The 567,737-nt window shown below is 39.0% G+C and overlaps 60 protein-coding genes and 3 long non-coding RNA genes across 94 annotated transcripts; 31 read left to right on the forward strand and 32 right to left on the reverse strand.

Moving 5' to 3' along the window:
• The first annotated feature begins 23,892 nt into the window (after nt 1-23,892).
• Nucleotides 23,893-30,106, forward strand: LOC111595511. 4 transcript variants are annotated; one of them, XM_023309286.2, is made up of 9 exons: nt 23,893-24,564; nt 24,635-24,761; nt 24,988-25,444; nt 25,513-25,677; nt 26,099-27,028; nt 27,179-27,329; nt 27,394-27,501; nt 27,577-28,110; nt 29,837-30,106. In XM_023309286.2, the coding sequence occupies exons 1-9, from the start codon at nt 24,363-24,365 to the stop codon at nt 30,082-30,084; spliced, it is 2,922 nt and encodes a 973-aa protein (XP_023165054.2). In that variant the 5' UTR covers nt 23,893-24,362; the 3' UTR covers nt 30,085-30,106. The 4 variants fall into 4 exon arrangements, with proteins under 4 accessions (XP_023165054.2, XP_023165055.2, XP_023165057.2 ...); XM_023309287.2 differs by having other exon boundaries at nt 26,156-27,028; XM_023309289.2 differs by having other exon boundaries at nt 23,894-24,564; nt 27,577-28,123; nt 29,837-29,897.
• An 899-nt stretch (nt 30,107-31,005) lies between these two features.
• Nucleotides 31,006-31,644, reverse strand: LOC111595562 (basic helix-loop-helix transcription factor amos). Its single transcript, XM_023309359.2, has one exon. The coding sequence runs from the start codon at nt 31,642-31,644 to the stop codon at nt 31,006-31,008; it is 639 nt and encodes a 212-aa protein (XP_023165127.2).
• Nucleotides 31,645-35,357: 3,713 nt separating this feature from the next.
• On the reverse strand, nt 35,358-40,482 carry LOC111595416 (solute carrier family 12 member 9). The gene is made up of 8 exons (XM_023309138.2): nt 39,935-40,482; nt 39,720-39,854; nt 39,311-39,657; nt 37,734-38,618; nt 37,283-37,665; nt 37,029-37,220; nt 36,783-36,962; nt 35,358-36,716 (listed from the first exon to the last, which is right to left on the reverse strand). Exons 1-8 carry the CDS (start codon nt 40,200-40,202, stop codon nt 36,275-36,277), a joined length of 2,832 nt encoding a protein of 943 aa, XP_023164906.2. The 5' UTR covers nt 40,203-40,482; the 3' UTR covers nt 35,358-36,274.
• Nucleotides 40,483-40,536: 54 nt separating this feature from the next.
• Nucleotides 40,537-43,489, forward strand: LOC111595417 (probable ATP-dependent RNA helicase DDX23). 3 transcript variants are annotated; one of them, XM_023309141.2, is made up of 3 exons: nt 40,537-40,603; nt 40,862-41,077; nt 41,133-43,489. In XM_023309141.2, the coding sequence occupies exons 2-3, from the start codon at nt 40,866-40,868 to the stop codon at nt 43,426-43,428; spliced, it is 2,508 nt and encodes an 835-aa protein (XP_023164909.1). In that variant the 5' UTR covers nt 40,537-40,603; nt 40,862-40,865; the 3' UTR covers nt 43,429-43,489. The 3 variants fall into 3 exon arrangements, with proteins under 3 accessions (XP_023164909.1, XP_023164907.1, XP_023164908.1); XM_023309139.2 differs by having other exon boundaries at nt 40,554-40,634; XM_023309140.2 differs by lacking the exon at nt 40,537-40,603 and having other exon boundaries at nt 40,779-41,077.
• A 42-nt stretch (nt 43,490-43,531) lies between these two features.
• LOC111595438 (cysteine-rich protein 2-binding protein) lies at nt 43,532-46,261 on the reverse strand. The gene is made up of 5 exons (XM_023309163.2): nt 45,770-46,261; nt 45,556-45,707; nt 45,306-45,498; nt 43,978-45,239; nt 43,532-43,922 (listed from the first exon to the last, which is right to left on the reverse strand). Exons 1-5 carry the CDS (start codon nt 46,162-46,164, stop codon nt 43,567-43,569), a joined length of 2,358 nt encoding a protein of 785 aa, XP_023164931.2. The 5' UTR covers nt 46,165-46,261; the 3' UTR covers nt 43,532-43,566.
• Nucleotides 46,262-58,822: 12,561 nt separating this feature from the next.
• On the reverse strand, nt 58,823-60,092 carry LOC111595508 (nuclease C1). Its single transcript, XM_023309282.2, has 2 exons — nt 59,785-60,092; nt 58,823-59,727 (listed from the first exon to the last, which is right to left on the reverse strand). Exons 1-2 carry the CDS (start codon nt 59,947-59,949, stop codon nt 58,951-58,953), a joined length of 942 nt encoding a protein of 313 aa, XP_023165050.1. The 5' UTR covers nt 59,950-60,092; the 3' UTR covers nt 58,823-58,950.
• A 4,150-nt stretch (nt 60,093-64,242) lies between these two features.
• LOC111595439 (phospholipase A1 2) lies at nt 64,243-66,616 on the forward strand. Its single transcript, XM_023309164.2, has 3 exons — nt 64,243-64,441; nt 64,506-64,767; nt 65,761-66,616. The coding sequence occupies exons 1-3, from the start codon at nt 64,387-64,389 to the stop codon at nt 66,590-66,592; spliced, it is 1,149 nt and encodes a 382-aa protein (XP_023164932.2). The 5' UTR covers nt 64,243-64,386; the 3' UTR covers nt 66,593-66,616.
• Nucleotides 66,617-83,251: 16,635 nt separating this feature from the next.
• Nucleotides 83,252-84,147, forward strand: LOC111595578 (Golgi-associated plant pathogenesis-related protein 1-like). Its single transcript, XM_023309384.2, has 3 exons — nt 83,252-83,564; nt 83,619-83,845; nt 83,907-84,147. Exons 1-3 carry the CDS (start codon nt 83,370-83,372, stop codon nt 83,992-83,994), a joined length of 510 nt encoding a protein of 169 aa, XP_023165152.2. The 5' UTR covers nt 83,252-83,369; the 3' UTR covers nt 83,995-84,147.
• A 14,671-nt stretch (nt 84,148-98,818) lies between these two features.
• On the forward strand, nt 98,819-100,483 carry LOC111595576 (protein no-on-transient A-like). The gene is made up of 4 exons (XM_030224515.1): nt 98,819-99,776; nt 99,843-100,106; nt 100,169-100,215; nt 100,266-100,483. The coding sequence occupies exons 1-4, from the start codon at nt 98,942-98,944 to the stop codon at nt 100,362-100,364; spliced, it is 1,245 nt and encodes a 414-aa protein (XP_030080375.1). The 5' UTR covers nt 98,819-98,941; the 3' UTR covers nt 100,365-100,483.
• A 3,124-nt stretch (nt 100,484-103,607) lies between these two features.
• LOC111595577 lies at nt 103,608-109,064 on the reverse strand. Of its 7 annotated transcripts, XR_002751195.2 has the most exons (6): nt 107,470-107,741; nt 107,142-107,412; nt 104,768-104,869; nt 104,618-104,706; nt 104,464-104,545; nt 103,608-104,400 (listed from the first exon to the last, which is right to left on the reverse strand). XR_002751195.2 is itself a non-coding variant. In XM_023309378.2 (5 exons), the coding sequence occupies exons 1-2, from the start codon at nt 108,931-108,933 to the stop codon at nt 107,775-107,777; spliced, it is 675 nt and encodes a 224-aa protein (XP_023165146.1). In that variant the 5' UTR covers nt 108,934-109,063; the 3' UTR covers nt 103,633-104,400; nt 104,464-104,545; nt 107,142-107,412; nt 107,470-107,774. The 7 variants fall into 7 exon arrangements, 5 of the variants coding, with proteins under 5 accessions (XP_023165149.1, XP_023165146.1, XP_023165150.1 ...); XR_003944286.1 differs by lacking the exons at nt 107,142-107,412; nt 107,470-107,741 and adding an exon at nt 104,973-105,046 and having other exon boundaries at nt 103,615-104,400; XM_023309378.2 differs by lacking the exons at nt 104,618-104,706; nt 104,768-104,869 and adding an exon at nt 108,336-109,063 and having other exon boundaries at nt 103,633-104,400; nt 107,470-107,851.
• Nucleotides 109,065-109,879: 815 nt separating this feature from the next.
• LOC111595579 (myosin-2 essential light chain) lies at nt 109,880-110,753 on the forward strand. Its single transcript, XM_023309385.2, has one exon. The coding sequence runs from the start codon at nt 110,110-110,112 to the stop codon at nt 110,587-110,589; it is 480 nt and encodes a 159-aa protein (XP_023165153.1). The 5' UTR covers nt 109,880-110,109; the 3' UTR covers nt 110,590-110,753.
• An 841-nt stretch (nt 110,754-111,594) lies between these two features.
• Nucleotides 111,595-112,099, reverse strand: LOC111595581 (dynein light chain roadblock-type 1). The gene has a single exon (XM_023309387.2). It carries the CDS (start codon nt 111,938-111,940, stop codon nt 111,647-111,649), a length of 294 nt encoding a protein of 97 aa, XP_023165155.1. The 5' UTR covers nt 111,941-112,099; the 3' UTR covers nt 111,595-111,646.
• Nucleotides 112,100-116,605: 4,506 nt separating this feature from the next.
• On the reverse strand, nt 116,606-118,621 carry LOC111595575. 2 transcript variants are annotated; one of them, XM_023309375.2, is made up of 3 exons: nt 118,441-118,621; nt 117,084-118,374; nt 116,942-117,024 (listed from the first exon to the last, which is right to left on the reverse strand). In XM_023309375.2, exons 1-3 carry the CDS (start codon nt 118,507-118,509, stop codon nt 117,017-117,019), a joined length of 1,368 nt encoding a protein of 455 aa, XP_023165143.2. In that variant the 5' UTR covers nt 118,510-118,621; the 3' UTR covers nt 116,942-117,016. The 2 variants fall into 2 exon arrangements, with proteins under 2 accessions (XP_023165142.2, XP_023165143.2); XM_023309374.2 differs by having other exon boundaries at nt 116,606-118,374; nt 118,441-118,620.
• An 11,746-nt stretch (nt 118,622-130,367) lies between these two features.
• On the forward strand, nt 130,368-132,465 carry LOC111595580 (Golgi-associated plant pathogenesis-related protein 1). Its single transcript, XM_023309386.2, has 4 exons — nt 130,368-130,532; nt 131,782-131,889; nt 131,949-132,175; nt 132,241-132,465. The coding sequence occupies exons 1-4, from the start codon at nt 130,518-130,520 to the stop codon at nt 132,326-132,328; spliced, it is 438 nt and encodes a 145-aa protein (XP_023165154.1). The 5' UTR covers nt 130,368-130,517; the 3' UTR covers nt 132,329-132,465.
• A 1,041-nt stretch (nt 132,466-133,506) lies between these two features.
• LOC111595593 (MKRN2 opposite strand protein) lies at nt 133,507-214,392 on the reverse strand. Its single transcript, XM_023309404.2, has 5 exons — nt 213,948-214,392; nt 165,757-165,964; nt 135,559-136,107; nt 134,151-134,337; nt 133,507-134,069 (listed from the first exon to the last, which is right to left on the reverse strand). The coding sequence occupies exons 3-5, from the start codon at nt 135,945-135,947 to the stop codon at nt 133,677-133,679; spliced, it is 969 nt and encodes a 322-aa protein (XP_023165172.2). The 5' UTR covers nt 135,948-136,107; nt 165,757-165,964; nt 213,948-214,392; the 3' UTR covers nt 133,507-133,676.
• Nucleotides 137,265-215,199, forward strand: LOC111595582 (protein eyes shut). The gene is made up of 14 exons (XM_030224547.1): nt 137,265-137,933; nt 156,133-157,095; nt 161,359-161,507; nt 179,535-179,687; nt 179,744-181,845; nt 194,399-194,751; nt 204,290-204,562; nt 206,438-206,730; nt 206,807-207,467; nt 208,010-208,173; nt 208,258-208,989; nt 209,709-209,951; nt 213,320-213,808; nt 214,761-215,199. Exons 2-14 carry the CDS (start codon nt 156,587-156,589, stop codon nt 214,946-214,948), a joined length of 6,309 nt encoding a protein of 2,102 aa, XP_030080407.1. The 5' UTR covers nt 137,265-137,933; nt 156,133-156,586; the 3' UTR covers nt 214,949-215,199.
• Nucleotides 215,200-216,110: 911 nt separating this feature from the next.
• On the reverse strand, nt 216,111-217,129 carry LOC111595546 (ras-related protein Rab-5A-like). Of its 2 annotated transcripts, none has more exons than XM_023309333.2 (4): nt 216,800-217,129; nt 216,612-216,732; nt 216,377-216,545; nt 216,111-216,322 (listed from the first exon to the last, which is right to left on the reverse strand). In XM_023309333.2, the coding sequence occupies exons 1-4, from the start codon at nt 217,027-217,029 to the stop codon at nt 216,195-216,197; spliced, it is 648 nt and encodes a 215-aa protein (XP_023165101.2). In that variant the 5' UTR covers nt 217,030-217,129; the 3' UTR covers nt 216,111-216,194. The 2 variants fall into 2 exon arrangements, with proteins under 2 accessions (XP_023165101.2, XP_023165102.2); XM_023309334.2 differs by having other exon boundaries at nt 216,612-216,748.
• A 3,169-nt stretch (nt 217,130-220,298) lies between these two features.
• On the reverse strand, nt 220,299-226,597 carry LOC111595544 (ras-related protein Rab-5B). The gene is made up of 6 exons (XM_023309330.2): nt 226,273-226,597; nt 222,106-222,542; nt 221,421-221,541; nt 220,631-220,799; nt 220,460-220,567; nt 220,299-220,375 (listed from the first exon to the last, which is right to left on the reverse strand). The coding sequence occupies exons 2-5, from the start codon at nt 222,369-222,371 to the stop codon at nt 220,473-220,475; spliced, it is 651 nt and encodes a 216-aa protein (XP_023165098.1). The 5' UTR covers nt 222,372-222,542; nt 226,273-226,597; the 3' UTR covers nt 220,299-220,375; nt 220,460-220,472.
• Nucleotides 226,598-227,057: 460 nt separating this feature from the next.
• LOC111595518 lies at nt 227,058-232,480 on the forward strand. Its single transcript, XM_023309298.2, has 3 exons — nt 227,058-227,742; nt 228,896-230,966; nt 231,270-232,480. The coding sequence occupies exons 2-3, from the start codon at nt 228,978-228,980 to the stop codon at nt 231,951-231,953; spliced, it is 2,673 nt and encodes an 890-aa protein (XP_023165066.2). The 5' UTR covers nt 227,058-227,742; nt 228,896-228,977; the 3' UTR covers nt 231,954-232,480.
• Nucleotides 232,481-233,504: 1,024 nt separating this feature from the next.
• On the reverse strand, nt 233,505-235,048 carry LOC111595504 (trans-1,2-dihydrobenzene-1,2-diol dehydrogenase). Its single transcript, XM_023309276.2, has 3 exons — nt 234,590-235,048; nt 234,158-234,534; nt 233,505-233,952 (listed from the first exon to the last, which is right to left on the reverse strand). Exons 1-3 carry the CDS (start codon nt 234,963-234,965, stop codon nt 233,683-233,685), a joined length of 1,023 nt encoding a protein of 340 aa, XP_023165044.2. The 5' UTR covers nt 234,966-235,048; the 3' UTR covers nt 233,505-233,682.
• A 1,831-nt stretch (nt 235,049-236,879) lies between these two features.
• On the reverse strand, nt 236,880-239,196 carry LOC111595497 (trans-1,2-dihydrobenzene-1,2-diol dehydrogenase). Its single transcript, XM_023309267.2, has 5 exons — nt 239,107-239,196; nt 237,952-238,186; nt 237,600-237,891; nt 237,291-237,537; nt 236,880-237,158 (listed from the first exon to the last, which is right to left on the reverse strand). Exons 2-5 carry the CDS (start codon nt 238,163-238,165, stop codon nt 236,898-236,900), a joined length of 1,014 nt encoding a protein of 337 aa, XP_023165035.1. The 5' UTR covers nt 238,166-238,186; nt 239,107-239,196; the 3' UTR covers nt 236,880-236,897.
• A 360-nt stretch (nt 239,197-239,556) lies between these two features.
• Nucleotides 239,557-267,957, forward strand: LOC111595558. The gene is made up of 8 exons (XM_023309352.2): nt 239,557-239,954; nt 261,804-265,471; nt 265,538-265,655; nt 265,724-266,206; nt 266,260-266,678; nt 266,749-267,291; nt 267,353-267,600; nt 267,661-267,957. Exons 1-8 carry the CDS (start codon nt 239,741-239,743, stop codon nt 267,809-267,811), a joined length of 5,844 nt encoding a protein of 1,947 aa, XP_023165120.2. The 5' UTR covers nt 239,557-239,740; the 3' UTR covers nt 267,812-267,957.
• Nucleotides 240,106-257,398, reverse strand: LOC111595560. Of its 4 annotated transcripts, none has more exons than XM_023309354.2 (9): nt 257,234-257,398; nt 245,935-247,262; nt 245,327-245,544; nt 245,105-245,257; nt 244,539-244,668; nt 241,757-241,954; nt 240,947-241,364; nt 240,720-240,882; nt 240,106-240,661 (listed from the first exon to the last, which is right to left on the reverse strand). In XM_023309354.2, exons 2-9 carry the CDS (start codon nt 247,178-247,180, stop codon nt 240,194-240,196), a joined length of 2,994 nt encoding a protein of 997 aa, XP_023165122.2. In that variant the 5' UTR covers nt 247,181-247,262; nt 257,234-257,398; the 3' UTR covers nt 240,106-240,193. The 4 variants fall into 4 exon arrangements, with proteins under 4 accessions (XP_023165122.2, XP_023165123.2, XP_023165125.2 ...); XM_023309355.2 differs by having other exon boundaries at nt 257,230-257,398; XM_023309357.2 differs by lacking the exon at nt 257,234-257,398 and adding an exon at nt 256,710-256,726.
• A 400-nt stretch (nt 267,958-268,357) lies between the features above and the next one.
• On the forward strand, nt 268,358-274,544 carry LOC111595457 (UPF0518 protein GI14169). 4 transcript variants are annotated; one of them, XM_023309191.2, is made up of 7 exons: nt 268,358-268,755; nt 269,022-269,888; nt 269,951-270,347; nt 270,769-271,825; nt 271,893-272,477; nt 273,253-273,291; nt 273,556-274,544. In XM_023309191.2, the coding sequence occupies exons 2-7, from the start codon at nt 269,185-269,187 to the stop codon at nt 273,978-273,980; spliced, it is 3,207 nt and encodes a 1,068-aa protein (XP_023164959.2). In that variant the 5' UTR covers nt 268,358-268,755; nt 269,022-269,184; the 3' UTR covers nt 273,981-274,544. The 4 variants fall into 4 exon arrangements, with proteins under 4 accessions (XP_023164959.2, XP_023164961.2, XP_023164962.2 ...); XM_023309193.2 differs by having other exon boundaries at nt 270,793-271,825; XM_023309194.2 differs by lacking the exon at nt 273,253-273,291.
• A 140-nt stretch (nt 274,545-274,684) lies between these two features.
• On the forward strand, nt 274,685-276,310 carry LOC111595408 (cysteine desulfurase, mitochondrial). The gene is made up of 2 exons (XM_023309121.2): nt 274,685-274,927; nt 274,983-276,310. The coding sequence occupies exons 1-2, from the start codon at nt 274,789-274,791 to the stop codon at nt 276,239-276,241; spliced, it is 1,398 nt and encodes a 465-aa protein (XP_023164889.2). The 5' UTR covers nt 274,685-274,788; the 3' UTR covers nt 276,242-276,310.
• LOC111595409 (very-long-chain (3R)-3-hydroxyacyl-CoA dehydratase hpo-8) lies at nt 276,298-277,340 on the reverse strand. Its single transcript, XM_023309122.2, has one exon. The coding sequence runs from the start codon at nt 277,205-277,207 to the stop codon at nt 276,485-276,487; it is 723 nt and encodes a 240-aa protein (XP_023164890.1). The 5' UTR covers nt 277,208-277,340; the 3' UTR covers nt 276,298-276,484.
• A 9,536-nt stretch (nt 277,341-286,876) lies between these two features.
• Nucleotides 286,877-288,344, forward strand: LOC111595415 (opsin Rh5). Its single transcript, XM_023309137.2, has 3 exons — nt 286,877-287,206; nt 287,266-287,612; nt 287,668-288,344. Exons 1-3 carry the CDS (start codon nt 286,950-286,952, stop codon nt 288,231-288,233), a joined length of 1,170 nt encoding a protein of 389 aa, XP_023164905.1. The 5' UTR covers nt 286,877-286,949; the 3' UTR covers nt 288,234-288,344.
• A 5,091-nt stretch (nt 288,345-293,435) lies between these two features.
• Nucleotides 293,436-300,440, reverse strand: LOC111601192 (WD repeat-containing protein 81). Its single transcript, XM_030224423.1, has 4 exons — nt 298,738-300,440; nt 296,276-298,683; nt 294,007-295,588; nt 293,436-293,944 (listed from the first exon to the last, which is right to left on the reverse strand). Exons 1-4 carry the CDS (start codon nt 300,351-300,353, stop codon nt 293,710-293,712), a joined length of 5,841 nt encoding a protein of 1,946 aa, XP_030080283.1. The 5' UTR covers nt 300,354-300,440; the 3' UTR covers nt 293,436-293,709.
• Nucleotides 300,441-310,147: 9,707 nt separating this feature from the next.
• On the forward strand, nt 310,148-319,404 carry LOC111601133 (putative inorganic phosphate cotransporter). The gene is made up of 3 exons (XM_023317600.2): nt 310,148-310,745; nt 316,288-316,922; nt 317,991-319,404. Exons 1-3 carry the CDS (start codon nt 310,706-310,708, stop codon nt 318,810-318,812), a joined length of 1,497 nt encoding a protein of 498 aa, XP_023173368.1. The 5' UTR covers nt 310,148-310,705; the 3' UTR covers nt 318,813-319,404.
• A 1,264-nt stretch (nt 319,405-320,668) lies between these two features.
• Nucleotides 320,669-322,506, forward strand: LOC111601157 (sialin). Its single transcript, XM_023317634.2, has 3 exons — nt 320,669-320,768; nt 320,816-321,633; nt 321,693-322,506. The coding sequence occupies exons 1-3, from the start codon at nt 320,729-320,731 to the stop codon at nt 322,422-322,424; spliced, it is 1,590 nt and encodes a 529-aa protein (XP_023173402.2). The 5' UTR covers nt 320,669-320,728; the 3' UTR covers nt 322,425-322,506.
• A 93-nt stretch (nt 322,507-322,599) lies between these two features.
• On the reverse strand, nt 322,600-325,182 carry LOC111601138 (mitochondrial import receptor subunit TOM70). Of its 2 annotated transcripts, none has more exons than XM_023317605.2 (3): nt 325,037-325,182; nt 323,797-324,834; nt 322,600-323,731 (listed from the first exon to the last, which is right to left on the reverse strand). In XM_023317605.2, the coding sequence occupies exons 2-3, from the start codon at nt 324,794-324,796 to the stop codon at nt 322,938-322,940; spliced, it is 1,794 nt and encodes a 597-aa protein (XP_023173373.2). In that variant the 5' UTR covers nt 324,797-324,834; nt 325,037-325,182; the 3' UTR covers nt 322,600-322,937. The 2 variants fall into 2 exon arrangements, with proteins under 2 accessions (XP_023173373.2, XP_030080292.1); XM_030224432.1 differs by having other exon boundaries at nt 324,894-325,182.
• Nucleotides 325,183-325,890: 708 nt separating this feature from the next.
• Nucleotides 325,891-326,591, reverse strand: LOC111601163 (nuclear protein 1-like). The gene has a single exon (XM_023317641.2). The coding sequence runs from the start codon at nt 326,327-326,329 to the stop codon at nt 326,129-326,131; it is 201 nt and encodes a 66-aa protein (XP_023173409.1). The 5' UTR covers nt 326,330-326,591; the 3' UTR covers nt 325,891-326,128.
• Nucleotides 326,592-328,056: 1,465 nt separating this feature from the next.
• Nucleotides 328,057-349,248, reverse strand: LOC111601181 (trans-1,2-dihydrobenzene-1,2-diol dehydrogenase). The gene is made up of 4 exons (XM_023317659.2): nt 348,992-349,248; nt 329,684-329,992; nt 328,417-328,949; nt 328,057-328,358 (listed from the first exon to the last, which is right to left on the reverse strand). The coding sequence occupies exons 1-4, from the start codon at nt 349,053-349,055 to the stop codon at nt 328,080-328,082; spliced, it is 1,185 nt and encodes a 394-aa protein (XP_023173427.2). The 5' UTR covers nt 349,056-349,248; the 3' UTR covers nt 328,057-328,079.
• LOC111601198 (flocculation protein FLO11) lies at nt 338,905-343,531 on the forward strand. The gene is made up of 2 exons (XM_023317686.2): nt 338,905-339,117; nt 341,247-343,531. The coding sequence occupies exons 1-2, from the start codon at nt 338,907-338,909 to the stop codon at nt 343,529-343,531; spliced, it is 2,496 nt and encodes an 831-aa protein (XP_023173454.2). The 5' UTR covers nt 338,905-338,906.
• On the forward strand, nt 348,149-354,823 carry LOC111601178 (diacylglycerol O-acyltransferase 1). Its single transcript, XM_023317657.2, has 9 exons — nt 348,149-348,520; nt 348,581-348,709; nt 348,760-348,851; nt 348,918-348,970; nt 353,333-353,441; nt 353,508-353,651; nt 353,703-354,013; nt 354,075-354,347; nt 354,412-354,823. The coding sequence occupies exons 1-9, from the start codon at nt 348,177-348,179 to the stop codon at nt 354,640-354,642; spliced, it is 1,686 nt and encodes a 561-aa protein (XP_023173425.2). The 5' UTR covers nt 348,149-348,176; the 3' UTR covers nt 354,643-354,823.
• LOC111601177 (exportin-2) lies at nt 349,334-353,193 on the reverse strand. Its single transcript, XM_023317656.2, has 7 exons — nt 352,943-353,193; nt 351,831-352,690; nt 351,292-351,775; nt 350,919-351,221; nt 350,692-350,848; nt 350,338-350,638; nt 349,334-350,279 (listed from the first exon to the last, which is right to left on the reverse strand). The coding sequence occupies exons 1-7, from the start codon at nt 353,025-353,027 to the stop codon at nt 349,530-349,532; spliced, it is 2,940 nt and encodes a 979-aa protein (XP_023173424.2). The 5' UTR covers nt 353,028-353,193; the 3' UTR covers nt 349,334-349,529.
• Nucleotides 354,824-355,004: 181 nt separating the features above from the next.
• On the forward strand, nt 355,005-360,322 carry LOC111601176 (aspartate--tRNA ligase, mitochondrial). Its single transcript, XM_023317655.2, has 8 exons — nt 355,005-355,145; nt 355,398-355,563; nt 355,633-355,825; nt 356,207-356,704; nt 356,761-356,939; nt 357,218-357,307; nt 357,369-358,829; nt 358,896-360,322. Exons 3-8 carry the CDS (start codon nt 355,636-355,638, stop codon nt 359,895-359,897), a joined length of 3,420 nt encoding a protein of 1,139 aa, XP_023173423.2. The 5' UTR covers nt 355,005-355,145; nt 355,398-355,563; nt 355,633-355,635; the 3' UTR covers nt 359,898-360,322.
• A 114-nt stretch (nt 360,323-360,436) lies between these two features.
• Nucleotides 360,437-362,193, reverse strand: LOC111601180 (phospholipase A1 member A). The gene is made up of 4 exons (XM_023317658.2): nt 362,071-362,193; nt 361,666-362,016; nt 361,170-361,604; nt 360,437-361,107 (listed from the first exon to the last, which is right to left on the reverse strand). Exons 1-4 carry the CDS (start codon nt 362,108-362,110, stop codon nt 360,509-360,511), a joined length of 1,425 nt encoding a protein of 474 aa, XP_023173426.2. The 5' UTR covers nt 362,111-362,193; the 3' UTR covers nt 360,437-360,508.
• Nucleotides 362,194-363,316: 1,123 nt separating this feature from the next.
• LOC111601194 lies at nt 363,317-364,503 on the reverse strand. 3 transcript variants are annotated; one of them, XM_023317681.1, is made up of 2 exons: nt 364,414-364,503; nt 363,317-363,687 (listed from the first exon to the last, which is right to left on the reverse strand). In XM_023317681.1, the coding sequence occupies exons 1-2, from the start codon at nt 364,439-364,441 to the stop codon at nt 363,374-363,376; spliced, it is 342 nt and encodes a 113-aa protein (XP_023173449.1). In that variant the 5' UTR covers nt 364,442-364,503; the 3' UTR covers nt 363,317-363,373. The 3 variants fall into 3 exon arrangements, with proteins under 3 accessions (XP_023173449.1, XP_023173450.1, XP_023173448.1); XM_023317682.1 differs by having other exon boundaries at nt 363,317-363,683; nt 364,414-364,432; XM_023317680.1 differs by lacking the exon at nt 364,414-364,503 and adding an exon at nt 363,742-363,809.
• A 310-nt stretch (nt 364,504-364,813) lies between these two features.
• Nucleotides 364,814-366,941, forward strand: LOC111601167. Its single transcript, XM_023317645.2, has one exon. It carries the CDS (start codon nt 365,022-365,024, stop codon nt 366,939-366,941), a length of 1,920 nt encoding a protein of 639 aa, XP_023173413.2. The 5' UTR covers nt 364,814-365,021.
• A 1,681-nt stretch (nt 366,942-368,622) lies between these two features.
• Nucleotides 368,623-373,140, forward strand: LOC111601161. 4 transcript variants are annotated; one of them, XR_002751521.2, is made up of 5 exons: nt 368,623-368,691; nt 369,527-369,662; nt 371,357-371,665; nt 372,668-372,749; nt 372,818-373,140. It is a non-coding gene; the product is annotated as an uncharacterized LOC111601161 (long non-coding RNA). The 4 variants fall into 4 exon arrangements; XR_002751522.2 differs by lacking the exon at nt 368,623-368,691 and adding an exon at nt 368,830-368,905; XR_002751524.2 differs by lacking the exons at nt 368,623-368,691; nt 369,527-369,662 and adding an exon at nt 370,446-370,464.
• A 1,430-nt stretch (nt 373,141-374,570) lies between these two features.
• On the reverse strand, nt 374,571-380,741 carry LOC111601135 (inactive hydroxysteroid dehydrogenase-like protein 1). Of its 2 annotated transcripts, XM_023317603.2 has the most exons (6): nt 380,654-380,741; nt 378,617-378,830; nt 376,751-376,873; nt 376,571-376,681; nt 375,227-375,675; nt 374,574-374,926 (listed from the first exon to the last, which is right to left on the reverse strand). In XM_023317603.2, exons 2-6 carry the CDS (start codon nt 378,792-378,794, stop codon nt 374,822-374,824), a joined length of 966 nt encoding a protein of 321 aa, XP_023173371.1. In that variant the 5' UTR covers nt 378,795-378,830; nt 380,654-380,741; the 3' UTR covers nt 374,574-374,821. The 2 variants fall into 2 exon arrangements, with proteins under 2 accessions (XP_023173370.1, XP_023173371.1); XM_023317602.2 differs by lacking the exon at nt 380,654-380,741 and having other exon boundaries at nt 374,571-374,926; nt 378,617-378,993.
• A 59-nt stretch (nt 380,742-380,800) lies between these two features.
• On the reverse strand, nt 380,801-382,076 carry LOC111601137 (hydroxysteroid dehydrogenase-like protein 1). Its single transcript, XM_023317604.2, has 3 exons — nt 381,655-382,076; nt 381,483-381,593; nt 380,801-381,423 (listed from the first exon to the last, which is right to left on the reverse strand). Exons 1-3 carry the CDS (start codon nt 381,938-381,940, stop codon nt 380,885-380,887), a joined length of 936 nt encoding a protein of 311 aa, XP_023173372.2. The 5' UTR covers nt 381,941-382,076; the 3' UTR covers nt 380,801-380,884.
• A 10,724-nt stretch (nt 382,077-392,800) lies between these two features.
• LOC111601164 lies at nt 392,801-406,784 on the forward strand. Its single transcript, XR_002751525.2, has 2 exons — nt 392,801-393,006; nt 406,348-406,784. It is a non-coding gene; the product is annotated as an uncharacterized LOC111601164 (long non-coding RNA).
• Nucleotides 406,785-407,493: 709 nt separating this feature from the next.
• On the reverse strand, nt 407,494-408,352 carry LOC111601173 (mitochondrial pyruvate carrier 2). Its single transcript, XM_023317652.1, has 3 exons — nt 408,105-408,352; nt 408,008-408,048; nt 407,494-407,948 (listed from the first exon to the last, which is right to left on the reverse strand). Exons 1-3 carry the CDS (start codon nt 408,208-408,210, stop codon nt 407,673-407,675), a joined length of 423 nt encoding a protein of 140 aa, XP_023173420.1. The 5' UTR covers nt 408,211-408,352; the 3' UTR covers nt 407,494-407,672.
• A 329-nt stretch (nt 408,353-408,681) lies between these two features.
• Nucleotides 408,682-410,571, forward strand: LOC111601140. The gene is made up of 3 exons (XM_023317608.2): nt 408,682-409,085; nt 409,374-409,445; nt 410,139-410,571. The coding sequence occupies exons 1-3, from the start codon at nt 408,777-408,779 to the stop codon at nt 410,553-410,555; spliced, it is 798 nt and encodes a 265-aa protein (XP_023173376.2). The 5' UTR covers nt 408,682-408,776; the 3' UTR covers nt 410,556-410,571.
• Nucleotides 410,552-416,218, forward strand: LOC111601139 (carbohydrate sulfotransferase 13). The gene is made up of 3 exons (XM_023317606.2): nt 410,552-410,929; nt 415,332-415,803; nt 415,867-416,218. The coding sequence occupies exons 1-3, from the start codon at nt 410,645-410,647 to the stop codon at nt 416,094-416,096; spliced, it is 987 nt and encodes a 328-aa protein (XP_023173374.1). The 5' UTR covers nt 410,552-410,644; the 3' UTR covers nt 416,097-416,218.
• Nucleotides 416,080-416,489, reverse strand: LOC111601141. The gene is made up of 3 exons (XR_002751520.1): nt 416,443-416,489; nt 416,218-416,371; nt 416,080-416,103 (listed from the first exon to the last, which is right to left on the reverse strand). It is a non-coding gene; the product is annotated as an uncharacterized LOC111601141 (long non-coding RNA).
• Nucleotides 416,490-417,697: 1,208 nt separating this feature from the next.
• Nucleotides 417,698-418,452, reverse strand: LOC111601151 (electron transfer flavoprotein regulatory factor 1). Its single transcript, XM_023317621.2, has 2 exons — nt 418,262-418,452; nt 417,698-418,135 (listed from the first exon to the last, which is right to left on the reverse strand). Exons 1-2 carry the CDS (start codon nt 418,301-418,303, stop codon nt 417,926-417,928), a joined length of 252 nt encoding a protein of 83 aa, XP_023173389.1. The 5' UTR covers nt 418,304-418,452; the 3' UTR covers nt 417,698-417,925.
• A 225-nt stretch (nt 418,453-418,677) lies between these two features.
• Nucleotides 418,678-419,375, forward strand: LOC111601150 (histidine triad nucleotide-binding protein 1). Its single transcript, XM_023317620.2, has 3 exons — nt 418,678-418,772; nt 418,833-418,974; nt 419,037-419,375. Exons 1-3 carry the CDS (start codon nt 418,732-418,734, stop codon nt 419,304-419,306), a joined length of 453 nt encoding a protein of 150 aa, XP_023173388.1. The 5' UTR covers nt 418,678-418,731; the 3' UTR covers nt 419,307-419,375.
• A 23-nt stretch (nt 419,376-419,398) lies between these two features.
• LOC111601149 (rab-like protein 3) lies at nt 419,399-420,319 on the reverse strand. Its single transcript, XM_023317617.2, has 2 exons — nt 420,167-420,319; nt 419,399-420,101 (listed from the first exon to the last, which is right to left on the reverse strand). Exons 1-2 carry the CDS (start codon nt 420,225-420,227, stop codon nt 419,416-419,418), a joined length of 747 nt encoding a protein of 248 aa, XP_023173385.1. The 5' UTR covers nt 420,228-420,319; the 3' UTR covers nt 419,399-419,415.
• Nucleotides 420,320-424,399: 4,080 nt separating this feature from the next.
• Nucleotides 424,400-444,198, reverse strand: LOC111601130 (synaptotagmin 1). 6 transcript variants are annotated; one of them, XM_023317591.2, is made up of 11 exons: nt 444,130-444,198; nt 442,702-442,982; nt 437,055-437,291; nt 436,732-436,991; nt 436,579-436,668; nt 435,615-435,809; nt 435,377-435,553; nt 429,267-429,375; nt 427,447-427,580; nt 424,769-424,999; nt 424,400-424,702 (listed from the first exon to the last, which is right to left on the reverse strand). In XM_023317591.2, exons 3-10 carry the CDS (start codon nt 437,272-437,274, stop codon nt 424,793-424,795), a joined length of 1,392 nt encoding a protein of 463 aa, XP_023173359.1. In that variant the 5' UTR covers nt 437,275-437,291; nt 442,702-442,982; nt 444,130-444,198; the 3' UTR covers nt 424,400-424,702; nt 424,769-424,792. The 6 variants fall into 6 exon arrangements, with proteins under 6 accessions (XP_023173359.1, XP_023173358.1, XP_023173356.1 ...); XM_023317590.2 differs by having other exon boundaries at nt 436,579-436,674; XM_023317588.2 differs by having other exon boundaries at nt 429,267-429,378; nt 436,579-436,674.
• An 11,535-nt stretch (nt 444,199-455,733) lies between these two features.
• LOC111601191 (seminal metalloprotease 1-like) lies at nt 455,734-456,571 on the reverse strand. The gene is made up of 2 exons (XM_023317670.2): nt 456,366-456,571; nt 455,734-456,315 (listed from the first exon to the last, which is right to left on the reverse strand). The coding sequence occupies exons 1-2, from the start codon at nt 456,568-456,570 to the stop codon at nt 455,747-455,749; spliced, it is 774 nt and encodes a 257-aa protein (XP_023173438.2). The 5' UTR covers nt 456,571; the 3' UTR covers nt 455,734-455,746.
• A 3,972-nt stretch (nt 456,572-460,543) lies between these two features.
• Nucleotides 460,544-464,229, reverse strand: LOC111601142 (leucine-rich repeat-containing protein 24). The gene is made up of 4 exons (XM_023317609.2): nt 463,887-464,229; nt 463,730-463,832; nt 462,675-463,671; nt 460,544-461,967 (listed from the first exon to the last, which is right to left on the reverse strand). Exons 1-4 carry the CDS (start codon nt 464,066-464,068, stop codon nt 461,558-461,560), a joined length of 1,692 nt encoding a protein of 563 aa, XP_023173377.2. The 5' UTR covers nt 464,069-464,229; the 3' UTR covers nt 460,544-461,557.
• Nucleotides 464,230-466,212: 1,983 nt separating this feature from the next.
• Nucleotides 466,213-467,125, forward strand: LOC111601168 (seminal metalloprotease 1-like). The gene is made up of 2 exons (XM_023317646.2): nt 466,213-466,435; nt 466,494-467,125. Exons 1-2 carry the CDS (start codon nt 466,213-466,215, stop codon nt 467,039-467,041), a joined length of 771 nt encoding a protein of 256 aa, XP_023173414.2. The 3' UTR covers nt 467,042-467,125.
• A 4,765-nt stretch (nt 467,126-471,890) lies between these two features.
• LOC111601197 (odorant receptor 35a) lies at nt 471,891-473,285 on the forward strand. Its single transcript, XM_023317684.2, has 4 exons — nt 471,891-472,766; nt 472,827-472,922; nt 472,977-473,159; nt 473,235-473,285. The coding sequence occupies exons 1-4, from the start codon at nt 471,891-471,893 to the stop codon at nt 473,283-473,285; spliced, it is 1,206 nt and encodes a 401-aa protein (XP_023173452.2).
• Nucleotides 473,286-479,793: 6,508 nt separating this feature from the next.
• LOC115483218 (platelet endothelial aggregation receptor 1-like) lies at nt 479,794-480,565 on the forward strand. Its single transcript, XM_030224537.1, has 4 exons — nt 479,794-479,904; nt 479,970-480,133; nt 480,193-480,446; nt 480,546-480,565. Exons 1-4 carry the CDS (start codon nt 479,794-479,796, stop codon nt 480,563-480,565), a joined length of 549 nt encoding a protein of 182 aa, XP_030080397.1.
• A 2,375-nt stretch (nt 480,566-482,940) lies between these two features.
• Nucleotides 482,941-483,666, forward strand: LOC111601169 (protein draper-like). Its single transcript, XM_030224538.1, has 4 exons — nt 482,941-483,081; nt 483,147-483,310; nt 483,370-483,554; nt 483,653-483,666. Exons 1-4 carry the CDS (start codon nt 482,971-482,973, stop codon nt 483,664-483,666), a joined length of 474 nt encoding a protein of 157 aa, XP_030080398.1. The 5' UTR covers nt 482,941-482,970.
• A 1,957-nt stretch (nt 483,667-485,623) lies between these two features.
• On the forward strand, nt 485,624-486,532 carry LOC111601143 (seminal metalloprotease 1-like). The gene is made up of 2 exons (XM_023317610.2): nt 485,624-485,888; nt 485,951-486,532. The coding sequence occupies exons 1-2, from the start codon at nt 485,639-485,641 to the stop codon at nt 486,496-486,498; spliced, it is 798 nt and encodes a 265-aa protein (XP_023173378.2). The 5' UTR covers nt 485,624-485,638; the 3' UTR covers nt 486,499-486,532.
• Nucleotides 486,533-486,807: 275 nt separating this feature from the next.
• LOC111601144 (seminal metalloprotease 1-like) lies at nt 486,808-487,935 on the forward strand. The gene is made up of 2 exons (XM_023317611.2): nt 486,808-487,054; nt 487,113-487,935. The coding sequence occupies exons 1-2, from the start codon at nt 486,844-486,846 to the stop codon at nt 487,658-487,660; spliced, it is 759 nt and encodes a 252-aa protein (XP_023173379.1). The 5' UTR covers nt 486,808-486,843; the 3' UTR covers nt 487,661-487,935.
• Nucleotides 487,936-489,054: 1,119 nt separating this feature from the next.
• LOC111601172 (seminal metalloprotease 1) lies at nt 489,055-490,320 on the forward strand. The gene has a single exon (XM_023317651.2). It carries the CDS (start codon nt 489,124-489,126, stop codon nt 489,949-489,951), a length of 828 nt encoding a protein of 275 aa, XP_023173419.2. The 5' UTR covers nt 489,055-489,123; the 3' UTR covers nt 489,952-490,320.
• Nucleotides 490,321-519,961: 29,641 nt separating this feature from the next.
• On the reverse strand, nt 519,962-563,917 carry LOC111601155. Its single transcript, XM_023317631.2, has 4 exons — nt 563,616-563,917; nt 560,979-561,387; nt 522,439-524,357; nt 519,962-521,180 (listed from the first exon to the last, which is right to left on the reverse strand). The coding sequence occupies exons 3-4, from the start codon at nt 524,292-524,294 to the stop codon at nt 520,001-520,003; spliced, it is 3,036 nt and encodes a 1,011-aa protein (XP_023173399.2). The 5' UTR covers nt 524,295-524,357; nt 560,979-561,387; nt 563,616-563,917; the 3' UTR covers nt 519,962-520,000.
• Nucleotides 563,918-566,531: 2,614 nt separating this feature from the next.
• LOC111601187 lies at nt 566,532-567,161 on the reverse strand. Its single transcript, XM_023317668.2, has 3 exons — nt 567,001-567,161; nt 566,689-566,946; nt 566,532-566,626 (listed from the first exon to the last, which is right to left on the reverse strand). The coding sequence occupies exons 1-3, from the start codon at nt 567,159-567,161 to the stop codon at nt 566,602-566,604; spliced, it is 444 nt and encodes a 147-aa protein (XP_023173436.1). The 3' UTR covers nt 566,532-566,601.
• Nucleotides 567,162-567,737: the final 576 nt, after the last annotated feature.

A 567,737-nucleotide genomic window follows, 5' to 3' on the forward strand; every position in this document is an offset into this window, starting at 1 on the left:
GCTATCTAAGCGTTATATCAACTAGCAATAAAAACAGAAACAGAATGGAAGAGAGAGAGAGAGAGAGAGAGAGGGAATGGCGAGATGTTGCACAAATTAAAGCCAAGATAATCAAAATAACAATGGGAAAACAGCAGCAACGGGACATTTGTAATGCAAAACTGAGCGAGCGAGAGAGAGGGAGACGCAATGCAAAACAACAGCTGAATAGCAAAAGACAAACAGAAAACAAAAACAGTAAAGCAAATACAGAAAACAAAACAAAATGAGGTGCTAATCGAATGCATACCTCCCAATGCGTTGCGCTGCGATGCGATGCGACAAAGAAGCACGAGCAATAAACTGACGGCAGAGGGAGAACAGAGGATGCAAGCGGCGAGCAGAAGAAGAAGCAGAGGAAGCAACTGTAAAAAGCGTGCAAATGAAGTAACTGCAAAGTCTGGAAACTTGCATAAAGCACGACTTCGAGATACTCAGGCGAAATGGTGAGCTTTTACTTTTGTTAAGTTCTTGTGCATAAGCTTGAAGCTCTAAGAAAAGTGACTTCAGACGCACTTAGATTAAAGTTGAAGATTAATGAGATATAATGAGTTATAGAGTTATAGAACTAGTTAATTATAGATCTAAATTTTCATTTCAATTTTAATTTCCAAGATAATTAGTAATTGTTACAGTAACTTTACTTCTAATTAACTACCTTTAAGAGTTGATCATTAACAGAACATATTTAAGAGCTTAATATAATAAGTTTGTAGTTAGTAATTAATGAATTAAAAATTAATGAATGCGCTGAAATTGTTTTAAATTAGTGTAAACGTTTATAAAACGTATTAGTTATTCGAATTTGTTTATCTTTTAAATTAAAATGAGTTGATTTTAAGGTTTTAACTATCAACATTTAAGTAGAGCTTTACAATCTTAAGTTTTAATACAAATATCATGAAAATTATTGTAAAATTCTAATTTCCCACAGAATATGCTCAGAATATAAAAAATAATTTATTAAGGCTGCAACAAGATCATCAAGTAAGTCTTTAAGTATAGTAAGAGCTTTATCATTTTTAAGCTTACATTTAAAGATATTTAAGCGCAGTAAGTGATATTTATAACAATTCTCTCGTCTTAATCAGACTTTAGTAATCTTTCAAATAAACAAGTCAACTCTTTACCCAATTCTCGCAGATTCATTCAAGTTCCTATCTGCTATGCTACACACGGGCGCGATATACCCCACTGAGATATGACAAATTACAGTTACATTCACTAAAAAGTCAACAAATCAACGACATTACGGCGACAACTTGACGCAGCGTCAGGGTCATGAGTCGCACTTGAGTGTCGCATAAAACATAACAGTGTTAAGTGCGGTTCTCTATATTATATATGAATATAATATATATATATATATATATATATATATATATGTATATACTAGCAGCGAATGACCGTAGATCGGGCGATTGCCTGGGACTATCTGTAAAGCTGCACCTCGTCTGCGTCTCGAGCTGCAAATTGCAAATGCAAACCGCAATCGAACAATTTAATTGAGCAATAAATGACGGAAATTTCAACAACAACGAAAAACCAACACAAAATATGCATAAATATTTCTCTAACAATTCTTATTTTTACTGTAAAAGGCAATCGCCGTCGCAACTGCAACAATTCGCAAATTGCTGTCGTAAAACTCATTAAAATAACTTCGCGACAAATTGACAATTTTTTTTTACAGTTGTCAATTGCTAAAAGGAGGCCTGTCAAATTTAAATGAACTCTAGAGAAGTGCAACAATGTTTTTACAGCTATTAGTTGATTGACTAACTTTTTTTTAACACAGAAATTTAGTTAGTTTTGTTTAGTTAGTTAAAGAGTTTTTAACAGCAATTTTAAAGATGAACTTTCATATGAGAAAATGTTTTAAATTGATAAATTATGTCTATCCAAGACCTGGCCTAAAGTCAAGTAACAATAACGGTTATTTTCCCTTTCAACTAAAGCTCAAATCCAATTCTTAGTTCTTTCAATTCCCAGCTATGACACATTCATATTAACACACACATTTTCATAATAATTAAACAAATAATTCACATTTTTTTATCGCTTAGTCAATGTTGGCTTATCTACGAGCTTGCAATTGACTTGCGAAAATTACTCATACGCAGCGTTGCAGCTGCGGCAAAGGCATTCAGCGAAGGCACTCAACGAGCGCTACGTAAAGCGTTTACGTTGCAAAAAGCTTTCAAACATGCTTAGCCAAGACACAAACCGCAATGAATCACGTAAATATGTGAAAAGCGAAGAACGTGAATAGCAGACAAAGTGTAATTGAAGTAAATATATATTAAAATAAAATGTATTGTATTTTTAATATATTATGCAAAGTATAAAAAGAAATCGAAACATTTTGTAATCCCAAAAAGTTTAATAAACGTAAGCATATACTGCAGCAATTTAATAAATTTTTTAAAAGTAATAATATTTATATATATTTGAAAAATTTTATGTTTTACTTTAAGTTTTTAGAAAAAAATATTTAAAGATTAATATAATATATATATATTTACAAAGTTAATATTACATAAAAAATAATATTACAAACAATGTCGTTTATTAATAAAAACTGATTAATTTATTTAAAAAAAACTGTTAAACTTAAATTTAAATAATTAGATATTTATTTTCATGAAATTTATTTTTTACTGTAGTCTTAAACTGAATTCACGATTTGCTGTCAATTTAATTTCTGACATGAAATTTACGTCCATTTTTATGCTCACATATTGTTTTTTTATGAAATATTTCTATGGACACGCAAATTTTATATGACAATCTGTCTGTCCGTCCGTCTGCTCGTCTGTTCGCCTACTACGTTCCAGAGCCTTGGACCCACTCAGCGTGTCATTCAACTTCGGGGGCATTGCGTACGTGACTGTAAATTGACCTCAGCGAGTGACCGAGAGCGAGAGCGAAACGTGCAACAAAAACCACCTGTGGCCAGCCGCTCAGTGCCACAACCGATAATGGCCATAAAAATGGCAACAAAAATTTTAAATCCCCAAGCATAACATAAAATTAAACAGCAAGCAAATATTGCCCTACGACAATTGAAATTTCAATTTGTTCTTTTTTTGTTGTTGTTGTTGCTGTAAAAACGCTAAATGGCCAATTATTTTGCACCTTTAACGGGGCACCTGAGCACTGCGATGGGCGACAAAGGACGAAGGCATTAAGGACACTGCACTCAGCCTCTGTCTGAGCAGTAGACAGGCAAAAGTAGAAGTTACAGTTATACTTGTATGTAGATAGCCGATAGCTGCTATGCTGGCAGCCAGGTAAGCCAGGTTAGAGAAGTGCAACTGAAGCATATGAGATATATATAAGATAAATTCCTTAAGTTTCAAATTTCTTAATATGATATATAATAGACTGGCAGAGTAGATAAAATACAAATATTTTGATTAGCAATGGCAATCCGGGTATAAAATTTGATTCTGAAAACTCAATTTCCAAGCCAAGTTTTCTAAACATATTTTTAATTTACATAGTTATATATATGCCACTTATCTACTTCTTCATATAAATTCCCTTCTTTCCTCGCTTATCTTCATCTAAATACCCCACTCGTCGCTCGCCTGCCAACCTGTTGCAAGCAGCTCGCAGTTTACAACTTAAAGCTTAACAATTTGCGCAGGCGAATTAATTAATGTGCATATTAAAAATTAAGAGATGAAGATAAAGCGACTGTTTCGGCAATTAACATAATTAATTAGTTCTGTGGCGTTTGCCATTTTGTTTAATGCGCCATTCTGGCATTTTACAACACTGCTCAAGCACCGAACTTTAATTCGCTTTTGGCAAAAGTTTTTTATTTGACATTTAAGTTGTCATTAAAAGTTGAGGACTGCTGGAAGCAAGGGAAAAAATTAAGAGGCATCGGTCCAACAAATGCACATAAATTTAAGTAAATGCGAAAGTTTTCTGTACGCTATTAAGAATTAATGCTCTAGATGGATATGCACAACGAAATATTTCGGTTGGCAAGCGAAGAAAATTATTGAGAAATTAATGAATTTGAGTTCAAGGGCTTAAGACTCAGGCAAAATAATCTTTAAATAGCATATTTATTTAAAGAATTTTTAAGTGAAATATATATTAATTACTTTGAAGAAGTTTAAACAGCTTTTAGATGATAAGTTAACTGCAAAGCTTATAAATTCCAAGAGCTTTAAACAAGTTTCGAATAAGCTTCAGCTGTTAAGCTGTTTTTGAACGTAAAATTTGTAATAATACACAATAAACTACTTATAAGCCATTTAAAAAAGCTCCAAACGAAAGCTGATTTAGTGATTTAAAAAAAATGTAAAAGTTCGTTAAAGCTTTTAATTATATTTAATTACTGAAGTAATATACTGAAAGATAAGTATATGAAAAGCTTTCACAATCAATTGTAAAGCTATCTGAATGCGTTTCAATTTTTAAAGCTTACAGAACGACTTAATCTGTTAAGTGAAAATGTAGTCTAGCTACATGTGTGCTCTCAGCTTATATATAGGATATTTACATGGTTGTTCATCAAAGACTTTGTATAATTTTTTTTGCCTCTTCAGTTAGCTGCGGCCACTCAGCAAAAGTAGTTGAGTAGCAGCAGCAGCGACAGCGGCAACTGCAAAAAAAGCAACTAAAATACTTTAAGCTGCTTTTTGTTTTAGCTAGAGAAACTTTTTTTGCGCTTTATCACAGCTCAGCGAAACACACGGATACACGCACACACATATTAATACAATAATCGCTGCCAACACGCTTGAACAACAACAATAAAGGCAAATATGTATATCCATGGCAACAGCTGCAAAAGCAGCCTCCGGCAGCAGATTCAATAAAGCCGTTGACCGACGCACATGAATATGCCAAAGTGAATAGAATGGCTGTTAACTACACTGAGAGAAAAACAAAGTAAAGTGAACACTTGTGTGTTTATATATTTGTTAAAAAATGATTGAAACTTACTTAAAAAAACATTTTATTTAAATTTTTGTTTAAGAATAATAAAATAATTTAAAAATAATTTAAAAGAAAGTAATTTTAAAAAACATTTAAATTAATAATTTAATTTAAATATAAATGATTATTTAATTAAAATTAAATTTTAACATGATTTTATTATTAATTTTTTTTGCTTTTCTAATAATAAATTATTATAAGGTAATACGAACATCAAAGTTAATTTAATTACGCAAAGTAATTGTTTCTTAAATTCCAAGGTTCTTAAGTTAAGAGTAAAGCTCTAAGAACTAAATTTTCAAACCATAAATATTGATATTCAAATACTTTTTGTAAACAGGATATTTTGAATATAAAAGGAATACATATACTTGGCTTTTTAATATATAAATTCCCATAAAAAGGTTTCTAAATTTGTGAAAAGCTAAAAGCTCCACAACAGCATAAGCTTCAGCATTTTTTCAAATAACTGCAGCTGTTTTTCTGTCAGTGTAGTCAAGAGGGAGAGAGACAGCTCTCATGGAGTTTCGGAGCTAGAGAGCTACCAAAAGGCTCTAAACGGGCGTGTCTGTGCATGTGGCGCAATATTAATGCTATCAGCAAGTTACCAACACGCAGGCACACACACCACACAACACACGCACACACACATTATTTCAATTAGGCCATGTTAAAGCTCAGCAAATTTCACGTCGACGTGTGGCTAATTAAGCGCTGGAAATCTTTGTGCTCAGCTGCTGGCCAAAGTTTTTCGGGCCAGTGATAATTGTACCAGGCATTCCTCAACTAGTTCGCTATTGTTGCTCTTACTGTACTTCTCGATTGCCAGACAATTAAATTATGCCCAGCCCTTGAGCAGCCCGCATAAGTATGCCATGCCTAATTGCATGTCTGGGTCTTAGCTGCGAGCCAAAGAGTTTACCAAATGATTCGCCTTAATTATGATTGCAGCAAGGCATTAAATATTGCAGAAGCTTATCATTTTCTGAAAGTTGCTTGGGTTCCTATAAATTAATTAATTATACATCTATTGCATATAATTACATGTAGAGTGCCTATGGGAGTTAGTTTAGGTATTTAGATATGCGTATTTACTTTTCTGTGGACACGCTTTCACTATATTATGTCTCTTCTCTTCTCTCTCTTTCTGTGCTTGTTTCAAATGTCTTTAGTTTCTATTCTCTCCACTTTCCCCTTTCCACTCTTCACTCTTCACTTTTCCTTCTTCCTTCTCCACTCTCCCCACTCTCCACTCTTCACTCTCTCCATTCTCCATTCTCCACTCTCCACTCTCTTCTCCCCACTCTTCACTCTCCACTCTCCACTCTCCACTATCCACTCTCCACTTTCCACTTTCCACTCTCCACTCTCCACTCTTCACTCTTCACTCTTCACTCTTCACTCTTCACTCTTCACTCTTCACTCTTCACTCTTCACTCTTCACTCTTCACTCTTCACTCTTTACTCTTTACTCTTCACTCTTCACTCTCCACTCTTCACTCTTCACTCTTCACTCTTCACTTTTCACTCTCCACTCTTCACTCTCCACTCTCCACTTTCCACTCTCCACTCTCCACTCTCCACTCTCCACTCTCCACACTCCACTCCCCACTCTTCACTTTTCACTCTACACTCTCCATTCTCCACTCTCCACTCCACACTCTTCACTCTCCACTCTTCACTCTGCACTCTCCACTCTCCACTTTCCACTCTCCACTCTCCACTCTTCACTCTTCACTCTTCACTCTTCACTCTTCACTCTTCACTCTTCACTCTTCACTCTTCACTCTTCACTCTTCACTCTTCACTCTCCACTCTCCACTCTTCACTCTCCACTCCCCACTCTCCACTCTCCACTCTCCACTCTCCACTCTCCAATCTCCAATCTCCAATCTCCACTCTCCACTCTCCGATCTCCAATCTCCAATCTCCACTCTCCACTCTCCACTCTCCACTCTCCACTCTCCACTCTCCACTCTCCACTCTCCACTCTTCACTCTTCACTCTTCACTCTTCACTCTTCACTCTTCACTCTTCACTCTCCACTCTCCACTCTTCACTCTTCACTCTTCACTCTTCACTCTCCACTCTTCACTCTTCACTCTTCACTCTTCACTCTTCACTCTTCACTCTTCACTCTTCACTCTCCACTCTTCACTCTTCACTCTTCACTCTTCACTCTCCACTCTCTACTCCCCACTCTTCACTCTACTCTTCACTTTCCACTCTCCACTCTCCACTTTCCACTCTCCACTCTCCACTTTCCACTTTCCACTTTCCACTCTCCACTCTCTCTCTTCTCACATGACCTTCGTTGCTTTCGCCTATTCAACTTTCATTAAAGTTTGTTGTCGATTGGATTTCGTTAGCCAGTAAGCCTTTAGCGAACTTTGTAACTATAGCAGTCTCCATTAGGGTTATTTGTTATGCTGCCAATAAGCCAAGTCAATTAGCGTGCAGCTAATGCAATTCAATATCCTTTTAAATTGGCCATAAAGTTTCAGGCATAAAAACAAATACAATTGTAGCCCGCTCTTCGGCTGGCTTTTAATTCAATTTTAACTGTGAATCAAAACAATTTGGTCCAAAGGCCACACAATTTAATTAAACATCAAAAGCAAAAATTGTGGTCGAATACGAAAACCCAATTACACAAAACAAGATATGAATAAGTTAGCGACTCTTGGCGGGTGATCGACTAATCAATACCCTGGCCAGAGTATAAGCTCTAATTCAAATGTATAAAAAATCTATTTCGTTGAAATTAAAAACTTAAAGACTTGAATTATATTTAAAATTTTGAATACTCTTTCACACGTAATTGCCCAGATCGATGTTTATATATAGAAAAACATCGAATTGATTTGCTGATGTTGATTAGGATTATATATACTACGATTTCTTTTTATGTTACAAACAGTTAATAAACTCATTGTTCCCCAAATTCTGAATTTCAATGGGCAGCAAATTTTATTGAAAGCAAAACAAATTTATTAGATATAAAAATAAATATATTTCAGACATAAATAAATTAGTTGCCATTCCAGAAATAATTCTTATTCTTCATCAGAATCTTAAAATATAAAATCTCATACAAAAAAATTTTTTTTAACTTTTTAGTTTTTTTTTGTTTTACTAAAGCTTTTCATCACTCAAATCAAAGCAAATCAAAGAACTTGATCAATTTATTGCAGTCAGTTGATAAAATTAGAAGCATAAATTCTCATTAAAAGTTATTGCATTTGTTTGACGGCTTGGCAGTACGACGTCAAACCCGGCGGACAATACGATGCGATACATAAAAGAATAAGAAGAACTTTTACGGCGGCTAACGATGAGGCGAGCCTTCAATTTGATAAGACGATAGCTTGGTAACCCGGACAACAGACAGCGACAAATGGCAAGCGAACATTTTAGAGAGCCGTAATCATAAATCACACAAAATCCGTACGGAAAGAGATGGAGCGAAAGAGACGGATGCATGGAGCAGCAGTTAAAACTGTGGCCACTGGACCATGAACCGTCTTAATGGCCATGTCCCGTGCTGTTCGACATTTCAAATATAAGTGCCAATCGTATCGATGGCTATCTAATGAGCCCCAACAACAACAGCAACAATCACAAGGAGCTGCCCATCAAGTTCATTGACCGTTAAATTGAAAATCAAAAATCATCCCAATGACTCATCGAGAACAGCTTGGAATATTATTATGACATAATGAGTTGGATTTTTTTTAAAAATTATTTTTAAGTGTTTTCCCAAGTTTTGTGCAAGTTGTTCAAATTTGTTAATTGATTTTGAAGCGAGGCCCATTAAAAGTTATATCTAAGTTAGAGTTTACTCAATTGATGTTGTTCGGGCAAAGTAATTAAGCTTTTGATTTTCATTCATTGGCAATAAGCACGCGAAGCCTAATTAGCAGAATAAAGTTTAGAGCAAGCGAATTAGATGTTAATTATGGTTCATCTGAAATAAACTTGAACAACTTTAGCTTGAGCTGCGCTTGATGGAGAGCAAAGTATTTAAGAAATTCAAAGTTTTGGGTCATTAAAGTTATGAAGCTTTTTGACTGACTGAATTATCGATAAACATTTTAGATTAAGGAGTTGATTATATTAGTTAGTATAAATAAAGTTGGTACTTAGTTAAGAATGACTAAAGTTATTTATATTTTTCGTTAAACAAAAAAACTTATGAAATTCAGAAACCAAAACTGTAAGTCATACCATAATAGGTTTTTAAGAAATTCCAGTTTCAGTTTATTTAAGTTTTTGTAGCATGGAAAGTTTTTTATTTGGGAAAGTCAGTTTTACGATATTAAATATTTTTCCAAATACTTTTTAAATTTGATGAAATAATTTCTAAACTTCATTGAAAAAGATTTGCCGAAAGACTTGCAGTGAGTGTTAAAGCATGCTCGGATTATCCCCTACCAGAGGCAAGTTACACAGAGCAGTGCAGCATAGACCGCAATATCTCATTCAGTAAGAGAGGTAAATATTTTTATTTTAATTAAAAATTGTAGTCTGCTTCTTGGGAACTTCATGCTGTAGCCTGACTCTCTCGAATGACTCGAATATGTCTTTACGCTGCTTAATAATTCTCTTAAATGTTATGTATGAGATTCGAACTGGCCTAGAATCTAACTCAACTTTGATAGACTGAGGCCTTAACCATTGAACAAATAGTCCACGGTATCCATGCATCCAAAACTGAATAAATATCAAAAATATTTTTGCATAACGCGGGATTCTTAGATTTATTTATAAATATTTCAATCTACAGAATATCATAAATTTGCGCCTCACTTATAACTCAATTACTTTCAAAGCATAAGATATATACCTGACTTCTACTCAATATGCACAATATACCTTCGGCTCAACGTACTCAACATGATTAAGTATTTTGCTAACAATGGCCATCACTTAAGAAATGTAAAGAATAAATTGTAAAATGATGTCATTCAGCGTCAATTTCAATTACAATAATTGCCCTTTCATGCACTTTCATAAATTGAAAGAGACAAACGACCAAAAGGGCACCCAAGACTCGCAGAGCATGCAAATGACAGTGAGCCTGAACTCGGCCTCAGCACAGCCCAAGTGAGAGAGAGCCTTGAACAAATAAAGTATTCGCCAAACCAGTTGACCCGCTGGCCCCACCGACGCCACCAGCGCGGCTGACCCCATCGACTAACCCTTTCAGGGCCACTCATAACATTGGCGCTTAAATTAATTGATCGCTCAAGCGAGTCCGTCCCACAAAATGTCATCTGGCCAAATGGCGACCTTCATTTTGAAGGCTATATCATAAATTCGACTATTGGGACTTCCGTTTCATTCCATTTTATTCTCTTCTGTTCTGTTCAGTTGTCCTGTTGCATGACTCGCACCTCCTGCGCCTCCCGTTTCTCCTCATTCCACAGTTCGTTTCACTCAATTTGCGCAGTGGTTTTAACACAATTTGTTGGAAAATTCACAAAAAAAAATATGAGATAAAAAGAATTTACACTGAAAATATTTTAACTTTGATAAGTAATAAAAAAACTGATTTCAGTAAAAACTTATATATAAAAATTTAAGCCATATATATATTTATATTATAAAAAGTATAAATAAATAAAAACAAAACAAATTTAATAAAATAAAAAAAACATAAATACTAAGAACAAAATATAAAAATATATATTAAAAGTATAAATAAAATATACAAATTAAATTTAAAAATATTATATAAAATATTAAAGACTTAAACAAATAATGAAAAAAGTAAATAAAAATAATATTTACGACTTAATCATTAACAATAAATATTATGATAATAAAATAAATATATTTTTTATTTTTTCATTACATATTGTGTTTATAAATTAGTATGTTTTTATTTTTTAACAGTGTTCAAATGCAAGAGTAAAATAAATAAATATGTAAAGTCCATACCATTTATAGTAATCTTATTTAGATATAATAAAACCGTCTGAAAGTCAGTTCTGCTTTTGTAGTATTTTTAATAAAATTTGAACTAAAATTTCTTGCTGTGTATGCTCAAATGCAAACAGCTTAAAATGTTCAATGCTACGAATTTAAATAACATATTTACAAGCTGATAAATCATGTTAATCCCAATTCATTAACGCTAATGAGGTTTACAAATTATGACTGACGCCCGATACCCGCCTGCCCAGACTTCAAGTGCAGCAATTAGTCAATTATCTATTAGCCAATTATAGCTGAAGTAAGCATAAACATGGAAAATCACTTAGGTGGACTCACAGCAATAATAACAACAGCAGCAGCTTCCACTTTACGGACAACACTTGAGTGGGGCACGTAAGTAGGAAGGCAGCAGCCTGTCCACGAGCCGCTTGTGCCCATAAATTAAAGCCAGCTAGAGAGGACCCACAAATCATCAGCAGCGTATTATGTTTAACAACAGGTTCAGCTTAAGCTGGAGCTGGAGCAGCAGCTGGAGGAGGCTGAACCACAGTTTGTTGCGGCATTTTTGTGGGCACATTATTTTGGCATCATTGGGCCATGAAAACGTCCCAATTTTTTCTCTCTATTATTATTTTTTTCATGTCCACAGCAAGTTAATCGCAAACATATTGAGTGCGCGTTGCCTGTGGCTGGCGACACGTGGCTGATGAGGTTCCCTTATCAATAAATTACCAGACCCGACCAGACCACATTCGCTTAGCTCGAATAAACATTGTTATGTAAATGCAGCGTTGATAAAGTCGTGACAGGGCGCATAAATCACAGGCCCAAAAATTAAAAATTACAAGAAAAAGGAGCGTCCCCTAAAAGAGCGCAACAAATTGTGCAAAACCAGAAATATAATGCTTCATAGACTTTGACTTATCAAAGCAGACTGTTTACTTAGTTTCAATGTCAAGGTAATTTCTAAACAATTTCTAGTTAGTGTAATCTAATCTAATTTATCTATAAAATATAATCGTGTTTTTTATTAAATGTTATTGCGTAATCTTATCTGCAATGGTAGGCAATAGGTATAGTGCTTGAATCTGTTGGGAATTATAAGCAATTAGTGTTGTGTTTGCTTATTTACTCGAATGTTAATAGAAAATATAGATATTATCTTTTGTTCGCAAATCTACAACTTGGACTGATATATAGAATCTGTAGATTTTTTGGGACTATATCTGATCGATTTATTTATTTCTGCTTTGTTTTATAAAGTGAATCGTTTGATAAACTCTGATTTAGATAAGTAAATTTCTAGATAATATCAACCAATATCCGATGCGCATAGATATGTGTACTATATCTTTATGATCTTACATTGCCCTTGCCATAAGCCTAATCAATCTTCTGCTGTATAGCTATATATCCATCCATCTATAGAATCGCTTTATGTCTTCCAGTCTAATTTTGTTGTTACAATATCAATTTGTGCCAAGATATCTTTACAAACCCAATTTATCTTAAGTAACCTTGTTTAACTTACGCGCCTTCTCTCTTGTTCGCTTAGCACTTGGCATAGCATGTGAGTGTTTCGACAATCCAACTTGTGTCGCAGCGGAGTTACTTATTGGTAAAACGTTTGCCAAATACCGAAAACGCATTTCATTTTTCACGCACTTCTAATGGACTTTCCATGCAAATGTCCAACAAAGGCGACAGTTTTCAAATGCTAGCAATAAGTTGAGTGATAGACGAGAAGATGACCTATTCAGTACGCATTACTGATATGAATAACTTCTCGATACTTGACACAATCGATTTTAGAATCGAAAAACTTCAGAGAACTTTTAAGCATACATAAAATAAACTTTTCATCTCTTTTCTGAGATAACTAAGTTGTGTAACATTCACTTCAGGCAAAGGCATATGAAAGAGACATCTGAAACATCTTTATTTAGCCTAAGCTGAATGCATCTCTTCCCATATAATAACTACAGGGTATATGCAAAAAAAAAAGGCAGCTGACGTTAATTTTTAGCACTTCAAAGTCAAAAGGCAACGTCAATTTTCGCGTGTCGTCGAAAAAAAATTTGTAATGCAAAGTTGCTCGAAATGCGTTAAAATAACACAAAATTTCTTGGGGTCTTGGGGGCTGGACAGAAATAAATAGAATTGTATGACAGCAGGAGCTGAGAATGGGAATTGTATAAGAAAATGGCAGCCACAAAATGAAATTCAAACCAAAATAAATAAATACACGCGCCGGCAAACCAACCGCACACACGCACACCACACGCACACTTTCGTAAGAATATTTTACATTTGAGAAAAAAGGCAACACAATTTCATTACATGCCAGAGACAGAGCCAGAGTATGAGCTTGGCCAACTTTGTGTAGGCAGCTGTGGCAGGATACAGCACACACACAGACACACTCGAACACACATCAATGAAATTGAAAACTGCTGTTGGCAGCGAGGAAGCGGAAGAAAAGCTATAGAAAACATTCGCAAGAAAAATACGAATGTGCATGTGCTCTAACTACTGCAAGCGAAACACTTCGCACAAGTTTTTCACATTTTAATACGATTTATAATTTACGATACAATTTTCATTAGTTATCACTCTTGAAGTAACTTTATAACTTACTTTGCTAACTAGTCCACTTTTGTGGAGCAGATATATATAATTTATAAATATATAAAAATTAGTAAAAGATGAGCTGAAATCGAAGCTAATAATGAAGAAAACTTTTAATAAAATATATCAATGGCAATTTAGCTGTAGGCTACCTTGCCTTAGAGTTGACCAAAAGCAAACCTTGAGAGCCTTCGTTATATTGCTACTTAAAGTCTTTGATCTAGTAGAGAGCAAGCGTGTTTCTATGAAGCTTAGAAAATTTTTTCGGCTGTTTGATATAAAAGCAATAATAAGAATGATTTATGATTAATAAGTATACGCCTAGTATAGCTATGCCTCATATGATAATATGTTAACAAGCTCTTCACTCCATTTCAATTAAAATCCATACACTATATCGCCTGGTAGTTGCAATTGCCTTCATAAAAATTCCCTTAAAGGCGAAACATTTTAATTAAAATACATTTTTATTTTGTTTTGCGTGGAAAAAATATTTTGTTTACATTTCATGAACATTTCATGCGAGTTTCGCGTCGGATAGCAAAAAGTATAAATAAACACCTTTATGTTAATAACAGAAAAGAAATGAAATCGTTTGTTATCTTTTCGCTGTATTTTTTTAAGAGAGAAACCTCCACGACTTCAGCATTTTTGTTTTATCAGCTTTAATTATGGCAATTCAGTTAAATAAACTCATGAATATTTCAATTTAAGTAATAATTTAAAATATTTAAAAAATAAATTGTGTAAAATTAAATTGGTAGAGGAAGATGTGATATATATAGATGATTCATATAGATTTAAATGTGATGAAATGACAATGTTTAAAATATACCTAAGGCCTTCTGCTCTATAAGTTAGTTTTTATATACCTCAATTTAATATATTAGCTTATAAATCATATTAGCCTAAGCTATCTATCACATCTGTAAGCCATCATTCGGGCAATAAAAAGTGACAGTTTGCTATATTACAGGGTATTTGTAGTTTACTTCATAATTATCTGTAGCATAGCATCTGACAATTTTCAAGCACTTTGCGCAGTTGCTAAGAGACGCAAAACTTTTGCAGTTGGCTTCGAGAAGACATGACAGAAACGACAGGTCGCTGTCAAAGTGAGAGTGAATGTGCGTGTGTGTGTGTGAGTGTGTGTGTGCGTGCGTATTGTGTGTAACGCATGCAAATCTCGTGAATGGCAGTTGAGGCTTAAAGGGTTTTGGTTTGGGTCTTTTGGTTTTAGGACAACTGCACAAGCAATTGTCTCAAGCATTTTTCCGATTTCTTTTATTATGCTGGTTTCATCCCATGTCTTAGGTTGATTTCTTCGACTTCCAGTTCGTTTTTCCCCGGGCTATAACGCGGCGCGTGTGCGCAATTTTGATTTTGACACAAAATTATTCACAATATTAAAGTGACAGCTTAAAAGGATTGCTCGCATAATTTACAGAGTAATCTCCTGGGAGCAGGACATTTTTGGCATGGCAATCCCTGCGCAGCGGGCGTGCCGTGCGTGCTCGTGCGTATAATGATCTCGCGGCTGCAATGTGGCCACAAAAACTTTCCCCTTGCCGCATTAAAAGCCAATTAGCATTACGAATTTGAAAGCTGTCGACTAATTACTTTTCGCATTACTCTCGTCTTCGTCGTCGTCGTCGTCGTCGTCTTCGTGTGTGTGTAAACAACTTTTATTAGAGGCCGCCCCAAGGATAATGTCATAAAGTTATCTAATGACATAAAGCCTACAATGCCGCGCGTGGGCGTGGCATTCGCCCATGTTGGCTTTATGCATGATTCAATGTAATTGCATTTTCACTGCCTGCAAATGTGTTGCCTACCCGCGAGGCATCATTAACTTTGCGTGGGAAAAAATCTTTTGACAAATTTATGGAATCGGCAAGGAACTCGGTCTCTATGTGCTCATTGTAAGCCAGTAAAATTTTGAGAGTCTAAAAATATAATTTTCTTATTCTTCTGCTCTATATAAAGGGCTCGAAGCGAGGCTGTAGGCAAGCATTTCATCTGGGAAGATGTTTAGACTAGAGTGAAATCGGAAGATGTCTAGAAGAAAGTTGAATCTGAAGCCAACTTTCACAACTTTCAACTTTCATTTTTTAACTTCAAACTCCTCTCCAGGTTGAACCATACAGCCCCAAACGCTCCGTTAAGCCACAACACAGGGGAATGGGCGTCGCGGCACAAGACAAATGATTTACACATTGGAAATGTCACTAATGTAAATGACGGCGAGGCCAAGAGTCGAGCAGCCTCCGAAAAGTATGCAGCATAATATGCAATAAAGTTAAATTATGCGTCAAAATGAAAACAAAAATTCTTGAGCTTGTCACCTGGCTTTTGTCGCAATTGTTGTTGCCAGCGCCATGATGATTAATTATAGTCTGTTGCACCTTCCCTTCACAGTCGTAAAAAGCTAACCTGAGCGAACGGCACAAAGGGTTTGTGAAGGTGTTGCTTAATGCATTAAAGCTCACCCACTCGCACACCTTTTGGGCATAATATATTAGCTTCATTGGGGTATATTGTTATTGGCAAAGCAGAAGATACATAAAAACCCTCGCTCAGTTCGTAAAGTTTTAGGTTTTTGGGGTGGTTCAACCTTGATCCTCTTTTGCTTTAAGACTTCAAACTTGGAGTTTATACTGAGATCCATTATATGTGAAAGCCTTATGTCTATAGAAGTTTTCAAAGCAGCGATAAAAATCGATTTTAATACCAATTTTCGTAACTTTTTTTAAATTTTAAAACCAAAACCCTTAACATTTAGTATACATGGTATATGTTTCTCTATTGTTTGCACAGATTCAAGGTCACTTTCAAAAAGGGAAAGACTGTTCCATAGTTAGAATTAAATTCAGTATGAATACGGAGTATTTTCTAGTGCGGGTATCTGCTAGTCAGGGTATACTTTAGCCAGTCTCAATTCTGTATTATTTCACGCTTTCAGTGCTTATCGAAAACAAAACAAATAAACGCAGAAAGTGTTTTTTGTTAGCCATAAAAAAGCAAAAAAAACGAAAAGTTGGAGAAACGAAAAAAGATTAACAGCTCTAATTGACTGAAGTGATTTTTTTTGGGGCAAGAACTCAACGATTGCCAAATAAATGTAGCTCAAGGTCGAGGGAGAAAGAGAGATAAAGATAAAATATTTCACATTCACACAGAGAAGGTATGTAGCTTGGGTGAAAGTGCTGCCAATGGCTGCGAGCGGATTGAAGTCAACAGCAATTGAAATTGATACGAATAAAAGGATCTGGTATGATGGCAGCAGGGACACACACTTGGAATGTCCTTGCACCGGCACCGACTGAGTGCGGGTGGTCAAGTGAAGCACCTTGAGGCGCCGAACAGTTCAATAGCTGCACTGACCCCGAAACACTACATTGTTCGAGAGCTGAGTGTGTTTGGAATTCCAAAATGTATTCCCTAATGCAATAAATGTGCACATCAAATATGAAATATCGTCTAGCATAATGATTAATGCACCCTTAGCCAAATAGTTGAGCACCTACAATGAGAAGTATGTTGCAATTGCATTCCAAGTGCCTGACAGGTTGCAGCGAGCATTTGCAACAATTCCTAACACAGGCAACTGCAACTCGTATGCAAATCAAGGCATATTTTATGCCAAAGACAACTGAGCCGCATTCTGCTCAGCCCAACTACGAATAGCCTAGGAGAGAACAGAACGAATAGTTTCAAGATTTTTTTTTTGTTTCATTCCAAGCTATTTCACTTTCAATTGCTTCCAGATAAACTTGGATTTATTGCGTTTCATTTTCGTTCAATTCATTTCACTGGAAATATTGTTTTGAAAACTGTTTCAGTTCTACATTGTACCATATACTAATGACTCAAATGCGTTCCATTGCTTTGAATAAAATCAATTTATATATATATGACTTTTTAAAGATGTTTCGTTTTCAATTAATTTCACCTACGACTGTTTTTTCAATGTTCCTCTTTGTTCCATTTATAACTCTTTCAATCCCATATCCTTGTTCTCATTTCATTTTGTTTTGCAAGCAAATGATTCGAATCGCACAATTAGCTTACAATTAAAAATCAATTCAAATTTTAATAATAATATAATATAATAATAATACTATCTAATGCCTCCGTATATTGTAAATTTCATTTTGTTTCATATGAAATTTTTTCAATAAGCTTAAAATTTCATAACTGGTTCATTCCCATTTCGTTCCATATATGACATGAAGTTGAATCTGAAGCCAACTTTCATTGACAAAAATGTTGTCTATGAACATTGTTAAAGGCTTAAAATTTCATAGCTGGTTCATTCCCATTTCGTTCCATATATGACACATTCAGTTGGTACAATTAGCTTGAAACTTTATAATGGTTCCACTTCCATTTTCTACATTCCATTTTGTCTCAATTCCATATTGTTCCATACTTTTTGCTACACAATCTTTCATTTAAAAAGAAATCAAATTCTTAAACTTAAAATCAAAGTGGAATTAAATTTTCCGTAGAAAAAAATGTATATAATAAACATGAAAAATATTTTCTAGTCAAACTACATTCAAATTGAATATTCAATTAGTTTTCAAAGATAACAATGCCTTCGCTTCCGACAATTTGACTAGCGGCATTTGCATAGATGAAAACAGTTTCGCTTTACTTTTTTTTTTTTTTTGTGACTAACCGAAAAAGTTTTTTAAACACATTTAGCCACGGCATTCAGAATATTCAGTGCGACTGCAAGTGAATGCAAATGCGAAGTTGTCATGGTGCGTAAAGCAAGTGTCGTTGAATGCAGGACGGTCCAAGTCCTGGCTTAGCAAACTACCCAAGCTCACAATGAAAGACGCGTGCGGAGCAACCCAAAGCCAAAGGCAAGACCCTACCAGCGAAAGGAAATGCGCCACAAAAGTGCTATTAAAATAAAACGTGCTCAAACGTGCTGACGTGAGTCCCGCGCCAAGGGCAAGAGCCGCGCCTAGGGGCACAGAAGGAGAAGTGAAAGTGGTGGCAACTGCGGCAGACGCTTAGCTGAACTGAGCTGAGTCGAGTCTACGCACTCAAAAGTCAACAACAAAAAAGTAAAAAGCTTCGGTTTATGTCTTGACGATACTCTTGAATATAAAAAGAGAAGTTTTTCAATATGAAAATAGAAAAGTCAACGCAAAGGCAAAGAAAAATTAATATTTTATGACGCTGTACGAAAAGAAAATGAAGATTGGAAGCGTTTTGAGCTATATATATTAATATTTATATATCATTTTTACACTCCGAATATTTTATAGAATGCCCTCTATGATTATAGCATTGACTCCAACACCTTAAAATATTTTTAGCACTTTTTTTAATTAATTTCATTAAAAACTTATTTTATTTACCTAAAAATTGAATATTGAAATCTAATTGGAATCCTCGGATGCATTAAAGACTACACTAAAATGATAGTTTAGTATTCAATATATATAGACAACTTTACTGTTACTTTACATATAAATAAATGTATAAACAACATCATCTCAACCCGCTGCATACCCTGTAATCTCTTCGTCTGGCGAACCGCGCGACAACAATGAGCAACGAGCAGAGCAAACAATGAAAACAAAAATAACAACAACAATAACAGAAGGCTGGCAAAAAGCGAACATTTGACGCGCAAACGTGTCGCAAGTGGCACAAACTGAAAATCACGTAGCAGACATTTGGCTGCAAGTTGCGTATACGCCGCATGGGATGAAAAACGTTTATTAGCCAAAAAAAAAAAAAAAAACACAAGAGCTGAGACAAAGAGTGAATGGGAATAATATATATATATATATATATATATATATATATATATATATATATATATATATATATATATATATATATATATATTATTCCCATATATTTATCTGGATTGTAAGTAGTTATCTAGGGGTTTGTCTACATTTTAGCTAATGCGATTTTAAGTGTCGATGTAAGACATTAGTGTGCAGAGCGCGCAATTAACGAAATTTGCAAGGTTGGCGTAATTTTAAAGCTACAGTACTTACTGGCTAATAAAAACCTATAGCGTTAAGAATTAATTTGAAAGAAAAAGCAAAAGTTCTTTAAGTTTCCATCAAGTTTATTTAACTGAAATGCAGGCGTTTCGCCTAACGAGCAACCACTCTAGCTGAAATAAAATATTAATGACCTGCACATGATGAATGAAGAGCTAAGCTGGCGAAAGAGAGGGTCGCTATTAGCCCATTAATATGTCATGCATTGCAATGTTCATTTTCTTTGCCATCATCGCAGAAAAAAAGAAAGACGGAGAATGGCAGGAGCAGGCGGTGCTTTGTTCTTTTATTAAGTGGCAGCAGCGTGTCCTTTGTCAAAGCGCACAGCTGAGCTCATCTCACATATGCAAATTAAAAATGCCAAGCAAAGATTTTGAATCGCGTTCGGGTGGATTTACAGGCTTCCATGCGGGCATCCATCATGCGAGCTGCAACCGACAGCAGCTGCATTCAATTTGTCATTAGCTAACACACGCGCTGCGGGGCTAACTGGCAGCGGACAATTGACATGAACCTGCCCCAACAAGAACAACAACAAAAGCAATATAAACTAATGCCAGACTAAAGCTACTCTATGCCAACATTCCGCCACCCCCGCCACTTCCGTCTGCGTCAACTCATTCACGTAAACTTGTTTACTCGATTCGCGTGGGCCCGGATGACGTCTATTGCCTGAGTCAGTTCCACATACGCGTTGACTATTGATGCTTACCTTATTCAAGGGCAGCTATCAAGCTAAAACAGCTTAGCAGTGACTTACAAACAAACAATGACTGATCAATCCACCTACATCATAGACCAAAACAGATTTCTGAAAGCCCAAAAATCTGTTTTGCACCTGACAATTACGTAACTTGTTGTTGACTTGATTGACTTGATTGATTCAAGCAGTTTTGTTAGAAGTATTGAAAATTGATTGATCCTGATTGAAGACATATGATTTTAGCTTCAGAGCTAAATTTTGTATGTCTTATCAGTCTTATCAGACTTGCATTAAATTGATGAATATTATATTGAAATGAAAAAGAAAATAAAAATATAATTATTTTGTACCAAGAACTTTATTTTAAATCTTTTAAATTATGATTTTTAGATTAGAAATTTCTGGAAACATATTTTAAAGTTGTGAAAACTGTTGCTCTAACCCCCAGACTGCCCTATAAATACTTTTGGATGAAGGCCTATATAAAATAAATATTATCAACAACTTACTAAGCTGCCCTCGCCCGTGGTTTGAATCCACAATCGAGCAAGTATATTGGTCAAGTTGGTAATGATATCTATTCATCTATCAATCTGGCGCAATGCTCAATTCCTGTATTTATTTCCATGGAAATATTGCGCGCGAATGCTGAAAAGTGTGCTACAATTTTTCCTCTTTTCCTTGCACACACGGAAAATTTAACATGAAAATGAAAATTCCTCACAGTACCAAGAAAAACATAATTAGAGTGAAAAATATCATAAATTCCTATAATGTAATCGGTTTTAAGTGCAGGGAATGTCAGCCAATTAGCTGGCCAATAATTGGCATGGAAACCAAATATGAAAACTGCATAAAAGTGTGGAGCATTGAGAGAGAGCCCCAACGTGCGCTTTATAAACGTTTGTTTAAATACCATTTTTATGGTACACAAGCTGCAAAAGGCAGACCCAAGAACTTTTACTCCCGTCATGAAATTGCGACGCAGTTGTTCGAGTTTTAAGGGCTTAGTGTGGGTGAAATTTTGAAAGGGAGCCAGGGAGGTAGCTAGGAAGCGAGAGACTGTCGCTGCAAATGGACAGCTAATTGACAAATGTGTGCTTGGATGAGCAACAGCCAGCCAGCGAGCCAGCGAGCGAGCGTCTATCCTACCAAAAGGGCAGCTGGCAATCAGGTTACAAGCTAAGATATAAAAAAACGCAGGACATCAGCATCGCCCACTGAATTTGCTTCTAATTAGAGTTTATTGTCTTGCGCGCGAGTGTGCGTGTGTGCGTGTGCGTGGGATCACTTAGGACCATCTCCATAAGTTTAGTAATTTTACCAACTAATGACGCCATTGGAGGTGTATATAGATATAAGTTGCAATTGGTTTTATGTTCGATACTTAAAGAAAGCAAAGCAAACAAAGGAGAGGCTATTAGATCTAATGCGTGGGAGATGAGCTCAATCTGTATTAGCTCTTTAGTGAGTATAATTAGGTCAGTTGATGGAAATCTCTCAATGCATAAATATATATTAATATTATATATAAAACTAATTATAAATTTGTATACTTGATATAATAAGGAATACAAATTTAAAAAACAATTATGTAGATAATAAATGAGTTTAAAAATATCAGTTTTAATTAACAATTTCGTATTTAAAATAAAATTTGACATACAAAAAATATACTCAGATACCAACATTTTTAAATATAAAGAAACAAAATATATGTTTATTTTTATAACAATAAAAAAATTAAAATATAATTAATTTAAAATTTGTTATATAATAATATAATTTGATATAGTTTTTTTAATAATTTAATATATATATAATCATTTTTTGGTTGTAATTATTTAATATATTTTTAGTAATAATACAAAATATATTTACAAACTTACCTCGCAATTAAAATTTTTGTTTTTGCGCTCACTTCTTGGCAAATGTCAATTATTTACTGAAACTCCTCAACTTTAAGCATAAATCCATTACAATTGTTTTTTCTTTTCTCGGAAAATTTCTATGGTCTGTTAGTTTCGCACGTCTTAAGCTGCTTAAGCGCTCTTTCTAAGGTTCGGTTAAATCAAGTGAAATCCTGAATCAAATTGAAGCGTAATTATTTTTGCTTTGCTGCGGCGCATTTCCCCTAGTGACGTCGCCAATCAAATGGCGCAACTTGACTATGGCACTGGGTCAGTAGCGCAGCATGGGAATTTACTATAGCCGTTGATGTTGTTGTTGTTGTTATTTTTACTGGTGCTGGTGGTGTTTACTCGGTCTGTGCCAAGTAATCAGAATAATTACGTGGCCCTAATGGGCCGAAGGACGCGCTACGCCAAATGCAAAACAATTGAAGCAGTTTACAGTTGGCGAAGCACTAGACAAGCAAGTAAAAGAGCAACGCTAATCAGAAATGACTGACCAGCAAATACCCTGTATGCACCGCTGGGGACTTAAGTTCATGGAAATACTTTACATGTGAATAAATATTGATGTATTCCTGACATATACACAAAATAAATGGCGAATACAGCCTAAATATCGACAATTGTCGATTTAGAAAAATTATATACTTAGTTCTAGATAATAGACTCCTTGAATCCGTCAACTTTCATTTTGGCTGTTGCATACACTGCCACTAACTCATTATACTCCCTTTTTTAAATAATCAAATCAATGGGTAGCGGTCATCAAAATTCTTGTAATGCGCATTTTGTGCACGCCAAACATCATTATGCCTTAATTATGTTTTCAATTGAAGCTTTAATCTTTCGCTAAGCTTCTTTGACTGGGCCAGGGGCACTTCAGCAGGAACAACAACGAGAAACGAGAAAAATAATAACAACAACAACCATATCCCAATAGCCAGGCAGACGCCATATGCCGGCAAAAAAGAAGAAGCACACGTAAGTACAAATTTGCAGCACAAGAACAACAAACGGACTGTGAACAGAGAAGGACAGCAACAAACGCAACACCCACGCGCACCGTTATCAATGCGTTACTGTTATCACTTACGCTGCCTTACACTGCCGGCAATTGAGAGTGTTACAAGAGTACGCGAGAAATTTTACGCGCGATAACATTTACAACTTTGCGCAAGCCCTACCTACTGCAGCTACTCATCAAATGGAACTGACGCCAAATCGGCGCCACCTGCTGCAATGCACCGCACACCAAGCAAGATACTCCAAAAAATGCCAAAAATAAATTAAGGAAAATACCAAATTTATATCCTGCGCAGCATTACAAAGTAGTAGAGTGCGCGCCTCATTTCAAAAAGGACTATTCAAAGAAGAGTTTTTAATTGAACAACTGTAAATTTAAAGCTTAGAGTTAATCTTGAAGAATAATCCGCCATTCGAATTAATAAGTTTATATATCTTTTTATTTAATTTAGGGCCCACTCATTTACTAAAAATAATTTCACTGTATCTATTTCTGTTGCTGCCGAGCTAGCAGCCATCCCCAGACAGTGTTGGAAACCGAAGTTATCTAGAGAACAGCTGCTTTGTTTTGACTCTGTTATGTTTCTATAAATATGTCTACATCTTTAAGATTCTCCTAAATACTTTATGAGAGAACATAGAAAATTATTTAGTTAACATCGTATTTCTATTTATTTATCGATCTTTATTTTGTACTTTTCAAGTGAATCAATTTTTGCGCGCTGTTAATAGCAGTAAATGTTAAAATTTTAAGGTGCCCACAACTTCTATGCAAAGCCATTAGTGTTGGTTAAAATATTGTTTGCTCATTTTGGTAGCATGTTCACTTGAGATACAACTCCCAAGAAAAACAACAAAATTGGCAAAAACCGCGTGCAATTCAGTTTGATAAATATACACAAAACCTAAGCCCAGCTACGTAGCAGATTTTAAACAATATGCAAGCAGCTCAAGCTCATCGCTTGACTGCTTAACTGCGGCTGAAAAAAGTGCGCGTGTTTGTGTGGCCCTGTGAAACAGTGAAGAAAAACGTCGCCGCTGCCGCAGCGAGGGTAACTGGGCGCATATACAGAAAACTAGAACCAAAATAAATTGGCGCCATTGTAATGCACCATGAGCCAAACAACTACAACAACAACAACAAAAAGCGAAATGTCCAAAACAAATGAACCCTTCGATGAAGAGCTATTTGAGACGCGCCTCGAAGCGCTCAAGGACACACAGGAGTGCATACAGCAAATGTCCAACTGGTGCCTGCAGCATCGCCTTAATCACAAGAAGATCATCCAATGCTGGCTTAACGTATTCAAGCGAGGTGTGTACCACTACTACGCTTCACTTGTCTCATTATTATTAGCTATAACCCCTACACCCCTTTGTCACAGTTCGTGTCGATCATCGATTGGTTTTGTTCTATCTGGCCAACGATGTCATCCAGTACAGCAAACGCAAGCGCTACGAATTTGTCGAATGCTGGGCGACAGCGCTCCAAAGAGCCACCACGATGGTGCGGTAAGTAGAACAAGAAGAATCGCTATTAGTCGACTAACAGATACTCTACAAATGTTTAACTTACTTTTTTTAATTTTGCCATTGTTTATTCATGTTATTAATTACATTTAAAAAAATATGTTTTTTATGTGTATATTATTTATTGTAATTTGCTGTCAATTGTCAATTGTAGTTTCTATATAATTATTGTAATTTTATATAAATATATATTTTAATTTTTTCATAGCGATGAACGTGTCAAGGGTAAAATCTTGCGCATCTTTAAAATATGGGAACAGCGCGAAATCTACAACGAAGAATTTCTGAGCGATCTAAGCGGTCTACTCAATATAGCGCCGCCAAAGAAAGCCCCAGCTAGCAATGATCCAAGCAATGAGTATCAGAATGCAACGCTAATCGCGCAGGTGCGCGAATGCGTTGAACTGGCCGAGACGACGGACAAGAGCATGAAGAAGCTACCAAAGCCACCGAATTTCGAAATTGAAGCCATCAAGCAACAGCTAAAAGACAAAAGCCACTCGGGCGACATTGAAAAGGAGGTGGAACGCTGTGTGGCCTTCATCAATGCGTGCAACAAGAATCTCCAAAACGAGATCAAGAGTCGCAAAGCAGTGCTGGAGTCGATCGAAGCAGCCAAAAAGTTCTACGAGCATCAGGGCCGTGAAGTTAAAGTTGTGGCAAGTGTAAGTTAATACAAATGCAATGTAGATAATTATATACATAAATAATTGCATTAATTCGTGCATTTCAGGCCTATAAAAGTTTCGGCACACGCATTAAGATAGTCAAACGCAAGCTGGATGAGGTTATACCAACGCTACCCAGTCCGATCCCCTCACCGGATATTAATGCACCGTCGCCGGAACGAGACGCAGATCTCCAGCTGCCGGATGAGAATAATTCACCGCTGGGCGTGGTAAGCTATAAAACATATCAAGTATAAACGAACTTTATATTGTGTTTGAATTTTAGAGATGTAATGTAGATGAGTACAGTGGTCGCTCGCAAATAGCAACACTTCGCTTGAAGTGAAGATTATAATTTGCTACACATTTGTCTTTATATATATATAAAAATTATTTTATATAACATTTTTAATTTACATTTGGATTTGTTGCATTTTCAGTATTGAAAATTCAATTTTTATATTTCCTGATTTGATCATATTTTACAAGCGATCACTGTGTAATATATTTGATATCAATAGATTCTATTTTTGTGTAGATGTAGTGTACTTTATGTATCTAATAAAATTGGACACTTTATCCAAGTTTTATTGAATTATTTTCTTTGCCACTCCGCATGCTAATTTATTTATTTTCACAACTAATATTCAGAATAAGGCGATATTGGGAACACTCCTATATAGTTCTTCTGATTTGTATGTCCCTCAGAACTTGTTCAGCGGCAGCGGTCTCAATGGATTTGCCAGTTATCTAGATGGCGGCCAGCTGCCGTTCGATATCAACGACTTTAAGCGCGAGTCTAGTGGCAAGGATCGTGGCAGCGCTATTGAGGTGATTGGTTCGCGTTCGGATGATGAGAGCTATACGCCCGGCTCTAGTTTTTACAAGCCCGAACAGTTGAGCCGAAGCTACAGCAATAACAATGCCAACGGCAATGGAGGCAGTGCCATACCGGGTCTTGGCGGCAGTGGCAACGGCGGAGGCAGTGGCAACGGCGGAGGCAGTGGCTCCAGCGATGAATACAATCCCAGTCAGGTGCAATCAGGCTATGGCGGTGTTCTGCCGCCACCAGCGCCGCCAATATTCGGTGGCTCTGCACAAGAATATGCACCGCCACCGCCGCCGCATCTAGGCTATGGCCAGTCGGATAGTCAGTATACGCCCGCGCCTTTGAACAGCAATCCGATGGCACCGCCGCCGCCCATGCCGCCGGCCATACCAGCATCGGGCAGCGTGGATGACTTCAACAGCACCTGGGACATGAGCATGACGTGGACGCCGCTGGACAACAGCCTAAACAGCAGCGGTGCCAGCTCCAGCTATACAACACCAACGCAATCGACGCCGCACTCGCCGCCTCATTTCGAGCGCAAAGGTAGCAGCGCGCCCATTGAGTACAGTGAACATCACAATGTGGCAGGCCTAGGTGCACAAGATGTGGATCATCGAACGATTCAGTTGCCGCCCGCATTCAATTTTCGAGCCAAGTCAGCGCTGAGCGATGAGCAAACACGGCAATTAGTGGACATTGATCACAGGAATTTAATATCGCTGACTGGTTCACCAGGTGGTGCCGATAAGGTGTGTTACCTTATGGAAATGTAAATTTAATAGATGGTTTCAATAGTTTTTCTAAGCAATTACTTGGTTTAGATTTCATTTCTAAATAACAGACAGACTTTAATATCATTATCTATTTAAGCAATATAAATAATATTTATGGCTTTGCAGGATTTCAGCGGGGGTGACGTCGATTACCGTACAGCGCCTAAGAACGAGGAGGCCGGCAGTGCTATACGCAGTCTGGGCAACAACTCGCCCATGATGGCGCCGCCGGGTAGCTATGTGAAGAAGACCAGCTCGCCGCAGAAATCCAATGCGAGTAAGTTAAAACCTTTAAATCCATATAGGCAAATCTTTATGTTAATCCCAATATGTCCTTACAGGCTCCTCTTCCGAATCGGATCGCGTGGATGGCTCGGCACGTTATGATCCCGCAGATATGGTTATTGATATGGACATGTCCGACGAGGATCTCGAAGAGTCGCAGCTAGGTAATAGCAATTGCCGCCATGAAACCAATTTCTTAGCTGTAGTGGCAAATTTTACATGTAACACTTTCCATACAGAGCTCAATGTCAATGCGGACCAGCTGCATCTAGACAATGTGGATGGTGAACTCGATGCTAATGGCGCCTTAACTCCGCGTCCCGTGCTGCTGGAAACGCCGCAGGACTTTCAATGGGATGCAAACAACAGTTTTCTAACAGCAACAGGCACTGGCAACATGCAGGAAATGCAGGCCGATGCACAGCAACAAATGCAACAGCCGCCGCCGTTGCCGCCACAGCAACAGTCGTGGAATCAAATGCAACCGCCAATGCCCTGGAACGGGAATGAGGGCAACAATGGGGCAGCCGGTGTGCCGCCACCTCCCAGGCCGCCGTTTACAGGTGGTCCATTTCCGTTTCAGCCATTTGGCAATAGTCCAGATAATATGAATCGAGGACGAGGCCGTGGTCGAGGCTGGTCGGGACCCTATAGGCCCAATTATCAACGTATGCCCGGCCCCTTTGATGGCGGACAGGGGCCAGGACCGCGGCCGTTCTTTCAACGCGGTGGTGGACCCATGCGCGGTAACGGCGGTCGTGGGCGCATGCGTGGTAAACCTTGGATGTAATTCCGTATTATAGCTTCTATTTAAAACACACACATATATAAACAAACAGTCACGAATACATACACTCACACGCGTATGGAAGTGCAAAGTTTATTTTAGTTGTTAGTTGACTTTATCTCATTTGGATTTAGCCTTACGACGCATATACAGCCCACACATACACACACTTAGTTTTAATTAACTTGCTTCAAAGCTGCGGATCGTTGGCTATTTAATAAACTATATAGATGCCCATGTGGAAGCAACAGTATGGACACCAAACTAACTGCGAACTAAGTTTAAGCATACAGTTTTACAATTTCCTGATATAAATACAATATAATCTTTATTATATGCAGTCTTACTCCTGGTCTCCCTTCGCAATTTTGTATTGATTATATCGATATGGATTAAAGCAGAACAAGCAATACTTAGTTGGGGTTTTACTAAGAGACTAAGAGAGTTTATAAAGCAAATTTATGGAGTCAAGTCGATAGAAAAGTTTTAAAGAACGTTTAATAAAATACATCTACGAGTTTCACGATGTGAATTTTTGGGTTTATCCGGGTATTTCCCTTAATGAACTCCCATATATTTCAGGACAGAATGCTTTGATTCTATTTTCCCCATAGTCATGTGTTCTGTTTATTTCCTATGTGGCCCATAGCATTTTTTAGAAAAGTCAACGATACACATCTCTTTTTCAATTGCTCTCACAACATAGACAAAGAAAAATACACTTCAAGACTTGTTTAGAAACAAATTACAAAAATTTCCTTTAAGTTTAGAGTTGCCTTAGCTTATAAATCATATATATACTAAAAATATATATCCTACAATTTAGTTAACTTCAAACATTGCTTTTAGTTTTCAGCCCTAGATGTAAGCAAAAGTATATTGTAAATAATATAAATGTAATTATTAAATTAGCAACTAAATGTATCTAATTGAACTTCGGTTTTGCCAAAGTTTTATGCTCTTCACTAAATGTCTACATACAAAAAAATATTTAAATAATAACCCTCTGTTCGGTAAAAACATAAAGAAAAAATCTCGTTCAAAGAATTTCAAATTAAATAAAAATTAAATTCTTTTAAACATTTACTCGCAAGTAAAGGGGGCAAATCTTATAGATATAAAGAAATATTTTGATTTTAACATTTTTTCATTGATCTATTGGACATACCAATGTGGAATGACTGAACGCCCCTTTGGGCGTGACAAAAATTTGACATTTTCCAAACGAACTTCAAGACTGATTCGAGTTTTTTCATAAAAAAAAAATTTTTTTTTTGAATTTCAGAAACACATTTTTAAGGGCCACTGTCGAACATGGGGTTAACTTCTAATCTATCGTCCAATTCTCGAACAAAAGAATTCTCATAATCTCTTAAGTACAAACTCTGCCATAAGCAAACCAAATGCCATATCAGCGTCACATGCCAAAAGAAAAATAAAAACTTGTGAAGAAATTAAATATAAAATAAAAGTTATAGTCAGTTGATCTGCAAGTCATATGTGTATCAATAGTAATTATATGTATCTATAGTAATATTAGTTATTAAATAAATAAATAATATATATTTAATGTTAAGTGTAGTTAAGTTTAGTAACGTATGTTTAGCTGTTTAAATACAAAACTTAAATGTGATATTTAAAATTGAAAAACCTTTTTCTTTCATGTGTACAAATTACTGTTTAAATCACATTTCATGTCCTGTGCGGCGCAGGATCTAAGGCAGCATTTAGTGTTGTTTACCTGTTGACGTTGACGGCCCTTAATCACCTCCAGTTAGGAGCTGGTTTTCTCGTGTTGTTGCTGTTGCTTCTTTTTCGACATCGGAAGTCGGAACTCATCAATCGTATGTCGGCGAGCTCTTGTTTTGACTCTTGTTATATTTTGTGGGCGTTACGCCCGCTGCTCAGGATATTGCGTTCTCAAGGACCTTTTCTTGTTTTAAGACAGCAACTGCAATAGCTGAAAATTGTGAATTAATGAGCCAAATCGTTGGGTTAAATTTTTATATATGTGGAAAAGTCAAATATTTAAAATTGGATTTGACTATATATATTTTGGTATACAGAAAACTGAAATTTAATTTGAAATGGTTTTTCATTTAATAAAGAGAAAAAATTAGCGTTTAAATTATTTTTAAAATTTAAATTTCGGGTTTTACCATGCCCATAGAGGAATATATATTTTTAATATTAATAGCACTTATGATATTTCGAAGCAGCATTTCAGCATTAATATATGTTTATTTCTATATTCTTGAAAACCTGTTAAATCGCATATTTCTTAAAGATATTCACTGAAGCAGATATTTTGTAGTTTTCAATTTAACTTTGCCTAGATTTTGTCCTCAAAAGCTTTTATAGCTTATAGAAAGGATTGTTAAAATAGATTGATATTTAAAATTTCCAATATATTTTGGAATACCTTTAGAAGGTATAGGTAGATATAACTGCTATATATTTCTGTCTAGGCTTAGCTGCACGATATTATATTCCAAATTTCAAGCCCCTAGCACCTAATGGTAGTATTTCTATGGTATCAGATAGCGCATATAGAATAGTATATTATGTATAGTTGTACCAGATGAAGTATATCTCGATTTGATACGCCTCTAGTGGATGGGGTACCAAATCTCGAACTTCAACAGCGACGGTACGGTTTGCTTTCATGCCCGTTCGAACGAGAAAGAAATAAAAATTCAGTTTCGATTGCTTTTTGAATATATCTTAATTATATTTAATAAACGATCTTATTTGAAAAAAGTTAATCAGCTAAACTTAAGAACTAACAGCCTTTAAAAGTTGACACTAGGTTCAAGTGTTGCAGCAACACATAACGGTTGCATTGAAGCCCCCTCAGCAGTCCTCACCATTCTGCTGCTGCTCAATAGTCTCTGGCGAGCAGCGTGAGCAGATCCCCAATGTACGCCTGCGCCATTTGCAATGTCTCGTACTTGGAGAGTCGTCGATCGTGGCCCAGAGATGGCACCACATCTCTCAGCTTGTCGAAGGCATCGTTGAGGCTATTCATGCGGCGACGCTCGCGTGCATTGGCCGCCAGACGACGCTTGCGCAGGACTTCTTTGCCGCAGCCGCCGTGCTCCTCCGACTCCTCTTCACAGGCTGCACTCGGATAGACATGACAGTCGTAGGGTCTGCTGCGCGCTGTCTTATGCCAAAATTTGGCAGCCTTAGTGTGGTATTTGGCGCCGCCAGGCAGTTGCTGTTGTTGTTGCTGTTGCATTTGCTGTAGTTCTTGCTGCTGCTGTTGGGTTTGTGCGCTGAGCATTTGCTCCAGCTCCAGCACGGCTGGCGTATCGTAGTATAGCTCCAGAGAGCAGCTATTGGTGCCATCGGATAAACTGTCCGCACTGCCACTGAAGTCTCTGTCCTGCTGCTGGTTCATAAACTGCTCCAGCTGCTGCTGCAAATTTTCCTGGCCGAGTATGGTCTCAGAAGAATCGGCCTCCAAACTCTCAGCGCTATAGTAGAAGTGCTCGATGAGCTCGTTGTTCGTCAACATGTTGTGCGTGTGTGCTAAGCCAAAGGATAACTGACGCAATGGCAGGCCAAAACTGAACCTTAAGTAGCCAGCAGCAGCAGCAGCAGCAGCAATAACAGCAACAGTCAATGTTGATTGGCTGCAGCCGCTGCTCTTACCTGATTCGCCGAGCCCAGCTTGGCTTGGCTTGGCCTGATCCAGTTTTCTACCTGGCGCAGCCCGTGCCCTAAATTGGCTTGCGGTCAAAACGTTTAATTGCTACTGCAAAGCAACTCGATTTGACCTGCCATAAACATATACATAGAGAATATAGAGAATTTATATATATATATGTGCAGCGCAACTTCTGTTTAAATTTAATTTCATATGTCAAACAATTGTTGCCAAGGTCAATCATGGATCACACAAAGCCTTTAAAGCCCGCTTTTGTTATGCCGTACATCTTGGCATGCTATATGAAGCCATTTCTTTTTTGCCTTTTCTTTCTCACCCTGAACCTTCTTATTGTACTCTTGGCCACTAGCCAGTTGCCAATTTAGTTTGCATGTTTGTGGTCTAGCGATCCTGCAGTAAGCGTTTTATTGCAGCCAACAAAAGAATTTCTCTCCAGTGCGGTTTACTTTGTTGAAACTTTCGATTTTAACCATTGTACTTTATTGGGTCAACTAAACAGAAATTATTTCGAGCGATTTCCCTGCAAACAACAAAATTACTCCCAACACTTGCGGTTCACAGAATGTAAATAAATAAATGTTTTTTTTTTCACACGATCATAAAGAAGTTTTAGCCTTAAAAATTATATGAAATTATTTGTGATATCTCAAAAGGTTTCTTTATATTGCTAGCTGGATGATTAATAACAAATAGATTTTATATATATATATTTTTTAAATTTTATTCTACCATTCAGTAAGCTGCAGATATTTTCTATTGTTATTTTATAGATTTTTCTCTGCATAGAAAATATCAATTAACAATTTAACTTATAGTAATTGTTTTAGAGAAATATTTATTTGTTATCACTTTTTATAAGAAGCTACCATTGTATTGAGAATTGTATGAATAGCGCTTTCAATAGAGAACCAAAGCGAGTAAGGCTGAAATTAGTTTTCTGTGTGCTTAGCTTATTGGCATAAAATTTGATAAGTAGAGAGCTGACTAAGCCTTAACTAAAAGGCAGCAACAAGCTTAAAAATTTTAAAATTTAGTTATAATAATATTGTATATAGATAAATACAAGTATGTATGACATTACTATTCATATTCATTATTTTCGACTTAAATGGGCTCATACGAGCTTCAGATATATTATTCAAAACTCAACATTCACCAGCTTTATTGTAGTTTACAAAGCTGCGTTATATACCATAGTTTATACTTAGTCCCAATAAAACCCAATGAGAAGTACTAAATATTAAAATATAGTTTAGTTTCCATCAATGTCTTAGTATAGTAAATGTGTATATATTACATGTCGATATGTTTTACGTTATCATTGGCTTAGTATAGTAAATATGTATATATTATACGTTATGATATGCTATACCCTGTCCATATCTTATTGAATGTGTGTTAGCCCCTATATTATTAGTTATCATATTCAGCTAAAGAGATCTTTGATACAGCTCAATAGCTGTACTGTACTGTATCTATGCCAACTCTTAAAGCTAGCTGTATTGGAATGAGTTTGTCTCTAATTTTGTCTGCTGGCCAAATCGCCAAGGCATACCATCCGTCGGCACCCCATAGCTAGCTGTTGCTAGTTGTAAAAACTTATCAGTCGCCCACTTAACACTTCTGCTGCCTTGCCTGACGATTGAAACTGTGTTTGTGCGCCTTTTTACCGCTACCATTAAATGCTTATTAAGATAGAGGCATATCCTTGAGGCTCGTGTCTGTTAAAAAAAAGGAAAAGGACACAGAGATTACCCAACGGCAGTCGCAATGGAGTCATAAATGTCACGGCGCTATTTATGTGATGACAATTTATGATACTCATCAATAGGGGCTGCCGCTCAGAAGGAGCTACGAGGCTACCTGCCGAAAGGATCTGCGCCAGCCAAAAAAGGGTATTTTTTTTAGTTTTAGTTCGCTTACTGTTTGTTTTCCAAATCACGCTTAATGTCAATAAATTCTCATATAAACGTTGCAATTGCCTCGACACATTTGGGCTATCAGAGGCGAGTCTAACGGATATGCTGATACAGAGGCAGCGCCTTGTCGTGTGTACTAAGTTATGTTTGTTTTCCTAGAAATAGAGTCAAGAGCTATTTAGTAAAACTATTCAAATTATCGAAATATTTCGAAAGTGTAAGCTAATCCCTTGAGCGACAAGCTGTCTGGCGAGCAAGCAAAGCGAATTTTCGCAGAAACCAAAACAAAAATATTAGATATTATTCATAATGCTGGAATATTACATGGTAATTTGCTGACACAGACAATGTCTGCAGAACAATAGAAAATAGCACTACAATTGCCATTGTTTGGCCAAACAAAGGGGGCTCTGGACAAGTGCTGCACTTGCAATTTTCCCAGGCACAAAAGACGATCTTCTTGTTCGGCGTGACAATGGCAACAATCTCACGCAATAGTTGAACAATAGTTGAGCAACTAATCGCATTTTCGCAATTTAGCGCCAACGACTAATCCGCACAACGAAAACGATTAATCCTGTGCGCAGGAGGAAAGCAGATTATCATCAGTTGGCCTATTGTTGCATTGAACGGAGATGGAGAGACTTGACTTTCGAGCCGCAGCACCGCCTACGCGTCTATTGTTTGCTATTTTGACAAGGACATGCAACTGGCCAAAAGGCTGGGCAGGTAAATGTACATGCTAATTGGAAATTCCAGGCAAGGCGTGGCCGATCTTTAGCTGATCCTTGAGCTATTCGGGCCCCAGTCCATAATTAGGTCAGTCGTTGGTCCTTTCGCCAGAAATGTGCAGCATAATGTCGAGGTATTTGCGGTCGCGTGGCACATCGATCAGCGGCTCATCAGCGAGCAGCAGAAGCCAGAAGCGAGCGTCAAGATCAAACGTCACGATCCTGCCATGCCTTTTGTCGGCGCATCTTTGTGTGAAATATCGGGACAACTCTTGCGACTGGCCATCATTTGTACATTTTAGCCATGGCCGGCGCTCAGATGATTGTGTGTGTTTAGAATTGTTTTGCCCGTTTTCTATAGAAATGCAGCCAAGTGTTTGAATTGATTTCTCCCTACGTTTAATTAACCTTTCGTTGCGGCTACCTTGAGAGTGGGCGGGAGTCCAAAACTGATCGCCATGGAAAGTAGTTCACTTAAATGTTCTTTTATTTTCCTTTTTGAATCATGGATGACTCGAGAGTATCATACAAATCGGAAATTGCATCAACAGCATGATAAGCACTTCCATACTCACTCTGAGTCGCAAATATATCTTGATCTTAGCATGATGTTCATTCATTCAAATACAAAACGAACTAATTCGCATTAGTAAGTCGAAGTTAAAATACTCTTTAGGAACAGCTCTTAAAACTGAAAATTATATTACTGAATGAAGATTTTAAATGAATTCAACAATTTCGATTCAATATTGAAAAATTTCTGGACATAAAAAATAAGTTTTCCATTTCTATTTTATATAATTTGTTAACATTTTGCTTCAATATTTAAGTCTTTATCATAATTATTCTAAAGCAAATTCAAAATTCTAGATAAGCACGCTTCTCATATGTGATCGATATCAAGCCCCCACAACTGCAATAACTCCAACACTAATCAAGTATTCAAACATTTACATTAAGACATATCGTTATGTTTAATTTATTATTGGAAAGAACTGAATACATTTCCAGTATAATTATAAATGAAATGTTTGTATATGCGGGTTACTCACAGCCACAATCACGATTAACTGCTCAAACAGAAAAATATATTTATACGTATAATTTAAAATATGTCTAGCTTAAAATTTCGAAACAGTTAATTGTGAATGGTTCGCTGTGAGACGCCATAAATATGTGGAAAATTATTTACTAAAACGAATGAATAGTTTAATAGGGTTTCTTTGTGAAACTAAAAGTTTTTTGTTATAATACTTTTTGCTATAATAGAGAGAGCGGGTTCTCGAATCACAAAATCGTTAATATCGTACAGAGCACAAAACGGACACATATATATATACATATTTTTGTTTGTCTTTAAATGGTCCGCACTTGTGTGTTAAATATTATTATATATTCGTATAAAAATAGGTGTTAAATAGAGAATTTGCTGATATGATAATTAGTACAAAGTGTATCGATGATATTAGAGTGGTTCTTGTGGTTGTATAAAATAAGATAAAATCAAACATGAATACATGATTATACGTTATGTTCATACAAATATAAATTTTTATATATATATAGTTTTCATTAGCTTTCAGCCTACACACAACACAAAAACAAATACTCATATGATTAATTATAGCATTAAGCCCCAGGGGCTTACAAATTTAAAAGAGAGCGATCGTATTATGAAATTGGATTGATCCAGTATTAATGTGCGGCTTGTTAAAGTTCATTATGTGTATGTGCCGCATATGCAATGTATTTGATATCACTGTGCGCCTGCAATCTCCCGCACGAGCGAATCGAAGAAAGAGTTGTAGGTGTCTGGGTTTACATAGCTTACAGCGTAGTCGAGGTCACCGTACTGACGCCATGCACTAAAATGGTAGGCGGCAGCTCGGCTGTTAGCTCGGAGAGTAGCTCTATGTAGCTGGCACTGCGGTCGTTAAAGTCCGTCAATGAGGGCTTAGGTGGTGCAGCCAAATAAACGAATGATAAGGCCGTCTGATCGGAACGATCACGTATTATTTGATTCACACGCTGCATGTACAGTAGCGAATGATTAAACTTATCCTCAGCGATCTCATCACCATCGTCCAGCAGTGCCTCATCTGCTTGCGCTGTAAATTGCCTGAGAATGCGCGCATGACGAGTGAAGTCTGTGTTCCTGCTCCATTCCTGTATCTCTATTATGTCCGCATTAATACGAAGCTCCTTCAGGGATTGTTCCAGTTTCAGCTTAGAAAATACATCCATTTGCGGTGCTTGTGTATCAAAGGTACTGAAAAACAATTGTTGATAGTTAGCTTATGCTTAGGTTTCTTTTTTTGCATAAATTATTATTTACCCCACAGTTCTCTCCTCGTTTGTTTCGCATAGAAAGATGCGCACACGCAGATGCTTCCATTTGGCCAACATGATAACAGCCAATTGCATCATGAACAGCGAGACCATGTCAAAGGGATCGCCCGATGTGGGATTGAATACATTAATAGGCCACACATCTATATACTTAACGTGTTTGCTTCTGTAAAATTTAAAATTTAATACACATATTTATGGCAATGTTATTTTCATTTTCCTTCAAACGCACATAGTTATGAAGTTCTTGTCCAGACGCTGGAAGTTGCGACACAAGCACAGATTCTTCTTCATGCGCAGCGTATCGCAAAGAATTTGCACATATTCCTGCACCTCAAATTGTTTTGGCTCACCATCACGTCGTATGGGAAAACTGAGTGCGTCACCCTCATTAAAGGCATCCGTTTTATATGGGGAAGTGCCACTAAAATTAAAGATAATTATTCCAAATTCCAAAATAGATGTAATGCTCTCTCAGTTACTTACTTTTGAAAGAAATCCTTTGGTGCCTCATTATCATAGAAGCCCAAAATAATGGTATTTGGTTTCATGGCACCAATGCCGGACAGACGTATTAGATGCTGAACGCCTTCGCGGATGCTGCGACTGATGGTCACCTCGGTGAACGCCTTGACACGCATATGATCCAGGAAGGACCACCATTGCTGGTTCTCGACTGCATCTTCAACGCCATTACAATCGCCAATCTTGACGTGGCCAATGATGTAGAGACCGCTCTTCTTTAGATCATTAACAAAGTCCACAAGAGGACAGCACGAGCGCGGTGAGGAGACCAAGAGTAAAATTTGTGGACGCCAGAACTTGACGTGATCTTTGCGTGGATCCAGCATAAGCAAATATTTGCGAACCTGCACAAATAGAAGGAAGAAGAGTTAATATAGAAGATAGAAGAATGTGAATGAAACACTCAACTCACCTGATGGAACATCAGCGCCTGGGAGATGGAGCCCCACTGTGCCGCCTGCGTGGCTGGAGAGAAGAGATGCAGTGCTATGACCAGGATCAAACACAAAATGATGCAGGACGAGGCATAAATTGGATTGATGACAAACATCATAATCAATGTACCCAGCAGACCAACGAGACAGGTGTGCCAGGTAAAGTATTTGAAGAGTGGTCGAAAATTGGGAGCACCGGTCAATTCAATACCCAAACAGGCCAGATTCGTGGCCAAATAAGATAGCATAAACAGCACCGAGTTAATCTGAGCAATAATATTGAACGAGCCAATCAAAAGGATGCACTCGACCAGCACCCAACTGATAACAACAGCACAGATGGGATTGCCCTTCCAGGTGCCACGGAGCACAAAGTTCAACAACGAGCCAAAGACCTGATCCTTGCTGAGCGCCTCCAAAATGCGACTGGAGCCAATCAAATTGCTCAGTCCCGTCGAGAAGGTAGCAGTCAGAATGCCAATGGCTGTGAATGGAGGCCACAGATTGACGGGCATCAGGAACAGATAGTTGTTCTGCATGGTCACAGCCGGCGTGGTGCAGCTCATCAGGAACGAGAGTATGATATACGAGACGAATGTAAAGCAAACGGCAGACAGTGTGCCCCATGGTATGCTTTTCGAGGGATTCTTTAGCTCCCCAGACATGTTCGCACCGGCCATAATGCCCGTAACGCCAGAGAAGAGCACACCAAACGTTGTTGAGAAATCCACATTCTTGTAGTTCGACGTATAATCCGTGCCATAATGTGAGCCCAAATTATCGCTCAAGGTCTTGCTACTGAGACCCGTATACGGCAAAAAGGCCGTAGCATTCATAAGCGTATTCACTACCGGCACAGGAATCTGTTGAGTAAGTAAATATGTAGATATATTTATATGTATATATGTAATCATAGTAAACAGTGATAGCAGCAGCTTATTGCACTTAATTGATAATTCACATGATACCCATTCATTTGCGAACGTGCGGGCATTTTAGTTTGTAATCAGCAGCATTCAAATGATTCATATAATGCCCGTCATTTTTATGAAAACCACATTTTTAAATTTACTAACACATGTACAGTAGAAACTCAGTAACGTAGAAATTGGAATTATAATTACAGTAAGGAATACACCTAATTTAGCCAACTGACTGCTTGATTGATGAACTGACATATCAGTTAAGGTCCACCGACACTTTTCAATTTCTTAAGAATTTTCTATTGTTAGGGAGTAACTCCCAGTCGTGGCTAGTTGTGCTATTGCCTAAACTAATTAGTGCTTACTGTACTGAAAGCTCAATGGGACTTACTACAGCAAAAGAACAGAAGTGACCGATGCCTAAAATATTGAAGCTATTGTTATCTTTGGACAACAGTCATTATCGCAAGTTAATGAAATTAAAAAATAATATCTATGTCACATAGTTTTCAGCACATTCTACATATCAAAGCGTTGAGCTGTGCTCTCTGCTGGGATTTTTCAACATGTGAAACTCTGATTTTATCTAACGGAGCTTTAGGTCTGTATAATTGATTGCAATCCCCTCTTACCGTATCGTTGGTGGCGCCCACGGTCAAAAAGCTGATATATGTGGCAAACAGGCAAACGGTCACCGTGCCCAAAATAAGCACCGATGTTTTGGCAAAGAGAGCGGCGCCCACTAGACAGACGAGCAGCATGCTTGTGTTGATACCGCTGCTAACAAGGAAGCGCCACCACTTCCCATCGGGCAGATGGGCACCAGAATCGCTGACAAAACGGCCGCCGGGTCCGAAGTTATCGATGACGCCCTCCGTGCAGCCGGATATCGCCATGGCGCAGCCAACCACATTCGCAAAGAAGAACAGTGTGCCAATAGAGCCGCCAAACTCAAGACCCAGAGTGCGACTAATCATGACTAAAAAGCGGGAAAAGTCTTTAATTAAATAATTCAAATTCTATATCCATGTGGCTACTCACAGTAGACGCCGCCACCCTCAACAGCTCCATTTGTGGATATGGCACAAACAGAGGCCACCGTAAATAGTAAAATTGCGTACGCTATGAGGAACTGCAGCAGCGTTACATACAAGCCCGCATTACCCACAATGTAACCTGCAAGCGAAATAAATAATAAAATTATTAGAGAGCGAGAGAGAGAGAGACGGAGTAGTCAGATATGACGTCACACCCACCCACACGTATGAAGACCAATGCACTGAACATGGACAGGGCCACAGGGCTAAAGACGCCCGCAAATGTGCCCAGTGTACGTCCGCTGCGCTCCGGATCTTGCATACCAAACTCCACGTAGCCATCGCTTGATTGAGGCGTCATTGGACGTGCAATCTCTGAGCCGGCGCTGCTACCAAAGAGCGAGCCAAAGCTACGAAACATGTTCGAAGCGCTGCCATTGCGCGGCGCAGCAATTGGCGCAGTTTCCTGATCTCTGCTATTTCTCATGACAGCTACCAGCTGCTGGAACTAAAGAGAAACGAACACACACACAAAGCGTTGGCGCTGTACGCCCACAATTGCTGCAAATCAAGGGAATTACTTGATGTGTGCTATTCGGGCCACTTCGCAGCTTTTAATTCTTTTGTTTTTTTTTTTTTTAGTAGGTTTTTGGTTCACTGCGTCACTTGTAGCTGGCGGTGCGTTGTTGTTTGTCTGTTAGCACAGAGAAAACACGCAAAACTGAGTCCCCCAAATGCCCCGTAAGGGCCGAGGCTCCAATAACACAGCTGGTCGACGCCATTAATGCTTACATAGTATTTAAATACAAAAATAGGGTATTTTGGAGCTATACACGAACGGTCTCACTATCAAATGCAGAGATTAATGTTGTGACTACTCGAGTAACTGTGGGTTAATACATCTGTAATTTATATATAAGTAAATTAAAAAAATTTTTCTATACATATAATTTATGTTAAATTAAGTAATTTATTATTTGTATGAATTGAAACACTTATTTCTTGCATATTTTCTCAGTCACCGTGGCTTATGTTTACTCACGATTGCACCGGTTCTGCTCATCTCTAATTTCTATACTCTCCTACTTTGTTTTTTTTTGCCAAACGTTTAACTGACGAAAATATTTATTTTCCGTTGTTAATTAGTGAAATGGTGAATGATAAAAAGCGACGGTCGCGCTCCCGGGAGCGTTACAGGGATGAGCGTGGCATAGGCGCAGCCGACAGAGATCGAGAGCGCGAACGGGAACGGGAGCGTGAGCGACAGCGGGACAGAGATGTGCCGAGACATAGAGAGCGTGATGCGCGCGACAGACAAGCAGACAGAGAAAAGGAACGTCGTCAACGCCGATCGCGTTCCAGGTAAGTTAACTAGCTACTGAAAAACAGCTCTAATAAATAATCTCACAATTCGCAGGGAGGACCGTGCCAGACGTGGTGGACGTTCACCGGACCGTCAGCGTCCGGTGCGTGAACGGTCGCGTGAGCGTGGGGCACGTAACGGCGAATTTGAGAAGAAGCTCAAATTGGATAATTCGGGGACAGTTAAAGGTGAAACGACAGGCACGGCCGGTAAGCCAGAAGATGAGCAAATGGATGTAAAGGGCGACAGCAAAATAAAGAAGGAGCCTCTATCGTTGGAAGAGTTACTGGACAAGAAGAAACGCGAGGAAGAAGCGCGCAGTAAGCCCGTTTTTCTTACCAAAGAGCAGCGCGCTGTCGAGGCGCTGAAACGTCGCCAAGAAGAGGTGGAACGCATGCGTGCCGCCCGAGATGCTGCGCGGGATCAACTTCAAGCAACCAGCAACAAAACAATTAGCGGCATAGCCACAGCATCCGCATCAATGCCGGTTGCAATGCCTCCACCGCCGCCCGTGAAGCCAGAGCGTCGCGAACGTGGTGGAGATCGAGGGGAGCGCGGCGGTGATCGGGATCGGGACAAGGACAGTAAACGCGTAGAGGATCTGACGCACAAGGATAAGGAAAAGGAACTGGAAGCCATACGTGAACGCTATCTGGGCATTGTAAAGAAGAAGCGACGCGTGCGTCGCCTCAACGATCGTAAATTCGTATTCGATTGGGATGCGGGCGAGGACACTTCCATTGATTATAATAATTTATATAAGGAACGCCATCATGTGCAGTTCTTTGGACGCGGAAATGTGGCTGGCATCGACATTAAAGAGCAGAAGCGCACACAAAGCAAATTCTATGGAGATTTGCTAGAGAAACGACGCACCGAGGCGGAAAAGGAACAGGAGAAAGTACGCTTGAAGAAGATGAAGCGCAAGGAGGATAAACAAAAGTGGGATGATCGTCATTGGTCCGAGAAGGACAACGACGAGATGACTGAACGCGATTGGCGCATCTTTCGTGAGGATTACAACATTACGATCAAAGGTGGTAAAATACCTAATCCCATTCGCAGCTGGAGTGAGTCCGGCTTTCCGCCTGAAATTATTGAAATTATTGACACGGTCGGTTACAAGGAGCCCACGCCCATCCAGAGGCAGGCCATACCTATTGGCCTGCAGAATCGCGATATTATTGGCGTTGCGGAGACAGGTTCTGGCAAGACTTTAGCATTTCTGATACCGTTGCTCTCGTGGATCCAGTCACTGCCTAAGATCGAACGTTTGGAAGATGTGGATCAGGGCCCATATGCGATTATCATGGCGCCTACTCGTGAATTGGCCCAACAAATCGAGGAGGAAACGACAAAGTTTGGCCAGCCGCTAGGTATACGTACTGTTGTCGTTGTAGGTGGTTTGTCCAGGGAGGAGCAGGGCTTCCGCTTGCGTCTGGGTTGTGAAATTGTTATCGCAACGCCGGGTCGTCTTATTGATGTGCTCGAGAATCGGTATCTGGTGCTCAATCAGTGCACGTACATTGTACTTGACGAGGCAGATCGCATGATTGACATGGGTTTCGAGCCGGATGTACAAAAGATCCTGGAATATATGCCTGTGACAAATCTCAAGCCAGACACGGAGGAGGCCGAGGATGAGAAGAAGCTAATGGAGAACTTCTACACCAAGAAGAAGTACAGGCAAACGGTGATGTTTACGGCGACAATGCCGCCAGCTGTAGAGCGTTTGGCACGCTCCTATTTGCGTCGTCCGGCCACAGTTTATATCGGTTCAGTGGGCAAACCTACGGAGCGTACAAACCAAATCGTTTACATGATGGGCGAGAATGACAAACGGAAGAAGCTCATGCAGATCCTGTCGGCCGGCATTGAGCCACCAGTTATCATATTCGTCAACCAAAAGAAGGGCGCCGATGTGCTGGCCAAGGGTTTGGAGAAACTCGGCTACAACTCCTGCACGTTGCACGGCGGCAAAGGGCAGGAGCAACGTGAATATGCTTTGGCAGCGCTCAAATCTGGTGCCAAGGATATACTGGTGGCCACTGATGTAGCTGGGCGTGGTATCGACATTAAGGATGTCTCGCTGGTCATCAATTATGACATGGCCAAGTCTATTGAGGATTATACGCATCGTATAGGACGCACAGGTCGTGCGGGCAAAACAGGTGTTGCCATATCCTTTGTCACTAAAGATGACAGCAGCCTGTTTTACGACCTGAAGCAGTGCGTCACAGCTAGTCCTGTGTCCGTGTGTCCGCCAGAGCTCACAAATCACCCAGAGGCACAGCACAAGCCCGGCACTGTGGTCACTAAAAAACGGCGAGAGGAGAAAATATTTGCCTAAGATTTATAAAAAAACGAATTCGAAGCCCTTCAGGATAAATAAAAGTACTAAAAGTTATCAACAAATGACAAATCTATCATCTATAATTTGTCTATGTGTTTATTGTCTTTTTAGTATCTCATTAAGGCTTTGCTTTGCCTATCTCATTAACCGCAAAAAGAATGCATTTCGACTTTGCTTGGAGTTGATAGGTAAATATTTGTCATAGAAATCGAGGATCACTTCCTCGATCTTAAAGCCAAACTTCTGATACAACATGACCGCCGAATTGCTGGATGAGACATGTAGCGTAATATCCTTGGACATGCAGGTCTGAATGAGATGGTAGAGCATGAAACTTGCTATTCCAGCACGCCGCCAATTGTGGCGCACGGCCATAAAGGAAATGTAGGCCTCATTGTAGCCCACATCCGGCACCAGGAAACCGCACCCAATTACCAGTTTCTTATAGAGCGCGACCACGCTGTAATCTGGATAGCTTAGGCAGTCACTCACTGCAATAAACGTAGAGATAAGGCTAGGTATATCACAAAAATTGCACCAACTCACCATCAATGCCTGGCCAGAAAACGCTCTGGAGCAGCGCATTGACCGCCGGTATATGCTGCGGTCGCACGTAGCAGAAGTCTATGGTGGAGCGGGTAGGATAGCATTTATTGACGCGATGCTGCAGCTCACACATCAGACGCAGCCAAGGCGGACCCATATTCTGGCTGCGATATATAAACGGATGCAGGACACGTTGCGTGTAGGGCGATTCGAAAAGTTCGTATTCAGTACAGCCTACAATGCGGGCATAGAAGGAACTTCGATTGTTTGCATTACCCTGCTCGAGTAGTTGATAGCGATCTAAAATTTGTGCCTGTTGCTTTACCAGCTGTAGACGGGCACGCGACATGGGATCGATGTGCTCGTCCAGATTGAACACGGGTCGATTATGCTCACGCTTCCACTTGCGCACGCACAGCTTGCGATAAAGCCGCCGTACATAAGCAGGTATATCGTTCTCGTTGTTCTTATCTAGCATGAAGATTTTATGCAGTTGCTGATGTAACTCTTGCTCTTCATGTGCAGTCATAAGACGAAGCTGTTGCTGTGTGCATTCCTGGTGTGGGAGCTGCTCGTTTGCCGTCTCCTGCAGCCAGGGCCAGTTTCGACGGGGCTGCCTTGCGAAACCGCTTGGCTTACAAGGTTCTAGACTGATGTTGCTTTTTGCTAATGACTCTAGCTCCACATCATCCGGCTCTTCTTTCGACTCTAGCGGCTCCTCTTTGATTTGTGATGATTGCTGCAGCTGCTCCTGTACCTGAAAATTTGTCACCTGTACTATGCGCGGCTGGTAACTGTTGCTTGCGGTCGTCTGTTGCTCTGTTTCCATGGGCTCGTCTTCGCTTTCCGAGCTACTTGACGATGGGTTTTGCTGCTCCAGTTTTGGCATTATTTCTGTATCTGTCTCCGTCACCGCTTCAGCTGTAGTCGTCACACACTCTGCCGGAGGCAAGCCAAAATTATTTTCCAGCTCAAACAGGCTAGCGCTGTTGCCGGGCGCTTCAAGCAGAGCGTCGGACATGAAAAAATCTCCTTTGCCGCCAGCACCAATCAACGGAGGTGGCATAAACATGCTCAAATCATCGCCACCCAAGCTCTCGGCCAGAAAATCCATCAGACTTGCCTGCACGCTACTCAGCGGCAGTAGCTGTGTGGATACCTCCGACGTTTCTTCCGACTGCTGGAGATCCCCGTGCTCCTGCTGCTGTAGCTCCGCTGGTTGCTCAACGGTTGGTAACTTCGGCGAGCGTCCCTTGTACGGACTACGAAGGACATGGTAATTAATTTCATAAATCTCCTTAAAAAATATTAAATTGAACTTTGCTCACATGGCACGCGCACAGCCCTCGCTTGGCGGGACCGCCGGCAAACCTTGTGAAGTATCATCCGTTGTGATGATGGATGGTTGGACATCGCTCTGATGATCCGTGACAGACAGATCACTGCCGCAGCTGTTCTCATCTTGCACTGGCAAGCGACGATCTGTACGCAGCTGCTGACGTTCCAACAGGCGCTGCTCATCTGCAAAGCGATAAAAAAAATTTACACTATACTAATTTCGGTATATAACACACTTACATTCGGCGCGAACACTGCGGGGCGTCAAATTGGGTTTTGCCAGTCTCCACCAGCCATGCTCCAGGCATACATTAACTCCGGATTGAAAGTATTCTGGGCTGTTGTGCGACAAAGCGCCTGAAACAGAACCTGCCCATTGCTTGCGACGACGTCTGTTAGGAATAGTAATCAATTATACGTTGATTTTTGTCTGCTACTAACTGAATTTACTCACACACGTGGCTCAAAAATGTAGTTCCAATTTTTGTCTACAAAGCTGATGATGTGCGTCCGCCAATGAAAATAGCCATGATGGCTCAAGCCTTTCGATTTCAGTGATAAGTTATAAAGCGCCAGAGTCAACACTAACAACCACGGTATGCGCTGTCGGACAAAGCGTTCCCTTGGTCCTTCTTCACTTGCAATAGACTCTTTTCGTACACATTTGATGCACGTGAAATCGAAGAATACATCGCCTAGTAGATCTCCAGGCGTGCTGGCATGTGGCAAACACTTTATATGCACGCTCTGCTCACATTTCTGGCAATCCAAATAGTTGTCATCCTCTATGGCAGCCTGGCAGTAGTTACATCTGCTTCTTGAATCTTCAGCCGCTTGGGAACGCGACATGATAGACGCTTAACACATGTAAATAGCTTTGGTAATAACAATTTGTTGCGCTGCTTTCTGGAAATGTGTGACCGGTGCTGCCACATAGTTAAAAATACCAAAATACCAAATAGTCGCCAGTTTTTTGAAAAGAAAACAAATTTGTATGGGAAACTTCCTTTAGGTTAATTACCTCTAACTGTACGGGCGTATTTTGGTTTCTTAATAAATATGTTTTCAGCTGAGCACTTTTACTTTGCTAAACATATATACATTTTAATCAGTCGTATATGTATATACATATACATATATACATATATATATATATATATATATATATATATATATATATATATATATATATATATATATATATATATATATATATATATATATATATATATATATATATATATATTTATTAATTTATTTATATATATCTTTATATAAATTTAATCTTTATGTTATTTTTAGTATAAAAATTCATCTCCGAGTCATTTAAGAATAATCGATGTATAAATATGTACAAATTAATATGTTGCTGGTCCAGCGATGAACTAGGCGTCGGTGGCAGGTCCAGCGTTGATCGGGTATTTATAGTCTTAATCAATAAGTTGCTGGTCCAGCGATGAGCTAGGCGTCGGTGGCAGGTCCAGCGTTGATCGGGTAATTATAATCTTCTTATGATGATTATGTTGGAGGGTTTGACTTCACCCCCTTTTCTATTAACTGGCCTTGTGGCTCAGCAATGATCAGAAATATAACAATTTGATTACGGCGGTGTGCCGGAGTAGTGCGAGTTTATTCTTCAAACTTCAATACAAAACTGATTTTTAGCTACATAGAATATTTCACTTAAGCTAAGCCAAAACTCGCATCACACCACAATGTCATGGTCGGCAAGCCGACTCAGCAATCTTAGGCAATAACGGAAACTCTTGCAGTAAACAAAAGTATCTGGTTACCACCGCTGACCATTGCAGTTATAGCGCGCTGATACAAAGTATGCAGTGTCGCAATTGCGAGGGCTGTTTCTTAACTTACGAAACACGCGATAGCGAGGGTTGATTATAAACTTATGAAATACCCTATATTAAATGTTATGTGTTAACTACTCCCCCTTCAAGTGTAAGGCCGCCCTCGGCCGACCCAATTCCGGCGACGACTTCTCGTAATTGCTTCGCAGACTTCCTTGCGTCGATGAACCGCCAAAGGGTGAAGCCAATGCAGATTAAAGCACAGCATATAGCTCCAATGATGAATGCCACACGATAAGCTTGATCAGTTCCGGCGTCTTTCTTGAATTGCTGTATCTCCTCCAAATTACGTTCATTTAAACGATGAAGATAAGGGAGGCTGAGGACATCTTGGCTGGCAGTGATGTTCAGCAAGGGAGAGTTGGCAATGCCCGGGACTCTATTGCGTACGTTGTTGTGGTTGTAAAACAGAGTCCCGTTGATCGCGACTCGGTCCCCGAACGTAATGAGATGCGTGCCGTGTACTTGGATTTCAGTGCCGTTATCCACCTGGATCCTTGCGGACCCGTCGTTAAGAATGATGATTCCATCATCTACGTGGGTGATTATTTCCAGGTTGCTCGGCTGGATTTCACAGTGTGCCGTGCCACCTGCATGGAGCTCTTTGGCACATGAACTCTCTAATGCCAGACGACAAAAGGTGGCTCCAGGTGAAGCGGTGCAACTCTGCAGTGTGTGGGTTTTTCCATCGCATTCGGCTATGACGTTGTCAGGCAATCGCAATATGAAATTCTTGTGAATGACAGGATAAATCGTAATTTTTCTGCAAGCTTGTTTAATCTTTGGGAATTTAATTATAAAATGTATAGTGTTAATGGATTGAAGGACTTTTACGGACGCAACGGACATAAGATCTCCTATGGGAGTGTTGGTGGGTTCCTCTAGCCAAATTGATTTCAAATCTGAGTGGTCCAAAATGTTTGGGCTAACAATGTTAGCCTTTGCAAGAGTAATAGCAAGCATTAAATTTTGCAACTCCATTACCAGCATTCTATTTCTAGACAATAGTGTCTCGAATAAATGGCTAGTGTCAACTTGTGAGTTTTTGGCTATCTTGAGAATCTTATTGACAGTGAATGTCAACTGGTTAAGCTGGTCTTGAACTCTAGTGTTTATTTCTATCTGTCTATTGTTGGCATTTACTAGCTGCCTTTCAGTAAATCTAGTCTGCTCTAAATCCCTGGCATCAGGTGTACCCGCCACAACCTTCAGTATGGACCCTAGGAAATCTAAACTTCTGGCGACTCTATGATGCGTGCCTAACGCCTCCAATAGGTCTTGTAGATGTACCGTGTCCACACTCAGAAGTTTTTTCATGTGGGATAGCGGGAACATGTCAATTAATTTGACCGTTTCTTCCACAATTCGCACGTATTCTGAGAGGTTTGCCGAGTGCCTAACGTAGGCGTATTCTTCCCATATCAAGATTTCGCCGTCGATGATGGGAATGTACTTGGCACGCGAGTAGTCGGTGACATGTGCCGAAGCCACTGATAAGAAAAGGAGTACTATGGATCCCAACCTGTGAAATAAGGTTGTTTCCTTTCTTTTTAGCAACCTTTTTTTTTTTAAAAGGTTTGCCCACCACCAAAAATGTTTAATAAAAACTATGCCAAGTGGCTAAAAGTAAATTGAAAAACTATATCTAACTTATACAAGTTTGCCTAGTGGCTTAAAAATAAAAAAAAACAAGAGTCATCTTAGGTTGTCCTTGTGGACCACCCTCCCTCTAATGAGGACCTCGGTCCCCAGGTCTGCATCCACGGCCTTCTCATCACATAAAGGTGTGAGTTTGTTTCCGAGTCGTCGGTTGGACTTGACCAAAACTTTGTCACCAACGTCAAAGACCCTATTCTGCCGATTTGCGTTCTCCCTAGCTCTAAGCGTCATCTGAGCGTTTCTGATCTTTTCTTGTATTTTCTCTTGTGGCTCATCTGGTTGAGCCTGAACCACATCAACTGGTCTCTGGTCGATGACCGAATGGATCGACTTATTGTACTCAGTTGTAGCCAGTAAAATGACTTCTACCGTGTCACTTATGCCCTTATCGATCTTTAGGCATCTGGCTAGCTCCAAGAGAGTGCTGTGAAAGCGCTCAACCTGTCCATTCGAGATGCTATGCAATGGTGGTGCATTTGAAATGCTGACCCCATAGTTGTTTGCGAGCATAGTCACGATGGTCTCTGAGTTCAATGACGGTTCATTGTCACAGTAGATGGATCTGGCTTTTGGATAAAAATTCATCAGCTGCATTAACGCTGGCTTCAGATCCACGATGGTTCTTGAAGGGACCGGTTGGACAATAGCAAACTTAGAGAACTTGTCGATGCAAGTGAGAAAGTATTTCCTGTCAGTGGAGAAAATGTCTATGTGTAACATCTCTCCTACATGTGAGGGTATCGGAGTTTCCCCAATCTCTTGTTTTTTGGGGTGTCTATCGTATTTAGCCCTAGCACATGTTTTGCAATTTAGTACTATCTCATTGGCTATTTTTGCCATCTTTGGAAAGTAGTACTCTGAGAGTACCTGCTTAATATTCTCTTGTGCAGCCCTATGGGCCCTATTATGTTCGGCCGTGAGAATTTCCCTTCTTTCTCCAACTGCCAATACGTCCACTACGCGATTTTTGCAGTGCCAGAACTTTGTGGCCGGGTATCTTCGAACCAATGTATCTTGTATCATTGCAAGCGTGTGTAAATTACAGTGGAGAGCATTCACGCATTTGGGTGAAACTACATCTTCGAGCTCGTCTAGCAGCGATTCGACGCAAGTATAGTTGACCAAGTGGCGTTTCTTGTTTCCAAAAAGAATAAAACTTCGTTTTAAGGGGAAACGCGCCTCTTCTATAACTATTTGGTTTTGAAAACAGTTCAAGGGCTTATCTGTTGTCTCGATGGTGTTGGTAAGTGATACCTCACTGTGGATCGTTGCTGCGCAGGACTCAATCTCTTGTTCATTTACAGCGTTGAGCTGTTGTCTTGACAAGGCATCCGCAACCAGATTGTCCTTGCCAGGTTTATAGAAGATACGTGCATTAGACTCGTCAATGCGCGCTTTCCACCTTTTGATCTTCGCATTTGGATTGGATTCCGAAACTGCGAAGGTCAAGGGTTGGTGGTCAGTGAAGACATTAATGTCTTTCACCCCATACAAATAGTGCCTTAACTTGGCAAGTGACCATACGATGGCCAATAACTCTCTCTCATTTGTTGCATAGTTAACCTCGCTGTCCTTCAATGTTCTTGAAATCATTGTTATAGGACGACCCTCTTGTGACAAAACTGCACCTATGCCGTGAGCCGAAGCATCGGTCGTTAGATCGAATGGCTTCTTAAAATCGGGGTACCTAAGCATTACATTCTCGGATGACAAAATATCGCGCAACTTCTGAAATGCCCTCTGCTGCACTTCAGAGAATTGAACCTTTATATTTCTGGACCTATGCTTACTGACTGTTCCATTTTCACCCTTCAGGATATTCGAGATGGGTCTTGCTATTGCGGCGAAGTCCCTAATGAAACATCTGTAATAACTTGCGAGGCCTAGAAATGATCTAACCTCGAACAGCGTTTTTGGTTCTGGATACTCTTGTATTGCCCTAACCTTTTCGGGATCCGTCGTGGCGCCAGTGCTGGTGACTATGAAACCAAGAAAGTTCACGCTTTTCTTAAAAAAACGTGATTTTTCGACGGAGACCCTCATGTTTGCTTCAAATAAGCTTTTTAGGACCCAATCCACGTGTTTAATGTGGGATTCCTCATCTTCTGAAAAGATGATTACGTCATCGACATAAACATAGCAGAATTTGCCAATCTGCTCTCGCAGTATGTCGTCGATGGTTCTTTGGAAGATGCTTGCTGCATTCTTTAATCCAAAGGGGAGTCTTTTGAACTCGTATTTCCCCCCGTTCACAGAGAAAGCGGTTTTTTCACGGTCGCGTTCAGCGAGTATGATCTGGTGATATCCAGACTTGAGGTCTAATGTTGAAAAGAATTTGGCTCTTCCCAAATTCCCCAATATCATTGATATATTTGGTATAGGGTATTTGTCAGGCACGGTTCTTTCGTTAAGTTTACGAAAGTCCATTACCAACCTCATTTTCCTATTGCCTGCTTCATCAGTACCCTTCTTGTCTACTACCCATATTGGGTTATTGTAGGGAGAGACGGACTTTTGAATTATATCATTTTTTAGCAGATCTTTGATTTCTTTGTTAACGAAATCAGCTGCTCCCATTGGATATGGGTAAAGCTTGGCATAGATCGGTTGCTCATCTGTGGTCCTAATGGTAGCCACGACTGATGTGTTATACGGCAACGCCTCGTCTGGGTCCGCAAAGGCCTTTTGTCTAGCTTTTAGCATTTTCAAAAAAGAACTTCTAGCTAAAGGGGATGCCTCTGCACAGTCTACATTCGTGAAATTTACATTTTTGCACGTGTGGAAGGTGATTTGTTCGACCTCCGTACCCCACTTAAGTTGTCCTGAAGCTAGACAAAGCGAAGCAGCTGCCTGCTTTAGCAGGTCAAGGCCTACAATCCCATCAAAAGTTGATAAGTCCGGCAGAATAAAAAAGGTTGCCTTTAACCCAAACATTGAAACAAAGCATTTGTGTGTGATTTGTGTCTCGCCGTGAATGGAATGAATTTTAAAGGGGGACTCTACCGAGCGGACGCCTTTCAACCCCTCGTGTGGCCGAATGAAATTCTTGGCCGCGCCCGTGTCTATGAGGAATCGCATGTCAGTCCCTGCTACTCTTCGTCTGATGACGGGTAGCAGGGATTTGCTCCTAAAAAATTGAGGGCTTCAGAGTCATAACTATCGTCATTGATTTGTGCCGCTGCGCTAGAGGCGGCATCAGCATACGCCTCTGCCCCCTGTCCCACGTCTTGTGTGACGTGATTCAGCCTCTGCTGATTCCTCTGACCGCTTGTGCGGTCAGATGCGGGGTGCTTCCTATTCGCGTAAGCAGGGGCCTGAGTGGGCTGCAAGACCCTCGAGAAGGAAGGATCGACCTCCATGGGCACCGGTGCGCCATTATTATTGTGCTGCCTGCTGCTTCGTTGGTCAGACTGCACTGGGGCCCTGCTTTGCTTGCTAAAGTGCGGATTCTTTGTACCGCTAGCTTGTGTTTCGGCTTGTTGCGAATGCCTCTCCTGTTGGTGACCCTGTGCTTTTGCATGCGGCTTGCGCTCTTTGTCTTCTAGACTTTTTGCGAAGTTAGCCGCGAATGCGTACCTTTCATGGTTTGACTCGACTTCTTGTGCGAGAGCTAGTGCTGAAGGCAAATCTCTGGGCTTTGCTGCAAAGAGCACGTCTGTAAGACTGCGCTTGAGACCCGATATGAACACACGCAACGCATCGTCGCGGAATTTTTCACATAGGCCCTTTGCTAAAGCCGGCTCATATGACATGTTAACTTTGTTAGTGAGAAGAGCGAGTTTCTTCTCCACCTCATCGTAATATTGAAGCAGGGACAGGCCACCTTGCCTCAAGGTACCTAATTCCTGTTCAGTGACATGAATTGGTCTCTTGTCACTGTATGTGAAATCTAGGCGATTTATTATCGCATCAAAATTCAGTACAGTACCAAATGAGGCCAGCACCGCGTCTGCGGGGCCCCTAATCTTGCTTCTTATAATGATGACAGCCTGATAATGACGAGAACTGCCATTATGTGGTCTGAAGATCTCGTAAGCGGCTAATGCTGCCTGCCTCCAAGATACATAAGATTCCTGTGCTCCTGCGAACTCAGGTAAGCACTTGACGGCATCTAGCGGCTCGTCACAGTGAATATCGTTTCTAATTTCTATAGCAGAATATGCTACTACTTGTGGGGTGGCAAAGCTTGTTGCTGCTATTTGTTTAGCTAACTCATTAATTCTTTGAGTCAATGCTTGCTCCCTCTGCTGGTTTGCAGCGGCCTGTTCGGCTAAGGCATTGCTGATGGCCGTTCTTACTACTTCCCTAAGCTGATCTGGATCCATTCTATCTGATGGTGGAGGAACTGCCGGTATAAGTCTTGTAGACGGAACTCTGATACGAGTGTCACAGTCGGAATCTGAGTCGCTAGATTGCTCGCGAGGGCTTCTATATTGGCTGAACCGTGGCATGCGCAGGCCAGTGGCCGCGAAAAATTAAACGGGCCGTCAAAAGATGGGTCGAATTAGACACATAGAAAGTAACACTAAGTATTTTTATCAGCCTAAATTCTCAGAGCAGCCACTCTCACGTATTTCAGAAACTTGGTTCTGATTATTATAATCTAATCTGTTGCAATACGAAATACTCACTAGTACTAACAAATTTTTTATAAAGTAAATTTAAGAAATTTTGTGTTTGAAAAAAAATGTTGGCTGGAGTATCCACTTACATGATTTAAATTCCAAAAAAAAATTTTTTTTTTTTTTTTTTTTTTTTTTTTTTTTTTTTTTTTTTTTTTTTTTTTTTTTTACGTTGGGCGCCAATTAATATGTTGCTGGTCCAGCGATGAACTAGGCGTCGGTGGCAGGTCCAGCGTTGATCGGGTATTTATAGTCTTAATCAATAAGTTGCTGGTCCAGCGATGAGCTAGGCGTCGGTGGCAGGTCCAGCGTTGATCGGGTAATTATAATCTTCTTATGATGATTATGTTGGAGGGTTTGACTTCACCCCCTTTTCTATTAACTGGCCTTGTGGCTCAGCAATGATCAGAAATATAACAATTTGATTACGGCGGTGTGCCGGAGTAGTGCGAGTTTATTCTTCAAACTTCAATACAAAACTGATTTTTAGCTACATAGAATATTTCACTTAAGCTAAGCCAAAACTCGCATCACACCACAATGTCATGGTCGGCAAGCCGACTCAGCAATCTTAGGCAATAACGGAAACTCTTGCAGTAAACAAAAGTATCTGGTTACCACCGCTGACCATTGCAGTTATAGCGCGCTGATACAAAGTATGCAGTGTCGCAATTGCGAGGGCTGTTTCTTAACTTACGAAACACGCGATAGCGAGGGTTGATTATAAACTTATGAAATACCCTATATTAAATGTTATGTGTTAACTTACACAAGCCAATATTAATGGGACTTCCCTTTTTAAATGTATTCCGAGCAAAAAGAAAACTGTTAAAATACTGAGTAGATTACGCAGTTCTGTCAACGTAAACTTACAGTTCATTTGTGACGTCACAAATCATAGCCTGTTATCCCATTTGAAGTTTGGCGGTCACTTAATTAATTGTTAGAGTAAAGTATAAAGACAGAGATATTCTGCCTGCAACAGCCCCAGATATCATTATGCATATGATTGAGATAATGAGTCTTTTAACAGGGCGCATTCGATCACACAAACTGTAATCGCAACTAATGCGCCAAAATGAGTCGACGATCGATACGCCGATATACGCCATATTTCATTTGGCACTGGATGAATATGTTTGTATGTAATAGTATGATATATATAATTATTATATATATATATGTACACATATTTCCGTCACGAGCTAAGTACTTGCATGCCCCAATTCCAGTGGATTATTCAACTATTTGGCTGATAAAAAATAAAAAGTTTGTTTTATTTAAAACAAGTTATGATACATTTTTTAAATTCAATATAAAAGTTATAGAACTATTCAATCCTTATATTGATCGTTTATAAATTGAATGTACTCGTCGTGGAGAAAAGAATAGTCGTTGGGACCCTCATGACGCTCATACGAAATACAATTATTCCTCGTACGAAAGACATAGGTTGTGTATGGACAGTTGTCGTCAGCCATCAGATCCTTGATCTTGCAGAGAACACTGTGCAGTAATTGTTGACGCTTGATGAATTTGGACTTATGTTTCTGCAATTACAAAATCATGTATAGCTATAGAATTTACATAAATAATTGTTAAAATGTTTACCTTTAGTAGGTCGGCAATTTGAATCGTTTCAATCGGCCTTGTTACCATAGCTGAATCGTTGAAGTGCGCCAATCTGAACTGTCTAATGCCAGCCAAATGGGCTCAACAGACTTCTCACGATAGTAGTCGAATCCATTTTTGATTTTACGAACTTTGACCATGGTAAAACACAGCTGCTTCACCACATCGGGATCGTTTCTATTTTTGTCAGTTATTTATTAGAAATCTCTTTGATAGTTTGAAATTGCTTACAAATCGCCAACCGGTTCCGTATTATCCACGCCAGCCATCTCAGCCGAGTACAGTATATTAAACAAGCCTAGATTCGCACTGAAGTTTGCATAGATTTGCTTCCGTTGATCAATGGGTAACTCCAAATTGGGTAGACCACCTGGCGTATCTGGTGTAAATACATACAGTCTGTCAAGAAACACTTTACACAGTGGAAAAAATCTCAATTTTTTGACTTTATGTAAAAAAATAAAGAGTTTTTGTTTAATTTAACTAATTTTTTTTAATGGTTAACTGTTTAATAGGTATTTTTAAATCAAATTATAGAAAACAGAAACAAAAACAATAATGGTGAAACTTGAAAAACAACAAAAACTTAGATTACTCATATTTTACACTGTCAAGAAACTCTTTACACATTTTGTTCTCTTCATCTGTTTTGCTCTGATTCTAAGAAATAACGGGGCTTTACCGTTAACTATGCCTTTAGAATCTGTCTATGCATCTCTATTTTTGTGTTTATTTTTCACTTTGTGCGAAATTTGGCTGAGTACACATATAAAAGCAATACAAATTTTGATTAATAATGCCCGGAAAGAGATTAAGCTTCGATGTTGTCCAATTGATCTTCTACAATCGGCAGTTGGGCAAATCAGTTCCAGAATTAGTGGAAATGTTTTCTGTGTCAAGAAAAACCATATACAACGTTCTCAGTCGCGCGGAAAATGAGGGAAGACTTGAGGCAAAGGGTGTGGGTGGCCGAAAAAAAAAGATATCTGATCGGGCAAGCCGCCTTATGATGCGAAAGATCAAATCAAATCCCCAAATCTCGACCAGAACGAAAATATATTTATACATTTATATATGCATATTTTCGTTAGTTTAACTTCTTTTTTCTATTTACGAAATTGAATTTTCTAGGAAAGCCAATTCGCAAGAATATTCAATCATATAATGGCAGAAAAAAAGATTCTTGCTTACTATAAAGACATAGTAAGTGATGAAATTGTGCAACTAAAAAATATTAAAGTGCACAATGTGACGACGTTTGATGTGGATGAACGGATTTTAAAAGTACCACAAAACATTGGCTTTTATCGTCAGCCCAAACCGGAAGAATATCCAATAGACTTGGCCAGGGGGTTTCCAGACATGATCTTCAGCACAGCTGATCCCAGCCATTATCAAGAGCAAAAAACGTTGCATTACATCATGACACTAAAACAAAGACCGCAATTTAATATTTGCACAACCCGTGGCGCTTTATCAGATATCGATTATGACTACAATACAGATTTGGCGGTCATCAATTTTAAGGATTGTATATATATTAAAAGTATTTATCCTGCAGAAAGCCCCTCACCACGTCAAAGTTATCAATTTGAGCTACGCAAGAATCTTTTTGTCGGTAAGTGGCGAAAGATCTCAAAATCCCAACATACATACTAACACGTGGATATACAGTCTGTCAAGAAACACATATATATATATACTATATATACACAGTAGTGGCAATCCGATACCGACAGCGTACGAATAACTTAACAAACTGAACTTAGCGGCAAATGAATTACTGCGTATATAGGCGTATCGATCGTTGACTCATTTTGGCGCATATGTTGCGATTACAGTTTGTGTGAGCGCATTCATTTTGATCGAATGCGCACTGTTAAAAGACTCATTGTCTCAATCATGCACATAATGATATCTAAGGCTGTTGCAGACAGATTATCTCTGTCTTTATACTTTACTCTAACAATTAATTAAGTGACCGCCGAACTTCAAATGGGATAACAGGCTATGATTTGTGACGTCACAAATGAACTGTAAGTTTACGTTGACAGAACTGCGTAATCTACTCAGTATTTTAACAGTTTTCTTTTTGCTCGGAATACATTTAAAAAGGGAAGTCCCATTAATATTGGCTTGTGTACATATTTATACATCGATTATTCTTAAATGACTCGGAGATGAATTTTTATACTAAAAATAACATAAAGATTAAATTTATATAAAGATATATATAAATAAATTAATAAATAAATATATATATATATATGTATGTATGTATATATGTATATGTATATACATATACGACTGATTAAAATGTATATATGTTTAGCAAAGTAAAAGTGCTCAGCTGAAAACATATTTATTAAGAAACCAAAATACGCCCGTACAGTTAGAGGTAATTAACCTAAAGGAAGTTTCCCATACAAATTTGTTTTCTTTTCAAAAAACTGGCGACTATTTGGTATTTTGGTATTTTTAACTATGTGGCAGCACCGGTCACACATTTCCAGAAAGCAGCGCAACAAATTGTTATTACCAAAGCTATTTACATGAGTTAAGCATCTATCATGTCGCGTTCCCAAGCGGCTGAAGATTCAAGAAGCAGATGTAACTACTGCCAGGCTGCCATAGAGGATGACAACTATTTGGATTGCCAGAAATGTGAGCAGAGCGTGCATATAAAGTGTTTGCCACATGCCAGCACGCCTGGAGATCTACTAGGCGATGTATTCTTCGATTTCACGTGCATCAAATGTGTGCGAAAAGAGTCTATTGCAAGTGAAGAAGGACCAAGGGAACGCTTTGTCCGACAGCGCATACCGTGGTTGTTAGTGTTGACTCTGGCGCTTTATAACTTATCACTGAAATCGAAAGGCTTGAGCCATCATGGCTATTTTCATTGGCGGACGCACATCATCAGCTTTGTAGACAAAAATTGGAACTACATTTTTGAGCCACGTGTGTGAGTAAATTCAGTTAGTAGCAGACAAAAATCAACGTATAATTGATTACTATTCCTAACAGACGTCGTCGCAAGCAATGGGCAGGTTCTGTTTCAGGCGCTTTGTCGCACAACAGCCCAGAATACTTTCAATCATGCACATAATGATATCTAAGGCTGTTGCAGACAGATTATCTCTGTCTTTATACTTTACTCTAACAATTAATTAAGTGACCGCCAAACTTCAAATGGGATAACAGGCTATGACAATGTGACGTCACAAATGAACTGTTAGTTAACGTTGCAAGTAATAAAACTGCGTAATCTTCTTAGTGTTTTAACAGTGGTTTGTTGCTCGGTATACATTGAAAATGGGAAGTCCCTAATATTGGCTTTTGTACATATTTAGAAGTCATACGTAGTTTTCTTTTGCGACTATAGATATATATATATATATATATATATATATATATATATATATATATATATATATATATATATATATATATAGATATATATATATATATATATATATATATATATATATATAGATATATATATATATATATATATATATATATATATCTAGTTCATTCATCTAGGTGTTTCATATTTATTTGTTTTCATGTATATTTGTTTAGCCCACAAAATATTTTTGCAACTTGAAACAATTACATGCACATTTTGTTCATATCTTTTAGGCATTTAGCTTTTAGTTATTTATTCATCCAAAATAAGTCATAAGTTACTATAAAAATTCCAAATATATGTAATAGTTAATATGAGTAAACGAATTTGATAATATAGGTGAGGAAAACTGGGTAGAAAGACAACAGTTGAATAATTTTGATAGTTTCCGCAAATTACTTAGGACACTCGCCTTCTGCTAACTCTCATAGTTATTTAACTAATATTATGACGCGTTATCACTTAATTGACTTAATGAATTGTCTAGTGCAATTGGTGCGTCAACTTGGGTATTGACGAAGTTGCGATCGAGACCCTCAAAGAACTTTAAGCCCGTCGCGTTCTCTATGTCTCGCACATCACATAGCAGTGTCCGCAAATCTGTGTCATCATTGAGCGCTGTATTGGGCAATACATAGGCCTCCGCATACGGTATGCTGTTGACTTCCTTTGTATCGATAATGATTATCTTGAAGAAGTGTGTGGGTATGGCAACAACGGTATTGTCCTCTGGCTGAAATTCCAAATACCAATTGTTGCTCTTCATTTCACGTGGCAAATAGATGGATCCGGTGTACACAAAAACAATATCATACTTTTCAGTCATGCTGTGTACGTAGTGCAGCAATCTCTCCCAGATGGCGGCATTGAAGCCACGATTCTGAAACGGTTTAATGTTCGACATGAAGAAAACACGTGCCGCTTCCGATTGTTGATACAAGATGCCTGGCGGCGTCGTAGTACTTGACCGATGCTTCACCGAAAGATCTCGATACTCCCGTCCAATTGCATTTGCATAGCTAGAGACGTCCACACGCTCACACATCCATTGAATGGACGAGTTACGGCGATCGAACGATGTGACAAAATTGAAAGTCTCATTTAGGCTAATCTCGTTCATGCTTGGGAATCCATACTTCATAATGGAGCCCATCTTGTGCGAGCCGTTATCGACATTAACATCGCTGCATTCATTGATCGCCTTTACTTCAAAGATATCTAGCTGAAATATAAATCTCAATTAGAACTTCCCGAAATCCGCTGCTATTAGGCACTTTACCAGTCCGTAGAGTTTGCGTCGTATAAAATACGCATGTGGATTGCGTTGTTCCAATCTCTTAATATTACGGATCACATGTTTGTGGTGGTAGTAGGCGCCTAAAGCAAAGAACGTGCCGGCTGTGGCAGCAACAATAGCCAGTTTACTACTTAACGGCATGTCCATGTCCACATTTCCACCAGCGAGTCCAGAGCTAAGAAATTTACAAACTGAAACGAAAAACAAAACTAAAATTTTTCGATTAGAATTTAAGGCGTGTTTAATAATTTCTCCAATGGAAATTTCAATTGAGAGTTGTAAAACAAAGTGATGTAGGCGCCTGTTGTATCAAAGAGTATTGACTTGATTGACTGAAATCAAATCCACAAACATTTGTCCAAGCAAGTTTGACAACAGTCCTGCAAGCAGCACGCCAATAGATCGTACTCCTGTCAATAAGAGTAAGTAAACGATCAATTCTTAATGCTAACAGGGAATATAATTTTAGTTAAGGTATCTTAGTTCGTATTAGGTGGCAATGCAGCTCTGTCAATTGCTTGACTGTTAGCATAGTTTAAAAGTTTTGAAAAACTTAGCTGATTAAAGAAAGGCAAAGTCTGAGCTCAAGCCACTAATTGGATAGGCTAACAATTTGATTAATAAGAATGATTTTTGAGAATGAACACAGTTGAGGTAAGTATATTGAATTGCCTCTAAAGAACTGCCTTACGATACTTCTCTTCATTTCTTAGTCGAATGTATTTTCCTCTTTCGGCAAAGATATTTTCTCAGCCAATTGAAGAATTCTAAAAAAAGTATTATCCAAGAATGATATAATGGTCAAACTATCTCGAACGCCATATAGAACTTGATATTCTAGTTGTATTTTATTAATAAATGTATAAAAAATATTTTTAGACTAATTAACATGAGCTAAGCCATAAAATATTTAAATATTTATTTTAAACTTTTTCAATTTTATAAGCTTCATTATTAAAATTTAAATATAAATATTTAAATATAATTCTCTGTGGAACTATACATATTTCATAGTAGTATTAAAGAAAAACAATGTTATTAAAATTTAAAAAATATACTACAATTAAGTATCATTTTTTATTTGCTCAATTTATTTTCATTTAATTGAGCAAATCAAAAGATGATATTCAAATATAATATATTTTTTATAAATTTAATAACATTATTTTTTAGAATACTAGATAAAATGCAATGAAATATGAATAGTCTTATAAGGAATTATAAAGTATCGCTCCAACAGTAGCTTTAGCCTCATTTTACTAATTCTTTATTTATATTTTTAGATGTATTTTGTTATATTTAATCTCGACATTAATTAAGCAAGTGATTTGTGCTGAAGTTGTGATTCGCTACTTGTGACCACTTGGCAAATGTTAAAAGTTTTCGTGCAACATAATTCTTTGGAGCAAGTCTTAGCCGTGGAGATATAGTGCTGCCAACACTTTTACTGTGCAGTTGCCAACTGCATTAAGTCAATCAGAAAAGTTGCAGTTACCGTAACCGGAAAATCCAAAGAGCGAAGCCTTTGTCTTGCCCTCTTCTCCTCCGCCGCCACCACGGGGAAGTTTATAATAAGCGACCAGTGCAACGGCTGAATAAACCAAAAAAGCGGCATTAAGATTTATTCGCCAAATCTCGTCGCATTTTGTTATGCTTAAAAATGTTAGTTACGGTTTTATAGTTTTAGGGTTCAAGTCCAAAACTTTTTGCGTTGCGCCCATTGTGAAAAGTTTTGCCATTGACAGCAAGAGAGAAAAGTACAAAAGGATGTAAACCAACAAAAGGCAGAGTTGGCAACTCAGGCATGTGAATGATTTGCCTATTGTTCAAATTCCAAAATATCTTATAATTTTAATAAAGTATCAGATTTTGTCGAGATCGGCTTGAGGTGTAGTATTTATATATATATATATATATATATATATATATATCTTCAGAAATATATTCGGTTCGATTTGTAAGCTTGATATGCCTCGACCATACAAGAGCACTCTAAAAGGAATATCTAAAGTCCATATACATAAGGAAGTAGTGTTATTTACGACTAGATAATCCTTTCCAATAGTTGGTTAACAACTCTAGCTGTGACCCTAAATAAGGTCACGCGCTTAACGGTTACTTTTCAATTTGAGATTTATTTTTTTTGCTTGAAATATAATTTATAGTCGAATGCTTTTAATGACAAACGACTTTTGGGTGTAAGTAAAGCCCTAAGCTCCCACTGCTGCTGCTGCTCCTGCTGCCGCCCGAATGCCAGCTTCCGACCCCTGTTTGCCCACTTGTCAGTAGCACAAAGGAGCTGCGGGCAAAAGTTTTGTGACACTCGAGCGAACAAAGTTAAGAGTAAAATGCGCAAAAGTGCAGTAAATTTTTCGGGGGTACGAAACAAAGTTATTTTAATTCGCTGAGAGGCCGCACAAGTGGGTCTACCACTTGGGCATCCAAGTGCTCAATAAGTGTGTCCTGTAAGGCCCAGCCGCGGGCTTGCCAATTAATTCCTGTAGTCTAATTGCTGTTGCTCCCCAATTCATTAGCGCGGGCGTCAAACGAACTCAGTCTTGGGCCGCATCGGCTTATTGATTGACGCCTGAAGCTTCGCTAAGCGTCGGAGGCAGTCGCTCGCCTTAACTGCTCAAATGCTCAACTGCTCAAGGGTTTTTGCGGATTTTCTAATCAACGAACCTCACGAAATTTGCATAATTGAAATGCCGCCTCACGTTTGCCAGGTGTGCCATTTCTGTGTGTGTGTTTGTGTGTGTGCGTGACCAAAGTGCTAAAAACTTGCCACGCCCACTTGGCAGCAACAACGTCCTCGACAACTCGTGTTCAGCATCTGAGCGATTGACTTGCTAAGTGCCTGAAATTTGTCGCTTCATTTGGTGTCTCATAAATAAATTATTATGCTCCGGCACCCATAATCAGGTGTCCCACAAATCTGATTTGAGCCAAGCAATTAGCCGATAACAGAGAGTCCCTGGGTGGAATTTCCTACTAATTATTTGTTACCCTCGGGCGCACAACTTGCATCAACTGGCGTCAAACTTTTGAATTTATCGTCGCATGAGTTATTACTGAGTATTTATTGCACAACTTTTTAAAAAAGTCTTAGCATATAAGATCAGGGTCAAATTACGACAAATACCTCAAAGAATAAAACCAAATTCTAAATCAAAAACCAAATTTTAAATCAAAAACCAAATTTTAAACCAAAAACCAAATTTTAAATCAAACTACTTTTGATAATAAGAGAATAATAGAATTTTTAAATTAAATTAATTGACTTACAGATTTTCTCTAGAGACAAAGAGGAGTATATTAGAATCCGTTCAGCTTATCAATGTCATCTTAAACCTTCTTTATTCGGATATAATTTAATATCTGTATTCTAATTTTATTAAAAAATTATAATTAAGAAATGTTTTCATTTGATAAATAATTGCAAAACTTATTAATCATAAAAATGATATTCAGGTCTTACAAAAAATGCGTTTGGATCTGTCTGGATATGTGTCCGACTATCGCATATAATTTTGAAGTATTATTTCTTTGGCTCCTCTAAACTGAAAAAAGCGTTTCAAATCTAGGCTATATTATATTTATAGGGCTTTTGAACAAATAAGAGTACCAAAAAAATATTAAAAAATTAATTTATATTGTGGAATACGTTTTAATATCTCTTAGAACAATAAACACAAACACAAAATAAAATAATTATGGTGGCACACAAGAGGGATCTGCATATCTATTACATATTTAATTCAAATTCACTTTAATCATAAACGAAATTCAAGTTCAACTACTAATTTAAGCACTCCCTCCCTCCCTTCCTCTCATTTAGTCTCTCTTACTCCCACATAATAACGAGATTAAATAGAACTGTTTGTAGCTATTAAATAATTAACGCCGATGTTAAATAGCCGGCGCTCTCTTCACTCGTTTCGCTGTCTGTTATCTCCAGAGCTCTGGCGCAGAGAGAGCAGACATGAAGTTCCCGATCAGTTCGAACTAGAGATCTGATCGTGAACGTGATCGTGTTGCTGTCTTGCTTCGATAGCACGATGCAAATCGAAGAAGTTGTATATGAAAAGAATATAATAAATAGAAAAGTAAATGTAGCAATACTGAAGCATTTAGATCGATTCACATTGATTAGATGGACTTACGTACGAGCGTACCTAAATACAAGCAGAGTCTAATTAACTCGGCTATTTATCTTGATCAGAAATATATATATATATATATATAAATATATATATATATATATATATATATATGTATATATATATGTATATGAATTTATTTTGTTTTTACCATGCTAAAAAATTTGTAGCATATTTTTCGTGTCTCGCAATTTGAGCTCACGTCCATCGCTAGCCGAAAGTGTTAATTCCAGTTTCGTGCGCTCGGAGCTGATCAGCCAGCCAGTCAGTTGGTCAGACGTTAGTTGAGAATACACCATTGAGCGCTACGGAGCTAAATTGGATTCTGTCTAAGTGTGTGCGTGTCTGATCTATGGGACAACGCACGAAGACGAGAGCTCGCGCATCATTTCTATAACTATTCAAGTGTTACAAACAAATAGTCATGCAATTGTTTACAATCTTAGTTGTAGCTACAGCTGCTCTTAGCGTAGTTCGTGGTGCGTATATTATATTTTGTTTATCCCTATTTATAGTTATATATATATGTCTGTAAACAATTAGCGGCACCATCGAATGAAGCTTCCCCTATAGATTTACCTGAGGAAAATCACTGCGATCACAAGCTAACCAAGTCGAATAAATATTTAGACTATCCGTTTTGGAAAAAGTTCTTCAAGCATTTGGTACCTTTTACCAGCAGCTCACGTTCCAAAATGCAATTTTTTCTATTCAAACGGGACTTTCCTGACTGCGGCCGTGAACTGTTTGTCAGCGATGATGAGACCTTGGAGCGTTCCGGTTTCGATGCACGTCATCCCACAAGGTAAGTGATGTTACATGGGATTTTCTGATAAGATATTGGGGAAAACGTTAGTAAATTGTGTATTCTGTTTGCTTGGCAGTCGTATATTAGGTGCTATACTTATGTGTAATTAGTTCTCTACGATAATTCTCATTGTAAAAATATATTTTGCCTCATTTTGGTAATAGTTTCGCTTGATGCAAAATTAAATTTCCATTAGACCAAATGAATTGTTATTAGTTAGTTTATGTTTTATTTTTATTTATATTTATTCAAATGTAAAAACTGGTTTGCTGTTTTTATCAGCACATGGTAACAGCACAATCATGGGTATATTCGTTTGGCGACTTAGCATGTTGAGAGTTAGGAAACTTTCGTTTTTATCAATTTTATAGATAAAGAGACTGACTAAGTTAGTTATTATACGTTTGTATATGAAATAAATTATAGTTTTCTTTTTAAATAAATTTAAAAGATTGATTCGATTAGTTGTTTGTGTATTTGTAATACCAAGAACCCACTGAAAATGGACGAGGCTTAGAGTAGGAGACCTGGTCAACTTACACATATATAAACATATATATATTAGAATATGTGATAATATAAAAATCTGTTCACATTCTTATTCATCATCTCGGCACGTGGTTAAAGTTAACTGTCGGACACACAAAGCTCACAGAAAGATTTTTAATAGATTTGTATTACATTGCCCCAATATAAAGGGTATGTAATAGTCGACTACTTATAAGATTGCGCATTTCATTGTATTTTTTTGCCGCTCTTTCGTGTTGTTTTGGAGCGCTTATCAATGAGTCATAAAACAGTTGCTTCGAAGTTGAGCCACTCTCAATGAAGTAAAATGTTTTATAATGTTGTGCACAAATTATTAGCATGAAAATTGAAAATTAAACATTTTAACACTAATATAAATAAGATAAGATAGGCAATACAGTCTATTTGACTGTTACAAATCATTCCCCCATATCGATTTAATTGAATTTGTATTATTTTCAGAATTATTATACACGGCTGGATGAGTCAGGGCAAGGGATCATTGAATCGGGATGTGAAGACCGCATATCTCAGCCTAACGAAGCCCCAGCCAAATGATAAAGATGACGCAATGGGTGAGCCGAAAATGAGGGCGCCCCTTTATGAGGACTTCAATATCATTGTTTGTGATTGGAGCAAAATATCGTCGAATGTTAACTACTTTGGAGTGGCCGAAATGGTTGAAGATCTGGGCTTTTTGCTGGCCGAGTTTGTGCGTTATCTTCATATGCGTGCGAGCCTACAATTCGACGATGTCTACCTCATTGGACACTCGTTGGGCGCCCAGATTGCGGGCAGCGCCGGCAAACAGATTAGCCCGCATCGCTTCAATACGATCTTTGCTCTGGATCCCGCGGGACCCGCGTTTCGGGAGCAGAGCGATGAATATCGCATAGATCCGAGCGATGCACATTATGTGGAGTCTATACATACGAGCACGGGTCTGGGCTTCGAACAGCCCGTGGGTCATGCCAGCTTCTATCCAAACTTTGGCAAAGATCAAAAGAAGTGCTATGTGTACGGCTGTTCGCATAAGCGCGCCCATGACTACTTTGCCGAGTCCATCAACAGCACTAAAGGCTTCTGGGGTATACGCTGTGAACGCTTGTCGAAAAAAACTTGGGTACTACTGGACAATGATGGGGAGTTTCGAATGGGCGGCGAACCCTCAGATCCAAAGAATGGCACCTTTTATGTCAAGACTTATGATAAAAAGCCCTATGCAATGGGCACCAGGCAAGCGCTGGCGGAGGCCTCCGCGGAGCCAGAGAGAATCACTGAGGTTTACTATTGAGTGAAGACACATTATTGAGATATATGCTAAAGCTAAGCTAACTCTGAAATATTGTTAAGAACCTTTTTTGGATTAGTATTTGCTCGAAATATTTTGAAACTTGTTCTTATCTAAAAATATTTCATTTATTAGCTCTAAGTATATATAAAAGTTTATTTCAATAATAGAAAATAAGATTCTGTACTCTAATTGAGTCTGCCGGACTCCGAGATAAGCGAAATCTTGCGCTGTTTCGAGCTGTAATTTTAAAAACCAATTGAAGTCTTTGATATTGATCAGTGTAAGGAAATGTGCCGATTGTCGAATACAAATAGTTATCGATACTGTTAACCATATTACATCGCTGCATTTATATGGAGCGAAAACTAACTTCAACATTCACTTACTTAAATAGAACTGAAATCAACACAGCTTTTATTAGTAATTCAAACTTTTCAGAAACTTGTAAAATACTTAATTTAAAAAATATAAAATGTTCTATATATTGTTATGCATCTGGTTGCTAAAAATGCTGTTGACATCGAGGGCATTCCCACTACCCAATTGGGATCCAAGCTATCTCGATGACGACATGGATTTTCCGGATATACTTAATGAAGAGGACTACGAGATGATGCTGAAACGCAGTATTAAATATCGTTATCCCTTTATGTACAACCCAATTCCAGCATATCAAGTCGTGTAAAAACTTTCATTAAAACTAACACACAATATGTGTGTGTTGGCCAAAATTGTTGCAGTTCTGCAAAGTTGTTAATGTATTTTATGCTGCTTAATTAGTTGACACTTAAATAATTCATACGCCACATGTGACCGAGCAAGCTAGACCCGGAGTCAGAGCAGGCGCCCGGGTGCAGGACCAGGAGCAGGAGTGTATCTCTTTCTCTCAATCTCAATTGCCCATCCAAAACATAATTTTCATTTAATTTAAGTTATATCGCATTCATATCAAGGTAACATATGAAAATTGGAAGAACTCGAGCTGTTTGTATAGCAGAGTTTACAAGAAAGTATATTTAAGCTGATGCCTATGATATTTGATACTATCTGGAATACATATGGACAGGACTGTCAAGGAGTGATCTTCAATAAGAACTTTATATGAAAAAAGAAAGTTACAGTTAAATTTCTTTATATCAGTTATATAATTTTCAAATTAACATCTATATATAGTCTTTGTCTGTAAATAAAGGGCAGCTAATTTCACTTATTAAACAGATTATTCTCCTATTAAATTTAGAAACCTTAAATATAATTTAAATATAATAGTTAATAGCGGTTTACAATTGACAGCTCCCTAATACCGATTATTTTGTGATGGCCTAAATGACAGCTCGAGATGCGTACGAAATGAATGATTGATTGGCATGTCCAGTCTCAAATGTGTATTCATTTGAAATTGCCAGAGCGAGAGCTTAATTTATGTAAACTGATTTTCCACTCTTGAGCTAAGTTTATGCACGGATCTGGGCAAGGACTAGCTTTCGATTATGTTAACGGCAATTGCTGATTGTGTATGTGTGTGTGCCCAAGATTTGAGGCAGGATTTGATTATTTAAATTTCATGGCCATTGCATATACATAATTTATGAACCGTGCCGCATCTACGGTAGCTGAGTGAGGTATTCTAATTAAGACATGAACGTAATTCTGCAAATGTCTCCCAGGTTTCCACTAGCCACAAGCAAACTAATGGCTATTATTACCAGCTCACATGTAGTCTTGTGGTATATGTGTACCCTATTCTCAGCTGTCCCTCTGGCTTGGCTTGCCCCAATCCAATTCTAACACGCTTTCCACCCAGTTCACTTGACTTCACCCAATGCAATTTACACTTTCCGCTCGGTGCACAGTTTGGAAACCTTTTCTCCTTATTTTTTGTTGTTTTTTTCTGTCCAATTTGTCGTACGGAAATGCTCCGTGTGGCAAACCTCGGAGCCATATAACTCACTTTTTTGTATGTGTGCGTACACGTAACCCACTTAAAAAGGGGTTCGCCAAAGGAAGAAGCAGCAGAAGAAGAAAAAATTAAAATAAAATCTGTAAAACTTAAGGGCAAATCATGTAAGAAAATTTGCACTCGCGTGAAACCGACTCCATGATACTCGTTCACGGTCCAAGAAACGTTTAAATATTTTCAAATAAAAGGCGAAGGGCCTAAGATACTTATACTATATTTTTTCCCCATGACACGGCCATTGCATAAAACCAACATTCCCTATACACTTCGTGAAGGAGTATTAAAAAAAGGTGCGTGCATAACCTCACAAATGAGACGCCGGATAAAACAACGACAATGACTCCACATCAATGTGAAACGACAAATACTTAAAGTTTTCGGATTGACAATGCGCCCACACACACAATCATAAAAGTTGATGCGCATCCGCACTTAGGTCAGCAGATACTTATGTATTTCGCAACTTGTATACAGATATACTATATACACATATGTAAGCCAATTTTATAGCATTTTTATGGCAGACAAGTTTGGAATTCTGTTGCTCTTGGCAAACCCTTCGCGCACTCATCCTGCTCCATAGCATTTAAAATATTTAAATTCGATATGCCTTTGGTTTCAGGTTAGGTATGTGCTCCAACTTTGGGGCTCCAAGGATTCAGGGCAATGTACTGAAAGTGTTTAGTAATATTATGTGATATCAGGCTTGCCACGTATAAGTATAATTATAAGTATAAGTATAAGTATAAGTATAAGTATAAATATAAGTATAAGTATGAGTATAAGTATAAGTATGAGTATAAGTATAAGTATCAGTATAAGTATCAGTATAAGTATAAGTATAAGTATCTGTCTAGTGTTTCAAATACTTCAATTGACTTTGCAACCCTGGTTGTAGATAAACTCCCCTTTGACATACAGTTAGTATTAAGTATAAGTGTAAGTATAAGCTTAAGTATGACTAGTATACAAATATGTCTATGTGTTTGCGTCTTGCTATAAACACACTTATATGTCCCATTTTGGGTCATGTCCATGTTTTGCGGTGTGATTTTGTGCAAAACTTAAATTATACAATTTGAGTGCCATGAATACATTTTTATGCCTCATTGCTGTTGTTGTTGCTGATGTTGCTGATGCTGCTGCTGAAAGGGACAATGAGTTGCTAAATGCTTTGAATATTCTTTTGGTCATTGCTCGAGCTGCATGCATAATATAAGTGCGATATGTTGCCAAGATACTTTTACTTCAACCACACACACACACACGCATACTTACACTTGTATACACTTGTATAAGAGCTTTTCCTGTGCTGACAGGTTGAGTATATGTCATGTGGTTATGTCCCGAAGAATATACTATATGGCCTACTGTTGCTGTCAGTGCAGGCAAGAGTTTTGGCTGCTGCAAGTAAAATGTTTGAAATATTTAAGATAAATGAAATTAAATTAAATCTTGAAGTATTACAGAAGGTGGGTATATAAGAGTATAAGAATCTTTCATTCATTCATTGTGAATGCTTTTAACTCAGCAAGCTTCTTCACTTACAACTTACAACTTTTGTGCAGTCGTGCATACCCAACTGCAATGCTCATACTTGACATTGCTTTTGTGTTTACTGTCTCTTGTGGTGAGTGAGGTTTGTGTATTTTTTATATTTTGTTTTGTGTCTTATAAAATGAATTAATGTGGTAGATTTTGTTCGTTGGCGCCCTTAATCGTAAGCCTCTTCAAGCACATAACAAAGTGCACACTTTGTTAACATTAAACATAAAGTCGGCAATAAAGCGATGGCGCCTGCTGCAAATGGTTGCTCCTAGCGCTTGTTGTTGTTGTTGTTATTGGCTTTACAACTTTTTCTTTATGCCCATGTGTACACACAGAGAGCGAGGGGGAGAGACAGAGAGTGAGTGTATGTTACATTGCATTGCACTCAAAATGGCGTTAAGCTCGTAACAAAAGCCAACGCGGCGCAACAAGCGCACAAAAAGGATAATAACAACAACAGGAAGCAAAAAGCTCAAGAGAGTGGGCTGTCGGGAGAGTGAGAGAGTTGAAGAGCTGGTCTCTGCAGCAGCTTTGCCTTAATTCAATTATGTGTGGTGTACACACTGGCCAGACGTGCAAATGCGAAAACAACAATGCAAACAACAACAGCCTTCTGGCCCCGGCTTAACTTTATTATAAATATTTTTTACTTTTTTTTTGCAAAAATTAAAAGCAAAAGGGGCAACTGGAACTGCACAGCCAGGAATTGCACTGTCCCACAAGTTGTTGCAGCGGCTTGGCCCATTATCATTGCCATTGTCGTCGCTGCTTTTTGCTTTATGCAACCGCAGAATGTGGCAGGCACGATTCGCGACAAGCACAGCAGCAACAGCAGCAGCAGCATTTATGGAAACTATTTGCTAAAGCAAACGGCATTAAAAACCAAATGCAATGCTGGGGCACATTGGCTACCAGCAGACGAGTGCCTGAAGTACAAGATGTTACGGTCTTCCCTTAACTAAAAGCAGACGGCGAGAATCGGAGCACGTTTCATGTTATGTATACAAGTGTGTATGTATGCAGGTATGTATGTATGTATGTATATATGTATGCTACACAAATAACAACAGTTGCTCCCAGGACGGCAAACTGTGGGGGCAGGTCAGAGAACGTTGCACAAATAGCAAACAAATCGCAAATTGAAATAAGTAAAGGGAAAAGATCTACTGATGATAGTCGAGTGCTAAATACCCCAGCTAACTGTTATGGTAACTTTACTTAATTTGCTTTTCTACACAATAATTCATATTAAAGAATTCATATATTCGAAATTTTTTTATATAAACCAATTCCTGAAAAACTATATATATTTATATTTTTTAAAGTCTTTTAAGAAGTGCTTGATATTATATTGATTATCAAACATATACTGCGATATAGGAACATTATAGACTTCTTTATATTCTCTTTTCTGGTTCGTACTTTTTGAGGGGCTATACCATTTTTATGTCTTTTTACAGGGTATATAAAGAACTCAGAACTGTAGCAGTAGCTCGTATAGAGTCCACCTCTCACCAGACATTCAACCCACTTCATCAGAGGCGCAAAGAGAATGGCAAATAAAAATCAGATCTGCTCATGGCCAGGATGTTCCGCACGAATACGGAGGTGGGCAGCAGTGTGGGGCTGGAGAGGTGTGGGCTGCGAGGCAAGTCAAGGCAATTGGCCGCCTTCCGTCTGATGCTGTTAACCCGGCAAGTTATGCATTCTTAATTTAATCGCTGGAAATTGACTCTCCAGAGTGCGAATCTTGGCAAGGCTTAGCACAGCTTCCGGACTCTCATCTTTGCCTAGCTGCGTCTCCCTCCGTTCGTGTCCCACTCCGTGACTTGGTCTCTGAGCTTGCGAGCAATTCTGAAAACTTTGCTGCAGAGATTGGACATATATCATGCGATTATGATTATATTGCATAGTTTGCATTATCCAATGGCTTGGAAAGCTCTTGGCCCATGCAGGCATTAAGCCTGCGCAGATATTACAAACTTCCCTTCACACCTGCGGACTATGCAAATGTTTGCCAGACATTGCAAAGTTTGTTTTCTTTGACACCAGAGGGCGCCACTGTCTGGGCTAGTTAAGAGAGAACATAAATTGGCTGCAAATCGAGACTCTGAATGCGGTTTAATTTAAATATATAATGAATTTTTTGTTAAATTTAATAATATGGATATTTAATATGATCTTTAATATAAGAAAAGTCGCTGCTCATTTGAATATTAATATATATCTCATATTGATTTTAATGGAATTTATTTTTGTTTTTTAAAGTCAAGTTTTTGTGTAAAGTTTTTTTGCTTGGGCCGCAGCTGTTGATTTGCTGCGTTGACATCATTTTAATTTATAATGCAATCGCTTGGATTTGTCGCCTTTCGGGGCCTGTGGCACGCACAATCACACCTTACACATACACAGGTGCATGTAAATGGATATGGGGAATATGGCTAAGCACGCGTGTTGTGCCGCCGTCTGTCGCGTTGTTGTCTTCTCTGTTTGCTCTCACGAGATTTACAACGTGACAGCGCACAAGGCGCTGCCAGTTGACCCGCACCACCTGCCAGCAGCCACCTGGCAACGGGTAACTAGCAACTGGCAACTGGTAACTGGCAACTGGCAACGGGCAACTGGTGGTGCCTGGCCTGTCCTGGGTTGGCTTGGTTTGGTTTGGCTTGCCACGGAGCCTTGGGTAATGCCATTGACGGCGCTGGCAACACGTGCCAGGGACACTGATTTATATGTTTTCCATTTTTGTTTTATTAGCGCATCCGTATCTTTCATCTCTGGCCATGACAACGTGCATGGCATTAATGAGGCCCAACCATATCACTGATCCCAAAAACTATCCTATATACTATTGAGTATTCAGTTTAAAGCGTATGCTGAATGCGCAAATTAAAATCGAACAGAGATAGTCATAAATATCCAGGCATATTTAAAGCTAGCCTCATTTGAATTTGCAATGCAAAGAGAGACGGAGCGACGGACGCAGAGTTCACACAATTGTTGCAGCTATATGAATGTGTGTGTGTGTGTTTGTTGGTATCGTACGTCTATAAGCCAACAGCTGTGCTCGTCTCAGGAGCGGATGTTGCCGGGAATAGCGACGGAAATGGCTGCACGTATATATCCAGGGGCAACCCAATAGTTGCGGTGCTTTGAATGCGTCGCATTTGCGTTTTACGGAATGAATGGATTTCTATGAGCTCCTGAAATCACATTTACCAACACTTGCGAACTGTCTAACGTTCCAGCAAACGTTTTCGCTTTTGAAACTGTTAACTGAATCAGTAATAAGTCTTTGTTAGCGATTTGTATCTGTTACCTAAGTAAAGAATTATTATAGAAATCAGAGTCATGGCATTTTATACTTTCTATTCATTGAAAAGCAATCTGCATTGATCTTATGAAGTGAATATATTCTAGGCCTGTCCGTCTCTCTGCCTGCTTGTGCGCTGGAATCTCTTAAAGTTAAAATCGATACAAAATTTATATAAATCATGCTAATTGGAATGTGGATTATATTTTAGTTTATAGATTCAGTTAAAGTTACAGATGTTAATTTTTTAATTCCTCTGCCTAGCGGTTTAAGTTAGATCCTATATTGGTTAAGTGATTGTGCTTATTGGAATGGTTAGTTGCAAGCGAGGTTTGTGTATTGCGGTCATATCTTTATCAGCTTCGCCAGCCATCGAACAAAGCCAACAAACCGCGGCGCGCTTTTCATTTCAATTTGCTGGCATCGGCCTTTGGGCAGATGGCGGATAGCGGAGATAGAGAAGCAGGAGAAGGTGGGTCAGACAGACGGAGATCTGTGGACAGATTGGCCTGCAGACTATGCAGCGACAGGCATTCAGGCATTTTGGCCAATTTAGCTGAAACGTTGCTTTAGATGCTAATGCAGCAGATGCTGCTGCTGCTGTTAGTGCTGGTGCTGCTGTTGTTGCTGCCTTCATTCGATTGCTGCCACGCCCACTTAAGCATTTTGAATGCCAAGTGCACTGAATGATGCTTCGCTGGCTCTTGGTTTGGTTTAATTGGGCGAATGCAAATCGACGCAGAGCGAGGGGCAGGCTAGCTCTCTTGGCCCCGGCTCAGGCGTCAGTTTGTTAAAGGGCATTTGCCAAAAATTAGCTCCGGAGGCAAATGCATATTGTCACCTAAAAGACATTCGTGTTGACAAGGACAACAAGAGGGCCGGCTGGACGCAATTGACCTCATGCCCGTTGGCTACATTGTGTACGTGTGTGTGGGTGGATTGAAAAACGATTTAAGCATGGTGCCTGGATTTGATCTGAGGATAACGTGCTTAGAATTTGGCAAGTAGGAGCAAGCATTCAGGCATTGTCCTGGTCGCTTACACAACAAATTGGTTTAATTCAACAAAGTCTTTCAAAAACTTGCTTAGCTTCCTCTATATAAAAGTAGAGTGGGCTAAAGGGGGGCCATTCCAGTTATGAGTCAGCAGAATTTTGCATTTGTGCTTGAAATTGCTTTTAATGTGAGGGAAGCAGCAAGCAGCAAGCAGCTCGGGGCCTTTTTTCAGAGTGTTGTTCATAAGTCTGGAAAGTAATTCTATTAAAACAACAAACACAACAACAACAAAAAAATAAGGATAACAATAACAATATCTAATAATAATAACAAATGCGATGCGGAGTCGATAACATTTTCAGCTAAATAAACAAATTTGCTGCAGCTCAAGACTTTTGCAAATATGAAATTCCATTAATTTGATGGATGCTCGACGATTTTTTTGTTTATTGAGTATTTGCACAAAAAAAAAAACAAATAAAAAATGGAAGAAAAAGTACAAATTTCAAGTGCAGCCACGGGGCGTATGATTAATGCAGCTTGCAATTTTTTTTGTGAGCAGTCAGAAAGTCTGGAACGTTAGCTACTATGCTCAAGCACTTTATCAAGGATACGGCAGATGACAATGAAAAATGCGGAAATGACGGAAAATGTATAGAAAAAACACTGATTGAATGAATTGAATGACTAAACATGTTTCCACATAACATTCCTATTATTGGTTGGGAAATGGACATTTAATGGAGAGTCTTGAGAGACTTAAATAGAGCTATGTAGCCCTATTCTAATATCATGTTTTTCATTTATATCGATTCCACATTCATTACGCCTCGAAGAGCTGATCATTGAGATGGTCGTCTCGGCTTTGCTGGCAGCGCTTCAGGCGTTCGGTTGCCTCTTGAATGACTCGGTTGAATCTATGAATGAATATTATAAACATGAATATGTTTTCGGCAATTACTTTACGAATATTGGTCCGAAGTGAGTGTTTTGTATATTCCTTAATACACTAGTATCAATTCTACACTTCTTGCCAGTCACTGTTTGGATGTTGGCTTAAGTTGCAGAAGAGTGTACGCATGTTCAATTTTGTCAACTGTGCAATGAATTGCTTATGCATGAGATTTAATAATGTTGTGTATTAACAATAGAGCAGAGATTTGATGAAATATTTAAATAGCTGCTGAACTTTTGCTCAGAAAAATATTATTACTTTTGCTCTTATAGTACCTTTATATATTAACAGCAAAATTTTGGTAACATGTTAAAAGTATTTCTACACATCCAGAATTGTAATTAAATAACAAATCTTAATTATAAATAAGTTTTAAAACTGCTGAAATATAGTTGCTTGGTCAGAGTATCCATGGATAACTTCCGCTTATAAAGTGGAAGAGATATGAATGCCTTAAGCAAAGATAAAGTAAAGTAAAAAGAGTTTTCTTGGACTACTGGCCCGTCTAGGCAGAAGTGTTGCAACCAACGGCCATATTCACACTTGTTATCAAATTATTTTTATATATGTTTAAAAACTAAAAAAATTATTTTTATATATGTTTAAAAACTTTTTGTTGGTCCATAAAATTATTTGAATATAACGCAGCTACGAATAGTCGGAAAACTTGCTGCTTGTTGGAGCAGTCAAAGATAAGTTTTTGCTGTGAACTTTAATTTTTTAATTGAATATAAGCAAATTGCAACGAACTTAAAGGAAAACAGCAAATTGGTTTGTACAGGTTAAAGAGCAAATGGAGAAAATGAATGCGCTTACAAAGCGAATCAACATGGAGATATGTTTGTTTGCTGCCTCAGTTCCAGCAGCAGCAGCATCAGCATCAGCAGGTTCCACTCAAAGAGAAATGTGGTACTTAATTGCATCCCAATAGAGCACATTCGTCGAGTTGCAAGCAGCAGCAGCTAAAAGAAAAAGAGGACAAAAAAAATCGAAATGAGTTTTTGCGTTGCTTTCTGAGCACTTGGCAAAGGAGTTGACGAGTTCGCGTTGGGCCCTTCAAAGGTTTGGCAAAACATGTTGAGTACAAGATAAGATGTTGCAAATATTTTGTTGTTTTTAATGCTCTATTTGCGCACATTTTGTGCTCGGCTGAGTTTTTGCTTTGTGGTTTTTATACTTCACTTAAAATTGGATTGCATAGTAAAAGACTTTATATAATTAATTTTTCAGTCAGTTCCCATGCCATTTCCTTTACAGTTTTTTCACTTTTCACTGCTTCAATCATTCCCATCACACATGAGGAAAATTGAAAATTTCCTTTATTGTATACTTAATATGAAACTTATTTTGGTATTTCCGTTTCGGAATTGCCCTTCGCAGCAGCGCAACCATCGGCCCAATTGGTAATTCATTTGTTTGATGCGCTCCACTGCAGCTGCCACTTTTTATTATGCTCATCAAAAGTATATAATTCAATTTTTCCAATCGAACAAATCGCTGCACGATGTGAGCATAAAATGAACAAAAAACAAGAAACGTGAAAAACGCTGCAAAAACATTACGAATACGTTAAATAAATGGCAGGCCATAAGCGCCCCCTGACCAAAAACTCTCGTATGCCATCGAAATCACTGCGAATATCAACTCTCCTATAAGAGATGCAAACGTGCAACAGTGTTGCAGCTGGAGCTGACACGAGCGCTTAAGCGATAGCTTACTATTTGATATGTATCTATGCTCTCCTTATTATATGCTGTCAAGCTGTTGAGAACATCTTTTCAGACTAGTTATTGCCTAGGCTAACTTTTCGTCACTGCTTTCTATACTTGAGCACAATGAAAAAAGCATTTAGAGTGAGCAAAGTTACATAGCAAATAGATGGAGTCATGTACGATACCCTAAAATAAATATGTTCTTGAACAGAATCAACGGGCGAACCCATAACCCAAGTTATATTTATCTGCCTCTCTATTTGTCTTTCTAAAGACCTAAAGACTTCAAATCTTATATGTTGATCTACTGTAGTACGCAAAGATCAAATAGATTTCAAATAATTTATATAATTTTCCATTTACAAAAACAAAAATCGATTTAATTTGTGTCAAGCACATGAAATGCAGTATAGGGTTTCTCCTGCTCTAAGCTGTTAAAAAATAAATCATATATAAATCTACCAGAGAAGTTGAATTAGTCTATTCTTAGTGCTTCAATTCGAATCTTGTATTGAGTTGCATTTAAATTAATGTAACTGTAACCAAGCTTAGAACTCAAATACTCAAATCTATTTATTCAACTCGTGTTAAGTGTTGCGCTTTCGTGACACGCTCTACACACATCTCTACCATTCTATATATATATCCATTGCAGTTCCGGTATCGGTCATAAATCATGTCATTGCATTTTGTGGCTCGTAAGTTTTTTTCGTTCTCTTTGGGGTTTTGGTTGGGGTTTTGGTTATGGTTTTGGTTTTGGTTTGGGATTTGCTTCTGGTTTTGGGCTGAGCCACAAAAGGAGTTTTGTGCAAGTTTTATGCAGTCGATGGCTGCATTTCGATATTTGACAGTCGGCATTTATCATGCGCAATATGTGATTGCCACACGCTGTGGCAGCTGCTGCTGCTGCTGCTGTGGCTGCAATTGTTGCCAACGTGTCTTTAATTGCTGGCAATTGCACAATGTTGATATTTATTAAAAAAACAATAAACAAATTTGCACACACATTTACGGCTACCGAAAAATTGTTGCTGCATTCCGTATGCAGAGCCATTTCTCATGCAGCCAAAAGCTTGCCACAAGCAGCCGACTGCGTGGCCCAACGTGATGCAACATAAACACGAGCCTCACGTACAGTGCATAAATATTTTAATTCAACTGCATTTTGTTGATAGTTTTATGTTGTGTCGCAGACCGACGCGTCGGTGGGAAGCAGCGTTCGAGTCACTTCCTTCAGGGCTCAACTGGAAATCTGCCTCAGCTGCTGTCATGGCACTTCCATGATAAATGTCTGTCTCGTATTTCAATTTATTTTACAATTTCCTAAGCCGGCAACATAAAATGAACGAAATAGCAAACTTTTGCAATCTCTAACAAATTTATTAAAATCATAATCCCAAGCTCCAACGTGCACATAAATCAAGAAGTCTGTTAAATTTAAATATCAATTTGATAAAACTATAAATATTCATAAATTGCAATTTGTGAGTAAATTCTTCAGCAAATTAGAGTAAACTATGAATAGATGTGCTTGCACAATCAATTCACTTAATTGGTAGAAAACCTTTTTGAAAGAGACAGAGAGGGATGACTGAGGGAGAGAATGACAGAAAGAAAGACAGAAAAATGATAAGGAGAGGGGCATTTAAGGAAGAGGGTGAGGGAAGAGACAGGCAGAGAGAGGGAGAGAGAGACATAGAGAGAGAGAGAGATAAAGAGAGGAGGAGAAAAAGAGAGATAAAAAGAAAATGACAGACAGAGAGAGAGAAAGAGCAAGAATTAAAGTAAGAGCGACAGAACTAGAGAGAGAGACAAATATAGATACAGAGCCCAGTAGGCACGGCTAATCCCCTAAAGTATACATATGTTTGAATAGAAGATAGATCAACTTAGCTATCTACCCACCTGTTCACCTTTCTACCTGCTCTTCTGTTCGTCTATTCCGCTGCCTATCTGTATATCAGTATGATTCTCTTATTTTGAAATAACACATAAATTCGTGTCAATTAGATATATTCAGTCGAAGTTCATTATTCTTTGTTGGTCTAAAAATTTACCTTCATTTGTGTTTTTTAAGCACAAGTTGAAGATGTCCGACTCTAGGGATACTCAATACGACATGTAGCTTGCCCTTCATCATCTGCTAGCATGATAAATTTGAGTGTGTCGAAGTACTGTTAGTTGACTTGCAAGCGTTAAGGGCTTCACTTGAAAAGGGCTTTGGCAAGTGCTATTTGAAATATTCGAACTTCTATTGACAGCTGTCTAAAAACGGAAAAACGGAATTGGTATGCTCAAAAGCGTTTACGACATTTAAAAGTTTTAGGCCAGCAGCAAAAAAATAAAAATGCTTGTGAATATATTTAGGGCTACGGTTTCCCATTCGCACATGTCCGGAAAAATGTTTGCCAGCGTTTTTCCAGCCAGCGACTTTGGCGCAGCAGCAAAAAAGCCGCCGCCGATAAAAAAAAAGAAAATGGAAAAACTACAACAAATTTTCATGTGCCATGCACCTTGTTTTTCGTAGCGAACTTTTTGGAGTGGCGCAGAATATTTTTGGAAATTGCATTTGCGCCAGGCGAGTGAAAGAAACGTGTGTGTGTGAGTGTGTGTGTGTGTGCTGCCTACACAGCATAGTCAGTCAGCCAGCCAGGCGGCCAGCTATATTTTTGCCCCTTTGGGCCATAAAAGCTAAAATGTTTGGCAGCTCAAATGAACGCAGCAAGAAGCGAATGCGCCCAAAGTGGATTACCAACGATGCCAGTAACTGTAGCTGCCTCGCCTGTTGCTGACTGCCCAGCCCCTTTGGGCAGTATAAGGTGTTGCAGTTCCGGCTCTCATTTGCTGTTTTCCTGATCCTTTTGATACGCGCCAAATGTCTGGCCCCCGTTTGTCTATTCAATTGAGCTGGTTAACAAGTGAAGCTAGCGGCTAGCAGCAGCAGCTCAATATCCGTAACCATACTCGAATAGCCCTCGTCTGCAGCTAAGTGCCAGGCAGCATTTTTATTGGCTTTGAGCTCTGATGCCGTCAGCTTGCGTAAAAGTGCGCGTCCCGTCACACAATGTCTATACGCGCTCCGGTTGTAGCTGTAGAAAGTGCTTTTCAGTGAGTGAGTGAGATTTCAATTTTACTGCTGTATTCTGCATATAAATGCATGCAGAGAGAGAGAGAGAGGGAGAGGGAGAGGGAGAGATCTAAAGGGATTTATAGATTATAGCTTGGCAATCAGTTGCAATTGCTTACATGAGTTGATTTAGCAAAAATTCAAGAGATTTTTAGTTTTTGTTTTACTCTCATGGTTAGATGTTGTTCATGGATTTATCTTTGCTTATGTGCTTAGACCGAATGTCGAAATTGGCTTGTATAATTTTATTCGAAAATAAAAGGTTCTTTAGATTTTCTCGTTAGTAAAGTAAAGTCAAGGTTCAACTGTATATTTTAAGTACTCAACTTAAATTTCAAAGTTGTCCGTCTCAAACTAAGTAGCAAAGCAAGGCTAAAGGAGTAGATGGCTAGACATAATTTCTAAATAAAAATATATAAATTTAAATTATATATTTACAAAGAATTTAGTTGCATAGCGTTTTTGGCTTAGTCTTTTGTTTTAAAGTAAAGTCATGATCCAATTTGATGGCAATGCCCCAAAAAGGTCTATAAAAAAGAGGCATCAATGATAAAATTTTTTCAAATATTTTATATATTTAAATCAATTAAATTTTGCTCTAATAATTTTAAATCCTTCAACTCTGAATAAGGAACTTAAAACATTATTTGGGCCTTCAAACCACAACATATTAATATTTATTTTAATTTTTTAATTTTCAACTTTTTATTTACAAATTTAAAATTTATGAAAAGTTTTCAAATTTTTGGGTCCTCAGAGCATCAGCAGTTTTCTGCTTAAAGTGGAATTGAGCTCGAAATATATATCCATATATCAATAACTCATAGTGCAGTCCGCAATATAGTCAAGTTCATAGTTTGTCTTTGTTCATTTAAACACTGAGTTGGGAAGATGTATTGCTACGTCCATGGGCACATTTGTTATTCACAGCGAGCCAATTTCATTTATGTTCAAAACAAAAAAAAAAGACTGAAGAGATGTATAATGGCATTTTTGTGCAGTTAGCTTTAATTGTTGAGCATTTTTAATGCCTGAACAGACCCGTAGAATTGCCGCACAATGGCCGTGCGTACATATGCAATCGAGTGCATCCGGCAACAGATGTTGCGGTTGTCATTAAAACGCAGTGTAAAAACGAAATGTTTGCCAATCCATATATACACATAAATGCCTGTATATATATACATATATATGCATTTACAATATGTAGATATATGTATATATAAATGAGCGAAAAACCAAATTTGCGAATTTAATTAAATCGACAAAAAGTAACGTTCGCTTTGGTTTTACGCTTTGACTGCGGCCTGCCGTGCCGCAAATCTATTGTGAATGTCCATCGATGTGAATCACATTTGAGCCAGCGATATGGGCGAGTTAACTCACACATTACAGCCGAGCTGAGCTTAAAGTGAGTTATCAGCTGTCATTCAATTAAACCGATCAACGTCATGAAACCAACCCTGTGCAACAAAAATGAAATGCGAAATGAATTCAATTTTCATGCATATATAAAAGGAATAAATAATCAAATTAAATGAAAAAAGTGTAGGATGTCTTGATTGAAATATGAGTTGTTTTAAGATAAATATGTCATTGTCTAGTAATCAAGTCTATAAGTCAGTGAGAATCTATAAGGTTGGTTTTGTGAATGTCCTTTGCAGAAATATAGCATATATTTTTTAAGTCTTTCTATCTTCAACTACGACTTTCAAACAGTGTGCACTTTGTGAAAATCTTTTTTTTTTTTGAAAGGCAATCCAAGAAAAGAAGTTTTATTTTGGTTGCTGCATAAGAAGTGGCTCAATGTCTGTTGACTCAGTTGAGTATGATATGACAGCTCATTGACATTCCTGCTCCTGTCACTGACAACTCTTGTAACATGTAGTCAACATGTGTAGTTTGGTAAATATTTTCCAATACATGTTTAGCCTGAAAAAACGCATCTAAAGTTATGAACGAACTCAACAGAAGTATGAAAAACTACGATAATATGATATTAATGTGCTTAAGCTTAATCTAATGAGAGCTAATTATTGATGATAAATTAACTTATATAAATCTCAAAAAAATTTAGATTAATAGTTGAAGCAACAATTTTTCAGATTTTTATGATGACTAATGATTCCTTTTGCTGATATAACTATATGTATATATATTTATATTTAACTACACCAACATTGACAATCGAAACTCTCTGTGCAATTCACATTGTCCTTCGTTTTCCATTTACAGCCGAATAATATATTTCTTCGAAATGTTGGCTCAGACATCGGAAGCTGACTTCATGTCACTTTACTTGACTCAATTGGCAATTAGTGTCGCCCAGCTGTGGCAGCCACAGCGTAGACGTAAAAAAAAAACAACAGCTCATTAATAACCGTAGTCGAGTCGAGTCGAGACGATGCTAATGCAAATGTTCATACATCACTCATACGTCATGTGGGTTAATCCAATCATTACACGGCTGCCAGTGACTGATATCTGAGTGGGATGCGCAGCTGACAGCTTCTCGTCACTTGGCGCTTGGAAAACATCTAATCTATGGCTGAATGATGCGCAACCCCCAGTTCCATTTGCTGGATATCAATCAAAATGTTAATACCCCTCAAATACGGCACAAAACATGGATCTCTGTTGCATGGACTCGGCTGCTTTAAAAGAGTTATACGCATATTTTAAGTAATTTAATTGATGGAGTGAAATAAAGTTTTTAATGAGTAAATTAGTTGCACAACATTCAGCAGTTATGAAACCTATGATGAAAGCAAAAAAAAAGAAAATCTAAATACAACTTTATGAAAGTTGAAAATAAAGTTTTCCAATACTTTTAACAAGCACTGCAAAAGTTGTTTCAGCTGAAAACTGAAGGCCAAATTCTATTTGCTTATAAGTAAAAGAGAAATGTAAATGAACGTTCCAGTCGGGCGTAACTGACTTGCTTGTTTCCAGGGATACAAATGCAATGTCCATGTTTTGTGGTACTTAAATATCTACATCTATTCATGCTCATGTTCTATAGTCGATAAGTTCATTTAGATAGCCTACAGTTTTATTTTGGTTTTCATGTTTCGACTGTCAAAAGTAAATTAAAAATTATGAAAATTGCTTAGTCTTTAGAATTAGTTGATTTTTATTTCTGGACCTGGCTGCATCTATAAATTTAGATGGCTAGAAGACCGCCTCCAATACCAACAACGCATGCACGCACGCCTGGCCCACTCGGGCAGGATACGAAGGCCAACAACGAAAAATTCATCAGGGATGTCTTCGAAACTACCAACAAGTTTCGCAATATGCATGGGTGTCCTTCGTTGACCGTTAGCAGTGAGCTAACCAAACTTGCTCAAGCCTGGGCCAATGTGAGAAGTCTTCTACACAACTATTAATTCTGATTATTTCTTTATAATTCGCAGCATTTGCGGGATAACAACATCATGGGACATCGGCCGAAGCCCAAGTATGGCGAGAATATATTTTTGTCTGGCGGCATGGATGTTACTGGCGATTTACCAGTGGAAATGTGGTATCGTGAGATAAATGCTTTTAACTTTGATAAACCCGATTTCACGCCCACCTCTGGTCATTTTACGCAACTGATCTGGAAGGCCTGCCGAGAGATAGGAACTGGTGTCGCGCGCAGGTGACTATCAAAACACCTCCATTTAGATTCAACTTGATTTCTAATTCAATTTGTCTTACAGAGCGGATCGTACTTGGGTGGTTTGTAATTATAACCCACCCGGCAATATTGTGGGACAATTTAAGGAGAATGTCCCCAGAAAGCTATGATTATCGTATTATAACATCATCAAAAGTTGTAATACAGGTCCAGAAATTTTTATTGTTCATATCACTAATATTATAGCGTCTATTTGGTATGATTTATATAAAAATTAAGAATTATGGAAGCAAATGTGGCTGTGCCATTTCTTACTTGAGTACACAACAGATACTTTTTTTAATTTTCTTGAAGTATCTCAAAATCTGCTTTATCATAGAACAAGCTTAAATATTTTAAACTGATCTCTGTTAGGTTCAAGAGCTGACAATGCCTGTCGCATTCAATTTAGCCAAGATATCAAAATATCGTCGCCTGGCTAAATAAATGTAATGCGATGCCTGGGCCTGAATTATTTTTATTGAATTTTCTGCTGCGGCGGTGAAATTTAACGCTTCGCTGGCTTTTGGCTCCTGAGCTTCGGGCGCCAAATTTAATTTCGCACATTTTTTGCGACAATTTTCAAGTCACACATCATTAATTTTGCATTTTTGCCATAAATATCCGACTAGGGCAGTCCCCAAGGAGAGGCAGAGGCGACATGACTGACATGGACATGCTGTTGCTCTCTTTCGCACCATGAAGGTGTCACGGCTGCCCAGGGCCAAGCAAGGCCATGCCCTCAACGATTGCTGCCTGTTGACAGTTTTCTGCGTATTTTTATTTCTTTTTTTTTTGACTGTTTTGTTTTTTGTGGATTTTTTTCTTTTGCTTTTGAGGCGCGTTCAAATTAAAAACGGCAAATTTCATCATAAAAATTCATAGTCTACTCTCGGGGCGTTAAATCGTGTGACGCCCACGTTATGATCACATTTCTCGCCAACTGTTTGTTGTTGTTCGCATATAGCCATTGAGCCTTTGTTGACTTCCGTTTTGTTTTTGTTGTAGCCGGCAGCATTTTTGTGGCAAGCTGCCAGCCAACTTTGATGCGTTGCTAGAGTAAACGTATATGTATATTAATGTATGTGTGTGTGTGTGTTTGTTCGTTTGGTTGTCACTTGTTGGCGGTGTGAAATTGAAGCCAGCAGCTACTGCAACAGCAACAGCAACAGTCAACGTAACGAACACCCACCAAAAGTGGTTTATTGGGTTAGGGTCATGGTTTACGGTTTATACGACAGTTTTTAAAGCAGACTTTGAGATCCTTTAATGCTGTGCAGTATAGCATAAATATGAACTATTTAACTTGAAGCAGTAGAGCTCATAGTATATAGAGGATATATATATATGAAGGGCATGCTGCTAAGGTAGGAACAAAGATTACTAAAAGGGAGTAAAGTAACACAAGTATTTGAAAAGCATATATCGCTTTTATTTATAGCTAGCTGAATATGATTTTTTTCTAGTGATATAATGTTTCGCTCTGATTCCCTGAGAGCTGTCTATCGCTTAAAATTGTGCAAATTCTATTTTACCTTCTGGAAATCAGTTTATAGATCCCTCATCAGCTGTCACTGACTGTGACATTGCGTAAACCTTACCAGAATATAATTTAGTTCAGGTTTTCTGCTGAGGTATTTTAAATAAGTCAAGTATTGTGTCACACAGCAAATGCTAGCTTTATTCACTTTCATTAATATCATTAACTATTAATCACTGTTTTGATAAGTATGAATCCTTAAAACAGTGAGCTTAACCGCAGTAGAGCTCGTCCTTTGCACTATAGTCGAGTATTCAAGCAATCAACGAGCATCGCGTACAAACAAGTTTCTCTTTGATCTATTTGTTGTTCCACCATAAGGACAATAAACTTATTTTCCCGCACAAATACACACACATATTGCTGTTTTTCATTTACATATAGATGCATACATACAATCTTCTTCGTTTGAAACATTTAATCTGACTGATTCCAAAGTATTCAATTTACATTTTGAACAATATTAACGAGCAACTGAACGCGACCCTTTGGCACTGCAATAAAGTTGAGCAATGTAATTAAGGCTGACGAAGCTGACAGGCAGGTCAGTCTGCCAATTGGCAAGTTTTAACCAACCCTGCACTACCTTTTCATTTATGCAATGCAAATGCGCACGAATATGCCAGAAGATCCGCCGAGAGACGCAGCTCAGCTCAACCAAATGCTGCTCGATGCCTTTTATGCATTGTAATTTGCGCGTAATTTCGCATGGTAAACGTGAAAATGCTCGGCTATTTTTACAACCATAACAACAACAGGAGTATCTGCTTACGGCATAGTCTCATTTATTTTAATGTGTCGACGCTGACGACGTGCAAATGGTTGTGAGTTTGCCCCAGCCCCAGTCCCAATCCCAGCCTCAGCGACGAGCTGCCAGCTTTTCAGCTCCTTTTACCCGCTTTACTCTACCGGGTTTTCGCTTTAAAAGTGCAGCTGCAACTTCTGTGTGTGTGTGTCTGAGTCTGTATCTGCGTCTGTGTGCTGTAATTATTAAGCTGACATTGCAGCTGCTGCCTGCTGTTGCTGTTGCGCTCTTCGTTCCATGTCTGTGCGATGGCAGCAGGAACAACAATAGTCAGGCTCATAACAATGCCAATTTTAATGATCATTACAATAAGACAATAACAGTAAAAACTGCACAGCGACACGGACAGCGCAGCAGATACAACCTTAACCATATAATGCGATGCATTTATTGGGCTTATGGGGCGTATTAATAATATTCAGCTCTGGCCTCTGATGAAATGAAAAAAATGGTGCGCCTTGAGTCGCACAATGAAATCGAATTAAATTTCAATTGCAACAGCAAATACATATATTTATTACATCAACATATGCAACATGCAACAATTTTCAATTCACAATTGTACGTTTTTGTGCCGCATTCAAATTTGCTTTTATGCTGCGTTTATGTTTTATCAGTCAACATATGGCCATTTTTTTTTCGTTTGATAAATTACAATGCGACATTGTCATAAATGAAATACGCTGTTTTTTACGTCTACCGTTTTTGCGCTATTGCAGCAAATTTGTATTTATTGCCAGATTTATTCATTGCCAAATAAGAACTTTCTGGCTTTATTTCAGCAACTCGATGCCAAAATATTGAAAGTAGCAAGTCTGTAGACCAGCAAAAAGGGAAACAATGATTTTTTTGATTGAGTTTCAAGAGAGCTTACACAGTAATATATATATTAATTATATAAATATATGTTGCGTTGCTAATATAATATGATGTGATACTCTGCATTTAGCAGCGGAGTATGTATCAAAATTCATGTTTCTGTTGTGTCGCTGTCAGGCTGTGAGTTGAAGTTGTAGCTGCACGCACGAGAGATACTGACAAAGATAGCTGTTAGAATGTAATGTGACTCAATCTCCGACATATATATGTCGGCTTTTGTGTCAAATTGATATCTGATTTAATATTAACTCCTTATGAACTGTCGAATTTCCTCCCTGCTCATTTCTAGTCACCTTTTGTCCACTGAAATCAAACCACCTCTGTTCGAAGAGTATACTTAAGACAAAATTTAGCAATGTAAGCTTCAGGTTATTGATAATATTTAGACTATTAATACGTTACGTTAATAGTAAATAATTTTTAACAAATTTCTGCCCTAAACGGTAACATTCAAGACTGACCAAAATAACAGCAAAAATAAAATGTTTAAGTTAACATATAGAGCTAGTTAATGACGTGTAACTCAATCTGCTCAAGATAGATGCATTTCCCTTGATACTTTCTGCTATAATAGCAAAGCTATCGATTTGTTGTTCGAAGTCTATTTTTGCACTGATAGCGTTCTACAATGGCTGTTCAATTAGCTAGACGTGCAGGCACCGCTGTGAATAAGCTATAAATATTGTGAATAGCATAAACACACTCAAACACACACAGAGGCAGAGATATTGGATTACCGAGTGGCACCTAGAGAAGCATTCTTGCATAAATTACAATCTGCAATGGCAGGGAGAGCGAAATGAGAATCAGAAAAACGAATTTGTGGTACGGTTGAAATCTCTGGTGAGCGGTTGGGAGGTGGGCAGGGATAACGAACATTGGCAAGGATAACAGCTGAAAGAACTGCCTGCTGCATTAACCCAGCACTGTCTTGGCATTATTTAAAATCACAAACCCTTCAAATTGCATTTTAATAGAATTTATTGCGCCAAACGATTCGAAAAGAAATTCCCACAACAGCAACGCAGCCAGAGAGAGGGAGAGAGAGAGAAAGAGAGAGAGAGAGAGGAGGGAGAAACTGGGTTTAGGTTAAAGGGGGATTCGAATAATTGCGCGCAACTGCAACACTTGACTTTCATGTTGTTCGAGTGCCATAAAATGCTCTATTCTCCGGGAGCAGTCACAGTAGTCACAGTCAGAGCCAGAGCCAGAGCCAAAAGGATGCGATAAGCACGGCATTTCCTTGGCTTCCTTCTTGTATTTTTTCGAGCAACGATGCGCATCAATTTCGAAGCACAAAACTACAATGAATACGGCGGAAAATGCGATATTCGCCTGGCCTCGACGGGCAACAGTCGGGACAACAAATTATTACTTGGCTCAACTCCAAAATGTTTAAATTACAATTTGCACAAACATACATACATATATTGTATGTGGCTGAGAGAGGGACAGAGAGAGGCAGTGTGAGCGAGTAAGAAACCATTTTAGTGCGCCCGTGGCGAGCGCTCATGGCCATAATTTTCATGAAAATCAACAGCCATGGGATAGGCGTTGCCGGCCAGCCCAGTTGCGTGCTGATAAACTGCTCTGGGAATTGTCTGCCCACCTGCTGTTGATGCTTGTCTTTCAGCTTATCAACATTGCGTATACGCAATATGCATAATTATTTCAAAATTTATTTATCTTGCACTTAAATAAATTGTTATGCTGTATAAAGACACTTGTTTTGTTTTAATCACATTATTTAACTGGCGTTATGAAGAGGTCAGCTTAATATTTGTTATATTATATTATTGCTCTGATTACTTTCTGATAATGTGGCAAGCTTTGCATTAATGAATGTTCTGAGTCCAATTATATATATTGAGTAATTAGCTTTGAATATAGCCTTCATTCTGTGCAGAAGATAATTTTAATAATTATGAGTGGTTTATGCATTTCAGCATTGGGTAATAAAATTCTTTAAGTTTTTGTTTATCACAGAGATAGAAATTCAAATTTTCACTTTCACTCAAATAAACTCTTTTGAAATTTAAAAACATAGCTTCTTTTGGCATTCAGGCATTTGAAAAGATAGGTTATATAACTTATGGACAAATTGAATTTATTCACAAAGTAAATGAAGATCTTATATATTCTTTCGTTGTCTGTCCTACAAAATCTTTTTTTTACAATCTTCATCTCAATTATAATTTAAGATTCATGCATAAGGTTAATATGCTATTTTTTCCAGGCACACAAGCATTTTTTGTAATTAAAACTCATCCAGGCATTATAAAAATTATCTTAATGTGAATTTCACACAAATGGAAATGCAAAAATGAATGCATGCACAGCTCAAATGAATAGGGAACAGGAAAAAAGTCCGCGTTAAATGAGAGCAGCTCAAAAACCAAAGGCCAAAGATCAAAATAGTTTAAATGCCATTAGCACAATGTGCTGTGAGCTGAACCAAGGATAACAGGCAGGCATAGCCATCAGCTGGGTCCTTCGGGCAGCGACTGACCACAATTGTGTGGTCAAGCTAGCTGCCGTTGCTGCTGCTTGCTGTGAGTAGCGTTTCTTTAACGCTCAGCTCATAATTTCAGCTGTCCTTTTCTTGCACAGCCCAGCGAAAAAGTGCTGAAAAAACTAATGTGTGTTTGGCTTTTTTCATGCAGACCTTCGCGGCATATTTAAATTATTGTAGTTTTGTTTGTGGTCTTTTGAAATTGCGTGTGCCAAGACTGCAGGGCGAGTGCTCGCTGGACAACTTTTGGCTGGACAGGCATTTAAAAATGCATTAAGAGCTTTAATTAAAATTTTCTTGCAGCGAGTTTTTTCTAACTTGGCTAGAACGAGAAAAAGAACATAAATAAAAATTGTCTGCAGTTTCCGGTTTTTTGATAGAGCAATGCCCTCACTCATTCGGCATTCACCTTAAACCAGTAAAAAGCAAAACTGAAATGAAATAAGAAACAAACAAAAAAGTAAAACAAATTGCGGCTCATGTCCATGGCGACAGCTAGCGTATGTGGCCGCTAGGTGGCGCTGCCGTTGCCACTTTACATGCATGACTACGTGTCCATTTAATATCCTGTATGCGCGACGCTTCAAAACTTCCGCTAGCAAATAAATAAAATGAAATATGAGCACAGCATTCATTGCATATATTCTTTCGTAAATAACTGCAGATGGAACTACAAAGGCAACTCTGTCGTGTTGCACTGCTCTTTGTGCGCTCAATTAGGCTAGAATTTCTTGAACAATATTCCTTTATTTATTGAGTGAGTAGCGAGTTGTTATAAACTTTGCAGAGTTTCCGTTTCATTCACTTAACGGAGAAATACTAGTCAACCTCGCAGTTATGTTTGAGCATTAAATTTGTTTGAATGAGTGAAAATTACTCGCCGTTGCCTGAATTTTGAATACTTCTACAAGATTGTTAGTTTTGACATCTTTTCAACTATTGTTCGTTAACTTGTCTACATGTCTACACATCCTTATTTACTTAGTTTCCAGTTATATATTGAATAGTTCAGGGAAAGGCTTTGTACAAATTTCGGTTTTCTATCTGCAATTTTTTTACCTCTTGCATTAAGCAGGTTAAGCTTTAAGCAGCTCCCCAATCAATCAGAATAAATCAAAAATAATTTGTAAATTTATTTTAATCTTTTCTCATTGAATTCAAAAATAAGTTGAGCAAATATATGTATCATACTCATATTAATTTAGTTGCACTTTTAGCTAACGGATATTTTTCAATTGGTTGCGAATTTTATGTTTCAATTATTTTTATTTTGCTGCCAAATACTTCACTGTTATTTGCATAATTAATTGTAAACATCGGGGTGTTTTGTTACAATGCATCAATGCTATAATTATTATTTGCATAATTTGACCTACTAGTGCTAATGTTTAATGATTTAACAACAACCTGTTCGTGCCCCTTCGCTGTGGCACTCGCAACACCTGCACACAAATTTCAATTAGGAGAATTTGGCAAAATTTTGCCAAACATTTGGAGTGTCTGGTCCGAAATTAATTTGTTTGTGTAACAGGCCAAACTAACAACTACAGTTGATGTCCAACCCTTCGCACCTGGCCCGCCTTAGCCCACCTCCCCCGCCTCCAGCACACCCACTTCAACACTCGGCGTGTTCTTGGCCAGATGCTGTTCAAACAAATTGCGTACGTGTATGTGGCGCTTGGGTCCTTTGCTCCTTTGGTAATTGTAATGCAAGCAAATAAACGAGCAGGTGAAACACGAATATTCATACACGCCAGTCCCCAGCAATGAGTAAAGGGAGCTTAGCTGGTGTGCGATACAAGGACATACAGGACATTCAGTTACACAATACACATATGCATTCAGCTAACGCCAACTCATTGAGGCTAGCAGGGAATGGGATCGAGTGGTTCGATGGTGGGTTGGCCCTTTGATGGGTTCGTTGGTCTGCACAGCAAATGTCACAAAATTTCCCCAATCAACACACATTTCTAATTTCAATTCTGTTTTCTTTTTTATATTATTTCTTTTTTGTTAGCTTACTATAAATTATAATTTATATCCGGGGCCAACAGGTTCGTTCTAGTGCACCAATTGGCTTAGCTATGCGTACAATGAAAATTGCTTTACTGAGTTTCGGCGTCGAATGCAACAAAGAAATGCTTTAATGTTATTAAATTCTAATTATATTATGTATGTATATTATATTGTAAATTTGTCCTCTCACTATTATTAATATATATAAAATAATAAATAATAATTATATTAATTATAAAAATTACTTTTATGGTGTTCAATTTTAGTAAATATTTTGTAAGAAAAACTTAAAAATGTATGAGTTTACGGTATTTAAGTTTAATTTATATATGTTAACCAAGAGTTTAGCTTCATTTGTCTAGGTTAACAATGGATTTGGTCTGCTCTTGTTGGATACAAACTATAAGCTAACTTTAATGTAATGTTAACCTAATTTTGCAAAATACTTTATATGCAAATCAGGAGGAAGTGTGGCTCGGTTTAGTCCGTTGCTTATGTTATTAATAATAAATAATAAATAATAAAAAAATAATAAACTAGTTATTTACATTTTGCGTTTTTATTCAATATAGATACAATCAATTAAATTTATTTATAACTTAGATATGTAAAATAAAAAATATATATCAATTAGTTTTTTACTTTTTATATTTATATATAATATTATATATTTACAATTGCGATTACAATTTATATTTAATATGAAGTTAATAATATTTAATAATATATATTGGTTGGCAACCAGCAACCAGATTGGTACTTTAGTTTAAGAGCGACAGTTGCGATTGTGATCATTCCGGCCGTTTCTCTCTCTTTATCTCTCTCTCTCTCTCTCTCTCTAATTCACATGTTCCTTTTCTCGCTTAGCACATCGGCTAGATATTGTTCGTCGTGGCTCGCGCATTTGTGTGCGAGTATTAGATTATGTCTCTCTTTCTCTGTCCCTCTATCTCACATGTTCCTTTGTGCGCTCAGCTCATCGGCTTGATCATGCTCTGTGCTCGAGCATTTAGTACTAAATTATCGTTCGAGAAATACAGCTGCTTGTGCGACTGCTCTGCAATTTGACTTGCTTAGCGTTTACTTTGTAAATATTATTAATATATTTACTATATAATATAGTAAGCAAAATAGATTCTTAAAAGATAATATTCAATAAAAATTGTGGCATTATTAAAAATTTAGAATTATTATTACTTAATACATTAATGTATTATAAAAAATCAAATGTATTATTTTTAAATAAAAAATAATGCATTTTCCAAAATATATTTTAATTAAAATACGAAATTCAAAGTGTATTTTTCTTAGCAGACTTTTTAGTCTGAAAAGACAAAAAAATGTATTTTGACTTTTATGTTTTATATAAAATTTTCTGCAAATAGTTTTTTTTTTGTCTTGATCTATATTTTTATAATTATTATTTATTTCTGTTATTATTCGTACATGATAAAAGCTAGACTTTAAATATTTGATTCGGAACTGAATATAGCAATCTGTTCACTAGGCTGTTTAAGCTCATAGATGTACTCTTCATTTTTGTATATTCTTCACGCTTAATCCTAGTTTTGAGTTTGCACTGTCAACTGCAATAGAAAATTCTGGAGTATTTTTTAATTAGTGCAATTCGTGTTCATTTAGGAATTCGCAGTAAAATTGTTGGTTTCGATTGCCAAACAGAACGAACTGCCGTTGTTGCTAGCCCCGACGTTTTGGTTACTGGGGATTGTGCGGGACAGGGATTAGCTGCACGTCTGTCAATCGATGGAGCTTTTGTTCGATTTCGTTTTCAATTTCGATTTTGTTTTGTTTTGTTTTGGGGCGGAATTGTGACAGCGACTGGGGCCGCGAACTGACCTATAAATCATCTAATGGCCACAGCGTTTGGTTTGGTTTAGCTTGGCTTGGTTTCCAAGTACCCCACACCATCCACCACGTGTCCACACATGTGTCAATATTTGTGCGAAATGCGGTTGCAGCCACACCGACACAAAACACTCTCCATCATTCTTGGCATGGCAAACGGGGTTTGGGCTTTGGGGTTTTTGGCTTTTGGGTTCGATTTTTCTTTTGGATTTTGTTGCTGCGCTCGCAACGGTTTAGCTTTGGACATTTTTGCAGCACTTGCATTGTCTATCTGTCTGCACGTCTCTCTGTCCGACTGTCCGTCTGTGTGTGTGAGTTGAGGAAGACATGCTTTTAGTTGTTCAAATTTGAGTTGCATCGTGTGGCCCATACAAATAAAACAAAAGCGCATGTATCAAACAGCTCACCGGGCACTTTGGCATTGCCGTGAACGTTTTCAATTTTTTTATTTCTTCGATTTTGGCAAATTTCCTATTGAATATTTCAACTATTTCCGCTTGGTAGCAGTCATCTATTGACTCTTTGCTTAATTTCCGTTTTTTCTTAGTTTTTCAATATTTTTATTCGTTCTGCACTTTGGCGTGCTTGCTTGCACCACATATGGACAGCCAGCTGAACATCTGCTTTACAGTTCATTTGTCATCGAATTGAATTTTACTTGTCAGTTTTCTTTTCCACTTCTGACTGGCAGCACTACATGGCGTATGCGCAACTTATTTGCCGTCTGTCATAGATACGGGAAGGAAAAAAATGAAATTAAATGCATCCGAGTGTGAAATTGCCACGAGCCATAAAAGAGTTACTAAACGATACTGATAAGCAAGTGAAGCAAGAGCTGGCCAATGGAATATGCGCAAAACAGAAAATGTATTTATCATTTATTGCTGTACAGCCACAAAGTTAACTTCGTTTGAAGCAGTTGTAAATAGCATCAATAAAATGTGCTTGATTGAAGCATTCAGTGAGAGGAAATGTATAAAACCAATGTTTTCAATCATCAATATTCTAGAGAGCATTTCAAAGTGTTTTATTTTCAATGGAAACATAAATGTTTTTTTTTTGAATATTTATGTGTACACTATGAAAAATAGCATATGCATTCTAATAATCTGAAGAGAAGGTTACAAATTGAAATTAAAATATATATAGTTGCTATAGCCTTAGCTTAAGTTAGATTTTGGCTCTCGGATGAGCTTAAGTCAGCAAGCTAAAAATAAATAAATTATATTTGTTTTCTGATTTTGAACTGTTAACAGAGTATTGCTTAGTCTTTAGAGCTTAGAAGTATTTTATTTGTTTTTAAATTCTCAATGAGTCAAATAAAAATGAAAAACATTCATTTAAACTTTAAGCCCAGGGGCAGAGTTCGTAACGCAGAGCAGAGACTATTCCCAAAGAAGAGCTCAAATCTTGGGCCAGAAGCCGCGGTAGGTCCCAACATAGCCATAAATTTAAGCGTAAAAAAAACAGACGTTGGAATGAAAAACCAAACAAAAAAATCATACAAAGAAAGAGTGAAAGAGAGATAGAGAGGCAGAGAGAGAGAGAGAGAAAGAGAGAGATAGAAAGGCCGAACAGAACTTGCGACCAAGTTACGCCCGAGGAATTGTGCTTAATTTACTTTTGCTTCCCTTTTGCAGGATCCTCGCTTTCTTTTACTTTTTCTTGTTCCATTTCTTTTCGTTTTTGTGGCTTCCTGCTGCGGGCCTAATGACACTTTAAAAAATTTCATTTATTTGTATAATAAAAATATGCATTAGCTGAAGCTTAACACAATTAATTTGGTAAATGACCAAACATTTAATTTACGTTCAGCTCGGGCATTTGCTTGCTTGTCCATAAGGTCTTGTCCATAAGGCCTGCCCGGCATACCACAATTGATGTTTAAGTATATTGCTTTTAATATAACTGGAGGAGTTGCCCCGTTCATGTAGATGCAGCAAAATGATGTTGCTAAAGTGCAAATGGTAAGTGGCAGCATCCCATGACGTTGCCTTAGGGGAGACGCGCGCGGTTCGCAAAAGCAGCGGACTCTCAGCAAAAACATTGCCTTTTGTTTAACAGATGCATTAAAATAAACAAGCAACCAGCTTGATAACGAAGTGCCAATGCTCTATAGCTAAATGAAGAGTTACAGCTAAGGCAATCTCTGCAATTTTGGATGGCAGTGGCGGCAATGCAGATATCAAAGTAAAGAAATAAATCGAAATATTTGAAATCCTATTTTTAAATACTATTTTTTAATTTATATTTACCAAAACATTAATGTAAGAATGTGCTCTAAAAATGTTTTGAACTGTTAACATCATAGTATTTCCCTATAGATGAACAACAAATGAATGCTTCTTTTATATATAGAAAGAAGAGTATGCTAAGGCTTATAGAGACAACGCAGCATATAGCCATGAGCATGTACGCATAACAGCCCACACACAGACGCACACACAGAATGGCAGCATCCGTGGGTGTAGTTGCTAGAGTATCCGGAGCGTCGACAGCAGCAGCAGCAGCAGCGCGGGGCATTAAGCACGTCGGCAACATAAATATTTTAATTTTGCTAAAAATTTTGTGCTGAAAAGTCGCTTTTTTGCATTAGGAAGTGCGAGGCGAAGACACATACACACACACATACACAGCATTAACTAAACAAAATGGCGTCGACGAAAGGATGCGCATCGCAGCGCAGCGTAGCTGATTGTTGTTGTGGCCTGTCAGCCTGGCTGCCTGCCTGCCATGGCGATGTTTGTAATGATAAGCGTTGTTAGTGTTTTGCTTTAATAGGCAAAATTATGTTCATACACACACAGACACACACTTACACACACAAAGGCTTTGACTCAAACACGGCTCAAAGGCATAAATTATTGCGGTTAACAGACAACAGACAGAGCAGGACACATAGCACTAACAGGAACAGCAACAGCAGCAGACGCTGCACTAACTGAATGGCCGCTGGCTGCGTCGAGCTTTGGCCAAATTAAAATATTGTCGGTCTGGCCCACATGCAGCATAATGAGGTAAATGTGACTAAGACCAGATATACCCTATACTGCGAAGTATGTGCAAGGTAGTTGTGTGTGCAGACAGCTAGCGTGAGCTGTAACTACTTTCAGACAAGCTCTACTTGATGTTCACTCGCTTATGCAGATGAACTTTAACAATGTTCGTTCAGATAGCACAGAAAGCACTTGTAAAATTTATGAATTGTTGAATAGTTTATTGATTATTTTACAATTTTACCCAAAAAAAATTAGCCAATTTGAACAACTTTTATTATTCCAAAGCCAATATCCGAAATAGCTGTTATTAACCTCGGAGATTGGCTTTATTGAACCTATATTGAAATATATATGGTTAGCTTAGTCGTTCGACATATATAGTTCGAGCGTAATACTAACTGTTAACTTGTAAGCATATGACGATTGTTCTGAATGCGTTTTCCATCTTGTTCTATTGTTCTTTCTCTCGCTCCTTTTGCACGAACAGCTCTGCAGCATCTGCTTACTGAGTTGAACCGCGTCTTTGCGCAACAGCTTTAAATATGGCATATAAAATACCGATGCTGATCGCCAGTATTACAAGACTTCTGAAGAAACCACTTAATACGGAGTAATCGTCATCCTGGTAATCCATGCCGCCGCAGCTGGAATGATGTGGGCAGTGATGGTGATGGTGAGCTCGCTTCTGCTGAAAGGCATTTGAATTATGTTCACAAGGCATCTGCTGGCTAGAGAACAAAAACTTGAAAGCCTTCATTGGTAATTCCAGTATAACTTCAAAAATCGATGGGTTAGGAAAACACTCCGGATGCTCCTTTCTTAAATAGTTTTCACAAGTTCTGCCATTCGGTGAGACTTTACAAACCAAATTTAGAGCTTGGTTATAAGGATGTTTCCAAGACATGCTCTCCAAAACTTAAAAATTTTTATATAACGAATTGTTATTCGTTGAAAACCAATTTCAATTCTGTACTTGACTGCCACTAACAACAATTCCAAACCTAATACATTGTTTGCCTTTCGACTTGCCACAAATATCTGACTTTATATTGTTTGTTAACTTTGTTTATTTACTTTATTTACTTTACGCTTCGAACATCTTGCTCATTTGCACAATTTTAAAGTAAAACCTTTAATAAAATCCATCTAACTTTTTTCTTTATGCAGTTTTAAAACAATATTATCAGAAGTCCTCACATCATTTTCTTCCACATCCAGAGCGGAGGAATTTTAATTAATCACTGATCACGTTGCTGCTCAATTGCGCGCACAATTTCCGCCGACTTCACATTATCAGGAAAATATGCTCTCGCATTTTGATGCATAGCCCAATTTTAATTATAATAAAAATAAATTAACTGAATGTTTAAGTAATTTATATCAGTATTTTACAGCTTTTCTTTGTCCATTTTTATTAACTCTTTGTAGCAGCTTTCATTTGTGGTTAATTTCGTTGCCACTGCTAAGAAACTTTTTAATCTGACAACGAATAAAATTCGAAAATTAGCTGCTTATCGAAACAATATGATAAACATATTAATTGAAGTTCAGTTCAAAAATGTATTTTAAATGAAAAATAGTAGGCAATGTGATTGCAAGCGAAAAGTTGCTGACATCTAAAATCGTCAGTCGAGCTCTATCAATCACTTGAGCAGCTCTGATTAGTGCAAATTCATTTAATTTTTGTGTATTTTACTTTGAAAATGGAAAATACCGAGGTTTTGATTGATTTGGAGGCAAGTCCAATAACTAATGCCAACGGTAAGCGCAGTGCAGAGGAGCCTCGTGCGGAAGTCGACAGTCGGGAGTCAGCGCCAAAAAAACCAAGGATCCGCAGTCGTGAAGGCAACCCTCTGCGTTGGGACAACAATAAGGACAACGTGAGTGTGAGTCTAGAAATTTGCTTGCTGAAATATAAATATATATACAAATATATACATATTAATATAAAAATATATATCTATTTTCTATAATGGTTCGTTCCGTATGGTCCATTTTCTATTAAGCCAGCTTCTCGGTAACTGAATGATTTGCCCCAGTATCCGTCATTGATACATAAACAATATCTGTGTACATTTATAATATATTTATTTGCGTGATTTGCCTACAGCCTCCTAAGCAGCCTATAGTGGTGCATGATGACAATTCTCCTGCGCGTGATCAGCCGGAGGCTGAGCCTCAATCTCATTCTAAAGGTTTTCGTTCTCGCGTTGCTGGCAACGTTGGCGCTCAAGGAGAACAGCGCTTCAAGAATCGTGGATCGCGTAATGGTAGTGGCTATGGTGGTGGTGGTGGTGGTGGTGGTGGTGGTGGTGGTGGTTATGGTTATGGTGGTGATGGTAACGGTGGTCGTTATTCGTATGGTGGTGGCGGTGGTGGTGGTGGTGGTGATGGCGGTGGCGGTGGTAATGGATTTGGCGGTGGCTTCCATTCGAACGGAGGCAATAGCCACAAAAGTCATATGCAGCGCAGCGATGATTATTTCATATCACAGCGGCTGCGAAATATTAGTGGCCCAACTCTGGAGCTGGCGCCAATGAGTGATGAGGAAGTTATATTTTCTGGACGCAATCGGCTGTATGTCGGCAATTTGGCCACTGAATTACAAAAGGAGAAAGGCTTGCGTGAGTTGTTCAACCCTTATGGCGAGTTGGGGGATATCTTTTATGGTCCCGATAAGAAGTTTGCGTTCGTTAAGGTCGACTATCATGCCAATGCCGAGAAGGCCAAGCGTGCTTTGGACGGTACAATGACCCATGGAAGACAGCTGCGCGTCCGTTTCGCAGCCAGCGCTACGTCGATGCGTGTTAGGAATCTGACACCTTTCGTCACCAATGAGTTGCTCTACAGGGCTTTCGAAATCTTTGGGCCTGTCGAGCGGGCCTACATAATAGTTGATGATCGTGGCAATCATATGGGCGAGGGCATTGTAGAGTTTGCCAAGAAATCATCGGCCAACATCTGCTTGCGCATGTGCCAAGAGAAGTGCTTCTTCTTAACTGCCTCGCTGCGTCCATGCATCGTAGAGCACAAAGAAATGACAGATGAGAACAATGGATTCCCCGAAAAGTCCATCACCAAGAATAGCCTATACAACAAGGAGCGCAGCTTTGGTCCACGCTTCGCTGAACCAGATTCATTCGACCATGAATACGGCTCCAGGTGGAAGGAGCTGTATCTGCTAGGCAAAGCCAAAGCTGCAGCTCTCAAGCGTGAAATGAAGCTTGAAGAGCAAAAACTGGATGAACAACTTGAGCTCATTCGCTATGAGCGCGAGACCCAGATCTTGCGTCAAGGTTTGCATCACAACATATATGAAATTACACCTCATTCATGCCATTTCCACTTTGCATCATTTGCAGAACTTCGAAAACGTGAAGCTGACAATGAGCGATTGAAAATGGAGTGGGAAATGCGTCAGAAACAATCGATGGAGATGGACCTGTTCGATGATTCGGCCATGACGCGTCGTCAGAACTTCCAGATGCGTCAGGATATCCCGTTGAGACGTCGCCAACAGGAGAGGCCTATTTATAGATCGGAGCAACCAGATGGCTTTGGCGGCAGCTGTGACTATGCTAACAGAGATATGAACATGGAAAACACGCCTTTTGTGGTCTTTGGAGGTAAAATATATTAACTTTAATCAGTATATTTTAATTCGAATTTAATATTTCATGCCAAATAGATGCACAAAATATTGGAAATCTATCTGGATCTGCTACCCATAATCAGGTACTGGGAAATATTACATATCATTATATATTAACACTTCTTCAATTTAGGCTGCATTTGATATCAATTTTGATGATCGCAATCGAAATATGGTACAAGGAAATGAGGATATTGGCGATAATGCTCTATGGGGACGCCGCTCTATGTAAAAAGAAAAGCTCAAAATCAAATACATAAGAATTGTTTAATTTGTATGCTTTTTTTAATAAAGACCAATCAATTATTCGGCTCGGCCATACGGCGTGCTAGTCGGATACCTGCTCATGCTCCACAATAGTTGGCATATTGTATAAATGTATAAGTCTATCCACATAAATCTGGCTTCTATAGCTCATTCTTCGTTGTGTGTGTACACATCTATGTAGCTGAGCAGCTTCTTGATTCTATCATTTGATTTACAGGTTTGTTGACGCGCAGCACACATGTCACGCCATCAATGGCAGACAGCCGCCAAGAGCACACTTGACAACGAGTTGATTGACAGACGAGTTGGCGACAGACTCGCGGACAGACAGGCCATAAGCCTCAAGTGCATTTGCCTCCTGTTTCGTATTCAATCTCACATTCATCAATCTGCATAGTCAAAGCGCGCAAAATTTTGATTTGATTGCAGAAGATTTCAATTTTAAATAGAGAAAATGATTTTTATATCAAATTGATTGCTTTGTGCCTTTCATTTGGAGCATGGGGAAGTGCGCAAAAACGTTTTATGTTAGCTTTATTTTACCGCAGCGAAAACATTGCATCATTTAGAGGAATTACATAATTAAGCGCATTATATCATTTGCCACGCAATTAGTGTTGCGGCATTATATTATGTTCTGTGGTTGTAAGTATTTTTAGTATTTCTTTTTTTAAATTTATTTTTATTTCTGCATTTATTTTGCAATTTAACTGTTAAATGGTTTAGATGGTTTTGCTGAGGACAGAATGCTGTGACAGAATTTTCGTTTTCTAATTCTATTGTTATTTATATATTAAATTAATTTGTACATAATATAGAATTTAATTATTGTTGCCCTTTTTGAAAATGCCTTTAGTAATGAAATAAATATCATAAATTGAGTATCTCGAATACAATTTTGTTTTTAATATATTAGAATTTTACTCAATGCAAATGCTTGATTTGCAATGCAAAATGCTTGATTTGAAAATTAGATTAGATTATTAAAACACATTTAATAGTCGTATATTTAATATAAGCCACAATGATTAACAACTGCTGTTGGCACTTCACTTCGCTCGTACCACATTGCGTATGCTTAATGAGCGCACAGTTGAAACCTTGAAATGCACTTAAAATTCTTGGCTTTAGCATTTTGACACCGATTTTGGTTTTTGTTATCGACTTGTTTGGCTTGTTGTACATGTGTGTGTGAGTGTATGTAAATGTGAAAATTGGCACACTTGCTGCATTCTGCATTCTGCATTCTGCATTCTGCGGTTTTCTAAATAACTCGCCAACCGCATTTGTTGGGTTTTCAGTTTTGCAGAGAACACCGCCTGGCTATTTCTATGGCTGCCCTCTAATCACATGACCCACATATTGTCTTTGAGCTCCGGTCAAGCTTTAATTTGTTTTCAACATTTTCTAGTCTCTCGCTATCAACACACTTTCAGCAAATTTGTGCCGCCAGCTGAACACGATTCGAATTTCCTCGTTTGCAACTTTTTTTGTTTAACCTTCAGCGAGTTTGTTATTATTTATTTGATATTATTTTATATATCATGTTTTCTATACAACTATTATTTAGCCAAAATACTGAAGTCAACTTTGTATTTTTCCTTCAAATAATTGTGTTGTGAAAATATTTTAAAACATATTTCAGGCAAAAATTCAGGCTTCATCTGCTGCCATTTGCACATATACCTTAACATGCACAATCATTTACCAGCTGCATTCACAGACTCAAACACAAATATGAAAACTATTCTTATTTACCTTTAGAGCAGGCAGCTAAAGAAACCAGACTCAATATTAATTTTAAAGATAGTTTTTAGTTTCTTTAAGGCTTGGTTTCCTTTTTAAAGTTTTATTTTAATATTTTGCTTAAATTAACATATTTTAAAAAGGAACTATTTATATATGATTGCTTTAGTTAATTAAAATTAAAGCTTAGGTTTTCGATTCTTATAATTAAATGCCTTATATTTTATTTTTCTAGCCTCTTTAATGCCGCACATAAAATGCATGAAAACTGAAAACTATACGCAGAAAATACAAATGAAAATTAAAGGCAAAAAGTGCGCATGGAAACATCGATTATACAGAACAAGAAACGGGAACGCACGCATACAAGCACCAGCTGGGCATGAGTGTGAGTGTGAGTATGTGTGTGTAGCTGTGTATCTGTAGATGTGCGTTGTTCATTTGTATTTTTAGTAAACGCATCGCTTCACATTGTGTTTTGTTATTATAATTGGTTTAAAAAATGTGAAAGTGGGAATATTAGTTGATTGATACCAAAATGTGGCAGGGGGACTAGTTATCTATAGAAGTTAAAGGTAAAAGTATGTACAATATAAAGCAAACGAGACGGAATCCTAATTGATCTTAATATTTCTTGTAACTTTTTATAGAGTATTGTTTAGTCAATGCGTGTTAGCTGCGCTATTTTTTCGACCAATTTTTGCAGTGAATATCAAATGTTGTACCACGCACAAATTTCTAATATTTTTATATTTTTGTTTATTAAAAATAGTTTTTAACTAGTGAAACACGGATATACTACAGCTCATAGTTCGTAAACGATATCTTTCAGTTATGGTATTCCTTTATTCGTCATGGTTTCTATCCCCTTGCTGTATTTTTTGCTACCTGCTTTATGGCTTTCGATGTAAGCGCAGCAGAAGCTGCATAAAATGTTGGCAACCTTTGGGGCACGCTAAATTGTGGCAGCGACCAAAGCAACAGCAAGCAAAGCTTTAGGCAACCAAAAATAAAGCTAAATTAAATTTGTGGCTTGTAAGTGTATGTGTGGCTTGAGCTGCTGCTGCTCCTGCTGCTGCACTTAATAATTATAATTAATGCAAGAGTCAACAATTGTGCAACGGAGGCAACACTAAAGGTGCGTTGACGTGGGCGTGGCTGGGCATAAAGCGCACGTTGCAAGCAGCCAGCTGTGCGGCACACAAAACTTTAGCTAAAGTTACTTTGTAAAAGCTTTGTTTCAATATGCCGTCAGAAGGTTTTATAATTTTTGTCACTAAATTTATAGAACGCAGTGAGAAGAATACCTTGAAGGCATTCCGAACTTCTCTTCATTTTCTTATGCCGTATTGCGCTATAGCTCGGCAGAAGGCGTACATAAAGCATAAAGGGCTTTGCCTGGCACTTAAAGTGGCAAAAAGTTACTTAGAACTGCCCTGAAGACTACAATTAATGAGCATTTTCAATTAAATAACAAGTTGTGCTACTTTAGAGACAAATCAAGCCTAGTCTGCTGTTTATTGATCCGTCACAGGCTCATTACCATCCAAAACAGCTGAAGATGATGGTCATGTGGTTAGATAGAGTGGGCGATCGACTTGTTAAGTGCCTAACAATTGATGTGCTACAGCAAATTGGTTACAAAGTCAAATGGGGTTTGTAGCTGTTGGGGAGTCCAGGTGCACAGGTCCAGATGCAGCAACTGCTCAAAGCCAATTGACACATCTTGCAGTCACGGAGTACTTGACTTTGCCAGGACATTGAATCGTCTGTTTGCGGTGCAAAGTGCCGTTATGCAGCTGCCCCTCGGCTGCCTACTCGCTACGCAAAACCTTTCAGGCTTCAATACGCTCAGCCATGTCTGTCTTTGGCACTTATATCATTCTGTCAGTTTGTGCGTTTGCGTTTTAATTAACTTACATCAGCTTAATGAACTTTCTCAACTAAGTGTGTGTGTGGTGATGTGTGTGTGCTGTATGAGTGAGTGAGTGAGTGTGTGACAACTATGTCATTAGCTTTGACAAGGCTTTAAGATTCTAGGTAATGGACATGCAAGTAACTGGGCATTTTCGTTTAGCTAGAATTACTATTCGCCAGATCTGTCCTTTTATATAATCAAAAATCTGCCTGAAACCGCACAGATTATACATATTAATATACTTTGTCGGCTGGAAATTTAGTTTTCGCTTAAAGAGAATCGTCCATGCCCAGTTTATAAAATCTGCAGCCGGCAATAGTCAGAACAATTTGAACAACTGAAATCCAAAAAAATTTATAATATATTTTTTATCAAGAGTTTTTCAAGTGCTTCAACTTACTTGGTAGATATATGAGGTATATGTAAAATATAGGCATTACGCAGCTGATAATGAGGCCGATTATGAATAGATGGTGTCCTTTCTGGTCAAAACGAAGGAGAGAAAATATAAATACAAATGCATTTAAGCTCTTTAAGTATTGAAATTGATTTACAAATACAAGTGATATAAACATCATGATTCCAGATATTAGATGCACCACTAGTACTATAAAAAATGTCCATCTGAATTGTGCTTGAATGACTTAAAGTTAATTGAAAGCAAATCAATTAGATTGAATAAATTAAATAACAGAGTCACTTACAGATGGGATATACAAAGAGGGAAATTAAGCCTACTATCGCATGCAATAAGGTCCAGAATACAAGAAATTGAACTTTCACCTGAAGGGGGCAACAACAACGATCTAAACATGCACAAGAGGAGCATAGACACATGTTGAAATAAATAGATATAAAAATCAAATTTTAGCTTTGGATTGTTCAATTAAATAGAATTTGAAGTGTTACTTGAGTTAAATGATTTCTAATTTTTTACACTAGTTTAATTTTGAAAAATCTATCATAATCGAAATTTTCATATTCCGAAAATTACTGTTTATTTCAAGTATTTGTGTTGAGCTACGAGAAACGAATTTTAATTTATGAAACTTGATTTAGATATTTTCGAGAGCTCTAAAAGAAACAATTTCAAATTTATTGAGCTCAAGATTTTAACTTTTTTTTTCTACTTTACTGTTAGTTTTATATACGTTTTTTAAGACTTTACTTGCTGCAGTTATTAAATAACGTATATGAGAAATATTGGTAATATTATATAAAAGAAATACCTATTTCAGCCAAACCCCGACTGGCTATTCTCATAACCTTACAAGCTAACCTCTCATATTTAAAGGCACACATATTTAACACAAAAGTTTTTAGGCGTTAGTACGCTACAATATTTGATTTACACAAATATATATACTAATATATAAGAGCTTAACATTTTTTCTAGGTTAACTTTTCGCGCACAGTGCAACATAAATTAAAATGTCATTAACTTTTGCGCTTGCCACAGTTTGTTGCTAGTTTGTTCCTACTGCTGCTTCCCGTTTTGCCAAGCCCAACTGCCAAGCGCAAGCTGAGAGGTAAACCATTCATTTTTTTATAATTTAGCCAAAGTTTCACTCTGCACACAAATCCATTAACAATAACAATAAATATTAACAAAGCCATTTGCTGGCTACAACGCTTCAAGTGGAACGTAAAATTCTTCAATTCTGATTTAAATTACAAGCAGAAAATGTCCGAATTGTGCAGATGATTGAGACTGACTGCGAAATGCTCTATTCTGAGCTAGAAAACCAATGATATATGAGCATTCAAGTCTACATATTCTGATATCTAGGAAATGGATATGGATGGCTGCAGATCTAGATTCATTGAATGTTTAGAGTTTCATAACAAGCGTAAGTATCCTGGAAAGGCTTTGGGCCTCTCTATATATTGAGCAATATTTGAGATATATAATTTAAAAAGTATAGACCCTTTGACAAATTCTTCTAGCTATTGCCTTTGCATCATCTGCAGCTCAGCTTCTTAAATTTACAATTTTACTTTTATCTTCACAGCAACTATCTGGACTTCTTTTCGTTCCAGTAGAGCTGATTAAAAATGTTGACGGCAAAAATAAAGGGAATTACTAACCCACGCAGTGAAACTTTCGTTTGAGTCAAACAAGGTAAAAGACGAACGTGGAATGAGTTATAAGTGGTTACAGCTGCTGTGCTTGAAGCTGTCAAAGATTCTATTTGCTCACCTTTGCGAATGTAGCCCGGCAACTGAGCAGGAAATTAAAAACAAGACTGAAAGCATCATTTACTTGACCGACTGAGGGGAAGAGGAAGAAAAGGCAGCGACTAGTGCATGGCTGCACTGTAATAAGTCAGGGACATTGGCGACAGCCAGAAGTATGGTAAAAAGAAAAATTGATATACAAATGGGTTAGCAGTGCAAGGCTATCGAGCCGGCGTATCGCAAATAGCAAATGGAAACACAAAAAATACGAATTTATGGGCAAAGAGCACGGGACATTGGCGACAGCCAGAAGTATGGTAAAAAGAAAAATTGATATACAAATGGGTTAGCAGTGCAAGGCTATCGAGCCGGCGTATCGCAAATAGCAAATGGAAACACAAAAAATACGAATTTATGGGCAAAGAGCACGGGATGCAAATGGATGAGTCCAGGCACGAGCTCAAAGGTTGAAATGCTTCATAAACACCGAACAGCGTGAACTTTCCAACACACACAGTTACACAGTCACACACACAGACGAAACATAAAACACACATTACGCATACGCCATGTGCAACTAATTGCCCATGCTGTGCTCCTCGGCCACCATATCGTATATATTCGTTCAGCTGATTGAGCTGTGTGATTTAAATAAGAACGATGTCATTAGCCCGTGTTCACATGACAGCCTGATTAGTTATTTATATGCTCACATTCGCATTAGCTGTGGGGCCAGCCATTAATCGTTAAATAGATTAGACGCCTGCCATCCTATCATTATATTCTTGTTCGAGAGAAATCTGTGGGCAAATTTAACGCTAGCAGCTGTTGCATGTTTAAGCAAAGATTTAGTCACATATTCTATGGAGATTTTTAGGTAATTCTAAAGCGTAGACTTACCCAAACGGAGGAGCACCGATGCACTGACTATCACATACGCTGCTCAGCTTTAAAGAAATTTAAATTTGAATTCCCAATACGTCAATAAATGCTTTAGGCTGTTTTCATTATGCTGAGGCTAACCAGATCATTTGCCATCCAGCAGTGATTAGCGCAGTGCACTCTCGTATTGTTATTGCGGTTGCTAGTGGTCGCGGTCGTAGTTGTGGCTGTGGTTGCGCTGTTAGTTGTTTTGTGGCCAACACTCAATTCAAACAGCAGCAGTTGTTGGCTAATCAGCACTGGGATGTCATCAATCAGTCAACAAATGGAAGCACGGATAACGAACCTTATGGCCATGGCTTGCTCTGCAATGATCTAGTGCTTGCGATGCTCGACTCTGAGCCCTGACGACATATGCCCTGCACACAAAGCTAACTAGAACCAACGACGGGTGTCCAATTAAGGGATGCTCTTTGCCCCAGGTCTTGACTGAATGGCGCTTAACTTTGCCTTTGACTGCAGTATGCTAAATGTATTTAAATAAAATAAATTTAAATTAACAGTATAACTCTAAAAGTTAAACAGAAGCAACTATGCAATTCCTATATCTCTCTTCTCGTATATGTGGGCATTGATTATCTGGTCTCCTGGTCACTCTTCACAGTTTTGGTTGTCCGCCTTCAATTCTAAAAACTGGAAGTCTTCCACTTGTTGATGGTGAATATAGGCTAAAAATAATTGATATCTTAAGGGTTTCATTAAAAATTACATTCATTGAAAGTAATGTTTCGATTAAATCGAAATTTTTGAACTAGTTTCTTTAGCGATCCAATATGTATGCTATAGGAGGTGGTCTTACTGGGACTTAGCTTATACTGGCTGGCGGACGGACAGGCGACAGACAGACGAACATGCTGATTCTGTGAGATGTTTCTGTGAGAATGTATGTAACACACAAAAGGAAGCGTGGCAAATCCCATTAAATATATATTAAAATAGCACCTACTCATAGGGTTCAGGATATATCTTAGTCGCGCAGTCTCGACTAGTTGACACCCGGACTTCATAATGACGTTGATGACAATAATGAAAACAATCAATATTTGAGTATTATAAAGTAATCAATTAATAAAACATTAACTAGCTACAATTAAATTTCATAATCTAATTCTTACATTACTTTCAAATCTATATTTCGATTATGATGCTCACCCACAGCCAGTCCAGTCCATATTAATATCAGCGGAGTCACTAGCATGCACTTCCAGCCACAGCGTTTTTTTCGGCCTTTCGCGGGCATAGTCACCTGTTTGAGCTGTTCCAAATAATCAGCGTCTATGGGTCGCATGTGCCAGAGCAACTTCTGAACGTCGTACTGCAAGATGCTGTCCAGCTCGTCTTGTGGTATATCTAGCGGCTTCGGCTTCAGTTCCACTGGCACTCGCACATTGTGTATCATGCCGCGGCGCACTCGCTTAAATAAGCACAGAATGGATTGAGTGTCGAAAAGTTTAGCTGGCGGCACTGGAATGCACTGAACGCAAAAGCGATGACAATACTTTTCGGCATGATTGAACTGAAAACCGTTGAGACTGATGAGAATCTCGCTGATATCGTATGGCTCGACGCAGCCGCACTTCGGGATGGCATTGTATTGCCATGGCGCATTCGTCAGTATCTTGAAGAGCAGCTTCTGCATAGTTGGATTCAATATGGTGATTATACGTTTCTGGGTGCGATCGTATGGTGCATAGAAGACCATATTCTTTGGACTAACACTGAAAAGTTCTGAATTCGATTCGCGCGTCATTTTAACTCGATTTTAGATTGGCGCCAAATACTTTTGAATTATGAAAATCGATTTTAATACCGCTCTACGACTTGCCTAACAACTGCTTTCTATTGTTAGTTGTTCAGTTACTGAAATGATTTTGACAGCATTTGCAGTGACTTGAACTACAATTTTTGAACCTGACTCAGCCTGCTTCAGGTTCAGCTTCAGCTGTCTATGCATATGGCTTTCATTATGTTAAATATAAATATATGTTGATTTCTTATTTAGCAGCTCTATTACAGTAAAGTCAACCCAGTTTGACTTCTCTCTATTAAATTTAAGCAATTTCTTTACCATTTTCATATGGCCCACTTACGTTTTATTTACCTCAAAGCCATTTTCACAGTTTTCTCATTCTAGAAAAATAAATAAAATAAAAGTTAATAAAGTTCAATTAGCATGCATTTATAAATAAATTAATTAAATTCCATTAGCATGATGCAAAGTTGTCAGCTTAAAGCCAATTAAAACTATATTTTGATGCAATTCCCAGCCGCTAATACTGCTGTCGTGGACTTTGAGGCCTTAGTAATCAAAGTTCACATGGCACAGAGATCAAAGGTATTCAGCTACTAGGCACATTTGGGCCATGGCTTTAAGGCTTTGGTGCAATTGTGTACATGTCGCATGAAATTAAACTCATACAAACAGTTTGGCTCACACAAACTCTGTTGCTGAGACCGAGACATAAATTGCTGATAGTTTTAAGAGCAATAAATTATCTTTTAATAAATTGGTGCTATTTTATTATCAGTTAAAATCAAGCGAGTTGCATGAGTAACGTATTCCAGCTCAAGAAATTTTTACTCTCTAAGATGTACCTCAGATATTCCGGCTTTACTTTACTCGAAATATGTTACTCGCTGTTGCTGTTGATTATGTCAATAAGAAAACATCGAATGTCGAGCAAGCTTTGTTGACTGTTTTTTTTTTAAGTGAGATATTTAAATGTGTAGTGTCAGTCGGTTCCATCAGCTGTCATCATGTCAAAATTGTTTGTAAATTTGTTTTTTTTTATCACATAAGTGGATTCGTCTATACAGTTGCAAGTAGCTGAGCAGAAAATGCGTAACAAAGAGTTTCATACATAGACAATCGCAGTCTCACCATCGTCAAAAACATCATCAATCGGACAAGCAATCAATCATCAGGATGGCACATAAGGAGTCACCAGCTCATCTCAAACGTTTGCGACAAATGTTGCAGCAGTTTGACCATCATGGCGACGGCAAGATTGAACTATCGCAATTGGGCGACTGCATAAGAGTGCTGGGCGCCAATCCCAGCGAGAAGAGCATACGACAACATGTGAGAAAGTTGCGTGCTAGCCACCTGGAACGTGTTCCCTTCGACGAGGTCATGTCGATCTATGAGAGCATCGTCGCCGCAGCTGGCGCTGCAGCTAAGCGAAATGGTCCAGGCACGGTAGCCGAACAGCTAATATACGGCTTGCGATTCTTCGATGAGCACAATACTGGCTATATACCAGCGGCCAGGCTGGCACGTGTGCTGACCAACTGCGGCGAGCGTCTAACCAATGAGGAGATGAAGGAGCTGTTAGCCGGTCGCGTCAATGATCTGGGCTTGGTCAACTATGTTGAATTCATCCATGCCATCACAACATCCAAATAGAAGCCGATATTATTTAATGTATTCATATAATTATTACAAAAATGCAATAGCCAGGAAATACAATTGAACCGAACTAACTAAAACTAAAGTTTAAAGCGCGATTCAGTGAAGTAGGTGAAGTTAAACGAGGAGAGCCAACAAGAGCAATAGAAAAAGAATATTTAATAAAACAAATTATGTTCATATGATTTATATTTGATAAAGTAAATAGCTGATTAGCTGATATTTGATAGATATAGTTAAAGGAAACTATATAATTTCTTTTATTTGTTGCCTTATAACAATTCTTGGCTGGAATGGAGGGCAAACTTCAATTGATTTGATTGATAATTAGCTTAGTTAATAGTTATACCTGATTTGTATTGACTACATTCTATACCCTGTACAGCTTTATAAGCACTTTATTATGCCATTTAAGCATTACAAGCAGGGCTATATTGAAAGGACATTCTCTAAGATTATCTTTTGTTTTTGTAACACATTCAAGCTTACTCTATATAGCATTTATTTTGATTTTTTATCCATATAAATTGAAATTTGAATTTGAATTAATGCATATCTTTTTAGCTAATGTCAAAAATAGAGGAATTTCCCTTTAGTCAGCACTCAGCCACTCGGCCTTTTGCTTTACTCGCATGACTTGCCTTAGCTTTGCTCACTTATATGAGTACAGGCCAACTCTATAAGTAAAGCCATGCATAATGCAGTTTGCTTGTACAATAATTAATGAAAATGAATAATGGCTTCCTCTATTTGACTGTTTTGGATGAGCTTTTGAGCTGCTGCGCCACGAAAAGTTTATTTATTTCGTGGCTGCCACTGAGTCTTTATTTATGATACAGGAAGCGGCAGAAGTCGCAGCAGTGCGAAAGAAAAGTTAATTAAACGCTGAATGAATGTTGATAATTGATGAGCAGCCATAATGCAAACATAACTATGTTATATAGTATTATTAAATATATTAACGTAAAGTAACCACTAGAGTATATCAAGCAGTCATTCCTTTTAAACATCTTTAATAGTTAACACAATACAAATTTACAACAAATACCCATATCTAGTCGCTTGGATTCTGAATAACGACTATAAAGTAGTTATCGGAGGGCATGAGTATTACCTCAAAGTAGGAGGTACGCATGCGCATAGATATGAATTCATTGGTTGCATCCAGGTCTAAGATCACCTGTCGTGCCTTCTCCGTTAGCAAATGCATATGGCAAGCATAATGAATTGCTAGTTGATTTTCTAATGTTGACTTGATGGGAATGCCATCGTAGTCCGAAACAATAATGCCGATAATATTCTTAACACCCTGAAAACGTTTCAGCATCTCCTCCACCTCTGCAGACATCTTCAAGTCGTTAACTGATCCGTGCTATTCACAAAATTGATTTATCTTCCAGTATTTCTGTGCGACGTTTGAGTGTCCTTGGCCTATGACTGAACAATTTTTAGTGCCAACAAAAATGACAATTCACAATTCATAGCTATACAAAAGGCCTACTTCAATTGCCTGCGACAAAAGCAGAGATCGAACAAATCGTGATATTAAAGAAATTAAACTCAAATTTGTCTCTTGGCCCTCTTTAAACTCTAAGCTCATTTTGTGCAGATAATCATAAACAGAAATAAATTTATATAGAATGCAAATGTCTCACTCTGATGATTTATAGTAATACTTCATCATAGCCAAGTCCAGTTGCAGCTTTATTTGAAACTAACGAAAACTTTATTTTGTATTGTTGCTGAGCATAAATTCTCTCTGTCTCTCTCTGTCTCTCTCTGTCTCTTAGGCTGCAGAGCCGATGAACATTTGGGTAGCTGAATAATGAAAACTGAAAAAGTTCTCCAAAAAGTAAGGAAAATTAATTTAATGTTGTTGACACTCGTTACACAGGCAGCCGAGTTGGCTACTTTCCATTCGAATTGCAGATGAATTGGCCAACGTCAAGTTTTATGCGGAAATTATGACACATTTCCGGCCGGACAGCTGGACTGTGTTGGCTAGCCAAACAAACAAAAAGAGAGACAGAAAAAGAGAGACAGAGAGAGAGAATAAACTGCCGTCTGATGTAAAAGTGTGCACTTTTGAAAATTAATTAAAAGTCATAAAACTCATAATGAAATTACCCAGACAGACTCAAAGAGCGCAGGACAGTGGATAGAGGCAGAGACGCCTCTGGGCAGTCTGAGATAGTTCTGTAGCAGCAGCATGCTGCAGATACAGCAACAAGCAGTTGTCTTGCTACACCAACCAACAGCAGCAGCAGCAATAACACGGGGCTGAGAACTAAAACTTTGGACACGGGTCAACAAGGTGAAGACTTGTCGTTGTTGCTGAAAGTTCGTTACAAAATTAAATCAATGTTCAGCTCAGAGATCCAAGTCATAAAATTGTGGAAAATTGATGGCAAATCACAAAACGTCATCCAACATCGCTCTCTGCATGGCCATGGTCAAATCCGTATTTGTATTTCATATATTTATAAACAAATATAGCAACAGCTTTGCTAAAGGGACTTGTGAGCAGGCAACTCGTTAGCAGGTCCATGATCCATGACAGCAGGTGTTTACGAGACTTGTTTAGCCTGTCCAGCATTTGCATTTATTTGTTTGAGCTGTGGCCATAACAAATTGTTTACAATTTACACTCTTGTGTTAACACTTTTTGTGTGCTGTTACAGTCCTTATTTGATTTATGGCAATGACAATAGATTTTGGTAAATATAAGGTCTAAAGCCGACTTGCTGACTAGTCGACTCCAAGAGTCTTATTGAAAGACGATGTTTATAGCTATGACTTTCGTTTTTTCTTCTATATTGTCTCCTTGATTGTTTTACAAGTTGATAAATTTTCATCAATAAAGGACTTTGAGAGGATCGCAACTTTGAGTTGCCTTTTACAGAGTTTAGCTTGACAGTTTATTATGAATCGACTTACATGAAAGCAAAGCTTGCTGACTGCTGAAGTTGTTAACAAAATAATGGTGCTATTAGTCAAACTCATCATGTACGTCCTCCATTTTATGACGTGCATAATGAAGTAGCCATTTTTTGGTTGAATCGAGTTATTAGTTCATATGTCTTCGGATATGATGATGACCGTGCGCCTTGCACGCGCCAACTGTGGCAACTTCTGGTCGAAATCTTATTTACAATTAATGTCATAAGCTATGCTATCCAATACAACTCGTTTCATTGATATATCAAATATATTTCTATATTTCACAATAAGTTAAACTTGTGTAACTACAAAATAAAATCTGGTATTTGAATATTTCTATATTTACTTTGCCTTACTTAGTTTAACTTTTCCGCAGTTCCTTTATCATTTATAACAATTTTTGTCTCTACACTTCGATATTGATTTAACTTTCTGTCGGATGCCGTCAAATTAATTATGAATTCATTATTGTATTTTTATTTGTGTTATAAAATGTTACTTTTTGACCCAATGATTAATTGCAATTTAATTGAATTTTCTGTGTGGTTTCACGCACACATAAATTTGTAAATGGAATTTAATTAGCCACACGAATTTAAGGTACAAGCTGCTTACAGAATCTGTATAATGCTCAGAGATAACGATAATTGAAAGAAGCTTTATTACATAATTATCATAAAAAATATTAACTTATGACTGATATAAAATCTGGGGACAGGGTATAAATAAGTCAAGCATTTAATCCATTCAGTCTGCCACTTTCAAATATTCAGTAATGAATTCAGTTATTTGAATTAATTGCAAGCGTCTGCAAATATTTGATGAATGTAATCCAATGTGCCAAGTGTTAACGAAATGCCAGTTAACTGGGCCGAGAATGCGAGTGGGCCTGATCAGAGCAGGCAGAGCAAATGCACTTCAATTGTCAGCTGCACGGGCTTCAGCACAGCTCACAACTCACAGCTATCAAATCATCAAATTAGTAGCCAAAATAGTTGAATCGTAAGAGAATTGGAATATGATGGGGAGTTCGGGCTCTGGTGCATGAAATGTTAATGTTAATCTGATTTGCAATTTGCAATTAGAAGCAAAATATTTCGAGTGCAAAGTACATTACCAATTACGAGCACCTTTGTTTTGTTAAACCAGTTTGCAGGTGTTGGGCACTGCCAGGGCAAGGTGTATGCTTGTAATTTAATTTCGGGCCAAATTAAAATTATGATTGAGCGTGTGGGCGTAACACGTGCGTGCACGATTCGAATTGAATTTTAATTAATTTCCACATGTTCGTTGTGCGAGTGTGAGTCTGTGTGTGTGGGTTTGAAGTGAAGCCAAGCGTATTTATAAACCAAGTCAGGTTACTGTGCTATCGACCGAATTAAAAACAAAAATCTACTTAAATTCATTACGTTTGCTCTACAGACTCTCAACTGCAGCTACCCTTGACTGTTCTTGACTGTTCTTAACTGTTCTTGACTCTTCTGCTCAAGCTGACTTCCACTAAATGCTCGAGGATAACATTTTAAATTAAATATTACAGCATTGGCTTTATGCAAAAATATGCCAGCAAGAGGCCTGATAAATGTGCCCTCAAATCCATGTGTTGGAGTTGGCATAAGCAAGGTTTAGCTGGCAAAATATAGTAGAGCAGCTCATGCTTAAGGCTTAACTACCTGCCTGCATCTGGAATGTGTTAGTTGATTGGCCTAGGTGTTATGTAGCTCAAACAATTTATATGCTTGGTGTACAAAACGTTGACATCACCTTTTTCAATCAACTAAAGAGCAGCTACCCGTGTCCTCCATCAGCTGTCCTCCACCTCGACCTCATCGCCGACTCAATAAGCTGGCATTTATTTGCATTTTTTTTTCGTCACTTGATGTCGTCTGCCTGGCTGGTTGCCCGAATTCCCAGCAGTTTGTCCCCACCTACACGGCCACCCGCCGACTTTAGCGAATATTTCGCGCGGCGCTGTTGACAAATTCATCATCGTCTAAGCACGCGTCTGTCAAGCGCGCTAAGGATACAATAAATGTCTTTCGTGGTCGTCCTCGCTCGCCTGGCTGACTGGGTGGTTGGGTGTGGGTGGTTGCTTGCGCTGTGGTTGAGACACCCGCTGAGTGAAATACTCTGTCGGATTAATATGCAACAACGTTTTGCAATTTTTTGTCTCCATTTTTATTTTATTTTACTTCCTTTTTTTGTGCTTTCTTTGCTTTATTCATTTGCCTTTGGGCTTGCGCTCTTCTCCTCCAATTCAGCTCGAGCTCAGGTGCACTCTGCGAGAACAAATTAAACAACTTTATGCAAGCAAAAAGAAAAAAAAAAAACAAAACAAAAATAATGAAAAAATAAATGCTTCGGCTTTTTGCTTGCCCTGCACACAGATGGAGTAGCTAAACGAGTGGGGCTGCACATAGAATTAGTTAAAAGCGGAAAACTGTTCAGCCTGGCTCAATTGATTGCAGGTGTGCTCGTTGAATTAGTACTGCAGATTAAAGAGAGTTTAAACTATTGGCCTTGCCTATGCTTAAGACTTGCTCAAGCTTGCCGCATTGGCATATTGAATGTCCACAAATGATTGATGAGTATTCTGGTTGCGTAGGCTAATAGAATTGGATGTAACCAAGATATAGCTTATACTCTTAAGAGGGGCTATGATGTGCTGTATACGCATTAGAAAATTTGTAGATTAGCTCGAGCAGGTCTTTGACATAATCTAAGCTAAACAAAATTAAGGCGTATTTCACTAATATTTGAGTATCGTCAAGGCAACAGAGAGAGCGAAAAATACATAAAAACAGAGTGAAAAAAGATCCGAGAGTGGAATGGAGAACAAATGAGGGGAAGACATAGTGAAAGATACGAATAAGGACTGCGGACTGCCCACGGCATGGTATGAAGTTAGCTAGTGATCTCCCCAATGCTTTCCAACGAGTCTCAGTTCCACCTTTCAAAAACTTCAGATAAATATATTTCTAATTGAATTTTCATAGCTTAAATATTTTATTAAAAACAATTTATATAAGAATGTTTACAATACATAAAAATATATATAAATATATTAGTCCCTTGTACAATTAAAGCTAAAGTTCAGTTTGGTGGAAAGATTTTGCTATGGTCCGGCCATTCGATGCGGCTGATTCTCTTGAGTTCGTCGTAGGCCTGCAAGGCCAGCCAATGGAATAGGGGACTGTTCCATTGGGTGTTTGTGGCCCAGAGATCCTTGGCGCCACTCTCGGTGTTCGAATCGGCTGTCAAGCGTACCTCACTGTAACGCGTCCAGAGATAGACCATGCTGCGCATCTTGTATGTCCACAAATGGTTCGGCATATATCTTATCAGATCCTGCAGTCGGCCCATTTCATCATAGTCTAATTTCTCCAAAAAACGCTTGTTCGTCAGCTCAAATATGGTGCCGATTATCAGTTGGTAGTTGGTTTTATTCAACTGCAAGGCCAGGGTAGCCAGATGCAGTAGCTTCTTAACCGTCTGCGGTTTGTAATAATTCATTACACAGTGGAGAAATGAGTTATCCATTAAATTAATACCTTTAAACACTTCGAGCTGTCTTTCGATGGCCGGCCTGCACCACTTGAAGTCCTTCCACCAAACATCCCAATTATTATATTTCAAGCTCCGATATGACACAACCCAATCATTACGCAACTCCTGGCGAATGCGCTTCGCCAGTATTCGATTTGGATTTGTGGGAAAATTAGGCATAGCCATAACAGGTAATGCGGGCGAGTCATGTTCCTTTCCGCCCACTATGGGGGAGTAAGTGCGTCGATAGAACATGATTGCATACGAATCGTCCTCTGGCTGCGGCAGAGCGCCTGACTTGTGTTGAATCCGAGGCATATGAAAGTTGCCTATTTGAAATACTTTTCTCAGCCTCTTCAAATACCGTCGCTTGAGCCGATTCTGTTGGTTGCGCTTGCGGCTGTTGCCTATGACATACTGATTTCCAGCATCTTCAGTAGTGTTCATCCTGGTTTCGGTTTCTGGAATCTGAGGTCTTTGAAATTGATACAAATTTAAGTTCCGTTTAGTGTCTTCATAATTATCATCATCGAATCGTCCAACATTTGGTTCATTATTATTTTGAAATGGTTGATTATTATTATTTAAGTATCTGCTTTGATGTTGTAGCTCACGTGCTTTGTTGTTGAAATATAAATTATTTGTGGGCTCAGTAAATTGCTGACAATATGGAACATTGCCAAAATTATTATTAAATTGTTGATTGTTATACCCCATAAATTGTGTCTTCTCCTCTTTGTCACGCTGATCTGCATCCAAAATACTATTGGAATTGAAGTTCTCACAATCATTTGGATGCTGCGCTTGATAATTGTCATCCGCAATGCGTGGATCTGCATTTATCTTGGATACGATGGCTTCTCTGCAATGTGTTTCCAGCTCATTCACAGGCGTGGAGGTCATTCGACGGTCTAAGTAGTGGTCAGGCTCATAATGTACGGGCGAGTCAACAGCGTCTCTGAGACAATGGGAATCTGGCGTATCAGAGCCATTCGAGCTTTTGTTGATGTCGCGTGGTGGCGAGTGATTCGTCTCAAGCGTTTGAGTGTGCAACAGTTCTCGCATTCTGCGTATCACCATGGCATCCACTTCGTCCCGCCGTCTGGGGCCCAGCTGGAAGCTGAGCTGTTGCCAGTACAGCTTGAAGTCGCTCAGATTGAACTCGGGCCGCTCCAGCGTATGCATGGCCAGATCGTGGGCACAGCCGGGAGTTAGGCCCAACTGAAGCAGCCATTCACGTCGCTCGTGGAGCTGCTCATTGATGGCATGCCCGAATCGCATGCCAGGCATTCCACTCTGCATTTGCAGACAATTACATATCTTACGAATCGAAGGCTTTTTTGTTGGTATTTATTTGCTTACCTGTCCAAGTTGTTGCTGCTGCAGTCCGCGCAGATTGTTGCCATCAGAAAAATTGACTCGGCGCAGCATAGCTTAGAGAAAATTGGAAAATTTTGTTTCCTTTTAATTTTTTTTCTCGAATTTTTTTGACTTTTTTGACGTTGTAATCGGCTTGCAGTCTAAATTCAAAGTGCTGCACTTTGAGTTTTGCTTGGCTTACTTACTACAAACTGTCAGCAAAATTTAAAAGCCATGCACACTTGATTGTACTGTAGATTATATAGAAAATACAACTTTAAAGTGTCCCATCGATAAATTGACTAATAAATGAGAGTCGAAGTGCTTTCTCTAATCATAACGGGTGTTTTTTTTTATTTACATAGGTTTAAATTATGTTAAGATAAAGAATTATATTTTTAATAAAAAAGACGACTTTTTTAGATTGAAAATTTAATGACATTAATGCTTTAAGATAATTTCGGGCATGTGGCTACCATATGGCTACATCCATCATCAAAATTTTGATCATCATCGTTTTGAATCACCTTATAAAACATCTTATTTATAAAACATGATTTAATAAATATGTATTATCCAAATATTTCACAAATAATATTTTTTTTTTTATTTTAGAATATTATTTCAGGTTCAAGCCAAACTTAAACATTTGCACTTGCAACTTTGGCAAAATCAATTTACGTTTTTAAACTGTCTCAAAGAGAAGTCCACAGCCGCTGATCCATTGGCCCAGTTAAACTTGGCAATAATTTATTACAATCACTCAAGTCAATGGCGATGGCGATGGCGATGGCGATGAGGACAAAAACGTCGCACATAAAATATAAATGGATCCCTCTGACTTGGCTCGGCTCTCTTTGGACAGAGGATGCGAGAAGTGTGTGCAATATTTTAAAATTGCATCCCAAAGGGGAAAAAAAGTCAAAAAAAGAAATGAGAAGGAAAAGCATTGCAAGAAAATGTGCTACATCGACACACGTCGCAAACGAATGGGCAAAAAATTGAAATAAATAAGATATAAAATGGAAACAAATACAGCAAATGGCCCAAAAGAGCCGCCACACTACCCCCACTTCCTCTGCGCCTCTGCTCCTCAGTCCCTCAGTCCCACAGTCTCTCTCCCAACAATCCTCAATCTCAATATTCGAGCAGAATTTATGCATGTGAGACATTTGCGAAAGCCTTGCGACTCACGATAAGTGTATTTATTTGGGCTTGGCACTGCAATACGAGTGTTAAGAATACAGCGACACCAATTGCCCGATACGTATACTTTTGGCCGAGAGCGTAAATTGTCTGTGCGCCGGCATAGAGCTTACGCGGCGTATGTGGAATGTGCCCAATAACGTACGTTTCGGTTTTGTTTGTGTTTATTTGTGTGTGTGTGCGCGCATGTATCCGCAATCCGCTGACTTGGCGACACGGCCACGCCCTCAGCTTGCAATTAAAGCAAACAACAGCGCAAACTAATCTCGAGGGTCTCGTAAATTCCGTGGGGCATTCCTGAGGGGTTTACCCAAGACCAGACAACACCAGACCACACCAGATGCCAGGATGCCAGATACCAGACAGCACAACAATAGACACCGCCCGAGGCAAGCAATTGAAACTATGCACGAAATCTGCAAACGTTTGCGGAATCACTAAGCTGGTTTTCTAATTTCTATCCCTATGCTATCGTATCCTAGCCACTCTCCACTTCACACACCTACCCCAAAAGCCGCGCCCCGCCCCTCAGCATTTTATGCACTTTGTTTATTCTTCGCTGCGATGCCACAGTGTAAAAGGCGGAGGGGTTAAATGAATAAGAAGCCGGGTTAAATGCGGCTTATCGCATGTGGGAATGCCTTGCCCAACCGAGCTCAGTTGTCGAGCTCAATTTGCATATTAATTGAATGTCAAAAAAGGACCAAGGAAACCAACTTGAGCTGACTTTTGACTCTGCGTGTGTGTGTGATATGAGATTTGAAATTGACTTGAGGCCAAACACGGCTCTAAATCAACAAACGAAAAGGTGCAAATTTATATATAAATCAGAATAAACATACATAGCTCTGGGCAAGAGTTTAAGATAAATGCTTAATGATATGTAGAAATTCCTCAATTTAAATTAAGTTGAAAAACTTAGATGAAGAAGCTGTTAGACATGTAGAAATTATAGAAGTTAGCTAAAGTTGACCAAGCTTTCAGATGCATTTCAGAAACTTGTCAAGCTGCTCTGTTTGTGCTGCCAAAAACCATAGTTAGGCAAAATTGATAAATCTTTGGGGTTTTGAAATCAGTTAATTGAAATTGAAAAATGTTCTCGTCAAGTGGCTGCCAAATAAACATGCTGCCAACATGTATATGTAGTAAGATGCATTCGATAATGCTATAAATCAAAATGATTTCAGTTTTCGGTTCTTTGTTGTTTGTGACTGTAGTGGGCCTGTACAAGGTAAGCAACCTCCCAGCACAGTCATAAATCTTCAAGTGGCAGGCAGCTGGGATCTGGCTGTAGCTTTGCTGCTCTTTTGACTTGCAGGCAGCTCGGCTCGGCTCGAAATGAAAATGCCGTAACCCGCTTATAAACGCACTTCTAAGCCCCATCAAATGCAACGCAGCAACGGCAGCAGACATGAGGCACATCATCATGCCACTGGCTGCCATGACAACGAGCTGCTCTGACATGTTGCTGTCAGTGGAAATCGAGTTTTGCTCGTTTTTCCTAGCCAACGTCTCATGTCTCATGTCTCGTGTCTCATGTCTCGTGCTGCCAGCATCTAATTGGCAGCTGCATACCGCATGGACAATGGCACAATTGCCAGCACACACACACACACAGGTGCAAGGAGCACGAAGGAGGCAGAAACTGAAACAGGAGCTGAAACATTACCAATAGCTGCAGATGCGGCTGCTATATAATCAGAAGGCATTTTGTATGCAGTTGTTCTCATCTGCCACTTTAACGCTTTGTGGGCATCAGGTGAGTGCAGCTGTGGCTATAACATGCTCAATTGTTCAGCGGCACTGAGAGAAACGTTGTTGTTTCGAGCAAACCTTAACTGTAGAGGCAACGCCTACTTTAAGAGCTCAGCCCTCTTTCTAGCTGCAAGTTTGCCAATTTTTTGCTGCAGTGTAAACTTTGATTGTTGGCCAACTTTTGCCGCCTGGCTAACTACAATTTACAATTCTGGACTTGGCTACTAAGTCGACAAGCAAATATCTGACTCAAACAAAACATTTCAGTCCAATTGAGTCTCGGCTCTGGTTTTTTCGGTGCGTTCCCAGTCGTTAATGTTGCTCATAGACTACAGTCTCAGCATGGTATATAAGCTGAAAGGATTCTCTGAAATAAAGATATTTACTACAGGGTATCAGTTAGTTGGGTGCATTTCCACTGCTGCCATTTGTTAAATGTTATTTGCATACGCCGTTGTAGCCAGCTTCCTCAACTCTCTCACACTCTTTGTCTTTGTCTCTCTCTCGCCCTTTGTCACATTCTGGCATTGTCTATCTGCTGATGACTGTGCCTGGCTCTGGAACAGCTTTCTCTGTTTTAGCACAATCAAATTTCTGCCTTTTGCCAACTTTTCTCATTTTCTCATTTTCTCATTTTGCTGCACATGCTGAAAATTGCAATCACAGTAAATTTTTGGAGCATTTTTTTGCCCAGTTTGTAGTTAGCATATGAGATTTCTTTAGGTCTAATGTGCGCTAAGAGCTTGCCAACACCTCTACATATATTTAGCATATTTACTACTTCGCCTATCAATGAGGTGTCGAAAATTGAGAGATTTCGCAAATATAACAATTTGCTACAGCTAAACGCGGGCTGCCGTCTGCCTCTTGGGCTTTCTGACGTCGTGCTCAGCCAAATGCGAGAGTTGTAACCGCAGCAGCAGCAAACAAACTGGCTGAAGAGCTAGATACAAATAGCTACAGGCACACAGGATGTGGCAAGGATAAAACTGTTCCCGCACCTTGTACCCCGTTGCTGTGCTGCCAAAGACTTGTCAGAGACCACAAAGTGGTTTGCCGAGCTGCTTTAGCACTTGCCTTTGACTGCATATCACAAGATATGCAAATCTCTGTCTGTCAGACTAACTCCCAGCCTCGCAGCCGCCCAGCTTACTCGCTTTCCTCTCTTTCGCCTTGTTGATGAAATGACTTGAAATGTTGGCACAGTTTGCCTCAAGTTTTGTGCTTCACGAAATTAGCACGCAAATTACAACAACGAGCGACGCAGCCTCCGCTTCGTCCCGCCAGCTAATTGTCCAGAAGTGTGTGAAAATGTGCATTTGAAGCGATTTACGAAATTGCCATGCAACATTTTCATAATATATTTGCCGATCCATGAATAAACAAAATTTAATTATAACTTGTAGCTTAGTGTAAATATTTACTACAGCATTTTGCGAAAACTTTAAAGATGTTAATATTTCACTGCAAGGGTTCTGCTGGAGTATAAGACTGGGATATACGCTGTAGTCAGTGATAGATAGAGCTGTCCACTTGATCAAGGCAAACTTGGTTTATTACTTACTTATTCTGCTCGTTTGTGCAGGGATAGTGATATATTGGCCTTGTTCTCAGTTCGTCTTGCTGCTCGGGCATACTGTCCATGTGCATTCAAAGTATTTTGCAGCTGAAGAAAAAAACTGGAAATATATTCTGCCTATATTATAAGAATGACAAATTATTGAGCCATGGTTAACCTTCTCTATAGTTTGATTAGCAAATATATATACTTGAGCACTATGAGCTAAGCCATCACAAAAAAAAACTAGCTTTTAGAGTCAGAATCTCCAAGTTATACAGATGTAGCAGTGCTGACCTCCTCTCCAGGTAGATTTATAACAAATGTGGTCATTGATGCTTGACAAGTTTTATTTATTATTTATGTGTTATCATCTATCTCATATGTAGATAAATCAGGACTCAATGAAATCCACAAAAACGGTTAAGCCGAATGATTTGGAAATGAGATTTAATCAAGTCTGTCTAGCCGCCTTCAGATCAATTCAGTTTGTAGAACTGCAACAGCTTTTATTTCTATATATATATTTTATATGTATAAATATATTTTTAAATAAATTTATATTGAAATCTACTTTTAAATTAAATTGTTATATGCCCACACTATAATCTATATCTGAGCTATAAATTGCTATAAACATATCCAGCAGTTTAGCTACCCAATAGACATGCCACATAGAATTGCACGGTACAGTGCTGGGCATAGTTGAAGGCAGGTGCTTACGTTGATTTATTAATTTAATTAGATTGAATAATAATTATATTATAAGCTAAGTTTACACAAATTCAAAATAGAGCTGAGTTTTCACATTCCTTTGGCAAGAGAAATTGAGAAATAAATTTTCTTAAATTCCAACTATTTCAAATACACTTACATGCGCTTACGTATTTGTATTAGTATATATGTACTTGTATTTGTGTTTGTATTTGTACACATAAGGTAAAGCTTCAAGGGTTTTTAACGCTTCACAGCATCCTCGACCGTTCCGTTGCTGTTCCAACCACTTTTGCTGATTCGTTTAGAGCGCTTTTTGCTGCGCGTTCGAGCGCACATAAGTCAACGATTGTGACCTTTGAGTGAGCACAGAATGTGATTCAAAGAAACATATCCAAGGACGATTTGCAAAATGAAACTAAATTGCTAAATGTGCTTTACAAGCAATGGACAAAGCACTTAATACAAAACATAAGAATAAAAAAAAACACAACTTGCAAAGGGTTTTCAACTACTTTTAGACGAACGCTTGAAGCTTCTCTCCATGTTATTAACTGAGCAAAAAAATAACTTTTTTTTCTATTATGACTGGAGCATTTAGCTGTCGAATGCATTCAATTTCAACTTTTGAAATATCAAATTATGCGCCGAGCTCTTTGCCTTGTGCTTTGCTGCCAATTTGTGTTCGAGCCAGGTTCACACTCAAATTGGCAAATTAATTTAGCAACTTAACGCCACAAGTTTCCGACTCATTCTGACGTCAATGGAGCACATACGCCTATGGGCACCGCCCAGATACTCTATAATGGCGAAGCCAAGGTAACATATGAGCTAATCAGCTCAGTCAATGACATTTCGAATTTGATATACTCTAACAATGCAGTGCAGTTAGGGTATCAACTACATGTGTATGCATATCAGCTGCATGGGCTGTTTGGCTTCCAGGCTCATTTAATTTAGCATAAAAGCCAAGTTGGAAATTTATGTGCGCCAGCTTTTGAAAACTTGAACGTTCTCGCCTAGCATTGGTTATTGGTGTGGAGTCTGGATTGGATTGGAGGAAGCTTTTGTTTGGTTTTGCTAGAGCTCACTGAGTGGGAAGCAGACTTGATGAACTGTAAATGAACTTTCTGTTTGAATTCGATTTAGTTTCACTGCTGCATTCGGCTGGGAACACACATATCTAATAGACTTGGCCAGCTGTAGCCCCAACTTGAAAGTACGCACAAGTCTTAGCCCAGTCTGCAGCTCGGACATGTGTGCTGGCCAACTGAGTGCAGTTCGAGTGTCTGTGCTTCAGCATATAAGTAAAATGTATTCGATATCCATTTGCAAACGATATAAATTGTAAAATAAAGCAGCATGAGAATGCAAATGCAAATGATGATGCTGCCTTGGCAAGCGTCAACATTGTTGCAGCTGAGAGAGGCTGCTGCGGTTAGTCAGAGTTAAGATGAGTTGAGTTACGTTCAAGCAGCAACAACAGCAGCAAAAAGCAATATTCTATTGTTTGACAATGCGAGTCGAACCAAACGATGTGCGCAAAAAGACAACAAACTGTGCAACATGCAAATGCAGAGCTCAATTTTCAAGATATTTGCCAATTTTTTTTTCTAAATTAAACGCTTGGGCCACTTCTGAATCGAGCATGTCACAAAGCTAAACTTATTTTGCGGTTAGACTGCAGAGAAAAAGGAGAACATTGATAGAGTACAAAAATCTTTGTTTGGCAAAATTGTTTTGGCTTTTCATGCTCTATATTTGGGTGATAATATATGAAAAGTATATTTATTTAGAGCATTTTATATTTATGTTCAAAGGACCAGGAATGCCAATTGCTTTAATAAATTGGTAAGAAAAACAAAATGAAAGTTGGTTGCTTCAAACCGGAACTCGCATTCCATCAAATTGTTTTTTATAAAAAAGTATACGATTTTAGTTTCGATTTAAAAAATCAGCTGAAGTTCCAATCAATAGAAAATAATTAATTGCACATGCAAACAAAATGTTTTTCTCACTCTCACAGTAAAAGAGAAATAATATAAATAACATTTGCTTTACTAGAAAATTTTACCAAATTTAACATTAATTGTCATGCAGTGGCAGCTGCTTGAAGGTCGCTATTCATCTTCATATTTATACATAATTCCAAATTTTGTAGGCTTCTTAAGTCTTTACATCCAAAATGTTCTAAAATTCGTTCGAATTCCATTGAGTTACTAAACAATTTTCCTTTTAGATAATAATTAAGATATATTCATCAAACATAATTGTATGTATTTTATATATATAGTATAGATATTAATTAATAATAATAATCAAAACATTTATTAATAATAATTCTGTTAACTTGCTCAGCATGCTTTCATCCATATTCACTTAAAGTCTAAAGGCCAAAGCTTTTCATACTATTTAACTTTACGCCTGAAAGTATAATGCAATTACCTTAAATAACATTTATATTTTAAGATAACAGTCAGTTAATGAACTGAGCAGTTAATATTGTGTACAAAGCGCATGAACATAAATAATTTAGTGCAAGTGTTTGCGGAATATCTGTCAAATAAACTGCAGTGGATACGCTGCGTATACGCAATTATCCTCAACTGGTTTTGTCCGAATGTGTCCACTGCTGCATTGAGTGCACGAGAGAGTGTTTTGATATAAACACTGCTGTCAGCCTTAAATATAGTAGTTAAATGACGCACGCACTAAACATGCTGAATATTCCTGTTGTTGCAATTATTTGACATAGATTTCCAAGGGGTTGGTTCCATGGCGGTAAATTAAGCCAGATGAGCTGATAATTAAAAGCGCAAAATAGCAACAAATTGTGCGTAAAATGCAATTATTACCAGTTTAACAGCAACAACAGCTGCTTAGCCATATTTCAAATTATTTGGGCATTTCGGTTTTGGGCCTGGCCACAGCTTAACTTATTTCTTTTTATTCGGCTAACAGCTGCACACAAATTGAAAGTGACATAGAAAAAGGGAAAATGAAATGAGAAAAGCTCTTCAAGTGGCAGAAAGTCAACATGAATCTGCAATTTGGCTTAAGTTTCAACGAAGACCGCAGCGCAAATTGTTAATTCGCTTCAAACTTGAAGTTGACACAAGAAATTTGTGTGAATGCATTTTTTATGCACTGCTCTTTAGAAGTAAATAGAGAGAATCTTGAAAGCAAACAGAAGAGAGAGAGAGAGAGAGTGAGAGAGAGATGGTGAGGGAGAGATAGCGTATGGCACATGCTGGCTAAGTGAATCAAGAATTTATAACGTTTGCTCTTGAAAACCGAAAAATAATGCTTTTGACACACACCGAACATAAAATGCCCTTTTAAACTAAAGACTTTGCAGTGTTGTTAGCTGAAAGCTTTTAACATCTTTCGGCTATGGTTAGGTGAATATAATTATCAATTATACAAAAGTTACCTTTAGAGCATCTATCATTCGACTTAGCTGTGTCTCTGCGCTCTTCTTAACTCTGCATAATGAATTCAGTTGTTTATCTTTGACTGTGACTGTGGCGGTTATCAAAATAGACTTAATCGCTTGGGGCCAGCAGATGATAATATTTACGCTGGCACCGGGAAACAAGTGTGGCTCTTATGCGAACCCATGACACTCGATGTCTTTATAGCTGTGAATGCAATCTTCGTTGTCTTGAGCAGTTCAACGAACCAAAATTCGTGAGTTATCGCCAACTGTTTGTTTGAGCCGTTCTCAATCTTTGGCCATTCATCAATGTGTTCAGTGCATTTATCCTATTCAAATTTAGGGCGGCCACGCCCACTAAGATGCATTGAGCAGCTGCCAAATTTAAAGTGTGAACTGCAAATTTGTTGCCACATCCGCAGACGACGATGACGACAAAGCGTTTGACATTAGTTGAGATTTTTCAATGGTTGCTCGACAATGTTGACGACGTGTTGCAGAGCGCGGCGGGAATTGGGTGCATAAGGCAGCCATAGAAGAGCTCAAGTGTCCACACCTCGCTGTTATTGGGGTCTGCCATAAGGTGCAAAGTTCGCTTTCGCAGAATGGGCCAACGAATAAATACGAAAGAATTAATTCCGTCAACCATGCTAAGTGCCGCTCAAGGTCTGTCCCGCTTCTCTGATTTTAGTCCACTGAAACCAAATTTGCACTTGTGCATTTTTACAGTTTACTTTTGCCACTTTAATTGAATAATAACACTTCGAAATAGGTTTCAAGTCTCGATAAAAGCATTTGACTCATCGGCCGCAAAGAACTAAAACATTGGATATAATTTGTTTACGTGCCCTATATCCGCCACAAACACACAGGCACACCCGTTTGCTGTAATAACAGCGATAATTATGGGTGTGTCTAGACCCATGTGTACAACACAAAAAAAGAAGAAAGAATGCTATATAATAATTATGGCATGACATTGCTCCACTTTGACATTTGCTATTTGTGAGTCAACCTGAGACGTCGATTGCATCACAACGCTGGGATCGTTTCAATATATATTACGAATAAGTCCCGTAGTTTATGAGTCTAGTTATATAGACCGAACAAAAGTCGACATATATAGGTTAATAGTTCTAATAAATGTTCTATGCAGGCAAGTTGAAAAAGTTCTGTTTTCTGAGAAAAATAACACGCTTATCACTTTATATATATTTGTATCCCAATACCAATAATCTATAGTTGATATTGATTTTTTCCCAGAAACACAATATGGTTATTGTAGTTTAAGAAAGGAAGGTTAAGAAATACTGGTAACCTGTATTGTTTATAACTTATTTATATTTAGCAAGTTTTGTGATAGACGAACTTACAGATTCGTCAGCGTCAACAGTCAAATAATGCTCTAGGACATGTAACAAGTTTCTCATCAGTTATTTGACTAACTGATGACTGTTTACTAATAACAGTGCCTAAATTATTTGTCTATGCAACTCATAAATCAAATATAATTATAATAATTGAGTGTATTTCGAATATTTGAAGAGCTAGAGCAATCGAATTTGTTATACAGATTCCTCAAATAAAGAGTACTACGCTTTTTTGGATACCTCTTATAATTCTACTGAGAACTGCTGCTAATTACTATTCAACTTCGTTTTAATCAACTATCTTAAGTCAATTCAATTAGCAATTAGTTGAACAACAACAAAACTCTGCCCACTTTCATTGCACTTTAATTATGACTACTGTTATCCGCTTACGGCTCATTTCGCTGCGGCGATCATGCTAAGCATCCTTAACATTTAAATTCAATAACAGCATCGTTATTATACCCCAATGGACAGAACAACAACAGGAATAGCAACAGCAACAGCAACAACATGGAGCATAACCAGAAAACTTTGTCGACTTCAAAACTCATAAGGATAACTTTGCGCGAGACAAGGCAGAAAACTTATTTAGTTCTAGATTACGTGTCTTGAAAAGTTGGCAACGACATTATAAAATTTATATGCACGTTATGCGTGCTATCCAAGATGAAATGCCACGACCTGGGAGGCGACAAAGCTGGTACGACACAGCTGATGAGCCCGCCGCTCATCAAGGAGAATGTAATTACATTTTCGCCTGATTCATGACAGTTTTGCATAACGAAAAACCGCCTCGTGCCGCAGATATTGCGATTATTAATGAGACAGCCACGAACAGCATCATCAGCCGCCACAAAAGGCTAAGGCGGAGGCCAAGCTCAGATCATGGCCGACAGCTAACAAGGGTCGCGGTGACATAAGCATTGCCCCATAATCCTACATCCAACAAACACAAAAAGGTAAATGCTAAATATTGTGTATATGTATGTGAATATTGAAATATATAACTTTTATAGTTAAGCCAATTATCATTATATATAAATGTCAGCCAGCAAATAAAACATGATATATTAAGCTGTGGAATTGAGAAAAATTGATTGATTGATGATCAGCATACAGCTCAAACTGTCTGAGCATAAGAAGCAAATCTAAAGTTTTAATATACATATGTTTTCTCTTAAGTGGACACGATTTTGTTTTAGCGAACTCAAAGTTTTAAATAGTCGAAACTAACTTTTCTTTATCATTTCTGTATTCACAGATAATTTTAATACATAAAAAATAAAGATATAAATTTATGCAAACATTGCAAATAACTCTCAAAAAACCCTCGAAATCCATGATTTCTATACTTTGTCAAAAATCAAAGATTACTGATGGCTCCTCGTTAAGTAGTAAATAAAAAGTTTTTATAATAGGTTTGTCTATTGACTGGATCAATCCAGATAAGATAGAGTTTAATGGGTGCAGGTTGTTAGTTATTTGTTATTAATAATTTTGATTTCAAAATTGTATATGGATAAATTTATAAATTTATAAAAACTGTATCTGGAAAAGATAGAGCTTAATGGGTGCAACTTGTTAGTTATTTCTTATAAATAATTTTAATTTCAAAATTTTATATGGATAATTTATAAATTTACAAAAACTGTATGCACAAATATGTATAAATAAAGGGTGAAGATTATCCACCAACACGTGCACCTCCCAGCCAGATACCCAGAAATCAAAACAAATCTAGGTAATTCATGCTGTGACGATGCGAGCCCCAGCCGCTGATAAAGAAGATTAGTCAGCCGCAGGGGAAATTGCTCCAGTTATGGGCTGTTCTGTGGCTCTTATCAACTGAGGCATAAAACCCGACGTAGACGACGAAAACTGCTTAGTCTCGTTTAAATATCGGAGTAAGGCTGTGACAAGTGTCGAGCGAGTGCAAGTGCAAGTGCAAGTGCAGCGGAAATAATACTTCATTTAATATACTCCAATTAAAAGTATTTCAAGTGCCGACAAAGAAACACATCAAAGTGTTTCAAGCGAAATGAGTTTCGGAGCTGTAAGCTTAGTATTTATTTTTATTCATATTTAACATTTAACTGTTAATGTATCGTGTGACAAAGTAAGCATACTCACACATAGAATATGCGAACACGAAATTGCCAAGCAATTTATTATATAAAAATAAAATTGAAATTACACAAATTTAACAAATTTAACAAAAAGTTGAGTTAGTCATCGAGATTCGGAATAGGATTAATCTGTAAAGGCTGAGTAATATGGATTTATAAAAATATACACATTAATTTTGTTGCGAGTAAAAAAGGTTTTTTAGATACTAAAATTTTAAAAACGAGCCCAAAGCCAATAGCTTAAAAATTTACAATTTTGCACAGCTGTTGTAGGGTGGAATATTGACATATTACGTTCAAATTGTATATTTTATAGTTGTAAACATGCTAAGCTTATATGCGGGCTTCACTTGCTTTGACTCTCTTTGGAAAAGCTGCAAAATTGGTTACCAAATACTAACAGCTTACCCAGAGTAGAAGAGCGAGCCATGTGATCGGTATATTTCTATATTTATATTGTATGCTAGCCGGAAGATGTTAGATCTGGCTTCTCTTGATTTGACTCATCGCAAAAACTGCAAAATTCTTTTTTAATTAGCTACTTATCCGGGAAACTAGAGGAGGATCTATTATAGATAACGTATTCTGCATATTAAATAAATAGAATCTTGAAGTAGCTCTATGTATATATAGCTATATATATTGTATGCTTACCTGAAAAATTTAATTCTGACTATACTTGCTTTGACTCTCTTTGCAAAAGCTGTAAACTTGGTTCTCAAATAGTTATCCAGTAGAAAGGCGATCGATAACGAGGTCTGCTGATAATAGATCTGCGAAGCTTGTGAAATAGTTATGCAGTCAACATGTTCACATATTCTGCATAAAACTTTGTTAATTGTTGCTTAGTAATAATCAACAAACACATGATAAGACGTTAAGCCAATTGCAATTCAGCTTATTTATAAATATATATAAATATACACATATATATATATATATATATATATATATTTTTTTTTTTTTTAATCTCTATTTAATGTTATGTACACTTTTGCTCAGCTGTTTCCTCAATTCCATCTGGATTAATTACTCATTTTAAATTAAAATTGAACCTTTATACAATGAACTGTAACTTACAAAACTTGAACTCACACAAACAGACTTACGACACTGCTCTTCCAGTATATCCAAAAATGTCATAAGAAATCACAAAAAATAAACAAATCATTGCAGTTTGAATGCGAGGTGCTTGAGGCCCATAACCAATATAGGGCCAGGCATGGCGCACCTCCATTACAGTTGGATGAGAACTTATGTAGAGTGTCTACCCAATGGGCTCAGGTATGATCCTATTTTGTAATTAAGCAACTGTAAATAATCAATTTCCAAAACTCGTGCAGCATTTGCTGAACACAAATAGCTTCCAGCATCGGCAGAATAATAAATATGGCGAGAATCTGTATATGGCATCGGGTGGCAATTTGGGCGGTGCAGACGCTGTAAAGTCGTGGTACGATGAAATTAAAGATTATAACTTTAATTATCCAACTTTTCAATCGTCCACTGGTCACTTTACCCAAGTGGTTTGGAAGAGCTCCAAGCTGCTGGGTGTCGGTATCGCTCGCAGGTAAGCATTAACTATGCGTCTCCCATCAGGTATCTAGATTCCTCTACTCCTCCACTATTTTGCAGAGGCAACACTGTTTACATAGTATGCAACTACGATCCACCTGGCAACTTTATGAACAACTTCAGGGAGAATGTTCTTCGTGGAAACTGATATTCAACTGCGACAAGTTGGCAGTTGATGAAATAAAAATTATTCTTTTGTATAAATATTTCAAAATATTATATTCAACTATTTTAACACTGTATATGAAGTCTTCGACTATAATTTATATTTAAATAAATAACACTGCAGCATTAAAATAAAATGTGATTTATGTTAAATATTTTATTATTCTAGTCATTTATGAAACACTGAACATTTTGAATGGAATCTTAAGACACATGATTTAATCTTTTTATAACACAGTCAGGCTTAATGACTGCTCGGTGTTGGAGTTGCTCAAAAGTTACATTCGATTAGATTTACTAATCAGATGTTCTGGAAATCCAAGCTAATTCTTTATTGAACTCATTATGCACCGCGCTACAACTTTGTAAATATCCCAAAGCAACAGAAAATTGTTTTACATAAATAATCCACAACATATATTAGCTGAACAAATGAAATCTAAATTTTTTTAAAATTTGAACGATAAACAACATTAAAATATAATTTCAAATTATTATTTATATAATATAATTTATTTGAAAAATCACTGTTTAAAATCACATTAAATACAATATTATTAATAAGTGTGCTCTGACTCACGTTCCCCCAACTTAATCAACTAAAGTAAATATATAGGTATGTTGTAGTAGGACTAAAGCTAGTAATAATCAAAATAGTAAAAGTTACAATAGTAGAATTAATTATAAAAGACAATTTTGGGTCACTCATGGAATTTCAAACAAAATTATTTAAATGAATAAAACTAAACAGAATTTAAGACGCTTAAAAAAGAAAACTAAGTTGAATTCAAACGAGTTATTTAACAATTTTTAACAATTTTATTTAATTTTTATTTAAAAATTTTCGACTTGCTGACTTCGAATCTTTCATTGCAATGTGATGGAGTTTCGAGATATTTTAAAGTCGCCTAATACCTAAAAAATTCTTGTTTCAATATATCAAAATAAATCCAGAATAGCCTGATTGTTTTTTAGAAGTTTTATTCATTAATTGAATACAACTGAGCATAAAAGTATAAAAAGATCTCAGTAATTGAAAAAATAGGAACGCATAAACAGGTTGGAAACAAAAATGGTATATAAACAAACATATTTTTTATATACACGCTAGAAGTGGTGATAAATTGGCGTCTGTTATCGCTCAGACCCATCGCTTTACGAATGACTGTACATCCGCCTTTATTTTATAGCTAAAGTTATATAGTGTTTATATCAATAGATTAGTAAAGACGAAAGCTACAATCGATAGTTTGATTAAAGATATATTTCAACAGAGCATATCTTACTACACTAATTAAATGAATTGAAGGTGAATTAGTTGGAGACTTCGTCTACTCTTCGATTGTGCAGAGCGTTTGACGTGGATGGGAACGTGCTGTGTACGTAGTGCTGCCATGGCATATATAGCCATTGGTGCCGGCTTTTGTGTTGGCCACTTTGAGATCCTTACCATCGGCGACATCTAATTTGGAGAGCCGTTGCTTGGGCTGGTGGCGTTGCACGTGAACGCCCGCCAGGCGCAGTCGGCGGTAAAGCGAGATGTATTTGCCAGCCGTTGTCGTTCGGGGCACAATGTACTTCTCACAGAAGCTGGTCTTGGTGCGGGCCGCGTCGCTGAGCTGGGCATAGCTGAGGGCCTGCAGGAAGGCCAGCACAAAGGTGTAGCAATTGTGGCTGCTCTCCTCATAGCGAGCAATGGACCAGCGCGTTGAGTCGCCACAAATCTAGCGGGCAAGAGGCAGACAGGTAGCATCAAGATTTGCATGCAATCCGCATATATCTATGTATATGAAGTGGGCACTCACCTGTTCGAGCACCTCGTCCCAGTAGTAATGCCACGGCTCTGGCACATCGCCCACCAGCAATGATTGCCACCAGTCGCGAGGATTATCGTCGCGCCGATGCCGCTGCAGTCCATCCCTATCGAATTCGACAATGTCGCCGCCGGATGTGGTCACCGCGATATGCAAATCTGTGGCGTTGCTGTAATCGCTGCGGAAACACACGGGCAACACAAAAACGCATCAGACACATTTTGCATATTACACAAGCCAAATACAAAAAAATCCCCAAATGAAAATGCCTCAAATTTCTGCACTGCGATGGCTTTTGCAGCAGCTTCCCTGATAACACCAATTCGCCGAACAAATTTTTTTACTGTCTGCTGAACAAAGCTGCAAAATTGTATATTTCCATCTAAATGTATGCCGAGCCGTAACATTCGAGGGAAAACTTGGTAGAACTTTGCTCTTAAATTTAGGTTCAGCTCTAATTTAGATACAGCTGCAGATACAGTCTCAGTCAAAAGTATTTACACAGCAAACTTTTATTCTGAATATTTGGTTTTTTTTTCGCTAAAGCTGAAAACAATTTGGATTAGCTGACAACAAGAGCAAATCATGATTATGCATAGAAAATATCAAAGGTAATTACAGGTGTGAAAATTATTTACATTTTAATTGAAAACAAATTCAAAATTGAATTAGGAAAACTCTGCAAAGAATGGAACTCAATTGAAAACCTCTTGAAATTGTTAGCGAATTGAAAACTTTGTACAAGTTTCTTAAGAGTGAATTTAAATACATATAGCTATTTATTATTAGAGCAGAAATTTGAATATATCTTGTGGTATATATGAACCAAGTTTGTATGCCATGAAATCTCTTTCGTATGGAGTTTTTTTTACTGAAGACTACCAAAAGTATGCTACACTTAATTTATGAATCCAGTTGCAGTCTCTTAACAATTTCAGGCCATGTTGAGTTACATTTTCCTATGCAACACATATTAGATTTGTTTGTATTGGAAAATTCATGTAACAGGCAGTAGGAGGCATGGCAGATCACATATGCTTAAATGCTTAAACGGGATCAGCAGCAGCGCAGCTCTAGGCCTGTTGCTCTAAAGACTACAAACTTCCTTCATATTGCAAGCGCAGATCGGCTGAGGGTACGGGTATCTCTTAGTCGAAGCTTGTCGTTCTACCTTTAGCATTTCAATTTTTAACTTTCATTGTAGCAAAAATCAATTGAAATCTAAGCTTGCTTCATTAATTTTCTGCTAGCGCTTACCTTCCGTGTTAACATGATCGAAAATGGGAAAAAATGTGTAGTGAAAAACTATATTCAACTTTTGCCAAAACTAGTCGCTTACAAACCCCCATGGCTGACCAATCAATTATTATACGCTCGTAAAGTGGCCCCATTTACTTACTTGAGAAAGTCGCCTGTGGAGGGACGCAGAACGATTGCACATGGATGCTGTGTGGCCCGGACAAAGGGATAGGGCAAGCGAAAGGGCAGCAGTCTCGTAATGGTAATGGTCATGGGGTTAGGGCTACTGTTGCCAACACCAGATGCGTTTGGTGTACCATTTGCGGACCCTTCCGCATTCGTATTCGCATCCGCATCCGCATCCGCATCCAGTTGCGCATTGCAATGGGGACAAGTGAGGGGCAGAACGAAGCAGAAAACTTTTACGTTGCAGTGATGAAAACACAGAATGCCCGGATCTGAGGTAATTGTGGTTGTAGATTGTCTCCTTGTTGTTGTTGTTGTTGTTGTTGTTGCTGCAGCTGCTGTTGATGTTGTTGTCGCCAACATGACTGCCTCTTTGGTAAGTTCGGATTGCTCAGCTTGCACCCGTATTATAATTGATACACTTTGTCTCTATTGTATGTTCTTGTCTTGTGGTTGTTGTTGTCGTCGTTGCTGTTGTTGTTACGGTTGTTGTTGCCTCTTTGGTGCTTGTGGTTACGCAGTGCTGCAATAAAACGAACATTTCTTGTAAATAAGCCAAACCCAGCCGAAATGTGACCAAAGTTGTTTGTACGAATTGTCCAATCCTTGGCCATACGACCGACCAGCAGCTTTTGCCCTGTATAGACGAAGGCAAACAGACAATATCTCCCTCCGCCCCAACTAACAGTTTGTCATTATTATTGACAAAGCTCTTGACTGTGGAGTTTCTTTGTGCCTACATTTTGATTAGCATGATTTTGGCTTGAATGACAGAGATTAAAGGAGAGAGAGAGAGAGAGAGAGAGAGATATATGAAAGCTGTTATGGACATTATCCTGATATCATTTAATGCGCATACACACAATTGTCTAAAGAATTTTATTTTTTAGCTTGAAAGCATTTTGTGAATTAAATAATATAGTTTTTACCATTTCATACATATATAAATACAGTTATAACTAGGCATAAAAACATATTTATAATTTATACATTTTAATTATCATTTTTTATCATTTTTATATTTATAAATTAATTATTGTAACTTGCCTTTACCTACATATAAACAAACTTCTTAATACTTTAATAATAAACTTTGAGTAGTCTGAGTGACGAGGTTTTAGAATCTACACGCAAAAGGTTAACAAGAATTTGAAGTATATACTAAAAATATTTTTCTATAATTATTAATCATATTCAAATTTCATTCATATTATTCAAGATTTTTTACATAAAAAATGCCCAAAATAAATTTTCTTCCAAGAGTTAAAAACTTTGATCAAACTCCAACTTAAACTATTTACATATGCAATATTATTTTTAGTGTCTTGAGCAAACACATGCTCGGCGCTAAAAAGCCGGCTAAGGTGAAAATGGGCGAAAACGTAAACAAACCGGCAAAATGAAAACAAATCTCAAAGTGAAATATAAATTGAGCCTAGGCGCAAACTCACCACGACGCAAAGCAATGGCAACGCTTGAGCGCGAGCGGGACAGCAAGAGCGAGAGAAGGAGAGTGCAAGCGCCTAGCGAGCCGCTTGAGAGAGAACAGCCCCGAGTTGCATTTCGTTTGGCTGTGGTGAATATTGTGCAGCTCACATCAAATTTCCCTGACGCTGTCGCTGCGTGTCGACGTGCAACGCGTCAGCCCGAACCTCGAGGCGGGACCAGTTGACGGCGAGCCGTGCGAGCAGTCGGTCGTGTTGTTGTCGCAAAGGGCAGCTAAGAACTGACTACTGTTGTTCCATACGCCCAGTGTAATCTTACTATGATCAGCATTATCACAGTGAAATAGCATCAAACAAACATAATCATAATTATAAACACAATTCGTAAACAGTTTTAACTGGTCTTCAGTGCGCGCGCAAAAAAAAAAGGATTTGATTATTGTGTCCGCGTACTGCAGCGTAGGGTTGACCAGCTCGAAGGATATGCCGCATTATCCTGCCAAAACAAAAATATAAACACTCAAGTCGCAGCACGTCGCCGCCCTTGTCGCCAAAGTTACGTGCATTACAGTATTGTCCCGTTTCTCCGTGTGTGTGTGTCGTCACCGTCGTCGTCTGTGTCACCACGTTGCGGTCTGGACGATTTCTAACCACCCTCCGCTCGAACTATTCCCGCTCCGGTACGCTCTGTGTGTAGTTTATGCGGTTAGCGTCCAACTACCGCGCGCGCCCCCAACCTTCGTGTGTTTTTTAGTGTGTGTGTGTCGCTGCTGCTGGCAAGTGGCCGCCTTTGTTGCATGGCAACACTTGGCTAATCGATGAGGTGCCGAAAAACGCCAGGCACACACACTCAAACGCCCAGCTAAATAAGGATAACACAAGGATAATGACCTATACCGATTCGGTAGGTAAATCTGGCGCAAACATCTCTTCAAAACAAACATTCCTTCCAAAATGTCAATTTAAATAGGCCAAGCTAAACAAATTCAAAAGCATTAACTGATTCTCAACCAACTTTTCGTGGCAGATTTGCGGCTGCTGCTGCTGCTGATTGTTGTTGTTACTGTCCGTTTGTTCCTGTTGTTGTTCTGGTTGTCAACATTGTCAGAAATGTTAAATGTGACATTTTCGGTTTTATCGCCACGCAAAAAGATATCCAAAGTTGGCAGCCAACAAGCACAAACAAGCAAATGGCCAAGAAATTTTCCTTAAATTGTAGAAATTGCCAAAAAATGAGTTCAAGCCATTTGATGGCTTTGGCTTTATCGCTCTGCCAATTAAGGGGCGTGGCCATGTGGACGTCAAATAAATTGTTTACTTGGCCAAGTTTGCCGCAGCAAAAAGTTGGCCCTTCAAAAGATGACAGCTTCGTAGCAGACTTTTTGATATGGGTCCAGTCGATATCGAAGAAATTCGTTAAATTTACCAAAATATACGCAATACAAACAGTTAAATGCGATTGGGGTCCAGGGCTTTTGATGAATACACTTGTATTTCAAATGCAAATTGAAATGATGATGAGCCTAGCCACAACTGAATGTCTAGATATGGGTTAAGCTGGCTAAAAGGTTTGGCAACAGCTTGAAGCTCAAATAGTGAAAGGCAACATTTTCCAACTTAAACTTGATATACTTTAATATTTAATGAAGTTCTTGAGAATTCTTGAAATGGAAATAAAAGTATGAATTAATTGGCTTAGCTATTTGGGCTTGAAATTTACATTAAAATAAAATGTTTAACGTTTCACTGAAGTCTAAATATTACAAAAAAAAAAATATTAGTAATTAGTATCAATTAAATTTATAGTTAAGTTTAATTTTATTTTTATTTTTTTTTTTTTCTAATGAATTATTTTATTAATTTTTTATTTTCATTTTCACTAAATAATCTTTTCTATTAGTTCCAATTAGTTTTGTATAATATTCAAATTTTTTTCTATCGATCTATATGTATTTACGTACATCTGAAAAATTATGGCTTTTATAGCCACGCCTACATTGACAAGGGCAAAAGGCCAAAGTGTATGCCGCTACTATTTGCATTCTTAAAGCCCAATTCAATGTTGGCCAACAAACTATCATTTTACTGAAGCTTTAGCTCATATAAAATAAGGAGTTTTTTGGCAATAAGCTGAGAAACTAAATAGAATATATTCAAGCTCTACTTTACTAATACTTTATTATAACATATAAAATATAAAATAGTTTTGTATTTTATACACAAATTGAAGTATTCAGCCATACATAATTCCCTTCAATCGGCAGAAGCCTCAACAGAATTATTTCAGCAAATCAAAAACTTAATTTTCTGTTCAAGTTTTATTTAAAAAACAAATCTTCTCTTTCAGGCTAGAGTTAGAAAAGAAAATGTAGCCACAAAATAAATAAATTAGACAAATTGAAATTCGCAAAATAAATAAATTTGGAAACTAATCACAAAAATAGAAGTATATAAAATATAAAATATATACAAATTTATTTACCTACCAATTGAGAGCAAATTAAAAATCATTTAAAATACTTTTATGCAAATTTGTTTTGGACATATTCTGTTGGTTATTTGTTTTGTGAATTTAATTTGATTTTCCACTTTTCTATTTCATATTTTGAAGATTTTCAGCAGCTGCCGCACAACAAATCCAAAGTAAAAAGTTCAATTTGTTTTGGCATTGGGCAAATGCCGAGTGCCAAAGGCAGTTGCTAAGGAGCTAAAAAGTAAGGCCAAACAGACTTAAAATAACAGCAACAACAAGTACAATACATGAGAGTAATGCGAAGAAAAATTAAATTGATTTGAGAACGTTTCATTTAGAGTTACAATTGATTTTTTTTAAAACAGAACGAATAGGAAATACCCTTTAAATTTGTTAAAATTCACATTCATTTGAAATATATTTTTAAGTTTTCTAAGTCATTGAGTGTATTCCCTCTGCGTGTCACACATTGTTGGACTGTCAGCAAGGGCAGAGATAACTAAAAGGCGACGCAAACAAGCGGCAAAACAAATGCAATAACAGATATGACAAGGACACGCCACAACCTTACTTTTTTCACTTTATAATCTTTTTCCCTTTATGTTGTTGCGATTGCTGTTGATATTGTTGTTGTTGTTGCTAACACGGCAGCAGCAGAAATAACAAACAACAATCTCAAGTGCGAGCTAAGAAATCCAAACAAACTTTATCTTGCGAATCAAACATGCCAACCATACACACACGCACACACGCACACACATGTGAGTTCTAAGAGCAGTTGTCAGAAATGAAATTACAACTTGCATCCTTTAGCCAAGGACTTGGCTCAAAACGAATTGTTTGCACAGTGAAAACATGAAAAGGGCAGCTAGAAGCAGAATAAGAAGAAGATGGAGAAAAAAGAAAGCAAACTCACGCATTTTAGTGAATTTAATGAGATCTCTGTACACACACACTCACACACACACACAGTTAAATGAGAAGTGTGCGCAAAATTCAGTAATCAAATATTTATGCACAATGTCAAGCGAAAAGCAAAAAAAAAAAAAAGAAAAGATAAAAACTGTTAAAACATTCTGCCAAACAGCAGCAGACATATAAAAAATGCAAAGCATATAAAAAGAAATAAAAATGTAAGAAACAGGAACTGTGAATCTGGCTAAAAAATCCTTTGACACTTGCCAAAACGCTAACGCAAAGGAAGCAAGACGAATTCTTAATGCTCTTAGCACCCAAAATGAAATCTATAATAAACTAAAATATTTGTTATTATAAGCTGACAATATATAAAATATGAATTAATAAGCTAATAAAATATTTAGTCCTAAAACGGAAAGCAACTTAATTAGAAGTAGCTGAATATGGCACAGAATTTTTTTTATTTAGAATAGAATTTATAAAACATTTTTGTATTATTTTACATTACATTATTATGTGTGCTGTCAAATAAAATTTAAAGAAATAATCTAAAATATTTAGAAATAATTTTGAAAAATATTAAAATAATTTTAAAGTTGTAATTTATAAATAATAATTTAATTTAGAGACTTAACTAAAATATTTACATAGAAATTATGTTGTACTTAACGAATTTTTAATGTTGCACAGTTGCTTAAGGGGCTTTCTCACATTAATCATTTATTAACAACTCAAATAAATTATTAATTCAACAACTAAGATTTCCCTCTTCAATTATGCCGACATTTTGCATTTGCCTGGCAAATCTTATTGCCAAGTTTGAATGCCCCGTGTGTGTTGCAATTAAACCTGAAATTTGCCAAGCTTGAAGTGCGAACAGCAAAAAAGGCTGCACAGACAGCAAGGGCAAGGGCTTTAAGATGGTATACAGTAACAGCCAACAACAACTGCCAACTGTTAGCTGCCAACAGCCAGGTTAAAGTGACTCAAATATGTTTATTGTCAAGCGAGATTGCGCTCTGCCGCTTCTGGCTTGGTTTTGTTTTCTTTACACTTTTTTCAACATCCTTGAGCTGTCGTATGCTCAACTAAATTACAACAACAACAGCAATATGACCAGGCCAAATTGAAGTAAGCCAAATTGACAATAAGGTTAGCCGTGGTCCATGCACCCAGAGAAGTTGCTCAAGCGAAGGCTCGAAAGTGAATTAATTCACAGGCACAAGCTCACACACACACGCATACTCAGGTGCGCTCAACGTGCATGATACCCAGCCCCAGCAGGCCTACTGTATCAGACACGCCCACATCATACGCCTATACGCCCCAACGCTGGGCAGCCGCACAAAGCCCAAGTGTGCGCGCTTTGAAGTTTCCGCTTCCGCACTGAACAACGCATTGTTGTCGCAGTAGTCGTCGTCGTCGTTGCTGTTGTTGTTGTTGTTGTTGTTGTTGTTGCGAGACACTCATTTCAAGTTGGTCGCACATTTGCACAACAACAAACAAGCACGCACACACGCATGCATCCGTACACACACGCAACGTGCGTCGATGACTCCGAGCATCTTCTTCGCCGCTGCGACGATGTTATTATGCCCTAAACCCATTGAAATCAAGTTTTGAAACGGGTATATTGGTTTTATGAATATGTTTGTAATATGTAAATAAGTAGGAGAGCTAAAACTTGTAGAATATTTTATATTTTAGTTCTTAGAAATTATATTTCAGTTGCATAAATAGATATAAAAGTATGGTTTAAAGCTTGAACTTACAATTAAAAAAAAATATAAAACGTGGCAAGATGAAGAGTTGACTATGTATCATCCTTGAAGTATATTATTTTATATAAGAATCATAGTGTATGCGAAATAATATGTGAAACTCTTGCATACATTCTGAAAATGTTTTCAAGCTTAGTATTTATTATATAAAAATATATTTATTATATAAAAATATTTTTCAAAACTTTATTCTCAAAAGAAAGCTTAAAAATTATATGAGCTTCTAAACTTGTCTTGAAGAGTTTCTTAACAGACTGACAAACTTTTAGTTCCCTAATCTGTGAGCTGGTAGTATGAAAATCTAATTTAAGTTCTAAAAAATATGGATACAAATCTTCAATCTTCTTCTTTCCAACAAGGCTCAAATTATAAGAATTTGGTACCCTAAGAATTTTTATGAGAATGCTGAACAGCCACGCAACACGGCTTTTACCTGCTTGCAGTAAGTTTCTGAAAATTTCTGCCCTTCAATAAATCAAATTCTATTATTGGGGTAAACATGTACACTTGCTATAAGCACTTCTGGTTTTACTCTTAAGAACTTCATCATTTCATATGGGAGTAAAAACTCTGTCCTTAAAATGCAATTCTCGATAGGATATCTTTGCGTCGAGCACACCCCACTCTCACACACTTATGTGTGGTTGTTATTGTTGTTGGCGGTGATGCTGCTGTTGCTGCTTAAATCATGTAAATTTTTAAATTTAAAACTCACATTATGTTGTCACCCTCTCAGGGGTTCGCTGCTTCTTCGACACATTCTACCGAACACCTAATTTAGTTTAGTCTTTGTTGTCATTGAGTTAGCACTTCTGTGTGTTTATGTGTGTGGTTGGGAGTGTGCGTTGCTGCAGTATAGCTGCGGAAGGGTCCTAATGTGTTTTGTCATGTAAAACTTTGATGCTTAAAGTCTGCACTAAAAGCGCAAAATATTTCATATTTAAGAGGAGACTAAAATCTCACATTAGATTTAAAAGTTTTACTAAATATGAGTAGTTAATCGATTTAGTTATAGACCAGAAGAACTATGTTCTATAAAAAACAAATGTGTTACTAACTTGGCACACGAAAAAGCTCTTAAAGTTGAAGCTTGTTTAACATATCCTAAAAACCGAAATAAAATATTATGTAATATAAGAAATTTGAAGAACCTCTATGAGAGCATATATTTATATAAGAATGTGTATGTATTATTATATTTGTACATCAAAAATGTTATATGTTCTGATAAGGCCAACAAAGTTTAATGCCTACAGCTTAAAGTCAAGGAGTGCGACGTACAAACAGCCACACGCGTGTTTATGCTGATCACATTCGCTTGCCTTCCACATTCACTTATGAAATCCCCGTCGAAAAGCATATAAATAACGCAAATCTCTTAAATTTATGTTACTTAATTTAAAATGCGATATTGCCCCAAACAATTACTTTAGCTGCGCGCCGGCGTCTCTGCTATTAATACACCTGAAAGTAAAACACTCTCAAGATTTCTGGCACCTGTCATTAAATCTGTGAGTTTGCTTCGACTATTTAGCGCGCACACATACAAACACACACACACATACACTTGCACGTAAAAGTCTTGGCACTTGGGTGCGCAGATTTGCTTGACGCCTCGTTTGACTTAGGGCCCTGCAGCATTGGCCATTTCAGAAATTGCCACACGATGCCAAGCTGCCCCACACACACACACACGCACACACACACACACACACACAGTGCAACCTCACCTCAGTGACAAGGGTAAAACGTAAACCCAACACGGCAAACAGCTGTGCTGGGGCTTCTCAGCACACACACACACACACACACACACACACTAGGGCGAGTCTATGTGCCGTGTAACTTTTTTCATTTCGCTGGATTCTTAATTAAATTATGAATTATGCACAGTTAGTTAAATAGACGGGCAACATTTTCTATATAAGATACGAGCACGAGTCGCATGCCGCATATTTCTCTGGCTTTTTTGCGGCTTACATTGGAAACGGATTTGCTGGACACAAAAAAAAAATAAATAAAAAAATAAAGACAAGAAAATAAAATGTAAACAAAGCTCGCTTGCTTTATGCATTTCTGTTTTATGCAGCGCTTGGGGTCGTCGTAAATGGCATTACTAACCCAAATGCCTGTTATTGGCAAATATACAGTGACACGCGTGTGAGCAGGTGCGAGTAAGTGTCCACACACACCCACACACACACTCGCTGGAAATGTGTGTTTAAGTCGCTTATTTATTGCAGCGACCTTAAATGGGCACAGCAGAAGTGAAAGTGTATCAAGTTACCAACTAACTTTGCTGCCTCCACCTCACTGCGCAGTTCTAGTTACATTCGTATCTTTTGTATTTGTATCTCGTATTTGCACATAAAATTGTGTGCGTAATAAAAACGCATAAACTTATCGTTATTTACGGCCACAGCGTGAGCGCACACACTATATCAAATAATCATAAAAAAGTAAGATTCCCGTTGTGATTGTGCCACGACGCCAAAGTTCTCAAGTTCATGCGTTTTACTTTACATTGAATATTGAATGTAACCCACATAAGATGTGATGGAAACTTGATATATATAAATCAATTGTAGAGAATTGACAGATCTATCATCATTGTGTGGTAAAATATTGAAGTAGTGTAAGAGATAGTTAGAGAGGATTAAGGATGGTTACAGATGTTTTATGAAAAGAATTTGAATTGAAATAGAAGCTGTTGTTGTGGCAGTTAATATGTATAATATGCAGTTAGTATGTATACTTAGTTTAGTTTGCTATATCAAATGATTTATATTAATTCTTATTCTATTCTTGCGTATACTTAATATCGCCTTGCGTTGTTTTACCCTGAACCCATTGAAAATGAGAAATTAGGGTATATATATATATATAATAATTATGTAACAGGCAGAAGTAGGCGTGGCAGACTTCATAAAGTATATATAATCTGGGTATGGACGACAAACTCTAGTCGATGTAGCCATGTCTGTCTGTTTGTCTGTTTTTCTGACCGTCTGTCTGCCTGTCCATCTGTCTGTCTGTCCGTCTGTCTGTTATTCCATCTGTCCATCAGCATGATCAGTAGTTACTTACTGTATGTATAGCATAAATATTCCTGATCAGACTAATTGTGTGTACATAGCGAGCTCTGTCCGTTCGCCTTTCCTACTGCTTCCCGCTTAATTCTAACTGAGTGCAAATTCTCACTCAAAAAGCGCTCAGCAGAGCTCTGCTGGAGTTGCCCATTGAGTGACTTTTGGGTATAAAAGGGCGCAGCAGTGGCTGTGGCGATCAGTCAAGTTTATGACCTGGACTAGGTCAGTCGCAGTGCAGTGCAAGTGGTGAATAAATTTAAGTTTTTTTTTTGTTAAATTGTTTAAGTTTAAATAAATTGTATTTATTTAATAAATATTGTATTTGTTTAAAACAATATGTTTATAAATATATGTATGTTTAATAAATATTTAAATGTTAAAAATGTATAAGTTGTAGTATTTTAGTAACTATTAATTATTATTAATAATCACCAATTGTTAATATAGTAATGAAGTTTGTCATAATGTTCATTAGCTATAATGATCATTAATAATTGTAAATGTTTAAATAAATAAGTTTAAACATTTTTCTGTATAATAAATATTTAAATATATATTTAAGTTTTTTTGTTTAATATTTTAGAGCACTTTATTTTATTTACCTGATTGTGATGTAGCTAAGTTATTTGCAAAGTGTGCTTAGTGTTTGTCATATGCAGAGAATCTTCTCTTAATTTTTATTTTTATAACATTATTAAATATGTACAAAAACACATACAAATAGTTTTATATATTTAAGTTTAAAAAATATTGAAAAACAAGAATATGTAAATGTATATATATAATATATACATAGATAAATTTAATATGTTATGTAACAATAACAATAACATTGACAAATGTTTGTTAAATAATCTATTGAAAAAAATATATATTTTAAAAGTATATATATATATATATATATATATATATATATATATATATATATATATATATATATATTGCAAAATGTATATTTATGACATTTTTCTTAGTAATAAATGAAGCGTTTTTTTTTTAGAAATGTTAAAAGGTATTTTGAGCAGAGAAATATAAGTCTCGAATTAGCTAAAAATTTTGTGAAAAAAAATAAGATTTGTAATTATGCTATGCAAACTCGAAAAGGAAAGGAAAAAGATTCTAAGATCTGTAATATATATATATAAGTAATAAAATATATTTATAAAATCTTATTAGTGAAGCAGCTCACTTATCAGACATGCAGACTGCAGACATGACAATTCCAATGAGTTTGCATCAATTTAAAATAAAATATAGCTAGCTTTAAGCTCATTGCAGCTCAATCGGACGCATCAAAGTATGCAATTCATATGTAGACAGGGCAGCAACTCAGTTGCCAATTGGAAACAACTGCGAATAAGCAGTTGCTGACCAATTGCCATCAAAGTCAAACGCAGCAGCAACAGCAACAACAATGAGGACAGAAACAACTGCTTAAACCACAATTCTCGCCATGTAACAGCGGCAAAGGACATGCGGTCGGCGGTGCCTATGCGAGTCTCAACAGCAGCAGCAGCAGCAGCAGCAGCAGCATCAGCAGCTCCCCTACTACAGCTGCAACGGCTGTTCTGCATTTGGCTGGTCAGCTCTTCATTTGGTCAACAGCTGCCGACAGTGACCAGCAACAACAACAACCAGCGGCAACAACCGTCAACAACAACAACAAACAGAGTCGAGCTGGCGGTTTTTATGTCGCCAGCTCTGATGTGCGTCCCTTTTGCCTGTCTTTGCTTTTGGCCAACTCTTAATTAACTTGCCTCGACGCCGCGCTGCTCGCCAGCGAATTCCTTTGAGCGCATTTTATTTTTATGCTGCCAACAACAACAACAACAACAATGTTAAACGCTTGACTTTTCCGAAAATGGTTTTTCATCAACGCTGCGCACACTTTGTAAGCTAATTTAATTGCTGCTACGTGATGTCGCTTAATCAGACAAAAATATTGCAATTAGGGCGTGGGACGACCGCCCCGCCCCGCCCCTGGCACTGTCCTTGTCCGCTCCGCAGTTAGCTGCCAGCGCAAATTAACATTAATTTGCCGCTTATTGGAAATAGTTGGCAATTAAAACTGTTTAGAGAGCGCCCGAGCTTAACTTATTTAAAATGTGATTCAAACTAATATAAGCCACGCCCGCAACGTCTCCACCATTAATTATTGTCAAATTAGTTTAGTATTGTTTTTTGCAGCAGTTTGACAGGCGACGTCTGCTTTTTAGTAAATTGCATTTGTTTCATTTTGTTAAATATTTAAACTTAACTGAAACATTTGTGTGAAGATAATTTTTATATATTTTTTAATAATTGCTTAAATTGTTTTTAATTATTGTTGAAAATATTTGCGAATATGTTACTTGGATAGGGAAGTAATCAGGGTATAATAGTTTTGTGAAAACAATTGTAACACGCTGAAGGAAGGCGCAGCAAACTCATAAAGTATTTATATATATTCTTGAATTGATCTAGCCACGTCCGTTTATCCACGTTTGCATGCATAGATCTCGTAAAGTATACAACCCTTGGACTTGGAATTATTTATATATATTCCAGTATACCACACGCAGCAAGAACTTATTATATTTTTGCACAACTCATTAATTTTTACTATCGATAATTGTCGATCATTTGAATTGACTTTTGAAGCGTAATTTTAATACCACGAAAACTTAATGTTTCACGATCAATTCAAAATTCTTTTATAGCAACTGAAGTGGAATATAAATATTTGTTAGACTTAAAAAGTTAATAATTTTAAATATGTAATTCTCTTAAAAGCTTAAAATATTCTCTGCAAGTCACATTCTTAACAGAAAAACATTTACATTTGCCATCATCATAAGGTTATATGATTACATTCGTCAGTCAGAAGGTAAATCCAGTTTGTAATGCTGCAGAAAAACCAATAAATTTGTAGCTCTGACGCTGATGGTGGCAAACAAATTGCAAATTATAAAGCTGCATATAAATTAACTCAATTTACTTTGTCAATTACCAATACAAACACACACGAAGGCCAAAAAAAGTAGCACAGTGTGACACATAAATATACGCGTTCAGTCGTTAACCGTACACAAAATTTTAATTACAAACGTTAGCGGCACACACACAAAAACTCAAAACACTGTAGATATATATGCCACGCCCACCAGAAACAACAGTCAAGAACAAATTTGTGTTTTCTTTCTTCTTTATTTTTTGTTGTAAAGTGATAAAAACTTTTATTACCAACATGAGAACTGCAACAACAGAAAAAGGAGAGAAAAGCTGCAAATATTGTCTGCAAATGGAGTCGAGAGCGCCCAGCTGTATGCAACACTTTTTAACACAGTTGCAACACACACACAGAGAGACACACTCACACAACCATAGCTCTTATAGCAAAGTTGTGCAAAGTAAACTCTTTGGGTAATCGGAGCAGAGTTGCTGTGCGGCTGCCTTGTATAATCGATGTATCCATGCTGTTACCATATCACCTATGTGCCTATCCCAAAATTAGCCCCCGCCCATCATGGGCTATGTTCTTTATGCTGTTTATGCTACATGCCGTGCGGCTATGTTGGCGTTTTATTGGGTTTGCGGCGTGATTTTGCGGCGCGCCTCAAAGGCGTACAACGCAAAAGGCAATTGCCTGCCTTCGTACAACAATTTATGTAGCATACATTTGTGCTGGCTGAGGCTAAACATATATATATATACATATATATTGTGCACTTATTGATTTTTGATAAATAAGCTCAAACAATTCGTGAAAGTTCCTTTAGCCCAAAAGACTTCAACAAAAGAAGTGGGAAAAAAGTGAAACCAGCTCAAATATAATCAGAAATAGCTGTGAAATACGACTGAGCCATAAGAAACAATTGCTGCAAGAATTGCTTTTTATACAAGTAGTTGACCAGTTTTTGCTCCAGAAGATTAACGATGCTCGAATGCCAAGAATATCACATGAGCAAAAGATATATAGGCGGAGGTGTGCGACTCTGAGATACCCTGAACTGATCTGAGCGAGGCATTTCATAAACTAAAATTATATTCTGATTATATTTCAAGTAAATCTAGGTAAACTGTAGCGACTTCAAATGTGTTAGTATGAGAGACAAGCTTAAGTTAATCAGGATATCAATTTAAGTCGATTTAGTAGAGAAGAAGGAAGAAGTTATATATAATTGAGGCAAACATGAACTGCAGAAGCTGTAGGGAGACTTACGTCAAGTCTTTAGCTTATATAAGACAGACGGGAGGAAGTACGGGCTGAAGCATGGACAGAGGAACGGTTGAAGAGCCACAAGGGGCCATGAAGAGGGCTGTACGAATGGAGGAACGAATAAAAAAGTCTGATACGAAAGAAAAGAAGGATGGAGAGACTGAGGGACAGATAGGCAAACAGACAGAGGAATGGAGGAACGAAGAGAGAGATGCCAGGAGAGACGGGTGGAAAGACGGATGGGGAGACTGAAGGACGAGCAATAGATCAGAAACGATACTCTTTGCCTACTAAACTTAAAGAAAAATTGGTGAATTTACAAATTAAAAATGTAAACCAAAAAAGTGAAATGCTCTAGCAAAAAATCTCGAGCTTCATACAAAAAGTCAAGTGTAAAGTTAAACTTTTTCAACTTCTGGGAAATCAACAAAATGTGGTATAGACCCCATATATTTCTTTTTCAAAATTTCATAACAAAATATGAATGATATTCGACACAACTTCAGTTACTAGCTTGTTTCATCCGGATTGATATTTGAATCAACAAGAAATCACAATATTTACATTTCTAGGGAACCCACAAAGCATCCAAATACTAAAACAAACTGATGTCACCTGTCGACTTGAATGCTCGTTCCTCAGCTTACCTATTCCAATAGAGAGCTCCTACCGTAAATAAGCAGCTATTTCCACTGAGCAACAGCACAAATAATACCAAGAAAAAAATAAAAAGACAACAGTATAAATTGCAAGACAAATATTTTTTTATAAATCCAGTGGAACAGATTGCTTTAATAAATATTGGACAAGCGTAGGAAATAAACGTGTTTACATAGTGAGAAGGAAAAGCGCAACGCCCAACAAAAGCGGGGAATAAATACAGAGAAACAACAAACGGAGCAAAAAGAAAAGCCAAAGAAAATCAACGGCCATTTCAAAAAAAAAAGAAAGAAAAAAAAACACTTTAAAAACACATTTAGAAAACAGCTACGAAAGAAATAAAAAACGAAAGCAACTTAAATGCTGGGTTGTTGGGTCAACTATCAAGGCGGGGTCGGCATTGCCAAGTGAGTGTAATGCAGAACGCAGGAGCTGTGGGTGCGGAAAGCTACTCGCAGTTATGGGCGCATTAAGTAAGCTGAGCAGCAGTTCACGACCAGAACAAACGAGCCGCTTGTATCACGTGACGTATACGCAATGTGCTCGTATCACATGTGAGTGACTGTGTATGTGTGTGTGTGTGTACAGTGAGTCGCAAAAGTCGCAATGTCTGTGCTGGCTGCTAGCACTTAATCTTCCAGCTGCAGTGCAGGATATGCGGGTAATATATCTGCTGCCTTCACTAGAAAGCCTCACAGAATCTTGAATGGCCTAGCTCTTGGAATGGCTAAAGAAACGAATGCCACAGTCACAACGAGACAAACGTAAAGCCGTGCGGTATATAGGTGAGCTATGGCACGAGCATAAGTCGCAGCTCTGAGGTCACTTGAGTCTAAGAATTTGCCAATTCACTTCAATATTTCTTGAAGTTAGTTAAAGCTTTTGGTGTTGTTAGACTTTGAGTTGGAAACTTAGAAATACTAACTATAATATTGGACTCAATAATTATTCATATATTATAAAGAATCTGAAAAATCCATTGATCTATATTTTTTATAGTTTATATTGAATATGTTTTAGGTACTAAGTGCTGTTGACTCAAGTTGACCCCGTCGAAGCTCATTTTAGCAGCCAGTTGACAAAGCAACTTCGAAGTTTATTAGAGATCATTACTTTATTTGAGTGCTGTAAAAAATTCATTAAACAGTGAACAAAGAGTTAGTGAACAATTATGGGAAATCATCAGCCCAAACGCAGCCCAAGCACAGCCTCTGCTCAAGCTGCGCAGTAAGCAGTTTTTTCTCATATATATAAAAGAAGCTTAGAATGATTTGTATTGCACGATTTAGAGTATGACCTAGTCGGTCATTCCTGACTCACGCAGTCATACATATTCAACTTAATTTACGAAATAAATGAAAGTAACTAGATGACTAGCAAAAATATCTGCAAACAAACAGTTACAACTGGTTTCCATCAATTTTGTGAGTTGATCACCAAACACTAAGGTCGTCAGTTAAGACAAAATATATATCATATATCATATATAATGAATATAGTTCAAATTTCCAATCCTTAATTGCACAAAATATTTGATTATGAATATTTAGTAACATAAAAGAAATTATACTTTTATGTCTCTCACATAACCAACATAACTTGCCCCAGGTCAGCTTCCGCTAGAAGAATTTTGGAATTTAAGACACATACATACACATACATATAGAGTCCTTTTATTATATACAAATTCAATTATACAATATGCACAGAGTGTGAGACTTCGGGTCCAGCTGTCCAAAGCAATGCATGAGTTATGAAAATTATTTGCGGCAGCTGCGGTCGAGAAATTGCACATAATACGTCAAAGTCAGAAATTGATTTAAGTCAATTAATTTAAACGAGCCACAACAATAAGAGGCCACGCCCTTGCCACGGCCATGAGCTCGCCTCAGGCTGGACACGCTGCCATTTTACGGAGTCTACTTTTTGGGGCTTGGGGGTGAGCGGCGTCTCAAGCGTAATAAGCAATCGGAAGTGGTTGCCAGACACGTATAACGTGTTGGTGGTGGGGCTGAAGTGGTTGAGTTTTGGGGCTGGGCGGGCTACCTTGGTTACTGAACGCGACTGAGCATGGGGAGCTGTAATTGTATTAGTGCAGCGCAAACATGAGCCAAGAGCCGCCACTGAGGAGCCTTAGCTAATAGGGTGGGAATTGTATTTACTCATATGTCTTGCACAGACAAGTTAATTATTTTATGGTCTGCGTGTTTATTTTTGGCAAATCGATTTTCACGCGCTCTAATGTAGAAACCAACACACAACACACACACGCACACACACACACACTCACACACAAATTCTCTTTGTTTTCGGTATGTTGCCTGCTTTGTAACTACTTCAAATAATAAAATATTTGGCCAGCTCGCAGTCTCTAGCGCTCTATTTGCTCTAGCCTCAAATATTTGCAGAATGTTTGTCTGAATTAATCAACAACATTTTAAAAGTCTGTGCGGCTCTTCATGTGCTCGTCGAGCAGCAGCAGAGCCAAAGCAGCGACACTGACTTCAACTGATTTGCATTCTTTGGCCTCAGCATATTTCCAGTTGACTCTACATATAAAGTGAAGCGACAGAGCAGGTATATAGGTTCCTTTTTGTAGGGAAAGGTATCTTAACTTGTTTGGCAAGACTCTCGCAAGGGCAGTGATTGTAGAGACACCCAATGCCGAGCTATATAGAAATTTATATTACAAAATATTTCAGCTTGTTCTTAGGCAATCTCAGCCTGGCATGTTATTAAAGCTTTTGATTTCTAATTTTAAGTTATTGTTCTATTCAAACTTTATATTGCCACGCCCAGTCTACATCATACAGCTCAACTTTAGTTGACATAACATTGTTAACAGCGAATTGCGCAGCTGCCTACAGCCGATTGCAATGTTTTTGTTTGTTTCTATTTTACTGTTTGCCCGCCGACGCTTTGCATAAATTCAAAAACAAAGCAGGCAAAACTTTTTAGTTTATACAAAATATGAAGAAACAGTAGAGTAACTTGTCGCATGACGAAATTGCGATATTCTGCATAAATATCTATACATAATAAATATAGAGAAACTAAAGTAATTCAAGTTGCTATAGACTCAGCTGCACAGCATTATTTACTTCCAACCAGCGCCTCCTCACTGCAAGCCAAATCTTGTTAGCAAATTGCTATGCCCAATGCAAGAGTTTCATAAAAATAAAAATAAAACTAGTTTATAATAAACAATAGTGTTTTAATTAAATTTATGTGCACAAATTGCCTGCATAGTTACAGCAAAAAACTAACCATCAACTATAATGGAATGCAACAGCAGCAGCAACAGCAGCAGTTACTTAAAAGGAATAAAAACGAAATCCTACTCAAAAAAAACTAGTTGAAAGCTTTTTTTGTTGCTGTTGTGGACAGTTTAAAAGCCAAAAATTGAAGATATTTTTTATTTAATATTTTGTAGAATTTATTCACATAATTGAAACTAAGACTAAGTGCCTAGTTATTTAAGCTATAGTCGTTGATTTTAATTCTCAGTTTGCTGCACAGCTCAAGTTGCCTTTGTATAAACTGAAATTTGAATCTATGGCAAGCTTTTAACCTTAATTATGTTAAGGCAGTTGTATTCGCCTTTGATGTCAGCATACTGCAATGCATTACTTTAATAGTAAGCAAGCAGCTTCAGAGTCAACAGCCAGTTGCAATTTCTTGCTGTATTCAACTTGAAACCTTTCAAGGAAACTTCACTCAACAGCCACAGCTATATGCGTGTGTGTTTGTCTGCTAAAAAACCTGTTCATAATTACCCACCAGATTACACATTTCGCCTAACAAGGCCCATTCATTAATGTCATCAAAAAGAGCAACAGCAGCAACGTCTGCAAATCTGCAACATTTTTGTTGACACACCCAGCGGCACAACGGCCAAGCGGCAAACGGAGCACGTTAATGACCCATCCACCCACCCATCCACCCATCCACCCACCCATCCACCCATCCATCCATCCACTCGCTCACTCACAGTGCAGCAAGCTGTGCAAATGCCATAAAGAAGAAAATAAACAGAAATGGAGACCAGCGAAAAGAAACAGAAACTGAAACTGAAACAGAAGCAGCTGCAGCCACAGCAGCGCCCCAGCGACAGGACGTGCTTCTCGGCTGATGTTGGTGACATGGCTTTTTAGCATGAAAACCCAGTGCACAACACACCCATACACAGGCACACGCAGTTACATTTTGCGCTAGTTAAAATTTCCGAAAATTTGCCACTGCAGGTGTAACCAATTTGATAGCATTCCAGTTTGTGCCTCGAGGTCGACATTGAAGAGCCGAGTTGTTGCATGCCAAAAGCTTGCAGCAGCAGCTGAGGCACTCGACACCACTCACAGCCCTCCTACACGCACACACATACAGAGTCAACACTCGAGCATATCACAGAGAAAAAGTTGAGCGCAGATGCTGCCATTGCCATGCCACAGACTGGTCGCCATTCGGTTTGACTTGCTGGCAACGTGTTGCCAGGATTATATACAATCCATACCAACTCCGTTGCTGAACGCAGGCAACAATGCAGCTAAACAGGAAATCAACCTTATCATCATTTTGATGATCTATTGCAGTAAGGGCCCAACGTTGAGTTAGCTTTATGATTGCACTTTCTCTATCTCTCTCTCTCTCTCTCTCTTTCTTTTCTTTGTCTCTTCTAGCTCTTGCAATTGCACTCAATGCCACAATCCTACAGCATTATTATCCAGTCGTTGTTACTGCTACGTTGTTGGCTTTCCAAATGCAACATTCTGCACATTACACATACGTCCCGTTGGCCTGCTAACTTTTATTGCCTGGTCGCAACGTTAAGTCGAATTTATGTTGATGTTGCTCTAGCTCTAGCTAGAGTTTTGTTTTCTTTTTTGGCTGCTAGCGCCTTACTTGGCGTGTGTGTGTGCTTGAAGTCTGTCGCCAGTTTCCAATTCTTAACTTATCATTCGCAATTCCCTGTCTATGCACATAAACTGTATGTACTCTTTGCACAACAAAAGTTGTTAACTTTTTTCCTCTCGCCTCAGCTTATTCAACACATGTGACTGGGATTTGCCGATGTGCTACGACTTATATGATTTCCCTTCACAGTGCTCAGAGTCAGCCCTGGCCTGGCCTGGCCTGGTCTGGTCTGGTCGATTTTGTTTTAATGGCCAAAAACTAAGCACCTCGCACACATGTGCAAAAATATGTGAATTGTGAACAAGTTGGAGCTTTTATTTTGACACATGATACGACCGACAGAGCCATGCCATGAAATGTTTTTGCCATAAGACCGAAACTCTGAATAAACTTTGGCAGTTATTGAACGCATTCAAAAGTAAAAAAGAGAATGAACAAACAGCACACTGACATGAGTTGGATTAGTGCAACAATTGAGTAGCAGCTGTGGTCCGTGCTTCAGTTCCACAGCTCAGACACAAATCGACACAAACGAAACATTTTCATTTTAAAACATTTTTGTTTGCTTTTTATTTAAATCGCTCATAATTCGCATAGTTCTATTATGCACTCCAAGAATAAGCCGTATGAGTGTGTGTGAGTGTGTGTAGCTGTTCTTTAGCTCAAACAAAAGCAGCAATATGAAACTGAGTATTAAAAGCTTTGTTAGACTAAAGTAGTCGACTGGCAGAGACTCTGTAACTGACTTTAAAGTTTTGCTTTACTGCATAAATACCTAGCCTTAAGTAAGACAGAGTGATAAAGGTATGGATCGAGCATACCTAAATAGTTTTCTGATAATTCTTAGTATCACTTATCTCTTATGTATATAAACTTGATCATCTATTCATACCTCAAACCTTTGCCCTACAGTTTTAAATTTATTTTAAGCAATGCCCAGCAGAATCCTTCATGAAGAATTCAATCGACATTTCACATTCAGCAACTGCAACTACCCTTCACTTGATTGAAACACAGCATAGCTCTTACTTACATTGTTAACAATGTTATTCCGCTCTTTTATTTTCTTACAGCTAACAAATTGAAAACATGCAGAATTAAATTGCAGCTGCAAAAATGTAAAGAGTCACGAGGGGAAGCGAAGTCCAGCAAGAGCAGCGAATAGCAAAGCGTAACGAATACAAAATATAAAACCATATAATAATACATAATAATAATAGCAATAATAAAAATAAGCAAGGACAGACTCCCAGTAAAATGCGTTGCGATGCCATGCAGACGCCAAAGACGGCAATGGCAATATAAAGGGAAGCAATAAAAAAGAACATAAAGTGAATGGAATAGTTAAACAATTGTTAAGCAAACAATGCAAACTAATAAAGCACCTAAAAGGATTCAAATTGCAGTTGAGAGCAACGGCAAACGGCGAACGGTAAATCAAACAACAGCAACAACTATCGAACGTGCCACAGGGCGTATGATTAATATTGAATAAGCGAAAACTACGAAAGAACTTTACAGTATCGAATGCAAAACGCCATGGAGCGCGAAATGTGCCGAAGGCGTGATTTTATTACTAACAAATGCATTAAATATGCCGAAGCAACAACAACAATACCAGCAATAATTGCTGCGACAACAACAACAACGCCGCTAACGGCAAATGGTACAACAACCACTGGGCCCATACTAGATGTGGTGCTTAGCAGCTCAACCACGAAACCATTAACGGACATGCAACGAAACCACCTGCTAAAGATGCCAACTACAACAGCAACAGCAACAACGACAGCAAACAAAACAGTAGAATTACCAACAACAACAACAACACCAACAGCAGCAGCAGCAACAGCAACAACATTAGCAGCAACGCAAAACCTTGGCAGGACATTAAGAACATTGGCACACAGCTGGCCACAGTCTGGACTGCTACTGACGCTCTGCCTGAGCCTCAGTCTGGTGTGCAGCAGCCAAGCGGGCTTCGCTTGCCTCAGCAATCCGTGTGTATTTGGCGTCTGCATCGATGGCCTGAACAGGTGAGTCGAATGCGTTCCATATGCTGGCAACTAAGTTGAGGCCTTGCAGCCATTGCTTATTATCGCCAAGCCAATAAACTCCGTTCAACACATTTCGAGTGGGCAATAAACTTGCACCACTTGAGAGCCAGCAGCAGCAACTCAACCGTTGCCTCCAATAGCCAATACCCTATGCCGGCCCACACAGCAGGCCAACATGTTGATGCCACCACTTTGCAGGCAAATGAATTTGCCACACAGTTAACCCCCATTGCCCCTCATCTGGCCGCTATTTGCCTTTTTATGCATGTGCCCCGTTTTTCCAATGAGGCCAAGCTGTGGTCGCATTGAGTGCCCACTTCAGTGGGTCGGCCACTGAGGAGTGGTTTCAATTGCATAAGCTGCGCATTATTAACTTACGAGTGTGTCCGATGCACATCCTTAGCCTCACTAAATTATGTAACTAATGCGATTTATCCCTCTGAACTCGTTAAATGCTGCACATTAGACTCAAGCTGCAGAAAGACTCTTGAAGTGTGTGATGTTAAATGGTAAAAAAAATTAAATGGATTAAATGTTGGAGATATATAAAAAATGAATAAATTAATATATTATAAGAATGATATGGGGTTAAAACAATTGATAGAGAAATATTATAACAGCAGAGACCGTTAGATAGGTTGATCAGTGAAAAATATCTTAGATTAATATTTTAGGCAGATAAACATATCTCACTCTACAAGAAATTTCAGATGTGCACTTGGACAGACTAGATTGACATTGAATAATATAAGAATAACATCTTAAGTGTAGAGTATTTAAAAGGTCACAAAGGATCTATAAAGGTAAATTGTAATAAAGAAATAATATTTCAATCAATTCTATCTAAGCCCAAGGAAACATAGAAAAATAGACTGAATGTTGGAAAGATTATGCCTGGATATTATTTAAAATATTTATAGATAAATGCCAAAGATAGAGAGATACAAAGCCAGAGAGATTTTAAGCATGTCTCAAATAAAACAAAAGGATAAAAGAACTAAGTGTAATAAAAAAAGAAAGCTAATATCATATAGAAAATATATTTAAAGAGTGAAATATTTTTTAGTGTCATAAAAAATAAAAAGAAAGCTAATATCATATAGAAAATATCTGCTTAAACTTTCAAATATAAGATGTGTTTAAAGAGTGAAATATTTCTTAGTATCATAAAAAATAAAAAGAAAGTTAATATCATATAGAATATATCTGCTTAAACTTTCAAATATAAGATGAGTTTAAAGAGTGAAATATTTCTGAGGGCATTCTACATCTTAAGGCATTTATAAACACGAATGAATATAAACAACTAATTAAAGGTAAACGGCTCAAGTTACGAGTCAGCAGCTTAATCAAGTCTGCAACGCTAATCCAAAGTTTCGAGTTTCAGAGTTTCAGGACATTGCGTATACAAACATATGCCATAACTTTTCCTTTTATCACACAATCCATACACAAACATATTATAAAGATACAAAATATAGATTCACTTAATGTGCACTTCTGCTTGACTATTTATGCAACTCGCATAAACGCAAGTTATTTCAGCGCTGTTTTAACATAAAGTAAAATGTCTAAAAAGTTGAAGCAACTACACAGCATTCGGCGATACACGCATAAGTGAACTTTGACTGCTCAGTTTCAATTGGGAGTTTCGGTTCAATGAATTTGGCAATTTTGACGCGCTGTGCATTAGTTATTCTGTTTAGCTTGAGCTCCATGCATAACTATAAATATTATTGCGCACAAATAAGCCAGCGATGATGCAAACAGCTGCCAAGCGAGCAGCTATACAACTAAGTAACTGCCATTTTATTCTCAACTCGCCGCGACATGTGGCCAGAAATGGGAGCTGAGCTAACTCTCAGTCGAGCTGTGCTTGGCTTAGACCACCCAATCACATAGTCTCTGAATTTGCAGCATAAAAAGCGTTTACGATACTTTTTTACGAGAAGCTTCACGGAAAGCTGCAAGTCAAATGCGAGTCGAAGCAGACGGTTGAAATGTTTTCTAGCGCGCTTTTCTTGACATAACCACCATTTAGTGGTGCCACAGCAGCAGTGGGGCTATGCTGCGGGGCTAGGGCGCCACACACACACACACAGTCAACTAGCTGGATAGAAGTTTATGCGCTGCCAAGAAAAATTTATAGCTGCAATTAAATTTAACACGATTCCATGAGATTTAAACGGATTAACTGAATAGTTTTGGCCCATCTTAAAGTTTTTTGGCCAAATTCGGTTATGGCCGCCAGCGAACGAGAGTTATCCGAGTACATTGATATTTTATTGGCTTATCGTGGTTTATGTTCAACTAGTTTGCGGCAATAGCAGTATTTATGACTCGTATCAGAGATGAATAAGTTTTATGGCAGTCGTTAAACTGCTCAAATGAAACGTTCAGCAAATTTGTTTGCCAAGAATTTACCCAATGAAACTTTAACAAATTGTCTTCTATATATAGATAGTGTGGACACAGCAGAGATGCGATTTAATGCGGTTTGGAAAGTTGAAACTAAATAGATAAATATGCCTTGAATGGATTTTAATACAAGCTGAGCTAGCGAGATTAAGCCAATCTGAAAGATATATAAGCCGTAAATGAATTTCAGAAGGTTTTTTGTGATTTCTTCCAATTTATCTCTTATTGGTATAGCTTACAACAAATTGTTTAAAGTCTTCGTCACATTTCAATTTTCACTCAAAAAAAACGACTGTCTCTCTTTGCACTTCTCATATTCCCCTTAGCTAAGCCCTCTAAAATGAGCTTTCATTCCATTGTATACAAATTTTCAAAACTATTTATCACTCGAAAATGCATGCATTGTTTCACTCGTCTTTTGCTGCCATCTGCTCGGCAGCTAAGCCAGCACATGTACATGTTGATACTGCTGCTAGCTAATGCGATGCCCCAAGGCCATTTATCTACTCAGTAGAATTGTTTTTTTGCCTTTTCTTTTTGGCATGCTAACAAATCAACAGGCCTCTGGGGTAAGCAAGTCCATGTCAAAGGCAATAGCAAAATTGCTGCTGCTTTTACTGCTGCTGCTGCTGTTTGCCCAATTCAATGGTCTCTCAAACAGGGCTGTGCAAATGCATCCTAATGTGATCCATAATAAAGGAGAGCCTGCTACCTGCACAGCAACAAAAGTTCTTTAATTAAGCTGTGTAGCCAAGAAACTTATGCAGCGAGTGGGAGAAGTCGCAGAGACCCTGGCAGTAGATGTCTGCCATTTTGAGGCATGTCGGTGACATTCCCCTGACACCGGAGCCAGCTTCGATATGTTACCGTTACCGTTACCTTTACCCCTACTCTTACCTTTGGCTTTGCCGCAGTCGTTACCATTCCTGTTGCTGCTATCGTAGCCATTTCCTTTTCAATTTCAATTCACTCTTAGCAGGAAAAACTAATCCCAATTGGCTACCAAATATTTATTTCCACTACTCAAGCGTAATGTTTCGAGTACGTTGGCCATGTTTATCGCACTCGCCAGAGCACTGAACGAAAATCCAGATACATTCCCTCCTATTAGATAAAGATACACATACAGCCATAGCCATGTGCCGCACTTCAATTACTAACAAATCGTGTTAACACCAGTTCTCGCTACACAGTGCCAAATAGTTTTGGCTTGAAGTTGCTTAGATGACATGAGCTTTGGAAGCACATGACAGCTTTTAGTGCATGTAAAAGGTTAGCTAAGCTGGGCCTTAAAGGTACAGTTAATATCGTATAATGAGCTTTATTATAAAGTGAAATGAAAGTTCTAAAATTAACAAAATATTTAGTTTTTCTTACTTAAAACACATTAGCTTTACCTCAAGCTAATATACAGCGAGCATATACAATTGGTATATTTCCAAATATTAAATATACTACAGATAATGAAAGCTTTTTCGATAACAAACTCTATATATTTTGAAACCTTTTGACTCTATTTTTAAAGTGGTATTTTCTCACCGTGTAGTTTCTACTCAATCTCTTCCTGGCTGCCTCTCTGTCTCACTCCTTACATGCGCCCCCATATTCTGCTATTTGTAAAACTATTTTTATCTAAAACGTTTTCTTGTTGTTATTTTACTTTTCTACTCTTTTTCATTTTATGGGTTTGCCTACAAAACTTTTTTTGCTGAACGTTTGATGCATCATTGACACACCGTTGCGCCCACACCCACCAAATGCCGACTCCCGCATGTGCCATGATAACAACAACTACAAACACAACTATGACAACAATGAGTACAGCTCGTATTCGTGTTACTGCATTGACGGCTACACAGGGATCCAGTGCCAAACGAATTGGGACGAATGCTGGTCGGGCCCCTGTCAAAACGGCGGCACATGTGTGGATGGTGTTGCCTACTACAACTGTACGTGTCCGGAAGGATTTTCTGGTAAGTGTGTGCGGTTTATTTTTGCGCTACGCCAACACACCGACACAGATACAGATACACAGACACACGCCTACACACAGATCCCACAGATAGTACAACAAATACGACGAGTAAGTACTAAAAACTTGCACGGCCCACTGAGCAGCCTCTCTCTATCTCTCTCTCTCTCTGGGTGTCTATGTTACAGCATCGCACACCACGTGCAAAATGTATTTTTATTAAGCCAACGCAAGAAAAAATAAAATAAGAAATGAAATAAAACAAATAAGAGACGCCCACAGCAGGCACTCTAACACGAAATGCAACCACAAAAACGAAGCCTCGTCTGGCCACCTACTGGCAGAACTCTCGGCGAGACTCTGAATGCACCGGCGCACGCCAAACGTATTTGTAAAATTTGCCAAAAAGAAAATGTAAAAAAAAACAACATTTACAATACTAGCTATGCCCTGAAGAAGAGTCTTTCAGCTAGATCAGTAGGGGAAAAACTTGCAATTGATAATACAAAATTGATATATTACATATGTGTACTAAAAGAGTACTAAATAGTGCTAAAAGTTCAGCTTAAGCACTTTTCATATGTTGTGTATATAACAATTATTCGAAAGGTAACACTATATCATATAGATATAATAGCTGAAACCATTTTAAAATTAGGTCTTTATTTTGCTTTCACAAAATAGCTTTTTCTGCAAAAAATATGCTCATTGGGAACTTTACTTTTCCATAGCAGAGCTACACAGTCCAAAAGGGTATTCAATTGTGCGACTTGACCTAACAATAAGTTGTCTCTTGTTTCTGGTTTTACTTTTTTTTATTGCATTCACTCACATGTGTCTATTATTCTTTAAACGCTTGAGCAAGAAAGCAAAACAAGGAAATAACACAGGGAAAAAAAACAGACAAATTTTAAAAGAAAGCAGTAAACTTCAGCCGCACTTAAGCCGAAAGTTAGCTACACTTGCATATGCTTAACAAAAATATTTAAGTTCACTGAATTAATATTAATATTAACTTTATTAATAATATAATTTAATAAGTAAATAAATTTAGAAATTTAATTGAAAGTTTTTAAATTTTCCACAGCTGCCTCTTTGGCTCGAGCAAATGCTGCATATCAAAAAGAAAATGAAAAACTTCAATATTATAGAGCTTGCGTCAAGCTCCAGCTGAAGCTAACTTTAATGTTGTCTATTGTGGTAGTCAATGTTGGGTTCTTAACCTGCCACTTGCTACGTGTGAATTCTTGTGTGGGTCTCCAAGCATATGTATGTCTGTGTGTGTGTGCGAGGAAGTCTCAGCATGAATGTATCTAATGTTCATCCTTTTGGCTTCGTGTACTTTCCGTCCGTTACGTACATATAAACACATTTACTTTTGCTACGTGTGAGAAGCACTTAGTCGGGTCTCTTAATGTATGTGTGTGCGTGTGTGTGTCTTTGAAAAGTATCTGAGAGTTGACTTTATAAAATTTAGTGAAATTTATAGCCATCGTGTAGGTGTTATATGCATTACCCATCAACGGCAACTAATACCAAATACAAATTGCTACAAATTTGTGGTCTACGAAAGTTGGCAAAGCCAATAGCTCGGAGGGGGTTAGGGGTTTATCGAGAAATGGGGTGGCAAGGTGTTAGGTAATTGACACACAGTTCGGATTAGCAGTTTTAACCTAAACTGTGAAAACATGTCGGAGCTTAGCAAATGCGAATAGTGAGGCGAAACACATGTCGCTTAAGCTAGGTATTTAACATGATTTTGTGACATGGATAAGATGCTTAGGCTTAATTTAAAGGAGTTTACAAATGGAAAATAGCTTACTTAGATGCTAATTATATGAGCAAAGAAAGCACTTTACACTTTTTAATTATGAAAATTAAGCACCTGTTAAATACCTGTTAATGCTCTTGAGGTTATTAAGACTTTCCTTTGAAGTGCGTGAGCATCTTATCTTTTAATTTTGTTTGTACTTGTAAAATTATATATAAAAGTATATAAATAAATATAAATACATATATTTAATCTGTATTAAAAGCCTTGTCTAGTCTCTCTACTCTAAACAGTCTCCTGAGAGACTTTTCTTAAGCAGTCCCCGCACAAATTCACAAAAAACAAAATTAAGTGTTTTAAAAGTGTATTTAATGTTCGGTCTACCATTCTATCTTCGTTATACAGTGATTATCTTTAATGTTATGTACCCTATGGTCATCTATTTGTTTCTTCGCATTACTCATACGAACCGTTTGACGCCACTTGTGTGGAGTTTTTCACTTTTTTCATATTCCCCTAACACAACAATTGCATTAAATTAGCATAAATAAAGCAGTGGTAACAAACACGAAAGCTTTAAGCACTATAAATGAAATTAGCGCAAAATAGCAAAAAAAAAATTAAGAATGATATAAAAAATGCATGCGATTAGCAGACAATTGAATACACTACGGAGTTTTTCAGACTGAATAAATACCCCAAATTGGCCAACAGCTTGAAAAAAAATGGTTAAAATGTTGTTTAAAAAATAAATTTACCTATCGATCGATACTTTATATGAAATCGATAAATAAATGTATAGAAATATGATATATATATATATATATATATATATATATATATATATATATATATATATATATATATATATATATATAAATATATATATATAAATAAATATATATAAATATAAATAAATTCAGCAAATAAAATGAAAATAAATTTATAGTCGAAACAAATGTCATGACAAATTCGTGATACTCTTCAGCTTAGGGCATACAAAATATATCAAATTATGCACGGCGTTGGGTTCGCCAACGATTTTAAGTGGATCAAGCGGAAATAAACACAATAAAGTCAAAACTAAGCAACAGCTTTTGGTATAAACTGAGATACATAGACAAAAAAAATGTGTTTTTTTTTTTATGAAAAAATCGTATGGTAAATAAATTCTGTGAAATAAAATATATATGAATAGAAATATGCTTTGTAGAGCAGCGCACACGCAAAATAACTGTATATAAATGCAGACATATAGTATAATAAGCAGATGGTTAAAAGCGCGAAAAAAACAGGAAATGAAGCTAAAAACTATGGAAAATAGCGCCAAAAAATCACACACACAAAATTGCATATATATATACGTATTATGATATCAAATGCTTTGAATGAATAGAGCTCAAAAAAGGGAAAACTAAAAAGAATATAAGTGAAAATAGTCAACACAAAGAGAGCGCGAAATGTGTATAGATGAAGGGAGCAAAAATAAGGGAGGGTGTGGGAGAGGAAGTGAGAGTAATCTCAGAGCCTGTGGCTGCCTTTTTAACCGTTCGCCGAATTCAGAAGCGCCAAAAAAATAAACAAAATTCGCCCCAAAAAGTATACAAAATTTTTGCTGCTTTTAAAAAATTTGCAAAATTCAAAGCAAAAAAAAACTGATGGACTAAAAATACTTTGTATTTCAATAAAGTAAAAATATTTTTAAATATTTCATGAAGATTCATTTCAGATAACTTTTTTATATATATATTATAAAGAAATTCCAGACATAGCCCTTATGATGTACAGGATATTCTAATTGGATTTTCTCTGCCAAAAATTTACGCAAATTTTTTACTGCTATTAAAAAATTCGAAACAGCAAACAAAAAACTAATTGACTAAAAATACCTGCACTTCGTATTAAAATTTAAAAGAGAAATAAATGTAAATGAGCAAAAATAATAATTAAAATATTTGAAAAAGAAATCAAAGAAAATTATGGAATTCCTTAATTTCATATAAATAAATATATAGATAATAATAAATAAAAAAATAATAAATATATATAAATATATATAAAAACTATATAGAAATTATATAAATAAAATAGAATCGAATTTTATAATATAATAAATACAATTAATTAATAAAATTTAATGAAGTAATATTTATTAAATAAATAAATAAATTTATTGATATGTAAATTTATTTATAGGCCATAAAGAAATTCCAGACACATGGCCCTACATAGCCCTCATAATTTGTAGGATATTTACATTAAAATCGCAAGCTGAGCCAACGTTCTAATTAATATTATGAGCGCTTCGTGTTTGTTGGCTTTTACCTTTTGATGTGCATTTGCTTTTACATTTTGAACATTTCGCGCCCCTTTGAGTCGATCATTGCTTTGCCAGATATAGGAAACTCAACAGCCATTCTCTCGCCCAAAAGTCGGCTATGTTTACTTTTTGTTGGTTTTCTGTTTGTGTCCCACTTACCGAGTTTTCTGGTTTCTATCACAACGAACAAATGGTAGGTAGAGCAAGCTTAGCCAAGTTAATTGTTAGTTTTACTTTGCTTTGATATGGTTTTCGTTCCAGGTTTGTCTGCTCGTTATGGTTTCTTTAGCTGTTCTTGTTATTTTGTTTAGGAGGGTTACTCTGCTTAATTATCGCTGTGCCTTGGTTGGTTTTTGCTGCCGAATAACTGAAATATAATAAATGTAAAGAATATCAATGTAAAAGACAAGGGTAAGGCAAATAAGTACGCAAGAATAATGAGAGTAATGGTCGAAAACCACGGCAAGGCAAGCCAAGGCTGTGGTTTGTTTAAAGAACTAACTGAAAGTGATATCAACGTTATATAAGGTAAAATGAAAATGAAGCCTATGAATATAAGCTACAGATATAAGCCAAAGTTTCAGCTAAACAGCAAATGAAAATATGGTTTATTACAGGGAGAATCAAGCTCAATTTCAATAAACAATTTGTAGATTAATTATTTGCTTAACAAAAGCTAAAATGCTCTTCTACCAGCATAATTTCTCTAAATATAAAATATTTTCCAGATCTTGTTAGTCAAGATATGCCCAGCAAAATCTATAGCTCATTGCACAACTCTAATGGCAAAGAATTTAACAATGCTGCAATGCTCAGCAGAATAACCTTGCTCCCCTTGGCACACGCACACAAACACACACGCTCGCAATCACACACAATGGTTTTTATGTTGAGCAAAAGGCATCTTCTTGGCTCCCTTTATGCAATCATTGCAGTCGAGCCAACATTTGAGGGCATAGACCAAAAGAACTTAGGGGCATTCAACGCGAAAACAATGCAAATTGCAGTTGGGAGCCATTGCCAGGCCTATTCACATTGAAATTCGCATTTCATATTCAAGCAAACAACAAAAAGTACGACTGCAAGGCAACAAACAATAAGCAAAGGATTCAGAAAAAAAAGAAAAACAACTCAACTGCCAGATACTCGCTTAACTTTAATTATCTATTGAAGTACCTGAAACAAGCAAAGACTTACCATATTTATTTATTAATTTGATAAAAAAAAAACTTTTTAAGCATGAATATTAAATCAGAAAAAACTTTAATGAGCATTCTCTGAAAAAACACAAATTGAAATTCTTCACATGAAACATCATTGCTTGATAATAGTCTAAAATAAATATGTTTAAGCCATGAGCTGATTTAAAGCCGTAATTAAGCTTTCACGCAGCTCAACAAAACTCATATCTCTGTTATGTGTTCTGTCTTATAGTCCATATACCCATTCAAGGCACTGTCATCTAGGGAATAAAATGCATTCAAATTGCAGCAATGCAGATTTATAGTATATACACACCTATATATAAATCTATATATATTTATACATTTATATATCAGCATTTTGCTGATTCTGCTTCAACTTTAGCCCGACTTTATTTTATTTGCATGTTTTTAATGTAAATTTTACCTGCCACCTCTTAAGTTTGGCACCTCTATCAGCAGCTGAATATGAATATGTGAATATGTGATTGGAAATGGGGAATGCATGCATTCCCTGCCTTTTTTCTCTCCCTCTCTCTAGCCAGCTGCATCTGTGTGTCTCTTATGCATTTTCACGTATTCAATGCACATTCATTCAATCAAACATGCATTTGGCTCAGCTGCTCATTCATTCATACCTTCATTTCGCGTACCGACAGATTTTTTGTCTTTCTGGCGCCTTTTTAGTGCACTTACGTTATGGGTATTTTAGTTTTGTGCTACAGATTGCAACCAAAGATATATAAAATCTCCTCTTTATGCTTCTATTCATTATCGTCTTATTATTAAATAAATTTTACTTTACTCTAAAATATTAAAATTATAAAATTCATTTTCATCTATGTGACTATGGTTCGAATTTTCCAAGGCTACATTTTTCTAATTAAAGCTTATCTGTAATTCATAATTTTGTGTGTGAACTTGGCTTAGACTGACAGCTAACAACTGCTAGCCAAATAGTATACAAGCATACTATATAACTGGCATTGGAAAAATCTTATAAATCGTCCTTGAATACTTAATCTCTCATAAAGCGTATTCAAACTTTCATATGCCAATGTCAGCCATTCCAATAGTTTTTTCCTTATCTTACTTTCTTGTTTTTGCGCCAATCGGCATTGCCTTTGTGCAATTTTTGCCTTACAGGCGACAGCTTCAAGCGATTGCTCCATTTTCGCTATGCTGCTGCCAGCTGGCCCCACCAGCGCCCGCTTATTCATAACTGTGAAGGAAATACTATTTGGGACATTTAAGTCGCATCGTTTCCAATGCAACTTTAAAATTTTGGCAGTGGGTGATTTATCGAGGGACCAAAAAAAGGAGCAAAGTATAAAAATGGAAACAAATCGAAATTCATTGAATTTCACGTGGCTCGACGATTTACATAAATTTTTTATTTAATTTGCTCAATGGGCGTTAGATAGAGCGAGAGAGTGGGAGAGAGAGCAAACATTTCTGTAATATGGTACCCAATATTAAAATACATTTGCGGCTATCCAATTGTCCTCATTTTGAAGCTAATCAATTGCCTTTTGGGGATTTTGTTTTGCTGATGCTGTTGTGCGTGTGTGTGTGTGTGACATGAAATAAAATATTCATAATATTGCATATTGATTTTATAATGGAAACTTTCGAGTTTATTGAACTTTTATGCAGCAGCTTTTGACACGCTTCATATTGGTTTTGGGATTAGCCAAATAAACCTAATCATATATTGTATTATACAGCAATGAAAACAAACTGTCTTTGTGAACTAAAATTAGGTTAATTGTTATATATAAACAAAATCAGAATATGCTAATTGCCGTGCATGAAAACGTACTCTAATATGTTTTTTATAGGACCAAAGTGTTAAGCCTGTAAATATTTTATTTTATTTTATTTTATACCTAAATACGTTTTAAAATAATCTCTTCTATCTGGAATAAATCGTAAAATATGCTGCTTAAAATGGCAATTTAGGCTATTTGTAAGAGCCAAAGGGAGACCCCACAAAATTTAACTGTATATACTTGTGCTTTAGCAATAATAAGCTCTTAATTTCATTAAAAAAGTTATTATTTTAGTTAATTTCCCAAAAGTACCGCCATGAGCATGTATTATTTGTCATTTATGTATAAAAAATAACTTTGAATGATTGAAATAACAGCTCTGCACAGGTTTCGGGGTGTCTCCTAGTCGTGCACTTTCAACTAGAGCACTCCAAAATGCGTAAATTTCTAATTCTATTTCTACATTACTATCCCGTTAATGCTGTTAAATATTAGCTAACTAGTTCACTAAAAAACATAACAAATAGTTAGTTAAATAAAAGAAAAACAAATATGACTGCATCAACACAATGCCGAGAGCTGCTCGCAGCGTTGGCAAAAGCCATTTAATTAATTACCACACATTGGATAAATCTAGCCACACAATCCACTCGAGAAAGCTGCTCATAGAAAAGTGAGAGACAGGCAGAGAGTGTAGCAGGTTGGAGAGGGAGGGAGAGAGAGAGCTGATTCGATGAGCTGCTGTGGCAGCTGAAATGCAATTTTCTCACTTATAAATTTAGCCATTGAAGTTCAACACAATACTTTCTAATTTTACGCAACGTTGCAGGCAGTCGATAGAAAATCTTCCACATGCATTTCAATGAAAATGCTGGAAGAACTGCAGCCTAGATCTGCCGATTCAATAGAAACTGGCAGGCAAAAGGAGCTGCAAAAAAAAATGGTACAAAATGCCAAGAACTAAAAAGGAAAAGGGAAACGAAATCCAAGCTAGAAATATAGTACAAAATTCAATTAATTAAAAGCCGTAAAGCACACACACACCCACACACATGTATATATATAGTTTATAGCAGCAACAGCAGCAGCTGCAATTGCCGTGAAAATGAGCTTGCCAGGATTCTTTGGCCGGGCTGGCAATTGTCCTGGCGCCGCTTGGGGACTTCCAGCTGATGCCTTTCGTTGGCGCAGCGAAAAAGTGCAATTGAAAGCGCAACAATGCGCACCACAAGACATTCAAGCAGCCATATGACCCACCGAAACAGCCACCCACACTAAAGCAAAAGGATATGCGAATTCGAATCACTTGCTTTCCCAACCCCCTTGCTATTTGCTGACTGAGTGACATGCTCGAATTGCTTTAGCAGCATTCAGCGTTCGGGTTTAAGGTTGGAGTTAAGGTTGGCTTCTGTGATTAGTTGCCCGCAGCATTCACAGATGAGCTCAAGTGCATTTCATTGCTCACTGTCACATCGAGTATTTTTCGGGTCGAAATTCCAAAAGCCACCAAAATAGATTGGCTTTCGCTTGTATTAAGGGTGCATACAAATAGCATGGAAATAGTCCAAATACCAATTGCGATGAGCTATATATATATATATTATAATATATATTATTACCCAGGGACGTGTCACATTTAAGTCTAATATATTATGCCTAAAGCCTGTAGGTGTGTGCTCATTTGCATGCAATTAGCTGTTATTACAGGTGCTGTTCAGCTTTAACATTAGGTCTGCAAGCTAAGTTCTGAGAGTTCTTTAAAAGCTGTTTAATTATTCACAAGTTTGGCAGTTCTGATGGCGTAGACATGCCACAAGAATTTGAAAAAGCTATGCTAAACGTTAGCCAACTTGTATACCGGACTGAAGTGAAGCCTTCAATTTGACATACATAAAATTTTCAAGGCATCTCAAGTTTCTTGACTATAAAACCAAGCAGCAACCAAGGCTGCTTGTGTCAACTCAAGCCAAGAAATGTCGAAAGATGCCTTTTCAGACTTGAGCAATAATTTCAATAAGGTTTTCTGCAAGGAATCAAAAATCAAAGAGTGCGCTGACAACTGACAGCTGAATAAAGCTTGAATTATGCTTTCAAATAAATAACCAGAATATTTATAATCAAAATACTCTTAGTTTCATGACTAAGTTTTAGATTAAGTTTTCATATTTCTGTCATACACATTACAGCGACAGGAATGTCATTTATACACTAATCAATTAATTAATTGCCTAAGAAAGTGTTGTTAATTATTACCTTCTTAAAGCTGTCCAACTTAATATAAACCTAATATAAATACAAACAGTATTCCAACAATTGCTTAAAACACAAATATGAAACAAGCTTAATTCCTAACTGCCAAGCTATTAACAATATTTGTAACAGATTAAATTAGATTAAAAAAATGATTAGCAAAACTATTAAATACATAAATATTAATATAAACATATATAGTTATTTTATGTAACTATAAAAACCACAGAAAATATCATGCTCTGCTACAGCTCGAGTCGTATATAAGTCAAATTTTCAGCTTCCTCGCCTCTTTGACCCAACTGCTGTAGATGTTGGCTTAATGCCATTACGTGATTTAAATTAAGCTGAAATATTAAATGCAATTAAATGTATTTTAATGCAATTGCTCTACTTAAACTTCAAAAATGTATATATATAATAAAAATTGAAATGTAAGCACCATAATTGCATTACTGTTAAGTATTTAATTTCAATTGAAATGAATATTTTAACTCTGGGCAAGGACCTTGGTATTAATCTATATGTATATATGTATAAATATATATATATATCTGCTATATATAGCATGCCATACATCTCACAGAACTCATGTTTCTATTACAATTTGTTGCTCGGCAATAAAATGGAATTTCTTAATTATAACGAAATGTGAGTGTGAATGTGAGCGTGAGTGTTTTGCAGCATTCGCATTCAAATTATGCAGAGCTGTGCACTCATTCAATTATTTATACTATTATATGCATTTATTCGTTCGCTCTTTTAACATATAAGCACGCACACACACACACACACACACACACTCACACGCACACACACTCACACGCACATGCCCACGAACAAAGAGCGGAGCGAAACTTAAAATGCAAACGAAATGTGCAATATATTCAACTCATGGAACTTTTAATACACTGTAAATCAAGTTAAGAAAAAAGTATATTTGCATTGAATTAATGTCAGCTCACTGTAAGCTTAAAGAGCCGTGGCCTATAGACTTTAGTGTATGTCGGCAGTTCTACAAGTTGAGATTCTCTTTTATCTCTGATATTCCAAACTCTCCTTCATCAACTTTTGCTCTTTGCAGCGCATCGGGCAGTCGTTGACAGCCGTTTGCAACATTCTTGCTATTCTGATTCATATTTTTTTTATTATAATAAACGATGCCATATTCCGAATGCTTTCAGCTACTCCTTCAGAGCTGCACCCCTTCAACCCGTAAAGCATAAGTAAGAAGCAAATATGAATCGCAAAATGTGTGCAAATAAAATTCAAATTTCAATTTGTGCATCGACTACAACAAACAAGGGACAGGGCGGAGTCGGGTGCGGGGTCATCATGGCAATAGTTTAAAGTTCATGCGTATTGAAGACTCGAAGCCAAAACAAATGTTCTTACCTTGTTGCACAAATGTTTACAGTACGTTGGCAGTGGCCAAAAAGAAAAAGGCTCGGAGAGGCGGCAACGGCTACAGCATCTGTGGCAGGATGCATAAGGCAAAGCGAACCAAAAAATTATACATAAATCAAGCGGTAAACGTAGTAAATATTATTCCATGTAGTTAAGATATGGAGCACTAAAGTGGTTAGGAAGCGAAACAGATGCTATATAGATAATAGGCCAAAGAAGACAAAGAGAGAGAGAGGGCGGCAGGGACCAAATAAAAGGGAGCGGAAGAGAGGCAGGAAAGATTTTTCTGTAACTTCTTTCAACTATGATTTGATAAGTTAGATCTTCCAACAAAAATTTGAATAAAGTGAGAGAAATAAATAAATTAAGCTCAGCCGTCAAAACTGTTCACAATATACACTTGTGTTAGTAACTACTATATTTTTCAACAACTCAATTTGCAGAGTTTTTCTTTCCCAAGTACTGAAGCTTGAAACCAAAAAAAAAAAAAATTATAAATTAATGAAAAATAGTGTAATCTTATAGTTCGTTTCAAATAGTTTTCAAAATATTCAGTTTATTCCTGAAAAATGTGCTTCCTCGCACTACTATTTTTATGAACAAAGCTGTACATCTCAGTTCGACTCCAGAATCAATCTATATTTACGATTTCAATCGTCTCAATTGTTGTGTCGCCTGTCAATTTACAGAAGCAACGTACAATTTATCAATATTTGTGCATGTCTGAAACATTTGATCATATCGTATGCAAAGAGCTCTCGGCTCGCTTTTGGCAAAATACAATTTTTGATTAATGCTGCATTTCAAATATTTAGACATTCAACGACCAACAAACCCGAAAAGAAAAGAAAGAAAAAGAAAATGGGCCAAAAAGAATGCCAAAAGCAAAATCCGACCGAGAATTGTGTTGTAAATTTCACATTCAAAACAAAAAACTCGGGCACAGAAAAAAATAAGAGAAAAAAACCCCAAAAAATAAAAGAAAATGCCGACAACAATTGAGGTAGCAGAGTGTGGCCGGAGAGCTCGGTGGTTGGCTGGAACATGATGGCAACCAGTTTCGTCCATTAACCACAAAAAAAAAAAAGTGCGTCCAATTCGAAAAATTCATTCATAAAACATGCCGTCGATTGCGGCGCAGCGAGTGCTGAGAGTGAAAATTCAAGCAGCCCCTCCAATCACCCCCTCCAACCGCTAACACACACAGACAGAGCTGACCATTTGCGACCCCTAGACTCAGCGCTAACCCCCTGAAGCAGCCCTAGCTTTACTGTTCACGCACATGCAGCAATAAAATGAAAATCGATTTTCACTTTAACGACTTCACACATAACAAACAACAACAACAAAAAAATGTGGAAAAAGGCCTTGCGGCAAACGCTGAAACCACAAATAGAAGAAAGAATGAACAAAATTGGGAAAAAATAGAATGGAAGCATATAACGGCATTGCATAGGGGAAAGGTGAGCAATGCCAAGTCGAGGGTTTTAGGCAGTGCTTAGCCAGAAGCTGCAGTTGGTCAAATCAAACTCAATATACAATGCTGCCACAAGCAACCAAGCCACACAGCCAGCTCGCCTGGTCAAGCCACCCTAGCCACCCGACCACCCACAGCTAACCACAAGTGCGTCGTGTTCGCCTACAACTGGGTTAAGAAGAGTAACGCTGACATCTTGCGCTCTCCCTCCCTCTCTCTCATTCGCTCTTTACTTGACCACTTCCTGGATTTCTGACTGAATTGGAGCGTAATGTGACATTTCATGTTGTGCCTTTGGCAACAAAGGTAAATTTTCCATGTTGCGTTGCGGCTTTGACTGGCTCCTTGTGCAACGTGTCGTATGCTTAACACAAAGTGAATTATTTTCTGAATGTTTGCCATGAAAAGGCAGCAATACGCAAAAGCGGAAATGGCCACAGTTGCCTTTTAAAATACGTACTATTTATGAGAGATGAAGACCACAAAAGCGAGCCGCTTGCATGCGACTTTGCATTGCTTTAAGAACTTAAACAGTTTTAAGAACTTTAAACAGCATGCATAAGCAATTAGAACTGAAACTCGAGGGGCTTAAAATTACTTTCATACTCAGAAATGTTATACTTAATATACTAAAATGTAATAAATTCTAACTACATTTATATAAATTCCAATTAAAATTCAGCAAGCAAATGGTCTCTAAAATGAAGGCTGACCAGCTGAAGGGGATACTACTTCCCATAGCTATATTTCAGCAGTTGTTTGAGTAGATGTTTTCTTGCAAGTTTTTAAATATTCTATAAGATTTGCCTATTGATCATGAAACAACTTGAGACTGCGGGATAAGTAAAAATAGTTTTCAAAATTTACATAACATATTTCCTTAGTTATTGCAACGTGAATTTCATCGTCAATGCGCTGATAATGCGTCGCACATTTGAAAACCTTTTTCTTTAATTTTTTGTTTGAGTTTCTTTAATGCTTATCAAGAAATATAAACCCAAAAACGTTTAATGAAGTAAATAAAAAATTTATAAAAATTTATTAAAGCATATAAATACACATATTAGAAACTTCCTTTACTGCATCAACCTTCCCTCACTCTCTCTCTCTCTCTCTGTCACTCCCCCTCTCTCCCTTTCCCTCTTTCCCATGATCTCCCTTACCCAAAATGAAATTCCCAGATCTGTATTTATGCAGGCTATAAAATGCATCTAAAGCTAACAACAGTAAATAAAATTGAGGAGCGAGTATTTGTACCATTTCAAGTATTGCTCCATCAAATCATAAACCAACGGCACGGCCCATAAACAAATTGAATTGCAAACGCCCAACGACCAATGTTTCATGCCCCACGCGCCACGCGCCACTCCCCACGCCCAACGCCCATCGTCCATTTGCTGCTGATTTAATGGATGAGTCAGTGGCTGTGCTGGCTCAATGAAATACGCCACTGGACAAGAGCATTCATTACTCAAGAGCTGAACATACGGCTGCAGCTCCATTGCAGGCTCCAAACTTAACGAAATTCAACTTAAATTATAGCTTAGCCCTCAGCATATATTGCGAAATCTAAACCCATTTAAGGTGCAAAATCTTTGCATAAGTTAAATCTTTAACCACGACACCGCAAGGTATGCAACAGAAATTCAACTCGATTCCCTTGGCATGCGTGTGTGCGTGTGTCAGAGCATCGAAAATCTTGAATGTAGCGGTTTAATATCTTTGATTAAACACCCACACACGCACGCACCCACACACACACGCACGCTGACATCATAAGGCAAGCAATTGGCATCAACTGTTAGCTGAGCAGAAGTTGAAAGAGCTCACCTCATGCCCATGTTGTCTAGTTTGCAACAAAGAGCAAACGATAGGGGGAGGAAGACGGAGGCAGAGTAAGAGGGAGATAGAAGCTAGCAAAAGTCAAAGAACGTGCGTATGTGTGAAGCTGTTTGGTCACAAAGTTCTCATGGATTTAACTTTAATTACAACTTTTGTATTAGATTATTTACTTAACGTCTTTAACTTAAACTAAAGTTTTTTATTTCCTGAGTACGTTTGGTTAATCCAGAAAAACTATAGAGTTTGGCTTTCATTTCAGATGAGCTTTAAGCTTGCAATTGAGTAGATAACAAATTGATAATTGAGTAGATAACAAAAGTTCATAAAGTAAGCTTGAAGTTCACAAATGCATTTATAGTTGACATATGTTTTTAAGGCTCTAATGTTTTTGAGCTTTTATAGTTATAATTGTCTTTGAAGCTTTAATGTGCTTTTTAGCTATTTTTAATTATCATGGCTCTATTATGTATAAACCACTTCTCTAACGACTAAAATGCTTTTACTTAGCTTAAAGTGCCTTTTGAAATTCATATGAATTGTTAATATTAACTGCAAATGTCAAAATTAAGCTTGATATAAACAAACTACAGCTGAAATATTGATGTGTATGAAAATCAATGAGCAGACATATAACAAAATATTTATAGCTTATTAGAGCAACCTTTGTATAGCTAATGTATCAATTATTCTACCATAAGTCTTCAGTAAAATGGATGTAAGCAATTGAAACTATGAATTTCAAAACGTTTGAATTTGTAAACGAAGTGATTTGATTAGTCAAGCTTTAAATTCAAATGCTAAAACTAAACAAAAGTCAAGCTGTTAAAAGGCGTAAATAAATGATGCTTAAATGTTTACAAAATAAATCAAGTAAATCTAGATATGAGTATGAGACATAGGGATTAAATAAATATTTAAGTTTATTAAATGGGGTATTTCTTATACAATTTTCGAACAATTTATGTAATTCAAAAATAAATTTTAAAATTTTTAAATTTTGTAATAAAAATAGCTCAAGTCAAGCAAATATAGATAGGACTATAAGACATAAGAGATATTTAAATATATAAAGTTTTATATTTTTTACAAAATTTTTTAAAAGAATTTCTCTCGTTGAACTACGATCATAAATATTCAAATTTCTGTAGTTTATTACATGCATATTTAGTGCCTAAATATTTTAGCTACATAAATTCATAGTTCTTGGTTTTTCTTACCTACAAAATCTTAACTTTTTAAGATAATCTCAGACGCTTAAAGCTGCTTCTTCAGCTGATTTCTAGATTTCTATAGCGCATCTGTTAGTCTGTAGCAGCTGTTTATCTTTTTTGCTTTTACTTGTACTCTGCAGCTGGCTCTGACACAGTTTGTTCATTGTGTTGATTTAGTGCTTATGCAAATTTAATATTCGTTCGTCTGTTCGGGCGCACCCAACCGCCCACATGCATAGACTGGCAACACAGTTGCATTATAAACAAAATAGACACACACACCCCCACAAATTCCCACACTGAAAAGAGAGACATTTATCTTTTGGTCTGGCCATTTATGAGTGTGCATCTGCATAGCTACATTTTTATGTCCATCAGTGTATTTTGTGTTATTTATGAGCGCAAGTGATAAATTGTTGCTGCCACGCCCTTTGCCCACCTGGGCATGTACATTATTATTTTGTTACTCGTTTCAATTGTCGCTATGTTAAATGCAATTTTTTCGCATTAAATTAAAAAGTTGCTGCGCTACAATTTAGACAAAGTGTGGACAAAGAATTTGCTAGCTGCTGGCTACGGAGCAGGCTTTTTGACACTTTAGTTTCGACACTTGGAAGTGCTTTTGTACAAGTTTTTCTCGTCCGTCGCAAAGACAGACAGCCAGACAGATGCACAGACACTTGAGAGATACGAAGCAAGCAAAACTTTTGGCACAGGATAAACTTGGAGCCAACTTGTTGCCAAAATAGAAAACTAAAAGCATGTATATGCGGGCCGACAAAAGGAGGCAGCCAAATAAATTCTTTCAAAAAAAAATAAAGAGAAAAAAGTTCAGACAAAACATTTCGCGAGCAATAAATTTGCAACACAAACACACGCACGCTTGAGAAGCTGAGAAAAAATCACTCATACGCACTGTTGCCAGTACCACAAACAACGCAACGCAAAATTATAGCATACACAATGGGGCACTTCTCAGCACTGCCAAAGCCTTGCCACTGTTGCCTTTGTCCGTCCGCCTGTCTGTTTACCCGTCAGTTGCTGCCACTGGCAACCACTGACTGCGCACTCTTCACCTCCTTTCTCAGTCTATCTCTCTCTCTGTCTCTCTCACAGCGGCTGCCATCTTGTCGTCAGCGTCTTTTGTAGTTGTTGAGCAGAAAATTGAAAAGTATTCTCAAGCATTGTTCTTGTTCTTGTTGTTGTTGTTATTGTTGTTGCTTGTGCTGCTCATGTTGTGTCTTCGTTCTGTGTAACAAACAACTAACTTGAAGGGTATAACAACTGTTTAATATAGCATCATCGAACATATTAACTATATATTTCTCATGTAAGCAAACTTCTTGCGCTTCGAGCAGCCTGTACTTTGTATAGATATCTTTATATAACTGCAGCTATATATATATATACATTTCTATTTCTGCATGATTTTACTATAACTATATATATAAATATATCTTTCGGTGTATGCATAGTTCGATATCTATAGCTAGCCTCAGCTCTGTATATCTTTTTTTTACGCCAGTGGCAGCTTTTGAATAGCTTCAGCTTTAATGCCAAAAACTTTTAGTTGGGCTTAGTTTTTTTTCTCGCTAAGAAACTTCTATGAAAAGCTAAAAATCAAAGAGAAAATGGTTTTATTCAATAAACGCTAAGCAGAACTGCTAGAGCATAACAACTTCGACTTGTGTGACGAACAAAATGTTTAGAGTTTTCTACTTATTTGAATGCTTGACAGTCATCAGTTAAAGGGTGTATATATATATATCTGTGTGTGTACTTTTGAATTGTTTATATTGAATGCACCAAAATCAGCACTTGAAGTTTTGTTTTGATTGCCATTGATGCGCTTGTATCGAAAAAGTTGTGCGCTTTCCACTTGGTTGTGCGATGTCAGATAAAGCAACAAACAGCGCGCTGCAAGGTTGTAATGGATAGACAGACACACTGAGGCGAGACAGATATATCATGAGAAAGAGAGCGAGAGAGTGAACTCTTTCATTGCTTAATATAATGAAAAGTCATTCAATTTCACTTCGATTGTATACATTTGTTTGTAACCATCTAGTTAGGCGCTTGAAAAAAGAGCTTGCAACGTTCTTTTTTTTTGCAATGGGTTAAATGAAATGCTTTGAATGGAATATATTGATGCACTAATTGAAAAGAAGAAAAAATGATATTTGGATTTTGGGGTGGTTTGCAGCTGAAACGCAATTAGGACAGCAGCTCCTTTGAAGCTGATCGAAATGAACACGAAAAGATACGAAATGAAATTTTTTGCTAGGAATCAAGGTGAGAGCTTCAATGGTCAGTAAATTTTCAGTCATGTCAGTCAAACTGGCAAACAATGCTGAACTATAAATAATATTTGCCAAAAGGGCAAAGCTTTTCATAAATATATAATACGAATATACATACATATAGAGTTTGCATTTGGAATGCGTATAAAAGTAACAAGTTTTATTTATGAGCCATTTACACGCCACACTGCAAGCGACAACTTTAACCAACAGACATAAATTTTTAATTAAAAGGACACAGAAATTGTTGCAAACTTCGGACGACTGAAACGAAACGAAACGAGACGGGACGAGACGCAACGGAATGGAACGTTATGGAACTGAACACAAGTCACACATTGCGGTGCCATCAATTAATGTCACTTTCTCATCTCTCCCCCTCTCTCTCTCTCTCTCTCTCTCTGTCTGTCTCTTTATATGTCTGTCCCATTGTTTTTTGGTCACATCACGCGAATGTCAACGCCGCGAACGAACAGGTTCAAATTGTGAGGAAAATGTGGACGAATGCATGTCAAATCCATGTCAAAATGGCGGACTCTGCCGTGACCGTAACAATGGCTACACCTGCACCTGCCAGCCCGGCTATCTGGGGGATCACTGCGAACTGGATGTGGCCGTCTGCGACACGGGTAAGTTCAGTTTGAGTAAGTTTCAGTGTCGCTTACATTGTGATCCTTGGTTGCAGGCACTGGCGCCCGTTGCCAACACGGCGGCGAATGCATTGAGGGTCGTGGCTTGGAGTTTAGTTGCAAGTGCTCAGCTGGCTGGCATGGCCGCATCTGTCAGGAGGAGATCAATGAGTGCGCCTCCTCGCCCTGCCAGAACGGTGGCGTCTGTGTGGACAAATTGGCTGCCTACGCCTGTGCCTGTCCCATGGGCTATACGGGCGTCAATTGCGAAGAGGAGATACTCATCTGTGCGGACAATCCCTGCCAGAACAATGCCCTCTGCCTGATGGAGGAGAACATACCCACATGTTACTGTGTCCCCGATTATCACGGCGAGAAGTGCGAATTCCAATACGACGAGTGTCAGCTGGGACCGCGTTGCATGAACGGAGGCGTTTGCATTGACGGCGTTGATACCTTCTCCTGTTCGTGTCCCCCACTGCTAACGGGCATGCTATGCGAATGCTTGATGGTGGGCGAGGAATCGCTTGATTGCAACTATACAGCACCAGCAACATCTGCACCGCCCGTTACACCTTCGATGCCGCCCTCCTCTACACTAGCACCGCCCACTGCGCGTCCGGTTACGCCACCAGAAACGACTATGGCACCAAGTGCACCACCAACTACACCACCAGCACCAGCTGTAACCACTATAGCGCCAATTGAGCTATCTTCGTCGTCTGCATCGTCTTCATCGGAAGAGACCGTGGTGGAGGTACGAGTAACGGTAGCACCACCAGAGAGCGACAGCCACAGCTTAGACAAGGCGCCAACAACCATCAGACCACAACCAGAGCCCACAGAGCCTACAGCTGAGCCACAGCCATTGCCTGGACCCACCCCACCAGCAACAGCTGGCGGCATTTCTTCTGCCTCCTCCTCGTCTTCCGAGGAAAGTCACGGCATCTACACTACTCTACCCCCAATACCAGCACCGGGTGTCACCTCCTCCTCAGCCGAAACGTCTTCGGAATTGGTTACCTCCGAGGAATACACAACAGTGCGGCGTTTTGATGTTAGCGGCAGTGGCAGCAGCAGCTCCAGCGAGGAGCCCACCACCACAATGCGCACCACTGTGACACAACCACCCACCATAACAATTGCCGTCGATTATGCATCATCGAGCAGCTCCGAGTCTGTAGAGCAGCCGGTAGCCGTAACCACAGCCAGCAGCATCTTTGTGCATCGCGTAACCACGTTTGAAACAAGCATCTCTGTGGACTATGCACCCACACCGACACCCTATTTTCCGCCAGAAACCACAGTGCGCCCGACCAAGTCGTCTCTGGAGGAGACAACGCGACATTTGTGGACCGAAATGCCCACCACAGCGGCACCATTCTTCACTGATTATCCAGCCGAGGTGCTCATCACAACACATCGCACCAGCGCTGGGCGATTTACGACAGTGCAACCACCAATACAACAAGAAACCACCACAGCGCCACTGGACTATGAACCGCCCAGCGTGGAGCTAACCACGGCACAAACTCCGCACATTGTGGTAACCATTCTGGAGAGTAACACAACGCTTCCGACCACAACACATTTGCCGGCAATAACAACCCAGCGCCAACAACCACAAACAACTCATGCAGCCACAGAAATAGCAGCCGAATGGGAGCCGAGCACCACACAACTGCCACCACCTGTAACCGTGCCCATGCCTGTGGAGGTAACAACATCCCAGTCTCTGCCTACAGAGGATTTGCTTGGGCCGCCTTTGATGACCGTAGAGTCACCTCGCGAGACAACCACGCCCAGAACTGTGGTTACCCTGGCACCCACACCTTTGCCCACGGAACCACCAACAGTGCCCAGCTTGTCGGCAGTTACGGTACCGCCAACGCCACCATCTACACAGTCTGCACAGACTATGCCACCACCCACACCACCCATATATGTTTACAGTACGCCCGGACAGCCAGAGGTAGCAGCGCCGACCAAGTCGCAGGTAACCGAGAGCAGTGAGGAGACAGACGGTGCCAATACGGTGGCCACCGGTGGTGCCGGCAGCGGTGCAGGCGGTGCCGAAGAAAAATCTGGCGACGTTGACTGCATTAAACTCGGCTGCTATAACGGCGGCACCTGTGTAACCACATCGGAGGGCTCCCGGGTGAGTAACCACACTAACTTCTCTCTGAACCCTTGATCAATCGATAGACACTGAATTTGTGGTAGAAAAAACCCACAACTCCAACAATTTTCTACCCCATTGAGCGTCTAATTGGCCATAAAGCAGCCCCTTTGGGCGACTCCAGTTACATTTATTCCTGCCGTACTGCCCCTTCCGCTGACCTATTGACGAGTCATCAAATTAGCGTCAACGTTCTAATTACCTTGGCAATAGGTAAACAAGAGCTACACCTGACCAGCATATGCACATAGCCACTATGGACTATGTGTTATCCTCCACTGAAATTAAGGTCAAACTTAGAAGAGCTTTTGCTATTTTAGTGTAGACAACTGTGGACATTATGAAAGCTCATTAAAGTATATTGAAGCCACTTAAGAATATATATGTTGTCGTTGTGCTTAAAAGCTCGCTTAAAGCTTAATCAGAACTTTTGTTTTTACTGCATTCGTGTATTGGAATTTCGTAATTTTATAACTGATAATTTAATAATTAATAATTTATGAAGAGAATAGTTGTAGCTGAGCTTTAAAGTGCTTTAAGCTGTGTGCTTTAAAATGTTAACTGTTCTGGTTCTGTTCAGTTTTATTCTTAAAATGAAAAGCTTTTTATTTCAGCTTAGCTCTGTGCGAAGCTTTCTAGACAGAATTCAAACTTCAATGTGCTTTTATGCTGTTTATAACAAAGCTTTTCGCTTGCATGAGTCTTGAATTCAATGATAACTCAAATAGCAGATAGTTTCGACAAAGCTCTTCGCTGAGCATTCAAATTTATGTACAGCTTTCATGTGCTTTAAAGCTGCTTAAAGTTAAGAACTAAACGTTGTTTGTGGCAAATATTGTCTAAATTCCGTTCTGATTTAATGTTAAATTAAACTTCGTTTTAGGAATAATTCTCTAATTCCGAGCTTGTACTGCCAAGCACTGCAGAGTTTGTATACACTTTCAGAGCAACTTATTTCAAGGGGTATTTTTAATTATTGCTTTTGGATAATTACAAAGTGCTGACAGCACGAACAGAGCATAAATCAACATATATTCTCCTACTCACTTCTCAAACCAAAGAAATTAAAAACTAGCGCATGGCGGAACCCAGATATTATCTATTTAGTAAGCTACTTTTCAGCCAGCTGAATAGCAATTACAATTTGCGACAGGCAGCAATGACAATTGGTTGTCAACTAGTAGGATATGCAAACTAGCTTTAAGTTTAATGATTTTCACAAAACTCATGAAACTTACAGTTGATGAATAAATTCTCATTAGTGCAGCAGGAAGAAACTTTAATCAAAGCATTTAATAGGCAACAAGGCGTTGGGCGAGAGCTAGAAACCGCACCCAAACACACACGCACACAAAGACAAGTCGAAATGGCAAACACACATAAACACACACACACACAACTAGCATTAAACCCACACATAGCTGCACAACAACCAGAGAGAAGCATATGCAGACCTCATGCGCCTAGGCCAATGCATAAATAATCATGTATGTAGCTTGTCGAGCAACAAAAGGAGGGCAACAGCAACAGCAACAGCAACATCAGATGAAGCCAACAACAGTTGTAATCTCCTTACTTAGTTTGATTTAAACCAAACAGAGCTGAATCCTGTCCAACAGCTAAGATAGCACCGACCTGGACAAGTCAAGTCCCTATCACAAAACATTCCAAATTATGCTCAACAACAATAATATGCAAAGGATTTCATTAAATTCTGATTGTAATGTGGCACAGCTTTGCGAACCACTTTAAATAGATAGCACTACAAAATTTGTTAAATAAATAATATGCAGTAATAGGCTTAAAGTCAGACAGCTAATTTGATTACCAAATACCAATCTGTAGTCTGGGCAGGAAACTTTCTATTTAGCAGCAAATCAATCAAAAACTTTATACATATATATCTCAAATTCGAAATAAAACCTTTAAAAGTTAACATATATATATATATATATATAAGTTAACTTATAACACTTAGTTAGCTTATAACACTTAATATAAGGTATTATTCAACACTTATTATCGGGTGCTAGACAAGTTAAGGAACAGCCCTGGCAAGAGCAACTCTACTTACGCCGGTGAGGCTATGATTTGTAAAAATATAGATTAGTCTCGTGTTTTAACTCGTACTGATAGGACATGCTAAAAATTGGTGTCATATAAGTAAAACTAAAAATAGTGAATATAATAAGAAAAACCAATAAAATTAACTGTTTCGATTATTCAAAAAAGAACAATTAAAAGCAGGGTTAAAAAGCGTTCTTCCAGTAAACCGCTTAAATAAATATTCACTCCGTCATTTGCTCGTTAAATGGCTTATTTCATTGTCTGAGCCCGAGGCCAGCAATAAGAGGCACAGTCGCCTCTCAACCTAACTTTCAGTCACCACAGGACTGGAAAACATATAATTGGCGCCCAACTAGTGGTCGGACTCCACAACCAACAACAATTAAGACAGCAGCGCGGGAGCTGCAATTGACAGATCTTATAAAGGGATTTTTTTTTTTTTTTTGTTTTGTGTTAGTTGAATCTTGTAAGTGGATACTCTAGCCAAAATTTTTCTTCAAACACAAAAAGTGTTAAAATTTATTTTATAAAAAAATAGCTAGGACTAGCGAGTATTTTATATTGCAATTGCATGTAAAAAAAAAAAAAAAATTAATGATCAGAACCAAGTGAGAGTGACTACTTTGGGAATTTTAGTGGCAGCAATTGATCATTCAGATCGTCAATAAAATTACATTGTGTTACTTTCTGTGTGTCTGAAGTTGTGCATGCAGTTCTCGTAGTTCAGAACTGCGACGTAATTCGACCCATCTTCTGACGGCCCGTTTTATTTTTCGCGACCACTGACCTGCGCATGTCTCGGTTCAACCAATAGAGAAACCCTCGCAGGCAGTCTAGCGACTCAGATTCCGACTGTGCAGTTCTCCCACCATCAGGTAGAATGGATGTAGATCAGCTTACGGAAGTAATAAGGACGGCTATCAGCAAAGCTTTAGCCGAACAGGCTGCTGTAAACCAGCAGAGGGAGCATGCATTGACTCAAAGAATTAATGAGTTAGCTGAACAAATAGCAGATGCATCCCCATTAGTTAGAAGTTCTTTTTTGAAAATGCTGAAGACCAGACAAAAGGCCTTTGCAGACCCAGACGAGACGTTGCCGTATAACACATCAGTCGTGGCTACCATTAGGACCATAGATGAGCAACCGATCTATACCAAGCTTTACCCATATCCAATGGGAGCGGCTGATTTCGTTAATAAAGAAATCAAAGATCTACTAAAGAATGATATAATTCAAAAGTCCGTCTCTCCCTACAATAACCCAATATGGGTAGTAGACAAGAAGGGCACTTATGAAGCGGGCAATAGGAAAATGAGGTTGGTAATGGACTTTCGTAAACTTAACGAAAAAACCGTGCCGGACAAATACCCTATGCCAAATATATCAATGATATTGGGGAATTTGGGGAGAGCCAAATTCTTTTCAACATTAGACCTCAAGTCTGGTTATCACCAGATCATACTCGCTGAACGCGACCGTGAAAAAACCTCTTTCTCTGTGAACGGGGGGAAATACGAGTTCAAAAGACTCCCCTTTGGATTAAAGAATGCAGCAAGCATTTTTCAAAGAACCATCGACGACATACTGCGAGAGCAGATTGGCAAATTTTGCTATGTTGATGTCAATGACGTAATCATCTTTTCAGAAGATGAGGAATCCCACATTAAACACGTGGATCGGGTCCTAAAAAGCTTATACAAAGCAAACATGAGGGTCTCCGTCAAAAAGTCACGTTTTTTTAAGAAAAGCGTGAACTTTCTTGGTTTCGTAGTCACCAGCACTGGCACCACGACGGATCCTGAAAAGGTTAGGGCAATACAGGAGTATCCAGAACCAAAAACGCTGTTCGAGGTTAGATCATTTCTAGGCCTCGCAAGTTATTACAGATGTTTCATTAGGGACTTCGCCGCAATAGCAAGACCCATCTCGAATATCCTGAAGGGTGAAAATGGAACAGTCAGTAAGCATAGGTCCAGAAATATAAAGGTTCAATTCTCTGAAGTGCAGCAGAGGGCATTTCAGAAGTTGCGCGATATTTTGTCATCCGAGAATGTAATGCTCAGGTACCCCGATTTTAAGAAGCCATTCGATCTAACGACCGATGCTTCGGCTCACGGCATAGGTGCAGTTTTGTCTCAAGAGGGTCGTCCTATAACAATGATTTCAAGAACATTGAAGGACAGTGAGGTTAACTATGCAACCAATGAGAGAGAGTTATTGGCCATTGTATGGTCACTTGCCAAATTAAGGCACTATTTGTATGGGGTGAAAGACATTAATATCTTCACTGACCATCAACCCTTGACCTTCGCAGTTTCGGAATCTAATCCAAATGCGAAAATCAAAAGGTGGAAAGCGCGCATTGACGAGTCTAATGCACGTATCTTCTATAAACCTGGCAAGGACAATCTGGTTGCGGATGCCTTGTCAAGACAGCAGCTCAACGCTATAAATGAGCAAGAAATTGAGTCCTGCGCAGCAACGATCCACAGTGAGGTATCTCTCACCAACACCATTGAGACGACAGACAAACCCTTGAACTGTTTTCAAAACCAGATAGTGCTAGAAGAGGCGCGTTTCCCCTTAAAACGAAGTTTTATTCTTTTTGGAAATAAGAAACGCTACTTGATCAGCTATACATGCGTCGAATCGCTGCTAGACGAGCTCGAAGATGTAGTCTCACCCAAATGCGTAAATGCTCTCCACTGTAATTTACACACGCTTGCAATGATACAAGATGCATTGGTGCGAAGATACCCAGCCACAAAGTTCTGGCATTGCAAAAATCGCGTAGTGGACATATTTGCGGTTGGAGAAGGAAGGGAAATCCTCACAGTCGAGCATAATAGGGCCCATAGGTCTGCACAGGAAAATGTTAAGCAGGTACTCTCGGAGTACTACTTTCCACGGATGGCAAAAATTGCCAAGGAAATAGTACAAAACTGCAAAACATGTGCTAGGGCTAAGTATGATAGACACCCCAAAAAACAAGAGCCACAAGAAAAGATAGAAGAAAAGATCAGAAACGCTCAGACGACGCTCAGAGCTAGGGAGAACGCAAAGCGGCAGAATAGAGTCTTCGATGTTGGTGACAAGGATTTGGTCAAGTCCAACCGACGGCTCGGAAACAAACTCACACCTTTATGTGTCGAGAAGGCCGTGGAAGCAGACCTGGGGACCGAGGTCCTCATTAAAGGAAGGGTGGTCCACAAGGACAACCTAAGATGACTCCCTTGTTTTTTTATTACACCTTTTATTATAAGCCGCTAGGCAATTTAGAATAAGTTAGATATAGTTTTTCAATTTACCTTTAGCCACTTGGCATAATTTTTATAAAACAATTTGGTGGCGGGTACACCCGATGCCGGTCATTTAGAGTAGATTAGGTCCACTGAAATGCGACTAATGAATGCCGACAGTAGACGGATAGAAGTAAACACTGAGGTTCAAGACCAGCTTAACCAGTTAACATTTGCTGTCAATGGAGTTCTCGGGATAGCCAAAACTCACAAATTGATTTATTTATTTGAAACACTGAAACACTGTCCAGAAACAGAATGCGGACGATCGAGTTGCAAAGTTTAATGCTTGCTATTACTCTCGCGAAGGCTCATTGTTAGCCCAAACATTTTGGACTCCTCAGATTTAAAATCAATTTGGCTAGAGGAATCCGTCAACACTATACATTTTATAACCAAATTCCCAAAAATTAAAAAAGCCTGCAGAAAAATTACGATTTATCCTGTCGTCCACAAGAACCAGCAACAGCTCTATTCGCCCCATAGTTGGATGCTAAGCCAGAACCACAGCATGCAAATCTACAAGCGGAATCGTTGAGGAAACCCCCTTGTTCACGGCACCACCACCAACAGTAGAAGCTCATCAGCCAGCAACAACTAACGAACTCTTCGCGGCGGCAGAGCCAAGCGACTCTTCATCCATACTAGAACCAAGTCAAGAAATCCCCAAAACACCGCCAACTGCATTAATTCAAGAAGTTTCACAGCCACAGGTTGCTCCAACCGCTGCCCATCTCTGTCGACACCTGCCACAGCTGCCGGCTCATCCTCATCCTCATCGGCAGCGGCGTCACGTCAACTGCAGCTGCCGGCATTGTCGGCAGTTGCCGCACGGCAACAGCAGCTACTGCTGAACGGCTCGCTGAAGAGCAAGACGAAGACATTTACTGCGTATCGAGCATCGGTGCGCAGCGAGAGCGACGACAAGGAGTACAGGGCGGCTAGCAGCAGCAGCAACACGATACCGACGACGGGCAAAAGTCGGCCGGTGTCGCACTCGCTGGCGGCCAAGATCAGCGGCAAGAACTGTAACAATCTGCTGCACAACGCCGGCAATAAGCTAAGCGTGAGCAGCAACTCCTTCGGCCTATACGCAGCATCTGGCATCATCGCCCAAGAGCCCTGTCTCCAGCAACGGCCATCTGAACAAATACTGCCTGACGGACTTGACGCGCCGCAAGGCCGAATTCAATCGCCAGCTGAGCGCGCCGACAGACTACACACATCACTCGTCCAGTAACGGCTCATAGCATCGCTGGAGTGGTGGGACACAGTCATCACGGCCATCACGGGCACGTGCACGGCCAGTCATCGACGGCGCCAGCCACACTCAAGTCGCTGCAGCTGCACAACTTTGGTGTGCATCATCCGATGCCAAGGCCCACGTCCACGTTGTGCACCAACAGCTTCAACAGACGCCACATACGTAGGCGCAAGAGCAAGCTTAGTAAGCGCCTGCTGAACGGCGATAGCGAAGAATCAGTACGCTGCTCATACTGCTCCGTATTGAATGTGAATGAGAACGACTTGCGGATTTCATTCGAGAACACCTGCACCGACTCGCTGGTCACCGCTGCTAATATGCGACCAAGGAACCGAAATGGTGCACTTTGATGATGTGTCGTTGTACGGCACTCCGAAAGAGGAGCCATATGCTGTACTTTAATCTGCATTGGCCTCACTCTTTGGTGGATCATCGACGCAAAGAAGTCCGCGAAGCACTTGCGAGGAGTCGTCGCTGGAATTGGGTCGGTCGAGGACGACCTTACACTTGAGGGGGGGGTAGTTAACTTATAACACTTAGTTAGCTTATAACACTTAATATAAGGTATTATTCAACACTTATTATCGGGTGCTAGACAAGTTAAGGAACAGCCCTGGCAAGAGCAACTCTACTTACGCCGGTGAGGCTATGATTTGTAAAAATATAGATTAGTCTCGTGTTTTAACTCGTACTGATAGGACATGCTAAAAATTGGTGTCATATAAGTAAAACTAAAAATAGTGAATATAATAAGAAAAACCAATAAAATTAACTGTTTCGATTATTCAAAAAAGAACAATTAAAAGCAGGGTTAAAAAGCGTTCTTCCAGTAAACCGCTTAAATAAATATTCACTCCGTCATTTGCTCGTTAAATGGCTTATTTCATTGTCTGAGCCCGAGGCCAGCAATAAGAGGCACAGTCGCCTCTCAACCTAACTTTCAGTCACCACAGGACTGGAAAACATATAATTTATATATATATAAGTTCTAACTATTTATACAGCATAATTTACAAAATTAACTTTGACTCACTTCACTGGCACGTAAAAAGTTTCCGAAACTAGGCTGAATAGACAGCTTGTCTGTTTCATGTAGAAGATCTCGTGTGCCATCATCAAATGGCAATTGCTTCTGCAACAGAATAGTTAACAATTTTTCGTGCCAGTTGGCCTCAAATTTCAGGTAAAATCAGACAAAATAGCACAGCATCAAAATTTTGTTCTATAACAAAAAGCCACAAAAGTGTCGGCCCACTCCCCTGCCTCATGCCTTGCCATGCCCAAAATTCAGGACTAAATGGGCCAGCTGTAAAGTATGCCTATTCAACTATTTATGAAAATACTTGCGGTAAGGTAATTCTACGAAAAAATTACGTTTTATTTCGGCAGGGATTTTGGAAGCACAACTGAGGGCGGCGGAGGTATTTTAAATTAGTGCCTGATAAATTGAGCACAATTAGGAACAATACGCAGAGAACTATAGAGCTGTACATTATAATTCCCAGACAAACCATTTTTCTGGCTACTAATAACTCGCAAATCGACAATTGTGTAAATAAGTAAAAGTTATTTAGTCAATTGCGTATAACTAGGCAAATATTTACTGAAATTCAGAGCTTGCAACTTCACTTATGCACGCTGTACAACACTGGAAATTACATATTCGATTATACATATGTAGTTAATATAAAACTGCGCTTGAATTATTTTATTTACTATTTATATACATACCCTTTTGAAACTTAATGTACTTAAACTCATATATAGGAGCTTAGCCATATATAACCTACTTTGCTTAAATAAGTGTTAAGCAACACTGTTCACACTTTCAAAACCTTACAATACTATTTCAGTTTTATAATTTTAAAGCCAAGTCTAATTTAAGTTCAGTCAAACAGCAGCTCATAGATATCTTAGAAACGCCCTAAAAGCAGCTTTTCCCATACATAACCTACACACATACATACATACACACATACACTAACAATCACACTGATAAAAACACAAACTTACACACACACCGACAGCCAAACGCACAGCTGCCGCTACTAATAAGTTAAATATTTAATTTTCATAGCAAATTTCATGCCTGAGCGTGTCACACAGAACCGCAGATAAGTAAAAGCACAAACAGCTAAATAGACGAAAAGCTAACCAAAACAAATGACAGGTGTCTGTGTGTATATGTGTGCGTTGAAATTATTTCATAAAGCAAATGCCACTTTATTGTTGCCAAGTGATTTAACTACACACAAAAGCACTGAGTGTGTGTGTGTGTAGTTTATCCGTTAATTTTGAGCGCAAAGGCAAAAAAGAGAGATAGACAGAGACACACATACATACAATTGGACAGACACTTACATATGTCAGCTGTCATTTCGTTTACCCTTGTGTACTATGCGCGCGGGGAAGTGTGGGAGCAGTGCGAACTTATGAAAAAGCATATTTTTAACGTGTCTAGTCGCAAAAGACTGAGCGACTAACGGGGAACGAGAGCGAAGAAGAGTAAAGAGACAGAGCGAGAACTGCACGCAAAGTGGCACTCGCACTCAGCGAAAGTCACTCGTAAAGTGGCATTAAGCACATTTCAAGTGCCAGCCGCCGAGTTTGGGGTTTTTGCAAATGTTTGCCTGGTTTTTGACTCATGGCCCGTCCCCGCTCCCGCTCTTCTTCTATCTCTTTGTGTGTCTGTGTCTGCGTGTGTGTGTGTCTCATATTCTCTTTTCATTTGCCACACGTCACATTTGCATTGCGCGCTCTGCCAAAGTCAACGCCAACGACAACGACAACGCCAACGCCAACGCCAAAAGCTGACGCCACTAATGAAAACTTTGTTGAGCCCTTTTAAACGCTCACCACATGTCTGCGTGCGTCTGTCTATGCCTGCATTGGTTAGACGCTCCGCTCCATGTCTCCAAATGGCTTTGCAAGGTCTCAGCTCGTATTTGCCTTAATGCGTTCTGTGTGTCGTCTTAGCGCCGAGCATCTGCTCCGAAAAGTATGCTCTTGGCACAGCCTTTAATCATTTCCTAGTTGACACTTAAGAGTCTTCTTACAATTAGTGTTGTATGTAGCCTGCTTCAATGCTGCAAGCTCAAATCTTTTTATCATTTCCATGAAAATGTCAAGATAAAATATACATATATATAAATATATTTAACTTGAAAGGTGTAAAGTAAAGTATGCTACGGAAAGTCATCATTTATATAAATATACATATACTTCAGGCTTACGTTGAGCTCCATTATAAAAGTTTCCACAAAATTTAAATAAAAATCTACTAAAAACCACAGTTTTACCTTAAGACGCACAATCTAAAGTGCACAAAATGTGTGTAAAACTCAGAGTTAAAACAAGGAAAATTTAAAAAAATGATTTTATTTTTTATTTATGAAGCAAAAAGCAGTCTTAAGCAAACTAAAAAGTGAACCTAATTGCAAAGTTCAACCATAAAATATGTATATATTTTAAAGGCAGTCAATAAAGCATTGGCTTGCAAGTTCAGCATCAAAATATTCTGCAAAATATTTATAGCTAAAATCAACACTTTATTTACCGTTATGCACTAGCTAAAAATATTTTTAAAAAACTCATCTTCATTTATCTAAAACATGCCAAAATAAATAATAAAAAAAAAATACCTGAAACACCTGAAACATACATTTCAAATAATTGTTAGCCGTGCGAACATGAACAGCAAGTGTTGAGTTTTCATTTTGATGCAACTACCGAAAACCGGGAAAGGCTGATGCATCAAAACTTTTCACATAACGGAATTCATGCGAAAATAGCGTGCTCAAAAGCAAAACAAAAAAAAGACACAAAAATACTTGTAGCATGTAGCAGCGTACACAATTTGTTGTTCCCCCGAGGAGGTGGGGCTTAGCTATAGCTATATGACCTGACCCTGGAAAACAAGGCCGCACCCCCTCGAGCTGCAACATGAGGCGTTGATTATAGTGTAATACCTTGCCTGAGCTCGACAACTAAAAAAAAAAATGAAAATATGCAAAAGTACCCTGTGGCGGGAGTGCTCGACTAAAATATATCCTGAGCCAGCGCCAAGTTGCTCTCTTACAAATTTTCAAGCATCCCTTCCTTCCTGTCATACATATATATTTTTATAAATTTATATACAAAAACACACGCAAGTCTGCCAAAAACAATCCAGCCGCAAGCTGTGCATTTTCTTTGCAGTATCAGAATTGCACGAGCGGTGGAGGTATTTCAAAGATAAATATTTTGATATACTTAAATTTGTGGCTATAGCTCTTGTATGGTTAAGCTAAATGAGATATTGAACGAACTATAGAACCTTATACTCTTTAGCATACACCTTCAATGGCTTGAATGTTGCTTTACTAAAATGTGCCTCGCAGCAATATCCTTTGACTGACATCTACATGATTTAGCCTGCAGCCTATGTCTGGGACGCACGTTGAGCGCTCATTATTTCTTTAGACAACGAAACAGTATGAAAAATACGACAAAATGCTATTGGATTTATGTCAAACGGATGATTATATAGATATAGATATAGATATAGATATAGATATAGATATAGATATAGATATAGATATAGATATAGATATAGATATAGATATAGATATAGATATAGATATAGATATATATATAGATATATATATAGATATAGATATAGATGTTAATATAGATATAGATATAGATATAGTTATAGATATAGATATTAATATAGATATAGATATAGATATAGATATAGTTATAGATATAGATATAGATATTAATATAGATATAGATAAGATATAGATTATGATATATTATAGGCCTCTCTACCATAAACTGCCTAAAATCCACACTTTGTCCAAATTTTCTTCAATATAAAGCCCAAAACAAACTGCAGTAAATATGCCAAAAAAAAAAAGATTCTTTCAGAGGTGGGGTCAACGCAAATTGCAGTAATTTTAATTTATTTCTTGAAAGTGCAGCAAACAAAGTTTACCGCCAAAAGGAGTCCTACAAGACTCCAGTTTCAATAAGCAGTAGCCTGGCCAACGGCAACAAAAATGCCAATATATTGAAAAGCAATATGAATTAACTTTTTGGCTCGCTTGTTCGCTGGCGCGCTGGCTCGCTGGCTGCAGCCGTAGCATTGTCCTGCTGCGTCATTGTCCTGGTTTTAATAATTTATGCCCCACCAAAGGGACACTTAAAATGCAACTGAACTGCAACAAGCAGCCAGCAATAGCACCCAAAACTTTCCATGTAACTTCTACTCTAACAACCCGCAGACCAGACAGAGAGGACGACAGAGTGCGGCAGTGGTAGAGTCTTAGACAGGATGGGGAACCAGCGCCAACCCCATCAAATTGAACAAATGAAGTGCAAAGCAACTGGAGACTGCGAACTGGGTGAAAGGCCAAACTATTAACTGGCAACAGCCATAAGGACTTTCAATGAAACATGAGCCAGCCAAGCACCTAATGGAACTTGGTCATATGTTTCAAAAAAATGAAAAATGTTTTTTTTTTTTTGTTTTGTTTGTTTCTGCTTCGAAGTATTCCCTTATGTTCTCGTGTTCCTCTTAGATATACTTTCATATCAATTTTGAAAAGTTCTCAACTTGGCTGATACTTAAGGCATACACTTAAATTGATAGTTTAAAGTTTTGAAGTAAAGAAAAGTGAGTTTTCTGATATAATAATAAAATTATTATTATCAGCTAATAGTTATTATTATATGATGGGGAATTGATACTTTGTCCTCAAATAATGCGAATTATTATTTAAGCATAGAATAAAGTTAGGGCTCTATAAGCCTGAATCTTTGCACTGCTTCCCGATTATTACAATTATTATTACGATTATTACAAACATTTTAATAAAATTTCTTCCTCTCTCTCTCTCTGTTTTCCAATTGGTTTAGTGCGTTTGCCGCTTCGACCGCCAGGGGCCGCTTTGCGAGCAGCCAATTGTCATACGAAATGCCGCCTTCTCAGGTGATTCGTATGTATCGCATCGCATCTACAAGGATATACCGCAGCATGAGGCATTGGATGCTGTGCTGCCCATGCACATACAGCTGAAGGTGCGCACACGGGCGACCAATGGACTGATCATGCTGGCCGCCGCCCAGGGCACCAAGGGCGGACACTATATGGCGCTCTTCCTGCAAAAGGGTCTCATGCAGTTCCAGTTCTCGTGCGGATTGCAAACGATGCTGCTGAGCGAACTGGAAACGCCTGTGAATACGGGCCACGAAATTACCATTCGAGCTGAGTAAGTGAAATGCCCGGCCACGGAATGCAATTATGTGGTTCACAGCGAACGCGGCCCAGCCCAGGCCAACCCAATCCAGCGCATGGATCACGGGTCAGGCAGGCAGGCAACTTTGATAGAAGGGAGGTCGGCACGTTAATTAACTTTTTAAATTGCGCCTGACACGAGTGTCGAGTGTCGAGCGTCCAGGGGCAACTGCTGCTGGGGTTCAGCATGTGGGTCACTGTCAATGCTGCAGGAGGTGGGCGCTGGATGCCATGGAACGCAGGCCATTAAAGTTGCCTTATGTCGATTTCCATGCTGTTTGGCCACCACAAATTATAATGCTTCAAGTGTAGAATAAATTGCGCTAGTGCCGCTTCTTCTTTTTGTTTTTATTATTTCGGCAATACCCCAACTCTACCTCCGGCTCCGTTTCGACGATCCTTGGCTTCGCATTCATGCGTAATTAGTTGGCGTAGTTGGTTTTCGGCTCAAATTTAATTTGCCGCATTTTCTGCGCTCGCTCGCAAAACGGAAGCGGAAGTTGAATGGCTGCAACGTACCCCAGAGACGGAGACTGGGAAGCAGCGCAACTTTTCGCCAAAGGGAAAGTAAAGCGGCGCCCCTGCGTAATTAATCGTTTAACTAACAGTTCCCGAAACTGTGCGCAGCACTTTCAAATGAGAAATGTAATGGCGCAAAGGACAATTGCGATAACAAAGGCAAAGAACTTAGACGTACAGCCCGACAGCAGCCGGCATGGCTAATAATAGCCCAAAACCTCTTCAGATAAATTATGCTGCGGATAAGCCAGAAATAAGCTGAACAAATATGTTGAGCACAAGTCCACTTAGCGCGATGAGATCCAAAAGAGAATTTCATGTGTGCACAAAGCTCTTATATAAGATAAAATTAGCAAAATGCGCGTTCACAAATTGAAAGAGAGCATATTCGTTTCGGTGTGCGCTGAGCTGGCCCACGGGGCGTATGAACCCAAAGCACATCTTTTATTTGTAATTTATAATTTTTATGCTTTGTCTTCCAAAGCGTGATTAAGTCAAGAATTAAACTTAATTTCGATCGAATTCGAGCAAGTCTCCAAATGCATTAATCTCTCTCTAGTCAATTCTTTAGAGCAAGATTCGAGCTAAGAAATACATCGCTTCAAGACGCTGAAGAAAGCCATTGTCCATGATGCCAGCAAGTCACCATCAGTCTACCCTATCAAAGGCATAGTCTAGGCAAAAGTTGATCCAATCGAAAATAGATTCTGAATTTTACATTATTTGCACAAATTTTGCACTTTAAACAAAATAAAAATCATTTTCTTAGCCGCATTTATAGTTCTTTAAATAGGCTTTGATTGCCCGGTTCCGTATAGATGGAGCGAGAGATTTAGTTTGGCAATTCCTCTAGAATTTTACCGATTGTTATATACAACTATAAATAAAATTAACTAAATCTTAACTTGAATAAGTTTGGAATAAGACTGAAGATTATTAGCAGAAAAGAATTTTTTGAGAAATATTCTGATTTGAACTGCATACTGGAATATTTCCTATAAAATTCCTTTCTGCCAAAATGCTTCAGTCTTATTCCAAACATATTTAAGCAGAAAGGCAAGTGATACTTAAAATTTCTCAATTATTTAATACAGGTAATACGCTGACTATTCAAGCAAATAATAGAGAAATGCACGTTACAAACATGAAGAGTCTTCAATGCATTTAATTTCAATATTAAGCCAAATTACAGAAAGTAAAAAATAAAATAAAACAAATTAAATAATTTTATACTCATAATCGGCATCCGGCACAACCGCATATTTCTGCAACTGTAAATCCTTATAACCAATTTATTGTGCTACTTGTGCCGGCCACAAAAACCGAACTGAAATTTATACGCATCGAATTCAATTCGAGTGCCCTTACAGCATGTGATCATTTGCATTTAACTGGCAATTCGCAAATTTACAATTCAGTCGAGTGCAATTACTTAGGACTGGGGCCAGCGGGCTTGATGGGGCCAGCCATATGGAAAATGACCAAGTAATCATTTTACAAAATCAACAAGCAACAACGAATTCCCACAACGCCGCAACGACGAGTGGCATAAACAGCACATTAAGGAATAAATATATCAGACAAATAGGTCGCTCGGCTGACTTCAAGAGCAAACATCGCCAGACTTTCGAGAGCGGCGTGAGAAAGTGAAAGAGAAAGCGCACTGAGATGAAGGCTGTCAAGTGTAGCTGACTGCACAATGCTCGCTCATAGTTGAAGTGGGAATATCAATCGATAAGCTAAGCTTCAAAGTAGCCAGAACTATATATCAAGCCGTTAGGCACAAACTAATATACTCCTTTCACGAGTCTATAGAAAAAATAACACACCAGACTGGCCTATATAAATAATTTACTGCTTGAAGCGAGACGGCAATAGTAATGGACATTTGATATCTCTTTCCTGTTTTTATGACTATCGAATCGACCACAAATTTACTTTTTTTTTTTTTTTTTTACACAATCGCGATCAGTCGTTCGACCTGTAAAGACGTGAATTCGAACAGCCTTCGCTTAAGCTCTACTGCTGCAGAGTTCTAAAAATAGAACTTTGCGGTGCATTCTTCAACGCAACAGCAACAAAAACCGCACACGCAGCGTTTTCTTATCGCTTGCTTCCGCGTAACTCAATTGCTTTAATTGCAATTTACGAAATTTCGTCGCTTGGCGCGAGTGCGCCTGCACTCAAAAGCACAATCCGCGATGACATCTAATGTCAATAACCTCGCTACAGCTGTAAAGGTAAATGCAGAAATGCAAGCCCAGCTTAACGTTGTGATGGCAAATAGGCAAGCCTCCATCATGCCAATAAACTCAAAAATAGATATCGCCTCCGTGCAAGGCATCACTAACAACAAAAACACGAAACGTAAACAGCCAAATTCACCAAAAACCATCAAGAAAAGGCTCATCTTCGACGAACCAAGCACCAGCAATGCAGCATTAATATCAGAAAATCGATTTTCACTGCTCGTAGAAGAAGATGAAGACTACAGCGAATCACCTGTAGCTCCAGAAGCCCCAGTATTGACCGACCAGCAAACTACTCCGAAACCTCGTCCGCCCCCCATATGGTGTCCAAACATCAAGTCTGTGGCCCTACTTCAACAGATAATAGATAAAGTAATTGATGCTAAATCATACGTAATTAAGCCAAAGAAGAATAACATAGGTGTATTAACCCAATGCAGTGAGGACTATCGCAGAGTTATAGACCACTTTACTAAGCTGGAATTGGAGTTCCACTGCTACCAGCTTAAGGAGGACAAACCATATAGAGTCGTGTTCAAAGGGCTTCACTCCAGCACTGATACAACACTAATTAAAAAGGAATTGGAAACCAAAGGCCACACAATTACAAATGTGCACAACCCACTGAGCCGTATGGACAAAACACCGCTAAATATATTTTTTGTTGACGTGGCTCAGGCCCCCAACAACAAAGAAATTTTGGACATTCGAGTTGTCTGCAGGCAACGCTGCACAGTGGAACTGCCAAGAAGATACAACGACCTGACACAATGCCATCGCTGTCAAGAATTTGGACACACACAACGCTACTGCCACAAAGCTCCCAGATGTGTGCGTTGCGCCGGGAAACACGCATCCAAAGACTGCACCCGCGAAAAGGACCAGGCACCAACTTGTGTGCACTGTGAGTTACAGCACCCAGCCAACTATAAGGGCTGCCAAGTATACAAGCGGTTGCGCAAATTGCAATCCCCAGCACAAAAAAGGAGTCCCACACAAACACCGTCTACGGGTCCGAGTACTGCTTCCGAAATTACAAGGCCCCGGAGCATTACCCAAGCCACGAGCTTTGCAACGCCTATTAGTGGTGTTTCTTACGCACAGGCCGCTAGAGGTGGACCGTCAAATAAGAATACCACAAGTGACACTTTGTTCACTGAAATGCTTCAGCAACAACAACGTCAGTTTGACGCAATTAATGCCGAGCTCAAAGCGATGCGAGAAGTACAATCCCAACAAGCAACCATGCTAAACAGTTTAATGGCCATCATAACCAAGCTTGCCTACAAATAATGGCTTTACGTGTGGGTATCTGGAACGCCAATGGCCTGAGAAACAAGACTCAGGAACTGGCTGCGTTTCTCTCACAAGAAAACATAGATATAATGTTAATAACAGAAACTCATGAGTGCCCCACTACACAAATTTTCGGATACGAACACTATCAGGCTCATGGTGAAGGAGCAAACTGCTTTGGTGGATCCTCAATCCTCATACGAGCAACAATACCGCATACACCTTTACTGCCAATTTGCAACGCAACAATGCAGGTCTCAGCCATCACCCTGCCTACGTCTATTGGAGCGATCGAAGTTGCGTCAATTTATCTTCCGCCAAACACTGGTCTGTGTGATCATCACATGGAACAGGTTCTAGGCCAAAGGTTGAATAAGACCCTCATCGGCGGCGACTGGAATGGATGGCACCCATTTTGGGGAAGCAATAGTGCGAATCGTCGCGGAGAAGTCATATTTGAGGCGATTCAAAACTTACAATTCAGCATATTGGCGACTGGAGCCCCCACCCGTTACCCAATTAATGGACACAGGCCCTCGGCAATCGACTTCGCTGTCTACAAAGGCATCTGTGACCGGCAATTGACCATTGAAGAATCCTTGGACCTATCCTCTGACCACCTGCCACTAATAGTCACAATCCACGCGCAGCCACAGCCCTTGCCCATTAGGAAACAACTACTGCCAGCAGGATCAGATTTAGGAGTCTTTAGGCGCGAGCTCCATTACTCTTTGCACATAGAAATGGAACTTAACACTCCTGAAGACGTGGACTACGCAGCAAACAAACTGCAGGAAGAAATAGTCAAAGCTGCGCACCAAGCCGCCCCACCATCTTGCCAAACAAGACAACAGTCTCCGTACAACATCCCCCTCACCTTGGAGGCCCAACACCTACTAATACACAAAAGATGGGCCAGGAGACGCTGGTTAAGATTACGCACGCCTGATGCCAAATCCATGTACAACGAAGCCACGAGGCATCTTAAAGCTGCTCTCGCCCTGCTTCAAAAGAGGTGTATCAGCGATGCGCTGGTACGAGCTGAATCGCCCACTGACGCAGAGTTTCAATTATGGAAATTTACAAGAAAGCTCAAACGGCAGCCAATACGACGTCATCCCATTCGGAGCATTTCTGGTTCCTGGCACATTGGAGACGAAGCTCAAGCTGAGGCTTTTGCAAACCACCTTCAAGACCAATTCACGCCGGTGATTACCGCAGAGGCCTCAGAAATCGAAGCAACAGAAGACATCGTTCTCTCGCCCCTCCCAGCTGAAGACCAGATAACTGGATGTACAAAAGAAGAGGTTCTTGAACACATCAGAAGAGTGAAGGCAAAAAAATCCCCTGGATATGATCTAATAAACGGCAGAGTCCTTAGAGCACTGCCTGACTCCACCATAGACTACATAACTATGGTGTACAACGCCATGCTCCGCATCCGGCACTTTCCAGCCTGCTGGAAGCGCGCCGTGATTGTGATGATTCCTAAGCCTGGCAAACCCGTGGGAGAAATTGAGTCGTACAGACCAATTAGCCTGTTGCCAGTACTCTCCAAAATATTCGAAAGAATATTTCTGGAACGAGTACTGACACATCTGGGACGCCAGGAGGCCATTCCAAACCATCAGTTTGGCTTCAGGAGACAGCATGGAACACCGGAACAGGTTCACAGAGTTGTGCACCATATCCTTGGAGCCTTTGAAGAAAAGATGTACTGCTCTGCCGTCTTTTTAGACATCAAACAGGCGTTTGATCGAGTTTGGCACCTGGGACTGCTGCAGAAAGTGAGGACCACCCTTCCAGCCCCATTTTTCGCGTTGCTATCCTCATACCTTATTGGAAGAACCTTCCAAGTGTCAAGGGGGCAAACAGTATCCTTGACTAGACCAATTATGGCTGGAGTACCACAGGGTAGTGTTCTAGGCCCAACACTTTATACTTTATTCACAGGAGATATGCCAACTCCCGAGCCAAATATAGGAAGTACAGATGCAGTACTCATAGCGACCTATGCAGATGACACCGCCATCTTATCACGTCACGTATCTGCGCAAGAAGCTTCAGACTCACTACAAAAATATCTGGACTCTTTCGGACGCTGGGCAAAACGGTGGTGTATCACCATTAATGCACAAAAGTCTGTACATACTACCTTCGCCACTAGAAGAGGAGATTGCCCAAGCGTTGCATTGGGGCCCACTATTCCCAAAGCCTCAAAAGTAAAGTACCTTGGTATCACTCTTGACAGAAGGCTGACTTTTAAAGCGCACATAAGTCAAGTAACCTCAAAATGCAAAAGCAAGCTAAAAACCCTCGACTGGATGCTGAGAGCTTCAAGCAAGTTGTCTTACAGCAGCAAGGCCGCCATCTACAAGGCAATAGTTGTCCCAACCTTCGTATATGGTATCTCTCTATGGGGCTCCTCGGCGAAGACTACAAGGAACAAAATTCAGACCCTGCAGAATAAAGCACTACGCAGATGGACTGGAGCCAGCTGGTTTGTAAGAAACTCAGTCTTACATAGGGATTTAGCAATTCCCACAGTTGCTGAACTCATTGGGCGACACAGTTCAAGATACGCGGACAGACTTGCAGCGCATCCTAACCATCTCGCAAGCAACCTGGCTATAAACAACAATAGGCGAAGACTGAAGAGATTGCATCCTCTAGACAATATTAGAACTAATTAAGATAGTAGCTACAAGTGCAGAATAATTGGCATATCTGCCCTCCCATTAGTTAAGGTTTAGAGCTAAATGCGCTATAGAGTCTAAGACAATAAGCTGCAACAAAATAAAGAAATAAAAACGAAAAAAAAAAAAAAAAAAAAAAAAAAAAAAATTTACTTTTTAGCACTTGGTCCCAGCTCGGGGCATGCTCATGTGGCACAAAACTGGGTCTGCCACTGGATTTACGAGCAACAAATTTATGTTTGTTGCCTATTTTTATTTGAGTTGCGTGCTTAATGGCCATGCCACCAGGACACTTCATGTTCGCCTCGACTACAACGCCTCCAACTGCTATTTTAACTCCTGCACCGACTCCAGCTACTGCTCCGACTCCTGCCCCTGCTCCTACGCCTAGCTTATTCGGCCAGAAGCGATTTAGCGTCTCCCAGTCGACGCGACAATGGCAATGAACATAGACCTCCCAATGAACTAGTTCGTGACACACACACACAGACACAATTATGATTGTCCTGCGGTGAAAGTGCTGCTTGAACTTTTGTCGCATTGTTGCCTTTGGCTAAATTTTCATTGGGCCGGGTCGCGCCTAATGAGCCTAATGCTCCCCACAATTGACATTTTACTTAAGGATTTCGCAAGAATTCCGTGTAATTAGAAAGCAATAACAATTACCGCACAATTATGAAGCTTTTGCTTAATCTCGACTAAAGCTTATGCCGTTCCGCAAACGAATTGAGTGCATCAAGCATTAAAGGCCGCAACTTTGCCGCCAACTTAATTTAGAGTGAAAAAAACCAAACTTTTTGCTGTTTAATCAATCGCGGCTAATTGGTCGAAACATTTATAAAAAAAATTCTCTAAAATTTCTGTCCTTGGGTAGAGTTGATTCATTCATTTTTTTGCCATTGGCTGCGGCTAAAAGCCAATTTTGAGTGCTTGGCAGAGTCGCTTGAAAAGGGAATTGTTGTGAAAATTTGTTGTTTACAAAAAAACATTAGCAAATTATATGCTTAACTGCAATAGGGGCAGCAGCGGCTGTTAATGTATTTTGCTCGCGGATTATGTATTGAAGAGCTTTCATATTTATTGATTCTGCAAGTAAGCAGTTTCGCCGTCGCTTGATTGAAAAATATCAGAATTTAATTATTTAAAATTAGTTGAGTCTCTTATTAACTGCATGTCATATTTTTAGCATATTGTTCACAGCAGAAAATAATTACTATTTAGCTTGAAAGTAAAATATCTTTTTTTGTGCAGGATTGCCGTGCTCCTTCACACACAGTTTAGTTCCTCTTCTTTTATGGATTCTTATGTTACACATAACTAAAGACATGGCTTGCAGTTTGAGCAATACATAGATAGAATAGAAATTCTAACACTGTAACATTCTAATACTGTTGCAACACTTGTAATATATTTTATTTATTTACATTTTTTTTAACTTTTTATTTCTTTTAATTTTTTATGGAAAACTTAAAATATTCATACAATATATTATTAATATTCTTTAAAAAATATATGCAATTTATAGTTGCGCAGTTTTCTAATTAAATCCATTCACTACATAATTTCGATCACTTAACTTATAATTTTTTCTGATAAGCCCTTCTCTCGTTAAATATTTTTCAACTACATTTGCAGCAAATTCAATTTATAGTAAAAAACTTCATGGAACTCATTCAATTTTTTAATATTTTACTGAGTTTTTTTAGTAACTCTTTCCTCGCCACCTCCCTTCCTCTCTCTCTCTCTCTCTCTCTCTCTATAAGTACAAATTGAGCCCAAATATAAATAAAAAATTGTATCAATAAAACTTTGGTGTCCCATTGATGTCTCCCTTTTCGCATTTAATGTCAACATTCAAACGTAATGAACGCACTGAGATATGAATCCCAGAACGAGTATAAAAAACAACAACAACAACAGCAAAAACAAAACAAAATAAAATCAGAAACACTTTCTGTCCAAAGAGCAGCGAACAAAAAGCATTCAAATAACGCCAGGTGACGTTTACCATTACAAAACAATAAAAAAAACTCCACAACAACAGCAAGGAAGGGGCACAGGAATCTCGATGGAAGGGTCAAAAAAATATGCCGAACTGGGGGCATTTTTCTGAATGGCCGACAGGCGAGACAAAAATTTGACAGTCGATTGACAATACAGCCTATTGGCAGCAGCGGGCTGCACAGTGGCACCAAGCTTATGAAAACTATATACTAGAAGAATAGAAGAAAGTTTCCACAGTCAATATAATTAACTCAATAATATATAAAGTTATATAAATAAATTTCGTATTTAAATTATATTCTTTTTATAGCTTTGATATTGGGTCATTTAAGGCGGTTAGCGCGCCACGGTGCCTGGTCATGGGGTTAAGTTTGGGGGAGGGGGCGCCATAAAAGGTCAGTTGAGAGAAAAAATGCTGCCCGATGGGGTCGATGGGGGTTTATGAAGCATCTTTGTGCGGGCGTCATAAATATTTGCACGCTTCGGCATGCTGAAAATAACTTTTTCTTCTCTCTTTTTATTTTATACATATAAATTTATATATATATATATATATATATATATATTTGTTGTTGTTGTTGAATACCCTACGCAACGAAAAAGTTGCCCGCAGTGTGCGGCATATTAAATATTTTATATGTGCACTACACAGCCAGGACATGGGACATGGGCGGGTTTGCTGTGGGCGGCTGGCGGTGAAACTTTTATCGTTGCTCATCCCACCGAAAACGCTTGTGTCTGCTTTCAGATTGGACTTCAGCCGCAATTACACGCACTGCAATGCCTCGCTGCTCGTCAACGACACGCTGGCCATGTCCGGGGATCAGCCGACATGGCTGAAACTGTTACCGCCGCGACTGCACACGCCCGAAGTCATATTGAACACTTGGCTGCATTTGGGCGGCGCACCCCAGGCGCCAATTGGCCTCATTATCGAACTGCCGCCAGCTCAAAGCGGCACCGGCTTTACCGGCTGCCTTCATACACTGCGCATTAACGGACAGGCTCGCGAAATATTTGGGTAAGTCTTCTTTTACAGACAGGACACATAGCCAGCAGCCATTTGCCATTTGCCATTTATTGGCCCGACCCGAACTGTAGTCCTTAGTCTCTGGGTAGCTCAAATAATGAGCAAGACAAGGCAAGTGGAGCGAAGTTATGACGCTGCCTCTTAAATGTTTATGCCACATACGCATCTGAGCCGGCGGCTATGGCGTGGCATGCCACAAAGTTGCAGGTAGCCCAGTAGAAAGCTCTGCGGGAATATGCAGTAAAATCGTCTACAGGATTAAATGGGCACTAAGCCCAGTCGACATCGGCAACTGTTGCAAAACTTGGGCACATCAAAAGAAATAAGCTAACGAACATTCTGCCATTGAAGTTTACGGCGAAACCTTACGAAGCAGAAGAATACGTCAATCATTAGCGTAAATAATTAAAAGAAAAATGAAGCCCGAGAACAAAAAGTATTCAAGAAGTTAAATCATCAAATTCCTTCAAAGATTCTGTGCACAACTAAGAACAATGAACGCAAAGTCAAGCAATTAAAGTTTTATCTTCATCATAAATGAAATGAGAACAAGCTGAAACAGTCGATAGCGCTCGATAGAACACTAATTGCTGCAGACTCCATGTTGGAAACTCTCATTGTAATCGATCTGATGTCTGTTTAGCTCTTCACGATTCAAACAGATTTTATTTAAAAACAATTCAACAAACAAAATTCGCTAATTAGCACTCGATAAACAGCAGACGATAAAAACATAAGATAAACAGCATTCGATAAATAGTTTTGAAAACAATGGTTTGATAGCCAGCAATCTATATATTATTTGATAAAAAATTCGATATAACTAACATTCGATAAACGAAAATCGATACATAACTTTCGATATATACTAGATGAATAACATTCGATAAGTGTCGTACGATATATAGCTTTCAAAAAACGCATTAGTTGGTCATAATTAAAAACACAGTTTATGATAAGCGACTATCGATAGACAGCAGTCGATAAACAGGAGTCGATATACAATAATCATACTCGATAAACTTTTTTTTATAAGCAACATTTGCTAAACAGTAGTCAGTGAACAACATTTGATGTGTATCAATCGATAAACTGTAATCGATTAACAATAATCGATAAGACATGCCATATACAGCATTTGATGAATGACGCAAAAATACGTAAACGAGCTTAAAAATGCTAAGAACATATATATTCGATAATATAATCGAAAAGACAGTCGATAGTCTCGATAATATAAACGAGAGAAGAGGAAAAGAACAAATTAAAGTAATAACAGAACTAAACATTACTTAAATCGAACTGCAATAAAAGCCAACGATAGCTGATAGTAATCCCAAGTAAAAAAAAAATATATATATATATATATATATAATTCCATTAGCTTAGATATAAACTCAATTTTCTGTTCACTGTGTATTATTATTATCGATAAGCATTGGCTGCGTTAACCCTTTGACAGCTTAAGCCAGCAAATAGAAGGCAGACAAAATGTCAACGTTAAAAGGACATTACGGATTAAACCAATTTTAGCACTTTGCAAACGAAGGATTGTATAGATAGCCGCATAAGAAGGAGAGCGAGTCGAGAAATGCGAAAGCCATTTGTCAGCGCATTAAAACGCGTTCACAAACAGCCGGTCAGAACGGACAGCAAGACAAATGGTTAACGGGCGCCCTGCGTATGGGGGATGACGCGCTGACAACAGTGGGCGAGCCGCAAAAAGGGGAGTGGGCGGCGTTGGGTAGGCCGGGCCTCGAACAATTGACATGCGAATTAGCGGCAGGGTAATGAAATTGGAGATGACACTAACCAGCCTTTTAACCTATCTGCCCACCTCCGGCACTTCGGTTTCGTTCATGTTAGCGACGCGCTGGATGGCTTTGGCATTACGGAATGCGGCTCATTGGCCTGCCTGTCGAGTCCGTGCCGCAATGGCGCGGCCTGCATCAAGATTGAATCGAACGAACTGGACGAGAACGGTGACAAGGCCGAGAAATGGAAATGCAAATGCCCCACCGGCTATATGGGTCCGACCTGTGAGATATCCGTGTGCGAGGACAATCCCTGTCAATACGGTGGCACCTGTGTCCAATTTCCGGGCAGTGGCTACCTTTGCCTCTGTCCGCTGGGCAAGCACGGCCATTACTGCGAGCACAGTGAGTGTGATTTATCATATTCCCGTTTTAATTCATTTACTTTAGCTACGTCACTTTTTTTCTGTTGTGTCCACAGATCTCGAGGTGGCACTGCCCTCCTTTTCGGGCAGCGTCAACGGGCTCTCCTCATTCGTGGCCTACACGGTGCCCGTGCCCTTGGAGTATTCGCTGGAGCTGAGCTTCAAGATCTTGCCACAGACCATGTCACAGATATCACTGCTCGCCTTCCTGGGACAGTCCGGTTATCATGATGAGAAGAGCGATCATCTGGCCGTCAGCTTTATACAGGGCTACATTATGCTAACCTGGAATCTAGGCGCTGGACCGCGACGCATCTTCACACAGAAACCCATCGACTTTCGACTGGATGCGCCGCGTGTGCCCTACGAGATCAAAGTGGGTCGCATCGGTCGCCAGGCCTGGCTCTCCGTGGATGGCAAGTTCAATATAACTGGTCGCTCGCCGGGCAGTGTCAGCCGCATGGACGTCCTGCCCATACTCTATCTGGGCGGTCATGAGATTGCCAACTTCAATACGCTGCCTCACGATCTGCCGCTACACTCGGGCTTCCAGGGCTGCATCTACGATGTACAGCTGAAGGCGGGCCAGGTGACGGTGCCGTTGCAAGAGACCCGCGGCGTCAGAGGACGCGGTGTCGGGCAGTGTGGCACGCGTGAGTGCCACAGGCATGCCTGCCAGCACGACGGAGCCTGCCTGCAGCATGGCGCCACCTTTACGTAAGTATTTTTTTAAGTATGACAGATTTTACTGTATAGTAACGTCATCAGGCACAGTAAACAACTAAAAGAACGGATGGGAAGTTCAATCTTCATATATAGAAGCTTGGATAAGCCAACCATAAAAATGTATTCTCAAAGTCATTTGAAGAAGTTAAGAATTCCCTTGATAGTCAAAATAAGCAAAATGTAGAGCATTAAATATTCGTCACGTGGAATTTAATTTTACTTTGCTCTTAAGCTCTTAAGATTTGGTATCACATTTTTCCCTATGAAAATACCTTATAATAATTTATAAATTATAAATATGAATATAAATAATTATAAATATAAAATATATAAATTTGAATTCAATTATGTTTCCCATTGTGAATTAAAATCACTCAGGTGATAGGCTCGACTCTAGTCTTGTTGCCTCGAAAAGCTGCGCAAATAGATGTCTAAAATTTGTAACAGCTGTCGTGTGGCAGCTGTCAGTGAGGTCCACTAAAAGTTAACGAGTCTCAAATAAAATCTAATGATTTTTCTCATTTGCCACACAGGTGCATCTGCCAAGAGGGCTGGTATGGACCGCTCTGTGCACAGGCCACAAATCCCTGCGACTCCTTCAATAACAAATGCTACGAGGAGGCAACTTGTGTGCCACTGGTGAATGGCTACGAATGCGACTGTCCAGTGGGACGTACAGGCAAGAATTGTGAGGAAGGTGAGTGAGGATTTAACGATTCACGATTTAATATATATATGCATTCAATAACCCATCTGTAATATGGTATGATTCTCTTTATAGAAATACGTTCACTTAGCGACGTCTCACTGACTGGTCGGCGTTCGTATCTGGCCGTGCGCTGGCCTTATCTCTATGATGGCGGCGATAAGCTGGGGGCCAAGCGCTCGCAAATGGTCAGCTATCGGAACTTTACCAAAAAGCTGCTGCCGCCCAAGCCCATCTCAACGCCCAGCACACACTTTGTGATGAAGCTGCTCAACGAGGTGGAGAAGCAGCGCAGCTTCTCCCCCGTGCCGCTGATGGGCTCCAAGACCTTCGAGGAGCATCATCGCGTGCAATTCTTCTTCATCGAATTCCAATTGCGCCCGCTCTCCGAACGTGGACTGCTCCTCTACTTTGGCACACTGAACAACAATCAGGATAAGAAGATTGGATTCGTTTCGCTCTCACTGCAGGGTGGCGTTGTTGAGTTCCGCATTTCGGGGCCCAGCAATCACGTGACGGTGGTCAGAAGCGTGCGGATGCTGGCCATCGGCGAGTGGCACAAGATCAAAATGGCTCAACGCGGACGCTGGCTAACATTGTGGGTGGAGGGCAGCGCCTCTTCGGCACTGGCGCCATCCGCCGAGGTGCTGGTCGAGCCCGATGCTCTGCTCTATATTGGCGGCCTCAAGGACGTCTCCAAGCTGCCGCACAATGCCATCTCCGGTTTTCCCATACCATTCCGTGGCTGTGTCCGCGGACTCGTCGTCAGCGGCACTCGCATTGTGCTCAACGAAACGAATATCGTGGGTAAGTCGCAAGTGTACAAAATATGACAGCAAATAATTGATGGCCCCCTCCCAGGCAGCAAGCGGCATAAAACATTTCCCATTAATGAAAAGCATAAATATACTTTGCATATATATCAATTAAATTAATAACCATAAATAATAGTCGCATGCAAGTCGAATGAGTCTCGGCAAAGTTATGCAAGCTGAGAGTAAAAGAAAATGGAATTCGCATTGCAATTTTTGGCAACTTTTCAAGGTTCAATTTTAATATATATATATAGACTTTTCTTAAATATAAGTATTTTTATAATGGCGCTAATTTGCAGAAGATTATACCACGTACACAAATTCTATATACTACTATAGTCTGAGATAACTCTTTCCCAATTTGAATGTCATTTAAAAGTTTATAAAAATAAAAAGTATTTTTGTGAATCGCAACGATATCGATCACATATATATCGATCAGTCAATTCATATATAAATTTAAAAAACAACAGCTAATTATATATATTTTTTTTTTAAATTAAAAAATAATAACTATTTAGCAGAGCAGCTCAAAAATTTGCCTAATAGCTGATTTTAGAAGATTTTTAGACTATGACATTCATGCAGAAATCTTGACAACAAATGAAATTTAATTATAAAAATGATAAAAAAATATATTTTTAAAAATTATTTATTTAGATATTTTATGTATTATTTATTATATATTTAAATGTTCTTATTTATTTCTAGAATCGCGCAACATTCGCGACTGCGACGGCACAGCTTGCGGCGGCGACTCCTGCGAATCGGGCGGGCATTGCTGGCTGGATGAGAAGCTGCAGCCACATTGCATCTGTCCGGACTATGCCAAGGGCGATCGATGCGAGTACTCGGAGACCTGCAAGCTAATACCCTGTAAAAACAATGGACGTTGCTTGCGCAGTGGCCGCTGCTCCTGTCCCAATGGCTGGGGCGGTTTCTACTGTGAGATAGGTGAGTAGCTGAACGGGAGACTGGATCAGGTCAATGACCTCAATGTGGCTCTAATTGAAAGTTTGTGGATGCGCAGCGCAAAACTGTGTATTTTTTGTGCTTTGTTCATAATTGCCAACTCGTGTGTCGAGCTGTCATTTCCTGACTGCAGCCGGGATAGAGTCGGTTGGAGGGGGGTTAGGCAATTCGTCATCGAATTAGTCAAGCGCCAGATGTTTAGTTAGTGCTTAATGTCCGTAGCAACAATAAAAAAGAGTAGAAGCAACAACAGCAACATAAGCAGCAGCAGCAGTAGCTGGCCAACAATGAAAGGCATAAATCATTTCACTTGAAAATCTTCAAAACAAGTTTCATAAATCTCCAGAGCCAAGTTGAAGTTCAATGTGTCAGCAAAGTAAAAGTTCAGCTTACAGCAATAAACAGAAGCTACAACGAGCGAAGATCTTAAAATGTCAGAAAACTGATTTTATTTTTATTTTTTTTTTGTATAGAAATTGCTTTTATCTGATGTTCTCGGTTCAAACGCCGAAACAAGTTTTCAATTTCGAATGCTAAAAGCAAACGACAAAACCCAAAAACCAAAAAAAATCCCAACAACAACAAAATACAATCTAACACAACAATATTATTATTATAATTAGAGATCTGCAGCAAGGGGAAGAGATGAAAACAAAACCATTAACAGCACCACGAAGCTTACGGTTCGATGCGCAGCGGGGTCAGGAAGTTGATATCGCAAAAAGCAAAAAAAAAGAGGCTAAAATTAGTGATCTACAATGTACATATATATATATATATAATGTGTATATAATAGAAAAGCGTAATTTGCATGACTGGGAACATGCTTTAATAATGGAAAGAACAAAGCACAAACCCATAGGAAATTCCGCGAAAAAAAATTATATTATAATTAACAACTAGAACAGAACTTGAAAGGGTTCAAGAGCTTTACAGAAAAATAAATAAGTTTTAGAAACAAAAGAATGCATATACTATATATAATACAACTAATGGGTAGAAAATTTAAAAAAAAAAATTTTTTTTCCACACTCCAATGGGCCAATCATTCAAATAATATATAATAGATCTCTCTAGATAAGAGAGATAATATAGAATAGATTTGTAGTCTAGCTGAACAATATACAAATTGCAAAACATCTTGATCCTAACTGTGTAGGACAGTGTAGTTTCCAATTAGCTTTGATCACATTCAACAAATCTAAACATTTTAGAAGACGAGGCTACAGCCGACTATATATAAACCAAATTTCAAGACTCTAGCTTCAATATTAGTATCAGCTTCAGCTATTTTGAACAAGTAACAATAATTGTGTTTAGGAACTGTGTAGGGCAATAAAGCAATTAAGAAATCGTAAATTTTAAATAAAATATTTATATATAGATGTCGATAGGCTGACAAGAAATTTGAATAATAAAAGTTATCAAAGTTGCTATATATTAATAATAATAATAATAATTATATATTATCAATTTTGAAACAAACTTTTGAATAACCTTTCGTTGCATTTGCATAAATCATAAGCATTTATGAGGCGGCATTGCGCGGCTCAAGTTTGTTAATAAAAATTGGGTATATATCTTTTGTTATATATATAAATAGAAAATATATAAAACTATAAATAAAATAAATAAATAAATAATAATAAATAAACATAAATAAAATGCATAGTAAATGTTAATCTAGAAAATTTGAAATATAATCAAGTTTTATTGCAAAATATTATTATAAAAACTTTTCAAAAAAAATTATCTGACCATCGCCTATTATCAACTACGATAAGCTTGTGCTATTTTCAATATAGAAGGAATGCCCCAACTGAACTCAAACTATTTCTAATTTAAAACACATTAAATTAAAATATGATAAAAATTCAGAAAAAAAACCTCAAACTAACTATTTACGCAGGAGGCCTAAAAGTTTTGACTATAAAACAGAGTTTTATGATTATTTGCTTTGTGGCCAGGCTGAGTTATTCAATTGGCAGTTGGCATACAATCAGCTAGCTAGCTTGCAGCCTTTCACTTATTAGCAAAGTGAATTAACATGCCACTAATAACAATAAGCCATAAACAAGCTGGTGAAAACACGAAGCAACAAGTGCAATCAAGTTGAGTGGTGGCAAAATGGGAAAGAAAACAAAACGCAAATTCATAATAAGAATCCAAAAAGTGGCAGCCACAGCCACAGCAGCATCGTCAGTAGCATAGGAAGAACAACTCGTAGATCTTGTTGAACAGATTAGATAGACGCAGCCAAAGAAGCGCCAAACGAGATCAGGGACTTGCAGACAGACAGAAAGACAACGGCCAAATGGCATAATGAGCCAGACAAAGCCAAAGTTGATAATGACAAGGTAGCAGACATCTTTGAAAGTAGTTGCAGCACAAATACCCTATGCTGAGGTAAAAGCAAAGTTTATATATATATCCAAATTTTTTGAGCTTATCTCCTGCAATTTGTTTATAGTAAACTCTTATCGATTTCCGTTTCTATAAAAATTTTAATACTTCCAGCGCATTCTTATAACATGATAACTGTAGATATAATTATATAATAATAAATACAACATATTCATTGTTGTTCTTAAGGATAGAATACTATAAAAAATAACAGAAGTGTAAGCAAAGTTTACTGATGAGCTCTTTCAATATGAGCTTGATAAGATCTTGAATAACATAATACTTTCAATACTGTAAGCAAAATTGAAACAAGTAAATATTTAATACTATAAATAATAAAAAAATATTATTAAGATATATACCTAATTATAAAAACTTCAATAATTTTTCAATATTAAAAAAATTCTAAGTTTTCAATTTTTTCTAATAGATCAAACTCATTTTTTATCCAGTATATTTTAATTAAATTTGATTTTTTAATTGATGTGTATTTTTTAAATATTTTTTAAATTGACTATTTTTTCTTCTTTTTAATTTAATTTTCCTTACATTTAATTTAATTTCTTTTCAATTAAAAAAAAATTTTGAACTTTTTTTAATTTTATAATTTTTCTAATTCCATTTTACAAGATCATCCCAATTAGTTAAAATAAAATAACTATATAATAAATATAATCTGGCTCTAGAGTCAGAGAAATTTTGCAAGCGTTACAAACTCAGTGACATATTCAATATACTATATTGATCAACATAAGTCTATTGTTAATAATGAAGTAAATTGCTATGCTGTGACGCTGTTGCTGATGCTGTAATTTCATTATGCATTTGTAACACACACATACATGTTCAAATACACACACATACCTGTAACATGTGTACATGCAATATGTTTAATGCATTTTAACTAACTTGCCCTGTCTCCCTCTATCTCGCCCTCTCTTTCGCAGCACTGAGCAAGCCAACAACACCGAGCTTCCGCGGCAACAGTTACCTGATCTTGCCACCCCCTCGCATACCAATGAAAGACAAACGCCGCGGCCCTTCGCTCTATGCGCGTCCACCGCGCGAAGCCGTACAAATATCGCTGAACTTTTCAACCATCGAACCGGATGGCCTATTGCTTTGGAGCGAGCACAATCAGCTGAAATTCTTGGGTCTTGGCTTGGAGAACGGACATTTGAAACTAGCCAGCAATTTGCTGGGCAGCAGCAATGACACCGTGCAGGCTGCAGCCAGTGGTTTTATCGCCGATGGCGCCTGGCATGGTACCAGCGTACTCCTGGATCGCACACGGCTCGAGCTGCAGCTGGATGGAGCCGTGATATTTACAGAGCGATTGCCCGAGCTCAATCGAAGATATACAACACCAACGACATCGTTGCAGCGACGAGGCGGCAAGGAACCAACGATTAGCTATGAGGATATTTTCTATTTGGGTAAGTGTTGGTCACACCTTGCATGCTAATTAGCCCAGACGTCACAGCCCTAACGTATTTCACCAATTGCTTAACCGCAACTTCTTCATGTTACTTGTGCATGTTCCTCAGCAATTAAATTAGGCAATTGCAGACTTACCTTAAGTCTTGTAATTAATAAATACTGCTGATTGTTTATTGTGTGTCTTTGAATTCATAAATGGATTCGCGACGCGCGCCTCAGCTATAAGTGTTAACTCGCATGGAACCGTAGCGCCGGCGCAGATGTGCAATATAGAAAGACGCGTTACGAATTCACTGTGCGCAAGAGCAGGATAGCTGCGAACTTTCAACACTGCACGGACAGAGAACGGCTGCGCTGCGACTGTCCGAAGCTAATTTTATACTTGTTGCGTTTTGTTTGGGATTCTGATATCCACGTTGCACACACTTTAAGCTTTCAACGTTTACATTGCAAACGTTCACACAAAATGCTAGATCAATTCACCCACCAACAATATTGTGTGATACATTCACAAAAACTCACAATGCACCACCGCGTCTAGAGGGCTTTAAACAATTACTAAGTCTCAGTTAATAGAGATGTGCAACAAGTCAAAACATTGTGTGATCGTTATCGATTAACAAATATCGTTGTTATGCATAGATGATCTATTAACACGAGCTTAAAAAATCGGTCAGAATGCTATTGTCTTAAATTTCAACAAGTAGTTAAAAATAGAAAAGAAATTCTTTATTTAAGGAAACCTGTTTACTAGAATGCAACTAAAATTAGATATGTTGTGTAGCTATGAAAAATTCACCAAGCCATTCGCTGTTATTATCTGCATACTGTTACTTAACAGATAACTGTTAACGCACAGCTGACCTCAGCAGTTGCAAAGAGTTGGCAGCGCTTGATTTATTGGGATATCGAACTTAACGTTTATTTGAATTTTCTGTTATTTAACAGGTGGATTTCCCAATCAGGAGTCGGTGAGCAAACGGACACAAGGACGCTTTTACGAACCGTTTAAAGGTTGCCTGCAGGACATACAATTCGGTGCAGAGCCAACAGCCGTTATAAGCGATTTCTCAGCATACCAAGGCGAAAATATTGGCTCTTGTGATTTGCACGGTGATGAGCCGATTATTGTATAAATCGACAGATGAATAAAAAAAAATAAAAATCTGAAAAGATAATAATAATAAGAGAACACATTGTATAACCAAATATTCGTATATTATTGTGAATTACAATTAAATAATTGTGGACGAAATTTCAAGTAAAACTGAACGCAAGAGAAGAAAAATTTAAAAAATTTAGACTTTAAGATTAAGTGTTAAGGGAGTTTATATTTGCAAAAGCCTCCTTTGAAAACAAAAACAATTTTAAAATATATACAGTCGAGGCAAACGAAATGAAACATAATTTTGTAAATTTTATAGAAATAACTGACAAAAAATAAAGGAGAAAAAAAATGAACAAAAATTTAGACACGTAAAAAACATGAAGAAAATAAAAATGAAAATGAAAATGAAAAGAATGTGGTTTATCAATAAATCGAGAAAAAAATACTAAAAAACAAATACTTGAACAAAAATTGTAGTTTAGGTTATAAATCTAGCAAAAATACTTCTCTTACGTACATAAGTGATATTTAATGTGGAATAATGACAAAAGAAAAAGATAAAAAATAATGATAAAAGAAAGTAAAGACATGCTCCTTAACTAAAAGACATTTCTTATTCAAATATATATATTATATGTAATATTGTTTTGTTGAGCCAACGTTTTTGTTATGCAAATGTGTTATATATTTATATCTCTATATACCTTATTGTGTTCTCTAAAAACTAAAACTTCTCTCTACTGCCCTCTGAAAAAATTAACAAATTTCTGCCATTTTTAGTTTCTTAAAAATTTTCAAATTTATTTAGATTTAGTATTGTTTAACAACAACAACAAAAGAAACACTCAAATTGAAGCCATTTAGTTGCCTTGTAGTAAGTTAGTTATATGACTCGCGCTCTGATTTATGGTTTTCGTCAAGAATCTATTCAACAACTTTGACTCTACGTATAAATTATGGAAACAAAATTATACAATACAAAATAATTATTCTTATAAAAATGAAATCAAGTAGTAAACGATTAAAAACAAAAACAAAAAAATATATATACATATATACAATACTTTATTATACAATTAAAAGAAAAAACAACAATGTAACCGAAATTACATTAAGTATGTAATAATTATTTCGAGTTATAATTTGAAGAAATAAAAAACAAAACTAGAATGAGTTAAGTTTAGCGCTCGTCTTACTTTACTTTTGATCAGACTGTACCCTGCTGCTGTGTGCAGCCAACTTAATGATATTTGGCTTTGCCAGGTGGTGCAAAATTATTTCGTTTTATTCAGTTCCGGAGAGCTGCCGGTAATACACCAGCAACTCCACTTTCCATGCGAACTGCCCTTAACTTTTTTTGTTCTTGAATCTTTCTCATCGACTTCAGATTGAATCACATTAGCTGTAAATATAAACGTATCTATATCCATATAAGTATGTCCGCACATTATCATACCCAATTCTACAAAACAGTTGTGCACATTCATGCCACTCACGCATGATGTTTCCATGAATATCAAATTGTGCAATGCTGCAAATTCCTCGGCTTCATTTTTCGTTATCACACGGTTCGCTTCCATATCCGCTTTATTGCCTGCTAAAACAATCACCATGCCTGTCGAGGTCTTCAATATATATATGGAAAGTATACTTTTAATCCACTCACTCACAATGCTATTTCTGAAACATACCTTTTCTCTTAGTTCAACCACCCAATCCATTGCCTCCTCGAAGCTCTCGCGACTCTGAATATCGTAAACAATTATAGCTCCCGTACAGCGATAATAGTACGTGCTTAACACATCCTTGAAACTATATTGAGAACTGTCTAAAATCCAATTCGAAATTTGATATATATAGATATACATATATTACATACCGTTTCTGACCCGAAGTATCCCAAATTTTTAGCCTCACAACTCGATTCGGCAGGCTAATTGTTTTCACCTTAAACTCAGCTCCAATTGTGGGCGTGATCTGTGATGGGCTGGGCGCCATATCCGAAGCGAATCGTAGCAGTAACGAAGACTTACCCACAGCCGCATTCCCAAGCAACATCACTTCATATTTGGAACTTCTTCGAAAACTTAGACTTGAAAGTCGTTTCATTTCGAACGTTCTGAACTCTGCGATTGGACATGTGTAACTAAATATTAATCACAAGAAAAAAATTGCACTGATTTAAAGTTCAAAGCCAAAGTGATTCAACCATGCCCTCTCTCTCCCTCTCTCTCTCTCAATGGTTTCATGATAAGAAAGGTGTATTAATATATATCGAGCATATGCTGCTCAGAATTTATATCTTTTACTTTATTTTTATTTTACATATTTATATTATATATATATATTATCTATTTATTTTAAAAGACAGCCAATATCTATCCACTTGATGACTTCTGGAATTCTCTAGACATAGAGGAGTTTTTATATATTTTTTTCAAAGTCTATAGAGTAGAGCATCAACTGATTTCTTAAGATTTATATTATAAAAATATATATTTATATTTATATTGGTAAATGTACATAGTACACATCATTCTATAGTATTTCACAACTGCAGCCAGTGTCTTTGTCAAATCTGTTTAGCTCGGAACGTTTACTCGCTTTGAGTTCATCAGCTAAAAAATAAATTCAGACTAATCCCTTAGCTAACTTTGCTTATCTGTCGACATACCAATAGCTGTAAAGATCTCATAAATATTTGTGCCCGTCTTGGCCGAAGTCTCCATGAAGATATAGCCATTATCACGAGCATAATTGCTCATCTCAGTCGAATCAACGCACATATTATCCCATAAATCAATTTTATTCGCGGCTATGGCAATGACCAAAGTCGGCGCCAACTGAAGCAGATGTGATATATATATGGTATTTTTTTATATGTATAGATTACTCTATGCAAACCTTTTGACGTAGTTCCTTGATCCACATTTTGCTGCAAATATAGCTATTCCGATCCTGAACATTATAGACAATTAGCGCTGCCTGTGCATCCGTGTAATACATATGCGCCAGGCTCTGCCAGCTGATATAGATATATATATATAATATGTATATATATATATTCATAATTTATACTAACCGTTCCTCGCCCGCCACTTCCCAGGCATCAAATTTGACCGCTTTATCCAGAGATAAGCTGGAAAATGATGCAACTAACGTTTTTTCCTCAACATTAGAAGCTTTCCCATTGATATAGTATGAAACCAGAGAGGATTTACCCACCGATGTAGCGCCAAGTATTACCAATTTGTAGCGTTTGAGCAGCCAGGCCATTGTCTCCCTATGCGTAGCTGCCAAAGCGCCTTTATTGAAGCGCAATTGTACTTTAGCCTTTGGCATTTTGAGAGGCTCAGTTCTGAACCATTCGAATGCAACTGAAGTAAGATCTCCATTTCATCTTATCGTAGACCTCTGTTCTTAGAAAATTCTTTATAAATATAGTGCTTGTGATTAATTCTGATTCAGAATATTATTCTATTCAGAATTTCGAATTAATCATTGAGTACTCAGAACTATAGAACTCCTGTTCCAGCTGTCGACAGATGGAGTTCCTCGAAGCTATCGAAGAAACTTATCCAATTTGAACGGGTTCACACACATCTCTTTTGCGCACCATAATGAAATGAGTGTACGAAGCTTACTTTTGATCTTAAAAAAACATCGTTCTTTGAACTAGTTCATTTTGTGCTTTCATAAGTTTTACTGCACTACATTATTTATCTACTTTTAGACCATTTTTCTTTCAGTAACAGCATAAATTCAGCTACTCTTTCAACTATTTCACGACTTGAGGAGATTTGGAATAACTATGAGTCGATAAAGTTTTCATTGCATTTCGAAACTCTTCAAGCACTTGCGCAAGTTCCTCAATTGAAGCCAATGAACCACGATAAGTTTTAAATAAAAAATATAAAATAAAAAATGCGAATTGAATTCTATTTCACGAATTGTTGTCAACGAAACTCCATTAAATGTTATTTCGACTTTTATATATGTATATATATACGATTTTTATTATAAATGTTTAATTTTTAAATACATACATACAACATAAAAATTATAAATTGGAAAAAATACACACAGCTGTTTAGGCGTCGCTTCTTTTCTCACGCTGATTCATTGTTGTTTCTTGTTTGTTTTTGTTTTGTTTGCTTGGTTGATATATATATATAGATATATATATATATATACATATATATGTATATACACCTATATACAGTAGGTAGATTAGAAATCAAATACGCTTTGTGAACCGAGATAAACAAATTGTGAAACTATTTTTAGCAAGTTTTCAGTTTGTGGTTTTTTCATACTTCAACTTGTTCGGCTTAAGACTTCATCTTATATGCTGTATAAGAGGGTTTACGATAATTGTTTTTATTTATTTAGTTATAGGTATAGCATTAAATCTTTGATTGTTGCTAGAATGTGAAATAATAGTAGAAAAAAGAATAAAGCTAAACATAAATTGAACCAAAAATTTATAACTATGAATAATTTCTTTCAATTTGTTTGTATTTTTCATTCTTTTTTTTTTTTTTTTTTGAATTTTCATTAGATTTTTTTGTTTGTTTTTTTTTTTCATACGTGTATATATAATTTATATAAATTGCAACTATCACACGTGCCGAACGCAGCTGGAGAGAGCCGGATAGGCACACACATTGCCACAGATCAAGGACGAGCGATTCTTCTCTACTACGGATCTGATCTGAACTGAACCAAAACTGAACTGATCTTTCGTTTTATCATTATCTTCGCTATATATATTCATACATATATATATACATATATATATATATATATATATATATATATATATATGTGATTCTCTCTTATTTGTAACGCTGCTGAGAACAACTGCAACTGGAATTTTTTCGTCTTTCGCAAACTTTTCGAAAACATTTGCAACTCTCAAGTTTTTTTTTTCTTTTAATTTTTTTTATACAATTCAAATTTTTGTTTAAACATTTCTACGATACGACGTCAACTTGAATCCGCTTTCAATAATGCTTACGTTAAATTTTATTTAGAATGCGTCTGCCCGCGTTTGTTTTGAGATGAAATCGAAGTGGGAGCTCTCTAAGTGGCGACTATGAACTGTGGGCCCAGATATAGTAGAAATATTGTTTTAAGAGCGCTTTTTCTTTGATAAATTATCGCTTGGTTTTAACGGGGCTATGTGTTGTTGTTTTTCTTTTTATTTAAACTAACTTTTTGCTTTTACGTTTTGTTTGTTGTTGGTTTTTGTTTTTTCCATTTAATTTAATTTATAATTAATATTATCTTTATGTGTTTCATCATCATCATCATCCTCATCATCATCATCATCAATCATGAAAATTAAATTGATTGCCCCTATGAGCCGGCATTAGTTTTAAATTTTAAATAATGTTTTTATTTATAATTATCAGCATAAACTTTTCAAATCTCTCGTTGGAAATTTCATTTTCTGCAATGACAAAAAGCAACCAATTTAAAATTGAAATTCTATACGATCCAATTAATTTCGCTGATGGGCGCACACAACACACACCTACAAAGGGACATCACTTGCAACAGTTGTTCGTCGTTTGAGTTGATTCGTTTCCATTTGGCTTTATAACAGTTCCAGGATTGTTGTCATTCTTGGGTAGTTTCTTGGCTGTTGAAAATTCATAGATATTATTTGCTTCGCTTTAAGTAAATAAACGTTTTGTTTACTTACCAATTGCCAAGAAGATATCATTGACATTCATGCCCGTCTTCGCTGACGTTTCCATAAACAACAAACCATTCTCTTCTGCATATTGCTTCGCTTCATCGAACTCCACGACGCGAATGTTCGATAAGTCCGCCTTATTGCCAGCCAGCGCAATGACAATGTTCGGTGAGGCCTACAAAAGTACAAATTGTTTGTATTATAAAGAATATAAATAATAAAATTAAAGAGCTAACATAACATGCTCTTCAAATTTACTTTGAAACGCATGTGATGTCAGTTATGACTTGCCTCACAGAGACAAGTTGAAACTCCAATCATTATAAGCCCTATCAATTCCGAACACTTTCTTTTAAGCAAATAATGATTATCTTACATGACAATATTATCTTACAAAACAACATTGAACTTTACTATCTAAACAAGTAGACATAAAACAGAAAAAGAAACCTTTTAAGTTATATAAAGCTAGGCTTGACTAAGCTTAAATATCCTCGAATTAGTTGCAACTTATATTTGAAGCCCATTAATTTGCGGACTTTAGACTTTGAAAAACCATGCACCGTCCATAATTTCGTAATGACTGCAATGAGCCGTAAACAATGACGGAAATAATAAATGAGTTCAATGCACAGCAGAAAGCTTCAATTCAGTAAATTTATATATATCCACAAAACAGACAAAAACAATTCCATTTGTGTATATGAGAATATTCTGCATGCTGTCCACTTGTGATCGCATTTAACTTGTTCACTCAAGAGAATTGAAAGAGAGATCGTATTCCATGTTTACTCACTTGTTTATGCAGTTCCTTGACCCAGGTTTTTGCACGCTGAAAACTGTCCTGATTTTGTATGTCATAGACAACGATTGCGGCCTGCGCACCTCTATAATACATGGGAGCTAAGCTGTGATACCTGCAAATGAAATATATTTTAGCCAAATGTTGTCTGTGAGCATACGAGAGGGGTCTGAAAAAACTATAAACATAAAATCATCTAAGGTTGATTAATTATATGTATTAATTATTTTTCTATGTTTCTAATTACTTTCAATTATTCAGACCACCCTCGTAAACAATATGAGCACTTTAACGTTGGGTTAAACAATCATGTTAAGTGAAGCATAAACTTTTGAATTAATGATTACATTAACATTGAATCATTGCCATTTACATTTAAGCTTACATTATCAGCTAATAACATATTAATTACATTAACATTGAGGCATTAGCAAACACATTAAAGGTAACGTGACTATGAATGTTAATATTAACATTTATAGTTACATTAACTTTGAAGCATTAGCATTCACAGTGAATGTGGCATATACTTGAATGTTAACTTCTTAGATTACTTTACATAATTATAACATTAACATTAATCATAAATATTAGCATTAGCACTAACATTATTGAAGAATTAAAAGTAAATTTAATGCCAACTTTTACATGATTAAGCTTAAGCTCTTTTAAGACTCACCGCTCCTGACCGGCTGTATCCCAGATCTCGAACTTCACCACTGTATCCTCTATGCAAATGGTTTGTGTTAGAAAGGCCGCACCTATCGTGCTCTCCTGATATTCATGGAACTGGCCCTTAACAAAGCGCAGCACCAGCGACGATTTGCCAACAGCCGATTCGCCAAGTAGCACCAGCTTGAATTGGCAACTTTTATTCTGCGAGGTGCCATTGGGACGTTGGGCGGCTCCAGAGCCTGACCCCCCGCTGCGTGGTGCTGTTGCCATTATATTTCTGTTGCTGTTGTAATTGCGCTTAAAACGTAGGAATAAGCCTTTAGATGCGAGATTTGTTGCGGACGGTCGAAAAAGATTCAATTTTTTCTCAATCTCTCACTCTTGCCAGCTTTCTCTCTATCGCTCTCTCTTTCTTTGTCTCTGGCTCTGTGTGTGTATAATCTAGAAAAGAGAACAAATATTAATACAGGAATTTGCGAGAATTTCGCGGCTGCTGATAAATTATAAAATAATGCTATCAACGTCATTGACCGTGTGGCGCCTTCGGTTGTTGCATCGGCGCTAATCGAAATTAATTAAACATGTAGCAAACGCACAAAAAACTCTCATTTTATATATAGAACTGCTTATCGGTGAACTGAAGGGGCAGAGCATAAATCAAAAACGCCCCATTTAAACAATCGTTATATGAATGCTACGAAAAGTATCAAATGAAAGATAAATAAACAAAAAATAATATAAATATATTATCTTCTATGCAGTATACAAAACATAGAGCTGCTTCAACTGAAATTAAAGAGCTTTTAACGAAACGTTTACAGAGCCTTATGCTCTTCAAACAAGGCCGACTGAAGGCCGAAAGCTTATCTACGTATCAGCTATAACCGCATATGTTATACGACGTATATTTCGTATGAATAACTGATATATACAATATGCATTTCATAAGGTTTTTGGGATTGTACTATATATATGATATATGCTAATTGAACGACAAAGTTCAATGTCAAGAATTTGTGTGGAGAAGAAATAGTTGCGTGTCGGCAACAAAAACAAACACAAGCAAACACATTTACACAAACACACACATTCAGTTAATTGCGAATTGCGCTAATCACAACAACAACATAAGCAACGCGCAACTAGGGGAACAACTAAAAATACTTCAAACACGCGCAACACAATAGGCGAAACCTTAAAAATGTTTAGGCGCAATTATTGTTTTCATGTATATTTCTGTGTGTCAGTATTTTAAGCAAATAATTACAAATGTTTTAAGACTTTACTCATCTGGTTACAAAGTTATAATTTTTTTTAAAATTTTTCAAGCACCCCATAAACAAAACACAAACTCAGACAAATGTAAATTGTTATCAGTTAAATGTCTATCTTATCTGACTTACTCATATTATAGTCAACAAATTGCTCACTTTGGCTACTACAGAAATAATATAAAAATTAAACAAATATGAACGAAACGCGCCCATAAAGAACCGTTAAAGGTTGACTGTATGTAAATGTTAACAGTGTTTCTGAATCAGTATTGAGATTAACATTTCTGTAATTTACGTACATGTCAAAAATGTTAGCTAACATAAGTAGAGCATGCTGATTTACGTTCTCACTAGAGCAGAAAATACTCCTACAATAAACAGCGATAACAAGAGCAACTTTAGAGCAAAGAAAGTACTATAAAAATCGGTTGGGAATGAATCACTAGTACAATAAGTAACTAAAATTTCTGCTGTTTAATTTGAATTAAATGTTGTTCGTTTCCTTTGCCAACTCCTCGTCATTAAATAGAACAAACACACACACACGAGCGCGTATACATTTAGTCTCTACAATTAATTAACAGCAAAATGCTAAACTGTACAGAGAAATCGGTTAGAAGACTGACGAGAGAAGCAAGAGATTTGGAAGAGAGATTGATAAATACGGATCTCGCGTTGATGAGCACAGGCTGAAAGCGGATATGCTCAGGATGGAGACGCAGCTGCGGGTGCGGGCACTAGAGCAGGCACTGGACTATGCGACAAAAGAGCGCGACAAAAATCAATGCAAAATGAATTACATGTGTATGCAGTTAGCAGGCGGGTAGTGGGCAGGCAGAAGCAATGTAACACAGAGAAAGTGAAATGCGGCGCATTTCGTTATTGTGGTATTATTAAATTAAGCGTCAAAGCAATATTGCACAAACGATGCAGGCGACATCATCAAAGTGAACAATAATCGAGTAAAAACTTGATGCACTAACATTTTACGTTTTCTATTGTTTGCTGTGTGAGACCCGTTTGAGGCTTTGGCGCTTTGGAGCAAAGTGCAAACACAGACACACTAACAAGCAAATAGAAGAATCAAGTTGTCAAGCACGACTTACACACACACACACACACGCACTCACGAACTCAAATATGCCAAATGTATGAATGCGAGTGTCGCTATTTTTTGTACTCTCTCATTCTCTCGCTCTCTGGAAGTAGAAAAATTTCACTTGTTTTCGAGTTTCTGTTTGTCATGACGTCGATGCATTTTATCACAGTTGTATTACAGGTAGATTATTGAAGTCTCTCTTCTCGCAGACAGCTGCAAAACTTGCCTAAGATTTTAATAAGTCAAACGATCACATGATTTTTAAAAGCAAATATTGTAAATTAAATGAACAATATTGATAAATGTTTTTGCAAACACGAGTAGCAATTCCAACAGCTGGCGTTTCTACACAGCTAAAGAGCGTAGTGAATTATGAATCTTAGAGTTATAGATCGTACAAAACGAGGACAAAAACATTCAACACCGAGCTCACGAGCCGAAAACAAAAGCGGCGCGCAACCCTTTTGAGGAAAATTCAATAAAATATAAAACAACGGTACAGCGACAAGTCCGGAAATTACCGTAGGCAACACTAGAACAGCTGACGATGCGTCATTCACACAGAAAACGAAACGAACGGCTGACACACACAATTACACATCATACGTGCATACACAAGAGAGAACAAGTGGCAAAGGAAACGAGAAAGAGCGCACTCCATACAATTCGAGCCGTTGACATAAAAACTTTACGCCATTATTAAAAATTTGCGATCAGTAGAATTTGGAGTTTAAATTGTTAAACCTTACTTTATTATTCTATTTTAAAATCGATGTTGAATTATAAAAATCAATGTTCAAATATGGCCAGCAACTCCGAAAAGTAGACATATTTAAATAGCTAGCATCGTATGAGTACACATTTAAGTCAACAAGTGTAATACAAGACTTCTCTGCGTAATTATTTGAAATATGATGAAGAAAGAAAAATAACCCCTATAGGTTCGGTCTGCAACACGTCGACATAACATTTGTTATATTCAGCGGCGTCAGCATTAATGGCAGCGCATTAAAAAGGCGGATACAAAAACAAAGAAAATGAAATATGCAATTTTGTTTACATTAAGCACAGAGAGCTTCACAATTTTGTTCTTCCTCAGGGTTGAAATATCGGAGGAAGGCCTCATGAAGCGGGGGCGTTGAAGCTGTCATGACGATAAGCAACGATTGTAGATAAATCCGTAGACACACACACGCACGCACACATTAGTAGAATGAGCTCCACATTCTAAGACGCAAAAAGCGAATGAACAAAGAAGCAGGTGGACTGGGCTAAGAGCTGCAAAGCTTAGCCAACTACTGATTACTAGACTGTGCCCATCACTTTCCCGCACCTGTAATTCTATTATTTACAGTTATATTGCCCTTTGGTTATCATACAGAGAAACAAACGCACATTTATTGCGCTATGTGTTGCCACTGTGCGCTGCATTTAAGCACCAATACTTATGAGACAACTCGTTCTGTCTTGCTTGCTCACATGCTCTGGCGTGCAACGCACCCAATTTCAGGGACAGCTATCGCGCTCGCTCACACAGGCTCACAGAGCAGCAGTATTCGCATGTATGAGTGTGTGTGTTTTGTGGGGCGAATTGATTGCTGCTCGCGCTCTCTTTCTCTCTGCTCAGCGCCAGCTATCGATGACGATTGTAATGGTGGACATGAAAAATTTTACACAACTTTCTTAATTAATGGAAAAACAACAGCGCCCTTTTCACATGCACTTTTCTGTTCTCGCTTACAATTACGCACTTTGATTGTAGCAACAACTCTTTATACACTTTACTGCTGCAACTCACTCTTTGTTTGTGTTTGACTGTGATTTACGATTTCTTATTTGCGTTTTCGAACGTAGCACAGCCACGAAAACTTGGAAACAAACGCACGCAGACAGAGATAGACAGCGACTGACTCTATCCCCACGACTCTCCAACGTTTCAGGTCTTGTTTTTGTCAATTTCGAGGCGCTGCATGTATTGTGAGACGTGACTTGCACTTTTTCTGTCGGCCCTTTAGTTTTGGGTGCAGTACGCGAATATTATTGTTTTTACCACTCTCTTTTTTTGCAAATATTGCCTGGATTATTGCTGAACTTGAATCCACTTACAATTTTTATTAGTGATGTAAGAAAACAGCAGGTAATCGATGTTCGTTTTAACGATATTGATTGATGGTTAATCGATATATCTTTGCCGCGGCTTTCGATTATTAACCGATTTTAAATAAATTATCAACCTAATCTGTGCAATTTAACAATTAATCTAATGCGTTAAAAATACTCTTACTTCACAATCATATCATTTAAATATAGAGCTGTAAAGTTTTAAATGCTAAATAAAGCTATTAATTTGATTACATACAAAGAAATATTATATATTATATTTAGATCTTTATTTTAACAACAAAATGTATAATTAATTTCATTCAAACATAACTGTCTTGTTATTTTTCCTATTCGATTCATCGCTTCAATGTTTTTTATTTCGCTATCGAAATTAATAATAATCAATATCGCCATCTATTTACGAAGTTTACATCGACTGCAATCTATTATATATTCGTAGCTTTCTTTTCGGACAGTTTTTTTCTGTGGTAATCACATATTCTGTAATGAAGACTTTCTTATAATTATATAATACTCTAAGTATGTGACTCATCCATTATATTCCTATATTCTCTATTTAAAATGGTCAACTATCGATACCAGTCGTCGCTTCGGACTTTACGTGGCGTTCGGTTACTGTGCTTTGATTTGATGTCATCTTTGACCAATTACGACAGTGCTTGCAAATTGTATGCCAAAGTTGGTATTTTCGGTATTTTGGCATATATGGTCACATTATCAATTTGAGTATTTTGTGAATGGCAGTAAATGGTAATAACATTGCGAGGCGAGAAGTGAAAACGTCGGTCGAGAATCCGAAAAGCAGGATTTGATTAAATAATTAAAGCTCAACGACAAAAGTGCGACTGAACAACCGTGTAAACGTATCAAATAGTGATCAGCACCAATACATAGATCTAGTGCTCGTCTTGCTGCGAAGCCCCTTGCGTACGCACACACACATAGCTATTGACATTTGTGATCTGTGCTCTGCGTCTCCTTTGCTCATACACACAAACACACACACACACGTACACTGCGGTTTCCCCGTTCATCGTAGTTTTCACAGCTGCAACGCAAATTCGAAAAAGGAGTTTGCAAATTTGCATCAAGTGTCCCGGGAAAGCGTAATCAGAGCGCATTGTGCTAAATAATCAGACCAAAGGTGTGCAAATTATTGATTTTGCTTAGACTTAAAACCTTTTCATACGCCATTCATTGTATTTTTTCTTTCCCCATTGCGATGCCAATTAATTTCTTTTGCCACAAGCTGTTGCACACAGATTGCTGTATGTATGCCTCTGTGTAACTTAGCTAAAAATTGAATTTTCACTAATCCTGGCTGCACTTGCACGTGGCGATGTGCCTGCCTAGGCGTGCCCTTCGCATACACACTTGCACATACACTGCATACTTCGAGCTGCCCCGGAATTTTCCTTTGCCTTTCCGCCACACACAAACAACAACGCTATATACAAGTCGGAAAAACGGAAAAGTGACGAGAGAACTTTCATTTGGTGATCTGTTGAACTAAAAAAGTGACTGCTAAGGCAAAGGGATAAAGCGCTGACTTTTACTACTCCAAAAAGTCCAGCAAAATCTACGCAGACAATTTATACAGTACAGTAATTACTCACAAAAGAGAACCGTTTTGCTTTATGCAGTCAATGCTGTTATGTGAATATACAGAATTTGCTTTTGCTATTTCCGGTATTCATGAAATAGTTTAGCTCTAATGAAAACTCTTAACGTGGCGTTTCTCTTCTTAACTTGGCCAAGTCGTATGAATTTTCTATTTTGGAGTTTTCCTTATTTAAGCAAAGTAGCTTCATTTGGTCTTCTTAGCTGTACAAAACACTTTAACATAAAAGTCGGGGCAATTCCATTTATGATAACTTAGTCTTAATATAACAAACCTTCAAAATGTTAACTTTTCTTTTATTATATCATCAATAAGTCCTTAGATATGTATGCTTCAGCTTAAGGGCGTTTTATAAGAAATTTTCATATTTAATGTATTATCTAAGACTTAATTGAATAAAGGGAATTTACATTTTTATCAAGTCAGTTTAGTCTTAACCCTTGAGTAGCTTATATTGTATCCTTAGTTAAAGTCAAAGGAAATTGGGAGGTTTACTGTACTGCAAACTAATGATAACTCTTCACTCTACTCTAATGGATATATCTAAAAACAATTTAAAAAGGCAGCTATACATAGATACGTAGATACAAATCTATCTTGATATGATTTTATATTACTTTTAAAAAAATATAATTTAATTATACTCAAACTCAATTTCCCCTTATCATCCATCCAGATGGAACTGTTGCAACAGACACTCTTAACTGCAAGGAGGTTTAAGAACTAAGCTACAGCTGGGTGAGCCTTTGGGGGCGGTCATGAGAAGCATGTTCCGTCCGATCAAGAAGATTTTTACGTACATACAAAAGAATGCCAGCAATGGAACCATGTTTGGCAGCACAAGCAGCGTGAATGCTGACAATGAAGCCAGCAGCGGCAGCAGTGGCGGCGGTGGCGTTGTTGGCGATGCCAACAGAATGGAACAGCCAAAGGAGTTGGTGCTAGAGGAGCAACTGCAGTTGCCAACAATTGATAAGGAGTCGGGCCAACGGCTCGAGGATGAGGACATTGAACGTCAAATAAAAACTTCAATTATCGATGCCAGCAAAGTGCATGCGTCAAAGTCGAAAATTGTGCTGCCGCTGCAGCTGCAACTAGACGATGAGTTGGCAGACTTTGCACACGAGCCGGTGGTACTGATAAACGACGCGGACGATGATCTGGAAGAACAGTTTCTGGAGCTGGACAACTTTCCCAACAATGAGATTATTGTGCTTAGCGATAGCGAGGTCAATTCATCGTTGGCCTCCGATAATATATCTGAGGATCCGCTGGCGATAGATGACTTTGCGCAACCTTTGCTGCGAGAGGATGACAACGAGGTGGTTGTGGTGGATGACGAGGATGCAGAGAGCAGCGGTAATTTGCTGTGGCTCAAACTGGACACGCCAGCGCCAGTCGGCAGCAACGTTGACAGTGGCATTGTCGGGCCCCTACCCAGCTGCAGCAATGGAAGAGCGGCTATAATCCAGCCGCCCACAAAGACCAAAGAGGACGAGCTGCGTAGCGACGGCGGCTCCGATTCAGGACTGGGCAGCGAAAATGATCGACACAACACGATAGCAACAGTTAATGGTTCGACGACGAGCGTGCAGAAGCCGCTGCGGTCCAATCTGAAGCGGCGACTGGAGGATGATGGCATGGAGCTGGCCTTGGTACCGGACATGAACAGCAGCAACGTCAGCTGCTGCTCGAGCACACAGAAACGCTCGAAGCGTTGCATTAACTTTGATAGCGTTAAGGTCTACTATTTTCCCAGGCAGCAAGGCTTTAGCTGTGTGCCCACAGCCGGTGGCTGCACGCTGGGCATGGGTGCTCGGCACATTGCTTTTAAGACGATGACGCTGGCCGAGCATGCGGCGGAGCTGAGGCGTGCGCATCGCAGCCAAAATCAGGAACAACAGCAGCAGCTGCAAACGCGCGGCTCCAGCAGTGATGACAGCGAGGAATCCGAGGAGGATTATTTAAGCGAGGGCAGTAGCTCCGATGCTGACGATGGCTCCAATGGATTCCTGCAGCCGGTAACGCCCAAGCAGCGACGAGCGCTGCTAAAAGCGGCCGGAGTGAGAAAGATCGATGCCAGCGAGAAGATCGATTGCAAGGATATACGCAATTCGCGCGAGGTGTGCGGCTGTTCGTGTCGCGAATTTTGTGACCCGGAGACGTGTGCCTGCAGCCAGGCGGGTATCAAGTGTCAAGTGGATCGAGCGATGTTCCCGTGCGGCTGCACACGCGAAGCCTGCGGCAACACCGTCGGACGTGTCGAGTTCAATCCTACCCGCGTGCGCACCCACTACATACACACCGTTATGCGGCTGGATATGGAGCAGCGCCAGAGTCAGGGCCCGCCGACGGCAACGAGCAATAATGGTCTGGTCTATGGCAGCAGCGCCTCCGGCAGCAGCAGCGCTGGCGTCGTTTCACCCGCTGCTGCTGCTGCCGCCTCGCACTGCTTCTTCATGCAGCCGCAGTCCAACTACAGCTCCGGCTATGCCTCGCCAGCTTACACGCCCGAGACGAGCGTCAGCTATTACCAGCAACAGCAGACGCCGGGACAGTCGAACGCCTCGCCTGGTTCCACAGCAAGCAGCAGCAGCACGGCGCAGCAATCTAGCTACGCTGCTGGTTATCCGCAACTGGACAGCCTTGATTCGGGACTATTTACGAGCGGTAGCAATGCCACGCCCTCGTACGGTGAGCTTCTAACGCCTACCTATCATCCAACCGTCAGCTATGGCAGCGCACAGGTGAGTGAGAATTGGAGGAGGGACCTAATTGATTGAGCTCTAGCGGCAAACATGATATGCAAACTGAACCCTGACCCATTTCACATAGCTGTGATTATATAATATTTAATCAATTCCTAGACTGAGATTTCCAATCACCCCATTAGGCATCTATTTCTGCCCAAACAACATTTTCTCAAACCACAAATTTTATAATAGTTATAATCTACACATTATTATGCCGCTAGAGACAGATGAAGGCCTTCGCCATTTGCCCATTTTCATTTAAAGCGATTTAACTTAGTAACTCGTATTTCCTTGCAGCTCAACTCCTACAATTCCTACCAACAGACGACGACTTTATCGGGCGGTATAGTATCGCCTGGTGCGTACAGCTCATGTGCGGTGCCGTCGGTGCCGCCTTTTGGCAATGCCACCACCACCGCCTCGAATGCCACGCAATATCAGCACGCGAATGTGTTAGAAACCACCGCCGCCGTCTCCAGGAATACCAGCAGCAGCATATCCATAACGGCCAGCAGCTGTGCCACGGGCCTGGCCCGGCTGACGGGCAACGTCCCGGTTGACTTTATCAATTTGAATGCGCCGATTAGCAGCTCGTCGCGCATCTCGCAGATCAATGATCTATTGCAGCACAATCGTAATACCACCGCCGCTTTGGTAGCCGTCTCTGAGGGTTATACCACTGTGCGCAGCAGCAGGAGCGGCACCACCAACACCACCAACACGAACACCATCATTACCATCGACCTCGATTCAATTGATACGCCGCCCATTGTGGAGGAGGCGCAGCGGAGCTGTATGACGTTTGAGGAGCTGCCACCGCCGCTTATTAATCCCACGCCCATCGTTGCCGTTGTGGAGCAGCCGCACAAGCCACTGCTCGTTGTGTCCACACCGACGCCTCAGCCGCGTCAACCGCTGGAATCCAGCATCGGGATCGAATCAGTGTCGAGCTGCACAAGCAGCAACAGCAAAAGCAATTGAACCAGGATTTGCGCAACATCTGTGGATAGTTTTTATAGCAATTTTACACAGCAGAAGACTTAATTATATTTAAGCGGCAGCGTCTGAATCAAAATGCGTGTTTAGGATTTATCAACATTATGTTTGTTTCGGGCCATCTACGTCCGACGTGCTGCGTGCTACGTGCCGCCCGCCTTCCTTCGTCTCTGACGTACCAAAACTTCAGCTGGCAGCTGGCAATCATCCGCTATGCATGATATGCATAATGTCTGGCTCGCCTTGTATAAAATCAGTTTTAATTGTTACAATTCTAATTAGTCTTAAGTACACAATGTAATTTAGTCACTTCGTTGCTTAGGTTTGGAACTTATGTAGTTTTTTTTCGCCTTACCCAATTAACAGCAGTTAAGATATTTTGTATTCCACTCGAGAAGAAAATCACCCCCAACTTCTTCCCACACGTCTAGCGTTGTTTCAACGAATTTAATCCAGCTGGGCCTTGAACAATTCATGTATAAAATAAAAACGATACACTTTTAATCAATTAATTTTCAATTTTTACTGTCTGTAACTAATTTATTGCTTTGCATTTACATTTGAAAACAAAATTCGTAAATTAATTTTCAATGTAGCTTTGAACGTCTTTGTTTTTAATTCTTCTCTGTTGCTTTTAAGTATTCCTTTAGCTCTTAAGTTCCCGTTTTGACCTTAGCTGATTAGCCTTAATGAACCAACGGCGACAACAACAACAACAAAATATACATTAGACATGAATTAGTAATATTTATGTATATGCAACATAACAAGCAAACAACTTTAATAGAAGAGCAAAAAATAACACAACAAAGAAAATAAAACGAAAACGAAAAATGAACTTAAAAAAAGTAAAGAGTAAAAAAGTAAATGCAATTATTTAAATAAAATATTGAATACAAAATATGAAGTGATTGAATTTTTTTTAACATGAGACTGTGTTTTCTATATACATGTATATCTTTTCCTGATCTAATGTCTGTTCTAATATCTGTTCTTATGTACAAATGCGTCCGAGATAGACGTCTTAAGATCTACATACTTGAATCCAGACATGGACAAGCCATGAACGTGCCTCTGACCCAAACAAAGCTTTATAAGACTATATTCTGTCGAAAAAGATTAGTAAATTTAATTTTCAGATTCAAAATTTAAAAAAATTAAATATTTTTTACATTGGAGAAAAACTTAGGGATTAAATATGAATATATTAATTCGGCTATTGTTGCTGGTAAAGTTAGTTAGTAGTGGTAAAGTATTCTAAAAAGTACTATAAATATATTTATTGATCTTCTGTGTGATTCTCATGAATTCAACTCAAGAATTTCTTCTTTTGAAACAAATAGTATCTATGTTCTATCTTATATTACACCAAAATCAGTTAATTTTTTCTCTTGATCTGATTTTGAACCCTTTCCCAAAGTTTTTGATCTTAACGTCTATATAAAAAGGCATAAATAACTATTTCTCTTCTAATTATAGAAGATATTATTTATTTATTTATCATATTTATCGTAAGTATATTTGAATATATGGCCGAATAAATAGGCTTTAGCTTTGTCCAGATGTCGTCAGTTAACTTATAGAAAATAAGAGATACATAGAGCGTACAACATTCGTATCTACTTTGTGAGAAATTTATCATAAGACAATTTATGGCTATACAAAAATATATATAGCCTAGATAACTACATAGTCTAGAGCACTACAAATGCCTCTAAGCATCCCTGCCGAGCACATTATCATAGTTCACTCCAATTTGACTGCGTATCTGATCCGTAATGGCAATAACTTCCAAGCTAGCTGCGTGCGTGTACTTGGGACTCTCCAGCAGACGCTTCTCGATGCAACGACGCACTTCTTCCGCCTCGTAGCGCAAGCCACAGGAGTTCGTATAGTGAAAGTCAAATTTGGCGCGCGGCAGTGGCCAAGACTCAGGCGCGTGATTGACCAGCGACAGTTGAGTGGGACACCAATAGTTGGGGAGCTGTTTTAAAGTGTTATAAGACAATCTGTTATACTAATGTAGTACAGAGCTTGGAAGTAAGTAAGACTGAAAGATTTTCAGATCTTGAGTCTATTGAGAAATCCTTGCAGCCTCCTTAACTCTACTCTAGAGATGCTCGCTGTACAGCGTAAACACTTTATTCGCGTCGCACTGGGAGGGTCAGGGCACTTTGCGATAAGCTCACCTTAATCTCGCCTTTGGTGCCCACGATGATCGCATCGTTCTCCAGATTCTCCAGACCTGTAATGAGCGCTATCAGTCGACGATTGTCGCCGTAGTCCAATATGAATTCAGTTTGAACATCGACGCGCTCAGCATTCAGCTGAGTGCCGCTGGGAATGATCTTGACGGGCGACGAACCAAAGATGAATTGGCCCAGCTGCAGCGCATAGATGCCAATGTCCAGTGTAATGGAACCGCCCAGAGCGCGGCTAGCAACACGCTCCACATTGGCCAAACGAAAGCCGTGCTGCAGCTTCACTAGCTTCACCTCGCCAATGGCATCGCTAAGGAGCAGCTCGCGCAATCGTTCATAGCTGGGAAAGCAACGACTCCACATGCCTGCAAAACACAGCGAATTACCAATTGCCATTTCCCAGGAGCTTCGTTCGCTCACCTTCCATGAAGAATACACCTCGCTGCTCGGCCAACTTGTAGAGCTCTTGGGCCTGCTCGAGACCCAGGCACAAGGGTGTCTCGCAGAGCACATGCTTCCCCCGTGTGAGCATCAGACGCACCACGGCATAGTGGAAGGGATTCAATGTGCCCACATATACCACATCCACCTCCTTGTCCAAGGAGAGCGCCTCGAAGCCATCGAAGTGCCTCGGTATTTGATTACGCTGCGCAAACTCCTGGGCGCGCGATCCCTCGACATCAGCAACGGCCAACACTGCGTGGCGCGAGTTTGGAATGGTGCTCAGAGCAGTGACGAAATCTTGGGTAATTCGTCCAGCTGCTGCAATGCCCCAATTCAGAACTTGACTTTGCATTATAAACTTGATCTGCTGCCGATATATAGAATATACGTCTACAATTCCGTGTGCTGTCGAATCGCCACTGTTGACACAACTGTCGGAACGGATCTGACGCTGTGTGCGCCAAGTGCGCCAAGTGCGCGTCCTTATCAGACCCAAACATCTGCATTCACTGCATTTGCACTTTTTCATTACATTCTCTGCTGATAACAGAGTATAACACGAGCTGCTAGTTCTCAGAGCTCTATAGTAGGTATACCTAAGCAATACTCGTGCATATATACGTATATATCCCCGTGTTGCCTTTGATTATATTTTGTGAGAAGTGAACTTTCTTGTTGACCGAAACCCCTTTCAGTCGGAATACTTTAGAAGAAATCCTCTGAAGTTCACATATATAATTTTGAAATATCACAATAATTCATATACGTTCTCATGGAGGATACAAATAATAATAATAATAAACAAAAAATGTTAAAAGTTGAAAAACAAATATAAAAAGTTATGCATTAAAAATAAACTAAGTCATAAAAATTTTAAAAATTTAATAGAATAGAAAAACAACATTAAAAATAAAAATGTAAAACATATTATTTTTTATGTAAAGATAATATATGTTTTATATTGTAAATTATAATAAAAAAAAATTAAAGTAATAATTAAAAAATGTTAAATTGTAAAAAAAAATATAAATAACAAAAAATAAAAAATTATAATATAAATAACAATATTTATACTTAGGTTTTAATTCGTAAGTAGATTTTGTTATTTATTTCATAGATATTTATAAATAAAATAAAAAATATATATATATGTTTTTTTTAAATATTTAAATCTTGGAATTTAGAAGTTATAATCAAATGCATTTGTTGTTTTTATTATAGTTTTATAACAATCTTTATATTATTATTATATATTATAGTGGTTTGTAAGTAAATGAAGTTATCTCCCATAGGTATTGCCCCAATGTCTTCAATATCACGCATTCTAACAACTTTAGTCACATGTCCAGTAAGCATTCAACGTTATTCGTATCATGTATTTAGGGACGAGCCCTCTTTTTGATGATCTCATATATAACTAGCTACATTGGTTTTTTGTTGACGAACATTAAAGGTCATAAGTTATTTGGACCGTAACAGAGCTAAAGAAGACGATCGTGTTTGAGCTTATTTTAATTTAACTACAATTTTTAATGGTTGTAGAGTTTTCATGTATATTTGAATATATAAATTATCAAACATTGAATTTTGTTGTGAAATTCGAATTTAATTATGACGTATACAGTAATAAAAAATCTATTCATGTTGGAAACCAGTTTAATTATCTTACATTATAATACGTAATGAACTACTTGTTTTTTATTTAAATATTTGTTGTTAATTTTAAAGTCTATAATATGAATAAAAAAGAGGTAAGTGAACTATATAGAAAAGCAAATCTATCTCTATAATCTTTTTAGTTATATATAATAATATGTCTCATATATTAAGAGAGAGATATGCATTATGTGTATAAATAGTATAGCTTATATATTTAGCGACGTTCGTGTATATATATTGTAGTTATAAATATTTATTTTCAAGTTGCAATCGTGACTTAACTGGCAAGTGATTTCCTATAGCTTGACCTAAACAAAGTCAAAGCTAGTGTAAATTGGTTTGCTGGCAAAGTTTACAATATATATAGTCCACTTTTATTACTTATACTTATCACTAGAGTGCCTTAGTTGAATGACTTGGCATAGATTTTAAGTGAAGATTTTCGATGAAGATTAGATAAGTTATTAGATCTAACTACGCCCTGAGCATAGATTCCCATATAAACTGAGTTGAAATCAGAAATTCGATTTTAATATTTTTAAACTATTTATATATTTAAAAAAAAACAATTTTTTTTTTTTATTCTATTTTTATTAGTATGTTTAGAAGTATTTATTTGACTTATTTACTGCTCATCATATTTGTTAAGCACGCCGATCTGTTGGCGAATCGTATCCTCGATCTGGGCAAATAGCAAACTATCCGCATAGCTGACATTCTTGTTTTCCAGCTCGCCAGCAAATATGGACTGACGCACTGCCTCCGCCTCGTAGCGCATGGCTTCCGAGTTGGCATAGTTGGTCGCATGCTTGCCCTTGGGCGGCAGCCACTCCTTCTCCTTGCCATCGATGTCTATCAGTTTGTTTGGCGTCCAGAAATCGATAAGCTGGAATGAGGAAATACATTTCGATACAGATACAGAACTGTGACGTCACAGAGCTTTGATCACTTGCCGGCCACGTGAGCAATGTTTATCAATGTTTGTCGCTCGCCAGCAAATGTTGATTCATTGACTTACCGTCACTTGTCCTTTGGTGCCCTTGATGATGGCCGTGTTGTCCAACTTCTCGCGAGAGGAAATGCGCATGCGTGCCGTTCGTCCGCCGCTGTAGGTGAGCGTGGTGCTGACATCATCATCGATGCCCTCGGCATTGGTGTGGCCAGTTGATTCGATTTTCTGCGGTGGCTCCTGGAAGGCCCACTGCGAGGCTTGTATGGTATAGATACCCAGATCATAAACGACGCCTCCACCCAGCTCCCGTTTTCTGCAAGTACAAAATAGTTTAGCTCTTTCTATTTATCAATCAGTTGTCCAGTTCCAACTTACTGAAGACGATCCACGTTCGGCATGGGAAAACCAAAGTTAACCTGCACATCCTTGATCTCGCCCAGAGCTCCACTCTGGATGAGCTGACGCACATGCTGATAGGAAGGGAAGAAGCGTGACCAGACAGCTTCCATGAAGAAACGTTTGTTTGCCTTCGCTGCGGCCAATATGCCCTCCACCTGTTTCTTGTTCATGGCCAGCGGCTTCTCGCAGAGAACATGCTTGCCATGGTTGAGCATCAGCAGGGACACCTCGTAATGCTGCGGATTCAGCACGCCAATATAAACCACATCTGCATGAAAGAGGAAGTTAGACCACAGTTGCAGAACCAACTGTCAAGCAGGATACGTACCCACATCTTTGCTTTTGGCCAGCTCCTCATAGCTGCCTAAGGCCGTGGGTATTTCGTGCTTCTTGGCAAATTCTGCCGCGCGCTCCTGAGCGCGTGCAGCCACAGCCACCACCTTGTGATCGCTGGCTGGCAATGTGCTGAGCGCAATGACAAAGTCCTCGCTAATCTTGCCAGCGGATGCGATGCCCCAACGAATCAGTTTGCCCGATGACATGTTTAACGTGTCTCCAAAGACCTGCAAATGAATTAAAAGTGAGAACTGACGTTAGTTAAATATGAAAACGCTGATGCCGGTAATGTATATGGGGCGTGTTATCAGCTGTGGGGAGAGAGAGAGAGACAGAGAGAGATACTTTCAGATAAGACTCAATGGTAGCACTTCAATATTTATCTGGATGCCCTTGTAGAGGGTAAAAATTCAAAATATGTTGTATTTTAAGATTTTAAACTTTTTATAATATACATTTTTTTTAATATTATTAAAACATTATAAAAAAATAATTGTATAATTATTAAGGCTTTATGAGGGCTCGAGATAATTTACAAATAATTTAAGGTTCACATGTTTAGGTAAGCATTCGTTAATACTTCTATACTCTATCATAAAGAATCTATATATAAAACAAATGAATTATGTGTGTCTAATGGAAATGCCTTTTCCACTAGATAACGATGTTGGAATTTCGCAATATTATAATTAATATTCTAATGGCAATATCTGCATTTAATCTATACATCAATTGTGATATTTGTTTGCATTAATATAGTATATTAACGTTTTACGTATGTCATACATGAGTACTCATGTACACAATTATTATTCTGTTAATGTATATATATGTATGTATATATTTGTATATATTTGCAGATAGAGGGAGACAAAACGAGACACACGTATATACTATGTACATTAACTTAACAGTTTGTCTATTGCAAAGCTTTTGTTTAGATTGTGTACTGCAGTTGGGGGTGGCGATTCCAACAGGTGTCATAGCAGCCATATTCGCATTCTTTACTGCTAATGCGCATAGTTGCATTTACAACGCGTTCGCATATTACTCTCTCACTTTCTGTTTATAGTTTCAATTACTTTATGCACAGTGGCTACTTAAGTGCCGGCTAATTTTACAAGTATAAATACAAATATTAACACACCTTTCTTAGCAATTCACAATTTTACCTTCCAAAAAATTGTAACGCAGCTGTGTTAGTCAACTGTACACTAGTGTTATTGCGTTAGAACTATTTCTATAATTAAAAACTTTCCGCTGCTTTGTGTTTGTTGGGAAGGAGACAACATTTAAAAGTTTTCTTTAACAGTGGCATAACAGCAGCCATCACTGTTAAATATAACAAGCATTATCAAACTAATATGCAACATAGGCACAGCATATTTTATAATAGTTAATTTTTGATCTATATCAGTTATATATCCATAAAAATCAGCTACACTTATAAAAATATTGTAGTTTTGTGTATTTTAAATTTATTATCATGAAAGAGATTGAAATAAACCGCCAAAGCTTGAAGCTTGCCATTCATATGTTAACGTTGGGCCAAATTGAACGAAAGAGCACAACCAGGGCGAATCACTTAACGAACTGTCTGAATCGATGCAGCCCTGGTGTTGGTACTGTGCGCGTTGCAAGTAAATTTTTGACTGCTTTATTTTCTTAACTATTTTGCCATCTGTGCGAACAAATATCATCTTTGCTGCCCCGCAATTCGCATTGCGCAACCCCAAGCTTCTGATCAGAGCGCTGTGCCGTGCTGAAACGCGATTGTAAACATGTCCGAACGCTCCAAAGGTGACGTGTCGTCGTCGCGCGTCAACAACAATGCAAATCGAATTGTTAAAAATCCACTGCTTAGTGCCTCGGTGACTGGTCTCAGCTATGACGACTTTCCCAATAAGCCGCTCCTGCTTCCAGCAGCACCGCCTGTGGTGCATGCACCACCCGCACAGCCTGCCAACGCTCTCATCGCTGGCATTCTCAAACGCGGTAAGTGTGTCAGACAAAAAGAGAGAGGGAGAGAGAGAGAGAGGAGTTGAAGATTATGAGAGAGTGAGACTCAGAGGGAGAGCAACGAGTCAATTGTCACTTGTTGCTTCTATGTTCCATATTTTGGCTGATAAGCGTTAACAGTTTTCTGGTATTTTTATTGGGCAACACTTAAAGTTCGTCTCTATATATAGTTATTGTAGCTGTTATTTTTGTATTGGCAGAGTCTCTCGCTTAATCTATTCCATGCTGCGTGTCGAGTGCGAGCGATACGTGGGCAGCTCCAATGACACCTTGCGTCGCTTGCAGCACCACACAATGCCCCATATCAGCAGCATAATCAGCAACAGCAGCAGAATGGCGCCCAAACAGATGGCAGCTATAGCCGCCTCAGTCAACACCACGTCTCTAACATCAATGTTAATGCTGCGCTGATTGCCCGCTGCATCGTATGCCGTTATGGCCACCTTCGGTTCACAGCAGGATGCCATATATGTGGCCTTCATGGGCTCCGTTGTACCAGCCGTATAGTAATTGCGATAGAACAGTCCATCCGCTGGCGTTGTCTGCAAGCGCAGTATGCCCGATTGCCAGTCTTGAGCGGTGACATCCAAAGTCCAGAAACGATCGCCACAGCTTTGTCCATCACTGCTTACATAGTCGCAGCGATTACCAAACTCCCAGGAAAGATTTGGTCCAGTGGAATCCTAGTGATAAACGTGTTATGCAAAAATGTAAGCTAGTTTAGATATTTCTGGAATATACCTGCGCATCAATGCTGGACACGACCTTTAGGCTAACCGCCAAGGTGGCCGTTTCGCGTCCATAGCTAGTGAATGTCACTCTATCCGTGGTGCCGGGCGATGTGCCCGTGGGTGCCAGCACAGTCAGACGCACGGTGCTTGTCTCTCGAGCACGCAAATAGAAGCTGCAACAGAGAGAAGAGAATGTCAATTAAAATTTTCCTGCTACAAGTTTCAATGGCAACTCACCCCGTCGGGCTGAGCTGCACCAGGAAACGCCGCTCGTCCGTCACTTGCACCGTCTGATAGACACGCTCCGCTCGCATATTGGTCACCTCAAAGAGCAGCGTAGATATTTGACCCGCATTCAAAAGCAGCTGCGATTGCGTACTGAGTTCGATTTTGGTGCCGCAACGTTGCAGCAACATGGCATTCAAGCTGGCACGCTGCGGCTCACCCGTAGCAGCGGCAAATTGTGTTTGATTTAGACTTGTCGTTGGCTGCACTAGCTCCGTTTGCGAAAAGGTTTCCACTTCGCTCTTAGGTGAATCCACTTCATTCTCTAGCTTTTCGTGTGACTCGGGAAATTTGAGTTTGGCCAGACGCGCCAAAGGACGTTCATGTACAGCATGGGAATAGTAGCTATCGATGCGTTTAATAATATCACCTGTAATTGATCAAAGAAACAGTAATTGAATTCACCGGAAGCAGATATTCTGTTTTGTATAATAGAAACAGGATTCAGATAGTACGTCAGCTTCTTGTTGTTGTTGTCGGTGCAGAAAAGCAGCTCTTTTGTGTGTACTTTCAGTTGGATGGCGTCAACAATCATTCCGCTCAGATGACGCTCAAGGTTGATACGGTTATCAAGCAGGCGGGCATCGTTATCTCTGGAAACGAGCCCCGAGCACCGGTTAGCTTGTTGTTTTTATATTTTTTCGTGGTTCAGAAAACGACGCATCTTAATTATAATTAGTTCAGTTCTATGCGTCCAACACGGTCGCCAAGTTGATTTTTAATTGATTAGCTGTGTGTTGTGTTGGTTTTCTTGAAACTTACCAAGAAAAACATCAGCTTTACGTTCGGCGCGTATGAAAACATTGTAAGCGGCTTTTGGTGAATCCGGCGTCAATTGCAGCTTGAGGATTGTTGCCTTGCGCAGCTTGTTGAGTGGTACGTATGCATCCAGTTCATCGGGGTTAGCATTTCGTGTATCATTGATTGATTTAAATTTGACCAGTTTCTTTAAATTTATATCTAAACGAAAACGGAGAATGTAATGCACACATAAACAAATTAACAGGTGTATTTTTGCCATTCACTGCGAGCACTGCACACAGCTGTTTTCCATGCAGCGTTGCCAGATTGCTAGCGGATCATTGTATACAGAAAAAATATATTTATTAAATATTGTGCGCAACTCAAAAATGAGTGCAAGTAATTTCAGTTATGACATGCAAGTATTTGTGCAAGCTATTGTCATCAGCTGTAATTATAGCTATATGAATATATAACCACTTGCACGCTGGCAACTCTACGCTGAGCAGCTGCTCTGTTATTGCTGTTATTAATTGTGTTGTTATTGTTGTGCAAGGAAACTACTTCTGCAAAACATTTAACATAAAAACGATTGTTTTTCGAATTGTGAAATCAAACAAATTACAAAAACATAAATAGTTGAATAGCTCTAAAGTGTTAAGTGTTAAGCCACAATTTAGTTTTTTTTTTTAAGAAAGCCTACTTGCCAGCTGACATGACCCGCGGCGTAATATAAAATTTCCAATTCGTGTGCATCATCAACAAAATTGCCTTCGATTTTGGTCAGAGGCCACTTTTGAACTTGGCCATGGCAGTGGCCAAATGCATGCCAGCCGACTAATTGTGTACGTATTTGTCTATATAATTGTAACTAATGCTGCAACGTCAAAAATTTGGCAACAATTTAAACAAATGACTCGCCATGTGTGTGTGTGTGCTCGTGAGAGTATTAAATATATTTTATGTGTTTGGGAAATTGAAAGCTTTTCGATTTTTATAGTTTTGCGATTTTCAAAATGCAATGTGCAATATTTTCTATATTGCGGCAGGCAACTTCAATTGATTTGTACAAAAAATGTTAAAACGGCGCCAGCATTGCTAGTGTGTATGCTAGCGTGTGTATGTGTATGTGTCATCCACTTCTCCCTCTCTTTCACTCTATCTGGAAATAACTTCCGTAAGCTCTACTATAACTGTGTTTATGGCAAAGTTCACAGCGTACTTACGATAAGTAAGCAGTGCAATAAATTGATAATATAGAGCACATGCGTTAAACGAATAACAATATGTGAAGAAATTTTAAAACAGAGTTTGCGTATCTCAAATGAGCCAATTACATTAGGGAATTTTATAACTGATTATTATGTTTGTTATAAGTCTTTAAGGCATGGAAAGTAGCTGTGATTTCTTTGAAGTAATCGATTAGCTATTGTATATCGATAAACATATTAACTTTAAGCTGTTGTATTTGGAAGGGATTTGAAGGGATTGTAGTTGAGCTGATCATTAGTATGGATTATATTTAATCTTTGGTATATATTATATATAATCTTTAGAATGCTAAATTAAAGCTCTTCTTGTTTTCGTTCATTATTCTTTCTATTGCGATAAGCCGCCATTCACATTGGAATCTGTGTTGAGATAAACAGTACGAGAGTGCTTGAGTCATTATTGCTTTTAGTCTGGTTGCATTCGTATAATCTATTTTGGGAGTGTCTGAACTATGCACCCTGGCTACGTGGACATAGACATTGATGTGTGAATAATACGCAAGTCGCCCGATTCTAGACCAATTTTGATAGCAACCATTTATATAAAATTAATAAAAGTGGCTCGTGGTTAGAAAACATTCACAATTTGTGCTGTGTATAGCCGGGAGAACGTTTAGTTAGTACAGTGTAAAAAAGTGCCAAACATATAGACATATAAAAATATACGAACATTTTGTATACTTACGCTTAGGACAAACAAACTTAAACAAAGATCGACAAGTGCAAATTGTAGTTAAACCTGTGCTGGGGTCGGTTTGGAAGCTAAAGTTAAAAGTACGCTGAACAATTTATTTTTTTTTAAAGTTATTTGCGAAATTATTTGTGTGTCTTTTTTATTGTAGACCCTTAAAGCTAAACATTTATTACTTTCATAAACATAAACATATATCTGCGTCTGTAAATAATATTTGAAGAAATTCTTTTGTACTACACGTTAATGTTAAGTATTTAGCATTAGGCTAGCGTTTTGGTTAGGGGAAGCGTTGGATGTGTTATTAGTTCTTCTTTTTTTGGCTATGTACATAAAACAGGCTGAGGAAACATAAGTCGGAAGAGGATTGGATGGGATAGGGTAGGCGGTTAGTTAAAATATAAAACTTAAAGCTAAGCACATATAAATAAGTACAGTTGACTCTTGAGACATTTTACAACACTGGCTTTTTAGTAAGAAAATATTGATATTGAGATAGAAGTAGCGTGTGTGAATGAGTTAAATTAACGTATATAGTATATAGAGATATACATAAATATATGCATATATATGTAAAGTTAGCTACAAAACAACTTAAATCGAAGCTAGCCTAGGCGCGCCCATACGCATGGGCCACGAAATTGAAGATCCCTTATTGTTGAACCCGTACACGCTGAACTTTTACAACACTATTAGTATGAAGTACAGCCCCGTTTTCTTTGTTCTGCTGCTTCTTCAACTCCAACTACTTGGTTAGTACTAAAAGAGTGAGATAGCTTATTTTGTGTGTGTGTGTGTCTGTGTGTGTGTGTTTGGGTTTGGGTTTAACTGTTAAACTAACCACCATTGGGCGTTGCCAGTGTGGCACGTCGCATGTTGGCATCGATTCGCACATGTAAACTGGACAGCGTCGTATCAACAGGTAGCTCCAGCTCCTGGGTACCTTGATACGCATCTGAGACGAGCGTTAACTGAAATTAGAGATTTAAGGAGAGAGAGGGAGAGAGAAAGAAAGAGACGTTGTTATCTGGTTGTTATTGTTTTTGGAATGTCTAGTTTCCTTTCTATAAACAAATTTGCCCTTCACTTTTCTTTCCATAACCTAGTTTTGCACAAAGATGCAACATCATCAACACAACAAACAGCTAAACAACAACAACAACAATCGCAGCAGCAGCAAATCGCGTCGTCGTGCTCTTGAGCACCTGTCTGAAAGGTAATCCAAGCTGCTATTTGCGTCTCACTTGGTTGCTTGGGCAACACTTGTTGCTGCCGCTGTTGTTGTTGTCGCCACTTTCAATTTCAACACTTGGCAGCAGGCTAGCTGCTAGCTGCTGGCTGTTTGCTGAGCTCCATCAGACTTTTAATTACACTAATTACGCTCGTACGACTATTTGCGCTCTTTACCGTATTGCCCGCTATATGCTGTCCATGCTCTGTGCTCACAATATGAATAATTTCGCCGCCTGATCGTATGGCCACCTCGCCCAAAATGCCGCCCACAGCATCTTCTGTCTCATTCTCGTTGGCCGACCGCTCGCCGTACCACAGCATAAACAACTGCAAAGAGAGTACGATTAATAAAAGTTACAATATTATCTAACTCTCTTTAAAAGTTTATCAACTCACGCGTATGCGCTTCTTTAGCAATGTAATCGCTGCATCCTGTACAATATCTGTGTGCGGCGGTATGACAGCTGTCGATATAAATATGGCGCTGTCATAGGGCACCAACTCGGCGGCCTGCAACACGCCCACAAAGGCATTGCCGCCCTCTATCTCTTTAGTGCTGTTCAGGCCCGCAATGAACTCTCGCGTATTGTTGAAACTGAAAGCGGAGGGCACACCTGAAATGAATAAATACAGATTGAGTATAAGTTAAAGGTAACAGATTATAAACAGATATAGACAGATTATAGACTCAAGACATTTATTTAGATTAAGTTCATTGTAGTTATCGATCAGTTAAGTGTTACTGAGAACTGTATAATCGAATTATTTTCTTCACCACGGTTCAAACTATTCTTAAGAATTTAAAATATCCAAAAGTTACAGCTGAAATCGGCATAGTTATCGATACATTATCGTAATAGTTTCGATAGTTTTTCTATATCTTACGCTTGGCAACAAACTCCGACTATTTCTGTCATTCATATTATTCTTATAACATCTCCCAGTACCCCTATTTTCAACAATTATCGATCATCGATAGTCGATAAGTTTTTAAAACTACATACCTGAGGCATTCAGCGTGACGAGCACAATTTTTATATTTATATTTTTGTCCTGCAACGCATCTATGTACAACCGCTTGGCCTGGTCCAGCGATGCTGCAGATGGATCCACGATAACCGCTAGCGGCATGCGTATATAGACATCCTTGATGTAGTTGCGCAGCTGATCGGCGGGCAACAGCTCTGGCTTGGTCAGATGTATGTGCTTCGATTGCTTTCGAGGCGCAGGCGTTGTTGCAGTCGGTGTTGGCGTTGTTGTTGTTGTTGTCGTTGTCGTCGTCGTCGTTGTGGTTGAGCTTGGCATGAGGACTGGTGGCCCGTTAGTGGGCACGGCAATGGGCGTTGGTTCGGGCCAACCACCGAAGCCGGCGAAACCACCAAAACGTGCTGCGAGCACTGGCAGCGGTGCCTCTGTTGTTGTTGTTGTCGTCGTTGTCGTTGTTGGGGTCTGCTGAATTGTGGTTGTGATGCGATGCTCCGTGCTGTCCTGGTCATCGTAATAGTACTCGTCGGAGCTGGGCTTAAAGGGTTTGGCTTTGTGGCTCATGGGCAGCTGTTGTATGTGTGCCTGCGGCTGGGCCGGCTCATCGCGATAGATGACGCCGTCTTCCTGATCCTTGGGTACGTAAATAGGCTGCGTTTGGTGCTCCACCACCATATCGTCTTCGACATAGTCGGGCTCTTTGTGAGGAAATCTTTCCGCTTTGGCCTTGCGCACATATTCGGGCACTGTTGTCGTTGTGACTGTGGACTGCTCCTCCTGTGACTGCTTTTTGGGCGGCTCTGCGTGTTGCTCCTCTTCCTGCATGTCCTCGTAGTAGTACTCTTGCGAATTCCTCGCGGGCTTGACGACTTTCGTCTCCTGTTTCTGTGTGGGCGCATCTTCCATAACTTCAGCTGCCGTATTCTCATCGTACTCGGTGGTTGCCGATGCAGCTGTGGGCACTGACATCTCAGTGACCGCGATCGGCACCTTCTCCGTGGTCGATTGCTGTTCCATGGACTGCAGCGCATTGACCGTCTCTGCGGGCAGAGCACTTTCTTCGGCCTCGATGCTATTGCGTCGCTGCTGTGTTTCCGTATCAACTGCGGTTTCCTGCTGCGCCGGCTCGTAGATGTCATCACTGCCACCAACACCGCCACCGTCCCCCATATCGCCGCCATAATCCTCGCCCTGGGCCTGCAGCAGGGTAAGCAGCGTGAGCAGCCAAAGCCCCAGCAGGCAAATTCTACTCGTTCGCAGTATCATTGCAATGGAATGTGTCTTGGTTTGATATTTAGTTAAGTCTTCTGTTCGGTATCTCCCGTGACTCTATCAGCATCCAAAAAATCTACAACAAAAATGAACAACAAGAAATGTCATAAATCAAACATTTTTTGAAAGCAACCAAATGCGAGTCTTGATTGATTGACGCTCAGTAAATTGACGCAATTATGCGCCATCATTATTATTATTATTAAAATTTATTATTGTTAAATTACCGTTGTTTTCGTTAGTTTCGACACTTTCGCAATGCGAAAAAGTGAAATGCCTTTACAATTATCCTATTATTCTGTTATTAAAAACATTTTCAATTTAATTAACGTTAATGGAGCTCAAAATGAGGAAAGGGTAAAAACACATTAACCATGATTCTAATTAGAGAGAGAGGGAGAGTGTATGGAAATGGTAGAGAAAGAGTAGGGTAGAGATTAGCAAAAATAGCAAATTATTATATGACTAAATAGAAATGTATTTTTGGTGATAAAAAAATAGAAATAAAGGGAATTTGTTGCGGCAGAAAAAAATCATAAATATATATATATATATGTATATATAAAAATATCTTTTGTAATATTTATATAACATGTATGGATATTCATATATATTCTGCTGCTTGTTAAAGGCAATTCTATGATATGGATAGATTGCTGATATAGGTAGTAGATCAGACATCTACATTTATAGGCCAAGCTGCGAAAATACTTCATATAGATCAACTATCTATAGCTTGGCTTATAGACATCAGATCTACATCCTAAGTATATCTTTACATTGACGTATATCCTTACATTGACTACAATAAGTCGTTATCTATATCTAATGACTATCATCACAATAACAAAATCCACATTTTTCTTTAATGAAATCAGCTTAGAAAGATAATTCATTGCACAAAAGCAATTCTCTTAGTCTCCTCGATTTTAAATGTATTTCTTTTGTATTTAGCCAACAATTATTTTACAATTTGCTGCTGCTGCTATTAAAAGCTAGTTATAAATAAATAAAAAAACAGCAATTTCGGCTGATCACGCACTTTTCAATTTGAAACTTGATAAACGCCAAGCAAAATATTTTCCAAAAGTCATGTTCATGAACATGAGTCAATGTAAAACATTAAGAGCCACCAACGAGCAACAAAATGGGCTTTAACAATGGCTCTACAAAAAATACAAGAAAAAAGATAAAATAAAAATTGCTGTGCATAGCAATTTTTGAGGCTGGAGAAATGTTTTTCTTTGCCAAAATAAAAAGGCTAAAAAAACCAAACAACTCGTGATTAAATTGAGTAGCGCATTAGAAACATATATAAATGGATTGTAAAAACGAAAAACAAACAAATCAACTATATGGTCAAGGTTTTTGACTATATTTCTTCTTCTTTTTTATTTATTTGCTTTTAAGTTTTATCGAAACCTGCTGCAGCTGCGGAAAACGAAGAGCAGGCGGCGCTTAAGCCGTTGACATTAGCAAATGATTAAAGCGTGAGACGCACAAATGCAACAACAGCAACAGCAGCAACAACAACCACTTTATGAAGACATGTTTTTGTTAGGCCCCATCAAACCATCAGTAAAAAAACTTAATAACTAAATAAAACTGTTGCCAGCGCTAGATTAAATCTGACTTTTTGAATGGGTTTGGATACCCTGTGTTTGACTGGGTTGCACAGCAAATATAGCTGGAAGGCAAGTTAAGGGCATTAGAGCTAGAAACTAATGGAGTTATAGAATTTTTCAACTGAGAATCTTAAAATTTTATATATATCTTAAAATATTTGAATACATTTCTTTCGAAATGAAAAACTTATAATATGGAGTCTTCAAGATGTTTCTATTTCATTTGATTGACTGCAAATTTTAGCTTTTCTTTCTATGTATATGATTACTCTATAGTTTCTCTATATCTAAAAGTTGAAATTCAGGAAACTGTTAATTTTTTCGACTTAAACTATTTATTTTCCCTTCTAATCATTTTTTATCTAAAGACTAGAAATGAATTCACATTTTATATTAGTTCCAAGCTAATCCGCTTTATAAAGGGCATTTGCTATTCGAGCTCTTTATTACCCAAGTTCAATATGAATATACCTTCGCAATAGCCAATGCTGTTTCGCTCAATTTGATCAACTTTTAACATTTAATTAACTAAATGCAATTAGCACTTGGATTGCGCGTCATTCGAACAATAAATACAAACATATGAAGACATATATATATATTATATGTTTTTATTTACTTTTATTTTGTGGTCAAATGCATTTTGCGTTTATTGGTTTCGAGTTGAAGAGCGTCGGCTTGTTTGAATAACAAATTAGCAACAAATCAATTTGAATGATTGATTTCTTGGCTTCTCTTTGGCTCTCTGTGTGTCTCGTGATGTGTGCAACAACGTGGTCAACTCAGGCTAACAGTTGTCATTAATTAACGACATGCAAAAAATACAATAAAATTATAAAAAAAAAAACAAATATATTTATATATATATATATATATATATATATATATATATATATATATATATATATATATATATAGATAAATATATATGTATATTAAAACCCCTAAAACTGAAACGTTTTTTATATGCGTGAATAACAACAAAAACAACAACAACGAACATGTGGAAATAAATTAAGTTAAAATATTCTGCGTTCGTTTTTCTCGTTTTTCGATCTTTTTTTTTGGCAGCTGCTCACGACGCCTTTTTTATTATTTTTTTTTTTTTAAATTCGAAAATTGATTTGTACATTTTTCAGGCGTTGCAAGGTCAATGCGCATTTCGTGAAGCCGGTTCGTTCGTTCATAGAAGAGAGGCCGCCGCTGCCACTTAGAGGCAGAATTGAGCTACTGCTGTTGCCCTGACACCAAATCCCCTATTCGAAATGAGAACCTACATTCCTCTCAGCGAACCCATTTCAGATTAAATGCAGTTCCGCTTTCAATGAACGATAAATGCGGAATGCAGACAAATGGCACGTTTGATTTCTGAATCTACTGATTATTGACCTTATCGAATATGCGCAGCTTTCATTCATGAAACTATGGCAAAAGCGTTCACATCGCAGTCATCGAGACACGTAGCTCTTGAATGCTGCACTGATCACTGAGCTTATAGTGTAAAAGGTGTTTTCAATTTGTCAGCTCACTAAAGGTTAAACACAGTTGCTAACATTGCATATCATATGTCATGCAATTCACTTAACACTTATCAAAATTATAATATTTCCTTGCTTTTAGAATGAATGAACGAATGATACAAGGCTGGAACGCAATTTAAGTTTAAATAATTAAAGCCTTATGACATAATCCTTCAACGTTTTACATGTTTAATATTTATACAAATGATTGAAGAATTGAAATTATTCGAGAATCTGATGAGACAATGAGATAATCACAATGTGCTATAAAAGTAATTCATTCACTACTCATTCTATAGCTCTGTCATGTACATGTCATCAACGAGGCGAAAACTTTAATTACTAAAAGTCAAACTATTCTTTTCTTGTTCGTCTATTTGTAGTTGAAACTGAAATACGACAGATATAGGGCATCTCTGCTTAGTTATAAGGCTATTCAGGTTTTATATTAGAATTCTATATGCTAACAATCTTAGCAAACATTGAGTCAAATTCCTGTTTACTAAACCTTTTGACCTGTATTAGAACCCACTAATATATATATATATATATTAACAATGCTGAGTCACATTTGTTAATTCATATGCATAGTCGTACTGCTTGTTATTATTTTATATTTATAATCTATAATTTTATACATTTAGCAGGCTTGACGAAATATATTTGTTGATTATTACCAATCAACAAATTAACAAGGTTTAATAAACAAAATATAAGCAGGTTGTCCGTAAAGGTATTTCCAGAACCTACCGGTTCTATTATTAGCCTATATTATTTTATTATTATTTATATATATTATATTGATTAAAATTTAATATCAATTATATTAAATTTTGTATTAAAATTAAATATCAATTTTACTTTTTATTTTATTTTAGAATTAACCAATATAATAAAATGAAATAGTACTTTTAGTTATCTATAGTTTATTTTTATAAACTAATCAATTCGGTCTTGATAAGATAAATATTTGTAAATATTTCTGAAGGCTTCATAGTAAAAGCGTGAACAGTTTGCATATATTCTTAGATAAGTTGAGCCAGTACTATATATATAACTAAGATCTAAGACAACGATATGCCAAATATATATAGATTATATTTATTTACGTGCCATCACTAAAGCAGCGTAAAAGCATTTAAATCTTTGCATCGTTCGAATGAGACGTGCTTATTTTAATCAACAACAGCGTCAACATCATCAAGATCTTAACTCTGACATCAATCAGAGACACAGAGAGAGGGAGAGAGAAAGAGCGAAAGAGACAGAGTGCGAGAGGGCTGGCGGGTGGTAAATATTTCACTTTTCGATTGCAGCTGACGTGAGATTGTGAATTCTGCGAGTGAACGCAACAGAACCGAACAGAAACCGATTCGAAGTTGAACTGAACTGAACTGAACTGAAGTGTTAGCTCAGACAGTAATTTGTTTATTATTATTTGTAGGCAATTTATTTTTTTTAATTAAAGAAAGACAACAGAGAACAGCAAATTACAAAACCAAAGCCAGCTGTGTCAGTTCATCAATCAGCAGCAGAAGCAGCTGATACTTATTATTATTATTATTATTTAAAATTCTATAAACAAATTAGAGACGCGCAATTATTCGAGTTCCCTGTGAGTAGGTGTTGGCTCTATGGGCGGGCCGAGGTGGAGCGGATGTAATTCAAATAGCGCGTAAGCATTTCAGATATGCTATGACTTTTTTATTGCCCCGCAAATTTATGAAAAATAATTGCAAAAATTATAAATTCAAATTGCGTTTTTGCACACTTTTTATTTCGTATTTTGTATACCCTAAACGTAGCAACAGCGGCCAATGGTTGGTTTACTTTGAAGTTTTTGGCAAAGAAATTTAAGAATTAAATTTAGAATTTAGAATTCATGAAATGTTAGAAGACACAAAGAAAACTGTCTGATGTCTGATGAATGCATAACTATCTAATACTGAATTCAAATAATAGTCTGTGATGTTTCTGATATATAGACAGTCACTTTGAGATATATAAAAATCCAACTGATGATAAGAAGAGGAGATGCTTGATATAAAAAGCTTTCTAATTTCATGAAAACACACCTTGTTAATTTTTTAACAATTAGATTCAAACATAAAGTAGGTCCTTATGTGCTTCGATTTTATGTATTATAATTTGTATAAATATTGTAATTTTATTTCTAACTTTGAGTGCCCTAAAAACGTTTAAAATGGCAATTCAAGTCATAAATTTTCTCTGGATTGATAGATGTTTCAAAGTCTTTCTTAACTACACTTTACACTGCAAAAAAATTTAAAAGGCAACTTCTACTAATGCAAACATTTAGAACAGGGTATCAATTAGTAGATCACTTCATGCCCACAAACACAAAGAGAGAACCTGCAGCTCGTTATTTGCTTTCTAGCAAATTGTGTTTGCTTTAGAAACGCAAATAACAAATTGCAATTGCAATTGCAATCATAAGATTCAATTGGTGTCTGACATTTTACTAGTATAGACGATGCAGCGCGTTCATTTCAAACCCTTTTGGAAGAACCCACGCGCCGTCGAGCAGCTGCGGCTGCTGCTTGTTTTATTGTTGATTTTTCTTGACATTGAAATCGCAGTAACTTTGTAAGCGATTCGCTTCGATTGTTGTTTTTTATATTATTATTTCGATTGTGATTTATAAACAACGCTTTTTAAATACACATAAATTTTTGTTCTTCTTCTTTTATTTGACATCTGGCATTTCGAGCAAAAGATTATTTTTTTTTATTCTGTTGGCTTTTGCTTTTGTTGTACCCCTCACACTTGCCTTATATGCGACTTCTTGTTGACGACGTGGCTGGCTGGACGGTCAAAATTGCATATATTAGCAATAAATTGCGAGTATTATAAATAATTAAGTTTTTTATGATATTGTTTTTTTTTTTGAAAGTATGGATAGTTGGCACTGGCAAACAAATGACTTAGGCAACGAACTTGTTTAGCGGCCGCACTTTATAAGTTATACGATTGAAAATTGCGTTCAATCAATATGTAAAACGAATGCACTTTATTTATGCATTTTGCGCACTTCTTTGCATTGTTTATGAATTGCCAACGCTTATGCAAAGCATAACAACAATACAATAATAACAATCAAAAGCAATCACTTGCACTTTAGTACAAAGCAGACAGACGCACGCTCACACACGTACACAGAAAAAGCTCAAAATCCAGCGTGTTGTTGCTTTTGTTGTTGTCGTATATTGATTAACCCGTTTAAATTTTAGTTGTTTTTGGCTTTGTTTTTTGCTTCTTTCTGGCGTTGGTTTATGTTCATTTAGTGGAGGCACACACGTTGCGTGTTGTTGCTATTGTTGAGCTGCTTTCAGCACTTGCGGCCGCGACGACGTCTCAAATGAAACTGAAAGCAGACACAGAAAACAGCGACCAACGAACAAACCAAACCAAAACCAACTCAGAGCACCACGATCACTGTTCAGTTTCAGCTCGACTCAACTTAGCTCAACTTGGCTCGATCAGCGCTGTTGACGTCGACGTTGCGACGCTGACAGCAGCCTCAACAGCAACAGCCGCAGCAACAGCATTCAGTCTCGTTCGCTCTGTTTAGCTGGAATCTTAAGAGCGTGATGCTGATAAAGTGGCAACGTGCTGGCCCCCAAATTTGAATAGGCGCCATATAGATATACTTATATTTATATATATATATCTGTATATGTGTTCTATGTGTGATTATGTAGTATTAGTGCTTAGAAAATGACAAACATCAGAATATTATAAAGTTGACTTTGATTGACTGTTTAGATACCCATCACATAGCTTGTAGAATTTATGAAATAATATATCATTTTTGTTGCTTTAGCTTTTGACTAATGGGCACAACAATATATTTTTGCTTCACTTAACTGTTCTATACATAGATACTTCAGTATTTATTTCTGTGTATGATGTTTATGATACATATTTCATAGCCAATTGCTGTTGGAAATACTAAACGTTTCTTATCTATACTATTTCATCAATAATAATTGCAAAACTTTGTTTAAAAAAAAAAACAAATTTCAATTCAAAATCTCACCTCTTCTATACAAATATTTTAAAATATTCAGATGATTGAAAAATTTATATCATTTTTATGTAAATAAAATATCTGCTTTCTATAGATTATATATATATATATATATATATATATATATATATATATATATTTAAAATATGCGTTTACTCTAATCCAAGCTACATTTAATTTTTGTTTATTATATGACAAAGTTCTTTGCACGTTGACCTTTTTATTTGTTGTTGCCATTAAGCGCATTAAAAATAAAATAAAAATAAATATATGCTTAACACAAGCCATCAAAATTCATGCAAAAAAAATAAAAATAAATATATATATATATAGTAAATTATAATAATGTGCAAGGCGAACTGAGGTCTGTCACACTCTGTAGGAGGAAGTTCGTCTACCCAGGCGCAGCGTTTAAAAATGGAGCGTGTATCGAATTTAATATGCTTGCTCTGTCTACCTCATAAAACTCATAAGCATGCCCCCCTTGTAGAGCCGGCTACGTTCGATTTGCCTATCAATAAAAATGCAAAAAAATCGTACTAAAGCTTAATAAATACATGCGGAACTGCTTTGGACATACGCAACTAAGTTCGTTATATTATATCGAATAATCAAAATCTTATGACTACTGTATTCCAGTTTGGATCTTAAAGATATATATAAAACAGAGTAGAAGAGTAGAAACAAAAAAACTGGAACTTTGCTTTCTTTGTTGTTAAAAATTTCTTTACTATGAAATCGCTTTGTGGCTTGTTTATTGTGTTGGCGTCCCAAGGTTCTTTCAATGTTGCACTTAAAACTAAAGCGTTTGCAGAATGTTCAGCAACAGCAAACGAGAAATTCTACACGCTAAATATTTATATTCTTTTGTACAGCACAAGACATTTTCTCGACTCATTTCCAACTAGAACAACAACAAAAAGGCAACACGCAGCAATTGTTCTGTGTTTTTTTTTTTTGTTTTGCTTTCAAACTTTCGGCAAAAATTTTAAGGAATTTCTAGACAATTCTCTTTTTTGTGTCTGTAGTTGGTGTAATATGAGAATTATATACTCTTGTATCGCACAGAGTACATCGTATATGTACGCAATGAGACAGCAGCTTATCCATTGCTATGCCAGTTGGCTCTAAGTGTCATTATATTAGTGCATTATGACATGAAGTCCATTAGTAGTAAGTATATCTATAAGTTTCTAAAATATTGGTGACTTGTGGATATTTATATCTGTATTGGATATTTGTGGATATTTATATTGTATTTATGAGACCATCGGAGAATCTTTCAGTCTTCCCTGTCTTTCTGCTGTTTTACTTTGTTTTTCGCTCCTTTAATTTGTTTTTTCTCTGATCCCTCACTCGCTCTATCTGCGCTCATTCTCTGTTCTAACTCTTTCTCCTCTCACTCTTTATCTCTCTTTCTCTACTTTCGCACTTTGTCACTCAATCTACTGTATTTCTCATTGTCTCTACCTTTCTCTCTCTGTCTACCCATCGATCTATTTGTTTTTTCTTTTCGTCAGCCTTGTCTCCTTACCGCTCTCTTCTCTCTCTCCAATTCCCTCTGTCTCCAACTTTTGCCCTTGCCTGTTCCATGAGCTCTCTTCTATGCTGTCTGCTTATCAACATAAAATTATTTCTACATCCAAGGAATATCTAATATACAATTTTCTTTTGTAAGCGTATTATATCTTCAACTTGAAGTTTTTAGTCATATTTAATTATACTTTTTACTTAGCCTTTTTTTATTTTTTTTTTCTTTGCTCGCGCTTTTTCAATGAAGTTGTCGCTTTTTATGACAACAACAGCAAATTATGCGTCCATCTCATCTACTTGTTGGGCAAAATATTAGCCGGCATTATTGCGGTTGTGGCCGCTGTGGTTTTTTGTCCACAAAAAAAATCGTGTACGCGCTGTGACCTACGTGCGTTCCTCAAAGCTTCCTCAATGTGGCTGAGTAGTCGGTTGCGTCTTTGTGGTTCGTTGAATGTTTAATTGCAACATAAAATTTATTGTTTACTCACATATATATACATATATATGCATGTATATTCTTGACATAGATATAAATAAATAAGGCAAAGAAACCACATAAATTCCGTTTAAAGCAAGTGAATTTTGATGATCTAACATTATTATTACATATTTTTTTATATTTATATTTATATTTTGCAGTGACCAAAAACTGAGTCGCACATCAATATTTTATAGATTGACAACGTATATAAATACATTAAAATAAACACATTTATATATAAATAAACAAAACAAGATCGTTAAAGAAAGCTGGAAATCTTGAATGAATTCGACTTATAACTGGAATCTCTTACCCACTCCTTTGATACGATTCGTATTTATATAACGTATTTAATTTCAACTTTATTCACTTAAATTTCACGCTCTATTATTCATTTCTGTTTTATACTTTATGTAAATTTTATAACAATTTTTTTGCGTTTTACAATCAATTTATTTATTGCACATTTTGCGCCGAGAATTTATTCGCCTCACGCAATTTTCATGCATTTTGCGCTTTCGTTAAATATTTTGCAATTCATTTTTGTTGTTGCATTTTATTTTTTCCTTTGCACAATATCTTGCAGCCTTTTTGTTTTAAGGGAAGTAAAGTGAAAAAACCCCAAATATACTAAGTGAAATTAAATATTTGGCAATCGTTTCGTGAATTTATAGCGGACACTCGCAATATGTATTAATTTACTTGATTAACGCTAAATTTGTGATGCTGATCGATCGAGTGATCGTTCGTTTTGATTGAAAACACACTTCTGAAGTCAAATATCCATTATTTTGTTGTTGTTTAATATAGATGCTAATCAATCAAAAAATTACCAACTTGTTGCATTCGATGCCCAATAAACGTTTCACACTTTACGAACTGGTGAGAGGCTGTGCAAGTCGCGACTATATATGGTAAAATATCTGCCAATATATCCTGACGTGGGTGATCACACTTGATATAGATATATACTCCTCAATACTGCTTGCTGTACGAGCTAACGATCGTAACAATACTAAAACGAAGTTCCCTAATTACACGCCCTTTTGTAGTCGCAGTTCATCAACTTAACATATAGTTATGCAACTATATACATATATATATGTGTATGTGTGTGTGCTTAAATTTGAGTGTGTCACATAAATTGTTTAAATATTTAGCAATTGGTTGCAAGCGGACATAGACATAATACGCTGCAAACAGAGCGCACCTTATTGATAAGATTATATTGCCAAGAATCTATATCGGAATTACCAGGCAGTTGCTCGAAATGCGTCACAAGGCCGCTGACTGAGCGACTTGAAACTGGGTGTGTGTGCTTGACTTTTAGGCTGGGGTGGAAATAGACATATTTTGCTGGAATTACCCAGCTGGCAGAGTTTAACAGGCATGAAGCCTTAAATAAAATATAAAAAAAAAAGCATTTCACTTGAATTGGCTGCTACCTGAGTTCGTTGTCTAAGTCTTTTGTATTTGTGCCTGCCATTTGGACTATGTGCATGACTGCTTGTTTACGATGTTTGTCGGGTATGGAATGTGCTGTGAAGTAACTCAATAATCGTTTGAATTTGAAATGTGGTTAAAGTTCAAATTATTTGTAGAAATCTTGACTGCGGCTATCGCAATGTGACATATCTCGTGTTCCAAAATGAATTAATTATAATACATAAATTTGTAGAAAATCAATATGCTATGCTTGCTGATAGCCTACAGTTCAGATAGATAGAGAATATATTTTAACTGTGTAAAAATCTTGACAAGAGAAACAAGAGAGAGAAGAGGGCAAATCTTCTCAAGATTTGAAATATGCTTAAATTCGCAGCTTCAATCGAAGTTTAGGCATCGACTCTTAACTCTCATTTCCTGGTACGAACCAGTTCAGTTCAGCTGAGATATTTTATCTCTAAATGTAATATCTTTGCAGAAAAGTACTTTAAAGTTTCTAATTCAAACAGGTTCAACTCAGCTAACCAAGATTTCAGTTACAAATAAATCTTAAGAATTTCATGTAACACTCTACTTCTTACTCTATCCAGTCAACTATATAAAATACCTAAAATAATGCACAATGATATCTGATTAATCGACATTATTATGGCCTCTATGAAATGTTCTCAAAAAGCCAAGCGTATAAATGGCTTCGACAACATCAAGAAAACAAGACAAAAACAAAAATGTTGAACATTTTCTGCTTCTTCTTCTTTGTCTTCTTGTGTTTTATTGGTTGGTTTTGGGCTCTTGTTGTGATGGTTATAGAAAAATCGTGCATTTTATTTATATCATCGTTTTGCCGCTGGCAGACAAACCGTCTCGAGCATCGAGCATCGTCTCCAAGCAGTTCCAAGCACGCATTTTTATTGAGTTTTTTAGTTTTATTTTGATTTCATTTCGCTCTTGTTTTTTGGGCATTTCGTTGCCGGAGGGTTCAATGCCAAAAATGCCAAGCTGGTGTTTATTTATTTTGGTTTTTTCTTTTCATTTTTTCGACATATCTTATACGTTTTTTTTCTTTTCGTTGGATCCCTCATTTTTGGCATGCGACCTGCACGAGCCTTAAACCCAAATTGCTGGCAATCTTTTCGGGGCATCTTTATTGGTTGTGCCCAATGTGTGTGTATCCTGCAAATGATTTCATCGTCTCTTGACGTGCTTATGTGTGCCTTAATTGTTTTATTTGAGTGCTATTATGTGCAGGCACTTGGGCCAGACGACAGCGACGGGTTTTTTTACTCTTTTTCTTTTTTTTTCTTGTCTTAAGTGCTTATGCTGGCTCGATTCGTTTATGATCGTTATGATGTCATGCCAAAGCGAATTCCTCTTCATTTCTTTTTTTATGCCTAATGTGCGGTTCGGGCCATATTTGAACTGTGCTGTTCTACTTTTCATATGTGACTAGACTTTGCGGTTAGACAATCGCACATATATACACACATATATTTGCTTTAACAATTTGTCAAAAATGCGTCATTGTAATTGCGGCCTTTCGTAAATATTAAAAAAAAAACAATAAATAAAAAAATAAGTAAAGAAAAAAAACTTCAACAAAAATAGGGAAAAAAAAACATTTCAAGACGAAACTGGAAATTTTCGCTGTTATTTAATGACTTAAAGCCGTACGTCCCCCTTACAAATCGTTTTCCAATAGAGTCTATAGCTAAAATTTGTTTTAAGCTGTTTGCTGTAGATGTTTTTGTTTTGTTTTTTTTTATTGTTATTTGTTATATTTGTTTGCTTTGGTCGCTTTATGAAGTTACATTAGTCAAACAATTGGCTGACGCCTTAAAAATAAAACAGTCAAGAAGAGGCCAACGCTGAAAAACATAGCCAAAAAAAACGACGAAGCCAAGTGAATCGCAATCTATAAATGTACACTGAAAATATGGCATAATACCTCAACTTAACTGCAGCACAAAAAATGGCTTTGTTTATCACTAAAATGGTTTTACAATATTTTTGTTTGTGTGATCCAGTGTAGAATAAATAATTATATAGTTTATGTCAGACATGACAAATGGGTTTTCGTCATTTTTGCCGAGTAATGTTTAGGAAAAAGCTCATAAACTATTATTTAATAACTGCTGGCTAAGAAAACTAATTTTTTATTGATTTTCAACAAAATGATCGTTCTAAAATGTCTTCTAACTTTCGCAGGAAATGTATTTTTAAACTATATAGCAAGTTCCTCGAGTATAGCTGACTATTTATATTTATTATATCTGTAGCTAATTGCTTATAATTTCTATCAAGTTTTATTAATGATTTTCGATTAATATGCATATTCCAACTTAATTTCTCTTATGCAAACTTGTTATAATCTATCGCTGTCAAGTCTTTCAATTACCTGAGCAGCATTTACACCGTAGCAACAATTTAAATATTATCGATTATAATAATACAATACTTAATTAACGTTTGTATCACATTTTTCGTTATGGGAAAATTTCCCTTCACACATTTCCCCTCTCAATTTCAAGCTTAAAGAAATATCGATAACACATTACGACGCATGTTACACACATGTTTAGTAGTGTTGTTAAACGCTCAAAGTGCGCGTAATCAAATTGTTTCCCATAAAGATGATTCAGAGTAAGCGGATATACAGCCATTCGTGACAATTGAGATTAACTGGGTCGTTATATCAAGTACCTGCTCTATCGCTAGCTTTCAGCTAGAACTAATCAAAGTTATGCAATAAACACACACACACACACACACACACACACACACACACACACACACACACACACACACACACACACACACACACACACACACACACACACACACAGACACGACAGACACCTGATAAATTCTAAGAGTTCTATCTCTCTAACTGTAAGATATGTGCTGCTATAAGGTGATCTCGCAGTGCTGGCTAGCTTTTATCGCTGTTGCAGCTGGCGAATGCTCGCAAATATGCCAAACGCGAGCATAAATATTTACGATTTCGAATTGCGATGCTTGGAATACTTGAACACTGGTTACAGCGGCTACAACAAGGTGTTAAAACCAACCAAAGGCCGCCACACTCCACAGCGACAGCCACAGCCACACTCCACAGTTCGAATCACGTTTTAAGATCGAGGTGAATTCTTACTACCGCCGCTAACCCAGCCAAATGGCACGTTTGCTATAGCATGGTTCGACAGCTTCAAGCCCTCAGTCTCAGTCCGCCTTAGCGTCAGCTTCAACTGCATCTGCATTTGCAATGACTTTCTTTTTGGCCCAACGTCTAACTAACACAGACACACGAAGATGATAGCAATAAGTAAATAAATAAAGAAAAACCAGCTAAAACTAACAACTTCTTCAAATGTCATGACATTTGAGCTCGGCTAATGCCAATTTTTGGCTTTTTATGAAACTCGGACCAGCGCAAGCGCATAAATATTTTATTTCCAATCAAAAAATTGAGCAATGAAGATCGCTAAAAACAATGATTAAATAAAAGAATGCGATTTATTAGAATTGCTGTTCGGCCAAAATTAAGTATTTCTCTTAAATTCAGGCAGTGAATATATAAAGTAAATAAAACGAATATTTTTATTGAAAATGTTGATATTTTTTATTTTTTGATATTTTTAATATTTTCCCAATACTATCTTAACTCCTAAAAAAATATTAAAAATAAATAATAAATTGTTAAGTCTGCCTAAAATGAAAACATTAAAAAAATATATATATAATAATAATTTATATTTGAGAGCCATTTCGATTAATAGATAAATAGATTATATTAACTTTGATTAGCTGTGCTGTTGTCTGCTCTATGGCCAATCACTCGATCGTAACCAGTTGAAGGCCGCGTTTGTTTTGATTAGCATATTGTTTAGTTATTGCGTTAACTTCCGGATACCTAAAGATGCGAGCATAACTCATTTGGGTTTCGTTTGGTTATCTCTTGCAGAGCCCAAAACCCTGGTGACCGTTGGACAGCCGTCAGGCATTGATGAGAGCGAAACGCTTGACGAGATTAACTTGAACGCCAGCAGCAGCGACGACTCGACGACAGCGAACGCATCCATCAATCCATATCAGAGCGTTGCGGATGCCAACGCGAATCCATTGCTAGAGCCGCCGCTTGCTGCAGACTCTCTGCTTAGCCAGGCGGCGTCTTCATTTGGCGCCTTGCCTTCGGTGGCCTCCAACGTTTTTTCAACCTTCTCGAAGCGCATATACGCGGGCACTCGAGAAGCGGACGAGGCACAGCCCCAATTGGATATACAGCCCACTTATATACAGCAAGCGGGTCAAGTGCACGCAGCTGCTGTTGCACCGCCGCCCTTCTACGCTGCCCCACCGGCTCATGTCGGCGAAGCTGCCCCAGAGCCACCGAAATTCTATGCGCCCACAGAGGTGCCTGGCTTAGCAGCTGGAGCTTTGCCACTACCCCCACCATCGGCCGGACAGAACACTTATCGCATTAGTGCCAGAAAGAAGCTATACGCACCCATACCAGGTCTCTCCGAGCAGCAACAGCAGCCAGTGCCAGCTGTTGATCCCTTCCAAGCACCGCCATATCCCACACAGCCATCGGCAGCGGCGGCAGCAGCAGCATTCGAGCAGCCTGCACCACCAGCCGTTCAAGAGGAACGCAAGAGCGGTGGTCTCTTCTCACTTACTAGTTTAGTGCCCACTGGCGTGTTACAGAATATTTCGGGTCTAGTGCAATCGGCCACAGGCAGAACCAACGAACCTGCGCCACCCCCACCAGCCAGCTACAATCCAGCTGATTCAGGTGGCTACTTTGACATAAGCACATCCGGCGCTGCCGTACCGCAGCCGCCTGCAAACTTTTTTACGCCTGCAGCTCCGCCTGCTGCTGCTGATTATTTTGCGCCCACTGTAGCACCACCCACTGTAGGTGGTTACTTCAATCCTTCCGTAGTTGCTGCAGCTCCGTCTGTTGGTAACTTCTTTACGCCAGCACCAGCTGTTTCTGGGCAATCAACCGGTGTTCAGCCAACGCCAGCCGCGGTACCACTGACATTTACTCAGCCTGGGGCACCTGCTCCGCCAGCGACATTCGCTCAGATTCCGACAGTCACCCAAGCAGCCACTGTCCCTCAGCCACTGACAGCTGCTCAAGCACCTGGCTTAATCGAGAGTACTCCAACGTTTGCACCACCATCAGTGGCAGCAGCAGCACCACCACCAGCGGCAGTAGCAACTCCACCACCAGCGGCAGTAGCAGCACCACCGTCAATAACTGCGGCAGCACCACCACAAGCGACAGCATCAGCACCACCACCAGCGGCAGGACCTGCACACTCCTCGTACCGCCTGCAGAAGGGTACCCGACTCTACAAGAGTCCACTGACAGCTCAGGAAACTGCAGTGCCCGCAACAGGCTTTGGCCAGCAAACAGCTTTAACAGCCACGCCCTTTGCACCCTTCGCAGCACCTGCTGCTATTTTTAATCCTTTTGGCGCACAGCCTACAGAAGTTGCCCTATTTACAGCGCCAGCTCCGTCAGCTGCACCAGCGCCAAGCCAGGAAGTTCCTCTGTTTGCGGCTGCACCACCCCCAACTGGGCCAGCAACATCGCTGTTTACACCACAGGCATCGACGGGCCTCTTTCAGACTCACGAAGCAACTACATCGCTTTTTGCACCAGCACCATCCGATACACTTCAGGAGGTTCCTCTCTTTTCCAGTTCGACTAACGCAACGCAAGGACTTACACCAGATACAAGCAACAACCTTTTTACGTCACCGACTCAGAGGGAAGAGCTAAAGAGCTCTTCAAATCAAAATCAGGAGGTTACACTATTTGCACCACCGTCAACTGCACCTGTTTCGGAAGTTCCATTATTCCCAACATCACAGAGTTTGCCCATATTTTCACAAGGACCAGCAACAGCTCTATTCGCACCACAGTTGGATGCTAAGCCAGAACCACAGCCGGCAAATCTACAAGCGGAATTAGTTGAGGAAACTCCCTTGTTTACTGCACCACCACCAACAGTAGAAGCTCATCCGCCAGCAACAACTAACGAACTCTTCGCGGCGGCAGGGCCAAACGACTCTTCATCCATACCAAGTCAAGAAATCCCCAAAACACCACCAACTGCATTAATTGAAGAAGTTTCACAGCCACCTGTCTTTTACCCACCTGCACAAGTAGCTACCACTGAACCTGAACGAGAAATTCCATTATTTGTGCCAGTACCAGAAGCATCCAATGCTGAAGCGGGTCAAGGCGTAGAGCTCTACCCACCAGCACCGACAACAGCAGCGGAGCTCCATCTAACGAATCAGGACTCTGCTCCAGCAGCTATAGCAACAAGCGCGCCACAACCAATCTTAAACGCCAACAACTTCTTCGCACCACCGGCAACAGGTGGCACAGCTCAAGAGATTCTAGGCGTATCCGCACCACAACCAACAGCAGCTGCTCCATTCGCGCCACCACTGAGCACCAGCGACTTATTTGCACCGCCTGTACAGGTGCCAGTCGCTGTCTCTAACCTGACCAGCGTTGCGCTAACCACTCAGACAACAACCACATTCTTTAATCCGTTTGCGCAGACAATAACAACTCCGCTGCCACAAGATCCGTTGCTGCCGCCCATTGGCTTTGTCGAGCCCAGCACTCAAGCTGACGGCAACGTTCTTTTCGCCGCACAGACCATTGAGCCGGTGTTGCCTGAAGCGGAGATAGTAACATCTGCAGCAGCACCGCCGCCACCACCACTAGCAGCTACCAGCCAGGACCCCGCCTCACAGGCGAATCCTTTCCGCAAAGCCAACGAAACAGCTCCAACATCAACTGCTGCTGCAGCTCCTTCGGCTCTGCTTAGCTTTTTTACGCCCACAGGAAACGGCAGCGACTTCAACTTCTTTGGATCACCACAGCAGGCGGGTCAATTTCCGGAGTTGCCGCCAGTGAATAGTGTAGCACCATCAGCATTGGTTCAAGAGCCGCCTGTTGGCGAGATAGCCACGCTTCATTCCACGCACGCACTTGGCTTTGAACAACTCATCAGCGACTCTCAGCAAGCTGCACAGCAAACGCAAAATTCTAACGAAAATAACTATCAAAATTCAAGTGTAAACTCATTTTCTGGATATTTTGGTGGTTCCGTAGAGGCGCCAGTGGCAGCCGCACAGCCACAGCCAGAGTCCCACTCACAACCACAGCCGCAGCCACAACCACAGCCGCTGACTGGCTGTAATACAGCTAATTTCTTTGATCACTTTGCCGCAAGCGGGCAGGGGCACGAGGATCAGCGCATACAGAACTTCTTTAACAATCCGCCACTACAGGATCAGCCAGCTGCACCGGGTGAACTCAAATACGATATTGTGCACAGCGGCTTACCAAACAAACGCTTCGAGCAGTGTTCCCAAACATCTGTCTCAAATATTGTCGAGCCGCCCTCATCTGCCTGCTCGGAGTTCTCCACAGCGGCACCGGCTGCAGTTGCCAATCCAGCAAACCCACATCAACCCGATCGTCAGACCGAATATCTATTGCAACTACATCAGGGTGAACTGCCCGAAGAGATCCTGCAACAACTAAGAATGGCCAACGAGAAGAGCTTGGCCACAGCACCCGCTGCCGATGCGACTGTAAGTCTGAAGTCAATATGAAATCTGTAAAGCATAGAAGAAGATATAGATATTTCTCTTCATTAGGTGGTTTATACGCCCGTATTGCCGCACTGGTTCTACAAACGCAGTGTGGACAGCAAATTTGTGTGGACACCATTCAGTCACTATGATTCAGCGCTCTTGGAGACCAGCCTGAACAGCGGTAAGTTTACAAAATGCTTCAATAACTATGAGAACAACTCATTCATATACTCCATTTACTCTACGCAGAAGAAACAGATTCTACAGCAATCGTGCCCGTCGAGGGCGGTCGGTACGATGTCAACATCAAAGAGCGCACCAAGACGCCCGTTTATTGGGAGGGCAAGGCCATTGAGGTGCGTCGCTGCTCATGGTTCTATAAGGGCGTGGATGGTAAATATGTGCCCTATGCGGAGCAAACTGCAGAAGCACTTGAAATAGAGTATAGACGTGCCACCGAAACAAACGAATGGCATAAGAAGATACCACTGGGCAATGGTGAACAGGTCACCATGCATGGACCCAGCGTAATTGTCCACTTCATGCCACCAACGACCGCCGATACGTGGGGAGGCACCGTGCAAGGCACAACACGGCCGCTGGTCGTCAAGCGTGACTTGAATGACTTTAAGATACAGCAGGGCGAATCTCAGCGTGTGGATCACTTGCTATTCATGGTGCATGGCATCGGCTCTGCTTGTGACCTGAAGATGCGCAATGTCGAGGAAGTCGGTAAGTGGGAAACACTGCATTGAGAACTCACTTGCTTAACAACTGCTTTTCAGTGGATGATTTCCGCTACATTGCCCAGCAGCTGGTGCAGTCCCACTACAAGAACTCTACAGACATGGGCCTAGTGGGTCGCGTCGAAGTGCTACCTATTGAATGGCATGGCCACTTGCACTCTGAGGAGCTTGGCATTGATGAGAAACTAAAGTCCATTACCCTAGAGTCCATACCACGATTGCGCAACTTTACAAACGACACGTTGCTGGATGTGCTCTTCTATACCAGTCCCAAGTACTGTCAGAAGATCATGAACACGGTGGCTGATGCTTTGAATGAGGTTTATCTAAAGTACCGAATGCGACATCCTGAATTCAATGGCGGTGTCTCGCTTGCTGGTCACAGTCTCGGCTCGTTAATACTCTTTGATCTGCTGTGTCACCAGGAGCCGCTCAAGGAGAGCGAAGAGGAAAATATGGTAAGCAAATGACAAAGACCGCTTCGACTATATGCTAAGCAATATAACATTAAAGTTCAATATTCAACAGGAAAATCCCGATCAACTACCACAAAAGAAGGGCCCTGAATCGAAAAATGTACAACTTCCCAACAATGATGAAATGATGCCCAAGCAGGTCAGCTACGCCATGGGCATTGGACCAGCTGGCACTGGCCAGCCGGTGATCAACTATACGCAGCTGATTTTCCATCCCAAGAAGTTCTTTGCCCTGGGCTCGCCCATTGGCATGTTTGTGACCATACGTGGCATCGATAAGCTTGGCCTCGACTTTCGGCTACCCACGTGTGCGGGCTTTTATAATATATTCCATCCGTTCGATCCGGTTGCGTATCGCATTGAAGCTCTAGTCAATCCGGATATGAAGGGCATTCGTCCCGTGTTGATTCCACATCATAAGGGACGCAAGCGCATGCACCTTGAGCTGAAGGAGACAATGACACGTGTGGGAGCGGACATCAAGCAACGATTCATGGATACGTTCAAGACAACACTAGATAGCGTCAATTTCTTAGCCACAGTGACCAGGGTCAAGAAGGAGGCCGAAGAGACGCTGGAAAAGGAGGTGACCGCAGTAAGTTTCAACTAAATTAACATTGATATTCGATTGATTTGAATACTAACCCATTCTAAAGAGTACTTCGCAGCTCTTCAATAAGCAAGCTGAGGAAACCGATGATATGTCAACAGCGACTACTTCAACAAATGCGCGTAATCGTACCGACTCCGAGTCGACGACAGCGTCAGATCCTGAATTCATTGAGCTCGATTTTCCACTGGGTAAATTGAATGACTCGAAACGGGTGGACTACGTGTTGCAGGAGGCACCACTTGAGTTCATCAACGAGTATATTTTTGCACTCAGTAGCCACGTTTGCTATTGGTGAGTCGTTGATCTAATATTGCTCAAATTTGGATTCTAGTTTTATATTTTAAATAACAGGGGATCTGAGGACACCATATTGTTTGTGATGAAGGAAATCTATACTGGCTTGGGCATAAGCACCGATAGCCAAGTACCACAGCAAACTATGACCATAGAAAGGCCCAGCTCACGATCAAGCAGTGCCGGTCCGTCGCTGTTGCCGATGTGAGTTGACATTTGGACACACTGTTGTAGACCGTTTCCGTTTTTTACTACCTATTATTACAAATACTTAGAGACAATTTATTTAACTATGTTATTTGTTAGCAAAATCATACAAAGAATTTTTAACATGTGCAACTCTAACTTGGTTAATGGTTTTATGAAATTAAGAAGAAGACTCGCATTGACACGAATATTAATTAACAAAAAAAATCCGCAACAGCACGTCAATGTGAGGAGCGTAACAAACTATTAATGACTATATATACAAACTATTCATTGCATATCTTCTTTGTGCTGTTGTTCTTTTGTAATAATGCGTTTATAATATAACTACGTAATTTGTGTGCTAAAGAAAGTGTATGTCTATTATTATTAATCAATAAATTGCGATTCAGCAGAAATAAATCTGTTTATTTGCAGTAGTTCAAAGTAGTTCTTTTCGATATATTAAGCGCGAAATGAATTTGGTTGTAATCGGTAAATAAATGTAAAATAACAATCGGGTGCTCGTAAACTAGTGTTGTAAAAATATTCACAATGGTTTGACTTATCGTAATCGGGCGACCACCACTAATCTATCGTTCGACTACCACCAATTCATTCATTACTTTCTATTTGTTGTAAATATTTATAAAAATGAAATAATTTCGCGTAAAACCAATCAAAAATAGTCCAAAATGAGGCATTAAAGTGTAAATAATGTTCCGTGCATGTAGGTGAACAGCAAACAAACCACTATTGCGTATTTTCCACCTGTCAAGTGCGCGCACAAGGACGGGGCCGTGCTGTCGTCGACATCGTCTTTTCGCTATAATTTCCCAGTGCCAAAAAAAGCCAGTTAAAAAGTTAGTGGTGTTACGCGCGCTAAACGGCAATACCTGGTTGAAGAATCTTTCAGCACACAAAAACGCCAAGACGATGACGAAGTGGACTATAAAAATTCAGCAGGTAATCAGAAAACTTAGTAAGCAATGTGCCAACAACAATTCGCAGCGCTTCAGTGACTATCAAACGCTACTTGCTCGCTCGCCTGCCCAAATAAATACATTTGTCTGTATGTATGTATGCATGCGAATGAGTGAGAGTGTATGATGCAGATGTCTGTATGTATTTATGTATGTTCTTGTTGCAATTGTTGTTGCTGCTATTGGTGTATTCGTTGTTGAAGATGCAATGGTCAAAGCTTATCTGGTTGACGCTTTTGTATGTTTCAGCTATAAAATCTATTTGTATATTTATGTATGGGAACGAGAATACTCACACAAAGCTCGGACAAAGCACAAACTGCAAGATAACAACAATACATGCCAAACTACTACACTTATCGCAACTACGCCGCCAAAGCTCAACGGAATAGCCGAACGGAACGAACCCAAAATGAGTTGGCTTCGTACGAGTCCATTGCGTCAAAGTCTGACGCGCAACAGTGGCAGCTCTGGCAACGGCAGCTCTGGCACTGCAACAACGATGCGTCAACGACCGATAGACGCAGCCACAGACTGTGATCCACGCGCCTGCTATGATAGTTTCTGCAAGCACTGGCAGCAGGCGCATGAAATTATTCAGCATCCGGGAACGCCCACGCATGATGATGTGCTGGGCGTGGTCTCGCATTTAGATTATATGGTAACGCTGCTGCTGGTTGAACTGCATCATTGCAACAAGGTTTCACTACCCTCGGCCGACTCTGCGCCACCTGCAGCGCCCTGCTTGGAGTATTTGCTCAGCGAGAATCTGCTGGACAAGCTGTACGAATGGGCCAGCACAACGGGTCGCTATGCGAACGCTGTGCGCCTGGAGCAGCTGAAACTGTATGAGCTGCTGGTGAGCCACTCGCGCCATCAGCTGTTGTGTCACGAGCCATTTCTGCGGCCGCTGCTCAAGATACTCGCTTCCAGCCAAGGCGAAATCTTTCCGCCTGACCTAGAGAAACGTTTGGTCATACTGCTGAATCAGTTGTGCGTCGTCCTCATGCAGAATGTCCATCTGCTCGATCTATTCTTCTTTTCGGCCCAAACCCAAGTGCAGGAGCAAATACAAAATGGAAGTTTGCCTCCGCCCAAAAGTGGAACAACAACAAAGTGAGTCAAAAACTAGAAATTTATAAACTTTCATTGACAATTATTCCATTCCAATTGCTTAGTTTCATCATATTTTCGCTGCTCATACCCTACGTGCACCGGGAGGGCAGCTTGGGTCATCAGGCGCGAGATGCTCTGCTGCTCTGCATGGCCCTATCGCAGAAGAATTCCAACATTGGCCACTATATAGCACAATACTCGTCCATTTGCCCACTGCTTGTCACCGGCCTTGGTGGACTCTACTCTCGCCTTCCGAACAGCATTGAGATCAATTCCATTGACTGGCATCGCATTACGCCCGACGATGTAACCGAAATACCAGAGCTAACGCTCTTCATGAATGCCCTCGAGTTCTGCAATGCAGTGGTGCAGGTGGCGCACGAGATGATTAAGCAACAGTTGCTGGACTTCATGTACCAAGGCTTCATTGTACCGGTGCTGGGCCCAGCTATACTGCAGGTGAGTCTCGTTTTTTGCTTTGTGCTCTCACACGTAAAAACTTGTCTTCGATGCATTTCTGTGGTGTTGGTTGCAAAATTTGTCAATTGTCAATTGTCCTTGGTGCTCTTGTCTCAGTGTGTGTTTGCTTCTACTTATATATCTATGACTACGTTTATACGCAATCATTATGTCAGATCTTTAAATAACTTCAAAGTTTTGTGCTTCGTCAATCGCAAAAAGTTTTGCTTTCATTTTCTGCTGGATGTAAAATGGTTCTATATTCAATCAAGAAACGATAATGCCATTCGTGATGTGTGCGACATAAACGTAGTATATAGTATGTGTGCTATCCTTTTCTTCATTTTGGGCCGACCCCAAGCTAACCAAAACACACCTCGCCTCGAAATCTCGAAACAACTTTTTGCGCTCCAATTCGCAGACACTGAAGGGCAAACATTTTCAGACGAACATCGACTCACAAATCTCGGCCATGTCCTATCTCGATTTGATATTACGCTCCATTACGGAGCCCGGCCTTATGCGTGCCTTTGTCAAATTTCTGTTGGATACAGAGAAATTTGATGGTGAACGGATTTTGGATGCTCTTGTGGAGCGCCTCCATTCGCCCGATGCCAATTTGTGTATGGTTACAATGGCTCTATTTGACACTTTGTTGGGCTTGCACTGCGAGGATTTGATGCTGGAGCTGTTGCTGAAGTATATGCTGCCGGGCAAACATGTGCCCATCTCGCATCGTCACAAGATCAACAAGATCGATCCTTATCTGAACACGACCGAGTTCTTTTTGGAGCTAACGCCCGATGTGATGAAGCGCGCCCGCGACTTGGCGAGGCCAAAGAGTGTTCAGGAGCCGATAGAACCAGCAACGACAACGGCTACGGCACCATCACCTGCCTTGCTTCTCAGTTTGCCCTCGCCAGTCATGAGCAAGACTATTGGGGCCAACTGGAACTACTATGGACACTACACGGGCGACAGCCTGTATGCCAACGTGCAGGCTTACCTGTTTGAGGCACATTCGCGGATCGCTCAGTGTCAGCGCGACTGTGGGAAATGGGCGAACAGCTATCGTTATCAAAAATGGCCAAGACAGGGTCAAGCACGCGCCACCGCCCATGCTCTGGAACTGGCTAAGCAGTTCTTCAGCGAATTCGGCACAGCAGCTCCGGTGGTTGCGGCGCCCGTGGCCAGTGAAGCGGGTGAAAAGCAGCTAGATAGCCTCCAATCGATAGGTGAATCAAGTGGCTATGAGTCGTTCAAGTGGCGACCTGCCGATGAGGATGCCGAGGGCATTGATGTGACGACGACAACAACGGCGTCTGCAAGTGACACGGATCTGGATCATAACAACAGCAGCAGCATCAGCAGTGGACGACGCGACTCATGGCGCATATCGCACAGCAGTCGCAACGAGATATTGCTCACCGATTTGGATTTCTCGGAGGATTTGTTTGCGCAGGGCACCGTAAGCTTAGGTGAGTTCCAGCTGAAATGCTTTCATGCAATATATTTTGATATATGTTTACCTTTCACCTTCGACAGGTCCCTTTCTGAATGCCATTTGGGGCAAACTGCAAACCTTTACGAGCAACTCGTTGTACGTCAACCTGCATTTAACTGGGCTAATCACACGACTCGCCTGGTATCCACTGCCGCTCATCCATTCGCTGTTACTCCGCTCCGACATTGCCATCACCTCGGATACGCCATCGTTCCATCAGGTGTTGCGCATGCTCAAACAGCAAATCGATGCTGAGCTACCGGTCGCCGAGAACTCGCTTGAGATTATCGATGTGGCACGTTCGTATCTGATTGATCGCGAGTTCCGCTTGGTCAATGTCCGCAAGATAAGTGAGAATTCACCACTGCACCAGCAGCAACAGCCGCATCAGCAACATAATCAGCAGCTACAGCAAGCCAACAATCACACACAGCAGCTACAACAGGCCCAACATCGTTCCACCTATGCGACGCTATCGGCAACAACACCTGTGCAGGCATCGCCCACCAGTGCCTATGATCCGTTTAGACGCAGCGATAACAAACGACGCAGCATAAGCAAGTCCATAACCAGCATGTTTAGCCGCAGATCAACATCGTCCACGCCGGCGACCAATGGAAATTCAGGTAGGTGATGCCGTGGTACACGACTTATCTAACCATTTTGCACAACTTACTTTTATTTAAACAAAAACAAAAAAAATTCACAAGTAAACAAAACACAGCAGCGGATGTTGGAAGAAAGCCGGTTTTGGGATCTTAACCATTAAATGCACACATACAGACACAAACACATACACACACATAAATAAATTCATAAACATATGATAATAGACTGTTTCCAATGGCCAAATAATCTTTGTGCAAAACTGAAGAAATGATTTCTTATTTAACGAAGCATATTCATATGTATATATATATGCCTGTTCAATACCCATAATATGTACTAAATTGTCATATCATTTAATTACTATAATAGTCTTTAGTTATTATGTTGAAAGAGTTCAACTATTTTTAAGCTGCCCAGCTTAAGGTCAAAGTTGTTTAATATAAATTAGCAACAAAGGCAACTAAAAAGTAAAGTAAATTGTTTATATTTATATATGTCATTGCCACGATATGATATTACTCACAGAAGAGATAAGACGACGTGGTAGTCAAGCGCTGTATGCCCGCATGCTTGTTGAATCTCATTTTCAGCTAAAGCGAAAAGCAGTTAAATGTCAAAAATAAATTGGCCATTGGAATTCAGTTGATGCACCACACAAGAAACACACTTAACGTAGATCTTGTACAATGTCTGCAGACGTCGTTGCTTATAATCAATTTGTCTCTCTTTTTCTTTATTGTTTATTTTTTTGATCGATATGAACAAAAAATTATTCTACTACGAAAAACTTAGCTTCATCTGGCTTATCACAAATTTACGCATTCTTCACCGGTAAATATTTCACGCTTAAGTAAAAGTTCTTTAAATATAAATATTTATACTGATATAACCCGTAAAACAATCCAACTAAAATCCATCATTGCATTGTCGTTAGCTATTGAAGCTGTTGAGTATTTAGACGCCTCCTGTAGCTTTGTACATATATATATTGCTCTAACTGTATCCACTTTAATATCATACGTTTACCTGTTGTCGTTGCTGCCATCGAATAGAGCTTCCATCGGGAAATAACTAATCCAAATTTGAATATTACAGGCGCAGCATCCACGCTGGTGGGTGGCAACAGTGGGGAGGTGAGTGGTGCACGCGGCGGTGCGCAGGATAGCTCGCGAGGCAACACTTGTGAGACGAGTCTGAGCACCGCACCACGACAGGAGGCACAAACGAATGTGGGTAGCAGCAGCAATAGCTCGATTGGTGGCTCTACTCAAACCTTATCTGGGACACACTCGTCCAGTACGCTGCATGGCGTGGAGAGTGGTGTACAAACGGCCAGCTTTAACTCGGAGCCAGTATCGCTCGATTCGGTGGCCTCAATGGGCATCATAGCGAACACCAGCGGAACAGAGCGATCACGTGATTTGGCCTTGTGCGCCGTGCTGCTAGACGAGTGGCTAAAGGAGCTGGCAGCCATTGCGCTGGAGCAGAGCGTTGTGCTGGTCACAGAGCAATTACTTTGACAACGGACAGGCCGTTATGCAATAGGCAATGGTTATTGGATTTGTTGACGTTTATTTATTTAACTTTAGCCAGTTTCAATTATGTTTTTTATGAAGCCTATTATTTGCTGTTAAATTATCAATATTGTGTTAGTGTATATGTGTATTTTAACCAATTCGTACGAACAAAGTAGCACTTTTGAACAGATTTACCGCAAAAAGAGACAAAACAAAAACAGAAATCACTCGTTAATCTATTTAGTTAATAAGCTTAAAGTTGTAATCGAAAATCGTTGCTAGCTGACAAAACAGACAAGTTAAGTGTTCAAATGTAAAAAATTATTCTAATTACAAGCAATAGGCATATACATATTATATGATATATATATATATATATACACCTTTATATAAAAGAAATTAGAGCAAGGAGAGGAGGAAATTATACACCACTGCATACCATTTAAATATGTATACATATGTCTATTTTTGCAATATATATTTTATGCTTTTATGTATATACAACATGAAATTATAACAATTTTTAACTAACGTGAAAGTATTAAATTGGTCCAATTAATTAAAACCGCACAATCAACATAAAGTAATTTTAATTATTAAATTTGTAAAATGAACCACATTTTAAAACAACTCAATTGGGCGCCAACAATTTAAATGGTCTGGCAACACTGTTTGTGCCTGCATAACATCGATTCGCAGACCAGTGCTGTAAAACGCATACTAACTCGGCTGCTTCTGATTAGATTGTGAAATAATAGAAGTAAATAATTGTAAAAACGCAAACACAAACACACGTGCAGTACAAATAAATATGCAGAAAATGTTGGGCCGATTGCAGGCTCAGGTCCTGCGTCCAAATGTCACATCGTTAGCGTTTGTTCTGCGCCAGAGCTCGACAGCCGCAGCAGCTGCCAAGCCATCGACAAAAAATCAAGCGACCACATCAAAAGGTAAAAATCCAAGTAATTATCTCTTCAAACATTGACTTATTCGTTGTCATGTTAGAATTTCGTGAGCGTCAGGTACGTTTCAACATCAAGAATGAGCATACAGAGGGGCGACCCTTATACTTGGATGCGCAGGCCACAACGCCAATGGATCCGCGCGTCCTGGACGCAATGCTTCCTTATTTGACCAATTGCTTTGGTAATCCACATTCGCGTACACATGCCTACGGCTGGGAGACAGAGCAGGCTGTGGAAGTCGCACGCGAACAGGTGGCCAAGCTAATTGGCGCCGATCCCAAAGAAATTATTTTCACATCCGGCGCCACCGAATCAAATAATATAGCAGTGAAAGGCGTAGCCCGCTTCTATGGCACCAACAGAAAGCATGTGATCACAACCCAGACTGAACACAAGTGCGTGCTGGACTCGTGCCGGGCACTGGAGAACGAGGGCTATCGGGTCACCTACTTACCCGTGCAGGCCAATGGCATCATTGAACTAAAACAGCTGGAGGAGGCAATGACTCCGGACACATCACTCGTTTCCATTATGACGGTCAATAATGAGATTGGCGTAAAGCAGCCCATTCAGGAGATTGGCAAGCTGTGTCGCTCACGCAAAGTATTCTTTCACACGGATGCAGCGCAAGCTGTGGGCAAGATACCCATTGATGTGAATGCCATGAACATTGATCTGATGTCAATATCGGGACATAAGATATATGGTCCTAAGGGCGTGGGTGCTTTGTACGTGCGACGCCGTCCACGCGTGCGCCTCGAACCCATTCAGAGTGGAGGTGGCCAGGAGCGTGGTCTACGCAGTGGCACCGTGCCCGCTCCCTTGGCTGTGGGACTGGGTACCGCAGCTGAATTATCAATGCAAGAGATGGATTACGATAAGAAGTGGGTGGATTTTCTTTCGAAGCGTCTAATGGACACCATTACGAACTCTTTGCCGCATGTGATACGCAATGGCGATCCGGTGCACACCTACAGTGGTTGCCTTAACTTGTCCTTTGCCTACGTCGAGGGCGAATCGCTGCTAATGGCCCTGAAGGATGTAGCGCTCAGCAGCGGTTCGGCTTGCACCTCAGCTTCGCTGGAGCCATCGTACGTACTGCGAGCCATTGGCACCGATGAGGACTTGGCCCACAGCTCCATACGATTTGGCATCGGACGTTTTACCACCATCGAGGAGGTGGACTACACGGCCAATAAGTGCATTAAACACGTGGAGCGACTGCGCGAAATGTCGCCCCTCTGGGAGATGGTGCAGGAGGGCATCGACCTGAAGACCATCCAATGGTCGCAGCACTAGTTACCCACAATCGTTTATTGTTGCAACCCAAGCAAATAATTAAAATGCATAGCTCGTTCGACGCAAATGGAAAATAAGAATGTTTGTTTAATTTCAATTTGTACACAAAGACCCCCAGTGATATTAGCTTAAGCGCGAAACGTCGATGTCAGGCTAAGGTGAGCTGCACTCCAAAGTGCAAAAGTCAGTTTTTAATTAGCGATGTTATGCAAAGAGCCAATCAAGGCGAGAGCTGGCTAAAGTTCAGTTGGCTTTCTTTTTGCTGTCGCCGCCTAAAATCTTGCGACGCAGCGTGAACATGTGCATGTAGAGCTGCGGGAATATGGGAATGTAGCCCAGCATGACGATCCAGAGGAGCGCATAGTAGGAGAACGTGGCATTCAGTTTGTTGGGCATCTCCAGGCTCCAGACGCTATTCTCTCGGGCATAGCGCTGTGCCCACCAGAAGCACAACAGCTCACCAGTCACTCCAATGGGGTACAGGCCAATGAATGTGGTATAACGCAGGAAGACCACAAGTTTGGGCACAACTTTAATGATGTTCAAGGCATAGAAGCCATAACGTATAATCTCAGTGATGGACCAGGCGAAGAGAGCGATTGGCAGGCCGGGTGACACTTTGCCTGTCGGTGTGGCCATCACAACGCCGACGACCACCATCATGCGGCTGAACACCTGAAAGGTGGTCACCACAGGATTCGATTTGACCAAGCCGAAGACTGCATTCAGGATCTCCACAAAGGCAGCATTTTGGAAGATGATGACGGCGAGACGCGTGTAATCCCACAGCGTGATTTGTGCACGAAACTGGGGACCTTCCAGCACATAGTAGTTGATCAACTGATACAGGATGTAGCTCCAGCCACCCACCTGAATGGCATTGTAGGCAAACAGATAGAGTTTGGTCAACGACGACGGCTCTTTGGAAGCCGCTTTAATCGGTTTGGTTGCTGTCTTTGCGGACATTGTCGACTGTCTGTGAACTTTCACCCTGTCAACAAGGTATTACATATGCTTTTAATTAACTAATCTTTATAACGCAACCGCGCGATGCTCGACACAACTGATAGCCCCGCTTTCACTTGATGACTCGATCAATGTTTGTTGATTTATTACGACAACTATCGATATAATTTTAGCGTTGACCAACCTATCGATGCATATCTAAGCAACATATGTTCTGTTAAAGGCAATAGTGTGCCCTGTTAACAACATCGTTGAAAATGTAAAAACAATTTTTTGCCCAATCGCGATCAGTCGTTCGACCTGTAAAGACGTGAATTCGAACAGCCTTCGCTTAAGCTCTACTGCTGCAGAGTTCTAAAAATAGAACTTTGCGGTGCATTCTTCAACGCAACAGCAACAAAAACCGCACACGCAGCGTTTTCTTATCGCTTGCTTCCGCGTAACTCAATTGCTTTAATTGCAATTTACGAAATTTCGTCGCTTGGCGCGAGTGCGCCTGCACTCAAAAGCACAATCCGCGATGACATCTAATGTCAATAACCTCGCTACAGCTGTAAAGGTAAATGCAGAAATGCAAGCCCAGCTTAACGTTGTGATGGCAAATAGGCAAGCCTCCATCATGCCAATAAACTCAAAAATAGATATCGCCTCCGTGCAAGGCATCACTAACAACAAAAACACGAAACGTAAACAGCCAAATTCACCAAAAACCATCAAGAAAAGGCTCATCTTCGACGAACCAAGCACCAGCAATGCAGCATTAATATCAGAAAATCGATTTTCACTGCTCGTAGAAGAAGATGAAGACTACAGCGAATCACCTGTAGCTCCAGAAGCCCCAGTATTGACCGACCAGCAAACTACTCCGAAACCTCGTCCGCCCCCCATATGGTGTCCAAACATCAAGTCTGTGGCCCTACTTCAACAGATAATAGATAAAGTAATTGATGCTAAATCATACGTAATTAAGCCAAAGAAGAATAACATAGGTGTATTAACCCAATGCAGTGAGGACTATCGCAGAGTTATAGACCACTTTACTAAGCTGGAATTGGAGTTCCACTGCTACCAGCTTAAGGAGGACAAACCATATAGAGTCGTGTTCAAAGGGCTTCACTCCAGCACTGATACAACACTAATTAAAAAGGAATTGGAAACCAAAGGCCACACAATTACAAATGTGCACAACCCACTGAGCCGTATGGACAAAACACCGCTAAATATATTTTTTGTTGACGTGGCTCAGGCCCCCAACAACAAAGAAATTTTGGACATTCGAGTTGTCTGCAGGCAACGCTGCACAGTGGAACTGCCAAGAAGATACAACGACCTGACACAATGCCATCGCTGTCAAGAATTTGGACACACACAACGCTACTGCCACAAAGCTCCCAGATGTGTGCGTTGCGCCGGGAAACACGCATCCAAAGACTGCACCCGCGAAAAGGACCAGGCACCAACTTGTGTGCACTGTGAGTTACAGCACCCAGCCAACTATAAGGGCTGCCAAGTATACAAGCGGTTGCGCAAATTGCAATCCCCAGCACAAAAAAGGAGTCCCACACAAACACCGTCTACGGGTCCGAGTACTGCTTCCGAAATTACAAGGCCCCGGAGCATTACCCAAGCCACGAGCTTTGCAACGCCTATTAGTGGTGTTTCTTACGCACAGGCCGCTAGAGGTGGACCGTCAAATAAGAATACCACAAGTGACACTTTGTTCACTGAAATGCTTCAGCAACAACAACGTCAGTTTGACGCAATTAATGCCGAGCTCAAAGCGATGCGAGAAGTACAATCCCAACAAGCAACCATGCTAAACAGTTTAATGGCCATCATAACCAAGCTTGCCTACAAATAATGGCTTTACGTGTGGGTATCTGGAACGCCAATGGCCTGAGAAACAAGACTCAGGAACTGGCTGCGTTTCTCTCACAAGAAAACATAGATATAATGTTAATAACAGAAACTCATGAGTGCCCCACTACACAAATTTTCGGATACGAACACTATCAGGCTCATGGTGAAGGAGCAAACTGCTTTGGTGGATCCTCAATCCTCATACGAGCAACAATACCGCATACACCTTTACTGCCAATTTGCAACGCAACAATGCAGGTCTCAGCCATCACCCTGCCTACGTCTATTGGAGCGATCGAAGTTGCGTCAATTTATCTTCCGCCAAACACTGGTCTGTGTGATCATCACATGGAACAGGTTCTAGGCCAAAGGTTGAATAAGACCCTCATCGGCGGCGACTGGAATGGATGGCACCCATTTTGGGGAAGCAATAGTGCGAATCGTCGCGGAGAAGTCATATTTGAGGCGATTCAAAACTTACAATTCAGCATATTGGCGACTGGAGCCCCCACCCGTTACCCAATTAATGGACACAGGCCCTCGGCAATCGACTTCGCTGTCTACAAAGGCATCTGTGACCGGCAATTGACCATTGAAGAATCCTTGGACCTATCCTCTGACCACCTGCCACTAATAGTCACAATCCACGCGCAGCCACAGCCCTTGCCCATTAGGAAACAACTACTGCCAGCAGGATCAGATTTAGGAGTCTTTAGGCGCGAGCTCCATTACTCTTTGCACATAGAAATGGAACTTAACACTCCTGAAGACGTGGACTACGCAGCAAACAAACTGCAGGAAGAAATAGTCAAAGCTGCGCACCAAGCCGCCCCACCATCTTGCCAAACAAGACAACAGTCTCCGTACAACATCCCCCTCACCTTGGAGGCCCAACACCTACTAATACACAAAAGATGGGCCAGGAGACGCTGGTTAAGATTACGCACGCCTGATGCCAAATCCATGTACAACGAAGCCACGAGGCATCTTAAAGCTGCTCTCGCCCTGCTTCAAAAGAGGTGTATCAGCGATGCGCTGGTACGAGCTGAATCGCCCACTGACGCAGAGTTTCAATTATGGAAATTTACAAGAAAGCTCAAACGGCAGCCAATACGACGTCATCCCATTCGGAGCATTTCTGGTTCCTGGCACATTGGAGACGAAGCTCAAGCTGAGGCTTTTGCAAACCACCTTCAAGACCAATTCACGCCGGTGATTACCGCAGAGGCCTCAGAAATCGAAGCAACAGAAGACATCGTTCTCTCGCCCCTCCCAGCTGAAGACCAGATAACTGGATGTACAAAAGAAGAGGTTCTTGAACACATCAGAAGAGTGAAGGCAAAAAAATCCCCTGGATATGATCTAATAAACGGCAGAGTCCTTAGAGCACTGCCTGACTCCACCATAGACTACATAACTATGGTGTACAACGCCATGCTCCGCATCCGGCACTTTCCAGCCTGCTGGAAGCGCGCCGTGATTGTGATGATTCCTAAGCCTGGCAAACCCGTGGGAGAAATTGAGTCGTACAGACCAATTAGCCTGTTGCCAGTACTCTCCAAAATATTCGAAAGAATATTTCTGGAACGAGTACTGACACATCTGGGACGCCAGGAGGCCATTCCAAACCATCAGTTTGGCTTCAGGAGACAGCATGGAACACCGGAACAGGTTCACAGAGTTGTGCACCATATCCTTGGAGCCTTTGAAGAAAAGATGTACTGCTCTGCCGTCTTTTTAGACATCAAACAGGCGTTTGATCGAGTTTGGCACCTGGGACTGCTGCAGAAAGTGAGGACCACCCTTCCAGCCCCATTTTTCGCGTTGCTATCCTCATACCTTATTGGAAGAACCTTCCAAGTGTCAAGGGGGCAAACAGTATCCTTGACTAGACCAATTATGGCTGGAGTACCACAGGGTAGTGTTCTAGGCCCAACACTTTATACTTTATTCACAGGAGATATGCCAACTCCCGAGCCAAATATAGGAAGTACAGATGCAGTACTCATAGCGACCTATGCAGATGACACCGCCATCTTATCACGTCACGTATCTGCGCAAGAAGCTTCAGACTCACTACAAAAATATCTGGACTCTTTCGGACGCTGGGCAAAACGGTGGTGTATCACCATTAATGCACAAAAGTCTGTACATACTACCTTCGCCACTAGAAGAGGAGATTGCCCAAGCGTTGCATTGGGGCCCACTATTCCCAAAGCCTCAAAAGTAAAGTACCTTGGTATCACTCTTGACAGAAGGCTGACTTTTAAAGCGCACATAAGTCAAGTAACCTCAAAATGCAAAAGCAAGCTAAAAACCCTCGACTGGATGCTGAGAGCTTCAAGCAAGTTGTCTTACAGCAGCAAGGCCGCCATCTACAAGGCAATAGTTGTCCCAACCTTCGTATATGGTATCTCTCTATGGGGCTCCTCGGCGAAGACTACAAGGAACAAAATTCAGACCCTGCAGAATAAAGCACTACGCAGATGGACTGGAGCCAGCTGGTTTGTAAGAAACTCAGTCTTACATAGGGATTTAGCAATTCCCACAGTTGCTGAACTCATTGGGCGACACAGTTCAAGATACGCGGACAGACTTGCAGCGCATCCTAACCATCTCGCAAGCAACCTGGCTATAAACAACAATAGGCGAAGACTGAAGAGATTGCATCCTCTAGACAATATTAGAACTAATTAAGATAGTAGCTACAAGTGCAGAATAATTGGCATATCATGGGTCGCACACACACCTGCCAGCACATGTGGGGCGATTCTTTCCCCAACTTTGTTGCTCAATTTGCCGCCGCTGTGCGCTGGCCGGTCTTAAAGCTTCTCTGCCTAGTATGCTGATCACGGCTACTGCAAACGCAGCAAAATGTCCCGAGCGTTCCAACAGAGCAAAAAATGCTGTTTCATTAATTTCGTAGGAATCGATTAAGTACTGTACATTTGAAGTACTTTAAATCGCATGTTAAAAGTATATGCATATACATTCTTTGTATGTACGCATGTATGCATGTATATACAACGTGGACTCTGCATGCCGAGCTTTGTGCGCAATGGCAATTTTGTAATCAACACGTGCTATGTGGGCGGAGGCCTAACAACCACGCCTACCGTACAAATTAATTTGCAAGAACAGTTCTCCAGGCCCAGCGCACTGTTATCATCGGCTGGCACTGCCTTATCAACAACTGGCATCGACTGGTCGACCGAGGGTTGCGACGTGGTGACGGGCGATACAATTGGACTAGTTTAGACAGCGCCCACAAAAAGGCCGATTGGACAAAGCAGGAAAAACGAGACCCCGCCAAAAGTGAATTCCCTCTTTTTTACCAGGCGACCAGCAAAAAGAGCTAAGCGCTATCTCATCACATTTAACACTGGTGGAGAAGGTGCGGCCAAGTTGTGTGTGCGAACGAGATGGCAGCTGTTACAGTGGCAGGGGTTTGGTTCAATTGCCATGCGACTGGTCGTATGTGTGTGTGTTTGAGTTGGTTTGCTTGTGTGCGCGCTTGTGTTTGCATGCTGAGTGAGTGTTGGCTGTTTGCTCTTTTGCCGAGTGTGCTATAATAAGTAAGAAAGAGCCGCTTTAAACGATTATTACTGGCAGTTAAGCTAATTGTTCGTAATATGAACTGTGTTGCAGTCTGGCTGTCACTTTTGTTACAAGGTAACTCGGTGAGGCTGTTGCCCTTTGTGGATAGATAGCACGCTCTGAAGTACATGCATGTATGTATGTATTTGTGTTTGTAGTATTTGTGTGCGTTTGTATTTAGACACTTGTGTTACTAATTGGGAGGCTTGACTAGTAACGTGGCATTATCATTCGTAGCTCTTGCCAACGCCCCACAGATGGCGCTCTAGCAAATTGCAAATTTCCCTTGGCCAAGCTCAGCAATTATATTCGACAAACAGGCTGAATACGCCCCCAAATGCGCCCGGACATGCCCCCAGCGACTTGCCAAGCGTCACAAAAACAACAAGGAAAAAACCTCTGCAGGCACATACACTTACACACACACACACACACATATTGTATGTATTTGGTAGAAAAGCAACAGCGACATGTTTGTTTGAAATTCTAACGCAAACAACAGAGCTCCTCGCCTCCCCTTTGGATACACAGGCACACACACAAGTTGCAGCACGTCGCACGAACATTTTGCGCAAATTTGAGTAGTCATTTTGTTTGTTCACATCACAGGCCAACAGAAATGACGCCAACAATTGCGATTGCGACTACACACATACGACCACAACTACAACTATGACGGAACGGATTTAGATGCCATCGCCACAGTGTCGTTGTTGTTGATGTGATGGGCTGGGCTGGCTGACTAGCAATTGAAATTGAAATTGATTGCAATGGCGCCTTATAATCATGGCCCCCGGCAACGGAAGCGACACATTGGGGGCCCCGGACATTTTGTTTTGTGCCCGTCATTTTGCTTATTGCACAAAACTTAGCTAGGCTCGCAGCAAACGCGAAAAGCGCTCGCAGGTGACTAAAGTGCCGCAAGCGGCACAACTACAACTACAACTTTAGCTGCCTAGCCGGCGAGAGAGCACTCTCATTCAACTAAACTAACAACTACAACTAACACAACTAACAAACAACAAACATACAAAGCAAAAAAACATCTATTATTGTGGGCGTTCAACGTTTTCCCACATGCATACTAACAGGCAAGCAGCATGCCCAGCTGCAGATCGCCATGTCACACAGCTGCGTGCCCCAACACAAAAAAATACGAAAAGATAAAAGTCAAACTACAAAAACACACACACACATGCAAGAGTACAGAGTGTTACATACATACACATGATGTGTCTGTCTGACATAAGTACATGTACATCTCTATGTATGTATGTATGCCTGTGCGTGACTGAGAAGAAGCTGCCCCAGTGAGAACCAGTTTTTATGTGCGTGCTGTGGCTGTGGCGGTCGCCGTTGGAGCTGCTCTCTATATGTCTGCCTGTCTGTTGTGCTGGTGGTCAGCTTGTGGTCAGCCTTGACTCTTATACACATATTTTCATACATTTCATTTAACTACCAGGCGCATAATATATGTAAATATGAGCATACACACACATGCACACATGCATACATGCATATACATTTCATTATTTTATATGGGATTATGTGTGTAAATATTATATTACATATAAAATGAAATATTTTAAAATTATTTTTTAACAAATACATAAACACATCATTGGTTAACTAAATTAATAATTAATATTAAAATTTAAAATATATGTATTATTGCAAACAACAGCCTAATTTTAATTTCCTTGAAGTTGTTTTCTCTACAGTAATAAATATAATTTATAGCAATTTAATATTAAATAATTTAAAAATAATAATTAATACCAAACAAAATACTATCTATAATAAATAAATATGCAAAATAAATTTATAGAGCTCACATACCTTTATTGTTAAGCATATGAATTGTGTTTGACATTTGTAGATATTATTCGAAATATACATATATGTACCCGTAGATAAGAAAAAATTACAAAAAAAAATATTACGATAATATATATGAAAACTAATTAAAAAATACTTATATAAATAATAATAGTACAGAAAGCTTTTTTCAAATTTGAATGATAATAAAAATGTGTTTGTATATATCTATATATATTCGCCAACGTGATTGGAATTGCTAGCTCAGATGCGTCTAAATGGCAATGCAACCATATGCATATGCATGTATATTAGTATGAAAGTATGTATGTATGTAAGCCATATGTCTTCCCTATACCTAATCATCGATAATCAACACGCCCATAATAAACACGCGTCCCATATCCGCCTCCATTGGAGCTGCTCGCACTTACGATTTACGCTGCTGCTGCTGCTGCCATTGGCATTGGGGCCAAGAGGCTACTTGTTGCTGCGTTGTGTGCGCCTGTTCCCCAAACTGGATTTTGGGGCCTGACTGACCGCACAATTAAAACGGGACGGACAGGCACATTATATATATTTATATATATGTATATATATGCATATATATTATATATGTATAAGCGCAGACGTTAATTGGTGTTATTTTTTTGCGGCAACAACAGCAATTTGTTTCCACACGTGTTGGGTGTGGTTAGTTACCGTTAGCGCGGCATTACAATTAGCGAGAGTAACCTTAACCTTAGCTTCCAAAAAAGCTCAAATCACAACCTGTGCTATGAGGCGCCCAAAATGCAGAGCAAGTGGCTGCGGCAGCCAAAATGCGTTGGCTGCCCCCCAAAAAACATAAAAAAAATCGAGAGAGTTCATTTGAATTGGCTGCCACGCATCGAGTGAATCGTGGAGACCACACCTCCCCTCACCTTCCCCTCCAGTTGCCCACCACAACTCAAACGAAAACTTGTTCCATGACTTTCAATGCCACTCGAAAATTATAGCAGCTGCTTATGTCATCATCATCCGGCTTTCTGCTCAGCAGCCAAAACACAGTCGAAACAAGTCAACAGCATTTGCGAAATTTTGCTTTGACCCACTGACAAACCGAAAATGTTTGCGAAATTTCGTAAGTCGCGCAAAATCCTTGAATTTCAAGGTGCGTCCTTCACTTGGCAATGGGAACGGCCTCAAATTACGGTCAAGGCAAACACACTCAACTCAGCCGAACGAGAACGAGAACGAGAACGACTCGTTTAGCCTTGTGTTCTTGGCGTTATGCGGTACACACGGCATATAGCTATGCTCTGTGCAGTTGATAGAGTTTAGAAAGACGAACAATTGATTGAACTAACCACCAATCAGGGCTAGCACTTAAGCATAAAAATATAAGAAAACTCTTATATAGAGTACAGCAGCAAGTAGAAGAGTTCTCAATACGTTGTGCCCATGAGATGTATCGTAATATCTCGTCGCTGCATTGTAGGGCGCACAAGGTCTCACTCGGTGGCGGATATACAAACCAACAACAACGGCGGCAACAGCAACAAAAGCAACAATAATAATACAACACGTATATGCCAATACGCAAGCACAAACAAATAAGCATATTATTCTTTTTCTGAGGCTGTTGTGTGTCATGTGTATGTTGTTTTCTGGCCGCCTAATGAAAATGTTGCTGTTCTTGTTTTTTGTTGCTGCAATACACGTTTGTTGTACAAACAACACACACAACCAACGCACAAAAAACTCTCCTGTCAGTCGTCAACACTTCGTCGTGAAGGTGGGTCATTGTGAAATGACAGCGCCGAACCAACCAGGCGTCCAGCAACCAATGGCAGCGTCTGCAACCGCATGCAATGCGCAAGCGAGACAACGAGTGTATCGTTCGCTGAGCAACACTGCTGTTGTCTCGTTTTCGCCTGCAGCCATTGGCATGATGCTGCGCGCCGGTGCGCATTTTTGCGTTTGAAAGAAACAGGTCGAAGCACGCAAAAGACCCGCGGAAATGCGGCGACAGGGCACGTGCTCGCCGGCGTGCCAGACGTCGAGTTGTGAGCAGCTGCCGCGTGCTGCGCACCTGTTACTTAGTGTCATATTTCGCACAAAAGTTCGTTCGTATTTTTCTGCTACAATTTACGATTTAGACGAGAGAGCGAGCGAGAGCGAGTGAACGAACCGTTGCAGCCGCAACCGTTGGAATTTGAATTTGAATGTGTTCGCCGCCGCGTCAGAAATTCAATTTAAGCTGCACAGAAATGTCTTAAGACGCCACTAAGTCTGGCTAATCCGGGGATAAATGTGCTGTGCGGCTTTTAATCCACCTTAATTAAATTCCATGCCCGCCACCAAGGTGCACTATAAAATTGCCGCTGCACGATATGTCAGGGGTCAGCCAAGAGGCGGACATCCACAGTGAACATGTGGTTCAATTCCAAGCAGTCCCGAGTACTACAAGTGTAATTCAGTTAAAATGTATCTGAGCCAGGACGAATTCGCCGGGCCACAGCCCTATGCGAGTTATCTGAACGACAGCTCCGGCGATGCAGCTGGCGCCGTTTTACCTTTGGGCCACGATTATCCGGCGGAATATCAGCACATGGTGCACGCTCATTGGCGTGGCTTTCGTGCGCCCCCGATCTACTATCGTGCTGGCATCTACATAGCGTTCTGTGTGCTCATGTCTCTCAATCTCTTTGGCAATGGTTTGGTCATCTGGATATTCTCAACGTAAGCTAGACTTTATGTATGTATATGGAGTATGTGCCCCAAATTACCTAAATTTCCAGCTCGAAATCTCTGCGTACACCCTCCAATTTGTTAATCCTGAATCTGGCCGTCTTCGATCTGTTCATGTGCACCAACATGCCGCATTACCTACTCAATGCTGCACTGGGCTACATAGCTGGCGGGGATTTGGGCTGTGAGATCTATGCACTGAATGGCGGCATCTCGGGCATGGGTGCCTCAATTACGAATGCTTTTATAGCCTTCGATCGCTATAAGACCATATCGAATCCAATTGATGGACGCTTGAGCTATGGCCAGATTATAATGTGCATTATCTTCACCTGGATGTGGGCAACGCCATTTTCGGTGCTGCCTCTCTTTCAGATCTGGGGTCGCTATCTGCCAGGTGAGAAGCCGATAATGTTCCCTTCTCTTTTTATTATAGATACATTCGATTTTAGAGGGCTTCCTGACTACGTGCAGCTTCGATTACCTGACCAATACGGATGAGAATCGCCTGTTTGTGCGCACCATATTCGTGTGGTCGTACGCCATACCGATGACCATGATACTCGTCTCCTACTACAAGCTCTTTACCCATGTGCGCACCCACGAGCGCATGCTGGCCGACCAGGCCAAGAAGATGAACGTGAAATCTCTGTCAGCGAATGCCAGCAACGATTCCATGAGCGTGGAGCTAAGGATTGCCAAGGCAGCTCTTATTATCTATATGCTCTTCGTGCTGGCCTGGACGCCCTACTCGGTGGTGGCCTTAATTGGCTGCTTTGGCGAGCAGCAGCTGATAACTCCGTTTATATCAATGCTGCCCATGTTGGCCTGCAAGTCGGTCTCATGCCTCGATCCATGGGTCTATGCTACGAGCCATCCCAAGTATCGCCTGGAACTGGAGCGCCGTCTGCCCTGGCTGGGCATACGCGAAAAGCATGCCAGCTCTGGCACAGCAGGTGCGCAGGAGAGTGTGGCCAGTGTCAGCGGCGATACGTTGGCAATGAGCGTGCAGAACTAAACGGACATAGAACACTTATATAACACATACCTAGGTATAGATAGTCAAGCAATGAACTACTAAGAGTTCCAAAAATACAAAACCAAAAAAAGTTGGCATTCAAAAAGAGTCGATGATCTTGTGTGCATACTTTTAGTCTAGATTGTTGTGAGAAAATGCCGTCCACTTAAATTTAAGCAGGTAAATTTCTTAAGTGCCGTAGTCGAGCACAGCTGGCGGAGACGGAAATTGTCCATAGGCCGTGTCCAATGAATGGACAGCGGGCGTTCCAACAACCACTCGGGAAGGCAATTGAAATTATTTTCTCATTTCTCATTCGACGCGACGCGAATATCGCGACTGCGCCAGTTGCAAACGCTGTTGGTTACGCTGCTGTTGCCTGGGGCCCCAACCAGGCAGCAGCCGTCGTCACAACAGTCATAGCAGTCGCAGCAGAGTCGATGAAGTTGAAAAAGTTGCGCTTCTTTGTTGCTTGCGCACATCCAACCAATCCGCGTGGCCAACAGCGGCGTTTCAATTCAGCGAATGTTCCACATGGTAACAGGCGAACAGCGCTAAAAGCAGCCGTTTACAACATTTCTACACACAGTTGAAAGCGTGATTGGCTGAGAAAGCGCAGTGGCGAGTGATTGGTGTGTGCCTGTATGAGTGTGTATCTGTGTGACCAAGTGCTTGAGTGCCAGCTCTAGGTGTGCGTGAGTGTGCAATGGGCAGGGCACAATGTGGTGGAAAGAGAGGAGCAGACAGCGAACTCATTCCGCGTCGTGCCAGCAACATTGCCAAATAGACCGACCCGACCAACCAACCCGAACTCAAGCGAACATACACACCCCAGACACGTATACACACTCACATCGGGCTGGGCCGGGGCTTCTTCTTGCTCTTTAAGAAACAACAAACATTTTTACTAGGTCTGCATGAGATTTAGCAGCATGCTCTCCACACAGCACGATTAGATTTTCAATGAAAACTCAATAGAAATTATGTTAGAAGTCTCGCAGCAGGTGCGACAGAGATGAATATATCGTGTAGACAAACGTGTGTAGAGCGAACGAATATGTGTGTTTTTTTGTTTATGGGATTAGAGATGTTTCTGTTGTGGCTGGGGCCTGGGCTGCTGCTGCATTCGTTTGATGTGGTGCTTGTGCTCTGTGCTCCTCATTGTCGAATGGATAATCCAATTTGCGCACTCAATTGAAAACACTTCCCCGTTTCGTATAAGAAGCACACATCTACGTAGTATGTATGGCTGGCTTGGCTAATGGGCCTCTCATGCGATTCGACACCACTTTGCGGTCGTTTCCCTTACATTGTGTGTGCGTGTGTGTGGAGGGAGAGACAGGCGATGACTTGTTGCATGTAATAATAATAATAACGAACGAAACGGTATCTCGTAGCTGTTTAGTGGATGATTAAACTGAATTTAATCGTTTGCGAACAGGCGCACAGCATTTGACTGTACGCTGCGGCGCTATTTACGGGCGGGTTGCAGTTTCTTTTTCGAAATTAAAACGATTTCAAATTGCCCACTCAGAAGCGTCGCACAGCCGGCACAGCTGTTATCTCGCTCGCACCACTGCACCGAGTCAACGACGTCGAGTTGTTGCCAGTTGCCAGTTGCCAATTTGCTATGGTGGTAGTTCGTTGCGTTGATTGGACTGTTGATCAGGGGAGGAAAGGAGAGTGTGTATGCACAGTCACCAAATGGCTGCTCACTTCAAATAACTCGCCCAAAAGTCTTTATATCGTAGCAGTTAAACACATGAATGCGCATGCCTGTTTGCAACAGGGCATTAATGCTGAATTGTTTGTAGCTCTCTCGCTTGCACTCGTCACTTTCACAATCGACGAACTCACTTTAGCCTATTACACTCGTTGTTTGGTTGACTCTCACTCTGTCGCTCTCTCTATCTCTCCGTAACAAAATTGTGGCCCATTAATCGTCTTGCTATTATTTTGGCAATCCTAATATGTAATGCCAATTCATGGGGTGGGCGCCTGTTAACTAGCAGGCAACGAGCGCGCGAAAATTAACATGACGAAAATCGATAGGCAGACAAACGCCGCCGTTTGCTGCAGCCACTTCTGTGGCTCTGTTAGCATTTGAACGTTAAAAATTCGATTTTATAGAATGCAGCAACGCCCACAAAGGCCACAGAGCCGGCGGTCGACAGTCGACAGTCGACGGTCGATGGCGTTGAGCAGCTACGCTTTTAGCTAATTGTACAGAGGGAGCTACCCGGCCCCGTCTGGCCTAAGCCCGCAAGTTGGGGTAATGGTAGGTAACAGCAGCGTCGAGTTCGAATGTCTATGTAGCTAACAGACCAGCAGCTACACATTCTGCGCGCCTCTTAGTTATTATGTCAGATCTGCAATGCGCGACTATAAAATACGTAGTCGGCCTCTGAGAATTTATTGACTCGCCGCCCCCGGCAACGGGTGTGAGTTATAAAATTGATGGCATAAACTGTCATGAATTTATAAATATGAGCGCGGGCCACACTGTTCGCATACGGCTGCCATTTGCCAATTGGCCAATGCTGCGCGCCTGCTGCCATTTTTCGCTTGTATGTTGGTAACATTGTCATTTTGAGTGCTCGAGTCTCTCGCCGCAAGTGCTGCTGCTGTGACTCTGGCAACGCTGCTGTTGCCCAACCGTTCGCACCTGCAGCGCGCATGTTAAGGCTGTCTGCCGCTATGTAAGAACAACATGCTCGCCACATGCCGGCCGTTTGTGTTGTGTGCTGTGTGCTGTGTGTTGCGAACATACATATTATTTGTTGGAGGCAACCTCACAACCTCAACATTCTTGCGGTCTCGTGGCAGTGTTGTCGGGCTGCCAGATTCGATCGCTGGACGCCGCGCCACAACATATTCGCCCTGGCGCGCGCTCTGGCAACCCTGCTGTCGCCGCTCTCCCCGTTACGCGCATCAGTCTATCCACCAATGCCAAAGCATTCCAAGCATAACAATGCCGTCTGCTTTACGCTGTTAGCCTGTTCGGGCAAGTAAGTGAAATTTCATGCAAAACCATTCTTCGGAAATTTCAAATTCCCCGCATACTTTTGTGTCGCGCTGTGTACACATACTTATACAAGTATACGTACATATATGTATATATTTTTTGGACTGCGTAATCGTGATCATGATGTTTGAATTGGATTTTGTTGTTGACGTTGGCGATGTCACTGGATTTGTTTATTTATTTTTTTAACAAAAAATTTCGTGATTTATTATTTACAAACATATTATTTAATTTGCTTAGACAAGATTATTTTATAGCAGGTACTTATACTACGTATGTATTTACGTATTGCTTCTTACTATAGATGGGGTCATTTATAACGTACCTACTAATACTACTATGTATAAAAGCCTTTTCATTTACATATAAGTAGAAGCACTTACGTTACAAATTACCCCGTTCACATAAATCAAAATCAAAATGGGGAAATTGTAAACGTAACTACATTTACTTAACTGCATCTCCAAGTGAATGCATATGTATAAGTATATACATTGTATGTGATACTCTTATATTAGATAAATTGTTCAACTTACTCGCACTTTTATTCCACTGCTTTTTGCTCCGCTTTCCCTTAAGTATAACATGTACCATTCCGAACTGCTTTCTGCCTTCGCTTGAAGCATGTTAGCAGACATCGCCTTGCAACATGCAACGACAACAAATATCATCAAGGCCAACTTGTTGCCTTGGTCCGCTGGTCCAGTTAAGCTCTTTGTTGTTGTTATCAAATGCAAAGGCATTTAGTTACGCACGGCAGCTGGTAGCGACGATTCCTTAAATTCAAGGTGAAGCAAGTCCCATATCGGACAGGGCAGACATCAATGGGAGAGACACGCGTTTAGGGTGTAGCTGCTCCATCTTCGGAGTTAGACGCACTATTGTCCTCTGTAAGTCCTCATTGTAACAAGCGCCCAGAATCAATGTCTTACGCATACGTTGCCCAGACTCTGCCGTAAAGTGCATACAGCGACAACAATAAAATCAGCAGCAGCAGCAGCCACAGCACCAACACCAACAACAACAACAAATGCCAATGCAAAAAGTTGCCATAAAAAGAAACCAAGCGAAATGTCGTCGCATCGCTGAAAGTCACTTTGCCAGGCGTCGCCCAAAAATAAATGCAATGCGGTCTCCATATACTCACTCAGTATTCATCCTACACATACACACACACACATACGCGCGTATGCAAACACTCACGCACACACAGTAGTTGCCTTTGAGATCACAACTCGCTGATTAACAGTGCTCCAAGTTCATTGGCCGAACTCAAGGCGATGTGGAAGAGGAAATTGAGAAAAAATTTACAAATAAAACAAAAACGTAAAGCAAAATCATTATAAAATAACCAAGATTGTATGTTTCTTGTAAGTTCTGTGCTCCCATATCATGTTTCAGTTTCGCTCTGGTTTTGCAAACTCCTTTAAAGGTCATGGAGCAGTCACACATCAGCGTTGATAAAGACTAAAAAGAAGCAGTAAGTTCCCTTTTGTGTTTATCGTAGGAATAACTGCTTACACAAACTCTTATACGCCAGATGAACAGAAGGAGTATAACAATCAACATGCTCAACACCTTAGCCATGAAATTTTTAGTTACAATAATTTATAACAGCTAACAATCAGCGAAAATATTTAAAGTATGAATACATTTTTAAATGCAACCTTATTTCCCCATTTATAATTAACAGATAATATTGCCATTATGTTAGTATTTTGCAGCATGTTCAAGCTAAGCTTACGCGCACATAGACAAGACCGCAGTCTATTCGAACTCTGTTAATTATGTTGTCATTTACATGGGAGTGAGTTAGTGCTGTCTAAACTGCAGCTAATGCATGTAGTCGAAACTGCACTCACTCTGTTAATTATTTAACCAGTTCTCTTTGCGTGTTAAGTGGAAGAGAGTTAACAGTATCCGATCTGCAGCTTACGCATGTTGCGACCTATCGAACTCTGTAAGAGAAGAGAGTCTATTCTTATGCATGTTAAGACCACGCACACATAGACAAGGCTGCACTTAAATTTGAGCTGTGTTACTTGGGACACTCAGTTCAGCGCGAATTGTCGAAGGAGAAGGTACGTTTTGCGAGTCTGCTTAAGAAAAATTCATTTTAAATATTTAATTGATTATTTATATGTTACAAACATGTACATACATAGCTTTACCCATTAATATAATATATATTGATTGCCTAAGTCTAACACTTGAAATAAACATTGTGTTCTGGAATACAATTAGCATCTAGCCGTTGTCTAATTACATCTTAATAAAGAACCTCTAAAGTGCCGATTGAGTATATTAAATAATTTCCTCAGTTGTATTAAATTAATTTTTGGTGCCATTAAATTAGAATTCATACAGAGATGACTCTATTGCTATAACTAATATATAGGTGTGTATATACGGTGTAAATAATTTTCTTTTTGTGTAGTAATATCATCTCCGCTAGCAGAGCAGCGCAATGTTGCCACTCTCGTTGCCTGCCAGGAATGCTCGATTGAGTGGCAACACTGCCAGTGAGGTGAGCACGCCCCGAAAGGTTTCGGAGCGCAGTTTCGTGATGGTGTGAAGGGCATGCGAGTTGGCAACATCCGCGTAGACGCCCACACGATTCCCAGTTGTAGCATAGACCAAGGAGGAGCCAACGCTTTGCAGGAAGTGCGCGGGTTCCGGCGGTGGTCTGCAAGAGATTGGACAGTTATAGATGTGCATCCAAAGGGACAACTCCAATGGGGAACTTACTTAAGCTGATAGTGCAGAATGCCGTCCAGGGCATGCCACACGGCCAGGCTGTGGTCCAAGGCTGAGCTGATCAGCACCTGATCACTGGGTGCCGTTAGCTGAAGCAAATCACATTCCATGGGACGCCAGTTGTTCAGAACAATGCCAGTTCGCGTGTCCAATTGTACAATGACGCCCGAGGAGAGGCCTGCTGCTAGCCAATTGCCCGATGGCGCCACCGCCAGGCATCGAACCGTGGCATTGGGCAAGGCGGCATGACAGACGCGCCACTCATTCACATACTGCATGGAACGTGCATCAATGATCCGCACCGTGGACTCGGCTGTGCCCGCGACCACCAGCGGGGAATGTGAGGGCAGGCACTTGACAACGGTGACTGCACTATGCCGCGGTGCATCCAGTATGGCCAGAGGCCGTCCTATAAACGGATCCCACAGATGCACGCCCGAGTCACAGGAGACAACATAGCGCAGGGATTCGAGGAAACTCAGCGAGTTTATGGACTTCTTGTGCGCCGTATAGGTAAACTGACAGGCGGTGCTCTTGCGCCCGTCGCCCTCGCTGCGCAGCGACCACAGCTTGACCGTCTTGTCCTTGGAGGCGGATATAAAGCTGTTCTCGTTCTCCAGCGCATAGATTGCTCGCACGGAATTCGTGTGCCCGACAAAGGATTGCAGGCGAATTTGCTTGAGATTCAGTGCCTGATTGTCCTTGTCGCTGCGCGTCGTCTCGTGTCGCCAGTAGGCCAGCCAGTTGCCCTTGAGGTGCCGTGTGCTGGGCATATGATCCAGCTTGTAGGCGACCATGTCCAGCAGCTCCATACTGCCGCTGGGCACTTGCAGGCGATTGCCAACGATCTGGGTGCCAAAGCTGTTTGCTGCCGTCTCGCAGGGCGCTGCATCTGTGACATCTACTGGGCTAACACGATTGGCCGACTGGCTAAGCTCTGCCTTGTCCTGGCCAGCGGCCGGCTGCTCATGCTCGTGGCACAGCGTGAGCACGAATTCCATGTTGCTTAACGTGCGCTTCATTATGGACTCGCCCAGGAAGCGTAGCAGGGCCAAGTAGGCGGTGTGCGCCAGTTCCGGCCCAAAGACGTCGCGCAGCTCTTCCTGCGCGCGCTCCTGCTGCCCTGGACCGCCGCTTAGCGAGAGATTTGCCAGATTGCAGCTGAAGTCATTGGGCAGTCCGTATGCCTTATTGAAGATTAGAAAAAAGGGCGCGAACAGCGATTGACACAGGTGCTCCCGCGTCATATCCGATCCGAGACGCACGCTGAGCGCATAGCAAGCGTCCAGGAATTTGCGAGCCAGCACGGATCTGCCCAGATAGCCACTGGGCATGAGCAGGTTCGTGGAGCTAAGCAGGCGCAGTATGGGCAACAGGATGGCATCGAGCAGTATGTGCTGCAAATGCTCCATAATGCTGGCATCCATGAGGCAGGGCAACATGTACTTCACCAGCTGCAGCGAACTAATGATGGCGCCTTCAAGGCTGCCCGTCATGCGCTTCGAGCAGAGTCCGATCAGCTCGCTGATGTGTGGGAAGTACTGCAGCAGAAGGAAGTTTTCGCCATAGAGAGCTGAAAGCACAAATTGCGATAAGATTTGAAGCAAAGCTTAAGCTGTTTCCTTTCAGGAATATTAACTCTTTGGGTCTATATTTTAGAAATGTTTTCAAAGATTCTATTTGATGAAGTTGAAGGATTTTTTATAAGGGACTCAAATGAGGTTAAGCCGTGATGGAGAGAGAATTACCTAATAGGAAAATCTTTTAGTGTAATCTTAAATGTGTTTTTCAATTTATATATATATATATATATATATATATATATATATATATATATATATATATATATATATATATATATATATATATATATTTAACTCTAAAAAAAAACTGATCCGATTCATATAATATTTTTCATAGTAAATATTTGTAGCTAGTAAAATAAAAATGATTAAAAAATTTAAAATTATTTATATAGTTAACTTTATCATAGTATCAATCCATCAAGAAATGAATTTTTGTATAATATATATCTATATCTATATCTGATACTATTGCACCTGGTTACGTCTATGTCAACTGTGCCAAGGCACAAGCTCTAAGTAGAGTACTTAAGCGGGTAGACAAATGCCGCTTGAAAGTAATGTGAATTATTTCCGATAAATAACTTATAGTAAAGCCCAGCAAATTGATTAACAAATAAAAATAGCTATAAATTGCAGTCTATAAATGACATCATCAGCCTTCCAGATCGACTTACCCGCAATTGACATGAGACACTCAAGAACGCGCGCCGCGCTACGATCGCCGACAACGCGGGCATTGGCAATGCTGAAGTAATTGAGATTGGAGGCATCTGTGGTTGAGTCATCAGCGCTGCTGCTGGCTGCTTCCAGCTCGGGCAGCAGATTCTCCTGGCCGACATAGCAGAGGGAGAGCAGCTTCAGCAAATTGCGCGTTATGTGGCGAGCCGTGAGCACGGGACCCAAGCGATGCGACAACCAGACGAGACTCTCCGCGCTCATCTCGCTGATGCGATTGTTTTGCAGCGCTTTGGCCTCTGAGATGCGCGATATGACCGAAGCCTGCAGTGAGTCGCAACCCTCCGGTTCTGCCTGTGGCACAGACTCCGCCGACTCGTTGGCCGCTGTGCTGGTGACCTGGCTGATTAGCTCGAAGCTATCGACGCTCTTCCTAGAGCCAATGTCGCAATCGATAGCGCTCAGCTGGAAGCTGCGTCGTAAACTGCTCGCGGGTATTTCGATGGTGGGTGAACGTGGTCCAATCAGAGGAGGCGGCAGTGCGGTAGGCGGCGTTTGTCCTTGGCTCTGCAGCGAAATCTTATCCGGGGACAATTTGGCACCGTACATCAGCTCATTGATGGCCAGTTTGTCGGGTGAGCTGCCATCGGATTCGCGTGCCTCCTCGGCAATGGCCGTGGACGAGGGCCGCATATCAAAGGAGTCAATCGATTTGTTCTCCTGATCCTCCTCGAATGTGAAGAGCTCTTCAACGTCTGGCTTAGGCTCGGGCTGCGCTGCTGGCGGCTCCTCTGCGGCATAGCTCAGATTCTTGCTGGTGCGCCGACTGCCAGCACTGTGATAGTGGTAGCCGTTGCCCTGCTCCGGCTCCTTGTAGCCACCCACAGCTTCGATAAGTGGTGCAATGAAATGCTGCAGAAAGCAGCGCAGTCCGAAGCGCACGATCAGGCGCAGCAGGAAGCTGTGATGATAGAGCTTCACGGATTTGCGCGACTTGAAGGAGCTGCTCGAAGAGAAACGCAGGTGGCCACCATTGTTGTTGCTGCTGCTCGCACTGCTGTTTGCCTCGTCTACCAGCGCGCTGCTCTCCACATCGTACAGCTTCAGCAGTGGCTGCAACAAATGTTGCTGTGTCTGGGCAATGCCCAGGGCCTGGGCAACGGGATCAAACAGATTCCAGGCGGTCAGTATCGAAGTGCGCTCATCTCGCAGCAGATCTATTATGTGTGGCAGCAGCAGCTCCACAGGTGCGAACTGCTCATAGGCATACGACAGAGGTTCCAGCAGGCGACGCACGTGGGCACAGGAGGACATGACCTTGCACTCGGCTATCTTACGCTCGAAAAGCACACGCTGCCGATCCAGCTCTGTGAAGCGTGCGCACTCACTGCCGCCGCTGCAGTTGAGGTGTGTGTGCAGGTCGAGCAGCTCGAAGTTGAGCTGAAAGGCGTGCAGGGAGCGCACAAAGGCATAGATCGCAATATAGTGACTGGGAAAGGGCAGCAACGCTTGGCTGAACATCGGCTCCAGCAACTGGGCCGCACTCGTCGGCACGGGCAGACCCCGACCAGGGTCTTCTTCCAGCTGCAGCAGCTGCCGCACTACCTGACGCACCGGCATAGGCAGCTCCTGGCTGTGTATCTGGGTTAGCGTGCGGCAGGCAGTCAGGCGGCATTCGAAGCTCGCACTTGGTCCGTTGCTGGTCAGCAGCGGTCGCAAGCGCTGCATGGCAAACAGCTCCACAATGAGGCAGCCCAGCACTTGTAGCTCTCGCAACCGGCAATCGCTCAAAAGTTGCTGCAGACTTTGCAGGCGTCGCGCTGGTGGCACCAGCAAATTCTTGGAATTGGTCTGAATTGCGCCATCAAATGCGAACAGTTGATTTGTGAACGAATGCTCGGCCGAATTGTGCTCGAAGAGCAGGTCGCTGCTTATCATTTTCTCCTCGGGATTAGCTGAAGCACGCTGCTGCGGGAAGGTGCGCGCATAGAAGGTCTCTAGCGTTTCCAATTGCTGCAGCAAAAGTGCTGGATTATATTGTTCCGGCAGCTCAATAAAGTTGGTCATATTATAGAAGCTGGCGCTCGAGCCCGATGACTCATCACTCGGACGCAGTGACATTCGTGGTGAGCTGTTCTCAACGGAACTGTTGCTCTTGCTGTTGGAGGATGCGTGCAGATTCTCGGTGCTTCTGGCCAGCCGCCTGTTGGTGTGGCTAATGTTGTTGCCATACAGCTGGGTCATTCGGGGCGCCGTCTTGTTGAACCAGGCCGACACATAGCGACGCGGCGGATGAGCCTGCGTGAATAGCTGCACGATGCCGCGCTGACTGAGATTGCAATGCTGATCCACGAGGCTAAGGCAGACATTTTTGGACTTGATGGCCGCCTTGCCGCTGAGTTTGTAGCTGTAAAAATGAGAATTAATAAAGAAAGTTTTGCCTAAGCCACTGGAAACATACCCAAAGTTTAAGTCAATCCAATGATGCAGTCGCTCGCTAACATACTGTGACTCCAGCGCTTCGCGATGCTTACATATGAAGTCCTCCGGACAAGTAGCCCATGCAGGCAGCTCCAGATCTGGCAAGTCTTCGTGTATGCTCTTAAATATCATTGGATCTGAGTAGAACTCTGGTATGCATTCATCGGGCGTCCATTCTTGTAGGCGCTGTATGGACACCGGATACTCGGCGGGCACCCAAATAGGTCGCACATGGGCGCAGAGTATGGACTGAGGCGTGCGGCGTGCCATATATACAAAGTAGGTAATCTCCGAGAGGAAATCGGAGACATGATGTGCCACCTGCAGCTGCTCCACAGGTGTCACAGCTTCGGCAGTCGCGTGCTGACTGCCATGCGTATACATGAGATCCAGATGGACATCGCCTTTGTTGAGGCGATATTTGCTTTTGGTCAGATCACGCCAGTTGAGGCCGTTGCGGGCCGCAAAATCCGTGACCCAAGGCATAATGTGGTGATGGGCAGCATTCGTGAGGCTTCTGCCGCAGGCATTGTTCAGTATGGTGAGATAATCGAAATTGGATAGTTGTCCGTTGCACCACATTTCGCAGTATTCGCGTAGATTAAATTGAGCTGGATCGTAGGCCAGCTTGAGATCGATGGTGCTGCTGGATGGCAGCTGTTCCGGTGAGCCGGGCAATTCTGGGCAGCTCAGCGGTGACATGTCCACCGCTGCCGACTGCTCGCCCACCAGCAAATTGCACTGCAGGCGTGGCAGCACCTGCAGCCAGAGATTCTCGCGCAGCATCACGTGCTGCAGTCGCAGATCGCCAAGGAACAGCCCTTGGGCCTGCAAATGCCTCGACAGCTGTAACAGCTGATAGATGATGAATAGTGTCTTATTGTAGCCTCGGCCCAACAAGGCGGGACTGTAGCTGATGCAGTCATATAGACTGCACTCCAGCGCTGGCGGATAGTGCAGGATGCAGAAATGCGTGTTAGTCTCGATGGCCACCACAGCGGGCAGCACATTGGCATGACAATCACCGGCTAAGCTTACATCACTGTTAGAGACTCCATCTCCCTCCTGTTGACATGGAATCACGGGGCAATTGTAGATACGTTGTATGAGCTCCCGAAGCACCACATCATGTGGCTGAAATCCGCATCCGTTTGCTGACATCTGCTTGGACTGGGTGCCAGCATTCGACCTACACTGTTTGACATGGGCGCCCGCATATTGCTTGTAGGCCGCCTCCCAAAGCTGCTTGAAGTTGAGACTCGCCACATTGGATACAGCCTGTGAGTAACTTAGTGGAAAATGTATATTATTACTGTTCGCTCCTTTTGCTGGCAAGGGGTGGACTTTGCGCTGCGATTGCTTGCGATACGTTTGCACCAATATGCGCGTCCAAGGATGCTCCAGTTGCCCTGTGGGATGTGCGCGTCTATCCAGCTGGGGCCAGGCTGTGAATTGAGTAAGTTTGCGATGACGTTCAAGTGCTTGTAGCCAGGCCTTATCGCATATCAATTTGTAGAGGCCCTCGTCTGATTCACAGACAACATGTTGAGGATTAATACCGATTTCTAGCCATATCGCGTCGTCGCTATCGCTCATGTCTAGGCCTCCGACATCCACCTCTAACTATATAAAGTTAGTTTCAGCACAAAAACAATACGAGTTGTGCAAAAATAGAGATGGGCTTCTGTCACAAATGGTTTGCACGATAGGTAACACGGATGAGCCAAACGATATATTTAATCATATATCAGGTTGAAAAAGTTAATTAATGAATTATCTAATGATAAAAATCTTGTTATACTTATGGTAAGAACGTAAAAAGGTATTTATATCAAATGTTGTATGCATAAAAGTAATTTAGTTCAATTATTTGATTTTTATAAGTAAATATTGCGTGCTACATCGTGACTTTAATCTTGCTGTTTTGCAGCACTATCAGCTGTGCACGACTACGAGAAAATACCAAATAAAAACGATTAATATTTGACTTGCGATAATGTACAAAGCGATGTTTCGATAACATTTGAAATTGATTAAGCTTCAAAGCATGTTGCACGTTAAACGTACACTTTCCCTGCTAGGCCATCAGTTAAAGGTTAAATGTACCTATTTCTGGGTATTTAGAAAACCACTCGTCGTCAGGTCAATGGCCAACAAATTTGTGTCGAGTTCAAAAGGCCGAAAGATCAACAATGCTGCGAAAACACTTGATGATATCTTGTTGACTGGTCGCACAAGCCAATGCCATGTTATTGTTATTTTAAAGAATCGCGCAAAGAAAAACAAAAATATATATGCACACATATATATATATATATATATATAAATTCATAAAATAAATAACTCTCATTGTTTGCGGTACAGTAAATGACAAGTTATCTGCGTTAATTTATTGCATGTATGCTGTGTACTGCAATGGGAGTATTTTCACTTTCGTTATCAGCAAGTTTTTGTGATTTTTGTTTACTTATGCAAAATATGTATACGAAAGCAACAAATTGAACAAGACGCGGGCACTTTCGTTTTTATTTTGAAAACCTATTAGGCACATGAAACTATTGCAAGCGTTAGGTCTATAGTATAATGACTTTTTGGTGAAGAAAGGAATTGGAACATGTTCCGTTTTCTGCGTTTCAGTGGCTCTCGCTATAAGTATCATCAAGTTAGTTTTCAATAAAACGAATATCTGCAAAAGTTTGCATACTATTTTCGTTGATTATCTCTTCCTCAGCTGCTTCTTCTGGGATTTGTTTCATGTGCCGCTTGCGTAATCTTATCAGCGACTCCAGATTCTATGCTACCTTTATTGTTACTGTAACCGTGTATTAGTAAATAAGCATTTATTTACTTTTGCCCTGCTGTCGGCAAACTTCACTTGAGCACATTGTTACACCTGTTAGTAAGGTCAAGGTGTTTCATTGCTTGACTGCCTTTTGTTTGTGTGTTTTTGGGTGTATGTGTGAGTGCGTGTGTGTGTTTGTATTTAAATTAGTTAGTTTTATCACACATTTGTTGTAGAGCGTACAAAATGAAGCTTTTATGGCAGGTAAATGTAGCGAGTAAATGTAGTGGGTCATTCATCTATATAAAAAAGGAAAACCGTTAATAGACAGACAAATAAGCTTCTGGTGGTCATACGCAGAGATTGAGTGCGCTACAGTTGAGTGTGAGTTGAGGAAAACGACAATTATCACACACATCGAGTGTATTTCACTTCCGTTCTTACAAATTGCCGGCTAAAAATATATTTTACAAATATTATGCGCATGAGACATGTGTCTGAAGTTTTGGCTTTACTAAGCGGCCCGCCCCCAGCTACTGGATACGAATCCGGCTGCGTTTATTAGGAAACACTCGAACAAATATTAACAACAAAAACATTAACAACAATATTTAATTCCGTTGACAAGCGAACAGACAGTATTTGCGTGCTAAAGGTTCTTACAGCTTTTCACACTTTTAATGACTTGTGAATATTAAGTTTTTATTTTGTGTTTTGTTTTGCATCCATGTTATCCATGTATTGAACGCAGGTGTACACAGGTATGCACATAAGCAGGCCTCTCTCCCTGATCAGTTGCGGTTTTTTTTTAATAAATTTTTTATCATTTTAAATGTACTTCAATTTGGCTTGTAAATACATATAATTAGGTTGGGAAATTCGCCATATATAATTTGTGTTTTTTTTTTTTTTTTTTTTTTTTTTAAAGGCTTAATAAATGCTATTGAACCATTAATGAGCCGCGCGCGCAATTAAGATATTACGAATTTCGATGACACACCTTCAAAAAGAAACAACTAAGAACGCTGTGGGCGGGCTTAACTGACTGCATGATACTCTCTCGAGGTCTATAAATAGTTGTTAAAAAGAGATTTTTATAAGTTCTACGTCTATCTATAGAGGTACTTTACAATATCTAAAGATCTACACAGCTGACTGCATAATGCGCGCTCGGATCTACAAAATAAATATAAAGAATTTAGAGTTATTAATGTTTTCTGATTTGAGAGGGCTCAAAGAGCTGTTCATATAATTGGTAGGTATATCTTTAAGGTAGATCACAAGATGTCCTACAATACCACTTCCCAACAGGCAACTCTATACGTAATTATTGGTCAATATGGGAGTCTGTCAACAGTTAATTCCTTGTCAAACTTGAAAGATATACCTGTTCCAGTGGGCGTATTCAGAATATCTTCCTTATTGGGCGAGAGTAAGCCGATTATATATGTGAAATTTCCAGTTTCTCGCTTGAAAGGCAGTTGGCCCAACAACAAGATGCAAGCCCATATACTCTTTTTACCTCATAAGCGAGTGTAAAAACAATTAAAAAAAAGGACTTTGCTTACTGTAAGATGCGTGCGACTTCCATAAACTGAGTCACATGCTGTCAGATTTATATCGGATATATGCTTTACTATCGTAACGCATGTCGAAAATAGAAACTCAAAATCTTATCTAACTCTAGTTGCAGTGAAGTGCGGCGCGAGCCTTTCAAATGTCAACTCATGATGCTTCGCGGTACAAAAGTCGTTGAATATAAAGTCGCTGGCGCTATAAAGATTAGACTGTATATTATTATTAGTACTGCTGTAAACGCTATATTTGAGATAGCAAGTTGCTAGTTCTTTTTACGACATGTACACAAGTTAGATAATGTGAGGGAAGAAATATTCTTTGCCAAAAGGAAAACAAAACTTAATGAAAAAAACCCCAACCTCAATGCAGGGTAAAGATCAAATCGTGCTGGCCGATTCCAATACACACACACACACACACACACACACACACACACACACACACACACACGCGCACACACTTCTCAGTTAGTTGACAGCCTTCAATTTGCTGGCGCTCTCCTCTAGATTACTTAACTTAACTCTTGAATTTGATAGCTAAGCAGGCACTTGTACGTGTTTCACTCCAGCCAAAGTAGTTCAAGTCTCGTGACAACTTGGCATGACTAATCCACAATATGGATAATACCTGAGCTAACTGGGTAAGGCGAAAACCTGTGCTTGCTTTTCCTGGCCACGCGACCCTCAAAATGTCAAAAGCCGACTTTAGAGCTCGACTTATTTGTGGCAAACTATTTTAATTGCTTGAGTATCTATTAACTGGTTTTATTCTCTGTCTATACGGTGGTTACCCTGGTGAGTTATGACCCTTCTGAAATGTAAATCGTTTATTCACTTACTTTAGTTCAGTTGGCGAGTTCATGTAATATTTTTATATAACATGTTAAAAAATACCCGATATATTTTATAGAAATTATATATAGTAGTTAAAGTGAATGGTAATTCCCACACGATTGTCTAGGCTTAAGTGTAACTAATATATAAACGTATTCATATAAAAGCTAGATAAGTGCTTTTGCTATTTAACAGCAATTTACAATATGAGCTAGAAGTTAACAGTTATAGCTATCTATCAATCTCTCTATTTATCTGTGCATCTGTACATCTATATATGTCTGTATATCTGTGTATTAATATGTCTATATATCTTTATATCTTTATATCTTTATATCTTTATATCTTTATATCTTTATATCTTTATATCTTTATATCTTTATATCTTTATATCTTTATATCTTTATATCTTTATATCTTTATATCTTTATATCTTTATATCTTTATATCTATATATCTATATATCTATATATCTACTCACTTGTCTCAATCTATCTCTATAGTGCTTAGTCAGCAAACATGTCTAATCCTGACTGAAATGCTCCTAACTTAGAACATTCAGTTCTTTCATATTGACTGAGTAACATAATATAAATAATTTTACATAAAAACTGAATAATGTTCGATGACCTGAAAAACATGCTATTTATGTATCATTTATAAGCATTTAGCTTACATACTATGATTGCATAGTAAAATATTATTTATCTATTTAAACAATACTTCAGTTAGCTCTTGGGAAACATAACTGCAATTGAATTGTAATTGAATGGGAAGTGAAACTTGTTTTCTTGCTTTTCCCCTCAGCTCAGTTAAATACAATTATTATAAACATATACATAAACATATGTATATATATACATGTGTTTAACCGATACGAGTTGAAACTTCTTTGGACGCTCAAGGTCAGGGGCAGCAATGCATATTTGAAGTTGTTTCTAATTAAGATTATGATCATGATCATCATCATCGTCATCATCATAATCATCATCGTTATTTACTGAGACAGTGACATATGGCAGCAACATGTGTTTCAGCTTCTGTTCCGGTGGCTCCCTTGGCCTGTCCCAATATTAATGAAAGTGCGTTTAGCAGCTGACACTTGGACATGGGAAATGTATGCACTGACATTGGGATTACACTGGGCCAATACTTGTGACTTTGGGAGCTAATCAAGTGCACGTTCTGCAGCCCAGCTCGCTCAGGGGCGTCTGTGCCCTGTTTTGCCTACGCCTTTGGTCGCTGTCTTAATTGACCCAAGCACTCAATGTGGCGCCTATTGGAGCTCAGTTCCAGTTACGGCTCCATCAATTCAAAAGGTCACAGTCCGCACTCTACTGATTGACAAAACTCTTGCCGAGACGAGCAGCAGCGCCATAAATAGACGCCCATCCATAAAGACATTTCATTTCGTACGCCTCAATTAATTTGAACGAATAAATAACGCAAAATAGTCGAATGGAAGTTAGATATTGAGAGTACGAGCAGTTTGAGTCGATTCTTGTATTATATATGTAGATATTTTCATATACACAGCATTCCAGCTATAACCGGAAATGTTTTCGGTCAGGGACACGCGGTTAGCGGTTTTAGCCGGATTTGGGACTTTACATGGAAATATACCCGGCATTTGTATTCATTTTAAAAAATACCCTAACTAGCCTTAAGTTGGGCTTGCTGTGAGACCTTGTTTTGGTAAATTAATTTGTTAATTTTATTAAAATATTTAAATATATACAAAAAATGTTTTTTGACATATTATAAAAAAAAAATTAAAAAACTTTTCTGAAAAAATAAATAAATAAATAATAAAAATATGAAATATATAACAAAAATAATAAGTAAAACAAATTTTAAATATTAAATTGGAATTTTTTTATACTTAATATAAAATAAAATAAAAAAGTAACATTTATTTTTATTCCATTTTTTTAATTATACATATATTTAAATTCAAATTTAAATTATATTGGATAATATAATTTTATAATTGTCTTGATTGTCTCGATTATTCCACGATGAATACTTAAATACTTTAGTTTATAATTTAAAGGGGTATTTAACGTTCGTCATTGCCGCATACATTTTATTTTTCATTATAATTTGGCATAATTTTTTTTGATTAAAATGATGTACAAACAATTCAATTTCAATTGCAGAATGACTCTATGTGATCTGGTATGCTGCAAGTCAGCAGGCCAATTGAAGATCCGACAACAGCATCAACAACAACGACAACAATGAAGATCATCGCACGCAGCTACCGAGCTGTCTGTCAGATCAGTTGGGATCGGATTGTATCACATGCGTGGGCCATTTGATATGTCTGGCTGTACGGAGGAGGCGCTCTTTAATTTAAGCTGTCGACATTCAATAAACAACATATATAGAGTTCTTCAGGGTTAGTTGGGGAGGGCAGCAGAGTGAACAATAAATATGCTGATAGCATTAACAATTAATAAATAAGTTTTATTAGTGGCCGTTATTATCAATTAATATGGCAATTCCTTTTTCGTTTTTTTTTTTCGAACACTTTAAATATATTTCTTGGTAATTCATAACATAAGAATATGATATAATATATACTTTTTCACATTTAATTGATCTGTGTCTACTAGAATGATATGTGCTTAGTTCAAATCAATCAATCGTCAACATTGCTTTCTGTCCGGTGGCTCCTTGGCCTGTCCCAATATTAATGAAAGTGCGTTTAGCAGCTGACACTTGGACATGGGAAATGTATGCACTGACATTGGGATTACACTGGGCCAATACTTGTGACTTTGGGAGCTAATCAAGTGCACGTTCTGCAGCCCAGCTCGCTCAGGGGCGTCTGTGCCCTGTTTTGCCTACGCCTTTGGTCGCTGTCTTAATTGACCCAAGCACTCAATGTGGCGCCTATTGGAGCTCAGTTCCAGTTACGGCTCCATCAATTCAAAAGGTCACAGTCCGCACTCTACTGATTGACAAAACTCTTGCCGAGACGAGCAGCAGCGCCATAAATAGACGCCCATCCATAAAGACATTTCATTTCGTACGCCTCAATTAATTTGAACGAATAAATAACGCAAAATAGTCGAATGGAAGTTAGATATTGAGAGTACGAGCAGTTTGAGTCGATTCTTGTATTATATATGTAGATATTTTCATATACACAGCATTCCAGCTATAACCGGAAATGTTTTCGGTCAGGGACACGCGGTTAGCGGTTTTAGCCGGATTTGGGACTTTACATGGAAATATACCCGGCATTTGTATTCATTTTAAAAAATACCCTAACTAGCCTTAAGTTGGGCTTGCTGTGAGACCTTGTTTTGGTAAATTAATTTGTTAATTTTATTAAAATATTTAAATATATACAAAAAATGTTTTTTGACATATTATAAAAAAAAATTAAAAACTTTTCTGAAAAAATAAATAAATAAATAATAAAAATATGAAATATATAACAAAAATAATAAGTAAAACAAATTTTAAATATTAAATTGGAATTTTTTTATACTTAATATAAAATAAAATAAAAAAGTAACATTTATTTTTATTCCATTTTTTTAATTATACATATATTTAAATTCAAATTTAAATTATATTGGATAATATAATTTTATAATTGTCTTGATTGTCTCGATTATTCCACGATGAATACTTAAATACTTTAGTTTATAATTTAAAGGGGTATTTAACGTTCGTCATTGCCGCATACATTTTATTTTTCATTATAATTTGGCATAATTTTTTTTGATTAAAATGATGTACAAACAATTCAATTTCAATTGCAGAATGACTCTATGTGATCTGGTATGCTGCAAGTCAGCAGGCCAATTGAAGATCCGACAACAGCATCAACAACAACGACAACAATGAAGATCATCGCACGCAGCTACCGAGCTGTCTGTCAGATCAGTTGGGATCGGATTGTATCACATGCGTGGGCCATTTGATATGTCTGGCTGTACGGAGGAGGCGCTCTTTAATTTAAGCTGTCGACATTCAATAAACAACATATATAGAGTTCTTCAGGGTTAGTTGGGGAGGGCAGCAGAGTGAACAATAAATATGCTGATAGCATTAACAATTAATAAATAAGTTTTATTAGTGGCCGTTATTATCAATTAATATGGCAATTCCTTTTTCGTTTTTTTTTTTCGAACACTTTAAATATATTTCTTGGTAATGTCATAACATACAGATAGTATATATAATATATACTTTGCAGCTTTCTGAGTGCTTGCTCTGTATAATCAGAGTTGTGCTGAGTTCAATCGTTGTTCAATTGCTTTGCCGTCTGAACAAAGTGTGCCATTGATAATAAAATAAAAAAATTCGGTTGATAAACCTGCAATGCCTATAATACACATGCATACACATAAAAATCTGTATATATATATTTATATATATATTGCATATATAATATAATACTTAACTGTCACCAAGCACCGAGCCTTTGACTTGACAAATAATCAATAATCTAAAGCCGATTGTGATTTATATTAATCTGTATAAAAGTACATAGTTGTGGTTAATGGAATAGAACTTTTCGAAATCCAACGTAGTTAGATAACACTCATATCTGACTGTCTTTGGCATACAGATCACGTTGCGCCTATAACAATTAAACACTGGCAATGATCGTTCATTTAGATTGCTCGTTTAGTTTTAGGCCACAGCTCGAGTTACGCTCATCAAAGAACTAGTCAACAATACTCTTACAACAATTTATATGTACATATACATAAGCACCAGATAAATACTATATATGTATATATTAATATATATATAATGTATCTAACATAACTCAACCGCAATAAACCGCACAATTTGCACCAAGCAAATGTCGAATATTATAGAACAAAAACAAAAAATACTGCTGGCAACCAATTTTGGTTAGAATTATAGATGTAGTTGCATATTAACGACTCGTATACTTGCTATATAATATATAGCGTGCTCGGTCAACTAATAGTAAAACCATTCACTTTAGCACCCTGCTAGAACCAGCTATAACCAGCTCCTCCTACTCCAGCTACCTCCCGCCTAAAAACATTACTTAATCGTATTTCTCAAAGCAAAATACAAAAAAAAAATTAATAAAAATTGCTAACGGTTTTTAACTAGTTACGTTTTTGTTTTTGGTGTAAAAATAATAGAATTAGCTGGCAAAAGTTGTTGCAAGTGTTGAATACTCTGTTAAGAGCTTTTTCTTTGGCAGCTTCTTATAAATTAGTTGAAAGCAATTAAGCGCGATCTAGTTGGAAATGATAGACTAGCTAAATGCCGAAAGCACCTAGCATTCGACTATTCATATTTGACTTTGCATTTGCGTTGCTTTCTTAAAAACATATTTGGAATGTTTATAGGCCATACAAGCATATATATACTAAATTTGATAACTCTAGTGTCTATAGTTCTCGAGTTATTTTGAAAATCAGATATTCAAATGGTTTTTTGGATTTTTAGCTGTATAAAGGAACATATAGTAAGATTTTTACGAGTTTTATGTCTCCGATTTCGCTGGATTATATATAGCAATATATATACTATAACTTCTAAGTCCCAGTTTTAGTCTTTAATAATAGTATGCAGTTGCCAACGTTTCTTAGTTAAGTATACCCCTTTGCTTGTAATGCTAGTAGAGGATAACTTGTATAGACAATTGTTTTAATTTGAAGTTTAATGACCATTTGGTACATTTAAACTCTTCTAGTTATAGCAGTAGCTATAGGCGGGTTAGTTTAGTTGTTTGTTCTATAGTATATGTGGCGCGTGTTCGATAAGCGAAAAACCGTTAAAATATTCAATACAGCTCCGAATCGAAAGTCAAACGAAACGAAAACGAATTCGCACAAAATGTGAAGTACATATATATATAAAAAACAAAGTTCCTTGGGTGGGAACGCTTGAAGCATGTGAAAGACGTTGACGACGACGACGTCGTTGACCACGAGGACGGGCAGTTGGGTCAGATAGTGATTTTTATGAGTAGGGTCTCTTAAAACTATATGAGCGTAGAGTATGTATGAACTAAAGTACATATCGAGCTTGCGATTCCTTGACGTACTGATCGGCGCTGGCAGCGACGCCAGCAGCAATAACTCTCAACAGCAGCAGCAACAGTTCAAGCAGAGCAGCAACTGAGCAGCTGCTCTGCGCAGCAGCAGCGCTTATCTGTTCGCATATAAACTAAAGTCAGTGGAAATAATTTCTCATTTGAAATTTAACAGCCGACGTGCGCGGAAGGCAGAACAAAAGCGCGGTAGATCGTATGGTGTGAGAAACCGCTAAAACAAATAAACGACGACAGAGTAAAAGCACTCACACACACGCATTAACCAAATAAGAAGACGAAGTAGAAGAAGAAGAAGAAGCAGAAGCAATAGACTGAAAAGCCCACAAGAAGTGCGTGATTCCAGTGCACTTTCATTGCACATTCCAGTCTCGTTCGCGCAGTACGATTCAAGTTGTCGTTGCGTGCGGTTCTTCATCAGCGTCTCTGTCTCCCTCTCTCTCTTTCTCTTACTCTTCCTCTTCCTATACTGCGGCTGTCTCTGTCTTGTTTTGCTTTCGCTATCTGTCCTGTTGCGCGTGCGCCAAAAGTGAAAAGTGTAACAAAGAAGAATAATAAATAACTTGTGTCCATAAAGGATCTGTGCAGCAAGTGTGAATTATTATTGAATTCGCAGCATCGATCAGCGTAATCCGTAACCGTGGCGAAGGAATTGGCCAACTTGTTAACATTACAAGAAAACAAGGCCGAGATGACACAACAACCGCAATGGGGCATAAGTTTATCAAAGTGTAAGTGTAATAAGAATCCAATCCAATACAATCGAATCCAATTGGAAGTGTGAGTTTGCGAGTGTATGAGTGCGTCTGTGTGTGTTTAGTTGTGTTGTGCTTTGAATTGGGAATTCGAAATCAAATTCAAATCGGATTTCGAATTCGTTGAACTCTGGCTCAACATTCTTAAAATGTTTCTTTAATTATTGCTCAACCGACATTGACCGACAACAACAACAACAGAAAATTGAATGCAAACTTAAGTTTTATGAGTACATATATATGTATCTATATATATATATATATATATATATATATTTATGTACATATGTATATCGCATAAAATAAACAATGACAAAACATTTTTTATTTCTCTGCATTTGCACTTCCGATTCAGTTTTTTTTTGTTTTGCATTTTTTTGTTTCGTACATGATTTGGTTACGGATACGAATCCGTTTGATCTTTGTTTAACTATATTATATGCCAGGCACGCGTCAACATAATCATCAATAATCTTGCGGTCGATCGATCTCTAATTTGCCCATTTCTATGTACAAATGACGACGTCTGGCATCGAATTTGCATGTGAATAAAGAAAGGCGAGACGATGACGAAAGCAAGAAGACAAAAAATATAAATAAATTAAACAAAGCTCAGCTCGGAGAGTTCTTGGTATTCCATGCTGCCTACGCATGCTTGTAGGGTGCACAGCAGTGGAGCTTATCGTTTCACACATGCCTTTCGTTCATATGAATATTTATACTATATGTAATCTTCAGATCGACGGCCAGACAGACGTCTACCCCAATGCGGTACTTAGCAATTTATAGTCGAATTTCTCTGAACGACGTCAAATAAAGTAGCCAAACGTGTTCATATATATTCGTGAATTCTTGAATTTTTTATGCCTGACAACTCGTCTGTTAGGTATATTTATATAAAAAGTAAATAAAATGGCTTATATTTGCAAAATCATAAAAAAAAAACCACAAAACAATGCGGCACATTATTTCAAATGCCTAAAGAATTCAAAATATATAAATAGTTTTTTAATTTATATTTCCAAAAGTATTTATTTTTGTGTCGCCAAATGTAAAAAACATTTGGGTAAACATTGTTCATATAATATTTATATAGACCACATCGTTTTAGTATAACTTTTGCATAAAACTTTAGTTAAACCCACTAATCAATTAAGCTTCAAATTCAAAATTGATTTGTGCCTAGGCAATTATCATCAACCTGTTAAACTCTCTTCAAAAACTCAAAACAAATTCAGCTGCTGCTGCTGCTGCTGCTGCTTCTTCTTCTTGTTCAATTGGGCAACTAGCATTAGAGGGTGACCTCCTTGTAAAGCCAATGCTCATTTCCTTTCCATTGTTTCTCTTCTTTTTTTGGGCAAGGTCAATGTAATAAAAGAATTTTCTTTCTCCGTTTTACGCCCTGTTCCAATCCGTTCATAATAAGCATTTCAGTCTTGGGCAAGCATTTCTATTGTAAGAACTTAAGCATATATAAATATATAAATATATTATGATATATATATAGTGTATATCTTCGAAAAAAGAAATGTTGTAACGCTTCCAACTGGAATTTGTATTCATGCTTTTTTTTTTTTTGACTTGTGCGCTTTTATTTGTCGAATGCAAATGTTTTTTGTTTTTGTTTACGTTCAAAATAGCGGGAGAAAAATATTTTTTAAGTTTGTTTTTGCTATTATTTATGTACTTTTTTATTATTTGTTTTTTTTTTTTTTGCTGTAAACGTGAGTTAGGTACTTAAGTATTTTCTTTTTTAGTTTTGATTTGTTTGAATGAGTCTCTTGACACTTATGATCATCATTTATGTCCATCATGTGTCATTGGCTATATTAGGCCTATTGGAGTCTGACCGGCACAGTTACGATGTGCAGGCTTCATTCATTGAACTCTAAGTTCTACAAAACTTTTCCATGCCTTATCCGCAGTCGAAGTGGATCGGTGAACGCATATCTTATATATATATATATATATATATATATACTGCTCGTACTCTAGCCTCGTGCTCAATTTTCGCCAGAAAGCGAATATATAAAGTCATGTCTGAAGGAATTGTATAAGAACTATGTCGTGCTATCGTCAATCATAATATAAATATATATGTATATACACTCGCTTATATATAGATATGTGTATAAGCTGATAAAAGTAAAGACTATACTAGTTAGAGCTTATCTCAGATCTTTGTCACAACGTAAAGCTCATAATTAACTTAAGTTTATCCGCTCCAAATGCAATTGCAAAAAAAAACTTCTATATGTAATTTACATTTATCTAATATTCTATGCAGCTAACTCAGATAATATCAAAATAGTTACACGAGGTATGCTCAAAAAGTATTTGAAATATATTATAACGAATTATAAGGTTTTTAAGTATTTCAAATCTTTTTGAACACACCTATTGTAACTATTCACTCTTGTATCTATTATATATTTTTTTATTCAGTTAACTAATGCACTTTTAGCACGGAAATGGATTCTACGAAACTCTCATTAATCTTTTATTATAGTAATTATTTGTGCTTATCGCTTAATACGTAAATCTAAATGGTTTTGTTTTTGTTAATCTAGTGTAATCATATCTGCATAGCTATCAGCTAGATAGCTACTTGGGCATACGGAATAAAAAACCCAATTGATATACGGCCACTAATCGTGATTGAGGATTAAAGTCGAGTAAATTATGGCCTACTCGATGATATGATTAGCGCCCTATTTACATAGAAAAGCACACAAAATTATATATAATATATATATATTTATCTATATATATATAGAGCCATTGTTGCATCGCTTGCGGGTGCCGCCTTATCAATACCTTTCCAATTTGCTGTGCCTGGTAATTGGATTGTATTTTATTTGAGAGTCGTGTTGGTTATAAATTTTGTGCCGCCTGTCGGCATTCGGTTCAAGTATTTGTTAAACGCTATGTTAAATATTGAGAGATCATTAAATTGTATGTCAGTCTTACTGGAACTACGTAAATATATATATATATATATATATAGACATTTATGAGCGCTAATTAATACATCAAATAGAATTGCAACTCGGTGACGTCGATAAGATTTACTGTTTACTCTGCTTAATAAATCAAAAATCCCATCTGTGATTGAAACAAAATTAACAGCTAGCAGCTTGAAATTGGGTTGGGAATCTAGAGTTTGGTTTAGGGGAATTGGGTGCTACGGCGGATGATGCTTGCTGCTGCTGCTGCTGACTGAAGCGTGGATAATTACGGCTGCGACAATCAGCACGTCAACAATACTGTTTGCTCTAATAATATCGTCATGAATTGTTTAAAAATAAACAGATTGGAGCGTTGGAGCTCACCTGACTGCATCATGCTCGTGCACGATTAAGCTTAGGTTCTGGAGGTAAACAAAAAGTCACTTCCAAAACTTGGCTATAAGAGCTCTATAACTACAGTAGATTATAGATTTTTACGCATTAGCCTCGACACACAGTGTGAGCGCTATAGAAATTCTAGATTTAACACGCTCTTCGCGAGTGTACCGAAAAATCTAAAGACTTCATTGTCAAGTATATATAGTGAAGTGGACAGTTCAAGAGAGACTCTCTTTGCATTGCCTGAGCGAGTATAACAACGATAATTGTTAGCTCTTGCACTTCTCTGTTACAATATAATATGCTGTTAATAAATTGTTAAGCTCATTTTTATTGACAAAATAGTTGTCCGTGGTCCAGAGCATAAAATAGCGTTTGTTTACATTGATTTAACCTTGCCATTTCGTACATTGAAAAGAAAATAAAAAAAAAAAACAACAACAAAATTTAGAAACGAAAAATTCTCTAATTGAAATATCTTTCGAGTCGAGCCATATCAATTTGTTGGTATTTATTACGTTCGTATGATTGTTTTTTGAAGTTCAAATTAAAAGTCGAATAATAAAATCAACTTGAGTACAAATTGTTAATTGCCAAGCAACTGTGCTGTTTTACGATTCCTTCCTCGGATTTAGCCACGTTAACTTATCGTGCACAATAACAGAAATGCTTGTGGCTTATCAAGACATAATTTCACTTAACAAATTATGATCATAGGGCGCCATAAACTCGAGGCCATAATTCAAATGAAAAGCCCATTATATTATAAATTCATAAATATTTATATGAGATTATGCAAGAGCTAAAAAGTTTCATAGTTTTCCATAATTTTTATCATTTTTATTGCACACTGAAGTTTTTAGTATTTTGTTTAGGATGTCTAGGTAGAAGCACAAGTAGAAGTAGATGTATGTATGGAATTTATACATTCTTGATCTGTACTAACTGACGAATCCATTTAACTCAATCTATCCGTTCTTCTGACTCGCCGCCCTTCTGACTGTCTGACCTTCTGCTTATCAGCTATACTCATTTCTGTCTGTCTGTTCCTCATTCTGCCTGTCCCGCCGCTCCGCCAGATAGAAGTATCTGTGTGTCCGTACTTATTTCTGTCTGTCCGTCCTTTTGAGTTTTCGTCCTTTTGTCTGTTCATCCTTGTGACTGTCCGTCCTTCTGCTTATCCGTTCCTCATTCTGGCTGTATGTCCGTTCGTCTATCTGTGAGTCCTTCTGTCTGTCCGTCCTACTACTTTTCCGGCCACTCACCCTTCTGTCCCACTGTCAGTCCGTGCGCCCTTCTGGCCATTATCCGTCCTTCGAAATGTACGTCCTTCACTCTGTCATTCCGTTCGTGCATCTATCCATCAACCCAACTGTTTATGTGTGAAATCATCGATCTCTCAACCTCGGCATCACATGTAGTTCCGTTCAACTGAAGCACGCGATAATCAGGTTTATATTACCCCATCGATAAGCGTTCTTCAATTAAAATTACTCACAGACTGCAGTTACTGCTGTAGTCAGGGCATCTGCTAGTCGAGCACTCCTACCTAACTGGATACTTTTTACTGGATTTCTTTATTCCTTATGCTACTGCAGTTACTGCTGTAGTCAGGGCATCTGCTAGTCGAGCACTCCTACCTAACTGGATACTTTTTACTGGATTTCTTTATTCCTTATGCTACTGAAGTTACTGCTGTAGTCAGGGCATCTGCTAGTCGAGCACTCCTTCCTAACTGGATAATCCTTACTGGATTTCTTTATTCTTTATCCTACTGCAGTTACTGCTGTAGTCAGGGCATCTGCTAGCCGAGCACTCCTAACTGGATTTCTTTATTCTATTTTTGCTCTTGGACATTTGTGACTGGCTAAGCTGACGTGCCTGGAACACATTACATCTAACTAACTGAATGAATATATACTTTATTCCATTGATAGCTGGCAATCAAATTTAATTTGTCATTTAACAGCTGAAAATTGATTTGTCTACTCTAATTGAATAACTTTCGAAATCAGCCCAGCAAATTGGCGCTTTATTCGCGTGCTAAGTTTTTTACTGCAACTCGATGGACATTCACAAATCGACATTGACGTCAACGTAACTTTAGTACTTAATTATGATGCAAATGAATAATTGTTTAACTAATTTTGGCTCGCTTGACTCGTTTACAGACTTTGTGCTGCCACAACGTGTGATATTGGCCATAATGGGCTTTCTGGCCATCCTGAATGCCTATACGATGCGCGTCTGCCTCTCCCAGGCAATTACTGTGCTCGTGATTAAGAAGAACAACTCGGATTCGATCGATGGGGGTCATGCGATTTGTGAAGCCGACGACTTGGATAATGGCGCCGCCTCCGATGGCGGGAAATACGAGTGGTCCGAGGAGTTGCAGGGCTTGATTCTGTCCTCCTTCTACATTGGCTACATTGTCACCCATGTGCCTGGTGGTCTGCTCGCCGAGAAGTTTGGCGGCAAATGGACTCTCGGCCTGGGCATTCTCTCGACGGCTGTCTTCACCATGCTCACCCCGGTGGCCATTGAACATGGCGGCTCGGATTGGCTGATTGTGACGCGTGTGCTGATGGGTCTGGGTGAGGGCACCACATTCCCAGCGTTGAGTGTCCTGCTCGCTGCCTGGGTGCCAGCCAACGAACGTGGCAAACTAGGCGCCTTGGTGCTGGGCGGTGGTCAGGTTGGCACTATTATGGGCAACTTGTTATCGGGCGTCTTCCTCGACACTTACGAGTGGCCATTCGTCTTCTACTTCTTTGGCGGTCTGGGCGTTATTTGGTTTGTCATCTTCGTAAGTATTATCAATTGGTATAGAGCTTTAAGATACTTGGAATGAGCAAAAGCTTCTGAAAGCTTCAAGCCAAATAAATTGTTTGTTTTACATGAGATCAAGCTCACTTTGAAGCTTTAGAAATTCATCTTCTTTTAGTATTTTATTTTTAAGTTTTCTAAAAGTATTTTTCGTTAGTTCAAATTAGTATTATTTTAGTATTATTTTATTATAATTATATTTTACTTGTATTTGGTATTTGGTATTTTCTTTTATTTATTTCTTTTCATATAATATTTTATAAGTTTAAACTAGTATTTTAACAGTTTGTCTAGGTATTATGTTTATTATTTAAATTTTGTGAGATTTCGTTCCTATATTTTAATGCATTTATTTATGGATAATACTAGTAAAACCTATTAAAATTAGAGTTCTATTTCATTTCTCTTATAATATGCTTAATTTAGCCTGTAATTTTGCCAGTTTAATCTGCTTGAATCCAAATCTAGTTATCGACTCTAGTATTTTTATATTATATTTTATTTGATTTATATTTTTATAAATTTCAATTTGATTTTTATAGTTTAGTTTATCTTCTATGAACAAAGTTGATCAATTTCATTCTAATTTGTTTGTGATCTGGGATAAAATATATTTTTCTTATATTCAAATTGCAAATCATACTAGTTTAACTTAGTATTATACTAGTTCAATCTGGTATTGCTATGTGCTACTTGGTTTTACAAACTGCTTCACTCTAGTATTGCTTTGGCTCAATCTATTGTTTGACAAGTTCACTCTTATAATCTTCATATGACAGTATATATCATACATTCATATGCAAATCTCATATTTTTATTACTTTAATCTAGTTTCTAGTTTTAGTTTTCAAAGAGCTTAATATTTATCTAGCTCACTTTGGCATAGTTGAGACATTTCAGTATTCCAACTTTAAGCTGTGGCAATCTAGTATTTTACTAGTATTTTCTGTATTTATTACAACAATTCAGTATTTTAAAGCTACTGTTTAGTATTAAAACCGTTACTTGATGTATTCTTAACGCAACTGTTCTTTATATATGCTTGTAGATCTTCCTGTGCTTCAGCGACCCCAGCAGCCATCCCTTCATCAAGCCCTCGGAACGCGAGTATCTGAACAAGGAGATTGGAACAATTGGCCGCAACGAGAGTCTGCCCCCAACACCCTGGAAGGCCATCCTCACCAATCTGCCCATGTTTGCGCTGGTCTGCGCTCAGATCGGCCACGATTGGGGCTTCTATATCATGGTTACGGATCTGCCCAAGTATATGGCCGATGTGCTGCAGTTCTCGATCAAGGCCAACGGCCTGTACTCCTCGCTGCCCTATGTGATGATGTGGATCGTGTCGGTGGGCAGCGGCTTTGTGGCCGACTGGATGATTCGTCGTGGCATCATGAATACGACCAACACGCGTAAGGTGATGACCGGTCTGGCTGCCTTTGGTCCGGCCATCTTCATGGTGGGCGCCTCGTATGCTGGCTGCGATCGTGTCATTGTCGTCGTGCTCTTCACAATTTGCATGGGCTTGATGGGCGCCTACTATGCGGGCATGAAGCTCAGTCCGCTGGACATGAGTCCCAACTATGCTGGCACTCTGATGGCCATTACGAATGGCATTGGTGCCATAACGGGCGTGGTTACGCCCTATTTGGTGGGCGTGATGACGCCGAACGCCTCGCTGCTCGAATGGCGCACCGTCTTCTGGGTGGCCTTCGGCGTGCTCTGCGTTACGGCTGTCATCTATTGCATTTGGGCGTCCGGCGAGGTGCAGCCCTTCAACGATGCAATCATCGAGCCACGCAGCGTCGACTTCGAGGCCGAAGAACGCAAGCCGCAGCCCAAACTGAAGGCCATGGAGCAGAGCTCCTAGAGCAATCAGACCCAAAGTGCCATAGCCAATGTGCTCTAGTTCCAATACCTGTGCGTCTGTCTGTGTACGTAGTACATTGATGTCCTTGTGCACCAGTTGAATTTCGAGAATTTTGTTGTTATGGAACCCTTACAAGACATTGTTAATGTACAACGTACATCTTGCGATCATCAATTGCAATTGCTAGTTTTATAGTATGCCAAAATGTCGGCCCCCAGTGCGCTGTCTAACTAAGTATATATATATATATAGTAAATTATAAGCTTTTAGCTGCAGTTATAGTACCCCGCCCCGTCCCATTTATGTTTCTAACTTATGCCTGTTATACGTAAGATGGCTTTGATATCTATTCCAACAACCCTGCCACCTGCCACCTGCCACCTCCCCGCGCCCAGCTCCCACCAGCACCTGCAGCAATTTACTCTCTTAATTATTATTTAGTATTTAAACGAAACAGCAAAAAAAATCCAACTTTAGTTTAGCAGAAAAACAACAAAAAGAAACAAACATAAGATAACATGTACCTAATTGCATTGCAAAATGTAAAAAAAGAAGAGGAAAACATTCAGTTTAACTATTGTACGAACTTTTTTAATTGTTGATCAATGTGTAATACATGTGCTCTTAACTTCAACGTTAAGACATAATTGTTTTTATTATGTTAGTTCAAATAAAGTGCATAAACTTATTAAAAAACTAGTTTTTAAACAAATTGTGTATTCGAATTACTTGTTGCTTAAGTGGAGTTACAAACAAAACTGTCGGGTGCGCCCAACTAGAATATACCCGAACCATTCACTCACACACGCCACAGCCCGATTGGGCCCAATGCGAGACAGCTGCGCTTTTAGGACAGTAACGATTGAGGCTGCGCTCGTCCGCTAGAAGTCCTGATCATTGTAGCTGCAGAGTGGAGTACGCAAGAGTCTGTGCGAGGCAGCGACAGAAGCCGAGTCAATAGCATCACATGATGGCATAGAAGGTGACGCAGCTGCCGGAACTGGAATCTTTAGTCATGAGCATGACGATTATTAACTTTGTTCTCTCTCTCTGGACATGGATTTAGTGGCTTGGCCACGACGACACTGACAAGTGCTCCTGGTGTGATGACTGCTAGGCGATGCCAAACACAAAATATTCGAATGGACGGTTTCTGCAGCAGAGGCGACGTCTGGAGGAAACATTAGGCCGTTCCATCAGAGAGCCTTGTGTACACCACGCTGGATTCGGAGGCAGCCTGGCATTTAATCAGCTCCTTCGCAGCAATAGCGCTGGTGGAACTGGGCAGAGTTGAGCGCAGCAGAATGAGCTCTGTTTCAGTTTATGCCTTAGGGCCATTCTGCAAGCATGGCTTGCTACGTCTTAAATAAAGAATCTAAGACTTAGATCTCAAAATTAGGTTAGAAGGAGGAGAGATATCCAAGAGCCGAAAAATTCAAAGTCTGCTTAAAATCCAGTTATCGATTTTGATCGATAATAATTGAATTTTAAAGATGAGTGATCAAGTAAACCAATTATGAACCCACAATTCGTATGGCTTAGGCATTTAAATTGTCAAGTGTCCAGCTGTGTTTTTACGAGATTGCTGCATAGATCAACTAGACTCGTCCTTCTGACCAGGAATATTTATACCTTATAGAGGAATATATATACCTTATACCACGATTTCTAGTTACACTTGGAAATACCTTTAAACCAATTTAGGAAATAGTTAAGATATTTGAATTATTTCTCTGCCTCTGTTCTGACGCTTTCTCGAACCTTTCCCGTACGTCATAGGCATTCATTACTGTATTATTGTGTAAACATTGCTCAATTGAAATCATAGTTGAGCTGTGATTTATTTCACATACATTTAGATTTTTAATTTAGTATTTTGATATTAAATTTTTAATAGTTATTTTTTATTCAACAAAATGTCACAAATGCAGCCAAAATTACGAATGTTTTTTGATTGTGAGTAGCGAACGGGAATGGGGCTATAAAAAGTTTAATCGTAATAGATCTGCAGGTGCGCCAGCGCCTGGTGCTCTGCGGCTTCGCCCTGTTGGCAATTGTGAATGCCTATTGCATGCGCTTGTGCCTGGACTTCTCGCTGAATCGCATAGCCAGGGATTGCAATGAAGTGACGGCCGTCCAATGGGAGAATGCGCAGAGGGCGAATTCCTGGCGCACAAATAATCCATATACGACGAGAAGCGTCCTATCGGCCATAAATACCTTTGCTGAGAAGCATGCCCAGTGGGCGAGTAGGGCAATAGCCACTCCTAAGAGGAAAAAGTTTTCCAGGATGAAGAGTGGCATGGATTATCCGCCACAGCCACAACCACAGCCACAGCCGCAGAGAAGGTTTGAGATGGTGCCAATTACTCTGGCCAACAGTTCCGATATCTGGACAAAGGAGGTACAGGTGCTCATCACAGTGTCCTTCTATGCGGGCTACATGCTCACCCACATTCCGGGCGGTCGTCTAGCGGAGCGTTATGGCGGCAAATGGATATTGGGCGCTTCAATACTATCGTCTGGCATTTTAACGCTGCTGACGCCCACCGTGGTGCGCAGTGGAGGACCCAAGTTTGTGATGCTGCTCCGCATGCTGATTGGCTTGTTCGAGGGACCCACCTTTCCGGCTGTGAGCGCAATGCTGGCTCAATGGGTGCCGGAGAACGAGCGCGCACTGCTGTGCAGCTCTGTGCTGAGCGCTGGTGAAATAGGCATCATATTCATGCATCTGGTCAGCGGGTTTACGATCGACGAAAAGGACTGGGCGGTAGCCTTCTATGTGGTTGGCGGTGGAGCGATACTGTGGTTCCTGGGCTTTGTAAGTGACCCTTCACCGATTGCCTGTAGATGATCTGATGAGTATGTATATCTATGCAGGTTGTGATCTGCTACAGCAAGCCGGACGAATCGCCGTATATACAGAACAGTGAGCGGGAGTACATTAAGAGTCAAGTGTGTGAGACGCTGGAGACGGAGGATGAGGATGCCAATGAGGTTGTGCCCTGGAGCAACATGCTCATGAATGCGCCCATTTGGGCGCTGATAGCGTCCAACATGCAGCACGACTGGAATCAACAGGAGTTCGCCAAGGAACTGGAGCAGATGCTGCAAGAGATCGAAACCAATGGTAAATCCTATTGGAGCGAACTGGCGAATAGCATTCAGCTGATAGCGCCACATCTGTACAGCTGGCTGGCATCCCTAACCTCCGGCTCGTTCAGCGACTATCTGATTTCCGAGGGCATCTTAAATCGCACACAGACGCGACGTCTAATGTCCTGGCTGGTCTTCATTAGCGTGACTATGTATTTTATCCATGACAAGGAGAGCTCGGCACGTCCCTGGAGCATACTGGCCTTTGGCGCCTATTATGCCGGCATCAAGCTGCTGCCGCTGGACATGAGTCCCAACTTTGCCGGCACTCTGATGGGCATCACGAATGGCTTGGGCGCGCTGCCCGGACTGGTGTTGCCCATGCTGGAGAAACTGGAGGAAAACTATGCCATCATTGGCAGCATTCGCGCAGCCCTGTGGCTAATCTGTGCTGGTTACATATCGGGCGACGTACAGTCCTACAATCATTTGGACTCAACGGCGAATCGGTCCTGAGCACAAACGTTTTTCAATTAGAAATGTTTATAATTGTATTGTAGCTAGGCTAACATATTTAACTATATCATAGAGCTTTCGCTTAGGCAATACTATATATAAATATATATATATATATATAGAAAGTTATATATATGTACATATACAGCAATACATTGAAAGATACTTAGCAGTTCTGTTATAAGTTTCATTATATACGACTTTCATTGCTAAAACTAGAGGAGCACAATAACTAAAATAAGATTTTCCATATCTTTTTATGTGTCTTGTGTATATAACACGGCTGATCATTTGATTTCATTGATTAGTGTGTGTGTGTGTGTGTGTTTGTGGTGTGTTGTATTTTTAGTGTTTGTGTTGTTGTGTGTGCGTGCGTCGGGGGGAGTGGGGAGGTCATTGTAAATATACTTAGGTTGCACACAACGTCAGTTGAAACGCATATAAATGCTCGCTTATTTGGCTGCCTACATGTCGCCATGTTGGGGCAACGTTTGCTGACCAATCGCCCCTCGTCTACGCGGATCCCTGTGATAGAAAACCTGATTGGGCCATCGCTGATACAGAGTTCATGTCGATGCCCAGCTTGCGAGTGACATTGATTTGAGCTAGCGCCGCGTTACGCAGCGAGTACACATGGACCAGCTCCGCCTGGCTCTTGGCATAGAGCAGCGCCTTCTCAAACAGATCAACAGCACGCCGCAGCTGGGCGCGCTGTACCTCAACGGTGCCAAGCGTCTCATAGGCCAACTCGCATTTGGGATCCACTTCAATGGCGCGATTTAGTAGCGCTACAGCTGCCTCAATGTCGCCGCGCCATTGCAGCATCATTATCGCCTGATGGACGAGCAAAGCGGGATTTGTGGGCGCCCTCTTCATGGCCATGTCGTAGAATTGTTGCGCTTGTGGGAACTGCTGCTGATCGGCCAATACCTGAGCCATCAAACTGTAGCACTCGACACAGTCCGGAAACTTTTCGATAGCATGCTCGAAGTCCTGTATGACGCGCTCCAGGCGCTTCTGATCGACGGATAACAGGGACAGTCGATACTCCGCATAGCATTTCTGTACATTGGCTATTGCATGATTGGGTGCCAGTTGCACAGCCTTGTCGAACTCCATTAACGCTGCTTCGATCTGTTCCAGCAGCAACAGGATCTGCGCACGCTGATGGTATACATCTGGATTGTTGGGCGTCAGTTTCTCTGCTTCCGCAAAGTCCTCCAGTCCCCTATCACGCTCTTCCGTCTGAATGAATAAGGCAGCACGTCTTATATACGCATAGGTGCGGAGTGTGACATCCGCATCAGCTAAAAAAGGGGTTCGCATTAGTGACACATTCATGATTTATATCAATCGCTAGGGATTCAGTTACCATTCGCCAGTATGGCATCAAAATCGAGCTTGCTGTCGGCGAAGGAGCCGCACAGCAAATGGAATGTGCCGCGCATTAGGAGCGCCTCCACCTTGTATTGTGATTCCGCTTCTGAAGATTCAATTTCTTCTGTACATGCCGCAATGATTTCATCATATTTCTGTTCATCGAACGCGCGTCGGGCGCGGACAAAACCGCGCGGCGGCGCATCGTCCACCGCTGGGGGCACGGTCATCGTTTGCAGAGGATCGGCTATAAAGGAACGCATGTAGGTGTTGATGAAGCTCGTCGAGGGCACCACAGGCACACGATCCCGCAGACCCCGTTCGGCGTCCAGGCGGCCCGTCTCCTTCAGCACTCGATCGGCGAACATAATGGTATTGTTGTTCTGAAACATTTCCAATATACAGGTGGCGGTGACATCGTCCAGGCACTCAATCATATCTTTGGTGGCCTCATGGGCACGCGCCCGCCTATAATAGGCCTTCGCATATCGGGGATTGTATTCCAGCGAAAGACCGCAGTCCTCCTTCACCTTGTTCCACTTCTTAAGCATTTCGTAAGCCGCCGCGCGATTTTGATAAAAAATTGCCATATCCGTGCGATGCTCGGGGGGACACTTGTCTATAGCCTTGTCGTAAAAGCTGATTGCCTCATCGAATTTGGCATTCCGATAGCAATTATTGCCCTCCATCTTGTAGTTGTTGGCTTCCTTCAACGGTGATAACTTTTCACCCAGCTCTGCCGATTTCTGCTTTCTTTCCAGCTCTGAATCTGAGGCGGTGCCATCAATGGAGAGGGCTTGCTTTTCAATTTTGCTCTTTTGTCGCGACTGACCGCCCTCACTTGATTTGCCTTGCGTGCTACCGCTTTTGGCGCCATCGCGAGAACTGCGATTCAGCACATACATGCCCAGGCCGATGGCCAGGGGCGTGCCCAAAAGAAGGGCAACCTGCCATTTGTTTAGTTTGACCGAGTGAATGTTAAGGAACGTTGCCATTTGTGGGCCTTCCTAAATGTGTGTGCAGCTTGTAGAAACTGTAAGTAGACAAAAACATTGTGTAATAGTCACTGCCCGGTCGTCTTATCATACGCACAGAGTTCAGAGCGCAAATAGCGGCGATTCGCTAAGTGTACCGGGCGGGGGGCCTCAATCGTCAGCTTTAGCTATGCCCTTCCCCTTATTGATTTTTAACACATGGTTTGGAGTGTGAGAGGCAGGCGACCTTTGGTTACTCACGTTTGTCTTGTAATTTAACACTGCAATGAATTTTGCAAATATGAACTGTTGCTTGAATGCTTTTTAGTGAAAAGTAAATAAAAATTAATATTATGGAATACAACTAGCCTGCTTAGAAAATAGAACACACCGAATTACCGAACAGCTGCGGAACTGTTGCGCTGTTGAACGACTGTTATGCACATGTGACAGTTGGGAGAAGCGTGCACTGAAAGGTCTCTGCTATGACACTCTTAAAATACTCACCACTAAACAGAATATGGTATAACGATAACTCGATTCATATTAGAGTTAACAGGTACTCTTATTTGAATAACACAGGGACAATATAAGTAGGCTTTTACATAAAGGGCGTAGCATAATAAATATACTATATACTTATATTTGCTTACTTATCACACTTACTGAAATAAGCATTAGTTATTACGTTTATAAGTAGTTAAGGTCATAGCATTATTTCCGTCTCTATATGATTACAAAAACAAAGCAATATATATATAAATATATATATATATATAAATGTATATGCCGACGATCGCGAGGTGCTGAGCTGGGTGCAAATGAGTTCAACTAAAAGGCTATAAATACATACACACACTCGCTCAGTGCGGGAGGGAGATGCAGTCGGATGTAAGACAGCCATATGCGAACAAAGCTTTTACTGACTGTGTGTGTGTTGCGCATTCGAGTTCCACTTCCAATGCAATAGACAATAAAATCAGTATATTAGTTTTTATATTTATTTTATAAGTTATACCTAAAGCAAACTTCATAATTTGAAACGCACTAAGCTTAAGACTAAATTATAAGTCCGTATGTATATGTATTAAGTTTACAAAACTAGAACTATATTCAATACGTAATTCCAGTGTTTTTTCCAGCGCCAGCCGACAGTGCCAGCTGCCGCCGAAGCAGCTTCAATATTCTTCCTCCCTTTCCTTTTGGGTTGCTTTTGAGTTGCTTTTAAATATCTTCCTATGCTCTTTTCGTTTCTTTTAATTCGCAATTTCAATTCAGTTATTTTTGTTCTTTCTTTTTTCACACTCAAGTCTTTCGATGTGTAAGTGTCTCTTTGTTGGTATGCCTGATATATCAGTTTTTCACCATCTTTTTGTTGTTGTTCGTGTTCATGAGTTTGGTTAAAATCTTCCTCGAGTGGCCGGACGGGTCAAAGTGGTTGGTGTGCTCACTGGCCTCTTTCTTTGAGCGTTGCTTGCCGCTGTGGCCGGAAAAGATGTGTTTGCCATGGTCAAAGTTGTAGTGCTCATATTCATCGAAGTGTGCCTCAGACATGTTGATTATTTTTCTTATATATTTAGTTGAGATCTTGTTTATTATTGTAGGTATGGCCTTTAATTTGATTTTTCTTTCTGGATGAAAGTTTTTATTTTGGTATATGCGTTATTTCCAATGGTCTTCGACGTTGTCACAGCAAAGTACGAATAGATATTGAACTTTTTTCGCATACAGCCACCTGCTTTTATACCCAATCCGAGCTTTTTCTCGCACCGCTCACGGGGCTTAATGACGTGCCCTCTCTCGCTCGTCAATTCTCTCACAAACGTGTGCCCTGTAGACAATTTATCTAATTAAAATTTGTATTTTCTCTACATGCTTTTACGTTTTGGCACTTACCTGTTTTGTATTTTTAATTCTTTATCTGTAATAATTTAAATTAAAAAAACAGTTTTTCCAATTTGGGTCGAATTTTTTTCTGACTTTTAGCTCCAAATTAACTGTTTATAGTTTGTATATTTGGCCAAATCTGAGTACATTTCCAAATAGTGTCTTCAAAAGTAAGCTGGTGCACAGAGTGCCTACTAAGATAAAAAATGTTTCGCCACGTATTATTTTAGTTTTATTTAAAGTCTAGAAGTTTCGATGCGATTTGCCATTGGGTCGTTGTTTATTATTCTGCTCTCTGCCTCTCTTTCGTACGTATAATGTGTGCACGAAAAGTTCTTGAGAGAGAGAATGTCAAGCTTTTCACAATTATTGCTGCGCAATTTAATTTTTGTTGTGTTTACAAAATGCGCGGTAAACAAAAAACAAAAAAAAAACAGAAACGCAATGACAACGTCAAACATATTTTTCGCTTCGGCTATTTAAATTAAAAGTCTTTCATAATAGACACGTTTTCCAATATATGTATGTCTGTATGTATAAATTTAAATGCCAATGTATGCAATTGTTCTTATGAAGCCACGTCATTGGCTGGGAGAGTGCATAAATGCACTTACATATGTATGCAAGTATGTCTTATGTTGCATAATCATCGTCATCAGGTAACACATGTTGCATATTCGAGTCACTGGCCAGCTCATTGCCACAAATTTTCCGTTACAAATAGAATGTCAATATATACGAAAAGAAAATGAATACTTGTCCTCAAACAACAAAGAGCTAACGTGTATGGGAGCACGTTAGTACATTATGCGTATGCATGTGTGTATACAGATAAATACATACATACATAAAAATACACATACATAGCTTAAGAACGAAGGCCTGTCCCGACGTCAGTTGCCACCCTCCTGTCCGTCGACCTAGTTTCCCCTAATACCTAAGAGGTTTATGTTTAGAAAAGAAGCTTTTAGGTTGATTAGACCATTTGTTTATATAAATGCATTTGCTTGCGTATCAGACATGCCGGTGATAAGCTTTGCTTACCACTATCAGCTGGAAGACATTAGTCATTCAACACATCGGGCTTTCTCGAACTACGCCGAACCAAAAGTTCAATGTGCTTCACAACAAATTCGAGAAACATCGCAATAGAAGATTCCCGAAGCTCGGCAAAATAAACGAATAAACTTGTATTTTCGACATGATCACTGTACTAGCCTTGAAGTGTTGTAAAACCTGAAAATTTGTTTAGATTGCTGTCTACGCTAAGCTTTGAAGCGTTTTACATTTGGGTGTGTGTCTTGGCTAACATTGCAGCACTAGCAATATTTTAATGAAAACATTTTTTATTTATCAAAAAATGTTAAAATAAGACAAAGTTCTTAAGTTATAGATTTTTACACAACCAACCATTATATTACTGAATAGCGGCCACACGTTGTACCTTTACATGTTTATCTTTAACTGCCATCATGTCCGTTATTTGATCAATCAAATTGACCATCAATTGACTCTCGCTATGATTGAACAGCTTGCTCTCGGTGCGTCCATTGAGTATGCACTTACGGGCCTCCTCAATTTCGTAACACATGCCAACGCGACTGTCGAAATAGGTTTTACACTCAGTCGTCGGCAACTTGAACTCGACTTCTCTATTATTGAAAAACAATAACGTGGGAGACCAGAAGTTGTTCATCTGTATTGATTTGGATTAAAATTTTGCGATTTGATTTTATCGAAGTGTAAGAACTTACTATGATGCAGTCCTTGGTACCGCGTATAGTGGCCATGTTCGCAAGATTCTTCTCCGCGCTCAGCTCCAGCACAGCACGACGATTGTTTCTAAAGGACAGCTCTATTTCGGCTATTATATCAACGCCCGCGTCATTGAGCTTGCCGTCAACCCTCACAAACATCGGCACCTCTTGATAGATCCACAACGCTAGCTGTATGCAGTCAGCGGCCCAGTTTCTTGTTACACCTGCATAGGCCGATGAGCTGGTCTGAGCGTTTGGCAGCTCCCAGCCTAATCTACATCTAACATCATAGACAACTCCCAGTTTTGATTTAGCGATCTCGCTCCGCATATACTCATAGGAGGGCAGGCAACGCGACCAGACCCCCTCCATCAGAAACAAGCCACGTGCCTTTGCCTTCGTCACAAGCTGTACTACTTGCTGCTCAGCCATGCAGAGTGGTTGTTCACATAGTACGTGCTTGTCATGGTTGAGCATCAGGTGACACAACTCACAATGCATGCAATTCAGCGGCGATATATAGACAGCATCTGCAACATGGTCAAAGTATAACTGCTGTTGCTCTTGAATATTTTTTGTATTGTATACAATCCCTTCCGTCTGTCTGTCTACCTCATATCTATTAGTCCCTCTATCTGTTCGTCCTTCTATCTGTTCGTCCTTCTATCTGTTCGTCCTTCTATCTGTTCGTCCTTCTATCTGTTCGTCCTTCTATCTGTTCGTCCTTCTATCTGTTCGTCCTTCTATCTGTTCGTCCTTCTATCTGTTCGTCCTTCTATCTGTTCGTCCTTCTATCTGTTCGTCCTTCTATCTGTTCGTCCTTCTATCTGTTCGTCCTTCTATCTGTTCGTCCTTCTATCTGTTCGTCCTTCTATCTGTTCGTCCTTCTATCTGTTCGTCCTTCTATCTGTTCGTCCTTCTATCTGTTCGTCCTTCTATCTGTTCGTCCTTCTATCTGTTCGTCCTTCTATCTGTTCGTCCTTCTATCTGTTCGTCCTTCTATCTGTTCGTCCTTCTATCTGTTCGTCCTTCTATCTGTTCGTCCTTCTATCTGTTCGTCCTTCTATCTGTTCGTCCTTCTATCTGTTCGTCCTTCTATCTGTTCGTCCTTCTATCTGTTCGTCATTCTATCTATTCGTCATTCTATCTATTCGTCCGTTCGTCTCTTTTCGCCCGCCTTTCCGCTTGTTCAGCTGTTCGTCCTTCTGTCTGCCTGTCCTATCTATCGATCCGTCTCTCTATTTAATTAGTTCCGCTTACTTACCTACATCTGGGCAGCGCGCCAAATCCTCAAAACTGGTAAAGACATTAGGTACTTTGTAGCGATCGGCAAATTCGAGTGCTTGAGATCGATAGGTGCCCATGCAGGCAGTGATGCGGTGCTTCTCCGGTGGCAACGTGGTTGTTGCGGTAACAAAATCTTCAGCCAAGATGTTGATGGGCGCAATGCCCCAGCGCAGTTGCCGTTGCGGCTTTTCATTTTCGCCTGAGATCCATGTAGATTCGCCCTGCTGTGTGCTTTGCCTACGCACGACGGATGTCCTCATATGGGGCATGCGACGTCTGGCCAAACCTGTGAACAAAGTGGAGTAAAGTGTGGAAAGGCGTTCAGATTAGCCGAGCAATTGCCATCTATAGCATAAACTACGTCGGACCGCGGAGCGAGTCGCGTAAAACGCATTTCATTCATACAAATCGCCATTGCATGGTTTATTTTATTTTTATCTCTACGTTTTTTTCTTTGCTTTTCCACGAATTGGCGAAATTGCGGGTGTTGCTGTTTGTTGTCTATCTATCCCCAACAGGTTACTAGTCGAAGCCGCCGTCGGGGAGTGGCAGACAGACAGACGAAGGCGACCAGCCCATCTATGTCGAAACGAAGACGACGATCGCATTATGTGGCACTGTTTAGTGCGCGCCAGTCTCAGTTCCTCCATAATTAGTCATATTTGTTTAGCATCAAAAGTTGTGAATGACTTCGCCAGCCTGGCTGCCTGTGGATCAGTGGCTCTTGGCCGCCAGAGATGAGCAGGTAAGCACGCCTAGCGTGCGCCTAATCCCATAAGAATTGGATTGGAGTTTTTGTTTAATGACTAATATAATTATAATGAAATAAATAAAAAGAGTTCAGCAACAGCTTTTACTGTTTATAAAAGTCTAAGCTGATTAAAGCTTTCAATTTATTTTTTCCAGCATGTGCTTTTACAAGCTTTCAACATGCACTTTTATGTAAGGCTCTTTCAAGGCAAGTCAGCAAGCAGCTTTAATGAGCTTTAAGCTAGATTATAGACTTAATTTACGCAGCAATTGCTTAGAGAGCTTGACACGTGACGTGACACGACACGAGCTCAGCTCGGTTGAGTGGCAGCTGTGGCTGGTCCTGGCCAACTAAGGCGCTGCACGTTGAACGGCCATTAGGCGGCGCACTTTACGCTTAACGCTTACACTGCGTTCTGTCAGCGCTGGATTTTCACTTTCTTTTAGAAACCGTACGCTACGTATGCAGCTGATGTTTGTTTTTGTTTTTCACTTTTCAATAATTCGAATTTCGAATGCGTGCAACAATGTAGCCGAAGTGCGAGGAGCTCTGACGGCGCGCCGTAGGCCAAAAGCAAAAAGCGCATGAAACGCAAAATTTGTTTATCTAATTAGCTATGCACCGGGCGACAACAACATTTCACTTGGTTTATTGTGGATCGGTTTTCGCCAGCCTTAACATGCACGGCAGGTGCCGGCAGCGGCAGCGGCAGCAACAGCGGCAAATCGAAACTGCCCTAACCCAAATGCAAGTCAAGACAAATGAAAGTGTTCTACGCAAAGGTAGCGGAAGTTGTTGTGGGTGAAATTATTATGGCTAGTGAAAGGTTGCCTAATTTCACAACACTGCTGTCGAGCTGCTGCTGCCTCTACCTCTACCTCTACGTCTGCCTGTGCGTGTGCGTCTCTCTGATGACTCTTTCCATGCGGCGACATGTTCATTAAAGCCGCACAGCAACAACTGAAAGGAAAAACAAATTTGCATGCTGGCAACATAAATCGTTGCGCAAAATATTTAACAAGTCAGCAGCAACAGTTGAAATCAATAAATTTATTGATACAATTTATATACGCGGCGCAGGACGTTCAACATGCAACACGCAACGCCGCGCTAATTAGAGGGGGGAGGGCAGCAGGAGGCTGCAGCAAAGCTAACCAATTGACCAACTTTGGCTGCTTGCCTCCATTGCTCATACAAAGCAAAGCCGACAAAGCGCTTTGACGCGGAGCAGCGTGGAGTTAAGTAGAGGGTGTAGGCATGTGTATAAGTGGGTGTAGGCATGTGTGTGTGAGTATATAAGTGGGCGTGTCTGACAAACAATTTCATATTTACGCCAACAAAACGCGCACTCTGCATTCTTTTGTGAAAGTCATGCAACGTCAAGTTCGTTGCCTAAGTCTTTTGTATTTTTTCTTGCAATTTTTTGACAAAAATTTCTGCAACATTTCGCTTTAATTAACACATCAAGCTAATGAGCCGGCTTCGAAACGAGCAACAATATTGAATGATTGTCTCTTTATCCGCGTGAGCAATTGTTGTTGTTGTCACAGTAAGCGCTTTTAATAGCTTTACAAGTTTTATGCATGTCTCAAGTCGCGCGACGCCAAAGACGCACACGCCCAAACAGCAGCAGCAGCAGCAGCAGCAACAGCGAATCGACAATAGTCGGAGCCCAGCATGACTGGACTGTCACAGTTTGCCGACGTTGTTATTGCGGCTATTTGCCTTAAGCTTTTAACATATTTTTCAATTTCAGCACCAAAGAAATGTTGATTCAGTCAAATGCCAAAGATTGCTTTTTATGCAACACACACAAAACATGCCAATTGTACTTGTCCATGCAACAAAAGCGAAAGTTGGATCAGACATTGACCGCCCAAGTAGCAGCAGCAGCAGTGACAGCGGCAGCAGCAGCAGCAGCTTCTTGGCAAGTTGAATAAGCTCAAGCTTAAATATTATTATATATATATATATATATATATATATATATATATATATATATATATATATATATATATATATATGTATGTGAACATTTTTTCAAATTCTTTTGCATATTTTTGAAAGCTAGACTTGTAGCTACAATTGTTGATTTATTTTGGGTGAAATGCTTTTTGTTGCTTGTGCCAAATAACTGTAAGCCGAAACGTGTCTAGAATTTCTAATTCTAAGAGCAATGCATTTCTAATAATATAATAAGTTAACCTTATTTAGCTATAAGCATAAGTGTGTTCAGAATATTTAAGCTATTTTGGAGTATGCTCTAAAAAAACAGTTCCAATTGCAAATATTTTTGGCATTATAATATATATATTTCCAAATAATTTTTGGCTATTATCTTATCAGCTACCTTTAAACCAACTCATTTACATGATTTTTGACATAAAATAATTTTTAAATACATAAAATAATTTACAATAAAAATAAATTAAATTTATATAAATTAATTTATATAGTGTGAAAGCAACTGAAAGTTCTACCAGATCTAATAAGTGTAAAATGAGATCTATAATGGAAAATTGTTTAGCTAAGCTCGAATAACTGCCTAAGGTTAGCTCAAGGAAGCAAACTAAAGGCGAGTCTATTTATGCCATATATAATGATCGCTGAGAACTGAGGACCTCGAGTTCTTTTAAATTAAAAAATATATATTTCAATATTGTAACGAGGCGCATTAGCTAAGGAAACATGATTAACATTTCGTTCAGATCATATTAAGCGTAAACATTGTCTCCGGTTTGTTGTGTTTGATAATCCCCGCGTAGACAGCTTCGTGGTCAGTCTGTGGCCGTCAGTCAGTTAGTCAGTCAGTTAGTCAGCAACATGTTGCAGTGAAAAGTGAGTCTGTTGGCAGGCGAACTGAGGAGCTGTGGAAGGCGCGAGTCCAACTAGCCAAAAGCAACGCCAAAGCCAAAGACAGCAGCAGCAGCAGCAGCAGCGGCAGCAACAACAAATAATAAAAGACGACAACTTTGGCGTGTAGTGACGACGTTGACGTTGCCGGCAAGCAGCGACGTTGACGCCGACGGCGACTGCGACGCATTTATATTGATTCGCTTTGGTCAGCAAGCAGCGACAAGTGCAGCTGGCAATTGTAAAGTAAACGCCGCTTGGCTTGCAGAGAGAGCGCGAGAGAGCGGGGAGTAGAAAGAGGGCGGGGTGCTTGGGGTCTCAGTCTGGCTGCCTGTCTGGTTCGATGTACTGCAGCGGCGACGCCGCTGTCGACGTCAAAGCCGACGCTGACGCTGACGCTTCTTGAGCAGTTTTCGAATTTGAGTTTTGGCCAACACAACGCGAAATCAGTTAACAAACGGACGCGTTTTGAAACGGATGCGCCGACGAGCTAGCCGCGCAGCCTTTACCATTCAGCCTCAGCTTCAGCCTCAGCTTCAGCTTTAAGTTTCCTGCTCCTCGAAGCAGTGCGCATGACTTGAGAGTCTTCGGTCCGCGAGCAACAAGTGTGATTCGCAGCACGTCGAGCTTTGTCGCTTAAAAGTGAAATTTACTGAATGAAATGAAATGAAATGTTTGCCAGCCCCATGCAATTGCCATCGGAATTGGGAATGGGAATGGGCTAGCGATTAAGCCAAAGTCTGATTATTCATTTGTGACTTGTGACAATAGCAGCAGCAGCAGCAGCAGCAACGGCAGCCGCAAAGGAAATGACTGCAAATTATCTAAACGCAAAGTGATAAATATTTTAGCAAAAGAAACAGGATTATACTGCGACAGAGCAGCTACATTTATCTGCAGTCAAGTGAAGTGTGCTTCGTGTTTATCTCTCGTTGTATGGTAGGTATTTCGTTGAGTGACTCGGGATTAGATTTTAGAAAAAGAAATATATAAATATATATTTAAATGTTTCTATATATAAAACAATGATCAAACAAAGCCAATGCCTTATTAAATAGCTCTCATGCATTTGGAGTCTTAAAATATGTGATTTAAAAAAAAAATAATATAAAAAATAAATTAATTAAGAAACAAATCAAATTTAATATAAAGCAAATGAAATATATAATATAAATTTATATAAGAAATTTTAAAAAGTATTTTAAATTTAATAAGTGAAAATTTATATTTATATAGACTTCTTTTTAACTTATTTCTGCTTTTTTTGTAAATAATATTTTTAAAAAATCTGAATATATTTTGTTGTTTAGTGAGTACTTGATGGGGATAATAGATTATCTCCTAACTAAATACTTTGAATTATATACTTTTTGATACATTTAAATTGGTAAATCGAATCGACGATTTGTTCATGATTTATTTACTATACTTAATTTTAATAATAATAATAATAATTTTTTCTATTAAATAATAATACGTAAATATTGATATAATTGTGTTAAGGAACTACGTGTTATATCAAATTAAAAAAGGTTTTCCACAATTTCCTTCCATGCGCTCGTTCAATTGAAAGTATCGAAGAACTTAGATATTTATTCAAACAAAAGATAAGCGCTAAAGTCAATTTCAATTTATTTAGGCTTTACATACATAGGTCTAGAAGACAAGCATTGCAGTCAAATGCTGTAAACTTGTGGCTCTTTAGCTAACTAGTTAGTTCAATTAGTTTTTGAAGCTAAAAATCAACCCATCTCTATTACCATTATCTATTAATATTGGTTTGATTGATCGATTGTCAGTTGCCTTTGTTTACCTATCGATTGTTTAGCTTTGTGCAAACTCTCAATTTTTGCGGCGGATGCTGCAACTCTCGGCGAAATCGAATGTGCCATGCTATTTGCGCTAAGAATTAAGGCGCTGCTCATCAGCAGTAGCAGCAGCAGCAGCAGCAACTGCAAGAACAACAATAAATACATACATCACTCATACGCAGCGGTCGCATTGCAGTTGAAGGAAAAGGAGACAATGCCAAACACTTGCAACTGTCGATTTTTCCAGCTGTGTGTGTGAATCTGTGTGTGTGAGTGTGTGTATTTATCTTTCACTTAAAGTGAAGATGACATTCTTTAAATGAAATTAACTGCCGGCAGCAAAAGCAACAACAACCACAACAACAACAGCAACAGCAGTAACTGCAGCAAGTTTTGCTGCTACTGCAAATGTTGCTGCTGCTTTGGCTGCAATTAGTATTTGTCTTTGCTAATACGCTGCCATGTTGGTAAGCATCCCCAGTTTTCTTCTTTTTGTTGGTTTTGTTGTTGACCAGTTGTTGTTGTTGTTGTGGTCGCTTTTTATGTCACGCATAAAAAGTGTCGCACACTTGAATGAATCTTTTGGCTATGGCTTTGCTTGTCACTTAGTTGTCGTTGCTGTTGCTGTTGCTGCGCTTGTTTGTTTATTTATTGGTCTGTTTGTTAGCTCTTTATTCATGCATTTACAGCCGGCTCATTGGCTTAAGCGTTCACTTAACAGCAGCCGTCACTTTGCGAGCGAGGTCTCTGGGTTGGGCCACAGCCAGATGCCGTTGCAGATAGTCTGAAGTATCGAAAGTACATTGAATACATATTGAAAATATTGGCGATATTCACACAAGCCGTTGGCTTGCAATACCCCACACATCGTCACGTACTCCCAGTTGATCTATTGTATAGATAAGCCAATATATTTCACTCCAGTGTGGTCTACACTCAGCGAAAATAGGATATAAATAACTTGCGCTTTTCAATAGAGTGAAAAGTTAACTGTAACTCAATTTTTGATTGAAAAAGGCAGATTTCAATAGAGAGGGAGAGAGCAAATAGGCTTGAAAGTGAAGAGAAACGTTTTGTAGTCAATATATCATACAACAATATATTGATACAACTCAGTAATTGAGTTACATTCCAATATAATATATACATATACATGTTTATATATTCAGCAAATAGCTTGGGCTAAAAGGATGTGTTAAGTGAATTCGATTTATGAATTATGCTGTTAATGCAATTAAAGATTCATGTAAGATATAACATAATGCTAAAGGAATTTCTTTGACTAATTCTGTTAAAAATTATTTTAAACTAAGTACTTTAATGTTACGCTGTTAATAAGCTCTCCTGTAAGGCATAACATAATGCTAAAAGAATTTCTTTCAGTAACATAAATGTATTCTGTTAGCTCTTCTATCTTATGTTATGCGTAAGGGGAGGGCTACAGAAATCTCAAGTAACAGTAAGCTGTTAAAATAAATGTTAACAAAGAAAGATCCTGTTAAGTAAGTCAATGAAAAGAACACATCTTATTTATATAATCCGCTTGAGTCTAGCAAAATATAATGTTAGATCACAATTTTTTTGCACAAATAACAGCTGAGCGAGCCGCATGGATAGACTTTCGAGCCACTTCCTGCAGTTCGTGCTGGCTTTTAAGATAAACTTGTTTAACGACCGAACTGGCGGCTCATTCATGTAAACATCATAAAAGTCAATTAAATAACACAAAAGTTATGCATAATTAAATGTATTATGCAAAACAAATCGTAACCGCAGCAGTTAGCGAGACGACGCGATGCGACAATAGTGTGAAAATTGCAATTAACAGTAATTTAATTGGCACAAAACTAGGCCCAATTCAAATAGTTTATTTTTTATTGTTTATATTATAGTTGTGATGTAAAAATTGATGGTAAAATGCAGCTAAATGTATATATTTATATATATATATATATATATATATATATATATATAGAGAGAGAGAGAGAGAGAGATAATATTAATAAGGCGTGAAAGCAATAATCGAAATTTATATTTCAAAATCAGGAAAAACTCAGGTTGACAAAATTTAATCAAATTTCGCAACAGTTGATCTACAATGAAATGCTTTTTGTTTTGCTTATAATTCTAAAATACCAAACTTCATAGATTTAGGATGGATTTATCTCGTTTGAAAAGCTAAATTTCTTTATCAAATTACTAAGTTATGTTGGCTTGTCTAATTCAAAGTCCAGAGTTGTTGTTATAACTAAATCAAAATCAACAAGGACATCAGAGTAGTTGATGTAAGTACATCAAAGTTGCATCAGCATCTTTTTCTGTGCTACATTTTAGTCACAAATAATTTGTAAACTTCTGCATAAGGCACAATGTGAAGCCGCTTGAAGTGCATAGACCTGGAGAGCCTCAAGACCCAGGCTTAATGTCATCACAAGTGACGTTCATATTTCTCTATGTATAATAGAAGCAAGATTTAGTTTCTTTGATAGAGGAATACCGAATTCGATTGGTTCATAGCATACATTATACACAAACCTCTCATCTACATTTCTCATCAACAAATCCGCGCACAGCCTCCCATCACATGCGACTGCTCCGTGCAATATACAATTTATTTTCATACACATTTTGCGATGGGGGCATTAAAATAAAAGTAATTACCGTCAATTCTGTGCAGGCCACGCCCAAAAAAAAAATACAAAAAGAGGCCGCAAATAATTAGCCAACTTCGGTGGCTTCTTTAGCAAAGCCGTCGGTGAATTTTATTTGATTTTAATTGCTGTCCGTGCTGAGATGTTTGCCATTTAATGGCTTTATTTATGCGTGTAGTAATCAAGTTAATTTTTACGATTGCCGCCAAGCGGCCGCAGACGCCGTGCAACAGCCGCAACAGCAACGGTGACAGCAGCAGCGACTACAACCAGTAGAGCTGCAAAATAAATGCAAATTTTTGTATATACGTTTTTTATGTTCCAAAATCGAAAAACTGTGCACAAGTTTCACTTTCAACGGGAACACGTCCGATGACAGCGCTGCGTGAAGCGTTGCGTTCGCTGAGCGACGTACGAAACCCTAAGGACATGCACCAAAGACATTGCCTTTTGTGATCTGCAGAGCAGCTGTCGTCGTCGTTGCTACGCTTCAAAGTGGACCACCCAAAAAACTGATCTGCCGGACGATATGATTTTTAATAAAGTTGTCTGCACGCCTTGAAAACTTGAGATCATTTTAAGTTTTCATTAAAAAAAGAGCGAGATCGACTAGCAGATATCCTGGAGACAGTGCTAACAGAATGTTAACTATTGAAGGACGTTCGCTTGGCATACGAATAATTTTATTCATTAAAAAAAACTTTTTTAAATCCAAACTTCTGATCTAATCTTGTTAATAGAGTAAATGACTTAAGCAAAAAACTTGATGTACAATGACTAATTTTAAGTTAATACAAATTTGTTCACTGTTAAAATTGCAAGTGTATTATGTGCCAAGTTTGTTGCCTAAGTCATTTGTTTGATTACTAACTTCTTATTGTCTTTTAAAAATTTTATATAATTTAGAGAATTTCTAAGCTGTCAAGTTTGTTGCCTAAGTCTTTGACGCAGCCTCTGCAAACGTATCTTAGTCTCAAAAAATGCCGCATACCAATCAGATTATGGGTAAAACTATATCAATTAAATGGCGCGTTCGTTGCCTAAGTCTTTCGATTGAATCATCCGGCATGCATAACAGAAGCAAAAAAAACGTAATTTGCATTTGTATTTCCAGATAACCCGCACCGTTTCATGATGATTAGCGAACGCCACAAAACCCTCAATTGGTTGGTAACATTTTGTTGCTGGCTCTGCCTATACGCCGCATGCCACGCCCCCTGTGCAGCTGATGAGGTGTTTGAGGTTTTGCCACAATCAGCAGCGGCAGCAGCGAAGACGGTAAAGACTGCCAGTCAACAGGATGAAGTGAATGTCTTGACGTTTGTAACGCCCAATGCGACAACAGGTGAGTGCAGAGCCAGGGCAGAGAGAGAGAGAGGAGCGCCGCTGACAGCGGGGTGCATTTGTTAGCTTGATGCGAACTGCCAATGAACCGCATGAAATGCCGCAAATATGAAAGATTTGCACTTTGATTTTGTTTTAACCGCCAAATGCCGACATAATTGACACGACCACAAGATCGACTACGAGACGAGACGCAATCACCTGTCCACCTGACCACCTGACCACCTGTTTGCTCTGCATCAGTCGCATCGCGTGAGCACACAGGCAGAGAGAGGGGGGGGGGACAGGCTATTTTAATGGCCAGCATTAGGAGATCCAAACAATTTTAACGCAATCATGCGCGGTATTTTAATGTGGTGCAGCAAATGAAAGTGAAAACGACTTGGGACTTGGCAATTATGCAAGGATAAATGGGAATACCAAATATATGAACACACACACACACACACACACAGACATATATATATATATCAGTCTGTAGTGAATGGAGAGCGCAGTTATAGTTGCCGCCCAGAGCCATTTAATCTTTGGCAATTTATAAAGCGTCCACTGCCCCGCGCTCCGCACAAAAACCAATTGAGCCAAACAAATCGAAAATTGCCAGCGCATGGCCAGCAGATCAAAATGCTAGAGTCCGGGCGCATTTCCTACTTCAGTGCATGTCCTCACGTTGATCTACGTCGCATTCAAATGGAAAGCGATTTGTCTGGTTTTAGCTAATAACTTATACGCGGCTACCGCCGAGAGACTCGCAGTCTGATGTGGCAGTTGCAGTTGCAGTTGCAGTCGCCAGTCAGCGACGCTGCTGCCCCGTTGATCAGTCAATCAAGCAACGCCACGTTGTTTGCTGTGTTGATTGCCTGCCTCGACTGATGGCCTCCAGTGCTCGGGCTACGATCTTCCAGGTGATTGTGCCATGTGGCATTCAGGTGGGCGCGCTATGGCTCACTGCCTAAAGGCGGCAGCTTGAACTTCGACTTCCACTTTATTGGATGGCCTCACACAAGTCTTAGCCGACACTGTCATGATTACCCGAAGCCAATGCTAGAGTTCACTCTCGCTTCCCATGAACAGCGACTAACTCCATTGTATTTACAGGCTTACGAGGTTAGTTAGAAGAGTAGCCGCAAGAGTTGGGTTTTCATATAAACAATGAAGGCCTAATCTTATCATGGCTCTGTCTTCAATTTGTCATCATTTTGCATTCATATTTTGTGCTATTCCTGAACTATTTCTATTCCTATTTGGTTCTTATGTTTATTCTTGATTAGCCTGAGCAGCTTTAGTAGTCCGCTTAAGCCATAGCTAGTTACTTGGAATCTTAAATATATATTCCTTTCTCTTATCTGCAGTATGAGCTTATCACTTTTTCGATAACTCTTTCATTGTCCATATTATGATTTGGATTTTGAGCTATTTGCAGATTATAAAAGCTAATAAAGCCAAGTTTTTTATGTGAATGTTCAGCTTGATATATATATATACATATAATCTGAACTTCAATCATAGGCAACTTGTATATTCAGTGTATATTCTAGTTATATATATGTTATATATTTAATACTATTCTGTCAACATATATAATTACCTAGCAGCATTTGCATCAAGGCGCCAAAATCTTTCATATATCATATAGCTTCACAAGGATAGAATATATTAATATATAGCATTGATCTTATTTTCATATTTCTACATTCTTCAGCAAACAGTTTGGCAGTAGCTAAGCGTACAGCTAACAATTTTTTGTTGTGCTAACTCAAAGCTAAGCCAAGCCAAGTAATTTCTATGAAATATTCAGCGATTAAATCAACTAATGATTTGACATAAAGCCACAAGGACAGTCGCTCACTGTCGTTTATATGTTCTGCAGATTGCCATTTCTGATCAGCTCAAAGCTCTTCATAGAGCTAACTCACTCGATTCTTTACATACTCAGCTTTCTATAAAGTCTGTTACTTGTCGTTGTACCCTCGCCTTTGACGGTGCCAAAACATTTGTTAACACTTTAACGAGTTATGATTGGGCGGCTGCCATAGCTGTTGGGGCCACTCGCTCCGTCTGGCTGGTTGTGGGCTCAATTAGAGCTGCACATGTTGAACTTAATTGATGCAACTCTTCAATTCATTGCAGCGCCACGGATGGACCCCAACAACAACAACGAATGGCGACCGCTGGGCCACGGGGATCCACTGCAAAAGGATCCCACCTACGACTACAGTCCGCCGGCTTTGGATCGCGTGCGCTACTGGGCAGAGAACAATGCGAGCAGCGGCCAAGAGGCCAGGCAGAAGCTGCCAGCGGAGCTCTTGCGCAACAAGACCAAGAGCGAAATTCTGCTGCTGGGCGTGGCCGGCGAACGCCCACGGCCGAGTCAGCAACAGAAGCCGCTGCCGTCTCTGGGGCAGGCCAAATATGCGCCCATACGCAGAAGCTACTATGCGCCGCAGCAAATGCAGCACATGCCACACACGCACCTGATGCCGCCGCCCATGCTAACAAAGGGCATGGGTCATGTCGAGTACCGTCACAATGTTATCAACTCGCCCAGCAGCTCGTCCTACATGAGCTACAGCTCGCCAAGCAGCAGCAGCAGCAGCAGCAGCAGCCACAGCAAACACCCCAGCAGCACCACGCACTTCTACAGCAGTCCCTCGAGTGCCACCGCGCCTTGGTACACACACTCGCAGCCCAGCTTGTCGAGCATGGCGAGCATGTCCAGCATGGGCGTGACGATGCCACATCGCATGAGCTATGCGGATGCACATCATCAGGAATCCATGCAGCACTACAGCTTCTCGCGGCCACAAGCCGTGAGCTATGCACCCAACTCGATTCATCCGCACTCCACGGGCGCCAAGCTGACGGCGGCGGCGGCGCCCATACGTAAGCCCTGGCTGCACGAGCTGCTGCAGAAGGAGCTGGTGAAGCCGACGATGAAGCAGCGCATGAAGCCCACAATGCCGGCTACGAAGTATCTAATGGGCACCACCAAGCCACAACAGCAGCAGCAGCAGCAACAGTCGATGGCCACCGCCACTCGGCCGCCCTTCACCTATGCTCCAGTGACCTTTGTGCCAGGCCCGCCCACCATAGCCACAGCTACAGCCACAGCCACAGCGAGCAGCGCACAGTCCGAGCTGTATATAACGCCCACCATGGCCATGCCCACAGCCACCTCCGGCTTTCGACCCATGCTCATGTCCAGCGCCCAGCCAACGGCAACGCCAACAACTACAACAAGCACAGCACTGCCCATCTATAAGAGTGCCGCAACGACGGCGACGACGAGCAGCTCTCGACTGATGATACCGCAGACGAGCAATCTGGCCCATCGACCCACTGTGGCGCCTGCCTTGGAGCTAACCACCGATGCGCTCTTCTCGCACTACAAGCAACCACCGAAGCCACTGCTCGGACCGATGTATCTCATTATCGAAGGTCACTCCAAGGTCAAGACTTATGGACAGAACGAACTGGATCCGCATAGCCCAAAAATTGTGCCCGTCATCTCGAAGCGCGAGCCGGTGGTGCGCATTGCGGATCCCAATGAGAAACGCGGCACCGTCGAGAGCTATCAGGTCAAGCATTTGCATACAAAGACAATGCCGCTTACAACAACAACAACAACAACAACAACGACGACGACAACAACAACGCCAGCAACAACAACCACAAGAGCAACGACAACGACAACAACAACGCCAACAACAACCACAGCCAGACCACGTCTAAGCGCCACAACGGCAGCTACGCCAAGCAGCCACAGCCCAGCAAATGCTGGGGTCCATGATCTGCTTAGCTTGCTGGACAACATGTTTGCCGATGCGCAAGATATAGTCTCAACCAGCTCGCAGGCCACGCCCACAGTGGGCAGCAGCACAGTCTTGAAGCCGGTGACAATGAAAACGAAGCTGCAGCCGCAGCTGCCAGAGCCGCGCATAGGCAGCCAGGCAGGCAGCATTGAGAGTCTGCTGGAGACAGCTGACACTGATGATGATAATGATGATGATGATGATGCTGAGAAGGTCAAAAATGGTTCACAGATCGCGACCAGCACGGAACCTGAACAGCCACCGCGTGCCACCCGCCAAATCTTTGACTATGATCAATTGCCCGAGTCGCGTATTAAGGCCGAGGCCAAAGACGAAGCTGACGACTACGACGCCGATGACGATGATGAGGCTGGCGAGCTGCTGGAGGATGGCGAACTGGACAATCTGGAAGATGTGAGTGAAGACGAGACGTCAGATAGTGAACATAATTTACTCAAACGCATCGATAAATTCGTCGATGATGTGGATGATGGAGACGATGATTTGGACGATTTGATTGAGGGTCTATCACCTGACCAAGCTGACGATGCTGATGCTGATGATGATGAGGCCGATGATGTTGATGTTGGGCAGCGTCATTAACATCAATTCAGCATTTTTTTCTTAAAACTGCGCTCTATACCAAATCTATCAGAAATTTTTCATACACCTAATTGTTTAAATTGTAAATAATAAGAAGCTTTAAAGAAGTTGATCGTTTGATCTGAGGTTAGTTTTAAGGTTTATATATCATGTACTGTTTGTTGTTCGTATTGTAATTTAAATTGAATGACCGAAATTGTTTTTTAGTTGTTAAGTGTGCAATAATTGACAATAAAGAATAATTTATTTAAAAATTATGGTTCGTGACTATGCTGCAGATAACAGCAAGCAGTTAGCAACTACAATTAGCAACTACAACAACCTATACAATAAACCCAAAGCTATCTTAGCAAAGACTACCACCACTAACCGTATGCAGATCGCTACTTGCTCTTTCATTAAATCTTCTCTTAAGTTTTTACTACTGCTTTAATCAACTGGATATTGTTGCGTGCTCTCTTTCGCTCGCACACTGTCTGTACTGACAGACAAACGTTTGTATGCATGAAGTCGGCCGCTCTGCAATTTCGCTTTGTTTATTTCTGTTTCGATTTTCAAAGCAACAGTTGAGAATTTGACTTCGAAGGGAACGGTAAAACAGACCTCTTCCAACGTTCTCGGAAAGAAGCTCCATGCGCGTCGTGGGTGACAAATAACAGCAACTACTACACACAGCTAAATTGTATGACAAGTGTTTAAATTAAGCTAATCTGTATATAGTGAATATTCCTGTCAAATTAGATTAACTAAATTTTTATGAGTGCATTGATTTAAGCGGTGAATTCGAGTGCTTTTGTATTTGTTTTTGTTTACCTAGCGCCAAGCTGACCGCTAAAAACGTAACGTAACGTTGTTGCTGTTTTATTTTGTTCATTGCTTCGCTTTCGCTTTTGTTTGCATATTTAGGAGTGAGTGAGAAAGCAAATAATGAAAGACCAAAGCAATTAACTGTAACATGTTGCAGTTTTTCTCCCTCTCTCAATCTCTCTCTATCTGTTCAGTATTGGAAATTAGTTTTACAAATTGAAGCAACAAAAAGTTCGACTAAACACGTGTAGTGTAGTTACTGCCCTTATGAGTCAGAGACAGGCACTTGCTGCCGATAAGTTAGTGATAAAAATAAAAAAAGAAAGAAATCAGTCAACTATGCAGCACAACTCACCCGCACACTTGGACTTTGAAAGTGTGACTAAATCTGTCGGTGTCAAAAAATATCTGATCAGCCTGTATATGCATATGTATGTGAATGAGTATGTGTGCCTTTTGAAATAACCTTGATTTGTCTGCTAGCGTCTTAAAACAGATTGAACAAATATTTTGGGTCGTTGGCGTCTCGTCAAACAACAACAAAAAACTAACCAAACAAACTTCTAAGCAGAAAACAGGTTCAGCGATCCAACGTGCAAAAACAGAGAAACAGCACAAGAAGAGAACGAGAAACAGAGAGAAGTTGAATGAGAGAATTGCATGCAGTAAACAGACTGCAATGAAGAAATCTGTTTTTTTTTCCTATGAACTTAGCAGAAAACCAATTGGAAGTCAAATTCCACTGATGTAAAAAAGTGCTGGGTTGCTCTTATCGGCCATATGTCAGACGTCGCTGATAGCATTTCGGTGCGAGCAGACAGTTGCCGGCTGATAAGCTGTTAAATTTGATTGTGCGCGGCTAAGCATCCGTTTACATTGTAAAAAACGTATGTTTGACTCATTGCGTCTGAGTAACAGGCACAGCACAGTAGTTCTAATTGGAACTGAGATAACCTTCTCCTACTGGAATTTATATAATGCATGCCAAACAATTGAAGCTTATCGCCGCATCTTTAGTCGTCTAGGCAACAAAATTGACCTGCATTACTGACCTACTTTAGCTGTCGGCTTCGGTTCTCGCTAATTTTGCCGGTTCGGCGACCGGTTTCTGAGGGTAATTAGCAGACTGACCATGCGCTTCAATTAATTGCAAGTAAACACGAAAAGATATATAAATAATGTGCTTTACTCAATGCGTTTCAATCAGTTGTCAATCAACAATTACGTAATATGTACATACAATTGGAAATGAGTTGGTCAATCTTATTGGACTTATTATAAGAGTATAAGATATCGTAATGTCAATGCCCTGCTTTAAAGTATAAGTAAATATGAACAAATTTACAAAGAAAAACCGCAGCGAACACCTTGTCCATGTAAATACACCCATATATATACGTGTATATATATAAATGTATATAAATACACGTATTCTTCCTGTATAAGTTGGTATTCCATGTGTTGGCTGAGTGCAGCTTTTATGCCGCATTCTCATTCTGCTCCGCGTTGCCGATGAGCCATAAGAGCTGCCTAACGAAATCGCGTCACGATGACTCGACTTTGTGCACTCATGCATGAACCGCGTATAAGAACATTTAATCGGCATACGCATGTAAACGCATGTATAACAATGAAATGTCATTAGATCAGCTTAATGGTATACGTATAGTAGTGCAATGAAATATGCATTCGTATAAGAGCAGTTCAATAATGCGCTCACGCGTATAAGAGCAGTTCAGTGCACGTAGTTACACTTCGTTTGATTTGCTCCAATAAGAACATCATAAAGTTTTTACAGGCCGCGATAAGCTGTGATATAGATCGTATTTGCTCAGCTATCGCAGTGTTTACGTATAATAAAAGTTAAATATAGTCGCAATAATTTCATTAATTAAATAGCTTTTATTCTGAGTTTTAGCTCTACAAATGACGTCGAACATTTGTTATTAAATTATTTGTGATAACCTCAAACCGAACTGTGATTCAATGCTAAATTCCTTTAAAAATAAACCAAAATATATATTTAAATACGTACATTTGCAGTAATTGTTTAAACTAATTCCTAATCATATTTCTGTTTTGTGAGAATATCAATAAACAAGTTACGTGAACGCAAATTGCGAATGCGAATCGTATCACAAGCTAAAATACATACTAATTCCCTATATATACACATTATATATAAATATATATAGCTAGTATAGCAATTTTGGAATAGTCTTGAGCACGTATATATATATATATATATATATATATATATAGAATGTGCTGCCATTATTTAATAAAACCGCCCAGAAAAGTTTTGGTTTTTGGACTCATTTAGTAATGCAGATTAACATCTCTGGAAATTGCTCTTTGTTTACCTAATTGCTTCGAGTTGACGTGTTTAAAGCGATTTGAACTAATTTAATTAGATTGTGCATTGCTGTTTTATTAGATTTCTGATTAGGCATTTTTCAAAAATCTTTTTTACTTTTTCCAAAACAAAGATTTGATTAGACTGAACTAAGATTGTGGAGCTAATATTCCTACATAGCAATGTACATTTAAGATAATTAACAAAGTTCACTAAATTATAAATCTGTATATAACTCAATTTTCAAAACTGCCTAAGCTCAGATATCCCTAATCTCAGCTCAGTCAAAATATTGCAAAATAAGTCGATGGCTCAGTTCAAGGTACACAGCAGCTCTTAGTATTGAATTGTTTTATAAAAAGGAATACATATTATATATTACCATTCAACTAATTTTAGATACACACTACTATTTTTATGAACAACTTTTTGCACACGCAAATTTCAATACAAACAGCAAAACGTATATTTCACAAAACCAAATCTTCGCTTTCTGAGCGAGCATAAACATGAAACAGTTTATCTCTAACTAGAACTTGTCTTTACCCAATAAGCTTCGATAAGAGATTTGTTTATAACCAGTATCTAATCGTTTCCCAATAAGACGCAAAATCTAATAGGTGGCGTTTCTTAATAAGACTGCATTGATAGTATAAGTTATATTCATATTAGATACTTGTTAATTTTCCCAATTAGCAAAGTAAATTGGAATAATTTTGTAGTTTCTATCGTAAGCTTTGGTTCTACTATAAAAATCCTTTGTTCCTATGCTAGTTTTAGATAATGTCATTGAGCTTAGCTGACATTCAGCGTCGATTGCTCAATTAGAATTTGCAATGCAAATTTACGACTTGCGATTTACGTTCTGCGATCACCTCGCGTGTTAAACTACGTACTGTTGCTAATCTTCTCGATCGCGTAATGCCTGTTACCTGGGCTGAGCTGAGCTGCGCTGGGCTAGGCCAGGCTAGCACATGCAACTGCTTATCACAGTTCAAGTTTCGAAGCCAGCTAACAGCTTCCAGTTACACAGATGTGTTAATATGTTTCTCTATTATATATATGCATACATAGTGGATAGGTAAATATCAATTTACTATAGCCTCTCTGTTTCTCTCTCTCTGCCTCACTCCCTCTCGCTCTTCCTATTGAAGTGCATGAACTTTAGCCGCAAATTGTTGCAAACCAGTTGCGGTTTTATGATACTTATTAACATTTGTGAGAGTTTAATTTTAGACAATAATTTTCAACTGTTGCGATCGCTGCGATCTTCTGGCTAAGCTCAAGAGCCTCGTTGATAAAGCGCTAATAGCAAAAAAAAAGTTTTTCTTATCAATTGCAAAATTTTTAGCGCTTAGAAAGAATGCGAACGATAAGATTCGAAGAATGTAAAAATAAATAATAATACTAAAAAATATTGAAATCTAATCGATGTTTCTCTTTAACAAGCACAGCCGTGCAGCTATTGACAACGAGCGAGCCATGACAGCGACCAAAGATCCCAAGGATCAGGTGCCCAAGACAGCGACGCAGCCGAGTCAGAAGAATGGCGCCGCAGGTGGGCTGATGAAGCGTCTACGACGTTCGGCCTCTGTCACCGAACACAATTTGAATAATCTGCGCAATCGAAACTCGACGCAGCACCTGTTCGACCAGCATGGCAATCCCATTGATCTGCGTCAGTACCGCAAGGTGCTGGACAAGGACGAGAACGGCAATGGAACGAGTGAGAAGAAGCTGCGCTATCGACGCACTCAGAGCGTGACACGGGCTGAGGAAATCTCCAACAAGGAGGCCAAACAGCGCAAGGCCCAGCCCGACAGATCGTGAGTGAAGACAGAAGTCAACTGCTTAAGGGGTAACTGTCTAACGATCAATTTTAATAGCATACACCGACCCCGCGATTCGCTGTTCTCCTGGAGCTCAGGCTTTACCAACTTTACGGGCCTGGTCAACTGGGGCTTTCTGCTGCTCTGTATTGGCGGCCTACGTCTGGGCCTAGAGAACCTTATCAAGTGAGTATATAGAGAGAGAGAATCCTATAGACTACGAACACCCCTTACAGATACGGCATACGCATCAACCCCATTGACTGGTATTTCTTTGTAAGCGGCCGCGATCAGGGCGAAGGTCACAATGCTCTATTCCTAATCATGTGTAAGTATGCTCTCTGCTGGACCATGTTCTAGCTGAGCATTAATTATTGTCGACTTTTCCTTGCAGACTCTTTTGTGCACATATCTCTGTGTCTGGCTGTCGAAAAGGGTTTGGCTCTGGTAAGTACAACCTTTACTCACTCTGTAGTTTTTGGCGGCTCAGTTTGTACAATCGATGATCGAAATTATTCATTAGCCTCCACATGTTACTCCGGCGAATTTAGTTTTAAAGGCTGCTGTTAAAAACTTGAATTTCCAATTTAAATTTAAGGTCGAAAGGAGAATTAGTTTTAAACAGCTGCTACATGGCACAGCTGAAAAACAATTCCAATTAGATTTTTTTTTTGGCTTTAGTTTAATATGCTTACAGCAGAGGGCGCTAAGCACACATGATCTGCTGTAGCATCTGTTTGAAACTGAGCGATAGTTGAAAAATGCTTATATTCAGAATTGTTCTATATTTTTTTGACATTTTCAATTCATATATAGTTGGTATCCTTCTCCTGTTCTTAATCAATCCAATTCCACATTGTACCTTGTTTCAAACATAACTTTATATTGATTATATTATTACACTTATAAACAAATATTGTATGACAATTAATAATTCATGCATTGAGTGTGTGTTTGTTGGTAAATGTGTGAGAGCAGCTGTTGGGTATTGTTGTTGCACATAGATTTAGGCAATGCGTACGCCCGCTCGGTCGCAATATTTCATCAACATTTGCTTATAGTCCGACTCCAGAGGTGTCAATAAATTGGTCACCTCTACTGGGGACACACTCTGCGATAAGTTTGACAACGCTCTAGCCAAGTATTGGCGACCATCAGTCACTTCGGCCAGGTGATCCAGCTGCTTGGGCTGCGCAAATGTCAGCTGGGAGAAGGCTGCCTGGTAGCCAGGCTCAGCATCTACCACAACATCGGCGTCTGCGCCACCCTCAATTCCGTCCAAGTAGGGCAGCTTCTCGGGCGGGCGCTCGAACAAATCGATTAGAGAGTGCAGTAGGCGTGGCCAGTAGGCTTTATATTGTCCAGAGTACAGTTCGGAGCATTCGGTGAGCAGTTTGCTGACGCCCACAGCGACCATTTTGCGATCTAGCTCTTTGCTGACCTTTGCCATGTCCGTGATGAAAACGCGCTCCAGCAGCATGCCAAACATGCCTGGCTGTATCTCTTCGATGAGCTGCACCAACGAGCTGCCACCGATTTTGACCACATAGAAGCTGAAGAACACAATGATGCCATTCAGATACTTGGCGGTCTTTGAGAGTGACAGTCGTTGAAAGAGCAAGCCAAATATTTGACGCATGCTCGTCTGCAACTCAGCGGCATTATAATAGAACAACAAATTCTGAAGTAGATAAAAGCCTTCATGATCATTTGCCTTGGATGCGATCATTTTTTGGAATATGCCCAAAATGCCATTCTGAAATATGAAGATTATTTAATACGACAGTTCATTGTGTTTTGGTAACTCTGTTTACCAATTTGCCGAGCGCCTGGATATGTGTAGAGCCTTGTTTAATGAAGATCGAGAGCAGGCGAATCAATGGCGTCACATTGCCACGGCGATCCCATAGAGGCGGTGCCAATAGGCAAGGGAAGAGTGCCCAATATGGTTCTGGTATGGGTCCACTTCCCTCGCGAACTTCCATCAAAACAGATAACATTTGAAAAACATAGGGCATAAACTCGGTGATGTCCTGTTGCAAGATGCCCTGGAAAACGGGAAATAGCGCTTCCTCAAACGAGCTAACCGCAGACGCATCCGCCTGGCAAACAATTCTAGAGAGAAGATTATCAATTATTTGCACCTGCAGTTCCTCAAAATAACATACTTAATCGATAGGGCCAATGTCTCAAAGAGATAGTGATTGAACAGCGGGCGAGAGGGATTCTTGGCGACAAATGTCAGAATTTCGGTGAGGCGTGGCAAAGCAACGGCCATATATGGCATAGCGCCTGCCTGTAGCACATGGAAGCTGCGCATGATGGCTAAGCAATAGAAATGAACAATTTAATGAATATATATATATACATATATTAAGTGTGACCTTCAACTCACCTTTCATCACATACTCGTTCTCCGCTGATCCAGTCAGCGAAAGCGTCGCAAACAATCCGCTGACAAGCTGATTCGAGTGTGGACCAATTACCTGAGGGCCAAACAATAGTGTGTTGCTCGCATCACGCATGGTTAATATCTTCTCCAGCGAGCAAGCTGCATAGCTGTGCACCACTATACTCTCGGCGGGCAGATGGCGAATGAGGTGTGGCAAACAGCCAGCCAAAGTTTGTGGTCCCAACAAACTGCGGAAGACCATCACATATTTAATGGCAGCTGCTTTAAGCACAGGCAGTTCATTTACTGTGTGGTACAAATAGAGAAAAGTGTTGAGTGTCAAGTCAACTATGATATATATCTATAGTTTCATTACCATTGGGTCGCTCCAGCTCGGGCACAATGTGCTCAGCGCAGAATTGTGGCAATGGCACCAGTTCGGAGCTTTGCGTAATGCCATGCTTTTGGGTGCCACCACGTGATGCCCAGGAGGTGACCAAATAGATGGCCGTATCTTTCGCACGCCAATTCGCAACTGGATCTTCTTTGTACTTGCCCAGCAAGATTTGTAGGTATTGCCCAAATATGCCAAAGATCTTTTGTTCAAAATTGATGGAAAGCGTCTTGACCAAATCACAGGCGGCGCGCCTTCGAGTATCAATATCAGAGCCCTCAATATCACGACGTATATACTCATCTGGACTGTCCTCGAACAGCTCTTCGTCGGAAGGACGTATGTCCAAATTGGGTATAACAACTTTCTCACAGATGCGCGCCAATATCTCTGGATTCTCAAAGATGCCATGATAATGCTTGCGCTCAGCGACCACCGAAAGAAATTGCAGGGCATTTGAGACGAGCTAAAAGATTTCTGATATAAGTACGAAATCAGAAGTAAATATAAAATTTACTTACGGCATCATATTTTGTGTGCAGGCTGGTCTTCACTAGCAATTCCCAGACGGCAGTCACAAACTGCTCCATGTATGGCTTGAACTCTTCATCGTATTTCCGCGCATACAGGCAGATGTTCTCACAGACCTGGGAGCGCAAATGCTCCAATACGCCGGCATCCTCGTCATCATCGGTGCGCAAAATGGCGACATCGACTGCCAGTTGTTGGAGGAATGCGCCCATCCAGGTGTTCATGTTGTCCTCGAAGAACTCGGGCAGATCCTGTGAGTTGAGCGAGAAGAACACCTTGTTGACCAGCACTAGAGAGCTGTAGATGACCTTTAAGGCCTCAGCATTGCCTTCGTGCACAGTGCTAAGCTGCATTGTAGCCTGCAGCAACTCCGTCAATGGCTTGGCCATTCGGTCTAGCACAAATTTGATCTCCTCCCACAATGTTTGCGATTTAAATTCGTAGCGATAGCGCTTGAATAGCGAATGTGCCGTTTGCAATATGCCGTTGATTACATTGAAATCGCCAGAGGCGAATTTCTCCACCATTTCGTCGATCAGCTGCGGCCATTTCTTAGGAAAGTCATGTTTACCTATGATGCTCACCGCATCGCTCAGCTGCTTCTGCAGCGCTGTCGGCGAATGCAACATCAATGTGACAATCAGAGTTTTGATCGTATTGCGATCGGTCGCGTGTATGCGATCGGGCTCGTCGCTGTCCTCGTGCGCGGCCCAGTTGCGTTTTATATAGTTCTTAAATGCAATGGCGCCCGCCACTCGTATGGTCATGTCCATGGTGGCCTTGTCGATCAGGTTAAGCAGCAGCACCGGATAATTCTGTTGCAACTCCGTTGACTCCAGCAACTTTTCGGCTGTTTGAAGAAACAAAAACATGTTTTAATTCAGACTTATACAAGAACAATGTACGTCAGTAAGAGAGAAAAAGAGCAGTAGAAAAGACAAAGAGTTATTTGATCAACAATCTCATTTTTCGCAGTTGATTTTATAAACCGCTAAGGCGCCGCCGTTTTCCCGCGCGCGCACTGATACAACGTTGTTCTCTCTCTCTCCCTCTCTCTTAAGCTCGCACACAGACACACATACGCATGCTCTCTCATACTAACCAGGTCTGCGGACATTTGGATCCGCGCTAAGCGTCTGTTGCAAATAACCGGCAAGCAATTGCAAATTGGCGTCGGTGACTTCCATTTTGTTGATGAGTTATTTTTATTTAATTATATTTATATATCACGTTGGCTATTGCGTTTTTTATTAGTCCTGTTAAACACTATTTTACAACATATGTCGAAATTGCGCACATAAAGCGGTAGCGAACAAGCGTCGTGCGAAACGGTGGAATGACGAATGCGAATATGTTGGCGATGGAGAGTTTTAGCGATGAACGATAAGTAAGACTATCGTCACGACCAATAGCGATACATCGAAATTTTGATAAAAATATGTTTATTAATGACTATCGATTAATAACTGTCAATGTTTTTCAATTCTTGCAGGAAATAATATCCGAAGGCCTTGGTATGATTATTCAGATAGCAAACATAATTGTTTCGGTTTGTTTGCCTGTAGTCATAATTCATCTCAAAGGATCTGCCTTTAGCATAAGTAAGTATGATAGGAAATGTAAGATAAGTATTTTGTATATATTTTTAATTATTTTTACTATTATAGTGGGTGCAACGACTGTCTGTTTCTACTATTCCGTACTGTTCCTTAAGCTGTGGAGTTACGTGCAGACCAACATGTGGTGTCGGAAAACCTATTACCAAAGGCAGCCACGTGAAAGAAGACCAAGTATTACGGTAGCAGAGCTGAGTAGGTATTTCTTTTAATTTAACAATCAATATTCTGATTGTTTAATTTTAGAGAGAAAACATTCAACTGGTGGCGAGGATGATGAAGATGTCACTAAGTTAGTACAATATCCCGAAAACTTATGTTATAAAGACATTATGTACTTCTTGTGCGCACCCACGCTTTGCTATGAATTGAATTTTCCACGCACTTCGCGCGTCCGCAAACGTTTTTTGCTAAAACGTTTGCTGGAAGTGTTGATTGGTGTAAATGTTTTGATGGCTCTGTTTCAACAATGGATTATACCCTCGGTGCGCAACTCCTTGATACCATTCTCCAACATGGATATGGCACTAGCCACAGAACGTCTGTTGAAACTTGCGGTGAGTATGGAGTGTCTCTTAACCGTTATTCTATCCCACTTATTTTATATATTTCTTACAGCTTCCCAATCATTTAGTCTGGCTAATCTTCTTCTACCTGTTGTTCCACTCTTTTCTTAATGCCATTGGCGAAGTGCTAAATTTCGCAGATCGAAACTTTTACTGTGATTGGTGGAATGCGAACAATATTGATACTTTTTGGCGCACCTGGAATATGCCGGTGCATAGGTGGTGTGTACGTCATCTGTATATACCCGTTGTACAAATGGGTTATTCTTCCCGCCAAGCATCCACAATTGTGTTCCTATTCAGCGCCTTTTTCCACGAGTATTTGGTAAGATCCATTATAAGAAAGCTTATTATAGTGTACATTTCAATTTATTAATTTTCTTTTATAGGTCTCAGTGCCGTTGCAAACGTACAAGATTTGGGCTTTTCTTGGCATGATGGGTCAAATACCGTTATCAGCTGTATCTAGATATGTAGAGCGTCGTTTTGGCCCCCGCATGGGAAATATTATTGTTTGGGCATCTATTATATTGGGACAACCGCTGTGCATTATGTCATATTATCATGACTATGTCATTACACATTTGCAGAATGCACTGAATGGCACTGAACATAGGTAGACTTTGGGTAATATTATCTGGTCTGTACTTTTTTCTTTATTTATAAGCCAAATACAAGTTGAGGAAACTTGAATGCCACATACAAGTCATGCATAGTACTGAGTAACAGAAATATATTGTTATTTTATGCATTTGTTAATGATCTTAAGCTTTATGTAAATAAAGAGAATGGATTTTGTATACCGTCTTAAAAATGATTATTTGATACGCGTTTTAACTAGTTCCAAGGGCTTAGATGATTGACGAGCAGCATTAGTCGAGTGGCGATAGTTCATCACTAACGTGAATTATCGATGTTTTCGCTTGAACTATCGATAAGTGTTTGCTCTACTTAATTTTTCTCTCCTCCACCAGAACCAAGCCAAAACATATTTGAGTTATTTTTCATAAGAAAAGGAAGTTACTTGTAGTTGAAACTACAAATTTATGTGTGTGTGTTGAACTAGCTAAGTTCATTTGATATCTCCCAAAATTGAGCTAAAGATATACATAATATTTCTTAGGTAAGCGCGAATACCAATTGCAAATTGGTCAATAGCTCATCGGCGTTTTCGCGACGCCCGGCACAGACACACACTCACACATACAACAACATTAGCAAGAACACGTACATGCGTACACACACATAGGTTATCTGTAAATGTGTGTGTGGTGCTCGTGCTTTGGAAAGAAAAATTTTTTATCGGCTACCAAAAGGCGCAAACTTTGCGAGTGAAAAAAGCAACGATTTAAATAAAAATGCTTATAATTTCCAGAAACGTTTGGCGTTGTCAGCAGCAGAGACTGCTACAAATTGGGAAACCATCAGCGGTCTACAGTACTTCCAAATCAACGCAAAAACAAACTAACTTAAACAGCACCACCAGCAGCAGCGATCCGGCAGCAAAAGCCCCAACAGCGGCAGCAGCAGTTTGTAGTCACGTAAGTCTGGCGCACCGATTGGCTAGGGCGCAAATCTCATGGTTTGTTTCGTTTATTTTTTTACTACAGATCATGAGCGGTCGGTATCGCGGCGGTGGAGGCGGAGGAGGTGGACGATATGGAGGAGGAGGTGGCTACGGTGGCGGCGGTGGTGGAAGTGGTGGGGGCGGATACAATGACTTTGACAACTATTGGGGCGGTGGCGGTTGTGGAGGAGGCGGTTACAACGACAATTTCGGCCCTGGTCCGAATCCCTTCAACAGTAAGTAACTTATTTCAACAGGAAACTATAAATTGCAACAGTATTCAAGTTCTGCACAGTCGACAAAAATGTCAAGAACGAGCTGCGTCGATTAACGAGAATTATATAAATAACTAGTCATAGGTCTCAAGTAAATGTTAATTGAGCTTTTTATAGTTTGTAAAGCCCACAAAAATTAAAATTAAAATTTAAATGTAAATATTACTCTACTTAACAACACATATTTATCAAAAGATGATATGGAGAGCAGTATTAATTTTTAATTTCTCGAGCTGTGGAGTTAGCTTCCGTAGGAAAACTAAACTTAAGTATATGTTTTACAAATGAAGGCAATTTTGAGCTTGAGCATATTTAACATATTTAATGTTATTATTTTCTCAGTGGGTCCCAACATCTCGGGCAACGATTTGATGCAGCTGATGAGCGCAATGGCCAGTAATTTTAGTATGAACTCACAGCCACCACACCCAATGCGTCAGAGTTGTGGAGAGTTGCGGAATCATCACTGCGGCATGTTTGTGGAACTTTCAGGGCGACTGTTTAAAAAGCGAGTCAATCGCTTTGCCGAGCTGCGTGATCGTAATGGCGGAGCTTGTCAGTTGGTCGTGCTGGAGGACAAACATCCGCGAGTGGCACGGCGCATGAACAACATGCCAGAAAATACAACGCTTACAATTGTGGGCCAAGTGATGCGAAGGCCCCACAATTCGTGTAACCAGACAATGCCCACAGGCGAAATAGAAGTGGAGGTGCAGGACATACTCAGCATACATTTTCCAGCTAGCGGCACGAAACGTGCCGGCGACAAGCGCACCTACAGCACCATGGCACAGCAACAGAGCAGCCTGGGCATCACCAGCACAGAGTACAAGATTGCCAGTGAGTATATGAATTGAATCAATCAAATTGATATGACTTTATAACTCATTTTGCAGAGAACGAGAATATCTTGAAATACTTTGAAAACCGCGATCTCACCTGTAATGATCTACGACGCGAGGATGTCGGCAAAACAGTCACCTTGGTGGGCTGGATACCATCGACTAAAAACAACAAATTCTTACAGCTAAAGGATGGCTACGGTCAGACTCAGCTCATGATCGAAGATCAATCTGTGAGTAAATATAAATATTTTCCTTATATAATAAGTATGAATAGCGGTATATATTGGTTAAAATGAATATATAGAAAACAACATTTGTATTAGAATTTGTTTAAGGAAGTATGGGAGATCTCCTCTTCTAGTCAATGTAACCTAATACAATGATATTCGCTAAGAAAGTTATGCAATTCTTATATTTGTTGTGTTTCGTTGAAGTTAATTGCAGAAAGTTTTGTAATTTAGTAAAACGTGTAGTTCTATGCATAAATAAAGCTTAATCTTCTTTACAGCTAATGGACACATTTATGTCTACACCGGAGCAAACCGTATTGCAAATAGTTGGCAAAGTGCTCAGCAGGCCGAAGGCAAACATAAACTTGGTAAGTGTTTATAAATATTTCAATGTCTCAATACATTAATATCATTTGTTTGTATATGCAGAAATATGACACTGGCGCGGTGGAAGTTAGTGTGACCAGTGTTAAAGTTTTAAATCCCGACGACCCCTACGAGGGTCCCATCAAAGTTAAAGAGAAGTTACAGAAGATGTCCATCGATGATCTCGAGGCCGATGAGGCCGCAGCTGCTGCACGCAATGCGATCAGCGCCAATAATGGGGAGGGTGATGTGGATGGCAGTGAAACGTCTCCAGCAAGCACAGCTCAGGCCATTGTCGAGCAGCAGCGTCAAAAGGTGGCGGACACCAACAAATTTGCAGATCGCACGCACAATTGCGGCGAACTGACATCCAATGAAATCAACGAAAAGGTCGTCATATGCGGCTGGCTGGAATTTCAGCGCATGAACAAGTTTTTCATACTGCGTGATGCTTACGGCCAAACGCAGGTGCTAATCTTGCCCAAAACGAAGGGACTGGAGGAGTATGCCGAAACGGGTGTACCCATAGAATCGATTGTACGCGTGGAGGGTACCGTTATTCCGCGTCCAGCAGCCACCATTAATCCAAAAATGACCACAGGACATGTTGAAATCGAGGCGGACAAAATCGACATACTAAATGCGGCCAAAAAGAATCTCCCCTTCGAGATACGCAAATTTAATCGAGCCGGCGAACGCTTGCGGCTCACGCATCGCTACTTGGACTTGCGTTTCAATGATATGCAGCATAATTTACGCTTGCGTTCGGCGGTTATAATGCGCATGCGCGAATATTTGATTAACTATTTGGGCTTTGTGGAGGTGGAGACGCCAACGTTATTCCGACGCACGCCCGGCGGTGCTCAGGAGTTTGTGGTACCAACACGCAAGGCGGGTCACTTTTACTCGCTTGTGCAGAGCCCACAGCAGTTCAAGCAGATGCTGATGTCGGGCGGCATCGATCGCTACTTTCAGGTGGCGCGATGTTATCGTGATGAGGCCACACGACCGGATCGTCAGCCGGAGTTCACACAGCTTGACATTGAATTGTCGTTCACTAGTCGCGATGATATAATGCAACTGATTGAGGAAACTCTGCGCTACTCGTGGCCCAAGCATTTGCCCAAGTTGCAGACGCCGTTTAGGCGCATTACCTACGAAGAGGCCATGGAGAAATATGGCACAGATAAGCCGGACACACGTTTTGGTTTTCTGCTTAACAACGTCTCGGATATTATCGAGAAGAGTGAAAACTTCAAGGGCAAATATAATGACTTTAGCGCCTATGCTATTGTGGTGCGTTCCAGCGAAGCCTTCTGGAATGGTGCCGCACGTAAGCACTACGAGAGTCTGAGCAAGGTCTTCTCTGGCACGCTCTTCGTACGCAAGTTTAACTTTGCCAAGGACGTGCAGGAGAGACTGACTAAGTTGCTGGGCACCGAGGTGGCCACTGAGATTATTGAGAAATTTGATCTGGAGGAAAACGATTTGCTTTTCCTGTGTATTGGACCCAAAGTGGAGACGGTTAGTGAAACAAATCATTTTCATTTTCAAATGAGACCTAACTTAGCCTTTCATTACTCTCCACAGCGCAATCTACTGGGTCGCATTCGAGTGGACTATCACGATTTTCTTGTAGAGAATGTAAAAACTAGAAAACCAAACGACTATCGCTTCCTGTGGGTCGTAGATTTTCCGTTATTTGAACGCAACCCCGCCACAAATCAGCTCGAAAGCGTGCATCATCCGTTCACGGCGCCGCTTGTTGAGGATTTGGACAAGTTTGCCACCAGTTGCGACAATCTGGAATCCATACGGTCCGAAGCATATGATTTGGTCCTTAATGGTCAGGAAGTGGGCGGTGGATCTATGCGCATCCACGATCGCGATATGCAGCAGTTCATATTAGAGCAAGTTCTCAAAATCCCCCACGATCATCTGGCGCACTTGTTAAGCGCTCTGGAGTCTGGCTGTCCGCCGCATGGGGGCATTGCTCTGGGTCTGGATCGTCTTATAGCTATATTATGTCGTGCGCGTTCCATACGCGATGTGATTGCATTCCCTAAGTCCCTCAACGGACGGGATCCGCTCTCTAATGCACCGGTGCCCATTTCAGATGAGGATATGAAACTCTACCACATCACCATACAGGAGGTTGAAGCGGGAGAGGACGGTGCAAGCAACAATGATACAGCGAACTCACAGGAGGACGATGATCCAGATGCCATGCGTGCTCCACCATCGCCCATGTCGGGCACTAGCGATACTGAGCACACCACGATGGATGTTGATGTGAAAAACGAGCCCACTGAAGAAGTGCCAGCGACAGTGCCAGAGCCAGAGGCAGAGCCAAAGACAGAGCCAAAGTCAGAGCCAGAGCCAGTGTCAGTGTCAGTGTCAGTGCCAGAGCCAGAGCCCACAAGCACGAACGATAAAGTTGATGAGACGGCAACGCCAGCCACAGACTTGCTAGAATCAGCCATCAAATCTGAAAATGTTATCGCAGACGAAACGTCAGCACCGACAACAGACACGACTGCTGCCGCTGGACCAGCGACGCGCGCCAAACGCGTGGTCAAGAAAAAAGTGTAGGACGCATCGGGTCGCGAGCAACCAGAGCAGCGCGGAATTAAAGATACGACTTAGCATTTTATCCATAAGCTCAAATAATAAAACATGTAATGGCGTTGCAGGATGCCAACAACACCAATCAAGATGCCACCGCTCTATTGCCAGTCAACCCCATATAGGGCGGTACCGAGGCAGGAGGGCAGCTCCTATCAAATTGTATTGTAAATGCCAATGGGGCGCGATTTAGTGTCCACTGGTTTAGTTAACCCATCTAATCTCCACTCCCATTGCGGACGCACCTCACGCGCACGCCCACCAACATTCGTAAGTCCATTATTAATTATATACATATATGGCGATTTATTACAATTTACAATATAATTATATACGAACTGCTATTGTATTGCGATTTGTTTAAAAATACAATAAATCAATTAAGATAGAAACGCATTTACTACTATCAATAGTAGGGGCACTCATTACAGTCCTGGACTATTTTGTAAGCTTTTTTACTACTTATATCTAGTTAAATTAAGACATCATTCGCTGGAATGTCATATTCATAAGAGTCTCTTTCAGATCCTCAATGGGCTAGGGGCAAGGGAAGGGAGCTAAGTATTTGCGTTGTTCAGTTAGTGCACGTTTGGCATGCTGAATATATCATTGTCTATGTATCCATAGGTAAGATTGCGTCTGTAATCCCACCAGTTTAGTGGCCTATTCAGTTGACGATCGTCGAGCACTTCTATAAATTCACCTGAGCCTAAATCCTGCTCCTCGATCAAGTCGTCGCTCTCGTTGTCTGTGAGTTGTGGCGGACTGTAGCTGGTCCAGTGCTCATAGAGATCGTGAATATCAGGTGTGCTGGGCAGGTTATTGAAATTGGAGGCCAGCTTGCCAAACTGATCGATGTGCTGCAGCAATGGATCGACATTCGGCGTTGGTATGCGTTGTGGCAACGGAGGTGTTCGTGGACGCTTGACGCCAAGCGTGGGCAGATCCGTCCACTTGCCCAGCGCATAAGGCGAGGTGTCGTTGGTGTCTATTAGAAACATGCCACGCGTGCCGGGTCGTATATTTTCGCCGGCCTCCAGCAGATAGTTTGTGGGCGGACACATGCCCAGCAGATAGGAGATGTAGCCGCTGCAGGCCCAGCCCCAGAATCCTTTGGGTGAGCGTATGGACTCGAGGTAATAGGCCGTTGCGCGCTGATGGCTGCAGGCAAATGAATCTAGAAGAAATATTCACGAGTTAAATTCATTTTTTTATATTCCCTTTCAGAGTTGCACCCACTCATCCACTGTGGCTTTGAGCATCCTGGCTGTGAAATGCCGCCATTCATATAGAAATCAGCGTGACCGCAACGCTCCAGTTTGCCCTGCACCAGCGCATTCGTGTGTATCACATCGACAAATCCTGCATCGCTCGGATCCAGCTTGTCATTGAGGCCGGCAGTAATGAAGAGTGGCATCGCCGGATCCAGTCCTGTGATACGTGGCAGCTGAAAGGACTTCAAATTGCGTGCTATATAGTTGGGCACCTGGGCGCCCAGCGAGAAGCCAATGATGTGTATATCCGTATTGCCTGTCTCCACCAGACGCTCAATCAGCTGCGAAGCACAGGCGCCCGCTTGCCGCGTGTTGTGCACAGCGCTTATATAGCAAGGTCCCGGCGACAGCACACTCCAGTCCACATAGATTATGTTGTAGTCCGCCTTGGCTAAGTATTCTATAACGCATACCAAATATGTTTCTATTACTGATTCCAATTTGTCACTTTATTGACTCACCATCTCGCATTTGTTGCAGCGGACTCAGAAACATGTCGGAGTTGTAGCCGTGTATGAGTATCTTGGTTGGAAACTTGGGATTGAAATAGGAATTGGTGAGATTGGATTGCTCGGCCGTCGCATCAATGTGCAGACTCTGGCGATCCATGACATTGCGGCGCGTATAAATATAATATTTGACATCGGGATCGGGACAGCTGCGTCCTATGGCCCATTTGCAGGGTCCCACAGTTATATCACGATTGCCAACAGGCTTTGCTGCCGCAGGCGCAGCAGTTGTTGTCGCATTGTCCGCTGCTGCAGCTGACTGTGTGACGAAATCAAAGACCGAGCCGCCTTGGCAAGTCGAAGCTATAGAAATAGTGGAATTTAGTGTGACATAAGTGTAAAGACTTGAGGAGTTACCTAAGCACAGGCAAACTAGGGCCAACAGCCTGCAATTCATCTTCCAAGTTGTTGCTATTATTTTCTCAATTTATTAACAATTAAAGCGTTGCTAGCTGTGCCCTGTCCGAAAATGTTGGAGAAACTGAATGCCGGGCTTCAAGCCGTTGACCAATTTGGCCAATGTGCTGGGCAGCGAGTCTAAGAGTGTGTGGGTGTGTGTGTGTGTGTGTGTGTGTGCAAAGTGAGAGTTGAGCATGAAAAAAGTGAAAACATTGAGAGTCAGAGGATTAGCTAACTGTGAATTAAAGTGCTGAGAGACCAATGCAGACCTAAACTTTATTTGCACTCACACACACACGCACACCTGTTGTGCTGCGTACGTGTTTGTTGTTTCAATAAGTACGTAGTGTAAAAAGTTAAGCACGTCGCACAGCAAAAAAAAAGAAGCTAACGATCGCTTAATGTTGCTTGTCTGCAGCTTTTATAGCCCACAAACCCTTAAGACATATATGGAGCGTCGGCTCTATAGGCTTACGGCTTAAGCGCTTTAAGACAATGCCAGTTAAATATATATATATATATAAATATTAATAAATACATTCCCGACCCGCGTCAACACACTTAAAATTGGGTTTGTTTTTATTTACCTGCTTGAAATCTAGCCTGAGTTAACTTAATTGGAGCACTACGGGATTATTAGTGGTATGCAGCAGCTATACAATTGATTTATTAATTGATGCCAGGCCTGTCCTCTGGACATAGTTTAGCTTTTGGCCAATTTCTATAGTTTCTCAATTTATTATCGCTGCGTGTGGCTGGCAACGCCCACAGTAGATGGCTTTATAGCATATATATAGATATATAGCTATATATATAGCTATGTATATACACAAGTTTTATACGTATAGTTGCTGTCTATATTTTCAGGGGCACTAATAATCTTTTCGACATAGAACCGCCATGGAATGTCAAGCAAAATGGAAGCCAATGGAACAAGCATTAGCGCCTAAACGAGCGACATCTCTGACATTCTCCCGTTCTCTCTCTTCCTCTCTCTCTCTCATCTCTGAGGGAGATGATCTGATGGCAGCTTCCATTAATTTATTTATAACTTAGTTTAGCAACATTGTCAAATTTATGAAGACTTTTCAAGTTTGACACGCGCAACAAGTTATATCTGGATATATATATAAATATACTATATATATAAACGATCTGAAGGCGTAATATTATTATAATTTTATTATATATTTATTCAGTCTTGGTAAATGATTGATTCACAGTTGAAGTTTTTTAGATTTATAAAGTTTTTTCTCTGTGTTCACTCTGGACAATTGATATCTTCTGGCTTTTCGAGTAACCCGTTATCAGCTCCAGATAGTATGCGTTTGATCTCCAGCTTGATTATATTTTTAATATGTAGTGGATAACTCTTAAGTTTACGCTTTAAAAACTTTAGATATTCCGTTGTTTCGAAGCTCAAATCGAGGCGGGCATCTTCATCTGTTTGAGATGTATTATCCTCATCATCTTCGGCTTCCTCAGTTTTCTGGGTTTTCTCATTTTGCTCGATTTCTCCAGGGGTTTGGGACTCCTCGACGCTACTCTTTGTATTCTCCATTACAGCAAATCTGACTGAATGAATGAAAAGTCAAGGTTGTCTAATTTATGTGCTTAATTTTCATATACTTGAGTTATTAGAAAACAAGCAGGAATATTGCAGTCGGGTGAAACCAACTGCAAAATACGCGTTCATGCTTCGATAACGGAAACATATGTTAGTTTTACAATTTACCATGCTCCGCGTAACGTAAAATTTTGAAATCTATTTGAAAAAAGCTCATTAATATATATGGACGTTAGCTGGAAACATTGTTTTTCTTATTTGCAGTCGAACTGTAGCAGAGGTCCACAAAGGTTTTGGAAATACAGGTGCGCGTAAATACGACCTTGATATTGACTTTCTATATTGATTATTCTGTGCTAATATAGATTCTTAAATTATATATGAATTTATGCTGAACAAATTATAATTATAGTAAATCAGAATTTACTTCGTTCTCTGTAAGCACTTCAAAAAATTCTAAACAAAATCTTTAGACGAGTCCTAACTCTTAAGTCTCTAACTTCATCGGCAACAAAATAAATTCATACAAACTGACGGACAAGCTAATATACTCTTTTCATTATATTAAAGAGTATTTGAGTTGAAAATACTCTGTATACACAAGCACTTTTCAACTAAAATCCAATAGAAAAAATTGTCTGATATTAAAATATGTCCATGTTCTGAATGTTTATAGAGGTATCTAAATTGTGAAATATTTAAAATGTGTATTTAGCTTAGACTAATCTAATTACCAAATTTGCTGAGAAACTCCTTATACATATGAAACGTGCTCAAATAACTGTACTTCGATAGCGTTTTTAATCGACTTAAGGGAAATGAAAAACCTATCGATGATGTGGCGCGTGCTAAAGAAGGACCTAATTAAGTTTTAAGATTGAAGGCAGAATGACAGATTGGGCTAGATTGACTCGGCTGTCGATGCTAGTCAGAGAAATATATATATTTTATAAGGTTCCAAACACATATCTGCTTCTAATAATTTTAATAAAATTAAAATGCACTACAGTATCAGGGCCCGGGCTTATAAAATTAAGCTTCTAAATCTACCGCAAATAACTGCAATCCAAACTTTTAATTTGAGCCGTGCAACGCCGGTTAATACCTGGCAGTGAGTAATAGATTGTTGACATTTTCTGCGTCTATTTCGCTAGAGCGGAAATCTGTAAGGTCAAGGCGTTAGAGGCAAGAGGCATGTGCTATCATTTGTTTGGTGGACGTCACAATCTGGGCACTATGCTCCACATCTACTCGGGCGGGGGCTTATCAGTCGCGAGTTGCCTCCAGCTTCGATTTCGAGACGTAGTACGCGCGCGTTACGTCTAGCGTTCGGGTGAGCAAAATGCGCTGGCAATGGCAGCTGCCAATGCTGCTTATGGCCATGCGCCTGGTACATGGCCAACAGGCGACAGCAGAAGCAACCACGGAGGAGCAGGACGAGGCAGCCAAATTTTTTACCCGATTGTACAAGCGAAATCTGCAGCAGTTGGTGGCACTGAGAAATGAGAGCATTGAGCCCTGTGACGATTTCTATGCACACGCATGCGGAAACTTTGGAGCGCTGGGCCAGGCGCCGGATCCAGATGATGCACTGCCTCCATTTCTGTATAACCTGCAGGATCGCATGCAATTCTTTCAGGTGCAGCATGAAAACTTTCAAACGTTGCCGGGCAAATTGCTGGCCCAATTGTACGGCGAGTGCAGGATGCGAGGGCAGCAGCACGCGCACCTGGAGCACATGCTAGAGCAGGTGCCATTCCTAGCTGCCCACCAGGTGGTGCTCGCGGGCTGGCCATTTCTGCGTCATCAATGGCAGCGCCAGCAGCTGGATGGGCAGCTCAATTGGATACAGCTGGCTGCGCAGCTGGCGGCGCATGGTCTGCCCACATTGCTGCACATCTACTTTGCCGAGCAGACCATCTATGTGGCGCCCATACAAGAGCTGCCGTGTCCCAGTCAGCGGGAGTTCAAGGCGAGCATGTCAGACGTTCTGACGGGTCGTCATGCCCAGGTGGCGCACATTGTGGCGCATGAGATGCGCATGCTGTGCCGTGGCATGCGCGGTGAGCTGCCTTTGGCCAATAGCCTGACCGAGGGCCAGAGAGAACGGCAGAGCACACCGGCACCTGGGCAGGAGCAGCTGGAGCTGGACGACAATACCATGGATTATATGCAAAGCTTCTTTAGCCTGCTCAACTTTACGGAACAGGAACTGGCAACGGCACGCAAGCTGCCCGTGAATGTGGCACGCATCACACGGGCGTGGAGCGTGCTGCGTCAGACTGAGCCGCGCATTGTCTACAACTATGTGCTGTGGCAGGCGCAGCAGCGTTTGGTCTACGAGGATTGCTTTGAGCTGGCCACGGAGTTTGAGCGTCTGCTGCATGCCGAGTATTGGCAATGGCATGTGCTGGCTCCACAGCTGACACGGGATGTGGCATTGGCCATGTACCAGTTGCACACCACGCGCTTCCAGCAGCGCCGACGCTCCACGCTGGGCAGTCGGGACTGGTATGGCCATCTGTTGCCGGCGTCTGTGGAGCGCCGTGAATTGCAGGTGGCACGCCTGCTGCAGGCGCATGCCCAGCACTATCTCAACATCACTGAGCTAACCTCGAGGTATGGCCAGGTGCACTTCAAGCCGTATTACTTTTACGGCAACTTGCTGCAGCTGCGACGCGCTCAACTGCGGCACAGCTTCCAGTCACCGTATGTGGATGCGGAAGATGTGCAGCAATCCGCCTACTTCCTGCGCCACTTTCTACACTTTGTGCTGCTCTCGCTGCACCGGCCCATGTATCATTACTATGCCACGCAGGGCCTGGAGCTTTGGCGCGAGTCGCGCCTGCTGCAAGATACCGACGGCTATTATACGGCACTCGACTGCCTGGAGCGACAGACGCAGCAGCGCTACGATGTGCAGCAGGCGGCCATCTATCGTCCGTTGAGCACGCATGAGGTGGCAAATGTCTTTCATTTCCATCGCTCGTTTCAGGCAGCTCTGCGGGACTATCGCTTCTGGCTGCAGGGCGAGCGATTCGTGTTTGCCGAACAGTTTGTGCTGCAATACTTCGGCCTCGACGAGCATCGCATACTCTTCTATGCGGTTGCGCAGCAGTTGTGCAATCGCCACGATGAGATCTTTGCGGCGCAGCTCAATCGGGGCTATATGAATATGCCAGAGTTTCAGGCCGCCTTCAAATGTGAGCCGGAGGCACAAATGAATCCTCCTGCAAAGTGTATGATAAACAGATGTGAATAGTCAAATGGAAATTCTTAGAATTAATTAATGTTATTTAAGATAAATAATAATTAATGTTACTTAAGATAATAATAAAATAAAAACTATAAAAAAAAATATATTTAATTTTTATTTATTTTTCTTTTTATTTTTAATGTGCATATTTTTTAAATATTATTAAATATTAAATAAATATATATATGTATATATGTAAATATGTATGTATATATGTAAAAACTTAAATTTTTATGCATTTTTATATTTGTAAATTTAATTACTTTTTCTTAATATAAAAATTATTTTCTTGATTAGTATTTGTAAATTTTATTATTGTTAAATTCAATTATTTTTTGAAAATTTAATTTTCATATTTAATAATATTTAGTTCTAAACATAGAAACTACTTAATTTTTATTTAAAATTTAATAATTAAATAATTAAAAATTTTAAATACAATTAATTTTAGTTGAAAATGATATAAAAAATATATAAATTACTTTAATTATTTACAAATATTTATATATATGTATTTTTATAAATTTTTTATATTTTAAAATTTCAATTCGTTTGCCAAATGTGCCAAATGCTATAAAAAGATTGCTTAAAAAATGTTTTAGTATTCAATGGTTAAAATGATTTTATAATTTCTAAGTATGTTTAAAATTAAATACAATTAGAATAAATATATAATATAAAATATATAAATATACAAAAGTATTAGAATAATAATATAAATAAATTTTAAATTTAGTATTTCTCTACTTTCAGCTTTCGACTCTTTTCTTTTTTTCCATTTCTCGACTGGATGTCAAATGAAATGTTTTCAATATTTCGTGATCATTGAACCTGAAATATTTCCGAACATTTGTCAGTAATTGTTTCAGTCATTATGCACATGATTTCGACATACATATGTATATATACATTTATTTTTGTGTATTGTTATTTTTCTAGAGTTCATTTCCAACATTTGCGCAGTGCATTTTCAAATTGAGTTAATGACAACTGTCAGGTACTCACTATTGGCATGGAGACATGGTCCACATTATGCGTCAAATTGTTTACGAAAGCGTGGGCGGAGTCTCTAACTTATAGTACATAAGATATAGTATATACAGTATATACAGTTCTGCGTATTTGCTAGTATTTTTGCTTTGGGTGTTCAAAATCTTCACAGCTAAAGCTGAGAATTTATGTGTTAGCTCAAATCATATGAATTTTAATGACATTCGACAACGTCATCGCGACTTTTGTGGTATGTTTTAGATAACGTCATCTGAGGGAGGTTCTTTTGCACCTGAAAAACTGAAACAAAAGACTTGCGAGTGACACGATTCGCATGTTTCGAAACAAACATGTTTGGAAAATGTTTATATAATATAGTATTTGAACTATTTTTCATGCAAAAAGCATTGTTCTACTATTTTCCATTATGTTTTATATATTTTTATAATTTTTGTTTTATTTATTTTTTAGCGGCTGCGGCTGCTCGCAAACTGTCAAAGCGGCTAAGAAAATTTATTTTATTTATTTTCGATGTGGATTTTCGTTAAACTTTAAAGCATGTTCCAAGCAACAATTTCTATTGGGGTCTCGCTTTGGCCCATGTGCTCTTTGGAAACCGAACCAAGCCAAAGCAAAGCAAGAAGACTTTTTTCCACTATATAATTACATATACACACAGACATATTTTCATTTTCCACTTGTCAGTTGACAGCGCAACGTTTTTCTCTTGAGTGCCGTTCTTTGCCGAAATATCCAACATCCAAATGTGAGTGTGTGTGTGTGTTCTTTCTATTTTATAGATACTTTCACGCCAATGTTTAGCATCGCAAAGTATTTTAATTTTTGCTATATTTTGCGCAACCCAGTGGCCAAGTGCGTGAATCGATTTTAGTTGGGCCAAAGCCTCGCTGCAGTTAATAGCGCAAATAGTCCGCAAAAAAATAAAACTAAAACTAAAAAATAATTTAAAACGTATCCAGGTAACCCCAAGGCCCATCCAATATTCATTAAATAATCTTGTGTCGAGTGAAATTTCTTTGCATAATCCCAATCGAATTTAAGTGTGCCGTGCTAATAAATTTATCGAGAAATATTTGGAACTGTTCCAATCCATAAAGCTGGAATTATTATGCCAACAATATTTCTGCTATATGTACTACAGACAGACATTTTGATTGCTCTATCAACAGCGCAACAACAAAAATACAAATAAATAAAAAAAATAGAAATTAATGCAAAACATGAAATAAAAATATATATAAATATATATAGTATATATAGTATATATATAGTATACTCGTCTATATAGAGACTGTCGCCCGTTTGAATAAAATTTTCTTACGTTTTTTATATGCATATAAAAAGAAATAAAATAATAAAATAAAACAAGTTGTATAATTTAAAAACAAAATGATATGTGTTTTTGAAAATTAATGGGCGCCTTTTTAGTGTTTAGTTTGTATATGAAATGATCACGCGCGATCTAATATTATAATTGCCTGACCTTTGCGAGGTTGTCTGAGCAGATAAAACTATCCAATTGGACTCTAATATTATGCCTTAATCATTTATTAATTTCCTTTCTCAACATCTATTTATAGCGCTTGAATAAAAATGAATGAGGCTACGAATCTGTTTACCACCTTCGGCATTTTGGCCATTTTGCTGTTCTTCCTCTGGATCATCTATGCAGTGTTGTAAATAACACAGACTCCATGGCTGGGGCATAGAGCAAAGGTGAGTGTAGCTTACGATTAGAAAGGGAAAACTAAGTGACTTAAAGTGAGTAAGGATGAATTTTAATGGGTTTAAAAATTTTAGGTTAAAAATTTTTGCTAATTAAAAATGTATTTTGATAAGAATTTATGGTACTTAAAGACAAAAAAAAAAAAACTATAAAATGTAGTCTGACTTCAAAAGACCCTTAAGCAAATCAAATTGATTGGAATCGGATGTGAGAAGTGTGTATAACAGCTAAATATACATTCATACTCGCTCAGAAATTGCTAAAGGGTATATTGGCTAGGAGTAATTTATGCATAAGTTTGTATGAAATTTAGAGAGCTGGGAAAGTAGGATAAATATCTTTGTAGGTATACACAAAGATATATATTTGGGTATACAAAGATATATAAATTTATAGATCAAGTATTAAGAACACATAAGAATAAATTAGTATGCTCACAGTAGGCGTGGCAAATTAGAAAAAGATTGAGTCAATTTGTAGTACAAACTCTGAACTGAGGGAACTGTACACGCTCACTAGAGACATAAAAATTAACCTTTATATATCTACATATATAAGTCAAAAAGTCACTGCTAAACCTTTTGAAAGCTACTTTATGATTGGGAACGACTATTACGCTTTCTGTATCTAGTAATTGAATTTGAAATAGTTATTTGAAAAATTATCTTTTTTGTTTCAAAAAAATTTTTCATGAATTTTCAAAGGCATGCCATCTAGACATTCGGCAATTTCTTATTACATGCTTAAGTAAACGATTCCAAATAGTAAATTAAATATGCATTTTGAAAATAGGTACGCACATAGCTCTTGAGAAATTCAATTAGCTGCGAATGTAGGGCAGCGGCCTGGCTACGTGCCTCGAAATGTTTTGGACATGTTTCAAAAAGCCAAACAAACATGTGGCACAAGCAATTTAAGAATGTATTTAGCTGGCCAAAGAAAATAAATATGAATTGCGATTTTGACTACAGCTGCCTGGAAAATAAAGTAGCACGTCGCCCAACCTTATAGAAGCAATCAGCGAATAACAAAGAAATAAATATATTTCGGAAAAAAAAAGAAAACAATTTGCCAGCGCCACGAATGAATGATGGCTGAAATTGAAAAGAGGAGAGAGATAGAGAGGAAAACTGGGAGAACTTTGGAGAAGTTGCCGTGGCAAGGCTGTCAAGACTCAAGCAAGCGCCCACACGCATCCACATGGAATCTAAACATACTTATAAATATTGCGTATACGTATGGTGGTACATACATATAGCGGCGATGTGTGCCGCATCAAAATATGCGCAACAACTGGACACCAATACGTACGGCCAGCCGCCATATATATCTCTCAAATATATTTAGATATATGTGTTTGATTATGTGTAGGGGCTATATGTATATTTATATATATAAACCATAATTCCAATGAGCTGGCTGCTGGCTGCTGTCCGATTTTGATTCGTGATAAAAATTGTAGGCCAGTTTGTGGAGAAATATTTTTTGGTGCGTTTCTCAGTTATTCCGTGCCATTTGCTACGAACGGTTTGCTGATTCCTGCAAATTCTCAAGCTGTGTGTAATCATAGAGTGCATTGATATAGCAAGCCTCAAGCAATATATTATTACTATATACATAGTTAATGGTGTTTTCCACTTGACTAATTAGTTAATTACAATTTTATTTCTCTATAAAAATCCAGCAAGCAGCAACAACAACAACAACAACGACAATAACAAAATGAATGAAGCCAGAAGTTTGTTTACCACCTTCATAATCCTGGCCTTCTTGCTCTTCTTGCTCTATGCCTTCTACGAAGCCGCTTTCTAAATAATGATTTGACTCTAATTCAAGGATATATGCTTACATGTTGAATTTTGAATTCCAAAAACAATAATTTAAAATATGAAAAAATAAATACCAAATTACATACGACTAGGATTTTTTGTAGAGCGTTACGCGCGTTTAAGCCGCTAGCATTTAATGGATTTCTATTAGTACCCTAAGTCAGGTAAGTCGAAACCAACTAATAAAAATCTTCAAAATTATTGCTGCCCATCGCAAATCAAAAAGTTTTTTCTTTTTAGAACATAATGAGCTGTTCTATGACATTAATTATTTAAATTAGCAAAGAATGTAGCATGGATATACAGCCTTAGATATATCTCATGACTATGCTCAGTTTTTTTTGTAGTTTATTTTTTTGGCAGCGCTGTCAAAAGTTGCGACATTAAAAAAATCATTTTCCAAAAAGTTTTATCTTTTTTAGCGACATTTCGACATGGCCCACTAGAGAGCTAACCTCCCTTACGATACATATATATGCTATATATATGCATATGAATATATATATATATATATATATATATATATATATATATATATTTGAATTTGTAGATACATGTGTATAAAATGGCTTTTGAAATATTATTGCGGCGTGTGAAATTTGTCAAATGAATTCGACGTGATATTTTGAGCGTTGACAATTTTTTTGATTTCCTTTAGATTTTTTTTTAAGTTTTCAAATCTTTGCGAAATGCATTAAAATAAAATTATTTATTGCATTAAAAAGCAGACGCCTTTTTGATGATTTTTTGCTATAAATTGAATGAAATTAGGAAAAAGTTTTTGAATAAATAAAATTCTGTTTTAGCATTGGTAGAGAAAAGTATAGTTAGTCTGAAAAATTCAAGATTTTAATCTTAGCTAAAAATAAATTGAAAAAAAAAAACACATTTTTGCGGCTATTGTTTATGCGTTTTACCCACTTGAATACGAAGCCATTATATTTATATATCTGTATTTAAAACAACAAATTCAATTTCGATATCGGCTGCCAAAAGAAACAATTTCAAGAGCGCATTTCCATGTTCAAGTAACTTGTTTTGGACTTGCGATTGCGGGCAATAATTTTTGCATTTAAAACTAAATATATTGCTGCTCAGGCCATTTGGCTTGTTTGTAACAAGTGTTCTTATTGGACATTCTTATTTGATTCTGACTTCCTCTGCAGATGACGTCAAAGCTGCAGGCAATAAGAGCAGCTGCTCGGTTCGATTGGGGGCTTTGTATCGCCAGAGGAAATGTGTGATCCGGTGAGTTCCATTTGGTTCGAATACACATATTTAAATATAACATATTTGTATTTATTTATATATTGCAGTCATTCGGGCGATCCAATTGAAACGTTTGGGACATTCTCAACTTTTATAGCCGGCACGGCCTTGGCGTCATCTGCTCTAATCATAAATATTAACAGGCAACATTTTCGTTTCGCAATGGAATTTATTCAATTAATAATTAATTGACCATAATGTACAGTATAAATGTGTATTGCAACAACAACAACACGAACAGCAACAACAACAGCTCATGGCGCACATAGGAAAATTATGTATTTCATTGTTTAACACTTTGCACATAATATGTAAGATCTTTATTTAATTCTATTTGCATTTTTTCGTAAATAACAACAAGACCAACAGCTGCACAAGCAACAAAATGCAACAAAAAATAACAACAAAAAAGCAGGAATAAAATAACAAAAAAAGCAAAAAAACATGATTTATTTTCTGGTTTGGGCTAGCTTTAGAGCTTTAATTAAATCATTTTTTTTTTAAATTATTGAATTAAATTTATTAAATTATGTTTAGTATGCAAGAAGAGTTGGGAGAGTTGCAAGAGTTTGTTTCCCTTTCAAAACTTGACTATTCTCTGCAATACAACTTTTGCCACTAGGCCATTTAAATCTTCTCATACTCGCCAATTGGCGATAGCCCATAGCTATCATTTATAATTTAATTTAATTTACTTTCATTAGTATCTAAAATAATTATTCTCATTTCAAAATAAGATATCGCAGCTCATTCTAAAAATACCTCTATTCAAATTATAATTATTAAAATAAATGAAATAAATAATAATTTGGAGTTGAAGAAAAATGATGCCGCTAAAATACAAGCAATAAAAATATAGAAAATTATATATTTTTGTATCAAGCCGGAAACTGCGTAATTTCCGTTTATGCTTTTGATTACTTTTACAGCGCATACTTTTTTTGATTGCCTCACCTTTTCGCTTCACTGATTACGCTATCATTTTGACAAATGGCATGAATTTCTCATTAGCGTTGGAAGCTTCCCATGAGAGATGTAGTTGGAATTCACTAGAGATGAAGACTTATGTTTAGGTTCTCTAATTAATTATTTGAAATAGTTATTGCTGACTAAGTTATAAAGTTGATAATAGTACTGACTAAATAGGCTTCATAGGGCTTGCAATAATAAAAAAAGAAAACATTAAAAATGCATTACAGAATAGTTAGAAAATTTAAATTATTTTAAATGTTCAGATCTATGATTGCTGCTAAAATATATTTGATCAATTTCAAGAAGACTTTTCCTTACATTTCCATAAAACTTACCATAAAGTACTTTATATTTAAGATGTTTAAAATTAATTGAAGCTTTCTTGATCTTCTTTTGAGTTTCACCAGAACCTTTAAATTTGACACCCTTCAAATTTGTCACTTTTAGAAACATATATAACAGAGATTAACTGTATCATTATATAATTGACCTAGATGCACACTGGTAACTTGGCGTATTAGCTCTATCAATTACCGTGCACTTTGGGCCAGCAAAAGTTGCAAGTAAGCCAGGTAGAGGCAAGCGGCCGCTGTGCTACTGCCTCCAAAACTTGCATTGTAATGTCAGCTTGCACAATAGTGGGCACTGACCACATTCGAGAGACCCTCGCGATTTCCACTTGAAGTTCATTTGCATGTTACTCGAATTTGGGTTTTTGGCTAAAGCCCAAAATAAAAACTTTAAGCTTCAAGAATGCCAACTGGATGCAATGAAGCATGGCTTACAGATGGCTCTTCCGCCCGCTGGTCAAGACCGGTTACCCGGCTACGTTTGTGCAGTAATCAGCGACGCTGCTTCTACTCTGCTCCACTCCCTCTATCTCTCTCTTTCTCTCTCTCGCACACTGCAGAAGTTGCGCAATCCGCTGGCAAAAAAAAACTCAAAAATTGATTTTTATAGCCGGTTTTTGTACGAAAAATGTTTACAGTTATTAAGTTGATTCAGACTATGCGCCAATATTTACAAGACTCTTAAAATGTACGATTTATGTGTTATTGCTGCAATCCGCCTGCAGCCTACTAAGTCAGCTTCTTTTGGCTCAGCCCCTCGAGGCGCAGACGTCGCGTCAACTGGTGTCCAATGAGCATGCGCAGATGCAGCGGCGCCAGCTTCATGAAGAAATACTGTAAATGTTAAGCGAAGTTAAGTTTAAACAGTTTATTATTAGCTTAAAAGCTATTAGCATTACTATAGCTGAATATTATGCAATCAAATGGGTTTTAGGTATTTCAATTATGCTTAGAACATTACTGAGCGAGCCAAACTGAATTGAATTCGGTTTTCACACAGTTTCAAGCTAGAAAAGGCTCCAGTTCGAATGGGACATAAAAGATTGAAAACAAGCTTTCCTGCTTAAAAGTCTTAAGGTCTACTCGCATATAAACACTTCATTAATTTAGCCATATATATGATTGTAGACTCACCTGCAGCCCATGCGTCCAGAAGCCCGTTGTCATGCTCGTTTTGCCCAGCGTGAAGACAGCGGAACGTGCGAAGCTGCGCGCATTGGGTATTAGAAAGCCGCCGCGCATCACCGAATCGGAATACTCATTCATTTTGGTGATGACGAACATGGGCATGACCAGCTGGACGGTGACATTGTGCTCGGCCAGCTCCTGCTCCAGAGCCTGTGTGAAGTATGTGACGTACTTCTTGCTGGCCGCATAGACAGCCATGTTTGGCAGAGGCTGCAGCTCCGAGCCTGAGCCAATGTTAACGATGGCGCCTCTGCGTGCCGCCTTCATTTGTGGCACTATCTTGCGGGTGAGCATGGTGACAGCGCCAATGTTAATGGTCAATATGTCCCAGATGGTGTCTTCCGCCACCAGATCCAGCGTCTCCGGATAGTCATACATTCTGCCCACATTGTTGACTGCAATCAATCGAGTGAGTTTTCATCAGTTAAGGCCAAAGATGCTTATCGGCCGAAAACCTTGCGCTCGCAAGGTTGTCTCGAACCAAAAATGTAAATTGCTGAAGCGCGTCAAAGCGTTTATGAGTTTGGCAAACAAAAATTCGACACAGAAATTATTTAGATGTACTTGAAAATGTTTGAAAAACTGCCACACACACGCAGAGTCCGTCAAAAGGCCCTACCAAAGAGTCAGCGGCAGAGTCATTATAATTGCACGCCATTACGAGTATCTCTGCTCAGCTTACGTTTGCCAATGACATTGACAACAAACAACAAGCAAAAGCGGAGTTTTAATTGTTGTTGTCACTCGACATACGGTTACAAACGGCTACTGTTAGCTAACAATGAGTAGGCTATAATACAAGATCAGAGATGGGCGGGTGCCGCAGACAAGTCGTTGATGTTTAGAGACTGAAATTTGATTGAAATGCGAAATGAAACTTGAGATTTGCTGATTAATTTGGAATGTTTAGAATCTATAGGCAATATCTCTTCAGAATCTTAAGTGGAGAGATGTGTTCTGTATAACTAAGCTGAATATAAAGACGTATTTTATGATGATTTCGAATCTGCACTCTTTTAAATGGGCTTCAGATACTTTGACCATCATTGGCTCAAGAAAAGTCAAATTTTTAGATTTATAGATAGAAATACTTTCAGTGTTTTTTTAAATCCACTTTTATCTTTTCGGTACAGTGTAATATACACTATGCTAATTCTTTTTTTTAAACAAAACGAAAAAATTCTTAAGCAATTTCAACTCTTCTCAGATATGCCTTACTTTCATACAAGTAGACTTTATTCCATTTTGACTTCTTAATCTTAATCTTTGCTCTCAGTGCACTGCACTTACCTAGTATGCCAACTGGTATGCCCGCCAATTCCCTTTCGATTTGCTCGTAGGCCTCACGTCCCTTGGCAAAATCCACAGCTATCCATTTGGTTTTCACCTTGTGTTCGCTCTCTGTAAAAGTTGTTTCACAAGTTAGCGAAGTTTTACGTTTGTCATCTGCAAAAGATGTGCCAGACTCACCAATCTCGTTGGTTACCGCTATGAGCTTCTCCTTGGTGCGTGATATGAGCACCAGATTGAGACCTTGACGTGCCAATTCCTTGGCATATTCCTTTCCAATGCCATCTGTAGCACCGGTTATCACTGAAAAGGGAAAGGAAAGCATTTCAATTGTTCTTGGAATGGAGTAATCAAGGGACTCAGCTTTTAGCCTACGGCATTTCCGGTATGTGTATAAATATGTGCATGTATGTATGTATGTATGTATGTATGTATGCGTATGTATGTATCTCATAAATACAAATCCTTTCAACCACCTGAGATCATTCTATTATATTATGCGCAGTATTATATTTAAGCATATGTAAAAAACTTTCAATTTCGATTGCTGGCGCAGGTAATACACAGGTAACTGCTTCACACTCCCTTGCTAATTATTTGTATAATCAGCTTATTTAGTTGGAAATCTTTGCTAGACCTGTTAGCTGCCACTGCAGAGCCGAAGACAAATACAAATCTCAACAGCAGAAAAATTGGCATGAAGGCAACGAAAAAACTCGCTCGTTGTTGATGTTGCGATCAGTTGGTGTTGCTGTTGCAATGAGTCAATGCAACAGTTGCCGTTGCGAGTGCGCAATTGGCCGACAGGCGGCAATTGCTGGCACCGTTAAAATGCAAGTTGTTGTTGCTGCTGATGTTGTTTCTTGCTGTTGGCCACATGTGTTGCCAAACATTTGTGCAGCGGAAATATTGGCAGCAAACGGCAGCTGCAGCGAGGCGCGTGCATTGCTAGCCGAATACGGAAAAATGTGCACAGGCTCTTGAGAGTCTGTCTCAACAATATATATATATATAGATATATATATATATTATTTTTTAAATTATTAATTTTAAGCCATGCCCAAAAGTAAGATGATTTTATTTATTTATTTATTTATGATATTATCTGTAACAAATCCGGTTTTGTTTTGGTTTTCTTTAGGCAAGTTGAATGACTTTGCTTTAGTCTATAAACAAGTAAACAAATTCAGAGAATGGGAATGCCGAAACAGCTGTTTGATATGCTGCTGTTATCAATAAAATAAAGTTAAGTACCTTATCTAATGAAAAGTTATAGTGAATGGGAATGATAAGTAATTGATGCTTCATGCTGACTTGCCTTAGACTATGGGATCTTGGAAATAATTTGTATTAATAACTAGCATAGATGATCACGAGAAAATTCTATTAAACTGCCAATTGGCGTGCAATTTACATAATTTTGTAAGCTTATAAACTTCTATATAATTGCATAAATTATAATTATATGAAGAGATCGCATCTACATGTAATATAATGATAATACTTAATTATATTTGCAATTATATAAATTTTATTGGAAATGCTTTAAGGAGGGCTAATTTTATAAGAAGTAGAAAGGATTTTATATATAGAAATACAACATTTCTATATATATACATTCACTTTTTATTTTATATTTATATTATATATTTTCTTCTATTTATATTTACTTCTGCCTTCATTCTATATATAACAAGCATTATTTAAGAATACAAATTTCGATCGACTTTTGCCATTAATTTAATTTCTTAATTTAATTTTTGAGTATGAAACAAATATAAAGATCAAGTTAAATACAAATAAAATATTTGTAAGGCTTATTTAATTGATTTCTGCTCAACTTGATTTAGTTCTAGTTATTATTAGCAAAAATAACATAATTAAAATATATATAAATTAATTTTTTCTTTTTTATTTGGCTAAAAATTCATAAAAAAAAATATAATAGATATTATAATAGATATTATTTTTACAAAATTGTAAATGCTTAAGTGGATTCAGAGATAGGCAGAAAGAGAGATTAAGGGTCTCCCACACTGAACTTACCTGCCCATTTGCCAAATTTATCCAGCAAGGTCTGCGGCAGCTGTGGCTGGAAGTACGGCTCCAGCAGTGCCTTTATAATACTGATCAATGACTTGAAGTTGTCGTAGAGATAGGCGGCAATGGCCAGAGTGCCCACCAAGTAGATGGCCAGGGAAATGAGCTGCCAAATGAACGCCATGCGTAGCAGTGTGTAAATGCTTAATTCCAGTGCCGGCTGCATAATGAATACAGTCGCTTTAGTATAAAGTGTATATAGTTAAAACGATATTGACACAAATACAACACAAATACATGTGTAGACGAAAGGAATTGATAAGCGGCAGCTGATAGCTGGCAAAGCTGATGTAAGTTCAGTTCACACTTATCAGCATGCTAGGCACATATACTAGATAGGAAATAAACGCGCACTGCTTTCAATTTTAAATTCATTGAATTTTAATTAAAACTAATTTGTTATTGTTATATTTCCAATGGGTGGCACGGCTTGAACTGCGGGCACAAGTAGCGACTCGGAGCGTCGATCACGCACTAAAAACCGAAGCCGAAACCGAAACTGAACTCGAGCTGCAGGCCGCGCAGAGCTCACGACCACAACAAATCGCATATATATATAAATGTATGTGTATAGTTTTTTTCGGGCCTTACAAGCTGCAATTGTCTCTTAAGCCATGAACATGAACAACACTGCAGATAGACAGATACAAAAACACGTATCTTGTAGTCGGCTTGTAGCTCTTTCGGCTTCTTTTTCAGTTTTTTAGCTTCATTACTTCATAAGCAGCAAAAGTTTATGTTTTGCTCGCGGTGTGAATATTACAAAATCTGACAAATTATGAGACATTTAATTATCGCCCAGCTATTGTTGGAGATTTTGGACAATCTCCACGATGCCAGCAAAAGTGTGACTCTTAAATTGGCTGACATTTTGAGAGCTCTCAAGTGCATAATTATACTAGTCCGACTCGGACACGTACTTGGAGCCGCACTGTATATCGTACACTATAACTAATTGATATCAATTAAGTAAAAGATGCAAAAATTATTTATTACACGCCATGTACTGAACTTGGGACCTTTGGTAATGATAACAAATTTACAAAAATTGTCAATGTGCTCTGACATGTTAAACGATTTATATAGATAGAAAAACTTTTACATGAGGGAGAGGTTAATTAACTTATTTCCTGGTATTAGTAGTGTAAGGAAAATGTTTATAAAATATTTTAATACATAAAGTTATTATCAAGTTTTAGAGAAATTCAGAAAACTTAGCATTTCACAACTGAGAAAATTAACAGTGAAGAAATTTTTGATTCTATCTCTTTACTTTTTTCCTAAAGTTCTATTAAGATACTCGAGAGTACTTTTCCTCTTCTTTAAAATATTTTTCAAAATTTTAAAAAATATTTGTTCCTCCCCCAAGAAAGTTTTTTAAATACTTCTTAATCTTATAAATTTTTAATCGCAAAGATACGATTTTTCTTAGCTACATTTGTAACCTATATTCCATCATAATAACAACTTTTCAATTCTGAAATGCAATTATGATATCTGAAGTTAAATTTTCTCTTCTCCAAAATGCTTCTCAAAATTTGAAAAATATTCTATTTTCCACCCCTTTCCGATTAAAAGATCAATTGCATAGATATCATCAAGTAGTTTGACGCCTTATATAGGCGCTGACGTATTTTAAACACTTTCTATACAAAATAAGCAAACAAAACATACATCAAATGCCAGAAGCTAAGTAAACATAACAATTGAAAAGTATTTTCATTGCACTTGGCTTGAGTGAATGAAAATCTTCATATATGTACATAGGTAAATTGATTGCAAAATCTATTTGAATGACTTTCAGCAACAGAAGCTATTGATAATATAAACAAGGAAATTGTTATATATTTTGTTTTGGGTGCGAGTGCTATATTTACACGCATGTCTGATTGACTAGAAAAAGTACTATTTATAAATACAAATTTGTAAAAAAAAAAAGGATTTTATACATATATTGAATTGCAAATTTCTATAATTAAATACCTGTACAGTCCGAAGAACTATTGCCGTGCGTATTCACTTCAAGACTGAAAATAACTCCCCATTCAATTTATGTACATTCATGAGAAATTATTGATTTTGACAGTGAAAACAAAAAACAACTGTTCATAGAGCTTTTTAATGTATGAAAAGCTACAAGCTCAATAGCTAAGACAATTAGCCAAGGCACAAACCCTGTTCATTACACATACAGCCTAGAAGTATGCAATGATTTTACTTCCTATCTTTGTCAGCAATCCTTGTGAAGAACAGCTGAGCCACATTTAAGCGCAATCTCCATGGGAAAGCGGTCATAGCTGCATTCTGCACATGATGCCAGAAGTAGCCAGGAGTTTCGTCCACACCATCCCGCAGCTGGGCCACAGCGCTGCGCGCATATTGCTCCGCTGTGGGTATAAAGAGACCGCCGCGCATAATGCGCTTGGAGTAGTTGTTAATCTTGGTGACCACAAAGTTGGGAGACAGCAGCTGCACATGGATGCCAAACCGAGCAGCCTCCCACTGCAGCGCCAGCGTAAAGCTGCGCATGAAAGCCTTCGTGGCTGCATAAAGCGCGGCAAATGGCACGGGCTGCAGTTCCGTGCCGGAGCTCACATTGACAATGGCGCCCTTTTGGTCGGCGGCGCGCAGACGCTGGAAGAAGTAGCGCGACAGCTGTGCAGCAGCTAGCACATTTGTATCGATCAGCTGTTGGAGTTGCTCCTTGGTCACTCTGCTGAGGCCACCCGGAAAGCCAATGCCCACATTGTTAACTAGGCGGGAGTAGAATGAGATGAGAACAAGACCTCCATTACTCAATGAGTGTGTCTACTTAGTATGGTTACTGGGACATCCTTAAGCTCGTGCTCAATATGGTCATAGACTGCAGACCCCTGTGTGAAATCAGCGACGACAATCTTAACCTGCACGCTGCACTCCGTGGCTGGAAGAGTTGAACAATGGTAAGAAATAGAATTCTGATATTGCCTCCTCTATTAACACACTTATTTCTTTGGCAACTGCCTTTAGTTTGTCCTCGTTCCTGGCTATCAATACCACATTGATGCCGTTGCGCGCCAGCTCCATGGCATAGGCCTTGCCAATGCCATCGCTGCTGCCAGTTATGGCCGCCCAATTGCCAAAGCGTTCCTTGATGCTCAGCCTGTGCCTGGCATCGCCAATCAGACGCAGCTTGAGCAAGCGAAACGGCGTTCGCAACTGCTCGTATAGATAAGCGACGAGTGCGTACACCCCCACGCTGATAAGAAACGTCGATAGGCCGGCCCACATTCTGTTTGAATTTCAATTAAATTCCCGTGCTCAGCAGCGCTCGACCAACAACGGACTGTACACATCGACGGCGTACCAAGACTGACATCGAACCACATGTGAATTGTGTGTTTATAATATAAACTTGCCGATTAAAGGTTCTTGCGCGGAATACAAATTCGTACATTAAAACGAGTCAAAACAAACCTGAGAAGTGCGACATTAGGCATTCCAACACTCTGACCAATTTGGTGACTTCGCTTATTTCTATATCTGCCCGCCCAGCGAACAGTTATAAAATAGTTAAACAATAAAACGTTTGTTTTCTTTTTAACGAGCTGCGTTGTTTTTTCGATTGCTTATTAATTATCCTCGCATTGCATTGCGTCTCAAATCGGGTGCATTGCTCGATTTATTGACATATAGCATATGCACCTTCAAGGTCATTTCACTTCGAAGCTACTCCAAAGTACAGCTGGACATTGCATAAAATTCGTTATCTATTGATTACTTTCCTCCATGTTATAGTATTGAAAGTGAAATATGGTTATCTTATCAGCCAACATATGCCAGAGTAGCTTTTAGAAATGATTGTTGGAAATGTTTAAATGTAGTGTATTTATTAGGTAGACGATGAGCTGAATCGACTCAGTCATGGCCGCCTGACTGCCTGTTAGCCTGTTCGTCTGTCCGTCCGTTTAAACGGATCGCTCTCTTAAGCCACAAAAGCTCTAGACTAGAAATCTTAAATGTATTTTCATCTATTTTCTATAACTCTTCCCATTTTCTTCTTATCGATCATTTGTTTACATTTTTAAGCGTAACTTGAGTACTAAACAGAGCGAAGCGGGCTTCAGGGTATCTACTAGTCGAGCACTCCCGACTAGAGCACTCTAAATTGTTTCTCGTCAGAAAAGAAGATTTATATGTCCTTTTCTTATTGCACAGGACTTGGATAGACTGTACTTGGAAGCCTTTTATAACATAAAGATCTGATCTATCTATCTATATCTTTTATTCTTTAAGCTTATTTAGCCACTGGTAGCTGCTGCCTGAGTTACCAAGAAATGCTAGTGATGCATTAAAATGTCTTTTACACTCAAATTCAAATTAATCTAATCCTAAAAATGTGCAGCTAAAAATTTGAGGCAAATGACATCATGGTCTTTCGCTTGAGGTTTTTGCTTGTGGTTTGGGCTTTGGCTTTGTTCGCTGTCTCTGGCAGCCAAATGCACTTACACATATCACAATTACTGGCAGGAGCGCATACTTAGCGCGTACATTCATAAATTAGACAGCCAAAATGGGATTTACAAAGCGCTAAGCACACACCACATACATAAATGCATGTGTGTGCGTGTGTGTGGCCAGGCTTTGGTCTAAGAAAATCAGGAAACGGAAATGTGCGAAGCGGCGCTGTGAATCGAACATGAAGTACAAGCAAGACATGGGTTATATATCAATACGGAGCAACGTTTACCGCCTGAGCAGAGCTGTCTGTCGATGGGTGGTCGGTGCTACAGAGTGAGAGAGAAAGAGAGGGAGAGGGAGAGCTTGCTGCCAGGCGAAAAATATGGGCTGACATTTTTCGTTGTCGCCGCAAAAACCGCATTTATTCAAGTGTCAAATAAATTCATAGTTTTTCCGCAACAGCCACGCCCCCGACCGTGGGGGCGTCGACAGCAGTGGCGTTGGCCAACTAATTAAGTCAAATGGCGCGCTGCTTGAGCGAGTGTGAGTCAAAAAAGGCTAAAAATCGAGCTAAAACCGAATTTTCTGGCGCCGCCTGAGAGTATGCAATGGTTTTTGAAGCGGCGCCTAAATGCATGCAAAATATTTTGGCAACTTATGCTAAGCACATTTAATTGCTTTTTAAGCGCACTTTGCTTGGCAGTTTCAGCTAATTAATGTTACTCATACGCCGCGTAGTACAATGCCCGTTAATAACCTTTAAAGGCCCGCGCAGTGACTGCAGCTTAAATAAACAGATAAATACTGGCAGCCTCCACTCCCTTTACTCACACACACACATGGGCATACATATGCCAAGATAAAAGCACTTGCCAAAGAATCAGTTCCAGCACAAGTGGAACTGGCGCAGTCATTGTCAAAAAAAAAACAAAAACGCGAGTCAAACAATTTGAATTATGTTTTGCAATTTGTACATCCGTTTCTGCCTTGAAATCGCCCACACTTTTCCACTATATCCTGTCGCTGCTTACTCCCGCCACACTTGGCTATACTCCCCACATATATATATATATATATATATATATATATATATATATATGAGGGAAATTATTGTTTGCTTTGTTGCGAACGCCGCTGGCTGCCTTTATTATAGTATATATAAGCTATATGCATGAGCATTTCCGGCCAATGCTCATTTTTATAACATTTTATTGTGGTTATTATTGCATTTGCTGGCAGAAGAAGAGAAGAAGGAACTCATTGCAATGTTCTAGAAAATGTTTCAGTCACATTTTATATAGCAAATTTTTTTGATCTAAGATAATTAAGTTATAATATTTTAGAGTCCTTTTACCTTTTAGGCAACTTAACATAAGCAGAAACTAATTAATAAACTTTTCACATTTAATTTTAAAATAAAAATGAAATAAACTAATTTTCTCTATATTTTTCGAAGAAATACTTTTTTCTTAATTTAGAATTGCAATTTTATTTTATTAAGTCTTTAAATTCATTTTCATTTATATTAATTTATTTATATTTAACTCTAATACAAACTCCAATTTAATATTTAATTTTTTTAATTGAAATGAGTTTTTGTTTTTCAGAACACATTTCATATAAAATTTCAGCCAAAACCAAGAAATTCTTGCCTTTCTGTTCGCCTCTCTCATCCTGCCAAATGATGTAAATTAATTGCTTTAGCATTTTTAGCGCTCTAATCTCTGACATATCGTTAAAGCGCATTTGGCATTGTTGACTGGGTTACTTAAGGATGTTTATGTAGTCCACTGAATTTTAAGTAGTTCAAAGGAGGCTGACAATCTGATGCAGCAAAAAACAGAAAAAAAATGGGGAAGAAATATAAAAGAGTTGTCAAGTGAATTCGTGATGCGACAGGCAAAACAGCAGTTAGCAAGTAGGCAGTGGGGTTTTCCCAGTTGACGAAGTAGTACATACCCTAAGCTTGCAGCAAATGAAGATAGATAAATGTGTGAGTATTGAAGAAAAGTTTTGATCAGAAGCCCACTTTGTGGCTGCTAAATAAGGAAATAACAAAGATGCTCATTAGACTATTAGCCTTTATACAACTGCCCCTAACTACTTAGTTCGCTTAACCATTACAGGGTATTCACACTTCGAATGCTGCCTAGTGGGTGGCTTATCCTCGCCAGATTTCACCCCGTAAATGGCGCATGAAAATTAGCAAGTTGTCTGTCTGCGGCTGCCATTATGCGGCACACTTTGAATGGCAGCCGCGAATTGAGTTCGCCTCTTTTTTATTTGGCAGCTTTTCTGATTGTCGACCTGGCTGGCCAGGCGAGAGCATGGGGCAAAGGCTTAAGCGTTTCATGCCCAAGTTAATTAGCAGTTTGTACGTTATCGTTGTCTATAAATGTCGCCAAAAACTTTGACCATAAAACTGCAATCAGCGGTAAGTTATGTGGCCAGAAATCACAGAAACAGTCAGAGCACATATGGCCAGGCGACTGGATGACTGGAGGGGGGAGCAGAGGACGACACCTGTTAGACCTGCAGGCAGCTAACGAGAGCCGATACAGAGTCAGAGTAAAGCTCATAAAAAATGACTAACAACGCGACAGGGCAGCTAGCAGCAAAGCGATTAGGACGTAACAGCAGTAGAAGAAGGAGGAGCAGGAGCAGCAGCAGTGGCAGTAGCTGGAGCAGTCCAGGCAGCTGTAGCATTTCGCCTCTGCATCGCAAGTGTCGTTTTGAAAAATTCAAATCTCGTTGCCAATAAAAGCCAATAAAACTCGTAAAATAACTCAAACAAAAAAGTGCTGCTCCGGGTCCGGGTCTGTTGCGGCTGCTCGTTCAAGTGTTTTTGTGTCGCAATGTTGCGGCTTGGCCATAACCCGAGCAACGGTAATGGAGCTATTGAAGAACGTTGACTCCTGACACAAGCGTGTCCAAAGTGCAGCCGAGTGTGCGAGAGTGTGAGACTGAGCGAGTTGAGTGTGAGAGTTTGTGCCTTTTGAGTTGTCATCTATTTAACTGCTGGCTGCAATTCGCTTCAAACTTCAGCTGCTGCGAAGACAACTTCTATTTATAGCAAATTCAGCAAGCGCGTGCCGTAAATAGCATAGGTAATGCATATAGCTGGCGTCTACACCTGTTTCAAATATGTCGACAACAAATGGGGCCACAGTGAATCGGAGTATAAGGAGAGTATATCTTCATGAAACGCATGAAAATCTGCTGAGCACTAAATGTACTAAATGCAAAAACACTTTCTCATAAATCTTTCCATAACAGGATTTGCATTAATCAAGTGTTTCATGTGAGACTATTTACCAGCCCGATCGTTAGGCTTAGCTTAGTTGGCTCACAAATCAATGCAATTGGCAACATTGTGAATGCCGTTTCTCAGTTCAACTTTCACGATTTGCATAGGCAACAGAAGTTTGCCCTGATTTTTCAATTTGCTGATCAATCAACAATAGCAACAACAACAACAACAACAATCGCAATCGTTAGGGTTTAGCATTGCATACTGAATGCAAAATGCTGTTTAGTTTTTCGCCATAAACAACGCATTCTGCATGCAGATGCAGCTCATGACTGGCCCAGCCATTCGACAGTCGACCATCCCACTCTGGGCTCGAGTTAGAGTCCAAGATAGGGAAATTAATATGCGTGCTGCGTGCCTCTTTGCTTGGCTTCTGGTATCAACGGGCATTCCTTGACGCATTGGCCGATATTTGAATTTAACTGCAGGAGAGTTGACTGGCGCTATCGCGATGCCGTCGACCGTCGCGTCGGCCAAGCCAAAAAATCGGCTGCGCTCTTGACAGGCCCGGCCAAGTGGGCGAAAAATGTGGTAACAGTATTCACATCCTTCCACTGCCAGGATGACTCTACGGAAAAAAAGGAGTAGAAGAAAACGCGACAAAAACAATTTCATGCATTCAAATGCCAGCAACTGCACAGCACGACAGCATCCATATATACATAGCTAACAAGTCAGATGTACTTGCAGAGGTAGGTCGAATATTTAATACTCTTACTGTCAGTCTAAACTGTAGGTGAGTCAGCTAAGTATGCATAGCTTTGTCATGCATAGCTCGTATAATCAGCGATTTTATGAAGTACTTAGACTATGCAGACAACCTGCTCATAATATTTGTTCTAAGACTTATTAATTTGTTGATTGTAATAATTCTCCTCTTTCTTATCTTGCATACAAAAAATATAACTTATTTCTCTTGTTTGAGCTTTTCTTTTACTGAAATTATTGTAAGTCTTACAAGACTCGATATTTATATATATTTTAATTTGTATACATTTATTTATATTTATTATTTTATATTATTATATTTATTAATTGTTATATTTATTTGTTTATATTCCATAATTTTCAATATCTTTATATCTTCATCTCTCATCTAATCAAAATAGTTACTAAGTCCCACAGTTAGTGTATGTCGAGTGTATGAGCATTTCTTTATGGCTGGCTGGCAGACGCAGCTGCCCTAACCCTGGCGTTCAAGCTCTCCAAGCAAAAAAAAGAAATGTTGTACAAAATAAAATGTCTCTTTGTTTTTGCACTTTGGCCAAGCGAATCCAACAAAACACATAAATCTTAGCATATGTGCATTAAATTGCTTGCCCGCTCCAAAGAGCAGCAAATATCTAATATAATATATATATATATAAATACATATATAAATAAATGTATATATTTTATTCTAAGCAATCAAGAATGGTCTTCAACTGTTGAAAGCACTTGAATTTTCAATTGTTCTCTATTGGCATTTGCACGAGTTTAGGTTAATTCACACCTTCCCTTTAGCTTCAGTTTGCAGTCTGTCGCTGTCTCTGTTTCTCTGGTTCCTGCCAAAAGCTGTCGACAAACTTAATGACCTGAAAACTTTTCGATAATGTGTGTGTGGGTGTTTGTGTGTGTGTGTAGAAGTGTGTGCGCCTCGTCGCACTTCACACAAAAAAAAGCACAAAAAAGTAAATAGAAGCTAATTTCCAGGAAGGCGATTAGAAAGCGACCAATTTCACTGTGGCAGCAAAAACAAAAGGATTTCCGCTGCCTAAACATTTAACAAAAAAGACGCCAGCGATAAGAGTTAACATATAGTAAATTTCAAATGGGGATTATGCATTTAGCAAACTCAGAGGCTGCTTAAAGTAAATGTAAATTATCAAAAATAGTTAGGATATGGGCTAGAGCAACTAAGACACTTAAGACTTTAGCGACGTATTGGTTTAAAAATTTAATTTAATTAAAAAATGTCTTTTGTGTGAGCTGAAATTTATGACGCATAAAATTTTGAATAAAATAAGGTAAATAAATTAAATTAATTCAAATTAAAACTATATACTCTATTCAAGCTTTACATGCATATTTAATTACTCTAATAAACATATTATATTAAAAAGACTCTGTATTTAAATAACTTAATAAGTTTCAAATCAAGAGTAATGTATATCAAATAAAACTTGCTTAGAATTGATATAAAATAAGAAATTTATAAATATATTAAACATTTATTTATCTATCAAATATCTAAATATTATAAAGATAAATCTCATCATCCAATAATGTTTTTAAAATATATTAATAAAATTTATTTTATATACATTTTTAGATATTTTCAATTTTTATATTAATTTTTTTTTGATTTTCTCCTTTTATATCTTCATATTTTGAAATTTTTTTATTTTAATATAATTTTTTTAAATTTTTATTTCTATATTTTTATATTGTTATATTCCTTCTTCTTATTTTTTATTTCTTCTTTTCTATTTTTTATTTTTCTTAATTTTAATATGTTTTCATCTATTTTAACTCAATTGAAAACTTTAGTTGTTATTTGTATAAGCTATAAAAATATATTTTTGCTGTGCCATTTCAAGTTTCATTCTGTCTCTGCAGAACACACTCAAAATGATTTCACAGTTGTTTTTCTGTTACCCCATTGTAGCCCTGCTGCTGTCCAGCAATTTGGCCAACCAAGTGAAAGCCACGTGACTAACATAAGCAAATACAGTTATAGCCAAGGCAATAGCCACAGCTCGAGTGCTCGAGAGATGTTTTGTTTGGCAAAAATCAAGATGTGTGCAGCATCCAGCAGAAAAAAAAAGAACACCCCTTTAGCTGCAGCCCAGTTAAGAGCGGGACAAAGCGTTGCCAACAAACGTTGTGGCTGTTACTCAAGCCCAAAAGAATTTCGACTCGTATGTTTATCTTTGGCGTGGCCTTTGTCTAGCTGAAGTGGCGCTGTGTAAGTGTGAGTGTGTGTGTGTGTGTTTTGATCCTTTTTGCGCTGTTTTTGGGCTATAAATAAACGTTTAGCTGGTGCGGAAGTACGGCGACAGCAACAGCGCAGCAGTCTGCAATACAGGCTGACCTAAGGGGGCAGAGGTGAGGGTGAGGCAGCAGGTGTGTGGCAGGGGCACGCTTGTTTGTCTAGCGGCAGCACGTGCTGCTGCGGGCTGCGGTCGACACAAGTGTGTGCGTGTGCGTGTGTAACAATTTTTGCACAGCTCGCCTGTTAACTAACGCCCATTAATAGCCACATAATCGAGGCTCAATTAACACTGTGAGCCCCCTGTAAGCTCGCCCCCAACATTGTGGCTTTTATTTAACATGCATTTATTAGAAATTTATTAGCGCATTGCAAATTTTTACAGTGCACATTTTATGAAATTGCATAAAAATTTTATACTGGCGCCACTCGATTTCATAACTCACACAAAGTATTTACACGAGGTGAAGAGTCGAAGTCAACCTCCTCACTTACACTGATTGGCATCGGATGCTGCATTGCGAACCTGTTGACCATTTGCATTTCATTAAGTTTTCGGTTGCTCCTTTGTAAGTTTTTGCGTTCATTTTACTGCCTCATTTAAATTCTAATTTTATGTTTGCGTTTATGCTTTTGTCGAAAGGCAAACACACACTCACACACATGCATTGCTCTATAAAGTTCATCTATCTATTTTTATATCTATTTCGCTGCGGATTTTCCGCTATGCATATTCGAGTATATTCATAATTGTCAAAGACAAAAACTACTTAAGATTGTCATTGAGATAGAGCTTTGAGGCTTTTGCTAAACTCATATGTTTGTGTGCCAAATGCACAAGTAATCTGATGTACTTGCTCTGGTACTTGCTTTTAGGTAGGTAATGTCTCTGTTTATTAACTTTTAATGGTCGCAAAAATAGCTTGGCAGACAATTTGTTTATTATATTATATTAACTTTAATGTAATAGATTTTTTATTGCAATAGGTAAACAAGGTTATAAGGCTGTAGAAAATAGTTACAATATGAAATACTGATGTGCTGTATTGTATCTTAATTTATAGAACTACTTTTATTTTAACTGCAATATAAAATTAAAAAAAAAACTTATGATTTCGAAGTTAAAAGTAATAAAAAAATCCATACATTTAAAATAAAAAATATTAATATAAAAGAAGCTTAAAAAATAATATCTAAAAATCAAAAAGTGTAAATAAATAATTATCCAAAGATTTTGAAGCTAAAAGTGTAAAATCTGATATGTAAAATATATAAAAATAAATAATATCTAAATTTAAAATTTGTAATCTAAAATCTTTTAATTGCTGTTTTTATTTGCAATCTGTCTTATACTAGACAATAAACAAATTTTGTAACTATAATAATTTGAAAGATTAAACATCTATTGAATTTTTAATAAAAAAGTAAAAACTTTTGTGGCACATGTTAAAAACTTTGACCATTCCATTTATTTACAATGTAAAAATAATAAAGTGTATAAATATAAAAGTTCTTAAGAGCTAAACGTGTCTTAATTGTTTATCGTTTGGTTTATTGCAACATTATTTAAAGACTCTGGCCATTCGCTTGCGTTAAAAAGAAATCCAATTCGCTCCCCCTGGCCGACAGATGGTGTCATAAATCTTCTATGCCCAGCGAAAGATTTTTGCGCGGGTAAAAAAGTGAGCTGCACATGTGAATAGGAAAATTCTGAAAATTTAGCTTTTCTTTGCGTATTTGAACGAAAAGAGGAAAATGTTGAAAGCAGAGAGCGAAGAGAGCAGAACGCAGCATGAGAACCGAACATGCAGCAGAGCACGACGCGACGCGACGCTACGCGGCAGCGGCCGAAGCCAGACGATGGTCAAACGAGTTGCAGGTGCGGTGGTAGGGGGCAAATACGCTTGGAGCGCAGCCAGTTGGAATTGCACGCGACAAAGGCGCAGCATGAATATGGGGCTGGCGGGAGGGGCAGGCGATACGGTGTCTGTGGTAGGCGGCGACGATGACGACACAAAAAGGCAGCAGCGACGACAACGACAACGACAACGTCGACAACAGCAACGACTGCTGCCGGCTGAGGGCTGCTGCCGCTGCTGCCTGGCTGACTGCGAGCAGTCGTCAGTCAGTTGGCCAAGAAACTGGTAGCGTCGGTGTTGTGAGCCAACAAAAGGCTGGCAGCTGGCAGCTGGGCAGCTGGCACAGTCACCGGCTCTGCCACTGCCACGAATGCTGTGTGTGTTTGTTGGCCATAGGGCACGGGGCAGCACTTTGGATTGGCTTTGGCTTTGACTTTTGAGCGACGCGTAGCCAGCCAAGAAAAGTGGCCAGCCAACCAGTCAGTCAGCCAGCCAGCCAGCGAGCTAGCCAGCCAGCCAGCCAGCCAGCCAACAACAGCAATTACTGGCCAAGAGGTGGTGATGGTAAAGGTCCAAGATGATGAGAACGCGCCAAAAGCCGTTGCCAAAGCAGCGCAGGATGACAGTGAAGGAATATATTTTTTGGCCGCAAACGCAGTTTGATTAGCCAAGTCAAACAGTGGTTTGACCCTGGCCAAGATCGCCGCAATGGACGCCAATTGACAGCCAGGCACACACTCACACACACACACATACACATGGATTGGTACAGTGGTGCAGTGGAGCAGCAGCAACAAGAGCAGCAGCCGCTTCGCAGGATGCGTTCGTCTCGATTATACAGCTAATAAAAACAAACAATAACAACAACAAAAACAAATAAAAAACGTGTCGCGCCGCAACAACAACAACAAATCGCGCTGTGCTATATATGTGTGTGTGTGTGTGCGTGTGTGTGAACCTTTTGAGCTGACCAACGTGCGCCGTCAACTTTGTGGCCAGTGCCAAAAATCGAGGTGCGCCAATGGAGCAACTGGCGTGAAGCCCAAAAAAAGAATGCAGAACCAGCAGCACCAGCAGCAGCAACAATTGCTGCTGCAGCAACAGCAACAACATCAAGCCTTGTTTTAGCTGGCCGCTAATGATTTGCAATGCCCGCAATGAATATTGGCGTAAAGCAAACGCGTGCGAAACCTCAAAGGATGCGCATCACGCGCAGAGGTAGCTACGAATATCAAGCATACGCAGCGTGCAACACAACTCAAAATATATATATTATTCAATATGAAAATACATAAAACTTAACTCAACTTATTAGTAGTGTCTAGTGCTTAAATATCTAAACAATATTTCAATTATTCAACTCTAAAAAAAATAAATAATAAACAAACAAAAATATAGTAGCAAACGTAGTCTTGAATAATTATATGCCAATTATATAATCGATTACAAGCAACTATGATATAATCCAAGACACTTATCTAAACTTTAGTGCAATATCTATATATAAATAATTGATCATATATATATATATATATATATATATATATATATATTCATACAGTTATTATTGGTACTAATTGGTAACTGATAGCACTCGTAGACAATTGAAAAACCAAGTTAATATAAATATTATAATGGAACAACTTAGCTGCGTGGGTTTTGTGCATCGTTGCGAAAGGATTCGTTCATAGTTGGAGCGACAACAGCAGAAGCATTAGCAGGAGAATAACTGAGCTGTTAACAGAGGGCAGAAATGGTGAGTATTAGGGGAGAGGGAAACGGGTATTATTTGAGGGGCTTATATGCATACAATTTTCAAGTGAATATTTGGTTATTTATGTAGTTATTTGATGTATATATATTCGGTATATAATATGTCTTAGCTGCTCACAATAAAGTGATATTTATATGACGTAAATTTAAGATTAAGTACCTTATACAAGAAGTGCATTTCATATAAATCTACTAAGGTAGCCAAACTATACCCTTAAATATCGTTCATTCATATAAACGGCTCTCAATTGATTCCTCTTTTAACTTTGATAAAACTTAAAAAAAATACTTGTTGAGGTTAGCCATGCATTTTGCTGCCTGTTACATATATTTGTATATATATTTTAAAATATTTTTTGATTTTAAATCTTGAATAAACATTTTTTCCCATACTTTGTCATATTTTCTATATGAAACAACAATAAATTATCAATTTCATTTTTTTTTTCTGCTCTAAACATAAATTTATCTTAGGTAGTTGTTTAAAAAATATATTATATTATAAAAATATATTATAATATATATTTTAGAAAAGCTACAGACTTAACTATTAATATTGTAGTTAAACTTTCTTCGTTTTTACTTAAGCTAGACCATTTTTTTCATAGAATTTATGTATCAGATCATTTTTTTGAATAACTACAGAAAGTAATTATAAAATTGAGGAAGTCAATAAAAAATTTCAATTTAATTAATAATAATACTTACTATTAATGTAATTTATTGAAATTGTAAAAAACATTTATCTTAAAGTAAAAAAACTGGTTAAACTTAAGCTATTAAAAACCTATCATATCGGCACTATCTTAATGCTCGCAGCTGTCACCACAAGAAGATCAGCCCACAAATGTGCCGCTTGTACCACTTCATCCCCACCCTCACCCTCCACTCGCATCTAAGCCAAGTTGGCAAAGGCAAAAGCCAACAGTCTGGCGCCACATAAATAAGCAAAATGCAGCACAAAATGACATGTTAAATGCGTCATATGGTGAGAGGGGGCAATCAGTTGGGGTAGGCGTAAGAGTTACGTTTAAGACATACAATTTATAGGCTCTGCAAAAATGCCAAAGCATACAGCACGCCCCCCAACCAAACACCGTCCTCATTCACCCTCAAGGCCGCAACTTGTATTTATTAGGGGTTCATAACTAGAGAGCATTAGACACAGATTTCACCCTTGCCCAACAGCAGCTACACTTATTCGATCTGGTGCTGGTTCAATGCACAGACGCCGCCACAGAGTGCACAGACATAAAAATATTATATATGGTCCAGAACCCGAACAAGTGCCTCCCAAAAGTGCCGAAATTGTAACCCTAAGCCAAATGAGACTTCACGTGAAAGTCATTAATTTATGGTCAGTGTTCAACAAAGGAAACATCTAAAGAGTAAATCAAATGCAGACCAATTAATATTTTTAAATACTCGAACATGCGCTTGTTTTTCAATTTTTAATGTTTTAATTTATGAGCGCAACTGCGGATCACTTTCAATTAGAATCATAGTGAAAAGCGTGTGCATGTCTCAGATACCCTGTAAATATAGTAAATGAGTCGTTTGTATGTTCGTAACAATGCTGAAGATATTGAAGGCGTTTGTGTTAAGAGGGTATAATAAGAGTAAGCTATCGATTGTATTGTTGGAAATGTTATCGAAACATATTTGCCGATATTATCGAAATGATCGTCGATAGCTTTCTTAAAATATAACTATCTTAAAATATATAATATAGAACGAAGAAAAAAATATAAATTAGGAATTTTCTAAAATGCATAAAAATCGATCAACATCGTTAGAAAAACATCCAGAAATCGATTTGTGACTAGAATGTAAGGAAATATGAAGTGACCTAACAAGTGTGATAGATAGATTTATTTGAGCAGTTTCTTAAGTTATTGCCTGATTGCAAAGTTGTGAACATTACAAGGCATCTGCTCGTCGAGCATGCTTCATCTTCATGCCCATTCTGCTGTCTAGAAATTTCCGAGCCATTAAAGCAATTAACAACAGCGGACTGCACTCAGTAAATTAGCTCAAAGGAGCTGCTGGGACTAAAAGTTCCTCAAAACTAACACGAAATTTAATTGTGCGCGCGGTATGCAAAAAGGACATCGGCAGGACATGCGGCGGGCTGGAGCTTGGGCAGCTCGTTTCTTAATGCTTGCGCATTAATTTTCGATTTTTTTCACATTTTTTGTTGTTTTTTTTGGCAATAGTTGAACGTATTTTTTTGTTAGCAGTTGGCATTCGCTGAAAAGGAATTTGTTGACACCAACAATGTTTCGGACATCCTGGCAAATAATTCTTGGCCCGGTCTGCTCCACGCAGCTCAACCCCCACGCTTGGACGGAAATTGGCAACTAAGCCAAGCAGCGAGCGCATTGTGTCCTTTCCTCTTGACTGCCTGCATATGTTTGCCTTGCAGTCTTCGGCTAACAAACAATGGCTGCTGGTCAGCCCCGGCTGGAGTTCACACTTCCTTTTGCCAGTTCTTATCATTCGGGGCAAAAAAGAAGCAGAGATTCTGGCCCGTTTGCATTTGAGCACGTTTCAATGAACGGCCCAAAGATTTATGGCCCGCATTGATTTTATTGATGGCACCCGGTCGCATTTTTAAATAAATCGAAGGCAGCGCGCGACGACAAGCAATTAAAACTAATTGAATCGCCCAAAAAAAAAAAATACCTCAAGGAACATGCAATGTGACAAATAGTTGCAAATAAACGACTCGCCTGAGAATGGCCATTTAGACACAACTAAAGCGCATTTCATGTTTATGGTTCGTCGGCGTGTTAAATGTAAATTTTTGCCAAATCTGTGAACGGGCTGAAAAGATTTTAGGGAATAAGCTAAGCTCAAGGCATATAAGCTTTGTATAAATATATTTAGGAAAAGTAAATAGCTATGGAAAGAGTTGGTGAAATCTCTCTATTTGAAAATCAAAATAACTAAAGATGGTTATGGATAGAAGATAGATTAGAGAAGCTTATAGCTTAAATTACAGCTTAAATAGTAATATAGATGAAGATGACTGACATGAAAACAAAATTAACTTTTAACTAACAAATCTGACTTTGCATAGAGCTTTCATTCCATTCTATTCCAAAGCCAATTGAAACGAATCTGTCTTCGCTGCATCTTTATAATCAAACTTTGCATCGAACAACAATATACCCATTTCTTTCAAATTCATAAATACTTAAAGCTTCTCATTGCTTTTGACTGATATTCAATTGCCGTTGCCCCAGCATCATCGAAGCCAGCAAGTGCCATTCGCATTGTCTGTAGAAATTATGTTTTGGGTGCAGAAGTCAGTTGCCATAATTTTCGTTGGCGTAGACATGGCAAATAAAACAAACAAACAAATAAATCGCCAAATTATTATTTGGTCCTATGCCTCCTGTCTACTGTCTCCCGGCTTCAGCCGGCAGCCTTCAGCTGCCACCCAAAATAATTTTTATGCGGCGCTTCAGCAAAACTTTGTCTGCTGCGCTGCCATTGTCCAGTCATAATGATTTACTCGATTTGCATATTTTTGCACTTAGAAAAATGCACAAACGATTTTTCATTTTCTTGAAAACTTATTAGTGCGGCGCGGCGAGCCTTTGATGACCAAAAAGGGAAGTTGACTTTGGCTTTCTATTTTTCAAAAATATTTTTTATTTTCCCTTCGTATAATGATGCCTGGCCACCTATTTGCTATGCATGGGTTTTGGTGGCTGCCATGGCGTATACATAGTTTGAGGCTAACATTGCGTATACGCCCTGGTGTCGCATTCGTCTAGCGCGCTCTGTCTGCAATTTGCAGCGCCTACAAGTCTGCTGCAGCAAATTTCTTGGTACAGCTCCAAGACATTCTCACTTCCTGCTCACGAATTTGGCACACATTGCCAACGACTGGAAGACAGCAACAAAACATAAACATAGACGCAACTGCGTCTGGCTGCCAACTTGGCAGTCGCAGCAACAGCAGCAGCAACGCATCCTGCGTGTGTATGTGTGGAATGCGAGAGGCTCGTGTCGAGTTGGCCGCTGGCCACTGTTGTTGGGCGGGAGGCGCCACTTGGCACTCTCATTATGATTTTAATTGCTGACACACACAAACAGCTTTTTGACGAGTTGCCCAGTTTGACAACGTCATCAGTTGTTGTTGTGCCTGATCGTTTATTGGCCAACAGCATTTGGCTTTGGCAACAGGTTTCCAATTATCATGATTATGATTATAAGTAGATATAAATATATACATATATATATATATATATATATATATGTAATGACGCTTTGATTGGCTCGACCTTGACCAAGAGAAAATTGTTGGCCATCGTCAACGACTTGTAAAATTTATTGGCCAATATTCAGGCAAATTTTATGTTTTGGCTCACTGTCCGCTGCTCGCCTTTTTGGCAGCAGTTAATATTTAAGTTTTGTTTGCCAATTTCCTCAGATTTTGCTATTTGTTAGTTGCGATTGTTGTTGTTGTTGTTTTTATTGTTGTTCGCATTTGTTTATTTGTTTTGATTGACATTCGCTTGCCTCAGTTGTTGACGCGTCGTCGTTGGCGAAAGTTGCCGTGCCGCTAAAATTCCCTTAGCTTAACTGGAGCTTACCGCTGGCCACTGGGGCACACACACACACAGCAGCTGGCACAACAAACAAAAATGTAAGCGCTTTTGCTAGGCAATTTTATTTTTGCTTTTGTTTTTCTTGTACGTCTTAAGTTTTAGTTTCGTACAAAAATGTCTGCAAAAACAAATTAAAAATAAGAAGATAATGCCTAAGTGCTCTGTGTGCATCTGCATTTATTGTATACTAATTAATACGATTAATCATATCCTAAGAAATGTCTAAAAATAGTTTTGTGCTCGCTGTAATTATATAAAAATACAATAGGGTTTTCGTGTTTGCTGTATGTTGTTAAATAAATATGATTTAGTTTTTTTTTATGTAAACAAATATTGTGTTTAATTTATAATATAAATTAAATATTTTAAAAATTATTTAACAAGATCAAGGAAACAAATTTATATAATATAATATAAATTACAGTAGAAAATCATGTAAAATAAAACCTTGTTAAGAGTCTTGTTTAAAGACTTGTAAAATAACCTTCATGAAGTATTTAAGTATAGATAAATATTTATAAATTTAAATTTAAATTTAATATCTTACTTGCTTAGTTTATTTACTATTCAGATCTTTATCTTTATTTTAAAGCTAACTTAAAACATGTATATATTATATAGCTGACATTAAAAAAAATAGTTAAGAGTTTTATTTCTTAAAGATATTTATAAAATACTAAATATAGTAAATAAATCATATATATATTAAATATATTTAAGCTAGCATAGCTAATTTAATTTAATATATCTTCTAGAATCATTTTTCGTATAAATTCATTTCGTTGTGTACTCAACAGTTCCTATACTTTATTTAAATAAATTCGTTTATATAAGTTAACTATATTTATAGTATAGTTTGTAACATTCCTTAAGGTAATTAACATAGTGCCAATGGACATTTCTTGCTCAACTTCTGGCAGAAATGTATAAACAATTATTTGTTCAAGATTACAAACTTGTGCTTAGGCCAATTTAACAATAATACTAAAGCAATTAATTAACTATAATTAATTTGCTTAGCTAAACATATATATAATCGTGTACATGGTGTTTCGTATCTATTTAATGAACAGCTCTCGTATTTTGAAGTGACAGCTTCTGTCTTACTGCATCGCATTGGCATCTTCAAGGTATACGTGCAAAATGAGAAAAAATCTAATTAAAACTAAGAAAAACTAGCACTAATTACAATTTGTGCTGCCGTCGCCACCGCCGCCGCCCTATAGACAGCATTCAAAATACATAGGATCGGGCAAAAACAGCCAAAAAAATAAATAAAAACCAAACTAACAAAATGATGAAGCACTGAAATAGATTAGGCGAAAATATACCAACAGACAACTGCACGTTTGCTCTAACTGTATAATCTTTGTCTCTACATCTCTATATGTAGTTATGTATATATATATATACATATATATATATATGAATACATCTGTATCTGTGTCCGATTCTCTATGTGATATACGAAAATAGAAGCGACGGCGACGATAGTCGCGCGTTTTCAACGCGTCTTTGCCCGCGTCAATTGCGCGTCATCGCCTCGGCTCGTCTCGCCGCTCCTCGATGTGGTGCGGTGTGGCTTGCCTTGCAGATAGATCGTCCGACAGTATATAGCATCAGGAGCGGTCCAAATACTATTTATATTTTTTTTTTTTTTTTTTTTTTTTTTTTTTTTTTTTCGTTTTTATTTCTTTATTTTGTTGCAGCTTATTGTCTTAGACTCTATAGCGCATTTAGCTCTAAACCTTAACTAATGGGAGGGCAGATATGCCAATTATTCTGCACTTGTAGCTACTATCTTAATTAGTTCTAATATTGTCTAGAGGATGCAATCTCTTCAGTCTTCGCCTATTGTTGTTTATAGCCAGGTTGCTTGCGAGATGGTTAGGATGCGCTGCAAGTCTGTCCGCGTATCTTGAACTGTGTCGCCCAATGAGTTCAGCAACTGTGGGAATTGCTAAATCCCTATGTAAGACTGAGTTTCTTACAAACCAGCTGGCTCCAGTCCATCTGCGTAGTGCTTTATTCTGCAGGGTCTGAATTTTGTTCCTTGTAGTCTTCGCCGAGGAGCCCCATAGAGAGATACCATATACGAAGGTTGGGACAACTATTGCCTTGTAGATGGCGGCCTTGCTGCTGTAAGACAACTTGCTTGAAGCTCTCAGCATCCAGTCGAGGGTTTTTAGCTTGCTTTTGCATTTTGAGGTTACTTGACTTATGTGCGCTTTAAAAGTCAGCCTTCTGTCAAGAGTGATACCAAGGTACTTTACTTTTGAGGCTTTGGGAATAGTGGGCCCCAATGCAACGCTTGGGCAATCTCCTCTTCTAGTGGCGAAGGTAGTATGTACAGACTTTTGTGCATTAATGGTGATACACCACCGTTTTGCCCAGCGTCCGAAAGAGTCCAGATATTTTTGTAGTGAGTCTGAAGCTTCTTGCGCAGATACGTGACGTGATAAGATGGCGGTGTCATCTGCATAGGTCGCTATGAGTACTGCATCTGTACTTCCTATATTTGGCTCGGGAGTTGGCATATCTCCTGTGAATAAAGTATAAAGTGTTGGGCCTAGAACACTACCCTGTGGTACTCCAGCCATAATTGGTCTAGTCAAGGATACTGTTTGCCCCCTTGACACTTGGAAGGTTCTTCCAATAAGGTATGAGGATAGCAACGCGAAAAATGGGGCTGGAAGGGTGGTCCTCACTTTCTGCAGCAGTCCCAGGTGCCAAACTCGATCAAACGCCTGTTTGATGTCTAAAAAGACGGCAGAGCAGTACATCTTTTCTTCAAAGGCTCCAAGGATATGGTGCACAACTCTGTGAACCTGTTCCGGTGTTCCATGCTGTCTCCTGAAGCCAAACTGATGGTTTGGAATGGCCTCCTGGCGTCCCAGATGTGTCAGTACTCGTTCCAGAAATATTCTTTCGAATATTTTGGAGAGTACTGGCAACAGGCTAATTGGTCTGTACGACTCAATTTCTCCCACGGGTTTGCCAGGCTTAGGAATCATCACAATCACGGCGCGCTTCCAGCAGGCTGGAAAGTGCCGGATGCGGAGCATGGCGTTGTACACCATAGTTATGTAGTCTATGGTGGAGTCAGGCAGTGCTCTAAGGACTCTGCCGTTTATTAGATCATATCCAGGGGATTTTTTTGCCTTCACTCTTCTGATGTGTTCAAGAACCTCTTCTTTTGTACATCCAGTTATCTGGTCTTCAGCTGGGAGGGGCGAGAGAACGATGTCTTCTGTTGCTTCGATTTCTGAGGCCTCTGCGGTAATCACCGGCGTGAATTGGTCTTGAAGGTGGTTTGCAAAAGCCTCAGCTTGAGCTTCGTCTCCAATGTGCCAGGAACCAGAAATGCTCCGAATGGGATGACGTCGTATTGGCTGCCGTTTGAGCTTTCTTGTAAATTTCCATAATTGAAACTCTGCGTCAGTGGGCGATTCAGCTCGTACCAGCGCATCGCTGATACACCTCTTTTGAAGCAGGGCGAGAGCAGCTTTAAGATGCCTCGTGGCTTCGTTGTACATGGATTTGGCATCAGGCGTGCGTAATCTTAACCAGCGTCTCCTGGCCCATCTTTTGTGTATTAGTAGGTGTTGGGCCTCCAAGGTGAGGGGGATGTTGTACGGAGACTGTTGTCTTGTTTGGCAAGATGGTGGGGCGGCTTGGTGCGCAGCTTTGACTATTTCTTCCTGCAGTTTGTTTGCTGCGTAGTCCACGTCTTCAGGAGTGTTAAGTTCCATTTCTATGTGCAAAGAGTAATGGAGCTCGCGCCTAAAGACTCCTAAATCTGATCCTGCTGGCAGTAGTTGTTTCCTAATGGGCAAGGGCTGTGGCTGCGCGTGGATTGTGACTATTAGTGGCAGGTGGTCAGAGGATAGGTCCAAGGATTCTTCAATGGTCAATTGCCGGTCACAGATGCCTTTGTAGACAGCGAAGTCGATTGCCGAGGGCCTGTGTCCATTAATTGGGTAACGGGTGGGGGCTCCAGTCGCCAATATGCTGAATTGTAAGTTTTGAATCGCCTCAAATATGACTTCTCCGCGACGATTCGCACTATTGCTTCCCCAAAATGGGTGCCATCCATTCCAGTCGCCGCCGATGAGGGTCTTATTCAACCTTTGGCCTAGAACCTGTTCCATGTGATGATCACACAGACCAGTGTTTGGCGGAAGATAAATTGACGCAACTTCGATCGCTCCAATAGACGTAGGCAGGGTGATGGCTGAGACCTGCATTGTTGCGTTGCAAATTGGCAGTAAAGGTGTATGCGGTATTGTTGCTCGTATGAGGATTGAGGATCCACCAAAGCAGTTTGCTCCTTCACCATGAGCCTGATAGTGTTCGTATCCGAAAATTTGTGTAGTGGGGCACTCATGAGTTTCTGTTATTAACATTATATCTATGTTTTCTTGTGAGAGAAACGCAGCCAGTTCCTGAGTCTTGTTTCTCAGGCCATTGGCGTTCCAGATACCCACACGTAAAGCCATTATTTGTAGGCAAGCTTGGTTATGATGGCCATTAAACTGTTTAGCATGGTTGCTTGTTGGGATTGTACTTCTCGCATCGCTTTGAGCTCGGCATTAATTGCGTCAAACTGACGTTGTTGTTGCTGAAGCATTTCAGTGAACAAAGTGTCACTTGTGGTATTCTTATTTGACGGTCCACCTCTAGCGGCCTGTGCGTAAGAAACACCACTAATAGGCGTTGCAAAGCTCGTGGCTTGGGTAATGCTCCGGGGCCTTGTAATTTCGGAAGCAGTACTCGGACCCGTAGACGGTGTTTGTGTGGGACTCCTTTTTTGTGCTGGGGATTGCAATTTGCGCAACCGCTTGTATACTTGGCAGCCCTTATAGTTGGCTGGGTGCTGTAACTCACAGTGCACACAAGTTGGTGCCTGGTCCTTTTCGCGGGTGCAGTCTTTGGATGCGTGTTTCCCGGCGCAACGCACACATCTGGGAGCTTTGTGGCAGTAGCGTTGTGTGTGTCCAAATTCTTGACAGCGATGGCATTGTGTCAGGTCGTTGTATCTTCTTGGCAGTTCCACTGTGCAGCGTTGCCTGCAGACAACTCGAATGTCCAAAATTTCTTTGTTGTTGGGGGCCTGAGCCACGTCAACAAAAAATATATTTAGCGGTGTTTTGTCCATACGGCTCAGTGGGTTGTGCACATTTGTAATTGTGTGGCCTTTGGTTTCCAATTCCTTTTTAATTAGTGTTGTATCAGTGCTGGAGTGAAGCCCTTTGAACACGACTCTATATGGTTTGTCCTCCTTAAGCTGGTAGCAGTGGAACTCCAATTCCAGCTTAGTAAAGTGGTCTATAACTCTGCGATAGTCCTCACTGCATTGGGTTAATACACCTATGTTATTCTTCTTTGGCTTAATTACGTATGATTTAGCATCAATTACTTTATCTATTATCTGTTGAAGTAGGGCCACAGACTTGATGTTTGGACACCATATGGGGGGCGGACGAGGTTTCGGAGTAGTTTGCTGGTCGGTCAATACTGGGGCTTCTGGAGCTACAGGTGATTCGCTGTAGTCTTCATCTTCTTCTACGAGCAGTGAAAATCGATTTTCTGATATTAATGCTGCATTGCTGGTGCTTGGTTCGTCGAAGATGAGCCTTTTCTTGATGGTTTTTGGTGAATTTGGCTGTTTACGTTTCGTGTTTTTGTTGTTAGTGATGCCTTGCACGGAGGCGATATCTATTTTTGAGTTTATTGGCATGATGGAGGCTTGCCTATTTGCCATCACAACGTTAAGCTGGGCTTGCATTTCTGCATTTACCTTTACAGCTGTAGCGAGGTTATTGACATTAGATGTCATCGCGGATTGTGCTTTTGAGTGCAGGCGCACTCGCGCCAAGCGACGAAATTTCGTAAATTGCAATTAAAGCAATTGAGTTACGCGGAAGCAAGCGATAAGAAAACGCTGCGTGTGCGGTTTTTGTTGCTGTTGCGTTGAAGAATGCACCGCAAAGTTCTATTTTTAGAACTCTGCAGCAGTAGAGCTTAAGCGAAGGCTGTTCGAATTCACGTCTTTACAGGTCGAACGACTGATCGCGATTGTGACTATTTATATAGATAAGATATATTGGGTATATATGCGGGCATGTACCGCTTATGTGGTATATAAGGGCCTTCTGGCGACAGTTCTGCGCAATTTTGTTGTTTTTGGTCTGTGCCTTTCGCTTGTCGATCTTCGGAACCCGTCAAGTGTGTCCGAAAATAGCAAGGTAAATGAAAAATCTACAAACAAATAAGAAAATCGAAAATCAACCAAAATACATAAAAGTAAAACAAAGAGCAAAGAAAATCACCCAAGAAAATTGGGAAAACAAAAAATCCGCTTTTAGCTGCCGAGCAAAATAAATAAAAGCAAATTCGCAGCGACGAAAAATAGTTGAAAAAATATACAAAAATCCAAATTTGTTTAAAACGTCAAAGATTGGGGCACTTTTTGCGTCGTCCGTGAAACATGCTATATAGATCACAGAACCCAATCTCTTATATGTTGTATGTATATATTTATATACGTGTTATATATAAGACAAATATGCAAAATGTGTGGCATTTTTATATGTCTGATAAAATGGTCTGGTTTTTATTAATAATTATCAAATGTTAGATGAATGCAAAACAAATGTTTTTCAATTTTTTATGAATCCATTAATTTTAAAATGTTTAAAATAAATTATTTTGTAAATAACAAAAATATAGTAAGAAAATTTTTTAAATTAAATATATTTATTTTTTTTATGTAGAATACGTTTTTTAAAATATATTATAAATTGGAAATCAAAAAATTAATTATTGTTAACATCTCTTAACCGTTTTCTCAAGTACGTCTTTATTAAGTTAAATGTTAACGTGACTCGTAATTGTATAACAGTTAATATATCAGCTAATAAACTGTTCGCACAACAGTTAATATAACAGTTGATATAAACGTTCATATAACAGATAATATTATTATAACATTTAATATAACCGTTTAGATAATAATTTATAAAACAGTTTGTCTGTACATTGCAGAGATTTCATTTTAATTGAGCCTAAGCTAAAATACAAATAGTATTTATAAGAGTATATATATACAGTAGTATCTGAAACTCCAAAACCTCCGAGTTATATAAGCTGTAAGACCCAATTAAGTTCAGAAAGTATTATACACTTTTATCAAAGCTATTTTTAAATTTACACATATACGCAAAAGTTAACAAATCTTCACACCTGATGTCAGGGAAAGACTGTTTCCTTTGTGACTTGTCTTGCATAATACCTGAGAGACCGCCCAGCTTGCAAACTTGTCTGTCATATTTGACACGCTGTTATTTTTAGCCAAGTACTTTGGCTGTTCATTCGCTCAGCGAATGAATAATGTGCAAGGCGCAGTCTGTTAAATGTTAGTTATCTACTATATTAAATAATACTCGATCGTAAATCACAGGAGTAGGAACTCAGCAGCTGTTCAATTGGCAATTAGGGCTAAGTGTTGCCATTCTCAAGAGTCAATAAATCAGATATAATTAACACGTGTGCGAAGATGTTGGTAGTGATGAGGTGCGGCCTGGAATGGTTTGGATATCTTGTGGTCTCAATTGGCAGCTGTTCAATAGCACAGTTCCGAGCGACTCGTCATCAGCCCTGACCTCAGTTAACTAACCAAGCGAAGTCATTAAGTGTGCGTGTGTCTGTGTGTGTGTGAGTGGGGAAGCCAAGATCGTCGGCCCAGAATTTGCTGGCAGACAGTTTGTCTGCCCATCCAGAAACTTATTGGCAAAACTCCATGATCATAAATTATGCAGTCCAAATTTGTTTACGCGCCAACGCGGCAGGTGGCGCTTTAATTACAGTGTAGAGGCATTTCCTATGTGTCGGTGTGTGTGTGAGTGCTTGGGGAAATCCCAGGACGGCTGCCAAGATTCCTCAGCACGCAGCAGCATTACGCAACAACAGAACTTGAGAGTGAAAAAAGTTCATTGCCATTGAGATTCTTTGGAAGCGAGCGTGAGAAAATCTTTCGAGATTTTGGCAAGCTACCATCTTGGCAAGCGCCCATTCCCATCGTTGCGTATTGGTCTGAGAGATCCCAACCCGCACTGCCCGCACAATTGTCGCCCCTTACCAAGCCCGTCGAGGGCTGAGAAGTCCAAAAGCCGTGACGTATTCGATGGGCCGAATCATAAGAATGCCATAAAATCAATCAATAGGAAATTTAGAGAGAACTATTATTTTATTTACTAACTTTTATGATATGCAATTAAAGGTTACTTAAATATTAATAAGTTTTCTGGCTAACATATATATACGCATAATTGAAAATCATTTGCTATTTCTAAATGTATATAATCAAGTAGATTAAGATTAGGTATAAGTAAAAACCAACTGATACTCTTTCTGTAAATGTCCTTATTTACATTGGTTTCTCATGCAATTCTTAGCAATTTTCATTTACAACTTTTAACTATATATGCATAAAATATATAATATTTATAAAAATAATATAATATATTTTATATAATATATTATAAATATATATATATATATATACATTTTATATTGTATTTATCTTCTATTAAATAAAGTTCTTGCTTGCATATAAACATGTCCATACACCTTTGCTCCTTCCACTTACATTCGCTGACTGAGCTTACTCACACTCTTTCTTTCTCCTTCTATCTTTACAGCGATGCGTTAAAGGAGCCTCGTTGGCCAATTGGCAGCCACGGCCGCTGCAGCTAGTCCTCGGTCTGACCAGCCAATGGCAGCGCGGCGGTTGAAAGTTCAAGTCGGCTGCAGGCAGCGTAATGCACTTGGCAAACGTTCAAAGCGAACAGCAAGTGGCACACACACACACACATGCAGACATGCACACATACACTCACACAGCCATTGGGAAAGCGAGCTGTGATTGCTGGGCTCACACGCGCATGAGGAAAATGTTGATAATAAATCACGCATACGCCTGTTGGCACAGCAAGAACTATGCTCCTTCGAAAGTGCTTGTGTGTGTCCCTGTGTGAGTGTGCCTCAGTGTGTGTGTGTGTGCGAAGACTTGCACAGGCTGTTGGCCAACTGCAGTGCGCTGCTCGTTTTTAGACCGGCTCGAGCGAACGTTGGCCGCAAGACAATTGCACGAACGATGCCTTCTTTGCAGGCAACGCATTGGCCGGACGAAATGCGCCCGAACGACCAATCAGAGCGCAGCTAGTGCGCAACGCCCTTGGCCAAGCATAACTCGGCGCCAACCAACTCAGCGATGCCAGGACCTAACGCTAAATAACATTATGTATATATAATTTTTTGATTTTATTTTTTATTTCTTAGCTATTGTAAGTCATTTGCCCAAAGCCTACGCCCACGGAACAACAGCTAGAGTGGGCTTTCAATACCTTATCTATGAATATATGATATACGATATATGATATTTAGACTATTACTTAAGAACTTCAAATATGACGATTGCAAAATGCGTAAGAAAAGAAAGATTAATAAAAAGTTGTAAAGCTTCCGAGCGGCACGCAAAAAAAAATTGTTGCTTATATTGATCTAACAGTCATTACTATTGCAGTGTTATGAGTATGCCGCCAATTCAAAGTCTTGGTAATTAAAATAAGTTTTCTTTAGCCGGCAAAGAACTTGCGACCGACGGAGATATTTGGTTGAAGACCAAACTAGTCGGCCATTTTAATTGCGAGGAAGTTATTCGATTAATGGAACCAAAATGTTAAATAACATCAAAGTTAAATGTTTTCCACAAGATTTTCATTATTCACTGCTCCAATTCATGGCGACATAATGAAACTATGTGTATATATATAAATTTATTATATACATTAATTTTTATAATTTTCAAGGGGCTTCCGCACTGAACTGACTATTCGACTTTTATAATAATATTTTGTTATCTTGCTCAAGAAGTTGAGGTGCGCCGCAATAATTATTTTTTAATTAAATAACCCTACGTTATTTATTATAAAAAGTTAAAATAACCTTCAGTTTGTTATATTATTTATGAGCTGTCATTGAAACGAAGTATAGAGCGTGGATGTTGGTAAACAACTTGACTGGTATTTTCACTTTTCCATTTCAAATGTTTGCCGATTAAAAAAGCTTGGGTTAAAAAGACAACCATATTAACAGCAAGCAAACTATAGTTTTTGGGTACAATCACAACTGAATAACGTGACCAAATCAATCCTGTTGTGGCGAGTACTCCCGACTGATTGAGAGATACATTTTGGGGTGGGCGTTTAACCAGATCTCCAAGTCCAGCAAGTACCAAACCCTAGGGCAATCTCGTAATTTGAAGATTTACAAATTTTACATTGCTTTTTCTTCACTTACCCATTTGCCAAGGGGGGCCCAGAAGAAAACAGTTTTCGGACCTAATTGGTAAATATTTTGGGAAATTGTTAAAACTGTGATAAAATGGTTTACACACCTGTCGGAGCTTCCCAGAATGGTCGAGCGGCCTGCGGTACTACTTTGTCAACGGAATTAATAACAACATTGTATACTTTTGACAATGGACCTGTCCCTTTTGTCATGTCGTTATATATGTGTATATATATTTGCAAATATAAATATATATTTTTTTTAATTCAGCTGAACTGATTTAGAATTTTGATTAGGAATATCTCCGGTCTTTTGAGTCCGAAACCACAATCTCTATAGAGACTCAAACATATTATAATACTTATACATGGGTTACTAGTTGACAATTTTTAAATGGATAGGTTGTTCTGTTCTGTCTCAAGTAAATTTTTCCTAACAAATTGAATTACATTGAAAAACAAATTTAAAACGCGAACTCGAGAGCGGAAAACGCGAAACTGAGCGCAAATAAGCAAATTGCGTATGTGGTAAATAAGTGTTTTGTTCTATGGTCACACTGAGTTTTAAACAGCTGCTTGCGCACGCAACATGTGAATGGTAGACAATTGAAAATTTAAGGAAATTTATAAAGTTTAGAAGTTTTGTGCATTGTTTTTATAATATAAACTTATACTATACTTTTACTTATACTTATACTTATACTTATACAGTAGCAATTTTAATTGCTACAAGAAAACATCTGACGTTGAGAAACAAAGTTTTTTCTGTTGATTTAAAAATGGATTCATTTCGAGAACGAAGTAAAATGCTGCTGAATCACAAGAGACTAAAGCGAATGCCAATTAATTTACGCAAGAAAGCAATTAGAGAGGCACGGAACTTGGCAGGAATGCAACAGCAAGAAAAAAGTCGTAAAAGGCAACCAAAATCAACGTCAACTCCAGCTCGCTTACAAAACGACTTTGAACGTGCTGAGCATAATGCAATGCTTTCCGCAAGCTCACAGGAGTTGCAACGTATTCTGTCGGAGTTCGAGGAGCTGGCTGATGTACCCTACGATGCAACACCGGCTGAACTTTTGGGTCTGGTATGTGAATTTTCTTACATTAAGAGCATTGCATGCAAGCGCTTCTCATGGTAACATTCTCCGAGAGCAACCTATGCCGGCGACGTCACAACATTTGCGCACTTTTTAGCGCCACCTTTCTACGCCTGTTCGATCGGCAAGTCAATTAGCATGCTTCGTCACTTTCGTAGTTGGTTGACCTACTCCGGTAGCAGCTGCTAATTGATGGCCAGAATCATAAATGTTATGGCAGCTGATGCCGTTAAATGTTGCCGTTAACTACAATGCATATATATTTCATAATTTCAGATTGCCCAAGCGGAAAACCGAGCCACAACCATCTACGTGCAACGCGACGGCCTTAGCACCCTCAAGATCATGGTGAGTTGTTTGTTCAAAAAGAAATCCACCTTTCCATTAACCTCACAGCTGTTTGCACTCGTTAGCCATTCGATTGATTATTTACATACGTATATAGTTGTGTGTGTAGTCATTTATGTGCGTATCAATCAATTTGATTAATTTCCAATTCGTGCAAAGTTCTATATTGAAACTGGTGAAATTTTCGCTGTCTATGTACACAGTATTTTATTATCAAACCAAAGGGCATACATCAATTTAGAATTGGAGCAACGAAAATTAAGTTTAAATATTGGAGGATATTTTAAGCTGTGTTACACATTTTTGCAACTGCGTACTGTTAAGGCTAATTAGTTTTAGATTAGATTTTCTATTAAATTTCTTAAAAATTGGCTAAAGCTCATATAATTTATTGATTTATTTTTTATTTTTTTTTTACTTCAAATATAATATAATTTTTTTTTTCATATCATCTAAAAAAAAAACAAATTATTATGCTAAAAAGTGCTATCAACTTATTAACTGTTTTGATTTTCTTATGCCAATAATGTACTAAATAGAAACTAAATATTTCTAATTGCAACTCTTGCATTTCGTACGCTCTTAAACCGTCGCATGCAATCCGAGCACATACTCCAAAATACTAATATGCTTAACTTGTATTTTTTTTCACACCCTCTCTATTGCTCTCTTCGCATTCTTTGTGAATTTTAGCTCCATCAGCGCTCTCCGAGCGTTGCCCAACTGAAAAAAGCAATCGCTACAATCTCGTGTGCTCAGCTGAAACGAAGACAACGCGAGCGACGTCGGGCAGCAGACGAAGTCAACGCTGGTCGTACCGAAGACGCGAGCCGACAACAAGTTGTGGGATCTGCTGGAGCTAAAGTTTTGCCTCGCTCCAGCGGCGAGTTAGTTAATTCGGCGCTGCGCAACGGGCACGAACATCGCGCGCTTGTCTCTTGGCGTTTTTTATGGCGTTGCTTTGCACTGTTCAACGTGGATACCAATCAGCCGATCGATGACAACGTTGACAACGGGCGCGCGACACTAACGGCACTGGGCATTGAGAACGGGGCCACTTTGAAGTTTGTGCATCGTGTCAAGTATTTCGGTCGCAAGCGGCAGAGCTAAGAACAATTATAATACTAGGAAGGCACATTTCTACATCCATCCAATGAAAAACAGCCTGAGTCTTGTCCAAACCACAGCCATTAGAGATAATGGAACATAATGCAATACAACTATTTGGCATTTTGCTGATCTATACATTTGTGCGGCTCTTGGCAGCGCCAGCCTTCGATGATGGCAACAACAACAATGTCAAAATCACCAAGCATAGTCTGGAGCTCACACAGACGATTAATATACAACGTCAGGAGTTTATGCAGCGACAATGTGATCTACTGGATGCCGACATGCAGACGTTGGATGATCTTACAGAACTGCAAATGGATCACATGATTGTGGATAAGGAGCACAAACTGCTCTACTGCTACGTGCCAAAGGTACCTGCCATAAAGTTACTTAATTTAAAGTTGCTTCGTTATTTTTTTTTTTAATTATTTCGCTAAATTAGTTTTCTGATTTTAAGCACACTTTGCTGAATTTTATATTTAATATACCCTATGCTTATTGCAAAATCTAGCGGAAGAGGGTAGTATAGTTTTCCAGAGTGCTGCTTAGTTTTTAAACACCTGCTTTCCCAACTGATTACTTTACATAGGGAACATAGGGAGTATTAATTTATTGAATCAAAGATTTTGTTGTCCTACTTTTTATTCAAGGCATTCATTCAAGTGTTTCTGGCACCATTTCCCTGAGTAGATAGAGGGTATTTCAAGTTGAGCACTTGAAATTCGTAAAATTTTGTTTATTTTTTTGTTCTTTGCGGACTGTCCGTTTCGCCTTCCGCTTGCGGCTGTTCAGCGTGTTGCGTGTTTATATGACCCTTTGTCAAATGTCCCCCGTCTACACATACAAAAAAAGAAAAAAAAAAATAAAAAAAAAACTTGTTTTAGATCTTTTCAACTCCACGTTTTCTCTTTTATGAACCGGCTGGTATTTGATACTGGCTAGAGGCAGTGCCATAGCTACCGCTTTGACCGGCCTCTAGCACTATATTCTTGCAACATGTGGCATGTTGGTAATCGATTTCGATTTCATTGTTGTTCCGTTTTCACCAGACTCGTTTCACTAGACAACTTGAAGACAAGTGACACAACCTGATTGCTGGTATTAATTCAAGAGCCCGAGGGAGCTTATCAGGAGACAATTTATTAATCTTGGGCAAGCAATTGAACTCCCATGTCGGTGATAGAGGCCGATTTCGAATAGATAACCTTCCACAAACCTCTGTTCAATTATAAATTACATAGTATACAATATTGAATTATAATATTTATACTATACCTTGTAAAGAGAGTCTTGAGAGTGGGTATATATCGCATACGAGCAGGCAAAGGCGTCAGGTAAATGTATATGTAGTATAACTATACATTCATTGCATATATATATATATATAGCTCTCATAATCTTAAGTTTTAGCTTCAGCTTAAGTCGATTTGAAGAAATCGAGTTCTGGCTAATCTATTATTTTTAGTTAGAGCTTATAATTAGTTGTTCTATTTCCAACTTGAAACAATATTATTTTTATATACAGCTGTTTCAGATGATCGAGAGATTGGGCGAGTCTTAGACTTTCTGACTGCCTCATTGATAAGCAATGCGCGAATTTATAATTTATTGAAGATGAGATACAATTTTTGTTAAGAAATTTATTTGCTTATCGGCGTAACCTTTTGCTCGATTTAATGACGCCCATTGGTCATAATCAAATGATTTGTCTTTTGCTTTGCTTTTTAATTAAATTTCAAGTTAAATGTGCGCTCGATAAACATCGAAACCTTGCCTAACTTAATTCAATTAGGGAAAATTTATAAAACCAAGAATTCATAAAAAAGAAGCATTTCCTCGACTACTGCTATCAACACTTATTCCACAGTATTATACGAACTATTTGATTAGATTAGGCAGCCAACTGTCGAATTGCTCACCTGCTCAAGGTGTAGCATATAAATAGCGACGTTGTTTCATATATCCGACGCACTTTGAACCTTCCCACAACATAATGAGTATTATTTCGTTGTGGAATGGGACTCAGATTGCGTTTGCTTATTGCTGATTGAGTAATGCGGGCTATGACGTATGCCATTTGGTAGTGGCGCCACTTATGAGCCACAGGCAGTAACCAATTTTGTTTACTCTATAAATTTTACGAAAGAACTTACCCTTCTTAATGTTACACTAATTGGATGTCTTAATACCCTGTAAATGTATGTAGAAGTCAGTGATCTAGTCTTGAGCTAGAAATTTGACAGTTGAAGTATATGTTATGGAAAACCCTATATATTTTAAGATTCAGTTAGTTAAAGTAAATACTAATTTTGAATATCTCTGCTTTGCACACTCTATGTAAATCTGGAATATCTGAAATCGAATGCCTAAAATACAAATTTTATGCAAAAGTCAAAGTAGCTTCTAGTCGAGCAGTCCTTTAGAGCATCTCTGTTATTTGGATGCTGTTTGCGAATGGTTTTGCTAATTCTTTTATTAAGAAATACATTTCAACTAATGATTCATTCGGAATAATATTTAAAATATTTATATTAAAATCTTAAAGAAACTCATAGCTTAGTTTATGATAATAGGAAAGCATATGCAAACAGCTTCTATAAAATTATCATAAACGTAAATAGCTAGATAGTATGACTGACAAGTCACACGTTAATTAGTTAATTGCTAAATGCGTGAGTTAGTAACTATATGAATGGCAGCGAAATAGACTTCAGGTTAGACAGACACGGCGCCATATCGCATTGATAGTCGCAATAGTGGGCGTAGCTCGCGCACATTTTGTTTTATTAGCTGTTATTAGTTATCAATGCACAGAGGCATAGTGAAATCTTAAAGCCAAGCTTGAGGGGATTATATATATATGTATATAAATAGATAAAGCACGTCAAGTTTGACCGTTTGAATTCCGCTTAGATACAATTTGAAGCAAGCTGGCCCTTGTTCCGCGAAGTCGTTAAGATTTGCTCTTAGGCCCGCCTCGCCTCGCCACACACTTTTTATTCGTAGTTTTATTACCTAAAGAAATTGTGTAAAATTATATTTTATGATCGCTTACGGATTGCAAATATTTTTTTTTTACGTTAACACATTGCTGAACCTGAACCTTAGCCGCGATTTCGCCGTCGTCATTTGTGGCACGCACAGTGGTACGCTGTCAATTGTTTTTGCTGTCCGCGTGAATTGTTTATGCTTTGATTTGTGTTTATCTCTCAATTTGATTGATGCATTTTTGCTTTTAACTGACAACTTGACGTTGATTCAGAACTCGATCCGGGGGGGAATGCATGCTGTGCACCACAGTGGCAAACAGTCATACTCGTTCATCAGGTGAAGCTAGTATATTGGTTTTCTGAAATGTGGGTCTGTTCGCTAATATTGTAGCTAGAGACTTTAGACTTGACAGGTGTTTCTATTCAAGTTTGCCATGGTATTTTGGATTTGCCCACAGAGAATGTGGTATATAGAAAAAACGATGTCTTCCAAAGTGAAAGAGCTAAGATAGCCAAGTTTTGGAAATGGTTCAGTGTTTAACTCATCGACAAATAGATATTTAAATGTCAGTATTCCGATAAGCCTTGCTATATTCTTGACCCCCAAACGAGTATTATGCAGTCGATTGCAACAGTCTAACTTTGTTTTGTATATGAATTGTTTGTTTTTGTGATTTGAAATGTTTTTGCCGCGTTTAATTACTCTCGGCATTGCCTAAGCGAATTGTTTATATATTTACTTGAAATAGCTGCCTGCTGCACTTGTTGATATTATTGTTGTCTAGTTATAGTTAGTTGATTCGCTAAGTGGCCGTCTCTCGGCGTAATTAAGAAAATTTACATGCATCAATTAAACCACATTTTTCGCTAGCTAAATTACGATTTATAACCATTGGCAGTTAAGAGGAAAGTTTAAACACATAGAGAGAGATGTGTATGTACTTATATAATTCTCATTCAATATTCATATACATACATTTTGAACTTTCGTTGTTATAATTATCATTTCACAGGCCTTTGCACTTTGCTCGCTGTGTATTTACTTTCTACAGTTGAAGTTGAAGACATTTTGCACAGTCGGCTCAAATTCCAATTAAAAAAGACTTTTGTAATCATATCTATATGTGCTTTATATATCATTATGCCCGCCTTTGATTTACGATAAGTTGCATGCATACATAACGCGGAAGATATAGGGAAAACTAAGAAAATATAACTGGTTTCCAAGCGACTATGAAAAGCTTTCCAATGAGTATATTCGATGCAGTCTAATTTGCTCAAATAAACACTAATTTCTAGGAATTAGTTTTTTTTATAGTCTATATATTTGTTTTGCAAATCAAATTTGAATAAGAATTCTTGACTTTATACTTTAAATTCAGGTTTCAATATCCTTAAGAAACATTTTTCAGATAAAATTCAATTTCCGTGTCAAGTCAATTCAAAGTATACCTTTATCTTAAGCAGAAATATAGTTTTTTCTATAAAAACAAAGTTAGAGTAAAAAAGTATCTAGACTCAGGAAGCACGTATATTCGCCTAGCACGCTTATCGCTTATTTAATTTCAATTGAAATACATTTAAATATATATAAACCTAGAAGATTCCGATTCATTGACAAGTAAACATTTTATATTCTGGTAAATAGATTTCATAGGAAAAGCAGAATACATGTGCGGTTTGTGGCCTCATTCAAATAAATGTTTATTTAGTTAAGATTATAAAAAAAAAAGATCTGGGCTAAACAAAAAATGTTTTATTTGCTTCATTTTCTTGTGCTTAGGTGGCCTGCACGAATTGGAAGCGGGTGCTGATGCTCTTGATGGGCAAATGGCAGAACGGCACGGATCCTTTGCTAATACCTGGTTCGCTGGCCCATTCTGTGGGCATGTTCACCAAGTTCTATGATCTCAGTGAGGAGGAGCGCGCTCAGGTGCTCAGTGAGGACTATACACGCTTCATTCTGGTGCGGCATCCATTCGAGCGGCTGCTCTCTGCGTATCGCAACAAGCTGGAGGGAGGTTCTCCTAGTGCCAGGTACTTTCAGTTGCGTGTGGGTCGACAGATTGTGCGCGAACTGCGACCGGGCGCTAGTAACGCGTCTCTAGATCAGGGCAACGATGTTCAGTTTAGCGAGTTTGTGCGGTATCTGCTAACGCCGAGGCTAAGTCGCACCAATCAAACAGACTACAACGAACACTGGGAGGTGATTGCCAAGCTGTGCAATCCCTGTGTCATGAAGTACAACGTTGTGGGTAAGTAGCAATTGGGAATGCACAAATATGTGTATTTACTAATGATTCTATCCTATTTTGCAGGCAAATACGACACTTTACTGGATGATTCCGCCTTGGCGCTCTATCTGGCGGGTGCCAAGAACTTGACATTCCCTATCGGCCACAAGCAGTCCAGCACACGTGCAAACCTAAGGAAATACTTTGACCCACTACCAATTGGCGCTATACGTCGTCTATATGAAATCTATGAGGAGGACTTTCGTCTATTCGACTATGGCATGGATGATGTCTTAGGCTTTGAATTCGGCTGATAATTCTCTGAATATATACATATATGAAATAAGCGAAAATGTGTATAAAAATTATTTGTTCGCCAATGTCCATGTAATGAACACTTGGCATGCTTATGATGTGAATATCCATGTCACTTACCTTTGTAACCATGACGCTTTCCAATGGAAAACTGTGTGATTTTAGCATAGAGTTAGCATAAGCTCAACAAATATTTACTTACAATTGTTATGTAATTCTTTTGCATTTAATTCAGCGGCATGCGAATATTAGCTTAAAATGGTCAAATCTAAATCTAAAGCAATTTTATGTTAGAAATAACACTAATTAACTATAATATTATTTTATTTTCTATTCATAAATTACCTTGTATAGTATGAAAAATGTTGTGTCTTCGAATATCATGAAATATGTTTTTGGATTTCGCTCTCTATTCCATGGATATTCATTTGCTACACATATATCTTAGAGCTCTCATTGATAGGTATATAAGAATTTAGTATTAAATATATTCCAAATATAATATTATAATATTAATAATTTAAATATATATATATATAAATATAAATAAGGATCGTCGCAATTGTAAATTTAAATCTTTTAGCTTTTAATGCTTTCTAATCGTTCAAATGTTATTATGTTTTATATTTTCAGTTTCAAAATCTGACTTACAAAATAAACGGGGTTTGAGCTTTGAATTACTGTAATGTGGCTAAACGAATCCGTTTTCCGTTTCTAATCTTATATATTATCAAGATAATTGATAAATGTATCAATTTCAAACTGTTATATCTTACTATACAAATTAATAGATATTTACTAAATGAATTTCGTTGCTAGAAGTTGGATAGAAGATAGAAGTTGCTAGAAGTTTGATAGTCTGTAGTCCGATATTTGTAAGCTTTAAATAAATCAATTAATATGGTAACTAATAAGGAAAGGAAATCAGTATTTGCCATTTCGTGGCGCTTTTTTTTTCATTTTTCTCGGCATCAATGAACCTTCCTTATCAGGTGTGTCGCTCGTAAATGACGTGATAAAAGGCTTTTTATAGTAACATTCCACGAACGTCGACGTTGACAAGCTTTTGAGATTACATGTCAAGCCCTCCTGAATTCTCCAGAAGCTTTCATCGTCATGCATGTATACCCTACCAATGATGATAATGTAATGGATATACATATGTTCTTTTAATATCTTATGAAAACACTGCTTGTATCTTTAGATATGTATGAGCAAAACAAATGTTTGAGAATTACTTGAAGTTCATGAATCATGTAGCAAACAGCTTTTTATAGTGTACACAGCCGCTACGATTGTAGGAATAAAAGCTAAATTTATTGACGGCGGCGGCAGCGTTGTTTATCACCAACACATAGACAGGGGACAACATAGACGGATAGATGGCCAGCGTACAACTGAATTTAAATACGCAATTTTTGTCAATAACAAAGTTCAGGCGCCGCAGTCGAACGCATTCTGCACGATCATCAACCCGTGGCAATAATTTGGCAACGGTATCCAACGGTTTATCAGCAACAACAACGTGCCCCCACAATAACTCAAGGTCATTTATTAATTTTATACATACATATTTATATATGTGTGTGTCTTTAGCATGTTCACTGACTGTTGCTTTTATTCAACAATAACTTAAAGTTAAACATTGACAAGACATTCGAAAATAACAATTAATGTTTCGCATGTGTGTTGGTTTCAATAGGTGTATGCCTGTGTGTGTGTGTGGTTATACATTTGGTTTTGTTTTCGAATTAGCAATAAAAACAAAAAAAAAACATATTTTATGTATCATATTCTCTTTTTCAGTCCTTCATTTTGCATTTCCGCCTTAATCATTATAGCGTTGCTTCACTGTACGATACTTCTTCAGCGAATACAACGCCTCCACCTCCTTAGCGAGGTATCGTCCCTGTGCCAGCAGAGCGACGATCTTTTTAGGATCTTGCTCATCTTTATTTTTCATGAACGCATCGTGAACTTGCTTACGAAACTTTTGCGGCCCATTTAGGCCGGGGTAGTCACGGCCCAGGTATTGTAACTGCAATGGAATTTACGCAACTTTATTACCGTTTCCCCCTTCACAAGCGCCTTTGCTCCACAATCGCTGCTGCAGCAGTGCAGCTGCACGTGTTTTCTGCTGGCAACTGTTTGTGTTAATACTTACGTGCTTATAGAGAGTGATAACTTTTGAGCGCAGCTGTGACATCACCAGTAATAGAAGGTATTTGTATAACTGTTAAATGCAAAATATAAACTAAACCTTTATACTGTTTGTTGCTTTACACTCGGTGCTCAGATGACCAATGCTGAAAGACTGCCGTGTGACCGTTTATGAAACGGTTATACTATCGATAGTTCTTTCGCGAATGAATATACGGCAGCGCCGCGCAGAGATTATAAATAATTACTGTTGTCATAAAATACAAATATGAAATTTATAAAAAATATATAAGTAATATATACTGGTATTTTATAGGCAAATAACTATTTAATTGAAAGTTTAATTTCAATTTCGTCAATAAATGACGTAGCTTGTTATGGCATAGCGATAGTACGTGTATTCAAGCAACCTTATTATTTCGACTATTCATGTGACAGTTAAGTGCTACAAATCAGTTGGCAGCACTCGTTTCAATGTTCGTGTCGGCCGGCCGGAATTTAGCTGGACTTTTTCGGTAGACTGCGCAGTAATAAAACTCAATTAATTTAAATTATTTTAATTTGAAATTTCGTAGTTATCGCAGCATTTCAACTACCTGCGCCAGAATGGCAAATGAGGTAGAGAAGGCGCAGAGCGCTGCAGCATCTGAAGACACAATTTTCGGCAAGATTTTACGCAAGGAAATTCCATGCACTTTTATCTACGAAGACGAGAAAGTAGGTACAAAGGGCAATTATGATCTATTTAAGTATTATTATCTGAATTGCTTTGTATTTAGTGTGTGGCCTTCAATGATGTTGCACCTCAAGCGCCAACCCATTTTTTGGTTATACCACGCAAGCCGATTGCGCAGCTCTCCACAGCCGAAGAGGGAGACGCCGAGCTTTTGGGTCATTTGATGATGGTGGGCCGGAAGGTGGCTAAGCAACAGGGCTTGGAGAAGGGCTATCGTGTGGTCATCAACAATGGGCAGCACGGAGCCCAGTCCGTCTATCATTTGCATTTGCACTTCCTGGGCGGCCGCCAAATGCAGTGGCCACCAGGCTAATGATGTCGTCTTGAATCAAACCAGATAAAAACGATTTAAGAAAATAAATACACCTTATTAAAACTAAAATAGCAAAATGTACAAAATATACAGATAAAAGCATGTAAATTCAGTAGCGTCTAGCTGGAAAAAATTGTTTGAAATCGACGGCATTGTTGAGAAATTTGTGTAATTTGCCCTCGTTGCGCGATTTCTCGGCAAAGCTGTCGGTGTCCAAGCAATTGAGCAATATCTCCTCTGTGCCCAATTGGCTGGCAATGCCGCCCGAGCGGCGCAATCGGCGCGTTTTCAACATATCCAATTTGGTGCCCACAACTAGGATGGGCACATGGCGACGCCTTAATATGGGCCGCAGACGCTTGTGCCGATATCGGCAAATCTGGCGCAAGGGATGGTACAGCAAGTCGTGCAGGCTATCATGTGTGCGCATGTCTAACAGATCGTACACTAATATAATGCCATCGATATTCCGGTATAGGCGATTCCGATGCTCGCGCGCCATGCGCATGGAGCTCTTTATATCATAAAATTCCACAAAATATGGAATCATCTCACATGCGCTGGCTGCCCGGCTTCGAAACTGTTTATACGAGCCACAGGGCTCGGAGCTGTGCGACGAGGAACTGGGCGATGAGGACGATGTCCACTCGGGTGTGGGCGGCATGCCTTTATTCGATGGATACTCGTGCAGGCGTACCTGCACGTTCCACCAGACGTCGCCGACGCTCCTGCTGGAGGGCGTGGGCGTGTCAACGCTTCTGGCCAAAAGATCTGTTAGTTGCGACTTACCAACACCTGCAAATTAAGTGTGTAATTCAATTTGATTCGAAGGACATTTATTAGTATGATGGGTTACCAACCTGCCTCGCCGAGTAGCAATATGCGAGCTGTGGGTACGTGTTGTATTGTTTGTTGCGCCATTATTGTTCCAATTAACTTGTAAATATGTATATTTCAAGCCTAATTGCTGTCAAATGTATTCAATTGCATGTGTAACATGCCAACTATGATCATATTAAAAATTTAATTGTGAAAATTCGTTTGGCGGTTTGACAATCGAAATTGGTTATCGAAATTCTTTTTAACATTTCGATTTCTCTTCCTTTATAGAAAGCTCTACTAGTTGCAGTAACACCGCTTATGCAAGTCACATTATGCCTGCACATTGAGCAGCCATCTTCATTTATATTTGTGTATTGGTTTGCAGGCACGCAAATTAGCTTAGAGTTGGCGCGAAATTTGAAATTTCAATTCTGAAGTCTTGTCAGATGAGAAATAAAACGATTTAAAAAAGTAGTTTTAATAGTTTCAAACATTTGTTTATTCTTTATAAACGTTCATCATTTCATGTCATTTCATTTGTGTGTTCACATCAGTGTGTTTGTGGTAATATATCTACAGACGCCGTTATTCTCGGTGTGCGGCTGGAGAGTCCGCATACATCTGCTATCTGACTTAAATTCTTTTTTTTTAATTTTGTTTTATTTGGAAATAAAATTATATACTTTTTGCTCGCAATACAGTTGCACTATATATATATATACATATAGATATATACGTATATATAATGTAGTATGCAGTTTAATCAATAATATAATTAAATCGTTTTCGTTTCGCAGTTATTCAGTTTGCAATTAAGTTTTGGTAAGAGCTTTTAAAACATATACTTGTAAGTATTATGTATACTATTATATACGATTTTCTTGTTGTTCTTTTTTTGTTTTATCTTTCATATAGTAAATATAATTTTTTTAAAATTCGAAAAACAGCTATAAACAGTTTATCATAAACAACAAAACTCCGAAACGAGCTTAATGATGTGGTGAGTCTCATTGTGGAGACTGTGGTGAGAATGGTGGTGTCGTGGTGTGTTGCATGGGATTTCGATAGACGATACCCGATACCCGAAGTAACGGTTAAATACTTCAATTGTGTAAACTAATGGAGCTGTCCAATAACGGACCACATTCAATATATGTATATATGTATATGCATGTACATAGGATGCATTTTGCCCATGCATAGGTATGTATTATCTATATCTGTTATGGTTATTCTTCATACTATGCGGTGCTGTACTGATTATGTATAAATCTTCCATGTTTACTATTCTGTTCAACATATATATATGTATATAAAATGATTTTGCAATTTGCCGCAGATTGTTTGCCTATGTGGGGTATGTACGCATGTATTTATGTAAATATGTATGTTATGTATGTTATGTTATATTCCATATGTATTTTTGCATATATTGCGCACGCGATGTGGCCTCTAACTTATAATTCAACATCAAACATTTGCCCTATATTTTGGTATACCTAGTTTATACTTATATATGCCTTGCTTGCTTTTTATCCGTATATGTATATGTTACATACGACAGACACACGCCTCTCTATGTACGTATGCATGTGTGTGAGTGCAAAGTCCTCTGTCAGCTTCCTTCCATTCAATATGCCAATTGTTCAGGTGCACTATATATATATATATTTATGTATATGTATGTATATAGTATTTTTTGTTGCTTTTTTATGTTTTAGGTTCTTTTTTGTTATGGCTTGTTATGGTTGTTAAATGCATTTATGCCTGATTTATCGAATATAAATTACATACATAAATATCTAAAAATAAAAATACATGGACATCTACAGCATTGTGGTATTTCCATTAACTATTATTTATATACTTTTCATATTGTTATTATTTTTTTGATTTTTCCTTTAAAGTATTTTCTTTTGTTTTCATCTACTGATTTGTGCTTTTGTGATGGCTCCTGCGCTGCTGCTGCTGGCATTGAAAAAGTTTCGAAACTAAACAGTTACATAGACTGGGGTATGCCTAACGGTATACATGGTGCATACAGTGATGTATGCCCAATGGTAAACATAGTACATCCATGTATTCATTTATAACATTTGTTGTAGTTTTCTTTTCTTTTTTTTGGTCAGTTCATGGGTGTCTCGGTGTGTGTGTGCGTGTGAGTGCTTGTGTGTATGTACATGTAGTGTGTTTAAATACACTGTTCTACAAAATTGTGTACAGCGTGTGGAAATAAATATAACCAAACTGAAGAAAAACGCAAATGAATTTTCTTTTCTTCTGATAATATTCATAGTATATATATGCATATATATATATATGTGTGTATGTGTGTATACACACATACATAAACAGATATATATAGTCATATGTATATCCATATGTCTATGTATATATATATATATATCATTTGCCTTTTATTCATTCATCAGTTTAAATCAATAATCAACATCATTTTATATAATTCCATATAATTTGTTTAATATTCAAGTATTTTGTTTATGTTTTTCATATATATAGGTTGTTTTTGTTGTTGTTGTAAGTTTTGTGTCGTTTGTTTAGTTTTGATAATTTACAGTAATTATTTGGAAAAGCAAAGTACATATTCTTTTTTTATATATATATTTTTTTGGTTTTTTATGAACAATATTTCGTTAGTTCTCGTGGAATTGTTTTACGGGGTCTTTAAGACATTTATTTATGCATTTATTTCGCGTAATTTAGATGAATTATATTACATAAATATTTTTGCTTGGTATTGTATTCTGTATTGTATATGTGTGTGTGTTTTTTTTCTTTTGCCTTGGTGAACATAACTACAAACTGTGTGCGGGACTTTGTAGATCCCCAGCTACGCATTATAATTACTTTATAATAATTATTATAATTTTTATATACCATTTTTTTGTTTTTTTTTTTACAGGACAAAAACAGCTAATTTAATAGTTAATTCATTACTTGCAATATGGAAATAATCAATAATAATTATGGCCAGCTCTCAATTTTTGGAATATGCTCGCAATTAAACTAATTGTTTACAGCATATTTAAGAGTTTTTCTTCTAGTTTGCCAGTTTATTGAGTGGGTATATATATATATATATATATATATATATATATATGTATATTGTTTAGATTTCACGTATATATATATATATATGTTTATATATATGCTTGAATATAATATATAAATAGTAATAACTATTATTGTTCTTAATATTTCTTGTTTTAACATTGTATTTTTTTCTTTTTTCCATATTAATAATCATTTATTTAGTATGTATATATAATATATGTTCATTATGATCTAATATGCTTCTCCAAAATGATGACAAATCAAATACGAAAAAGTTTTAGAGTATTAGAAACCTTAAGAGTTCGACACAAAGCAGAACGCAACTCAAAGCGAAATCAGCTAAAGTTGGGGGTTTTTTTTAAAGAATATTCATAGAAATTAGGATTTAGAGTTAGTGTTTGATATATAAGTAATTTGCTTTAACTGATGATATATATTCCATTGAAATCACGCTTTAAAGTTAAACTTTTCTTGTATTTGCTTTTATGTTGCTGATGTTATTTGTTTTTTGTGTTCTAATTATTATTAATTTTTTATATATAGCTTTTTTCGCCGATTTGTGTATACATAACATAAGTCTATGCAAGGGGTATACATAAATTATTTATATATAGACTCGCAATATAATTTAGTTTACTTTACTTTTATTTTTCTTTTTTTTGGTTTCTTTTCGGTTTCTTTACTCAATATGTCTGGCATGTACTCTCATATATATATATATATATATATATATATATATATATATGTTTGATGTTGCTTTTGTTTTATTTACTTACACAGTTATAGTAATACATAATGTTCAATAATTAAATATAAATAAATAATTTACATAACAGTTTATTTTAATTTCTTTTTTTTTTATTATTTCTAATATGTTCATCGATTTACTAATAAATTGTAAACAGTTTGCTTTTGGTTTTGTTTTTATCCATTCAATTAAAATAAAAATGAAAAAATTTTAAAAATTAAAAATTTAGTTTCTTCTTTCATCATTAAATCAATGTTTGAATATATATATATGTATATATATATTGAGTATATAGACTTTTGGAATTTAATTTTTAACATACTCTTAGAATTTGTTTTTCATTCATTTCATTTAACTATATTTCTTTTGCTTCAACAATAAACGAATATGAAATGAGATCTGTTAAATTTTAATGAAAATTTGTAATTTATATTTTCTTACTGGACACAAATTTGTTGATTAGAACTGAAGCGTTTAGTTCTTATTGGAATGGAATGGTTTCACTTGTTTTATTACATATATTTTATATCTTCTGTATGAACTGCACGAAAAGAACAATTTGCATTAACTACGATATTTTTTATTGATTGTTGTTTGGTTTTTGTTTTCTCGATTTTTTTGCTGAGGTTCTTGATGATCCGACGATCCGATACGATTTCAATGTTGACGGCTTGCTTGAGTTCTCTTTGGTTATTTCTTGCTTCTTTCATATGTTATATATGTATGTGTGATACTAAGGTGTGCTGTTATTCTGAAAATAAAATATATGATAGAGCAACGATCATAGATCTTAGAAAAATATTCTATTGCTAGCTACCTGCATTGATCAGCTGTGTAGCGTTTACTTCATATTCTTTAGGATTTCATCAGTTTCCTCGGGATCTTTGAGAGTGTGCCATTGTGCTATGGGTCGACGTGGCGAGGCCAGCATATCGGACCAATGGCGCAGTTCGGTGCCGGTGCCCATACAGCCAAGTATACAGCGTCCAATCGGCTCGGAGGTGCCAATACGATCGTAATCCACAACGGTAACAACAAGACAGATTTTCTAAACAATTTCCAAATTGTGGGCAATGGCAAAAAGCAGAGCGTTAGTGTACTTATAATCAAAACAATATTCTTCATCTAAACGGTCTCTTGAAACGGGTGGGTGGAACTGCAATGCGTTGAGCATAGAACTTGGTGGCTTTTGTTGTTTGGATGGAAGAACTTTTTGCCGAGAGATAAACGTGTTCTGTATATTGCCTTCTCTTTTGATTATTATTTTGTGGGGTTTTTTGAGTTGGGAGGGAACTGTTTTTTGTTGTTTCAGGCAGGCAGACACACACTACGAATTCTGCATTGGAAATCATTTTACATAGGCATAGTTGAACTACAGTTATTTGGGTGCTCAGTTAGAACAAGGTGCAAGAGTTGTGGTCTGGAAACCGAGTAGCCTGTAGAGCTGCTTTCAGAGAAGAGTGTCTCATCAATGTTAGGTACAAGCTTAACAGGAGTTTTAGCTAAAAAGGTGGGCGACATATTTGCAAGCATTACGAAAAGCGCCATTAAATACAATTTCTAAAGTGAATGAATTAAAGCTGAGTCCATGTTTGGAATGGATTTTTTTTGTTTAACAAGCATCGCATGCATTTGACTAAGCTTTGAAACAAAAACGAAAGAACAAAAGAAAATGTCATGATATACGTAAATGTTGAGAGAGAATTTGCTTTGTTAAAGTGAAAAGCGTATGAGTTTCCCTCTTTGCTGGTGTTATGATCTTATAGAGAAATGTATATAGATAGTTCGCCTCTCTTAACCTGGGCTAATGAACAAGTTACTTTTCATATATATATGTATATACAACATTTTGTCAACATTTAAGCTGAAGCAAAAAGAAAAATGTTCATTAAATACGTGTAAACGAAAATGTATAATATTCAATCCCATTTGTCGTACATATTTTCCTCATTTTTCTCTGGTCAGAATACAAAAGTTTCCATTGCGTTTCTACTCAGGTTTGGGTGGGTGAATTGGTTGGGGGCGGGGTCGGGACTTGCTAGGACTAGCAGCCGAAGTAGTTGAGATATGTTTTCAACGTAGTTTGGAATGTGGTATGTTATGTTATGTTGATACGCTATACTTCTCTTTGGTGTTCATATATATATGTAAAGTATATATATGCTTAAGCTTGGACTGTATTTCTTGTATTGTAGTAGTACTGTAGTTTGAGTGGTTGGTTGTTGTTGGTGGTTGGTGGTGCGATTGGTTTATTCGATATTCAAATCAGAAGACAGTGTCAAAATAATGTACCCATATTGTGGTGCATTATTGACGCCGCTGACGATAGTTTGCGATAGTTTGCGATAGTTTGTATTATGGAAAGAGTAGTAGTAGGTAGTTTATAGGTTTTTCTGTGTAGTTTCTTTTTGTGGTTAAAGAGTGAGTGTGTTTAACCTCAATTATCGCGAGAGAGAGAGCGAGAGAGAGACAGAGAGTGAGAAAGAGAAAGAGAGCTCGCTACTTTATCTTTATCTTTAGCTACGTTTAGTTTTGTGTTTGTGTTCTCTGAAGTGTATCTCATATTGTTGTGTAGTTTTTACTACGAAGCGCAACAGACCTAACCTAACAACAAGTTGTCATTGTCTGTGTCAAAATTAACATAGAACATATATTAATATATATATATATAGATAGTTAGAAAAACCAAATCAGAATCAGTTTGAGAGCTAAGCAATAAAATTAAAATGTTTTTTTTTAATAATTTCTTTAAGTTTCTCAATCAACTACGAAACATAAAAGCAAATCAGGGCAAGTTTTAAATTTGTTATATTCGCAAACAACTTGCTGCGCTCAGCATATTTATTGTTATTATTTACAGCTGGCATGTGGGCGTGGCAGTCGTTGAGCGAAACATATATAGGAATATAAAACATAAAGCAAAAAGTGTGTTTTTTTTGGTTAAATACAACATTGAACATTGAATACGGTTTCGATTAAGTTTTATATATATATATTGTTTTTGTTTTTTTTTTTTTTTGGGTGGGGCACACATATAACATTTAGATTATTTGGAGGATTTTTTGGAGGTTTTTCTGGGCAATACGATAGTTAGTTTTGTTTGTTTTTGGCTAAACATTTTGTTTAGGAGTTTCAAGAGTTCTGTGACAGTTGTTGTTTGGAAACAGAATACGAGTATTCAACACATGTAATATACATTTTATATATATATATAAAGATAGTTAGTTAGTTATATTAACAACAACAAATTGCACGAATAAAGGCTAAGTGTATTTGAGTTTGGAAAGCGGGTTTGTTTACTGAAACTCGTTTTGTTTTTGGTTGATAGTTCAGAAAGGGGACAGCTTTTAGTTACAGTTGACAGTAGGTAGTTAGTAGTAGTAGTTGGCTTAGTAAGGTAGTAGTAGTAGTAGTAGAGTAGTAGTAGTAGTAGTAGTAGTGGTAGTAGTAGTAGTAGTAGGTTTTTATAGGATAGTATAATACATTCTCGCATACTTGTATTTGTTCAAATGGTACTTCAAATGAGAACGACTCATTATAGTAAGGGTTGAGGGTGCATTTTTTGATACTTGTCTTCTTCTTTTTCAAACGTTTGCCATTTTGCATGATTGCAATTTTCACATATGGATCTATAAAATAGAAAAAATTGAAAGAAAGAAAAAGAAAACATTTTCTTTTATAATAATAAAGTAAAAGTTTGAAGTTGATGAGCAGATTTTTGTTTTTAGCTTTTTTCTTAGTTTTTTTTTGACAGTTTACACACACATATAACGAAAAACGGTACATAAAAACGGTACTTGGATAAGTAATAATAATATATACATATATATTATTGTTTATGAGAATAGTTAACAAATTGTACGTCAATAAAAAGAGAAAAAAACGATTAAATGACCAGAACAAATGAAAGTAGAAACGTTGGGTAAAATAAAGGCCAAACCCATGTCGGATTATGGCAAAGGTATTTATATAACTATAGAACTTAGAAAGTTAATAAAGTCTTATATGCTTTTGGTTGAGCATTTAAGGTTTCATCGCATAGAAACGTATCAACATATGGAAAATCGCAACGGTTACAAAGAGCCCATGAAAATAGAATTGACACGAAGCTTTTATCGTATAGCGTTGATCGTTGAACGTTTATCGCGTATCGTTTATCGTTTATCGATAATTATTGCTATGAAGATTTGTTTCCACTTTCGTTTGCCTGCTCATAAAAAGAATTATTAAAATCAAATATATATATATATAGATTTAGTTAATTAGTTTAACGATAATACTTTGGAACATTTAAACACTCGAAACTCAAGGCGAACAACAACCAAATCATAAGATACCAAAAACATATAGTTATTAAAGATATAGTCTCATCATATTTCAGAATTTTAGATCGAATATCATTAGAGCATGGAAAGAATGTCAATTGCTTCTTCAAAAACATACTTGAAAAATGTTCTGTTGTTTGTAAAAGCCTAGAAGAACTCGAAAACTCTCTCTATTGAGAGAGTTTCTTTTTTGTTTGTTTTTTTTTTTGGATATATTTGACGGCAACGTCGGCATTTGGTTCCCCTCTCGTGGTGGGAGGTCCGAAATATTTAATGCGAGTGTTTGAATTTCAATTCATGTAGCTTAAGTAGGTATTAGATTACATGCAAAAGTGAAGCTAGAAGCAAGCGAATTTAAATGTACCGCTATTTTTTGATAGCACGAGCCGTTCGAATTTAGCTTTAGATAAGTTTTGTTTTATCTATATTTAAAAAAAAAATGTGCAGAATTTTTGGGTGATGGGAACGTTGCCAGACGAAAATATATCCATTGGTTGGTATAAATGATATTTTGTTATTTATTTAGTTTTTAGCGTACGCAAAATATTACTTAAGAATTACAGACAAATAGACAGAGAGAGAGAGAGAGAAGAGTATTATATAAAAATATTATGCAAGTCGAAAATTTGCGCTAGATTAGTTGAAAAATCGAATGTTGCGAATTGACCAAAAAAAGAATTGGGTAGAAAAAAATTGGAAAATATTTTGCTCGCTGCAAACGTTGCCTTGGCGTTTGCATTTCGTCATTTGATCTTAGCACGAAACCAAAACAAAGATAATTACTCAAAATCAGATCAGAAACAAAGCAAATACCAAAACTGAAATACACTTGGTTATGCATATATAGATAGATAGATAGATACATATATAGATATATATATACGGGAGAGTATTGAAATAGACACTGAAGCGTTGCCAAAGTTGTCAGCGATTCAAATGTGGGAATCGCTGTTCGCTTTTGGTCAACGCTTTGGTAGCACGCCATATTACCAGACAATCCGCCGACGTCCATCTTCTTCAAGTTCTTGGCCTCGAGAATAACAACCGTTAGCTTTCCGGCGGTCGGCACATAGCGCAGCGAGAAGCAAATGTCACCAAGCTTTTCCTGTTTGTTGTGCGACAAAAAATAGTTAAGAAAACGAAATAGTTTTTATGGATTAGTGATTGAGTTCATATTTGAGGGATGGTTCACAACATTGAACACTTTACATAAGGTCTAACAAAATTTGGGTTACATTTAACACGATTTATATATGAATACATAGATATATATATTAACTAGGTTTTTATTTGAGTCGCGCACAAGTATCTCTCAGGATGTGCTCTGCGATAGAGCTAAACGATAGTTCGATTACTTGTTATCGATGAATATTTTTAAATTTAAAGAATCTTTTCTTTGACAAGAAAGCAATGGAAATCCATATTGAAGTTATTTAAGTTATTTAAGTTATTAAAATAAATTCAGATTCTTAATTTATTTATAAGAAAAAATCAATTCGACAAAAATTTCTTATCGAAATGTCAGAGCTTAGCTGAAAAGCTTTTCGGAAAACAAAATGGAAATTAATAGTCAGCTTTTATTATCATCAAAATTTAATTACGATATAAGAATACGATATTGGAATACGATAGACAAACAGTCCTTTATTTGTACTGTTTGCACATTAACTAAAGAGTTACTCAAACAGATATGTCCGTATATAGCCATACAGGGACAATTGGGGTGGCACATAGTACTCGTATACAGTTATGTTTATATTCTTATTTTGTATATTTAAACAAGAGTGATACATTAATTTTATTTATAGTTTAATATTGACACAAACGAAAACGTCACAAATAAGTACTTGGAAATACATTTACTGCACGTCTTAGAGCTTCGATTTGTTAAAGTATATGTCTGTGTGTACACACTTATATATATAGCACATAGTGTGTATATAGCTGTGTATATACATGTGAGTAGAACTGAAAATTGATTATGAACTAAACCTGAACAAACAAAACAAACTTATTTACTTTTATTTGCGTGTTATTTGTTTGTTTCTTTGTTGTATTTGTTGTTTATTTGTTTGTTGTAGTTGTTGTACGGAGTTTTATAGTTATATATAGATGTATATAGTTGTTGCTATAGTTACTGGTCAAAGACACAAAACTTACGCACAAGTCATAATGCTTATAGACAAACTGTATATCAATTAACCCAGCTCAAAACCAACGGCGCAAAAAGCAAAACGGAGTTTTTTGTTCAATATTTTTGATATAAGAAGCAAAACGAATACGTGAGAGAGATATATATATATATATATAGCGAGAGAGTTCTGAGTTTAAAGACAGCCAATTCGTATATGTACAATTATGGCTACGTTTCGTTTGGATAACTAGGCGGGCCGCATGGCCTCAAAAAATGTACTTAGTATTTAGGAAAACAAAAAATATATATATATATAGAAAGAGAGCGAGCGAGCGAGCGAGAGAGAGAGAGAGAGAGAGTAGAACGAGCTAAAGTAAGTGAATATTATTTATGTCTATGTACATGAAAGGCATCACAGAGTAATTATAGTTATATATATATATTACAATTGAGAGATAACAAAATTATGATGATGTCTAGCATTATCTAAGTATAATACTTTAACAATATATAGTATAAACCCTGAGTTGGTTGGAACCATTTGCATTTGTTTGGGCCTCGATTTTCAGTTTTCGAATTTCGACTTTAGTTAATCTTCTCGTTATATATAGACTCTAATCAATTGCCAATTGCTTCAATTCAGTTCTCCAAAGCCAGCAATTTGTACAAACTAACCTGGGATTTTGTATGTGAAATAATTGTTGGTTTTTCTTAAAAGTTGTTTAACTAAGTGTGTTCTTTGAATATTTAAAGTTTTAAAGTAAATTAATTTATATAGAGAGCGAGCGAGCGAGCGAGCGAACGAGCGAGCGTTATATATTAACAGAGTGAGATAGAGAGAGAGAGAGAGGAACAGTAATATATATATATATATTTATATATAGAGAGAGAGATAGAGAGAGAGAGAGTTTTTTTCGAGTAGTCACTTACCGCTACTTTGGTTTGAGTTTAGAATTTGAGTTTTTGAATTGAAAGTTTTGGCTTTGCATGGGCTTTCAAAATGTCTCGAGACTTTTATGTCGAATTTTGGATGGTGAATTATGTTTATGCTGGCCATAATAAAAAAATAACATAAGCAAACTATAGAAACGTCAAAAATTGAATAGTAATTAATCAAAAGAAACCGAAATAAATACAATTAATTAAAATTTGTTGATCATTTGTTTTATATATTTGTTTCTGACTGTCATCGAAGCTCTGCTTAAACATTACAGCACACAAACAATTTGCAAATCATAAATATATTTAAATATATATATGTATATATATAGATATATATAATTGCATTATACATTTATCGGGCGAGACAGCGATAGAAGAACATAAAATAATTTAGTCTATCAATCAAAGTACGAAAGAAGCATTTTAACATTTACCTTAATCAAAACAAAAGTTTTCACTCTCTTATAACGTGTTTTTAGAGTTTTAAGAACAATTTATAGTTTGTTGATTTTTCATTTAAATTCTTGTTTAACTTTCATATAAATCTGTACGTTTTTTTTGAACGGAACGAAACACAAACACAACGAAAATAACTTGAACACATTTATGAGGACAACAACCAAAGCAAATAACGATAATTATGAAGTTTCTCTCCCAAGGAGAGTTTCGATACTTACATGTTCGTTTAAGGCAATTCATTGGGTTTCCAGATGTTGTTATTCGATATGAGTCAAATTTCGAGTTCGAGTAAAGTAGAGTTTTGGATATTGAATTTTTTTTTTTTTTGATATTTTTTTGTTTCAATTTGGTGAATTTTGAGTCGAGTTTTTGTTGTTGATTGATTTTGGTTTTATTTTTTGTTATTTGTTTGTTTTTTTTTTTTTGGTTTTTTTTAGCGATACGTTTAAAAATAATTAAAGAGAAAAATGAAGAGCATATTAAAGATTTTTCAATTGCAGTTCCATTAGAATTTCAATAAGTTGGCAAATTGTTGTTAAATCAAAAAAGTAAATGTTTTGCTTCAACGAATTTGTTTCAGTGTACAAGTTGTTCAAGTTGTGTCTGCGTGTCAGGGTGTGAGCGTGTGTGTGTTAACAGGTGTGTTTCAGCTTGTGTGTGTGTGTTGAATATAGTCAAAACGTTTGTGTACAGCACTAATATAGGTGGCATAAATGTCATAAGTTGAGTATATAGTCAGAAGAGTATAGTTTGTAAGCGAAAACATGCAGCTGAAATGTTACTTTTGGTTTATTTTAAAATATGTTTTATGTACGAGTATGTTTCAGTTGCTAAAAGTATTTCATTATTGAATTGTTTTTAATTACAGAATCTTATACGATTGCAGTTCAGTATAGGTTGTAGTAGACGGAAAGAGACGTGTGATGATTTTAGAATATTGAAGATGTAAGTTTGAAGTTTCAGTTGAAGTTGAAGCTTTAGACAGCTGACGTTTCGATATACTAAATAAGTTAGCAAAATAGTTTAAGTTGTAATTATGTGGTTGTATAATAGAGCTATAAAGTAACAGTTATTAAGGAATTTAATATAGATTTTATAATGTTATGAGCGCTTATATTAAAGATAGACTAGATGTAGGCTATAGGTGGGCTCTTAGTGGATGGTCGTTAGTCTACACAGGTGAGTAGATGACAGCTGGGCTAGAGGTTGGGCTGTAAGCAGACTATCCTTAATCTAGATAAAGTTTAGAGGTTATCTAGAGCTAACCTATTATGCAATCAGTTCGCAAATGTATCTAAAACCTTACCGTGAATTCCTTGATATTGTTGCATCTGATAGACAAACAAATGTTTATTCTATATTATTTAATATAGCTTATTATACATCATAATTATATGTTCTATTCATATATACTCTCTGCAATTGTATAAGAGATTCGGCTGACCGAACACATTTATATTTTTGCCTGTTGATTTCTTTCTTTGATTTGCATTGTCAGGCGAATTACGTTTGTTCAGTTTTTGTTGTATTTGTGTCAGTTTGTTAGTGTGTGTGTGTGAGCGTGTGTTGGCATATTTGTTTGCTTAGTATTAAAACTTAATTCATAAGTGAGTTTCGGTTTTTCTTATTGTTGGGTGCACAAAGGCTACTTAAATGCAAATATTTAGCGGATTTGTTGGGTTGGGGCTCAAATAGTTCGAATCACAGTGCAAAAAGAAAGGGAAAATTTGTGTGTTTAGCAGACGGAGAAGGGAAAAGTGTGCATTGTTGAGTGGAAAATGTATGTCAGAGTTACTAGCATTTCGTCTATATAAGATATTATATATAGATTTTATATATACATATGCGTAGACCATGCTGTTTCGTTTATGCCACAAATCTTCTCAACAAAATAATATTGCAGTGTAATTATTTGCATTTTCAAGTTTATATAAACAATTTGTTGGAGTTATTAAACAATTCAACTACAATATTAATGATGCGAGAAAAGATGCAGACATAACAAGAGGAAGTTGTAGAACGATGCGTAACAAATTCTCTTAAGTTCATATTTAGGTATATTTGAGTAAGATTATCTTGGATATATATACAATATAGGTGGGAAGTTTTCAGAGTGTATACATGTGTGTGTGTGTGTAGTTCGATGCATAGAAATTGTTATTTAATCATAATTATGTAAATATATATATATATATATATATTGTTGGAGTGTTTTTGTTGTTGTTGTTTACAAGAGCGACAGACCAAAGAGACAGAGCAAGTTATATAGGATAAAGAAAAAATGAAGGAGAACTAAACAAATTTGGTATGCATAGGTGTTTTGTTTGGGTAATTGTTTCTTTTAAAACTTTTTAGTATTTGTTTTGATTGTATTTACCTTCTACAAAAGTTCAAGAAAACAAGAGTTTTATTTTGTAATATATTTATGTATGTATTGAAAACAATTTGTTGACGGGGGAGTTGGAGAAAGAGAAATTGAAGAGTTTTTTATTTCAGTTGTAGTAGTAGTAGTAATTTGTACTTTGTGTGTTTTTTGATTAAAGTTGTTTTGGTTTTTTTATAAAGGAAAATCAAAAAGATTTCAAAATTATGTGCAAACAAATCAAATTGAGTATTTTATCTTTTCATAATCTTTGATCAACTTTGTCCGCTGAAAGTTGATCAAAAATTAACGCAGCTTCTTTGTTTTCCATGTTTGTCTTTTGTTATTGTTGTTGGTTTTGTTATTGGGTTTAATGGAGCATTACAACTGTTATATATGTAGCTAGATATATATATATATACTTTTGATTTTAAATTGAGTTCTTTTTTAGATTTGCATTTCCAACTGGGTGTGTGTGAAGAAAAGTTGAATAAAACTTTTGAACTTTGCTGTCTGTCATATCATGTTTATTTTTTTTTACTTTGTTCATGTTGTTGTTTGTCTTTGTAAATTGTTTCTGTTGTACTTTCGTGGACATTGAATGGAGCTGGGATGCTAAATACATTACTGGAGCCGACACACATTTATACATATTTATTTTTTGTTTTGTTTTCTCAAAATACAATTAGTAAAGTTAGTCGCTTGAGGCGGGTCTTTTTTATATTACTGCGAATTACATACACACAAAACACAATTTTGAATAAGGTTTATAATTTGTACTCTGTATACGCAGTCTAGATTACATAAGTCAACAAATTCACACGCTTTGAGTTTTCTGTTTTCTGTTTGTTTTCTGTTTTCTGTAGTTTGTGGCTTGTTCTGTGGGACAACTTAAACAAACCCAAATATCGAAATCAAAATGATAAGCAACAGTTATTGTTGTTGTACTTGTTGTTGTTGTAATTGTTGTTTGTTTGATCCAAAGTGAAATCAAATCAATTCAAACTAAATAAATAACACTTAGAGGCACATTTAGTTTGTTAAGTACATATACATACAGAATGTAAACACCAGGGATAAGCCGCCCTTACCCCCAGATCAAAAAAAAAAAACAATAAGACAATTGATATAAATATATATTTTTGTATACATATATATATATTTATGGAATAGAATAGTTGCCATGGGCCAATCTCTACATACCTGTCCACCTTCACCCTCAACGCTGATCAGGTCACGCCACTCCTCAATGGTCTGTGCCAAGTCGATGGTACACAGTGGCACCTTCACCTCGCCGATTTGGTCGTGTTTCGAGAAGCGATCAAAGTCAAATATGGCAAAAACGAGTGTCTTATTCATGGCATCGGCATAGGGTAAACTCTGCATTCAAACTCCGAGTCAGATGGGCGAAGCTCATTAAGTTAAAGATAGGCAAACTTACCTTAAAGGTGAATGTCTCATTGAAAACGGGACTCAATGTTTTGCGATGGACCTTTGTCTCGAACTTCTTCTTCTTGTCAGGCAGAAGATACACCTTCACGTAGGGATCGGAGGTACCGCCCATGTCCAAGGCGGGCAGCTCTTCGGCCTGTATAACGGTCACGGCCAAGCTATTCGAATTGAAGTCGTATTCAAGCTGCAATATACACGTTATAGAATAATGCCATTCGTTCCCATAGAGAAGAAAGAGACAAAACAAACGATATTAGTCGAAAGCTTATGACGAAGTTTCAGTTGGATTAAATGTGTTATGGACTTTGTGTGCTGCATTCTAATTTAGTGTATTTTATAAGCAAATCTTTTCTGTTTCAGTTGCTTCAATTGCATACATTATTATTTCAAATACCTTTCGTGTTTGGGGTTTAAGAAAGTTTATAAATTTGAAGCTTGAAGTTGAAGTTAATCCAAAGATTGGTTCAAGTTTTAGTTCAGCCTTACAGCTTAAATATAAAGTAACATATGAAGGCAAAGCTTTACTTTCACTTTATGCCATTTAACCTCAAGTGTATATAAAAAGTATTTGAAACAATAATGTATATCAAATATTTCTTAATTAAAGAAATATTTAAAGAAGTCACTGAATGATAATTAAATGGTACAGCTTTAGCGTTCGCTTAGGCCAATGTTAGAAATGTTGTGAGCAAGTGATTAAGTTAGGCAATTAGTTTGTAGGTAGCTTAAGGTACGTATTTCTGGCACACTTGACGCGACTTGACTTGACTTTACTCGACTGGTGTTTCCTTCATATATGTATTTAAAGAAAAACAATAAAACAACGACAGTGCAGTGGCATTAACTGTATCTGGTATTGGATTAGTTGGGTTAGTTAAGAGCGTGTTTTAGGCCATTGGCATTTGGGGCGAGTTCAGTTGGTTTTTTGGGTTCTTTTAAGGATCGAAGCTTACCTTGAAATTGAGTCGCCCCAGCTTTTGTTCGCTCTGTTTGTCCTCTTCGTCGCCTTCTTCGGCATTTTCGGTGAGTTCCTCCATATCAGGCTGAACCTATGGCATACCAGAACCCAATAACTACTAAGATTTGATGGCATTGCAGATACTTACTTTCTCTTTGTAGGCCGATCCCAACAACTGTACCGATTTCATATCGACACCCTTCTTACCCTTACCATCTTTGGTTCTTCGCTTCTTCAGGAATCTGCGCACACAGAAAAATATGATACCAAAGACGACGAGGAATACGAGTATTATAATCGCCACCACGCCCCATGTGGGCAGCCCAGTGCGTTCAGCAATTGCCTCGGTGACTACTTCGCCAGCATGCTCAATCTTTTTGATAACCGGCACGGAGGTGGTAGCAGCTTCTGTATAGAACAATCTTAAGTGTATCCGAACTAAGCGCAGGTGACTCGACTCCTATGACTTACCCTCAGCCTCTGTTGTTGTTTTTGGTGCTATTGTTGTTTCCACTTGTGCAATTCTTTGACTCTCGGCCGCCTGCTGCTCCTGCTGGTCCAGTTCCCGAAACTTGGAGTGATGTGTCGTTTCTTCCAGCTTCTGATTGGCCGTCTCCAAATCGGCCGCCGACTCAGCGCCTGCCACAGGCGCCGGCTCTGGCTCCGTTTCCGATTTTGCATTTGGCGGCATATTGCACTGTGATTAAACTGAAAGTGATTTGATTTTGAGTGATTTTATTAAAACTGCTAAGAATTAGGTTGATTCATTTTAAGTTGATGAATATTGTGAAGGATATAAAGTATGAATATTATATATGTTTATATTATAAATATTTTGGATTGTGATTAAAGTAAAATCGCTTTGGCTAACTGGCCTTTGATAAGGACCAAGTTACTAGCTTGTCATTCAAATCGTCCAGCATTTATTATAAGTTTAAGTTCTCTTAGTCCTTGCACTAATCATAATTATTTGGGAAATTTTGTTTTCCTCAGCTTAAAATGTACAAACATATAACGTATGTATGTGTATATAAAATTTATTTGGCTTATGATAGATTATAAGTTCGTCCAGTGATCAATCAAGTCGAATGTACTTGATTTTATATTTTTAAAAAATTTTGGCTTCAAAAATGTTGGAAAAATATTTAATAGTTTTACTATTTAATATTCTACAAATTCATCAATCATCAATTAAATTATTAGGTATATAAATTTACAATACTACTGCTAGAAACTTAATTAAGAATTATAAAAAATCTTGAAGCATATTTTCAATATACCAGATTAGCATTTCATGTTGCTCCTACTTATTATTTCACAAATCTTAATTATTTTCTACATATTTAAGTTCTATTAAAGCAAAATCCTTTTCGCATATGTGCATTTCGCAACTGAACTTCTTCTACCTTTTTCCAAAGCCTTAGAGTCAGGTATTTATAGAAAGCGAACTCCTTTCAGAGTTAACCTTGTTCAATTATGTTCGCTTTAATGGCTTCGCTGGCATTTCAGAATATATTTTTAAAAGAAAATTGCTCAAGTTTTCTTTATATTGTGAAAGGTTCTTTATTTTCTTGTTGCCAATCGTCGTTTAAGAATAGCGACAGCAAAGTTCAGTAGAGAAATCCTACAAACGTCGCTGGCAATTTAGCTTGGCATATCCTTGGAAGCACTAGAAATGCGGCGAGGGTGTCGACAATTGGCGCAGCAAGTAAAAGTACTTATGAATAGCATGCCAAGGGCACGCACACACACCAAAGCGCCCACGCACACACACACAGGCAGCTTAACCCACGCACACTTATGTATATATATATAGAAGTATTTCGCATTGCTGCTTCCATTTTTATTTCTAATTAAATTCATTAATATTAAAACCGCGTTTGCCCTCTGCTCTTGATTATAATTGTTTGCTTCGCCATTGTGCTTCGATATAACTGAGCATTATTTAATTAATTAAATAATATTTGCGCGAACGCAGCTTGAGTCGCGGTTAATCTAAAAGCAATTGTGGTCCTTTATCATATGGCGTGCCTTGGCACAGCCTTTGACCTTTGAGTCGGAGTCCCTGGCTGGCATTATGCTCTTTACTTGCTGTCATTTTTCTATGATTGGCACTGAGCTGCATGAGGCAGCAGCTTGCTGTCACTGAAAACCTGAACAGAAAATAATTGGCCAATTAAATATTGAATGGCGTGCCATAAGAGCTTAGAATATGATTTTTTGATTTTGCTATTGGCAGAACTTGGTTTCAGCGCTGAGTTTCGCTGCACTTCGTATAAAATATTAATGAATAAGAACCTTGCGTAGGCGCCATAAATCAAAGGTGCTTCTATACCTTTTTTATTTTTACTCAAAGTCTAGCCTAAATTTAACTTAAACATGACAAATATCAGCTGAAGATTGCGCTTTGAAGTTCCTTAAGTCAAAGGTAAACCCTTTTTGCTTGCATAATATAGAAGCTACTATGAAAATTCTTCGAGAAACATATTTTCCAGTTGACTTGTCCTTTGACAGCCCTTCTCATATACTGTACATTCTATTCATGCCGAGCTATACTTTATTTATTTTTAGCGGCATCTACTTAGCTTTAAGTTGGCCTAAGTAAGACCACTGCCATCGTGTCGTATGCGTAATTTAATGCGAATGCGACCGCCAATTGCTTCCAGCTGAACTGAGCTGCTGTTGTGGTTGTTTGGACATAAAATGACGTCAAAGGTAATGGGAACTCAGCATATGAAGCCCCCTTGTCCCACCCACATATACAAATGCAAATAAGCACACACACGCACAGCCTCGACCCAGCTTGTTCATAAATATGCGTGAAATAGAAATGCGCGTTCGCATTTAAATACGAATGCCAGCTGCTTATGTTGACTTGAGCTTAGTTATGGGGCGGTCAGCGGGCGTTAAGTTGCCTCTTGCCAAATATTCGCTTTGGTGTGCCTTTAAAGGACACTCGTGTCTCGCTCTGGCCACGCCTTGCAGTTAGTGGTGCGCCTGTGGCGCCACTGAGATCCAGCCACCGCCACTTGAGTAAATATTGGCGACATTTTTCGCCAAATCAATAAATTTAAATGCTAGGCTCAAAGACAATTTGGCCCGCAGCAGCTGTCAAGTGCTGCGAACTGGGACGTGACGCACGCTAAGTGGTCTAAGTGAGTTCCGATTGCAAATTGAGTTTATGTGATGAACTTAGCTAGCAAAATTTTGAGACTCTTTCATAAAAAGCTGAAAGAGAGGTTAACGAACATAAATAAATTAAGTTGATGGAACGAGATTTCAGAGTCAATCAAGCAGATAAATTGTTGCCAAGATACTTGACAATGGCAAATTAACGAAAATAAATAAATTTGCCTCACTTTTATTAAAGTAATTTAAAATATGTTGATAAAGGTTATGAATCCAAGAACTAATGACAGCTTAGACTAGAGAGATATTCATATATATAATCTTAGCTACAAGTAATCTGAAGCAGGGCATAGATACTCTCTTAACCCCAACACATTGAGCTATCAATCTATCTGCAGAGTATTTCTAAGTTTATTATTTATGAAATTCCATTGTCGAAGGGTTGAATATCACATTAGGCTGAAGACTGCCGCTAGAGCCAGAACAAATTTGGCACATTTCGTACGTGATATTTTATTAATGCTGCAAATCACAAGCCAAATAACGATTTCTATGTAAGACAGGCCAAGAAAATGCGGAGACTACTCTGAATAGCTGTCATAAGAGTAGCAACAAAGGAGACAGCACAACAATTTATGGTCGCTGTGTACTGGAATAATATGTATGCATCTACCAGATACTTCTTTTTAACAGTCACTCACACATACATACACAGCTACAAGCACTCGCTTGCATTTTATTGTAGCACACATTTGAGCGCAGCCACAACAATTTTTTGTCATTTTGCCAGCGCTACTTCTGCGCTTTCCTTTTACATATATCCCCCTCTCTCCCTCTCTCTGTCCCTGGTGCACACGGGTCAGCTAGGTGTGCATGTGTGTGTGTGAGTGAGTTTTTTTTTATGATGTGCCTGGTGCCCATTCGTCTGGCCCATTCGAGTAAAAACTACGCAGTTTTAACTGCTGCTTCGCGGAACAAATACAAAAGTCGCAAATGCTTGACTCGTGCGCTTTGTTTTATTAAATAAATTGGTTTTTGTAATGTGCTTTTCTTAATTGCGTTTTATTTATTTATGTCTTGGCTCACGATATAGCTGAAATGTGTTGCTTGATAAACTTGATTAAGCATTATAGAGAGATTTATATTTAATGAAGAATGAGCTCACAGTTGCTAGAACAGTTCATAGTAGAATCCAGTCAAGATATAATACTATATTTAAAACTGGAAACTTGAAACCAACCAATTCATATCTATATCCTATACTCATGCTCACTACATCATGGACTTGTCACTTGAGCAATGTTTTACAGCTCAATCAACTTTCTACATTTCCAGTCAAATGCCACATTTTCTAAGCTTTGCCATTAATATTTCGATACTTGCTTACGCAAGCGGTTCTAATCTCTGCCAAGGCGCTGTTAAGTCCAACTGCTTTGCACCTGCGAGAAGCTCGCGCGGAGTAGTCTAAAAATAGCAACAATTGGTTGTCATTTGGAGTGGGCGGGCATTCATTTAGCGATAAGATAAATTGAGTTCATGAAACATGCAGCAGGCAGATAAGTGTAGCTGATGTCGTTGCCCAGTGACAGGCACTCAAATTGCAGCCTAGCCAAATGTCAGGAACTGACAATCAGGCTGTCAAAACAAATTAAGCTCAGGCACAGACGTACAGCGCAGTCAAATATTCGGACAACAACAAACATGTAATAGAAATAGAATTAAGTGTTTTTTTGCCGTTGCGCGGGCGGAAAACAGGAAGGCGACCCTCATTGAAGCTCAGCCATTAATTGTTAAGCTTCTTCATTCCCTGATAGTCGCTGAGCAGGAAACGGTTAAACTTTTCAAGAGAGCGCGCATGAGAGAGAGACATATGTTCTTCCTGCCCCTACTCTAGGGCTCTCTCTATGTCTCTCACGCGCGCTGGCATTTTCTCTCTCTGCGCTTCCTGCGCACATAACCCAGAGAAGGCAACAAAATAAGCTAATAGCCGTGGGTAGAGTAACGCAAAAAAAGGAAAATGAAAAACGGAAAGAAGAAAACCAGACGAACGGCTAACCAAGTTAAGATTGCTTAGGCGACCGTCTCCCACAAGGCATTGATGATGGCGAACAGAAATCTAATTTTCCACATCATTATGCTTTTCGCTTTCATACAATGTTATTTTGTTGCAATCTATAAAAGCTGCTGCACACACACACACACACAAGCATTGTCCACGTTTGTTGTAACAAAATTCTTTTGGAACATTCATTTGGCATGAGCATAAGGGGTCAAAAGTACGCACAAGCAGTCTATATGTGTAGGTATATGTGTGTGTGTGTGTATCAGTGTCACTCTGTACGTGTGCGTGTGTTTGCTTTGGCATCACCGCCAACTTGATTATTGGCAATTATGTGCGGTTTTTATGTCTGTTGCCCTGGGAACTCCGCACATAATTCGTGCTAATAAAATAAACGCTTAGCGTCCACAATATCTGCTTCTACTTCTGCTTCTTCTTCTCCTGCTAGTCTTCTGATTTGCCTTAATTTTTTTTGTGCGCACACACTTTATGTTGGCTCACAGTTTAGATACTTAACACAGAGCCAGCGAACAAAGAGATGCTTAATTAAGTTCAGCTGTCCCTTATTATAATCTGAAGGACAAACTCTCTGTGGGCAGGTGTATTATCTAGATGGAGCAGCATAGATTAAAAGGTCATCAAATTTGTAATGTGAGTGGAGTAATTGTTAAAGATGACACAATATGTAAATGTATATTTTCATATTAAAAATTTGCATAACTTTTCATTTATGAATCAAAGAAATATGGAAATTAACTTACAGTGAATATAATTACTTTAGTTTAATTTACTAAGTCTCTTAAAAATAATTTAAACAATATTTATGTAGTGCAAGTCTAATAATACATAAATTATTACTTTGAGCTAATTTCAAATTAATTGCCCAAAAAGTATGCTATGATTTCTTGTTTGACTCAAATTTATATATACCTTTTATTTAGACAACGTTGCCAATGTATTTAGAAAAGGCGCAGATCGAAGTAGCTTATTATTCTTAGTAGTTAACGTAGTTTCACTATATATGCAGTTGTTGTGCCGTTTTTGTGGTAACGTTGATCCGGCAGGAGGGCGGAAGGCTCAAGACGGTCTCAGGCTCGGGCTGCAGGCAGACGAATCATGTGAATGATGTGTGTGAGGGCTGAATGTGTGTCGTGCTGCTTGGCTAGTGAGGCCTTTGCTTAGCGCTAGTCTCACATGTAATTTGAACACTTCTGTTATCGATTGGCGATTATCGATTGGCGATTAGCAGTATCCAGGACGAATTAGCGAAAGTTAATTGAATTTGTTTTTGTTGTTCAACGCGTGGTTAATGTATTTTTGTAATTTTTTGTCGTCAGACGGGTAGCGTAATGCAAACAGCATGAGCGATAAACGGTTGAGAGCGCAAGAGAGCGGGAAAGAGAGGGAGAATAGCGCGTATACGTAATATTAAAAATACAATGGTATGCGTAAATATTGATAGAGCGAATCTCACTGCTTGTGTTCGGTCTCTGTGTGTGTATTTGTGAGAGTATATGCTGTAAGTGTATGTGTGTGTATGTGTGTGAATGGTTTGAGGGGAAGGACAAATTCGCTTTTGCTGCTTGTGCTGCTGCTGCTGGGCACGAAGACGTTGTTGAAAGCAAATTCAGGATAGAGATTTTCTTAGAGCCGATTTTTTTCTTTCTACTTTTTCGAGCTTTTCTCTTGTCGCGAACGCACACTGTTTCAGCTTGTGGAATTTTCGGGGATATCAATTTGTCAAGTTGCTGAAAAAGATCTCTGAACTTTTCGTTGGCCACAAATATAATTTCAATAATAATTTTTAATAATAGCAGTTGAATTTTCTTAGTGGGTCACAATGCGTAAAATCGTGTGGAAAAATCAATATTCAAGCCATGCACATCACACGCGCTTTCACTTTCAATATAATTTTCATTTTGTTAGCCACGATTTTCTGCTTGCGAGCATTTCAAATTTTCGAATTAATATTGCAAAATTTTCAGCTTAAGCAAATGAATTTGCTTAGGCAACACTACGAATTCTGATACACAAAAAATGTTCTGCTTTTTAGCACAGCGCGTGCCATCACACACACACACCCACACATACACATATATGTAGAAAGAGAGAGAGAGAAAGACACATACACACATACACACACTAAAGCACACGCACAACACTTTTCGGGCCTTTCGCTTGGATTTCGCTTTATGTAATAACTCAATAGGCATTCAATAAAAATACTTTTATTATTCCAATTATATTTTCTCTTAGCACTCTTTGAGGGGGATTATCTGGTGCACATTTCGTTGCTATTATTTGTCGCTGGGCTGTGCAAACACTTGACTCTTGTTGGATTTTCTTCTATTCATTCACCTTCAGCACAGCGCTTTTCACTTGCAGTCAACTTCCACGGTCGATGTTCATTCGCGTTTTGGTCTACACAGCCAAGGAGCAGCTAGGAAAAAGCCCTCAAATGCTGTTCAGCTGCCAGCAGGAGAGCGAATCGGGTCGGGCATCGATTTTGCGTTGGCGGCCAGCGGGTGGGTCGGCGCGTCCGTTGCAGACCAGAGCAGAGCTGAGCAGAGCTTTCGCAGAGAGTGTAGACTTTGACAAGCTCTGGGCGAACCAAGTACTAGAAATCATTAATTTGAAATTTTAGTTACATAAAAACTAAAGCTTAAAAGTAATTGCAGTACATATAAAGCTTCTAAATTATGAAAGCTTATTTTTTATGGGTTTTTTATCAGTTTTTTATTTTTACATTAGTTATTGTGATTAAGAGGAATTCTTAAATTGTTTTTAATATACATAAAATATTTATTAAATTAAATTTAAAGCAATTTTTTTATATTAAAGTAAATATTGCAACATATACTAGTAATAGTCTGTTAAAATAAAACAAATATTCTAAAAATATTAGAACAGAAATTAAGTAAAAATTTCTTAGAAAGATTCCGATTATAAAATTTTCTTATTAGGGATTACAACAATGCTTAATCCAACGAATTTTTCCTCAACTGTTGTAAAAGCTCAATAATCACTCTCGGACTCTCTCGTTGTCTGAGTTGCTCATTGAAAACATCTGACACGCAGCCACATGTTTCGGCACTAATGGAGCCATAATCTGAAAAAGTTTCGGTGCATGCGTACTGCCGTCAATATTTCTCAATGACAATGGAAATAGCTGGACGGATGCATGCTGTTATGAGGGGGGGCAACTTTTACCCTCACGTAGGGCAAGGACATTGCCCATGTGTGGGTTGTACGCTTACAACAGCTTTTTATAGTAAAAAGCTTATCGTAGCTTTTCTGTTGTAAGCTTTTTATTTGAGTCTGTGCTACTGTCCCTGCTGCCGTGCGCTAGATGGCGCCAGTGTGGCTCGCACTCCTTAACTGGCGCAAATCAAACAATAAACAAGCCTAGGGCAAAGAGATGTGATAATCTAATACATAGACAGCATCATTAATGGGCAGCCGGCACTTCCGATGCGCAATTACGCATGGCAAACACAAATCAAAATCAAAATTCAAATGTGATATGAAAATCATGTCCTGGCAACAGCCCGAGCGAGCCAAACGCACGTGATCTACTGCAAGGATGAGCTGCAATTATAAATTGTACATAATCAAATGGATTTGTCCAATCATTTCACTTATTTATAAAGTCAAAACGACGGACACACTTGCTGTACACATTTTTGCCAAAACTCTGTTTGTGTTAGCTGAAAATTGTAACGGGTTCTAGGGAGAAGTGGCAAGCTGCAAGTGGATGGTGGTGGGTGGAACTCGAGCTATGCACATCCATATTTACATTTCGTGCTCAGGACATCAGCGCTCAGCAAACAAATGTTCAAGGCAAATAATCTATAAATATGCCTGGGACTTGGGCGACGCATTGACAAGGATCGAGTCCGGGTCCTGGTCCGGGTCCAGGGCCTGGCGCTCTGAGCTCGACTTGAGCTGTGCCAAGAAATGTCCTTATGCTGACTACGATTCGTAGGAGTTCGTGCTGAAATCATTATCCTGTTACTTGTCATTAATTCAGCATATCAATTGTTGTTGCTGTTGTTGCTGCTGCTTTTGTCATTATTGCCGCTCAGTGCGCCCAGCCGTTAAATTGGCAGCTTATAAATTATAAATTTGAATTTAATTGGCCAACTAAGAGCTCGAGGGACTTATTATTCTGTCATTTTACTCATAGCTTTAACTTAAGTTTTTCATATTCGCATTGTCATGCTGTCTAAATTAAGCTTTTAATTTTCAATTGAACTCCAAAATGAAGGCTAAGAAATTGCGAGTTGACTGTGAGGAACTCTGAAGAGATCGTATTTTTGGGATCTGTAGTTGGGCTGGAACTTTATAAAATTCAACACTGATAGCTTTGAACTCGAAAACTTATACTATTTGTTAATCCTACTGGATTCCTGTGCGAATTGTGAAGTAAGCCTAAGTTTCAATCACATTAGTCAAAAATTTAAGATCTGCATTCTGTTATCTAAGCAAGTTATGCTTCTCAGATTTCGCTTAACAAAGTAAGCATATGTTGAGCTCAAAGCGATTGGCAATTCGAATCCAATACCTAATTCCCAATAAAATGTTAATTTCCTACTTTCAAATATGCTTTCAGCTGCAGCTCATCTCGATGCGGATTGATTGACAATCACTAAGAACAAATTCCTTTTTTTACATTTTATTCTTGCATTTCATTTGACTTGTTGGCTTCTTTGGCTAAATACATTTATTTTGCAAATTTATTCCAGATGCAACATGCAGCTAAAGTGATTAAATACAATAGCTTTCTGCGGTTGCCACAGCAATCAGATTTAGATAGTTCGCCAATCGGCAGCAGAATGGCAACAGCGAAACTCGTTAACAGTCGGAAAGCCAGCAAAATGGCAATGCTGGCCAAAGAATTTCTAGTACATTTAATGCTTTATTATGAACAGTAGAATACAAGTTGCTAAACGTGAATTGCCAGTTGGCCAACAACAGCAATAACGCGTATGGCCAACTGATTTATGCGGCTTTAGTTGCGGTTCGGTTTACGCTTTTATAGCCGACACTTTAAAGAAATCGCTGTCGGTTTTCAATACAAAAAACAGCACTTGACATCAGCTGCATTTCAGCATCAGCATCAGCAGCAGCATCAGCATCAGCATCGGCATTGAAATCATCATCGGAATGCGATGCAAATGACCACAGAAATGCATAAACCGCTTCAATTGTAATTAAACGATTTCATATATTGCCTCCAACGAGAAATTACAAATGTGACCAGCAACAACCACAATAACAACAACAACAACAGGAAGGGGAACGTAACAATACCAATTGTAATAATCATAAAAGCTGCCCGAGCCGATCGCTCCGTCAGGATACAGCAACAACAATAGCAACAATTAAATTAATGCTGAAAACAGAAAACAATTTATTTTGTAGAAAATGACGCAACATACAATAAATGAGTGTGTATGCATGTGTGTGTATGTATGTGTGTGTGTGTGTGTGTGTGTGGGGCATCCCGCACATTATTTAACATATATATCAGAGAGCTGCCAGGCAAATAATCAAATCACACAAATTTCAATTGCAGCCGCTGCAAACCAAGCAAAAAAAAAAAAGACAGCAAAAAAAATCACAACAAACATTAAAACTAACAATCATAACAATTTGGCTATATTTTACTTCTTTATCCGTCTGTTTGACCATATTGCCTGAGGCGCTAAATTTATGCAACATTTTCAAAAGTAATTTCTAATAATAAAATGCAGCCCGAAAATATATATTCATTCAGTTTGAACTTTTATTAAAATAAAAACATTTTTTAACATTTTTTTGCGAGCTATGCGGACATTCTTGTAGCTTTTCACTTGAAAGATAAATGTAATAGGCAAAGCAACAATACTTTAGCAATAAATGCTTGGAGATATAATGCTATTTCCAATTTTTTTTTTGGAATCTTCTCTTGTGGCTAAAATGTAGTGAATGCCTGGGATTTAAATATAACTTGGCTCGAGTTTCGACCAAGATTTTACTTATTATCCGCTGTAATTCCAGCAATTGCCTCTTGACTATTGACTATTGGAGAAACTCAACTTTTCTGTGTTTTCTGAAACCATAACTTATCGATGAAACTTTCAATATTTCAAATGGCAATGGATCAAATGGCAAATCTTATTGAGTATTTTATCAGCTCATTTTTATCGATAACTCAAGCAACTGCATCAGTGCAGTTATCGAAAATAGTATCACTCTTGTCTGATCATTTGGACTAATTGGCGGCATATGGTCATCCGTGAGCAGATGATCTACGTTATGCTTGCTCTAATGCTCGCTTCATGGACTTCAACTTGAGTTTGCACATATAAATGAAGAATCTTTTTGAAGAGGATTCTAAAACTCTAAAACATGTAAAATGTTAAAATTATTACAAAGCAATTTTATTGCAAAAGTATTTAATATTTTCTTAAAAACTCCAGCAGATACAATTAAAATATATTTTGGTCTCTTAAGCTTCCCAAACATATGTCTTAATATCAGTTTTAGTACAAGACAATTTAGTCAAACACTTGTTGTGAGGCACAAATCAGGCGAGTAGCAAAATAAATGGAAGCCTACCTAAGTTGCGTTGCGTCAATTGATAAATCCTTTAATGCTACAGACACACTCACATGCACACGCAGAGAATGAAATGTTTTTGGTTTTGGTTTGGGGAGCGTGTAACACGAAGAAGAAGTCAACTTTCGATTCGGGCAAAAATAAATCCACTTTACAGATTGAGGCACAAGGACACGCACCGGCTGGGGTTTAGCAGCAGCAGCAGAAGCACCCCATGGGGGAATTTCAATTCCTGCCAAGCACAACGACAATAAACTCATTGAACGGCAGCAAAGACAAACACGTGCCCCTCGCCAGAGTGCGCCGAGCGAGATAGCGAATAGAGATGGCGAACATGTCGTGCTCGAATAATTGAATTCATCAAAGTTAACTCGCACAATTGTCAAATGCTTGGATGGGCCGGGCCTTCGACTGCCTACAGCTGCTGTCTCACAGCACTCGCCGGGTTAGTTTTCTAAAGTTGTTGCCTTTGATGATGGCGCCTGGCAGCGTTGCGGAGGTGCTGGCGATGGCGGCACTTGCCCAAAAGAATAGCGTATAAAAAGATTTACGAATTGTCAAAGTGCAAGTAGGTTTTGGGGCACGGCACGGTGCGGCACGAGTCGACGCGTCAGGAGGTGGCGGCGGCGGTGTCTATAGATGAGCCTAAACAGAGCAAGAGCAGCCAGGCAGTCGTCGCTACACATTGAGGACATCCGCAGGCAATGACACATACGACAAACAACTTGAAAATCCATGTCAGTGTCACGTAGCAGAGTGCCTACAACAATAACAATGAGAGGAAGAACAAGAAGCAGATGTAGGCAGCAGAAACAACAACAATGGAAAAGTCTCAAATTCAATATATCGAAGCGGCAATACACTGCGGAACAAGATTGTAGAGCTGTTGGGGAAATTGATTAACATTTGCATATATTATATATCATCATCATGATCATGTTGTATATAAGGACTTTTAATACTGCTCCTATTATACAAATTTAAATTTGTGTCCTGGTATGAGAGAACTTCTGTAAGTAGCAATGTTTGAAGAGCAACCTTGAAGTGATCATTTGTAAACGTAGCCTTGGTCGGAGACACAATAAACAGAAGAACCAGCCAAAGAATCCAGAGGATCATCATAGCTTTTAATTTTAATTTTCTTTTAATTTTAATCTCAATATTGAAATTACTTCTAAGCTCGGCTCGGTGTTGATTCGTCGAAGTAAGCAAATATTTCTTGATTTACATCAAATCTTTTAATACTCTTGAAAGTCTTTAGATAGAAAAAAAGTATAAATTAAAGAACAATAAAATATCAGTTCTAAGTAAAAGAATTTTTCTAGATTTTATATTTAAATTGACTGATTCTGGGTTAGTAATTTCTATGGCACATGTGTTAGTTTTACTGCTGCTCATGGCTCTTAGCAATATATTCATAAATATAATAATTTATAAGCTTAAAACATGTATTTATTAAGAGTTTCTTATACTTTGCTCGCATTCTTAGGCTTGTCCTGTATCTCACCTTTCGGGCAGTTGAAACATTACAAACAACTTCGCATAGCGAATTGACATTTCTGTCGAATGAGACACGGCATATCAGCTATATCTATAAAGATTCTACTGTTTCTGTTTCTTCTTCCTTTCGGCTGTTTTTTACCAGTGTTATTTTTGCTGCTGATTGGTGTCTTTGTTTTTCTTGGAGCTTTATTTGCCGTTGTTATTGTTGCTGCTGCTGTTGTTTATTATCATCGTCATCGTCATCGTCAACGTCTTCATCATCATCATCATCTAGCTCATCTGGCTGGCTGTGTAGCACTCTGTGTCTGCGTGCTCGTATTGCGTATACGCCACGTGGCACGCACTTGATTATGTCATTCGATTTCAATGTTTAATCAATTATGCAACGCTTGCAAATTCTTAAGTAAGTAGACGGTAAGTTATTTACGCTAATCACTAAAGCTGGCATCGATCCATCTGAATGGGAGTCACTTCGTTCGGCTTACGGCAATCCATATTGGTTTTGTAGCTGTCCACTTTGGACAACAGCTTCGACACGCTGAAGGTCATTTTTCATTCGGATGAAAATATTGATTTTGGCACGAGTTGCCGGGCTCCTGCTGCGACTGCGGCTGCTACTGCTGGCTGATGTTGATGTTGATGTCTGTTTGTCAGTCTAACGATTTCTTACTGCGGTCGCTCATCCAGCACAGGTAGAGTCGATGCCAAATAACTTTCGTCTGGCCGGCCAAGGAGATTTATGAGTTTATGCGAGCCAAATGAAATATCGTCGAGCGGCAGCACAAATATTTGCTCAGCAATGGCCGTGGGCGTGGTCGTCGGACGCAGCTCAAGCAAATCAGTGGCCAAATCCATGACAAGTTGAAGTTGCAGCTGGTCGCTGTTTAAATATTAAAAGCCACTGACACCTCATGGCGCGGCTGGGGGGCGACAAGTTAACCGTAATAAGGTCATCAACAGGCAGCGGGTGGCACTCGATGCGGTTAGTTGGCTGATTTATGAAGTTGTGCGTGCATAAGAGACAGGGCGAGAACGAGAGCGAAAGAGAGAGCTGTCTTGATAACTCAATTGAGGACAACAAGCATACGCCATGTTGTGCCCACCTTTGGGTCAGTCTTTGTGCTTTTTATTCGCTTCTTCTGCTCTGGCCTTTTCTCTGCGTTCTTTTCTCTTTTTTGTAGTTTTGGCCAAGCGATTTATAAACGTTACAAGCATAAATAAACAAGCAGCTGTTGAAAAATTCAGAAAAAAGAGAGATATAGCGGCGAGTAGAGAGCTCTAGAGGGGAGGCTGTGTGTGGCTGACTGGCAACATATGCTGTGCTGCGTCGCTCGTTGTATATTTATTTACTTTTGCTCTTTTGTAAAATATTTTTTAATGCAGCCCACAGAGTGTTGCCAATTTGTGCAGATTTATAGAGCCAGTGCAGCGAGCACAGCGTCTGCCTCTGACCCTTCCAGGAGCGAGAGAGAGAGAGAGCGTAAAAACAGCGCCGTTGACAATCGCCACAGGAACTGGATGGCCAAAAGGGGAAACCTTGTTGCACTGACTTTGTTGCTGTTGTTGTTGGCGTGCCGTTGCCGTTGCTGGGCCATAACTGATTGCTGCAAGCACTTACGCCTGTGTGGGTGGGCAATAGGGCAGCTAGCTGCTTGTAGTGGACATGGCAGCTCAATGCGTTATGGCTGGTCGCGTTGCAGCCATTAGGGACATTCACGAACTGCAAACTTTTGTGGAGGTAGAATCGAGAGACAGATTGAAATAAAACAATTTATAATGTCAAAGAGAAGTAGATTCTAAATTTTCAGTGGACAGATGAAGCAGCGGGAGAATGTTGGGGTTATCAATAGGGAAATGGATGCGTATCTGAGCTCTGTCTAACTGCATTAAACGGCAGACCACGGATAACATATGTTCATATCATATATAATATATTTTGAATCTATTTTTGTTAACTTATTGGGTATTCAATCAACTATTATAAATGCTAGGAGAACATACAAACAAAAAGTTAATTGCGTATCAAATAAGCCTCATCAACTCTTCTAGCTTATCTTCCAGCTGTCAATAATTCCAACTAAGACTTAACGACAAATATTAATAAAGAATATGCAAAATAGTCTCTAAATGTCAATTGGCTAGTTAGAAGCATGATTTAAGAAAACTAAGCCATAATTCTGTATAAAAATTAGATTACAAATTCTATTTAATCTTTTAATAAATTCTATTTAATTTAAAAGAAAGTATTAAAAAGTGGGTACCCCTAATGGATGTCATATAACAGACTTTGAGTGGAGCAAATAAAGAATCGAGTTTTGTCAATTTGACAGGGTAATAGATTTAGTGTGTTTACAAGTCTGTGGCTGCTTCAGTTTTAGTTGCTATTTCATTGGTCATTTCACTGTCATTGCTTTTGTTGCCATACCCTGTAAATATTGAAAGTGGGCTTAATGCGCAAAAGAAGTGCAACAGAAGATTTCTCTAGCAGGACTGAGGTTTAGTAGATCTAGTTATGCAGCTACCTACGTAATTGCCTGTCTTTTCTTCACTTCTAAATTACATTGCTATCATAGCAATTGAATATATATGGTTCCTCATTTCGATGCTTGCTATGGGGTATCTCTTCATCCGCCTCTGCCGAGCTGCAGGCCTTAGCTTGTAATTATTGTTGTTGTGCTGTCAAGAATGCAATTGCTGAATTGAATTGCGTTCACTCCCAGACAGGATGTGGTGCAATTTCAACTGTTTGTTGCTCATGCCGCTGTCGCTCTCATTCCTATTGCAATTGCTGTTGCAGCTGCTGCTGCTGCTGCCGTTGCTGCTGTGTAAACGGGCGTGACCGTCTGCCAAATATGAGCACCGGAAATTAGCAGAAATCGTCAACACCCATTCCCCCAAGATGGGTCGCAAATTGAATGGACACTCGGAGAGCGGTGCAACCAAGCTGTGTAATTACTTTCGTCGCAGGACACAAATTTGTGCACATTTGGGCTTTTAGGCTAAAGATCGAAATGTCGCCGGTCTAAATTAACAAAAGGCCGCCAATTAAAGACTAATCAGCCAATTGACCATTGAGTCTGACCGCATCGCCTGAGTGCTCGCTCTGTGGGTTTGCAAGCTGGCAAATGGATTTATGATGCAATCACTAACACTATATGCTGGGCACACTTCAAACTTCTCACTCGCTTCTCGCCCCATAGCAGAATCTGCAGAATGTGGCCCTAATTGAAAATCAGGCAAATTCTACTGCAAACCTAACACTGATTCAATTTTTATGCCAGACACTCTGCACGATAGTGCGGGTCTTCTAACTATGCTAGCAAGCAGAGCTGCGATTGGTTTCAATTGTTTTTATTACAACATTTAAAAAAGACTAAAAAATTTTTGAAAATTTCATTAAAATTTTTGTTAAGTTTTGAGGCCTTAAAATAAAGGTAGAAAAATAAAAAAATTAATTGAAAATATTTTCTTCAATTAAATTTTTTACCGCTTTTAGTTTGGTTTTCAGCTGAACTCTGGAAATCCTTCTTAATTGTTATGCAAAGTAGTTTTTATATATATGTATTTATATACACAAATACACGCATACATATATAGTATTATAATATTTATTTTTCTATAGCTTAACTATCAATTAGCGCATAAACAATCAAATTTATAAATAGTTAAAGCTTTATTTTATTTTATTTTATTTTACCATATTTTATATTTATTTTTTCTATTATTTCGGCTTAACACTTTCAAAATTCTAAACCTCTTTTAGAGTTTGTTAGCTTAAAAAAAGGTGTTATTATCTGATTTTATTCAACGAAAAAAAGGAAGAAGCAGAAGAAAAACTAAAAATTAATCCGCATCATCTGCAAAAGGGGCTTACGCATTTCGCTGTGGCAAAAAGGGTTTAGCTTCAGCTTTTTCTTGCCCAAGCGTTAAAAAAAAGAATAAAACTGTTCCGTTGTGGTTGCATAAAGTTTTGCACAAACGTTGCGCAAATCGAGCGAGCGGAGCTGAAGGAGATGGAGAAGGAGAAAAAGCGGCCAACTTTTCTTGCTTTTGTGCTGCATACTTTTGTGCGCTGCAGCTAGAACTTCGTTTGCGCCCATTTGAAATTCATAAATGTGTGAGTGTGTGTGAGTGAGTGTGTGCATGTGTGTGGCATATATTAGCATGGCTTGCGGTGAATACATTTAGGCGCAGGCAAATGCACACACAATTGCTTATGAAATTGAGTAAACGAAATGGAAATTCAAATAGCAGCTAATGAGCCGCTGCTATACTCGAGCAGAGTAGAGAGAAAAAACCTTGGCAAGTTAAGTTGTTATATGTGTTAATTAGAAGTTGGTCAGCACGCAAATCAACATGTTAACCAACGCAAAGCCCATCACGTGGCCAACAGCCCAGTCAATCACTCTACAGCTTCAGCAACAAAATGAGCCATTAAAAAAAACGAGAAAAAAACCTGACCAAAATGAAAGCGGGCGTGCTGAAAAGTGAGCTCGCAGCGTGGCCGATAAAGAAAAACAAGAAAAACTGCCAAACAAGTTGGGTGGCTGAGTCGGAGTCCGAGCAAGTGTAAGAGTAAGAGTAAGAGTGTAAAAAACTGACAGTAAAATTGAAGGCAAATGTTTCGGGTAAGCAAAAAACAAAAAAAAAAAAAAACTAAGAGAAGAGAAGAGTAGAGAGCACGTATCCCTGGGGCGCATTTGGCTGAATGAGACTGAGCAGCAGCAGGCGTGTAAGTGCGCCCATCTTTAAAGCGTTGCTCGCACCTGGTAGGAACCACGTGTAAAATGCAGCCAGCGGCAGTGTGACCCCAGCCCACTGCCTCCCTCTTCCTCTCCCTCTCTCTATTTGTGTGCTGCGTGTGTGTGTTAACGTATGTCCTTTTGTGTTCGCATGTAAATTGAAATGGACCCAAAATGCCATTAAGAGTGCCCGAGCAAAGCGACTGACTGAATGAGGCTGCCCAGTTTATGTGCATTAAATTAAAAATTAATTGTCACCAGGGACATATCGGAGCTGAGCAACAGGCAATTAGCCAGCCTGCACCAAATTAAACCAGATATATTACAACGGAAATATTTGGTAGATTTGCGGAGCTTCACTTTTGTTTTTTGCATTTGGACTAAGGAGGCTTCATCTGATCTGATAAATATATTTCCTTTTTAAATGTATATATGATGTGTTATCTATTTTCTAATAGACATTTCATAAATTTTTTTATTATTATTATCAGTTGAAGCGTGAGCTATTTTTGTGCTGATGAACGAATCCCAAAGAGTGGAGTAGTTCATGCTGTATAATGCCTAAAGTAAAGCAACCATAGCCAATGGAATCGTTGCCCAAGTTAACAATCTGCTCTTTACCGATGTAACCAACTTGAGACCAACAGCTGCTTTCAGAAACGTTAACAAATATATAACCTTTGACATCTTCATCAGCAGGCACAAAACGAATGCATGAAACAATTTGAATCATTTGCATTGCAAGTTTTATCTGATTTACTTGAGGTTCACCTAGAAGAAAGTTTTTATTTTAAGGATGAGCTGGTTCTTTTCGTAGTGAACATTTTTTACAGATTTTTTGTTAGATATTGAGCCGTTTCACCTTTTAATTTGAGGCATATCAGATATTTTTACACGCTACATTCGTTCGGGGTTTTAACTTCATTTTAATTAAAATGCATCGCTTTCGTTTGCCAATATTAGCAATATTAGCTTTCAGCATTTTTGTTACCTGCGATTTAATTTTAAGATAAAAACGAAAAAAAAAATTGTTTTCAAATAGATCTGACTAAAATAAAAAATCAAAAAACAAAAAAAGAAACAAAATGAATTTATATAACTATATATTCCCGCAAATACTTTTATTCTCAACTGTTCTCATTTGATTCCCAATTCTCTGTACTCGTTGCCAAATCACACTTGTACATATTGTTGAGACGAGATATATCCGTGTCACTCATACGCTCTCTTTGTCCTATTCTTCTACCATTTAGATTTTGCAAGGTCTCAATTGTTGGCCGACTGGAGTTTATTCTAAAGGCAGTCCCAGAGTAGTGCATGATGCTGTTATAATCATATTTTGAACCAAAGTTCCACACAAGACTAGAATTGGCTTTGATAAAATTTTTTTTGTGTTTCTCTTTAATATTGGTCCAATCGATGTTGATGTAATCATCGCGGTCAGCAGAGTTTTGCTGATGAAGGAATCCCAAAGTGTGGAGTAGTTCATGCTGTATGATGCCCAAAGATAAACAACCGGTATGTAAGTTAACAATCTGCTCCTGGCCGTAGTAACCAATCTGAGACCAACAGCCGGTGTCAGAATCGTTAACAAATACATAACCTTTGACATCTTCATCTGCAGGCACAAAACGAACGCATGAAACATTTTGAATCATTTGCATTGCCAGATTTATCTGATTTACTTGAGGCTCACCTAGAAGAATGCTTTTATTAAAAAGTTGAGCTGTCTTTGCTTATTCTTACTGAATGTAGTTGATATCTTGAAGTAGACTGTTGCATTGGGCCAGTGGAACTTTGCATCTCTCAGCCCGTTCCGACTGTATTTCACATGCATATCACCTTGGTAGAGGCGTTCCGGACCGGCTGGCTTTATTGTTTCTTCAAGCGGAGCTGCCGGAGTGCGTACACTCAGGCATAGCAGCGGTAGAAGGCAGATAGTTCTTCTCATAGTGAAGATCTTCAAATAATTGTTTATAAGACATTTTAGCTGGTTCAACTCTTTAGCTGAAGCATATCAGATCTTTTTACACGCTGCATTCGTTAGGGGTTTTAGCTTATTTTTATTTAAGATTTATCGCTTTCGTTTGGCGTCAATTCTTCATCAATTAAACTATTTCAAAAACAGTGCTTAATCTTAAGTTATGCTCGTTAAATTATAACCTGGAAATATATATAAAGGCACACCGTCAACACAAGAAACTGTATAAAAGAAAAGGAAGTGGCTATAATTGAGAATATGTCGTTTTAACTGAATCTAATTGGAAGCAATGCTTAAGTCTAATTAGACTTCAAAAGAGTTGAGCGTGGATATCGTTTGCTTTACTTTAATTGTATATCAGGTGGGAAATTGAAGGTAAACACCTGTTCTCCTTGCGTTTCTTTAGCTGCAGCCTTTTTGGTTGCATGGCCAACGGCCGTGTGGCCCTTTGTTGCTAGTTTCGCTTACATTTGATTTGCTGTTAAGAGTTAAATGCCACATGGCCAACACTTTAGCCCATGCAGCGCAAAGTAAATAAATTTAATTTTTACTTTCGGATTGAGGTCTTTAGAAGGGCGGAAACCTAAAACTTTCAGCATGCTGCCCAACTGCTGCCGACTTGGACAGTTAGCTGTTGGCGCTGTTGGCGCTGTTGGCACTGCTGCCGTGTTGCAATAACAAACTCATGCTAATTGCTTTGCTAACAACTGCCAACGACAACTTGGGCTTCCACTAAGACCAATGGCAGAGTGTTGCAACAACTATAAATATTGCTAAAATGTGGCAACAACAAGAACAACAACAACAAGCTGCATGTGCCGGACTGGCCCAGGGCAACCTTTAATTACGACAACAGGACACCGCAATGCTCAACTAGTTGCACACATACACACATCTGGTAAAGTTGACCAACGATTGACCTTTGGAGCTTAGGAGGTTGCTACAGGTGCGACTGCGGCGACAGGTGCAAGTCGAGCGAGTAGCTGGAGCTTATAAATTTGAGCACGAACCAGCGATAATTGCTGGGAAATGAAATAAAAATGCAATTAAAGTCCACTGCGACGTCGTTGGCAACTCTCCCAGCAGCGTCCTCTTTGAAATGAGCATTCAATTAAGAGCCAAGCAGCCAGGCTCTATATATACATATATATAGAGGGTATACATACATATATCTAAGCCCTGGACTCGCCTGTCAGGGGCATACACTTGATGGCAATGTCGTCGGCATTTATAAAATGATTTTTATCTTTATCAAATTAGAAAACGACAACAGCAACAGCAACAGCAGCAGCAACAGCCGGAACGGCAAGTGGAACTCTCTCTCTCTCTCTTTCTCTGTGCATCTCGCTCCTCTCTGACCCTCCACCTAGCTATGTAGTCTGACCAATTTCCAGCTCCAGTCAGCCGTATCTGCAGTGTCACAGCAATTAAAACTGTGCTCTGGCATTGTGCAGATTACATCGTAAAATGGGGGGTGGTGGGCGTGGCGCTTTGCGTATTGGTTAGTGAACCACTGTTAAACGCTTTGAAGTTTATTTCCCGATTCGCAAGACCAGCCAGTGAATATATGAATGGCAAATGAGTGTAAGTTGTCGGCGCCATATGCAACTGCAGGTGTATCTCAGGTGCCAGCAAAGGTTAATTTTTGATTTGTATCGAAAGATTTATTAAATTCTAATCTGCTTCGGAACTCACTGTCATTGCTTCAGCTTACTAAAGAGAATATAAGCAATACTTAAGGGTAGCGATGAAGCATTTAAACTTCTCTAACTTGAACTAACTTTCATTTGTGGCATAAACTAAGCGAGCAAGACAGACTCACGCGTCATTTATATTTATATTATTTAAAGTCTATGAAACAGACTGTACAGGGCGTGGCATATCCTATAAAGTATATGCGCCTGATCAGCTATAGACGGGTCGATTAAGCTCTTATCATCTATCTGATCGTCTGCCTTTGTCTGACTGGCCATCTTCGTATTTGATTTGATGATTCATTGTGGAAGGATATACATTTTTACAAACTTCACTTACACTTCAAATCATTTTTTAATTTTTATAAAATCGACTTAAGTCTAGCTACAGTTACTTCAGCATATTTCCAACGTTTCAAAGGTACAGTAAACTCTAAGCATATTCTAGTTTAAGGAAGCCTCCTCTTATAATAATAAATGGGAAAATACTCCTATTAAAGTTAGAAACTTCTGTTGTATGCCATAATAGTTGACAAGCAAAATCTGTCAACTGTCGCTAGTTCGATTTCAGTTCCCTATAAAAATCCATCTATTTGATACCCTTCTGTTCACTCTGCTTTGAGGCGACTGTCTGGCACATGAATTCTTATTTGAAATAACTTAAATTAGATTTAAGCTAGTTCTACCTTGACACTTTAAGCAGCTGTCCTAAACCTAACCCTTGGCATATTTAATAATCAGTCGCAGTTTGAAGAGCTCATTCTCTCTCTGACTTGCTTTTGGCTTAACCTTCGCAGTCTTTTAAGCCGCTTGGCCTTCAATCCTTAAAACTGACAACCGCATAACCAACTCTCTTTGCTTCTGAATAGCTTAGCCATTGAATTTGAATCACCTTTGCTGTATTTTCTTCTTTCTCCATTTTTTCGGAGGTTTTTGGCTCTTTAGCGGAAAGTATTTTGTTCGGCGAGTGTCTGCAGCCGATGGCATTGGCTGGATTTGCTAGATTTTTTGGTGGTGTTTTGTCTGGCCAAAAACTCAGTCCTAAGCCCTAAACGCCCGAAATGCCACCACCGACGACACCAGCAGCGGCATCCGCTGCTCTAGGATTATGCAAAAAGTTTTTCATTAATGTTGGATTTAGATATTTTTTTTCACGCTCTGGAACATTTGCTCTTCCCGCTGGTGCCCGTTTTTATGCCCGGTTGGCTTTGCTTTTTGCGTTCGCTTGTTGACAACGCAACTTTGGGTCCCAGGATACGTTAACTTTTGTGCACTGCCGTGCAGCGCAGTGCAATGAAAGCTGCCACAAACAACAAACAGCGACAGCCAGACAAACATTCAACAGCAACAACAATATCAGCGACAGCCACATGCAACCAGAGTTGTCACAAATTTGGCAACTAGCACTTTTTTAGAGCAACAGCAATGAGTTCTTTATGCCTTTCGAATTAAGAATCGATCTAGATCATAGTCTAAATATTATAAATATATGATGCAGCCGCTCCGTATTCCATGGGGCACTTTTTTCGATGCTGTTAACTATTTGGATTCGCTCATTAAAATATGTCTTTGTATTATGTCTGCAGCGAAATAAGTATGTTGTGTAGCTGTTTGCTGTATACGCTTTATTTAGGTTTAAAAGTTGAAATTTGAAACTGATATTTTGTGTATATTGTCAGAGTGAAACTGATCTGTAAAAGCTCTTTTTTCGTTTTGGAATCAACATTTAATTTAGAGAATAAATGTTTCTCTACCAAGTCTTTCAGTGTGTTTGCAAATTTGTTCTAAATGTCCCTTATTCTAGTATTCTTTTAACTTTTACTCTTGTACATGACAAACGTAGAGAGGGGCTTATAGGTTTTCTGCATGTGTATGCAACAGCTGGTAGAAAGCTTCTCCTATATCAACTTTCATACTGCAATACTTTAATACATTTGAGCTTGATCAGCGCTAATAGTTGAGCTGATATGTTATTAGCTCTCCAATGGCATTAGAATTAGTGATATGAACTAGTTTTGTATGCTAGACGATGGTAGATCCACAGAAAGAGGGAGTAAGACTGAGTGAAAGTGAAAGAGTGAGAGCGAGAGAGAAAGCTTAAGAGCTCAACTCTTAACATCTAGAATATATAGAGTGTTTATTTAGAGTTATACAATGGAATTATATAATTATTTATATAATTTGAATTATAATATAAAGATGTGATATATATTTTATATTCACGAAAGAAGCTGAATAGCAATTTATATGACATTTAAATTAAAATATGATTTTGGCTCATACAAGGCGCAATCTGGCACACCAACTTAGAGTTGTAAACCATTAAAAAACAAAGGTTATATGCTTCCCATTTAAGTTGTAAAATCACTTACATATTATGTGAACTTTTACCTTTTCTATGTCTCTTCAAATATTACACAAATATTAAAAAACATCAAAAATTTGTTAAGCAGTGTAAATATATAACAAGTCACTACGCTGTCATGGTCAAGATCCAAAAATTTCAATTAAATTAAAGCAATAAAAGTTGCAGTTAGACAATAATAAATAAGCAAAAAAGTGGCATTCATAAAATCAAATCCCTGCAGCGTATCGGCTAGTCGACTATAGTCGACCAACTCGTTCTTATGTTTTTTAATGGTAGCTTGGTTAGTTTTAGTGGTTAATTCTTTTGAGACACTTTGGCTGCTTTTGCAGTGCAAATTGTTTGGTTTTGCCCAGTTTGCAGTGGGTCTTCTTTTTTTATATATTTTTCTTTTTTTTTTTGTGGGGTTTTGTTTTCTTTTGTGAAGCTTTCGATTTGTCTTGCCACATCCGCTGGCTCGGCGACACCCGCTTCATTTCCTGTCCTCTATTGCACACGCTTCACGCTTGCATTTATTTGAGTGTGTAAAGTTTTCTTACTTGAACATTTTTTTGAGAGCTTAGTTGGGGCGAGGGGGCATGTGGGGATGTTGCAGATTTGGCTGTGGCAATTTCGCAGTCTCTTCCTGTTCCCGTTGTATGCCAACTTTGATAGTTTTGTCAAAAGTTTTTATTGCGATTTGTTGCAGTCGTGTAAAAGTAATGCTACCAACAAAAGAAAAGTGGAAGGAATCCCCAATTGATATTTTGGTATGAGCCAAAAAGAAGGGAAGAAGAATTTGAAGAAGAAGAAGGCCGTCGTAAACTATAAAGACGTTGCCTTAAGCCGTGCTTAAAGATTTATTAGATAATGCCTATTGCTTGGGTGCTTTAAAGGGAGCTCGTTGCGGGCTTGATGTCTATTTGTTATCACAATTATCGATGACCACCACATCTCCGTAGTTGGGTGGAGGCGTCTCCGGTCGAGCTGCGCCAGCATCCACCACATCCGTGTAAAATCTAGCTGTTGCAGCTGGCGGAGTCTCTGGACTACTGGGCTCCCGATCCCGACTGCTAAATAGATTACTGCGACTCAGACGTCTGATTAACGTCGCCGTGTTCTGGTTAATGGCGCGATAGTACTGATGCCGGGCCGGACGCCCGAACAGACGCGACACAAAGTTATCATCGGGCCCATAAGACTGACGGACCAGAGCCCGTGCGGGCGGATTCCGTGAACGGTGCGGATTGGAGCGACGCGGATTACGAGTGGGCGGCTCCCAGTGATGAATCGTGGGCAGCTGCTGCTGTGGCAACGACTCCAATGTGGCTGCAAAGGTGTAAATACAGAATTAAGACTGAGTTGCTTAAAGCGAAGTGTTGCTGAGCTCGTGAGAGCCCTGTGGAAGATTAAAAGAGTGCCAAAATATAAAAAGAAGTACAAAATATGCTGGATTTGTAGGGCTTTGATGGTATAAAGAGGCATTAGGAGCACTTAAATATATGGAAAGCAAATGAATATGAATTTGACAATGGATGAAAGTACTCTAAGCCTTAACATGTTATATGATATGATCTCATTACCAATGGCCCTGCTTATATAGTCAGTAATCGTCTTTGAAATTCCCTAAACTGAATTTAATTTAAGACTTTTTCAATTGATTTTAAGTCGAAGTATTAAGCTCAATAGAGTAATGTATATATAGAGCTGTGTCTGGCTAAGCTAAGTAAGCAACAATTTATAGAACTTGAAGGGAGCTGGTATCTGCTATCTATGAGTACATCCTTTGCTGCATACCTTTTCTCAATCTCAACTGTCTATCATTCAATAATTTGCTCAGACTGCAAGTGAGGCCAATGCTGCTCCTTTGCGCCGCTTGTCAATAAAACAGATATTTGATACATTAATTCCAGTGCTAAGCTCCCGGTCCAGCTAAGTGACAGCTACTTAAACTATTATAGCTCAAAGCTCGCTTTGACATCGGTTTAATCTAATGCCGCAGCTTTAGTATAATGCAGCTTTGCTGCTTAACTTACACGTATCTGCGTTTGCCGGTGGCCGTCGCTTCTTTCGCAGCTCGCAGCCGCTTTTAATGCAGAGGGCAAAGCTGATTATGAAAATGACCATGCAGATGCCGGTGGCACCGCCCACTGCAAAGGCCAGCTTCACATCGTCCTCGTCAAAGGTGTGTGTGCTCTCGACCAGGTCTGGCGGCTGCCCGGCGTTGCCTGCCAGCAGCTCGTGGCTGACTCGTTCCAGGCAATTGCGATAGCGCAGGCAAAGTTGTTCGCGATTGCCCTCGCACACATCGATGAGCGTTGATAGCTCCTCCTCCGGTTGCTGCTCGCGCTGTTCCTGCTGTTGCTGCTCCTCTGAATCGTCGGGCAGGTCGCGCCATACCTCGGCCACAGACTGGGGTTCGTTCGTGTTGCTGCTGTCCAGATGCTCCATGCGCTCCATTTGAAGTGTTTCAACAAGTGAACCGTTCTCGCTGCTTTCTACATCTCCACTCACCTGCACATTCAGCGGATGGGTGGGCAGCCTCTCCTCCAGGCACTCGCTTATGCTGACGGCAACACCGCGCAAACTCAGCCAAGTCGCGACCTTAATTAGCGCGCGGTCGCAGTTGAGCGGATTCTCGTCCAGGTTGAGTGAGGCCAAGTAACGTGGAGCATGAAACACATTAATGTTCAGTGTAATCAGCATATTCTGTGCCAGATCCAGCTGGCGCAGCTGTGGCAGCGCGCTCAACATCTCCGCGCCCAGCTGATTGATCTGGGCATTGCGCAAATTGAGCGAGCGGAGCGTGGTGCTGCGCAGCAGCGGCCCATCGCCCAGTGTCGCCAGCTTATTGCCCTCCAGATTCACATGCAGCAAATGCGAATTAGTCTCCAGCAAATGCTCATCGATCTCCTCCAAGCGATTGTAGGACAGATCCAGTGAGCGCAAGCGGCGCAGCTCACCAAACGCATTCACGTGCAGCGTCTGGATGGCATTGTGAGCCAGTGTCAGGTTGATAAGATGGACAGAGCTCTGTATGTGCGAATGGATATTGAGCGTCAGTTAGTCAGACCTAAATTGAGTAATTTACCTCGAAACTGTCTTCGTCAATGTTGGTGATATCATTGTAGCTTAGGTCCAGCAGCTCCACAGATTTGGGCATGTCAATGCTGGCGCTTATCAAGCGTTTGGCGCTAGATACAAGAAATGTAGAAGGTAAACTTGCTTGGATAGCTGGAGATATTCACCTGCAGATCGCGCGATTGCGCTGTGCATGGAGATCACACTGACAGACGGTGGGACAGTTGAGCTGTAACTGGGTCTTGCTGCGACACACCTGAAGCACGACGCACAGCAGCAGACCCACATAGAGTAATATTTGCTTAAGGCCTAGCCACATTTTTGGCTTGATCACGCATTGTAGGGCCATTGATAGTGACCTGTGAACTGTTGTTCGAATTCAGTTCAATTTTTGGACATTTTGTAATGCCCCAGTTTTATTTTTCTTTAGTTTTTGTGCCTTTTATCTACTATCTTTCGCTTATTTCGGAAACACCTCACGTTTGTCGACTAACAATAACTGAATGAAGAACTTCCTCCACACTCTCGAAACATGACTAAGTGCGGCGCTAATTCCAGTGGGCAGGTCTTATGGGTTCATTTCAGCTGCCAATTAACGAACTCCAAGTAATTGACGAATATGCCTCGATGAACTGATTGTAGCGCATAGCCTTCCAGTGCGATAAGATAAGCGAATCGGTGCTTATCGATACAGCTGGGCTAAGTGCAGGCAAATGCTTCAGAACAGCTGCCGAGGGCTGCTTTGTTTGCCTCAAATTTTGGACGAGCAGTTCAAGTTTTTCCACGGGCGAGCGACTGGAAAAGCCAGTTGTTCAGACATGGCTGCTGCATAGATGTGGATTGCTAGAGATGACACTAAGTCTGGTTATACGATAGTAGATGCATTTCGTATAAACCAGAGGGAATTCACATGAGAGTAGTATTATATAATACTTTTTAGGCGATGATTATGAAGTAGTTATATATAAAGCTATTTATACGATGTTTATGAGTAGTTATATAAAATACACCTGATGATTATTAAAAATAAATACTATAAGAATTATGTTATCGCGATAGTTGTAGTAAAAGTCTTTTCATAACTAAGCAACTGGAAAACGCTTGAAGAGTTTTGCTGTTTTGGAAGTTTTGTGATTTGATAGGAATGTCGCCATGCTCAGACGATAGCATGCGATAGTAATGGGCTCGATTTAGATGTACATGACAGCAGTCATATATCAAATTGGAGTTGGAGTAGTGTATAAATATATGATAATTGGTATTGGGAAATTCGTTACGTTGTGTTTTGGAATTAGTTTGGAATTTTGTTCTTAAAGTAACTAAGAGTAAAAATAACATAGTAATTTTTATACATGTATATAAAACTATTGGTACTCGGAATTATATCTATGTATGCTCAAAGATCTGATCTCTAAGTACTTCAATTTATTGCTGATTGATTGTTTGAGCTTCTTAACTGCTTATTGACTAATCAAGTCAAATTTATGCAGATAGTATTAGATGTTATATTTTGTTGTCTTGTGATTCTCTAGCTATCATAGCTTAAGACACTTGTCATGTTGATGGATTTATAATCTAGGCAAGGTTGTAGAATATCTCATACACTTATGTTCTTTAGATTCAATGATATTGATAAGGGGGCTTATTGAGACTTCACTGTATTCAATAATTATCTAATGTGTATGTCCAACATATTAACTGAACTTAATTTTAGTAATTAAAATAAAATATGTCTCACTTCTTACAATTAAAACTTTTTTCACCCTGAGGATTGACGTGTCAAGAGGGATCCCCAGCTTAATCAACCTATTAACAACTATTAATCTATTAAGCAGAGTTATAAATAAGGCAGATATTATAAATATTGTATTATATTACAAATCAAAAGGAGTATATAGGTTCAGCCACTTTTATATTTGTCAAACAATTCTGCTATAAAATATATGAAATTTTATAAAATTTCAAATTATGTAATTTTATTTGTAGTATTACACAGTGAGTGCAGTCTATCATACTACCCTTTTCTAATAACCAAATGTGTGTTGATTCACAACAGCTAAGATATTTATTCCTGATTAGCTTAATCAAATTGAAAATATTTTGTATGCAATCATTCGATTGAATTAAGATTTATTAGCCAAACAGGAATTCCAACTATGTGAATTTGTTTATTTTTTTGCAACTTGGAATCTGCTCTTTGATAAGGTGTTGACATGATGCACAATCGATCAATCAATCAATCACCCAAAAATATAATATATAAGTGGCTTTTACTAACCTGAATAAAGCCAATCCAACAAGCACAGTTTTTTATGTTAATTAAATTATAATAAACATAAATCCCTTTTGAGCTACTGGCAATTTACAGGGTATAGCTAGTAGCAAATCGAAAACTGATTAGCTTTATCAAACTTGAGATATTTTTTATTAGAGACAATCTAATGTTCAAGAGCCAATTAGCTAAATGTGAGTTGTTGTGTGGATTAGTTAAAAATGTTAGCAGCTTGGAAACAGTTTGTTCTTCTGTTAATTGCCTGCTTTTGCTTGGGCGGCTATGGAGCACCCGTCCAGGAGCAGCTTGTGGAAACTGATCCGGAGCTTACGGCTGGCTACTTTCAGGGTGACATGGAAGTAGAGTTTGAGCGGAATGGAGAGATATCCCCGGCACGACATTGGCCCAATGCCACAGTCTACTACAAGATAGATGAGGCTTTCAGTAGGTGATCTCCCTAAGGCATTCTAGCCACGTCTTTAATATATTCACGTTATCATAGATACTGAGCAGGCTGGACATATTAAGCTGGGAATGCGACGCATCGAACTTGCCTCCTGCATACGTTTTGAGCCTGCCACTGCGGAAACTGTGGACTATGTGCTGGTCACCGTCTCGCCAGATGGTTGCAGCTCCAAGGTTGGCTACCTCGGCGGCGAGCAGACAATCAAGCTGAAGCCAAATGCTTTGGACAAAGGTTGCTTTGTCCTGGGCACCATACAGCATGAGCTGCTGCACACTTTGGGCTTCCATCATCAGCAATGCGCTACGGATCGCGATGAATACGTAAAAATAATCGAAGATAATATAATCGATGGCAAGGAGAGCAACTTTAAGAAGTACGAAGCGGATCGAGTAGAAGACTTCGATGCAAAATATGACTATGGCAGCATTCTGCACTACAGTGCCACGGCCTTTTCAAAGAACGGAGAAGCAACAATTGTCGCCCTGCAGCCCGAGGGTCAATTGCAAATGGGACAAAGACTTGCCCTGAGCACAGCCGACATAATTCGCCTCAACACCATGTACAAGTGTCCTTTGCAGTTGTAAGTTCGCATATGCAAAGATATTAGTGAAGTTCCAATAAACACAAAGTTCAGGCAGCTCATTGATTGTAGGGCATTTATGCAAGTTTAAAGGTCATTTCTTGATAATACTAGATACCAAAGAAATGAATATATATACCAAAGGTAAGTGCATGCATGTATTAAAGAGTATTTACTAGTCGTATACATAATCATAGCCGTTCTACTCACTCGAAGATTAATTTTCAAGTCACACGCCAAGGCAACATATCTGAAAATCGCCAAAGCAAAAGTCCTTTCGAATCAGAAAAGAGAGACAGACTGAGAAAAAGAGGAAGAGAGAGAGGGAGTAAGAGAGGGATGGGACAGTTAAACAGCGCAGTTACACTGCAGCCGCTGGTGGAATGAAACACTTCCATCCGCTGCATCTGCATCCAGCGTCAGTTGCTCCATGACTTGTAGCTGAGGAAAAAAACTTTGAAGTCCGGCCTGGGGCCAGTTGTTACGAGTTGATCGTTAGCCAGGACGACGCTGAGACTGACTCGAGGCTACTTAACAGCACAGCTTGCGTTTCCGCACAGCTTCAGTGCCGGCCCGAGTCGGACGGTCCGAGTCCGTTGTGTGGTTCAAGATGTAATGGCCACAAATCCACTTGTCTGCGCTGCGAGCGACCACAGCACCGCAGCACATGGCACCACACTGCAGCAGTGGCGCTGTCTTTGCATTCGCCGTTCGTCCGTTTGCGACTTACTTCCGCAGTCGGTTTGTTGCCTTTAATTTATGACCATGACCTGGCGCGACGCAGCGGCGGCGTCGTCGTCGTCGTCTCTCGTCAGTGGCGGGGCGGCGCGACCAGTGCCTGCCACATCCGCTGTTTGTTTGAGCCATGTTAGTGGCCTGTCTCCCGCCCTCAACGCAGCCAGTGATCGGCACAATGAATGCAACAAGAAAGAAAGTAAAAAAAAAAAACTACAAACTTTTTACACACATTCAGCTTTCGCAGCAGAGAGCGTCGGAAATAGTTAACTTTTATATGCATTTCAAATCAGAAACTTTTGCATTCAAACTTTATTAAAATTACGTTTGATGCTCGTCCAATTGCACAAAAGCACCCGAGCCCCCATCTTTGTGAGTTGACTTTCTGCAATTTCTATTTAGAGTATTGTTAGCCAAAATGTTGGTCGAAATCGCCCCAGTTCGTTTAGTAGCTCTTTGTTTGGCTGTAGTGCTTTGGAGTCTCGAATCGGGCCTGCTTCAAAGTGCATCAAAGACGGCATTGAAGAATCCTTGTTCTATCTGTACTTGGTATACAGCTATATATAAAGTTTCGACCTGTAGCCCTTAGTCTTAGCCATAGTACAAAGTTCATCTCGCAATAAAGCGCATTTGGAAGTCGTGACAATCGAATGAGTTTTTCTTTGGTCGAACTGAACATTTGCGTTATTGTTTTGACTTCTGGCGCTTTTTTGTGATATCTTCACTGAATGGCAGCCGCAGCAGTTGCAGCCTCTGTCAGCCCACACCGCCCGCCCACAGGCAGCCATGCAGCCTCCGCTGTTGCCTCGCTCTCTGCTAATGACCGACATTGCTTCCTAATTACAAAAGTTTTGCATGCACTCGCTGCACTCTTCGGGGTATCGGGGCCATAGGACAAAGGGACTGTTGGCCAAAAAACTTTGCAGTTTATTTGATTTGCTTTATTTAATGTTTGAGCTCTTTAAGCTAAGTATTTCATTTGGATTTCGGGTTGACACCAACTAACTAACGGCTCCATTAACTGAAATCTGCAGCAGCTAGATGAAGATGGGATCGCGTTACACATGTTTGGCCAGTTGGAAAAAAGAGCCGCTGGCACGCACAGCCTTCTGACACATATGTCATGTGCCACATGTGGCAGCAAGTCGGGCTAGGCAGCAGTCCGAGCCATGGACACTCAAGCGGGCGGCGGGCCACACTTAATGATAAACAATGCTTGCGGTCAGTTTAACATGCTGCGCTATTGCCCCAAACACTAACCTCCTGCCCCAGCAGCAGCAGCCTCACACAGCCCCATAACGAGGGGACAATTTACACACATGCTGAAACTAGCCGACAGAGGGCGCTGCAGCAACAGCAGCGGCAGCTGTATGCACATTTAGTAACAAAAATAAAATACATGAGCCACGGTTGAATGACAATTGAATACTCTACAGTAAAAATATATTACTGTGATTTTAATTTAGTCAAAATATATTTATAACTGTTGATGATCAATAGAAAGGTCTATCTTTAGTAAAGTCATCAAAAGTCTTTAAGTGTCCTGCAGAAAGCTGAGGAGTAAACTGATCAAAGCTAAATTATCAAATTTCGTAAAATATACAAATGCAAGCACAAAAAAAAGGAAAAAGGAGCAAGAGTTATAGAGAGGAAAAGGGAGAGAGTGAGAGGGAGAGAAATAGGCAGAAATATTATAGAAAAACATGCTAAAAGAGAAAGGTTTTAAAAGAGGGCAGCAGCTGAAGCTGAACTTCATATTTCGTCTTGGCACCAGTTGCTGCATATTCAGCACCAACATGTTGCATTCTGTTCTTATATATCTATAGACTTAAGCTATAAGCAGGGCATCGTCTTTCCCCTTAAAGCTTCATGTGTAGCGCTTAATCTTTCATTCAAATGCAAAAGTTTAATACGTATATTTAGAAAGTTCTTTAATGAGTTTTAAAATGTATTAAGAAACTCGTATACCCAGTCGTTGGCAAGAGCATTTCAAGCTGACAAGCAAAGCAAAGAAAAAGCGACAAAAACAACGTGCTTAAAAAAGCAGTAAATGAGAATTTATCCACTTGCTGACCAACGAGCACACACAAGCACACTTCCATTTGCACACATACACCACCCACGCACACACACACACACACAGAGGGACGTCTGGGATACACGCACATCGTAAAGTTTTAATCGGATGTTGTCCAGCTTTACATGACGCCATCTACTGGCTTAGAGTGCAATATCCTGTGGCACGCGATAGCATCGCATACAATGGAAGAAGAGGGGCTGCCACACACGCATACACACACACACACATACCATCTCTCTCTCCCCGTCTCTCTCTCTCCTGCACAGAAAGGCTAACTCACATTTGTGTTGTTTATGCCGCCGTTTTGGATGCCTCTACAAACGCTTTTGGCCCTTTGCCGTTTGATGGCATTCGGCATCGCTATGAACTCGAACCACGCGATGCCACATGGCAAAACAAAGCCCACAGGCGGACAGCACGGACTAGACACAGTTTCTGCTCTGTGGCCCCCCCAGCTGCTGTAGCCTGCGAGTAAAGGCTGTGAAACAGTTGCCACAAAGGCTTGAAAAGCGCTAGAAAAAATCAGTTGCTTGTGGAATGAGGCAGGGGCGGGCAGACGTAGAATTGAGGGTTTTTTTCGGATTTTCATTGTTGCCACACGCACTCTTGGCCCGACTAGCGTTCAACGTGCCGGGTCTGAGCAGCGCCAACGTCGTTGCCATTGTCGTGACAGGAAATTAAGATGAATGTGGCGAGCAAACTGCAGCTCCAACTGGACACTGGACACTGGACACTGGACGACACTGGGTCGAGGGACGGGTGCCATGAGCCAGTGGAAGTCGGACTTAGGTTTTGTCGCTTTTTCCTGCTGTTTGCGCTGTTTGTCTCTGTTGCTTAACGGTCTCTTAAAATATTCATAACACAAACTGTTGCCACTATCTGCAGCCGGCAAGCCGCAAATGCGTCAGACTGCCATCAGCTGCAGCAGAGTGGGCTGGCAGTGCTTGGTGGTGGTGCTGCACCAAGGCAGGGGTAAGTAATGGCATCGCTGGGTGCAAAAGTTGCGCTTCGGAGTTAATTGATTTTTATGAATTACTTAAGTGACTTCTTTATGCAGCGCCAACTAAATGAACACATGGGGGATTAGAGTAGAGCATAGCCTCTGGGGCGTTAAGGCTGGGGACTTACAATATTAGCTCGAAAAGCTAGTGGATGTTGTGGGCTAGAATTGAGTAGCGTTGCTGATTGTAGTTGCTGTGGCAAAGCAGATTAATATACATTTGAGTCACAAATGGAATGCGAAGCAATTGTGCCGGGAAATACTTTCCTAATCAGTTTTAGAAGTTTACAGCTATTGCTAAATCCATGGTTTATAAAGCATTTCAACAGATGTAGGCATTATCTATACACTCAGCTCTACAAGGTGTCTAGTGTCTACTAGATTCAATGCGAATATAGTTCTACTTTCTATTGATATTCTATCTACTTTTGTTGGAGCAGTGTTTGGATATAAAGAAAGCTTCTGATCCAGAATAATAAACAATAAGCAGCTAAGCCAGCTGAAGAGAAATATATAAATTAAAACAAGAGAATAGAAATTGAAGAGATGCTTGGTTAGTTTGTGTGTACTAAAGTTAATGCAACTCTTCAAATTTATATCAGCTTAAGACAGGGAATATCTTAAAATAATATTCTATTCTTCCTGCTCTCTGCCGTATTCAAGCTGAGCTGCTTGTTTGCTTAACTAAACAAGGACTTTCAATGAAACCCAACTCCATTTATATAGAATTCGACTTAGTCTAATGCCATCAGCCGCTGACATTGTAGACAATGACCCTCTGTCTACTCAAGTATTTAAGAACAAAGCGATTACATAGCAAATGAGCCAAAATTGTTGTTAAAGTTTGAACTGTTTTCGTTACTCTGTTTGGGTTAATAACTTAATTGAGCCATTGCACGCATGGGAGAGCTCATTAAAAAGTTGGCAACTGTCAACAGCGAAGTCCCTCGAGCGAATAGCCACTCTTTGTGCGTGTGTCTAGATGATATTGTAGTATATAAGACACTGTCTGCTTCCGAGTCACTTATAGTCTTGATTATGGTTCGTTACGTGCCTCGGCTGGCGGATGGTCAAAGAGTGAAGCTCTCCTGGCCATTGACTATTTATCGCTATAATCATATATTCTGGCCTCTCGATGCGAGCACCACGCCCTTTTGGCGTCGCTTTGATTATGCGATGGCATTGATTGGCAGCTTGATTCTAATGCTGCATAACGAAGCGGAGCTGCGCTATTTGCGCTTCCAGCGCACCAATCTTGACACTCTGCTGACCGGGATGCCCACCTATCTAATCCTCGTCGAGTTTCAGCTGCGCTCTCTGCACGTTTTAATGTATAGAGGAGAGCTGCACCAGCTGCTGCAAACGTACTTCGGTTCTATCTATGTGGATCGTCAGACTCAGCCGAAACTCTTTGGCCAAATTGAACGTAAGCTGCTGCCGAATCGTCTGGTTGCCTTATTGTATCTGTTGGCTGTCTCTGGCTATGTGATAGCGCCAATTACGATGCTGATAACGAAGCGAAGGGACTTCTTGTTTCCCATGATTCCGGCCTTCAATGTTGAGCCACTCTACATATTCGTTCCACTGATTCTGAGCAGCATCTGGGTCGGTCTGATCATTGACACGCTGGTGTTCGGTGAGACGACACTGCTCTGCGAACTGATCACCCATCTGAAGGGTCGCTATATACTGTTGCAGCAAGACATGGAAGCCTCCATCGAACAGATATTGGCTGCCAGGCAACGTCCTCTAATGGCACAGCAGCTGCGCGAGCTTCTGGTCAAGACTCTACGCCAAAACGTCGTGCTCAATAGATTTGGAGAGCAACTGGAGTCGCATTTCACGGTTCGCGTATTTATAATGTTCGCCTGCAGCGCCGTCTTGCTGTGCGCCTTGGGCTTCAAGACCATTGCGGTAGGAGCGTGTGTACTGCGATACTCGAAGGTTGATTAATTTGCTTTAATTGCCCTACAGAGTCCAACGGGCACTTATATATATCCGGTATGGTTTGGTGCCAAAACTGTGGAGCTGCTCACCTTGGGTCAGCTGGGCTCCGACTTGGCTTTTGTGGTAAGAGTTGGCTTAGCTTCTTTGAAGATTCAATATGACCCTTTCACCTTGCAGACAGACTCGCTCAGCACTATGTACTATCAAACACAATGGGAACAGGTGCTCTACTACTCCACCAATCCACGTGAGAATCTGCGACTGCTGAAGGTCGTTGCGCTGTCAATCGAACTGAATTGCAGGACCTTCTATATGACGGGCTTAAAATACTTTCGAGTCAGCCTGCAGGCGGTTGTGAAGGTAGTGTCATGTCTTCGTCTTACGTTACATTCCACTCTCTCACTCTGTCTCTTCCGCTCTCTTTCCACCTTACAGATACTACAGGGCGCCTTCTCTTACTTCACGTTTCTCACATCGATGCGCTGAGCGTCTGGCTTCAATTGCAGCTATCAGCGTCTGCACAATTTAATAAATCGTAATTTGTTAATGATGCATAATGCGAATTTTCAGAATTGGGCATTTCACAGAGGAGCTAGTGCAGCGCGCTCTCATACAAATGATTGCATATTAAAAGTCAATTATTGGTGAATTAATTTTAATTAAATTAAATCGATAAAAGGCGATGTTCGCGCATCGCTGACTGCTGTCGACGCCAGTCAATATTTATGTGTTTGTGCGTTAAGCGTGTGCATCTGCCCGAAAATGGGCAATAAAATATTCACGATTTCAGCAAAAGTTTCAAAAACTTTCGCCTTTGGCACTCGAAATTGAAATTAGAAGCGTTCCAAAGCAGCTGATCTACAGCCTTTGCCATAAATCTTTCAATCTCAATCTCAATCTCTCTCTTTCTCTTCCTCTCCCTCTCTCTCGCTCTCGTTCTTTATCACTTTTGCTTTTGGTTTCAATTTCCTGCAATGAGAGCGCTGTGCTTAATTAATCTATTAAAGTTTTTCCCATGATACGAACCAAAGTTTCCACATAAAATTCAGTCGTCTCTCTCACTCTGGCTGCTATCTCGCTCGCACTGATAAGTCGGTGGCTTGCTGGGCTTGTGCCACGACATGCGTCACCCACATTGATAATCAGGCGAAACACCGCATCGGCTCACACTCGAGGCTAATTTGCACTTCATTTGCGGCTCGACTTGAATGCGCATGGCAGAGGAAGGCAGGGAATTTAGCAGAAATAGAGTTGTTCCACTGACATTGTCTGTCGAAGTAGTTAAACTTGAAATGGCTTTCGGCTTACCAAATGGAATTTCAATAGTCTTGATAAGCAGCAATGCGACAGATGTAATGACGAAACACATGAGTCATTTATGCTGGAATCTTATTCAGGTTTTGCATAACTTTAACTTTATTTTGTTTGTTCTACATTTATAAAGTATTTAGTATTTAATTGGAATGCATATCTTATTATATTATATATTTATTAAATATCTGTACCAGGTCGAATATGGTATGCCCTTGCTTTAGGTAACCTTTTCTGATAAACTGTCTCGATGGCACATCAAATTAGATAGAAGAGCACAGAAACTTTTTCCATAAACAAAAATATATAAATATAATATATATATATAAATTTCTTCGATCTTTAAAAGTTGTTTAAATAGAGTCAGCTCTGCCAATTAAATGAATTTCTAATATTGAAAAAAATCAATTTATATATAAAATATTTTAAAAATATGTTTTTAAATATAAATATATGAAAAAAGTGATGGCAAAGTGATGCAGACAAATTCGTTAGAAAAACATGAAAAGGTCAAGCCGGGCACAGCAGTTCGTTTATTTATAAATATTAGCATTTATATACGTTTATTTTCATCATAGAATATTTTTAATATTCGCTTGTAATTCTCATATTTTGCTGAACTTTTGCGCAAACCAGTGAAAAATTTCAAATTTATGCTTTGGTGTTGCCAACTGGAAAACAAACAAACATACTAAGTGTGTGTGTGTGGGTGTGCGGCTGTTGGCAAGGGGAAAGGACTAGCAAATGTTGCAAAAGTTTTAGCTTGTAATTATCATTAGCGATATTGTGCCTAAAGTTTTAGAAGCCGCGTATTAAGCGGCCTGCGGGCTACAGAATGCTGAATGGATGGCAGATAGTGTGTATGTGTGTATGGGAGGGACTTCGCATGTGTGTGTGTGAGTGTGGGTGTAGCAATGCTTCAAACCGGCGCACATACATTGAAACTTTTGGCTTCATTTAACTTGGCATTTTGATTTGATTGCAGAGACACCATAGGAGACAGAGAGAGATGGAGTGTGAGAGCTAGACAGAGAGGGAAATAGAGTAGAGAGACTCAAAGTCAGGCGTTAAATCAAATTACGCGCCTGCAAAAGTTTTAATTGCAAACGCCATTAGTTCCATAATTTTACAATATTATTAATTTAATTTTTTTTGTTCTTATTTCTTTTACAGAAAGTAAATAAATTTATAAACACTTTGAAAACATAATCATTATATAATAGTAGCTCACATATTAAATGGTGATTATTTTTTTAGTGTTTCTAAAAGCCGTAACTGACCCATTTCAATCAATTATATGTAAAAAAAATTGACAGGTAAGCATAGCTTTCTAAATCTAAATGAATCATTTAGTTTAGTAAATTCTTATTAATAAAATATGCAATCTTAATATCGATATATCTCGATACAACACTTTGTAGGGTATATGGAATTTGGCATTGCTTGGCTAACATTTATTAGTCATTTTGTCTAGTTGCACAGACAACGCGTCATATGCTTAATTAATTTTAAATACACTTTTAACAGTTGCTTGCCGCAAAGTTTCTAAGCGAATTCCACGAAATGAGTAAGTCGGAAGCTCAGGCTGCGCGTGCGACCGCGCCCAACCTGTGGCACCTTTAAGGCCGACATTAATTTAACTTTCGCTTGAACTGAAAAACCAGCTACAACAAATAAATCGCAAAAAGATAGAAAGCAAAATTGTAACCAGCCGGCAGGCAGCCCCATTCATGTGAGACTGCATTTGTCAGGCTCTGTCTGTCTGTCTGGCTGGCTGGTTGTCTGTGTGTAATTATGTCTGAGATTATGCCCAGAGTCATGGATGTAGCGTCTGTGCGTCTTTAATGCGCACCACGCACCGCCCTCGCCCACTGCTTGTCCTTGCGGTCTTCCTCAACGTCAAAAGTTTCTGCGGCTTTCCCGGGTGCGAATCTCTAAGAGTTTCTCGCTTCCATCGTGTTAATGTGCTGATTTCTTGGCATTTGCCTTAGTTTTGTGTGCGAATGACATTAGCTGCAAATATAAGTTGCTCGAGCTTTAAGTTTTAAGTACGCTTTTGTATAATTAAGCTTTAACAGGTAATGCTCAAATAACTTCTTTCTGTATAAGTATGCAGTCTGATGCCTCTGCTTTAATAAGGGAAGTACCAAAATGCTTACAATTAATCAGTTTCCATATTGCAGCTTTGTTACGAACTTATACTTCATTTACACCTAGTAAACTTTTAAGCTTTCACTTAAGATAAGATATTTTCACATTTTAAATGATCACTGCGCTAACAAAAATACATATTTGATTTTCTGGAAGCTTTAAGTACTTTTTAAGTTTTTGCATCTATTCAAGCTTTTTAGTATCAAAGCTCTTGGCTGTTGGTGCTCAAAAGCCCAACCATTTGTAAGTGCTTCTTTCAAGTTCAAGCTGGCATCAAGATTAATTGTTAGCCAAGAACAATGTTTGCATCTTGTGTCATTGAGATGCTTGTTCGCTAAGTGTGCTTTAAGTGTGGTTCCAAGATATTTTGTTCACATGCACGGCGCTCGCCGACTTAAGTATTCACATTTCCCTTTGGCTGCTGCTGCTGCTGCTGGTGTTGTTGTTGTGATTGTTGTTGCTGGTTGCTTGTGCTGCTGGGTTTTGGCTTTTGCTTGGCTCGTAAAGTCGCAGGAAGTTATTATCCTAAAAACTTTACCCCTGAGGGCAATACAAACAAAGGCGTAGCACAGCAACAAAGCGCAGCATTCATGTCTGACTATGAAATGGCTATGCCTGCACTCACCCACACACACACACACACACGCACACACACAATTTTCTTTTGCCTATGCATGAAAATAGAATGTCATAAAATTAGAACGATCATAAGCAGCGCAGAGCAGCCAACGAATCGTCTCGAGTTTCGAGTAGAAGCCAGCAAACAAAAACTTGGCCAACGCGCTGACTTTTTTACTGCTCTTGGGTAATAGTTGATGGCCAGGCGTTCGCCTATCATCCGCCTTAACCCATTAAATTCCATTCATATTATTTTCAAAATATATATTAAAGAGCGACTAGCACGAATCAGCCTTAAATGGAATCGGTTTGCTCGTTGCTAAATTGTGTTTAGTATTTTAAATTGTTCACTTAAAGCTTACTTAAGATATTAGTTTTGCTTTTCTTTGATCAAAAGTTCATTTGAGCTGCAAAAAAAAAAAAAAACAAATTTTCAAATTTTATTCTTCAGTAATCTTTTGGCTGTGGCATTGCAAATAGTTAATTTGCCTGTTAGCTGCTAAACCTGCTTTTAGAGTACATATCGAGTACTTTTTTTAGAGCTACACTAGTTTAACTCATAAGAAAACTAACAAATGTATTTTTAGTTTCAACGAAATTAAGTTTATAGAATAGAAAGTTTTATGACATAAACGTGGAAATATATATTTTTTTGTAAATTCTGCTCATTATGCTTTATCGATTCAACGCAAAATTATCTATTCCCGTTCTGTAGAGGAACACTTAATAGTATCTGAGTTAAAGCACTTGCAGCTGGTCTGGCCTGTCTTCTGGCACTGTGGCTTTACAGCTTTCCTGTTGCCCATCCTGTTGGCCATCTTTAGTTGTAACTAAAAACGCAAATGCATTGCCTGCATAAATTAAATGCTTACGACTTCCGTTTTGTACATGTTTGTGTGTGTTGTAGGTAGCTCAGCCAGTTGGTGGTTGCCATTAGAAAGCCAAATATACGCGCATATACGAGTCAGCTGCATACAACACCCAGAACCACGCTCACACACACAGCCACACAGATAACAAGCTCGAGCTGGTATTATGGGCATGGGCATAGCTTTCAGCTCTTGGCTGTTGGCTTTGCTTTGCTTTACTTTGCTTCTGGTGCGCTAATTTTTAATTACGACAACTAAATATTCAATTTTTAGTGCCAGCCAAAGCCAAATGCGAACATTTCCTTTACCGGCTGGGGCAAACCTTTTTGTTTTGCGGATTAACAGTCAGCAGGAAGAACAAAATGCAGTTGTTGGACAATGCGGAGGAAAAAGCAAAGGAGACACTTGATTCCCGTCGCTTGCAATTGCAAATGCAAATTTAAATGCCCCCAAATCTAAATAATATTCACTGAATTCAGAGTGTTTCGCCTGCTGATAAAATATATCACACACCCATTAAATCTGGTTAGTTAAAGCCAACTAAACAGAGTGATACAATTAAACGTAAATATTGAGTCTAAGCCTTGTAATCTTACAGGCACTTCTCATTCTTTTTTATCTTCTTCTATGTATCTCACTTTCTTTCTTCCCCTTTCTCTTATTAAAGAGTTTTTAAGAACAAATAATAATTGATTGTAGACTGACGTCACTCATCTCTCTCTATCTCCCCGTCTCTTTCTCTTTCTTTCCGAAATGTTCACGTCATTATATGGAATCGATAATTCAAAGTCGTGTGGCACAATAAGACCTGACCTACGTTCTTTATTTCCAAAAATAAACTAAAGCTAAAAATAAAAAATATATATTATTTCAGTGTCGTAAACATTCATGCTGATGATGCTTGAATATATGTATATGCTCACTTATGTCAAAAATTCATTACACATTTTGGCTATGCTCCAAACGTAAATAATCAATGACATCAACGTATTTACTGCCGAATGAATTTATATTAAACATACAATTGCTTAACAACTTATATACGCTTGTTCTCTGTCTTCCGTTCCCATTCTATCTTTCTCTCTCTCTGTCTCCTATTCTCTCCTTATCGCTCTCTACTCTTACGTGCTCCCACTTTTCTCACTCTCTGAAAATATTCACTAACCAAAATATATATAATGATTATTATATATCAATTGCTCAAGAATGTCGGAAATCTCATCGCAGCCACACTTGTGTTCGATGTGCATCAATTCTACCAACACCGCTAAAAAAACAAGTAAGAAAGCTCTAGTCGGGGTGCCCGACTAGGAGATACCCTGATCCCAGTCCTCTGAGTTTATTATTTTCCGTAGTTCGTATCGAGTATTCAAAAAAAAATAAAACAAATAAAAAACGACATTGCACGACCAAGCTTCGAACCCGGACTGTTTGCGCAACGTGCACCAACTGTACCAACACCACCACCATCCACGCGTTCACATATACGGACAGACGGACAGACAGACAGACGGACAGGTCTCAATCGACTCGGCTCGTCGTCCTGATCAAGAATATATATACTTTATGGGGTCTGCCACGCCTCTTTCTGCCTGTTACATACATTTGCACAAAACCATTATACCCTGATTTCCCATTTTCAATGGGAAGGGTATAAAAATAAAAAGACAATAAAAAGCGTCCCATCCCCGCCATGATCAAACCCAGAAACTATTACTTAAGAGCGCTTTGCTGTGTTGTACTTTCGCATTAAGACGAAATATTGAATTGTCGTTAATGGCACTTTTTTGGTAGAATATGTATCGCGGCGACAAAAAAGTTGTCGTCGAGTGTGTATTTCGGTGCGAGGTAGAGAAATGAAAAAGAGCGACGATCAGTCAACTGTTCGTTAATATATATATACCTATGGGGCTTGCATATATTTGTGTTAAATACATTTGCACAAAACCAGTATACTTTGAATTCCAACATTAAGAGCAAGAAGAGCGCATAGGAGACTTGTTTCATTTGCGTGCGCTTTGCTGGTCTTTCAGTCTGATTTCGACATGTATTCGAGTAACTACCTAGCTCTGATAATACTGCCAACATTATCCGGCTTATTGCTGGTAACTGCATGTACAAAAACAGTTTATAATTCGCAAAATAGAGAGCAGCGAGTGAGTTGTGGACTAAGTAAAGGATTTTCAAATATCATAATTCATTGCAATGCTACTTCAATCAGATTCTGATATGCTGCAAGGGCTATAAGTTTTCTCCGAATACTGCAAACTCATATTTGTGTGAGCCCATATGCATATCTTCGTGTGATAATGGATTTTGTCGAGCGCCCAATGTGTGCGGTTGCCATGAAGGCTACGAAAACATGCGACACGACCCAACTAAGAGGTTAGCTAGATTTTGATTTTCAACAAATCTGCATTTGATTTGAACTATTTCTTAAACAGCTGCGTGCCCGTCTGCTCAAGTGGATGCAAGAACGGCCGCTGCGTTGCTCCAAACAAATGCGACTGTGATGCTGGCTACCAGCCAATCGAGGACGGCGGCTATAATATATGCCTGCCGGCGACTGCTGATTTTTATATTGCCTTCATTAAGCGTTGGAAGATTGAGATAATCATTGTGATATTGGCGCTGTTAGCCCTCATCGGTTTGATACAGTTCCTCCGTAGTCGAGGAATGTTCTGTGCGGAAGGAAAGTGTGAGTTATATATGTGAACTATATCGTAGCACGTGCAGATTATCATATTATTATTATTATAATAGTTTTTTATTATTTATAATATATTACGCATTGCAGTTATAAGATACTGCCAGTAATTCAAATATCGAAATTATACAGCGATACCAGAACAAGTCTAATTATAATATCCACAAAGATGTTAAACTGTCTATTGGTAAAGAAGAAATACAACTATATGCAAACAGATATATGAATAAACACTAAGACTACTGGATGACTCAAGCAACCACATGCGACTCAAAAGATTCCATGTCCTAGACCTGCCCCAAAGAAATAGATAAATATGTAAAGTAGGTAAATATATGGATTAATCTCATTGGAGCCCCATCCATCCGGTTATGTTAACAAATTTGTTTATTGTCTAGTATAAGACAGATTGCAAATAAAAACAGCAATTAAAAAAAAAAAAAACAAAAATGTATTACATATATAAATATATATAGTAGGGAGCAAAAGTGTTTCCAAAGTTGACACTGAACTTTGTGAGTCAATAATTTTCAACCGAATGAAGCAAATCAAAAAAACTTTTGTTTTTCAATAACATGTATTTAATTCTTATCTTCTTATGCGTTTTGTTTCAGTTTTCTTTGATTAAATATTTTACTGATTAACTTTTGTTTTTGTTTTATACGGCAATTTGTTAAGAATTAAATACATATTATTGGAAAACAAGTTTTTATTATTTTTGATTTGCTTCATTCGCATATTCTCTTTCTCTTTCTTTCTGAAAAGTTCACGTCATTATATGGAATATATGATTCATTATATGGAATATATGATGCGAATTTGTGTTCAATTACTAAAATCTAAGGAAAATATTATAAATATTAATATAAATTCTGACGATTAGGCCGCGGATGTTCGATAATTGGTAGATGTAAATTTGTCACTTATAATTGGCCCCAGGTAACAGGTTTTATGACGCAATCTAACCAACTAAAATAATGTAAACTTACAAATTAAGTCTAGATGTAGTCGTCGGTAATAAAAACCTTTAATTACTTATAGTTAGCTAGGACTTTAACACGTTTTGTAACGCAATACAGACTTTACTCAACTAGAAGTATGAATTTTCCAATGACCGGTGGACGAGTGGATCCTCTGAGGGTAAACTAAATGTGTTTTCCATTATTTAGCTAAATTTCAAAGCCATGGGATATTTGTATTAGATTGAAGTACGAATCTAAGAGTCTAGTTTTAGTCGTCGATTATACACAAATATAGTTTGATCGTAAGCCTACAATAATAGCAGCTGAATCATGCGGATGCAAGATTTCTGTAGTTTTGATGATTCAACGATTGATCAAATCCCCGAGAAAAGCATTTATTGATGTTAAGGCTGAACGTATGAATTTGAAATTTAACTGAAATATCTTAAAGATAACAATGGAAATGAAAATCTGCCCAAACTATATAAATTACACGTTTTAAAAGAATTTAAAGATAATGTAATCAAAGAAACTTTAGCACAATTCAAAGACAATGAGTGACCCATCGGCGAACTAAAGTTAATTTTATTATATATATATATATATATATATATATATATATACATATATGTATATTTTTGAATTCCAATTCTCTACATGAAAATCTATACTAAAACTGCACTTACACTTTAAACTTAGGGAGCTAGTGTGAAAAACTTAATTTAATATACTTTAGTTTGCCGATGGGTCACTCATTGTCTTTGAATTGTGCTAAGGCTTCTTTATATATCTATATATATATATATATAATCATATATATATATACTCAATATAATCAATGAATTTAAATCGAATGAATTTATTCAATGCAAATAATTGCTTAACAACTTATAATAATATAATATAGGCTTGCTCTCTGACTTCCGTTCTCATTCCATCTTTCTCTCTCTCTCTTACTCTCGCCTTATCGCTCTCTACTCTTACGTGCTCCCTCTATATCTTCATTGTTTTCTGTTCAGAAAAGTTTTCCTAATATGCAATGTATTTTATACCTAGACCTATCCCAACAGTGTACTAGGGAACAGTCGTCGTGCGGATACACTTCAAGCAAAGAAAAGTAAGCGCTAGGCGCTATGCAAATTGTCCAAACGTTTTGTTTAATAATTTCTGCTTAATGGATTTTATTATTTTCGGCATATGATTTACATATTTTATTGGCTTGATAGAAATGCATACTCCTTCTATTATTGGCTCTGTTTCTAACTGAACTTAAATTTAAAGAATTTGGGGGCATTTGAAACAGGCATCCAAAGTTTAACAATCAAAATTGCACAGGCACACGAACAGACAGACGGACAGGACTCAATCGACTCGGCTTGTCGACCTGATCAAGAATATATATATATTTTATGGGGTCTGCCTGTTACATACATTTGCACAAAACCATTATAGCCTGATTTCCCATATAAAGAGCAAGAAGAGTGCATATGAGTAACCGAGCTTGCAATATTTTATTTGCGTGCGCTTTGGGGCCCTCTCAGTCTGATTTCGATATGCATTCGAGCAACTACCTAGCTCTGATAATACTGCCAACATTATCCGGCTTATTGCTGGTAACTGCATGTACAAAAACAGTTTATAATTCGAAAAATAGAGCGCAGCGAGTGAGTTGTGGACTAAGTAAAGGATTTTCAAATATCATAATTCATTGCAATACTACTTCAATCAGATTCTGATATGCTGCAAGGGCTATAAGTTTTCTCCGAATACTGCAAACTCATATTTGTGTGAGCCCATATGCATATCTTCGTGTGATAATGGATTTTGTCGAGCGCCCAATGTGTGCGGTTGCCATGAAGGCTACGAAAACATGCGACACGACCCAACTAAGAGGTTGGCTAGATTTTGATTTTCAACAAATCTGCATTTGATTTGAACTATTTCTTAAACAGCTGCGTGCCCGTCTGCTCAAGTGGATGCAAGAACGGCCGCTGCGTTGCTCCAAACAAATGCGACTGTGATGCTGGCTACCAGCCAATCGAGGACGGCAGCTGTCGGCAGTTGTCGGCCAATCCCGGCTTCAGTCATAATATCTCTAGTTCAGTTTGTCCAACAGGCTGTGCCCCAAATCGGATATGTGAGTCCGCCAACACGTGCCACTGCCCTGAGGTTTATATGGAATTTCTTAATATATGCCTGCCGGCGACTGCTGATTTTTATATTGCTTTCATTAAGCGTTGGAAAATTGAGATAATCATTGTGATATTGGCGCTGTTAGTCCTCATCGGTTTGATACAGTTCCTCCGTAGTCGAGGAATGTTCTGTGCGGAAGGAAAGTGTGAGTTATATATGTGAACTATATCGTAGCACGTGCAGATTATCATATCAGTATTATTATAATAGTTTTTTCTATTATTATATATGATATATAATATATGTTATATATATATATATATATATATATATGTATATTTCAGTTCATTTAATATTTTCTTTTTTTTATGTTGAAATGTAGAGTAATTTCTAATATGTTTTATTTTTAACTTTGACTTGACTTCCAGCAAAAGTAATGGTTTCACATACTCAGTGCGAGTATATTGAATTGGAAAACGTAACACAATGAAATTAAAAGCTCAAGGTATATTATATTTTTAAAGATAAGAATAAATAATAGTTAATGTTATTCAGTGATTTTATTAATTTAAAGTGAAGCATCACGTATGAAAGCACTTTTATCAATTCAGTTTAATCAAGTGTTTTCCAGGTGACAATTGAAGCTGAGCCTAGACTTTAAAATATTTATCGAGCAGCTTTCGTTTAGGACTGACGTAAAAAACTAAAAACATGAAATGTGTTATCTAATGTCATTCCATACAATATGCTGTACATTTATAACTATACCTAACCAAGCCATATAATATGCAATTTTAGCAGCGCGCTAATGTCTTTTGTAATTTCCATGCGACATATTCCCTAAGGTGAGTGAAAGTTCTTTTCATATTTAGTCAAGTTAATGATGATAAATTTCATTGCCATATTGTCATTTAGTCATCCGGCTTTTCACTTTTCCTTCCGTGACTGCTGCCTTAATCCGTTTATTGTGTTGACAAATGTAATTAGATACACTCTGCGTCGCTGTCATTTATGCTCAGATTCATTTTGGCAACTGCTAGTGACAAGCTAGCTGATAAAAGGTCACGCAAGCAGCAGTCCTAAGGACATATCAAAAGGTTACACAATTCCTTGTTTATTTACATTTTATCTAGAAAATACAAAAACTATTTTATAATTTTGTCATAAATATTACTCAATTTTATCTGAAGCTGAAATGCAATTTGTTGCATTACTTCCAATAGCCAAATACAAAACTTATTTAATATAACATAAAAGCAATGATTATTTTTCAATTTTGAAAACAGTTTCTGTCACAAAAATATTTGTTTCATTTTGGGATTGTGTTTAATATTTTAAATATCTTATTTACTTATTATATAATTTTATGTATATTTTATTTTTGAAGCTAAAAACTTCAAATGCTTTAATTTTGTTTTAAAATTTATTTAATACCTATAAATGTATTAAGCAATATATTTTAATGTAGCAAAATTGACTTTACAATTTTAATTTTTATATAATATTTTATATAAAAAAACAACCAAGATTCGTTTTGTTCACAAATATTTTTATATATTGATTACTTACTATATGCTGTAGCAATTTCAATTAACTCATTTAATGAATTAAGACAGAAATTTTAAAACGTTTTATTGTGAGCTTGAAAATAAAGCCATTATGTAAAAAATAAAAAAGAACACCCGTTATAGGTATGGCAAGACGAGTGAATGACTCCCTGGGTGAAGATAAGCAGCTATATTATTTTTATATTATTATTTTTATACAACTACATAAATTACTGCTAAAAGATTATGTTAGTGTGAGTTGCGAGTGCGTTTATATATATTTACATAAAGATATATTGAATTTAAAAAAATTTCAAATCAAAATTCAGTCTTTAAGTATGGAGGTTTTCTACCACATGGCTAAGCCTCTGCGCAAGTCTTAAATACCATTTAATTTTCGATTAGATAAGATCTAAAGCCTTATGCCGTTCTTTTCAAGCCGTAAATACTAGTTGTAAATTTGAAATGACTTAATGGATACCATAAATGTGGCGCTATTAATGATGTGTTTAACCGACTTCTGAAGTCGTGTGGAATTCCAATGGCGCAACAGTCGCTAACAATGCATCCAGTTGTCAACATGAGGTGCTTACCTAAAATATTGATTGTCCTTGTGGTGATGAAGAGCTGCTCTGCAGCGCCTGCTGCTCGAGTGGAAACCGATCCCGAGCTGACAGCTGGCTATACTGAGGGCGATATGATACTGGGTGATCAGAACCGAAATGGATTGATCAATGAAACCTATCGCTGGCCCGATCGCATTGTCTACTATTTCATCAATAGCTACATTGGTAAGACTCACCTTTCAGTTTTGACCAATGCATTTTATATGAATTTGAGTTCGTTGCTTTAGATCAGGAGCATCGTAATCACATTATTCGCGGCATACGTTTGCTCGAGGCGAATTCCTGTCTCATCTTCAAGGAAGCCACCAGCGATCAGCCTTACTATGTCAATGTCACCTCTGAGGCCGGCGGCTGTTTCTCGTATGTCGGCTACAGAAACCGTGTGCAACAGTTGAATTTGCAGAATTATGATTTGGACACGGGCTGCTTCCGTCTGGGCACCATTGTGCATGAGTTTCTGCACGCCTTGGGCTTCTACCATCAGCAAAGTACGTGGAATCGCGATGATTACGTTCGCATTGTCGAGGAGAACATCACAGAGGGCACGGAAAACAACTTCAACAAGTACGACAAGGACACAGTGGACAACTATGACGAGGACTACGACTACGGCAGCGTAATGCACTACAGCTCCACGGCTTTCTCCAAGAACGGCAAAATGACCATTGTGCCCTTGGAAGAGGGTGCCGATCTGATAATGGGACAGCGACTACAAATGAGTACTGCCGATATTAACAAATTAAATACTATGTACAAGTGTCCGAGAAAAGTTTGAGTCGTTTCACAATAACATCAGCTAAATCGATCAAGAAATGTGTTTTATTCGAATAATATGCGATCAGTTGGAAGAGATATAGGGAAATGGCTTTACGCCCACAGGGAACGAATGAAGTCTGCGGTGTTTGGTAGAGTCTTCGTCGAACCCAGTTCATATTGCCAAGTCGATTGATTCGAGAAGATAAGATAATCTATGGCCCGTAGAATAAATACACATTGTAAATTTAAAGGTAATATTTGCTATAAAGATAAATTACTTGGCTATTAAACTCGTAAGCAAACTATTGTCATCGCCAGTGAATCAAAATGTCGTCATTCCACCCAAGTCCGTTCAACGAACAACATGAGGCAGTGCTTGATAATCAGCTTAATCCTTTTGCTGTCAAATGACATTTGCGCAGCACCTGCAGCTCGCACGGAAGTCGACCCGGAGCTGACAGCTGGCTATAGAGAAGGTGATATGATTATCAGTCCAGTGCAGCGAAATGGACTGCGCGCAGATAGCTATCGCTGGCCCGATCAAATTGTCTACTATTACATTAACAGCAACATCGGTAGGTGGTTTCTTATCATTCGATATTTCTGGCCAACTAACCAACTAAGTCAATACAGATCGGGCACATCGTGAGCAAATTCTTATCGCATTGAATAAAATCGAGGTAAGCTCCTGCTTGAGCTTTCGAGAAGCCTCTAAGGACCAGAAGTACTACGTGAATATAACCTCGGAGCCAGGCGGCTGCTTTACAGCTGTTGGCTTCCAAAACCGAGTTCAACAAATGAATCTGCAGTATTATCCCTTGGACGAGGGCTGTTTTCGCATGGGCACCATTATGCACGAAATGCTGCATGCTCTGGGCTTCTATCATCAGCAGAGCTCAGCGGACCGTGACAAATATGTTCGCATTGCCGTAGAAAATATTCAGGAAGGCAAGGAGCACAACTTCGAGAAATTTGACGACATTATAGTGGATAACTTCGACCAGGAATACGACTATGGCAGCGTCCTGCACTACTCGCCCTACGGCTTCTCCAAGAACGGCGAGATGACCATTGTGCCATTCAAAGCAGGCGCGGAGCAGATAATGGGTCAGCGACAGCAAATGAGCGACCGCGACATCAACAAACTGAACATTATGTACAAATGCCCCAGGCAAGTATAGTCCAGATTCGGGGAGCATAGCAGCAGTATAATCATGTTGCAATGTATAATCCCTTTGCAGTTAAGGCATGAGAGTTGCCGAATTATTGATATTGGCCATCAGTATTTTCGTGTAAATATTTGTTTAACTCAGTTTTCAAAATTCTAAAAAATCTCTATATCATTCATGCTCCGAAAAGCATGCAAATATATTAGCGCACAGGGTGCTTCATTTTATAGATAACAATAAAAACAACAAAATCATAATAATCAATATAATAAGAGAACATGAAATCGTTATCAGAATACACTATATATATATGTTTATGGCTGTCAATCACATTAAGGAGAGCGAACACAAATCTCGAACACTAAACCGAATTTGAATGATAAGCTCAAAATAGAACTTTGAATTTGTAATCTATAAATGAAGGCGGTAGATGTCGTCATTTCTTATAATGTCGCCGACTTTCGCCCTACAAATAGCTCGCAAAGCGCTCTAAAGGCTTAGAAGCGTGTCGTCTCTTTTTCTCTTCCATCTGTCCATCCCGCTCTTTTGTAGCCGTGTAAGTGCTGCGATAAGCGCCATTCAAGACAATCGTTCACTTGTTCAGTTCAGTGATTACGCGTGTTTTCATATCTGAAACTTGGACCATGGCAAGCATTCGTCGCCATTACTCATCCCAATTAGTGAAATCAAACTTCTGTTGAGCACTTAAAAATCCAATCAGACCATTGATAATATAGATACCATTTCAATTAACCCACAATAATGATAATGCTCTTTTGCCCGTGACGTATGTTCTGCAGTGAGTAACGAAGAGAGTGCATTTGCAAAAAAAGCCTTAATCATCGACTGACTTCAGCTCTCAAATGAAAAGAGAGTGGTTACATAAGTATGCTCTTGACTTGAGCAAATCCTGTAAATGATTTCGAGTACACCGATAGAGAGGATTACCTAGTTGTGCAGCTTTGAGTGTTGTGTTAGTTACAGAAGCGCTCGACTACCAGATGCTCTTTAGTTGGATTTTAAGTCAATATAAGCTTCTCTTAATATCTAAAAGAGAGATAGTAAGAGATAGAGAGAGAGAGTGATAGTGCTTAGGTGATTTTCAATTCACTTTAAGTTTCTTTAAAAATAGCTTTGGGCCACATATGGCTGGCTTTCTGGGTCTGGCATAGTTTGATAGTGCATAGTGCCCAGGATTCCTGTGGAAAAATGGGCTGCAAATTATTAGAGTCATCAGAACTTAATTTCTGATTAGTTATTCAGCACATACCCAGTAAAAATAGTAAAATTATAACGAAATGTAGCTTGCGCATAGGGGAAACCCTCTCAAAATCTGGCATTCGCTTTAGCGATATTGCTAAGCCCGTTTCTAGAGGTGTCCAACAGCACTATCTGACCGCAATCAATTGCCTGTATCTAATCATCGGACTTAACATGCGATTGTCGCATATTTATGCCAAGTGGAAACTACGCACATGCGTCAGTTAGATTTTAACAACGTCGCGAACAAGATGCAGTCTCAACAAGCTGTGCTTTTTTTATTGCTGTCCGTTCAACTGCTGCAGTGCAAGGGAATGCCGCTGCCCTGGAAGTCTCGAGGGGATCCCGAGGAATCGCCCGGTTTTGTGGAGGGTGATATGCAGTTGACAGCCAGACAACGCCAGATCTTGGAGCAGGGACCCATGGGTCGCAATGGCCTATTGAATTCGAGTAAACGGTGGCCTGACAATCAAGTCATATACAGCATATCCACAGACTTCGATGCCGCTCATCGGGATGCCATTCTAAAGGGCATTCAGACGATCGAGGAGGCGACCTGCCTACGTTTCCGCGAGGCTGACGAGCAGGATATAGATTACGTGAGCATTACGGCCGAGGGCGGTGGCTGCTACACAGCTGTTGGTTATCTGGGCGGACGGCAGCAAATGAATCTGGAAATATATCCCCTTGGTGAGGGCTGCTTTAGACCCGGCACCGTGTTGCACGAGCTCATGCATGCGTTGGGCTTCTACCATGAGCAGAGCTCAGCGCTGCGCGATGACTACATCGAGGTAATCCATGAGAACATTGTGCCCGGCAAGGAGTTCAATTTCCAAAAGTACTCGGATAAAGTAGTCACCGACTTCGACGTGGGCTACGACTACAATAGCTGCTTGCACTATCGCCCTGGTGCCTTCTCCGTCAATGGCAAGGATACGATTGTGCCGCTCGACCCCACGGCTGTGATCGGACAGCGCACGGGCCTGAGCGACAAGGATAAGACCAAGATTAACATTATGTACAAGTGTCCCATTTTGATTTGAGTCATTCAAAGTTGGAGTCCAGCTCGTATTATTCTTAAAGTATTAGACCAATGTGATATTACTAAGCACCCACACCCCATAACACCCCTGCCGTTATACTCTTTACACATTTCGCTATTCTTGACTTTCGATGTATTTACAATTCGCATCTGACATTGCGTAAATTAAAGTTCATATATTAACAATGGTCGCCTTTAAGTATTTTCTGTTGTTTTTTGCAAACGACCAGCACAGCGACTGCGATAAGCAGTTGCTTTTTCTTATCTCAAGTGGGGCCAGCCAAATGAAGCTTGGACAACGCTTGTTTAGTGCTGTGCCAGGGCCGCAAATCTGTGCCACTCACACACAACACCCACACCCCACACACACACAGACACGTAACACGTGCATAATTTTACCTTCAATTAAGCGTGGAATCGTTGCGCAGCAATGTGAAAGATGCACAGCTGCCTGTGCCTAGGCGCAACCACGTGCTGCTCCATGTTTGAAACTCTGTAATTGCGTTCTCCTAATGCGATTTATATGCGAGATGCAAATGTCGAGCAACACCAGCAGCAGCACCAGCAGCAGCTGGATGCATTTTTGGTTGCCTGTCTGGCCTGGCTCCTCCGCTCGCCCTCGCATTGGCACTCAATTCTCGCATTTTGACAGCGCTTGTTAAGACCATAAATTTGATTTTCGTTTTCGACGACATGTCGCCTCGGCATTGCCCAAGTCTACGCTCTCACATTGTTTCATTTGAAATTAAGAAAGCAGCCCGGCTCCGTGCTGTGCCCAAATTAGCATAGACCAAGAACGGCAGCCACATCAAATTTATTATGTCTGGCGCAGATAAAGTTGTACACGTGCCTCGTCTATCAAAATTGAAAATAATACACTACTGCAATAAATGATTTAAGCAAAGTTCATGTGCGGATTATGATTTTCCACGAAACTAGATAGCAAAGGTATAATAAACTTAAACAAAAAAATTCTTTTGACATATTTGTGAAATAGTCCGTCATGAGTAACAACGCAGGCAATAAAGCAAAGTCCCAAATTATTGTCACAAATGACCGATTATTGTGCTTTAATCAGTTATGTTGGCTGATTCCGGAAATTTCCTTTTCATTTAGACAGTTCCATTCCTTTTTCTTTCGATTTCTTGAGTATTTTAAAATTCAATTTCAAATTTTATTTTGGAATTCGCATTTCTTAAGAAACTTTTTAAGTGATTGTTTAAAGTATATTTTGATTTTGATTAACTACATTCCCAATTGATTATAGCTTACGAGTACATAATCAATCATGAAAACTGTTCAGTGATAGACTCTTTTAATTAGCAGCTAATTGAGGATGTATTAGGAAATCGAGCACAGGTGCTAGCGTATATATATATATATATAGAAAGTTTTAAAAATAAGTTTTAATCGAAATGTATCAAAGTTTCAAGGCAGCTTGCTTAAAATATCACCTCTGGCTCCTATAAAATGAGTCGCAAATAAGTTTCTACACGCAGAGCTTCAAATGATAAGAAAATGTTTACGTGCATTCAATGTGATATCCGCAAAAAATTCGGCGTAGGTTAAACTTATATAACATCAGGCTGTACTACTCTATAGCCAAACAAATGTCAACTTGCCAGCCAAACTGATAGATAATCTATCAGATTGATCAGGTTGAATTCATAATATATATCATGTTTCAAATTATTTCCTTTTTTTTTTACATATGTTTGGAGTGTAGAAAGTAAATTTGACCATAAAACGATAAGAGCTTTAAGTCATTTAGGAGGGATCAAAAATAACTAGACAATTGATGAGATTGCAATTTGATGCGTTTCAAATTTTGGGTTTTGAGTTAAGCTTGATAATAAATTCGAAGAAAAACGTTAAAGTATTTGCATTGTACTTGAAGCACTGAATGTACTGATTGTAATAAAGCTGATGTGCTGGAAATATATGTGATATAAATATCCTTAAAATATAGAGATATTCTACCAATTTAGCAATTTCAAAGATTTGTAGATCAAAATGTTAGCCTAGGTTTCGATCCTATCTAATATTAAATATCTCGTTAGGCTTTCAATATCGTTTAGAAAAACCACATAATAATAATACTAATACCCAGTCGCGCTTAAAAGTATGCAATATTTCAGCTAAATGCCACGCCTCTTAATTGCCACGCCCCAAAAAGTATGCAGCTCCAATGCAATTTATAAGCCATAGAGACGAAAATGGCATTTGGTATTGCATTCTATATGCAAATCAGGCATTTGCTTTGTGATATTTTCAGTTGGCTTTGCCACAGTGCCAGCGTGCGCCAATAATAATTCAAATATAAGTTTTTTTCCCCCTTTGTGGCGTGGCAAAAAACCGCAAAGTGGTAAATTTTCGCACACAGCGACGGCGCATGAAATATGAAACAAATTGTAGCAATTTCCCAAAGGCGGCGGACACGCAAATGTGACCCAAGCAGCGCGCGCGTCCACACAGGTCCAGGACATGACCTGGAGCTCAGCTCCTTGCTGACTGCTGCTCGGGCAGCTGCGACTGGCTGCGACTGGCTACGATTGGCTGAGACTGCGACTGCGATTTATTGCTGACGAATGCTTATTCAATTTTAAAGCATGGCATAAATGATTTATACATTTGATTTTATTTTTTCACGCCCAGACCAGTTCCGGCTTAGCGAAAATGGGAAATCACTTGCTCAAGGACCAGGCGGCGGCTCCTTTGCGCTTTTCCATGTTGTGCACAATTTCGCATCGTTCATATTTATGGCTATGACGTCGTAAAAAATTATGCTTTAATTTGATTATGATGCTGAGCAGTAGGCACACTCACATACACACACACACACACACTTTCATATGCATATACATGAGTGTTTTTTTTGCGCTGCGTTCCACAGGGCGTATACGCAACGCGGCTTCTTAAAAATTCGTTAAAAAGTTATTGACAAGCGCATCGAATGGCGAATGATGCGTGCAGAGCGCTGCGCTGACTTTGTCTGACTCTGCAGTCGACGCCTGAGCCCGATAAGCCACATCAACTTCTGACTTGCACTTAAATCTGACGGATAGGCAGCTTCGGCAGATATCATTTTTCATATATTTACGCCGCTCGCTACAGCTGACTGCTTCGATAATAACGAACGAGCGGCTCGTGAATGAGAGAGCTAATCAAGCACTTCTTATAGCAATTCTTAAGTATTTTTATTATTTAACAAGAACCAAGAACTGATATAAATTCTACGCATATGCCTTGCTGTTTTAGCTTACTGATGAACTAACACATATTCCATTGAGGGCTATAAAGTAAGCGACATTTTAGTTGTTTATTATATTGAAAAATAAAATTTTTTTTGAACTCAATTATTTATGGCTTGGAGTTAGGTATCAATTACCTGCGTGGGCTTGTGTTGATACTAATATCTGTGGAATGGTGTTAAGGTCAACGCATGCTAATGATTTATAGTAAACAAGTAAAAAAATATAAATTCTAAAAAGTTGTGAGCACGCACCTAAATAGTTTTTCCATAGCCAGATGTATTAGCAGCAAAATTTCCCAGTCAATTCTATTTTAGTATTCGATTTGATGCTTTTTTAACTTTATGGCTTATAGTATGATTGTCAATATTTGATATGGAATACGGCTCTATAAATGTTGTTTTTTTTTTTTAGTGGCTAACAATTTCAAGTTGGCATCATTATTTTATTTGTTAACATACTTAACAGTTGCTTTGGCATTGCATTATAAATAGATTTACACTGAAGCAACGCTTGCAAATTGCTGACATTATTATTATTTTTGTTTGAAATAAGCAGAATTGTCACATTTGAAAAGAATATAATCCACAAGCTTTGGCCGTAATACTATTTTATCTATAGAGAATTAGTGCTTGATGCGATTTATGGGCTGGCTTATGCAACTTATGAATAAAACAGCTGAGCAATATAATTATTTTTACATAATCAAAACCAAATCAAGAACTATCACTGTGGTACAGTTCGAATAAAGCATGAATAACTGAAGTCTCAATCGCTATATTCAATTTAGCATATTGTGTAGATACAAATATAGCAGGCCGATCAAGTACAGTCAATATAGAACAAGCAAAGCTTTATAAATTAAATCTTTCGTAAAAGCCTAGGCTTATGGATGTGACGGCCCCAGCTTTTTATCTGAAAGTTTTCAGTGGCTTTGGTTACAAATCACATTTTTCACAATTCTTACAGCACTCAACACAAATATATATAAGAATAACTTAATTTCCTAAATATAACTTGAATTGTGAGAAATTATATAAATGTCTTGTAATTGCACTCAATTTGTTAGCTGCAATTCGAGCTTAACACAGTCCATCATAACTTTTCGTGGTTAAACTTTGTCTCAAGCCGTAAGAAACCTTTGACTGGCAGCAACTTAAATCAATTTAGAATGATATATATGAATCAAAAACTTACATCAACTTAAGCTGAAACATACCTTAAGCTACTTAGCGGTTAGTTAATCATAAAGCCAACTAATTAATTTGAAATTAAATGACGTTGCCGCCCACTTGGCAGCTTGCCGCAGTCGCAGCTGCGGCTGCCATCCGTATGCGCATTAAAATCTTAATTTAAATATGTAACTGCTTGTCTATGCCACTATAATCACTGTAATCGCCATGTGTGTGTGTGTGCGTTGCGTGTCTAAATAGCAATAAGAGCAGCAGGAGCAGGGCGAGCAGAGGGAAGGGCGCATGCACGTGTTGTTAGAGCGCATCATGTTAATTTTAAAAGGTAATTTTGGTGCTGAGCTTATTATGCTCATTAAGTCATCAGCCGCCGTGTGCTGGGCTACTAAAATAAAATGGGCCACGACCTGTGCCCGGCACCTTTGTCCAGAGTCCCTATCGCTGCTCATATGCCCGGCACAACAATATAAAGTACACAGCAGCAGCACACCGCAAACGTGTGTGCATTCATTTGCTGTTGTTGCTTAGTCGCAGTTGTTGTTGTTGCTGTTGTTGGCACTTCACTTCATTTTGAATATCCTATAAATGAAGGCAATGGGGTAGCATAAGTGTTGTCACCAGCATGCTCTTTTCCCATCACTTAACGTGACTGAAAGTATTTCAAATATACAATTGTATAAGGCAGATCAGGAATATATCATACCTTTAACAGTGCACTCGGAAATTTCATAGATACATTTAGAGTATTCACATATATATTCTTAATTAACTAAGCTTAAGCCAAGCCTTTCATATCCACATTTTCAAGCTTATTGCCAGCCTTATGCAGGGTATCTGCTCGTGAAGCACAAATGGTCAGGCTCTATTTTTTTCACAAGCAGGAAGAACATCAGCAACTGGTCCAGTACATCGAGCGTGAATTAATTTTTAATGATGTTGTGAACTCTACTGCGGCGCGAAAGCGACTCTCATTTTGTCTATCTTTGTCCTGCTGAATGGGAGTGTGCCTGTGCGTGTGTGTGTGTGCGTGTGTATCCGGTGGACAACGCCCGGATGTAGGTCATTTCAAAAAATGTTTGCTTTAAATTGCATTTGCGTTCGCCACGTGATGACATGCAGCCAGAGCCGCACGAGCCACAAGTGTTTTAACGCGCACCACGCACCACGCAACCAAGCACAAACCATGTCATCAGCGCATGAGTGGGTGAATGGGTGGGTGGCTGAGTGTGGTACATAGGCTGTGCTTGTTTAGCCATTAGTCAAGGATCGCTGCAAATACACCACGAGTGGGTCAACTGCCTAATTAAAAATAAAAATAATAAAGACCGAGGCAAATGTGCAAAATGCAAAATGCAAAATGCGAAATGCAAAATGTGGCAGCAACAACAACAGCTGCGAAATTGCTTTTTACTCGAAAGAGATAAGAGCTTATGCTAAAAATATCTGGCATATATACTTAATTTAAAGCTATGGATTATGGATTATTTGGGATTCGAAATCACTTAGAATCACTGGCCTATAATGATTCTCTTCAAAAAAGAACAGTATTTATAAAATTTTATAAAGTACAAAGAAATTTTTATGTATTTAGAATTTAGTTCACATAATATAATTTATTTAATTAAGGCCACAATTTGTGAGCCTTTTAATTTAAAAATACTTTAAATGTATTATGAACTAGATTTCCTAACTGATTGCCTTGCATAGAATATAGATGCTTTGTAGTAGATATATATCTAATCAGAGGCCTCGTTCAAGCATGAGCATGTCCATCTTAAGTGGACTGTGGGAGAGCATTAATAAATGTACACTGGTGTCCACTCGAATTCCACGCCGTGGAAAAGATATAAGTGATTATACAAAAATAATAAAAGGCAAAACAGCTAGTCAAAAAATGTTGTATCTCAATCATCTGTGTAAAACAGAAACTTTTGTATTTCAAGCAAGCCTGGAGCACAGATGACATTTGCCTATAGAAGCTTACATATTCAACCTCTGTAAGATATCAAATGAGCACGAACAATATCAAGTGTTCAATCCACGAAGTGAAAAGAGTAGATTGGTTGCTCTGCTTTACATTTGACATTTACAAAATATATGTATTGGCCCACTATCTTAAAAAAATCGATAATTATCTGAATCGCTATATATTATCTTTGATTTGGAATATATCCTCAAGTTTAGGAATACATAGCGCTACGCTCATAGAAAGCGTGTAAAATCGGACAAATCTATATTTATACATCGTATCTCACACTAGTATCTCCTAAGCCAACCCATCAAGATGCTTTTCTTAAGCTCAGTCAGCCAGTGAGTTATGGAATAATGCTAATAAAGTCTCATGTTGAAAAGTTTCTGTTTGTTTTTCTCTGCAAAACAAGCAAAACTCTTTTTATTTCATGAATATACAGTGTCTTCATATATCTTCACACTCTGCGCCACACCTGTAAGGATCTCTGTTAGTTTAAAGTTTACACAGCTCTACTTTAACGCTCCTCACCTGTCTGAGCTAAAGCAATTATCCGATTAATTTGCATACTCCTTCATTTGCTGTCGAACTACCTTTCTCTCTTTCCCTGCCTCTCTCTGTCTCCGTATCAACTCGCTCTGCTTATCCCTCATGTATGACAAGCGAATATAAATCAAAAGGAATTTTTATTGAGGACGCCGGCGGCGATTGCAAACAGTTCGATGGCCATTTTATTGCCTGAGCCGTCGATTATATTTTTTCGTATTTTTCTTTGGCTACTTTGCAAGTTGGTGTTGATTCAATTGTGCTCTCACACAAACACACACTGTCTCTCTCTCACTCGCTCAAAAGGTTTATGCAAATGCAATAAATTTTATTTTATTATGAGCAAAAAAAGGAGAACTGTTAGCCCTTGCCGCCCTGCAGCGGTGCATGGCAGACAGCCATAAAAAAGTAGAGGCCACGAAAATCCAATTAATTGTTATTTTATTTGTTTATTGTTTTCTGATTACGCATCAACAACAACAGCAACAATAACGACTTCGGCCGCATTTGATTTATTGTCATATTTTTTTAATAATTTAATTAATAAAATATTTGAAGTAACAAATGATTATTGTAAAACTTAAAAAAAATGCTTTAATATATATTATTATGTTATGCGGTCTAAAACAAGTAAAAAAAGTGGGCGTAGAGGGCGTTATGGCAGAGGAGATACCGTGTACAAATTTGAAAACGTTATATATATTTAAATTGTTATTTTTTTTATTTATATTTTATTCATTCAGCTTTCTCTTTATTATTGAAGTAAAGTACACAAAATAATTGAATTTAAATTATAAAGCAAGTCTCATATGTCGCTCTGTTATTCTGGCTGTGGCTACTCAAGCAGCTCTGAGACCATTTGTCATGCTGGGAATACTAGACTTCGCTTCTTAATTGCAAGCTCTATAGAAATGCTGTGGCTCTACTATATATGTATCTTCTACTCGCTGTCTATTTCTCTAGTCTTACACAAATGATGTACTTGCGGTTACTATTGCACTGTCTCTCCCTCTGCTCTTCCTTACTCACTCTCTGTCTCACCTGTGAGCAACTGTTGAGTACCTTCATTTGGCTTGTCAGTCAACGCATCGTTCATTTATCACCGCCAATGAGACGCGTTGAGCCCGCTCAAACAACGAGAGCATAGAGCGTATGTGCTGATAAAGCCTCCTCTGCCTCCTGCTCCTCGCTTTGAACTCCTCTTCTATGTGTTTGCTATGACCACTGCAGCTGGCCTTGTTGTGGCACAGGTGACAAGCGAGCGAGTAAGATAAATTATTATTTTAATTGCATTTAAATTACACGTTGCGAAACAATTTTAAAAGCCTGCTGCCATATCAAAAGCCTGGGCGTTGTGGGCGTGTCGCTGTCAAAGCTCACCCGCTGTTAGATAAAGGGCCACCCACGTCGAGCAGCTGAGCTGACCAGGCGGCATTTAGGCCACAATGTCAGTACGATGAAGTCATTTGGGAAAGTCTCATATTCCTCTACCAGTTTTTTTTTTGCTTTGTCTAAAGCGAGAACTGTTGGGTGTCCTGTTTCTGGACGTTAGGCAACCGAGTTCAGTGTGGATTCACCTGTTTTTTTTAGACCTTTCCTTATAATTGCCAGCCACCCGTAGCGTGCGCGCCCACCAACAGTTGCTGCTGGTCTCCAGTCAGCAGCAATTTATATTCATGAGTTGTTGTTATGTATTGTAAGTTGCTGTTGTTGTTGCTGTTGCTGCTGCTGCTGATTCCCTTAAGCATGCTTATTGTTATCCGTGAATGAAGTTTTCTTATCGCGGCCCAAACTCCAGACAAGTACCTCTGGGTCGTCTGTGCAGATGTTTTGTGCTTTGATTTCAAGTCTTGACTTTTGTTGTTATTCTTGTAACGTTTTTGTTGCTCTTGTAAATCGTTGTTATTGTTGTTGCTGCTGCTGCTGCTGCTGCTATGCATATCAAAAATTGTTATGGGCGCACGCAAAATGACTTTAATTGTCATGCTGATAGCTGAGCGCTGCTGATGATGGGTAAGATGTATAACGATCTTAGCCACAAATCTTAGCTGGCTTTAAATTTGCTTGCTGGAGGGGTTGGACGACGGCGGCGCCGGAAATAATTGCCAAAATATAAACTAGTTATAAATTATTAGCATGCACATGGATGAAATGGCAGCCAAACGGAGCTGAATGACTAAATGAAGGCACAGACAGCCGAACATCCTTTGCTAGCTGTGTCTGTAATGGATAAAGGCATGAACACACACATAAAGTTGGCATATTTTATAAGTCTGCGTTGTGCAGTTGAAAATTTAAACAAAGCCAAGCCACAAAATCACACAAGAAAACTCTTTGCCTTGCCATGAATATCCTTGAGCAACAGCCAGAGGAGCAAAGCATGCAGACACACGCACACAGAGACAGAGATTTCTTAAATGTCGAAGTTATAATACACTAACTTTTATATAAGAATACTAACTATATTGTTAGTATTTCAAGAGAATCTGTATAGACTCTAAAAATATATATTATTTGGAGAGCGATTTAATTGAATTTAATGTTTACTTGAACTAAACTTTGTGATTTCATTAGATATGAATGTATCATTTTAGCAATGTAGATCTTGCGTCATTTGATATCTTTATATAAGACTAAACCTTTCTTAGTAATCTTAATTTTTATCTGAGTATATTTAAATATATATGTGCTAGGCTACATTAGTTTGTAGCAGAGCAGAGTTTCACTTATGTATAAAACATAGTTTGATCGCATCACATCGATAAGTAAAGTGTTTTGGCGAACTGTAAATCAAACTAAGTGCAAATTTATTGACTTGATTATCTATTCTATTGCTTTCCCTTTAAGTCACTTTCAGTTTTTACTATTTATAGTTCACTCTAAGCCTCTTATACATTCTACAAACTCAGCTATACTCTTCCTAACAGTATAACAATCAACAAAGCCAGCTGTGGGGTAGGGGACAACATGTTAGCAACATTTTCTCCCTCAAAGTCGTCGTCAGTAACACATTAAAGCAGCTTCATTGTCCTTGGCACTTTTAGCTCTATCTGTGTGTGTGTGTGTGAAGAGTGTATGAGTAAAGTTTGTAAGCAGATAAAGTCATTTGCTTTGATATCTTTTACTAATTATTGCCAAAGCAGCGTCTAAGCCAGTTTTCTACACAGCAGCAGCAGCAACAACAACTTGCACCGCAGCAACATCGTCAGCGGCAACAACAAGCATAATAAATGACAGCAATTCAAGCTAAATGCGGCTGCTTGAATCCTTTTTTTGAAGCAAACACACACACACACAAGCAGAGACCACATCCTTGTCACTCACACATACATATACACACTTAAATAGAGAGCGAGAGAGAAAACATTAACAGCATATTATCCCTGGCATCGCATACAAACAGAATTTAACGAAGCGTAGCGCTAAAACCGCTTCAGCAAAGCCAGCAAGTGGGCGTGGCGCCAGTTTTTAGCTATTGAAGTTCACAGTTTGGCATCGCAACAAAGTGAAAAATATGATAAAATTAATTTTTGTGTTTACATTCCAGCACAGTACGAGGGAGTTGTCGCTGCTGTTCTTGCTGTTGATTGTTGTGCATGGGAAAAGGTTGGAAAACTGAAATGTTTGAGATTAAATTAAAGCTTCTGAAATGTTGTCATTCATAATTTGCACAATTGCCGCTAATCAAATTTTCAACGCACTCTCGAGAAAAATGCCAGGCGCACAGTATGTACCCTCGAATGTATTTAGATACTCATTTTGTTGGTGCCATCAAATGGCAATGGAGCTTAAAGTAGCGCTTGGCAGGAGGCGATAAAGTAGACACAGCTCTTTGCCTGATTGCAGCCAGTAGACGCATATGCAACGCCTGATGGAGCCGGGGACAACCCATAAGCAGCCATTGTAACGAATCTATTAAGTGGAAATTTATTAAAGCAACACAGTCAGAAGAAGTCAAGTTGAGCCATAAAATGATGCTTGTTTGTGTGCTCAGCGCACAGTAGTACATAAAAATATTAAAAAAGTGCTGAAGAAGAAGAAAAAGAAGAGGGACAGCCAATAATAATGGCAAGAGTAGAGGCTGCCTCACTGTATATCCTTTTTCGGTCTGGCGTTGATATTTTTATTGCTGTGGCGGCTTATGACGACAGCCAGTTCCTTCCTATTCCCATCGAAACAGAGCTAACGCACAAACCAAAAAATTTGCACAGCATTTTGCCAAAGCATGAGTATTTCGGTTTTGCTTTTCGTTCTTTTTGCTGTGAAGCCAAAGCTTTTTTAATGCGCATTTATTGACGATTTAGCAACTGAGCTTGTCAGTTGGGCGTATGCGTAATTTTTTGCGTTTATTGTTGAGAGAATTGTGTGTGCTGAAGTCCATGCTAGAATTGGCTATGCTATTTACAGTGGATAAGCATTTGCATAGGAACTTTTATTAGACTTAATACGTTTAACAATTGAGATTTGAATTGTAAGAAAATGTGTAGAGACAAGTCTAGGGGAGGTAGTATGAGGAAGACCGAGTCACAGATCATAATTTAGGTTATTTTTTTGCAATTTGAGAATCTTGAAATGAAACTTAAATTAAGCTTGACATTTTTCGAGCTATAATCAATTTTGTTTTCTGATACTGTAATCAATCATAAATTAAATTAAATAATATTTTATTAATTTTCTATGAAAGATTTTTTGGCATTGGGTAAATGTTTAAAGATGCACAATAATTCTATGAAAATATGTAGGCATAGCGAGCTTCTCTGGCATTTACTTTATCAATATTAAATATGCTACTCATCTGCATTCAGATATTAGCTGAATTTATAAGACTCAGTAAAACCAGCTTTTTTTATCTCATGTCTACATACTTCTTATTAATTTCTCCTAAACGACGATAAGCTCGTCTGTTTCATTTTCAAATCTTTCACTCTACCTTCCATTCAGGTATACATTAAATATAGAGAACTTCATCCACCTCCAAACACACCTGCTACATCCTGTCTGGCTCTAATAATCAACTCTTCAGACAACCTAATCAAGCTAATTTCCGTGGCTCACATCAAACTCAATCATTTGCTTGAATCACACTTGTGTCAATGTATATATATACAGTAGGGAGCAAAAGTGTTTCCATAGTTGACACTTTCAACTTTGTGAGTCGATAATTTCTAAACGAATGAAGCAAATCAAAAAAACTTTTTTTTCCAATAATATGTATTTAATTCTTAACAAATTGCCGTATATAACAAAAACAGAAGTTAATCAGTAAAATATTCAAACGAAGAAAACTGAAACAAAACGCATGTGTACAATTTTGCACCTTCAGTGAAAAAAATTAAATATGATTCTAAATCAATATTTTGTCCACAGGCCCTTATTAGCTATTACATTTTTTATTCAGTTTGGCATACTCTCGACCAACTTTTCTATGGTTTCCTTTGGAACTCGGTTCCACTTCAGTTCTACACGCTTCCAAAGATCGTCTAGGTTGGATGGCATTGATTGATATTGCCCGAGCCGTCGCTTCACGATTGACCACAGGTTCTCAATCGGATTGAGTTCGGGACTTTTAGCTGGCCACTCCATCAGCATAAAATCTTGGTTTTGTAACCATTCGCGGACAGTTTTGGCAGTGTGCGTCGGATCCCCATCTTGATGAAAAATGATTTCCTTTACGGGGTATGCACACTTGTCCAGAAAATTGGGTAGACAGGTTTTCAAAATATTGAGATGGTCTTCTTTTAACATTATACCATCAATTTTATGCAATGGTCCAATGTGCCACCAAGTAAAGCATCCCCAAACTTTGACATTGCCTCCTCCATGCTAAACGGTTTACTTCACATGGTGTTTTTGAAGCTTTTCCCCGGACCTGTGCCAATAGTATTGCGTGCCATTTGATTGAAAACGGTTGAACTTGGATTCATCCGACCAGATAAAACGTTTCCAATCATCTACAGTCCAGTTCTTGTGTTCCCGGGCGAATTTCAATCGACCCTTGACATTCTTCTCGGATAGAGCTGGTTTATTTTTGTTCACATTTGTCACATATCCAACCTTAGCTAGTGCTCTTCTAGCCACCCGCTGACTCACGTCTTTCCCTATGTCCATAGATGCCTTCTTCGGTGTTAGGAACTTATCAGTTCCCATTAGTCTGGCGTCAGAGTCCTTTAAGAGTCGTTTGCGGCCTTTAACAGTGTTTTTGGATGTACCATTGCGTCTTTTCTGGACTTCGGAGACCGCTGAATGAAAAATATTAAGCTGATCTGAAGTACTACGAGTCGAACAGCCACTTTCAGTTAGGCTAATAATACTATTTTCGACATCTGACGAACGCTTCTTCATTTTTTCGCGGTACTTTGTAGACTAATTGCTAAAATTAACAAATCTACTTCAAATAATAAGAAACACGTGGATTTCTGGATCATAAAAGTGTAGAATGCATAAATAAAACATATAAGGGTAAAACTGCATGTGTATTGCCGATAAGAGAATTAAGAAATCAAACCAAAGTAAGAATATCGGAAGGTGCAAAATTGTACACATGCGTGTTGTTTCAGTTTTCTTTGTTTGAATATTTTACTGATTATTTTTTGTTTTTGTTATATACGGCAATTTGTTAAGAATTAAATACATATTATTGGAAAAAAAAGTTTTTTTGATTTGCTTCATTCGTTTAGAAATTATCGACTCACAAAGTTGAAAGTGTCAACTATGGAAACACTTTTGCTCCCTACTGTATATGCCGATGAAGCCTCTAGTTCTCAGCTGCTCATATATTGGGCAGCGGTGCCAGGTGTCTGGGGGAAACAGTTTGGCGAGCATTTGCCCACACCGAACTGAGAAATTAAACAATTTCCTCTGGGAGCTACACCAGAAACTTGTCATTTTTGGAAATCAATAAAAAAAATCTGTGAAATTAGATAGATTGAGACAGAGAGAGCTTAGGGGAATATTAAAGCAGAACGAGAGACTCTCCGTCACAGCAGGTAAATAAAATAATGAATGCCAAATGGCAAATGATAATTGAGTGTATGAAAAAGGTAATTTATTTGCATTGCGATTCTAATGAATCGGATTTCAAAGTCTTTACTTAAGCTGGGGCAATAATATGCCTAACTTTGTCTGGATTAAAAGGGAAGGCAATCAGATCAAATCTTCTTTTATATACTTTCGGTATTGAAATTCAGATGTTGATTATGGCGTTTGTGTTGCATTTTTAATAAAGACTTAAATCTGCTTTTCTAAACCTTTTTATGTCAGGGTGTCTTACTCTTTTTTGAAGCATTCTATTATTTTATTATTATAAATAGTAATATGTGACTATTTCACTCAAGCTTCAATCACTTAAAACTCATAACCGTGTTGCTTAAATTCGCAACAATTTTTCATCCGTTTGTATTTTCCAAAACCGTAAAGTTCCTTTTTTTCTGATGAGGCTTATCCAACAGAAGAATCGCTTTCCACATTTTTGTATTTTTATTTTTTTTTGAGCATTGTACAATTTCCTTTTCATAAGCCTTAAGTCGACTCCCAGAAGGATATAGCGCGTCTATGGAGGTAATTTGCCAGAGCCGAACAGCGTGGAGGAAAGCTTGCTGGTAAATGGCGTAGACCAGCGCAGAGGAGCCTGGGCAGACGAACCGACGGCAGCTTGGCTGTGGTGTAAGTGAGAAAGAGACAATTAAAAATCCATTAATTTGAGTAGCGGCAACCCATGTAAGGCTACGTATACTTATATCATCCAGCAACGCCTACGCCGGTCGGCGCGTCGCAGTCGCAGTGAATGGAAATTTACATTACATTATACTCGCATTTAAATAAATTTTTGCAAAATTAAAACGTAATGCATAAAGGAGGAGAGTCGCCCAGTTACACGCACGCACACATAGGCAGTTTGTGTGTAAGTGTGCGGGTGTGGCTGTGTGTGTGTTTGAGTGCTGGCAACTGTATGAGCGCATTGTTGATGCATTGGCCCTGGTCCAACGTAGTACAAAATTATTTATGTGTCGCACATTTAACTTGTACATGGCAAAATATATTTTGCATTTACAGAATGCACTTCCATCATTATCCAACAGAGACAGAGAGAGATAGAGAGAGGGTGAGAGGGAGAGGGGAGAGTATCAAGTTCTGACCAGGCAGCTGGCCGGATGCTGGGACACAGGACACAGGACTTTGGCATTGTTTTTGGCCAGATCAGAGTAGAGAAGAGCAGAGTAGAGCAGAGCAGGCCTCGCCGCGTCTGTTCGGATTAAAATGCATGGGTTCATGAAGTGGTCATCTGTCATCTTTGCGGTAGGAAGAACTTCGCTTGTTGACATTGTCGCAACAGTTTATACTTACATACAATGGACGCAGCAGCAGCAGACGCACTCACCCGCCCATTGGCACCCACTCAGTGCTGCCACTCAGCTGGCAGCTTGTTATGGTGTTTTCGTTTTTTTTTCTTCTGCTGCTCAGTTTTCTGGTGCGCATTTCCCCTTGAAGCCGGATTAAATATGGCTTAAAAGTCAGTTGACACGAGTTGGCCATTTCTCGATGCCTCGAGCCAAAATTGCGCACTGGCGTGAGATAATAAAACATTTATGCAGATAGCCAGGCAAACAACATCATTGAAATTAAGTAAAACACGTATACGCAGTGCATGCCACAACGATTAAAGCCAAGAGAGACAGGCAGAGAGAGAAAGGGGGCGAAAGATAAAGAGCCAGCTTCTTCAGTTTCCTTCCTTTCGCTCTATATCACGCTTGGACGGAGTGTGACGTGGGGGAAAAACTGTCTTTAGATGTCATTAAAATTAATTGCAATGGCCCTGACAGACAGGCAGAACTCAAAAATTAATGCATAATATTGGTTTTACGTGCAGTTTTTAATTGTGGACAAGTTCTTAAGCTGAGACTGAACTCTGACAAATTAGTCAGTGGTTAGACCGAGAGATATAACCAAAGATAAAAACTGTCATCAAGGATAAAGACTAAATTTGCTGTAATTATTGCAACTGAAGTAGGCAGCTTCAACTTGTGTTTTCAATTGATATTTGTAACAGGTTCGATGTAATGTTATTTTATTCACACAAATGCCATCATTGAAATGTAATTGAATAATTTATAATATTTAATTACTCATGTGAGTCCATCTCTAAGTATGTGGTTTATGATATGTTGATAAATTAAATGATTTAGTCAGGCCTTACAATATCTCTGCTTATAATTTTAATTATTAAAGAAAACTGTTTAAATATTAAATTTACTTACAGTTTAGAGGCCACTGATAGCAGAAGGCTTGCAGTTTTACAGCCACTAACTTCCGACTTAAGTTGCCTACCTTCAGTCTGTTTACAGAGTATTGCCCAGTCGACGCTTCCATTCAATGTTTGAGCTTCAAGCAAATATTAGAAAATGGCTTAGAATATTTGCCAAATATTGTACTTATTAACAAAGTCTAGACCAAGATTGATGCTGCCCAGATTTGTTCTTTACCTTGCGGATCGTTTTGCCTGTCGCATTGCCCTCTGCGCTGCTGGGGCACATTGTTGCTGCCTTCTGTCGGCCATGTGGCACAAATGTTGTATTACGTCCTGACATGCAACATGAATATTCACTTTGCACTTTGGGGGCATTGCCGGTACGGATCTAGGATACAGGTGTTTTACTATTGTGTCCCTGGCTCTGCGTCTGCCTCCCTCTGTCTCTCTCCAGTCTAGCAGCTCGTGTTGTTGCTATTGTTGTTGTACCTTACCCGAAATTTGCATCTTAATCTCTGCCGTCAACGCCACTGTTGACATGCAACAGCAGAAGCTCTGGCAGCAGCAAATCGTCTGCTTACGCATAAACTTGCAGGGCATGTGGGACATGCTGAGGGCTGAGGGCTGATGTAGGCGGCCAGCAGGAGCTGGCAGCGGGAGCATTCTGACCAGCTACAACTGTGGCTGATTGTTGTTTAGTTTTGCAATTTAAATCACATTTTCAGGTGCAATGCTCGTAGGCAACATATGTAGCTGGACTGTGCTATTACCAGGATAACACATAATTGGGCAGCCTCCAAGTCGGCGGCAACATTGCCATGTCTGATGCGTGCTTATGCCAAGCGATAGAAAATACAAGCAAAGCCGCCAAAATACTGCTCATTGTCCCCTTTGGCCAAGTCTCTGTTGCTTTTTTCCGTGTGCCACAAAACAAATGAAATGAAATGAAATGTAGATGCATATCCCTCGCCTAACATCATATATGTATCTCTATTTGTATCTGTTTGTGTGTGTATAAATGTAAATTGTATAAATGTGCGCATAAATTTCGGTTGGCAAAATTTGAAATTCCGATTTTCGACCAGATTGGTAAACAATTTATGTAAACAACAACAAAAGCAACATTTGAAATCTGTTTCAGATATCTCGCAGCTGCCGCTTCGAGAGTCCTTTGGCTTTTGTTTGCCGGAGTCCGCTCTCCCCTGCACACTCTGTCACTGTCTGCTCTCGGCTGTCTGCTGTCTGCTGTCTGTTGGCAACATGTAATTGCGTAACCCTTTAGTTAATAGCACCCTTGAGTACTCGAATACATTGTTGTATTGTTTGTGCTTGCTGTCCCCTTTGCTGCTTATGGCTATGACCATACGAAATACCAGAACAGCAACGAGACCACTCGCCCATCACTTTTGCTTATCTTAAGTATTTTACTTATGTCCCGCTGCCGATGTCTGTCTATTCTCGCAATTGGATACTCTTGGGACTTTCGGTCCATTTTCAATGTTTGCATTTACACATTTTCCATTTCTCTATGCCACAAAAGCAAAGCCAACTACAAAGTGCGTGAGTTTCTATAAATGATAACGATGCCATTTCTACATGCGGCTTGTTTCTCCGATAAAATGGCTTTCACTGCACATAAAACCTTTATGGAGGCCTCGCTCTCTCACTGTGATATGCTTAACTAGTTCAAGTATTGTTATTACTTGCCTTTTTCAACAAAATATTTGAAAGTCTTCCTTCACTCGATGATTTCTATCATAAATCTACGCTCTATTTACTTTTTTGCCTGTGCCCAAAATTTGCAGAGTGAAATTGTGTAGAAAATGCCGTTGGTCTTAGCACACTTTGGTCATGTTGTGCCATTTACTACAACACATACTACATTTCCAAACGCTTTGTTTGCTTTTTGTTTTTGCACAGCCAACCAAAGCCTTGCACAGGCAGCTGGTCCAACTGCCAGTTGCTCAGTTGCTCAATAGTTTGTTGCTGTTGCTGTTGCTGTTGTTGTTGCTTGAACGGCTTTACGTGCTCGACAATTTGCCATTAATTGAAAACAGATTTGTCGCCGAGATTGCATTGTCAACAGCCAACTGATTTCCGTACAAATTAATTATAGCTGCCATTGACAAGCTGCCGACCAGCAATCCAGATTGAATTGAAAATCTGAAAAGCTAGCGATAAAACGCATTCAGAAATTTTAATACAAATTTATCGAGTAGCTGAAGTGAAAGTGTTTACTAATAATAAACAAAAATGCGAGTAAGACTCTTGCAGTCGAGCGTAACTGACTGCATAATACTAGATAGGTTTGCTCAAGATTCAATATTTGCAACATTTACATAGCAAATCATCCACGAATCAGCTGCAAGACTTCTTGTTCCATAATAGCTGAACATTCGTTGTGCTCATGTCCCAGGAGCAACAGATCTTTATCAGCTAAGACTGCATACAGTCAGTCCGACAGATGAATACTGCATAAAACCAATATACTCTTCTTAAATAAGTAAGCGAGCATTTAAATCTAATTGCGAACGATTTTCTACGGCTCTGTTAAATGGTGCATTAAATGCAGTCGGCAGAAAAAAAACAGAAAGTTCAAAAAGGTAAATAATAATTATTATAGTAGCCTTTGCGGAAACGGATACGCCAGCTACGGAAATGCAGGTCAACTGGGGGTAATGGCCGTGGAGTGCTGGCCAACGCCATTTGCTTGACATATTCAGTTTGCGCTCACGTGTTAGGCAGTGCATCCTGTTGCACAGAATATGTTTGCTCTGCCCATAGGACCATCCGACCATATGTTTTGACACTATCCAATTGCTCTTTTATTGTTATGCTCCACTAATATTTGCACACAATTAATTTCAGCAATTAACTATTTTTATTGCCTGCAGCTCTATAAATAATCATTTTGTCTTTTTAATGATATAGTTGCACTATAAACAATAATAAAAATATGTACAAATATATGTGTATATTAATTAAAATTCATTTGGCTTAAGTTGCGCAAATGCCTAGCTTATTTTTACTATACTCTGTAGTGGCTACTGGACAACGAAATACTTATGTTACAGATAAAAAATATATCTTTAAGTCATGAAAGATATTTCAAAAGAAATAGTTTCTTTGAAGATATTCTTTAAAAGTTAAAATTAAATATATATGTTATATATATTATTATTAACACACTAAAAAAAAACTGTAAATTATTATTTAACATATATAAAAATATGAGTATATAAAATATTTAATTAAAAATGTCTATTGCATATTTTAAAGATATAAACATAAATTAAACAAAGTCATAAAGAAATATAATAAGAAATATATAAATTAAATTTAATGTACATAAACATTTTTATATAAAATATTGATTTAGTAATTTTTAGTAAAATATTTCTTGACATAACCTATATTTTAAATATATATTTGATCTATGTTTTGTATCAGAATAATAAAGTTATATAATAAATAGTATAAGATAGTATTAAAATAAATTAAATATACCAGCTTTTTGAGCTTAATGCTCTGTCTGTATTACATACATAAAGCAAGATCCAAATGACAATTAAATAACAAATGTACGGCAATAAATATATATTTGACTTAAATTTGTATTGTTATGCAAGTTGAATAATCATTGCATCTAGTTGGCAATGCGTGAACTGAAATGGAATGGATTGGAAAGGATAAGCGGACAGCTTGATGGATAAATAGATGGATGGCTGGACATATTGATTTGTTTGTGAACGCCTGCTTAACCATGCCCCCGAGGCCGGAATGCGAAACCGAAAATTAAATTGTTTGTTTGACTGCAGCGCTTTCTCTCTGTGTGTGTGTGTGCATCTGTGTATGTGCCATGTGTAGTTTTAATTAAAAATTGATTTAGCGAAATTTGCATAAATTATACATTACTCTACGGTAAGCCAGCGAGCAGTGTCCAAAAGCATTTTGCATTTGTGCCAGTGTCAATAAATTAGAAAAGATTAATTGAAAAAGAAATCAAATCTGCAAGGTTAATAATTGGCTAGACTAAGAGATACCCATTAAGACAGGGCAATCTATGCAATGAAACAAAATTTGAAAAGCTTTGATTACAGATGCTGAAGATCTGAGGACTTAATAGGCACAGCTTGAAAGAAGAGGAGTGGTTATACCCCTTTAAAAGTAGCACAGGGCATCAACTAGACACTTCAATGCAATGCATTTTAAAGCTTGTTTCAATTGCTGTTGCCATTTCGAATGGCTTAATTCAATATTTATCTTTATTTTGAATTGCATTACCAAACTACATTAAAAGTGCTGGCCACTTTAATTATTGATATGTGAAGTTTGTTTGTGTGGAACGTAATATTATATATACTATGCTCTACACATGGGCTATTGCATAATTAAAAATCATTTAAGTTTGCCATTTGAGTTGCGTCTGCTTCCGCCTCAGCTCCGCAAGTGACTAAAATGTACCAAAAATATGCAAAAGTTGGCATAAAATAGATGAGATGGGCGATGGGCTGAGTAGGGGTGGCACGGAGCCCATTGGAGTGGCAACACTGAGAGGCAACAATTTATTGCGGTACCGTGAAATATGGCAAAAGTTTTCAAATGAAGTCAGTCTGGGGCACAAAACCAACAGCATAAACAAATGAATGAGCAACTGAGTGAATGAATGAATGACTGAATGAATGAGCGAGCGAGCGGGCGAGCGAGTGAACAAGTTAACAATTGAAAACTTGTTGTCAGCATGACGAACTTTTAATACACTTGTAGATCTCACCCAACAAGATTAATTGAATGCATATTCTAAAAAGCTACCAAATAAACGCAAAGTTATGGCCGAGACTCGGAGTCGCACGTTTTTGTGCGGAAATGGAATTTGTTTTTGCAACTGGGCAGATATTTTGGGTTAAATATTATAAACGGAAAAGATGCTTTAATCGATTTGTGTTTGTGTATGACTCAAGCTTAAACTATGAATATTAGAATGAATTTATGGCAAGCAGTATGCATTTTTTGTTGAATATTAAGAAATAGATTTTGGAAGAGAACAATATTCTGTACAAGTCCTATTAGGTTGAAATATTTATATCAAATATATTTTCTGATAAATACAGATTATTCATACTTGAAAATTTTCAACAATTATTCGTAAATTGAATATTTTCTTAGCCTAACCCACAGCATTTTCATGGAATATTTCGAAGCCCTTTTCCCTTAGCTCATCCCTTGCCTCGTCATTGCAGCGAATTCTCTGACAAAGTCATCTAACTTATGCTAATGGCGTGATGAGTGACCAGCGCTTGAATGTGTTCGGTTTGGGTCTTTGAGTTTTGGGTGTTAATTCAATTTGCTCCCTTTTGACGCCTTCCAATTAAGCCATTTGCCTCAGCTGAAGAGGTCTGCACGACTTGTGCTTTGCCCGGCGACTCTTCTCCCTTTGGCCATTTGCATTTCATTTAAATAAAAAAAGAAAATGAAGAAATTTTCTTTTATTTGTTAACATTTAATTTCATATAGATTTGTTGGTTTCGTGTTGTTTCTTTTTTTCTTTACCAATTTCATTTGCTCTGCACAAATATTTAGAAACACTTTTGCATGTTGCTTATGCTGTTGCATGTTGTTATGTTAGATGCCCTGCACAGATTAAGAAGGGTATGAATGGATGAAGCACTTGGTTTGTATCAAAAGGAACTGAGAAAGGAGTTTAAGCTATTGAGCTGTCTGAAGCGAGCTTAGTTTTAAGGAAACCTTTTGCATATACAAATATTTTGTTATTTATTATTTTATTAAAATTTGTTATCTTATAGAAATGATATCAACACCAGAATACTGTGGCACACAATTGCCATGGGAAATCCTCACCAAGAGCTTGGTCATATGCCCTAAATACAAAAGGATAGTAAAGAAAAATATTGCTAATCTGCCAGGGTATTCGAACTTTATCAACTGGCTGGCTGGCTCTTCGTCAGTTTATAATAAAAAAAATAAAAAAATAAACATCACCTTTGGCTATTTTGATGCTAAACATTGAGAGCCAACACCTCGTGCCTTGGCCTTCTGCATTCGCTTTGCTGTTATATGAAAATGGATTTTGTTAGTTTCAGCCAAACAAACTTTACGCTCATCGATGCCAAAAGCAATTTAAAATCAAATTTTTCTCTTTACGCAGCAGCCAGCAGCCAGCAGTCAGCAGCCAGCAGGGGCTGCAGGTGAGAGAGGGTGTCGAGCTCTTGACTTGACTATGAGTGCAAATTAAATAAAATCGAAAAAGTGGCGAGGAGAAAAATGTTCAGCATGGACGTTGGCTCCATCGTTTGCTGAACAGCTCAACAGATCCTTTTCCTTGATGGTCCACTGACCTTCTCTCTCACTCTCCCGCACAGTTGAAGACGACGTTGGTGTTAGCTGGCGCTGATTGTCTGTGATTGATTTTAATCGCCTCAAGTGATTTCACTAAACGATTCAACTTTGAAATTGGTTACTTTGCATTGTGAGCGACAGAGAGAGAGAGAGAGAGAGAGACTTGTGGAGAGAGGGAGAGATGGCTGCTTGAGTGCGGTTGGTGTTGCTTTACTTTTGCTGCTGAGTGTGGCGCTTGCGGCGTATTCTCTACCAACCACAGCAACACCAACACCAACATCGACACCAACATACAACATTTTGCTGGCTAGCCACAATCCATTTACATATGAGCACATCAATCGCCCTATTACTGTGGCTGCAATCGTTGCTGTTCTATTTATTGTGGGTGTAAATATTATGTGCACATAAATTGCCATAGAAATATATCGGGAGCAGATCTGTATTACAAGTTACATTAAAGTACAAAATAAGTATGCTTCTATTTTAACTATATTGAACAGTTTGAGTCGTGTGATAATATAAGCTATGCTTTGAGTAGTTAAAGACTTTGAATTATATTTTACTCAAAAATAGTTTGGGTGTTGAGCCTATATTATAAAGGAAGCCCTTCGAGGCCTGTCGAGACCTGCAAACGGCAGATGCTGCAAAGATATTCTGGAGCACAGTCTAAAGATGAAGAGATTTATATTGTAGTTGCTCAAGTGAGTTAGATATATGAAAATATATACGATAATACAAGCTTGTGTTATATAATTTGAATTTCTTAGCATTTTAATAATCTGTGAGAGCTCAAGAGCTGTGCTTAATGTTTGAGAAATATATTTATAAACTTAATATTCTTCATTCCGAACATCTCATGCAGCTCAAGCGACAGCTCCGAGCATCTTAACCTCTGTTTTCTTTTTAATATCACTCTTCAAATTAACTCTCTTAAGTTTATTTTCTCTTGTGAGGTGTCGCGGTCAATTACTCTTACACATAAGCCAACCTACTACAATTTCTGTTCTGTGTCCAAGGATTGCCTTCAAGCTCGCATCAGCCTTATTAAACGATTGAAGTTAGAGACAGCTTAAGCAATTTCTGGCTAACTCCTCCCATTGCCACCACTCCAGATAGGTTGACATAAACTAAGCCAAAACATTGTTTAAAACATTCTCATTTACCAATTCTAGTTAATCCAGCTGTATCTACTCTTAGAATGGCGCCACTTAAAATATTTGATCGGAAAATGTAAAGCGCCTTGTCTAAAGTTCGTCAATGAATTGCTAAGCTTGGTAAGTAGCTATTTATGCAGAAAGTTGATTAGATTGTAATCCCTACTAGCCGAGTGACACATTTGAAAGTCTCTCAACTTGTGATCTCGAGAAGGCAAAATAGTTTGAGCTGCAGCTGGAGCAGCTGAAAAACGTTTGCCAATTTTTCCCGTGCTGGGCAATTACAAAGGCCAAAAAGTTAAGCGCCAGCTGTCAAGTCAGGTGAGAGCTAAGTGCAGCGAGCAAAAGACTGGGCACGGTGGAGCGGCGGGCGGGTGGGCATGGCTTTCGTTGAGCACTAGTGGCAGTTGCCACTTTAATGAAAACTTTTGCTGGGGGCCGCTTAGCGGTTTTGGCAACTTCAACGGCTTGCGGCGGCAACAGCAGCGGGTAATCAGCCATGTTATGGCAGTTTTTGGCAGTCTCGTATCCAGGCATTCCGGCCAGCACAGCCATCACGGCTGCTACTCTCTCTCTTTCTCTGTGTGTGTTTGGCTCAATGTGCGGACTGTGCCGTGGCCCTGTAAAGCGGTTACGGTTACGGCTCTGTGGATTATGGCCTTGCGATGCACTTGAAATCTTTGTTGTTGTTTCTCTTGTTGCTGCTACTGCTGCTGCTGCTGCCGTTGTTGTTGTTGTTAGTGTTTGACAGCAACAGGATAATCTGCTTGGTGTGTATACTCATCAGCTGCACCGTGCTGTTTGCCTAGCTTTGCCTCACTCACTGCTCTCTGCTCACTGCTCACTATCTCACTTCCTCACGCCCCTCTCTGCCTCTCTCACTCACTCTTATTCTATATATATATATATATATTTGTGTGTATTGGTTTCGACGCCTTCGTTGAGTTTTCATTTTTATTTATTTTCTTTATTTTTTTAACCAGCTTTTTTTGGGCTTACCGAACCCCTACACTCTCGGAAAAAAAAACAAAAACTTTGTGCACGGTTTCAGTCGGTTGCATTTTTCTGGTTTGCAACGGCTGTTCTCTTTGTTATTGTGGTTGTTGTCGTTGTTGTTGCTTTGGCTTTATAGCCTGTTGTTGTTGTCGTTGTGTTGCAGTGCATTTTATGCTTTGGCGGCCGTTTTGTTTGGCAGCTTTTAGTGGCTTCATTTGTTTTGCATTTGGTCTCTTTAGGCAATCAAATCGAGTTTTCGTTTGGCCAGTTAAAGTGGGGCTTTAATTAACCTAAGCTAAATGTATTTGTTGTTTACTTACGCTCTGACCCATGTACTGGGGAAAGTGGGAAAGTATATAAATATTTGCTTTAAGTTTAAACTTTTTTCATTCAAATTTAAATTTGTTAAATTGAGCAATTGCTAAAAATAACACAAAAAGTTTTAATAAAGAATTTCGAAACATACAAATGACTTTAAGGGGTTTTCCTTAAGAGCTTTCATTAGAGTATTTTCGGAAATTTCATTTTGAATGTTATTGAAAACATAATACTTGAAATATATTTCTTGAAAAGTATTACAGATTATTCTTAATATACATGATTAACCATTATTCTTAGTTATTATTATTTCGTTAGTATTATTTCGGCAAAACCATGTAATTTATGAATATATATTTTTTAAAGGTTTTTTTAATATTTTATTTCATAACATTTAACAATATCAATAAATGTGAAAATAAGAGATTATATTATATACATATATATAAATATATATATTTTTAATAAATCTCCATTTATCAATTTAAATATTCCTTAAAACATTCAACCTGATTGTTCGTTCTACATTTAACTTAACAATTTTGCCGCTCCTTGGCTAAGCCCTCCGATTTCATTTAAATTCCATAATTGACAGCAGCTATTAAGAAATATTTAAATATTAAAATTCATAGAGATTGACTCGGTGAAGGCAGAGATTTCATTTAAGCCCAAATGGTCTAGCTGCATTTCGTTTCATTTCAGTTTATTTCCGGCTTTGCACATTATCCTTGACACTGTCAGCGGCCATTTGCGAAACTAGTTTTCATTTATTTATTTTTATTTTTCTCTCTTTTGTTTACCAAACATAAAAATGTGCTCATTACCAACTATAGTAAGTGGAAATATGACTAAAAACTCAGCTGCCATTTTTTTTGCTGGCCTTAATAAATTTCTTTAAGCTGTCGGCTTTAAGCTTTCACTTGGCCTAAAGACTTATTTGATTGAGAGCCAGATATAATGTAGAGCAACAAATTGCAACGTGGAAAGCTAATCAATAATAGCATTTTACATGTTGCAACTTCGTGGCGCGATGGTGCGAAAAAACTATTTTTCAATTTGTACGCTGGCAAAAGTTTGCTGCAGCAGCTGACGCGTGTGCAACGCCTCCGCGAGTAATGCAACATCCATTAAAATGTGCGATGGCAGCGAACGAATGGCGCATTAAGCAAACACGAGGCATACACAGAGACACATACACAGAGAGACAGAGGCACGTGAATATGGCTGCTACACGCAGCTATTAGCGCGCATATCGATTGCCAATATTGGCAATTGAGAAATAAAAGTCATGCGAACTGTGCGGGGGCAAGGCGTCAGAGGCGTGGTCCAAGGACAACAAAATGGCGGCACGTCCTGAGCCGGGCTAAAACAAACGAAAGCAGAGGCCAAAGCTGAAACTGTAACTGGAAACAGGTAACTGAAACAGGTAGCAGCTGCCTCCTGACGCTAAAGTGCCAACTTATGCCACACACAAAAATGCTTGAATATAATGGCCCCCAGTTGTGGGCGTGGCGGGGGCTGGGCGATGGGAGCGTAGCTGTGGCATGCAATTGTGCGACGCAGCGGCCACAAAAGGCCGCAGCGAAAGGCGAAGACGACATGCAAAAGTGGAACGTGCAGCGTTGGCATTAAGTGGCATGTGGCAGCACCAGTAGCAGCAGCAGCAGTGGTTACAAGGACACTGATAATGATGAAAAAATTCCCAAGCACAGACACACACACGCATATGCAAGCGATGTATACACAATTTATCTGCTGCCTCGGTGGGCACACACTGACGAGCATAAAAATTGCACTGGCAGCCCGAAGACAGTGACAAAAAGCCACTTGCCAGGCAAAATGTGTATATATATCTATATATTATTATATATATATATATATATGTATGTGTATGAGTGTGTGCAAGTGTGTGCCTGCTTAACTCACTGCTGTAACCCTTTGCTGGCATATTGCACAAGGCGCATAGCTGCCACCTGGACAGGGGCGACGGCAAACGAAATCGACCTTGACTGACAGCTTGACATGAACTCGACTGTGCTCAACGTTGCCAGCAGTGCCTGCTTCCAGCTGACACACACCCACACACCCACACACATGCCTGTTCACACACTTTAGCCAGCTACATTGGGCTCATTATTTTCGCTTTAGCCGGTCAGCAGCAGCAGCAGCCACGTGTAGCCCAGTAAGAGAAATGGGACAGGTAATGGTAATGTAAGCTTATACGTATGTGTGTGTGTGTGAACCTTAAAGCCGCCAAGCCGCAAAGAGCTGGTCGAGCTTGTGGTTAGCAGTTGTAACTGCTTTTAGACAACTTTTTCCTGCTTTCAGCTTAAGAAAACTATGCCCGCTTCAACTTTAACAATTAGATCTCATCTATATTTGCTAAGAAATAAAATTGTGCTTTAAGTCGCTTGAAATGTATCATTTATGCCAACAAATTTGAATGGCGAAACTGAGTACAGAAAATTTCAGACGCAGGCTGCACAAATAATAAATAAAAGAAATTTAAATGAAATAAAAATGTATTGGTATATTTGTTAAATTCGGATTTTATATTAAAGCCACATAAATGTCATTATATGACTATTATATATATTACGCCCAGGCTTAAATGACAAGCTCGAATCACAGCTCATCTCGAACTAAAAGTATTAATATCAAATGCTTCTTGGATCATTTGTAGCTCTTCTTTTCAGGCAATTAATATTTTACTAATTAATATATGTCCATAAGTTATATAACTCTTAAGCTGTGTACTGCATTTACGTGAATTCGAAGTGCAGCTGTAGTTCACGCAGCTTGCGATCTGCTAAAAGTTAAGAACTTAAAAGAGAAAGTTTTTTCTTGCATTCCCGTCGCTCAGATGATACAAATTGTGTCACATACATTTAATATATAAATATCATATGCATATATATCACATATATATATACATATACATATATATAGATAAACATGTATGTGTTGGTGTAAAAGTAGGGACAATTTTTTATTCAAATGCCTGCAGGTCAACAAAATGTCAGCGACGCTCTGTCTTATTGTGCGAGTGTGTGAAATGAGTGAATGAGTGAGTGTGTATATGGGGTGTGGTGTGTGAAGAAGCAGAGGCATAGCAGCAGTGGGGGCAGAGGTAGGTAGAGGAAGAGAGGACCCGCATGTGTCCGCTATCATGTCGTCGTCGTTGTCGCCGCTGTCGTTGTGGGCGCTGCGACGGGGTTGCGTCCGTGTCAAAGGTTCATAAATTCCGTTTAATCCTGCTTTATGGCGACATCACATCGAACATGAACTTTAACGCGACGCCGTCGACGACGCGACTTCATTTGCATTTTACAACTTCATTTGAGCGGCCAAATGCGAAGCGAAATGTACCAAATAAAAGGAATAAAAGAAATGTTTTGCGATTTTCACACAAAACCAATTGGCGCCATTTGTACCAGGGTGTGTGGCTGTATGTGTGTGTTTGGGTGTATGCGTGTGCGCCATAAAAATTATTGTTTAATCTTGCCAACTGACCGGGGCGTGGCAGCCAGCAACACGCCCAGCCGCAGTTAAGAAAGCGCGCGCGAATGTCGCGCGACAAGCGACAATTACTTCAAATCGACCCCGCGCCCCGCCCACTCGTTGATTAGGGGCGCGAGCCGGAAATGAACATTTGCACGGCTGTCGATTGAGCCAGTCAATGAACTCAGCCCACGCCCACGCCCACGCCCATTAAAATGCGCTTTGGCCTTTTGCCAATTTTGCTTTTGTTTTTTTTTTTTGTGTTTCAATTCTCAACTAATTTATTATTATTTCATTTTGGTTTTTGTCTTTCGAGCATTAGTTTTGTGACACCCTAAAATAAATTGTTGTTGCTGTTGTTAATATTGTAAATTACAATTTATTTCGTTCGAATTGAGCTGGCTTGGTTACTATTTATTCCCATGTTTCCCACTTTGATTTGATCTTGCATAACTTAAAACTCTAATAAAATGTCTAACAATCAAACAATACATCAATCAATCAATCAATCAATGCCTGCAGTCTGTGCCAACTCAATTCCACTTAGAATATACATATGTTATTTAAGTAATTTATAAATATTAATTTCGTTTTTTTTTTTTGTTTGGTTTTTTTCATTTTGGTTTTTATGAGATCGCTTAAAGTACAAAAACACTTTTAGTTTGACTAACACGAGAGTTTTGGGAACTTGGAATTTTCATTCTTTTTTGGATTTTTATTTTTTATTTGGTTTATTTTATTTTTCATTTTTAGGATTTGAAATTTGGGGCATTTGTCTATACACTTACATTGTGACTGCTGAATATGCGTAGCGAGTAGAAAGAGTGGAAAAGTGTGTGTTCTATATTACAATAGAGGGGCTGGCCTTATTATCTTAGCGGCCAGTCGAGAGCCCCCAGCTAACTAAGCCTAATTAAGAGAAATTTCGTTCATAGTGAGAGACATGACCTTGCAGAAGGTTTGTAAAGTAATTTTGTTTAAGTGAGAGCGGGGATTATCTTTTGTTTGGCAATGCTAATGGAATGGAGACTTAATTAAGATTGAAAAATTGATTTTCTTTTTTTTTTTTTACTTAGTTAAAGATAATTTAAGAATGAAGAATTTATAAAATTATCAATAAAAAATAAAACTTATTTTTTATAAATCTTTAGCTAAAATATATTCTAAGAAAATAATAAAAAATAATCAATTTATTTCATTTGAAATCATATACAACAAAATCTCAAAAAACTTGATTTTAGAACTTATTTTTTATTTTTATTATAAATTGATTTGGGAAATCAAAAAAGTTCTTAAGAAAGTTTCAATTGATAATTTATAGAAAAGTCTCATCATCTCGTCGCAGTCTTCTTTAAACCTGCTCAAAATTCAGATATTTTAGAAATAAGAAGGCAAAACTGGAAGGATAAATAAAATCTAAATTTAAGGAACTCTCTAAGGAACTACTGCAAGATCATGTGAGCTTCGGTGCGCCGAAGTTTCCGGATTTTGGGCTTATTCATCGACTGTACACAAGTTCGATTAGCTCTTGAAGATGTCCTGGCCGGGCTGTGGCGAGGCGGTGCTTGGCGAACCGCTGCCCGTGCCATTGGCATCTGGATTGAGTCGCTTCAGCATGGCATTGCGATGCAGCCAATAGGGCGGCGGATCGGGTGGCTGGCCTGGCAGCAGGGTTTTCGCCTTCAGCGTCGACGTTGGCGGCTTGGGGCTGTGCGAGGCAGTCGCTGCGCTGTACATCACCGGATCGGCCAGCTGGGCAGCCGACTGGCCAATGGCAACGCGCAGTGGCGTCTCCTTTTTGCGAATGGTGTCGCAGGTCTCCTTCATTTTGCACAGCTGATCCTGCAGATTGCGATACTCCTCCAGAAAGCGCTCCAGCTGCGCCGCATGATAGTCGTAGGCAGCCGCCGAGGAATTGGCTGCCCCAGCAGCCCGAGTCGCCAGCGCCGAGAAGTCAAGCAACGGAGTTGCCGCGCTGCTCAGCGAACGCTGGTGCTGCACAGGAGAAGAGGGCAGGCTGGGCTTCTGGCCCAAGAGATGCCCGTGCAGACCACCCTTGTGTGCCCCGCTCTGCACCAGATTCAAGAAGCTATTGGCACGCTGGCCGCCGCCCGTGTAGGTTGTGGTGCTGGCATAGTTCGCATAGCTCGACTCGGCCGAGTAGCGCCTGCCCAGGCCCATAGCCTCGTTCAGAAAGCTGCCGTCGCCTAGCGTGCTGCTGCCGTACTTGCTTGAGTTGTCCGCCAACAGCGGCGACTGGCTGTCCGAGGAGTTGCGGAAATACTTGCCGCTGTGCTTCAGCTTGCGGGGCAGCGTGCAGAGGCCGCCATTCGCTGTGGCCGCTCCGGCTGGCGGATAGCCGTGGCCCGTCTGCGCCGCCTGAGCCACGGCATACTTGGCTATGTCCAGCAGATCTGGATAGTTGCTGTCGAACAGATCGCTCTCCTGACCATCGCCATTGCTGCTGCAGAACACCGACGTCGCCATTTCGTCTGTCGCATGATTGCCAAAGTGGCTGAAGGGCGTGGCTGTGGCGGCCGTGCTTGTTGCTTGAGTTGTTGCGACTGGCTTGCTGTGCGGCGATGTGATCTTTGTGGTTGCTATGGGCGCCGTCTTCCAGGTGGCAGCGTGACCCGCATAGCCAGCGAGTCGAGCTGCTGCGTCCACCTGACTGGATATTGAGCTTGACGCGGAGTCGGTGCTGGGATTTGAAATAGAACAAAACGGATATGTATGAGATATAAATTGAGTTTACAATTAAGAAGAAAAGAGCAGCCAAGGCATCTTGACGTTCTGTAAGCCTAGACGAAACTCTTGAGCAGCTTGAAAATGGCTTGAAGTGAGCTGTTTGCTTGGTTGGTAAAGGAATATGAATATGGTCTATGGGCTATGGCGCGGGTAGCAGTTGATATTAAGAATAGCTTATCAAATTTGGATGAATTTAACAGAGCAGTTTTAGCTAATTTGAGGGCAGCTAGACTATGGCAGATGCATTTTTTTGCACCTAAGTCTTAATTGCTTAGCTCAGATAGATATGTTTATATATATCAGGAATAAAACATTTTAGACTTGAAAAAGACGAGTTAATATTTTTCATACAACAATATCAAAATAAAAATAATCAACTCTTTACAAAACACTTCGGAAAATTGTATAAAATTTTAATTTCAATTCACCAAAGACAAATTCAGTTAAAGAGTTTTAGCTTGATGACTATTTACTCATAACTTCGTCTCGTAAAAGATTCATCTGTAGAATTATATTTTCAGATTAATGAATAGCTCAAGTTAATGAAAATTCAATACATCAAAATTATTGACTGTACTTTTTCTTAGTATAGCTTTTGCTAAAGAAAATTCTAGTGAAAGACTTTAAGAAAAGACATCGGAGAAATTGTGCCAGTTCCTTGCATTCCTACACATCTATAAGATATTCCTTAAGCCTTAAGTCTTCCACGCTATCTGCCGTAACCTATTCTCTCAGAGCTGCCTATCGATTAGTGCACTGAGCTCTGCTTCTCCTCAGAATCTATTTGTGCAGCCCCCGTTGGGGCTGCATTGTTGTAGCACACACATTCTATATTCATTATATTCTGTATGAGAGGCACTTGGAGTGCTGCCCAGGCTCGTTTGCGTTCGGCATGAGAGTCGGCAATCAGCGAGGGGTGGCCCAAAAATAAAATACTCATGCGACGCGTGTGCCAGGCAACGCATATTTTGCGCGTCATTAGCACGCGCCCTTACAGTGTGCTACGAGGTGGGGGGAGGTGGCAGCACTCGAGCAGAAAGTGTCAAGTGTTGCCCATAATATGGAACGGATCCGGGCGTGCAGCGCACTAGAGCATGACAGCTCTTTGACGGGGCAGCTGCAGCGGGACAATTGCCACTCGAAGTAACGAACCGCAGAGAACAAAAGCAACGGCAACGGCAACGACTGCTTGAAGTGGGAGGTCAACTTACCCGCCGATGTCAATCAGACGCGGTATGTGCAGATCCGTTTCCTCGATGGCCGCTACTGCATTATTCGCAGCGGATGCGGAAATATTGTTGCTCACCATGGAGCATTTTCTCGCGCCCGGCTTGGACTGCTGCAGCTGCTGCGACTGCTGCTGCGATGGCTGCTGCGATGGCTGCTCCTCGTCGTCGTCGTCACAGTGCGTCGACACATGCAGGTAGTCGCCGTTGCGTCGAGTTGCATTGCCAGCACTCGGATTCACAATGGCCGACTGCCCCGCATCGTGGTCGTTGAGTGGGGTATGCGCTGCCCGCAGATAGCTCTGCTCCTCGGCGTCCTGAAAGAGACCAGCGCCAGTGGCGCTGCCGCCGCCACAGCTGGCGCCACCGCCGAGATCCGGTCGCACCCTCGCCGTCATCTCAATCTTTTCGTAGCTCTCGCTGCGCCGCACCGGCGGCACCGAATTCCACAGACGCAGCTTGCGGCGTCGCCGCAGCGAACAGAAGCAAATGGCCGCAAACGAGGAGCCAACCACAAAGAAGAGCGCTGCCAGCACCCCGAGCAGCACAATGCGCACGCCGAGCGGCGCCTCCGGTGGACGACGGGAGACGGCAAGCGTTACGCTCGCCTCCACCTTGCCGGCCTTGTTCTCGGCGGCGCAGGTGTAGATGCCCGCATCCTGCATGTCTGCGGTGAGTATTGTCAGATTGGAGGCATTCCTCAGCATGTTTACTACATAGGTTTTTCGCCCCTGAGTGGCGGCTGCGGTGCGCGGCTCCTCGGCATCCTCGCCAGCGCCAGCTGCACTCAGATTGGCAATCAGCCGATTCTTGAGCAGCCAGCGCACGGCCGGCTGGGGCACACCCTCCACATAGCAGCTTATCGTCACGTTGCGTCCCTCGACGCCGTGCGCGGTTGTGTCTGTGGCCACGATTTGCGGCACACATGCAAAGTCATCCACATCCAGCTTGTCCCAGGCGCGGCCGGCTAAGCGGGCGGGGGACTCACATGTTGGCGGTATGCCACTGGGTATATTCTGTTGGAGCATCCAGGCACGCAGGGGTCGCAGCGAACAGCTGCAGTTCCATTCATTGCGCGCCAGTTCCAGGCCATGCAGCGAGGCCAGCGATGTTATTGTGCCTGATCTGACCTCGCTGAGGCGGTTTCCATCTAGCTTCAGCCACTCCAGGCTGCTCTCGAGGCCGGCAAAGGCGCGCACCGCCACGCTGGACAAACGGCAGTCGCTCAGCTCCAGCCGCACCAGCTGCGGCACATGCCCGAAGGCGTCATCGGGCACACGCGAGATGGGATTGCCCGTGAGTCGCAGCTCGCGCAGCTCCGAGACGTGGTAGAGTGCAAGCGAGGGTATTGCCGCCAGCTGATTGTGGCTCAAGTCCAGCTCCACGAGATTAATGAGCTTGCGGAACGCATGCCGCTCGATGAGCCGCAGTCGACACCTGGCCAGATAAACTTTCTGTAGATTAAGCAGCTGAGCCGAGGCGAAGCTGTCGTCGGGTATGGTTTGTATATCGTTGCCGCTTAGATCCAGCAGCTGGGTGCCCGCATCGAGCGGCTCGGGGATATGTGTTAGGTTGGCGTTAAGGCACAAGACGGACTCCTTGCCGCTCTTCCACTTGCACTCGCATACTGACGGGCACTCGGCGCGCAGCTGGCTGAGACAGCAGAGCAGCCAGAGCAGCTGGCCAAGCGGTATGGGCGGATGTAGTCGCCGCATTGGTCGCCTGTCCCATGCTTTTCGCCGCACCTTGGTGGCCAGCGTACGCTGTTGGGCGCTATTATCGCTGGCTATATGGCGGGGCCGGGCATGATTCTCCTCCAGCGTCGCTGTCGCTGCTGCCATCGCATACTAGGACAGTATGATCGCAACCAGAACAGTTAAGTTCAAGCAATCAGCTAATGTAGACTGTAAATAGAGATAAACAAAGAGGGAGATTTAGTGAAATGATATAGACATCAAATTATAGGCGATTTACTTGATAATTTTTTTTTTTTTATTTTTCAATAAAATATTTAAATATTATTTATTAAAAAATTAGTTTTTCCTTGTAGCCGATGTTTAAAGCTATATAAAAATATTTGTTGCTTCGAATCATTATAAAATTATATTTTTAAAATTATTTAAAACTTTAATTGATTAAAATAATTAATTATTTTACATAATTAATATTCAATATATTTATTTTATTTATTATTAAATTTCATTCAAAATGTTTATAGCTAAAATAAAAATTATTTATCTAAAATGTGTTACTTTTTGGCTTAATTTTTTGCATTTTTTGCATTTTCAATTAGTAAAATAATAAAAAATTCAGCTGTAGTCTTGCCTGGCTAGAGCCTGATTTGACTTTTATAATATATATATTAATTATAATATATATAATTATATTATATATTGGTTTAAAAAATTGAGTGCTCAGTTGCACTACTATTTTTATTATATTATATACACATAAATCATATCACATAAAATTTTTATGAAATTGCTACACTTCACTTAAAAATTGGCAATTAAAATGTGGCAGCTTATGTGACCATTTTATGTATATATTGCGTCCTGTCCAATGGTATGGCCATGGTGCGAGCTATGTAATGCAGCTGCCATAAACTTTGCATTTGTGACATTTTAATAAGCCCTCCGTTCTCGGTGTACTTCCATCATAGCTGTCACTTGGCGCAGCGACATTAAGTCATAACAACACCAACACCAGGCCAACGAGCCCGGCCTAGACGTAGAACGTGGCACTCACTTCAATTTGTGCACCAAACCTTCACTTAAGCCAACCAGTTGACTAGGGTTTTTATCGTGCGGCTCGCGGCTTTTATTTGACTTGTCTGGCTACCCTCTCTCTCTCCCGCAACCTCCCTCCCTTCCTCCTTCCGACTTTACAGTGTATATCTCTCCCTTCCACACTCTTTCCCTCTCATTCCAATGTGGCTTGTGTTTGCGGCATGTTGCAATTATGGACGAGCAGCATGCAAGTAAAGTAAGCAAAGCAAAACACTGCGAGGCACTGAGCCCCGTTGCCGGTTAATATATAAAATTTGCATGCAGCCAACGGGGCGTATGCACAACATTTGAGCAATTCCGCTTTAATATTTCAAGTCAAGCGCTGGGCAAACGTCTGCGAATGGCTCGCCGAAACTGTTTAAATTGCTTAAACGTGCAATATGAAAAGGTCTACGTATATTATCAATAAATTAAGAAATAATCTAACATGAAGAGAAACAGAATTTCAAGTATTTAAGCAGAGTTAACAAAGAGCATAAAACGAGACGAGTACGCATAGCATTGAAATATGGTCGGAGCTTTGCTATAAATTTCACTTGGCAGTAGATGAAAACATAAATTACTCAACAATTTCCTATCTGAATTTAAGTGTTCGTTGAAGTGGAAAATTAGTATGTTTTGCTCTAAACTTCACAATTAAAACAAGCTTTTCAATCGCGATCAGTTGTTCGACCTGTAAAGACGTGAATTCGAACAGCCTTCGCTTAAGCTCTACTGCTGCAGAGTTCTAAAAATAGAACTTTGCGGTGCATTCTTCAACGCAACAGCAACAAAAACCGCACACGCAGCGTTTTCTTATCGCTTGCTTCCGCGTAACTCAATTGCTTTAATTGCAATTTACGAAATTTCGTCGCTTGGCGCGAGTGCGCCTGCACTCAAAAGCACAATCCGCGATGACATCTAATGTCAATAACCTCGCTACAGCTGTAAAGGTAAATGCAGAAATGCAAGCCCAGCTTAACGTTGTGATGGCAAATAGGCAAGCCTCCATCATGCCAATAAACTCAAAAATAGATATCGCCTCCGTGCAAGGCATCACTAACAACAAAAACACGAAACGTAAACAGCCAAATTCACCAAAAACCATCAAGAAAAGGCTCATCTTCGACGAACCAAGCACCAGCAATGCAGCATTAATATCAGAAAATCGATTTTCACTGCTCGTAGAAGAAGATGAAGACTACAGCGAATCACCTGTAGCTCCAGAAGCCCCAGTATTGACCGACCAGCAAACTACACCGAAACCTCGTCCGCCCCCCATATGGTGTCCAAACATCAAGTCTGTGGCCCTACTTCAACAGATAATAGATAAAGTAATTGATGCTAAATCATACGTAATTAAGCCAAAGAAGAATAACATAGGTGTATTAACCCAATGCAGTGAGGACTATCGCAGAGTTATAGACCACTTTACTAAGCTGGAATTGGAGTTCCACTGCTACCAGCTTAAGGAGGACAAACCATATAGAGTCGTGTTCAAAGGGCTTCACTCCAGCACTGATACAACACTAATTAAAAAGGAATTGGAAACCAAAGGCCACACAATTACAAATGTGCACAACCCACTGAGCCGTATGGACAAAACACCGCTAAATATATTTTTTGTTGACGTGGCTCAGGCCCCCAACAACAAAGAAATTTTGGACATTCGAGTTGTCTGCAGGCAACGCTGCACAGTGGAACTGCCAAGAAGATACAACGACCTGACACAATGCCATCGCTGTCAAGAATTTGGACACACACAACGCTACTGCCACAAAGCTCCCAGATGTGTGCGTTGCGCCGGGAAACACGCATCCAAAGACTGCACCCGCGAAAAGGACCAGGCACCAACTTGTGTGCACTGTGAGTTACAGCACCCAGCCAACTATAAGGGCTGCCAAGTATACAAGCGGTTGCGCAAATTGCAATCCCCAGCACAAAAAAGGAGTCCCACACAAACACCGTCTACGGGTCCGAGTACTGCTTCCGAAATTACAAGGCCCCGGAGCATTACCCAAGCCACGAGCTTTGCAACGCCTATTAGTGGTGTTTCTTACGCACAGGCCGCTAGAGGTGGACCGTCAAATAAGAATACCACAAGTGACACTTTGTTCACTGAAATGCTTCAGCAACAACAACGTCAGTTTGACGCAATTAATGCCGAGCTCAAAGCGATGCGAGAAGTACAATCCCAACAAGCAACCATGCTAAACAGTTTAATGGCCATCATAACCAAGCTTGCCTACAAATAATGGCTTTACGTGTGGGTATCTGGAACGCCAATGGCCTGAGAAACAAGACTCAGGAACTGGCTGCGTTTCTCTCACAAGAAAACATAGATATAATGTTAATAACAGAAACTCATGAGTGCCCCACTACACAAATTTTCGGATACGAACACTATCAGGCTCATGGTGAAGGAGCAAACTGCTTTGGTGGATCCTCAATCCTCATACGAGCAACAATACCGCATACACCTTTACTGCCAATTTGCAACGCAACAATGCAGGTCTCAGCCATCACCCTGCCTACGTCTATTGGAGCGATCGAAGTTGCGTCAATTTATCTTCCGCCAAACACTGGTCTGTGTGATCATCACATGGAACAGGTTCTAGGCCAAAGGTTGAATAAGACCCTCATCGGCGGCGACTGGAATGGATGGCACCCATTTTGGGGAAGCAATAGTGCGAATCGTCGCGGAGAAGTCATATTTGAGGCGATTCAAAACTTACAATTCAGCATATTGGCGACTGGAGCCCCCACCCGTTACCCAATTAATGGACACAGGCCCTCGGCAATCGACTTCGCTGTCTACAAAGGCATCTGTGACCGGCAATTGACCATTGAAGAATCCTTGGACCTATCCTCTGACCACCTGCCACTAATAGTCACAATCCACGCGCAGCCACAGCCCTTGCCCATTAGGAAACAACTACTGCCAGCAGGATCAGATTTAGGAGTCTTTAGGCGCGAGCTCCATTACTCTTTGCACATAGAAATGGAACTTAACACTCCTGAAGACGTGGACTACGCAGCAAACAAACTGCAGGAAGAAATAGTCAAAGCTGCGCACCAAGCCGCCCCACCATCTTGCCAAACAAGACAACAGTCTCCGTACAACATCCCCCTCACCTTGGAGGCCCAACACCTACTAATACACAAAAGATGGGCCAGGAGACGCTGGTTAAGATTACGCACGCCTGATGCCAAATCCATGTACAACGAAGCCACGAGGCATCTTAAAGCTGCTCTCGCCCTGCTTCAAAAGAGGTGTATCAGCGATGCGCTGGTACGAGCTGAATCGCCCACTGACGCAGAGTTTCAATTATGGAAATTTACAAGAAAGCTCAAACGGCAGCCAATACGTCGTCATCCCATTCGGAGCATTTCTGGTTCCTGGCACATTGGAGACGAAGCTCAAGCTGAGGCTTTTGCAAACCACCTTCAAGACCAATTCACGCCGGTGATTACCGCAGAGGCCTCAGAAATCGAAGCAACAGAAGACATCGTTCTCTCGCCCCTCCCAGCTGAAGACCAGATAACTGGATGTACAAAAGAAGAGGTTCTTGAACACATCAGAAGAGTGAAGGCAAAAAAATCCCCTGGATATGATCTAATAAACGGCAGAGTCCTTAGAGCACTGCCTGACTCCACCATAGACTACATAACTATGGTGTACAACGCCATGCTCCGCATCCGGCACTTTCCAGCCTGCTGGAAGCGCGCCGTGATTGTGATGATTCCTAAGCCTGGCAAACCCGTGGGAGAAATTGAGTCGTACAGACCAATTAGCCTGTTGCCAGTACTCTCCAAAATATTCGAAAGAATATTTCTGGAACGAGTACTGACACATCTGGGACGCCAGGAGGCCATTCCAAACCATCAGTTTGGCTTCAGGAGACAGCATGGAACACCGGAACAGGTTCACAGAGTTGTGCACCATATCCTTGGAGCCTTTGAAGAAAAGATGTACTGCTCTGCCGTCTTTTTAGACATCAAACAGGCGTTTGATCGAGTTTGGCACCTGGGACTGCTGCAGAAAGTGAGGACCACCCTTCCAGCCCCATTTTTCGCGTTGCTATCCTCATACCTTATTGGAAGAACCTTCCAAGTGTCAAGGGGGCAAGCAGTATCCTTGACTAGACCAATTATGGCTGGAGTACCACAGGGCAGTGTTCTAGGCCCAACACTTTATACTTTATTCACAGGAGATATGCCAACTCCCGAGCCAAATATAGGAAGTACAGATGCAGTACTCATAGCGACCTATGCAGATGACACCGCCATCTTATCACGTCACGTATCTGCGCAAGAAGCTTCAGACTCACTACAAAAATATCTGGACTCTTTCGGACGCTGGGCAAAACGGTGGTGTATCACCATTAATGCACAAAAGTCTGTACATACTACCTTCGCCACTAGAAGAGGAGATTGCCCAAGCGTTGCATTGGGGCCCACTATTCCCAAAGCCTCAAAAGTAAAGTACCTTGGTATCACTCTTGACAGAAGGCTGACTTTTAAAGCGCACATAAGTCAAGTAACCTCAAAATGCAAAAGCAAGCTAAAAACCCTCGACTGGATGCTGAGAGCTTCAAGCAAGTTGTCTTACAGCAGCAAGGCCGCCATCTACAAGGCAATAGTTGTCCCAACCTTCGTATATGGTATCTCTCTATGGGGCTCCTCGGCGAAGACTACAAGGAACAAAATTCAGACCCTGCAGAATAAAGCACTACGCAGATGGACTGGAGCCAGCTGGTTTGTAAGAAACTCAGTCTTACATAGGGATTTAGCAATTCCCACAGTTGCTGAACTCATTGGGCGACACAGTTCAAGATACGCGGACAGACTTGCAGCGCATCCTAACCATCTCGCAAGCAACCTGGCTATAAACAACAATAGGCGAAGACTGAAGAGATTGCATCCTCTAGACAATATTAGAACTAATTAAGATAGTAGCTACAAGTGCAGAATAATTGGCATATCTGCCCTCCCATTAGTTAAGGTTTAGAGCTAAATGCGCTATAGAGTCTAAGACAATAAGCTGCAACAAAATAAAGAAATAAAAAAAAAAAAAAAAAAAAAAAAAAAAACAAGCTTTTAATAGTGTAGTGAAGAGAAAACTTAAATTTTAAGTCGTTTAGAAACTAGGAGAAAAGTGTCAGAGTACTATCTATACAATACTATTAACTTATAAGGCATGGAAAGACTAAAGAGATATAGATATAGTTGGAAGTTGGAAAGATAGAGAGAGACTTTGAGCGATGAACAGAAAGTGTGGGCAGGCGCTGAACTCAATTAAAATAAGATAATTTTAGAATAGTAGATTAAAAGCAAAAATAAATTGTCATATTACAAAGCGACTACTTCAAATTGAGAATATATTATTTAGAATCATTAACAAATTAAATAAAAATATATAAATCATAAGGAAAGCAATCACTTTATATTGTAACTCAAATGTAAGAAGCCGGATATCAGAATATGACAAAGCTCTTACACATTTCTTACACAGATGAGATATTGAAGTGTGAACTTTATACAAATATACATATTTTTCCTTGCTTAACCAAACCTAGATACAGTTGTCCTTTCATATGTGATTAATTGAATCAAGATATTTTAATTGATGTAGCAGCCGAAGTGAAGGAGTTTAAGTTGAGTTAATTAAATGCAAATCGGCATGCTCAGAATGCACTTGGGCAACTTTTGAAGCATTCGCAGTTGGTGACATTTTAATCACTTTAATGCTCAATTTGCATGCCGTGATAATGTGGCAGGCATTTCAAGCCTTCAGCTAGTTAATTACGTTGATATGAGATATTTTAATGCGACCCACGCTTAATTGAAATGTTTTGCGCTCGGCAGTTGGCAGTCGGCAGTCGGCGTAACTTTTGACAGTGAGAAATGCAAGCGCCGAACTCTGTTTGGGCAACAGTTTTGGTAACAGTTGCGAGAAAGACACAAAAAAAATATAGAAACTCTAGGAAAATAAAACAAAAATATTTTAAAGCGGTTATGCAGTTATCCGTAAAACGGATTCGAAACAAAACCGGAAGCCGCAAAGCAAACAAACGCTTTGCAAAAACCGCGACAAGTCAGCGGGACGGGTGGGCGTGGTCGGGCATGTGACTAATGCATGTGTGCTTGTGTGTGGGACCTTTGAGGGTCAATACACTGGACGGCAACGTCGCCGGTGCACGGAATAAAGTTTTTGCATGTTGCTAAAATACTCAGCCGCATTTTTCTGCGCCACAGACAAGAGCCATCGAGCGGGCCACAAACAGACAGAGAAAGACAAGCAAAAAGTGTCGGTGAGAGGGAGAGAGAGAGAGGGAGGGAGAGGTAGGCAGACAGGCGAAAGACAATGGGGCACATGTGTGTGGCATTGTCGCTGCCATTCCGTTTATCATATGAGCATGACGACGCCGTGAAGTATGCAACATGCAAAATGCAACATGCAAATGCTGCTTTTGTTGCGGCCTGTGCTTTGCTGCTGCCCCTGCTGTTGTTATTGTTGCTGTTGCTGTTGCTGTTGTGCATTTACTGCAGACACTAATCCTATTTATGTTGCATTGCAGCGATGTTAATAATTTTATTTGCCAACTGCCAGTGGCACGTCCCATACAGTTGCCAACTTGCCAACTTGCTGTTGCAGCTGCAGTTGCAGTTGCCTTTGCCATTGCCGTTGCCTTACGCTCCTTAAGCCGCTGCTGCTTATGACACACGATACGTGCCGTGGGTTCGAGAAACTTTTTGCGCTGCACCAAAAGAGATTTGTGGCCGACAGCAAGACAGGCCGCAGCACTGCTTACACATTGCTTGCCTGAGCCTAATGAATTGTATCAAAGTATTTGTGCCTGGGAAAATATATATGAATATATAAATGGGGTTTATAACTGCTGAACCTATGACTGATGAAGTAAGGAATTGATAATGTAAGCTATGTTTAACTTAAGAACTATAAGTTTTAAGAAAGTCGAAAATAAAACTAAGCTGATATATTTTAAAGCTTTCTTGGCTTAAAGAATTGTATATAAAGCTGTATTAATAGTGTACTCTGCAGATACTCAAGCTGGTTTTTGAGGAGCTCTGTGTTGAATATCTTTAATAAATTGCTGGTGTCAATTTAAATTGATTTAAGAAAGTTGGAAGTTTACGGAATAAAGATTTTGACTCACTTTAAACATTCCTTAAGTAAAAGTTAGGTATTGGTCATAGCTTCACATGTTTGAATTCCCTTAGACACTTTATAACTTATAACAATTATCAATTTATAAAATGTATACACTATAATAGACTAAAAGAAATAAAATAAATAAGGTATTAAAAATATATATATATATATATATATTTACAAAATATGAAAACAAAGAAATTAATAATTAAATAAATATTTTTAAGCAGGTGAATTAGACTTGGCTGGATATTTAAACTTGAATATTTCCTGATACTTATACTAAATAAAAACAGTTGATTTCAGTACTCAATTATTCGAAAACATAGATTTTATAAACATTTTATAAAAAATAATTTTTTAACTGTCAAAAATCGACCACTCGTCATAGCTAGCAGCTGAAGTTACCCTGCCATAAAAGCCATTTAGAGAGTACAAAAAAGTATTAAGTGACAGCTGCCAAATGTTTGCTGACGTGGCTTTGGCAACACGTCCACTTCTGGCACATTCACACACACACATAGACACACACACACTTCTTGGCTCTGCTATAATGTAAAAATAATGTCCTTTCAGGCCGCATTGATTGCAAATAAATTACACACATTTGCCAGGAAGTTGAATGGCAGCTGGGGAAAGGAACTGTTAACGAAATCGAGACGTTGGTCTGAGCGGCCAGAAGAGACTCAGATTAAGTGCCCGAAGAGCCGTCGTTGAGTTCATAGAGCTAAACAAAGGGGAATGGGTGGGGGCCAGCAACAGCTAGCAAAATAAGCACAAGCCGGCAAAAATGGCAACGCCATTAATTTCACTTTGGCGCCGACGCCGTTGAAACTTTAATTAGAAAAGCCTGGCAGAGATTTTGTATAATTTTCTTTTGATGCCAACGCCTCTGCTGCTGCTGCTGCTGCTGCCATAGATAATGAAGTTCCCATTTCTTGTACTTTTCTTGTTTTTGCGTTCACACTTCCGGCTTCATTATGCGCAAATTATTTTAACTGCACTTTTGGCTTGCCCACTCCTATTTTCTTTCACATTTTAACGCCCGCCCGCCCCCTGTCGGCCCGCTAAGACTGTGCAAATATTTTCACTAGCTGCAGCCACAGCTGAGACTTTGATAGCGAGTTCTGTTGGCCAGGTCCTTAGCGAAAAGTAATCTGCCCGCCATTCGCCGTTCGTTTCACTGTCATTATTCATTTTTGTGTGTATTTCTTTTATGCTGTGTAACCTTTGCCGCATTGTTTCTGGCCGCTGCCGCAGCTGTAAAGCAATTTTCGTAAGCATAATAGACTTTCCCAGAAGGAGCAGAAAAAAGTCAAGAAAGAAAACAAAATACCATAAAAAATGACCGCCATGATGAGAGGCAGCAAGTGAGCGAGCAGAAGGCGGAGGAGGAGGCAGGCAGCTGGCAGCACAAAAATTAAAAACAAAGTAAAAATGCTAAGCATTATATCTCAAGGGGACCCGAAACCGGCGCATTATGCTTAGGGCTTGGCTTACTTTTCGCTCTCGCCCCTGCCCTGTCCTGCCCTGCCCTACACCGGCCATGCCCATACGCCTGTGGTCAGCAAGCGTTGCATTTGCAGCTTGGCCTACGGCGGCCGTAACTGGGCTCAGCTACTATTTGCTCTGCTCTGGCATATACAGCGTTTACTTTCAGCTCTCGGCTCCCCTCGCTTTCGTTTTCTGAAGTACACACTTCAGTTGTTGTTGTTCCTGTTGCTATTGTTGCCTTTGTCAACAATTTTTTATTACCATTTGTTGTTGATTTAAACTGCTTGAGCAACGGTCGCCAACCCATGAGGGGAACTCGCTTAAAGCATTTGATTAAATGTGCAACGCGGCGTATACGCATTAAGAGCACAGCGCAAAAGTATGCTCTGCATTATTGTTTTCTGTTTTATATTACAAAATGTTGTTGCAGGCGTTTTGTTGATTAAATACCCTGTAAGCATTATGAGTGCAAGCATAAATAATGAATGCTAGATGAAAGGGGTCTTTAGCTTAATTTATTGACATTTATTAATTAGAAGAAAGGAAACGGAACAATTGCTAGAGATAGAAAGTGAGAGTCAAATAATGGGGGAGAGAGAGGGACAGAGAATGAAAGCAAGAATGAGAGAAGCAAATACAGGGAGAGGGAGGGACATAGAGTGTGAGTGAGAGTGAAAGAGAAAGACAATGAGACTATGAGACATAGAGAGAAAGAGATGGAGAGATAGAGGGAGAGAAAGAGATAAAAGAGATAGAGACAAGAGATGAACGTAAGGAATAGAGATTAAGATAGTAAGTGAAAGCCAAATACAGGGAGAGGAAATGATAGAGAAGAGATACAGAGTGGGAGTGAGAATGTGAAACAGAGAGAGAGAGAGAGAGAGAGAAAGAAAAAATGGTGAAGAGTGAGAGAGAGATTTTACAGTATATCAAAGAGAGAAAATGAGAGAGTGAAAAACTGAGAAAATAGGGAAGAGAAAAAAAGGGTGGAGAAAAATAAATCAAGAGACAGAGAATGGATGAAACAGCTATGGAGAGAAATATAGAGAATGTCATGGAGGAAGAATGTAAAGGGTAAAAGAGTGAGATAGTGACTGCAAAGAAAGTGAAAAACTGAGAGATATAGAGAAGTCAAGAGAGTTCACAGCTCACAAAAACTCAACACTTATATGAAAGTAAAGTAAAAGTAAAGCTCAGTTTAGTAATGGCTCTAGAAACGTGGATAAAGCAAACCTGCTAACTTTATCTGCAGGCATAGCTTGATTAGCTTATTAATTAGTAATAAGCGACAAATTCGAGACAGCTAACTTTGTTACATACATTTTGTTGTCAATTGAAGAATTAAAATTATCAACAAAATTTATCAAATTACATGTCCAAAATTTATTTTACATTAAGACAAGTTAGCATTATGCACGATATTCGATATTCATTTATAAATCAGATTTGAATGAAATTCGCCAAATCAAATCTTGACTTAACGTGGTCAAATCGAGGTAAATATTTGACATTCGGAAATGCATTACTTGACGTATATTAAAATTTACTGGCTGTCAAAGGTAACACAGCTCGAAGTGAAATATTTTCGGTTGCTATTAAAGGAACGTTTATCTTTGGGCTTTGCTCCGAACAGGCGCATAATAAATTCGGAAAGTGCTTTTCAATATTGGGACTCGATTGGTATTAAACAGCTCTTGGCCATGTTGCGATGTTGTTGCTTTGCGTTTTATTGAGCTATAAATGTAGAAATAAAAGTTAAATTATATAATCAGCCATAGACTACCTTCTTTTTGGCTAAATGCTATGCTGCTCGCAGCTTTGTGTGTGTTGCTCCCCGCAATAACCAATAATACCGAAGCTAATAAAAGTAAACAACCCAACAAAACAAAGGCGAGTCGACCACATCCACAAAATGCTTTGGGGGCCCGCATAAACCGTTACGCAAACTCACACACATAGACACACACATGTATTCGCATACGTTTACAATTTCTAAACATAAATATCAAAATACTGTGGGTGCTTCAATTTTACGACAAGGACAACAAGGACGAGTGGCAACCTGCTCGTCTTTCTGACTGACAAACGTGTTCAATTGCCGCAATAAAACTTCTTGATAATATGTGAAAATCATACAAAGCACAATATTAAATTAGCTCAAAAGATGAGTGTGTGTGTGGGATAGGTGTGTGGGTGTGCATCAGAAGGCAAGGGCGAAGGCAATAAAATGTCAGCCCCCAAGGTATATCAAGAGACGCGAGCGTGCTCTAGGCAAGGCTGCTCGACTAGCTGATGCGCACTTTATGCTATGATTGTGCTGCTTCTTGCTCTTAAATATGTTATTCGAATTATTTAGCTTGCTAGGAATTGGAAATATTTGAATGTGCGCATTCTAAATGCCAAGCACAGCTTGTGCCTTAAGCAGCGTTCGCTTACTGCATGAATAAACGCAATTTGTATGAAGGTGATATTCATTGAAAAGGAAAACTTATCTCAGTCATACATATTTTTATTTTTTATATATATGTGAAACTAGCTTAACATCCCAATCGCAATCCATTAGAAACATCGCTGCTTGCTTTCATCAGTTACAAACTCTAGCACAACTCTGATATACCCCATAGCATCTAATGCCACGGAGCACATGCGATAACAATGTGAAAAGCCAGAAAGAGAAGAGAAAAAGGCGTTCTTGTAGGCGTAACCACGTCAACATCCGAATATATAAGCTAGAGCCGCTAGGAATGCAATAGAAATATCCATATAAAATAATGTATCTGAAAATGCGCTTCAAATTCATAAAGTTTTTGCTGGCATAGTTTTCGGCAAATTCCTAGATACATTTGTATGTTGAATACTTTTTGGCAACATTTTAACATGAATATGAAAGGCAAACCTTTTTGCTAATGAATGGAGTGCCCAGTGCATTGCTGAGCTGTGTTTGTATGGAATATTATTAATATTATCTTATAAATAATAAAATTCAGGTTTTTTGATTACTCCAACTGAGTTGCATTGCAATTTGCGAAATAAAATTATTATTAGACAAATGAATTAAAGAAAATAAATTAAATTCATAAAAAATCTGCATAAAATGATAAAAAAGAAATATATAAAATATTATTTACTTATATGTTTATGTAGTTTCTTTTATTTACGTATTTATTTTATTTATGTATTTTAGATTTAGATTAGATGTATACAATAGTAATAGTAAATATATAACTTATTATTTAATTATATGTTTATATATTTTAGATGACATCTAGTCAAAAAGTTTCGCAATTTCTTTTTCTTATTTACTAATTCATGAATATCTATTTTATGTCCATCATAGTAATTTCTATCAGGTATACTACTTTTGTGCCAAAGTTTTTTAATCCAATCCAATCGAAAGAAAAATTTGTGTGTTCTTGATATAGCAAAGTCTATCATTGCATTTCAGTCCACTTTTATTTGATTTTGAGTCTTTCATCCCTATTTCTTCTGCTTTTTGATGATATGTCAGCAGCTACTAAATAATTAAACTATTTCGAATGTCTTTTTCGTTTGAAATACATATTTACATACGTAAACTAAATAAATATACATATATTTATTTATTTACATTTATACGAGCATAAACATGCTTCCCTTTGTGAACAAAGGTATAAAAGCACTTCTGTTGAAATGAAGCTGGTTCGTGAAATAAATACATTCAGCGAGTAAAATCTATTATATTATTATTTATTCTAACAATTGTTTAATAGCTTTCCATTGTGTCGAGCGACCTCAAGTTCATATTTATGAGCAACCAGCATTCACTGTGAGTTGTAGCTCAGCTCAGTGAATGTCTGTCTGCATGTGTGCGTATGTGTTTAATTGAATATTCAATTCAAATATTGAGTTACACATTCGATTGATGCATACACAATGCTATTTCACTTTCCCTGAAAACGAATGGCAAACGCCAATCAAAACAAATGAAAACAACGCATCAGTTTTGTATCCCAAAAACTTTTGGCCAAACAAGTTTGGGGCTAACGAGATAAGGATGGGCGGAGTGTGAGCCCAACCAGTCCGGTCAGCAATTTGATTGTGTGACAGTTATTAATTATTTGGGCAAAAGTTTGCCGTGTGCAGGCTGCTGGGGAAATCAGTGAAATTGGGGCGCATTTCGTTAGGCCAACTCAGCAGCTAATTGTTCAGGTCCAGGTCCAGCTGCAGGTGCAGGTGCAGACCAGTACGAGCGCTGGTCCAGGTAGCCATGGCAACTGGGCCAACTGCAAATTTAATGGCCTCGCCATGGCACTTTAAAGGATTTGGCGTTGAGCGTGCGCCAAAGTGGCTAAGCTGAGCTTTAAGGCAACCGGAAATTTGATTTGCTTACGCTGCATGCCTCACTTGCAGCTTCCCTGCTCGCAGCGTCTCTGGGCTATAAAAATCCATTTGACGTTCGCACTTTTCTCATTGGCGCCGCGCTGGGGCGTGTCAGGCACTCGTTAAATGCATTTCGCTGTATGCCAAGGATTTCACAACTTTCGACGCTTTCAACGCGCTCGCATAAAAACTCAATAATATTATAATAGATTCGCGTCTCGCGCGATGTTGACTCGATTTGCACTTGCAATGCATGCCATAGAGCCAAAGAGGAAGAAGAATGGGTTCGCTTCAGGGCTGATTGCCCCGTCACCGAAAGTTCCAATGCCACATCTATTATTCCATTTATTTTTACTTTATTTCGTATTTTTATTTGCGAAATGCAAAGTTACCCAAACTATTTGCAGAATAATAAAATAATAAACTTTTTTCTATATACAATTTATATGCAATAGAGTTTGTTCCTGGCTGACTAACTGACTGATTGACTGATGCACTGGTAATTAATGCATTTTAAGGCCAGTGAATCAGACATTTTTATTGAAGTTTGTTTTTTGTTTGGAAAGTCGAGCTTTTGATATAAATATTTTATGTGCATAGTTGGACAGAAAATCTCTACAAAGGTTTGATGATTGTATTTGTGCATATATGTATATATATGCTATCAAAGTTCTTTATGGGCAATCTATTGAACTGGTTTGTTTTTCTATTTATATGCTTTAAAAGTTCTTAAAGCTATCTATCTGAAATAATTTTTTATTAAATCCCTCATATATGAAAGAACATTAATACAAAGAATTTTTAGAATAAGAATTATTATAGAAATTGATTATATATAAAATTTTTATAAATAGGAATTAATATTGAACAATTAAAAACTAGCTTAGGTTTAGAGTATTAAAAATTAACTGAATTTACTTTATTACAACATATAAATTTCACAGCTAAATATATTTATTTTACAATGTTATATAACATATAAGTTAACATATTAGTTGATACGCCCATAAGAACATAAACTCTGCAGCTAGACGTGGCAGAAGCGAACACGTTCAAGGAAGTATAGATTCCTCAGTGTAAATTCTGCAGTCAGACGAGGCAAATTTCACATAAATTGTATTAACAACTAAATTCCACTGAATACCAAGTCTAATTACCTTGCCCGAAATGCTAATTTATTAGCAAGGTGGCGCATCACTTCTATATACTTTGATAAGTCCTCAACATTAAGCATCTAAGCATTACACTTACCTTAAAAATCTGAATCGATCAAAGCAGACTTTAAATTTCGCCTGTGATTCTAGCTCAGAGACTCGTTGTTCAGGTAACTCAAAAATACATATAAAATATATGTGAAAGTTGGCAGACAACTTAAAAATATTTTAAAAATCTTCAAAATTTAAGAAGAAATTTTTAAATATATATAACTTGAGAAAGCCTACTTAAAATTATACATAATAATAATACATGTAAGCTCCCAATTAAAAAAATTTTGAAGAAACATTTTCATAAATATAATTATATGTCAGCCTTAGCCCATCTAACAATATCAACTGCATGCAAATATTTTCTTATGCAAAAATTTTATGGAGCTCATAGAATTTGCGCTATGCAACGCATAGCTCAAGCAAAATTGTAAAAATCTTTAGGAAAATCTGGAAAATATGTTACACAGAAAACAAAATCAAAATCAGTTGATGGCTAGGTCAAGGGCAGAAGCAGCAGCAGCTGCTAAGCTGAAGCTGCCTGATTGCATTTCCTACTCGCGCACCTGCGTGCTGCTGCTTTCAATTTCCCTGTTCGCCTAGCGTCTCCTTAAAGCAGAGACACTATTGCCTCTGGCATTGAAAGCAGCCGTTGACTTTTCCAATTGCAACATAGCTTCAACACTGCCGCAGCCCGGGATCCGCTGTCTTAGCTGATTGCTTCGGGAAACTTTGAAACTACATAAGCTCACAGATGGATGCCTGGATAGCTAGCTGGCTGGCTGCTTGGCTGTGCGGATTCTGGCTTGGAAAACTTGTCATGATTTCTTTTCCATTTACACTTTGCGCTCGTTGTCGCGTTTTCAGTTCAATGACAATAATCAGCCGAGTGAAAGTCTTTGTTTATTAGCGCTGCGCTGATAAAACATCTCCTAAAGGTAAACATTGAGAAATACGAAATTGGAATCGAGCGAATGGCACAGGCACATCAACTGATTGATTTTACGCTTAGTTTCAAGCAAAACAAGTAAAAGTGCTCTAGTTCTGAGTAAGCAGAGGTGAGCTGCTATAGTTGCTCTAATAGTTTGCTGACATTTCAAAGCAAATGCCTAACAATCTTATACTAATTGAATTAAAATGTAGTATAAATACTTTATATTTTATTTAGTATAAATATCTTTAAGTGACAATTGATAAAAATACTAAAATAAAATTAATTTTTAAATGAAATAATGGCAGGGCATTAGTTTTGCATTAAATTTTCTCTCATCCCCATGACAATATCAAATATTTCAATGCAAACGATACAATTTTAACATTTTTTTGCTTTTTTTAATAATGAAATAATTTAAACATTTTTTTGTCTATTTTGTTTCATTGCATTTATTTGTAGAACTATAATTTCATGCGATTTAAAACAGTTTTCTTTACTTTTTCAATGATAAATTCAGTATCAGACTCAGTCATCCATTTTGCGAATTGCTGAGGCAAATCGTAAAAAATATTACTAAATTGTAAGTAAATCATATTCCATGAGATTTTGAATTGAGTCTTATGCATTATTACCTATAAAAAAATATAGATTTGATTATTCTACTTTTTATCTCTCGTTTTTCACCTCTATTCAAATTAAAAGAGAAAAAATTTTATATAAATTATTTTGCACTAATCGACATATTAAATGGAAATACTCGTCTGTGAGCATCGCAATTAAAATGAATACAATAACTGACCCGCGGCTATATATTTTTTGCTTTGATTGCCCTAGCTCCCATGGGTGCTCTGCTCACAAATTATAACTGTACATATGTGGACATAACTCATTTATACTGTACTTAAATTTTATTTTTATTCCATATATGTTTTTCATGCTCTCTACATTGACCCACATCACGTTTTAGTTGCAGTCAATTAAATGCAGCGGATTATAACAAATTCTTTTGCTATTTTTAATAAATAGAATAATATTTGTAAAGAACATACACATACAGAGAGAGAGAGAGAGAGATTGAGAGAGATAGGGAAGGGGAAGAGAGTGAAATTTACATAAAAATAAAATAAAAGTGAAAAGGAAAATGTTTTTTATTGTTTGCACTGAGCCGAGAGCAATTTATAATAACTGGCCAGTTGTATGGATTTTATGGCGACAATCGACAGGATAAAGCAAAAACAATCCACGACATGAACTAAGCCCGCATAAAACTCATTCGAAAGAGGCGCAGCAGCAGCAGCAGGCTAATATATTTAATGGCATTAGTTGGAAATAAATTTCAGGGCTAGTCGCCTATTCAAGTTTTATAGAGAAGCAGAGAAAATATTTTTAAAAATTGTCACGACAGACCACAGGTATGTACAGTGAAGCTTCTATTTATAGATGTTGTCATTAAGGTCATTTGAATTTTCTTCATTTTCCCCTATTATCGGCCAATTATAAATAGTTAAGTATGCAGGAGACATCGGGCTGCCTGCAGTTGACAGACAGTTGCACTTAGCTGACATTTACTGTAGCTGTATTTATGCAAATGCCAATATATATATATAGCAAAATTTTTAATATCTCTGCTGCTCAGGCACACACCTGACCATGCACATACACATATCATATGCCCGACCATACATCCTCCCTGTAGCTGCCCAGCTGGATAACCTCTCACTTATATGGTTTATGCGCTATTGTTGTTGGCTTTTGTGTTGCTGTTGCCTTGTTGGTATTGAAAAGCCTTTGGTCATCAAAAATGTATATATATACGATATATATATACGATATATATATACGATATATATATACGATATATAGGCAATGCATATATATATATATATATATAGAGCTATTGAGCTGGTTGGCCATTCAGGTCAGTGGATCAGAAATTGCAAAGACAACTTGCAAAAGTTAAAAACATGCGGCCCTTGGACTCTGAACCAATTGCCTGCTGCTTGCTGCCTGCTGGCTGCTGTCGGCTTTGCTCCACTTTCTCTGTGTTTCTTTTGGGGGCTTTGCTGTGTGTGGAGCTGTCAAAGGTCAAGTTGTAACTGCACTAAACGTAGCACACACAAGTTTCACTTCGAGCCACACTAAAGGGCTTTAAATTTGTGTTGGCCGACGATAAGAGTCAGTGGCAAAACGCATCTTCTGGCTTGCATTGGCAATGCCCCAATTGCAATCTAAGTCCCAATCGCAATCCCAATCGCATTGCCAATCCCCAATCTCGCTTCTAGCCCCATCAGCTTTAGCAAGCAGCATTCATTCTGCCGCATTAGGTGCAAATTCTACCCACAAATGAAATGCATTTTTGTCGAACAGCAGCCACATTAAGGCGAAAGTGTTTTATGTGTGCGTGGGTATGTGTGTTTGTGTGTGTGGAGTCTGTGTAGAGAGGTTGCCTTATGGTGGTGCGTTCCATATGCCATTATGCAGTCTGAGCGGGCGTTAAGTGCTTTTTACTTGCGCCCCTGAAAAATAGAAGAAGCAGCAGACGCAGAGCGCATTGTTTGTGTATTATGTGGTTAGGTTGTGTGGTTGGGTGGTGCACTGGTTGGGGCAGCTCTGCAGCTAAGCCCTCGACTACTTAGCCTGCGCCTAATAGATTCTTGCTGTGCGCATGGGAAATTTTTCTTTAGCTCTGAGAAATTATTGTCAAGCTGAGATTTCGCTTTGCTTTAATGGAAACTTAGATTACTATTTCTAATGCTACATGCCTGAGCAATAAAAGAAAATATTTAAATAATTCTTTTATCTTTTTAAAAGCCATTTAAGAACTTTTCATAAACATTGGAGCCCATTGCTTAAAAAAATCAAAAAGTGAATTCATTCAACTTTTTTGTTGGCCAGAAATTGAAAGATTTGTTGTGTGCCACAATAAAAGGCACTAAAAAAGTAAACAATTTGTGCACGTGAAAGCCGAAGAGTAAACAAAGCCAATGCCAAGCCCAAAGAATCAGCGAAGAACCAATGGAACCAGCCCTGAAACCGGCAGCCGAACAATGCAAACGCAACAAAAGCGACTCACGCCTCTTGCAACAGATGCACTCAAATGCAAACATAGGCAACCACACACACCACCCACACTCACCCACACATTCACACTTGCGGTAAGGCGCTTCTCGTGTTGTTTTTGCGGTGTTGGTTTAATTTTACATAGGCACACACGCGTCGCAGGCAAATCTAACAATTTTTAATTATGATTATGGCCAAACAAATATAAACAGGCACTCTCATACACGCACACACACACACCCCCACACTCACTTGTTTGAACATTTACAAAAGGCAACAGCAAACGTGCAAGGCGACAAATTTTGTTCAATGTGTTTTTCATAAACAATTAAAACCAAAATGAAACAGAAGCAAAGATATAGTTAAGCTTAAGCCGATTAAAAGTTAGCTACCCTAAACCTTATATATAACATGTGCCTATCGATATCATCTATAATATTTAAGCCTATGCCTATATACCCTTTAATCCTATACCAACACCCTCTTATAGGATATTGTTCTTAAATCTTGTATCTACACCCTATACCGTACAATCTTTATATGCTATGCTTTACGGTTTGTTATACCTTATACCCGGTTATCTTTAAGCCTATGCATATACAGTATATTCTATGCCCTTAAATTTTAAGCCCATACTTTATAGCCTACATTATATAGTTATTAAGTCTATATCCCATATGGCCCTAGTATTCTATAACATTTGAGCCAGTATCCTATATCCCATACCCTATACTTTATATCCCATAATTACTAAGCCTGTACTATACCCTACTATTCGATAGCTATAGCATATACTCTATACTAATTTCCCTATCATCTTTTAGCCTATAGCTGCACCCTATATCTCATACTCTATACCCTACAGTCTTTAACCCTATTCCTATACCCTATACTCTATACCCTATGCCCCCTATGCTCGTGCGTGCTATTTTTAATTGCCTGAATCAATCCGCGCTCACAATTTTAATTAAATATTTAAATTAAATGTGCAAACAAACAGAGCACAGAAAGAGCATACACAAACACACACACACACATACATAAATGCAGTTATGCCCTTAGCTTTCATTAGTGTGTCGGTGTGTGTATGCGCGTGTGTGTGTTTGCAATGAAATTTAATTTTTTGGTTTTTTTTTGGCATAATAAATATTTTTAGTAGTTAAGCTTGTTGTTTTTGCCTTTGGCCGTGGCTGCCATTCATTTGCATTCATTAGGACCGTTCGCTTTCTATATGTGTGTGTGTATGTGTGAGCAATTAAACAAACTCGCAAGGGATGAAGCAACGAGGTGCACGTACACAAAGTCAAGGACAATTTTCACATTACACGTGTCACACACACACACATAGAAAGCTTGACAGCAACAGGAACAAAATCGGGACAATCAAATGGTGCCACTCACTGGACGTGTAGGTGTATATGCGTGTATATGTGTGTGTGTGTTTTAGTCTCTAAAATATTCATCGCAGTGCACATAACAGAGAAATGCAATTTAAACGACCTGATTAAACAAACGAGCTAAAATACACTAATGTGCCTTGGCATATGACGTACTATAAGTTCTCGCTCACCTGCTGCCATATATATAACTATATCTATATATATGTGTATGTATGTATGTGCATAATGAAATTCATAATTTTGATAAAATTTTCCGTGATAGCTTAAAACTTTCGGCGCTTCATTTAAAAGCAAACAAATAAAAGATGCAAAGTAAAACTTTAAATGTTGAAAAATTCCCAAAAGTTTTATGAGTCCTTGGCTTTGTTTTGCCTTTTCTGAAACTTTGCAACTCTTAAGAGTTTTACGAATATTACTCAATTTAGGCAAAAATAGTAAAAAAAAATATAAAAAAATTATTAGAATGCGAAACAATTGTTTTTTAATTCGACTAATCTTTTGAAAACTTGTTTTGTTTCAACTTGGTAAAATTATATCAGAATTTCTTACTAAATAAATAAGCTTGAAGATACTAAATTATCTTAAGTAAATTAAAGTCTAACATGAAAATAATATATAAAGACTTCTCATAAAATACTCAAAATACTTGGTTGAAGTTTTTTTATTGTTATTTGTGATTTTTATCTCTCATCAAAATGTTCCCATGATAGTTCGCTCTAAAGGTAAGAGTATTCTAGTTACCTTAACTGGCTTTTGCAGCTCGTCATAATTTTATATACAAAATTCATTTTGTTTGTCTTTCATAAAATATGCGTGCAACAAATATTTATGAAACCATATTTAATTGCGTTAATTTCATTTGGGCCCCGTTGTAAAATGTTTTTGTTAACCGAGTAGATTTCTCATTATTTCGCTATATATAAATTGCTTGACAACGTAATGGTATATATACATACAGATAAATACCCAAAGGTATATGTATTCCATATTTCTATATTTGGGGCTAGGTCAAGTCAAATTCCAGGTTGTCACGCTTTCACAATTCCGCACACATTCGCAATTCCCATGGCATATGTTGGCCAAATTCGACTGAAACGGTCAACAGCTGCTGTGCTCAACCTTTGACCTTTGATACAGTATCTCTATGCCTTAAATCTGCCCGGTCATGATGCGGCACTTTAATAAATGCCCCAACTCCCGTTGACCACGGCGAAAGTCGCAGTCCTGTAGACCGGACGGCAACTTTTGATTAATGTTTGCTAGTTCGCCTCGGCGGCGAATTCATTTGTTTAAAACAAAATGCACACCAAGAATGGAGCGGAAGAGAGCGAGAGCGTGAGCGAGGACATCTGTAACTACAAAAAACAAATGAAATTCCACACATAAAACTTTACGATACTCTAGCTCTCTATTTCACACACAAAGCAACTGGCACTTAATTATACTAAGTACTTAGCATGTGTAAAGGGTATATGCGAATGATGATCTTAATTGGTAAAAAAATTAATAGTTAAGGTTAAAATATTAATATTATATATATAATACTAATAGGTATTTTTATTTTTAATGCATCTTTAACAGATAAATAAACAGTGCAATTTAGCATAGAGAGTATTGTAAAGTCGACTCTCCAAGATTTCTTACTACTACATTTTTGTGTTTATGTTTTTACCGTTGAGTTAAAACTGCTCTATTTCTTTCTCTCCCTCTCTCTGCATTTCCTCACCCGTCTACTCAGTCACTATATTCATATTCCTCGCACTCTCTTCCGCAATATATACACAAACAAAAATTCGGATGTTCATTCATCTTTGCATTCAGCAAACGCGCCAAATATTTTTTGATATATTGACTTGCAAAATATTTTGGCTTTACACGTGTCTAAGCACACACACACGCACACATGTACATCATTCATGTATTAGATTTTGGATACAGTTTTAGTTTTGTATTTTTTGGCTCTTTCGTTTTACTCTTTTTATATTTTATATGTCTATGCAGCGCTATGAAAAATCAAACGACCCTCACACACGCACACGCACACGCATACACATACAATAACGGGGCATGATGTCTGTGTGTGTGTGAATGATGATGTATTCAAGCGTGAAGCAAAAGATTACAGTTTCAAGCAATTTTTTTTGCAATGTTTTTCGATTTGGATACTTCTCATTGTTGTTGCTTATGTTGTTGTTGTTGTTGTTCTAGCCCAATTTGTAAAACTAAGCAGCTGCCAAAATGAGTATCGAGCGGAAGACGAGGAAACAGAAAGAAGAATGAGACGAAGAGGGAGCCCAAAATGTGTGCGTTATGAAATTATTTTCGGCTACATTTTGCAAGTATTTAAAAGGACATCATCAATGGGTAGGCAACAAACAGATGGGGAGAGCACAAAGGCCATTAAGAATGATGTTGTTGTTGTTGGTGGGAAACGTGCCAGGATAATGGCAAGCAAGATCCGAACGGTCTTTAGCCCCCAGGAGGGGGTTAATGAATGCGCCACACGAGTCACGAACGCTGAGCCTGCGGGCACTTAACCCATTGTTGACCCCGCTGGGATGCCATTATGTGATTGCTGTGTATATATACATATACAAAATAAAGTGGAAGTGAGTGGAAAAGAGAAAGCACAAGACAGCAGGCACAACATTTGAAATTATAAAATATGTGCGATAAGATAACAGTTGCAAGCAAACATCAAAATAAAACGCGTGTGGGTTAACCTAAGCCTCTCTCTGTCTCTCTCATACACAGTCTCTCATACCGACGCACGCATGCTTGAATGACTGCATCAATGTGTGTGTAATGAATGGCCCGGGGCTGACAAACCACTGACAAGGAATAAACTAACGGAGCGTTTGAAGGGCTCCATTGGGTGTCATTCGAAAATTGAATTGCATGGCAAATGCGAATACGAATATGAATGCGAATGCGAATTGCGAATTCGAATACGAAATTAAAGCGAAACACGCGAAAATGTCAAGTTCACACTGCGTGTCAAATGGAATGATGGCAGTGAGCAGGGTAAAGGGCAGAGGGCAGGGAGATGAGGATGAGGGTGATGTGTTGCGATCAAGTGGGTGGAATCTGGCAATGCTGACTGACTAATCAGACGCAACGTTGTTGTCGCTCGTTGCCATGTAAAACGATATTTCAGCTGTCAGTTTATGCTTCAACTATTTCAAATCAAATCAATGCCAAAGGACCTGACGTTGAGTTGATGTGGAGGTGTGTGAGCGGAAGGCCGAGGGGAGTTGCACTGTCAATGATTTATGTTAAAAGGCTTACTTACGCACACACAGACACACACCGACATACACAAACACTGCTACACCTTCCTGCGAAGCCATGAAAATGAATGCGTAAAGTTTTAGCAACAATAACAACAGCAAGAAACTGAAGAAAGAGAATATAAGAGAAGGCTTAACAACTTAGTCGACCTATGAATACCCTAATAGGCCGATGTATATAGATACACAAATGCAGTGTATCTCGTAGGATTTATATAGTACAACACAAAGAAACACTTGTTAAGCCAATAAAATGTAAACGAACATAAAACTCAACTTATTTTTCACTTGAAGGTCTCTCTCTCTTGCACTTCAACTAATTCTAATCACGTCCATAGCTCATTCCCTACGTAAATGGCATATAGAGTATGCAGAGAGAGGAACTCTGCTTTCATTGTGTTACCCCTGTGCTCTCCCCGAACCCTCAACCCAGGCAGACCTTGCCCTCTTGCACGGCGTGTGAGTTTTTCCACCATAAATTCACAAAAATGAATCTACATTGCAAATGCAAGCAAGTTGTAGAGTGTGCATGTGTATGTGTGGGTGTGTGTGTAAATGAACAAAAAAGAAAAAACAAAGCATAAATGTAGCTCAACGCATTTTGCTGCATACGAACGGCACAAAAGAGAGCGTAGGTGGAGGAGAGGAAAAAGGCAACTGGCAACTGGCAACTGGCAACTGGAACTGGGAGCACAGCGAACAGAAGCTAACGAAGCGTAAAGTTTGCCAAGCGGCTGCCATTTGGAATGGCAAGCGGCCAAGCGGGCAAAGCGCTATACAATTCGCCGCCAAAACTGCTCGTGCTGTCCCGCTCGCTCCTCCGCTCTTACTCGCCAGCCACTCATCCGCAATTCCCTTTTCAGCCTCTCAGTGTTTGCCTTGTGGTATTTTTTATTAAATATTCCTAATAAATTATGCAAAATTCCTGTATTGCATGCAGAGACAACAGAGCGAGACAGCGTGTGTGTGTGCGAGAGAGAGAAAGGGAGAGAGAGAGAAAGAGAGAAAGAGAGCAAGAGCAAACGAGATTTTTGGTCAAATCAAAATGTTTGCCCAAGGGGCAAGGTGGGGAGGGGCTGACTGTGCGTGTGGGCGTGCCATAACTATCAATAACTTTTTTTTCTCAGCTGGCTTAAAAGCCAGCTGAAGCAGCAGCCGCAACAGCCGGAACAGCAGTGGATGCCTTGGCAACAACAATGGCGACTGTCCAGGCGCTTGTCGGGCTGCTCCTTTAATACAATATAAAGGCAAAGGATGCACACAGCCGCTGTATCTGTATCCTTTAGATACAACTCTGTCGTGTATTGCGATAATAAAATAAAATTGAAATATGGTTGGCAATTGACTGAGCGCAATGAGTGGAAATTGTTGAATCTCTTGCGTTATGACAGCGTCACGGCCGACAGATTGGTTGGGTTGGGGCAGCATCCACTGCTGGGGGCTGAGGATGATCGAGTTGGAGCGGAAGTTATAGTGTTGCGTTGCACAGGATTTGCCAGCATACACCATGTTGTAAACTGTCAAATGATGAATGCCCCAATAAGTAGGCAATGGATTTTTTTACGACTCACCAACAGATGTCGAGCTAACAGAAACTTTTATTTCACTCGATTCGAATGAGTTTAATGTGAATAAAAGATGGAAAGTACATGGTTAAATGCCACAGAAGATACTGTTTCAAGTGCAAATGGAATTTTTGGGGTCTGTTAGACGAGAGGGTGAGTTGAAAATAATAATTTGAAAAACGATTTTTTCTGGAACTGAAATTAAATTAATATTTTAAAAGTAACTATTATAAATTTGGGAAATAATCAATAAAAATACATAAAATACACTGAAATATAATAAAATACATATAATTAATTAAATTAATTAAATACAGAAGGAGCCCTTATATGAGGCGAATTTCGAATTGATTGCCTTACAAATATTTTTTTCCTGCTTTATCTTAACGTATAACTTTACAGCTTAAACATATGAACTCGTGTGTATTTTGTGTATATAATATATTTTTATTAAATTTTTCATGCAATATTTCGTATTTTAATCCAGGTAAATCCTAAATCAATTTAAACACCTCAAGCTTAAATTGCGCAGTGATACGTTTGAATGAATTTAAAGCGCAGACAAAGTCACATTGTTTATTTGTTTTCTTGCGCACACTCGAGAGCATCTGAGCCGTTTGAGTGAGTAGCTAGAGCCGATGGGAGGTGTGAGTGAGTCGCAATTACCAAGAATTGCGATATTTAAACACAATTTCGCTTTGTTTCGTACATTTTAATAAATATATGTATTTGTTGATATTATAAAAATAAGAAATTGTTGCAGAGCAAAATGCGCTTATGAATAAATAAGAGCACGCATACACACAGGCAGCAATGGCACGCAAACACGCTCGCGCACACACAGATTTATGATGTGAAACAAATCACTCATACGCCGCATTGGACCACAGGCATACGGCTCGTGTGAGGAACGTGAAACATGAAACGTGAAGTGACTGTCAGGGATTTTCACATGAAATTCGTTTATTTTTAGTCCAGCAACAACACACATGTGAACAACATCAGAAGGGGAACAACAACAACAGCAACAGCTAAAGCAAATGTCTTGTTTATTTGAGCTTCAGTTTTCTGACGGGAGAGCGAAAAAAATCAACAACAAAGAAAGTAAATAACAAAAAAGAAATTAAGTTGCCGCCTGCAGGTTTATAACACCAGCAAATGCCACGACACCACGCCCCCAGCTTTTCCAAGTAGAAAAAGCACAGAATAACAACAGCAGCAGCAACGGGAACAACAGCATGAAAATGCTTATCTGATTTAAACGTTGGCAAAAGTCGCCTCTTGCTCGACTTACGCCCACCCCAGAGAAGAGATTTCGCTTCAAAGACATCTCTGCCCAGCCATTCGCTTGGCAAACTTATGCTGCCTGTCGCTGGCGCCCAGCTTAATTTTCACTCTGTGGCAACTTTAATATTAATCATACGACCCGCATGCCCAACAAATAAAACACAAACACACGCTCGCAACTCGAGCTTGTTGCGGTAGGTTTTACTGCTGAAGGCCCGTGTGCCGTGTGCCCACTATTGACTCACTATGAGGTGACCCACGAATGTGGGCGTAACGAGTATAAGGGAAAGGGGCGGCATGGTGGGTTCTCACGTCTGTGGCCACCGCAGCGCCAAACGCCAAAAGTTCTTAGTTAAATTCATCGCACTAGCAAAAGTTTTCTCAAGTGGCTCATTGTGGTTACCAGTTGAAATGTTGACCCACAGACAGACAGTGCGAGAGGGAGAGAGATGCTAAACTAGAGCGAGTGCAAGCGAGACAGATATAGATAGTTGACAAGGACACGCAGCAAGGCAGCGACTCATTCTCTTTGCGGTCTTTAGCGCTGCAGCAGACGCCAAAACTTGCCAATGTCCAAAAACAAACAAAAATGTTGCAACTAACAACAAGCGAAGGGAAACCGTTGGTATGCAAAAAGTTTGCGGATGCTGCAGAAGAAAACGCAAATGATTAAGTGCGTCGTGGCATAATTCAGCAAGACAACATTTCGGTTGACACAGCGGAAAGCACGTCTACGGCCAGAGACGTTGGCATTTTGTGCGTGGAAGGGATGTACGATGAGCACTAAATGGCAATTGAAATGACATTCGCGAGTGCAAGGACTGGAAGGAAAGAACTAAAAGAGAGAGAGAGGGAGAAAGATAGAGAGAGAACTCAAGTGCTTGGATTTTGAATTGAAAGAAATGCTAGACTAAGAGCTGTGAGAGCATATACTTAGAGCGAGTTAGCAAAGTAAACTCAAATTGAGAGTTCTCAAATACGTTATGTAACTGATAGCTATAAGAAGTTGCAAGTTTTTGCAGTTTGTGTCTTATTTAATAAAAAAAAAAATAAAATAAACATGAAATTATATGAAAAGTCAAGAAAGAAACAAAACAAATTGAATAATGTGAAGAAGAGCAAGGGGAAGAAGTTGGCTTAGCTTAAATGGTGTTTATTTTTAGTTGTTACTAGAAGAATTAAAGTTATTTAAACATTCTCTAATTGATATTTTAAAATTTATAAATAAGATATAAATTAGAATTAATATTTAACAAACAACTCTTTTTAAGTAAAATAAATATTATAAATAAAAGAAATTAAATCAATGGAATGAAAAAATATAAATAAGATAAAGAAATAAAGTCAATAAAACAAAATAACGTACCTACAAAAATATTAAAAATAAAATAAAAAAATAAATAAAGTAAAAAAAAACTAATATTAAATCTAGCTAGGATAAGACACAATTAAATAGTTAAACAGCTGGAATAGTTGGCAAAATACTAAATTGATATAAAAAGAATACCATAATAATTTAAAAATATTTTCAATTTGACACATGTATTTATTTGAGTAATAAATCAGCTAGTAAAACGTTTCAAAATCCCAAAATACGGCTTATCACTTAGACAGATTTCTCTAGCTTCAATAGCTCAACTTTTCTTCTTAGAAAAATAAAAATTTTGATGTAATATTTGTAATTAATTACGAATCCGAATACTTAATATTATATTATTAAAAAATAATTTTTTTGTAATCTTAAAATCTAAAGTAAATTATATTCATGTTTATAATAACTAAAAAAAATTATTATACATTATAATAATTTTCCTGACTAACTCCTCTTGGCTACTATCATTTCAATATTCGGCACACTTTCGCTTTAACCAAACTTAATTAAATTCGATATCTCAGTTGACGCCGCCACTGCATGGAATGGAAGCTGCTTTAGGAACTGATGCTCAGGCAGCTTTTGCTACACTCGCCCATGGCGCTTGTTAGTTTAGTTCTTTGGTTTTTAGGGTTTTTGGCGGGCTTGGGCTAGGTTCGGTTTGGTTGGGTTTGCCTCGGTTTGGCTTGGTTTACTTTGGCTGCTGCCTGCTGTTGGGCGCTGTGTTGCCATGTTCCTTGCAGATTAGGAGCTCTGGCCATTTATTAGTGAATACAACCAACAGCAGCAGACAGAACACGAACTTTTGTTGTTTAGCATTTCAACACACACCAACACACAGGCACACACAGCCTGCACAGCAATTAATATGTATCTTTTACTTGGCACGCTTTATCGCTGCTTGCAACACTCCTCTGCCAACAGCAAGAAATGTTTCTTTCTTTTTTTTGTTTTTTTTTTTGTTGCTGTTGTCGTTTTGCTTTTTGATATTTTTGGCTAGAATTTTGCACGTTGGCATTTTATGTGGTCCTCGGGCATTTTGCACAGTTACACATTACGGCCACGCCCCCTGGCCAGCTGCGAGACGCACATTTAGCAGGCAACTCAAGTGATTTATGACAGGCAGTCCGGGCGGGCGACGGGGCTGCATTGCGTATACTTGATATTCTGAGGCAGGCACAACCAAGGCGTCTTTTAAATCAAAAGTGGCTTGAGAAACTGGCAACAAACAGACAAGCGAAATGGCACAGAGCGAGAGCGGGCGAACGAGGCGAGCTGGACTACAAAATTTAATTAAAATGCACATTTGTCCTTGACAGCGTTTTATATTTTTGCTTAATTGGAAGGCAACAGCGACTGTGGCCGAGGCTAAGGCAGCCGTAAGCCAAGCTAGTGTGGCCTGCATGGCGCACACACACACGCGCGTTTCGGGCACATGCATTAGTAAAGATGCGGTTAGATATTCAAAATGACGAACGCGACGCAGAGCACGGCAAAAGGCTCCAGCGAGGCTAAAAGTTGCCTCCCTCTGCTCTACTTAGAGCACGCACAACCTGCCAGTGTGTGTGTGACTTAGTTAAGATAACTATATGCATGGCAGCAGAGGCGGGAGAATCGCGTCAGCTGACAAGCGTCTGACAAAAATTAAAGTTGATTACGTGGCCGACTGAAACAAGCTGAAACTCTTGGCCTGAACGAACACATGACAATAAATTCTGGTAGAGCGCTAAATGAACTGTGTGTGAGTACTATAAATGTTTAAGCAGCTTAAGACCAAAGAGGAACATGCGCTGCTAGCAGAATATATATGCATAATTAATACCAAATCTTTAATTATTTCTATGAAAATGCCTTAATTTGCTCTGCTGCAAGCTTCACCTAATGACATTAAGTTTAAAGAATGTGCGGTAAGCAAAAAGGAACAAAAGCCAAAGAAATTTTAATAAAAATGAAACTGTTTTTACACGTCGCTGTTACTGATTGAGTAAGGAAACTATAGACGCAAGGTTATGAAGTAGCAAAATCTGCTATAAATTTGACTAAAAAATATATAAAAATATTTTCACCAGTCGAATAAAGATACAAATTTACTAATTTAAAATATCTTTCATGTTTTTAAATACTATAGAATAGATAGAGCTTGCTTATCGAAGGAAAAATAAAATATCTGCAGATTTTAAACATTATTTGGAATAGAACCCAAAATAAATTTCTCAAGAAATATATATAAATATGAACTATGCTTTTTTTGTCTTTATTTACCTTGGGATTACGGCGAGAACTCGGCTGATGCATAACCAACTAGAACGAAGTGTCAGTTGTGAGCTCTATGACAACTAATATCCATTTGGATGTCCTAAGCCCTCTGCTAGCCAAAACAAAATGCATTAATGCGGAAGCGCATTTTGTCTGCTTCTATTTGCATATGAGTTTGAACTAGAGACAGCTCGCACGTATTCAACTTTAACTACTATCTACAGCAAGACAAACAGAGTGAGAGAGTGAGAGAGAGAGAGAGAGTGGGCGAGAGAGGGGAAAAGGACAAGTTGTGCTTTTTATGCATTGGCATACACAAAAATTTGTGCTAAAGGACTTTTGCTTACAAACGAGCGAGCTGGCAAAAAGTGTAGAAGAATTGCATTGTTTTTCGCAGTCAGGCAGAAGCCAGCACCAGGACCAGGACACACGTGCAAGGATATATGCATATGTCTTGGCTAGGATTTGTGCTCCTTAGCCCGCCCCCAAGCATTCACCTCGCTGGCAGCAGGCAGAAGGCAGCAGACAACAGCAGATGATGAGCCTCAGATTATATGCACTCACTAGCGTTTGCTTTGTCTCCCGCTCTCGTCTTTGGCTCGACAGGTCCTGTCAGCTGCTGTTGCTGCTGCTGCTGGGCCGTCCTTTGGGCCTTTGTGTGGTGCCAACAGGACATGCATAAGTGGCCTGTCTCCTCGTTCCAGGCTCAACAACTTTACTGCATTTTTATTTATATTTACTCTTGATTGTTGCAGTCGCTCTGCTGATGCTGCTGCTGTTCCTTCTTCTTCTTCTTGTGTTGTTTTCACTGCTGTTTCTGTTGCTGCAGACAAGTGGAAACAACATTTAAAACAACAAATCCTCCCAACTGCCTGCACTTTTTGCTCTCAAAACAATTAAATCCAACAAACTTTGCGCTGCAAATCTCTCGCTCTTGCTCTTGCTCTCGCTCTCTCTCTTTCTCTCTCTTTCTCTGTCTCTTTCTCTTTATTTATCTTTCAGCTTTACTCTTTTCCCCTCTGACTTTAATTTACGTAGAGTTTTCTTGCATGCTTGTTTATTTTTATATGCCAAATGTACTTGGCCTTTAATTTGTTTTTGCCTGCTGTTTTTTGGCCAATTTTTAATGCCTTTTTCATGTGTGCGAATGTGTTTCCTGACATCAGTCACTGTAAAATTAACTGTCACATCGGAAAACTTTACAAAATGCCAGCGAAAAGGCCTGTCACTGGCTGAACGATGCTTTAATGGGCCTTCAATATGTGAGCTTTTAAAATGGACAGGGAGAAAGAGAGAGAGAGAGGGATAGAGCGAGGGAGAGAGAGAGAGTGGGATAGGTATAGTTGTGACTGTGATTTCATTAAAAGATAATTATGAATATGAAACGGTGAAAATATTGGACCAACAAAGTAAAAGTTTGTGTGATATGGTCCTCAAAGAAAGCATCGAATATAATGCAAGAGGTACTGAATATTAAATCCATTTAAGGGACAATACCCTAAGGACATGCAGATAGTAAAATTGGGTACAGCTGCTGTACCTCTCAATCTTTCAGCTCTGGACTATAAGTTATAAGATTACTTTACCTTTAAGCTATTTGGAATTCTCAACTAAGTAGTGAACATCAGTTCTTAAGTAAACTAAAGTCTGCACTGTGAACAGCTCCAAGAAAATCAAAGCTTATCTCTATTTATACTTTGGCAAATCTGATACACATAACTCTGCAAAACTGCAGCTGAATAACAAAGTCTCTAACTAATTCTCTAGACTAACTTATTCTCTGCTTTATACATAGAAATACCGTTAAGCTTTTCAAGGATATCTAGCAAAATCTTCTGCAAAGCTGCTTCTATAATGCAACTTGTTAGAGGAATTTATTTTCCAAAAATTCAGTTTTGGTTTTATTAATTTCGTTAAATTCTAGATACGCAATAGAAGCTTTGCGATAAGTGAGCCAAGGAATCAATTTATCAAAGACCATTTTACTCAATATTTAATGCTTTATAAGTAACAGAAAAACATGCCAAGCTCTGTAGTATTAAAGCAGGTCAATAAAGGCTTTCGGAAAAGCGACAATTTCCAATGGCATTTTGTTTGCCATTAGCTTGTGACGTCACAAATTTGGCATTGGGTTGAACGCACACAAACTCAATAATTTGTTTAGCTGCCTGATTCTGGCATTTGCCTATTATTCAATGGCAAAAGCAACACAAATAGCATTTTGTGTCTATTTTAGTGTAATTTTCCGCACAGACGGCTACCCAAAGCACAGAGCGCAAGTCGGCCCAAGAGAATGCCAGCTCCTTCGCAACGGCTGCTGCTGTTGCTGGTGCTGCTGCTGGTGCTGCTGCTGGTGCTCCTGCTGTGCGTGGCAGCCACCAAAAAGCTGGCAACTTAAAACAAAAATTATTGGCCAGCTGCGACGCCCGAGTTATAAAAATAGCAACTGGAAGCCAAAAAACCAAATAGCCGCAAATTGAGTTTGAACCAATTTTGTTCGATTTTGTTGCACTCTAAGAATTATTGAAGCGGGTCAAATGTTTTAGCAGGTAAGAGAAGGCTTTTCTGCGGCCATATATATTTATGATATATTTGGTTTATCTGCAATATATGCAATATATACGATCTAGCTAGGTCTGCTTATACCTAGATAATACCTAAGCTAAAGTCCTGAAGCGTATACCAAATCTATGGCAGCTAGATACAAAGAATTTGGCTTAACCACAAGTTCTCTCAAAGGTTACTCTGATTATATATACAAAAAATTATATATAAAACAGCAACTGAGCTTGATAGTCTCTAGGTATGTGCCAGTCGAGTTTCAATATTTTGATGGTTTTTTTTTCAGTCTGCTTGCATTGGGGCATGAATTTTGTTTGGCTTGTGAAATGTCTCCAAAAGACGCGCCATAGTTTTTTAATTTTTTGGCATACTCATACTTTATGGCTTGTCTGCTATCGATTTCAATTGTGTCATGGCACATTGTGCAACGCGCCAACGCCAACACCAGCACCAGCCCAAGCGCTCCCCTCGCTCTGCTATATTTCATTTGCTTTGCGGGAACTTCAAAGCGCGCAATGAAATTGACACCCGCAGCGCCAGCTACGCTCCAAATTGAAACTATGGGCGAGAAAATAAATGTGTAGCGAAATGGAAGCTGCAGTTAACCCGCTGGAGCCGCTGGAGCCACCGAAGCCACCCAAGCCACCCCAGCAACAACCCCAAATGCAGCACCCCGCGCGTGCCCCAATGTGGCAATAAAACCATTTTAATGAGATTTAAGCTTTAAATTTCGCGCTTTATTTACGTGAGTGGCGACAGACGAAGGGGGTGTGGCTAAAAAGGCGAATTTACGCCACAGCGTCATAGTGTCTCGCGGCAGCCGTAAAAAATTAAACTTATATATTTATACATATATAAAAGGAGTTGACTTCATTATGTAACTCAAGGGAAATTTTAATTAAAAGCGTGCGAAAGATTTAATTGATTATACCCAGTGCTGAAGCCAAGCAGCTGGGTTAGTCAGCGGAAGGGGTGGATAGGTGCTAACGAGGCAGCGAAGAAATTGAGATGAACTGAAAAATGGGGAATCATATGACAGGATATCACAACTGATGTAAATTGTGTTTAAAGTTCTAGTTAATTATTTTACTAGATGAAATTGATGTTGATAATGACAATAATGCCATAACCCTTTAAAAGAGGGGGAAACTACAAAGCAAGTCAAGCTTGTATTTCCTGATATATATTTACAGAGTATGTGTGAGTCATCAGAAGATTGATATGAGAGTGGACTGTATAATAAGGGAAATAAAAATAATAACACGATAACCGAAAACAAATTAAACTATGCGACTGATTGCAGCGCAGCTTACAGGGTATGTCATAGTTCATCAACTTTAATATTCTGCCACAATTCGTAATGCAATCAAAGTTTTTCATAACTTTTGACACGCTAAAGCTGAATCACACTATACAAATTAATTACTGGCAGCTTACAGGGTATGTCCAGGTCTAGCAGAGCTATACGGTCGAATCATAAAACTAAAGCTGTGCTGCACTTACAGAATATACTGGGGTCCATCACCAGTGCAGCCATTTTTATTTTTATTGTGCACTCAAAACTGACCGCTGGCCATTGAAAATGATCTTAGCCCCAGCGACTTGGCAAATATTTTAACAAGTTTGTTAAAACATTTTATGAAAATTGCGGCCATACTTTCAAGGGGAGCACGGGAAGGGGTCGGGTCAGTTGAAGCTGGCTCCAAAAAATAAAAGTTTACACAGTTAATAATAAAACCATTTACTATGCAAATATTTTGTCAGCCCAGGCAGGGGGAGGGGGCAAAGCGGGGCAGCTGGTTGACCCCAGCGCAAGTCATTTTTCACGCTTAGCATATGAGAATTTGAATTTGGGAATGCAGAATGGACGCAAGTCGAGATGTGAGACGTGAGACGTTAGATATGAGACGTTAGCTGTTAGATGCTAGGAGTTAGGCAATAGACGAGAGCCCACAAACTCCGTAGCCCCCAAGCCCCACAGCTGGAGCTCGAGTTGAGTGCATGCAAATGTGTTTGCAATGGGTTAAATATGCTGCGCAGACCCCCAGCTATATGCATATGCATTGTGTGTGCCTGTGTGTGTGTGTCTGTATGTGTCCTGCATGACCCCCCACTAGCTTTTTGTTTGCGCTGACTTTGAGTGAATGAAGTGCAGCAGGGAAACAGAGGAAGGGACTGGGCCAGGCAGCAATGAAAAATTAAAAAGGGATTTTGGTGCGGCAGCTGCTGAAAAGCGTTTGAATAGTAACTTGAACAAATTTTTTCTCTTTCCACTGTTTTTTTTGTGGAATTTTTTGTGAGTGGGTTCAATGGGAGCGGGCCGTCAGCGTTGCTCGAAAGTGCCGCCCAAACCACACGAGCTAAAAGATGATATAAGCCAGCATATTGGACATGTGCTATGCAGTTGGAAAGCGGCAACGAAGTGGCCAAACTGGGATGCCAAATCAAACGGGGAGAAAGAAGGGTATCTGTTTTTTTTTGGAGTGCAAAGTTCGCTTAATTGTGTGGCCAGACCGATTGAGGTTCAAGTGCAGCACTATAATTGAGAAGGATACTTTACATAAAGTGAAAGATAATGAAGATGTGCTAAGGATATGCTAAGCAATTGCTTAAAGCGATAGCATATTGAAAAGTGGATTAGAGATGGCAACGTTTTTTGTAGTGAATTACAAATAACTTGGAGTCTTGTTAGGGATTGGCTTAATTGATGCTGAGTACAGTTGCATATAATGTGAGCCTTATGTTCTTAACTAAGCTTCAGCATCGTTTGATAGTCTTAATGCTTCCAGATACTCAGTTAAACAAAAATAATATAAATAATGTATTTAAGATAGATCTTAAATCGGCCAACTGAAAATATAGATGCAAACAAAAACTGCACCTAAAAATAGGCAATGGAATATTAAAGATGGCTACTTTATTTTAATCCAAATATTCGTTGAGAAACATATATAAATATTGTAAAATATGGATATTAAATTTAAAACCATTTCAAGAAAATATTTAATGTTTAGAAAAATTCCCATAAAAAAAAAGATGAAAAGATTTTTACTATTTTATATTAATAAGGAAGCAGCTTAATAATCTTATAATATTCCCTAATATTATTACATTTATCACAAGTTAAAAATAAAAAGTATATATACGTATATATCATAAAAAAATATTCCTCTAACTATTTAATATAATATTAAATTAACATTATTATTACGTCTGCTTTCCCTTATGAAAAATTATTAGTAATAGATTTAATATTCAGATTGTAGTTAATATTTAGCGGAATATGCATATATAGTAAGCTTTGCTTATAGTAAATAAAAACGGATTTCTCAATATTTTTTTTTGCTATCAAGCCCCAACGATTTTCTACTAATTCAAAGATTTTCTGTAAGTAATTAAGAAAGTCATAAACTTTTGATTTATAATCCTAGATAATAATTTGTTACTAAACTTCATTTTGAACTCTGTTCTCAAACAATAAATTCTATGTTATTTAAGTAATTTTCTTCACTTTCTCAAATATAATTTTATAAATGCAGAGCAACTTCCTTTTAAGCCGAGGAAAAATTGCTTTGTTTAGCAATTTCTTTGGAATTTGATGCTTTGATTAAACTTTTAAAGCCAGTCTGTGCTGGACAGAATACAAACTAATGTTGAACTTTTACGTTACACTTGCAACTTTGAACAATCCAATTGGATTTGTGCCAAAAAATGCTTAAACCCAATAAACTGCAGCTGAGTGACAAAAGCAAAGAAAAAAAGTCTGTGAAAACTGTAAAGAAAAGGAAAAGCTTACCTTTTGCAATAATGAAAATTCGTTGTAAAAAGTAGCTGGTGACTCGTAAAACTGTTGCCAATCGTTCCTCTTTATTTCTGTGTCTCTCTCTCTCCCTATCTAGCGCTCTTGCGCCCTGCTGCTCACGTTTATTATTACAGCTCTTGTTGATGTTCTGCTGATTGTTGTTGTTGCTTTTTTGATATTAGCAATTGCCGTTGTTGTTGTTGTTGCTGTTGTTATTTTAGCGTTGAATTTTCGTGCTTTTTTTATTACGTTTATTGTTTTAGTCACTTGACAACGCGCGAATGCGAATTGAAATGAATTTCGTTTTAACCCTTTGAACAATTCGGTTGAATTGCATCGCGCTATTTTTCTCCTTAAATTGTTTATAGGCTTTTGTCAGGTTTATTGTTTATTATTTGTGTAACTGGCAAAATGTCGAGCGTGAAAACAAAAAGAGAAAACAATAAAAATATTTGTAATACGCTTTTTTTCAGCTCGCTGAGCGGGCACCATGACCTTTGTCCCTTGCCCCCAATCGTTATGGCCCTGACAGCCCATATGTCTGAAGATTTATGACCATACGAAATGGCAGGCGGCTTTCTTGCCACGCCTCCTCCTGCACTCCGTAACGACCCCGTTTGCCCAGTCAAATGCGTAATGAATTATGCAATGAAATTTGTTTCATTTCTCCAACACAGACACACGATTGAAATTTTGAAAGATTGCCCTTGTCCTTGTTATTGTTGCTGTTGTTGTTGCAATAAAATTGGCGAAAAATGATTGTTTAATTTATGAAACGTATTTTGTTGATTTTGGCACATGAAAATGTGCTGAATTATCTATGGGCAAATGGTGGGAAAACATTTTTGGTTTAGCGGCTGCCTTGGCTTTAGTATCTGCACTCATTTGTGGCTCGAGGTCAAACGGCCGCCCGCTCGACCCGCTTCACTCATAGACACAGCATCCTGACACAGCCTCCTGGGAGGGCGCGGCTGCTTCCTGTACGTAAGGCCAGGCTCGAGCGCTTGAAGGATTTCCCTTCAGCTGAGCTCACGCCCTGCCTGACTATGGATGTGGCTTCTGGCTTTGTCGTAATCTCGTCGTCTCATAACCTCGGCCCTCTTTTGTTTTTTCTACTATTTTTTTTATTTTTGTTTATGGCTCGCCCCTTTTTTGCTGTTCTCCTTTTTCACTTATTAGTCTGCGTTTTGCACACACACAAATTTGCATACGAGGCACGTCTCTGACATTTTTCTTCAACTTATGCTTTATTTTGTCTTTTTGCTTCTCTTCGTTTCGCTCATTTCATTATTTTTATCATTATCATTATCATTATTATTTTTATTTTTACTCTTGTTTTTGGCACGAGTTGCCTTCAAAGTGCAAATGCGAGATTTCTTAGCACCACATTAAAACAGACGACAGTAAATAGCAAAATAAATAAAAAGAACATGAAAAATGGAAAGTGTTTTAAGTTTTTTCATAATAAGGAAAGAGAAAAAGGAGACGGAACATTTGTCATTTGCTATTTGTCATTTTTCATCTGAACTTTCTGCTGCTTTCCGTACGCATTATGAATGTTGCCTTGGGGTTAATTATTAGATTGTATTTTACAAATTTTGATTAATTTGTTAATAACTTAAATAAACAATTTGAAAAACGTTGCAATGTAAAATAATATTCATGTTGACCAAATCTTCAATTTATTTAAAGCAGCTCAAGTATTTCAAGAATTTCATTTAATAATTTCTTAAAGAATTTTATCTATATTTTATTTATTTATGAAAGTTCTCATATTTTTTGGTTTCATCTTGAATTCCATAATTTATTTATAGATTTAAAAATATATATATTGAATAAACCAGAAAAACTAACATTTCTGCAACAAGAATATCTAACTAATTAGTATACTGAAATAATATAAATATAATTTTATTTTATTTTATATATGTATTATTATATATTTTATATTTCAAAAATAAATTAAATTAAAGTATATAATAATAGAATATAAACATAATATAATAAATACTCTTTTGATTTTATTTATTTTGATATATTTTTAAATATTTTAGTTATTTTTATAATTAAAATATTTTCATTATTATTGACTATTTTATTCATAAATTTAAAAAATTAAAATAAAATCTATTTTATTCATAAAAAAACAAAATATATAGCTTATGGCAGATATTATATTTTATTTATTTTTTTAACGAAGCCTTAATGACTAGCACAATTTTGTCTTCGATTATTAATTATCAATTAATTCTTCGATTATTAAACAAGTAAATGTGTTTTAAATATTGTGAAGAGATACTTTAGAAAAGCATTTTATATCAATTTTGAAAAAGGCCTACAGCATTTTAAAATAATTTAAAAATGTATTGCTTTCATCAAAATAAGTAATAAATTCCCTCAAAATTGGCAGATGAATTGCTAAACGTGAATTAAAAGCAGTCAAGACTTATTGCCAAACTGAAGTTAGCAAATTTATTCCTGGATTATTTACGTCTCATTGTCTTCATTTGTATGCAGAACGCAACATAATTGACATTTGTAAAAAATGCGAGTCTTATCGACGTTTTGGTTTATTTAACACCTGGAAACCATTCGATACACTTCCAATAATAAGTTTAATCGTTGATTTACCTGGTGACCCAAATCATTTCGCTGGATTTGCCCTTTTTGATGGAGGCTGTGCCCATCAACTTGTAATTTGTAAATTAAATTGCTTTTTTTCAGGCTTTCCCTCTTTTGCGGTTCCCCCGCCCCCTCGCTGCTTTGCCTTGTGTGCCTTTTCTTTTTGTTTTTGTTTTCCTTTATTTTTTGTTTGCGCAAAAATGCAAATTTATCAAATTGGTTAAAGGTCTGGATTTTGATGGCGGCCAATTGAAATGCCAAAAATTAATTACACATGCCACACACACACACACACACGCGTTATTTTTTTGCTTGTGTTACTTTGTTTGTTGTTGTTGCAGTTTACACCTTTTAATTGATTACGGCGACACACACACAGAGAGACACCTTTGTGTTATTTGATTTTGATATATAATCGGAATTTGCCGCACGCACGAATCGAAGCGAGCACACGAAACACAAACTTTGTTGGCAATTGGCGCTTGTCATTTGGCTGTGTCTGCTGCCAATTGTTGGTGGCCAGGCTAAAAGAGCCGCAACATAAACGCCGTTAAACGAACGTGGCCACGTTTCCGAGTTGACTGATTTGAGCCAGCGCTGCTGCTGCTGGCCAAGACACGAGCCGTGGCCAACACCGAAGCGCGGCTCTTATCACAAACGAAGTCTTCGCGTCGTGCATCCGTGTTGAATTTCTCGCTCGGCTCCAGAGCGCAACGCAGACGCTCCAAGCAGATAGAGAGAGAGAGAGAGAGAAAGAGAGAGCGCGCGGTTGCCGGCTTTCGTTGGTGTGTGGTGAGTTTTGAGCATAGTACGCATTGGTGTAAGCTTGTTGAATGTTGTGGCACGCGGTTTTGTGGCACGTTGAATGGGCCCAAAAATACGAGGCCGCACGCTGTTATCAGTTGTGCGTAGCACTTATCATTGCTGAAGACTCCGTCAGGCTGTGATGTCCGCAAAATGAGCAAGCTGCTGTCGGCCAGAAATGCAATTCAAGTTCTAAGTGAACTAAGTGTTTGCTGTGCATTTTGATTGCTTTAGGATACTATATATTTGAGAGTTATATTAGCTATTGGTTTAGTTGTATTGCCTGGAAGTGGTTGTAAGTTTGCCTCGGGCAAGCTGTCAACTATTTCAACTTAAATCAATCAAGAATCTCAAAAAAATAAATCTTATTCGTAAATGCCTCAGTGCTATTTCTCAGTCCACCTGGTCAGTATCAATTCATGCTTGATAGGCAGACAAATTATAGAGCTGTCGACAATATTCTAATACTCGCTTGAACTCCGAGCGCCAGCTTTGCAGGATCAAGCAGCTGCGCTGAGAGGAGCACAAATGTGAAGAGAGGGACAAAATCAATACGAATAAGGACAATCTCTTTTATCTCAATTACGATAACTGTCACCCATAAATTGAACTAATCCTGACATTGGTTACTGAGTCCAACAGCTTCTATAAGCTCTAACATGCAAGGCTTTTTAATTGATTTGTAATATTTTTGAATAATAACCAAATATCTTCAATTATTTTACATTAATTTCCATTCCAATGAACTTTAAAATTTTCCTTTCATATCCTTTCTCATCTACGTCTAAAACTTTTTCTCATTAAATTTTCCTGCCGGCAGATTGAGTCAATAGAAATTTGTAACTTGAACTGTTTTGAAACCTTTTGACTTCTGATAAGTCTTTTGCTTAAGCCTTGACTTGTGTCAGCTCCTGCTTAGTTTCTTTCTCTGACGCTAGGTGTCGCTTTGATGTGCTCCTTGGTGCGAGATTGAAAACTTAGCAAGATGCCGCTTCCTAATTGATGTATTGTCACCAGCCTCCGCACATCATGTCCATGTCCATGTCCTGTTTGCCAGACAGAGACAACAACAACGACAATGACGACATCCGTTCGACCATCAAGCCACTGATGCTCCTGCTACTACTACTACCACCAGTACTTCTTGTGGAGGACTCTGTCATTTGGGAACATTCATTTTGACTTTCATGCGCTTGTCAACTGCTGGCTAAGAGTGTTTTGTTTTTGGTCACTTCATCGTACTTGCCAGCCCCGTCATCGTCTCGTCGTCTTGTCGTCTCATTGCTGTTGCCGTTGCTGTTGTTGGAAACTGTTTTTATGGTCGTGTCATCGTTGCCAAAGAAATTCGATGCACTTGCTTTGGCATATCAATGCGTCCGGCTCCTGCTACTGCTGCTCCACAGACGCTAAACAGGCCAAACTAATTACCGTGCATAATAAATCAGAGCTGTCATAGTTTGCCATTAGCTTGACAGCAAATGCCCGAAGCACAGGTCCTGGTTGCTTATTGGTTGCATTTATGCAAATTGCTAGAGCACTGAGAACGTTGAGCCGAACTATTGGACCTGAGCATGCCATGGCTATAGACTTTTGCATTATTAATTGCAATTCGTTAGCATTTTCCGAGAATTTGCAACAGCTTTAACCTAATAAGCGACACTCAAAGCACACAATATGATTGCTTGATATATATATATAGCTATCGATATATATCTAAAGTGAAAGCTGACAGGGAAGGACACCTAATGCTCTACTAATTAGACAAGAATGTAGAGCATACACTTAAGTAGGGAACTAAGTCTTGTATGTCTTCAAGAGAAGCCTTTACTATACGATTGCAGCTAAATTCATTGCAGCTGTCCATCAGTAGAGCTTTCACTGTACCACACCGATGCAATTGCTTTGTTCCCTCAGTAAGTTTCTTTTCTATGCAAAATTAATTGATTTCCTTTGAAAGGCAACAACTGACATATTTTTCTAATATAATTGTGTAGTGCGGCAAAAGCTTTTAAAAAAGGACGTAGCGTGACTTGGCAGATGATTGAGCTAAATTGCAACAAATTGTCAGGCAATTAGTTTAAATTGGAACATGACTAGAATTTTTTAATGAACACTTCGATTGAAATAACAATTTCAGCTTTTATTTCGTGCCCATTTCCAGGGCATAACAAAATGAATAATTTTGCTGGTCTTAATAAAGCAAAAATGATTGATTTCTGTGTAAGGATAAAAAACACAAATTTGAAATTACTCAATTTTAAAGAGCTGTTTAACCCACCTCAACTGCCTGAAAAAGTTGACCTTCTTACGCACCTCGGGTATGTTGTGCATGTGATCATCAAGAAACTTGTAATAGGTGCCCGTGATCGGATCAAAGTCGTTCTTGGGCAAGCGATTTAACATAAAGTCAGGTGATTCTCCTTTGGGCTTCAGAGGCTTGCAGCGTGATGGATAGGGCTGGGGGAACTCACGCATGTAACCAGATTTCAAGGGCTGTATTAGCTCTTCCTCTTTTTCCACTGGACCATAGCGTGGACTGCGTAAGATGGTTGAGTGAGCCAATGAAGTACGATTACTTTCAAGCACTTACTCATCCATGTTGAATGACTGAAAGTTGACCAATTTGTGATCGGTGGTACAGAGCATGCGCTCTGGCCGAGCGCCCTCCTCCAACATGATTTGTGTGGTTGTCTTCATCACAGAGCTATCGAAGTGCGGCTCCCATAGCTTTGTCTTCCTCTTGCAGGGCATGTCCGTAACAAATGAGCAAATGTGAAATATTCAAAAATATATTTGGGGAAGTGTTTCCGATGTATTCCGAATGTCGAATGTCGAATTTTCAAGGCAATCACAAATTTTATTATATAAAAAATTTTCTTTGACAGGAGACGTGAGATGAAATTGAATATGAAACGAGCATGAGTAAACTCGACTCAGTTTAAATATCTATTGAATGAAATACTGCAGTCGAAAGTGCCCGACCATAAAATATTTTAAGCACATCCCTACTGAACGTAGGTTAATAATAAAAATTAATTCATTAATATTTTCTAATTCATATTGCATTTAATGTATTAAGAAGCGATTATTTGAAAAAAACTTGATATGTGCGTGATATACACAGACCTCACCCAGTCGGACAGATGGTCAGAGAGACGGTTAGTTAGGCGGCTAGACGATTAAACGGTCAGTCGGTCACGCGGACAGGCGGGGGGTAGGCTCCATCGGCTCGGCTTGTCGTCCTAATCAAGAATATAGTATATAATTTTGGGTTTATAAAAACAAGTCAAGTATTTCTAGTTTTTATGTTGTTCAAGTTACAATTCG

The sequence above is a fragment of the Drosophila hydei genome, unplaced genomic scaffold (assembly GCF_003285905.1).
Source record: "Drosophila hydei strain 15085-1641.00,03,60 unplaced genomic scaffold, DhydRS2 tig00008114-arrow-pilon, whole genome shotgun sequence".
In the NCBI taxonomy this organism is placed as follows: Eukaryota; Metazoa; Arthropoda; class Insecta; order Diptera; family Drosophilidae; genus Drosophila; species Drosophila hydei.

Coding starts and splice junctions, on each gene's coding strand:
- LOC111595511 (XM_023309286.2), top strand. CDS start 24,363: ATGAGCCAAACAACTACAACAACAACAACAAAAAGCGAAATGTCCAAA. Junction 25,678..26,098: donor ATAATTCACCGCTGGGCGTG/GTAAGCTATAAA, acceptor ACTAATATTCAG/AATAAGGCGATATTGGGAAC. Junction 27,502..27,576: donor TCTCGAAGAGTCGCAGCTAG/GTAATAGCAATT, acceptor CTTTCCATACAG/AGCTCAATGTCAATGCGGAC.
- LOC111595562 (XM_023309359.2), bottom strand. CDS start 31,644: ATGTTGACGAACAACGAGCTCATCGAGCACTTCTACTATAGCGCTGAG.
- LOC111595416 (XM_023309138.2), bottom strand. CDS start 40,202: ATGAGAAATAGCAGAGATCAGGAAACTGCGCCAATTGCTGCGCCGCGC. Junction 37,666..37,733: donor AGGCGCTGATGTTCCATCAG/GTGAGTTGAGTG, acceptor CTATTTGTGCAG/GTTCGCAAATATTTGCTTAT. Junction 36,717..36,782: donor AACGAGGAGAGAACTGTGGG/GTAAATAATAAT, acceptor ATTGTTTTTCAG/TACCTTTGATACACAAGCAC.
- LOC111595417 (XM_023309141.2), top strand. CDS start 40,866: ATGGTGAATGATAAAAAGCGACGGTCGCGCTCCCGGGAGCGTTACAGG. Junction 41,078..41,132: donor CAACGCCGATCGCGTTCCAG/GTAAGTTAACTA, acceptor CACAATTCGCAG/GGAGGACCGTGCCAGACGTG.
- LOC111595438 (XM_023309163.2), bottom strand. CDS start 46,164: ATGTCGCGTTCCCAAGCGGCTGAAGATTCAAGAAGCAGATGTAACTAC. Junction 45,499..45,555: donor CCGCAGTGTTCGCGCCGAAT/GTAAGTGTGTTA, acceptor ATCGCTTTGCAG/ATGAGCAGCGCCTGTTGGAA. Junction 45,240..45,305: donor GAGGGCTGTGCGCGTGCCAT/GTGAGCAAAGTT, acceptor TGTCCTTCGTAG/TCCGTACAAGGGACGCTCGC.
- LOC111595508 (XM_023309282.2), bottom strand. CDS start 59,949: ATGGACATGCCGTTAAGTAGTAAACTGGCTATTGTTGCTGCCACAGCC. Junction 59,728..59,784: donor GACGCAAACTCTACGGACTG/GTAAAGTGCCTA, acceptor TTTATATTTCAG/CTAGATATCTTTGAAGTAAA.
- LOC111595439 (XM_023309164.2), top strand. CDS start 64,387: ATGCAATTGTTTACAATCTTAGTTGTAGCTACAGCTGCTCTTAGCGTA. Junction 64,442..64,505: donor TGCTCTTAGCGTAGTTCGTG/GTGCGTATATTA, acceptor GTAAACAATTAG/CGGCACCATCGAATGAAGCT. Junction 64,768..65,760: donor GATGCACGTCATCCCACAAG/GTAAGTGATGTT, acceptor TATTATTTTCAG/AATTATTATACACGGCTGGA.
- LOC111595578 (XM_023309384.2), top strand. CDS start 83,370: ATGGCTAGAAGACCGCCTCCAATACCAACAACGCATGCACGCACGCCT. Junction 83,565..83,618: donor TTGCTCAAGCCTGGGCCAAT/GTGAGAAGTCTT, acceptor TATAATTCGCAG/CATTTGCGGGATAACAACAT. Junction 83,846..83,906: donor GGAACTGGTGTCGCGCGCAG/GTGACTATCAAA, acceptor TTTGTCTTACAG/AGCGGATCGTACTTGGGTGG.
- LOC111595576 (XM_030224515.1), top strand. CDS start 98,942: ATGCAGCGCAGCGATGATTATTTCATATCACAGCGGCTGCGAAATATT. Junction 99,777..99,842: donor GACCCAGATCTTGCGTCAAG/GTTTGCATCACA, acceptor CATCATTTGCAG/AACTTCGAAAACGTGAAGCT. Junction 100,107..100,168: donor GCCTTTTGTGGTCTTTGGAG/GTAAAATATATT, acceptor CATGCCAAATAG/ATGCACAAAATATTGGAAAT.
- LOC111595577 (XM_023309378.2), bottom strand. CDS start 108,933: ATGACGCGCGAATCGAATTCAGAACTTTTCAGTGTTAGTCCAAAGAAT. Junction 107,852..108,335: donor ATGGACTGGACTGGCTGTGG/GTGAGCATCATA, acceptor AATTATTTTTAG/CCTATATTCACCATCAACAA.
- LOC111595579 (XM_023309385.2), top strand. CDS start 110,110: ATGGCACATAAGGAGTCACCAGCTCATCTCAAACGTTTGCGACAAATG.
- LOC111595581 (XM_023309387.2), bottom strand. CDS start 111,940: ATGTCTGCAGAGGTGGAGGAGATGCTGAAACGTTTTCAGGGTGTTAAG.
- LOC111595575 (XM_023309374.2), bottom strand. CDS start 118,509: ATGCTGCGCCGAGTCAATTTTTCTGATGGCAACAATCTGCGCGGACTG. Junction 118,375..118,440: donor AGCAGCAACAACTTGGACAG/GTAAGCAAATAA, acceptor CTGCAAATGCAG/AGTGGAATGCCTGGCATGCG.
- LOC111595580 (XM_023309386.2), top strand. Junction 131,890..131,948: donor TGTCTACCCAATGGGCTCAG/GTATGATCCTAT, acceptor AAACTCGTGCAG/CATTTGCTGAACACAAATAG. Junction 132,176..132,240: donor GGTGTCGGTATCGCTCGCAG/GTAAGCATTAAC, acceptor ACTATTTTGCAG/AGGCAACACTGTTTACATAG.
- LOC111595593 (XM_023309404.2), bottom strand. CDS start 135,947: ATGTTGGCGACAACAACATCAACAGCAGCTGCAGCAACAACAACAACA. Junction 134,338..135,558: donor TCCACAGGCGACTTTCTCAA/GTAAGTAAATGG, acceptor GTGTTTCCGCAG/CGATTACAGCAACGCCACAG. Junction 134,070..134,150: donor GGGACGAGGTGCTCGAACAG/GTGAGTGCCCAC, acceptor CTTGCCCGCTAG/ATTTGTGGCGACTCAACGCG.
- LOC111595582 (XM_030224547.1), top strand. CDS start 156,587: ATGCAAAACGCCATGGAGCGCGAAATGTGCCGAAGGCGTGATTTTATT. Junction 206,731..206,806: donor CGGCCATTACTGCGAGCACA/GTGAGTGTGATT, acceptor TTGTGTCCACAG/ATCTCGAGGTGGCACTGCCC. Junction 209,952..213,319: donor CGGTTTCTACTGTGAGATAG/GTGAGTAGCTGA, acceptor TCTCTTTCGCAG/CACTGAGCAAGCCAACAACA.
- LOC111595546 (XM_023309333.2), bottom strand. CDS start 217,029: ATGAAACGACTTTCAAGTCTAAGTTTTCGAAGAAGTTCCAAATATGAA. Junction 216,733..216,799: donor GATACTTCGGGTCAGAAACG/GTATGTAATATA, acceptor TTCTCAATATAG/TTTCAAGGATGTGTTAAGCA. Junction 216,546..216,611: donor TGGTTGAACTAAGAGAAAAG/GTATGTTTCAGA, acceptor TATATATTGAAG/ACCTCGACAGGCATGGTGAT.
- LOC111595544 (XM_023309330.2), bottom strand. CDS start 222,371: ATGGCAACAGCACCACGCAGCGGGGGGTCAGGCTCTGGAGCCGCCCAA. Junction 221,542..222,105: donor GATACAGCCGGTCAGGAGCG/GTGAGTCTTAAA, acceptor TTTCATTTGCAG/GTATCACAGCTTAGCTCCCA. Junction 220,568..220,630: donor TGATATCTTCTTGGCAATTG/GTAAGTAAACAA, acceptor AATTTTCAACAG/CCAAGAAACTACCCAAGAAT.
- LOC111595518 (XM_023309298.2), top strand. CDS start 228,978: ATGAGAAGCATGTTCCGTCCGATCAAGAAGATTTTTACGTACATACAA. Junction 230,967..231,269: donor TCAGCTATGGCAGCGCACAG/GTGAGTGAGAAT, acceptor ATTTCCTTGCAG/CTCAACTCCTACAATTCCTA.
- LOC111595504 (XM_023309276.2), bottom strand. CDS start 234,965: ATGCAAAGTCAAGTTCTGAATTGGGGCATTGCAGCAGCTGGACGAATT. Junction 234,535..234,589: donor AGGTGTATTCTTCATGGAAG/GTGAGCGAACGA, acceptor TGTGTTTTGCAG/GCATGTGGAGTCGTTGCTTT. Junction 233,953..234,157: donor GCACCAAAGGCGAGATTAAG/GTGAGCTTATCG, acceptor ACTTTAAAACAG/CTCCCCAACTATTGGTGTCC.
- LOC111595497 (XM_023309267.2), bottom strand. CDS start 238,165: ATGTCATCGGGCAAACTGATTCGTTGGGGCATCGCATCCGCTGGCAAG. Junction 237,892..237,951: donor GGCCAAAAGCAAAGATGTGG/GTACGTATCCTG, acceptor TCTTTCATGCAG/ATGTGGTTTATATTGGCGTG. Junction 237,159..237,290: donor GCACCAAAGGACAAGTGACG/GTAAGTCAATGA, acceptor TCCTCATTCCAG/CTTATCGATTTCTGGACGCC.
- LOC111595558 (XM_023309352.2), top strand. CDS start 239,741: ATGTCCGAACGCTCCAAAGGTGACGTGTCGTCGTCGCGCGTCAACAAC. Junction 239,955..261,803: donor CGCTGGCATTCTCAAACGCG/GTAAGTGTGTCA, acceptor TATCTCTTGCAG/AGCCCAAAACCCTGGTGACC. Junction 266,679..266,748: donor AGAGCGAAGAGGAAAATATG/GTAAGCAAATGA, acceptor AATATTCAACAG/GAAAATCCCGATCAACTACC.
- LOC111595560 (XM_023309354.2), bottom strand. CDS start 247,180: ATGATACTGCGAACGAGTAGAATTTGCCTGCTGGGGCTTTGGCTGCTC. Junction 245,545..245,934: donor CGTCACGCTGAATGCCTCAG/GTATGTAGTTTT, acceptor TATTCATTTCAG/GTGTGCCCTCCGCTTTCAGT. Junction 244,669..245,104: donor AGCATATAGCGGGCAATACG/GTAAAGAGCGCA, acceptor CTCTAATTTCAG/TTAACGCTCGTCTCAGATGC.
- LOC111595457 (XM_023309191.2), top strand. CDS start 269,185: ATGAGTTGGCTTCGTACGAGTCCATTGCGTCAAAGTCTGACGCGCAAC. Junction 271,826..271,892: donor GCAGGGCACCGTAAGCTTAG/GTGAGTTCCAGC, acceptor CACCTTCGACAG/GTCCCTTTCTGAATGCCATT. Junction 273,292..273,555: donor AATTTACGCATTCTTCACCG/GTAAATATTTCA, acceptor TGAATATTACAG/GCGCAGCATCCACGCTGGTG.
- LOC111595408 (XM_023309121.2), top strand. CDS start 274,789: ATGCAGAAAATGTTGGGCCGATTGCAGGCTCAGGTCCTGCGTCCAAAT. Junction 274,928..274,982: donor TCAAGCGACCACATCAAAAG/GTAAAAATCCAA, acceptor TTGTCATGTTAG/AATTTCGTGAGCGTCAGGTA.
- LOC111595409 (XM_023309122.2), bottom strand. CDS start 277,207: ATGTCCGCAAAGACAGCAACCAAACCGATTAAAGCGGCTTCCAAAGAG.
- LOC111595415 (XM_023309137.2), top strand. CDS start 286,950: ATGTATCTGAGCCAGGACGAATTCGCCGGGCCACAGCCCTATGCGAGT. Junction 287,207..287,265: donor GTCATCTGGATATTCTCAAC/GTAAGCTAGACT, acceptor CTAAATTTCCAG/CTCGAAATCTCTGCGTACAC. Junction 287,613..287,667: donor CTGGGGTCGCTATCTGCCAG/GTGAGAAGCCGA, acceptor ATTCGATTTTAG/AGGGCTTCCTGACTACGTGC.
- LOC111601192 (XM_030224423.1), bottom strand. CDS start 300,353: ATGAGCGATAGCGACGACGCGATATGGCTAGAAATCGGTATTAATCCT. Junction 298,684..298,737: donor TGGATTGACTTAAACTTTGG/GTATGTTTCCAG, acceptor TCATTTTTACAG/CTACAAACTCAGCGGCAAGG. Junction 293,945..294,006: donor ATTCTGCACTATCAGCTTAA/GTAAGTTCCCCA, acceptor AATCTCTTGCAG/ACCACCGCCGGAACCCGCGC.
- LOC111601133 (XM_023317600.2), top strand. CDS start 310,706: ATGACACAACAACCGCAATGGGGCATAAGTTTATCAAAGT. Junction 310,746..316,287: donor GGGCATAAGTTTATCAAAGT/GTAAGTGTAATA, acceptor ACTCGTTTACAG/ACTTTGTGCTGCCACAACGT. Junction 316,923..317,990: donor TTATTTGGTTTGTCATCTTC/GTAAGTATTATC, acceptor ATATGCTTGTAG/ATCTTCCTGTGCTTCAGCGA.
- LOC111601157 (XM_023317634.2), top strand. CDS start 320,729: ATGTCACAAATGCAGCCAAAATTACGAATGTTTTTTGATT. Junction 320,769..320,815: donor ATTACGAATGTTTTTTGATT/GTGAGTAGCGAA, acceptor TAATCGTAATAG/ATCTGCAGGTGCGCCAGCGC. Junction 321,634..321,692: donor TACTGTGGTTCCTGGGCTTT/GTAAGTGACCCT, acceptor ATATCTATGCAG/GTTGTGATCTGCTACAGCAA.
- LOC111601138 (XM_023317605.2), bottom strand. CDS start 324,796: ATGGCAACGTTCCTTAACATTCACTCGGTCAAACTAAACAAATGGCAG. Junction 323,732..323,796: donor TGATGCCATACTGGCGAATG/GTAACTGAATCC, acceptor CCCCTTTTTTAG/CTGATGCGGATGTCACACTC.
- LOC111601163 (XM_023317641.2), bottom strand. CDS start 326,329: ATGTCTGAGGCACACTTCGATGAATATGAGCACTACAACTTTGACCAT.
- LOC111601198 (XM_023317686.2), top strand. CDS start 338,907: ATGATTAGCGAACGCCACAAAACCCTCAATTGGTTGGTAACATTTTGT. Junction 339,118..341,246: donor AACGCCCAATGCGACAACAG/GTGAGTGCAGAG, acceptor AATTCATTGCAG/CGCCACGGATGGACCCCAAC.
- LOC111601178 (XM_023317657.2), top strand. CDS start 348,177: ATGACAGCGACCAAAGATCCCAAGGATCAGGTGCCCAAGACAGCGACG. Junction 348,710..348,759: donor GGCCTAGAGAACCTTATCAA/GTGAGTATATAG, acceptor CACCCCTTACAG/ATACGGCATACGCATCAACC. Junction 354,348..354,411: donor CCTTTTTCCACGAGTATTTG/GTAAGATCCATT, acceptor TTTCTTTTATAG/GTCTCAGTGCCGTTGCAAAC.
- LOC111601181 (XM_023317659.2), bottom strand. CDS start 349,055: ATGTGGAGGCTAATGAATAATTTCGATCATCGATTGTACAAACTGAGC. Junction 329,993..348,991: donor GAGCCGCCAAAAACTACAGA/GTGAGTAAAGGT, acceptor CTTTGTTCACAG/GTTTGGCCAGACGTCGCATG. Junction 328,359..328,416: donor GTACCAAGGACTGCATCATA/GTAAGTTCTTAC, acceptor AAATCAATACAG/ATGAACAACTTCTGGTCTCC.
- LOC111601177 (XM_023317656.2), bottom strand. CDS start 353,027: ATGGAAGTCACCGACGCCAATTTGCAATTGCTTGCCGGTTATTTGCAA. Junction 352,691..352,942: donor TCCAAATGTCCGCAGACCTG/GTTAGTATGAGA, acceptor TTCTTCAAACAG/CCGAAAAGTTGCTGGAGTCA. Junction 351,222..351,291: donor CGAGCTGGAGCGACCCAATG/GTAATGAAACTA, acceptor TGTACCACACAG/TAAATGAACTGCCTGTGCTT.
- LOC111601176 (XM_023317655.2), top strand. CDS start 355,636: ATGAGCGGTCGGTATCGCGGCGGTGGAGGCGGAGGAGGTGGACGATAT. Junction 356,940..357,217: donor TCATGATCGAAGATCAATCT/GTGAGTAAATAT, acceptor TCTTCTTTACAG/CTAATGGACACATTTATGTC. Junction 358,830..358,895: donor TTGGACCCAAAGTGGAGACG/GTTAGTGAAACA, acceptor TACTCTCCACAG/CGCAATCTACTGGGTCGCAT.
- LOC111601180 (XM_023317658.2), bottom strand. CDS start 362,110: ATGAATTGCAGGCTGTTGGCCCTAGTTTGCCTGTGCTTAG. Junction 361,605..361,665: donor GCTGCAACAAATGCGAGATG/GTGAGTCAATAA, acceptor TATGCGTTATAG/AATACTTAGCCAAGGCGGAC. Junction 361,108..361,169: donor CTCAAAGCCACAGTGGATGA/GTGGGTGCAACT, acceptor TATTTCTTCTAG/ATTCATTTGCCTGCAGCCAT.
- LOC111601194 (XM_023317680.1), bottom strand. CDS start 363,808: ATGAACGCGTATTTTGCAGTTGGTTTCACCCGACTGCAATATTCCTGC. Junction 363,688..363,741: donor CTTGTTTTCTAATAACTCAA/GTATATGAAAAT, acceptor TCATTCATTCAG/TCAGATTTGCTGTAATGGAG.
- LOC111601167 (XM_023317645.2), top strand. CDS start 365,022: ATGCGCTGGCAATGGCAGCTGCCAATGCTGCTTATGGCCATGCGCCTG.
- LOC111601135 (XM_023317602.2), bottom strand. CDS start 378,836: ATGCAGCCGGCACTGGAATTAAGCATTTACACACTGCTACGCATGGCG. Junction 376,874..378,616: donor TAAATTTGGCAAATGGGCAG/GTAAGTTCAGTG, acceptor TTCCCTTTTCAG/TGATAACCGGTGCTACAGAT. Junction 374,927..375,226: donor TCTGGACGCATGGGCTGCAG/GTGAGTCTACAA, acceptor TAACATTTACAG/TATTTCTTCATGAAGCTGGC.
- LOC111601137 (XM_023317604.2), bottom strand. CDS start 381,940: ATGTGGGCCGGCCTATCGACGTTTCTTATCAGCGTGGGGGTGTACGCA. Junction 381,594..381,654: donor GGCAGTTGCCAAAGAAATAA/GTGTGTTAATAG, acceptor CAACTCTTCCAG/CCACGGAGTGCAGCGTGCAG. Junction 381,424..381,482: donor TGTCCCAGTAACCATACTAA/GTAGACACACTC, acceptor ACTCCCGCCTAG/TTAACAATGTGGGCATTGGC.
- LOC111601173 (XM_023317652.1), bottom strand. CDS start 408,210: ATGACAAAAGGGACAGGTCCATTGTCAAAAGTATACAATGTTGTTATT. Junction 408,049..408,104: donor ATTCTGGGAAGCTCCGACAG/GTGTGTAAACCA, acceptor TTTACCAATTAG/GTCCGAAAACTGTTTTCTTC. Junction 407,949..408,007: donor GGGCCCCCCTTGGCAAATGG/GTAAGTGAAGAA, acceptor AGATTGCCCTAG/GGTTTGGTACTTGCTGGACT.
- LOC111601140 (XM_023317608.2), top strand. CDS start 408,777: ATGGATTCATTTCGAGAACGAAGTAAAATGCTGCTGAATCACAAGAGA. Junction 409,086..409,373: donor CGGCTGAACTTTTGGGTCTG/GTATGTGAATTT, acceptor TCATAATTTCAG/ATTGCCCAAGCGGAAAACCG. Junction 409,446..410,138: donor TTAGCACCCTCAAGATCATG/GTGAGTTGTTTG, acceptor TGTGAATTTTAG/CTCCATCAGCGCTCTCCGAG.
- LOC111601139 (XM_023317606.2), top strand. CDS start 410,645: ATGGAACATAATGCAATACAACTATTTGGCATTTTGCTGATCTATACA. Junction 410,930..415,331: donor TCTACTGCTACGTGCCAAAG/GTACCTGCCATA, acceptor TCTTGTGCTTAG/GTGGCCTGCACGAATTGGAA. Junction 415,804..415,866: donor CATGAAGTACAACGTTGTGG/GTAAGTAGCAAT, acceptor CCTATTTTGCAG/GCAAATACGACACTTTACTG.
- LOC111601151 (XM_023317621.2), bottom strand. CDS start 418,303: ATGTCACAGCTGCGCTCAAAAGTTATCACTCTCTATAAGCAC. Junction 418,136..418,261: donor TTATCACTCTCTATAAGCAC/GTAAGTATTAAC, acceptor ATTCCATTGCAG/TTACAATACCTGGGCCGTGA.
- LOC111601150 (XM_023317620.2), top strand. CDS start 418,732: ATGTTCGTGTCGGCCGGCCGGAATTTAGCTGGACTTTTTCG. Junction 418,773..418,832: donor AATTTAGCTGGACTTTTTCG/GTAGACTGCGCA, acceptor GAAATTTCGTAG/TTATCGCAGCATTTCAACTA. Junction 418,975..419,036: donor TTATCTACGAAGACGAGAAA/GTAGGTACAAAG, acceptor CTTTGTATTTAG/TGTGTGGCCTTCAATGATGT.
- LOC111601149 (XM_023317617.2), bottom strand. CDS start 420,227: ATGGCGCAACAAACAATACAACACGTACCCACAGCTCGCATATTGCTA. Junction 420,102..420,166: donor ATTGCTACTCGGCGAGGCAG/GTTGGTAACCCA, acceptor CTTAATTTGCAG/GTGTTGGTAAGTCGCAACTA.
- LOC111601130 (XM_023317586.2), bottom strand. CDS start 437,274: ATGCCGCCAAATGCAAAATCGGAAACGGAGCCAGAGCCGGCGCCTGTG. Junction 436,675..436,731: donor GATCGGCCTACAAAGAGAAA/GTAAGTATCTGC, acceptor GGTATGCCATAG/GTTCAGCCTGATATGGAGGA. Junction 435,554..435,614: donor ATGAGACATTCACCTTTAAG/GTAAGTTTGCCT, acceptor GTTTGAATGCAG/AGTTTACCCTATGCCGATGC.
- LOC111601191 (XM_023317670.2), bottom strand. CDS start 456,570: ATGAGAAGAACTATCTGCCTTCTACCGCTGCTATGCCTGAGTGTACGC. Junction 456,316..456,365: donor CAAGATATCAACTACATTCA/GTAAGAATAAGC, acceptor GCATTCTTCTAG/GTGAGCCTCAAGTAAATCAG.
- LOC111601142 (XM_023317609.2), bottom strand. CDS start 464,068: ATGGCCCTACAATGCGTGATCAAGCCAAAAATGTGGCTAGGCCTTAAG. Junction 463,833..463,886: donor CGCAATCGCGCGATCTGCAG/GTGAATATCTCC, acceptor TCTTGTATCTAG/CGCCAAACGCTTGATAAGCG. Junction 461,968..462,674: donor ACCGGCAAACGCAGATACGT/GTAAGTTAAGCA, acceptor ACACCTTTGCAG/CCACATTGGAGTCGTTGCCA.
- LOC111601168 (XM_023317646.2), top strand. CDS start 466,213: ATGTTAGCAGCTTGGAAACAGTTTGTTCTTCTGTTAATTGCCTGCTTT. Junction 466,436..466,493: donor CAAGATAGATGAGGCTTTCA/GTAGGTGATCTC, acceptor ACGTTATCATAG/ATACTGAGCAGGCTGGACAT.
- LOC111601197 (XM_023317684.2), top strand. CDS start 471,891: ATGGTTCGTTACGTGCCTCGGCTGGCGGATGGTCAAAGAGTGAAGCTC. Junction 472,923..472,976: donor GCTCCGACTTGGCTTTTGTG/GTAAGAGTTGGC, acceptor TTCACCTTGCAG/ACAGACTCGCTCAGCACTAT. Junction 473,160..473,234: donor GCCTGCAGGCGGTTGTGAAG/GTAGTGTCATGT, acceptor TCCACCTTACAG/ATACTACAGGGCGCCTTCTC.
- LOC115483218 (XM_030224537.1), top strand. CDS start 479,794: ATGTATTCGAGTAACTACCTAGCTCTGATAATACTGCCAACATTATCC. Junction 479,905..479,969: donor CGCAAAATAGAGAGCAGCGA/GTGAGTTGTGGA, acceptor TACTTCAATCAG/ATTCTGATATGCTGCAAGGG. Junction 480,134..480,192: donor CGACACGACCCAACTAAGAG/GTTAGCTAGATT, acceptor TTTCTTAAACAG/CTGCGTGCCCGTCTGCTCAA.
- LOC111601169 (XM_030224538.1), top strand. CDS start 482,971: ATGCATTCGAGCAACTACCTAGCTCTGATAATACTGCCAACATTATCC. Junction 483,082..483,146: donor CGAAAAATAGAGCGCAGCGA/GTGAGTTGTGGA, acceptor TACTTCAATCAG/ATTCTGATATGCTGCAAGGG. Junction 483,311..483,369: donor CGACACGACCCAACTAAGAG/GTTGGCTAGATT, acceptor TTTCTTAAACAG/CTGCGTGCCCGTCTGCTCAA.
- LOC111601143 (XM_023317610.2), top strand. CDS start 485,639: ATGGCGCAACAGTCGCTAACAATGCATCCAGTTGTCAACATGAGGTGC. Junction 485,889..485,950: donor TTTCATCAATAGCTACATTG/GTAAGACTCACC, acceptor TCGTTGCTTTAG/ATCAGGAGCATCGTAATCAC.
- LOC111601144 (XM_023317611.2), top strand. CDS start 486,844: ATGAGGCAGTGCTTGATAATCAGCTTAATCCTTTTGCTGTCAAATGAC. Junction 487,055..487,112: donor TTACATTAACAGCAACATCG/GTAGGTGGTTTC, acceptor AAGTCAATACAG/ATCGGGCACATCGTGAGCAA.
- LOC111601172 (XM_023317651.2), top strand. CDS start 489,124: ATGCGTCAGTTAGATTTTAACAACGTCGCGAACAAGATGCAGTCTCAA.
- LOC111601155 (XM_023317631.2), bottom strand. CDS start 524,294: ATGGCAGCAGCGACAGCGACGCTGGAGGAGAATCATGCCCGGCCCCGC. Junction 521,181..522,438: donor CGTCTGATTGACATCGGCGG/GTAAGTTGACCT, acceptor TTCAAATCCCAG/CACCGACTCCGCGTCAAGCT.
- LOC111601187 (XM_023317668.2), bottom strand. CDS start 567,161: ATGCCCTGCAAGAGGAAGACAAAGCTATGGGAGCCGCACTTCGATAGC. Junction 566,947..567,000: donor CAGTCATTCAACATGGATGA/GTAAGTGCTTGA, acceptor CATCTTACGCAG/TCCACGCTATGGTCCAGTGG. Junction 566,627..566,688: donor AACTTTTTCAGGCAGTTGAG/GTGGGTTAAACA, acceptor ATCCTTACACAG/AAATCAATCATTTTTGCTTT.